At 35.1% G+C, this 551,094-nt stretch overlaps 3 protein-coding genes and 1 long non-coding RNA gene across 54 annotated transcripts; 2 read left to right on the top strand and 2 right to left on the bottom strand.

The window, feature by feature from the left end:
- Positions 1-81,131: 81,131 nt before the first annotated feature.
- Positions 81,132-90,444, bottom strand: Shark (SH2 ankyrin repeat kinase). The gene is made up of 7 exons (XM_073990551.1): positions 90,222-90,444; positions 89,655-90,142; positions 89,078-89,596; positions 87,844-88,544; positions 81,864-82,498; positions 81,632-81,803; positions 81,132-81,571 (listed from the first exon to the last, which is right to left on the bottom strand). Exons 1-7 carry the CDS (start codon positions 90,295-90,297, stop codon positions 81,247-81,249), a joined length of 2,916 nt encoding a protein of 971 aa, XP_073846652.1. The 5' UTR covers positions 90,298-90,444; the 3' UTR covers positions 81,132-81,246.
- Positions 90,445-145,929: 55,485 nt separating this feature from the next.
- Positions 145,930-373,095, bottom strand: shot (dystonin-like protein short stop). 50 transcript variants are annotated; one of them, XM_073957924.1, is made up of 34 exons: positions 372,548-373,095; positions 324,074-324,752; positions 245,925-245,986; positions 245,288-245,305; positions 244,700-244,762; positions 237,282-237,371; positions 237,034-237,204; positions 206,236-206,515; positions 204,883-206,165; positions 203,219-204,137; positions 202,088-202,718; positions 200,634-200,769; positions 198,971-199,054; positions 198,149-198,370; positions 178,955-179,085; positions 168,420-178,692; positions 166,388-166,534; positions 158,692-166,172; positions 157,888-158,113; positions 155,863-157,822; positions 155,615-155,789; positions 155,399-155,458; positions 154,741-154,785; positions 154,281-154,355; positions 153,971-154,145; positions 153,799-153,916; positions 153,162-153,391; positions 152,979-153,096; positions 150,133-150,311; positions 149,645-149,918; positions 149,398-149,581; positions 148,831-148,893; positions 148,380-148,496; positions 145,930-146,457 (listed from the first exon to the last, which is right to left on the bottom strand). In XM_073957924.1, exons 2-34 carry the CDS (start codon positions 324,165-324,167, stop codon positions 146,313-146,315), a joined length of 26,229 nt encoding a protein of 8,742 aa, XP_073814025.1. In that variant the 5' UTR covers positions 324,168-324,752; positions 372,548-373,095; the 3' UTR covers positions 145,930-146,312. The 50 variants fall into 50 exon arrangements, 45 of the variants coding, with proteins under 45 accessions (XP_073814025.1, XP_073814026.1, XP_073813996.1 ...); XM_073957925.1 differs by lacking the exon at positions 372,548-373,095 and adding an exon at positions 343,173-343,437; XM_073957895.1 differs by lacking the exons at positions 150,133-150,311; positions 324,074-324,752; positions 372,548-373,095 and adding exons at positions 151,076-151,245; positions 269,177-269,979; positions 283,180-283,782.
- LOC141387761 (uncharacterized) lies at positions 279,268-283,742 on the top strand. The gene is made up of 2 exons (XR_012408626.1): positions 279,268-280,429; positions 280,666-283,742. It is a non-coding gene; the product is annotated as an uncharacterized lncRNA (long non-coding RNA).
- Positions 373,096-479,232: 106,137 nt separating the features above from the next.
- On the top strand, positions 479,233-537,517 carry hbs (hibris). Of its 2 annotated transcripts, none has more exons than XM_073990369.1 (14): positions 479,233-480,490; positions 532,457-532,948; positions 533,154-533,327; positions 533,402-533,555; positions 533,621-533,757; positions 533,842-534,141; positions 534,319-534,609; positions 534,670-534,972; positions 535,040-535,321; positions 535,396-535,677; positions 535,810-536,397; positions 536,477-536,688; positions 536,836-537,222; positions 537,307-537,517. In XM_073990369.1, the coding sequence occupies exons 1-14, from the start codon at positions 480,436-480,438 to the stop codon at positions 537,313-537,315; spliced, it is 3,666 nt and encodes a 1,221-aa protein (XP_073846470.1). In that variant the 5' UTR covers positions 479,233-480,435; the 3' UTR covers positions 537,316-537,517. The 2 variants fall into 2 exon arrangements, with proteins under 2 accessions (XP_073846470.1, XP_073846471.1); XM_073990370.1 differs by having other exon boundaries at positions 479,637-480,490; positions 536,857-537,222.
- The last annotated feature ends 13,577 nt before the right edge of the window (positions 537,518-551,094 follow it).

The following is a 551,094-nucleotide window of genomic DNA, read 5'->3' as shown; positions in this document are numbered from 1 at the left end:
CTAGGGTTGGCCATTAGAAGCAAAGTCCTAAAAGTCCCCATCGATCCCATGTGTGCAAAACAAGTTATTCGGGGTCAAAGGTCATTTTTGGAGGCATTTTTCATTCTTTTTAATTTTTCTCAAAAACGGTAAGACTTAGCATAAGCCGGCTAAAGTAAAAGATGTAGATTCTATAATTGTCTACAAGAGTGGTCTTTATGATTCTTAAAAAAGACTTACCATTTTGGAGATATCGCGATCTAAAAGTCAAATAAAAAATTAGCCGCGTAAGTACATTGTGAGGCGAACCGGTTAAAGTAACGACACTATGTGTTAGACACTTCCGTAAGCTTTCAAACGACATCCACTTTGCAGTCATCGGTTCAGTAGATCCGGGTCTAACCCGGTTTTTAAATTTGGCTTTTCTGGTCGAATAACCGGCGAACCGGATCTGCAACCGTTGAAAATTTTACATTTCCGTAATCAGCGCAACAATCCCTACCTTCGGACAAAACTTGAAAAAAATCGGAGAGTTTTCGTTGGGGTCGTTCCCGTTGGGCTTTCGATTATACATGTGTGTTAAATGGGTTATTTTTGCATAAAATGACTCTAACATTGAACAACTCTACTAAACACGCTCCGATTATGTTGGAATTTTTTTAGAAGATAGCTATAATTTCGCTCTTCAAGAAAATATATATTTTTTGGGGGATAGACCCGATTACTTCGCTTATTTTAACCGGTTCGTCTGAATATGTGCATATTTCCCTTATAAGTGCATAAAAATTATGTGTTTTTTAGAACAGCTATATCTCAAGAATGGTTGCTTCTAGGAAAAAAATTATAAAGCTCAAACTTGTAGATAATTTTTCTGTCTACAATATTTACTTTAGTCACTTTTTGATTAGATCAACCGTTTTCAAAAAATAAATCCGAAAACCTAAAAACCCTTAAAATTTGACCTTTGACCCCGAATAATTTTTTTTTGCACACATGGGATCGATGGGGACTTTTAGGACATTGCTTCTAATGGCAAACCCTAGCTCTCCACCAAAATTCAGCTCTGTGGGATTTTTTGCTATTTCAATGTCTATTTTGACCGGACTATTATTCCATTGAAATATAAAAAAAGTTCACGCACAAATCGATTTTAAAAAAATTCAAGAATTATTTTTTGTTGCACGAATGAATAAATATAAGCCTATTAATAACTATAATAAAGTTTATTTCATTCAAATATATAAAAAGGTCATGCACAAACCACTTTGAAAAAATTTTAAATTTGTTGTTTTTGTTAAAAAATTATATCTTTAAATAAAAGCGTTTACGACATTTTAACGATTCTCAGAATTGAAGAAAATTAGTGAGAAATAAATGTTATGTCAGTTTAATTATCTCATGTGACTATAAAGTTTATTTTCAATTGTATATCTGATTACAGTGCCTTCAAAAAAATTTCCATAATTTTGATAAATTCAAATTTTAAAATCATTTTGTGCGTGAGGTTTTTTCACCGAATCACCTTAAATTATGATTTTATGTAATCTTATGGCAAAACTCATGACGCTATGATACAGGGATATGAGGTTGAAAAAAAGTCATAACCTTAACTCTCATCTCATTATGGGGAATATTTAGCGATTAATATGAACATCACCAAATGATTTCATCTCGTCGACGAAACCAAAAAGATAATTTTTTCATTTAAATTTTATAGACTACGATTAAGAAAAAAATTAATTTAAATCTATTGGTTGCGTAATTACGAGAAGGCAATACAATAATCCTTCGTTACTGGTGACTTTGAATGTCAAAGAAAGAAAATAATAGAGGCCGTACTACTTTGTTTTAAATTTATTGAAATTCCTATATAATAGAGTTGGGCAATCTAGTTCACTGAACGGTTCGATCTTTCTCGTTCCTTTTATCAAAAGGAACTAGTTCCTTAATATCGTTCCTTCGTTCCATATAGTTCCTTCGTTCGTTTGACATTTAACTCAAATGTTCTTTTTATTTAAATCGCTCCTTTGGATGAATCGTTCGTTCAAATATCATTTTGTGTAAAACTCCGCCGTTCTTTTAATGTTAAACAAATAAAAACACATTTTTATATTTTTTATTTTATAGAATTTATGCGCGCTTTATTAAAGACTAGTAACAAATATTTGTACATTTTTGTAATTGATAGAGAGAAGTTTTCACCTCATTATTAAAGGAATAATATTAATGATATGTTAGGCAATTTATGATCTGCTCCCAGCTCTTTAAGTTTTCTTACTCCTTTGCCATTTTACAATCTTTGCATTTTTTACGGGAACACACTTTATGTTGAAAATCTATTATATTTTCCTACACATGTCGTAGTTAAACGCAAAACCCTTCACATACGCACAAACACGCATCGTCAATAACAAACAAAATAGAAACAGAATAGAAAAGAAATTCATACGTTATATTCTATTTTGTTTATATTTGTTTGTTATTGACGATGCGTGTGTTTGTGTGTATGTGAAGCGTTGAACAAATAGAACGAGTTGAGCGAATAGAAGGAGATGGTCAAAAGGAACTATATAAACCAACGAGTCGGATATCGTTCCGATCGTTCCAGTCTCGGAATAGTTCCAATGAACTTCCGTTCCGGTACTACACAACTCTACTATATAAGGACTCTACTCGTTTCCTTTTTTAGCTATAAATCCCAATGAAAACTAACGCTTTAAATGATTTAAAAATTTCTAGTAATTCCTTTAAAGGAAAGGACCACTAAAAATCGATTTTTCTGGGACCAAAATTTGATTTTAAATACTGTTGCTAACATAGCCAGTCATCAGTGGTTGAACGATATGAAAATTATTTGACAGATTCAGATAGTTATTTCCACCGAAAACTTAAAGAAACTTAAATTTTCATGTTTATACAACAATTAATATTGTTAACCCATTACCACCCATTGTACTCGCTTGAGTACAGCAAAAAGGCAAAATTTAGGCACCCACAAATTTTATAGGAAAGAGAATTAGTTAAAGTAGCGTTTACTTGTGCATTCCAGGCACTGTATTTAACGGAGAAGTGAAGATAAAAGTAGACAAAAATGTACCGTTATTGTGCATGTTGTTTTGTTTTTGTAGCCCTTTGTCATTTTTGCAAATTTTCGTTAGATCAGTAACAATTTTGTTGCGCGGAGCAAAGACGCTTTTGATGAAACAAATGTTTTTATTATTTTTGTGAAGAGGAACGTTTGTTTGTTCTTTTACATAAAGTTACATTCATTTTTGTTTTTGTGGAAGAAAGTTATGTGAGTAGAAAAATCGCTGTACCCAACCGAGTACAATGGGCTGATATGTACAGTTAGTCAACTATATTATTGCAAACGATGAATTGTTAAACATTTTGATTTTTAATTAGAAATTACTACAAGAAATTCTTTCAATAATGTTTGGTTTTTTGTACATATCTGTTGATTTACCTGTTAATGACAACATCCAGCCAAAAAATGCAGACATCGGTCGTAAATTACAAAAACAACGGGCAAAAAGTATAGGTACCTGGTTTTTGTGGTGTCAACTAAATAATTGCAAACTGAATGAATGTGCAATAAAATCGTGGGATTTTCCCAGCGATTTTTTTCAATTAAGGATTTTTATGATTTTATGGTATGTGGACATTTAAACCCATAATTTTTGATCATAAATTAATTGTTCTGTGTGCAACATAGGCGGTATATTCAGAAAAAGTGAACGTCAGGTAAACGAATTTCGAAAAATATGCTACATTTGGTCTATTCCAATTATAATAATGGTAAATCGGCAAGAGAAATCGCTAAAATCACCTCTCATAAGCTGATAACTATATGCAACATTATATACCGCACCGTGAGAGAAGGCAGGTTCAAACTAAAGACGTCACATTGTAGGCCAAAAGTAGTAAATCCACGAATTGGCAGGAGACTGATTAAAGAAATTGACAAAAGACCTCAAAGCAGCACCAGATAATTGCTTTTTCTAGTCAAAACAGAATTCGGAGTAAGTGTTTCACATGGAAAAGTCAGAAAAGTGCTATATAATAACAAGCCTTCATCATGAGTGACTAGGTAAAAACTATTGCCCTCCCAGCACAACATATAGAAACTATTCAGACTTGTTACAGACAACTTTTCATGCCATCTTAAGTATTGGGATGACGTTATATTTTCTGATAAGACTAAAATTATGTTGTACTATCACGATGGGCCTCAAAAAGTACTGCGAAACCCCTTTATAGCCATGGAAACACAGAATTTAATACATACCGCAAAGTTCGGAAAACTGTCAATTATGGTATTGGGTTGTATACCAAGCAGTGACGTTGGTGACATCCAGATTTTGAAGGAAACAATGACAGAGTACGTTTATTTTCGTGTTTTAAAAATTATTTAACCAAAAACGTCAAGAAATTTGGACCTGTTGACCCTGAAAATGCAAAAAATTGCAATATGAATACTACCAAGACGACGACCCTTCCTCATAAATCGTATTTATGTAGGACTTGGTTGTTATACAACTGCACCAAAGTCATTGACACCCGAGTCCAAAGCCTAAATATTAACCCAACATCGACGATTCATGGGTACACCTAAAGAAAAAAGTCGGGAATAGGTCGCCCACTAACCTGGGGTACTAAATAAAATGCAATAAAGAAGAATGGCTAAAAAATACCATTGGAATATGACATTCCGTAACTTATTTATTAAATTCAGATACGTTTACAAGCTGTTTTTGATGCCAAATGTGGGCATAGGAAATATTAAAACCAACTTTTCGAAAAATACCGTGAAAAACTGAAAAGTTGTGAATTTTGCAATTCTTTAGTTGACAGTGCAAATAATGAGTTGTACTCATTTTTGTTAATTTTAAGAAAATGTTTAGTGAAATTTAGCTACTTTTTATTTTATTATATTAATAAACATGTGTAAGAATTGTATTGTTAACAAAAATATTAATAATGATATTTATGTATACCAATAAAATGATGTTCTTTTTAAAATTTTCTAATAATTTTGGTTTTGCAATAATTTAGTTGACTAACTGTATATTTTTTTAGAATATTCTTAAAATGGAAGTCTTTAGCGCTCTTGATTTTGTGGAAAATGATTCTCACAGTAATTTCGATATAGCGATTATTCCACCAAATCCGCACTATATTACAGATGAGGAGGTAATCCTGATGACATTCTTTATGATCGCTTGCCAAATAATGTACCAGGTGAAATGGAAGTGTTTTTCGAAAATGAAAGCGAGGATGATGTCCCACTTGTACAGTTGCGACAAAAAGGCATATCTCAAATCAACCAAAAACGTGGACAAAGAGACCTTGCGATATTCAAATGAATCAAACAAATTCTTTTTTAGAGAATGAAGTCAAGGTGACTGAAGAATTGGATGGAAAATCACCGGTGTCGGTTTTTGAAACTTTATTTGATGAAAAAGTTGTCAATTTAATCTTCGAGCATTTATGCTTTACAAGCTTATGAACACAAATTCTCTTTTAACGCAGAAGATTTGAAAATATTCGTTGGTATTTTGTTGTACAGTGGATATCGTTCTATGCCTAGAGAACATATGTATTGGCAGCTTTGCGAAGACACGCGGCCTTAGACGGGTAAGCGCTTAGGCCGTCATCAGACCATCTGCTTTTTCACATGTATGACATCAGCTGTTCTGTATATTAGTATACCTGAAGTGACGAAGTACATGTGAAAAAGCAGATGGTCTGATGGCCTCCTTACTTTAACAATAATATGTGACAGAGAAATGATGAATACATATGATCGTAAAGCAGGGTCGAGCTTCTTTGCTTAGACCGTATAGTGGGGGCGCCCACAGAGTTGTTTTTGCATTTGCTTCTCTCTCACGTACAGTGTAAATGAATGAAAACAAACAAAAACATAATGTGGTTGTTGCTTTTTTCACTCATACGTTCATACATGTCTTCGCTTTGGCTGTATTTCTGTGGTCGTCGCTGTCGTAAAGACACAGAAAAACAATGATGCAAATAAACACTTATTAAATCAGTGATGTCAACTCGAGACACTACAATCTCCCACGCTAATAAGTGACGTGGTCTTGGAATCTTGCTGGCATTCTTCTAGATCAGGTCGAACGTCTGATACTTGGCGTCTCTGGTGGTTGGTATCCGGATTCGGCTTAAGGTTCGGATTCGGGACGTACGCAAGGCTGTGAATAGGTTGGAGAATGATGTTGTGAATTGGTCGCGGCTTGAGGTTGTGTATGGGTGGTGATTTGAGGATGTGGCTCGGCGATATCTTGGCGGAGCGATTGATTCCAATGCATTATGATTTCTTCTATGATAGGTTTCTTTTGAGGTGAAACTTCTTTGCGAACAGTAGGTGAATCTTGATGGTAAACATTCGATTTATATATTTGATTTATGCGTCGCTTAACAACGTAGTTGTTGTTAAGTTTGATTTTATAATGGAGATTCCCGAGCTTTTTCAAAACGTTGCCAAATTTCCATGTGGGTATACCTTTATCGTACCAACGCACTTGAATTCTTTCCCCCACGCGAAGACTTCGAACTTTGTATTTCATCGTAGATTTTTCCAATTTAACAGGTCGAATTTTGTCAATTTTTATCCGTAAATCGCGGCCTAGATATGCTTTTGCGGGGCTTTGGCCATTTGATAGTGGTGTTGCTATCAACGATTTCTTGCACTTGTAATGATGCCTTTTAATTTTCCATCGCTTTAAGTTTCCTTTTTAATGTCTGAATATGTCTTTCTGCTAGGCCATTGCTAGCTGGGTGCCCTGGTGCTATAATTTTTTTAATAATGCCATTATTTTCACAGAAATGTTTAAATATGGTGCTTTGGAATATTGTCGATCAGACACTATAACTTGAGGAAGGCCGTGTGTTGCAAATATGCTTTGTAACAAATTTATTGTAATCTCTGAAGTTGGAGCTTGTTTACTTACTCTGATTTCAGGCCATTTGGACTTAGCGTCAACTAACACAAGGAAGTAGTGGTTTTGGAATGGCCCTGCGTAATCAATGTGCACTCTTTGAAAATGTTCGACTGGATCATCCCACTGGTGAATTTCTACCTTTGGAGGGCTCTTCCGTACCATTGCACAATTCAAACAAGACTTAGCTAAATTCTCAATATCCGAGTCAATCGGGTATGTGATGAAAACCGAATCGAGTCGATTTGCAGAATCGAAATGGTATATAATCGGAGTGCCGTTGATGATACATATAGTTTTGCTTCGCAAAAGCACCTTATTTTAATAATATTTTTAAATTCCATTAAAATATTCACCAAAATTAGAGATATACGATTTCGATTTATGGCAAAACGATTCGAATCGTTTTCCATCACATACCCGAATTTCTCTCCATAAACAATATTTCCTTACCAGCTGCTTCATTTTTACGACTCCAATATGTGTATGGTGCAACTTACGTTACGCATCCACTTGAATAAAACTCCATCTTGTATGGAATACTCAGGATCTGCAATTTTACCGCTTAATAAATCTTCTTTGAAATTTTTGAGATCGGAATCCGTTTCTGTTTCCATTGCTATCGATTTTGCTGTAATTGAAAATGAAGAAATTTCGTTTATAGTTTGATTTTGGATGTCTTTTGTTTCCCTATCAAGGAAATGTGAAAATTTTGAATTCGTTGTTAAAGAAGCTCTTGATAATCAATCTACATGTATTATTTGACCAGCTTTGCGATGCTCAATTTTGTAACTAAATCCTTGTAGGAACGATGCGTATCGTAGTAATCGTTGTGATGTCATTGCAGGTGTTTTAGCGTTTTGATGGAAAATCCTTGAGAGCGGGCGATTACCAGTCACAAGTGTAAATTCTCTACCATGCAAATACATAAAAAATTTATCAACTGCGAAAATTATTGCAAGAACCTCCCTATCTAGTTGGCTATAATTTTGTTCCGCTTTTGTTAAAGCCCTGGAAATAAACCCGATTGGTCTCTCAAAGTCGTCAATTAAATGAGAAAGTACGCCAGCAACACTCGAAGGACTTGCATCAAAAGTAAGAGTTAGCGATTTCTTGTTTCAATTTGTTAAATGCTTCTTCACATGGCTTTGACCATACAAACTTTTTTCCTTTCTCCAGTAAATTTCTCAGAGGATATGTCAGGCTTGCCATGTTGGGAATAAACCGTGAATAATATGTAACCATTCCTAAAAATCTCCTGACATCATCCACGTTAGCAGGACGTGACAATCGACATCGCTTCTGTTTTTGAAGGGCATTTAGCTATCGAATTGTGGCTTATCACATATCCTAAGTATTGGATATGTTCTTTGAAATACTCACATTTCTCCTTATTGACGTGTAAATGATATTTCTGCAACCGTTCTAAACATTCCAGAAGTCTTTGTTCACATACTGATTTGGTTTGGCCGTGCACAATGATGTCATCAAAATAAGATGTGGTCCCTTCTAGGCCTTGTAGGATTTGATCTATGATACGATTAAACTCGCTAGGAGCTGTCTTGATACCAAATGACAAACGGTTCATCCGGTACGTACCTCTGTGTGTAAAAATTGTTTGAATAATACTACTTTCTTTATCCACAGCTACGTGTAAATAGGCCTTATAGAGGTCCAGCTTACAAAAATATTTAGAATTCCTTAATGTGCTGAAAATTTCATCTATTCGCTTTATTGTATAATGGGCTGGCTCCAATTGCCATTCGAACATTGCCATTCGGCTTTGGAATATCAACGAGAGGTGATCCCCAATTGTTAGTGTTTACTTTCGAAATGATGCCTTCGTTTTCCAAGGAGTCCAATTCTCGTTATAATTTTTCACGCAATGCGAATGGTACTTGCTTTTCTTTAATGATTGCTGGTTTTACACTTTCCTGCAATTTCAATGAACATATTAAATTTGGGATGCACCCCACCTTTTGCTGAAAAACTTCCGAATATTTTTGTATTATATTTGATATTGAATTTGCACGTAAATTACTGACTCCATTTACCTTTAAACGATCCCGGTCCACTTCATTCAAATCAATTTTAAGATGTCTAATCCAGACACGTCCAAGTAACGCAGTGTGTTTTGCATCCACAACAAACATTTTTTCCTTTGATTGTCTTCCTAAATTCTCGATCGAATCGAATGTCGTAATTAGGCCCCTGTTTTTTTTTGTAATTTTGTTTTCAGCTTTAATTTGTCGAAATCAGTTTTTGGAATTAAGGTGTGACCAGCTCCTGAGTCTACTTCAAAAAAATCGATCGGTGATTATTCAGCCCACATCGCAAACACAACCCCTCAAGTCCTAACTGTCGATAATTTACTTTTGATGATGCATACCGATTACTTTTTTGATATCGATTGTTCAGTTGTTTTCGAGAGAATTGTTGTTTTATTTTATTTATCTCACTTATTGATGAGTTTTGTGTGATTTCTTTGTTATTTGTTTTCGCCGCTTCCAATGCCTTTGCCTTCTCAAAGATTTCCATAAAAGTTTCATTCAGGTTTTTGTAGCACTTTCTCGCGAATGGAATTATCCCGTAATCCTCGTATAAATTGAGCTCTACAAAATATGTATGTCAGACACTGATTTTTTACAAATACACAAAATCACAAATCGCTGCTCTCTTCTGCAACACAATCACAAAGTCAGCAATACTTTGTTCTTCATTTTGTATTTCGTTTAGAAATTTATGTTGTTCAACAAGTATATTCTTCTTAGGGCAGAAATAAGTCTGCAATTGTTGTAAAATTTCATCATAGGTTGGCTGGTTAACGGTTCTTGGTGCCACCAAATTTCTGAGTATCGTATAATTTGGAGCGCCCACATACTGCAGCAACAATTTTGCACACATCACCTTGTCTTTAAAAACACCTTCTAATTGCAAATAAATTTCCAACGGTTCCTTGTAAATCTCGAAAGATTCCGCTTCTGGATTAAAATGATCGAAATTGGACAATACATTTACGCTGGAAATATTCGGTTGATGTGTCTGTTGTTGTTGCAGAGCATTCGTCATTGTGCCGATTGCTTGCAATAATTTATCCACTTCTGACATTTTTTTTCGTATTTTTTTTTTTTTTTTTTTTTTGCAAGAGGCGTTTATTTAATTTGTTGGTACCGCTTTATTTATTTTTGTTGTTTGCAGTTTCTTTTAATCTGCTTTCATCCTTGTCGCCAATTTGTTGTATCTGGTAGCGAAATTAAAACACGCGTGTATTATAAAAGAGACTACATTTATTAAAATACAAATAAAGACAAAGATATGACAGAAACAATAATGTTGAACGTTAGACGGGTAAGCGCTTACTGTAAGAATAATATGTGACAGAGAAATGATGAATACCAGTGTGACCAGATTTAAAAAAGTGTTGCAGCTAAATCAGCATTAAAATAATGCTAAAATAAATATTAAAATGCCAAAAAATAATGCTAAATTTAAAATCGTTTTTTTTAATAAAATATCCCATCACCACAGTACAGAAGAGCTCTGTTCCAGAACTAAAAAGTTTTTACAATTTTTACCACTTTTACACATTTTGCGTTCCCGTACACAAAATTTATATGAAAATCGTTTACGACTTTTACAACTTTTACCACTTAATAAAGTACGGGAACAGGCCAAAGGTATTTAAGGTTGTTTTTTCCATTTGTAGTGCATTGAACTAATCATAAAGTATATATTCATGATAAAATTCTTAGTCGATCTATGCATGTCTGTCCGTCTGTGGTAATCACTCTAGCATCCACAAAAATTGAGATAGGGCACTGAAAAGATGCGTCTTTTGTTTGCAGTCGGGTCAAGTTCAAAGATGGACTAGATCGGTCCATGTTTTGATAAACGGTTACATTTTATTAGCTATGATTTGGTATTTAATTTTAATTTTAAAGTTCGCTGTAGTTAAATACTTCTCCATCGAAAATTGAGAACATAGGCTCAAGTTTTGCTGTAGCCCCCAATTTCAGGTAGTTTCAAATTTTTAGATGACTTAATTATTAAGTATTTAGGGTTCCCAGTGGTCAGAAAATTTTTCCACCTAAAGTAGTGCCATTGGTAACAAAAAGAAAAACTAATTATTCCATATCAGTTCTGAATATTTCGCGGTGGAGGGTATAACAAGTTCGACCCGAGCAAACTTAGCGTTTTTTACTTGTTTTATTTTATTTGCTTATTCACAATTTTATACCTTTAAATCAGAGCAAAGACGAAAAACTTCCATGTTTTGAGCTGTTCAAACAGCTGTTCTATTCAATTCAACCAGCATTTATCAGATTTTTTAAATGAAAAAGTACTAAAATATTTTAGATTTCGTGGATAGAATAATGCTTAATTTATAATGGAAAAATGCTAAATGCCAAATGGAAATTTTGCGGCTAAATACAAAAAATAATGCTAAATTTAGCTGCAAAAATGCTAAAATGGCCGCACTGATGAATACATATGATCGTAAAGACATAGAAAAACAATGTGCTGTTTTACATTTAAGCGACTTGTCTTACGATTTTTTGTCTCCTCTTTGTGGTGGTTATTCTTGTTAGGCAGAGTTGCAAAACATAGTAAGAGAAATTGAAACAAAATTTAGTTTTGCAATAAATTTTGTGCATAAAAAATCATTTAAAGCATAAAATGATTATTTGTTATAAGCATTTTAAAATTTGTATAACATATTTTTATAAAATACCTTCTTTTTACATTAAGTATTTTTAACAAAATGTACACTTGGTACCATGTTACAAAAAAATGCAACCCTGTGTGTGAAATTTACGAAGATGAGCAAAGAGGAGACAAAAAATCGTAAGACAAGTCGCTTAAATGTAAAACAGCACAATGATGCAAATAAACAATTATTAAATCAGTGATGTCAACTCGAGACACTACATATACGGTTTTTGACTTTTGCTCCACCGTTTGCAGCATATTCAGATTTTCTCTATGACTCAAAATCGCGCGAGCGATTTCTTATAAAATATACCGTTTTTGAATTTTGCTCTTTCGTTTGCTCTATTACTCATTGTTTTATTTATGACGTTGTAGAAGTATCGCAAGCACACAAGAAACCACAATAACTTTCAAATAAACAATTAACATCCAAAATGTTTCTACAAATGAGAACCAATAAGATCAACAATCAATCTATCCCCAGTGGTTTTAGACGAAACATATGCAGATGATAGGTTATCCGGAGATGCAAGCCAATCTAATCGTCAGAAAAATCATTTCTACGAAATATTTTTTAAAAATAAAATTGCAGGTTTGCAAAATTGTGCATGCTTGTAAACCTTGTTTCGAGGAAACTCAAGAAAAACATAACGATCACAGTACTGTAATGTTGGGTCCATTTTGTCCACAAATTGTTTGAAAACCCGTATACATTTAAATATGACTATTTTTTATTTATTACATACATATAGTGAGTGTCAAAAATATTCGGTTTTCGATTTCACCAATAATAACACCTCAGTATTTTAGAAGCCCATGTCCAATATCCAAAAACCCAAATACTTAAAAATATATTGGTCCTGTGGCAATTAAAAAAATGACTTTCAGAAGATAGAAAATATGAACTTACATTACAAAAAATCGTAAGGATAAAGCCTTTCATGGCCTTGTAACACATCAGAAGTCATTGATAAATACATGTCCCCTAGAAGCTCCTTTGTACTTTTTGTGTTGGAGTACACAGAAAGGCCGGAAACTTGGTGGTATACTGATTTTCCTGCTTAGGCATTCAAAACTAACTCCATTTCACCAAGTTTTTGATGTACATCAAGTTTTGAAGGTACACCAAGGCGAAACTTGAACTAGATTTTTGCTTCCGTAAATAAGCTGATGGTTTGTGATGTGTTACAAGGCCATGAAAGGCTTTATCCTTACGATTTTTTGTAATTGTTTACGCCGGATTTCCCCAACTGGCAACCCTATTTCTATTTTTCAGTATTCCGACATATTTCTATTCGGCATCCCTAACTGTACCTTGTATGCTCTCATTCTCTCTCTGAATTTCCTTAGTCCCGGGCCACACTAGAGTAATTTCATTGAAATTTTGACATGAAATTATGCGTCTATAGATCGAGTTCCATGGAAGAGTAAAATCATGAAATTGCTGTAGTGGGGAATTCAACCTAAGAACACATAATTTCATGAAATTTTTTAATGAAACTCACTCTAGTGTGGATCGGGACGTACTAAACATACATTGTAATATTCTTCATAATAAACACTTGTAAACTAAGCATCAACCAGTACTGTTGTCCTTGGTAAGAAGTCGTTCTGTTTCACTGAATTCAATAAAGAAGAACCATAATTGTTCTTACTCCAAAATTCTAAAACACTGCATTTTCTTTCCATTATTCCTTGGTGGATGAATATTGAGGAAAATATTTCCACTATTGAAATATTTTCGAGGCTCACATCAAGAAACCAATCGTCCTTCTTTTCTGTGAAAACACCCACAATTGGCGTTTTCAGTAATGTAAGTGCATATTTTCTATCTTCTGAAAGTCATTTAGGACTCAGTGACCAATTTCAAGAAAATTAAGGGCGGTTTAGCCGTAATTTTTCTGGAGATTCCTCTACCTTCCCTCCCATTTCTTGGTTTTGGCTGGCTTATGTGTTTTACGAAATCGATTATTTCTATATTTTCGTGACTTTTGCACATTATTTCAACTATATTCGACTAAATATTCAAAATAAGCAAAATTTCCTTTTATTTCTGCTGTTTTTATAATGAAATATGGCCAGTTTTCTCATTTCTGGGATAGCGTTTTTCCTTAGCGCTAAATTTTAATAACTTGCTATAAAATACAATATTATTGCACACAGGAACAAAGATTCTGTTCGTAATTATTAAAATGTATACTAATATTGCAGAAAAAGTTCAATAATGAATGACCTATTTTTGGCGAAATATTTAACAAAAGTTACAAAAACCGAATATTTTTGACGGATAGAAAACAGGGTTAACGACGTTTTCTTTGTTATTCTCCCTTATAGGGTTGCCATGGATCCATGTTACACACACTTTTAATTGCCACAGGACCAACATTGAAAAAACCGCGAAAGACGCCGAACAAAGAGGACGTGCAATTTTTTTTAGCGAAGAAAATTTAGAAAATAAAACTGAAATTAATTAAATCCATTTTTGCTCATTAATAACTTAGTGGTATACTATTAATCATGGGGCAAACCATGTGGCCGACGAAATAACCTTGGAAGATGGGTTTAAGTATCCCTTACCAAGAATTAAATATAAAAATATACCAACTATAGAAGTGAATATGTAGCGATTTTGCAGGGATTTTACAAAAATTAAATTATTCCGATAATGAAGATCGCCGATGAATTGCACGGAAAATATGATAACTTAGAAACTCATTTTGTAAATGAAAATAGTGTGCACAGACCGTGATACAATCAACCAACTTGTGGCCAATAGGGTTATGACTTTTTGAAATTTTTTCTCAAAAATGATTTCCTGTAGCAGGGATGTATGAACTTTTGCCTAATAATCACTACGCTATCGTTTATTTCATTGAAATATAAAAAAAGATCACGCACAAATCGATTATAAAAATATAATTTTTTGAAAAAATGTATGAAATGAAAAAAAAAAAATTTCAAAAATTATTTTTTGTTGCACGAATGAATATATTATATTTCATTCAAATATTGAAAAAGGTCATGCACAAACCACTTTGAAAAAATTTTAAATTTGTTGTTTTTTGTTAAAAAAATATATCTTAAAATAAAAGCGTTTACGACATTTTTACGATTCTCAGAATTGAAGAAAATTAGTGAGAAATAAATGTTATGTCAGGTTAATTATCTCATGTGACTCTAAAGTTTATTTTCAATTGTATATCTGATTACAGTGACTTCAAAAAATTTTCCATAATTTTGATAAATTCAAATTTTAAAATCATTTTGTGCGTGACGTTTTTTCACCGAATCACCTAATAATTATTATTTTATGTAATCTTATGGCCAAACTCATCACGCTATGATACAGGGATATGAGGTTGAAAAAAGTCATAACCCTAGTGGCCAATGATGACATTCGGAAAAAACATAGCATCTTTCTACCAGCTGAATTGTGTGAAGTCAAAGCCATAGTGCAAATTCCAGCCGATCCACAATTTTCTGAACAATACTTGTTCGAGAACCTGATCATTAAACACAAGCCTGAGTATGGACCTATGTATGATAACATCACAATAACCGAGGTAAAACGTTTTACCAGACCTGACTCCACTAGAGATGGTAAATGAATTGACTCCGACGCGGTTATGCTCTCCTTTGATAGTGACAAATTGCCTTCTCATATAAGCCTACATAAGGTTTTATTCCCCATAAAACCATTTATCGAGAGAATTCTGCAGTGCAAGAAATGCTGGAGATATGGACACTCCACCAAAGTATGCAGTCGTACCCATGAATTTTGTCCGCGCTGCGGGGCTGCGCATATTGGTGTCTGCTCATTGATACCCAAGTGTATCAATTGCGATGGTCGTCACGATGCCAGATCTAATGTGTGCGGAATACGGGTAGAACTTCGAAACAAAGCAAAAACAGAAGCATACCAAAAAACACCAAAATTGATAAACATAGAAGAAAATATTCTTCAAACTAATTCTACAAACGTATTTAATAGCTTTGTTCCTTTACTTTTTTAATGGTAAGGGTGGTAAAAGAGAAAAGTGTCAAAATTGCTCTCTCATGAACATTTTTACCAGAAAAGTAAAAAGAAACATAAAAAATCAATTTTCGACTTTTTCTTCTGTTTTTCGTCAAACAAAAGTCGAAAAATCAGTTCTGCCATTTTTTACCTGCAGAAATTTTGCTGGTAGCCTGTGGTAGAAGAGAAAGCCATTTTCGATCTCTCTCCACTCTCACTCTCTTAAAAATTGCTTCCAGTTTTGCCACTTTTCGGGGTTAAGGAACGCTTTGCAGGTTAAAAATGGTAAAAATTGTAACGTCAGGTAAGTAAAGGAACACAGCTAATATCACACAGGAGGACTTTCCTGAAATCGGCGCAAAGAGGCCAAAGTTGAAAACTAGACCTAAAGGTGGTACAAAACGTAAAATCATAAATTACGCAGATACTTTTACCGAGGAAACTCTTCACGCAAATGACATGAATACCTCAAATATGTCCACCGAGGGCACCCAGGAAACACCCCATTCAAAAACTTCTGAAGACATTTCGGCTAACACTGAAACTTCAGCAACACCAACCAAACTCAATAATTCCTTTGTCTGGTTCTTTGGAAAAGGCAGCCAGCATTGAATTCGACATAAATTCACTGTGCAACTCCACAGACATTGAGACCAACCAATCAAATGTTGAAGGAAATCAACTAAAACCCAATCAGTTAAAAAACAATTTTTCAAAAAATCAAAAAACCATTCTGTCATCCACATCCACCGATAGCAAAATCAACACACCCTGAAAACGCCAATTGTGGGTGTTCTCACTAGAAAGAAGGGCGGTTGGGTTTCTGCTGTAAGCCTCGAAAATATTTCAGTAATGGAAATATTTTCCTCAAGATTCATCCACCAAGGAATAATGAAATGGAAAAAAAGGAAAGAAAATGCAATGTGTATTAGAAGTTTGAAGTAGGAACAATAGTGGTTCTTTATTGAATTCGTTGAACAGGAACGACCGCTTACCAAGGACAACAGTATTGGTTGATGCTTAGATGACAAGTGATTTATTGAAAAGAAATTACAATGTAAGTTTAGCAAGAGCAAGAAAGAGCAAATGAGAGCATACAGGTATAATTCTGAGCAGAACTAGGGATGCCGAATGCGAATATTTCGGAACCAAGAAAAATATAAATAGGGTTGCCAATTGGGGAAATCCGGCGTAAACATCCCGGGCCCCTTGCAGTATCACTGCAATAAAACATGACTCGACTGCACCGTGTACTCTCTCATTGCGTAATATAAATGAAAACAAATTTAAAATAGAACAGTAAATTATGAAATGAATTAAAAGTTTGAACTTAAAACTAATGAAATTATAGTTAAAGTATACAGCTACGTTGTTTCCGTGGTGGGAGGACCCATTGCGGAGTAGATTAGCGGCTCTCGATCGGAATATTGAATGAATATCTGGAAAGGCAGTTTGTGCTTTGTAGGGAGGAAAATACAATAGTGCTTACAAATAATCGGATGAACAGAAGTGAATTTGAAACATGATCTTGAATTTGTACTTCGGAAAGAGTGCAACAGCATAGGAAATCCTCGTTGATGACTTGAATTTGTACTTTTTAAGCAGTACAACAATACGGAAAGTGCTTCTTTGAAATATAATGTCGAATTTGTACCACTGGATGAGTACAAAAGTATAGAAAATGGAAACTGGGAATATAATTTTGGAATTGTACTCCGGAAATAGTTCAAAAATATGGAAAATATCTTTTGGAATAATTGGATATAGTACACTAAAGAGGAAGAATGGAAATTGCATTCGGTTGGAATTAATGCATGGAAGAATTCGAAAGACTGTACATCAGTGTATGAAGAATTGCTATTATGGCTACGAATTTTGACCCAGTCTGGAGACAAATTATGTACTCGCCAAGCTGAGGGAAAAAAGAAACTTGTAAGTGTTTCGAATTTGATTACAGCTTTATCCGAATGTGTACTACAAAGTACATCACGCAGAATCTTACTTGTACTTGTGAATGGAATATCAGCTGGTTGAAGGAAAACTGGAATAGTACAGTACGGTTTACAAACGACAAATAATGTGCCGGTTTGTAAATGGAATTCATGAATTGCATCACCTGGGTGGTTGCTATAATGAATTATCTGGGATGGAGTATGATTTGAATGACGAAATATGGGTATATGAGTAACGAAGTTGCTTCGGATGTACTTCAATTTTGGAGGATGGTTTGGAAATGTTGAATTCCGCAATAGACTCAAATTTGGAGTCTGCTTGCCGAAAATAAAGAAATTCAACTTTGGAATCAGTTTGAATGTACTTGATGGAATATTCGCAATTGTGGCTACTCTCAGCAAGGAGTAATTTTTATTCGAATTGGAAGTTTGGATCCGAAATATCTCTTGTAGTCGAATAAATACTGAAATTAGGTTATCATCATCTGAATAGTGCAGAATATGAATATTATCTTTGAAATAGATAAGTATTGGAAAATATTTAGAATACATCTGGATTGGAATTTCATTGTTTGGATCAATGAATTGGAAAATGGATTTATTATACTCCATCATGCCAGACAAATTCATGTTCTGGAACGGAATAATGGATGCACGAAGAAGCCTCTCGGAAGTGGAGAACTTCTTTGGATTTGAATTAAGGAATACATGAACTTGATGAGTGACACGGGAAGGAAACTCATCCTGGGATGGAACAACGGATGCATAAGAGGACCTCTCGGAAATGGAGGGCCGCTCTGAATCGTAATCACGAAGTACAGGAACTGGATGAGTAACACCGTAAGGAAGGAAAATGGATGTGCAAGGAGACCTCTCGGAAGTGGAGGGTTCCTTTGGATTGGAATCAATGAATGCAGGAACTGGAAAAGGAACACTGCCAGGAAAACTATACAGGAACAAAAGATTGGATGTACAAGGAAACCTCTCGGAAGTGGAGGGTTCCTTGGGATTGGACCAAATAAGTGCAGGAACTGGAGAAGAAACAACGGAATGAACATCTTTCACCAAATCAGAGCCTAACAGAGCACATTCGGAATTTGGAATATATGTTTGAATGCCTCCACTTGAAGAAGTGGACTGTATTGGAGAATCAAAAATTTCAGTGGAGTCGACATTCAAAGCAGGATCGGAACTTGTGCTATGTAGCTGACTTGATGAATAGGTGTTACTAGAATCATCATGGAGCATGACATGATGTCGCTTTTGGCAATGGATACATTTACTCTTGGAAAGACAATTGCTCACACGATGCGTCTTGGAGAAACAGTTACAGCAAAGACCAATTTCTTTTATCTTTGCCGAACGTTGTCGTGGATCCAACGAAATAAATGTAGGACACTTTCGGATTGTGTGGGAAGCTGAGGAACATAGGCGACATTTCGGAATAGAACAGTTGCTTTGGATAGGAACCGAAATATCTCGAACCCTTAGGCTCGGAGATAAGCTTGGAGCCTGAAAATCGCCCATAACTGTATTCAATTTCGTCAAGCATGTGGAATAAATGGTTGACGCGTTTTGGAATTTCTGTTGAATTCTGTTCACCTTAAGGGAATTAGTATTTCTATGTTCTTCAACACATTCATCGAAAGCGGATTTTACTTCAGCCCATGTAGATTCAACCTCGCTTATGTGAATCTTAACCAGCTGAGCTGAAGTTAGTGGGATAATGCCACTAGTCACGCCAGAACAGAACTGTTCAAGACGACTGAGTGAACCTGCGAACGTATTAAATGCCATTTCGTGAATGTCAAGGAATCGATCACCAGAAGAAATAAACGTACCACGAACGCTTAGGATGGATTAGGAATAGGATTGAAAATACTGGAAATCGTATCGGAGGAAATATTTGAATTGGAAACTGAAACGGAAAATGAAATAGAAAATAGTAATTGCCTCCTCAGAAATCAGAAACTTTCCGTTTTAATTGGAGAAATAAGCACTTCGGAAACTCTGGGCAAATCTTTTCCCGTTAATTTTTCAGAAAATATTAAAAATTCCGGTATATGTCGGAAAATATTGAGGAATTGGCGACTTTAAAAGTATTTTCTGGAATAAAAATCGCCCTCTAGAGGTTTCGGAATACACTATAAGGCAGGATACGAGCAGGGAACCACAATTGTTGGATAAAGAATCCAGAAAGTATCGAAGAGCCAGGAGGAAATCGGTCAGTAATGGAACAATCGACTTTATACAGACCAGTTTCTTAATATAAGCAACCCCTTGCGGACGTTGGGCACACTATAAATTCGCAACAGGCCACAGAAATTGCAAAGACAAAAATTGCTTCGAAAAAAATGGAAATAATCACGAAAAATTTGAAAAAATGAAAGTGTTTCAGTTATTTCTGTATTTATATAACGCCCCCTAGCGGAATAATGGAACACTTGAGATCAGGAACAATAAGAATAAATGGAAATGTTAAAGACTGTTCGGATAGAATAACGAAAATCCCAAAAAGTTTGGAAAAATACTGACAAATCAAGGATTTTCGCTTATTTTAATTAATGTGCAGCGACACCTAGCGGCGGGATGCGACAATACTATTCGGAACAGCAAATCAAGTCGTCGATTATGAAGAATTCTCGAAAGAATTACCGAAATTCCCGAAAAAGTTGGAAAAAGTAATGAAAAATGTGTTCTTTGGAGAAATTAAGTTATGTGTGGAGCGCCACCTACCAGTGGAAATATGAACTAAATGTGATGGCGAGTGGTGAAACTTGATAATAACTCCAAAGAACTCGGAATAATTTCGAAAACCACGAAAAAAATTTAAAAAATAAGAAAAACAAGGATATTTTCATGTATCTTCGTATATAAACAGCACCCTCTAGCGGCAATATGGATAACTATATGTCGGCAAGAATGAGGTAGCTAAACACCTCACCTCTATATACACGATAATATATAAAAATATTATGTGTCACACACAAGTTGCAGACCGACCATATAAACGGGCTTGGTGTAGGGTGTACTGGGAACAGTTTTATCCCTGTTGGGTGAAACCAGGAATAGTTGGATAGATCACTGCTTGTTGACTGAGTGAACTTACTCAACAGTAACGAAGGAGAAAGAATAGAAGTAATGTGCGTGTGGGTGTTTATATGAAAAGCAGTGCTGCTGGTAAGGAGACTGCAATGCTGGTTGGGTCTCTAACAACAACAACTACTGTTGTAATGACTGACCGCTTGTTAAATAAACACACCAACAAACCAATAGAAATTGAATTGGAATGCCCTCGCGACAAAGTGGAAAGAAGAAATGTAATGCAGACAGCACACTGTCACGAGTCAAAAAAAACGAATTGAATATTTAATTTGTATTTGGATGCGAGGAAATATAAAAATGAAATGCAAGAAAATTATTATTTCAATGGGAAAAAATAATAATTTTCGAACCAATTAAAATGCACAAATTAATTGGGAATTGAATGGATAATTAAATATTGGAACTTAATTACACGAAACTGAATTCAATTATATGGAGAAAATTGGAAATAGAATTCGGAACACTGTGCGCGAAATAAAATTGAAAAATCAAATTACCGACGGCAAAACGCACTTGAACTTTGGACTTGAAAATCACTTCTTGTATGCACTATTGTTTCACTTTAGGGAATCGAATATACAAAGCACAAACTTACCTTTTTATCGAAGAAATGTAGAATGGAATGATGACGATAGAATGAAAAGATGAACTTGATGAAATCTCAGCAACAAAAACTCGCAATCCGGCTCGATTAGGACCAAAATGAAAACGCCAATTGTGGGTGTTCTCACTAGAAAGAAGGGCGGTTGGGTTTCTGCTGTAAGCCTCGAAAATATTTCAGTAATGGAAATATTTTCCTCAAGATTCATCCACCAAGGAATAATGAAATGGAAAAAAAGGAAAGAAAATGCAATGTGTATTAGAAGTTTGAAGTAGGAACAATAGTGGTTCTTTATTGAATTCGTTGAACAGGAACGACCGCTTACCAAGGACAACAGTATTGGTTGATGCTTAGATGACAAGTGATTTATTGAAAAGAAATTACAATGTAAGTTTAGCAAGAGCAAGAAAGAGCAAATGAGAGCATACAGGTATAATTCTGAGCAGAACTAGGGATGCCGAATGCGAATATTTCGGAACCAAGAAAAATATAAATAGGGTTGCCAATTGGGGAAATCCGGCGTAAACACACCCCTTCATCTTTTTGAATCGTTTCAAAAAGAAAATATGAATTCTCTTCATAATGAAGATACTACAAATTAACTTGAGAAGTATACGCAACAAAAAACCGCAATTGTCTCAATTCCTGAGAGATTCAGAAATAGACATTGCCAGCATATCGGAAACATACTTGGATAGCTTGGATGACTTTTATATACCTGGATATGACATTATAAGAAAAGATCGAATTACATATGGTGGCGGAGTTGCCATATTAATTAGAAATAAAATCAACTTCAACAGTTTTAATATTAATGTTTCGAATCAAAATATAGAAACAGTTGCTTGCAATGTAAACAGTGACGCTGGTCCAATTATCATAATTTTTACATACAGCCCACCGAATGTGGCATTTAGTAACACGGATCTTATGAGCATGACATCATGTATACCCCAAAATGCAAAAATTATATTATGCGGAGATTTCAATTGTCACCACCAGATTTGGGGTTGCAACAACACTGATCTTCGCGGACAAAACATGCTTCAGTTTATAGAGGATAAAGACCTTGTCCTCCTTAACGACGGTTCAAAAACTTATTTTGGTCAAAATACCCCTTCGACTTTGAATTTATCCATCTGCAATCCAGCAATTGCACTGATTACGACTTGGTACACTCTGAACGAGTGTTTCGGATTGGATCATTGCGCAATAATTATCGAGATCGACTTACACACAAATTGCCGTAAAATTGCCTACGGTGTGCCAAGAAATATAGCGCAAGATCGGATAAACAACAGCATAATTGATATAATGAACGACGAACAATATATAGACTGCCCGGAGAGCAACAAATTCGATAATCTTTCTCAAAAAAGTAAGTTCAAAACACCTGTAAGCTAGAAAATATATCCAGACAACAGTTGGTGGAATCTGAGATGTAAGCGAGTCAAAGCGGCCTTAATCAGAGCTCTTGCTCGCTATAAAAAAGTTCCAAACAGAGTAAACAACGAAAAGTTAAAAGCATGCCAAAAAGATTATTTTTATACACTCAGGGAAGAAAAGCGGAAAGGCTTGCAAAATATGTGTGAAGACATAAGTGCCGATATCACCCCAACACAACTTTGGAATACTGTGAAAAAATTCAGAGGAAGAGGCTCAAATAAACAAAAAACAATGCCAGAAGAATGCTTGGATAAATTTTATGATATATTATCCGGACCCATAGGACCTGTCAATGCTCCTTCTACAGTAGATAATTTTCCAAGAGACAACGATTTTACCATGGATGAATTAAATGCAGCTATAGATGCTTCCAATGACACAAGTTCGGGCCTTGACGGCATTCGTCACGGTCACATGAAAACATTCAACAACCATGTATGGCGTTCTCGAGACATCCCGAGCTCATGGATGGAGTACAAAATATGTCCAATACATAAAAAGGGTAAACCACCTGAAGACCCTTACTCATATAGATCCATTGCTATGATATCATGTTTGATAAAGATATTTGAAAGAATGATCTTTAGAAGAATTGACCATCAACTTGAATCGTCTGACTCTCTGAATAATGCGCAATATGGATTTCGAAAGAAAATATCTACACGAGACAATGTAACCTGCATATGGTCTGCAGCACACCTAGCCAAGAGAGAAGGCAAATTTCTAGTGGCAACATTTCTTGACATCAAAAGTGCTTTTGAAAACGTCAATATCGACATTCTAATCCAAAAATATAAACGCCTTGGTGTAAGTGAACATGTATGTTCAATAGGGTTATGACTTTTTTTCAACCTCATATCCCTGTATCATAGCGTGATGAGTTTTGCCATAAGATTACATAAAATCATAATTATAAGCAGACATCGGATTTTAGCATGTTTTTTATTTCTTATCCGATTGGACTCAAATTTTGGATATAGGCGTTTTGAGGGTCAATTTTTCGATATTTGGGGTCATATCAAAAATATGCAAAATATATGCAAAAAATATGCAAAATATTCAAAAAATATGCTAAATATGCAAGTGTTTTTTTTTTTTTTGACAAAAATCGTTAATTAAATTTGGAAAATCATCAAAAAAGCATTCTAAATTAAGTTTTTTGACGTTTAACATAGTTTTTTGCAGATTATTATGTTATTGAGACTCTCCAGATATTCCGCCACAGCAATAAATCTAGACTAACAAGACTTAAATCAGTTTTCACAAGGTAAGAACATGTCAAATAACCCAGCATTCCTATTACAACATAAGGTGTGTCTTTTTACTTACTAAATGTTTCTGAAACATTTTTTTCAGCAACTTTTCCTTTACACAACTGTCAAAATCTGCAACATTAGTAATAATTATTACTAATTATCACGTAAAAAGACACAGCTATAATTTGCTTCCTATACAAATGTAGATAGAAAAAAATTTCAAAAACTCAATCAGAAATGTCAAAATCAACGTGTCCAAATATGGTGATAGTTTCTAATCGGCCAAAATTGTCTAGCAGAAAAAAAAGAAACTAGAGTTAGTCATCGCTATTTTTGTTTAGATAAAAGCGCAATTTTTTTCTAGTTTTTGGAAAAAGAGTTCGTTTTTAGCGCAAAATGGGAAAAAGTACTAAAGTACCATTTACGATTCCAGGTTCTGGAATATAACTATAATTAGAAGTATACGTTTTGAATATCCACATATTAGATTTTAATATATTTTATAGTGTTTAGTCCTTCATTCAGTATATGCAGACCTTAATTGGCAATTTTTGTTCTTTATGGTCGAAAAGCTTCTTTGGAAAAATGCTCTAACTGCCGCTTTAATATTGATGACATGATTTTAGTTTAATGCACTAAAAATACATAATTTTATAATATCGATCTATATTGTACGCATACAACCGCTTAATGCAGAATTAGAAAATGTGCACTCCTCGGCGAAAAGTAATGCATTATTGTTATACCCATCCACGATGAATAAAAAGAAAAATGAAGAACGTCCAATGATTAGTGCCATGGTTTAATAATAAAGGTTAGCTAAAGCTTCCTCTCAATTTAATTTTTTTTCTTTCGACTGTTCCTAAAACGTCAAAACAATATACACAATCTTTGTATGTGTGTGTAATGTTTGAATAATATGCCAAAAATTTTAAAAACAATCACGTTCAATGATTTTCAAAATTGTTTTTAGAACATTTGTATGGAAGAAATCCTTTAGCTTATTATTGAAACAAACATTTTATCATATCCACAACTCGATTATGTGGAGAAACCTTGGCCCTTCATTCATTTTTCGCGTTTTTTATAAAATGCTCAAAATTGGTATTTTGTAAACAAACCCACTTGCTGCCTTTTTGTTTACTAATTTTGAAGTTTTATGAATTCAGGAAAAACAGGGGTTCTGTAGATTTTTTTCATTTAAATCTACCTCTTTACTTATACCATGATTAGTGCAAAATGACATCCCTTAGAAAAACCACATAATAGAGTGGTAGTGGTAAAATAAGTCAAAAACCTTGGAATTGTCTTTAAAATGGCAAAACCACTCACATATTTCTGCTAGAAAAGTATTTGGAATGCTAAAAAATATAGTTCATTCATTCCTGCTACAGGAAAACAGTTTTGATAACAAAGTCGAAAAGTCATAACCCTTTTGTATACACAATTGTTTAATTTATACCTGTCCGTGTACTCGATAATTTGTACTAATTATTACCAATGCTTCGAATTTTGACAGTTGTTTAGTGGAGAAGTTGGCAAAAAATTGTTTCAGCAACATTTAGTAAAAATTATCGAGTACAAGGACAAACCTTTCATGACACATTAAGTACAGTACACATTGTCAGTTTTGAATGACGATTTTTTGCAATTATCGATAACTGTCCAACCGTCCAGCAACCACAACATATTTTGTGGTTGCCTGATGACTGACAAAAATGAACGGCCACACTGGCAAGCAACCGATTATTTGAGCAAAACTGATCGTGTGTACCCCACTTTAGTCTTGTTGTATAGGATATGTCCCAATTTACATTAGGCGAGTTTACTTGCGGCAATTGTCAGTTTGATGTAGAGAGAGGTGAGGCATATGGTAACCCTTTGCCTCTCAGCCCACTCTCTCACCTACAAACTGACAATTGCCGCAAGTAAACTCGCCTAATGTAAATTGGGACTATAAATAAATATATTAAGAAAAATATTCGCGCAATATTGTCATTAAAGTTGCCAAATGCAATATACACCTAAAAGGCAAAGATTTTAATATCCCGTTTCCACGGTACGTCGTTCGTTCTCTATTCGTTGTTCGACCCATAGCACGATGGGGCCAATGACAGGTTTTCGAGGCAACAAATCACTGGGGCAAGCTAGATATTCCAAATTTTGTACAGATGTTTATAATGGGATTAGAAACTAATATGCCAGATTTGGTTCATATCGGTTCATATATACATATAGCTGCCGTATATATGTTCGCAAGATTTCAAGCAATTGATGGACCAAACACGCAAATTCTGCCCAATTTTTATGCGATTTGGAAAATAACACGGAATTAGGACTACAAATAAGTTTGCCAAGTTATATTGAAATCGGTCCAGATTTTGATATTGCTCTCATATATATTTTCGCCCGATTTTAGGTATTTGGTGCACCAATCCCGCTATGTACGTCCAATTTTGATGAAATTTGAAATGTGTGACGGATTTTGGTCTAGAAACATTTTTGGCAAATCATATTGAAATCGGTTCAGAATTGGATATAGATCCCATATATATGTTCGCCCGATTTCAGGAAAATGATTGACCAAGCATGCAAATTACAATAAAATTTGGAAAATGTTACGGAATTCGGACTACAAATAAGTTTGTCAAGTTATGTTGAAATCGGTTCAGATATAGAAATAGCTCCCCTATATACATATGTTCAAATTTCATGGTTTTGTCTGTGGTTTGTTATAAGTTAATAAAAAAGGTTATAAATTTAGTAAAAATCGGCTAAGTTTCCGCCACAAAAGCCAAAGTTTGCGATATATTATTATTATTATATACGTCTATTAAATTTTTCCGAAATCCAATTGGTAACATTAATGGGTTTCCGATTATTAGCCAACAAAAACATACAAATGTCCACATTTTTAAGTAATACGACATCTGAAATCAGATTTTTATGAAAAGGCGCAGATAGGCGCAGCTAATTTTTTCACAAAATGATAGTACACATTAATACCTTTCCATATATATAATATCCTAGATCTACCTAGATCTCAAAAGTTATACTCCAGAGAACACATGGATAACAAAGCAAAATACTCCAAAAAAGACATAACACCTTAACTCAAAAATACATTAACCACACATAACATTTTTATTATTTGTTAACACTATCTTATTTTACACACCCATTGAAGAGCTTTCCATGTTTAAAAAATATAAAAATGTTGAAATGTTCTTTTTGGCGCCTAAAATGCTTTCACTACTTATTTATAATATGTGTGTTCGTTTACTCAAAATTTGTACAAATTGTTACTGGATGCTGTTCGTTTACTCTACAGTACAATGCAAAAGACCTTAGCCGATTACAAGAAGTTGCTGAACTTGTACAAATTTGTACAAATTGTTGAGTAAACGAACACACCTAATGAATGTCGGAAAATGATGCATAAGAAAATATGTCACCATTGCCAGATCAGTATGTCGCTATGTGATGTTACCAGATTGATTTATTTTTTTATTTTTAGTGATTCAGAGTGTTGGCAATCGAAATCCGTTATTATTTTTTTCAAATTGTTCACTTCAAAAATTGACTTTTTGCCTCGAAAACCTGCTATTGGCCCCATCGTGCATAGCTACGAAAAAAATTACGTATTTCCCCACACAAAATTCTATGAACGAACGACGATTTTTCTACGTTGTTCGAGTAGAAATACTCTCTGAACGACGAATAAGTATGTCCCATCCCTAACAAATGAGAGAATTTATCGAAAAAATTAATTATGACTTGTCTAAATTCAAAATTGAAAAATTCGTTGAAAACACAAACATTTTTAGAAAAAAGGAATAAGATGAATGAAAATTAATGAACTAAATATTTTATATAGATGCAGAAAGAAGATGGTTGTGTTTCCTTCTTAATTCCACATACATTTTTTGCCCATTAGTTCAAAATCGCTTAAAAATCAGAAACAAAATGGAAACAAATAACTGAAAGTCTGTATACAAATTAATCTTTTTTAATTATATTTATTATATTTTATTAATTATTACAAGCTATTTACTTTTATTTAATTATCTTATATTTTCCACTATAACTAATATATTCTTTATTTGTTTTGTTTGTTGTTGTTGTTGATTCTGTTGCTGTCTATTTCCGTTGTTGCGGTAGGTAAGGGTTTATGTTTGTTTCTCGAGTTGCTCTGGCAGACTGCCTTGACTGACTGACTGAGTTTGTTTGCAAATTGCAAAGGCATTTGCTGCTGTTGTCGTGGCAGCAGTGTAATGTTACCTGTGCGAATGACACTGACTGTGGGAAAATGCTGCTCTTGCTTTTTCCCATTGTCATATTTTAATTCGGTAACTTACACAAACATTGTTTTGACACGTCTCTCTCTTTAATTTTGAAAATAAAAATATGTTGAAAATACAAAATTATTCAGAATTTATGAAAAAAATAAATGAAATGTGTATAGTTAAATATAGAAGATACATTTGAAGGAAAGTCTATTGCTTTTCCTATTCATTTAATGTATATTTTATGAGTTTTCGTTTCAAATTTTCGTGAAAACAAGGAAACAAAAATGAAGAAAATTTTGTTTATGTTTCTGTTAATTACGAATGGTGTCGTGGAAACGGGTTAATTGGTGTACGTCGTTCGACAGGCGAACAATGTAATTGAAACGCTCGTGTGAACATGACATAAGGAATATTAATTTACAAAACGATGAAATTCCACATCTGTCTCTAGGTTTGCTTGCATCCTGATGTAAACTTTAAAAAAGCCATATTTCTAGCACTACTTTCACAATCTGATTGGCTTTTTCTTTTTCCGGATTGTCGTGTAGAAAAAATCTCACTAGTTTTACACGTAGAGCACTTTCATTTAAGTGTTCGTTATTACTAATTACAATTTAAAAAAGTATTATTATATAACTTCCACGAGTGATTTAATCATATAAATCATCAGTGCAATCATGAATAAAAATTCCGTGCAGAATTTGTTTCCTTTCCCCAATTTCACAATTTTTTATTTCCGTATTTATGCTCAAAAAGGGAATATTTATGTCGATTCGACTAGAATACACCATAATGAAGCGAATCTAGTAGTTTTCAACTTTTAACAAATATTGATTTTAAAAGAAATTCACTTTTAAAAATTATTTTCCGTGTGGAAAATTCAGAGGGAAATATTCATGATGGCACCTTATATATTTGTTATATCCCTGCAAACCATTTCTATCGACTAAGAATAATACGCGATTTTCCTGGGCGTATAATTTTTCGCAGGCGATATCGCCTAAAAATCTTCTGCGTAACACCAACCTAAAGTAAGTGTTTATGGAATGCGAATCGCGGCCAAAATTCGCTGACGAATAATTTGGAAGATCTTAAGAAGAAGAAAATAAAAACAAAAAATTAAAGAAAATTTATTTTTCATTTTTCTTTGTTTTTTGTTTCTTTCTTTTTTTGTCTTTGATTTTTATAGTTATTGTTTTATTTTCTGATTTGTTATAATTTTTTATCATACCTTATGACATAGTGGTTTATACTGCTTCTCGGGCCTTTCTTAATTCCACTTGGCAAAACCCAGGCTTCTACTATGTTTGTCAATTCTCATAATATAATACGTGCCATTTATACCAAAGTTATGCAGAATGTGTATATGAGAATTATAAGCAACCAAATCAAAAATTTTAGTAACAATCGCGTGATCGGGGTTCGGAAGAATAATATATTATTCGCCTGCTCTAACAACAGCGGAACATAACACAATTTCGCGGAAAGATCGCCGAGAAGCATAACAGGTAATTTGTCGTAGCGATTGATTATAAACAATAATTTTTGAGAATCGTCTACGAATGGCAAATTACTCGCATGAGTGAATTTTATATAAAACTTCGCTAAAAGATCGCCGGAAAGAAGCGTTGAAGAAAAATCTGGTAGAAAAATCGTCCAACAATCTTCCAATGGTTTGCAGGGATATTTGGATACATACATTTTGACATTTCTGATTGAGTTTTTGAACAAATTTGTATTAGAAAGCAACTTATGTTGTAATAAGAAGGCTGGGTTATAGGAAATTTTCTAAGTCTTTTAGTCCAGATTTATTGCTGTGGCGGAATAATTATTAATAACATGATAATCTGCTAAGAAATCGACGTTTAACGGCAATAAACTTAATTTAGAACACTTTTTGATGACTTTCCAAATTTAATTTGATGATTTTTGTCAAAAAAATTATTTGCATTTTTTGCATATTTTGTGCATATGCAAATATGCAAAAAATAAAAAATATGAGCCTGTCATTGCATTCAGTTTTCTTCATAACGAATTTTGGTCCAATCAGAATTTTCGTATCTTTATTAATAAAAAATATGCAAATATGCAAAATCCGATGTCTAATTATAAGGTGATTCGGTGAAAAAACCTCACGCACAAAATGATTTTAAAATTTGAATTTATCAAAATTATGGAAAAATTTTTGAAGTCACTGTAATCAGATATACAATTGAAAATAAACTTTAGAGTCACATGAGATAATTAAACTGACATTTATTTCTCACTAATTTTCTTCAATTCTGAGAATCGTCAAAATGTCATAAACGCTTTTATTTAAAGATATATTTTTTTTAACAAAAAACAAAAAATTTAAAATTTTTTCAAAGTGGATTTTCAATATTGAATGAAATAAACATTATTATAGTTATTAATAGGCTTATATTTATTCATTCGTGCAACAAAAAATAATTTTTGAAAAAAAAAATTTTTTCATTTCATACATTATTTCAAAAAATTATATTTTTAAAATCGATTTGTGCGTGAACTTTTTTTATATTTCAATGGAATAAACGATAGCGTAGTGATTATTAGGCAAAAGTTCATTCATCCCTGCTACAGGAAATCATTTTTGAGAAAAAATGTCAAAAAGTCATAACCCTAATGTTCAATCGTACATAGCCTCTTTCAATTCAAAGAACTTGTCATCGATTCGGAAAACTACGTTACTCGAAGGTCCTTTACGGGTACACCTCAAGGCTCTGTCTTGAGCCCTTTGAGTTTCAACGTCTATATCAACGATATATTTAATGACTTGGATGTGGAAATTTTGGGATATGCAGATGACTTAGTCATATTTTGCGCAGATGCCGATTTAAATATAGCAAAACAAAAAATTCAAAATGCCCTAAACACCATTATTACTCGTTTGGTCGAAATACAATTGGAACTTTCCCCTCAGAAATCAAAAGTTATGATTTTCAAACCATCTTATTGTCGTCCAACCGGATCTGTACATCAAGGGCGAAAGTATAGAATTTGTAAACAATTTCAACTTTTTGGGTTTTATACTGGACTCTAAACTAAGTCTAGTGCCGCATCTGGACCACATTCATAAAACCACATTTCAATTATGAATATTATCCGGGCGTTATGTGGAGTTTCCTGGGGAGGCAACCCACAACAACTTATCCGGCTTTATATTGGCGTAGTTACCCCAAAATTGAATATATGGGTCATCTCCTGCTTGACTGTCCACTAAGTAAAATTCTTGGCAAACAACTATATTCATAACATCTTACCCGATTGCAGAAACCCAGCCAACAAAGGCCTATTCAATACCAGTTTCCTCTGAATGCTAACCTGCTAACTCCCAAAACGACATATTTAAACGTTTGCAAAAGCCAGTCATCGCCAGCCGACATCATCAACTTATACAACACAACGGTGGAAGCAGAATTCAGTGATTACATAAGAGTCTTCACCGATGGCTCAAAAACACATGACAAGACCTGCTGTGCTATATGGATGCCTTCTTTAGACATTGAAGCCTCCTTCTCACTTGATAACTCGTGTTCTATATACTCCGCTGAAGCACATGCCATTCATGAAGCTCTAATGCTGATAAGAACCTGTGAAACTGGAAAATACCTCATCATTACGGACAGCAAGTCAGTCCTTATGGCCATCAGTTCCCAAAACTGTAAAAACACCCATCACTCTATTTACAAAATAAAGAATGAGGTGTACGAAATGTCAAGGGAGGCCTTCTCCGTGCACTTTCTATGGGTGCCAAGCCATTGTGGCATTGATGGAAACGAGTACGTGGACTCTCTTGCCACCAATCACAGCCCTGATGATTCTTACCCAGAAATATGTCCATCGGACTTAAAACGGCAAGATAGATCCGCTGCCATTATATCATGGATGAAAAATGGAATAATAGTGTATTTGGAAGAAGATTTTACACATTTTCACCCAAGGTCAACTGCCATCCTTGGTTCCGGAACCTAAAATTACCCCGAAGTGTCATAACAAATACTACAAGACTACGATTCGGCATAATCAAATGAAATGCCACTTGCATAAAATTAATATAACCAGCACCGACAGATGTGATTGCGGTGAAGTTCAAACTGCAGACCACATCACCTTTCATTGTACAGACATACACAACAACACAAGGTTTTGCTTGCTGCAAAAACTGAGAACACTGAATATACACCAACCAACTATTGACTTAATACTAAAAAACAACAACATAAAGGCATAATAATACCCGTGAAAGTGGCAAGATAGACTTAGTGTCTCATGTCACTTTAAAATTCCACCCCACAAAAGGGTAGTATCTCAAAATTTCCTATTTTTCAGTAGAGGCAAAAAACTATATTAATGTTAAAGGTATATTATACAAAAAAACTTGCCATCGTAAAGATATCTTATCCACTACATTACAGCACTGGATTTCTTTTTATTTCGTTAAGTTTTTTGTTATATTTTTAACCATTTTTCGAGTTACTACCACTTTGTTGATAAAATTATTTGCGTTAGTAGAGATATCATTTCGACTTAAGCCCGTTTAACTGAAAAAATGGGCGGCGATTGATAACAAAAAGAGGGAATAATTCGAAATACTACTCTTTTGTTGAAAAAATGCCGATGTAAATACCTGAAACACGTAGGCGCAACTAGAAATACGTCTCTTTCGTTGATACACAGAAGTTACTCTGAAGACATGAAGAGTGACTTAATGGTATTTCTTGATGAAAGAGTAGATAAAACAGTGTTCGATTTTTACATAAGGTGGAGTTGATTATTGTGTATTGTTACGGAATTAGGTTTAACTAATCTCCGTAACAATTGGTGTCAGGAAGTGAGATTACGATCATCCTACAATGAAGTTCAAGGATCTACGAAAGGAAGATTTGAAGAAGGAGCTAAGTAAGTTGGAGTTGTGTTCTACTGGCAACAAGGCCGAACTACAAAAACGCTTGTTGGAAGAGTTCGAGCGCCGTGGAATGAACATCGACGAATATGAGTTTGATATTAGAGATGAAACTTCAGACGCGGTTCCGAGTTATACGGAGGTTGCAAAAGTTATTGCAGTAACGTTGGCGAAGGAATTTAGTAAGAGAATGGAAGAGGAATCTATTGCAATAAATGAAAGCTTCAAATGTCTGACGGAGGAATTCGACGAAAAATTGGAAGAATTAGAGGCAAAAATCAGCGAAAGACTCGATAATATTACGCAAGTTATTGGAAAGCGATTCGTGGTTATGGAAAACCATTTAAAGAAATTGGATAGGCAATTTCTGACCCACGACGAGAAGTTTGCGAATCTGGAAAAGAAAATGTCGGAACTGGAAATCAAAGGAGGTCAAGTGCGAGTTATTGATAACACTCTGGAAATCAAGCCTCCTGAATTCGACGGATCTACATCGTTTGATGTCTTCAAATTACAATTCGAGGTGGTGGCTTCGAGAAATTCGTGGAACGATAACGACAAGGCGGTACGACTACTTATGGCATTGAAGGGCGGTGCTGCTGACGTATTACAGAATATTCCCGCCGCTTCTAGAAACAACTATGGAGATATAATTGCTGCTCTCGAACTTAAGTACGGTGGCGGACATAAGCAAGAGACAATGGTGAAACCTCAGGCTTGCAATGTGCGGAGGCTGGAAGTTGAGGACAACAATCCTCAGGCCGTTGTCGAACTAATGAAAGATGCACTAATGCAGGTAATAGGTAAAGTGAAACGAAGGGCTGGCAAAACGAGAAGGACTTGCTACAACTGTCGGAAAGCTGGACACATTGCACGAGAATGCAGATTGCAACGACCAAGGACCAGATCCGCCTCACCGCCTTTGAAAAGCGAAGACCAACTTGTGGCTAAGAATCCGAAAAATGAGACATCAGGTGAATCAAAAAAGTGAATTCCGTCAATCACGAACCGCCGCTGGCAGATGATGAAAACGATGGTCCCACAATTTCTATAGCCATAGTCCAGCAGGAGAATCACAACTTAACGGCTAAAGGCTTCATCAATGGTGTTTTGCGTAACTTGACATTGGACACCGGTGCAGCAAAGTCCATTATTAGACCGGATTTGGTAAAAGGGAAGGTATTGCCGTTAAATGGAGTTAAATTGCGGACGGCCACAGGCGAGACTACAACGGTGCATGGAAAGTCCTACCAAAGACTGAGCATGGGTAGAAAATCTGTAAATTTCGATTTTATAGTGGCCGATATTATGGACGAAGTTATACTTGGTGTAGACTTCATGATTGCTTTCGATATAAACCTGGACATAAAGCACCGTGTGATGACTTGGTCCAATGTGGAAATACCGATTAATGTGGGCTACAAAGAGAAGAAAAGCATGTGTCGCCCTAGCGCAGAATCTGACGAAATCGCTGTAGATGTCCGTACGCTGAAGGTGGAAGCCGCCGAAAAATGGCCGGTACGAAAGCGGAAAAATCTCGCAACGAGGAGGAAAAAGCGAAGATGTACGTCGAGGAAACGTCCATCGAAAAGCGGCCGTACAACAAGGAAGGACAAGCCCGATGAAGACCAGGTGACACTTAAGAAGGTGACCACAAAGAAAGAAGGTATAACGTCAAGATTCCTGGAGAGAAAGCAACGTCGTCCAGAAGAGCAAACATCCAAAGCTGACGGCGTAGAGGGTACGTCTAAATTGGTTGCCACCACTACGGAATTGGTTGCCACCACTACGGATCGAGAACTGCGTCTAGTCAAGAGGAACAGGCTTAAGCGGGAGGCAGTGTTAACAATGCCCATACCACAGAGAGGGAACTGTGCCTATTCGGGACGAACAGGCTTAAGCGGGAGGCAATGTTACGAATGTAACTGATAGGTTTAAGTTAGTTTAGTTTAATTTCCGTTAATTTAAAAATTTGAATTATAACGTAAAGTTTGTATTACGCAGTTACTTTATTTAAGCAACAACAACTACCATGTAGAACTCTCTTCATCATTCTAGTCGTTAGTCCCAATTTACATTAGGCGAGTTTACTTGCGGCAATTGTCAGTTTGTAGGTGAGAGAGGGTGCTGAGAGGCAAAGGGTTACCATATGTCTCACCTCTCTCTCCTACAAAATGACAATTGCCGCAAGTAAACTCGCCCAATTGAATTGAGTTGAGTTGTGTTTTAAGCGTTGAACTGAACAGATCGGTTAAAGAAGTGCTGCGTGCTAACTAGAGACAAGCTGTGTGCTAGTAATTAAAGTCGGTTCCGAATAAGTGTAATAAAGTAAATAAAGCATTGTAGAAACGTAATCTAAAACGAACCCTGTTTTATTTGGTACAAATCGTATCGGGGAATAAAACAACGTCTACACGGAGATTAGTTAAACCTAATTCCGTAACAGTATTGTTTTTTGATGAAAAGTGAACATTTCAAAATTTTAAGTTGAACAGGTGCGATATGGAAACATATGTCAGAAGAAGAAGAAGGACCAACATTTTTTTAAGTATTTGGTTTTTTAGATATTGGACATGGGCTTCTAAAATACTGAGGTGTTATTATTGGCGAAATTGAAAACCGAATATTTTTGACACTCACTGTATATAATTCAACTTTTGCTCTGTTCCAGAACCTGCAAGAAGCTACTACTTTTTACTACGATAACATTTTTTCCTTTATGTTATCGAAAAAAATAGTAAAAATTAGTAGATTCTTGCAGTACTGGAACAGACCATTTATAATAAAACTTGAATTTTACTTATGAAGTGGGAAAATCATTAATTTCGGAAAACGGACATAAAGCCCAATGGGCCTTACGTCCGCTATGAGGGTGCTATGGGAGTCAGGGAGGACATAACGCCCAAAATTAATTTTGGGCGTTATGTCCTTTGGGCGTTGTCAGGTCGCCGTTTGGAAGTTATAAAATCTAATAAATAAAAACTAGCGCGGTATACTCGTTAAACCCCTAACTTAAATTATTCCGATTGAAAACCAATTTTTAAACTCGTAACAGCTATACCTAACTCTCAGCGCGACGTACAAAAATTATTCACCAACCACAACAACGCTCTCTGAGCGTCCGTATTACCCAAATACGTTGAGTCCAAAATCACATTTAAAACACATAATCCGCGACCGAAACTTACTTAAATGTTTTCATTCGTAAAACAAACAATTTTCCTTTGCAATGAATTGTATTTCATGTTTTGTTGGGCTTTTGTTATACCCTCCACCATAGGAGGGGTATATTAAGTTTGTCACTACGTTTGTAACTACTCGAAATAACCATTGTAGACCCCACAAAGTATATATATTCTTGATCAGCGTGCAAGTCTACATCGATATAGCCATGTCCGTCCGTCTGTCCGTCTGTGGAAATCACTCTAGCGTCCGAACGGATTGACGTAGGTTGATGAAATTTTGGGAAAATATGTTATATTTACGTAGGACTTTTGGTATTGAAAGCGGGCTATGTAGGTCCACGCTTTCGTATAGCCCCCATACAAAATGACGCGTGACGCGTCGTCGTTTTAAGGAATTTTTAAGATATTTGGCCCATTTTACCACCGAATTGGTTGTAATTTGGTACTTTGTGTCTTCAGAGGCCAACAAATAATCCTACCAAAGTTGGGTTATATAGGTCCACGTTTTGGTATAGCCCCCATATAAGGACCCATATAAAGTACGCGTCATTTTAATATATTTTGAATGTATTAGACCCATTTGACCACAGAATTGGTTGTAATTTGGTATTTTGTGTCTTTAGAGGCCAGAAAACATTCCTACCAAAGTTGGGTTATATAGGTTCACATTTTGGTATAGCCCCCACATAAGGCTCCTTATAAAGTACGCATCATTTTAATATATTTTGAATGTATTAGACCCATTTGACCAAAGAATCGGTTGTAACTTTGTATTTTGTGTTTCCAGAGGCTAAGAAACATTTCTACCATAAAATGTTTACATAGGTCCACGTGTTGATGTAGCCCCCATAATACAATATCTCCCGATTTTCGATATTTTGAAGGTTTTAGCCTCATTATCACACCGAGATGGCTGAAATTTGGTATTTAGTCTTCTTTAGGCGTATAAAACTTTCTCCCAGAAATTTGTAGGTGTAGGTCCAAGCCATCATATAGCCCCCATAGAACGGTACCTTCCGAATTTTGGTATTTTGAAGGTTGTGGCCACATTAATCCACCGAAATGGCTGAAATTTGTGGTGGAGGGTATAAAAAGTTCGGCCCGGCCGAACTTAACGCTTTTCTTACTTGTTTTTAAAATACAAAACACACACATACAAACAATAACGTTCTGTCAAAGTGAAATTTTTTCAATTTAAAAAAAGATAAATTTTTTGTTTTTTATTGTTTGTTTATTTTTCCAATATTTCGACTATTTTCGATAGTCATCATCAGGGAAATATATTGTTGTTTCTTATTTTATGATTCTAACACCTTCTTCCATCCTCTTCTGTTGACAAGAATTTTCCAACTGTCAACAGAAGAGGATGGAAGAAGGTGTTAGAATCATAAAATAAGAAACAACAATATATTTCCCTGATGATGACTATCGAAGATAGTCGAAATATTGGAAAAATAAACAAACAATAAAAAACAAAAAATTTATCTGTTTTTTATTTATGACCTCAAGCCAAACGAATAGAAGAAGAAGATACTGATCAAAGGTCAACAATATTATATGAAAATTTAAAAAAAGTATACGTTCGACGTATTTCGGTAGTTCTCATAGAATACATACATATGTATGTTCTACTTTTTCACCACACACGCCCTGGTTATCATGGTACAATAATACAGGTAGCATTATCATGCCAGCTGATGGTAACATAATGCATTGAATTTATGTCAAATTTTGACATCTTATGTTGCCAACAATTGCCGATGCGGCTACCTGTGTATTTGTACCATGCTGGTTATACGGACGTATATACAGTTATGTGAAAAATAATAAGGACAGTGACATCACTGTCTTTGGTGGCTCCTAATATGTGTAAATTGGAAGAAATGGCGATGGAAATTTCTTTTTGAAAATGTACATGTGTTACAATAAGAAATCCCGTTACGATTTGGATTTCTTTTTGTTTAGTTTTTATACAAAACAAACATTTTTCGTAAAATCCGCGATTTTTGCTGTGAAAAATAATAAGGACAGTTTTCGTTTTAGTGAAAATCAAATAATTTTATTTTTTTGTGATTACTTCATGTACCTAAGTAAAAGTTTAAAATGAATTAATTTCTATTCATTAAATGTGAAATCTGCCGATACTTGTTAAGTTTTTTTTTGCAAATATGGGTAAAAATATGCATTGTGATCACGCTACTCTTGAAATCATTAAATGTTCTCATATATAAGGAAATTCGTATAGAAAAACTACATAAAAGCTTGGAATTTTCAAAACAATGGTGGAGGATGAAGTTAAGTGGTCTCCGAGAATGAAACTCGTGGCAGAAAACCAAATATTACACCTGTAGTAATAAGACGTGTTATTCGATGAGTAAACAAGTAAAAAAGTATCTGTCGGCTTTGCCGACAGAGATATACCCTCAGCCAATGTGAATTGGAACTTTCATCTACGGACAGATCGGATGTATTTAGTATATTCTCCGAATTTTGTGGCACTTTTTGGACATTTGAACTTGCAGACAAAAATGTGGATTAGGATGGAGGAGGAGAAGCGAATGGATCGACAAAGTGCATTACGGAAGTGAATCTTATTTTGAGAGTCATATCTTTTCGATAGATATCGCGCCCACTAGTCATTTCAGTGGGTTATCGTATACCTGTTGGAGCAGTATGCCAGAAAGCACGGAAAACATAATATGGCTGTACATCATCGGTATAAATTTCCAAAGGATCTCCGAACAGACCCTAAACTACACTTGGACACAAATGTTGAACTTTTGTGGGGAGGTATCCTAAGGAGAGGACCGATATGGACCATTTTAGAAGTTAAACTAAGTTTGGACAAAATATGACGAAGGCCAAATTTTCGACCAAACCGGTCTATCAGTTCGAGAGTTATTGTGCTCTCCAACTATTACATATGGTGCCATAGGGGGTTTTTACAACTTTCGGGCTCTTTTCCCAAGAAGTATGGACTTGCCTCTGAAAAAACTTTTACCGTTGTAATTGAGACAGAAATTGCAAGTTGCTTCAACAGAAATAAAAGTTAGTCAAGAGCAGGTCAAAGTGAACTTATCCGAAATTTTGTGTGGGAGGTATCCGAAGGAATGGGCAGATATAGTCCATATTCAAACCTATATCTGGTAGATATATTAGGATGCGTAAAGTATGGACCAAATCGATCCGTCCTTTCAAAAGTTATCGTGCGCACAATTTTTCCAAACATTTTTGAACTTTTGTGGGGGAGGTATCTGAAGGAGTGAACCGATATGGCTTATCTTCGAACTTAAACTAAGTTTGAACAAAATATTATGAAGGCCAAATTTTGGATCGAATCGGCAGATCCGTTCGAGAGTTATCTTACGCTCCAACCACTACACACGGTGCCATAGGGGTTTTTGAACCTTTCAGGCTATTTTTTCAGGAAGTAGGGTCTTGCCCCTGATGAAAAATATATCGCCGTATGGGGGGCCGTGAATACAAGATGCTACAACAAAAATCAAAACGATTCGAGAGCAGGTCCTAAACTGAATTTTTCCGAAATTTTGTGTGGAAGGTACCCGAAAGCGTGGACCGATTGAGTCCATATTGGAACCTAATCTTAGTTTAGTAGAAATTTCACTATGTGGAAACTTTGGACCAAATTGGTTACTCCCTTCAAAAGTTATCGTGCGCACAAATTTTCCGAAGATTTTCGAACTTTTGTGGGGGAGGTACCGAAAGGAGTGGACCGATATAACCCATCTTCGAACTTAAACTAAGTTTGGACAAAATACAGTCGAAATCGCTTATAACGTCGTCGTTTATAACGTCATATCGCTTATAGCGACGAAATCCAAAAGTCCCGAATTTCTGCCCTTTATATTCCACACAAATAAATATCGCTTATAACGTCATCGTTTATAACGTCATATCGGTTGTAACGTCGGTTTTTTGTGAAATATTTGAATTTTGCTATCGGTTATAACGTCGAATCATACGAAGAAGGAAATTTTTTCTCAATATGTATATTTTTCAAACTCAAACAACAACAAAATACCAAACTTATGCACAACATGTTCGAAGATGACGGTCAATTAAGCTTGAATTTTTGCACCCAATGTTACATATGTTTTACAACCCGTGGACCAAGGTGGAATAAAATCATTAAAATCGCATTGCCGGATTGGCAAATATCCACTATCCTGGCAAAAATGGAAAAGTATCAAAGTACGAAATTAAATGTGTTGGATGGCGTGTTATTTTTAGACGAATCATGGAAAAATGTTACGTCTTCTGTTATTGGAAATTGTTTTCATCATGTGGTATTGTTAATGGTCCTTTGAACGATTCTGAAGACATTCGAATTTAGAAGATATTGATTAATTAGTTGCCATCGATGACAAAGTTTTCACATCTGCTAAAAATAATGACGACGACATAATGTTGCTAGTTTTAGTTGGAGGCAAGTCTGACGAAGAGATTTCGGAGATTTCAAAAGCCGTCAGTGTCAGAGGCATGTCTAGCTGTAGAAACCCTTCAAAGGTGTATTTAGTCAGAAGATGTTACAAACAAAAATGTATTTTGAAAACCCCTTTAAAATCTGAGTTAAATTTAAAACTTATATCGGAATTCAAAAGCACAAACTAAAATAACAGACTATTAGAAATAGAACCATATCCTATTTTAAGATGATACATCTGCTGAAGAATGAATTTAATATCGTTATTTCTTATTATTTTGTTTTTAGTCATTTATACTTAGGTATATAGAGAGAAAAAGTAAACAATTGAATTAATTTTATTTATTTACTTCATAAAACACAGTATTTATACCCAAAAGTCACTATACATAATATAACTTTACCTCGTTTATAACGACTATCGCTTATACTTACTTACTTACTTAGCTGGCCCATTACAGAACATTTGTTCTATAGGCCGAACTAAGAAGAGATCTCCATTCCTCTCTATTTGTTGCTTTGCTCTCTGGAATACCGCGCCTTTTCATCTCAACATCCACTTGTTTGCGCCATCTATTCCTTGGCCTGCCAATTCTGCGTGCACCGCCATGTGGCATGTATTCATACGCCTTTTTAGCGGGTTCATCATCGCTCATTCTTATGATATGGCCTAGCCAACGCAATCGCTGCATCTCGATACGTTTAACAATATTGATGTCGTTGTATAGCAGATACAGCTCGTGGTTCATGCGACGTCGATATTCACCGTCAACGCAGATTGGTCCGTAGATCTTTCGAAGAATTTTTCTCTCAAACACACCAAGCACTGCCATGTCTGCTTGCGCAAGTACCCAGGCTTCGGAGCCATACATCAGCACGGGTAGTATCAGTGTTTTGTAGAGCGTTATTTTTGTTTGACGAGATGTGGCTTTGTTTTTAAACTGCTTACTTAATCCAAAGTAGCATCTGTTGGCCAATACAATTCTTCTTTTTATTTCACAACTGATGTCGTTTGTTGTGTTGACGGAGGTGCCGAGGTAGACGAAGTCTTTTACTACCTCAATATTATAGGAACCAACTTCCACAGTCGGTCCGAGCTCAATGGACGCATTGCGCGTCGACACCATCAACTTGGTCTTCTCACCGTTTACCGCCAGACCCACTTTAGCAGATTCTCCTTCGACCTTTATAAAGGTATCAGTTACTTCTTTTACTGATCGACCCATGATGTCTATATCATCAGCATAAGCAAGTAACATGTGACTATTGGTGTAGATTGTGCCACTTCTTTTGACGTTTGCCTCTCGTATAACCTTTTCTAGCAGGATGTTGAAGAGGTCACACGAAAGGCTGTCTCCTTGTCTGAAACCTCTTTTGGTACCAAACTCTTCGGAGAGGTTCTTTCCTATTTTAACTGAGGACCTCGTGTCAGTTAAAGTCATTTTACAAAGCCGGATGAGCTTTGCGGGAATACCAAATTCAGACATGGCTTGGAATACCTTTGAGCGCAGCGGACTGTCGAAGGCTGCTTTATAATCGACAAAAAGGTGGTAGGTGTCGATCTGCATCTCTTGGGTCTTCTCCAGGATTTGCCGCAGGGTAAATATCTGGTCAATGGTGGACTTGCCAGGTCTAAAGCCGCATTGGTATGGTCCAATAATCTCGTTGACCATTGGCTTTAGTCGTTCGCACAATATCCCTGACACGATCTTGTAGGCAATAGGGAGTAGACTTATGCCCCTATAGTTAGAGCATACAGTCTTATCTCCCTTCTTGTGGACGGGGCACAGGATACTCAGGTTCCAATCGTCGGGTACTCGTTCTTCCTGCCAGATGGTGCTAACTAGCTGATGAATACACCTTATCAGCGTGTCGCCTCCGGTTTTGAACAGCTCGGCTGGTAAGCCATCGGCCCCTGCTGCCTTATTATTCTTCAGCCGATTTATTGCTGTCTTTACCTCATCTTGGCTGGGCAGTATACATTCAATACCATCTTCTGGGATTGGGACTGTGGTATCTTCGTCTTCTTCGCTGCTATTGGATACCAACAGATTTGAAAAATGTTCTTTCCATATCCTGAGTATACTATCTGTATCAGTTACCAAATTACCTTGCTGGTCTCTACAGGAGGATGTGTCTGTACCAAAGCCATCAGTTTGATGCTTGACTCTTTGGTAGAATTTTCGGACTTCATTCTGGCTCCTGTACATCTCGATTTTTTCACACTCCCGCTTTTCCATCTCTCTCTTTTTCCTGCGGAAAAGACGTTTCTCCTCTCTCCTTTTCTCCCTGTATCTCTCTCGTGCGCTACGCGTTGCTACGGATTGTAAAGTAGCCTTATATGCCGCATTTTTCTCTTCGGTGGCAGCACGACACTCCTCATCATACCATGGATTCCTTGGTGGAGGTCTCTGGTATCCAAGTATGGATTTTGCGGCTGTTTGCATGGAGTGGGCAATGCTTTGCCATTGCGCTGATATGTTATCGGGATGAGGAGGGCTTTGATTAAGCAATTGGGCTAGTTGAGTGGAATATGCTGTGGCTATCTGTTGTGATTGCAGCTTACCGATGTCTAACTTTCGTGTTGTGTCTGCTCGTACTTTGTTTGCTACGTTTAAGCGGGTGCGTACCTTTGCTGCAACAAGGTAGTGGTCCGAATCAATGTTTGCGCCTCGGAACGATCGTACATCCAACACGCTCGATGAATGTCTTCCATCTATCACAACATGATCAATTTGGTTTCTTGTTTTCTGATCTGGAGACAGCCAGGTGCCCTTATGAATATCGAGATGATTAAATCTGGTACTGCTAACTACCATGTTTTTTGCAGCTGCAAAGTCTATCAGTCTCATACCATTGTCAGATGTTTCACTGTGGAGACTGAATTTCCCGACTGTTGGGCCAAAGATATTCTCCTTTCCAATTTTGGCATTAAAATCGCCTAGAATGATTTTAATGTCATGGGCAGGGCAACGGTCATATGTTTCTTCTAAGCACTCGTAAAATATATCTTTGGTCTGTTCGTCCTTTTCTTCAGTGGGAGCATGAGCGCAAATAAAGCTGATGTTGAAGAATTTAGCTTTTATTCGAATTGCAGCAAGTCTTTCATTTACTGGAGTGAAGCTGAATACAAGATGTTTTAGTCTCCGACTAACTACGAATCCACAACCAAACTCATGCTTTACGTCATGGCAGCTATAATACAGTGCGTGACCTTTAGGTGTTGTTGTGACGCCTTTCCCAATCCATCGTATTTCCTGTATGGCAGTAATATCGGTCTTGTACTTTTCAAGTACGTCTGCCAATGCGAAGACTGCACCTTCTCTATAAAGAGTGCGAACATTCCAGGTGCAGATTCGCAGATCATGGTCCTTAAAACGTTTGCGGGGTTCGTCAACTTTAGAGGGGTTTGTTTTTCTTTTCTTTCGTTTTTTCATAGTAGGCTGTTTTTTCTAGGGGAGGGTTACTAACCCGACGCCCAAACCCAAGTTTTTAACGTTCTTATGGGTGAACGCGCGGCACATGTTAGCTCACTACCTTTAACGGGTGTTAAAGGCAGTTCCCCAGGTGACACCACGGGGAGGTCAGTGTCCACTTGGCCGGTCCCTTGACCGACGTTATAAGCGATTTCGACTGTATTGCGAAAGTCAATTTTCGACCAAATCGGTTTATCCGTTCGAGAGTTATCGTGCGCACCAGACGGACGGACATTGCTATATCGACTCCAAATTGTCTGAAACACATTTCGTCCAAACAAACTTGGGGTCTAAAACTATTATTTCTATGAGGCACATTTCGCCCGTATGAAAGTGTATATGGCGAATAACAAAATTCCTTTACAATTGCATTTGAAAAAAATTAAAATTTTTTTTTACGAGCACATCCACGATTTTGGTTCAGAGGTAAAGGAAAAATATCCGGTTTCAAATCTGCTCGCGTTCACGAAATTGGCCAATGCGCGCAAAAGTTATAGCGGTTTTTATTCTCATATAAAGAAAAAATATTTAAAAATATCTTTTTTGTTGTTATGAGAAAATGTATGCATAAATCGTTAACAGCAGTCCATATCTATTCGTAGATGTTTAAATAGTTATTAAATTTATTATTATTTTCGCGGAAAGTCAACAAATAATAAAAAAAATTTGAAGTAAATCCAATTTATCCTGTCCCAGAATCCGTACAAACCCTCAAAAAATAAATTAAAGAATATATGCGGAATCTAGACAATGCGTAGAAAAATATGATACCAAATTTATAGAGATTGGGTACGTAAATTGCATATTATAGCAACAACAAAAGAGAAAAACTTATTGTTGGAAAATATTGTTGCAAATATTTTTTTGGTTTGATTCTAAAAATTAGACAAAAATATTTGGGAGTTCTCCAACTATTTTGCTAAAATCCCATAGAATAATGAATGTATACAGTTAAAACTTCATCAAAACATATGGTTTACCATCGCGAGAGTTTAACTGATTACTGTGATAACTTATAAGGGTAGGAAATTAAGAGTAATATTGAAATTAAAATCATTCAATTAATATTATAATTAAAAAGCCTGTTATTCGCGAATTAGTTAAAGTCGGTTGATGCGCATCCGTTTCTGGATACAGCGAATCAATCTCTGTCTAAATTTATGCATATTTCGATGTTTCACTCAGGGGCCATTGTGTGCCACCAGTTGCATCATACACTGCAAAAAACCTTAAAGTTGGTAAAAGTCGCGCAATGTGCATACTATTTTGATGCGCATCCGGTTTCGTCAGCGCCTATCAAAAATACGTCCAAATATAGCAATTTTAATTAGATTCTTCAAGAACCGCGGATGTGCCTCCACATTCTATTTTTGGTGAAAAACCCATACTACACGCGAATCTCTGTAATTTATGACACGCGTTTTCGCAAATATTATAATCGCGTATAAAGGATTCCATTTACGTAAAAAAATTTCAAGAAAATCGCGGTTTAGTACGCGGATTTGTCGAAATAATTTTTTGATGCTTTTACTATTTTCAGGGTATCTATATCCGCGGTTTTAGTGGATGGATTCGATCGCGGAAGGTCTCATTAAATCCGTCGCGTAAAAAAACTAAATTCACGCGGGGTACAAAGGAAATTGAATGGCACTTGTAAATTTTAAACGCAAAAAATAGGTTTTTAAAAAAAATCACGCATCAAATATTGGCCTTTAGACTCCAATTACTAGGATGCTGTAAGGAGCACACTCATGAGATATGCATTAAACGACGTAGAATCACGAGTTTTATAATCCTAATGTGAGTTTTGAATATTATCTTGTTGCGCGTCCGAATTATTAAAACAATTCAAAAAACCCCGAAATTCCGGCTTCAAAATGTCAGCATCAATTTTAGGAGTATGCAGTGGATATATCGAAAAATGATACACTAGTATCATATTCCCCATGAAGTATTCTTTGAGTCTTTCTTTGGGCATATGTCTATAAAATGTAAGGTTAAGCCTAAAATCGAAAGGGAGCATAAAAAAACTTGTTGGCTTCAACCCATTTTTACCTATTTTTCTACATTGATGCCAACACAGCTTCCACGTAAATTAATTTTAATGGTCGACCTTATGGGATTCCACCTAAAACACTTAAGTTTAAAGAATGTATATCATACTATATAGAATATGTTAACATTTCGCGAATTCTGAAAGGGGGAAACTGGGATTCATCGATTGTAAAAAAATTTTGTTTTTCGCCATATACCCTCGTTAGCATAAATGCTGAGGGTATAAAAAGATCCTTTTACCACATCTTTACAAATTAAAAACGACTTAAATATTAATTTTGACACATCAACAATCCGAAAAACCCTCTTTGGTGACCACTTTAGACCTCACAATGTCTGGAAGGTATAATTTTAATACATTTTAATCGAAAAATAATACCCTACCCCACGTAGTGGTGTAGGGTATAAAAATATGCAACAAACAATAAAGATTGCTAGAAATCACATCGCTTGGACTAAGAAAAATGGCGTCAAATTCTTTGGTCTGATGAAACGAAAGTTACTTTATTTGTTCCGATAGAGGAGTTCATCATGGTAGAAGCCCTAAAAATCAATAATATAACCCAAAAATACTCCGAAGGCGGTAAAATATACAATGAATTGTTATAATTTAATTCATCTTTGGCCCGATGGCTTTGAATTAATGTTCGGTTGTTAAATAAAATAAAAAAAAATATGGCAGAGGTAAAATCATTGTGCGGGGCTCATTTTCTTACTAAGGCGTGGAGTCTCTACCGTATTCAAAGTTTTATAAAATACCAGATTACATTGAAATAATGAAAAAATATAATGACACCGTATGCTGAAGAGGGTATGCCTTTCAAACGAATCTTCCAGCCGGATAATGACCCAAAGGTAACGGCAACACGAAGAAAGGGGTTCCAGGGCAATTAAGTTAAGTTTTTAATATGGCCAGCACAATCCCTTGATTTGACTGATTGAAAATCGATTCGATTGAAAATTTGTAGAATGAAGTTAACAGATCGATCAGGGAAAGTGTCCATCAAACAACGACAGGTTTGGCAACTCTTACAAGTTGCGTGGGAAGCGATACCGGTACAGGAGTGCCAAAATTTGGTTGACTCAATGCCCAGGCGATGTGCTGCCGTTTTAGAAAACAAAGGATCGTCTACAAATTACTAATGAAACTGAAACGCATGATCTATTATAATTTAGTAAAAACCTGCATTAATTTCTTTCAAATTTGGTCCTAATTAAAATATAGAGTTGTATAGTTCATGAACGAACTAGTTCAATTGAACGATTCATTGAAAAGAGCATAGGAACTAGATCAGTCGATATAGTTCAATAGCTCACTGAGCGCAGACCGAAAGATCCACAAAGAACGATCAACGAACGAACGATTCACAATCTAGTTCAGCATGTCATTCATATATGAATAAAGTGACGCCGTTTTCTGTGCTAACTGATGCCTTCGTAATGTAATCTTCTTCTTTATTTGCAAATTCGGTATTCGAATATAAGCGACCATACAATTGTAGCATATTTCATTGCAATTACATAGATTACAAATGTGATATTTTTTTCATGACATTTATAAATTATTGATAATTCTTTCAAAACTGCTTCTATTTCTTGATATACTGAGAAGATTAGCCGTGTTGTTGATATTTGTCCAGTCTTCTATGTTTTTTATCCAAGTCATCTCTTTTCTGCCTCTGGTACGGCGTCCTTCAATGGTCATTTTAAGTATTGCCTGCAGGAGCTTATACTTTCCATGTCGCATGATGTGTCCTAAGTATGCCGTTTTTCGTTTTTTGATGACAGATACAAGTTCTCTCCGTTGGTTCATTTTTGTCAGTACTTCGAGATTTGTGACGTGTGCAGTCCAAGGTATTTTTAATACTCTTCGATAAATCCACATTTCGAAGGCTTCTAGTCTTTTTATGTCAGCAGCTTTAATGGTCCAGACTTCTGCAGCGTATAATAAGACTGACCATACATAACATTTAATAAATCGTACTTTTGTCTCAATGTTTATATCATGGTTGGTCAAAACTTTTTTATATTTGAAGAATGCATCTCTTGCCATTTCTATACGACATCTTATTTCCTTTGAGGGATCCCATTGGTCATTAATTAGAACCCCGAGGTATTTAAAACTTTGTACTCTTTCGACCTGTGCGTTGTTTATTTTTAACATTGTTTCATTGTGCGAATTTTTCTTACTAACAATCATCAGTTTTGTTTTGTGTGTGTTAATTTTAAGACCATAATGTAATATATAATGTAATGTAATGAGTTTTGGATCAATGTGAAGTGTCAACCCCCATTGTAATAAACAACCCCCATTGTAATAAACTACTCTAATGTTTATTTCTATTTGGTGTATGTTTGTGTGTTTTCGTCAAGCGAATGATAAGAGCTCGTGAACGATTCTGATCCGATTGATTGAACTGGATAGTGAACTATGAACTAGATTACTGACCTAGTTCAGTTAAAAGAGCTGAGCTATTGAACTAGATCTTTCAAATGAACTAGATTGTACAACTCTATTAAAATATGTCATGAAGTGTCCTTATTATTTTTCACACACCAATCTACACCAATTCGCATAAAATATAAAAGGCAAACAAAATGTGATTACAAACAATCAAAATGCTTTTATAAAACTTTTCTTAACATGTTTAGAAAACAATAAATTTTATAAACTATAGACATTTTATGGAGGACTATCGGAAGAGTGATGCGAAACACGAATAATACATTTGTTCACATAGCCAATCCTCTTCAAACGTCAACCTCACCCACTGTCCACTTGAGACTTGGTGTCCTCTGTTCACGCAAACGGTATAACCCTAACCCGATGCATGGAAGAAATACCTGCAACACTACCAACATATCTGTTAAAGCCAACTCAAAGTACTTGAGGAATAGGGTCTACAGATATCTGCGTTGTTATGGCGGACAATGCAGTAGGGATGGCAGCGGATGAGCCCATATAGGTCAACGGTGGCGCCCACAGGCTTCCAAGAAGTTTACGCTCGTGCTTAGACGATGTTGAGTGCCAGGCTCTCTAAGCTCTTCCTTGTGCTCACAAGCAAAGAAAAAATCATGACAAATGTCACCAAAAACATGAAAGAAATAACGAAAAGCAAATTTAATCTCCCAGGAGGTCACAGGCACATGCCAAATCCTCCCGCAACTTCGGCAAGCTCCACGTGTCTGGGAGGGAGCACTTCATGTTCAGACAGTAGCTCTGTTCCTTTACGTGCAAGAATCTTCAAGTTTTAACACTTTTTACTCGAAAAGCGTTCCTTTACTTCGGACACCATACCATTCATATAGGAGCAGTTTACAACTTCTACTACTTTTGCCGGTTTTACCATTTTTCAAAGTAAAGGAACAGACCATTTGTTTCAGAAACCTCTAGAGGCCCTACGCTCCTCAAGGAGTTAAACGGAAAAGAAGAAGAATAGACATTTTCACTTTTTTAATCAGTTTTCAACGTAATCTTGGTTAAGATTAAAGTGTCCTTATTATTTTTCACGCAACTGTAGGTATGGGCCTAAGAAAATGAAAGTTTCTATAATTTTATACCCAAGCTTGTTTTTGCCTAATAATTTAAAAATCATACATCATACATTTTCAAGCATTTTGAAGAGAGTGTGCTTGTTAGAATACAGAAGTAACAACACCACCCAATAACATTTGACTTTTACTCCATTCATCACGGTTTTTGAATTTAGTAAATTGTGTGTATACTATTTACTTAATTCAAAAACCGTACATTAATGTATGTATTTTGTATTGTAAATAATAATAATTAGGTGTAACTAATTTCGAAATTCCTTCTCCCACGTCGATTAGAATAGGGATAACGTCGGAATGGGGCTGTATATGTTTGTAACAGAGAAGTGCGCAAGTAGCTGATTTTGACACTCATAAGCCACATGCTAAAAAACAAGCGCATGTGCGGCTTGCTACTCTAAAAAATAAATGCAAGTGTTGATTGCCATTCTCAAAATATGTACGAGTGTGGCTAGCCACTCAAAAAATAAGTTATTTAAAAATGGATATTTTTTGACACTTGCGTATGCTTTGCCAAGTAGTTTTAAATACGCAATAACATTTTCTGTCTTACTTTCTTGCTCATTGCACATCAAGTATTGTTTTCAACCCTTGTAATTCAACCGATTGTCTCGTGCTCTCCGAGAGAGTGAGAGCTAAGATAATTTTCTAACACTGATTTTCAAACGTTAAAAGAACATGCAAAAGCACACATAACATTCCAAGCAAATAAAGAAAAGCATAAACGAAACAACAACAAATAAAATTACAATTTTTTGTTGTGTTGTGTGTGTGCGCTTCTACTTGATAAGCCAATTAGCAAACTATCTACGATTGCGAGTTTTGTATACAGTGCAAAATATGATGGACACTTGTTTTACTTATTACGCACAAGCAACGGTCTTGATGCGTCGTAAGTATTTTTTGTGGTGGTGGAAAAAATACCGAGTGCAAGAAAACACATGCGTTAAAAAAGCAAAAGGCCCAACAAACTTGTGCGTGCTCAATTGGTTTACGGGGGCAAGTAACTCATTGATGATCTCTGGTTTGTAAGTTAGTTTTTCCTGCTTAATCCGACGTCTATGGGTTGTAACCACTAATATACTTAGAGTTAGTTGAAGACATCAGCCCCCCTATTCAGTAACTTTTTAACAACTTTACTCATTGTTTATTTTACAACAATTTCATTTGTTTGTTTTATTGTTGTTACAAAAACAAAAGAAATTTAAACAATATCGATAGTTGTTAAAGTTTACAGAATAGACCGGGCGGCATTTCGACAGTTTTGAACATTTTTCCTCCGCGTTGCATTTATATTCGCGGATCGCACTGGAGCCGCATAGCTTACCACAGACCGACCTACCGAGTTATATGTTGTCAACAAGTTTTCTTTAACTCAACCTCAAGTCTTGCCGACTGGGACTCGTCGCATGCGCAGACTACGTAAACTAGAGTTATCGAGCGAACTGGTTCAACCACATTAAAAAAGAGCTTGTTCTGAGTGACACAGGAGTCAAAGTAACCCCGAAAATTACAGAGGTTCGTCAATCCACGGAATGATTCGTAAAGCCGTGATATTTTGAGGAATAAGTATTACTGGATTACTGTTTTTCGAAAAATGCCAGAAATAATTCTCCCAGCAAAAAGGTTGCCTCCAAAGAGGCAGTTAAATGATATGTACAAGTGATCTGGAAGTGCATCAAATTATGCATTTTCACTCATTTACTCATTTATGCATTTTAACTGACCCTCTGGCACTGCATTTTAACTGACCCTTTGGCATTGCATTTTAACTAACCCTTTGGGGTAGAATAAGAGGCAGTCCAAAGCACGTGTTTTGATACAGGCATTCTGCGGAAATTGTGCAAGCCATTACAAAATATGCCAGAACAAATAAAATGCATTATTTGTGTAAAACAAAAATATTAAGAACTTTATTACATTAACACAAATTATGAAAATCCTCCATTGAATTCAATCGCAAACATGCGTGTTTCATCCGCTCTCCATTTGTTCCAAGCTGAACTGTTTTTGCTTCATTTACTAAATGGGTTGTCTTCCCAGCACCAGTTAATATTTCGACATGTACTCCAACAGCACTCCATTCGGAAATTTTCTTCTCTTGAGTTACCGGAAAAATGTTCACAAATGAAATATTATTTAGTTTGTATTAACAAATGTTTGAAAATGTTAGCACGCTTATCTCTTATTGGAAAATGTCCCAGCAAAATTTGAAGGAAGGGGTTCTATGCGATGACGTGATTTCATGGCATAGTTTGCATCATTAGCATTTTAACCCATGCAAAGGAAGTCGTGAAAGATCCGATCTTTTCATCTGCATTTGAATCATTTGTACAGATCACTATACAAACAAACAAACAAGTCGATTTGTACATTCCTACAAGTAGCGACATCAAAACAAAAGAGTATACAGTGAGTGTCAAAAATATTCGGTTTTCAATTTCACCAATAATAACACCTCAGTATTTTACAACCCCATACCCAATATTCCAAAAACCAAATACTTAAAAAAATGTTGGTCCTGTGGCAATCAAAAAATGTATGTAACATGGATCCATGGCAACCCTATAAGCGAGAATAACAACGAAGAGGTTGTTAACCCTATTTTCTATGCGTCAAAAATATTCGGTTTTTGTAACTTTTGTTAAATATTTTGCCAAAAACCGGTCAATATCGAAATTTTGCTGCAATAGGTATGAGTATAAATTTCAATAATTGCGACAGAATCTTTGTTCCTGTGTGCAAAAATATTATATTTCATAGCAAATTATTAAAATTTAGGGCTAAGGAAAAATGCTATCCTAGAAAAGAGAAAACTGTTCATATTGTTACGAATGTAACTGATAGGTTTAAGTTAGTTTAGTTTAATTTCCGTTAATTTAAAAATTTGAATTGTAACGTAAAGTTTTTATTACGCAGTTACTTTATTTAAGCAACAACAACTACCATGTAGAACTCTCTTCATTATTCTAGATGTTACTTTACCTTTCATTAATGTGCTTTTAGTCATGTAATTATTGTTTAGTTTGTCACTTCTTTATTTCTTGCATCTGTTTGTTGTTGTAGTTACGCCATTACTGTGCTTGTCGTCCAATTGTATTCCCCCCATGTATGTATGTGAGTATGGTTGTTCGCTTTGTGCGAATGTGCGTCTGTGTGTTCGCTGCACAGATTCGAGGTGTTGCCATATGTGTTCTAGAGGACTCTAGAACAGGGAGACTTTGGGGTATAAATACAGGGGAACTGGCAATGACGAGTGAGTTGTGTTTTAAGCGTTGAACTGAACAGATCGGTAAAAGAGTAGCTGCGTGCTAACTAGAGACTTGCTGTGTGCTTAGTAGTTAAAGTCGGTTCTGAATAAGTGTAATAAAGTAAATAAAGCATTGTAGAAACGTAATCTAAAACGAACCCTGTTTTATTTGCTACAAATCGTATCGGGGAATAAAACAACGTCTACACGGACATTAGTTAAATCTAATTCCGTAACAATTGGTGTCAGCAGTGAGATTACGATCATCCTACAATGAAGTTTAAGGATCTACGAGTGGAAGACTTGAAGAAGGAGCTAAGTAAGTTGGAGTTGTGTTCTACTGGCAACAAGGCCGAACTACAAAAACGCTTGTTGGAAGAGTTCGAGCGCCGTGGAATGAACATCGATGAATATGAGTTCGACGGTAAGGAGGAAGTCGAGTTATCGGCAAAGGGCGAATCCAGCGTTGAGGAAGTTTCGTCGGTAGCTGCCAGGGGTGACGATTTGAAATCAATGCTGGCTATGATGATGCTGGAAATGAAATCTGACAACAGTAAGATGTGAGAAGAGATGTATAGAAAGAATGAAGAAACTTCCAGACTTGTGATGGAAATGAAAGCGGAAAATTGTAGAATGGTTGAAGAAAATTCCAGTAAAATGATGGAGAAATTAGATGCTAAAATGGAAGAAAATTCCAGAAAGAGTGAAGAATATTCCAGAAAATTGGAGGAAAGATTTGCCAAATTCGACGACAAATTAGAGGAAAAGTTAGAAGAGAACTCTAGAAAAATCACCGAAAACTTAATGACAGAGAATTCTAGGATGTTTGAAGAAAATTCACGAAACTTAAAAGAGGAGTTGGAAGAGAATTCTAGAAAAATTAACGAGAAACTCGAGAATATCACGATAGTGATTGAAAAGAGAGTAGAAAACGTGGAGGTACAAATGAAAGAGTTGGATAAAAAGATTTTGTCTGTTGACGAGAAATTTCTGGCTCAAGATGAGAAGATTCTTGGCATAGAAAAGAAAATGTCGGAACTGAAATTAAAGGCGGTCCAGTGAGAGCTATTCATAACACGATAAAAATTAAGCCTCCAGTGTTCGACGGCTCTACATCTTTAAATGTGTTCAAATTACAGTTCGAGACATTGGCTGCTAGAGATTCTTGGAACGACAACGACAAGGCGGTATCACTCCTTATGGCATTGAAGGGTGATGCTGCTGACGTATTACAGAGTATTCCCGCCGCTTCTAGGAACAACTATGGAGATATAATGGCTGCTCTTGAACGTAAGTACGGTAGTGAACACAAGCAAGAGATCTACCGAATGGAACTGAGGGGAAGAGTCCAGAAGCCAAATGAGACCTTACAAGACTTTGCGGCTGATATAGAGCGATTGGCGCAGTTGGCATATCCAGGAGAGACACATCCATTGGTGGACCGCATAAAGATTGAGACATTTGCAAGTGGTATTCGTGATCCGGAGATAAAATTTGCGACGTATGCGGCACCGATAGGAACATTTGCAGAAACCGTGTCATTTGCCCTGGCCCAAGAAACCGCGAGGATGCTGGTGAAACCTAAAGCTTACAACGTGAGGAGGCTGCAAGTTGAGGACAACAATTCCCAGACCGTTGTCGATCCGCTAAAGGATGCACTAATGCGTGTGAAACGAGGGGCTGGTAAAACGAGAAAGACTTGCTACAACTGTCGTAAAGCTGGACACATTGCACGAGAATGCATATTGCAACGACCAAGGCTCAGATCCACCTCACCGCCTTCAAAAAGCGACGACCAACCGGTGGCCAAGAATCTGGAAAGAGAGACATCAGGTGAATCGAATAAAATGAATTCCGTCAATCACGAGGCGCCGCTGGCAGAGGATGAAAACGATGGTCCCACAATTTCTATAGCCATAGTCCAGCAGGAGAATCGCAACCTAACGGTTAAAGGCTTCGTCAATGGTGTACTGCGTACCTTGACATTGGACACCGGTGCTACAAAGTCCATTATTAGACCGGATTTGGTAAAAGGGAAGGTATTGCCGTTAAATGGAGTCAAATTGCGGACGGCCACAGGCGAGACTACAACGGTGCATGGAAATGCCTACCAAAGGCTGAGCATGGGTAGAAAATCGGTAAATTTCGATTTTATAGTGGCCGATATTGTGGACGAAGTTATACTTGGTGTAGACTTCATGATTGCCTTCGATATCAACCTGGGCATAAAGCACCGTGTGATGACATGGTCCAATGTGGAAATACCGATAAGTGTGGGCTACAACGAGAAAAGCAAACATCGCCCAAAGGCAGAATCCGGCGAGATCGCTGTCGATGTCCGTACGCTGAAGGTGGAAGCCGCCGACAATTGGCCCGTAGGAAAGCGGAAGAATCCAGCAACGAGGACGAGAAAGCGAAGATGTACGTCGAGGAAAGGTCCATCGAAAAGCGGTCGTACAACAAGGAAGGACAAGTCCGATGACGACCAGGTGGCACTTAGGAGGGTGACCGAGAAAGAAGATATAACGTCACGATACCTGGAGAGAAAAGAGCGAAAGTCCAAAGCTAATGGCGTAGAGGGTACATCTAAATCAGTTGCTACCACTACGGAAAAAGAACTGTGTCTAGTCCAGAGGAACAGGCTTAACGGGAGGCAGTGTTACCAATGCCCATACCACCGAGAGGGAACTGTGCCTATTCGGGACGAACAGGCTTAAGCGGGAGGCAATGTTACGAATGTAACTGATAGGTTTAAGTTAGTTTAGTTTAATTTCCGTTAATTTAAAAATTTGAATTGTAACGTAAAGTTTTTATTACGCAGTTACTTTATTTAAGCAACAACAACTACCATGTAGAACTCTCTTCATTATTCTAGATGTTACTTTACCTTTCATTAATGTGCTTTTAGTCATGTAATTATTGTTTAGTTTGTCACTTCTTTATTTCTTGCATCTGTTTGTTGTTGTAGTTACGCCATTACTGTGCTTGTCGTCCAATTGTATTCCCCCCATGTATGTATGTGAGTATGGTTGTTCGCTTTGTGCGAATGTGCGTCTGTGTGTTCGCTGCACAGATTCGAGGTGTTGCCATATGTGTTCTAGAGGACTCTAGAACAGGGAGACTTTGGGGTATAAATACAGGGGAACTGGCAATGACGAGTGAGTTGTGTTTTAAGCGTTGAACTGAACAGATCGGTAAAAGAGTAGCTGCGTGCTAACTAGAGACTTGCTGTGTGCTTAGTAGTTAAAGTCGGTTCTGAATAAGTGTAATAAAGTAAATAAAGCATTGTAGAAACGTAATCTAAAACGAACCCTGTTTTATTTGGTACAAATCGTATCGGGGAATAAAACAGCGTCTACACGGACATTAGTTAAATGTAATTCCGTAACAATATTTCTTTATAAAAACGGCAGGAATAAAGGGAATTTTTGCTTATTTTTGAATATTTAGTCGAATATAGTTGATATAATGTGCAAAAGTCACGAAAATAGAGAAATAATCGATTTCTTGAAACGCATAAGCCAGCCAAACCAAGGACTGGGAGGGAAGGTAGAGTAATCTCTTGAAAAATTACGGCTAAACCGCCCTTAATTTTCTCGAAATTGGCCACCGAGTCCTAAATGACATTCAGAAGATAGAAAATATGCACTTACATTCCAAAAGAATCGAAAGGATAAAGCCTTTCATGGCCTTGTAACACATCACACAGCATCGGCTTATTTACATAAACAAAAATCTAGTTCAAATTTCGCCTTGATGTACCTTCAAAACTTGATGTACATCAGAAACTTAGTGAAATGTAGTTAGTTTTGAATGTCTAAGCAGGAAAATCAGTATACCACCTAGTTTCCGGCCTTTCAGTGTACTCCAACACAAAAAGTACGAAGGAGCTTCTAGGAGACATGTATTTATCAATGACTTATGATGTGTTACAAAGCCATGAAAGGCTTTATCCTTACGATTTTTTAAGAAAGTTATCTTCTGAAAGTCATTTAGGGCTCGGTGATCAATTTCAAGAAAATTAAGGGCGGTTTAGCCCTAATTTTTCAGGAGATTCCTCTACCTTCCCTCCCAGCCCTTGGTTTGGCTGGTTTATGTGTTTCACGAAATCGATTATTTCTACATTTTCGTTACTTTTGCACATTATTTCAAATATATTCGACTAAATATTCAAAAATAAGCAAAAATTTCCTTTGTTTCTGCCGTTTTTATAATGAAATATAAACTGTTTTCTCTTTTCTAGGATAGCGTTTTTCTTTAGCCCTAAATTTTAATATTTTTTTATTAAAATGTAATATTTTTGCACACAGGAACAAAGATTCTGTTCCCAATTATTGCAATTTGTACTAATATTGCAGAAAAAGTTCGATATTGACCGATTTTTTGCCAAAATATTTAACAAAATTTACAAAATCCGAATATTTTTGATGCATAGAAAACAGGGTTAACAACGTGTTTTTTGTTATAGGGTTGCCATGGATCCATGCTATATAAATTTTTTAATAGCCACAGGATCAACATTTTTTTAGGTATTTGGCTTCTTGGTTATTGGGTATGGACTTCTAAAATACTGAGGTGTTATTATTGGTAAAATAGAAAACCGAATATTTTTGACACTCAGGTCATGTTTTTATTAGTTGTGTCTTTTTACTTTTTCAGTAATAATTATTCAGTAACTTCTTTTCAGAGAGTAAGAGAGATTTTGCTCTTTGATACGAAAATAGAGAAAAAAGTAAAAAGACAGCATTTAGTAAACTTTAGCAAGATAGCAGTTGATAACCAAAACAAAAACATTGGCGCCAATGCATGAATGAAAAAATAACTCCATAGCAAAGAAAAAGTTCTTTAATTTTAAGCAAAATAAATAAAAAATAATGAATAAGTTAATAAAATAATCAATAAATAATCCTGAATCGTAATATTTATAGTATATTTCCACAAAAATAAGATTAACATTGAGCTGCTGACCATTAGCAGATGATTAAAAAACAGCTGATCGAACTTGCTAAGTCGATGGTCAGACTAGCAAGGTTTCTTGAAACCAATTTCGTTAAAATTTCTTTTCAAGTTTCGTTAGTGTCCACACACGTTAACGTGAAATTTAAGATTTTTTCCTGTCCTCTTTATTTTACCATTCGCGTTTGTTGTGTTTCTCATACCAATAAAAACAAAACAAACATAAATAAACTAAAAACAGCACAAAATAATTAACATTTATAATTAAATTAATATTAATACATAGTTAAATTTTCACTATTTCATTAATTTAATGTTTTTATTAAATATTTTAATGCTTGCTATGCTGTTAACTTTTGCTTTAGAAAATAAAAATGAAAGAAAATGGAAGAAAAAATCTTGCAACGAACAACAAGAAGAGGCAACACAACAAACACAGAAAACCATGTACATGGGTTTCACTACTTCATACCCCTCGCCTATAAACTTGACGTCGCCATGTTGAAATCGTGCTAGTCTGACCATCGACTAAATGTTGCTGGGAAAAATTCTTTCAGCAACTTTTAGCAATTTCTCAGCAAACAACTGTCAAAATTGTTCTCTCACTTCGCTCTCTTTTACTGAACTTTTGTGTAAAAAGACAGCATTTAGTAACATTTCGTAATAATTATTACAAATTATCACGTAAAAAGACACACCTATTATAGCCTTTTGCAGGGTTAACCATCTTTTTGAGGATTTATTTGAAATATAAGCAATGGAGTTGACATTTACCCCCTGTTTTTGTAAAAAATTTTTTGGTTCTCACACGAATTGTCAAATTTTGTAGATCGATTTACTCGCCTTAGGGCCAATGTGGAACGCTGATTTTTGAATGAAGAATTCTTTACTATATATAGAACGTGCCTACGAAGAATTAGGTCTGTATGTCATCTAGGGGCTGAGCTATGGATGCTCAAATTATTACGAATATAGACGAACGAACAAAAATTAGTTACAAAAACAGGGGGTTAAAACCCAGTGGGTTTGTTAAATCCGGTCATATATAAACGTACTCCGTGTGGAGTTATTTTTTTCCTTTTCTCTCCCATCGGACGCCTCCCCAGGTGGTGGATAGGGGAACGCTCATCAGATATGACGGGTACCGCAAAAATAAAATATGCGGGGCGAACCAAAAGAAAAAAGAAAAAAAGCAGCGTCTGATCAACAGTTGGCGGCGGCAAACAGCGTCTGAACTCCAGGAGGAGCGGCTGAATATGTAGAAGGAAAACTATAAACCCTCCAGATGGCAAGGGGAACCCGCTGAAGTACCTCTCTCCCTAAAAACTATACAATTATCAATTATGAATGATGAAATAAATACACGGCCCTTAGTCTCCGGCAACACAAGGGTGCTAAGAATCCCCGGAGGTAAAAAACAACATTTAAGAATTGCTACATGGAATGTAAGGAGTCTCTATGAAGCAGGAAAACTAGCCAACACTATTATGGAAATGAACAGATTAAACATCGATATACTCGGAATAAGTGAGACCTGGTGGCCACAAAGCGGCGAATTTAGCTCCCAAAACATGAAAATATACTTCTCTGGCAACTCCAGCGAAAATCACAGAAACGGTGTCGGGATTATAGTAAAAAGTAACATAGCGCAATGCGTAAAGGGTTCTATCTTCAAATCGGATCGGACTATGCTACTTAAAATTAAATGTAAACCAATTGACATGAACATAATCCAAGTATACGCACCTACTGCGGACAAAGGTAATCATGAAATTGAAGCTTTTTACGAGGAAATTGAAGACTTACTAAGAATGACAAAGAGGCACGAAATTACAATAATTCAAGGCGATTTTAACGCTAAATTAGGAGCAGAAAAGTGCCAAGGCGTAACAGGAAACTATGGCCTAGGCGAAAGAAATGACAGGGGTGATAGACTAATTCAGTTCTGTCAAGAACATAAAATGATGGTAACAAACACAATGTTCTGCCTTCCCCCAAGACGACTATACACATGGAAATCGCCACAGGATAGAAGGGACAATATTGTGAGAAACCAAATAGATTTTATATTAATTAATGCCAGATTCGGATCCTCGGTTAAGAAATGCTCAACATATCCAGGCGCTGATGTTCCTTCAGATCACAATCTTCTGATGATGCAGTTGCGCACAAAAATTGTTGCAAAAAGAAAAAAGAATATCCGTCGTAAACTCAATGTGGCAAAACTTGAAAATACCACCTTGAAAGCAAATCTTCGAGATAATATAAATCGAGAACTAAGAAATATAAATACTGAAAACATTGACGACTTGTGGAACGCACTAAGGACTACGCTCAAACCCCTAGCAGATAATACCCTCGGATACGGCAAAAAATCTACACAGAAGGAATGGATGACACAGGATATTCTCAACATGATGGAAGAGAGACGAAAACATAAAAACAAGAACTTTGAACTGTATTGGGAACTAAACAGGGAAATCCAAGTCGCTATACGCATGGCAAAAAACAATCATATAAATAAGCAATGTCAGGAGATTGAACGATTGAAAAGCCTTCACGACGACTTTAATCTCCATAAAAAGTTAAAAGAAATGGCTGGTGTATACCGCAAAACTCATTCAAAAGTACTATATAATGATAATAATGATCCTATGTTTGATACAGAAGAAAAGAAGACTATTTGGAGAGATTATATAAAACAAATTTTTACAGATGAAAATCGAACAACTGTTGAACAACGGACTCAACAATCTCTTACAGGAAATCCCATCAGTCGAAGAGAAGTTGAAACAGCAATAAATACTCTGAGAGATAGGAAAGCTTGTGGCCCTGACGAGATTCCCTCGGAAATCCTTAAATTAATAGATGACGAAAACATCGCACTTTTAACAAAATTATTTAACCATGTATATGATACAGGTCGATACCCACAAGACTGGTTAAAATCTACATTTATTACCATTCCGAAAAAATGCAACGCAAAATATTGTAACGAACACAGACTTATAAGTCTCATGAGCCACGCCCTAAAAATTTTTCTACGGATAATTCACTCCAGAATATACTCAAAGTGCGAAAAAGCCATGGGAACATCTCAGTTTGGATTTAAGGAAGGTATGGGAACCCGAGAAGCACTTTTTTCTATACAAACATTGGTCCAGAAATGTAAAAACGCACAAAAAGACGTATTTCTATGCTTCATAGATTACGAAAAAGCTTTTGATACAGTGTTACACGATAAGTTGATTGACATCCTCATCTCCATTGGCCTAGACCAGAAAGAAGTGCATTGTATCAAAAGTCTATATTGGCATCAAAGTGCACAAATAGAAGTGGACGGGGAAATGACAGATAGAATTGACATATCTAAGGGAGTGAGACAAGGGTGCATATTGTCACCTTTGCTATTCAATATCTACTCAGAAAAAATTTTTCATGAATCCATAAACAAAATCCCAATCGGCATTCATATAAACGGAACATTTCTGAACAACATAAGATATGCTGATGATACAACCTTACTGGCGCATAGTATATCTGGACTCCAGAACCTTGTGAATAAACTTGCAATACACAGCGAAAAATACGGTCTGAAAATTAACATCCGCAAAACCAAATTCATGGTTATAAGCAAGAAGAATGAACACAATAATACAACATTAAAAATTCACAATACCTATGTTGACAGAGTTAAAAGTTTCAAATACCTGGGAGTTACAATAACTGAACAGTGGCAGTCCTCGCAAGAAATAAGATGCAGAATTGAACAGGCCAGAGAAGCATTTTCAAAATATAAGAGAGTACTTACGAGTCATGACATTAATCTTGAAACAAAGATTCGTTTTATCAAAACATATGTCTGGTCAGTGTTATTATATGCAACGGAAGTATGGACAATTAAAAGTGCTGATATAAGAAGACTGGAAGCTTTTGAGATATGGATTTATAGGAGAGCACTCAAAATTCCCTGGACAGCCCATATGACAAATACCGATGTACTGAGAAGGATGCACTGCGAAAGAGAACTTATCTTAGTAATAAAAAGACGAAAGACTGCATACCTGGGGCATATAATGCGAAATCAAAAATATAAATTGCTACAAAATATAATCCACATAAAGATAGAAGGAAGACCTGTTAGAGGAAGAAAGGAGACAACATGGATGGATAATATTACAGAATGGACGGGCATCCGAGATACTACAACCCTATTATCAAAGGCTAGAGATAGAAATGCGTTTGCAGACATACTAAGCAATCTTTAAACAAATATTGTATATATACGTATTTATTAAAACAAATCTATTTATAATTGTATTGGTCGCTAACATTCGGAAAACGAATTGGCAAATAAAGAAGAAGATAAACGTACTATCACTGTACATTTCCAAAATTTTTGTTATAAAATTACAAATTAAATGTAGGTTCACGAACTAGAAATTCTTAAAGGAGTGCTGGTGGAGTCCATGTCGAAATCTGAACTGGTGATGAGAAGATAAGAGAAAAGCTTTTGTATGATGAAACAATTTTAGTGGCTGAGAGTGGACGAAGTAAACTACGTTGCGGTGCAGCGGCGGTGATTAAATTGAAATTTTCGGTGTAAACTTTATGCAGATAAATTAGATCTAGTTATTTCATGAATTAGTTTGAATCAAGGCAAATTTATAAAAGGTATATGCATGAATTACAACAACTAACAAATTTACAAAAACAACATTGTTGTTATTGAAAATTAATTGTCAAAGAAAATATTGAGTAATGGGGTCGTTCCAAAATTTTGTTCAGGAAAACATTAATACATTTTGAAACCCCTCTAAAATAGAACACATTTGAATCAAAATGTAAATATAACACATTCAGAACTCTCGTAGGTAATTTTTATTACACGTTTAGGATGAGAAGCAGTATTTTATGGTAAAAATTTCGAAGTTTCAAATTTCATGAGTACCCTATTACATTTTGAAATCTAAATTTACAAAAAAGTAAGAATGCAGCTGATTGTCACTTCTACCTTATTTAAATATGCCTTGGTTTGAATTAATAAAGAGTTTGGTTTGTCATGAAAATCATATTTCAATACAGAATTTTCGATTTTCTAAACAAGACATGAAAATGTCATGCCACATTGTTGGTGATAATAGGTGTGTTCGTTTATTCAATAATTTGTACAAATTTGTACAAGTCCAGTAACTTCTTGTAAACGACTAAGGTCTTTTGCATTGTACTGAAGAGTAAACGAACAGTATCCAGTAACAATTTGTACAAATTGTGAGTAAACGAACACACACAATGACATGTCAAAGCATTGGTCAAAATGACATGCCTACCCTGCGTTTACAAATGACAGGACAATTGACTTCATGTATTGATTGTCAAAATCCCAAAACTTGCCTGTGTGATGTAGGCGGCCAGACAACTGCAAAAACAGTTGTAAAATTATGGATTTTCATCGATTTCATTTTGTTTTCCGTTCACATATTTTGTTTTTGTTCATGTTCTTTTGTTTTCAACACATTTCAATTATTATCTCACACATTTTTACAAAAAATGTCAAACATTTGTTAACCAGGCTGTCTTTGAAAAAATGATGGACAGCTGGAGGACAGCCGACAAATGTATGTATGTGTTAGTAAATCAGAGTTGTATTTGAAGACAAACTGTCTGGTGTAAACGCCTAGTTAGGATCCGACAACGAATGTCATCTTAAGATCCGAAAATGTATGTCATCTTATGGTGGTTACGCTCATATAAAATTCATGAGTGAAAATGCTAAAAAGATGACATGCCAGATCACTTGCACCCATGATTCAATAGCATCCTTGGCATCGAACATTTTGCTGGGTTATAGAGTAACTTGTTCTTCTTCAGTATACCCCTCTGAGCAATGGCATGTCAAAAAGTTTTGCCATTTATTTGTTACTTCATGTTAAGGCCCCCACTCATTAGTCAGTCTGACTGCCAGCATTTATGGTAGTATGTGTAAATTTTTGAAATTTTGAGAATGTATGTGTGAGTTTTCTAAGGCCCCAGCAAACACAGAGTCGGACGTCCGACGCGTCTGCTCAAAGTCGGAAGTTTTTTCCGACGCGTCTGACCGACTTCGCTTCGAACTCTGTCCGACTAGTCTGACGAACTTTTTCCCGTCCTCTCTCCCCTCTCTGAAGGGAATTTTTCTATTTTCCCTTGTTCTGCTTTGGCAAAATTAAGTGCAAATAAGCAGAGAGAAAAGAATTGTACATGTTTCGTTCGCACATTGTAAATGTGTAATTGTTGATGTGCCGACGTTGATGGAGTACGAACGAAAAATTGAGTGCTCGGGTTTTAATTTCTGTATCGGAGAACAAATTTGGTTTATTTTTGTTATGCGTGTTGATGCATGATAGTGTTTAAATGTCCCAATAGAAAATCGAGTCTTCGATGACATTTTCGTAGACGATTCGTTAACGAATATTCCGAAATTGTCATGTACGACAACTTGCATGACCATGTCTTGCATTGTGTCTTGGCAACAAACCGAAAAATTCTCAAAAGTGTGCTTTGAAACAATTGTACACATATTTATCCAAATATAAAATTTTTGATTTGTAATAAATGAAAAATTATAATGTCATAAATTTCGGAAACCGCGTTGGTGATTGAACAATTTTATTTATACAAACTGCATTATGTAAAAAACGGTAAGCTAGAATAAATAGATTAAAATGCTTTAAAATTAATTGTAGTTATTCCTTGAATAGGTGCATGTATGTTGAAGTCATGGAGAACATTGAAAATTTCAGCGACTGTAAAATACGTCTGTGGTATAAGGTAAGATTATAGAAAATTAAGTGGATATTCACAACATTCATTTAAAATCGTTTCTTTTTGCAGAATCCAAAAATAAAGAGAGGTCAGGTGGGGTAAGACGGGTATGGCGTGGTAAAGCTGGAAGAAAATATTGGATTGCGGAACATACGGGAGCTAAGTTTTATTAATTAATAAACTAATTTATTTTGTAAAAATAATATATTTTATAACTAAATAAAAATTTGACACACGACAAAATAAACGGAAATGTCTTTAGTTGGGTCATCGATGACTAGTAGCAAGACAGGGTCGGTGAAGCAGTCGTCGACGAAATACGGGGATTTTAGTCATCTAGATCGTCGTCGACGACAACTTCGCTTACCCTGTCACCCAAGTTGTCGTGCATGAATACTGGGACACTTGTGTGAAAAAGTCGTCAACGATCCCAAAGGGCTGTCTGCAAAGAGTCCTCTTTATTTTTATGAAGTTAATGGAAGTAAAGATTTTCTTCGTCAAACTTCAACACTATTCCGTGGAAAGTCATATGTTTTATATATATTTGTATATGGCCAAAGTTTCTTAACACTTTTATGTGTATAAAAATTTTTTGCATGTGAAGACATGTATTTTTTCATATATTAATAACAATTGTTTTACATATTTCACAGATCGTGTTGACGAATTTGTTGTTCTCCACAGTTTGTTTTTCCACCAACTCGCGCATTGAACACAGCATAATATGATATTAAAACCTTTAATATGTTTATAGTAGATAAACTTTTATAGGATTTGGATATTTCATGAACTAATTGTGTATTTTCAACATCTTTTAATAATAAAAACAAAGTCTGGCCGAATGCTGGTAAATAAATCAGAAGTTCACACGATAGTTCATCTGACTTCGGACCAAATTCGGTCCGAAAGTCGGCAAACACTTTCGAATTTCATAAGATTTTACTTCCGAATTCGGACCGATATCTGTCCGAAAGTCGGTAAATAAATCAGAAATTTATACGATAGTTCATCAGAGTTCGGACTGAATTCGGTCCGAAAGTCGGCTAAAACATCCGATTTTCATCCGAATTTCGGTCAGAGAACACGTCAACCACACCATATGACTTTCGGTCAGAGTTCGGACCGAATTCGGATCCGAACTCGGACGTTTCATCCGAATTTCGGACCGAATTCTGTCCGAACTCTGATGTTTCTTCCGATTTTGGTTTGCTGGGGCCATGTTTATATTATAGTATGTGTAGTATGTGTAAATTTTTGAAATTTTGCGAATGTATGTGTGAGTTTTCTAAGGCCATGTTTATATTATAGCCTTTTGCAGGGTTAACCTTCTTTATGAGGATTTGTTTGACGTATATGTAATGAAATTGACATTTAAAACCCAGTGGGTTTGTAAAATCCGGTTATATATAAACGTACTATAAGACTGATGAAAATCAAAATAGTTTTGATTTCAAAATGAACCCCCATCAGTCTGGGTGAATTGTGTTTATTTTCAAATTGTCAATAAATAATTTTGAAAAACAGAAAATAATGTTGGTGTTAGAACACAAAAAACGTAGAATTCATTCATTTTTGGAGGAGAAACTTAAAATTTTTAGACTTGACTGATGGTTCGTGCTACACACTTGTCAGTCACACATACATAAAGGGTTCATCGGACTGACGGCACAGACTGATAAATAAGTGGGGGCCTTAAAGGTGGTGTTGTTATCGGTTTTATTTTATTTTGTTCTACCCATATATATATGTGGCATTTTTATCACCAATGATTGAATGTTGTTGTTGTTGATTGGTTTGGCTTGTAATAAAAACGGTGATATCATATTGTTTATAAGATAACTTTCATTAGTAATAACACAATATGTTTTATACAAGTATTTATGAACATAAATGCCCCCACTCATTTATCAGTCTGTGCCGTCAGTCCGATGAACCCTTTCTGTATGTGTGACTGACAAGTGTGTAGCACGAACCATCAGTCAAGTCTAAAAATCTTGAATTTCTCCTCCAAAAATGAATGAATTCTACGTTTTTTGTGTTCCAACACCAACATTAAGGCCCCCACTCATTTATCAGTCTGTGCCGTCAGTCCGATGAACCCTTTCTGTATGTGTGACTGACAAGTGTGTAGCACGAACCATCAGTCAAGTCTAAAAATCTTGAATTTCTCCTCCAAAAATGAATGAATTCTACGTTTTTTGTGTTCCAACACCAACATTATTTTCTGTTTTTCAAAATTATTTATTGACAATTTGAAAATAAACACAATTCACCCAGTCTGATGGGGGTTCACTTTGAAATCAAAACTATTTTGATTTTCATCAGTCTTGAAAAAGTCACACATACATTCTCAAAATTTCAAAAATTTACACATACTACCCAACATACCAAAAAAGCTTGAGAATTATATATATTATAATTAGCTTACCAACATAAGCCTTAAGCTTATAAAATACTTGAGAAATTTGTTGTTAAAAGCTTGTGTCATAATTGTAGAAAAATCGAAACGGAACCCTTGTTTATAAGCTTACCCTTGTAATTGTAGAACAAGCTTATGTAATTAATATTATCTTAAGCTTACCCTTGTAATAGTAAAACAAGCTTACATATATATTTTTTAATTTTTATTAAAATTTTATTTTTATTTATTTATTTTATAAATTCATATTTTGAGATTTAGTTATAAATTAACAAAATGTGTAGAGTATTTTATCATTGTTATTTTTTAATTTAAATTAAGTTGATTAGTGATTTAAGTTTTCACTCTATGGTATAATTAAAATAATTATATGTATTCACAGTTACGTTTTTTGGTTTTATAATTGTTTCCCATCTTTATACGATTTTCGCGAACCGTCTTGAATGAATGTGTCGTTGGAGTTGCGGCATCTATGAAAAGTAGAAATTTAGTGATAATTTTTTTAGTTAATTTTGTAAATTGAACTTACTTTATATAGCGTTTCTTGCACTCTGTGTGCACGGTTTCGATTCTCAGGTCGGGCAAAAACATCATACTTTCCTTCTTCTTCTTTATTTGCCTATTCGTCGTACGAATTTTGGCGATCAATACAATTACAATAAAAATTCGATTTTAAATAAAAATATTAGACAAATTCATAAATTTTTCACAATATCAGCAAATATGTCTCTATTTCTGGCAGCACTTAGTAGGTATCCAACATCTCGTAATCCAGTCCATTCTTGAATATTCGCAATCCAACATAATTCTTTTCGGCCTTTAGAATTTTTTCTTTCAATTTTTGATTTTAAGATATCTTGCAGTGTTTTGTATTTTGAATTTCTCATGATATGACCAAGGTAGGCTGTTTTTCGTCTCTTGATGTTTGTCATGATCTCTCTACTTCGATTAATTTTTCGCATCACTTCATTGTTTGTAACCAAGGCCGTCCATGGAATTTTTAAAATTCGGCGGTAGACCCACATTTCGAAGGATTCTAATTTTTTCACATCTACTGCTTTTATTGTCCACGTTTCCATAGCATATAATAATGTTGACCATATATGTATATGCTTTTACAAATCTACATTTCGTTTCCAGGTTAATATCATGACTGGTCAGGACTTTCTTGTATTTAAAAAATGTGTCTCGTGCAATTTCAATACGCCTTCTTATTTCTTTGGAGCAATCCCATTCGTCATTTATGTCTATTCCAAGATATTTAATGTTTTTCACTCTTATCATACTTTCCAACGGTGGCTAAATATCCCTCAGCGTAATGTGGACGACATTTCCGGATCAACCATGAACAACTTTTATACAACTGGTGTCGTAAAACACGCCGTTCGGAATCGGCGATAACAAGTATGTCATTAAGCCAATATGAAGCGGCATGCACTCATTAATATGAAAGAAATCTTCCGTGTCCCTTAGAAAATGGTGTTGCGAACATATGTATGAATGTCAAATATATAATTGTTCGTAGTTTCGTCACTTTCACTATCTTTGCATTCACTTCTAGTTTCTGCACAACCGCTACTTACATCACCAATCCTGAAAACTTCTTCAGATTCATATTTTTTATGATTTCAATGTCTCTGAACACTGTTTTATATTTTGTAGGCATCGGCAATTATATTTTAGCACAACACGGATTTAATTATTTAGTTCACACAACGCGGATAAACATTTAATTACATAAAAACTAAGAAATCGATGTAAAATACAAAAAAAATTTAAAAAAAACACTAATTTGTCAACAAAAGGCAGGCAGACTTTAGAAAAGTTTGTGCCAGTAATAGTTTTACAAGCATTGTTACAAATTGATTGTGAATTTTCTGTTTTTATAATATTATTCTCAAGTCCTATTACTTTTTATTTTTATTTGGTATGTTGGGTACCATAAATGCTGGCAGTCAGACTGACTACCCAGCAAACCAATCGTACCGACATCGTAACGAAATCGGAACAAAATTCGGACGATACGTCCGATATCTGATCCGAAATCGTAACGATATCTTAACGAAAGTTGTGTGAAGTGGTTGACATAATTTCGGAACCAAATATCGGAGCGACATCGGATCGATTTCGGTCCGATTTCGTAACGAAATCTGAAGAAAATCCTTTGGAAATTCGGAAAGGAAATTTCTTTCCGACATTTGTTCCGAAATCGGTACAAAATCTGAACTATTTCCGCTCCGAAAAATCGTTTAGAAATCGGAAAGAAATCTGAACGACGTTGCTTCCGAAATTGTTCAGACTTGTCGGACATCCGACATTTGGTTTGCTGGGTAATGAGTGGGGGCCTTTATATGGCAATGAAATTGACCCCAAACACACATTTTATGCCCTAATCAGCCTTTATGACAAAATATTCTATTGAAAATGTATCTATGAAAATAATGGTTTTAGAGCACCATATGTTAGGACAAAATTCAGTTCGGACAATATGGAGTCGATTTAGCCATGTCCATATGTTTGGCTGATGCACATCGGAACATTTCGAAATTATTTATCAAGTTTATTATGGATCATTTAAAATTTTTATCTTAAGTATAGTTTGAGGCTTTAGTAAAGTAAGTTGTCCATGTAGTCCTGAAAAAAATTATTTTTTCTTGGGGAACTCCACTGTGCCTAAGATAATGTAATCCCCCTACAATTTCGGGAATTAAGCGGCAACTTCATAAGCAAACACGTTGCATCCTGGCACAAATTCGGTCCGGACACAGCAATGATTTCAATTCCTATAGAGAATGTATTGTAGTGGTTACTTTAACAGGTTCCCTTCCCTTCCTGCCTTCAGAGCCATCTCGATACTTTGCATTTGTTCAATTGCCCATTTAACCAAACAATTCTGCGATTAAAACCAATTAAAGTTGCGTAGACGAAATCTGTTTCAGACAATTTGGAGTCCATTTAGCCCTGCCCGTCCGTCTGCCTGGCTGGAGCGCACGATAACTCCCGAATGGATTAACCGATTTGGTCCAAAACTTTGCTTTCGTAATATTTAGTCCAAACATAACATTTCTACGAGTAATAGATCCGGTTAGAATATCGGGAAAGTTCTCCCATAAGCAACTGGGAGGACATCCCCCTGTCTGATGATGAGATGGATACTACGGTCATCCCATCTCAGAAGGACAAGGAGATGTCCCCCTCGGTTGCTTCTGGGAGCACGAAACCGGATGGGAAGGGAGTAACTCCGTCAGGGGATGTTACGTCGGCCGATAGACCCACTCTTCCCAGGCAGGACGCCTTGGTGGATGAGGCTATGGATGAGGAGAATGGAAATTCTCTCACCTCCCCATCCATCAAGAGTAGTAAGGCCCGGGAAAGAAAAGATAAGCATGGCTACAAAAGAGCAGTTAATTACTGCTCTAGATTTGTAGACAAGTCTCCAGGTGAGGTCTCCACGGCGGAATTCCGGGAGATTAGGTTGAAGCTTCGCTTCTTGAGGCGTATTGAGAGGAAGTACCCTCATTTTGCGAAGCTTCCACTTCCAATCGACCGGATTCTGAGGCCGGATCCGGAGGTAGGCGCCAGCCCAACGACTGGCTTGACTTCCCCGGAACCAGCCACAGTACAAAAACCAGTAGTGCCGGCCTGTTCGGACCCTTTGCGGACCCCTAATGTGTCTGCGGTAGGGGAAGACACCCGGACCACACTGGCCCCACCGACACGGTCCTCGAAGTCGGAGCAGCGAATTGGGAATTCACGGGAGGAGTTGCCACATCAGCCTTCAGCTACTGTGACAACCCCGCCGGTGAATGCCACAAAAGCTGCTGGGGAAGACATAGGCGGGAAATGTTCCAAGGCCGCTGATTTGCGGAAGCCTGTTGAACAGGCATCTGCGGTATCAGCGACGAGAAACAAATCCAGCACCTCGGGGAACAACAAAATTGGCCCGAAAGGGAATATCGGCTCTGCTGGAGGTCGGACGATTGATGGGACTGACGGCCCTTCAACCTCAAAGCTGGCTAGCGGTCAGAAGACTACTTCTTCACTACCACCTGGTATGAAGAGAGTGAGGTCTTCTGAGGATCCGCATCCAGATGCTAAGAGGCTGGGTGGTCGCCAGTCCGACAATCGACCGGCATCGTATGCTAAAATGGCCGCCCGACAGACGGTTAAGGGAGCTCAGCCAGGGAGAGCCTGTAAAGGCAGCCCGGGCCAAAAACTTCCTAAACCTGCTGGAGAGAAGCCATATGAGCCACACAGGCCTGCAAGAATGACGGCCCCAGATGACCTTCTGGTGGCAATCATTGACAGAACTGACCCTGAAGGTAGGATCAGTGATGATCACTGGTTGCTGGTAGAAGGTCTTCTGAGGAATGTCATTACTTCCGATGATGTGGATGAGAGGAAGACCGGCTTCGGCAGGGCATCCGTATACAAGGGTGTCAAAGTTATCAACTGTAAGGATGAGGAATCGCGTGATTTCCTCACCCAAACAGTAAATAGCTCTGGCGCTCTGTGGGACGGCTGCAGGCTGGCTGCGATTCCCATCGCCGAGATCCCATCAAGGGTAGCGGCTACAACATGGGTGCCACCTCCTGCTTCGGATGTGGCACAGGTGTTGAAGCTGATCCGGAAGCAAAACAGGCCTATCCAGACTGATAGCTGGAAACTGGTGAGATCCTACCCAGAAGGCGAAGGCACGGTGATGAAGTTCACCATGGACAGTTCAAGTGCGGAGTTCATTAAGAATAGTAAGGGAGAGCTGGACTTCGGGTTGGGTTGGCTTCGGTTCCGCTTCTCGAAGCCTCAGTAAGGAGTTCGGGCAGCAGGGCCTTCGCGTGGTGCACATTAATCTGCATCACTGCAAGGCGGCGGCTGCAGAACTCCTTCTCTCCCTTACAAATTCGGTGATTGACATCGCTTTGGTCCAGGAACCCTATCTCTACAAAAATAGGGTTTCTGGACTAAACGATGGGCGGTACTCCCTGTTCTATTCGTCGAATGGGGAGAAGGTAAGATCTTGTATTATAGTGAAGAAATGTTTAAATCCTATTCATCTCTATAATTACAGTGATGGCGACATGCCTTGGTCTTGGTGCTAGCCTCGGTCTACATGCCGTACGAGGTACCTGACCCACCTAGTCGATTGGTGCGTAAGCTAGTGGACGAGATCTCGGGCCCTTGTAATCTCATAATGGGCTGCGATGCAAATGCCCATCACTTCCACTGGGGCAGCAGTGACACTAATACGAGAGGTGAGTCCATTTTCGATTTTATTTTAACTAATAATCTACGAGTGTGTAATAGGGGAAACACGGCCACCTTCCAGAATAGGGTAAGGGAGGAGGTAATAGACCTCACCCTTACAAATATGGAGGATACTTCCATAACGGACTGGAGAGTATCGGAGGAATGTTCCTTTTCGGACCATAGGACGATACACTTTCGAGTCCCGAGTGGAAGTAAACGGCAACAACCTCATAGGAATCCCAGGAGAACTAATTGGGAGAAATTTCAACTCCATGGCCTCTTCAAGACTGTGTGAAATATCTGAACCTCACACAGAGAGGGAAGTGGACAGACGGGTTGAGGATCTCACAAATGTCCTCAGGGATTGCTATGAAAAGACATGCCCATTAACTTACCCAGGTAGGAGAACACAGCCCGCTTGGTGGAACAAAGATCTAGCTAACCTTAGGAAGGTTAGCAGGAGAGCATACAACAAAGCGAACAGGACCAAACTTAGTACGGATTGGGATCTGTATAAGAACAGTTTCAATAAGTACAAAAGTGAGGTCAGGAAAGCTAAGAGACACTCCTGGATTAACTTTAGTGAATCGATAGAGGGAGTAAACGAGGCGGCAAGATTTCGTAAGGTAATCTCAAAGGACCCCAAACCTATTGGGAGCATCAAACGAAATGATGGCACGTGGACGAACTCTGCTCTAGAGACTCTTGATCTATTGGCAGAGACTCATTTCCCGGGATGCAAGGACGCTGTTTCGTATCCGAGCTCGGAAACGAACAGAACCTATACACCCGATGAGAGGTTCTTCGTCAATAGGTTGATAAGTGACTCAAGGATCTCTTGGGCGATCAGCACTTTTCAACCCTACAAATCTCCTGGACCAGATGGCGTCATTCCGGCGATGCTTCAGAACGCACCACCGGTATTGATCACCATACTGAAGGTTATTTTTAGGGCTTGCTTATTGCTGTCGCACGTACCGGCACTGTGGAAAGAGGTAACAGTGACTTATATCCCCAAGGCTGGGAAGCCAAGCCACGCGTTGCCGAAGGAATACAGACCGATAAGTCTTTCCTCCTTTCTATTAAAAACCTTAGAAAGGCTGCTCGACTTGGAGATCAGATCGTACATAAATTGTGACCTTATAAGCAGCTCCCAGCATGCTTATATGAAAGGGAAATCGACGGAAACAGCGCTACATGAGGTAGTGAGTTATATAGAGAAGAACATGGATAACTTGGATCACACATTGGCCGCTTTTCTAGACATAGAGGGAGCGTTCAATAATGTGAAGCTTGAATCCATTCATTCTTCTCTAGAGCTTCTGAGTGTCCCCTCTATCTTAATCAACTGGATTGACAGAATGCTGGAAAGCAGACTGATCAATTCCAGTATTGGAGAGAGTTCCGTAAGGAAGTCAGTCACTAGGGGCACCCCACAAGGTGGAGTCTTATCTCCATTGCTGTGGCTTCTAGTGGTGAATGGGATACTCAAGGAGTTTGATAGACTAGGGACTAAAGTTGTAGCATACGCTGACGACGTTGTCCTTCTAATCAGTGGAACTGATGCAGGGTGCGCTGGTTAAGCTCTCTCGCTGGGCTCACCACAATGGTCTTGGGGTGAACCCTGCGAAGACTGAGCTGGTACTATTCGCCAGAAAAAGAAATATTGCCGAATTTGTGCCGCCAACGCTGGATGGAGTGCGATTGGATCTCTCTACGGAGGCGAAATACCTGGGAGTGATCCTGGACCATCGGCTAAGATGGAATAGGAACACGGAGGAGCGCACCAAGAGGGGTTTAATCGCGCTTTATTCCTGCAAGAACTCCATAGGCAAGAGCTGGGGCCTCAGACCACATGTAATACATTGGCTGTATAGGACAGTGGTCAGTCCCATTCTGACCTATGGTTGTCTATGGTTGTCTCGTTTGGTGGCATGCCCTAGGCAATAATTCCAATCTGTCCAAACTAGCTACTGTGCAAAGAGCTGCGTCAGTACTCGTTACTGGAGCAGCAAGAAGCACCCCTCAGGCCGCATTGAATGCCATACTGAACGTCCAACCTTTGGACATACTTGTACAGTATCGAGCTTCACGATCTGCCTTGAGGCTTAAAGAGCTAAATCTGTGGCGTGGTTCACATCTTGGACATGCTAGTGTTCTACAGCGGACTTGTAGCCAGATTGGACTAAGAGCCAGGGGAGATGAGACTGACTACATCTCATCAAGCCTGGACTTTGACACAGCTGACGTACTAATCCCCGACAGGAGTGAGTGGACACGAGGCAGATCACTTCCCGACAGCCTGTCGATCTTCACCGATGGATCGAAGATGGAGGAAGGCACGGGATCTGGTGTGTTCTGTGAAGAATTAGACATCAGGAACTCATATAAGCTTAATGACAACTGTAGTGTTTTTCAGGCAGAAGTTTTTGCGGTTTTGAAAGCCTTAGAATAGTGGGAATGAAGGACCTTATAGATAAGGCAGTCACTGTTTACGTGGACAGTCAGGCTGCCCTAAAAGCGTTAGGGTCATACAGTATTAAATCCAGGATTGTTCAAAGATGCAGGGGCCTAATTACTTGATTCGATTCGATCGAGTATTTGCTCGTGAAAAAGATTTCGACACGATAAAAAAGCGGCATGACGAGATTCGATCGAAATCATTGATCGAATGTTTCGAGAGTAACCGGTAGTCGAACTATGAAAACCTATGTATACTATAGGGAATATTATGAAGGTAGATGTAAAAAAGGTGTTTTTTTGAAAGCAAGAACCAAAAAAACAAAATTATGAATGAAAAATGTAAATATTTGTGGAATTTTTTGAACAATACATTGAATAATAATTTCGGTATGAAGTTGTGCTAAGAAAATAAGAAAATTATTAATTCTTGCAAAATCTTTTTGACATTGTTGTAACGGATTGCTAATACATCTACCTTAATAATCCTCTCTCAAAATAAAAGAGAGAGAGTTTGGTGGGTGTTTTGCATTAGCCTCTCTGAGAGAATATTTCCTTTGGTAAACAACGGGGGATGAAATGTTTAAAATGTACTTCACTTATAAAATAAAGGCTATTAATATTAAATATTTTTTTCTATTTGCAGAAATGCTTATTTTTCAACTTATTTTTTAACGACTGCAAAACTAGTTTTTGTTTAATGATTGCTTGCATTTTGATTCTAAATTTATCACAATTTCTAAAAACGACTGCAAAGGACTTTTCCCAATTTCTCTTGTTATATTGTCTAAAAAATGCTGCCAATTATTTACTTACATCGTTTTTCTTCTATAAAAGGACAACAAACAACAATTTTTACATTTTAAACAAAAAGACAATAAGAAATCTTTCATTTTTTTTGTTTACGATAGGCAATTTGGCCTCGATAAATTACTCGCAAATTTATGCTCAATTACTCGATAATTTTACTCGATAACGAATGTTGTCATCCCAACTTTGAGTACTCAGGTCGAAACAACTCGATATCGAATCACATAATTAGGCCCCAGGTCTCTCTTAAAAACATGTAACATAGTTGTTAGGTTTTGTTGGGTTCCAGGGCATTGCAATGTTGAGGGAAACGAGATAGTTGATGAACTGGCTAGAAGAGGATCCCAATCCTCGGACCTCACGGTAGAGGATAGTGTCAAGCCACCTCTCTGCTTCTTCCTCGACAAACTCAGTAAGCTCTACGCAGAGGAAACCGTTAAAGTTTGGCAGGATGTGCCTGGTTGCGAGGTATCTAAGTCAATCTGGCCGGTTATCTCATGGCGTAGAACTTCGTCCCTCCTCTCGCTGTGCAAATCAGAAATCAGAACCGCTGTGGGGGTAATAACCGGTCACTGCGGAATAAGATCCATGACTTGCAAGTGGGATGGCAACAACATTGAGTACTGTAGGTTATGTGAGGATGAGGAGGAAACGGAGACAATCGAGCACCTTCTATGCAGATGTCCTAGACTGATGGTCAAAAGACATAGACTATTTGGTGAACATGTGATTGAATCTCTTTCCTACTTCGCCTCTATTGACCCCACAGTGTTGGTGGTTTACTGCAAGAGCCTTAAGATGCTCTGGGGCAGGCCAACACAGACCTAAAACCATTAGTAACTAAATCGTAGTTAGCTACTAAATCATCTTCCCTCTTTAAATAACCTGACTTCTCCAATACAGTCACTAATCATTCTAATTATTCTTACTCTTCTCTCTTGTCATACCAACTTCCGCTTCCCTTCCTGTCCAACCTTTCCAACCTAATCACTTTCCTCCCACACAGCACATCACACCAACAGACATATATCATCATCCACGGGCACACAGCACCACACAGCTCTATCCACAACAGGCACCTCATCACTTGTCCTCCACATCACCAATACCTTCACATACACTATCATCATCTAAATAGCCACATATCATCATCTACATATATATATAACATATCTCCTTGTCATCACCTGAATGCACAAATCACCATATAACCATCAGCTACACATCATCACCATCTAGAAGCACAGCACATCAACAGACTTATATCATCACCCACAGTCACACAGCACCACATAGCTCTATCCACAACAGGCACCACATCACTTGTCCTCCACACCACCTTTATCTTCACATCAGTTACATATCATCACCACCTACAACTCAACCAACATCAACACACACAGCCATATCCAGCATCTACAATCAAATAGCCCAAACCACACATCACACATCAATACAACATCTTCCACCTCTACAACATACATAATTTAATAGTTTTGGATGATCACAAAGGACCTCAAGGTCTCCGAGTGGAGTAGCTGTCAACATGGCAGCTGCGCATCCTGAACCTAACCTAACCTAGAATATCTATATATCGTCACCATAAATGCCCGAAGACGTAACCGACATGAAAATCGAAATTCGTTTTTTGACGTAATCTGATACATAAACCTAAAATACATGCTCTGGCAAAATTTCAAGCTTCTACGTTCAAAAACAACGATGCTATTCAATAAATGACATTTCTGAAAATGGGATAATATTGCAGATTTTGTTGTAATGGAGGATCTCAAAACTAAGAACTTCAGCGGTTTTGGTGTCACTACTAATTCCCCTTCGTATATGATCGATAATATCCCATATACTCGCCTTCATAAGATTAGTATTCCATAAAACAGTTTTTATTTTTATAACATTTTTTGCTTCTCCTGTAAAGTTTTGTTTTTGTGGGTTACGTCTTCGGGCATTTATGGTGACGATATGTATGTATATTAAAGTAGAAAAATGTTTGTATGCTTGTTTATTTGTTTGAAGTTTATGGACTCAAAAACCGCTGAACCAATCTTCCTGAAATTTTTTAAGGGTATATCACTACATGGCCTGAAAGTAACATAGGCTATAAAAAGTTTTGAAATTACGCCCTGTTCCGGAGATATACAAGGTGGCGCAAAAGTAATCTTCCGAAGTTTTTTGGCTGTAATTTAAAAAAAAATGAAAAACTTTGATTTTTCTTGTGGATTACTTTTATTTGGTCTTTTAATTTTTTTACATCAAGTCGAGAATATGATATCAGATAAATGGCCGCCGCCACAGTTTATTGTCATTTGAGCCCTTTTTATGGCATTTTCCATCACTTTGGCCAAAACTTCCGGCGATAGGTCCTCTTATTCTTGGCGGATATTGTCTTTAAGAGCTGAAAGAGTCTGAGGACTGTTGACATAAACCCGCGACTTCAAAAAGCCCCACAAAAAGAAGTCTGGAGCGCCTCATCACTCATGATTATTTTTGATGAAAAATCATCTTCCTCTTGGTGGTGATTAAGGATGGCTTGATCGTATGTAAGACGCGATTGGCGGTCAGCATCTAACAGCTGATGCACCGTCTGGACTTTGTACGGAAACATCTTCAAATCTTGTACCAAAATTCGCTGTAAAGACCGTCAACTGATACCCATTTGCGTGGCACGTCGTCTGGTCTATGTCGACGGCGCTTCCTTGACATCCTCGGCTACAGCAGCAATATTCTCTGCAGAACGGATACTCCGGGGTCTGCCATGCAGCATCTAGTGTTGTGCCAGTCTCTTCGAGGCGAGCAGCTAAACGTCTGCGACGAAATTCACGTTGTGCCAAAGTCACCGACCGATTATTGGTCAAATAAATACCCAGCAAAATTTGAAGGAATGAGTTCCATGCGATGACGTGATTTCATGGCATATTTTGCATTGGTTCAAAGCAAGTCGTGAAAGATCCGATCTTTTCATTAGCATTTAAACCCATGCAAAGGAAGTCGTGAAAGATCCGATCTTTTCATCAGCATTTTAATCATTTGTACAGATCACTAGAAACAAACAAGTCGATTTGTACATCCCTAAAGTAGCGACATCAAAACAAAAGAGAATACATTTCCAACATTTTTGTTACAAAATTACAAATTAAATGTAGGTTCACGAACTACATTTGACATGTCAAAGCATTGGTCAAAATGACATGCTTAGGATCCCACAACGAATGTCATCTTAAGATCCGAAAATGTTTGTCATCTTATGGTGGTCACGCTCATATAAAATTCATGAGTGAAAATGCTAAAAAGATGACATGCCAGATCACTTACACCCATGATTCAATAGCATCCTTGGCATCGAAGATTTTGCTGGGTATGTACAAGTGATTTGGATGTGCATCAAATTATGCATTTTCACTCATGATTTTTACAAGGGAGTGACTCCGGAAAGAGGCACTCCATTGTACCGCATTTTAACTGACCCTTTGGCATTGTATTTTAACTGAACCTTTGGCACTGCATTTTAACTGACCCTTTGGCATTGCATTTTAACTGAACCTTTGGGGTAGAATAGGAGGCAGTCCAGAGCACGTGTTTTGAATAACAAAATAAAATGCATTTATTATTTGTGTAAAACAAAAATATTAATAACTTTATTAAATTAACACAAATTATGAAAATTCTCTATTGAATTCAATCGCAAGCATGTGTGTTTTCTCCGCTCTTCATTTAATCCAAGCTTAAGTGCTTTTGCTTCATCTGCTAAATGGGTTTGATATTGTCTTCCCATCACCAGTTAAGATTTCGACATGTACTCCAACAGCACTCCATTCGGAAATTTTCTTCTCTTGAGTTACCGGAAAAATGTTCACAAATGAAATATTATTTAGTTTGTATTAACAAATGTTTGAAAATGTTAGCACGCTTATCTCTTATTGGAAAATGTATACCGCTGCCTGTAGAGATGTACAAACTGATTTATGTACAACTGCTAATAAAATGTAGTGAACGGAGTGCCTTTTTCACGACTCCGTTTGCACTGCATCCGGATGCTGTTAAATTGTGAGGAGTTGGAGTGCCTTTTTCACGACTCCGTTGAACTGCCTCCGGATGTTGATAAAATGTGACTAATGGATGCGATTCTTTGGATTGCATCCAAAAGCGGTTAAAATGCGAGGAATGGAGTGCCTTTTTCACGACTCCGTTTGAACTGCATAAAAACATGCCGTGAAAGAACTAGTCTACATTGCACTACTTCCAATTTATTTTGCTGGGACTCTTAATTTTCTATCCTTATAAGTTATCACAGTAAGCAAATAAGCTTTCACGATGGTAAACCATATTTATTGATGAAGTTTTAGCAGTACACATTAATTATTGTATGGGATTTTAGCGAAATAGTTGGAGAACTCCCAAATATGTTTTTCTAATTTTTCGAATCAAACCAAAAAATATATTTGCAACAATATTTTCCAACAATAAGTTTTTCTCTTTTGTTCTTGCTATAATATGCAATTTATGTACCCAATCTCTATAAATTTGGTTTTTCTTCAAATTTTTTGTATTATTTGTTGATTTTCCGCGAAAATAATAATAAATTTAATAACTATTTAAACATCTACGAATAGATATGGAATGCTGTTAACGATTTATGCATACATTTTCTCATAACAACAAATAAGATATTTTTTTTTTATATGAGAATAAAAACCGCTATAACTTTTGCGCGCATCGTCCAATTTTGTGAACGCGAACATATTTGAAACCAGAATTTTTTCTTAACCTCTATGCCAAAAATTGTAGATGTGCTCGCAAAAAAAATTTTTAATTTTTTTTTCAAATGGAATTGCAAAGGATTTTTGGTTTTCGCCATATCTATATCACATTTTGTAGCTAGAATTGTATGTAATGATACTATATTATTAGTAAATTTGAAAGAGCACAAAAACAACGCATTTTTATATTTGTTTAGCTAATATTTTATTTGACTTAGAACTAGAACAAACTTAATACATACATAAATACCAATGACACAGATTCCGATAACATGCTTCGATTAAATACATTGATATGTAATTAAAAATGGAATTGTTTTGTTTTTATTAATACTCTATTTTAAAATACCATACGTTTTCACAAAGAAGGAAAGCACACTGTTAAAAAATCCATGAATCGCGAGTAAAAATTATGCAGGCAATCATATATATATATATATATATATATATATATATATATATATATATATATATATATATATATATATATCAATGAAATATCGATTGCACTTGCTTAATAATCATAAAATATATGATAATAGTTTTATACCTCATGGTAAGAGGTTGGGAGTATTCTTCAACTGATATGATCAGTTTTAACTAATTCTAAAATATTTTGGTAGTCTGGGTCACGGGCAAAAAATTCAGTTAAATACCGGAATGTGGGACGATCTTTAGCTTTATAATTCCAGCAATTTAACATAATTTCATAGATGTGCGCCGGACATAGTGGTGGTTGAGGCAAACGCTGGCCACTTTCTATTAATTTAATTGCATCGACCCCACGTATATCACCGTAAGGAGGCTCGCCCAGAGAAAACATTTCCCATAGAGTAACACCAAATGACCAAACATCACTGGCATGAGAAAAAATGCCATTGTTAAAACTTTCAGGTGCGTACCTATTAAGAATGCATTCAAATTAAACATTAAAATATCTATAAAATATATGTCGAAATTACCATTTTATAGGCCATTTGCCACCTTGACTCGCTTGATAACAATCGGTGTCACTTCCCAATGCACGAGACAAACCAAAATCGCTTATCTTCGCCTGATTCTTTGATGCTAAAAGAATATTTCGTGCAGCCAAGTCACGATGAACGAAATGACGTTTCTCCAAATATTCCATACCTAATAAATCGAGTTGTAAAATGCTGTTCATTACATATAAACCAATATTTTCATACATACCACATGCTATTTGTGAAGCCCACACCTTTAGTTCGTAGTTTGGATTTATTTTCTCCCTGTGGTCCAATATAAAATGTAACATGGAACCCAATGGTACCAACTCCTGAACCATCATCAATGTAGTTCCCTTTGATATTCCGATTAGCTGTACAATGCAATGATGTTTAAGACGTATCATGACTGAAGCCTCACGCAAGAATTCTTGTTTATTTGTGCGACAGTGTTCGTCACGCAACGTTTTGATGGCCACCTCTCGCCGCCGAATTTCTGAACCAAATCGTTGAATCTGATATCCACGATAAACGGAACCAAATTCACCTTCTCCGATAATAGATTCAAGTATAAGACAATCAGATGGAATTAAATAGTTGACTTTAGAACTGGATCCTGGCGTTTCTAAAGAAGCTGTACTGGTTTGTCGATTTAGGTAGCGCATCATTTCGCTTTCATTGGATGTTGTGGATATTAAAGAATCTAACCGTTCCGGATTATGTGAAAACTCTCTAAGTTCTGCAGCAGATGTTTCGAGTTCATCTTTAGTCATGTAATTACCACCTTGAATGGTGTGTTCTGTAAATACTCGTATATCAACAGTTGGTATATAACCATTTGCATTTGGAATGACATTAGAGAGACTAAAAGAGAAAAAGAGTTGAGAATAAAAATTATTGCAAATACGACCTGCGACGGTATTCGTACAAAATAGGCAATCTGAAAGCCTTTTCGGTTATTGGTATATCGTCATCAGAAATGCCCGAAGACTTAACCCACATAAAAATCAAAATACGTTTTTTGATATAATCTGATATAAAAAGCTAAAAACATCGTTCTAGCAAAATTTCAAGCTTTTTTCGGGAAATGTGTTAACAGTGCATACCCAGCAAAATTTGACGGAATGGGTTCTTTGCGATGACGTGATTTCATGTCATCTTTTGCATTGGTTCAAAGGAAGTCGTGAAAGATCCGATCTTTTCATTAGGATTTGAACCAATGCAAAGGAAGTCGTGAAAGATCCGATCTTTTCATCAGCATTTGTACCCATTCCATCGCTCCAATAGAGATGATGTTTGTGTTTTTATTACACACCTGTTTATTTTCATTTTGGTATGTTCCAGTACTGCCAAAATATACTAATTTTTACTATTTTTTCCGATAACATAAAGGAAAAATTGTTATCGTAGTAAAAATAAGTAGATTCTTGCAGTTTCTGGAACAGACCAAAGTTGTTAGAACTGTCGTCGTGATGTTGTCTTACATTTCCTGCATATCAAACAACTAAAACTTCTAAACAATTGGTATTATATGAAGTCCCAACCATCGAGCTAAAAATAGAATCGGACTGCACACATTGCTATTTTAAAAGTTCCCTTGTCTGTTCTAAATCTGACATAGAATGAAATCAATCAAATCTCGCTTCTTGGAATTTGAAACGAAACGAAAAGGAACAAGAATCTGAAAATAAAGAAGAAACTACTTTTGGAAAGAAACAACTAAAAATAAATTAATTAAGCATAAATGGTATTTTCCATAAAAAGTCTCTCCTCCCCGTTCGTTACATTTTGTTCTTAGAGATCCCTAAAGCAAGCCGGGTTGTAGATCCCTACATATTTCCGTCACTAAACAAAAGAGTATAAATTACCAAAATGTTGTTATAAAATAACAAAATTATAAAATAAAAGTAATTTACGAAATAAAAATACTTAAAGGAGTGCATTTGGAGTCCATGTTGAAATCTGAGCTGGTGATGGGAAGATAATTGCAAAAACCTTTTGTAAAATGAAAGAATATCAGTTGCGGAGAACGGAGAAAGTAATCTTTTGCGTTGCAGCAGTGGTGATTACATTGCAATTTTGGATGTAAACTTTTGAAAAAATAAACTGATAAATTCATTGTAGTTATTTCATGAATTCGTTTGAATTAATAAAGAGTTTTGTTTTTCATGAAAATCATATTTCAATACAGCATTTCCATTTTCCAAACAAGACATGAAAATTTCATGCCAAGGGTTTGGTGAAAATGACATGCCAAAGCATTGGTTAAAATGACATGTCAAAGCATGGGTGAAAATGACGTGTCAAAGCATTGGTGAAAATGACATGCCAAAGCATTGGTGGAAATGACATGCCAAAGCATTGGTGGAAATGACATGTCAACGCATTGGTTAAAATGACATGCTTAGGATCCAGAAAAGAACGTCATCTTTTGGGGTCCACGCTCATATAAAATTCATCGATGAAGATGCTAAAAAGATGACATGCTAGATCACTTGCACCCATGATTGAATGTCATCTTTGGCATCGAACATTTTGCTGGGATATGTTGTTGTAATGACGGATCCCTAAACCACCCAGCAAAATTTGACGGAAGGGGTTCTTTGCGATGACGTGATTTCATGTCATCTTTTGCATTGGTTCAAAGGAAGTCGTGAAAAATCCGATCTTTTCATTAGGATTTGAACCAATGCAAAGGAAGTCGTGAAAGATCCGATCTTTTCATCAGCATTTGTACCCATTCCATCGATCCAATAGAGATGATGTTTGTGTTTTTATTTACACACCTGTTTATTTTCATTTTGGTATGTTCCAGTACAGCAAAAATCTACTAATTTTTACTATTTTTTGCGATAACATAAAGGAAAAATTGTTATCGTAGTAAAAATAAGTAGATTCTTGCAGTTTCTGGAACAGACCAAAGTTGTTAGAACTGTCGTCGTGATGTTGTCTTACATTTCCTGCATATCAAACAACTAAAACTTCTAAACAATTGGTATTATATGAAGTCCCAACCATCGAGCTAAAAATAGAATCGGACTGCACACATTGCTATTTTAAAAGTTCCCTTGTCTGTTCTAAATCTGACATAGAATGAAATCAATCAAATCTCGCTTCTTGGAATTTGAAAAAAAAGTCCGAAACGAAAAGGAACAAGAATCTGAAAATAAAGAAAAAACTACTTTTGGAAAGAAACAATTAAAAATAAATTAATTAAGCATAAATGGTATTTTTAATAAAAAGTCTCTCCTCCCCGTTCGTTACATTTTGTTCTTAGATATCCCTAAAGCAAGCCGGGTTGTAGATCCCTACATATTTCCGTCACTAAACAAAAGAGTATAAATTACCAAAATGTTGTTATAAAATAACAAAATTATAAAATAAAAGTAATTTACGAAATAAAAATACTTAAAGGAGTGCATTTGGAGTCCATGTTGAAATCTGAACTGGTGATGGGAATATAATTGAAAAAACCTTTTGTAAGATGAAAGAATATCAGTTGCGGAGAACGGAGGAAGTAATCTTTTGCGTTGCAGCGGTGGTGATTACATTGCAATTTTGGATGTAAACTTTTGAAAAACTAAACTGATAAATTAATTGTAGCTATTTCATGAATTCGATTGAATTAATAAAGAGTTTTGTTTTCCATGAAAACCATATTTCAATACAGCATTTCATTTTCCAAACAAGACATGAAAATTTCATGCCAAGGGGTTGGTGAAAATGACATGCCAAAGCATTGGTGAAAATGACATGTCAAATCATTGGTGGAAATGACATGCCAAAGCATTGGTGGAAATGACATGTCAACGCATTGGTTAAAATGACATGCTTAGGATCCAGAAAAGAACGTCATCTTTTGGGGTCCACGCTCATATAAAATTCATCGATGAAGATGCTAAAAAGATGACATGCTAGATCACTTGCACCCATGATTGAATGTCATCTTTGGCATCGAACATTTTGCTGGGCAAGCGTTTTCGCGGTTTTAGTTTCATTACTTACCCAGCAAAATGTTCGATGCCAAAGATGACATTCAATCATGGGTGCAAGTGATCTAGCATGTCATCTTTTTAGCATCTTCATCGATGAATTTTATATGAGCGTGGACCCCAAAAGATGACGTTCTTTTCTGGATCCTAAGCATGTCATTTTAACCAATGCGTTGACATGTCATTTCCACCAATGCTTTGGCATGTCATTTCCACCAATGATTTGACATGTCATTTTCACCAATGCTTTGACACGTCATTTTCACCCATGCTTTGACATGTCATTTTAACCAATGCTTTGGCATGTCATTTTCACCAAACCCTTGGCATGAAATTTTCATGTCTTGTTTGGAAAATGGAAATGCTGTATTGAAATATGGTTTTCATGAAAAACAAAACTCTTTATTAATTCAAACGAATTCATGAAATAACTACAATGAATTTATCAGTTTATTTTTTCAAAAGTTTATATCCAAAATTGCAATGTAATCACCACTGCTGCAACGCAAAAGATTACTTTCTCCGTTCTCCGCAACTGATATTCTTTCATTTTACAAAAGGTTTTTGCAATTATCTTCCCATCACCAGTTCAGATTTCAACATGGACTCCAAATGCACTCCTTTAAGTATTTTTATTTCGTAAATTACTTTTATTTTATAATTTTGTTATTTTATAACAACATTTTGGTAATTTATGGGCCGATTCCGTACAGCAAGGCGAGTCATGTCGCGTCGTCTATCGTCTCTGTGACAAAATTTAAAAAATGCACTACGTACAGCGATAGAAAATAATCGTCGATAACAAGTTATTTTTATTTTTTTTTTTTTATTCGTTAGTAAAAATGAACGACGACAGCTAATTTGTTGTCGCCGGAAAATGAACATTACGGCGACAAAATTTGACGTCGTCGTGCGACTTTTGCCATACGTAATGGAAAAATTGCAACTGGCAACGCGACACGACTCGCCTCGCTGTACGGAATCGGCCCATTATACTCTTTTGTTTAGTGACGGAAATATGTAGGGATCTACAACCCGGCTTGCTTTAGGGATCTCTAAGAACAAAATGTAACGAACGGGGAGGAGAGACTTTTTATGGAAAATACCATTTATGCTTAATTAATTTATTTTTAGTTGTTTCTTTCCAAAAGTAGTTTCTTCTTTATTTTCAGATTCTTGTTCCTTTTCGTTTCGTTTCAAATTCCAAGAAGCGAGATTTGATTGATTTCATTCTATGTCAGATTTAGAACAGACAAGGGAACTTTTAAAATAGCAATGTGTGCAGTCCGATTCTATTTTTAGCTCGATGGTTGGGACTTCATATAATACCAATTGTTTAGAAGTTTTAGTTGTTTGATATGCAGGAAATGTAAGACAACATCACGACGACAGTTCTAACAACTTTGGTCTGTTCCAGAAACTGCAAGAATCTACTTATTTTTACTACGATAACAATTTTTCCTTTATGTTATCGGAAAAAATAGTAAAAATTAGTAGATTTTTGCAGTACTGGAACATACCAAAATGAAAATAAACAGGTGTGTAATAAAAACACAAACATCATCTCTATTGGAGCGATGGAATGGGTACAAATGCTGATGAAAAGATCGGATCTTTCACGACTTCCTTTGCATTGGTTCAAATCCTAATGAAAAGATCGGATCTTTCACGACTTCCTTTGAACCAATGCAAAAGATGACATGAAATCACGTCATCGCAAAGAACCCATTCCGTCAAATTTTGCTGGGAAAAAGTGTTTTTTCTTTCTATTTTTCTTCTTTCAACTCCAGAATAGGGATCACCAGTCCGTTTTTTGTTTGTGGGAATTTAATGAAATTGAAACAACGTGGAATTGAAATTCGATTCGGATCCCATCACATCTAAAAACAATTCACTCGTTTTGGGAAAATCGTTTTCATTGCAAATCGATTCGAAATTCATCACATGCCTGTATAACACAAAGTTTTCCTTATTCACCATATTATGTCCTTAGAGTTTTTCAAAAAGCTCCCCACGGACGCCCTATTCCAATTATTCTTAAAGGGATCAAGATAAATAAATAAAATAATGAAGCTAAGAAGTAAGTTATGATTGAAGACAGATTCCATACCTTTGAAGAAACATTGATCTAAAGATGAAGCATGTACACAACCTTTACTAATAATAGTAGCTTAACGACATTGACTTGTTGGAAACAACAGTAGCTTATATAATTACCTCTCGTTAGAAATTTGCTGACTCCGTTCTCTTTCAATAACAACGTCACTTTTGGTAAAATACTCCACCTCTTCCTCTGTTTTAGTCTCGGGTTCAATTTTTGCAGTTGCAGATGCGCTATTAACTGCTGAATTATTTTTAGGGACATTATAGAATTCTTGCTGGCTGTTATTGTTGACCAAGTTAAGTTTAGTAAAATCCGTAGAAAATGATAGATTCTTCAATAATGTTTCCGCTTGTTTGAGTTCTTCTTCGTTACTGGGTACTTGTGGTTTGTCATCACATGATATTGATTTTTGTTTTAGTTTACTTCTACGTAAAGTGCTCATGCTTTCGAGAAAGCCCGTTTTTTTAGGACTCTTTAATTTTAATGTACTGAATACAGAGTCCTTCGGTTTTTTCTTCGTATTAGTGTGGTGATGATTTGTCGACATTGTCTGGCTATCTTTTGGCGGTAGTTGTATCGATGTGGGACTTTTAGTCGCCATCTGTTGTGGCGAACATTGTGGAACTTGTATGGAATCAGATGATTTTCTAGTAGTTCGTGGCATTGTTGAAAATAAGGGCAATGGAGGTTTAGGTTTTGGCAGAACAGGATATTTTAGGTTAATGGGCAATCCATCGGCAAAACGAGTAAAATGTTCCACTAAATGTTCGAGGGTCGGCAAGAATGGACCATCATCAATATACAAAAATTTTGACTGCATAAAGATTATAGAGAGCATTAAAAAAATTCGCACATGTACAATATGGCTAACTTCCGTATCGTCAGATGCTTTACAAATGACTGTAAATGTGTGAAGGTATTATGTTTCTTAACGCCGTAGTACTTAACTGCGAAGCTACGCGTTTCAAAACGTCAAAAATACGAATTTTTAACACAGGTAAAAAGCAAACTAGTATCATTTATATTTCTGATGCATTTAGTTGCATTTTCGAGGAACAAAGCATTAGTGTGCAAATGAAATATTCTGAAGAAGTTTAAACAACGCAAAGCAAATGACGATACGGAAGTTCGCCTATGTTTACACAATAAGAGTAGAAGCAAATAAACCAAAACAGGCTACTCCAATATGATTCTAAATAATGTTCATATATTTTTGTTTTGACGCATACAAACATCTTCTAAAATACCAGGAGTTTGTAATTCCAAATTGGTTTCTATTCGTCTTACAAAAACCTACCACTAGTATACTTAAAATCAAATTGCCCAAAGTCGTATTATAGTACTTACCGAATGCGAAATTATAAAATTTTTTACAACATCATCGTAAAGTAATGTTAACACATATCCAGAACCTGCAGTCTTCCTCTCCGAAAAACGCACTAGAAAGCAACCTGATGCATCAACTTTTTCAGTTGGATTTCCATTTTCGGTTGGTACACATTCCACAGGTCTCTTAAAACTAGCAGCAAAATTTCGCAAAACCTCCGTTGCTTCTTCTCGGGTCAATGTTCCGTGATACCATTGTGACTTAAACGTACTCGCAGGTTTCAATTTATACGTTTCCAGAAATTGCACAACATTTTCATGATTTGCTTCCTTAGCCAAATCTATTGGAAATTCACCCATTGAAGTGCGAGGCAAAAGTGGTACGTTAGAAGCTAACAATTCTTTCACAGCTTCCAAATTTCCATGTTTTGCTGCCTCGTGTAATGGTACGTATCCGTTCCTAATATTCCGCCCCTGAACATTGGCCTGGGCAGCGATTAAACGCTTAATAAAAGTACCAGGCTGGTGTCTGCAGGCGTACTATTGAAGATAAACACTTAGTATTGACAGAACATTTTTATTATATAGCTTTACTTACGTGAAGTGGCATATTATTATCCGAATCCATGCAATTTACATTCACTCCAGCGTTTAGCAAGAGATTGAGCATTGCTTCATCGCTGTGCAATGCAGCTAAATGCATAGCTGTTTGTCCATTTTGATTTTTTGCATCCACATTTCTGTAGCCACACTTCAGAAGTTCAGACACAACAATGTGATTGTTGTTCATTACAGCTCGGTGAAGCAAATTTGTATTTCCATGGCTTCGTGTCTCATTCGGAGGAGGATCTTTTCGAATGAACTTGTTCAGTTTTGTAACTAAACCATTAGCTGATTGTTGATAGTATTCTATTAACGTGTCTAGTCCGTGTAATATTTTTACTTTATCTTCAATCGAGAAAAATGCATCTTCTCCGTGACGTCTTATTTGATAATGACAAACCTCGCCCTGATGCAATAAGGTCAGAACAAAATCACCCGCAGCTGTATTACTTTCACGCACAAGGAACGTACCATCCTCCTCTCCTTAAAATAGGAATACATACAAAATTATTAATATTGTATAAAATGCTACAGGTGTAAATTAAATAGGATTCCAATTTACCATTTCTGCATATTTCTTCAGCAGATTCACGAGAGAGCCTTCCATGAAACCAGCACAAGTTTTCATCCCGGCTCATAATAGATTATTGTAGAGCGCAACACTTACTATTCTGAAAACTGGTATGCGTAACTTAGAGAAAAAACCAACATCAAATAAAACGAAAAATAACAAGGATCAATCAATAAGATACAAGATCAGTAGGGATAGCCAGGTAGTTTAAAAAGTCTAAAAATCGAACACGACTTTTGTATGTGAAAATAATCGAAAAAATTATCGACTGTCGATTATTCGTTCGACTGCATCCCTGTTGACAATACCCAGCAAAAAAGTTTGTCGATGGTCAGAGTAGCAAGATTAATGGTACAATTACTTAAGGGGAGTACACACTATCATTCAAAACTGACAGTCAACGTACTTTTAGGACAATTTTCGGGCAAATAACAACTTTTATTTAGCTAAAAACGTTTGAAATACAATATATACGGTGTTATTTAGAGATTACAAAAGAAATTTTTCAGTTAGGCTTTGATATTCACGAAATAGACCTCGATGACTTGTTTTGCTTGTCAATGTGTACTATACTTTAGGTAGATGCCTCAGCCCACCTGATCGAATCTAAAACGTCAAAAAACTAGGAATTCGCCATGAAAAATCAAAACAAAAACCATATGATTTGCAAAGACGTATAGCAATTAGAGTTGTGTCGTTCCGGAACGAACTAGTTCAAAGGAACTACTCCACAAAAGGAACGACCGGTCCTAGGTCCGACTATGCGGTTCAGCTAGTTCCTTTGATCCCTCGTTCGTTTTTCTCCCATTATTTTTGCTCTTCCCTTTCAGTTAGTCCCATCAGTTCATTTAACATCAGGTGTCTCTCCCTCCCTGTCTTCTATTAGTGAATAAGGCCTTGTACACACGCTGCGACTTTTGATGCATGCATCACCATTTTCGTACTTGTAGGGTTGCATTTTTTCGTAATATTGTAAGAAGTGTAATTTTTGTAACAAGCATGTACGACTTTACACACATGTTATGATTGTTGAATGCATGTTGGTATAAATTGTTAAACCAAAATTATTGAAACAGGTAAAAATATTTGTTAATATTTCTCGACAAATGCAAATAACAAAATTGTTGGAAAAAACATTGTTAGGTAAAAATGTATTTTCCAACATTCGGGTTATTCCATTCTACGAGAAAACTGCGACATTGAGCAACGAAAGGCGTCAATATTAAGCAATCGCTTCAAAAAATTAAATTCTTTTTTCTGCAATTCGCATTTTGATGTTTTAAAAACACATTTGGAACACAAGCAATTCAGTTTCAACTATGAAGGCAATAAAAAACTAACAACATAACATGGCAGAACTACCAGGTAGTGGTATCACACCAGTTGATCGAATATGAAAAGTCAAATCCCTTTATAAAAAATTAATTTTTGTTGTAATTTCTCCAACAACATAAAGGAAGTTTTGACATAACATATTCAAAATTTTACGATGCCACTACCTGGGTAATTGTGCCATGCAACATACTTATCAAATAAAGGAGTAAGTTGAGTCCATTTATTTTTATTACATTCTTTTAAATCCATGATGTACATTAAATAATTTTAACATTCTAAATGGTATTAATAAATTAAATGATTAGTCATGAAATTTTACATTTCATACATTTCGTACATTTTCATTCCCTCCATCACTAATATTTTTTGCAACACCGCTAAAAAAATGGTGATGCATGCATCAAAAGTCGCAGCGTGTGTACAAGGCCTAAGAAATCTCATAGTGTCATTTCGTTTTTCATTTCTTACTAAACTGATCTTTGCCGAATTAAAAAAAAGCAATTGAAATATTTGTAATTAGCAAAACGATTGTAAATTTGTTTCAAATATTTTTAATCTTCCATGAAGAAAGCCGAAAACAATTTATTTTTCTTTTGTTTTGATGAAGAAGAAGCACGAACGATATGAACTGAGTGAACGAGTATGAGTGTAGTTACACATATTAAGGTTGGTACTAAAAGGAACTATGGAACTAACTGAACGACCTAGTTCCTTTTGCGGAACGGAACGGAAAAGATCGAACCGCAAAAGGAACGAGATTGCCCAACTCTAATAGCAATAAAGACCCGAACAAATGCATTTTCCAAAAACATATGCTAATAGTTACACATTTTGGTTACAGATGGCTACACAACTCACTGGAATTGATAACAGCAATGCCAATCGTTTTTGATTCTTATTTCTCGCGGCAGGAAACATTAACGTCGTGTTTTGTGGCTGAAATTTATTTCTTCACTATTTCTTATTTTTTATTTAATAAAAAACAAAAGTCAACGCCGTAAAATTTGAGTTTTTATGTTTTTCTTGTCAATATTCCAATGAGTAACAGTTTTCGTTTAACAGAATGTTGCTATGATATCATAGCAACAGAGGTTAACTCCCTCTACAGTTAATTTTTCACAATTGACTTTTCCTATCTTATAATTGGTCTGTTCCTTTACTTTTGAAAGTGGTAAAACCGGGAAAAGTAGTAAAAGTTGTAAACTGCTCCCATATGAATTGTATGGTGTCTGAAGTAAAGGAACGCTTTTCGAGAAAAAAGTGGTAAAACTTGAAGATTCTTGCACGTAAAGGAACAGAGCTAATATTGACATCTTTGTGATTTGGTAAGTTAGAGATAGAATGTGTTCGCTTTATAGACAAACACATGTGATAAAAAGAGACAACAACAGACCATTTGGCGAAGATTTCGACATTTTACATTACAAAAAAAGTTGCTTTGTTGTAGCAATTCGCCTATGTTTCTACCTATGTAATTGTACCATGCATGGTACAATTACAAAGGTAGATGCCTCAGCCCAGCTGATCGAATCTAAAACGTCAAAAAACTAGGAATTCGCCATGAAAAATCAAAACAAAAAACCATGGTACAATAAGAAAGGTAGATGCATCGGCGAATTGCTACAACAAAGCAACGTTTTTGTAATGTAAACTGTCAAATTTTTCGCCAAATGGTCTCTTGTTGTCTCTTTTTATCGCTTGTGTTTGTCTATAAAGTGTAGACATGCTATCTCTTACTTACCGAATCATATGGTTTTTTTTTTTTTTTTTTTTTTTATTTTTATTATTGTCTTTTTAGGACGAAGGCCAATTATTTATGAAAGTTTATTAATTATGAATTAATCGAGCTAACATGGCCTAAGGAGTTTTGTATTGAAAAATGAATTCTAGCGTTATACCACAAACACACATTCAACCAATTACCCTACGGACCGTTTCGCTTGGTGGTTGCCAAAGGGGTATTTTGAATGTTAATTGATGGCTAGAAGACAAAGGCTGATTTTGATACCTTCTATTTATACAAACATTTTTACAAATGTGTAGATATGAAGTATTTTTCTTTATCAAGTCACCCTAGTGTCTTGTCTAGAAATCAATTTCTCAATACATACACACGTACAATCAAAGGGGTTTTCCTTTATGAATTGCAATGCCTACTTTTTCAGTAGTTATGATGATAGATTGGCTGTGGCCTAGAGCGCTAGGACCTCGACAACATTGTCTATTTGTTGGAGAGGACCCAGGTTCAAACCTCAGCCGGGGCAGCCGGGCTCTGCTGTGAATTTTTTTTTTTTTTTTTATTTTTATTATTGTCTTTTTAGGACGAAGGCCAATTATTTATGAAAGTTTATTAATTATGGTTTTTTGTTTTGATTTTTCATGGCGAATTCATAGTTTTTTGACGTTTTAGATTCGATCAGCTGGGCTGAGGCATCTACCTTTCTAATTGTACCATGCAAAAAACCATATAACATGGTACAAATACACAGGTAGCCGCATCGGCAATTGTTGGTAACATAAGGTGTCAAAATTTGACATCAATTCAAAGCAGTTGACACATTATGTTACCATCAGCTGGCTTGATAATGCTACCTGTATTATTGTACCATGCCATATAATTCGGTAAGTAAGAGATAGCATGTCTACACTTTGTAGACAAACAAAAGCGATAAAAAGAGAGAACAAGAGACCATTTGGCGAAAATTTAGACATTTTACATTACAAAAAAGGTTGCTTTGTTGTAGCAATTCGCCTAGGTTAGGTTATGCTTGGTTTACATTGGGCTTCGTTTCGTGATTTCGTAGGCGTTTCGTGATTTCGCGCGAAATCAAGCAAAATTTATCATGATTTCGCATACAAAAATGAAATCATCTCATTTCGTGATTTCAGCGAAATCAACATCGAAATCACAGTACACATGATATACAACCTTGCTTTTGCCTAAAAAAGTACCAAAAGTTGCAACACTTTTCACGTATGACAATAAACAAGGTAGATGTGCGAATTGCTGCAACAAAAAATGTTAGTATCAAAATTTGTAAACAATGTGAAAAAATATTAAATTACTTTGTTACAATGCTATTTTTCATTGTGTTCCCGTACATTTTTAATGGTAATTTTAGGAAATGGAGCGAATTGTCAAAAATTGCTTCCCCATACAAATTTCCTAAAAAGTACGGGAACGGAAAAATGACGGAAATTGCAAAAACTCCAGCAGAAATGTCAAAATCAGCGCATCAGTTATAATATTAGATACCAATGAACATATGAACATGCTTGCTGCTATTTTCTACTAGGCCAAAATTTTATGGCAGAAAACAGGAGTAGAGGATTTTATTCGGCGCTATTTTTGTTTAAAGAGAAGTGCAAGTCTTGCTAGATTTCGGTGTACGGGAACGCATTTTTAGCACTAAACGGGAAAACTACTGCAAGTACTAATATTTTGCAGGTTCTGGGCACAACATTTATCTATCAAAATTTATTATTATGATGTCTCAACGATAGAATCATTATTTATTTATTTTATTTTTTTTTTTGTTTGGTACTATACACAATTAATACGATATATTGATAATTTTACGATAATTTTCGAAATAAAGTTGTAAAGTTCTATATTGTCGTATATTTTTGATGTTTAATTCAATTTACAACAACTTGTGTTGAAAATTCATGTTCGATCAGCTGCGCATATGCATCAACCTTGATCATTGTGATATGTTTGAAATCAACAAAAAATAAGTGTAAACACCGGGGTGTATTACAGGATTTCGTGAAATCCAGTGGATTTTGGAGCGCAAGTGTAAACTTGGAATAGGTTAGGTTTAGGGATGTGGACCTTTCGGTCCATTGTGACGTAAAGGAATAATTGTTATCGAATCTAGATGTTATCGATTCGTTGTCGGTCTTCCCTCTAGAGCTGGCAAACCATCGATATTCCCAACATTAGATATTTTCGATATAATGTTTTAAAATATCGATTACTATCGATATAATCGTTAAGTTGTCATCGCCATTAATTTGGAGGTGAAAATGGCGGAAATGTCAATGATTTTCTTGAAATTATGCCAAAGTAGTTCACAGAAATGTAAAGGAGAATAAACAACTGTTTTTATTTTATAAAAAATGTAAAATACTACATTTTATTTTACCGAAAAATGTGTACGTGTGACTACGGACTTACTTTCTTACACACTCATAGCCGAAAAGCAGCAAAATTTCTATTTATTTCAATGGATTTCAGGTTAGGGGTTTTTATTCCGATAATATCGATAGGCAAAACTATCTATCGATATTGAATTTTTAAATAATAATCGATATTATCGATAGTGCCATCGATTTTTTGCCAGCTCTACTTCCCTCCCATCCATGCCGACTGTATTTTGGTCTATTCCAGGGGCTCAATTCTTGTTCTATGAAAATTTGAAATGAAAAGTTTTACAAAGGAAATAAATGTCAAATGAAACATTTTATAAGGTAAATATTTTTCATTTCAAATTTTCATAGAACGAGAATCCAGCCCCAGTACTGCAAGAATCTACTAATTTTTACTATTTTTTCCGATAACATAAAGGAAAAAATGTTATCGTAGTAAAAAATGGTAGCTTCTTGCAGGTTCTGGAACAGAGCATTTATGTCATGTTCACACGAGCGTTTCAATTACGTTGTTCGCCTGTCGAACGACGTACACGAATTAATCCGTTTCCACGACACCATTCGTAATTAACAGAAACATAAACAAAATTTCCTTCATTTTTGTTTCCATGTTTTCACGAAAATTTGAACTGAAAACACATAAAATATACATTAAAGCTTTGTTCCTTTACTTTTTTAAAGGTAAGAGTGGTAAAAGAGAAAAGTGTCAAAATTGCTCTCTCATGAACATTTTTACCAGAAAAGTAAAGGAACGGAAAAATGGTAGATCTGGCAGCAATGTCAAAAAGAAACATAAAAAATCAATTTTCGTCTTTTATTTCACAGTTTTTAATTTAGTTTTGCCAGCGTTCGACTTTTTCTTCTGTTTTTCGTCCATTTTCTTCTTCATTGTGAAATAATCGTCAAACAAAAGTCGAAAAATCAGTTCTGCCATTTTTTACCTGCAGAAATTTTGAAATTTTTTTGGTAGAAGAGAAAGCCATTTTCGCTCTCTCTCCCCTCTCACTCTCTTAAATATTGCTTCCAGTTTTGCCACTTTTCGGGGTTAAGGAACGCTTTGCAGGTTAAAAATGGCAACAAATGGTAAAAATGGTAACCTCAGGTAAGTAAAGGAACACAGCTTACCCTGCGTTTACAAATGACAGGACAGTTGAATTCAATTATTGATTGTCAAAAACCCAAAACATGCCTGTGTGACGTAGGCGTCCAGACAACTGCAAAAACAGTTGTAAAATTTTGAATGAAAATCGTCGATTCCTTTTCGTTTTCCTTTCACATATTTTGTTTTTGTACATATTCTTTTGTTTTCAGCACATTTGAATTATCATCTCACTTCTTTTTCACAAAAATGTAAAAAATTTGTTAACCCGACTGTCTTTGAAAAAATGATGGACAGCTGGGAGACAAACGACAAATATATGTATGTGTTAGTAAATCAGAGTTGTATTTGAAGACAAACTGTCTGGCGTAAACGCCTAGTTAAATGAATAGGAAAAACAATTGATTTTCCTTCAAATGTATCTTCTATATTTAACTACACACATTTCATTCATTTTTTTTCATAAATTCTGAATAATTTTGTATTTTCAATATATTTTTATGTTTCGATTTTCAAAATTAAAGTGGGAGAGACATGTCAAAACAATTTGTCTGTTCCAGAACTGCAAGAATCTACTAATTTTTACTATTTTTTCCGATAACATAAAAAAAGAAAAAATTTTATCGTAGTGAAAAATAGTAGCTGTAGGTAGGTTCTGGAACAGAGCAAATATTTGTGTATACAGACTTTCAGGTATTTGTTTCCTTTTTGTTTCTGATTTTTTACGCGATTTTTAACTAATGGACAAGAAATGTGTGTGGAATTAAGAAGGAAACACAACCATCTTCTTTCTGCATCTATATAAAATATTTAGTTCATTAATTTTCATTCATCTTTTTCCTTTTTTCTAAAAATGTTTGTGTTTTCAACGAATTTTTCAATTTTGAATTTAGACAAGTCATAATTAATTTTTTCGATAAATTCTCTCATTTGTTAGGGATGGGACATACTTATTCGTCGTTCAGAGAGTATTTCTAATCGAACAACGTAGAAAAATCGTCGTTCGTTCATAAAATTTTGTGTGGGGAAATAAGTAATTTATTCGTAGTTATGGATCGAACAACGAATAGAGAACGAACGACGTACCGTGGAAACGGGCTATTACGTCAGCCCAGAGCTGGCAAAAAATCGATGGCACTACCGATAAAATCGATGATTTTTTAAAAATTAAATTAATTAAAGTCCGTAGTTACACGTACACATTTTTCAGAAAAGTAAAATGCATTTTTTAATATTTTTATAAAATAAAAGCAATTGTTTATTCTCCTTTACTTTTTTGTGAACTACTTGTGCAAAATGTCAAGAAAAGCATTGATATTTCCGCCATTTTCATCTCCAAATTAATGGTGTTGACAACTTAACGGTAATATCGATAACAATCGATATTTTAAAATATTATATCGAAAATATCTAATGTTGGGAATATCGATGGTTTGCCAGCTCTACGTCAGCCCAAAAACATTCTAAATACCTACGCCTTCAATTTCGTAGAGTTTCTTTATGGTCTAAACGGAATAAGATGTAATCTTAAATTTTAAACATTGTACATATATTTAAAAACAAGTGAGCAAAGGCTATAGTCGGGACGGGGCCGACCATGTGATACCCTACACCACTACCCCTGTGCATAAGATTTTCGCTGGTAAACATTTCTTTTAGGGAATATACTCCGACTACATACCAACATAATCAGGCATGTCACAGAAACCAATTCCGATCGAAAGTGGAATTGATTCCGTATTTAGCTTCTTTCGGAATAAAACCACTTTTATTATATCCAGTGGAATGGTATTTTTTGGTAACATGACACTTTAAAACACTCCAAAAGCACTTAAAAATAATAAAAATACAATTTTTTAATTTTTGCCTTATTAGGTCTTATCTTAGGTCTAACAGCTCAACTCAAAAGAGAATTAATTAAATATCACTATAAATAATCTTCGCCTTAATAAGGCAAAAATAAAAAATAATTTCAGCATGAGCCAGGCTGCGATTCGAACCAATTACTAATGACGTAGGAATAAAACTTACCATAGTATGACGTAGGAATAAAACTTACCATAGTATTTGTCCCGTGTGGGGTTTGCTAGATCCTCCATCGGGACCCTCCCATTGGCGAATTGGGGAACGTTCATCATAAATTTCTATGGCGGACATCGGGGAAATAAAATACCCGGGTGTGACCAAAATCTAGCCTAAGGGTCGGCAGCTGGTCCCTTAGTACAAATGGCAGGCAGAGGCTGAGACAGCTGGAATGGCTGCATTTGAAATACAGAAGGCGCTGTGGAATCCACAACTACGGCTTCTGCACAGCGAAAAACTTACACAACAGCGACTGTATCCACATTGGGCGGCTGTAAACAGCGTCTGACCCGAATCGAGCGGCTGAACACAGAAGGAAAACTATAAACCCTTCAGAAGGCAACGGGAAACCACTGAAGTACTCTTCCTTGAAAATCATACATTATGAAGCCTACAATACATAACGCACGGCCCTCAGTCTCCGGCCAAACGAGGGTGCTAAGAATCCCCGGAGGTAAAACCAAACATAACCTAAAAATCGGAACATGGAATGTAAGGAGTCTTTTTGAAATCGGAAAGCTTAATAACACCATAAGTGAGATGAAAAGACTCAATATAGATATACTTGGAATAAGTGAAACATGGTGGGAAGACTGTGGAGATTTCAAGTCAGAAAATACTCATGTAGTATACCACTCAGGGAATAAAGATGGACATCACCGAAAAGGCGTTGCAGTTATTATGAAAGACGGTATAGCTGCATGTGTTGCTGGATATGTTCCGATGTCAGACAGAACTATGCTTGTTAAAATTGATGCTAGCCCACTTAATATAAATATTATACAAGTTTATGCCCCAACAAGTGATTCAAGTTCGGAGGAAATTGAGCAATTCTACCATGAACTAGAACAGCTCTTAAAAATGACAAAGCCGCACGAAATAACCATAATACAAGGTGATTTCAATGCAAAAGTCGGAAATGATGAAATACGTGGCATTACAGGAAGATATGGACTGGGAACAAGAAACGATAGAGGAGACAGACTAGTAGAATTCTGTCAAGAACATAAAATGACAGTCACAAATACCCTTTTTCATATACACCCAAGAAGGCTATACACTTGGAAATCTCCAAGAGACAATAAGGACAACATTATACGGAATCAAATCGACTATATAATAATAAACAGCCGATATTGTACAAGTGTAACAAAATGCACGACGTTCCCAGGAGCAGACGTTCCGTCTGACCACAACCTCTTGTTGGCCAATTTAGAAATTAAAATTTCTGCCGTCCGAATAACGAGAAAAAATCGAAGGCCAAAGATTAACGTAGATAAACTTAAAGACCCCTCAATAAAAAGAGACATAAAAGAGCGAGTAAATTCCACACTGGAGAACATCGACAGAGAAGACCTCGAAAATATTTGGAACAATATAAAACACAAAATTAACACAATTACAAAGAACAACTTAGGAAATCAAACCCAACAAAAACAAGAAGAATGGATTACTGACGAAATAAGAGAGCTTCGTCAAGAAAGAAGTAAATATCGAAACACCAACTTTGAAAGATACTGGGAAATTAACAAAGAAATTAGAAACGCTACCAGAACAGCAAAAAATGCAATGCTACAACAGAAGTGCCAAGAAATTTAAATGCTGCAAAACATACATGATGATTTTAACTTACACAAAAAGTTAAAAGAAGCTGCAGGAATATACAGGCATTCATCATCGGGAATATTATTAGACGAAAATAATATTGCCGCATTTGAAACATCAGAGAGAAAACGAATTTGGAAAGATTACGTCACTAGAATTTTTACAGATGACGAGAGGTCAACCTATGATTTTAATCAACCCGCCCTGACAGGAACACAAATAAACAAATGTGAAGTCGAATACGCAATTGCTTCTCTTAAGGACAGAAAAGCTGTTGGTCCTGATGAAATACCCTCCGAAATTCTTAAATTAATAGATGGAGAAAACGTTGATATATTAGTTACTCTTTTTAATTATATATATGACACCGGCCAATACCCACAAGACTGGCTAAAATCAATCTTCATAACCATCCCGAAGAAGAAAAATGCAAAGAAATGCGATGAATACAGACTTATAAGTATAATGAACCACGTCTTGAAAATTTTCCTAAGAATTATTCATAGAAGAATTTATGCAAAATGCGAACTCCATATGGGCCAGTCACAATTTGGTTTCAAAGAAGGAATGGGTACCAGAGAAGCTCTACTCAGCATACACTCGCTGATCCAAAACTGCCGTGATGTGCAAAAAGATGTTTTTATCTGTTTCATAGATTATGCTAAAGCTTTTGATACAGTCCAGCACCATAAACTTATTGATATACTTGTATCAATCGGTATAGATGGAAAAGAAATTCAATGTATAAAAAATTTGTATTGGAACCAGACTGCATGTATTGATGTTAACGGCGAACTCACCGACGAAATCAGCATATCGAAGGGCGTCAGACAGGGATGTATATTATCGCCACTTTTATTTAATATTTATTCCCAAAAAATATTTACAGAGGCCTTGCAAAATGAGAAAATGGGAATACGAACAAATGGGGTTCTAATAAATAACATACGATATGCAGACGACACGACAATCCTAGCAAGCGGTATAAATGGCCTACAAAAAGCATTAGACAAACTTACAACCGTAAGCGAACTATATGGGCTTAAAATTAACATCACAAAAACAAAATACATGATTATCAGCAGAAAGAACATCTATAATAACACATCGCTGACAATTCACAATACAGAAATTGAAAGAGTAACTACGTTCAAATATTTGGGGGTTTTGATAAATGACAAATGGGACGTATCACATGAAATTCGATGTCGAATAGAGATGGCCAGAGGAGCGTTTTATAAATACAATAAGCTACTAACAAGCCATGATATCGGAATTCAAACCAAAATCAGATTTGTGAAATGTTACGTATGGTCCATACTACTATATGCAGCAGAGACACGGACAATTAAAGCCAAAGATGAAAAAAAGATAGAGACATTTGAATTGTGGATATATAGAAGAATTTTAAGAATACCCTGGACCGCTCGAATAACGAACAATGAAGTCTTAAGAAGAATGAATGTGGATCGACTATTGATTAAAACAATAAAAAATCGAAAAATCTCTTATTTTGGACACATAATGAGAAATGACAAATACCAACTCATCCAAAAGATTCTTAAAGGGAAAATTGAAGGAAGGCCCAGCAGAGGAAGAAGAGAACTCTCTTGGTTAAAGAATATTCAAGACTGGACTGGCTACGACGATGAAAGGAACTTGTTCAGGGCGACCAAAAACAGAGAACTGCCGACTATATAAATAAAAAAAATTTAAATGTAAATTGAACTGTAATTCTTTTATTGTAAAACTATTTAATGTATGCTCGCTTATATCCGAACAACGGATGGGCAAATAAAAGAAGAAGAAGATAGTATTTGTGAACATTGAAAAATGGGATTACCAAGCAGGACTATAGGAAAAGTTTGTAGTTTCAATTAACTGGCATAATTTCGCATATGCATTTATCTAATGAAGTGCGATATATATACTAGTTACCAATCTTTGCCTTCGTCTGCCACAAAAACAACATCCTAATACGCCTGAAGATCGGCTTAACCACCCGTGAAACGTAGCGTAATGGTTGGATGTGTGGGACTTCGGTAGACTCCTAATTTTTCAATGTATCTCTTAGGTCCAACAGCTCAACTCGAAAGAAAATTAATTAAATATCACTATAAATGACCTTCGCCTTAATAAGGCAAAAATAAAAAATAATTTCAGCATGAGCCAGGCTGGGATTCGAACCTGGGTCGCCAACAACTGAGTGTCAAGGTTGCCGGCGTCTTAGCGTTCTGAGCCACCATCAACATGTCAAAACTTTAGTAGACAATAATTGATGATCAAAAAATCTTCTGATATAGAAGAGCAATTACAAATGACGTAGGAATAAAACTTACCATAGTATTTGTGAACTTTGAAAAATGGGATTAACAAGCAGGACTATAGGAAAACTTTGGATTTCAATTAACTGGCATAATTTCGCAAGCTTTGTCTTCGTCTGCCAAAAAACAACATCCTAATACGCGTGAAGATCGGCTTAACCACCCGTGAAACATAGCGTAATGGTTGGATGCGTGGGACTTCGGTAGACTCCTAATTTTTCAATGTAGGTCTAACAGCTCAACTTGAAAGAGAATTAATTAAATATTTTTTATTAACAAAATCACATTTAATTTCATATTTTTTATTGAAAAAATTCGCAAATTTCCATTATTTCTGAATCAACAAAACCAATTATTAACAAAGTGTTGCCACATAATTTTTTCGTTAAAATCACGTTTTTCTTCGAACAAAGATTTATCGTTTCTAAAAACTAAACAATCTGGCATTACGAATGATAACTTAAAGCAAACATAAAAAGAACAAAATAAGAACGAACTCAAACACTGTATTTTTCAATGTTATGTTGATTTTTTGCGCCTCAATTATAGTAAAAATTAACAACCTTTTTGCAAAAAAAAGCTTTCTTTAAACACAATTGGTCTGTTCCAAAACTGCAAGAATCTACTAATTTTTACAATATTTTCCGATAACATAAAGGGGAAATTGCTATCGTAGTAAAAAATAGTAGCTTCTCGCAGGTTTTGGAACAAAGCAAATATTTTCAGAATTCCCACTTCTACAGTGTTTTCTTTCTAATCATATGTTTTTGTTTCTTTTGTTTTCTCTAATGTTGCCATATTTATACTAAAAAATAAGATTTTCGGAATTCACCAAATCGATCGAAATATGGAGAAGCTAAAACAAAAACGATCGAAATAAAACTACGGAATTGAAACCATTCCGATCGGAATCTGTGACATGCCTGAATATGCCTCTTTCTCTCTGGGACCCCCATAAGCAACCAAATTTTCTTGACCAGCCGATCAAAATTGCGACCTGTAGCGTGATTGCAAAAAAATGGAAGAAGTGGATGTATTACCGACTATTGTGGTATCTCCCTTGTTTGACCATCTTCCCCAACCTACTTTACACCAATGTAAAGGTAATATTTTCTTCTTCCATTGACAGGCTTTGCCGTTGAAATACCCCTACTAGAAACCGATATATTCACAAAGAATAAAACCATTTCCGACCCTTAAATATTATCCGACTATCACCAAAATCAATCAAAATCCAACCTGTAGCGTGATTACAAAAAAAAATGAAAAAATTGGATATATTACTGACTTTTGCGATATCTCGGTTGTTGCCCACTTACGCCTACATACTTTGCATCAAAATAAAGGAGATCTTTTCTTCTTCCATTGGCGGGCTTTTCTTTTGGAATACTCTAACCAGAAGGGGAAATATTCGCATAAGAAAAAAAAAACGTTGACATTTCTCCACATAAGCTTTTTTCTTATTCCTGAATATTATCCGAGCATCAGCAAACATAATAGTGACGATCAAAATTGCGACCTATAGCGTGATTACAAAAAAGAAAAAAAAAAATCGGAAAATGGGATGCATTACAGACTATTGCGATATATTATCCGACCATCACCAAAATCAATAGGCTTCTTCCCGTCCGGGACCCTCATCAACACCCAACATTTGGTGACGATCCGATCAAAATAGCGACCTGTAGCGTGATTACAAGGTTTAGATGGACAGACGGACGGACGCACATAGCCAGATCGACTCAGCTCGTCGAGACATTCATTTTGGTATATATAATATGGGTCTACGACCATTATTTCGATGCGTTACAAACTTTTTGGCCAAAAATCATGGGTTTTGTAAGGGATTTTTGGCAGCCGTAACTACTCACAAACCCCCCTTTTTTACGAACGTTCCCACGCCTCACTTTCTCACCCAACCGAGCGAGGGGCGACCTCCCTTTTGCGTAGGGATCGCGTACACACCATGATCCGCATCTTGATGGGATATGAGAGGGAAATTGGAAACCAGCTACAGAATTTACTTCATCAGCTAGTTAGTTAGTTAATTACACTGTGCTACAGTGAAAATTTGCAGGGGTTCTGATGCATAAATTCGGTATTGTGGGAGTCCATGGAAGACGAAAATACCTTTGGTTTCTTTGGGTCACTTCGTTTTTTGATTTTATAACGGTAAATTTTAAACGGACATAACTTCTTTTTTCCACAATGGAAATTTACAGCTTATTTTTTATTTAAAAGGTGAAAATCATGGCTTTCAAAAAAGCCATAATTGGCACCTTGGTGCGTATGATTGTAGTTTGAATTTGTCTAGTTAACAATTACGCACAAGGTACCAATCTTTTATAAAGTGAAAACCAAAAAGTAAACACACTAAAGATGGCATAACTCACGCATTTTTGACGTAAATAATTACGCCGTTTGGTGTCTTCTACGCAGCCTAGAGCACGAGGAAAAGCATTTTCCTGTTTTTAATGCGTATTTGTCACACTTAAATCACTATAACTTAACCATTTGTTACCCGATTTTTAAAAATTATGGCTTGTTCGAAAGACATGATTCTCACCTTTTATATAAAATATAAGTTGAAAATCAAAGAAACCCCGTTTTTCACTACATTTTCCGTTATAAAATCAAAAAACGAAGTGACCCAAAGAAACCAAAGATATTTTCGTCTTCCATGGACTCCGACAATACCGAATTTATATATTTATATCTATTTTAAAAACTTACAAGTTCAAAAACACATTTCAAAAATCAGAATTTCAATTTTCGATTTAGAAGTATTTAATTTATTGGGGCATAGATGGAAAATTTTTTTGTCAGTTTGTTTCATGTGATTTACAATATTTCACATTTGTGTCATAAGTGCGGATATGGAACAAATCGACAATTTTTTTTTTAATCTCTATAACTTTTATAGTCCAATACATATTCTTCTACATTTTTGCAATTATGTTCTATACACTATTATTAATATTTCAAGTCAAAAATATAAATATTTGCTTTAGCCAGCTCTACACAGTTGTAACCCAAAACATTAAAATGCGATTATCTCAAAACAGGCAAATGGCGTATGGAACACTTAAGTATGACACCGACGATAAGCTAAGTCAAGGATTCTATTGTGACTATTCAGTATATCATTTATTTGATAAAGATTGAGGTCACAAATTCGATTAACAATTTCAAATGTATCTTGATTAACGTTCGCCTCGGATGTATGCGGAGTTAGAGCTTCGGAATCTGGTAATAAGAGCCACTTTACAGAGGGCATATTAAAATCACCCAGAACAAAAATTCTATCAGTTTCATTCATCTTTCCAACGATTGCACATATTGCTGATATATGCTTTTTATATATGTCAAGTTGTGAGGAGGGAGGAATATAAAAGCAAGTTATAAATAATCATAGCGATCATGAATACTCACGTAGGGAGCTTCTCACGAGTGAGTTGCAGCTCACTTCTCACGTCTCGACCTATCACAAATGACAAGGGAGGAGCGAAAAAACAAAGACGTATAGCAATAAAGACTCGAACAAATGCATTTTCCAAAAACATATGATAATAGTTCCACATTTTGGTTTCAGATGGCTACACAACTCACTGGAAATGATAACAGCAATGTCAATCGTTTTTGATTCCAATTTCTCGCGGCAGAAAACATGAACGTCGTGTTTTGTGGCTGAAATTTATTTCTTTTCTTTTTTTATTGTTCATTCAATGAAAAAATCAAAAGTGAATGCCGTCAAACTTGAGTTTTAATCTTTTTCTTGTCAATATTCCAATGAGTAACAGTTTTCGTTTAACAGAATGTTGCTATGATGTCGTAGCAACAGAGGTTAACCCCCTCTACAGTTAATTTTTCACAATTGACTTTTCCTATCTTATAATATTGACATCTTTGGAAAAAAGTGAAGAGGGGTTCACAAGTTTGAAAATTGAAAATAGTGCCGCATTTTGTGAACCCTTGAAAATATAATTTGCGTTGCCATATCGTTATTTTATTTACAAATAATTTTGCAATAACTAAATTCGTAATTTTTTTTATAAAACATTAATTTATTTTAAATTAAATTAATATTACTAAAACGAAAAATAATTTTTATCAACAATCCACTTTAAAAATACTTGGTAATTGATAAAAATATGAAATGTTTGATATGTGGCAACATCTGTAACAGCTGTTTTTGTTTTGTTTTGACAGATACATACATACATATGTATGTAAAAATTGTTTATTTACGCCCGAAGAATTTCTGCAATTTGCAAAAAAGTGAACAAAAACCGTTTAAAGGTCATTAAATGGCAAAAAGAAATGAAAATGTTTAATATTGCATTTTGAACGCTGAGGAATATAAAGAAAACCAAGCAAAATTTTGTGGAAGTCGTTCCATGCGATGCCAATATCTCACTGGATCTTTTGTATTAGTTGAAATTAAGTTGTGAAAGATCCCATTTTCAGCATTTGGAAGGAATTTCAAGAATTGTAAATAAATACAATACGTGAAACATCCGATCTCTTCTCCAGCAATAGGACCAATCATATGAATGCTAAGTACAATTCGTGAAATTCGGATCCTATTCAACATTTGAACCAATTTCATGGATTTTAAATACAATTTCTCAATTTTCAAGAAGGTTAACCCTGCAAAAGGCTATATAATATAAACATGCCCTTTTTTATGAATTTAATCCTTCCTATTGTGGCTTGTTCGTGGAATATGCCATGCCAAGGTGGTTGTTAAGATACCATTCCACTGGGTTATTGAAGATGCCATCCAAAATGATTTGGATCTTTTAGGGGTCACAGTCTTGTAAAAAGAATGGGCGAAGGTGGTAAAAAGGTGACATATAACTTGCATGCTTGAATAGAATCTTTGGCATCGAATATTTTGCTGGGAACCTTAGCGAAGTACCTACAAAAAAATTTTTAGAAAGGTGTTGCTCCTGATAGGATCCTCTTCCATTCCTGTTTTCATCATATGATTCTGAACCGCTTCCCATATCTGAAAAATTTTGGCCAACTTCAACTCCACCTCCAAATTACGCCAAACTCGATTGAGGTCTTCCTTGCTTCATTGATACACGGATAAACATGTATAGTTGCCAAAAGAATTTCTAATTGTTTTTTATTTGTTACCTTTAACGTAAAACACAAATAAATACAATTGATTATCATTGCAAAAGATTCGTTTCTTGTCGATTTTTTCTATAAAAAATGTCCATAGTTACATTTTTTTGTTCAACTCACCTTGATTTCTGTGGTGAGAGAAAATTGCCTCACATTCTCACTTTTTTGACATTTATGATAGCTACTTTTCTCACGAACGTGAGTTTTGTTCTCCCTTATGATGTTTATAATAAGGGAGGAGGCGAGAGTGAGAAAACTCACGGTGAGATGATGTTCATGATTGGGCTGAATTTAAACTTGCCTAATTCAACGGATATACTTAAAAATTCAATATCACAAATATTGTTTAATTCAATTAAATTAGTGGAATAAAAGGTGTCAACTGCAATAAGGACTCCACCACCTTTTTTAGCAGAACGATCTTTTCTGAATATTATATATTTCGGACATAAAACTTCTCTATCTAATACAGATTTCTTTAACCAAGACTCAGATAACACAATTACACTAAAATCAAAACTGAAGCCATCAGTAAATAAGCGAGTTAATTTTGTGTTTAACCCCCTTACATTCTGATAGCAAATAGAAAAAGAATTTTTTAATTTTTTGAAACTGTAGCTGTTCGCGGTGGCAAATGTGCTAGCATATGGTTTCTTTCCACAATGAAATTGTACAAAATGAATAGAAAATTTTAAATACTTGAAGGGCGTGGAATATTCTATTTGATTCTTTTTAATATCAATATTATCTCAAAAAGAAAAAACATTACGTAGTGGTTATGTTGCGTTATAATATTAATAATTATACAATTTATAAACGATACATATGTATATACGAAAAAAGTGTATGAATTATTACTTACAATCACAAATTTGTAGCTTCGCCGGCAAGCGCTTGTTGATCTTGCTGCAACATTAGGTTAGGTTAGGTTTGGGGATGTGTAGTCAATATATATTGACTACGCCACTCGGAGACCTTTCGGTCCATTGTGATCATCCATAAATCAGAAAGAAGAGGTTCAGAATTACCTGAAAAGATAGAAGAAGAGAAAATAGAGAAAGGTAAAGAAAAGAGGGTGGGGTTGGGATAGTAATAATGGATGGATTATTTAAGATGAAGATGTAATAAGGAAAAGAGGGTGGTTTATTTGGTGATGGTAGAAAACTGTCAGAGAAATAGTTACGCTTATGGGCCGCGCCGTCCCAGCCAATTAAAACTTTTGATGATGTTGTTTATGATTGTTGGTTCCATGTTTAAGTAGAAGGTTAAGCTTGTAGGAAAGCATACTCCTGCTAATCTATATCGCTTTCGAGTTAACATCGGGCAACGACATAAAATATGTTCAATAGTCTCCGTTTCCTCCTCATCTTCAGAGAGCCTGCGATAGTCCACGCCATCACCCTGCCATTTGCCGATAAAAGCTCGGATGTTGCAATGACCGGTAATGACTCCCGTCAATACCCTGATTTCTGCCTTGTTCAGATTTAAGAGTGAAGTTGTTCTGTTTGTTGATAGATTCGGCCAAATGGCCCTTGACACGTTGCACCTTGGTTCATTATGCCATAGTTCCTTGGCTCGTTCTTCAAAGAATGTCTCCGCTCTCCGAAAAAGGTGACATATGGGTGGCTTGATTGAATCAGTGATTGCTAGACTTGTTGATTGAGATCCATGTCTTGCCAGTTCATCTGCCTTCTCATTTCCCACAATGTCACAGTGTCCCGGTAACCAGCAGAGTCGGACAGCGTTTGTGAGGTTCGCCAAAGCAGTTCTACACTCAAGAACGGCCTCAGACTTGATATTGGAGGATTTGATGGCTTTAAGAGCCGGCTGACTATCAACGAAGATAGTCACCGGTTCAAAGATTTCTGCATCCAGACTTTTTATCAACTCTGCGGCAATTTTGATGGCGAAGATTTCTGCTTGGAAAACACTACAGTCGCTGTTCAACCTATATGAGTATTCGAAACAAAGCTTTTCGCAAAGACGCCAGCTCCGGTACCTTTTTCCATCTTGGAACCATCTGTGTAGAAAGCCAGACCGTCCAGAGGAGGGTTACTACGGATCCAGTCATCTATACTAGTGATAACGACCTCAAAATCTTCAAATCTTTGGATTGGTGATAAGTAGTCGCCGAATTTTCCCTGCAGATTTAAGCAATGATTTGGTCCTAGCTCCCAAAGAATGCATGCATGTCCATAGGTGCTGTCACGCCAACGATTCAATTCATGTAGTCTTAGGGCACCACGTTCTGCTTGACATTTGATGCCGAGTCTCATGAGAAAGAGGTTGCACATCGCATTTAGAGCTGCTTGTGGTGTACTTCTAAAAGCTCAAGTTATCAGGATCGAGGCTGCCCTTTGCATTTCGATTTATGTCGAAGCGCATGCCACCAGACAAGACATCCGTAGCATAAGATGGGTCTCACAACAGTATTATACAGCCAGTGTATAATAGCTGGATTTAATCCCCAGCTTTTCCCAATCGAATTCTTACATGAATAAAGTGCAATCATGCCTCTCTTCGTCCTTTCCTCGACGTTCCTTTTCCATCTCAATTGAGAATCCAGGATTGTACCTTGGTATTTGGCCTCAGGAGATAGATGTAATTGCACTCCATCCAATGTTGGTGGCACGAAGTCGCCGAGCTTACGCTTTCTGGTGAACAATACCAGTTCTGTTTTCGTTGGATTTACACCAAGGCCATTTGCGGTGGCTCAACGGGACAGCTTTGATAAGGCTCTTTGCATAAGCTCCGATATTGTGGACAGGAATTTGCCAGTTATGAGAATAACCACATCATCCGCGTATGCGACAACTTTGATGCCCCGATTGTCGAATTCCGCATAAATATTGTTTATCACAAGTAGCCACAGCAGCGGTGAGAGTACACCTCCCTGGGGGTTACCTCTAGTTACTGTCTTCCTTATTGTCAACTCCCCGATGCTGGAATTAATGATCCTGCTCTCCAGCATTCTATTTATCCAGCAGATCAGGGTTTCCGGGGTGTTGACCGCCCTAAGCAAGAGATGAATGTACTCAAGTTTTACGTTGTTAAAGGCTCCTTCTATATCCAGGAAAGCCGCCAAGATAAAGTTTGTATTCTCCATATTTCTCTCAATAAAACCCACGACCTCATGAAGAGCGGTTTCGACAGATTTACCTTTCATGTAAGCATGCTGCGACTTGCTCAGCGAGGCAGTGTCTGCAAAGCTCCTAATCTCCAGATCGATCAGTCGTTCGAGTGTCTTGAGGAGAAAGGAGGATAAGCTTATAGGTCTGTAGTCTTTCGGTGCAGATTGACTGGCTTTCCTCGCTTTGGGATGTAAGTTACCTTTACCTCCTTCCACAGATCTGGTACGCAGGAAAGAAACAAACAGGCCCTGAAGATATCCTCCAGAATTAGGTATATCTGCGGTGCGGCAAAATGAAGCATCGCAGGAATTATTCCATCTGGACCAGGTGACTTATAGGGTTTGAATGTACTTACTACCCACTTTATTTTGTTTCTGCTTAACACCTTATCGAGGAGGCTCTCGTCCACTGGCTCTTTGACTTGGAAGTTGTCACATTCAAAGTGAAGGTTCCTGGCGTCCTTGCAGTCAGGGAAATGGGTCTCAGCTAGAAGGTTTAGAGTCTCAAGACCTGAGTCTGTCCACGTGCCGGCCGGTTTTTTGATACTACCAATGGATTTGGGGTCCTTGGAGAGTATCTTGCGGAATCTGGCATCGTCGTTTACGCCTTCTACAGACTCACAGAAACAAACCCATGACTTCTTTTTGGCGCGCTTGATTTCACTCTTATATTTGTTGAAACTCGCTTTATACGATTCCCAGTCACTGTCAAGTATCGTCGCGTGCGCCCTGTTATACAGCTTTTTCCGCAGTTCGCCAAGATCCTTGTTCCACCACACCGGTTGGGATTTTTTCCCAGGATAAGTTAACGGACAGGCATCCTTATGGCAGCGAAGAAGGTTTTCTGTTAGGTTGGACACTTTGCTGTTAAGCTCAGCAACTGTTACTATCCTTCCGGTGAGTGTCAGTTGATGGTTCGTCAGATCAGTGAACCTGCCCCAGTCCGTCCTTCTCGGGTTCCTATAAGGATTTTGGCGGACTCCGTCGAAAGAGATTTCAAAGTATATCCTCATATGATCCGAAAAGGAGCATTTGTTGGATACCCTCCAGTTCTTGACGACAGAATCATCTAAATTTGACAGAGTTAGATCAATGACCTCCTCCCTGTCTCTAATTTTAAAGGTAGGGTCATTTCCTTTATTAAATATTCTTAGATTGTAAGATAATATAAAATTTAAAATTGACTGACCTATTGGGTTTGTATCATTACTGCCCCAGTGGAAATGGTGGGCGTTGGCGTCACATCCAAGGATTACGTTACAAACGCCCAGGTTCTCCTTTAGCAGCCTGTGTACCCCCTGATTTGGTGGATCAGGGTCCTCATATGGCATGTAGATTGAGGACAGGAGAGTGGCCTTCTCTCTACCATTAGTTAGAAAGATTAGATTAAGGTTCTTCCTACCTACCACACAGGTCCTCACCTTGACCCCCTCGGACGATGCGAAGACCTCGAAGTTGGCATTGTTCAGTCCAGAGACATTATTTTTGTATATATAAGGTTCCTGGACTAGAACAATGTCCACCTCTGAGTTCGTGAGGGACAGGAGTAGTTCGGCGGCAGCTGCTTTACAATGATGCAGATTAATCTGCAAAATGCGTAGCACCTGCCGCCTACCTACTCCTACTGATTTTCGCGAGGTGGACTCAGTCGGAACCGAACCCATCCTGAACCAAAATTCAGTTTTCCCTCACGAACCTTGAGGTATCCTCTCCTGAGGAGTCTACCGCCATCTTAACATCCATCCCTCCATTCTCCTTACAAGGGGTTAGACTTATGACAGTCCAGTCCTTAGTAAGAAGACCTGGGTTCTGGAGCTTCAGCATCCTCAGCAGAAGTTCCTTGTCCACGCTGGGAATACTTTCCTAGATGGAATCTCCGCTACAGACCATTAACGGTCTTCTTAAGGTACGCTCCTGTTGAGACATTTAATGACCTTAACTCCCTTCTGAAGGAGACACCGGCAAACTGACGGTCACCCTGGTCCCCTACTGATTTTCGCGAGGTGGACTCAGTCGGAACCGAACCCATCCTGAACCAAAATTCAGTTTTCCCTCACGAACCTTGAGGTACTCCTCTCCTGAGGAGTCTACCGCCATCTTAACATCCATCCCTCCATTCTCCTTACAAGGGGTTAGACTTATGACAGTCCAGTCCTTAGTAAGAAGACCTGGGTTCTGGAGCTCCAGCATCCTCAGCAGAAGTTCCTTGTCCACGCTGGGAATACCTTTCTAGATGGAATCTCCGCTACAGACCATTAACGGTCTTCTTAAGGTACGCTACTGTTGAGACATTTAATGACCTTAACTCCCTTCTGAAGCAAGGCACCGGCAAACTGACGGTCACCCTGGTCTACCTCTGTGGACACAATGGCTCTACGAAGACGAGTCTCGAAGAGCAACCAGTGACTTTCGTTGATTTTCCCGAAGGGATCAGCTCTGTCGATGATTGCAACTAGGAGCTCGTCATCGGTTGCCACTGTGGCCGTTTTGGCGTAGGGTTTCCTGCGTCCTTGATCACGGGCCTTGGTAGCAGCTTTTCCCGAGGAGGTGGACGCCTTCTCAGTACTGGTGCTACTTCCCTTGGCTTTGCGATCAAGACTCTACGAAGACGAGTCTCGAAGAGCAACCAGTGACTTTCGTTGATTTTCCCGAAGGGATCAGCTCTGTCGATGATTGCAACTAGGAGCTCGTCATCGGTTGCCACTGTGGCCGTTTTGGCGTTGGGTTTCCTGCGTCCTTGATCACGGGCCTTGGTAGCAGCTTTTCCCGAGGAGGTGGACGCCTTCTCAGTACTGGTGCTACTTCCCTTGGCTTTGCGATCAAGAACACCAGCATAGGAGTCCGCCGTGTTGACCGCATGGGAGATCATCGTCTTCTTTGGCGACGGCTGTGGGCCTTCTGAAGAGCGAACCCGCTTCCTCTTTAGATTCTCCATCAACATCCATTGACTCAGTGGCAATCTGCCTCCGAAGCTTAGTATCGGCTAGTGCCGATACAGGACCAGACTGGATGCGATTTGTCTGGGATTGCGAACCTAGGTCCAAAACCTCTTCGACCACATCACCGTCAGTGGACATGTCATCGTCAGACCTCCTTGTTGACTCAGCTGGGATCATCGTAATGTCCAGTTCGTCGTCAGTGAGGGTGAGATTATTTAGCATGTTCTCTGGTGGTATGATCGGAACAAGTCTCTCCAGTTGGTCAAGGAGTTCCCAACTCTGTTTCTCAAGACTGTCTCCAATCACTTTGAGGTTTCCGTGTAGGTCGTCCCCGCCCAAAACTCCGGTCCTGTCAGCCGTGGACTGATTTACACCAGTTTTGGCTAGAGCATTGTCCTTTGGAATATCCGGTTCGTCATCAATATTTTGGGTTGCATTTTCTGCACTTGTAGCAGTTACGGCTGTAGGTGCCAAGGCATCCACACCTAAAACAGCCGGATCACAATCGCTTGATCTCGACGGCACGTGGCTTGTGATCTCACCAACGCTTACCGCCGGTACTGGGTTATTAACTCCCTGCACCGTAACTTTACTCCTTTTTTGTCTTTTACCCATCTTAGTTGATTTATTTAAGGGAACTACCCCCATCCAATTTTGCAACATTAACAATCTTTCATAAAATATTATTCAGCCTTATTACGGTTGGCGTAGTCGCAAAATTGCAAGTTGACGTGTCGAAACGGCTGATTGGTATTATGAATATATTCGTCGTTAAAAGCTAAAATATCAAATTTTAAAGAATTCTTTTGGTAAAAAAATTAATAGAATTGTTAGTAGATCATGGTTAAACTTTTAATTCAGAAGAAACACCAACCCTACAGTTTTTACAATCAAAATAATTGTTTGGCGTAGACGTTTTTGTAGTCATTGGCGTAGTCGTTGGGTTATTTTATGGTATCATGAAAAATTTACTACAACGACAATTTTTTTCTCATACAAAATTAAAAAATATATTTTTTTTTAATTGTAAAATAATTCGTTCCAAATCATCTTTTGAACAAGAACTAAGAAATTTGCATTGTTTCAATCGTTATACGAGGACTGTAACATATTTTCAATAGGAAGTTTGTTAGGGTTCCACTGTAAACAATCAGAAACTAGGCATCATTGTTATTATGCATGCACACCGTTGATGTACACGCCTGCACGTGTCGTAACAATAGAGAATAACAAATCCAAATGAGAGCCATGCATGGTACAATTTGAAAGGTAGATGCCTCAGCCCAGCTGATCGAATCTAAAACGTCAAAAAACTATGAATTCGCCATGAAAAATCAAAACAAAAAACCATATGATTCGTAAGTAAGAGATAGCATGTCTACACTTTATAGACAAACACAAGCTATAAAAAGAGACAACAAGAGGCAATTTGGCGAAAATTTTGACAGTTTACATTACAAAAAAAGTTGCTTTGTTGTAGCAATTCGCCGATGCATCTACCTTTTTTTTTGTACCATGGAGTAATGTTTTTCAAAACGAACTGAAGCTAAAAACAGATACAACGTTTGATTAAAGTTTTGCGTTGGGCGTCGAGAAAAAAACAACAACAACAGGGCGACGACGATACCAAAGTCCAGCGTTTATCTGTTTGTCGGCATATATTTCAAATGAATTTGAATTTTCGGCATCATGCCCAACAGTGTAAAAACGGCCAAAACGACACAAAACTTTAATCAAACGTTGTATCTGTTTTCAGCTTGACAGTGTTGCAAAATTTTACTGATCGCTACCTATATCATGATTTCATCCCGGCGAAGGGAATTATCAATTGGCTTCTCAGTTTTTGAAGTGATGCCCTTTTAGCGAAAAACCGAACTCTTTAAGTGTCTAGTATTCTCATATGAATGAGAATCACACTTACTTTTCGGCTTTCCAAAGAAACACCAAAATCAAAATATTTTGCAACATGTCAGCACGTATCAACTAAGAATTCTTCGAATTCTGTGAGTTGAAAAGAACACCAACACAGTTGCCTGTGAGGTTGTTATTGGATTTTTTTTTTAACAAAGCTCCATTCGCCCGTGCCTCGGCTGTTTTTTGTTTGTTTTGTTTATTGTTGAAGATTCAATCTCATTTTCGATTGTTTGAGTGGAGTATTCCCCCATTGGCTCAACTTCATTTATTACTCTCTATTACAGAGAGTAATGTTTTTCAAAACGAACTTTTACTAAAACATAAGAGTACAACAACTGGCGACGAGAAATAAATTCTTTAATTTCAATTCATCTACGCAAAAATCAACTGCACATAAAATGTCAAGCGAGAACATTGTGAAATTACTAGCTGAACAGCAAGCGGCTATGAATCTTCAAACGCATTTACTGCAACAATTAACAAATCTACTTCAAGCACAGAGTACTGGAAACACTAAAGATGCTACGAGTCCCAACACTTCAAAAGCAGGATTAATGGAATCTCTTTCACATTCCATGACAGACTTCGTTTATGAACCGGAAAGCGGATTAATTTTTCAAGCGTGGTACAATCGCTACCATCTCTGGACGATCATGACAAAGTTGCGTTACTCTGGAGAAAGATGTCAAACAGTGTTCACGAAAGAAATGAGTCTCAAAGACACCATGGAGAAACTTAACAAACTATTTGGTAAGGTAGAAACTCAAGTGTCTCAACGCTACAAGTGTTTGCAAATGAAAAAAACTTGGCGGAGAAGACTATAAGGAATACACCGGTAGAGCTAACTTACAGTTCGAACTCTTCAAGCTAAATGAAATGCAAGAGGATCAATTCAAGTGTCTAATCTATGTCTTAGGTTTAAAATCAAGCAAAGACAACGACATTTGCTTACGTTTACTCAAATTGCTAGACGAAGCAAAGGACTCCATAACTCTGGACACTCTTGTAGATAAAACTCAACGACTCATGGATTTGAAAACAGACAATACATCGAGCTTCAATCGCAATCAATTTGCGCAGTCAAGAAATTCGCCAAGAACAACAACAAACATTCCCATAAAATTCCTAAAACGCCCTGCTGGTTATGCGGAGACATGCATTACTAAAAATACTGTCCATTTAAAAATCATAAATGTTCAAAGTGTCAGCAGACAGGTCACAAGGATAACTTTTGCAAAAGTGCAAAACGAGGCAAGTCCACTACAGACAAAACTGCAGTCAAGTCGGACAAAACAAAATACAACGCCAACGCTGTATTCTCTTCGAAGCAACTTCAATTTCAACAATTGCAAAAATGTACAACCGTGGAGATAAAAAAGAAACAAGTCAAATTATAAATCGACACAACATCTGATATTTCAATCATATCACGATCAACATGGGAATACATAGGTAAGCCACACGTACACAAAAGAAATTATACTGCAACAGACGTAAATTCCAACAGCATCAGCCTAATCGGAAAGTGTCAATGCAACATAACGGTATCAGACAAAACGCTAACTCTACAATGTTACGTCACGGAAATCGATAACTTAAACATAATGGGTATCGACTGGATACAAAGTTTTAACCTTTGGGACAAACCAATTTCAGCTTGGTGTCGCCAAATATCAAACGATGAATACATATCAAACCTGAGAAGCAAGTTCAAACCTGTTTTCGACAGCAGTCTTGGCCTTTGTACAAAAACCAAAGTGCATATTAAACTTCTTCCAGACGCAAAAGAAACATTCATTGCAAAACGCCCAGTACCATATGCCGTGAGAACAGAAATAGAAACAGAGCTAGATAGACTTGAAAAAGCAAATATCATCACACCAGTCAATTCTTCAAAATTTGCAGCGCCAATCGTCGTGAGTAGAAGAAACGGAAAAATTAGAATTTGTGCAGACTATTCCACGGGTCTCAACAATTCAATTGAACCAAATCAGTATCCTCTGCCCACTCCCGAAGAAATTCTCACAGATTGTCACGATTGTATGATATTTAGTCATTTGGATCTCTCTGACACATATCTTCCCAGCAAAACTTTGCATCCGCGGATGCAGTTAAATCACTAGAACAATTGCCGCTGGAGTACATATTTCCCTATGAATTCACCTATGAATTTTACAAGAGAGCGCGCAGCTAGGATGCGCTCCATTTTGCTTCCACGACACACAGCTAGGATGCACTCCATTTTCGATCCAAATCACAGCCTCTGATGTAGAGTTTTGGATTGAATTTAAATGCAGTCTAAAGTTGTTATAAAACGCAAGCCATTGTAAATATCCCAAAATAAATAAAATACATTGCTTATTCGTGTAAAACAAGAATATTATCTTTATTACATTAACACAAATTATAAAAACTCTCCATTAAATTTTATCGTAACTTAGTTTACTTCCTCTACTTTGCTTTTTATGACATCGAAATTGATATTGCTTCATCATCCAAATGGTTTTTCATTTTTCCTCCTACTTCAGTCCAGATTTCCAAAAAAACACTCCACTTCAAAAATAATTTGCGTCTCGTGAATTACAGCAATGTTCAGAACTTTAGTTTGCATTTCTTTATTTTTTATAAAACAAATTCTTAGAATTTTAACACTTTTTCTTGTGTTCAGAAAAAAAGACTGCGACTGTAGGAAAGTATGTCTACAATATGAGAAACATCCGAAAACCACTAGATGATCTCTTAAAAACAGATCAGAAATTCATTTGGACCAAAGAATATCAACAATCTCTCAACGAATTCAACTCATTACAATCCAGCATTGCAGCGGACGCATCATCACATGGCATCGGAGCGGTAATATACCATACTTACCCAGACAACAGTGTCAAAGCCATTCATCACGTCTCAAGATCACTTACTCCAACGGAGCGAAATTACAGTCAAATCGAAAAAGAAGGACTAGCACTAGTTTTCGCCGTACAACGTTTCCACAAAATGATTTTCGGAAGAAAATTCACCCTACATACCGACCATAAGCCATTGCTCACCATATTTGGTTCCAAAAAAGGTATTCCGGTCTACACCGCGAACAGGTTACAACGTTGGGCTCTCATCCTTCTCACTTACGATTTCGATATGTGTAAAGTATACCAATACAAAGGTTTTTGGAATGCAGATGTTACATCATAGCTTCAATCAACCTAGAAAACGACATAAGGTGTGTCATCACAGACGCCGTATCACCACTGCCAGTTAGCTTCAAAATGATACTGGATGCAACCAAAAAGGATTCAACCTTACATACAGTTTCAAACTACGTATACAACGGCTGGCCAAAAAACAAAAACAGCATAGATTCTTCAATTCTTCCATATTTCAACAGGCAAGATTCAATATCAATAACAGATGATTGTCTTATGTTCAATACGCTCATACTCTCTCCAGCGGAATCATTCCTAGGTCGAAAAATGAGAACAGTTTTCGATTTAATAACAAAGCCTCCACCAGCGAGCAGAGAGAGAAACATTCAAATGAAGAAACATTGCAACCGGAAACATGGTACAAAACAATGAAATTTCATCACAGGAGATCTTGTCTACGCTGAACACTTCAAAGGTAATAAAAGCTACTGGGTTCCAGGTGAAATTATCAACAAAGTGGGAAATGTTACCTACAACACTCTCATTCAAGTGGATAAGCGACAAATTCTCGTGAGAACTCACGCAGATCAACTCAGACCAAGAGAAACCGATCAAAATGCACCTGCAGAGCAAAATGATAATCTTCCTCTTCAAATCCTACTAGAAGACTTCAACATTAGTCCACCAACGGAAGAACATTTCACAACCCCACCATCATCACCGGATATGCACCAACAACGCATCACAGCACCCCCAAGAAGTCTCAAAAAGGGAGATGTTAGGGTTCCACTGTAAACAATCAGAAACTAGGCATCATTGTTATTATGCATGCACACATACATACACACACACTTGCAACCCTCATGCTATACTCTTTCTCACTCAGTCAGTATCTGTCAGTCATTCAGACAACACAGTCATTGTATTACACCACAAGTAGTAACACGCGCATCAACTATTGTAACGTATTTCGTTTCCAGAATTAAACAGAATAAATCTTGCTTAAGTTTGTTAATTTATCAGTAAGCCTTTTATTTATAACATAAAAGCACATCTAAATCTTTTACTCAAACATAAGAGTACAACAGTATATAATTTTTCATTACATCAAAAATGTAAACTACGACTACGACATTTGAACGCATACGACTACGGCAACTGTAATAACCCCCATTGTTTTTATATACAGTTTGACAAGTAATTGTTTTCAAACTGAGAAAACGAACACTTTTCATGCATTAATTACTAAAATATTACAAATCAAGGCATATTTATACAAGGTAGAAGTGACAATCAGCTGTATTCTTACTTTTTTTTTGTAAATTTACATAGTTTTCAAAATGTAATAGGGTCTACCATGGTACAATAATTCATAGGTAGGCCAGGTATGAGAATCGCCAAAAAAATACAACCCTGTCGCTATGGCTTAAAACGTCGAAATAGTTTTGATGAATGATAACGTATGATTATACAAAGAAGAAGAAGAACAAAATGTTGAAATGAAAACAAAACAGAGTTGAATTTTTTGATCAATAATAAATATCAACTCTGCATGTCAACACGGTTTTGACAGATTAAGCCATAACAAAAAAAAAATTGTAATCAGCTGTTAGCTGTGGCCTACCTAAGAATTATTGTACCATGGGGTCTACCCCATGAAATTTTAAACTTCGAAATTTGCTACCATAAAATTCTTCTTTTCACCGTAAACTTGTAATAACAGTTCTGTATTTATATTTTGATTCAAATTTGTTCTATTTTGGGAAATCCCCACTAAGAGGGTTACCATATGGACCAAGGGGGTATCAGATCATATTGCATGCAAACAATGTCCTATAGGTCTCAAGCCGAGAATATCTAAAAACTAAGACGTTTTATGAGTATTTTGGTTTACCAAGATGATATGACATCAATTACAATGAATATTACCTGTAGCAGAACTCGATCAGGAGGGTTGCCAGATCGACTAAAAATGTACCAGGTCTTAATAACAGTAAACTGGACATCCTAGGCCAACAATTAGATCTCAAAAGTGGTTTATTTAACTGAAATTTAATTTAGGGATAAGCATATTCACTAAAACAAACCAAAATATAACCAAGAAGTACAAAAATCGGTTAGAAATGAATATGGAAGATATTTCTAATTTATACTGAGCTTGCTATAGACATCAAATTTTATCTATTAACAGCCAGATTGAGAAATTCCCGTAAGTTTTTTGGCTTTAATGGTATACCATGGTAACACTGTAGCATTATTTCCCCGCCACTTAGAAATTTTTGTCACAGTATTACTTCACAGTACACGAAATGTCTCCAGTAGGTCATAGTAAGCATTTGCGAAAATTGTAGAAATCTGTACCCCACAAATTTCTAAGGAATATTAGTCTCCAAATGTGCTATTTTCGACTGCTTCATGAAATATTCTTATCTTTTAATAAATTTTGAGTTGAATCAACCACTTGTAGGCTGTGGTTGTGGGCCTAGTTGGTCCCTTTTACTGTTAATAAGGCCTGTAGTCGAATTCTGTAACTCATTTTTCGAGTTACCGAAAAATATCGGTAAAATTAAAATGCCTATAATTTCGGTAATTAACGAAATGTTTCGGTAAGTTAACAACCAAAATAAAGTTGTTGCTAAATTCTACCGATAACAACAGTGCTGTCAACTTTTATTGATACTTTTCATTCATAATTTTGCGTTTTAATGTTACCGATTTTTGTCGGTAACTCAAAAAATGAGTTACAGAATTCCACTACTGGTACTTTTTTAGTCGATCTGGCAACCCTCCTGATCGAGCTATTCTGTAGGCAATATTTATTGTAATTGATGGAAGTCCATCCTGGTGAACTAAAAATACTCATAAAATGTCTTAGTTTTCAGATATTCCCGGTTTGAGAGCTATAGGACATCGTTTACATGTAATACGATCTGGTACCCCTTGGTCCATAGGGTAACCCTCTTAGTGTGGACATTCCATGCCTAATATTATTGATACTTGTTAGCAACTAATCCTTGTTAAGAATAAAATTCATAAAATGTCATGATTTTTAAATATTTACTGAAAACATGGGGTATTTTGGAACCTCAATTACATTTTGAAAACATTTTCTTGGCACCTTGCATTACATGTTAATTATTCTTTTGGTTATTATTGTTGAACTAAGCGGGTTAATTTTTTATGTATCCATTCATTTTGGTCTTAAATAAGCCGACCAACTAATTTTTGCAAAAAACCCGACATTTTTATCACAACTATTTGTAATTTTTAGGTAATTAATGCATGAAAAGTGTTCGTTGTCTCTGTTTGAAAACAATTCCTTGTCAAACTGTAAATTGATAAAAAAAAACGTATCAGGATCTTCTTGTGGTGAGCTTCTGATTATTAAAATAGACTACGTATTCGAATTCTTGATAAATATTACAACTGGATTACTTACTGGCTTCATTTTAAAAATAATTCCTTTTGGATGTATTTTTTTCTGTTTTTGATAATTGTATCTTTGTTACGTGCCACCTACTGTGGCGCTATGGTGAGGTATCCGGCAAGCTCAGGGGGGCCATCTTCAGGGCGGTCCCAACCCAATCAACCATAGCCCTAGGGGACGAACAATTTTATTTTAAATTGAAACAGATAAACAACACAAAACGATCACTAACACTACGTACACCGAAACAAGGGAGATTGTTGTTTTCCCCCACACTTGCCCACCCAACCTTGACCCTTAGATCCTAAACCTTGAAATTTTATAAGGGCCCCAGTATCCACGAACATTCACCTCATGACAACATACCCACCGATTCCCTCTCTCACAAAATAACTAACACATTATTTTTGACATATGAAACATTTGAAATTCAACAAAGTTTTATTGACATTATAGACATAATCTTAACAATTAGACAAAAAAAAATTAATTGAAACATTAACCCCATGGTTGTACTCTATCCAGATGAGTCACTCACTCAGATCACCCTCTATTACAATGGGACAATGATGCCAAACCTGGCAAATATCAATAAAAAATTACCTGCCTAATAGAGCTCTTTTAGGTGGCCTAGGGACATAATAATTTGTCCACAAAATTTAGCTGAGAATCTCTACAATATCCTCAGTAATTCAGGGTAACCCTACACTCAATTATGTTAAAAAAAATGGAGTTAACGTCTCTCACAATGTTAACTTTAAATTTAACACTTAAGGACAACACGAAACAACACAACTTAATCTAATTTTATGAAATATTTAGGTTTTTTATGAATCTTCTGTTTTCATTCTTTTTCGTTACAGAAATTAATTTTTTTCGCTTTACGTCTTCATATTCTCCTTTTGGGCTTTTTTGTAATTAATTTTTTTAAGCTTTAAATTCTCATACTTTAAAAAAAAACTTGTGTTTTTCTTTCATTCCCAGTTTCAACGATAATTAATATATTTTTTATTTTCTCTTTCCAGGAGTTGTTCCGCAGGTGATTTTGTGGCGTTATTAAATAATATCTCGTACGTGATTTTACCTGGATGTTTTCAACAAGAATTTACCCTTGGATGTTTTTGGTGCTGCCCAGAGGATCCCCAGTGGAATGGTTAACGCTCGGATTAGCCAAACCCAAATCTTTACTACTTCTTTTCGGCCTTTTAAATAAAATGGTCTGACCTCTCCGCTTATATAGCCGGGGAGGCCAGTGAATATTATTTGTTGCTGCCTGGCGGTATTTTTGGTTGTTATCGCCAACAACATGCATTTAAATACAAAATTTAGTCCTTTAATAAAGAAAACCTCCCGAATCTTTTGTTTTATTTTAAATTTGAGACTACTTTAATTTATGACGCACTTGGTAGCTGTTAAGAGTTACCTCCTGAGGAACACCAGGTTAAAACAAGATCGCATTTTGCTTTTTGGGCCCTTTTATAACCTGGGACAGGCGCGAATTTTTTCCTCTTTTCCTCATTTTCTTAAATCTTCGACATTTGTCTTTTTTTTTTGATGATCAACCTAAGGAAACCTTTAAGCCCCCGCAGGGCTGTATTTTGTCATCAAGGTACATCTTTCATATCGTAACTACAGCAACCCTGACAGTGGCAGCACTTTTACATAGTGTTTTCCCCGGCTTAGAACATTTCCGGTTACATTTTTCTACAGCCGCTGGGACAGCAACTACATGCAAATAATTTGGACAATTAATTTCAAATTAATTGATTTTACCTCCACGCAACATCTTCTTAAAATGTTTGATTCTTGTATTCTTACAATAATTGAAATTTGCCTTTGAAATTCATTTAGGAATTTAAATTGGATGGACCGTTCGATTAATGCTTCTACAGATTAAATTTTCAAATTTTCAGGAAATCGGCACAGAAATAATAGGAGTGTTCGTTTACACAATAATTTGTACAAGTCTAGTAACTTCTTGCAACCGACTAAGCTCTTTTACATTGTACTGTAGAGTATACGAACAACATCCAGTAACAATTTGTACAAATTTTGAGTAAACGAACACATATAATATTTGACCACAATTTATGAAATTCGGCCTTATTCAAATTGAATGTTAATCGTAAAACAACAAGGATTTCAATAAAGGATATTTTTTTACCCATCCAAAATAGAAACAATGGCCGTGCAAAGGATTTATTGCTCAAATTAATATGTTTTTAAATTTCAAATATTTGCTTTAATTTTGTTCTGTTCAGTTTTAAAGTCTCAAATCGAATCCCCAATAAAAATTTTCTTTTCAAAACGAAAACTTTTACCGACAGAAGTCTTACAAAGCCTTCTCAATAAAAATATATTTACTATGAAACCCACCAGTATTTAAATATATTAAAGTATACGCCTGTCTTTAAAACCATGGTCACAATGTTATCGAACAGGACTTTTTTAAATCTTTTGCCAAGCATCTGACGATACGGAAGTCAGTATCACATGCTGTGTCGATTTGTAATCTGACTTGGAGTTTTTTCGAAGAGAGCGTTATATTTTGATTTGTCCGACTTGACTGCGGTTTTGTCTGTTGTGGACTTGCGCTTTTGCAAAAGATATCCCTGTGATCTGTCTGCCGACACTTTGTGTACTGCATGTCTCCCCATAACCAGCAGGGCGTTTTAGGAATTTTATGGGAATGCTTGTTGTTGTTCTTGGCGAATTTCGTGACTGCGATTGATGCTCGATCAATGTATTGTCTGTTTTCGAATCCACTAGTCGTTGAGTTTCATCTACAAAAGTGTCCAGAGTTATAGAATCATTTGCTTCGTCTAGCAATTTGAGTAAACGTAAGCGAATGTCGTTTTCTTTGCTGGATTTTAAACCTAAGACGTAGATTATACACTTGAATTGATCCACTTGCATTTGATTTAGCTTGAAGAGTTCGCACCTAGCAAAAATTCGGATCCAGTAGTCATTACGTAACCCATTACAAAGTAATGTAAACAAGCTTCTTTTCCCATTACAAGTAATCTGAAAAGTAATGGGATACTTCTTAAAAAAATTACAAGGCAAACCTACTTTTTGCTCCTCACTAAGTAATGAGGACGGTGGCACAGTGAGTGTGTGTCCGACTATAAATCCTAGGGTTGTGTGTTCAACGCTCACTGTCGGCACGCGAGTTTTTTTAACTAAAAAATAACTGTCAGAGATAGTTATCGATAACATACTAGTTATCATCATATGTTGTGTACAACTTGTAAGTGACAACTGTCATTAATAATAAACTCATATATTCTCACTCTCTATGTAACATTCAATAAGATCACGTGTTTCAATTTAACATTTGGCGACGAGCAAGGTTAAAGTTAACTGAGATTTGATAATTCACAGCCTTTTTGCAATAAAAAAGTACAATTATGTCAACAGAGGCTGCAACGAAAATTCAAGTGTCGGGATTTAACTTCGAACCATTTGATGCGAGAGTCACTACCTGCTCTGCGACAAATTGTCACCAAGTAATCCAGAGGACAACACGTATGAGGAGATAGTGAAATTGCTGAGTGAACATTTCAATCCGAAACCTAACGTCATTTTGGAAAATTACAGATTTAATTTATGTAGGCAGAAAGAGCACGAAACGTGTGCAGAATATTTGGTAACGCTGAGGAGGTTGGATACTAATTGTGATTTTGGGTCATACTTAAATACGGCCTTACGGAATCAGTTTGTATTTGGGTTGAGGAATTCAACTATACAGAGTCGTTTACTGGAGAAAGCCGACTTAACAATAGACTCGGCTATTAATATGGCAAATACCATGGTATAAGTAAAGAGGTAGATTTAAATGAAGAAAATCTATAGAACCCTTGTTTTTCTTGAATTCCTAAAACTTCAAAATAAAAGCAACAAGTGGGTTTGTTTACACTGCATTTTTGAGCATTTTATAAAAACCGCGAAAAATGAATGAAGAGTTAAGTTTTCTCCACATAATCGAGTTGTGAATATGATAAACTGATTGTTTCAATGTAAATCTCACCAATTTCTTCCATACAAATGGTCTAAAAACAATTTTAAAAATCATTGAATTCGATTGTTTTTAAAATTGTTTGGCATATTATTCAAACACCACACACACATACACAGTTTGTTTATATTGTTTTGAAGTTTTAGGCATACTCGAATGAAAAAATTTAAATTGACTTAAAGCTTTGGCTAACCTTTATTATTAAACCATGGCAAATACATGTGAAGCGGCAGCAAAGGGCGGCATGGAGTTACATCAAGGAACGAATAATATGGTGGTGGATTTGATTGGCGATCGGAAGAAAGTAAAGAAGCTGCAACAGCCTAAAGAAAATAAGAAATGTTTTAGATGTTCTAGCGGAAAACATTTGGCGAATCAATGCGTACATAGGGACACAATCTGTCATTTTTGCAAATTGAAAGGGCACATTCGGCGGGTATGTTTGAAGGCATCACGACATCTGAATCAAATAAGTGAAGACATCAGCGAGGACGAGCAAAACTTGGTGGAAGAGATAAATCAGATATACGAAGGTGACGTTAAGAACATTCAAAACGAACAGGTGGCCAAGAACCGTGCTAAAATCTCGCATCGATTCAAAATTAACAGTGCCACAATATGCTTTGAAATCGATACTGGTGCACCTGTATCAATAATAAATTTGGTGGATGCAAAGAAACATTTTGCGAAACAGAAAATTTATAAGAGTGACACGGTACTGTATAGTTATTGCCACACTCCTCTAGACTGCGTAGGTTACATAATCGTTACAATGGATGGTATTGACACGTATACTCCATTAAAATTGTATATTGTCAAATCTCAGAGGAACCCACTGCTGGGACGGGAATGGTTGAGGATGATTAAGCTTAATTGGACAGCTATATTGGAGGATAAATTGGGGAAAGGCGACACAATGGTTAATCGAATAAGTGCATCGAATGCTGATCAAGAAATTAAACATTTGATAAGTAAATACTCAAAGGTATTTTCTGCAACTATGGGTAAAATAACCGGTTATCAGGCAAGGTTGTCGATAATGGAAGGTGCTGTTCCAAAGTTTTTTAAAGCACGAAGGGTTCCATTTTCCCTGGTACAACCCGTAGAGGAGGAATTGGAAAAACAACTTCGACATAGATTGCTAGAACCAGTTAGTGCAAGTGATTGGGCTACGCCAATAGTAGTAGTGCCTAAAAAAGACAGGCAGGTAAGATTGTGCGGTGACTACAAAATAACAATAAATCCAGTGCTGAAAGTTGATGAGTACCCTCTCCCAACGGTGGATGAACTATTTAGTACGATGGCAGGGGGAGACAAATTTACGAAATTGGATCTATCGAAGGCCTACTTGCAGTTGGAAATTCATCCGCATGATCGTCATCTTTTAACTCTGAATACCCATAAAGGATTGTTTCAGCCGACGAGACTAATGTTTGGCATAGCTAGTGCCCCGGCTAAATGGCAACGATTTATGGAGCAGCTGCTGAGAGGCATTCCCGGTGTTGCCGTATTTTTAGATGACATTCGGATAACAGCTGAAAATGATTTGGAGCATATGAGGAGGGTTGAACAGGTACTACAACGACTAAACGAATGTAATATGCGAATTAATTTGAATAAATGTGAGTGGATGCAAAACAAAATTGAGTATTGCGGATACGAGGTTAGCAAAGGTGGCATAAGTAAAACTGCTGAAAAGATGGAAGCAATATCGAACATGAAGCGGCCGGTAAATAGGGACGAGGTAAAAGCGCTGGTGGGTCTAATCAATTATTATGGACGTTTTGTAGAAAATTTAAGTGCGATCCTGTACCCTATAAATAAATTGCTGCAACAAAAGGTGCCTTTTAGGTGGGATGATGACTGTGAAAAATCGTTTCGGAAAATTAAAAAAATAATGGGTTCAAATATAGTGCTGGCATTTTACGATCCCAAGTTGCCTCTGAAATTAGCGGTTGATGCAAGCCCATATGGTGTAGGGGCGGTGTTGAGCCATACTTATCCGGATGGATCGGAGAGACCAATACAATTTACGTCGCAAACCCTAACAAAGACTCAGCAGAAATACAGTCAGATAGATAAAGAGGCTTACGCCATAGTTTTTGGCATTAGAAAGTTCCATAAATATTTATACGGACGGAAATTTACGCTGGTAACGGATAATAAGCCTTTAGCCCAGATTTTCTCCCCAGATAAAGGACTACCAGTACTTACAGCCAGTAGAATGCAACATTACGCTTTATTCTTATCATCGTTCAATTACGTTATACAGGTCAAGAAATCTAAGGAAAATGCGAATGCAGCTGCATTGTCAAGATTGCCTCTGGAAGGTAAGAATTCGAATATTGAGGAAGTAGATGTAATAGAAATGGAATTGCTGCAAAATTTACCGGTGAGTTTGGATGAATTAAGGAAAGAAACGCAAAAGGACGAGGAGGTAAAAGTATTGTTGGAAGGTTTGAAGCATGGACGTGAGTGTGAACCGAGACACCGATTTAATTTACAACAAACTGAATTTGCACTACAACAGGGATGTTTAATGCGTGACATCAGAGTTTACATTCCACGCAAACTACGGCAGGTCTCCAGCTATGCTTATGTTGGGGCGTCAAATTTCATCACGCCTGGATTTAATAGTACCAAGAGGGGTGGAGGAGCCGGATCGTCCGGTACCGAAAAGACAGTTTTCAGAAGGGGAAAGGGTGATGGTGCGTGAATATTTGTCGGGTGAGAAATGGCGTTGTGGCAAAGTTATTCGAAAAGTGGGAGAGTTACACGACGATGTGGAACTGGAGGATAATCGTGTTTGGAGAAGACACATTGACCAAATGCGGTTGGTTGCGTCAACGCACGAGAATGAAAGCGCAGCTAAGGAGAGAGAATGTAGCGCTAGTTTGCCATCTTCATTTGAGCATAACATTGTAAGGAATCCTGATAGTGAATATCAACCTGTCTCTCCTGAGGATTTATCAGCATCAGCGGATCATGAAGAGGTCCAAGATACTACAAGTTTATTAACACCTGCTGCTACAGAACCACAACCACAACGGCGTTCATCTAGACAAATAAGGGCTCCGAATCGGTTAAATTTATAATGCATTTTATAAGTAAATATAATTCTCATTAATCATTAATAAATGAATTACTGTTAAGGAGGGAAGAAATGTCAGAGATAGTTATCGATAACATACTAGTTATCATCATATGTTAGGTTTGTCCTTGTACTTTCTCAGTAAATACTACTCAGTAACTTCTTTTTAGAGAGTAAAGCATTTTATACTCTTTCAAAGGAAAAAATTAAAAAAGTAAAAAGACAACATTCAGTAAATATTTTCAATTTGATTAATATTTCCGATTATGATATTTGAATATTTTAAAGTTTTGACAACTGCCTAAAGCTACAAAATGGTACTGAACAAAATTCCTTCAGTAAAAATTAAAAGTTCTCAGTAATAAAAATTTCAAAACAAGTTTCTCAATTCATTCTCTTTTACTGAACATTTGTGTAAAAAAACAACATTCAGTAACAATTTGTAATAACTATTACAAATTATCGAGTACGCAGACACACTTGTTGTGTACAACTTGTAAGTGACAACTGTCAATAATAAACTCATATATTCTCACTCTCTATGTAACATTCAATAAGATCACGTGTTTCAATTTAACAATAAAGCTGAAAACAGATACAACGTTTGATTAAAGTTTTGTGTCGTTTTGGCCGTTTTTACACTGTTGGGCATGATGCCGAAAAATTCAAATTCATTTGATATATATGCCGGCAAACAGATAAACGCTGGACTTTGGTATCGTCGTCGCCCTGTTGTTGTTGTTTTTTTCTCGACGCCCGACGCAAAACTTTAATCAAACGTTGTATCTGTTTCCAGCTTAAAGCGCTCGGCACATACGGTGCGTTGTGCGTCGCGCTACAACAACCACATGAAAAATGTGTAAGTGATGCCCATGGTTTAATAAGAAAGGTTAGCCAAAGCTTTATGTCAATTTAAATTTTTTCATTCGAGTATGCCTAAAACTTCAAAACAATATAAACAAACTGTGTATGTTTGTGTGGTGTTTGAATAATATGCCAAGCAATTTTAAAAACAATCGAACTCAATGATTTTTAAAATTGTTTTTAGACCATTTGTATGGAAGAAATTGGTGAGAGTTGCATGGAAACAATCAGTTTATCATATTCACAACTCGATTATGTAGAGAAACCTTAAATCTTCATTCATTTTTCGCGTTTTTTATAAAATACTCAAAAAATGCATTGTAAACAAACCCACTTGTTGCTTTTATTTTGAAGTTTTAGGAATTCAAGAAAAACTAGGGTTCTACAGATTTTTTTCATTTAAATCTACCTCTTTACTTATACCATGAGTGATGCCAAGTTTTTTGAAAAACAACAACATGGCTGGCGCATTAAAGTTAAACATAATTTAACTGTTTTGGGACAACGCATGTCCCAACGTGTCACTAAACGGACCGTATGTGCCGAGGGCTTAACAGTACTGCACATTTAAGTTTGTTACATACCGCCTAATGCGGCGCTATGGTGGGGTTCCAACTGCTCAGTCGGGGCATCACTTCCAGGGGGATTCATAACCCTGCCACCATCAGCCCTAGGGGTCGAACAATAATGAAAGAGGGACTCAACAAAAAAAAAAAAAAACAAACAAAACGACACAACACAACATACAACCATGATGAAGGAACTTGGTGTTATAGTTCCCCCACTTTGCCCACCCTGCCTTGACCCTTTCTTCCTGTCATAACAATAAAGCAAATTTTTAAAGGGCCCCAATTTCCACACACTCTTACCTCACATTAGCATCCTCCTATTTCCCTCTCTTACGGAAAAACACTTAGCAATTCATATTGAAAACAATCAAACATAAAAATTATTTATTCTCATAGTTAAGGTTCTTAATTCTAAACAAACAACAATCATGTCAAACACGGAATTCCTAACTGCCTTTCTCTTAGTGAGCCAATCACTCAGGCTACCACCATTTATCAACAGACTATTGCCAAATCTGGCCACTTTAATACACTCAACCCCTTCCTAAAAGAGCTCTCTTACGGAGGAATAGTGGACGTTACCATATGTCCACACAAGAAAACAAAAGCTCTGTTCCAGAACTAAAAAGTTTTTACAATTTTTACCACTTTTACACATTTTGCGTTCCCGTACACAAAATTTATATGAAAATCGTCAACGACTTTTACAACTTTTACGACTTTTACCACTTTATAAAGTACGGGAACAGGCCAAAAATAGTCCTATTGTATTTTTGGGGTAACCCTACACCCACGCACTGTTCCTGGCATTAGAAATTCTTACAAATATTCCTTAACTTAACACTTACAGTGAGTGTCGAAAATATTCGGTTTTTAATTTCACCAATAATAACACCTCAGTATTTTAGAAGCCCATGTCCGATATCCAAAAAACAAAATACTTAAAAAATGTTGGTCCTGTGGCAATTAAAAAGTGCATGTTACATGGATCCATGGCAACCCTATAAGCGAGAATAAGAAAGAAAACGTTGTTAACCCTGTTTTCTATGCGTCAAAAATATTCGGTTTTTGTAACTTTTGTTAAATATTTTGGCAAAAAACCGTTCATTATCGAACTTTTTCTGCAATATTAGTATACATTTTAATAATTAGGAACAGAATCTTTGTTCCTGTGTGCAAAAATATTATATTTTATAGCAAATTATTAAAATTTAGCGCTAAGGAAAAACGCTATCCTAGAAAAGGGAAAACTGGTCATATTTCATTATAAAAACAGCAGGAAAAATGGAAATTTTTGCTTATTTTTGAATATTTAGTCCAATATAGTTGAAATAGAGTGCAAAAGTCCCGAACATATAGAAATAATCGATTTCGTGAAACACATAAGCCAGCCAAAACCAAGGACTGGTAGGGGAGGTGCAGGAATCTCCTGAAAAATTACGGCTAAACCGCCCTCAATTTTCTTGAAATTGGTTACCAAGTCCTAAATGACTTTCAGAAGATAGAAAATATGCATTTACATTCCAAAAAAATCAGAAGGATAAAGCCTTTCATGGCCTTGTAACACATCATAAGTCATTGATAAATACATGTGTCCGGAGGCTCCTTTGTACTTTTTGTGTTGGAGTACACAGAAAGGCCGGAAACTTGGTGCTATACTGTTTTTCCTGATTAGGCATTCAAAACTAACTCCATTTCACCAAGTTTCTGATGAACATCAAGTTGTGAAGGTACATCAAGGCGAAACTTGAACTAGATTTTTGGTTACGTAAATAAGCCGATGGCTTGTAATGTGTTACAAGGCCATGAAGGGCTTTATCCTTACGATTTTTTCGGAATGTAAGTGCATATTTCCTATCTTCTGAAAGTCATTTAGGACTTGGTGACCAATTTCAAGAAAATTGAGGGCGGTTTAGCCGTAATTTTTCAGGAGATTTCTGCACCTCCCCTACCAGTCCTTGGTTTTGGCTGGCTTATGTGTTTCACGAAATCGATTATTTCTATATTTTCGGGACTTTTGCACACTATTTCAACTATATTGGACTAAATATTCAAAAATAAGCAAAATTTTCCATTTTTCCTGCTGTTTTTATAATGAAATATGACCAGTTTTCCCTTTTCTAGGATAGCGTTTTTCCTTAGCGCTAAATTTTAATAATTTGCTATAAAATATAATATTTTTGCACACAAGAACAAAGATTCTGTTCATAATTATTAAAATGTATACTAATATTGCAGAAAAAGTTCGATAATGACCTGTTTTTTGACAAAATATTAAACAAAAGTTACAAAAACCGAATATTTTTGACGCATAGAAAACAGGGTTAACAACGTTTTCTTTCTTATTCTCGATTATAGGGTTGCCATGGATCCATGTAACATGCACTTTTTAATTGCCACAGGACCAACATTTTTTTAAGCATTTTGATTTTTGGATATTGGACATGGGCTTCTAAAATACTGAGGTGTTTTTATTGGTGAAATTGAAAACCGAATATTTTTGACACTCACTGTATATTCTACAGAATTACTAAGGACGTTCACACTTAGATTATTATACCCTATACCACAATGTGGAAAAGGGTATAATAAGTTTGTTTTCCCAAAAATTCATGTAACGCCGCGAAATATTCGTCGTAGACCCCTCATGTGGTATACCAAACTTCATATCTCGACGAGATAAAGCGATTTAGCGATGTGTGTCCGTCCGTCCGTCTGTCCGTCCATTAAAAATTGTAATCAAGCTAGAGGCCGCAATTATGGACCGATTGTCACGAAATTTAGTATGGAGGTCGGGTTTGGACCAGAATAGAACTGATTAGTTTTTGGCGATGATCGTGAAATGTTAAAGGGATGAAATGGACCAAAAACAAAATTTTTGCTCGATTTTGTAGCCGCTCTGTAGGTCGCAATAATAGTCCGATCGGCGCGAAATTTTAAACGTAGTTTTGGTTTGAGATGAAGAAGTAGCGTGCAAGTCAACGGTATGATCGGATAATATTTAGCGGGTTAAATTGATCAAAACTTTTGTGTGAAAATTGGTAAAATTTCTAATGCACATCTTATAACTTTATCCCAAGAAGACGCGTTTAGTGGTATAGGGTATCACATGGTCGGCCCCGTCCGACTATAGTCTGTTCTTACTTGTTTTTATTTTGTTAGATTAGTTATATGGTTTTTATCTATAATTTTTTTTTCCTTTTTAGTTTTAACTTATGTCATCATTAATTAATAAATTTATTTCTTTTCTCTTTTGCAGTTTTAACACTCCTTCTGGTGCATAGGTTAATGGCAAAACATGAACACACTCGGGATGAATAAAATATCAAAATTTTACCTGGTTGCTGACATTTCACAAAACAAGATAATTTTTTTTTGGTTTTTAAACGTTACGGCATCTTACTCCGAGGACCTTCTCTCAAACAACAGGGATTTTCTCCACTAAATATCGACCACAGAAATATTAAGCCGTCTCATCAAAAATTCACCAGGCAAAGGCTGCCGTCAACAAAATTATGCGTTTTCTCTTCTCAATTAAGAAATATCGGATTTATATCAACATCAAGATTTTTGGCCAATTTGAAGTACATCAATAAAAATTCCTCAATAAACGGTGCTGACCTCCTCCAGGCATATACTTGGGTCAGAGTTCCTTTGTGTTTCTTTGCCGATAGAGTAGGCGAAATCTTTAATAAGACAAAAAAGTGACACATTCAATCATAAGCCATAAAATGGCAAAACATTTTTTTCTTGTCTTACATGTTTTGTTTTTCGCAACACAGCCAAATAAACTGGCATCACCAAAACACAAATAAATTTTGCCACTACTTTGGTATAACAATTAAACTGTTTACACTATTTCTTTATTCTTTTGGGGTCTTTTTTTATATTTATTCAGGATGTTTAAAAATGGTTCCTTGCCACAACCAAAAGACAAATAGGAGAAATATTTTCCCCGTTATGCCTTTTATACTGCCAAAACCAATGCTGATTTTCCAATTTTCGCGGATTCTTCGACATTTATCGATTTCATTTTAAACCAACCCACTGTCAACCTACAGACACCTATTGGCCCCCTCAGTGTTGTATTTACCTGCCTCCTGCTTTTAAACTGGCAACACTGTAACTTTATGTATGACTCGGCCACATTCTGTATCCGGTTCTCTCATTTTTTTATTCGCCGGCAGCAACGAACCACATCCATGGAAAAATGCTGCCGGTTTTTGTTAACTAATAAAAAGAAAATTAATTTTCGTGCCACACGCAACAAGTTCTTAAGCAACCCTCAAGCTGAAAACACATACAACGTTTGAGTAAAGTTTTGCATTGGGCGTTGACAAAAAAACAACAACAACAGGGCGACGCCGACACCAAAATCCGGCGTTGATGTGTTTGCCGGCATATATTTCAAATCATGGTTTAATAAGAAAGGTTAGCCAAAGCTTTATGTCAATTTAAATTTTTTCATTCGAGTATGCCTAAAACTTCAAAACAATATAAACGAACTGTGTATGTGTGTGTGGTGTTTGAATAATATGCCAAACAATTTTAAAAACAATCGAATTCAATGATTTTTAAATTTGTTTTTAGACCATTTGTATGGAAGAAATTGGTGAGATTTGCATTGAAACAATCAGTTTATCATATTCACAACTCGATTATGTGGATAAAACTTAACTCTTCATTCATTTTTCGCGTTTTTTATAAGATGCTCAAAAAATGCATTGTAAACAAACCCACTTGTTGCTTTTATTTTGAAATTTTAGGAATTCAAGAAAAACAAGGGTTCTATAGATTTTTTCATTTAAATCTACCTCTTTACTTATACCATGTTTCAAATGAATTTGAATTTTTCGGCATCATGCCCAACAGTGTAAACGTTGTATGTGTTTTCAGCTTTAATGTTCGTGTGCGTGGCATAGTATGTAGTGTCTCTGGCTAGAAATCGGAGGGTTCGTGTGTTCAACTCGCACAGCAACCGAAATAAAATAAAGTGCGTTTTCAGACGATGCGGTTTGACTGCTCAAAAACGCGTTGTTCGTTTTGGTTCTCATTCGCAAATTGTGCCAGTGTTGAAACAAAATGTGGAATTAATTGAACGAAAACGTACATAAGGACTTTTAAAATAAATTAGTTAATGAAATAAATTTTTGTAAAAATTTGTTCATGTACATGTTATGATTTTGTAAAATTTATTTATTTTTTATTTTATCGTGATTGAAATTATGTTAAATGTTTTGAAATAAAAAATGTATGAATTTTACGCCGGTAACGCAGGAATCTTCTTACCCTCAGGTGTTAACAATTATTACGGAATTCGTTATTAACACTTTTAACCCATTCGTTTTTCCTGATTTTGTGGAATTTACAAGAATTACTCTATTTTAAAATGTTAAAATACAATACACACATAAATATTTTTGGTACATTTATGTAAAACCGTACTTCTTTTTGTTCAAAAAGTACGCTTGTATAAAATGACTTCAAAAACGCAACACTAGATGTGGAAATTACAAATGAGAGTCAAAACGGAAACCACGTTTTTGAGCAGTCAAACCTTATCGTCTGAAAACGTTCAAAGTAAAATAAAAGTAAAGCATTTACCTAATTAACTGCGTGTTGCGTGTGCGTTCAAAAATACAAAAACAAAATACATGTATTTGTTTTTGTTTTCAATTTGAAATACATGTATTTTGTTTTTGTATTTTTGAACGCACACGCAACACGCAGTTAAATAGGTAAAGGCTTAAGAAGCATGGTAGAACAAATACAAGGTAAAGCATGATACAATTAGGAAGGTAGATGCATCGGCGAATTGCTACAACAAAGAAACTTTTTTTGTAATGTAAACTGTCAAAATTTTCGCCGAATGGTCTCTTGTTGTCTCTTTTTATCGCTTGTGTTTGTCTTTAAAGTGATGACATGCTATCTCTTACTTACCCAATCATATGGTTATTTGTTTTGATTTTTCATGGCGAATTCCTAGTTTTTTGACGTTTTAGATTCGATCAGCTGGGCTGATGCATCTACCTTCCTAATTGTGCCATGAGGTAAAGTTAGTCCCAATTTACATTAGGCGAGTTTACTTGCGGCAATTGTCAGTTTGTTGGTGAGAGAGGGTGCTGAGAGGCAAAGGGTTACCATATGCCTCACCTCTTTCTCCTACAAAATGACAATTGCCGCAAGTAAACTCGCCCAATGTAAATTGGGACTTAATACTACAACATGGCACAATTAACAGGTAGATGCATCAGCAAACAACTACAACAAAACCGAGTTCAGTACTGTGAAATGTCAAAAATGTTTTACAAAAATAAAGCGATTCACACATTTTTTTCAACAAAATTTTGTTAGGCAGTTATTAATAAACACATTATAACAAAAATCCGTCAAAAATTCACAGTTTTTCTTTTAAATTTTTGTTTTTAATTTTGTGTTTTCAATTACAACTTTTTTGACAGCTCACAGTACATCAGCTGGGCTGATGCGGGTACCTGTATGATTGTGCCATGTACTACAACAAATACAACTCGAACAACAACCACAAAGGAATTTGTTTTTGTTTGTAACGTTACTGCCAGTTGTATTTGTAAACAAAACAAGGAAATGTCTATAAATTATTGAAATTTAAAAAACTAATAATTTTTCACATTTGGTTGAATATTTTGGAAAACATGAATGAAAATTCGTTGTATTTTCAATTTCTATGGTTCCACATCATTCCACTAAATGCACAAATTCTCGCAGAAAGTAGAATTCTTGCAGAAAAGTTTGGGGTCGCTGGAAATTCATAGAAAAAGGAGAAGCTGTTTCAATGTTTTGTTTTAGAAATCAAAGAAGCACATGTTTATTAGGGCTTTATTTTTTTAAATTTTAACAAAATACCTCACATATTAACAAACGTTGTATCGCCTCTACAAGCGGTGATTTACTGCGCGGCTTATCGTTCAAACTTGGAGGAGGTTACATATCATTGATATGAAGAAGTCTTTCTGGGAAATGGTTTTTTCCGAATGATATATTTTTTTTCTCAAAAAATATATTTCCCTAATGTACATCGAAATAGAAATGAATGTATAAAATGTCATATGAAATTTGACACTAACACTACAACCCAGTTCAGTCAGCTGGGTATTGCTGCTACTTTTTCTTGTTCTACCATGAGTAAGAAGTGTAATGAAATTAAAAAAATCTCTACATCAACTGTTCTAAAAATAGAATTTTTTTTCAACTTACTTTTCAACTTCAGTAGGCCTATTCTGTAACTTTTTAACAATCGTCGGATTGACAACGTTGTCGACACTAAAAATTGTTTGCAGTAACGATTGTGCTATTCTGTAAAATTGTAGACAAATTGTCTATAAACTTTCAAAAGCTTTCAATTTTGAATGTTTTCATAAACAAAACATACACACAAACCAAAGGCAAATCCAATATTGAACATTTTTGTCGATTTTTTTAACAACTACTATTGTTGTGCTGTTTTCATAACGACATTTTTAACAAAAATTGTTAAATTTGTTTACAGAATACAAAAGTTGTTAAATTTGTTGTTAAAATGAGTTTCTCGAAAAAATAACAATATCGACTGTCGTTAAAAAGTTACAGAATAGGCCCACTGGTGGCCACAGAATAACTAGATATTCTAGTGGTCTTAAAATAACTACAAACTGAGTGCGACATGCCCTTGTAAAAATAATGGGGAAGAAAGGGGGTTTGCGAGTAGTTACGGCTGCCAAAAATCCCTTACAAAACCCATGATTTTGGGTAGGGATATGTAATGGAAAGCAATAATCGATTTTTCGACTTTTCGATTTTGGTCTAAAACTAAAAATGCGATTTTTCGATCTTGCGATTATTTCAGTTGTATTAAAACTCGACTTTCGACTTTTTCATAGCCGCAGAAAATCGATTATAATCGACTATTCGTCGATTTTCGAGTTTTCTTTTGAAACTGTAAAACCGCCACAAGTGTAAAACCGCCAAGTCCACAATCTATGTGCAAACTCGAAAATCGATCACAAGATAATCGATTATGCGATTTTCTCTCCAAACAAAAGTCGACTACGATTTTTAGATTTTTGACTTCAAAAAGTCGATTAATCGATTAACCGAAAGTCGACTTACCTATCCCTAATTTTGGGAGTACTTTTTTTGCTGGGCAGTATAAGTTGATGCTACCGGCGTATACCTTAAGGCCTGCGTACATAAGCTGCCTTGCCTGGTTGCCTTGCTTTTCTGCTTCATTTCTGACATAATAAAAATAAAAGAATAAAGAAGGCCGAGCAAATTTCGAACTGGGTTGCCCTTTTCTTTTTTATTCTTTTATCAGAAGCAAGCAAGGTAAGCAGGCGAGGCAGCTTATGTACGCAGGCCTTAATAGTCTTCTCTATCAAGTTTTTACATTTGCAAACACACTTGTAGCGTTAAGACACTTGTGTTTCTACCTTACCAAATAGTTTAAGTTTCTCTAGGGTGTCTTTGAGACCCATTTGGAAGGAACGTAGTTCCTGAACATTTCGGGAACACTGTTGGACATTTTTCTCCAGAGTAACACAACTTTCTCATGATCGTCCAGAGATTGCGCTTCTTTTTCGAATGTTGGTAGCGGTTGTTCCACGCTTGAAATTATTCCTCTTTCCGGTTCTTAAACTAAGTCTCTCATGGAATGTTTGTTTCCAGTTCTCTGTGCTTGAAGTATTTTTGTTAATTGTTCTAGAAATTGGGTTTGCTCCTCTGCAGGAAGTTTCAAAATGTTTTCGCTTGACGTATAGTCTGGCAATTTCGCATATTTCTTTCAGCCCTATTCTGAACATTCCCATGGGAACTGTTTCCCATGGGAGCGAAATTTCCCATTCCCACGTTTTCCATATTCTCAACGGCGTGGGAACATCAAATCATGGGAATTGAATTTTCGAAATTCGAAATTAGTTACACCAAATTATGATAGCATACTTTTAGGGGGCTGTAATTTTGTTTTGTAATACAAAATGCCTATTTGCATTGAATTCGCGGTTTTTGAATTAGATTAGCAAAAGCACAACTTACTTAATTCAACAACCGTGCATTGATTTATGGATTTTTTAAGTGAATGGAGTCAACGATGTGTGATGTTGTTCTAATAAGCACATTTTCTTCAGATTGTGCGAATTGGTGTAAGCATTTTTTAATTAGTAGGCAAACATAATTTTTCAGCCCCATTATGAACGGCATCTCACCGTGAGTTTTCTCTTTCTCGCCTCCTCCCCTATTATAAACATCATATCGCCGTGAGTGCTGTTATGTTCTCACTCTTCCCTTATTATAAACAACAAGAGGGTAAGCAAAACTCACGTTCGTGAAAAAATTAGCTATTACAAATGTAAAAAAGGTGAGAAAAAGAGGCAAATTTGTGCTGAAATTTCTCACTACCGAAATCAAAGTGAGTTGAACAAAAAAATTTAAGTGTGGTCATTTATTTTAAAAAATACGAATATTTTGTATCTGTAATGATAATTGTATTTTAGGTTGAAAGCAACAAAAAATAATTAGAAATTTTTTATGATTTGAGGTTATTGTTGACCTTTGGACGCTTTTTTCTTTGGTTTTAATTTTGGCTTGAGGTCAACTTAAGAATTAAAATTTTTTTGTTTTTATTCTTATAAAAAGAAAGAAATATCATTGTTATTATAAATTTCTACCATATTGTTTATAGTTGCATAAAACAAATGTTCTTGTTTTTGAAAGCCAATCCCTGAGGTTGACCATCAAAGATGGTTGAAATATTGGAAATGGAATAGATTCTACCTTATTGTGATAAGAGTTTCTTTATATTTTTAATCGCAATATGTTTTCGACAAAAACAAATATTAGGACATTTACCGCTAACATTTTTTCAGAGTTCTTTACGAATTCGGTCTGAATCTCTGAATTCTTTCAGAATTTGGTACAAAATTGGGTCTAACTTCAGTTCCAAGAATGGGATGTAACTATCCACTGAAGTTAAATGACTAGGTTTGGCATCGCACCTTTAAAAGACGAAGAGTGCTATGCATGGTGCTATCAACATTTGCCCTATAAGAATTTAGACGACTGCAATATCCCGAGTATAGTTGAGCAAAAACTACTCTGGTTTGTGGTGGACTTTATTCACACTATATTTGTTTACATTAGAAACTGCGACTATGTGAAAGCTATACAAACCTACTTGAAATGCTTGTTGAGCAAGGGGTTCTCTCCTGTATCGTTGGGCTTTCCTCTCTAGAAAGTGAAGATCATTCTTGATGGACCTAGTGTGTCGGGCCAACCTACTAGATGGTGATTGGGATGGCTCTCACGGTAACGCCCAAGCAAGTACTGTAACTAAAGCGTTCCCCGTTTTCAGGTATGGACAGATCAAAAAGGTGCATACTGTATAAAGCGGTTCACAAATATACAAGGACCCAATCTGGAGCAACCCATGTCTGCGATTGTTGTTCCTAGAGAGAGTAATGTACACGATTTGGAACTTTTGGGGTCGCAGTCTTGGAAAAAATGGGTGCTGGTGCTAAAAAGATGACATGTCCAATCACTTGCCCTCAAGCTTGAATAGAATCAAATATTTTGATGGAATATAAGTCCAGACCGTTGACCCTAAAAGATCCAAACCATTTTGAGATCTTAATCACGTCATCGTCGATAACCCAGTGGAATGGTATCTACACCAAGCAATTTCCTGGAATAGTATTTTAAGTACCGGTTGTTATATGCCATAAACAAATTTACAATTCTTGGAATTGGCTAAATGCTGAACCTCATTTGAACCAATCATTGATCTCCTGTGATGTCCTAACATCGCTGGTACAGCTTCCACTCCATTTCCTTGGTATTCCTCAGAACTTGCCATTTCTGTTATCACCCAAAATGCAACATTAAACATTTACTTATTGTAGCCATTTAATGACGTTTTTAAACGACATTTGTTCACTTTTTTACGATTTTCCAATAAATTTCACGAATTCTTCAGTGTAAATAAACAATTTTCACATATCTGTCAAAACAAAAGAACAGCTGTTACAGATGTTGCCATGTTGTTTCAATGTTGTATTTTCTTTTACCAATATTCATGTTCTTTTACAGTGGATTTTTAATAACCGACATTTTTCTTGCTAGAAATGTTTATTAATTTGAAAATTTATTTACTTTTTATGCAAAAAATAAGAATTTAATAATCCCAAAGTTATTTGTGCAAAAAATGACGGTATGGTAACACAAATTATTATTTCAAGGGTTCACAAGTCGCGCCATTATTTTCCATTTTCCGACTTGTCAACCCTTGTTCACTTTTTGTGCTCCTCCCTGCCCAATCGTAATAGCTCGAGCAGGTGAAAGTGAACTGCAACTCACTTGTGAGTAGCTCCCTACGTGAAGATTCATAATCGCTATGTTTATGTAAAAAGTAATAGGAACTTTTTAAGTTTGTAACGAATTTAAAAATTGTATGTTGATACCGAGTAATTTTAGTTAGGGGTTTAACGAGTATATAGCTAGTTTTACTTATTCCTAATGATCGCTAGAACTCGTATTTTGCATATTTTTAAAAAAATTCAAAAAGATAAGTTCGGATATTTTTCTCGATTATTACATATTTTTGCTTGTTATTACATATCGTCACCATAAATATCCGAAGACGTATCTCAAAAAAAAGTAATAATAATAAAATACGTTTGTGATTGAATCTAAAACTAAAACACATGCCCTTGCAAAATTTCAAGCTTCTACGTTCAAAAATAACGATCCTATTCAAGAAAAGGCATTTCGGAAAATGGAATAACATTGCAATAATTTGGCATATATGTATGTACGCCTGTGATCTTTGTCGTGTCGTTGAGGAGACTAACACGTTTTCAATAGAACGTTGGTCGTCTGATTTAAAAAACCCGAAAGTTATATTACGAAAATGAATAAAAGTTGTAAAGATTGTATATTATGGTTATTTTCCAATATATTTTAATAATTATTGCCAAAAATTCTTTTGAAATTGATTTGTTTTTACTTGTTGTTCTGCGTTAATAGAATCAACCATAACTCTTTTTCTCGTATTTCAATACATATGGTCTGTTCCAGAACTGCAAAAATCTACTAATTTTTACTACTTTTTTTGTTTTGTTCGATAACATAAAGGAAAATTTTTTATCGGTGTAAAACATGTTAGATTCTTGCAGGTTTTTGTATCATATAAGAATATGCAAAATCCGAAGTCTACTAATGACATATTTTACAGTACATTTTGTATGCTTTTATTAAGCAAACACATGGCGATTATAAATATTTGCAATAATTTTGTCGTGTAGATGTCTTAAAATATGAAATTTCATAAAAATATCAAATTTCTTGAATTTTTTTTTCAAACTCCCACACTGTTTGCTGGGGAGATTTTTCCCACAAAAAGACACAAAATTCTCCCACAATTCAAGATAGAGAATGTATACTTTTTTCCCATGGGAACAAATTCCCAATTCGAACTTCATTCAGAATGAGGGGAGATGGGAAATGGGAAAAAACTCCCACAAAATTTTGTTCAGAATACGAAAATGTGGGAATGGGAAAAAATTCCCAACTCCCATGCGTTCAGAATAGGGCTGTTTATTCTCGGTCCTCGTCGCCAGTTGTTGTACTATTACGTTTCGAGTAAAAGATTCAGTTGTGCTTTTATGTTCAAAATAAAAGACATAATTGATAAATTAACAAACTTAAGCAAGATTTATTGTTTAATTCTGGAAACTAAAATACGTTACAAAGTAAGACGACTGTGTTGTCTGGCCGAAAGAGACTGAGTGAGTGAGAGAGAGAGTATAACTGATGCACAGTTTCTGTTTGTTTACAGTAGAGCCAAACACACGACTCAATTCGAACTCATGATAATTCGATGAAAAAGGTCGGATATTTCACGACTTCGTGCAAAAGAACCAGTCAAATTATAATTGCCGCATTGATTTTGTGCATTTACAATGTGAATGCACGAATAAATTTGAATTAAGACAGTTAATGCAAATGCTGCCGTTTAATGGGAATGATTGGGTATATCCTCATTTCATAACGACGACGACTAATAGATAGAGTTGTGTCGTTCATGAACGAACCGGCTCAAAGGAACGATTCCGTGAAAAGAACGAACGGATCCGTATCCAGCACATTCGTTTATGTCGTTCATTTAGAACTCTGATGGCCAAGACATTGCTGCTTACAAAATTTGCAGCAGTTTTACACAAAAAATCTACTTACGCAAGCTGCGTTAGCGCAAGCATCACAAATTTGCACACACAAAACAATCAATGATTCAGTTAGCTCATATCGTTCATCTCGCTCTTTTAGCTTTTTTCGTTCATATTCAAAACCACCACCACGTTCAGAAAACCAACTCCAGTTTTATGCACACAAACAAACTCACACACGCTGCGTTAGCGCAAGCATCACAAATTATCACACACAACACAATCAATGGTTCAGATAGCTGATATCGTTCAGTAGATCATATGGTTCATCTCGTTATTTTAGCTTCTGTGGTTCTTTTTGCTTCTTTCGTTCATATTCAAAAAAACACCACCATTTTTTCCCACAACAAACTCGCACAAGCTGCGTTAACGCAAGCAGCACAAACTGACACACACAAAACAATCAATGTAAAGAAGAGGAACCATGAACGATTTTTAAAAGAAAATGATGGACTAAAATGTTTTGTCGAATGAAAAAGAGCCAACGAACGAAGTGAAGGACCCGGATCTTTTTGGTGAACGGAATGAAAAAGATCGATCCGCTCAATGAACGAGATTGCCCAAGACAGGGGTGCCAAGTTGGTGGTTTTACCGCTACTTGTGGTGATTTTTGACGTACAAAAACCACTGTTTAAGCAGGAATGTCAACTATTTTAAGGTAAAAATCGCTACAGACCTATGGTGCGTATGTGGCTGTAGCGATTTTTACCTCGGAACAGTTGGCATCCCTGGCCCAAGACTACTAATAGATGCCGTTGGATAAAAAGTTGAATAAAACTACATAAATATTGGTTATTATTTTTTATTTCAATTTTTTGTGATTTATAAAAAAATAAAAAATCAATTATTCATTTTTAATCGACAACATAATAATTTAGTATTAGTAATTTACAAATATTTTTTTAAATATATTATTACATAAAAAAAAAAACAAAAAAAGAAAATAAGTAGTTATTTCTTAAACAGTATTAATAATATTAAACTTACAATAATGACTTTTAGTATATTGTTTTTTTTTTTTTAATATTAATTTATGATAGTTATATTAATTAAATAAAATTAAATCGTATCTTAACGGAAATTTAAACAAAAAAAAAAAAAAAAAACATTATATATTCTATTCATACATATTTGGAGAGTTTTGTTTCTTTTTTTTTACAGACTCGTATCGGAAATCAAATCTGACAGGGTTCTATTTGAACTGGCGATTTCAAATATAACCTCATCAGATTACGCAGATTCGAGAATGTCTTTAATTCGATTATTATGTTTTTGTTTTGGTTTTTATGGTTTTCATTTCGACATTTTTTTTTTGACTTAAAGCACTTGGAGTGTTGATCTACAATAGTTTTTTTATGTACAAAAATAAGTTGTGGTTGTTTTGTTTGTTTTTTTTTTTTTTTTTCAAAAAGAAAATTAATACAAAATTAATGTAAATGGTAAATAGATTCAATTAAATACAAAACTTAGTAGTGATTTCATATTAAAAAGTAGAACAGAGTTTGTGTTTTTTAGTTAAAGTTAAATTAAATTTAATTTAGAGTAAATATATATGATTTGTTTAATATTTATAAGTATTTTTTGTATAAATAGTAAAAAGTAGCAATAGGATTTTGTAGTACAAATTATTGAGGTTTATGTCTTTTTATGTATTTGTGTCTATGTGTGTGTGTTGAGTGGTTGTATTTGTTTAATTTATATATGTCTAACTATTATCTAGTTATTTAGAATGTCTATTTAGAAACCATTAATGTTTACAAAAACATCTGGCGAAAATGGTTTCATCCTAGAAGTCACATATTAATTTCTGCATACATTTTATTTAATGTACAGCTCACGTTATTCTGTGGTGTATGTGTGTGTAACGTTGGATTTGGATTTATATATAAAAGAGTGTCAAGTGTGCTCAGTTAACTTATTTGTGTTACAGTTTGTTAGCCGAAATATTAAATTATTTTAGAAATTGTAGTTAGAAGTTGGGGGAGGGAAACATAGTTGAGTTGTTGTGTGTTTAGACATTAATATTTAGAGCCTAAACGGCTCCCGTTTTTCCACTGGCGTTGTTCCCCTTGAAGTTCTGCTACGCATTGTTGAGCTAAATGTAGGTTCTGCAGAACTCTTTCTTGGTGTTTGCATGCCCGAAGGAGTTGATGTGCCACTAACATTGCGCCTATAGATTGGTTTTTGAGTATTAAGAAATAAAGAAATATATTAGTATTTTAAATATTATAATTAAACATACAGAAAGACAAAACAAACATTTAAATGTAATCGAAAACATGCAGCGAACAATAAAAAGTATTTTAATAAATTTAAACAAAGGCTATATATAAAGAAAATAGCAAATAAATATTATATTATTCTTAGAAAAATACAATCGACTAGCAAATTAAAATTTCAAATAACATCAAGAAAGATTTTATTTGTTTTTGGATAACCTCGAAATTCTCAAACGTATATTATTTATTTCATAAAACTAGAATATTTATAGAATATCTGAATAATCAAGAAATAATTATGAACGTCATATTCTTCAACTTGGTATTACAGTCACAGTCAACTTGATATCAACATTTTTAATGTAATAGAGTGCAAAAAACTTTTGCAAACATTTTTTAAAGTCCGTAAGCAGACTGCAAAGTCCGTATTTGGATATTGTTTTTGCTCAGGCATCATTTGGATTTTAACTAGTTTAGGCCCTAACTACCTAAATTTGAGTGCAAAAATATAAGTTTGTTGATACGACAACAACTACTGAAAGTCAAGATATATTTAAACAAGGTAGATGCATAAATTGCAACAAGAAATAATTTGGAAAAACGTTAATGTTGTTATAGAATATAAAATGTCAAATGAAAATATTGAATAATAGGGTCGTTCTGAAAATGTTCTTATGAAAAACATAAACACATTTTGAAATCCCTCTAATATAGAACAGATTCGAATGCAAAGTATTTTATGGATGCAAAATTCGAATTTCTAAATTTCATTAGTATACCTTATTAAATTTTGTGAAATTAATTTACAAAAAATTTAAATGACTGTTTTTTGCTTCTATCTCCTTTAATATACCTTGCTAGAAGTGGTAAAATTTGTTTGGTGAATAAAAAATGTTGCAAATAGGTAAATAAATTATAGTAGTGCGATTCTGCAAATATTTGTTGGTATCACACAATTTTGAAATATAACTTTCAATAAATGTTAACAGCTCTATTCACATCGACAAGTCTGATCGACTAACTTATTTTGGTCGCCAACTTTCCCTTATTATCGTTAACTACCGAAGTAATAAGCAAATAAAAATTAGCCATTATCGATAGAGCTAAGCAAGAAACATAAATAAGTTATAGAGAAGGAGACAAGGAACAAATTCCTTCATTTCATTTGAAAAACTAAGATAATAATGCAATTATATATGTCACCATTCTTTAGTTTGCATTAAAAATTAAAAAAAGTGCTTCGGAGTGCAATCCCAATTTTATTCGTAATATATAAAAAAAAATATAAAAAATTTGGAAAAAATAAATGTTTGTAGATTCTGTTTTTTGGATATCAATTATTAATTTATATATAGGAAAACTGCCATGGACTTTATATTAAATCTTATGCTCTGTTCTAGAACTGCAAGAATCTACAAATGTTTACTATTTTTTGATATCATAAAGGTAGGTTATCGTATCGTAATAAAAAATTAGATTCTTGCAGGTTCTGGAACAGACATTTAGAAAGTTTTTTTTTTCGTAATACAAAAAGGACTTCGGCATATTGGCATTTCAATTAAATATAGTAAAATTTAAAATAGCAAGCATTATAAACATAACAAAACGATGACAAAACAGTCGTTAAAGAAGATAAGTATAGCAATAAGACAATGCAAAAAATGATGCACAAAACGAACAGAAAAAAATAAAATCTGTAATATTTACTTTTAAGTTTTAAAACGAAAAGTTACAACAATAATTTCGGCAAATATACATTTACATTTATGTATTTGCAAATAGAGCGTGAGCATATTTATAGGAAAGAGAGACTGTTGCTACAAAACAAAAATATACATATGGACTTTGTGGAAAGAGATATTGTTGGCTTTACCCCAAGCTAACATTAGGATTGAGACTGTTCACTGTTGAATTTGTGGGCGAACTGTTAGCACTTAACGATTTATCAAATGAATTTGATACTTTTACTGGTATTTTGGATGGACGATAGCTTTAGTTGTAGGGGGGAGATAAAGACAAATGTAAAGAAGAAAGATAAAACAAAAATACACAATAAATACTTTACTATGTTTGTGGAAATATCAAATAATCCTTATATGTACTTTAAGTAAGATGAGTATTAGTTTACATTAAAATAACAACTACAATATATAGTCTAAAATAGAAGATAAAGGGTAGAAGGTAGCCCTAGGCATATTTACTAACTTTGAGGCAATCTATTCTATTTTATATAAAATATAAGTTAATAATGATACGACACAAAATGATATATTTTTTTTAGTGTGAATGAATTGAATTGTGTATGATGGTTGTTGTTTGTTTACCTAGGTTTATAACCATAGCCTGTTAGTGCTGGTATGCTGGATGATCTACTCATGCCTCCGTTTCTTTGGTTTGGATTCGAAATTTGTATTTGGATTAATAGTTTGTTTTTGTTTTGTTTGAGGTTGATTGGTTGATTTATTTAGAGTTTCACATGATTTGTTTTAGTTGTTGTATGTGTTGGCAGTAAATTATGGTGTAGCAGGTGTAGTAGGTGGTGTTTTTTTTTTGGAGAAGGGTAGACAGGCAGGATAAATTGTAATTGATATTTGATGTTTCATGATGGTTTTGGTTTGTTAAGTTGGTTAAAATGTGTTATTGGTTTCGACACAGGGAATCATGCCAATAAATGATGATTTGGATACAATTTTAGTTCATCGAATTTGAAATAAAAACATAATAAATAAAAATCAATAAAATTGCAAAATTATGAGGAGGAGTTCTTAATATATTTAATAATATTTTATTAATATAATCATTGGAAAAGATCAAATGGCTTTATAGTGACACATAGTGTATCATTGAATATATTTTTGAATAAATTGAAGCATTTATGTTTTCTAACTTACCTAGTGGGTGCGGGACTGGCAGATCCGGAAGCGGTTTTCCGTGTTATTGTTGTTGTGCCATTTGTTCGAGATGTTGTAGTTGAGGTTACCGATAGCCTAGAGGGCCGTGGTGTAGTGCCTGTTCCTGACGCTGTGCTGGCTGCAGACTGTTTGCGTTGTGGAATGCGAGATGGAGTATGCTCATCTGTAAAAAGCACAACAATTATTAAATACGTATCTACAATTGTTTCCTAAATAATAAACATACCCGTGCTATCTAAGGAAAGCGTTGAGCCATGGCGCGATGGTGGCTTAGATCCTTGTCTACTCAAGGGCCGGGAATTTGGCTTAGAACCGGCACGTGAGCCACCGGGTGTTAGACCTGTACGTGTACTAGTGTAGGTTACCTTGCGTGGTGTATAACGGCCTGAGGCATTTCCATGGCTTCCCTCATTGTCACTCAAAGAGTCGGGCGTTGAGGCAGATAAAGATGAACGTGTTGGTTTAGTCATTGGTATGGAGCGAACAGAACGTTCACGTACCTGTGTAAATAAGAAAAGTTTTAACATTTGCCATAATGGTTAGATTGAAGAGGTCAATATTAGAAATGATTTTATGAATCTACTGTGGTTACACCCCAAGTATTTTATACTTCAGATTGTCTCTTCGCCATTTGGTTTATTTAACATCTCGCTAAATTATTGTTGGCTGGTTGGTTTGTTTCGTAGGCAGGAAAGGTATTTTGTAAAAACTTACCCAATGTGTTGTTGGATGACAATGCATTACATGTGGACTTAATGGTACTGAACGACTACTATTGCAACGTACAAATACGGTGCCACCGGCGCCCATATGTATTGGAAAGGCGCAAGGTACTTGCTCTTGTGCACGTATACGCTCAAATATTGGCATAAGTTCAGCCAAATGTTCATCAGCTGTTTGTAATAATTTCACAGAAAATATACATATTTGTTGTTTTATTTTTTGACTTTGTTCCGTTAGATTAATAGAAAGTACAAAATTGCTGTAATGATCATTTAAGAAAACAACTCCATAGTGGGGGCTAGGTATTTTTGAAAACTTTATATAACGGACACTATTGTTGTAGTCGCTTATATGCCTTTCCTGTGATAGGTGTGTTTTATATTGAAACTTAAGATATAAAACAAAAAGATTGAAATAATTCGTGATCTTTGAAAAAAAAAAATACATTGATCAGTGCATTATAAAAACATAGATTGCTTCACTGTGATAACCTTTTGCTAAAGCTTTTTATGATATAGCCGCTTTGAAAACATAACGTTTAATTAATTTTTTACAAAATGATAGAAGAAACATGCTGCCAGAATACAGGTATAAATAATAACAATATATTAAATTAGAAAAGATACACACAAATAATGCAATAACAGCCCTTTTTGTAATAATATTTGAGCTTTTGCTGCCGTTCGGGTGCCAGCTAGAGTGCTTGGTATACATATTCAACATTCTAACACTTACCTTACGCTACACACATAACGCATATGGGGAACAACACATGTATGTTACTAACGTATTCTAACCAAGGAAATGTTTGGGGTGATATCTTGGGGTGGTGTTAATAAAATGAGATTTTTTGTGTGTGTGTATTAGAGGTTTGTATGAATTTCAGTTTGCTTAGAATCAACGAATGAATTGTTCATTTTTGAAATCTATTTACCTTAATTATGGGACCTTGTGAACTCATGTAGGGTGGCGTGTTGCTGTTATTGTTACCATTTTGAGCAGCAACTGATGTTGCACGTTTAGGCGTAAATGTAGCCATGCTTTGCGAGACACCATCGGCCAATATAAATTGTTCGCGTAATTCAATATTAGTACGTCCTTTAGCTAAATTATCAATATTTGCATATTCAGTTTGATTTTCAATTTGTGTTTTTTGGCGAATGACCCCCATCATGTCACATAAAAGGGCATAACACAAAATAACAACAACAGCGATATTCAGTTTTGATTAGCATACATCATGGCATATTCAATTCAATATGCATAGAAAAGCATGTTTAGAGGCAATTGCATTTCGAAAATGAAATACATCAATAATAAATTGCACAATTCATATTGAAGTTGTAATAGAAATGTTGTGGATTGAAATTTCCGTGTATTGTTTAATTTCATATTTGCGATAGCAAAACAATTTGGGATTAGGGGAAAAAATAAACAAAGAAAAAAAAGAAGCCAAAAGAAAACAAATTATAAAAATTGTCATATAACATAATATCAATAAAAACAACTATAATATTATGTAAAGTAATTTCAAATAATGAAAATAAAGGGACTACAACAAATCATACTATGGCTGCATTAAGCGGAAGACATATATAATATAGAAGTATACTCTCTTTTATTGTACGAACTAAATATAAATCCTATCGAAGAATATGTTCGCTTCATTTTCCAAAAGAGCAAATACTTTCAGTAAGGAAAATTCTACATCGACACCGATACATAATGATTTAATTTGCTTAATATTAATAAACAGTTTTTATAATTAAAGTAAAACTCAATGCTAATCCAAATGTATACCAATCGATAAAAAAACATAAAACGAACATATTAATAGAGAGTGTACTTATATATTAAGTATGTGATTTCGAAAGCGGTGACAAAAATATTATTGTTATTATTTGGAGGAAAAAGAAACAAAAATATACAATCAAGATGCGGCGGCTATATTTATGCGTGTATGTGTGTGGTTGGTTATACATGAATATATGTATGTATGTATATGATATATAAAAGTATGCATATGTATGGGAAAATATGAAACATGCATTTCATTGGGTTAATAATGCTGATAACAACTACAATTGATGGAAAATATTTGTGTTATTGACAACAAAACGACGAACAAATAACGTTTTTTTTTCGAAAAATAAATGATCACGATTTTGATGCCAATAAAAACATGGATTGGAATATATCATATTTTGTTATTTATGGTGTAAATTAATGGAGACAAAACCTGCCCAGTTGTTTTTAAGTAGGCGTATGTTTGAAAATTATTCATTTTCATTTGTTTATTGACGGGTTTTTATGTTTAGTACTCAGTTTATATCCTTATAAGGACCAACAATATTTTAACTGTTTAATAGTTTTCAAAAATGTTTTGTTAAATGACCATTTCCGCATTTTATTTTAATAATTATATTAAAACATTAGACAAAATAAATGATGATGATAATAATAAAAATGAGTATGAGGTGGTGAATGGTGAAAAAGGGTGATATTAACTATAACAATGATTTTTATTTGTACTAATTGAACTAATTTCTCTTTGCTACCATTGCATCTTACAAGGACAAATTAGTTCAACAACAAAATCACAACAGAGACTTAATCACGTAGCTCAATTTTAAGAAAGAATGTTTGGTGATGACTTCTACAATGAAAATGTATGTAGATTAGATTGTTAAATGTATTTTTAATGCTTTATTGACTAGAACTTTTGAAAATGAAGCAATGTATTTTGAAAGTGGAACTTTGTTTTATGAATATGCATATCACCATTTGAAATGATTTAACAATATATACGTTTTTTCTAAAAATCACAAATAACTTACCGCGACAAGGATCGTTCTTTTGCAGGAATTCATCTAAGGCGACCCAGCCGCCACCGACACGTACCATAACGGTACTACGTAAGATACGAACCAAACGTAATTTTTGAGAATCTCCAAACTAAAAATTTACAAAACATATTCATTTATGAATTTTACTTTGCAAAGATACAAGAACAAACATACCCTGTATTTTCCTTCGCCGACTTGGAATACTCGGAATTTTTGGCGACATGTGCAAAGCATAACCAAACGCTTGACTTCATCGTGTATTTTGTCAGAATCAGTTTGTGGTTTGCGTTCTTGCCAGTCGGGACGTAAGGCAGCGATAAACTCTTGCCAATCAATCAAGCCCTCACCATTGCGATCAAACAAATCGGCAACAGCTCCCATTTCCATGCGTGATGTATCGAATTCTATATAAATAAAAACAAGAAGTAATTGTAGTTAGAAATTTAAAAAAAAAAAAAAAAATAAATAAATAAATAAATGTTTGATGAAATTTGATGACTATGTAAAGGCGATTCGAACTCAAATTCGTTAAAATTACAACCAATCTCCTGTTATGGCAGAACATTTTGGTTTGATTGAAAAAATAAATCAAATATTTAAATAAAAGAGAAGTTTGATAGTATTTCGGATGAACTTAATTTCAAATCGTCTTGTGAAACAGGTCATTATTTTTTAATAACAGTTTATAAAGTCACGCGAAATTGGAGTATGATACTTATAAATACACTTCTACTTGAAAGTTATCAACAAATACGATTTAATGCAATTATTTTTTTATTACACAAAAAGTAACAACTTTTGTCGAACTTACTGGTACTTAAAATGCCATCGATGAATTCGCCTCTAGGAACAAGGCCATTGTTGTCTTTGTCCATTTTGCGGAACAAGTCAGTCAAACGAGATTTTTTGTGATTCATGTGTTTCAAGAACTAAAAAGAGAAAATTAGTACTCAAACGTTTGCACTTTTTTAAATGCAACTTACTCTCTTTCTCCAGTCATCCCAACTGAAGTTACGAACACGTTCCAAGTCCTTCAAATACATTAAGTGGTCGTTCAGACGGCGTTGACGTTCCCACGACAGCATCCATACGTGACGCCATTTGTCCCATAATAATTTGGCTCGGGTAGAACGGAATTCAAGTTCAGGACCCACAGAACTAAAAATTAATTTGAAAAAATGGATATAAGTAAAATTCATAAAAAAACAATTTACAATTTGCAAAGCATAGCATTACAAGTCAATACAAACACTACAAGAGACTAGGATATTTGTTAGCAACATGCTTACTTACCTGGGTGAGAAGCGGGGGCCATAGTGAGGCAAGCGATCTCTATCAGGTGTATCACGACTTGGTGTCATGCGACTACTGTATGTTGTGAAACATAGCAGAGCAGTAGCCGAATGGTACGAACGAAAATGAATGCATACAGAAACAGTCAGACAAAATAAAAGCATACAAGGAACAAATAAAAGACAAAAAACGAAAGAAGCAAAATATAAGAAACAAACAAAAAGCAAAATTATGAGTAAAAATAAAACAAAAATCACAAAACAAATACAAAGTTCTTGCGAAAAAATCAAATTAAGTTGAGTATAGTAACGTCGTAGATTTACTAGAGCTAGCTAGGACAATAATGACTTGAAATTAAAAAAGTGTGAAAACGGGTTTCCTGTGGCTCGGCAATCTATTGTTTCACACGACGTTACTACCAAGACATGCAATCACTGAATAACAAATTTACATCACTTACCTTGATTTACGATTGTTGAGACCATGATCACGAGAACCTTTGAAGCTGTTAAATATAAAGAAGATATGTATATATTAGGAAATGGACATACATAATATAGAAATGGATGCAACATAACGAAGATAAAAAAGCAACAAATGAGTTATGCTAAAAAACGATGGAGGATTTGTTATGATTAAAGTGGACGTGGTAATTATTTTGTCGCAATAAATGGCGAGTTGATGTTTGTTATGTTTCCATAGGACTACCGGAAATGTAACTGCGTTAGACTATTTTATTACTTCTTTACACTCAATGTATTTTCTTAAACTTTAGTTATGTTAAAATCGTTTTGGGCACCAAAACACAAGATTTGAAATTTGTCAAACCATGTTTAATTAGTTTTCAATACTTTAATAATAGTGGGGTTTGTTATTTTTATTTAGTATGTAATACATTTTTATGTCGTTTAGCTAGGAAGAGATTTTGTTGGGGAATTGTTTTCTGTTCGCAATATGTTTCATGCTAAAAATGTTGTCAATGAATTAATGTATTAATGATAAGCAACATTTGTTGTAGGATTGATTGGACGATTAACATTTCTGATTGATTTAAGCAGTATGAGTGAGTTTTAATGTTCTAATTTGTTTTTATTTTTGTCTGAAATCATAGAACGAACCTTTGTCGTCTTAATGTACCATCAGGTGATTGTTCACGTATATCATGACTTGAGCCACGACTTTGAATTTGAAAATGTGATACATATTTGAGTTGTAGGGTAGGGAAACAAAAAATATAAAAAATAAAAGAGAAAATAAAATAAACAAAAAACAAAAAAGGCAAACAAAGGCATATTTTTGTATTCTTTACACAGGATTCTGCGTGTTCCACTTACACAGGGGTTTTGGCAGTTCTTGACATCTTACGAGCACCAGGTGGCAATTGCTTGGGTTTACAAGCACGATCAACTTCAGTTTGTCGTCTAGCAGTATTCTCCATAAATTCTTTGTGATCTTCAATTAATTTCTCTAATGGGGGTATTTCATCTGGCAGTGATTCACGTTCCAGGTCTACGATAAAAAGAAGGCAAATATTAATAAAACCCATGCATGCATAAATTTGGTTTACTGTGTGTCCACATACTTAGTAGGGTTGCTTCTAAACCACTTAACCAGGCAAGTAGTTCCTCAATGGTGTCATCCAAGTCTTTAAGTGATTGCAGATGTTGTTCGAGCTTAGCTTCCCGATTAATGGCCCATTGTTTAACTTCTTCCCAGCGTTCTTCAATAATACTTAACCAGTTCTTGATTATAGGAATGGCATCAGGATATGCCTTGCCAATAATATCCTCCGCAAATTCGAATGTCTCCACCTTCTGTTGTTCACGCACATGAAGATCCTTCATGAATTCAATGTGCACATCCATCATTTCTCGGGATATTTTTTCATCGTCAGGTGCATTCTTTGCATAGCGCAATTTGTGCTCGGCGTGATCTAACCAATCGAATAGGGCTTGAATGCTGCCATTCAATCTTTCAGCATCCTTTAATGCAACTTGCAAACGATCGCCTCGCTTAGCAGTAGCACTCTTGACTTCATCCCACACAGATTGTAATTCGTCCAATTGGCGGCCAACATCAGGATTATTACCAGAACGTTCGAGGTCGCGGCCGGTCTTAAGGACACCTTGCATTTGAGCAGAGCGTTTTTGCAAATCCTGTTCAATGTGCTTGTGATGTTCACACAATCCTTGAACTGTTTCGAGGTCTCCGTGAACAGGGCCATCTTCATTGAGACGTTGTTTGGCCTTCTTGAGCCATTCCAAAAGTTCACCCAAAGCATCGGAGAATTGACCTGACAATAGCAAGGCCTCTTCCAATTTACGCTGACGCTCAATGCTCTTCGAAAGGACACGTGTCCATTGGTCCTTCAGTTCGCATAACATTTTACCAAGAACAGCTTCGTCAGTTTTAGGGGCACGTTCCATTAGGTTCTTGCCATTACGCATTGTGGAATCGTAAAGAGATTGTTTGCCGGTCAATTGGCGATGAGTATCCTTCAGTCTGGCAATACATTTCTTGATCTTCTGAGGATCCTTGGAAGAAGTGGCTTCTTCAATTATTTGGTCTAGAACAGTTTCCGTTTCATGCAAGTATTGCATCATGTTGTTCCAGGCATCATTGAATTCACGAGCCTCTTTGTATCCATGGTCCAGAGCGCGGGTACGTTCAGCAGCTTTGCTAACAATGCGCTCCCAGCGGTGTTGCACCGATACCAAAAGATTTTTGATCAAGATCACATCTTGTTTCTGACTGAAGTATTTGAGATGAGTTCCTTTCTTGTCTAGCAACAGCATAGCTTCACGGTGTGTGCTAACATCCTTCTGTAGAACCTTATGTTCTTCCATTTGTGCTTGAATGGTTTCAAGTACTCTTGAAACTGGTTGGGCATTAGCCAATTGTTTTTCGGCTTGATTCAACCATTCTACAAAGGCTTGTAGAGTATCATGGAATTCGGTGGCTTCCTTCAGAGCAATTTCCAATTTGATCTTCTTATCAGAAGCCCTTGAGACTACAGCATCCCAACGTTGTTTCAGAGTGCGTAAAGTATGTTGCAAGTTGCTGGACGATACCTTCATTTGGTTTTGACGCTTAATGTATTCCTGACCTTGGGCTTGGATTGTTTCAACCTTTGGACGATTCTCTTCCAGTTCATTGTATACCTCCATGAAACGCTCTAATTGTTCAGTAGCTGTTTCTGGCAATCCACCTACTGGCTTACTAGCTCCAATAATAGCATCGACATCTCCCAACCAGCCAAGGATATCCTGTACTTCGGCAATGTAACCTTGAGCTTCGCGTAATGATTCTTCCAATTCGTGTTGTCTATCAGATGCCTTTTGCAGCAACATTTTCCATTCTTGGTTAAGTTTGCGCAATTTCTCCTGTGTTGTTGAAGCTTCCAAAGAACCTTTTTCGGATTCGATTAACTGACGGCCTGCATCGTTCAATGTATCCACTGAGTTTTGGTGTGCTTGAATATCATTGGCCAAAACCTTTAATTTGGCCAATTCAACTTCAAGCAATTGGGGATCACCGGGAATCTGTTGGAAAGAAAGAAGAGTTATTATTTGTCAACACTTATAGTCGCCTTATTTTAAACACTTACGGGTTTCAATTGATCTAATGTACCATCGGTCTTGCTTATCCATACCAAGAGTTCATTAAGTGCGTGTTGGAATTGACCCAAATGTAACAGAGCATGCTCCAGTTGCTTTTGACGCTCGACCATGCCGCGCAATAGAGCTTCCCATCGACGATTGACCACAGTTAATGGTTCACGAATAGACGCTGCTTGTTCAGGAGAAGTCCTTTCCGTTAATTCAACAGCTTGTCTGTAAATATTTTTAAGCAATTGTTAGCATAAACTTTGCAAAAAGAAAATCTAGGCAGAATTCAACAAAGACAAAGCAGAAAAAACATGCACTTCAGCAACAGCGAATATAACAAATGTAAACACTTTTTGCAAGAAATTTCTGAAAGCCTAGAAATGTCAAATTGTACTACAATTGGAGGTGAAACTGAAAAAATAAGCCACGTGTCCACACGGCCCGTCATTAGGACGGTTTGCTAATCACCATTAAATATTTTCATTACAAATTAGGATTTTTTTAAGTTATTTCAGATCGAATTTAAAATTCCAAAAATTCTAAAAATGCGCTATAATTAGCATTGCTGAAAATTGTGGCATATGGCTAAGGATACTAAGCGTTCTGAGCTTGCAAAAAAACGTGATCATGCATATAACATCAAACGGATAAAAACATCAACAAAATCCCATCAATATTAAACTTTTGTTTCTTGCCTTTCTAAACCTCTGCCAATTCAGAATTTTACCAAATGTCGAGAAACGAAGATAAATTTTTATTAATTAAAATTATTTCAAATATAATTCAACACAATACCAACTTACCTGTTTAATGCTTCTACTTCCACCATGTGGGGATCCACTTCATCCTTGAATGACTTGAGCTGTTCGATTTGTTTCTTCACGGCATCGATGTCTGAACCAACTGGCCCCAAATGGGCGAACTTGTCCTCAGCCTTTGTCAGGAATTTCAAGAGATTTTGTAATGTTTCATGGAATTCCATAGCCTTCTCCATGGCATCAATGAGATTCTCTTCGCGTTTGGCGTACAGAGCGGTAATATTATCCCATGCATTATCCAAATCTTCGATGTGCTTCTTAACTTCAGGTTTGTCTGGCTCACCGCAAAGGTTCATCAGATTGCTACCATGGCGTCTAACTTGTTCAACCTCGGGCTTCGTCTGGTCGATTTCGTGACGAATTTCTTGCAAAGCAACTTGTTGCTTTTGAATTTCTTGAGGTTGGGCAGCTGGAGGTTCTTGTGAGGACAATGTCTCTTCGAGATCTTTCAGTGTTTTCATAACACTTTGCAATTGATTCCAGAATGGTTCAGCGACATTGAGAATGTCATCAAGTGAGCTACCACGTTTCTTAGTTGCCTTTTGAACATCGTTCCAAAGGTTGTTAAGTTTTTCCAATTTGCTTTTGATATCCCGCACAGCAGGATCTGACTTATTGCCAGCCTTGGCTATGACGTCGCTGGCGGCGCGCTGTACAGCACTAAAGGCATCTGTACGTTTATCCAAATCATCCATGATGGCATCATTATCTTCGATTTGTTCGCGTATCTTTTGAGGCAGGGCCGACAATGGATCCAATTGGTTGACTTGATCTACAGTATTGGCCAAGGCACGCAACATGCCCTCTAGTTTATCAGAAAATTGGCTGGATTCTTGAAGAGCATTGTCAAGAGCTTGTTGGCGTTCTCTCAACTCCAAGCGCAAGGCAGCATAACGAGCATTATCCGAATCTAGGATTTCATTAATTCTTGCGCTATCATCATCAGCCACCAGGGCACCCAAAGCTTCACCGGTCTTGTTTAGTTTGTCCAGCAAGGGCTTGTGTTCGGCAATAGATTGCAAAAGCCGTTCATTCTTGTCCTGTTGTTGAGTAATCTGGTCGGGACGTAAGGCTGGCATGCTAAGTCTGCTAATTTGTTGTTCCATATCGTCCAACCAAGTGGTAAGGCCAGCATGGGAATCAGCAAAGTGTTCGGAAAGAGGCAATGCTTGTTCGAGAACGCCTAAACGTTCGCTGCACAGTTGTGCAACGGTATCAACAATTTCCTTAAGGTCGTCCAATTTTTCACGCAATGTGGCGGTGTTTTCGCTTTGAGGAGATTCACGTAAGACCTTCTTTGATGCGGCAGTAACATCACGCACACGACCCTTCTGACTGGAAATATCATCGTTAACTGAACGATGTTCCTGTAATTGGGCACGCACCAGTTTCGGCTCGATGGCTGGTGGATCGGCTTCACGCAAATTAGCATCCATATCGCGGAACCATTCGAGAAGTTCATCAATATCGTTGGTAACTTCCTTGGCACGTTGGTTACTCAAATGAAGACGCTCTGCCTTGCGTTGAATTTGCTCGACAATGGCATCGAATCGGCGATTATCACGGGTAACTATAGTTTCAATGGTGGAAGCACCTTCACCGGGGGACAGTTGACAAAGTTTGGGTCCCACCAAATTGACAGAATCAAGTGTTGGACGCATTTCCACCAGTTCAGCTTCTAGACGCAAGACATCCGATTGACGTGGTTCACTAGTGGCAAGGGCACTCTCTGCAACTTGCATCCATTCAATCAGTCGATTGTGGGCTTCGTGGAACTGTTTAACTAATGGAAGGGCATTTTGAGCACTCTTCAGCAGATCACCGCCGCGATTAGTCAATTCACCATAACGACGCTGCAATGAATCCAGCTTGTCCTTTAATTGAATGGCCTCATCGTTTGATATGTGTTTCATGAGTTCGGCACCAGAGTCAACGGTAGACTCTACATTGGGAGCGTGATTGGCAATGTTTTCGTTTAATTCCACCAAAACATCCATTTGTTCTAGCAATTTTTCAGCAAATACTGGTACTGAACGGAATCGTTTCAATTCGCTCTCCATGCGTTCCATCCATGCCACCAATTCTTGATAGGTGAGAACTAAATGTCTGAGGCCTTGGCGGGAGTCGGCCAATAAGGCACCAATATTGTCGCTAGCATCAACCAAACCGGTATAGCGGTCCGTAATGGTGCGTACCTTTTCGCCCAAATTGACGGCTTCCTCGTCGCTCACCAAATGCATCAACTGACCAGCTACATCTGCCAAATCCGAGAAATCCGGTTTCCTTCCCAAAATTTCATCATGCAAGCGACCATGTTCCCGAATTCGTTGTTGGATTTTCTCCTCATCGGTGGGAATGAGTTCCATACCCTTTACGGCCCGTTCTGTGTTATCCAGCCACAATTCCAATGGCGTAATCTTGTCGTGGAAGCGTTTTGCAACTTCCATAGCTTCTTCGAGATCTTTCTCACGTTGTTCAGCGCCGTCAGTCAAAGCATCGAAACGTTTCATGAGATCATGGAGTTGCTTCTCAATTGCATTCCTTTCGGAGGGTTCACAGTGATTGGCAACCTCTTTGCCCAGTGACGACAACGACGACATTGAATTTTGACGATCCAATAACATTCTCTTGAGGAATTTCTGTTCTTGCAATTGAGCCTTCACTACCTTATAGTCGGAGCTAGGCGCCTTTTGATTGGCAACCATTTCTTCCGTATCGGATAACCATTTGGAAAGGCCGGCTAACGCTTCTTGGAACTTTCCTGATTGCAAGAGGGCGACATCTAGGCGTCGGTCGCGTTCATTCATGCGTTCCTTGAGATCATTCCAACGATCATTCAACTTTTCAAGATCTTTTTCGATCTGAGTGGTGGAAACACCACTTGCTGCTGATCTGACCAAATCACGTCCTGCCATATTAACTTTCTCGATGTTTTGAGCCAAAGGTTCAATCTTATTCTCTCTGAAGTTACGGAAGTCTTCTTGTTGGCGTCGGATTTGTTCAAGTTCCGAGCCTACAGGTTTCATGCGACGGAATTCTTCACTGATATCTTGAATGTCATCCATAGTTTGTGTTTCCATGTCATAGAATTCTTGGAGTAAGCGTAGTGTTTCGTCCAATAGTTGGCTATGGTCGCGCACGCGGTTGTCCAGGCGGGCCAAAGTTTTGCGTAGAGTTGATATTTGTTCGCGGGTCTGGGCTGTATCTGGGGAGAATCCGGCATCAACTAATGCATCAGCAGCACGTTCGCCATCTTCGATGCGTTCGACAATGCGTTCAAGTTTCGTCTGCAGTTTGTAGGTATCATCAATTTGACCTTGAACTCGTTTAATTTCCCGTGCGGGTGGAGAAAGCTTCTCAACTTCGTTTTCAAGCTCGTTCAGATCAATGCCCAAGTTCTTAATTTGTTCGTTGAATTGAGAAACGGCTGTTGCTGCAGATTGCAATTCGCCCAAACGATCATCCAAACGGCTTTGCAATTCCCCAATGCGATCGGCAATACCATCAACGTCGTCGGTGAGGTGCTCAGCATCTCCACCAGCTGCACGCGCTTCAGCACAAATATCTTTAGCCATACCCTTAAGGGATTGCAAAGGTTTCTGCAAATTGGTTAATTCTTCGCGTATAGCTTTCACGCGATCCAACAGTTTTGGATCCTTGGCAGCTCCGCCCAATGCATCATGTGCGGCTAAACGATCTTCACATCTGCCCACAGCGTGGTCCAAATTGCGAAGTTCATCATTGAAATCGCCTAGGCGGCGGGAGCAATTCTCAATTTCCTGAGCCCTGGCAATCAATTCATTATTTAGACGTTCCCAACGCTCGCGGATGTCTTGAAGTTCGCTCTTAATTGGTTCCTTGTCAACGTCACAGTTGCTTAAGAATGTTTCACCTAGGCCTTTAGTGTTTTCGTATTCGCCTGAATGTTTCCATACTTCACTGCGGAATGTATGCAGATCATGCAAACGTGTATCCAACTTGGATTTTGAAAGAACACCTGGAGTCAAATCGACCAATTTATCTTCCGCAGTTCTAAGCCATGCCAAAAATACTTCTGATGTTGCGACATATTTCTTGCAGTGTTCCATGCAAGTTTGGAGGCGGGTGTGACGATCAACAGCTTCACGACGAAGTTTTTCCCATTGTTGTTGAATGCGTTCCAGATCGCGTTTTACACTACGATCTTGCTGGCGTTCGGTAAGATCCTTGCCCTTGTTGATGAGCATAATGACTTCATGTTCACGGGCCATCACCTCACGGTAGATAGGCTCATGTGTATCAATTTGATGTTGTAATGTAGGTTTATGAGCCGATACCAACAGTCTTTCGGCCAGATTGGAGAGCTCAGCTGATAGCCAACCCAATGTTTTCGAACAGTTCTCTGCAAAGTGACGTCCGTCTCTAAGTGTAGCTTCAGTTTCGGCTTTTTTCGTGTCAAGTTTCTTTTGTAGGGCCTGATATTGTTTTTCTAAAGCAGCAACACGAGAATTGACATCTGCACGAGACGCTGGATCACCAAGAATATTGCACAGAGCTGCAGCAGATTGTTCGGCATCAGCCAAAAGTGGTCGTTGTCCCTCCAGTTGACGTTCTAGGTTTTCAATCTTTCTTAAGTTTTCTTGATGATCTCCATCAGAAGGTAAACCGTCGAGGTTGTCGCTAATTTGCTGAAGCGCTTCACGAAGTCTATTTACTGCAGCGTCGAACTCTTTACTGCTGTCAGCTGCTCCGCCCAAACTGTTGGCACGTTCGTCAAGGCGACCAACTAAGTCTTCCCACTTGCTGTTGACATCTTGAAGTTTCTTATTGACTGCAGAGGCATCTGTGGAATCAGCTTCCAAATGATCTAGCACATCATGGCCAATTTCTTGGAAGTGCTTAAGTTGTGGCTGTTGTGTGCGAAACTCTTCTCGCAAAACCTGTACTTGCTGTACCTGGCTTTGGACCATACGAGGATCTGAGGAAATTGGACCCAACACCGTTAACATACGTTCTTTGCTGTCCAACCAATTCTTCAAGTTGTTATGTGTGTCCAGGAAATCGCGCAGTTTCTCAGAGAAGTTAATGCGGTTCTTGCAGATGTCGCTCAATTGCTTCCACTTTTCGACAATGTTATCGTTTTCTATGCGTAATTGATCGGCCCCGGGAACGTCAGACTTACGTCTCAATATATCCTTAATTTGGGTCTTTGTTGTATCCAAAAGACTTTGTTTCTCGTACATGTCTTCGAGTATTTTGCGTGCCTGTTTGATGCAACGATCGGCCTCGTCCTTATTAGACACCGACTCCTTTGGCAATTGTCGTTGGATGCGTTCCAAGAATGTAGCCAAATTCTTAAGGTTCTCGAATTGCTTACGAACCTCTTCGTTCATGTTATCAAGCTCGTTTTGGCGATCATTGATTCGCACACCAATCAGAGTATAGCGGTTGTTGATCTCGCTGAGTTGTTGCTGCACTGGAGATAATTCCGATAGTTGGAAACCATCTTGAGAGGATCTGCGGCTACCAAATCCACTGGAACCAGTCGATAGTGGCGACAGAATACCCCCCTTAGTGGGGCTTGGACTACGAGCATCTCCAGACATGCGGCGTAGAGGGCTGACACGTTTGATGGGACTAAATGTGGATCGTTTACGTCCAGGGCTTTCGGGGCGGATGAGAGCATCATACTGCGAACCAATGTCATTGATTTTATCAATGGTGGATGCATAATCCCTATAATCCTTGTATATGGGTTTAAGTTCATCATTTTGTTGGCGTATTTTCTCCAGATCAACGGCCACTGGTGCTAAACCGGAGATACGAGCTTCTGTGCTTGCCAACCAAGACAACACTTGGTCTTTAAGACTTTCATATGCAACTTGTTGTTCGGCCTTTTGTTTGGACAATTTGGTCTTTTCGTCCAGACTGACATTGATGTTACGCCACTGTGATTCGAGGGCCTTAATACGATCTCTCAAGGCACTGGTATCGGTAACGTCGCGAATACTGATGAGCTCCTTGCCATTACGAATGCAATCTTCATAGGCTGGTGCCAGAGATTCCTTACGATTTGAAAGTTCCTGCATACGACGAGCCAATTCTTCGGCTGACAAAAGACTTGTGTCACGGCTGTCGAGGGCTTCTTGTAGTATTACAATTTCTTGTTCCACGCTGCTGATATCATCCAAATACTTGCCCAAACGATTGTAAACATCGTCAAGGAATTCACCACGCTTAACGACCTTATCGTAAAGCTTATCAAATTTCGTTGTGACGTCATTAAGGTTTGTTTCGACCTTCTTGGCTATGCGGGCATTGGAGGCAGTGCTCATCAAATGCTTCGCGGATGATTCAACACTGTCAATACTGGCTTGATGCGATTGCATATCGGCCAACAAAGATTTGTGCTCTCTAATTTGCTCTTGCAAACGTTCTTTAATCAGGGAAGCTGGTCTCAATTGAAGCTTGTATTTATCTTCGGCCTGGTTGACCCAATTACCCAAATTGTCAAGAGCCTCTTGTACACCTTGAGACTGTACCAATGTCTTGTCCAGTGTTTTACAGTGTTCACCCAATGAATCAAGGAGTTTTTGATACTTATCCTTAAGATCGGCTATGGGTACCTCTAATTGATTGATTTCCAAAGGACTAAGTTGGCCACCAAGGGTGTAAAGCAAACTATCAAGAGCTTGTTGGGCATTGTCTACAAGACGGCCGTTAGACAGTAATTCATTGTGCAAAGCCTTGGCTTCATTCATTTGTTCTTGTACAGATTTTGGATCACCGGCAATGGGTTCCGCAATAATACGACCAACACGAGGTTGGGTGCTACGTAGCCATTCGTTGGCCTTATCCAAAGCATCTTGATATTCTCGTTGACGACCACCCAGTCCAGATATACGGTCCTGCAGAGCATTGACGCGATTCATAAGATCCTTGTATTGAGCCGAGACCAAAGAAACTTCCTGGCGTATGGGACTTTCCGAGCTTGCCAAAGGTTCAACGTGAGGCAAGCGTTCAGGCAAAGAGGTTCTAAAGTCATTGAGTATGGCCAGGAATTCTTTACCTTCGTCAACAAACTTCTGAGCTGCCATGGTGATGAAACGCAAATCGGCCTGATGGCCAATAACATCACTGACAAACTCCCTTACAGATTCAGCCTGAGAGGAGAGGCGCGTTAGATCAGATAACGCTCGCTCCTTGTCTTCCAAAGTGCGGCGTGCCGATTGCAACCATTCTGAGAAAACATCTAATTCGCTGCGTAATTTTGTTAGCTCGTCACGGCCAGCCTCTAGCCGTCGCAAAAGTCGAACTGTGCGATCGTTAACACGATCAACACGAGAACGCAATTCTCTGCCAGCATTTTCCAATGTTGTTACTTCCGGTGCAGATAAAACATCGCCACCAGTCAAAACAATTTGACGGATCTGCTCAAGACATGTTGCAACTGGTCGTTGTTGCGTTTCGATTTCATCCTTGATTTGCTGTTTAGCGAAGAGAAGAAAGAGTGTAACAATAGGAGATTAGAAATGGCCCAAAGAGAAACACGTTCGTTGTAATTTGTTATTGGTTGGATTTTAAAACAGATTTCTAGACTTCAGATTAAAAATTTTTTCTATTGATTCTGTCCTTTAAAATCTAACCAATAACAAAAAATAACTAGTAATAATGGTCCGTAATACAATGAATTTAAATCTACCTTCAGAGCGTTAATTTGATTGCGAAGTTCATCAATCTTCTCCCTTGGACCACCAACAGTGGCAATTTTGTGTTCAATGCTGTAGACCCATTTAAGCAATTCATTGACGTTCTCCTCGCACATATTGAACTTTTCAAATACGGCTTGCTGTATATAGGTGTAAAAACAAGAAGAAGCAATTTATAATATTTCAATATAAAAATTAGCATTCCCTAGGACGCAAAATAAATCAATAAAACTGTAATGTTTTTGTTCTTGGATATGCAAAAAAGTGGGTACTAATAAAATATACAGATAAATCCTTAATAAAAATAAATTTTTGCAAACTTTTGAACACAAAATATATATGTATGTATATTTATATAAAAAAGAAAAGCTTATTATGAAGCGTAATGTATGTATGTACAAAAGCATTTGCCTTCCTCCATGGAACAAAAGCAGACTTTCTAGCCAAAGTAAAATTTAAAGCATAAACATAAAACACATTAAATAAAGCACTGCGAAAATAATAATAAAATAGACATGTAGACTACTACAAATCTGTTAAATAAACTACAAAACTACTTCTACGTAATATTAGAAACTACTTTTATGCTACGAGGTTAAATCACCAAACTACCATATTTAATTATGTTTGTTTTGTGTTTTTTTTTCTTTCTACTGTTAAGTTAGAATAACTAGGTTAGCTCGGTTGGTTGTTAATAATAAGCACTTAAAATACGAAAAAAGAAGAACAACGAATATTTGAAACTGGAAAATAAAATCTGAAAAAGTAGAAAATCAATATGAATGAAAAAATAATAGAGATAGATATATAAATACGAGATATAAATGAATATACTTATGCTTTAGTTCGAGATACCTTTTACGTTCAATAGGATCGATCAGAGGAAGGAATATTGGGAAAATAAAAAAACACAAGGGTCTAAAGGGCATCCAAAAATAACCCAACTAATATAAAGTTCATATTCAAGAAGATTGAGAAATTTCGATAGAATAATAGCAAACGAATTCCATTTCACATGCATTAGGAGTGAGTAAATGGAGAGGTGAGTAGGAGAGCCTTCAAACCTTCTTTTTTTGAATAGGGGAGAAATTATCTTTACACAAATTGGAACTATAGGGCGGGGAGCTTTATTCGGAAAAAGAAATGTAAATGGGCAGGATATAATGCACAAATACCTGACAAGATCTAAACCTTGATATGTGTATAGTAATTTTTGTGTATGTAAGCAGTTTGCATATATGTATGTCTGTATGTAGAACCATTGTTTATTAAAATAAAAAAAAAAAAAAATACAAAAATCCCGAAAAATCTGTTTGGTATGGGTTCTTCTTCTTTCCTTGCCGACGACATTTATGTTGGAGAATGTATGATACGCACAGCATCCAAGGAGGCATATGAAAATGATGTGACCGAATTGTGTAAAGTATATAAGGTAGGTCTGATGCATGTGATTCTGATTGATATACGGACGTTGATGTAGTAGTGATTGTTTGTTTGTTTGATTCATTGATTTGTGTGATATTGGTTTCATCTTAATCGAAAAAAGAAATATAGAGAAACACATTTTAAGAACACCATGCTCTGATTTCATTTGAAAAGGTAGGAAAAGAAAGAAAAAAGGGAGTTGTAGAAGGAAACAATTTTCCAAAGAATATTTTGGGCCTAAATCATAGAGAATGGGTTCTTTTTTGTTTATGATTTTGTTTTTTGTTTTAAATGAGCCAATTTTCGGAAACTAACTGTAAACTTTTCATAAATAGGATATACAGGAGAAGAAACATCAAGAAAACAAAGTTATAACAATAAACATGCCAAAAAAATAAAACAAGCTGAATATAGAGAAAATTTCGACTTTTGTAGATTTATGAAGAAAATGAAAAAATAATAAAATATATATTTAGCATACATGTGAAAATAGCAAAAAAGACAGTAAGCATTTGTTTTTTGGGAGCATGGTGAACATTGCTTTGAGAGAGTGAGAGAGAGCAAGCGCGAGCTAACACACTCCACACTCTTATAACTTACCCTTTGTTCAGCTGCCAAAAGATAGCCTTTTTCGGATGCCTTCACCAAATCCATATTATTTTTACTATCAGCTGCATCACAAATTCGTCCGTCGTGGGCATCTATTAGGCCACTTTGTATGGCCGCCGTTAATGGTATAATTTCACCAGTTGAAGGATTTCTTACCACTGTCGACGAAGGATCAATGAGGCCAGCCGTTATGGCCTCAGCCAAAGTGAATTTTTTACGTTTTATTATATCCGGATTCATTTGGAATGGATCAACAAAACACCCATTTGTGGGATTGTAAAGATTAAATGCAATAGCTTCCATCAAGCCAAATGAACGTTTCGGTGTAACAATCAAACCACTTTCATAGGCTTCTTTCAGAGTGCATAGTTTTGATGTTTTTGTGTTCAAAACATTTGCCTTATTAGCATCCATAAGACCTTTTCGGAATGCTTCTGGTAATCGTACCAATTTCGATTTTACCAAATCTTTAACCAACGCCGAATCGGGATCAATAATACCCAAGGTGGTAGCATCTTTGAGGGTATATACCACAGGTTCGGTGGATTTTGGTCCTTCACTGTCTTCCTCATCGGCCACATAATTTTCCGGTGATTGTGGCTGTTTGGTGGCTGGATCTTGGTACGTTAACATACCGGTTTCTAAATCTAGACATTTAATTTCGGCAGCTTGTTCAAATGGTATAGGTTCTCTTGTATATATCACCAAAGTTGGATCAAATACAAAGTACAAAGCTTTAGGATCGACTACAGTACGCTTGTTCAAATCAACAATTCCCTTTTGTTGGGCAACTTCGAATGGTATGAATTTAAATGTATCAAAATCGCGTACCAAAGCCGTTTTTGGATCGATTATATTATATTTGATAGCCTCTTCTAATGACATTTCACGTGGCTTACTAACGACAACACTTACCGGTGTCTGACCCAAAAGATCTACACTGTCCTTTACTACCTCTGCCGTTCGTTCAGTCAAGGGTTTAGTTACTGTCACTAGAATTCCGCGAGCTAATGCTACATCATAGTTATAGGCCGATTTGGATTTTGGATCAAAGACACGACCCTTGGCCACATCAACATCGCCATTGACAATCGCCTCATTAAGGGGGGTTTCTTTTCCTGTCACGTGATTCTTGAACACTGTTGTGGCTGGATCTATGAAACCATTTTGTATGGCATCGGCTAAATCGTAATATTCACCCGTGGTGGGATCGCAGAATTTACCCGTTTCTGGTTTAAACAATTTCATGCGCATCACTAATTCTAAGCATAAAAGTCGACGATTTGAAACAATAAGTCCACGAGCGCGGGCCTCTTGTAAATCTATTTGCTCAGTTGGACTAAGATTGTAACGACCGTTCGTGTCGTCAATAACCTGTTCCTTGATGGCTTGCGCCAATCGAACATACTTTCCTGTTTTGATGTTCTTAATCAGACTCGAGGATAAACTAACTACATCTTCTACACAGGCTTCGTTCAAATTCAATTTGCGTCCTGTTACCGGATGAATAACCTTTCCTGTATTCTTATCGTAGAAACCCATTGCTAGAAGTTCGTACAAGCCAAAGCTGGCGCTTTCAATGTCAACAATGAGACCCAAGTTCAGAGCTTCGTTCAATGATACAAACGTGTTACTACCCGGTTCGCGGAAAACGCCTTCACGTCGATTAATGATACCCATGCGACATGTCTCCGTCAAGCTGTGCATTTGCTCTTGAATTTCATCGAAATAGCAGGGCAACTGTGGATTTATGACAAAGCTGCGTATGCTCTCGAGTAAAGTTATTTTGCGTCCAGTCTTGGGGTCGGTCAGCTTGCCGGTCTTTTCGTCGAAAAGTCCTTGATGTAGGGCTCGCTGTAAGCTGATGGGAGCCTGTGTATCCATTAGGATACCAACATCAAAAGCATGTTTAATGGTAATCTTTTGATTGTTGTAGACCAATTTGGCATTGTTGCCGTCAATAACACCGGTGTCGGCTGCGTGGGCCAGATTTAGTTGTTTGTATAGACCAGTATTGAAATCTCTTATTTGGACACTGTCCTCATCGAGAAGATTACTATCAACCGCTTGGGCAAATGACAGCTTTTGTCCCGTCTTGGGATCCATGAAACTGCCGTCAATTTCATCGTAGACGTTTTTGATGACCGCCTCGATAAGACGCAAAGGTTTCTTTGCTTCGAGCAGCACACCACGATCAAATGCTTCTTTGAAGTCGATTTGCTTGTCGTCATCATCTTTAACAGTGCCTCGGTGACTATCAACAATGCCAACCTGTGCAGCTTTCTCGAATGGAATGACTTCGCCAGCTACATTGACAATGGTCGAGTCCGGATCTAAAATGCCTCTGCGAATAGCACGTTCAGTTGAGAGTTTTTCACGAGTTATGGTGTTGCTGAATTCACCAGTCTTGGGGTCATACAGGCCGCGGTACACAGCATCGGGTAGACTGCGTTTACGTTTCGGTGGAATCAGTACTCGGTTTTCAAGTGCCTCATTCAGCGATAGTTTGGTGCCGGTGTATGGGTTTATGACATAGCCATTAACAGGATCAATATAACCCTTGGAAATGGCTTCTGTAAGTGAAATGATTGACTCTGTTTTGGGGTCAAGTAACACCAGTTCATCGGAATTGATTAATTTCAAGGCAATAGCTGTTTTCAGGTCGACTTTCTTATCGTCTATAGTAAATTTAGCTGTATCGGGGTCGTACAGACCTCTGAGCAGACAATCGACCAGGGATAATGGTTTCTTGGTGCTAATTAAATAGCCCTTGACAAATGCTTCGTCTAATTTGATATTGGGACTGCTCAGACAACCACGCACGGTGTCGAGTAGACCTTCCTTGGCAGCTTGTTTGCCGGGCACAATAACGTTTTTATCATCGTCTTTGACCAAACATGTATCCAACTCAACGAAGCCCAGCTCAATTGCCTGCTGTAAGAGAATTTCTTCGCCCGTAGAAGGATTCAAAATTTTACCCGTTTTTGGTGAGTAATATTCACGTTGTAGTACCTCAGGTAAACTCCATGTAACACTATCGGTTTTGACTAAATTTTTCTCCACACCAACATCGAATGGCACCAAGGTGTTGGTTTCGGTGTCTTTAATTTTGCCCGTTTCTGTTACAACCAACTCATCTTCAATGGCACAGTCCAACTTTATTGCCTTTTGGGACTTGGCATCAACTATTAGAGATATCTTTGGATCAACAAGACCAATTTCAATGGATTTCTGAACATCAACTTGATTATCGGACTCCGAGTCGTAGAGTTTTCCCGTATCGGGATCATAGAGACCCTTTCGCACAGCTGCCTCCAATGAAATGGGTTTGCGTGAACCGGGCACAAGAAAACCAAGTTTGAATGCATCTTCCATTGGAATTTCTTTCAATGTTTGTATATCAATTACCGTACCTGCCTGCATGTCTACAACTCCCAACTCAATTGCCATACGCAGCGGAATCACCTCGCCGCTAACGGGATCACGAACAGATATCGATTGGATATCAAGCAAACCATTGTTGATGGCGTCAACAATGGAACAAACTCGACCATCGCCCAATATAACCTTTCCGCTTTCGGGGTCAATGACATTTTCGATAGCTGCTGGTTTCTCTTTTTCAGGATTGGCACGAATAATCCAATTGCGGGAAACGCATTCGAAGAATGGAATCTTTTTGCCTGTCTTTGGATCGACCATATGACCAGTATGTCTGTCTAGTAGTGGTCGCTCCAAAGCATCTGTTAATGTTTCGTATTTGCCGGTACTGAAATTCTTTACCAATATTGTCTCCGGATTAAAGACGTTCATGTCAAAAACTAATGTTTGGAATGAAATCTTTAAACCGGTGGAGGGATCTATGAAATATTGATTTACAGGATCGTAGATATTCAATTCTCTTAGATGTTCAGGGGTTAAGTCGTCGTTTGCGTCAATAAGATAAGTCATGGGTTGTAAAACAACCAACTTGTCGTCTAATATCTGAACTTCGTCGAGAGGACTGAGCTGTTCGTCTTTCAAGAGTTCGGTTACACTCTGGTCTTGCTCTTCACCGTCGACAACGACCTTGCATTCATCAGGCGATATAAGTTTTTGAGAAATTGCGTCGCCTAATGCTAATGTCTTAGGTGGTGTTGCACCACGTTGTGTTTGATTAGCATTAGGTGTTTCTTCTGACACCGCTTCCACTGGTTTTGACGTGGTTATAGTAGTAGTTGAGTTTGTGTTTGTTGTTTCCGTGGGTTTTTCATTTTGTTTAAGGGCATCGACAATAGCTTTACCAGCTAAAACGGGAGCGCCAACAATAGCCAGTGCTCCAAGCTTGGCGGCATCTTTAACATTTTGTAAAATATTACTGCCCGCTTCATTTGGTTTTATATCGCCACCCTTTTCCGCTTGAATGAAATCGATCACATGTTGATATTTGTCAGGTTGGTCCACGACAGAGTTTTGTGGCTGAGTTAAATCCATTGTTGTCAATTTGTCTAATGTTTTTCTTTCGGCAGGTGTGGGTGCTGCAACTGTTTCTTCTTTGGGTGTGAGTTCTTCAGTTGGTTCAATAGAAGTTTCCTTAGTCAATGTGGGATCATCTGTGGATTTAGGAACACTGTTGATATCTTGCAAGATATCAGTTACTGGTTTGGTTTCTGATCCAACTGTGCTTGTTGTCGTTGTTTGGGTAACAATCTGCGTGGTTATAAGTGTAGACTTATCCAAATCTTCAGGACCTTTTTGTCCATTTTCATTATCAAGAAGTACTTGGCAAGAACTGATTTCTCCTATTGGTGACCCACCAACCACATTGGGTTTAGCACTTTCACCAATTTCTTGTTTCATGAAATCTGTAATAACGCCATATTTTTCAGGTTGTTTGTCTTCGGCAATAAGTTTGCTTTCGTGTAGATTCTGAGTAGCATTTGAAACTTGTTCTGTTGGCTTTTCTTCAGTCTTTTGGGGCTCTTCTGTTTCTTGAATATCACCCAATGTTGTATTTGTAAGAATAGTAGTAGAAGTAGTAGTGGTGACTGTGGTTGTAGAAATTGTGCTGGTGGTGGTGGTTACTTCATTATCTGAGTCCTCGAAACTTACTACATATTGAGGTTGCTCAACTACTTCTGTTACCTCAACTATTTCGTTTATAGGATCTGTAGTCTTTTTAGTTGTTTCTGTTGTAATAACAACCTGAGATGGAGGTTTATTGGTTTCATAGACTTTCTGGCAACTAACACCTGCTGCAGGTTCTTCAGATGGTTTTGTGTCTTTAGTAACGTTTGTTGGAGCAATAAGTTCATTTGTATTGATTTCGACATTAACGGTTTGTGACTGTGGTTGTTTTGTAGTATCCAACACAACCTCTGGAGTTTTTGAGACCAGTTCTTCAAAAGTCTTTTCTTGCTTTATAAAGTTAGCTGTTGTTGTGTTAATGAAATTCTCGGTATCCTTTACGAAATTATCGACAAAGTCAACACTTTGAGGTGTACCCATTTGAATAGCCTTATCTTCCGACAATGCTGCATTGTCTGTGGTTTCACTTGCTTCATGTAATTTATCCTCAGGTTTTGTCACAACCTTTTCGGTTTCAATTACCTTTTGTTGAGGTTCATCGGATTTAGTTACTATTGTTGTAGTTGTGGTGGTTGTTGTTGTTGTTTTAGATGTCGTAATATCAGGATATTTTTCAGCATTTGATACATCCAAAGGCGTCTGTGATTGCACTGCCGCTGGCAAAGTTTCAATTCTTTCGGTTGGGATTTGGTTAGTTGTGGTTGTTATTGTTTGTTTTGGTTCTTCAGTGGGCGTAGTTGCCGATTTTACCAATTGTTTGATTCCACTTACAACAGCACTACCCGCCAAAACTGGGGCTGCTACAATTCCAATTGCACCCATTTTTGCTGCTTCCTTTACGTTGTTTAGCGCCGATGATAGTTTGTTATCCTTTGTAGGGATTTGTTGATTGGCTGTTGAGTCGATTGTCTCCATTGGTGCTTGAACTTCTGTCTTTATAACTGAAGTTTGAATTATTTGTCGTTGGCTTCCATCGGTTATTGTTGTAATTTGTGGTTGTGCAGTGGGCTGCTGTTGCTGGACCATATCTTCTATTTGTTCCTTATTGCCTGTTACTGAACGAGTCTCTTTGGATGTTTCCTCTTCTCTTAAAATACCCATAGCCTTTGCCTCCTCAACACTACAAACTTCACCAGTTTGGACATTTTGTACTTCATTGTTTGAGATTAAAACATAACCCTGAATTAGCTCAATAGTCTTGGTAGTGACTGTATGAACAGCTGTAATTGTTTCCATGACTTCTGTTTTTGGCACGGGTTTTTGTGTGACAACAAAATCACTGATGGGTTTAACTACCAAACGACCGGTTTCTAAGGCTTGGCGAATAGGTATGGTTTGCCCAGCATCTTTGGGATGTTCAAACGTTTGATCCACCACATTGATGAGACCTTGTTGTACCGCATGATGGATATCTAATGCATCAGCTTGTGGTGGATAAGGTATGGACATTATAAATCCTTCTTCAACGGCTTTTTGTAAAGGTATTTCGTTTTTATTCTCTGGGTGCACAACAGAGACCTTTTCAGGTTTGAGTAGTCCCTTCTCAACAACAACGGGGAAGGTCATTCCCACAGGAGGTATTGTAATAACGTTACTTTCGGCGTCATAGCTCTTATCAAATATGTCAGCCGTTAGTGCTTGAGTCAATGTAAGGACCTTTCCATTGACATTGAATGTTGATTCATCGGGATCAACAATATGTTTTTCAATGGCTTCTTCCAGTGTACACTTGATGGGAAGCTTAAGTTTTGAATAAGGATCCAATACGTCACACACTATTGCCTCACGAATATTCAATCCGTAGCCACTTTCTGGATGGACAATAGTTTGACTTTGACCATCAATCAAACCTTGTTCCATTAGTTTGGGTATTGAGAGTGATTGGGCCAAGGGAATCAGAATGTGATTGGTTTGCTGGGGATCTAAAATGTGTTCCTTTACTGCTTCATTAATATTCAAATAACGATTGCGTTGAGGATCAGCAATTTTACCTTTGCTGCCGTCGATTAAACCACTCTCCAGGGCTTCCGTAATGTTTAGTACTTCATTGTTTTCACCTATGAAGTTTTGTTTATTCTCCAGTATATCACGTGCTTCCTCGTCAATGATACCCTTCTTGAGAGCATCGCCTGGTTTCAAAATGATTTTGCGCATTTTTTGCAACACCACTACCTTATCTTCACATGTGTCACTTTCAAACGATTTAGTTTTCTTTAGCTGATCTCTGGATACAATACCTCGCTCATAGGCCACTTCGACGGGAATTTGTTCACCTGTACGTGGATCAGTTACAAAACGTATTGTGCGCAGTGCCCCTTCGGCTGCTACTAGCGGAGCTCCTGATACAATTATCAGCCCCTTTTGGATGGCTGTTATAATATCCACGGTATAGCCTCCCTGCGTTACAATTGTAGCATTTTGTGGATCATAGATTTTGCGCGACAAAGCTTCGTTTATAGTAACAGTTTCGTTGGTCACTGGATCTACAATTCGAATGAGACCCTCATCTATTAGACCATGCCGGGCAGCATCGAAAATGTTCTCGGTCTGACCGTTATGAGTAAATATAACCAACGCTGTGGATGGATCATAAATTGCACCTGGTGCAATCTGCAAAGGTTCCGGTGAAGTTAATTCTCTTTGTACTGTGTGCACTTCTACGAATTTTGGTGAAGTATCAGATGAAAGCGGGGTAGATATCTCAACAATTTCAGCTAAATTATTCAACTTACTGATCCGTAGTATACACTGTTCTCTGGCTGAGCTTTTTGTTATGGGCACTGGCTCCAGTACTATTTTACCTTCATCAATTGCCGAACGCATATTTTCGACTTCGCCGTTTTTGTTAGTATAGCTGCCATAGGAGTCGATTATGTCTCTTTCAAAAGCGTTGCGAGTTGACAGCTTTTCACCTGTATTGGGGTCTATGACCGACACCGATAAACTATTGATGATGTATTTATTGATGCACTCTTCGAAGGTAACAACGCGTTCGGTTCCCTTAACTTGGAATACACCGCTGTCAGGGTTAAATATTTCTTGCTCAATGGCGTCCTTCAATGGCCAACCACCGGGTGGCAATTCAATAATTTGCCTTTCTCGAACGTTGTTTTCGATAAAAGTTGATTTCTCGGAACGAATGAAATCTGTATTGATTTTACCCGATTTTATAACTTCCTCCGCTATGGGAATTTCCACGGATTTCTCCACATAGTTTTGTGTATTCAGTTTTATGGGTTCCGATTCAGGAACTATCTGCTTCGTTACAATCGTTATGGTCGATTTGGTCTTTTTACGATTCGTAGGTTCAGGGACAGTGTCATTTGCATCCGGTTGCAAAAGGCCAAAGTTGAGCGCCTGTTGCACTGAATATATTTTACCTGTCTTGGGATCTTTAAACAATTGTCTTTCTTCGTCAATGAAACCTTGGCGCACGGCTTCGGTAAACGTTAGAACTACATGGTGCTCTTGGGGCTCCTGAGAGCCAGCACGTATTGTAACATAACGATTGATAGTTCTCGTTACCGTTTCCGTTGTCAGGGTTATATTCAGGAGACTGCTCAACAAGAGAGCACCCTCCGGTGTAATGAATTTTCGTTCGATAGCTAAGTCAAGGGGAACTGTCTCCTCAGTCTTGGGATCTAAGAGGTAACCTGTTTTGGGATCAATTAAATTATGATAGCACAAATCGAAGACACTCAATTCCTTGCCACTGGCATTGTGTACACCAATGCCCTTGTTAAACATTTCATATACTTCGGGACGGATAAGTCCCTCCTTCATGGCTACTTCTAAAGGCACATGGGTATCACGACTAGTTTCCAGGGCGAATCCAGTACTCTTTCTACGTAGAATGCCCCGGGATAAGGCCACATTGAAACTAACAAAGTCATTGCTGCGCATGTCTTTGAAACCGTCAATGTCAAAAATGGATTTCTGCGATACACTGCTGATTAAGCCGCGTTCCACAGCCTCGGGTATTGAGAGAATCTCACCAGTCATGAAATCCCTATATTTGGAATCGGCTGGCAAGACAATACCATCGGCTATGGCTTCCTGCAGTGTGACCAGTTCACCCTTACGTTTCGTTATACACTTCAAATTGTTACCGTCTAATACCCCCGATTCTATGGCCTGCATTATACTTAGTTTTTCACGACGCATGGGACTTGTGATCTTCGATTGTTTGTCTAACAGATTCAAGTCACAAATATCCTTAAGAGTGTATGGCTTAACAATGAGTTGTCGATTTTTGGCCTCGATAAATGTCAATTTCTCTTTGGTAACTTCGTTCCAATAACGACCGGTCTTCGGATTTAATATGCCCGATTTAAGAGCTTCGGTTAGTGTAATCTTTGTATCTTTTTTAGCATCTACAACTTCGCGTACGTTCGGATCAATTAGTTGATTTGCAATTGCCGAGTCAAGTCTAAATTTATCACCAGAGTTACGATCAGCAATCCAGCCAGCCGTATCTACCAAGCCATGGGCAATAGCATCAGTCAGACACAGGGCATTCGATTTGATGGTAACCGATTCATGTCGTATGAGGTAGCCGCGTTCATAGGCCTCAGCCAAGGTTATGGTCTTTCCCGATTTCACTCTGTATAGGCCAGTTTTGGTATCAACATTTCCAGCAGAAATGGCATCGGCAATATTTTTGGGATTTTCGGCATCAGGCGATTCGTCAACTGTTACCTTTATACGTTTCTCTGCCGTCTCATAACCCGATTCCGCCTCAATTATTTCACGTTGAATTACTTCCAGTAGAGATAGTTCACGACCATTGCTGTCACGAGCAGCTCCAGGCTGCAGCAGTTGATGTGCCAGTTTGGCATCGATTAGACCCTGTTTCACAGCCTCTTCCAGTGAAATGCGCTTATCGCCAATTAACATTTCGCCAGTGCGCACATCTAACAGACGCATTTGTATGGCATCCCCAATGGTTAGCACTCGACCCGTTCGGGGATCTCTGATACCGGTAATATCCAACAAATGTTTAATGTTTGTTTCGGCGCCGCTGCCAGTTCCAACATTTTCGTTTCTTGTCTGAACTCTCTTCAGACTGTGAATTTCGTTGAATTGTATTTGCGACTGTTTCGAGGTGCTGGGAACCGAAGTTCCATTTGTAGTAGTTGTCGTTGTGTGTACATAGTCGGTAGCGTCATAGACACTTTTTGTGGTTTTTGTTGTGCTAAATCTGTAACAAGTGTAATGAAAATAATTGAATTTTGTCTGTTTTCATTGCAATTCCTTTTAATGTTGGGCCCAGCAAAATAACACACTGAGATAGGTCATGAAGTAGTGCTTCAATTCAATTCTTGGAAAATACATTTTGACCAATTCCTTAACATTTTTGTCAGTTAATATGAACTCATTTCAAAGAATAAGTGAATGAACCATTTCTATTGAGCTTTGCTGGGCATAAATTTGTATGTATTTAAATGTGGAAGTTTACTTACTGTGTTGTGCTGTATGTTGTTGTAAAAAGATCTTCATCGCGTGCAACGTATCCTTCGCCAGTAGGTACGTTGTTGGTGCTGAAATCTACACGGAAGGTTTTAAGTGGTTTCTGCAAACTTTCAGCATATTGCTGTAAATGAAAGTGAAGAAACAAAAAGAAAAAAAGTCGAATTAGCAAATGCAAGCAAAACAGATTAAGTATAATTGGAATTCAAGTATTTTTTGCTTCGTGTAGGTGGTGGATGGTATGGGGAATGTTTGAATTATTTTTTGTTTTGTTTACCTGAAATTCAAACGCAAAATCATATTCACGTTCTTCTGCCATTTGATAAGCAGAGTTTAAGATACACCACTAAATGTTGGGGTTTCTTCCCGTTTTGTGTTTTTTCTTTAATTCTTCTTTTCTTGTTTCTTTCTTTATTGTGCTTTCCTAGGAACTTTTTTGCTCAGCTTAACTAATATTTGAGCGTTTGACATAATACGCTAATATTTCTTGTAAAAATCATATCAATTTTATGTTAACTACTGCCATTATTTCGTTGGTAACTAATTTTTCAAATCTATGTAGAAAAAATGTTTAGAATTATTATTTTTTGTGGGGAATGGTTTGTGGCTGTTAGGTAATTTTAAACTTCGTTGTGTGTGTTTATGTTGATTTGAATTCAATTCTTTATTTTTAACTGTAATAGTAGCACTCAGATATAGGATTCTTTAATTTTTCACGGTATTTCGATAAGAATTGTTCCCTGTTACAAATGAGACTGAAAGTCTATGACTAAAACATAATCAGTTATTAATAAATCTGCGTTTAGAAAAATATTAAAAGCGGAGTGAGGAATATAAAAAAAACCACATCACACAGAAATTGAAAAATGTTATTATATTACACATTCATCTTGATTTCGCATAGGGTATGGCAAATGTGAATGTTTGATTTGAAGTAATAGCAAAAACATTTGCAAACATTTTATGGCTATATCACACCATATGGTTTTTCACATGTATGTTGTCACTTTCGGTATACTAACATACAGACCAGCTGATGTCATACTTGTGAAAAAGCATATGGTGTGATATAGCCATTAATAAACATTTAAAAATTACATGTCTGTTCCAGAACCTGCAAGAGTCTACATGTATTTACTACGATAATAATTTTTCCTTTATGACATAAATATGTGCCTTATTTGTGAACCTCTCCTTTATTCGTTCAGGCGTTACATAAAAATCACTGGATCATATATCCTTTATATGAATATAAGAGCATGGAATAAATTGTATGACCTCGAAAGACCGTTAGCCTTAAAAGACCACAAATGAATCTAGTTATGGTAGTAAATTGCGAAAATATCATAATGATACAAACAAAATCTCCAGTATGTTCGGACAGATTATATATATATAATTGTTCCACAAACATCCCAGATGGGACAAGGGAGACTTCTCTCATATCAATGAGTGCACGCCGATTCATATTGGCTCAATGATATGGGACCTACTTTTTATTGCCGAGTCCGAACGGCGTGTCTTACGACACCACTTGTAGAGAAGTTTTTCATGTCTTAAATACTCAGGAAATGTCGCCGGCATTACTGAGGGGGAATTTTGACACCGTTGAAAATTTTGATGTTGCTTGGCCTGGGATTCGAACCGCAGACCTTCTGAGTGCAAGGCGGACGTGCTAACCATTGCACCACGGTGGCCCCCGACAGATTATGGAAACTAAAAACAATTATGCACGGGCACTAAAAGAAGGATTGAGAAAAACTTTTTGAACAATTTGCATAGCCGCAAGGTATATGTCGACAGTGTAGTGTATAAAATTATAATCGTTACGTTGGCTAGGTCATGTTGAGCACCAGTCAGATATTCAACTGAATTGGACTCTGCGTCTGTAACATAACATAACATTGTAGCGGTTTCAATCGGAAAGCATGGTGAGTTCATCTGCCACATAAAACAACAACATAAGTAAGTCGGAATCTTCGCCGATTAATATGCGATACATTACGAAATATCTCCAGGAAGTTAAAAAAACCTACACACATACATATGTATATACAATTTATGTGTGACTTAATTTATTTATGCATGCACACTCTTAAAAAAGTTTATCCACTCAAAATTTGATGGCAGTATCATTCGTTAGCTGGCGCCCCTCCATTTAGAATTTAGAAGTTGTGCCGGTATGCAGCTTTTTTTCTATTTCAAGCAGATTTAATGCAAAAAATCAATGGTGACGTGATACTATTTAAAGACGTATGAAAACAATTTTGAACTTGCACTTCAGTCAACTGTTGTTGTTGGCTGTGGTGCCTAACTTAATTTCAGAGAAGTGACTTCATTTATTGCTTTGGGCTCTATTTATAAAATAATGCTAAATAACGAAAAAAAAAAACAAACAGTCTTGATAAGACGCCAGTCCCAAGATCTAAGCAAATGCCAATAGTTAATGAGTGAACGAGGAGTAGAGGCAATACAAAATAGAAAACACTCAGCACAGAAAAAAACAGGCACTTTTTGTAAGAACAATGATGAATGTGTTTTGCTTTTTTCAATTACCAGCTTCAATTGTTCGTGCTTTTAAAAGTCGAGGCAAATGGTAATTTTGAAAGCAAACAACACACATCAGAAATCTGGCAAATTTTGTGTTCACGATAACTTGGAATTGAAATTGAGTCAGTAACCTTTTAAAGAAATAGTCAATATCTGAGGTATTTTAGAAAGACTAACCAATACCTAGCCTGGGTTAGTTCTTATTTAAGGCCAATCGTATTATTTTGTTCTTTTTTCACATTTCCATAAGAAAGAAAGCTCATTTGTAAAAAGTCATCTGTAATTCTACTTGTAATTATTACCACAAAGAATAAAAAAATGAAAATGTCTTTGTTGTAAAGAAAGAAGAAAGACAATGTAAGTGATGAAGAACACTTAAATGTCGAGTATCAGCAAAAGAAACAAACATTTACTCATTTACCAGACGTACATACGTACAGGTTTCGAATCTATGAGGTCATCAACAATGGTATCCATTGCAAAAATCATTGCATATTCCATTCATTTATTATTTCCCATGAAATTGTTATATACCTATACATATCTTTTCAATGGAAACCACAATAACAATAAAAACAACAATTAAAAAAAAATAAGATTAATGCGATTTATAAGATAAAGTTATAAACAACAAAATGGTAAAGTAGAGGAAAAGCGAAATACAAATAAAACATGTAGGGCGAAGTATTTCTTAAAAAACAGCAACAACAATCAAAAAAGTTAATTATAGTACTTAAAACTCCCAACAATTTAATATGGTATTTAATTATTAATTCGTCGGTTGGTAGGGGTGGGAGAGGAGTGGGTCACTCGAAGAAAATATATGATTCTTTATTCAACTTTGACTAGGGCCATTTTAACTTTGAGTAGTAAAGAGTTTTTGTTGGCAAAGTTCGATGAGACACAACAGGGAAACGGGACATCGATAAGCTACAGACAAAAGTGTGTTCAGCGGAAGCCTACTTAAGCCAATTACGTCATGTAAAGGCATACTTAGATTCCAAAAGCCAACACGTAATGCTAATGGGGAGAAATACTCTGCGTAAAGGGCAATGTAGCAGCCCGTATTACAAAAAGAAATTGTCGAATAAAAATAAGAGAGCAGCACAGTAAGGTCTCATGGTCTCATTGCATGTGTAATTCGAATCTCAAATGGAAAAATTTGAGTTAAAAATGAAATTATTATAGGACTGTTCCAGAACCTGCAAAAAGCTACTCTTTTTACTACAATAACATTTTTTCCTTTATGTTATCGGAAAAAATAGTAAAAATTAGTAGATTCTTGCAGTTCTGGAACAGACAATATATGCTCTGTTCCAGAACCTGCAAGAAGTTACTAATTTTTACTACGATTACATTTTTTCCTTTATGTTATCGGAAAAAATAGTAAAAATTAGTAGATTCTTGCAGTTCTGGAACAGACCAATAATTTCAAATGGATTGTAACAAATTATAAATGGAATTCTCGAATTACAAATAAAATTATTAAATAAAATGTCTCGAATTACATCTGAAAAAAGACCACTTCCACAAAGCTTGGCTATCTATACAGATGGGTTCAAAATGGAAGGAGCACTTTGGCCGAAATTTTTGTGAAGATCTGGATTGCAGATTATCATATAAGTGAAATCAGGTCTGTGCCGTCTTTCAAGCTTTAAACTAAATTGCATTCAACTGACGACTTCCTCAATGAGATCTGGATGTCAGTTTATCATATAAGTTAAATCAGGTCTGTACCGTCTTCCAAGCTTTAAACTAAATTGCAATCAATCTATCTATCTTTCCTAACTTCTAGCCATCTAACTTTGTTTTTATACTACTCCTTAAATTTTTCTCTTCCACTTACAGGGTGAAAACTATGGACAGTCGCATGTCCTTAAAGCTAAACCATTATTTTAAAATAATGCCCTTGTTAAAATAATGGGTTAGCAAGAGGTTTTTAATGAGTCATTTTGCTAGATGATATTCCAAACGGGACATGGTATTCTATATGGTGTGTTTGTGGTTTCATTTCTAAGTTCGACTTATTGGTAAAAATGTTCAGTTAGAAGCCACTTAGGAATCACTCAATAAAACGCCAACAAAAACACAGTCACACACTTCTTTAAGGCCTCGACACATAAGAAGCATGGCATTCTTGCTTAAGTCATATCTAGTAAATGACAAAAGACCAAGTTCGACCTAATTCAAATGTGATTCTGAAATCTTTTTATTAGGTCGAACTTGGTCTTTAGTCTTTTATCAGATATGACTTCAGCAAGAATGCCATGCTTCTTATGTGTCGAGGCCTTTAGGCACAAAATAGTTCGACTGCATTTTTATTAATTTTGAGATGTAGCATTGAGGGGTGTTTAATGTTCGTCACTGCCGACAATAGTATTTTTTTGGTAAAGGTAATATCTTTAGACAACAGAGAGATAATATCAATGATAAATTTCAGCAAAGACGTATCAACAACAAAATTCATTGTCAGAAAAGTAATAACAATAAGAAACAAAAAATATAACAGAGTAGAACTTTAAAGCACAACAAGCAAAACATTGAAATAAAATATTTAAATATTTTTATATATGTATGTTGGTGAATAGGTATGTTAAACCTTTTGTATAACAAATAATAATATACTATATAAACGAAAACAGGCAACAACAAGAAAAAACAAAAACAAAACAAGAACGAAAAAGCAAAACGTCGGCAACGTAACAAATATTAAAAATAAAAGCAAATGATGTCATCGCATATTAATGATGATGGTGGTGTTGATGATGATGATTTAGAGAATTCAACAACAACAAGAAATAAAATAGTAACAGCAACAGCTAAGAAATTAAAATGAAACAAGTTTTTTACCATAAAACTAAATTTCATGAAAACTCTGTCGGTATATGAGTAGGAAATAAAATTGTTTGTAATTGTTTTGAAGTTTTCGTGGCTTAATTCACTTAAAAGTAAAGTTATTGTTAAAATTAATGGGACTTGTCGGTATTGTAATAATATAGAAAACTGTAATGTTCCAATTAATATATTTTACAAATAATAGTTGTGTTCCAGAAACTGCAGGATAGTACCTACTATCTAGTACCATTTTTCCAATTTTTTACTAGAAGAACGTTCCCATGCTCCAAAAGCCAACAAAACTTCTTTTTAAACAAAAAAAGTAGCAGCACATTTGCTGACATCTTATTAGCTGATACGTTGGTTTTGACATTTCGGCTCGAGATTTTGCAATTTTTGCCACTTTTCCGTTTTCGTACTTTTTGAACAAATTTGCATGGGAAAACAATTTTTGACAGTTTGGCATTAAAAATAGGAGAACACAATGAAAGTCTATAGTTATAGTATCGAAGTCTGTCTAAAGAAGAGTAAGATATTTAGTTGTAGTCTAGTGTTTTTTTTAATTCATTGTGTGTGAAAAACTATTCAAAAGTTTGGCAACAATCATAAATATATTATTCACGCTATAATGTAAAGATGATAGAAACAAGAATGAAGCAAACTAGAGAAAAAGGAAAGGAAAAGTGAGTAATTGCCTTGAAACGTGGGTCTGCCTTGCCTACCAGCAAAACATGTGGCCATAATTGTAGTATGAAATGGAAAAAAATGTGTGGAGAACAATGTGGATGGATGATATAGCAAATATTTGTTGTCTTCTTCAAAATATCAATAAGAAATTGTTTTTTTTTTCATTAAAAAGTTCATTTTCACCATTATAATTCACTTGCTAAGACCAATCTTCAAATACATATGTATGTGCATGGATGGTTGCATAGTATGTATTTTCATATTGGTAATGTAGATCGCAATGCATACACCCTCCCCTTCCCTCTTCAGACATACAAGACTCTAACCACAACAACATAGTCTGCCCTACACTTTCCGCACAAATTTTTACATGTTCTGTTTTTTCTAATTTGTATTTTCAGCGTGTTTGAAATTTCAATAGAATCGCCTAACACAACATAAAAGAAACTATAGTTTGGCCGCATTTGGTGACAGTGACAGCAAAAAAGGCATAGAAAGAGTAAAAGTGTCATGAAAAATTTTAACTACAAACAAGAAAAAATTATGTTTGTTTTGGTAAATCGATAAAAAGAATCTAACGGCTGCACAGCGACTAACCAACCACTCTTTTTATTCATCTGTTGTAACAATGGAAATAAAGAGTATTTGGTGTCTCTTCCTTAGACGGATGTTGGGAAATGTGAGTATGAAAGATAATGCAACACAGATGTATGTTACATTACATTAATTAACAGAATGTAAAAAACATAAAAAAAACAATAAAAATGATGACTGTTAATTTTTGTCTCTGTATTTCCGTTTTTTGACCTTTAATCTCGTTGAAAATTTGTAACAAATTGTGACACGTAATTCATTTTTATTGTCCTCAATATATTTTTTTCTAATTTGGGGTAAAATTAAGATGTTCTGTCTTTGACAATTATCATTATGTTGTTATGTCAATATGACTTGTCACTTGGATGTTTGAATCTTCAGTTGAGAAAAACTGTTGCCTTATGTTAATTTTTTCTGTGAATAACAAACGTCTTCTTTTTCTGTCATAAAGCTTTAATTCTTTGTTTATGGGAATACATTAACTTAAGAAGCGGATGTTTTAATTTTCTTAAAGGTTATGCTTTTCTTGAGAACAATAAGAGTTGATAAATATAAACAACGAAATGGACCGGGAAATAAAAAACAAATATAAATGTTAAAATTATTCAAAAGTATAAACAATTTGTGGTAGAAACCACAATACACAATTCGATTGCATACAATTTTGCACTGTAGAAATCACAATCCAAAATTCGATTTCATACAATTTTGCTCTTTTCCTGAACCTGTAGAAATCCAATAAATTTTGCAAATTAAAAAAAATCCGCTATAAATTTGAAAAGTTTTACAATCATACAGTTTTATTTAAAACAAATTACAATCGTGTACCAATAACAAACAGTCCAAAATAACATACTTGGTTGCCAAAAAGGAGTATAGTACTATTATCAAACTATGCGACATACAGGATCACCCTACAATTCGTATTACAAAAAAATATTATCGATAAAAAAGAGATAAAGCAGAAAGCGAAACATAAAAATTATTGGATATAGTGCTAATTATTGGATGAATGCATACCGCCTAGACAGAATAAGTCCAGGATAGCAATAAGCAGAAATTGTTTGAAGAACGGAGATAACGTCCTGGCAAAATACATCCGTTGTTTAGACAATCCGGCTAGAGGATAACATATCCGCAGCTAAGCATTATATGTCTAGTGCCATTGCCATTATATGTCTAGTGCCTAGCAATGAAAATTCCAATTGTTGCAATTTAATTAGTCCAAAACAACACCATATAATACGAATTATTCCAGTTTGAATTCGAAACATTTCACTTGTAGTTTGGAAAATCCAATTGAATTTCGAATTAATTCATGGTAATTTCTGAATTCTAATTGAAAAAATTTGTTTAATTTATCATATGAAAATTTTGAGTGTTAGGGAGAAAGATCTTTTTTTTTCAAGGGAAAAGATCATTTTAATATTAATTTTAATTAACTTCTCGCTGGAGTTGAGCTGAATGATCGAGGATTGCAATGCAAATTATATTAGTTTGATTTTTGAATTTTTCCATTTGTAATTTGAGTCTTTCATTTGAAATTCGAATTATTGCATTTATAATTTGAATAGTTATGTTTTATATTCCAATTTATAATCGAATTTCTCAATTTATTCTTCAAAATGTTTTACTTTAATTTCAAATGGAATAATTTCAATTGGAAATGTAATAATTCGAATTACAAAGAAAAAGTTCGACTTTAAAACTAATTTTGTAATTTTTTGTTTGTTTCGAATTTCAATTGGATTCATTACAAATGGAATTTCAAACGAAAATTTTAAATTGAATGCAACGAAGGAATTCTCGAATTTCAATTGAAATGTTTCGAATTACAATTTAAATGTTTTGAACTACATCTGGAAAAAGGAGTAGTACAAAACTGAACCATAAACCTTTTTATCTCCAAGTAAAGGCATCACTTGCGAATATGAACTCTCAAATAAAAACCACCACTTTTCAACAGAACAACAAAATAGAGGAACAATACAACATTCTGGTATATGATTGAAAATCTGGAACTACCATCTACGGGTAATGCAGTTACCTCCTATGCCATCCCATGTTAAAGATTACAGTTAATAGCCTAAAGTGGGACTAGCTACCTGAGGGAGCGGTCCGGTATGGCACATATTCGAACATAAACTAAGTTTGAACAAAATATTACGAAGGCAAATTTTGGACATAATGAGTTCAATGGCTACCTTCGGAATTACATAAAACTTTTAAACGTGTGTTTTCTTGAAATGGCATTTTGAAGTCGGTGTGTAATTTAGCTCGAAAACGAATGAACCGATATTATATATTATATATAATTGTTATACAAACATTTCATAAGGGAATAGGGAGACTTCTCCCATATCAATGAGTGTACGCCGATTTATATTAGCTCAATGATATGGGACCTACTTTTTATAGCCGAGACCAAACGGCGTGTCTTAAGACACCACTTGTGGAGAAGTTTTACATGGCTAAGATACTCAGGAAATATAGCCAACATTACACTGTAGGGTATTTTCGACACCACTGAACATTGGTGTTGCTTAGTCTGGGAATCGAATCTGTACATTCATATATTTCTGTGGGCTTATAAAGTGCATCAAAGCCCAACCATTAAGCGAAGAAATTTTTAAAATTGTTGTGGACCGATTATGGCAAAAACGGACCATTTTTGGCAAAAATCGAAATTTTGACTGTCAAAGTCAAACCATTTTAATAGATATTTTTCAAAATCTCATTTCCTTAGCGTGCATTTGCCACAAAAGTATGCAATATTTTCCAATAAAAAATACCAAACCTAGTTCAAAATATGCTCCTTCGGATAGAAAAAAGATCTACTGAAAAATATTGGTAGTCTTCTTGGAAAAAATTAATGAAAAATGGGCTGGGCCTTAAATTCAATCGGCATGTCTCCACCCAATACTCAACCTAATTAGAATGAATCTAAATAAAATGTAGCTTAACTATAAGCATTTTCACCTTAATATTCTCTGTTAGTATATATTTTTGTGCTAATATGTATATCAGAAAATTGCTAGCAAAACGAAATTTTAGCTTGAATCCGGTAAGCATTAAACTAATAGACCACCGTCATTTATTTATATTAATGTAGCTCCCCTTCATAGTTCAAGGTTGAATTCTATAAAAAATACACTAATGACATGTCCAAGGGATTCTTGTGAAATAAGCGATTTGTTTTGTTTGGAAATGAACAAGCGAGTGAGTGCCTCATCAATTTTGCCCTTGTAGTGTTTGGTGCGTCGTTATTTTTTTTGTTGGTTCACAGAAATTATTCATTCATTTAAAGAAAACATATGGAAAGAAGGAAATTCTATTTTATTAAGAATATTTTAATGTGTATGTTTGTATATACAGAATTCTGCAAATTGTATTGGTTGCTAACTCACGTTATACAAGCAAAATAAAAAGAGTAAAATATTCTTGAAATAATTAAAGAAATGCGTTCAACAAAGCAAACAACAAAATTTTGTATTTTGTTAGTTTTTTTGGTTTTTTTTGGCGCTTAATTGGAAGCACTTCACGAATTTAAATGAAGTTAATTTGGTTTTGGAATACACTATGGAATTCTTTATTAATTTCAAATAGAAAAAGAAAACTGGTAAACAAACTTATTTGAATTGTCGTTTGTTTGTATTTATTAATGACATCATATTGCCAGTTATAGTATCACATGGTGGCGTATACGTAACAGAGGATGGTTGTCATAAAGGACACGAATAACACGCATACGCCTACATCAACATAAACACACACTTTAGGTTGGGCCACTTGGAATTTTTGTTATTTTGGTTTGTTGTTGTTATTGTTATTATTATTCCACATACACTTGTTTTTTATTGCTTAAAACTTTTTTAACACTTATTTTCTTGTATTGCTTAGCCCGTTTGTGAAAATGAAAAGTCTTGTAACTTTAACACTTTTCGTTTTCCATATGTTTTTCTGTTTGATTCATTTATTCTCTTCTTCTTCTCCTTTTTCTTTGATTTATATCAGCTACACAAATATTTCTTTTTTGCAATTTTATTAGTTAAGCCAATTTTTTCTCGATTAGATTCTTCTTTTTTGTGATTGTAATCATAATTTTTTATATTTCAATATCTCTCTCACACTACACGGGGGAGAGAGTAGACAAAATTGGAAAGCACACACAACAAAAGACGTTAGGCAGGCAAACGACAAATGTACACGTAGTGTGTGTGCACGGCAGCAGACAAGAATTAAATAAAAATAAACGTCGTTACACAACCACGTCGATATGTAGACTGACTAAAAATTGGCAATTTTGGGGTCTCTGTTAGTTTCCAAACAGCTTTGTCATGGGGATACGCTCGCACACAAACACACGGCCACATATCAGAGTTAACAGACCCCACCACAGTACAAGAGAATACAACAGCAAATAACATAACTAGAGATTTTTGTGTAGTGTTTGGGTGTTTTAAGAACCAAATACGAGTACACAAAGAGAACAATAACAGAGCATATGGAACTAAATAATAAAAATATTAACAGTTTTGTGTTAGGTTTACAGAGTATTTTTTCTCATTCATCTGTGTGTAAGATTGTGGGTCTGTAGCAGTGCTAATTGGGGGAAACAATACAATAAGCAAAGAAATAATAAAAGCAAATGCCGGTTGCTCTCTAAGTGTCTACTAGACATGTCATTGTCCTCCTCTTCTCATGCATTAGTTGGTTATTAGCCGTATTTTTTCTGACAATTTGGGTTTTTTTTTGAAAGATAACAACCAACAAAAATTAAGGAAGTTTATTTTGTTGTTGTTGTTTTGGTTGTTATGAGATACGTCATGCTTGCTGTTGTTGTTGTTGCTGTGTTTCAGAAATAAACAATTATAATTTCAAAAAAGCATACCATCATGTACTGGCATAGAACACCACCAAACAGGTTAGCTACTTTATCTTTAAAGCAAAAAAAAATAAAATAAAAAAAATTTCGTGTAGCAAATACCACACACACAAACAATAAAAAAAAAACAAACCTACAACCACAAGCCATGGTCATTTCTAAGCTTGGATTATATGCGATATCTTCATTAAAACGTTGTATTTTTAGGTTTTTTTTGTGAGAACTTGGGTATTTCAAATAATACGAAATGAAATGTAATGATGTCATTTCGTAGAAGTGAAATTAGTAACAACAAAAATATGACCTCTTACAAGCGGCTACCTTTAAAGCCTACAAGTTAAATTCTTTTAAATTTCTTACACACATGTTTTTGTCCACCATGTTCATATCGTACATAAATACTTGAGGCCGTCGCAGTTATTTACCATTTTCGTCAATTTAATGAAAATATTTTGGAATTTTATTTGGAAATGTAATAAATTGTGTCGAAATCGTTATGAAAGTAAAATTAACCATAAATGGTAGCCTGTTTTTTGGTTCTAATAAAAAGAGGTTTGTAAGGTTAAACGCCTATGTAATATTAATTGGGAAACGTGTTAAAAGGGAAGACTGTTATGGAATTATAGTAATATAAGCCGTGTTGTTCATACTGTCACCATTTTTGGTAATATGTCAAATGTTTCCATTAAAGTAGCCGAAACTATTATTGAAAGATGGTTATTTTCACTTGAGCTTGAATTTGTCAAAAGCTTTCAATGAACTAGTTCCCACGAACATCTCAGAAAATTACAATGGGAACATATACTAATTTTACCGAGAATGCAGTCCTATTTCAGTGATATGGGACTACATATATTTGTCGCATCAAAGATCCCCGAAGCGACAAGGGAGACTTCTCTCATATCAATGAGTGCACGCCGATACATATTAGCTCAATGATATGGGACTTACTTTTTATCGTCGAGTCCGAACGCGTGTCTTAGAGACAACTTGTAGAGAAGTTTACATGGCTGAAATACTTAGGAAATATAATCAACATTTATTCTTGCTGCCGTCTGAAACGTTGGTATACGCAGTAAAATATATGTTAGAAATATGCTTGGATCCAAACAAATTTATGTTCGGGTCCAAGCAAAAATATGTTTGCAACATTTTGTAAAATATCTCAATTTTATTTGTTTGTGTACCAACATATTTTTTATGTTTAAAGATATTTTTATGGGTGGAGAGAGGATTATTGTCAAAGAGAGTAACAACAGTGCTCTTGCTTATTTTATAATAAAGAGCTGTTTGTATGGTGTAATAGAAGACTCAGAAGCGAAGACGGGAGGATAAAAGTTTGTTTTTGCTTTGGTGGTGTGAATGCGGTATGCGTCCAAACGCGTGTGTTTCGTGATTTCTTGTTGTTGCTATTTTTCCACAAGCAGCAAGCGAAGAGGAAAGGAAAAAATAGTATGAATTATGTTTTTTTTTTGTCTTCAGTTTTCTAATGACAATAGCCTTGGTCTACAACTACAAAGGCTTGATATATTCGTCGATGACAGTCATATCTCCACTGTTCATAATCCCAAGATACTTGAGGGAGTGTTTGACCACCTTCTTCACTTTTCTTCATACGTACCTGAACGCGAAATACAGAAACTAAGTCCTAAAAGCAGTAGCTGGCAACTCTTGGGACAAAGAGTTCAATTATACTGCCCCTCTTGACTTGCTTCCTGAGCGACACACTGTGGAGAATCCTGCAAATGTCTAAAAATAATGTTCTTCTAATTACTATGGGCTGCGTTCAGATGACAAATGTGGATCATCTTCATGAGGAGACCTGGATGCTATCCCTCAGGCAACAGTTTCTGCGGGAATGCTATCAGACAAGTCACCCTAACCATTACGATCGTGAGGACATCCTACATGTCATTCCATCGAACATCAATCGACTGCCGAAAGCGAACTCTCTGAACACCGTGCGTCAAAACGCGGTCTCCAAAGCTATAAATGGCTAGAGAAGCAACAAAGTCCTAATGCGAAAAGTTGCAGCAATTTCGGATAGTGAGCGATTTCTTTTTCCAAGGCAAATACCTTCCATATTGGCGCAACTAAGGCTCGGATACAATAGCATTATCAACGGCCACAAAGAACACATTGTTTCCGCTACTCTTAACAAATTACTCCTACCATCATAGCCCTCACGATACCCAGCATCTATCAAACTGGCCGTCGGCACCTACGAATCAAAGTCCAATATCTTCCGCTGCCATCCTCCATTCCTATTCACAAACAAATTAGCACATTTTCTTTTCTTGTTTCTATTTTCTAAAGAACTCCCAGGAAATAGCTTCCAATTACAACCCAGCTGTTACAACAAAGACAAGAATTTCGTCTGAAGAGAAACGCTATACGATAAATAAAAGTTGTCCTCACTCGAATATGCTGACGATGTCGATACTATTCCTAAATGGAACCCCGTTTCATGATGTCGAAAAGAATCTGCCAAAGTTGGTCTGTCACTAAACGGCGAAATGGGTTTAAGTGAGAAATCGAGGCAATAGTTGGGATGTTGCTGAGGGACTGTATATGAAAGAAAATCGATGTTATATAAATTGCGTTGAATTTGTTTCTGTATTTTCAGGAAACGAGTAAAGTTCTTAAAAACATTATTAAGCTGACTAGGAAAAAAGTGTCCCAAGTTTGTTTCCCCATGTCAAGAGGCTCGTTTCGAAGGTTTTTTTGAAACGATATTATCCCATATTTTAAGTGACCTTTTCAAAACATTGACCTTAAACTCACAAATTCACTTTAAGTTTTAGCCCAAATATTCTCATTCACACCATTGTACTCGCATTAAAGCGGCAATTTCTTATGAAATAAATAATATAAATCATTTAAATAATATTGTTTATGATTATTAAATTAACCTTGAAAAAAATATATAACAATAACAAACAAATATGTAAATTAAAAAAACAAACTCTCCTTTTCAGATACGATTTTTTGTTTTTATTGTGTGTAAACAAAAAGGCATTTGTCAAACCAAACTATGAGAACAATTGTGAACGAGGAGAATGAATGAAGGGTGTGCGAGAGTATGTGTCATAAGGTCGGTCGCCCGCTATGTGTAGTAGGCAGATGCGTGAGTGATGATGATCCGTAGTTGGATGACATCACAATAAAATATCATTCAGAAATGATTGTACGTGCGAAAAAGCAATTCTGTCATCGAGAGATAAATAAAGAGCGAACAACGATTGATTAATTTAATGAAGACGGCCATTAAGATTAATCTATTTCTTTTAAGGTTTATAACATAAATGCGACTTGATTTGGGCCAAAAAATAAAACTGTTTTTTTCGACAACAAAAACAACACTTTGAGAATGAATATCATTATCGTTTTACGTTAAAGTTGTATTAATGAGATGCAAGATATATGGTGTTCGAATGGATCATTAAATCATCAGATTTTGAGTGAGTTGACAGTTATGTATTAGGGTGGCTAATGCCTTATTTATATTTATTACTTTTTTGTTTAATTTGTTATACCTTTTTCGGAAAATCCAAACAAACAACAATCTATATTTATTGGCAAAATAAATTAATAGCAAACATTGTTGCTCTATAGAATTTTTGGTATGTACTCTTATCCAAGTTATTTGTATTGAATAAAATGTAAACAGCACAGAAAAGTTTTATTAAAAATAACTTAATTAACATATCACATAAATAAACGATGCGCCCAAAATTTAATTAGAATTCTGACAAAGAGCACTTGGAATGAGACAAATTTTTAAAATTTTTGTTGACATGAAATCATAGCTATTTTTTTAATTTTCAATGTCAAATCAAACTGGGTTCAATCGCCATTAAAACAATAATTCAACAATTGAAAAATTGGTTTTACTTCAAAAGAGAACAAGTGATTTGCATGATGTTATACTTTATTTTTAAAACATTTATTTAATGCGTTAACGTTAACGCTAATGAAATCATTGTCAACTAGATTCTTGCTGAAGTTAAACAACATTCAAACATAAAACAATTAGTATTCTATAAAGTATCTGGCCAGACAGAATAATATGATACTGAAGTACGAGGCTTACTGCTGCGCTGCTGTTGTTGCATGTTGGATATTTATAACTCTGACATAAGGAGTAGAAAACAAAAAAGTGGGTGGCAAAGAATTAATACAAGTATGTTGTTGTTGCAATCTATTTCTAATAATGTATTTTACGGAGGTGACAAATTGAATGACTTGCATTGCAAAAGTATATAATTTGCTGAAATTACGTTTTGACCAGTCAGTGGCAAAAATGATAAACGATCTCAGCCTCAAACTTTAACTTGATGCAGTCATGGATTATTGTTTGTTTTTTTCGATTTCGCACAAATATCGCGTCATCATTTGAAAGGCAATTTGTTATGTTTTATTCATTGTTTTTTTTTCTTCTTTCGTTTGTTTAAACAAATTTATTTGAACATTTAAATTTATTGTGTGCAGTTAAATGCAGCTGTGTTTTGGCTGGTGGATATTCATTTTATTAGAACTGGTTTGAGACAAAAATCATGGATCACACTGATCGACTACATCAGGTGGTGATATTGTGTGTAAATTCTCCAATTTGCTTTTTAATAGATATACAGCAGAACTTCTCTATAATGCAGCTGCGAAGAATAACTACGTTATAGAGAAAATATGTTAAATGGACAATATTTTTGAATTAAATTTATTAATCGAGCTATATGACCTACGAAGTCCTACACATCAACCATCCTTAGCTGGATTAATTAAATTAATTACAAAATCTCGCAAATAATGACATTTGCTTTAAAAAGGTAAAAACTTAAAAGATAATATTTTTGTTTTATAAAAAGATTCATTATAAAGACGTTTTCGTTATAGAGACGTTCGTATTTGGAAAGTTGACCGAACTGCAAATAAAATTATCGTAAAGCAATAATTAGCATGCCCGCCTTGTACACAGATCGTCGTAGATTTAAATACTATCTTAAAAATCTTCCATATACCTTCTTATACCAAATATTAAAACGAATGGATGTCTGAGAAAGTTTAACAGATGTTTTTAGGTCAAAATTGCAAACGTCAATAAGTGTAATAACTTTTATTATTACTTATATTCAGAAACGAAAGAAAATTTATTCTTTTTTTTTTTTTGCCTTGGCAATATATGATATGCCAGGGTATTGGAACTTCTACAAAAAGTATTAACAATTAAAAAAAAGTTCAAATCAAGACGAAACAAAAATGATTAATAAATTAAAAATGCCAAAAATTGGGCGTAAACATCCAATATAAGAACTTTGGCCAATTAGAGATGTAAATGATGGGACCAAGTTTAGAATTAATTATTTTAAAACTTCCTACACAAAGAACAAAAATGTAAAGAAAATATCACTACATTGGCATAACTTAAAAAAAGATACATTTACTTCTTATTATAATTATGCAACTTTTTGGTGGGTTCGAAACCTGTTGAAGTGTGTACATTCCAATTTGTCTAGATATTTAAATGATTTAATTTTGTTTTTTTTTTTTGGTAAACAAAATCTCCAACTGTTCTGTTGTTTTTTTCTTAAACCAGTATGAAAATTGATATTCGGCATTAATTTGTTTCTTCAACACCAGAATTATTTTGAGATTGAATTCAACAATGTTAATTAAAATTCATAGCCATTTAGGAAACGATTCTAGAGAGTTTAATTAATTTTTCAAAAATAAATACAACTTTTTTAGACATATTAAAAGCAATTTAAATAACTGTCCATAATTGAATTTATATAGACACCAATTTATTTTAATACAGAAATGGAATTTAAAAAAAAAAATATAATAACTATCTTTTTCGTTGGTCAGAATAGAAGTTGATTAGAATAGAAGTCTTTGCCAATGCTAGCTACTACGCAATACTTTTCGTAGACAAATAAAGCTACCGTGTACAGTGGAGATAGGCAGACTGTAAAACTTAAATGAACACGGTAAGAGGATTTGTATCGAGATTCGTATTTTAAAGCAATGCACATTATCCAATTTTCCGAAAAAGCGAATTTTTTTTTTTTTATCAATTTACACTAAATAGGGTCAAATATTGTTTATAGAATCCCACTGCGTGTAGTTATGAAAAATATATAGGTTTCTTGTTAAATAAGTGGGTATAAAAGCAGGTCAAAGTGACCCTATTTGGATTTTTTAATATTTAAGTTGTTTATAAAACTATGATAATATCCAATATATTTATTTAAGTTGTTTATAAAACTATGATAATATCCAATATAAACAACGGGTTTTAATTTTTTTTGTAATTTTAATGAAAGGTATGTGAAACATATTTAAGATTAAGATGTTCAGTGTTGCACGAAGAGTGCGTTCTTAAATAATTGATGTCCGTACTTGTAGATTTTTTCAAGGTCAATTTTAACAATAAATGATGAAAATAGTTGTGAGTAAGATCGAGTTAGGCTTTGTACCTTATCATTTCATAAAAAAGGAAGTTATTTTACCAGTCTTCTTTGAAACATCCTGTACATATTTGCACTTTTCGTTTTTCTGTGACATTTTGTTTTGCAGATATATACATATTTTTAGGGTAACTTCCAGGCGTTTAGGTAAAATTTAGAGCTTTGATGTATTATAGGACCTATAGTAAATATTTATGGCGAACAAATTTCTAGAATATTTTGGTTTGATGCGATCACATTTTATAGGAGATTTTAACGATTTGTGGGAAAAGGGACCAAAAAGACCGCTTTTTTTAGAAGAATATTCCTCGCATAATTGTCAGTAAGGTTACCAAAGACACCATATACTTAAAGTGCAAGGATTTCAAGTAATCTTAACTCAAGTATTTCCAAAACTGTAGAAATGCTAGTAGCTTGCACCCCTATTTTAGTTTTTTTTTTTGGCAAAATTGATGTGCATGTTTCCTTGGTATGTAATGCAAATAGAGACTTAATTTCGTTGGTGACTTATATAATTTAGAGGAAAACATTTTTGTCTTTGACGCCATTCTTCTAAAATGATGTTTTGTATGACAATTTTGCCAAAACTCACATGAATTACGACCTTAACCCTAAAATTTGTTTTTTATTTTGCATATTTCTGGAGTTTAGGTAAGATATAGTGTTTTCGTGTATTCTAGAACCTGTAATAAAAATTGATGGCGAACAAATTTGTAGAATATTTTGATCTGATACGATCACATTTTATAGAAGGGCCAAAAAGACCCATTTAATGACCGTCTGCGGGTTAAAAAATATGAAAAATGAAACCAGCTATCCGAAAAACATAAGAACTCAAGGTTAGGTCAAAATCCATTCAGTTTTAGAGTTTTGGCCACGTTTTTCGTAAAATTGGGCTCTCTGTGTTCCTCTCTGCTGTAAAACAATCCTCAGGGACAACATCCTGAAAACGGAGGCATGACGATAATTTGCTATGCGATAATAGAAGATAAAATCTGATTCAAGTTCTCTCAAAAACTACTTTATATATAACAAAAATATTTCAAACATTCCTTTTTTCTTTGCAAGCAAAGCACACAAATTGCTCCATACACATAGGACAAATAAAATGATTATATAGTATGCTTGAAATAATATATATGAAATCATAAAAATAAAATAAAACTTACCAAACCATCGCTACCGTTAACTTCGATAGCCGTCTTCAGACGCTGTGATAATTGTTCCAATAATCGATCGTATTTCGTATTTAAAATATCCAAACGTTGGCTGTAATACTGTGTTGCTCCGGGATCACTATCCGCGGGACGTAGATCACGACGTGGTGGTGAAAATGAGGGACGTGCTTCCAATAACCAATCGATGAAGCGCAGACATTTACCATCGTAAATCTTAACATTTTAACGCCGAAGATTTGTTGTTTGGTAGTAGTTGTTTATTTGTTTTGTTTTTTAAATTTTTGGTTTAGGGGTTGAAGTGGGGTTAAGGTTAAAAGTTAAATTGATTGATTTAAGGTTAGTAATTGTTTGGTTGTATTTATAAGTTTGTCAAGTTAAATAAAAGGGAATTAGAAAAAGTTGGTTACGAAAAATTGAATAAATATTTAGTGCTTTTTTAATACAATTGTTTTTTTGTTGATTGTTGGTTTAAAAATTATTTTTGTTTATTGTAAAAGTTAATGACACACCACCAAAACAAAAAAATTAACCGTAATAATAATTTTGTCTTTTTTCATTTGAAAAAGCAATAAATATACCTTCTTTGTTTGGCTTTTTAGAATAATATTCACAAACTAGATTATTATTTAATTCTAAATATGGGAATTTTTCGAAATGTTCTTACCCCTAACATTTCGAAATCAACCAATATTTTCTTTACAAAATTAAAACGAAAATACAGACAGCCGCGACAAAGAGTATAGAATAAGAGATGTACAGAAGTAGAATAGGAAGGAAAAAAACGTACAGGGTTCAAGTGATTTCATCAATTACCTTAGCTTCTCTTATTAGTTTGCCTCCAGCCAAGTTGACATTTTCGATTTTAGGTTTTCGTTCGATAGCAGCTCCCAGCAATTTCTTTTTTTTCGGATTTTGTTGGTAAAGGACATATTTTTTAACAAATAAGTGTAAATATGTGGGTCCCGGTGGTCACATTCATTGTGTCGTAAGTATTGTTTGAACAACCAAACCACATTTTATGGTTGAAAAGTTACAATATTATGTGTGGTTGTGGCATTTTTAGTTTTGTTTTAAGTTGTGTTTTTGTTTGTTTGGTAAGAGAAAACATAATATTTATGTGTTTTTTTGTATTTTGGTTTTGTTTGTTCGTTTGTTTGGTTGTGGGTGGAAAATACAAAAAATTAGACAAAAATACAATTAGTTTAAAAAAAATTGTCTACAATGTATTTTTTGGGGTAATTTTAAGTTTTTGTTGACACAGTGCTTAGAATGTTTATTAAAATTTCCAAATACAGGGTCAAATATTAAATGAACTATTCAAAATAATTAAAAATATCTTTAGAAGATATCCTTATAATGTCAAGAATGCTATCGCGAGCAATGAGAGCGTGATAGCATATGAAACTACAATTTATTGAAATGTTTATATCATTGGAAAAAATTTTGTCAACATTTCTCTTAAATTTACCCCTTCAGTATTTAGTCCAAAAATATAAAAAAATAGTAAATATTATTCAGAAATACTAAATTTTCAAAACAACTACAAAACAATATATCTACGGCGTTAGAAAAAAAAAAACAACATTTGGATTATGAACTGTAAAATTGGAGGTGACGGTGTTGGTGTTGCTGTTGGTGACTTTTTTGTATTGGAATTTTTATAAATCGTTGTTGTTATGGGGAGCGGATGTGAGGGTGTGTGTTGGTTGTGTATGTTCTTGTACATGGCCAATTTCAATGTTTCATATAAATGTGTATATGTGTGGTTGTGTATAATGTTGTGGGTGTTTGATATTGACTTTCAAGTGTAGATCAATCACAATTTTATCAAATTCTATTCTAGATATGTAATAATTATAATAATTTAAACTGTCACCCTTAGCACTATAAAAAAACGTACAAGTACTACTTTGGCTCTTAATGTTGTTGGCAATAATTTTCAATTCTACAATCTAATGTTTGTATGTGCAACAAAATAAAGGACAAAAACACAATAATTATTTTAAGACACACTTATAACAACAACATTGAAATATGTACTACAAATTATAGACAAAAAATAATTCAATTTTACTGTAGGATAATATAACACATTACAATCCAAAAGGATGTATGGGGAACGGTTGGAAAGGACACAACATTTTATGATAACAAAGACAACATATTTGTTTTTAACCAACACCAATAATAACAATTCTCAAAAGAATGCAATTGCAAATAAAACTGTTTTGTTCAGTATTGAAAAAGGATTTTGAAGGATATATACTTTGTGTTTTCTTTCATTTTTTCTCAAAGATAAAGGATCTGGATTGTTGAGTGAAACTTAATAAATCTTTTATAAATGCTTTTGAAATAATAATAATATCCTACTCTAGAAGAAAATAAACGAAAAAATCGTCCTAACCTCAAACTAAATTTGAAAATATATAAAAAGAAGAAAACTCACTAAAAACTTATTTTCGTTTACTATACTCACATCCAATTCATAAGCTGAGGTAGCTGTAGGCATGGCTGACAATCTCTCTGTGGTGCCATCTACCCATGATTCTTCGACTTGTACGCTTGATTGGAGATTCTTCATAAGTCCAATGGCGTTTTCGCATGAACGCATTCTGTAAAAGGGAAGAAGATAATTAAAATGTCATATAAAATGTGTAAAAGAAGCGATCACAAATAACACATTTGTGGTAGCACACAAGGTAATCACCTAAAATGTGTTATAATTTGATTGGTGCTTAAGGTGTCAACTAATTTCATTCATTTGTTTTCTCGGTCACAGGTACATATGGAACTAATTGAAGTGTAACCAATTAAGAATGTGCATAATAGTGGGAAAAAGAAAGAAATAATAAATGGATCTTTTAACATGAGAATAGTTGACACATCTATAAATCAATCCCCGGTGATAGGGAGTGAAAATTTTTTCCTTATGAGGAAACATTTAATAACGGTATGAGGCTAAAAACCTTTCCGGTTGTAAAAATGTGCAGTCAGTCACACCACTAAAATGCATAGCATACGAATTTTGCGGAAGCGAATATTGATTCGGAATAAGTGCACACATTAAACTGGATAATCGTAAGTAATGTGAAAAGGAATGATGGATTTGTAAAGATCATGAAGGAGATCTGGTAAAATAAATAGACGTCGTGTTGAGAATATGTGTCCGTATCTGACGGTATGCGAACAAGGCCAAAAACTCCGATGTAACGACCAAGTTGAAGTTAAGAATAAAAGCCATTTAAATAAGTTGAGGATCTGTAAATATCATTTTACTAAGCTGTGTTATCAAATAGTGGCAGCGATAAAGAGCACGATATTGACGACGGAATTACATTATCAATGAATGGAACACAGAATATTGTCACGTTCCCAAAAAGGGATAATTTAAGTCCAGGCATTTCTAGTCATAATTATGCCAACGCGGTCAAATCCACAATAGACAATATTTTTATTCTGAAAGAAGAAAGCCTAATACCACCCATTTGTCGACAACATTATCAGGGCAATCATGAATAAAAAGTTTGTGCGAAATTTTTTCCGCAATTTCACAACTTTTTATTTCCATATTTAAGTCCAAAAAGGGAAGATTTTTGTCGATTCGGCGAGAATATTTTATATTTAAGTGACTGTAGTGGATATCAACGTTTTAAAATTATTTTCTAAGCGGAGAATTCCGAGGGAAATATTCATGATTGCCTATTCAGACTATTCAGGTAATATTTATATATATTACAAGATCTGCAGATAAACTGGAGACAGGTTCTTCTGCAGCCCTTGAGAGCTTTTTAATAAAAAAAGGTTCTAAACAATGTGACAATCTACCTTGTAATGATTCCGTATTACCCTCCCAACAAAATGCACCAAAAAACAAATGAATAAACTAAGACACACCCACAACATTATCTCCTTCTCGTATGTATACATTACCTCTCTGCCAATTGATTGCATATTGCACTCCAACGAGTATTCAAACGTTCAACGTTAGCATGTAAACGTTTCAAATCACCCAATACTTTAGTTGGTACTCCCATACGACCCAATTGATCAGCAGCATCGGTCATCTTGTCCATTTGTGGCTGCTGTTGTGTGATCAAGTCTTGCATGTGGGTCAATTGTTTAAAGACCATTTCTAGACGTTCTGGGGTGGAGGGAAGATCTTGATGTTTGGCAAGTTGATTTTCAATTTCCGATATGAAATGTTCATTATCCTCTAGACCAGCCAGAGAAGCTTCCAATAGTTTTAGGCGATCCTTGTGTAAATTGCTCAATGTATTCAATTCCTTCCACAAGACCATCAAATTATCCAAACTCTTTTTGAGTGCTGGTGTCTTCAATGCAATGGTGCGGAAAGTTTCTTGCAAATGTTGCAATTCTGGTTCTAGTAGCTGCAGGCGTCGTTCATAATCGTTATGGATTTCCAGAACATGTTCCAGTGAATCCAAATCACGTGGCAAGGGGGCACTTATGATTTGCTCCAATTCGCGGGCCATATCCTCCAATTTACCCTTGATGGCAATACATTCTTCGGTGAAGATGCGACTGGCTTGTTTACTTTCCTCTGCAAGAAAATTTCAAGAAAGGCATTAGAATTAGGACTTTTCAAAAAAGGAAGAGGAAATTAGATTCATGTTCCTGCTGTCTAGTACCCCTTGTTTTTCGACTTGCGAACAAATTCTTCATATTGTTGATCAACTTTTTACTTCCACTGCATTGGCAGAACTAATGACAAGAAGACAAGCTGGTGACAAATGCTCACAAAAAGAATTGTGCCCCAATGGCGGCATCCACATGTTTTGAAAGCATTTTGTTCTTCAATTAAACTTTAATTGAAACGTTATTCCAGACATAAAGCGCCTACGTATTTACCTTCATATCAATTAGATTTCAAGTGCGTGGCGAAAACTTTTATACAGGGGTATTTGAGGATAGAAAAAAAAACAACCCACATTTTGGAAAATTTAATAAATATTGTTTTGTTCATTTCAAAACAACGAGTTTAGCACTGAACATTCGCATCTCTTTCCACTTCTCTTTTTCCATTAAAACCATTGAACTTACCTTCCGCTCTAGCTCTCTTTTCGAATTCGTCAAATAGACGATTAACTTCATCCATTTCGCGTCTCAAACGCCTCAATTGTGGATCATTGGGATCACCTTCGCTAAGCAGTTTATCGGCATCGTCATTCAATGCTCTACGTATAGCAGTGCGTTGTTCTGGTCCCATAGCCAAGAACTGATCAAAGTCCCAATCCTTGACAACACGTATGGTGGCAAAGATCATGTTTTGACGTAGACGCAAATGTTTCTTTTGCCACAGACTAACGGAACGATCAAACAAACGCTTTAGACGTTCGGCGGCATCGATGGCTTCCTTGTCTGGTGGGGGCATAAGTAGACAAGCGCTTGGTACTAAACCTTCTTGGCCCTTTGATGTGCGAACACGCCATTTAACACGTCCCGAATTATCCATTAGTGTACAAGTTTCTCCCTTTTCAACGGGTATTTGACCCTGCTGATTGTAGGCACATATGGCCTGTACTGGGCTCTGTCGATTCACTGGTTGACGACGTTTATTCAAAGGTACAATAGTTTGGGCTCGGTGTTGAAGTTGGGCAACAGTTTCACCAAAAGCATTCAATTCTTCACGCAAATCTTGCATGCCGCGCAACAATGCTTCTCCCTGATCCAAACCAAATTCCGATTTGGAATATTCACTGTTTAGAATTTCATCGCGTTTGCTAAGCCATTGTTCGGCATCTTTAATTTCGGCAAAGAATTGATGATACTCGGTGGAATGTTTCAAATGTACTTCCAAGCATAAAGTCAATTGCAAAAGCCATGCCCATTGTTGTTGCAATGCTGTTAAATGGGCTTCAATGCACTTGGAGGCAGGATGCTGTTGTCTGAGTAGTGTTTCGCCGCGATCAAGTATGGTACCAAAGTGCAATTCACGTTTTTCCAATTCGGACATAAGATTCTGTGAATTAGGAAAAGGAAATTAATAATGATTCGCAAATAATCAAGTTTAGGTTAGATGTTATACAGCGCCAAAACAAAATAAACAAATGAAATGATATTTTTACAGTTACACAAAATCAATAATATCCAAAACTTGGTCTCTAGAGGAACATACATAGCAATAAGGCAGGCAGCAACATTTTAACGAAAAGGTAATATTGGAAGTACCACCAATGATGGTGATAACTGTTTTCCGAATGTAGTGCTCCTAAGATTGCACTTTATGGAATTATAAGCAAATATATAGTGAAACATTTGATATGCAATTTTGTGTTAGAACGGGTTTTCGAAAAGCCTGCATGTACCTCTCGATGACATTCATGATATTCATTTGATTTTATGTAAATTTAACAATATAAACAAAAACCACACGACAAAATTAATGCACTTGGTAAGAGATTAATCTTGAAAAAATAATAAAAATAATTTAATTAAACAAAAAACAGAAAATCCAATTGAAAATAATAAACTATTAGAAAATTGTTCGATAGTAAATCACATAATAATTTTCATAAATTCAATTTTTCTATCTCACCTCTTCTCCATTACCAAATGCACGCTTGTTAATTAATATAATATGAATAGAATAAAAGCAAAGATATTAGCAATATGTGGTAAAGACATTTACATTGGATCGATCAAGCGGTTATATTTACAATACAATAAATTCATTGGAAACTACATAACTATTATAGAAAACCTACCTCATAATATCTGTGCACAGAGGCCAAATCCAAATTCTTATCGGCCCAATCACGGGTTATTTCAATTTGTTCCTTTTCATTGAGCCACTGTAATTCCGCAGAGGCTTGAGCCAAGAAATTCTCTAGAGTATCCAAATCGGATAGGCGTTTTGTCGATGTACTCAACAGTTCGGCATATACTTTTTGCAATAGATTCAAGCGTTGTTGATACAGATTTAGTTCATCGCCCGTAAACCTGCTCTGTTGACGTTCGTCGTTGAGTACATTAGCATGGTATTGATCGATGACTTTGTGGGCATGTTGTTGGCGATCACGTTCCTCTTTCACTGAGGGCAAATCGGAGCCATAGTCGGCGGCAAGCATTTGTTTCAATTTGTTTTGGCACCATTCAATGTGTTCCTGCAGGTCTCTGAAGAGGGGATTTGTTTCGATTTGGCGTGATTCGACTACAGTGCGTTGTTGGCGTGTTGTAGTCTTCTCATGGACGGGATATTTTAGTCCGGTCAATTTCTGGACCAGGACTGTATGGAATGTAGTTCGTAGCTGAGCCCAACGTTGATGAAGTTTATTCACCTTTTTGTGTAGCTCAGCAGCATGGGGATAGCGTCCTTCGTTGAGGACATGACAATCCTGATTCATATCTTGTAGAGGTTCCTCTAGGAGGCGGATTTCTGTCTCCAACCCCTCTACAATGTTTTTGGCATTAACTGGATGCAGAGTTTCAATGTGTCTGGCCTCCTCGTTAATGCGTGTCTCCAAATCGGCAATTTTCATGTCAACGTGCTTTATTTCACGTTGTACCTTATCGGCAAGACGTTGCAAACGTTCCAAACGTTCGATTTCTTGTTGCAGAATCATGTCACGATCCTGCATGGCGGTTTGCATGCGATACCATGCCTTTTCAATGGCCTCGGGACGCAAATCGGCTTCTACATCAATCTCACCAATACTTTCAAAGTAACGTTCGAGCTCTTTGTAGATTTGTATCAGTTTCGATTTTTCACGTTTGCGTGCCGATACCTCTTCGTTGCGGAAGGTGTGCAGGTCATTTAACAAACGCTTCAACTCAATTAGAGATGGCGGGAAGGAGCGATCTTGCAGGTATGCGGTCTTTTCACGGCACCAGTAGATGAACTGTTGCGCCAGATCACGATATTCATGGACACGTCGTTGTGACTCCATGTCAAAGAGTGGATGTATGGCAGGTGGTTCAGGGAATACATCATACAATGATGATATATAGGTAATCAAAGATTTCTCATCGGGTTCGTTGGTGTCAACATCTAAACAATGATAGAAAAAACATGCGATTAAAAAAACCTCCATTTAAATGACAATAAATTGTGTACTTACCTTCGGGATCTAATAGACGTGTAACACCATATTCTTTTTCAACAATATGGAATGCATTCTCCAAACGTTCTCTTGGACGATCGTTTCTTGCCTTTCGCCAGTCAAGCAAGTCCGGTCGATTACGATGAACCAGGGCTGAGAATGCCAAACCATCGCGCCATGACGATGTAAAATCGTTGACACGAACTCCCGGATACCGAGCAGTAGAGCGACGGGCCCAACGCAAAAGTGCCTCACGTGCTGATACATTGTCTTCTTTGCCAACAACAATATCGGAGATCTGGCGGAAAGAGGAAAATCGATAAAAATATTACAAATAATTATTAAAATTATTAAAAAATATTTATTTGTCATCCCAAGGGCTCCGTGTTTTTACTGCTATAAAAGGTAAAATGAAGTAAACGGCTTATGTGGAATCTTCTGAATGTTACATTGAGATTTTTGAAGTGCAAAGAGGACTAACGGTTTGCCACAAATTGTATATATGGTTTCGATAAAACCTTGATTTATTTCAGTCCCAAACAGTGTAAATATGAGACTAATGAAAGGATTTTATCTTGCCCAATCTGTTGTTCTTCAATTGTAATCACTTTTAATTTAATTTGAAATACTTTTTTTAATTTTTTTAACAACATCGTCTGCCATTTTCGCAATGAAACTGCTTACATCACACATTCCTCTCTACCTAATTACCTTTGTGCGTCGTATGGTTGTGCTCGTTGATGATGCCGGCGGCTCTATTGCCTGCAGAGCAGTTGTTCTTGGTAATGTATGACGATATTCCAAGTCACTACTGCGCACCATTTTTGCTGGTGGTAACAAATCTTCTGGTGGTAATTGCTGCTCTTCCGCCCGACTCAATGTGGTGACCTTACGCACAATGTGCGTAGTTATGCGTCGGTGACCACTTGGCCCCCTTTGAGATGTCTTCGTACTCTCCACACTTGAACCTAATATTTCGGTAGAAATTCGCTTATTGCGTGTCACCTGTTGATATGATTCATGTAGTGCATGATGTTCGTTACCGGGGGTGGCAGTGGTGGTAACAGTTACGGCAGTTTGAGTTATTGGCAATGGATCACAATCACCACTGCCGTTACGAAAACTTTTACGCACAACCAATGAACGATCATAGGACATACGTTCGTGGGGTGTGGCTGTGGGCGGTGCAACACCGGGATAATCTGTGATTACAGCTTCAATGGTTTTTTCATGTTTGAACTGATGCTGATATTGGGCACTCCTTTCGTCAATATTGGTGGTAATGGCTGGGCCACGGGCACTGGGTACTAGAGCCGTTGTTGTATTTCCATAACCTGAGACACGCTTTTTCATCAACGATGAAGAAGCAGCGGAGGTGGTAGTCGAATGCATTGTCCCTGGAGTTGATGCAGTAGTAGTGGCTATAGTACCACCCTTGAGAGAAAAACGTTTGTTGTAGCCCGTTCCAAATTCCTTGTCTATTCTGTACATACAAAATTCAATACGCGCTTATTTGGATTGTTATGTTCGTTTTTTATGTGCTTGTTGCTTGTTCGTTGGTTTCCCTTTAAACCGTTTCGTTAATTTGAATTTGTTATTACATTCGTAGCATATTTCAGATTTGTTTCACCGGATCGGCTTTTAGTTAAATAATAAAAAACATCCGTCCATTCTGTAAAAAATGGAGTAAAACAAAGTTATTTTAGATGTGCTGGTTTTTTTGAACCAATTTTTGCTGTTGGCTGTGAGCTTGGTGCTTCGGATTTCCTCTTTGGCTTGGAGTGTTGTGTTGAAGTGTTGCTGCTGCTGTTCCCGCAACATTAACCGGATGTATTCACTAATCAAACCAAGGGGTTAACAACAATTCAATGAGCCAGCCCATTGTGATGGGGAGAGGGAGAGAGAAATGCTCTGAAAAAGTTGCCGTCAACGTCAGCGACGACGATTTAATGTTTAATAAATGAAGTCTGCGGTTCCGTTTAGTTTAAACCGTAAAATAGCATAGAAATGTTGATGTTTTTGGGAAGCAAACTAAAAGTGAGGTTCCCTTATGGGGTCTTGTGCCATCCGAGAATGGTGTGTTCCGTTGTTTTTCTTCTTTTGTGTGTTTTGCAAAGACGAACAACGAACATGACAACATTGAAGAAGAATATGAGGAAAAATAATTATGATTTTAATTCAAGGCAAAGGCATTTACACGCAAGTGCACACTCGCCGGCCCGGTAAGTTGTATAGCCGTCATATACACACAAAAGCAATAATATCATGTATCCAACAATATGTAATTCAGATGTACATACAAATGAGCAAAGCTGTATTTTTTATTATCATCATCATCAGCATCGCAAATAAGAAGAAACAATGACTTAATTTTGCCATTTCTGTTGTTTTTAGGTGAGGAAATTTCAAAGAAAATGTTGAAATGAATATCAAATAATTAAGATGTTTGAGGAGTGGTGGCAACAATTAACTACGTGTAAAATTTTAATTTTTACAATTTGTTTTATTTTAAGGAAATCATGGAGTCTTTTGGTCTATATTTGAAGAAACATTCTGAAGATAATGGAACTTCTAAATCTTTTCAGAGATTTCGTCATTTCTATAAAGGAGTTTGTCTTTTGTTGAGCTACTTGCAAAAGATAGCTTAAATAAAAGAGAGGTATTTATCCGGGGTGTAGGAAGTAGGAAGAATAAAACGATCATTGCTCTCATTTATACCGCGGGATTGTAATGAATACATCTTAACTGGCTTTGAATATGTTTTATTTTGCTTTAATTCCCACAGAAAAATAAACTTCAATTCTGTCTAATTAAATTTGTTGCCCAGCATGACACAATTTTGAGTGAAAAAAGTCATTAACAACCAGTCCAAGAATGAAGAAATAGTGTAAGTTCTTTTTTTTTGAGAAATGAAATACAGCAACAAATTTCAAAATTCTGAAGATAAAAAAACATGAAATTTTAAGCTGTTAAAGCCTCTGATTTGCTGTGTAAGACAGTGCCGCCGCCGGCTTGCCTACCTGCCTGTTTGTCCAAAAATAGTCAAACAATGTAGATACGATGGGAGTGCGTGTGTGTGCGCGCCAAAAACATTAGTCATTTGGAGCAACAAACGACAATACTCGCCAAAATGAAATAACAATAGAGAGCCAGCCGCACCGGACCGGGCAGAGGCTATATAAAAAATGGCCAGACCAATGAAGTTAGCTATATAAAACAACAACAACTATAACATACAAAAAGTCATTTATGCGTTCATCGACATTATTAAAGTTGTTGTACAAAAAAAGTTTACTCTTCTCCTCAATAGACCATGGAGAACTCTATTGTTATGAAGTGCATACCTGTTACGCTCCCGTTTATAATCAAATAGAATTCAGTTTTATTGTTGGAAAGTTTGTAGCATTTGTCAAGTACGAAAGAGGTACTTAATTTGTTTTGGTGGTAGTTGGGTGAGATGAGGTAGAGGGAGCTTTATTTTTTTCAATAACATGTTTTTTGTTTTGAAGAAGTCCGCAAGAATGTCTACAATTGGAATACGGGGGATTTAGTCATCAAAGGGAAAGTTTTTGTTAAGAAATATTAGAATTATTCAGAGGAAGAGGTTCCCTCTAGATATATGTATATAACAAATTTCGGTAAAATTAAAATTCTTATAATTTCGGTAATTAACGACATTTATCGGTAAGTTTGCGAACAAAACTAGCAGTCGTAAAGTTCTACCGATAGCAAAAGTGCTGTTAACTTTTATTTGAACTTTTCATTCATAATTTTCCGTTTTAATTTTACCGATTTTTGTCGGTAACTCAAAAATGTGTTAGAGAATCGCATTACGGATCGACTAGATTTTAATGTAATCCTTAGCCATAAAATTATTCGTTATAGTCTTGAGAACCTAGATAACTCTGCTTAACTTCTCTAAATACCAGGGTATTGAAAATGGCATTTGAAATTGGCGCTAAGAGGTCAAATCTTTGGAGAACTCGAAAAGTTATTTTCGAATAAAACCAAAAATTGATTTGATCTATGAAAATTGCAGATAGGGATAATAGATAATTGTCAGTTGCCTAGGATTCAAAGCATAAACTTAGATTTTTGGCAACTTTTATCCCCCATCCTTCGCTTGTACTTTCAGAATGAACACACTGCTCACGAGAGCATCAGATATGGCCCATCATAAACTGTGACGTATATGACATACATTTCTGACGTATAATACATACATATACAATGTCGTATACGTAGACAAATATTTGGATTCTTGACAATAGAAAGAGGTGATGATACCATAACTTCTTTTCATCTGCATCTCTGGTGACGGTGCGAAATAAAGTAACGGAAAATGAACTTTGACGGACAACTAGTGTAACATTTCACCCTCTCCTGGCATATTTCCGAGAAAGCGTGGGTCAGTGGGCATTAGAAGACGCGAGCCGCCGTCATTTGATTAGGTTTTTGATTTCCCTTACTTTTTGCTGTGGTGATGCTGCTCATCAGCAAAACATTTTAGTATATTTTCAGAAAATGTTAAAACTATGTGCAATGAAATACTCATAACTTCTTTAATAATGGTCCAAATAGAAAGGATGGAATTTTCGCGATTTAAAATTTAAAATCAATTTTCATCAATGATTTCTTCGATTTTCTTGATTTTTTTTGTATTAAACAACGATTAATTACAAACATTTTAAGACCTATTTGGTAGTGGGATTCGAATTACTACTATTTTTTCTTAATTTTTTTAAAATTTGTCAATACAATTTTTCTTTTAAAACCAAAAAGTGTGAAAAGGCACTGGGATCATATCAAAACGTTATAAATAACTCAAATGCCCAACATAGAATCTCCCAAATAAGAGGACTTTTACATGGAATAAACATTTTACATAAAGGTGTAAAAGGGAGCGTATAAGTATTGACATTAGTTATACGCAAGTTATACAACAAAAGAAAAATATTCATCAATATTTTTAGTAGGTCTTTTATCATCTGAAATGGCAAATCTTGAGCTAATTTCGGTGTTTTTTATATAAAAAATAGTGTAATGGATACACACAAAGAAGAAATATTGTCAGTGCATACATGTTTTGAGAGAAAAATAGGGTATTGTAAATATTTGAAAAACACATTTTGATGCCTGAAGCCATATTAAATTGTCATACACAAAATATATGGTTATTTTTAGTAGGTATTTTTTCGGTATTTTTTTAAGAAAATTGTGTGATGGTTACGCACAGAGAATGAATATTGTCAGAGCAAAAATGTTTTGAGAGAAAAATAGGGTATAGTAAATATTTGAAAAACACATATTGATGCCTGAAGCCATATTAAATTGTCATACACAATATATATGGTTACAGCAACAATATATATTTTACATACCTATTTTATTCTAAACAGTTTTTGCTCCTTCCTCCTCTACATATAGATAAGTTTTGATGTTTGTGTGCTAGCTAGCCCAATATAATAATTTTTCATTACTTTCATTAGAGATCGAATCATTCACAGTTTTTTTTTTGGAATATTCTGAAAATGTCTGATACTACAAATGACATAAAAATCAATATACATAAAATGTATTGGCCATAAATAGTCAAAACTTGTATTCAAATGAGAGATAAATATTGAAAGTTATAATTCTAACGAACGACGACCACAACAACAACAACGATTAATTTCCAATTGCAACACCTACTCTTACAAATGGCGAACAACAATAACAAAAATTATTAACTTGCTTCATAAAAACAAATCTAAGCCATAAAATTCAAATTCAATCTTTGGATTTATCATGAAACGTATCAACGAATTTTTACATTGGACATTATTAAAGTGTAATTGAATTTAATGACAGCAGATAGATCGAGATAGAATTTGTACACATTTTGTATTTATCACAAACAAAATGGCTGTGGGTTGCATCGTTAAACTATTCATTCATCTTCAATAGAATGTACTTTCATTTCACCTTTCCCCCCTTCTAAAAAAATATTCCTTTGGAATTTTAATTATTGTGTGCGGGCGGACATTACTCTTTCAATTCCATTCAATTCAGTTTTTTATTCAAGTGCATGTGCTATTTGCTATTGATAGACATTTTAATGGAGCAGTAAATCAGAATAGGCTAAACAAAAGGCAATGTCATTGCAAATTGCAAAATAATGTGTGGATAGAAAAATAGTGGACAACAATTGGAATGCCGCCATCCTCACTTGTTCATTATTGAAGTTGCTTGATAGCTAAAGAATTTTAATTGAATATAAAATTGAGATTTTGTGGCGATCTATAAAAATATTGTGGCTCGCCATATCAGGCTGGTAATTTAGTTTGTAATGAGTTTATTTTACTAGCTCGCTTCAATGTGTGATATATATTTTTTGAATCCAAAAGGCGTGAGAAGGCATCCTGGATCATATCAAAACGTTAAAATAACTCAAATGCAAACATGTTATCACTCAAATCATATGACTTTTACATAAAATTGTACAAGGGATCCTATAAGTGTTGACGTTAGTTATACGCACCAGTACAAAAACTATTCATAAATTTTTCCAAAGAAACTACCAATGTTTTTGTAGGTATATTATAATCTGATAATACACGTCCTGTGCTAATTTCTGTAACTTTTTTGTCATCAGTTTATTCGTTTTCGACTTCAAAAATGAAGATGGAGAACGTAATGCCTCTACCATGATTCCGTGAACTGCTTCAAAAAAAAAGTGGAATTTTGTACCTCTTCCTTCGGAACTGGTCCAAATTTATTTCTTTTAGAGAGTTTGCTGACAAAATCTCGTTTCAATTACGCTCCAAAAACATGGCAATGCTTCAATGCCTGGAATATTGTATTGACACAAATTGAATTCCCATAGCCAAGTTACTTCAAAGTCAAAACCTAGACTTGTTAGTCGTTAACGTAACTGGTATTGTTAGTCCCAATTTACATTAGGCGAGTTTACTTGCGGCAATTGTCAGTTTGATGGAGAGAGAGGTGAGGTATATGGTAACCCTTTGCCTCTCAACACCCTCTCTCACCCACAAACTGACAATTGCCGCAAGTAAACTCGCCTAATGTAAATTGGGACTAAGTTTTCAATGTAAGTCCATATTTACATTATGCAATTTTCCTTGCGGCAATTGTCAGTTTGTTGGTGAGAGAGGGTGTTGAGAGGCAAAGGGTTACCATATGCCTCACCCTTCTCTCCATCGAACTGACAATTGCCGCAAGGAAAATTGCCTAATGTAAATATGGACTAATTATAACTACGAAAAAATATTTTTTTTGTTTAAGAAAATGTTTACTTTCTATTCGAAGTTAAAGGCACAGACCAGTTTTTTGGGAAATAAAAATTAAAATTAAAAAATTTTCTGCAAGCAGATGCTGATTATATCCTCAGCCACTAGGTATATACACTTTGATAGACCAAAAATTTGCCTCATCGAAGTAACGGGTTTAGACCCCAAGTATGTTTGGAAGAAATTCGAAATTCAGACAATTTGGACTCGATTTAGCAATGTCCGTCCGTCCGTCTGTCTGGTGGGTACGATAACTCTCGAACGAATCAACCGATTCCATTTTTCGCTTTGTAATATTTTGCCCAAACTTAGTTTATGTTCGAAGATGGAGCATATCGGTCCACTTCTTCGAAGGAACAATCTATTTGGTCCAAACTTGGAATATCATATAATTCCTTCCAGATATAGATCGGGTTCGAATATGGACTATATCTGTCCACTCCTTCGGGTGCCTCTCACACTAAATTGGAGCCCCCTTTATAACGGTACAATTGTTTTCGGGCGCAAGTCCATACTTCCTGAAATAATGGCCTAAAAGCTCCAAGAAATCCGGACAGCACCAACTAATATGGAATATCCCCAAGATAGCTCTCTCAGGGAGCTTCTGATTGGTCCAATCATTGCACATCGTATTACTTTATCCATTCATGTATCAGGGGGCCTATTCTGTAACTTTTTGACAACTTTAATCATTATTTATTTTACAACAATTTCATTTGTTTGTTTTGTAGTTGTTACAATAACAAAATAAATTTTAACAACTTTCGAATCAATAAAAGTTACAGAATTCTTATACAGGTTGGAATATGAACTATATCGGTACCGTCCTTAGGAGGTACTCTCACAAAATTTGGGAAAATTGCAGTTTGAGAACTCGTCTCGGATATATTTGAAATTTTTGCAGTAGGTTGTTTGCATTATCCCTATTACAAGGTACAATAGGCCAAAAGCTCCAGGCTAGGCAAAATCACATTTTTAACTGTGACAACAAATACCTCTCAGCGTAATGTTGACCAGATCTGACAGGACTAGGTAATATCACATTTTTAACGGTCACAAAATATCAGCGTAATCTTGGCAACTTTTTCTGAGTATTTCATCCATGGTAGGTGCTAAGTCTCATAGCATTGAGCCATCAAAATATGAAAGACATCTCCCTTGTCCCCTAAGGGATGTTTGTGGGAACATATTGGTTGCCGTTATGTTTAAAATTTTCTGTCTTAGTTTTTGGGTTATTGTTCGCTGTCAGGTGTTTCTTAATTCCAAGTACAACTTTGGCTAATGCTACAGATATTCCAAAAATATGGAACTTGTGCATCATCGATGCATCAGCTGATTGAGAAAATATTATAAAAGTTAAGTATCTTTTATCATATTTTCTCAATCACAATGACTTTAATTTTAGCATCCCAGCAAAGAAAGTCATTACAAATTGACCTTCTAACTCATTATTGTAATACGGGCATGAAATAGAAGAAATAGTTATTTTTTGGCCACTTAAGTCGACAAACAGTATAGTTTATAGGACAACTACATATTCATTCAACGACCTACATATGTATGTACGAAAGTGCAAAGTACACAACAGGTCACCCGATTTGTTTTAATTGGTAATTTAATTTTTAAAAGGTTTAAGAGGCTGAATTTAAAATAAATATTTAAAAACACAAAGACCTTCATTTTATTCGTGTCATCTCATGGGCCCAAAATAAAGACGTGGGTCCGAAGCATTTTTTTAAATTTGCTTGAATTGGATACGCATCTTTTCTCATTTTTATCTTTTTTTTATTGACACTCTCATACAAAAATATTTAAGCGTGAGTTAGAATTCAATATTTTTTAGTAATAATTAGAGGAATGATTAATGAGATTTTTTTAAATAATAAAATCTATTAAAACCGGATTGAAAGAGTATGCGGGCTCGTGCAAAATCACATCATTTTCAAAAACGTTTGTTGATCACAACAAAAAGTATATACAAGAACTACGTAGGTGGTGTTTCGTCTCTAACAAGAAACTCATTTCAAAAGAAAGATAGCGTCCTGGTATAATTTTCTCAGGGTGTCGGAGTTTTACTAAGCAGTATAACCAATTATTTTGGGGACAATAGGAGCGTTTGATTAGGAACGGAATGTGATAACTAACAGATAAATAGAAGTAATACATTTTTGGACAACAACAACAACACTTCTCCGTAGTTTCCTTAAACTTCCTACATTCTTTATGTTTATGAAAAATTCATTAATTTCTTTCGCTATGCAGAGGGCACAAATAAATCCAAAGCGTCAGATTGGATCAAAGGAGCAATAAAAGTAAATTGAAACAAATTGAAATCATTTGAGGCTGTCTTCTACGAAAAACAATGAAGTAAATTGTTTTAAATATCGCAATCATGGAGAATAAAAGATAAGACTTGAGCAGAGTTGAATCAAAAAACGTAAAGAAGACAAAATAAAAAATGAGGCAACAAGTAAATTCCTTACAAAAAAGGGAAACGAATTACACAAGTGCTTGCTGCTGCTGATCGCAATTGGTAGATCCCGGAATGGTGATGATCACATTTGCAGTTGTGCAGTGCAATGCAAAGCAATCTTTTGTGTGTCTGGTAGCACACTTCAATTACAGCAGGCGACAACAACAAAACCGAACAACAAATGAAAATTGCGGCATTTGCCCATACAAAAGTATTTAACAGGGTGTGTGGGGGAAGTTCAGAGCTTGCAGACAATGGAGCCAGCAGCTGGAAGGCAGCAGCAATGTCGACTACAATAACAGACTTCACAGTGACAATGGAGCGTAGCAAAAAGCCAGGCACAAAAAAAAAAAAAAAACAGCGATGTTTATCTCACTGACATCACCAGCACTTTAATGACGTATTCCAGGCGGCAGACTGAATAGTGCTCCGCTTGCCTAAAGCCTTTCGGAAATGTTAACAAAAAACACTTCACTCTTCTTTACATCTTCAATTCAATTGCTAAAAGATGTCGCCGATTAACATTAAGATCAGCCATTGACGAACAGTACACATCAACACCAGACAGGAGGAAATCTATTCGTTTCCTTGATCCGGAAGCACTCAAATTCACACACACTAAGAATCTGTGTTCTTTCGTTTCAAATTAGCCATAATCCTGGTTGGCTTTAAAAACACTATTGCCATTTTTTGCACTAACATTATAATTTTTTTGTTTTCTTTTTGTTGTTGTTATTGTGTTTACAAAAGATATTGTTTAATTAGCAAAACAACAATGATAAACAAAACGCGCGCGACTTGAATTATTATTTCCACCAAAATAGACGGCTTCTCGACAACGACTAACAACGATCGCTTCCACTGGCAACGCTTAAACTCTGTTAGCCAACAGTTGAGCAAAGCAACAGTGTTAACGTTGTTGACGTTAACGCCATCGTTTGCTGTCAACGCCAAAGCCATATACTAGACCGCGAGTCTACTACTAGACCCGGGAGAAAGAGAGTTGTCGTTGACGTTGGCCATAACATGATTTACAAAGGCGGTGGTGGTACCAGAGAACAGCTGAACTACTACGTTACTGTTTACGAAAGACCGGCGTTGGCGGTAGTCTTTCTTTTTGGCATTTTTGGTTTGGAACAACATTCAATAACATGGCCAACAACATACGCCACCACCGAAATCAACAAATCAGAGTGGCAGCAACAATCCCCCTTCCCGCTACCCCTTGGAAAAACGAATAACAATTTGAAGTCTGGCATAAAACCCAACATTGCCGGTTATGGATTGTTGATTTTCAGCCACTGAGGCGGCCGACAAAAGAAAATTTATTCTTAAATACAACAAAAAACAACAAAGAGCGTTATCAACAACAACATCATCATCGTCATAATCAAACAAACAAAAAATACAAATGGCCACAGGTTGCAGTTACAACAAACACGAAATGGCTAATAAAATGAAACAAGTGCATAAAATGGCATAAAAACCACTCACGCTATTCACCAAAAAGGGACAGCGGCTGCAGCGGAAGCAGGGAAAGAAGAGCATTTTTGAAGATGAGTTGTCGTCGTCCACTTTTTCAAAAACCATAAACATTTTAATTAAGAATTCTTATGGCTCTAGTTTTTTTTTTATAGGGAAATGGCAACACTAGTTTCATTATTAACGCCAACACCTTTTTGCGGTAATACCACCCGCAGCAAGTAACATTTTGATGGATTGTTCTTGAAGCAGCATATGTTTGCAAGAAGCATGGCATAAATTCAGATTTCGAAATTCTGAAAATTGTTGTTTTGACATTGAATTTTGTAATGTTGGTCTAAATAAAATGACAATTTCGTGCAAACCACCAAAGTGAGTAGGAACAAAGAAAACAAAGAAGCAGCAGCGGCGGCAGAAGAAGAAGAATATGATATTGGTGTTAGCCATGACGTTGTAACTTTAAACGAAGAAGTTCGTCGCTTGATAAGTGGGTGAACAAAGAAATACAGAGTCATAAATCTTTCGAAAAACAGGGTCATCATAGTTTTCTTTCCCTTGCCCCATAATGTTATGAAGTTGTAAAGTCTGGCATATTATTATTTTGGTTTATTTCCGGTCATCTTAAAATTGTGTTTTTTGTGCTTTTAGCTATCAAATGTAAATATGTATGAATTATATGAAGATGTAAATTAATCTATTTCAATATTTCTCCCCAAAAGTGTTTGGACAGTTTATACGTGGGAAAATATTTTTCTGTAAGCTTTCGATTAGTAGTTTATAGGGCGTTATTACAAGTTATGTCATGTTCACACGAGAGTTTCAATTACGTTGTTTGCCTGTCGAACGACGTACACGAATTAACTCGTTACCACGACACCATTCGTAATTAACAGAAACTGAATAATTTTGTATTTTCAATACATTTTTATATGTTTCTAATTTCAAAATTAAAGAGAGAGACATGTCAAAACAATGTTTGTGTATACCGACTTTCAGTTGTTTGTTTCTGATTTTTTACGCGATTTTGAACTAATGGGCAAGAAATGTGTGTGGAATTAAGAAGGAAACATAACCTTCTTCCTTCTGCATCTATATACAATGTTTAGTTCATTAAATTTCATTAATCTTTTCCTTTTTTCTAACAATTTTTGTGTTTTGAACAAATTTTTCAATTTTGAATTTAGACATGTCATAATTTATTTTTTCGATAAATTCTCTCATTTGTTAGGGATAGGACATTTTTATTCGTAGCTCAGAGAGTATTTCTACTTGAACAACGTAGAAAAATCGCCGTTCGCTCATAGAATTTTTGTATAGCTTCAACGTCTAAAACAGAATATAAAATTGCTAAAAAAAAAATAAAATAATAAAATAAAAAATTTGTATAAATTGTTACAGAAAGTTGTCTGTTAACACACTTTGTTAACAGTTCTTCTCTGAAAACTTCCTTGCAGCAGAAATTTATTCTTGCAAGAACCAGGCACACATAATAGCTTCGTTCCAGTACTTTTTTAATGATAAAAGTGTCAAAAGAGCAAACTGTCGAAAATGAGTTCCACATACACATTTTTCCAAAATGTACGGGAACGGAAAAATGGCAGAAACGTCAAAAAAACTGGAACAAATGTCAAAGTCGGCGTGTCAGCCAATCGGAAGCCGGCAAACATGTTGCACATTTTTGCCCGCTCAAATTTGTCGTGTAAAAAGTTTCTAAAGAGAGAGCCATTCAGCGCCATTTTTGTTCAAAGAGAAGTGAACATTTTGCAACTTTTTTGGTGTACGGGAACGCATTTCGGGGAAAAATGTTCAAAATGTGTTAAATGTGTAAAAACTTTTTAGTTCTGGAACGAAGCTAATATCTTTTAATTATTGCCAGCTGTTGTAAATGGTCCTATCAATGCTAAAACTTGATTTCGTACATAATTTTAGATCCAATACAGTCTGTGTATCAGACCTTGTCTTTAAGGGGTTATAGCCACTTATTGAGCACAAAAACCCATTTTTCATGAATTTTTTACAATAAATCTACCAATTTTTTTCATATGAAAGGTCACACCTTGAGCAACTTCCGGAATTCTGTTAAAAAATATTGCATAGTCTTCTGGCTAACGCTCGCCTACGAAACACTGTTTTTACTAAAGCACTTTGCGGTGCCCACTGTAGCTAGAAAAGGAATATACCGATCAGCATATATTATTGTTGGATCAATAATCGTGTTCTTAAGCCGAGCGGGATTAAAAAAAATTGAATTTAAAAAAATACGAAAAAATGGACAGTTTTGTCATTATAAATCCATTAAAAGTTCTCTCGCTTAAGGACAAGCTTTTTATATGTAAAATAATCCCACAAAAACATAGGAAGATCGAATCATCCGTCTTCGAGCTACAGTGGGTACCGCATTCAAAAATGCCATTTCGAGAAAACCGCGTTTAAAACTTCGATGTTACATACAAGTCACAATGAAGTTATCTTCCTAACGCTCATATCTTACCCAACTTTTGTCCGATCTACTCAATTTTTAAAATAAGACAATAAAAAAATCAGACTTTTTAAATTTGGATGTGACCAAGACCAGGGACGTACACAGGATTTCATTTCGGAGAGGGCCCACCTTGACCAAAAATCATAAAATTAAATAATGTTGTATAGCGTTACATAAAGCTATTTTTAAGGGTTTTTAGTTGATTTTATATGAAATTTTGACACAAAGTATATAATTTCAATAGAGAGAGTTTACAATGTTATAGATATAAGTTTGAAATTTGGAACAGAGTAAAATGAAGCATATCATAATACGTTCAGTATAGTCCCCATACACAAATTTTGAAGCTTTTAACCAAATTCTCCAACAGAATTGACGCAATAACTAAAAAATCTTTCAAATGAATATTACACATTTAGGTTTACGTTTTGGTGTATCCCAGAATTTTTAACCACAGTAGCTTTAATTTGGCATTTTCGATTCTATTTCAAAGATTTATAGTATTTCGTATTCAGTACATATCCATATATCACACGAGGACTGATGCTGATAAGAAGATCTTTCTAAAAACCTATTACTGTTATTTGTATACCATTAGTTAATTGAAATAAATAACTCAAAAAAAAAAAAGAATAACTTGAATCCCCGAGTGCAGATTAGACTTGTACCGAACATTTCCAATCAAACATTGCCAGCTATTGTAAGAAAATAATATTATTTTATGTTATAAAAACACAAAAACTTTATTTTATTATTTTACCAGAAGTTATAGAGTCCATGCAAGCCAACTAAAAAATTCAGAAAATTACATTTATGATCTCTTCCAGTACTGCAAGAATTTTCAGATGTAAAAATGTGTAGATTCTTGCAGGTTCTGGAACAGGCGTTTAGAACAGAAAACATTGGTATGAGGAGTCGGGCGATACCAACTACGATTCATATACTCCGAATTCTACACGCAGTACTGTTCGAGATTGCGAAACCCACATTCGGGCTCGGCAAAATTTTAGCTTAGTCCTGACAAAACAGGTTAAGTCGAAAAACTCCATCTGATATCCCAATGGTTGTTCCACCTTATTTCTTTCTTAATTGTACGATTAGATGTTTATGAACTCGATGACATTTAAAACTTTCCAAGGACTATGACCAAAGATTATGCACTTCTGTCGGCACCAACTTATAAAAAAAGTAAAGTGTAAAAAGTATCAGTCGGGTTTGCCGACATAGATATACTACCCTCAGCCTGTTTGAGTTGAGACTTTTATCTATAGACAGATCGAATACGGGATTTATGACCAATATCTCTGTCCTAAAAATTGTGTAGTCAGGGAGATTCAGAATTTCGTGGTCTATTTATCACGTATACACTTTCCGACAAAAATATCGAAACATTTGGGTACAAAACTTCACGATTGTGAGTGTTGCGAATTAATGTTTATCTTGTGGTCATAAATTTGACTTCGATAAGAGCGCAAAAGTCCATTTTGGAAGTGGACCTAATTTTTGAAGTCATTCCTTTTGACAGTTATCGTGTCAATCCGTCATTTTAGTTGGTCATGGTAAGATTTGGAGCTATTGAACCGTTGTGTCAGAAAGCATCGACTTACCCACGAAAAATAGAATATCGCTGTAAACAAGACCGCAAGGAGTAGCATTGGTCAAAATGTGCAATGGAACAGCCCTTATAATGCACATATTTGAAAGTTTGTGAGGGAATTATCCGAAGATGTTGCCTGTCCAAGACGTTTAGGTATAATACGACAATAGGGCACTTTTTCCATCTCAACAAAAAATAAAAATTCAATAAATTTTTTGACATAATGGAGTATGTCATCATTTTGTTGACATACTGAATTAGAAGCTTCAAACGCATGAAAGCATTCTGAGGTTTATTAAAAAAATCGAGTCCAAAGTGGAAAAATTACATAAATAAACAATGAGCTTTAGGCTTTGAAAGACATATATTTTCCTTTGATCTTAAAAATCTACGAAATATTAAAAAAAAAAACTTAAATATTTGTTTGTCAAATAAATCGAAATAAATCTACTAATTAAAATGGAACGCATCCGTTTGTTAATTGATGTTGTTAGGAGAAGATCTGATGGGAAACGAAACAAAATTGAAACAAAAGTCGAAGCTGAAAGCTAAACGAGACAGCAAATCAATGTACAAGTTGACGACGGAACAACTGTGACCAGAATGGACAAGTAACAGACATCTTCGACAGGCGAAGAAGTAGGAAAAAAGACATCATGTACTAAATCGGACAACTTCGTACCCCATATAATGATGAGATTTTATTTAAGATTACATATAAGGTAATTCGATAAAAAACTTAACGCACAAAATAATTCCAAAGTGTTTTGTGGAAGCGTTTTCAATATTTAAATGAAATAAACATTATTTTAGTCACTGATAGGCCAAAGATAATTAACTTGTGCAACAAATACTAATGCGGTTCCATTTTGATTTGCGAATAGATTTTGAATATCGCCCTGAGAACTGAAACAGGGTGCCTCCTTATGACTCTACACCATTTTCACATGTCATTGAATAATTTTCATTGCATTTCGAAACTTTTAATTTGAGAATTATGAATCGAGTTATTTAATTTTTAATTTTAAAACTCTAATTAAAACTCAACTTTTCAATTATAATTTGATTTTTTCTATTTTGTAATTGGAATTGTCCATTTCAAAAAGAAATTCAATATTTTGATCAATACGTAAAAATTCAGAAAAAAAACTCGAAAAATTCAAATTACAAAATCATCACAAATATATACAACTTTAAAATTCTGAATTACGAGTGATAAAATTGGAATTTGTATTGAATATAATTCGATTTACAAATTAATAATTCGAGTTTTGCGTGGAGTGTGTATTTAAAATAATTAGAGTTGGACAATCCAGTTGCGGACGCTGATCGATCTTCTAGTTCCTTTTCCCAAACGGAACTAGTTCCTTCATTTAGATCCATAGCTGCAAATGGTTCCGAGACCAAATAGTTCAACGAACGTTTCTTTCATCGTTTTGGTGGATGAATTGGCAAATTGAAATAAAAATAAATAAGTTGCGGCTATGTTTAAAAAACTTATTTAAAATGTGGTACATCTGAACAAAGAAAACGAACGAGATGGGTTGAAGTGATTGTGAAAGAGCAAGAGCTGGATATAGTTAAATTAAATGTTTCGAATATCGAATGAAAAACTTAAATTACAAATGAAATTCTTAGAATTTCATCTGAATTGGTGTAGTGGAACATCTATATGAGGAGGATAAAGTCTTTTCAGTTATCCTTACGTTCATCAGCAGAATAATAGGTTTTTTTATTTATTTATTTCAAATATTTATTATAATAAAAAATTACAATAAAATTATATAAAAAATAGCACTAGCATCTAAGGCTATCGGCCAAAGAATAATAGGTATTTTTGGGTAATGCGTAGGGGTCATCGTAACCATTACAAAATAGAACAACAACATCAAACAGTAATTCTGGTGGAAATAATAGTATTCGAAGTACGGATGTAGTCGCTGATTCCGTATTTGTTCCTGCAGTGGACAGTTGAGGGATTCAGCTTGCAACCAGTAGATGTCGCCACATTCCTAGACCTGCAGACTAAACTAGCGGTTTGCCCGCAAATTTTATTCGAAATTAGAGTTGTAAATTCAAGTTCATTTGTAAGATCGCTAAAATTTGACTAGTTAAGCAATGTAGTTCATATTTCACTATTTAGTTCAATTGTTCGGATAAGAATCATTCATGAACTTTGAATCGTTCGCTTTCAATTTTAATCGCTTCAATAGTTCCTTCCTTGGTTATTCGGTCCCTCACTGATTTTAGTTCAGTGAACTAACAAACTGTAATGAACTTTATCGACTGACCTAGTTCATGCGCTCTTTTTAATGAATCGCTCAATTAAACTATTTCGTTCATGAACTGCACAATTCTATTCGACATAAGTAAAGAATTTGTGCCGAATTAGATTCAGAATTTCAGACGACATACTTAGGACAGAAATTCAAACGAAACTAAATATTATTTTATTTTCAGTCCAAATTCATGATCACCTTCGTAAGAAATCCTTTCGATTTCGGATTCCGAAACTGTAAGCAGTATTATAAATTTGGACCACTTTCGGATCGAAATCGAACACTTTTTTTTGGGAAGAGTCCATTGGGGGTAAGACGCAATGGGAAAAGTAATAGCTTACCGGGTTGACGTGTTCACATTGCTGCACCATAATCAACAAATATCAATACTTGTAGCGCCTTGAGATTGCTGAATCGTAGTTGCATTGAAGCGAGGATCCTTTCTAACCTTCCTTTCGTTGAAGTATTATTAGATTGAGCAGCCCAAATTGCTTATAATTGGTCTGTTCCTTTACTTTTAAAAATGTTAAAAGTGGCAAAAGTAATAAAAGTCGTGAACTGCTCTCAAATCAACCATATGCTTACATCAAGTAAAGGAACACTTTTCGGAATAGAGCTAATAAAATCATTTTGTAATACGCGCAAGTACATTTTATACCAGCGATATGCACAGTGTTGCCGAATTTGCTGATTTATCGTCATTTTGACGATTTTTTGGCCCTAAATTGAAAAATGACGATTTTTCACCTAAGCCAGAAAGGCATGAAATAAAAGACGATAACTACATTTTGACCAAAGTTTCACGAACGATTTTAAGGACAGCAGTGTTCCAAACTCGCTTTTTGTGCTTTTTAATGTTTTATAGCAATTTCCAGACGGATTGGCTATATTTAGGCACATATCTGGCATATCTAGGCACAGGTATTTCATAGTTTCTGCCCCACATTCAAATTACATGAGCTGAAAATTTTCGTTTAGTTTTGGTAATAGTTGAAAATCTTCCTTAAAAAGTTTTCGAGATAAAATATTACTTATATATATGAGTCCAGCTTTATTAACTTCCTACAAATGCCCTCTTTAAGCTGTCAGCCAGTTTTGCATGAAAATTTTTATCGATTTTCGACTGCCCAACAACCAAAATGTACGTGCACGGACAAATATGGACAGTCACACTGTCAAGCAAGCGATATTTGAGCTAAGCTAGCATTTAAAATGGCAATGTGTACCCAGCTTTACCATACTGCATTGCTTCAAAATCGATAACTATAGGAAAACTATATACACAATGTATTAAAATAAAGCATATCATTAGCCTTTTATGAAGATGTAACAATGCAGAATATGCATTCGACATTTCCAGAAATTGTTAGCACATTTCTAGGTCATCCTATGACTTCATTCCTTGTAAGGAAAAAGTACTAGTGTATTTAGACTGTAATGCGTAAAAATCGTTTGAATGAATCTTTCCTTTGCATAATGATGACTACATTACCGTAGTTGTTTTCAGCCATGTAAAGCTCTCTACTTGTGGTCTAGTTCTATATTTGATACATAGTTTGGAATTGCCTTAAAAGGATGTTACATATAATTGAGTTTGCAATTTGAATCGTCCTAGAAGATTTTTTTTGGTTTAATATGATATTCATTACGTACAATATCTCAAGTTGGATTTCTTCATTCCAGTTTTCATTTGATTGCCTTAAAGTAAATAATACCTACTTTCACGAAATAATTTTTAATTTTTTTAACTACATACATTTCATCAAGTTCAGTTTTCAATGAAAATCTAACTTTACTTCCAACGCACCCTTTTCTTTGTAGAGATAACAACAATAAAATATTGACTTGTCAATAAATAAAATGGTCATTAACGGACCACACGCTAGCTAGCTAAACATCCATTATCGTCATTGTAGAATGTCAATTGCAAAGTTAACTGAATTGAGTATAGATTGAAAAGAGGTTTCAAGTAAAACAACCAAATGGAATAGTTTTAATATTTGTATATTATCGTTCGTTGCTATACATATGTAGATCAAAGCAAACGCTTTTCTCTCTCTCCCATTCTCTTTATTCTATTCCATTCAAGTCCGATCAGATCAGATAGTATCTTTATTCTGTATTACCGGCAAATAATTAACATGTTGTTGTAACCGGTTGAAAGAGGGCGAGAAATCCAGATAAACTATAACAATTACAATTACAGATCACAAAGTAGTTGCAATTGGAATATGTGACACGGGTACCAACAACAAAGCCATTACTAATAGCACTTGAGTTTAGGATGTGAAGGGGGAAGAAGAATTGAAGTCGTGATCTATAGCAAAATTTCAAGTCCACAATGATGAATGCAAATTATGTGTTAAAAGTTGCAAAACTTATAGAAAAAAGGCAAGCAAATATGTAAACGTCAAAACACCAAAAGGCAAATACTCAATTGTCGTTGTTATTAAAAACAATTCAGGGGTTTCACTTATTTTCTGCTTCTTCGAATGAATGTGAGTAAACGTATTGTAAAATATTAGAGAATTAGTTATAAGTGGATTTTTACGAATATCCAAAAAGTATTTAATTAAAATAAAAATACATTTCATTTCTTCAGGGATAATGATGAGCAATAAAGACTGTGACACTTTCATTTGACGAAGATTTGGAAGAACGATTACGATGTTTAAAGATTTGACAAAATCAAGCGCTCTATTTAAGAGCAATCTTAGTCAGTATGGACTTATGCCCGATAAATAAAAACATCAAATAGATGCTAAACATGTTCCAAAACTGCAATTCTTAAAACAAATTTCAGGGGGAGGTGCCAGAACGAGTAGACCGATATAGTCCATATTCGAAAATGATTAATTTGTGAAAAAAATTGTACGATACGCAAAGGTTGGACCAATGTCAAATCACTCCTTTCAAAAGTTATCGTCCCCATCAGGTACTTTAGTTGGTCCTGAGGATTTTTCAGAGCTTTTGGACCACTGTGCCAGGAAGCATGGAGTAGCCCACAAAAAAGGACCGCTGTAAAAAGGACCACAAGATGTACGTTCCGTAAAAATTTGCAACCGATCTTCGAACAGTGCTAAAATATAGGACTTTTGTGAGTGAGGTACTCGAAGATGTTTTCCAATATAGAACTTCCAGGAACTTGATGTACGTTTGAAAAAATTTACGATGTGCAAAGTTTCGGCCAAACGACTGCTATTAAGAAAAATGTTGTGATCTCGCAAAGTGCATGCGGTTCCTCCAGGACCTATTCTTCCGACTCGTATAGATCATTCATTTAGGGACATCTCTCGTATCGGGTTTAACTATCTATCACAGTAGTCCTTGTTATCCCAATCACTACGATGTAACGTTTTCCTAAGGGTAGATCCATACGTCTCGAAATATGGACGTTGAATTTTCCAACAAATCTATAGAAAATATAAAGATAGATCCGCTCCGGGAACTAGATTGTCGAACTGTAATTATTACCCACATCGCGAGATGTAGGACTTTCCTCGGAAAACTACATATCGTAGCGATCAATAGTGCGACTCTCTAACTCATTTTTTGAGTTAACGACAAAAATCGGTAACTTTAAAATGCAAAATTAAGAATAAAAAGTTTAAATAAAAGTTTACAACACAGAACTTTACGACTCCTTTTTATTGGTCTCTAACTAACCGAATAATATCGTTAATTCCTGAAATGATAAGCATTTTAATTTTACCGATCTTTGTCGGTAACTCAGAAAATGAGTTAGAGAATCGCACTACAGGGCACCGATTCGAGTGGTATCCCTAAACAATGTAACGGTGATGAAGTAAAACAATTCCTAAAAAGCCGAGGTCCATATCTCCGTAAGTATAGACTTCTCCAAAGACTATCTGCGGTAAAAAGTTCAAACCCTAAACAACACTAGTACCACTATGAATAAATGGGATGAACAAAGTATATTGTCAAACTTCTCTGTAACAAAGCTGCTGGGGAGAAAAGAAATGGTATGTTATAGAGAAAATTCGTTAAAAAAAAACTATTTTGTGTTAAAATTATTATTTTTCTATAAATCGATTCGTTATTGAAAAGTTCGAATATACAGATGATGAAGTTCTCGATATGAGGGTCTGTAGAAGCCTCCTAAGTTAGTAAGTACAACTATTGATGAAGACTTTAAATATTGAAGAATATTTAAAATTTCCTAACTTGACATTTTTATCCATTGAATTTTATTGTCAACATTAGATGAAGAAAGATATAATAACATTGCATACTTTTAGGCGAACTCTTTCCTAACCATAATAATTTATAATTATTTTGTTCTTGATTATTAAATTCACTTGTTCGACGAACAATTTTGAAATTTAACAAATTAATTAATTCTCATTTCTTTATATAGCAATATTGATCACTTTTGTTTGTTAACAATATCAAATTTTAATATAAAAACAAAGATAAAAAGGTATTTGTGTGGGCTGTTAGATTTATCACATATCAACATGATAATCTTTACACATTTTATTTGATTTTGTAGAATGATGTTTTTTGTTTAAAACTTCCTAATTTGTGTTTATGGAATTTAATCAAAATATCTCATCTTTTTCTTTTTATTAATGACAGTTATTTAAATGATTTTTTTTAAAATTCATTCATGCCTTAAAATGCTTTACTGATTTGTTGTGTTCAGCAAACCTACGCAAACTTTGTTAATTCATAAAAAGCCAGTTAACAACAAATAACACAGCAGCGACAAAATAAGGCATCAGCTGCATTCAAATCACGTTGGGCGTTATTCTTAAAATAGTTTTACATAGCGATTTTTATATATATTTTTTTGAATTCATACACAAAATATTAACGGACACAAATGTATTCGAGTTGAAATCGAAATTGAAATGTTGTGTGTGTGTGGAAAAGAATACCACACCAATACATAATCTGTTAAAATTCAATATTTTGTAAACAAAAATTTGCATAGAACGAAATGGAAAATGAGAAGCGAGGTATGAAACCAGTAACGTAACATCATTATTTTATGAATTAACTTAAATTTCGAATTAAACACACCAAATTTGCAAGTAATAAATGCATTTATGGACAAATTTTAATAGTGGATATATTTGTTTAATTAAAAAAAACACACATTTTTAGTCTGCTATAATCTAAAAAACAAATTTTAATAGTAGTCAAAACAAATGATCAAGTTGAGAGATCGTAATTTATTGTGATTTGCCAATTTATTATTTTTGTTTTTGTTTAAGATTTGTTAAGCTGTTGTTTTTAGCCATGATGATGATATTGTAGATAATGTTGAGGATCGTCATCAGTCAGTATTGCAACCCACACACAATCAGCAGCTCTCAAAGCTGTGCATTTTAACACCTGACCTTAACATCTGAGCTTTTGGGTAGGCAAATCGCCATCAATGTCAACAAAAGTGATCGTTATTTTATTGTAAATATGCATAATTTATCAAAAACAACAATAACGACGACGACGACGTAATTTACAACTGTTTATTGCTGTTGTTGGTTTTGTTCATTTGACAAATAAGGAAACTACAACATTCCGCAAAAAATGCAGGAACGTGGGTGATTTTTATTCGAATATGAATAAAATTTTACTTTAACTGTTTTTGATATTTCCGGTAAAGGGCGTCATGGAATTGCTATTAAAAGTGGTGTTATTGAACCTACACAGAAATATTATTAAATTGTTTAAATGGAAACATATGGACATATTTACGCCTAAAAGTATGCAAAACAAAACAACATTTAATTTACAATGAGATACAATTTATTGAAATGAGCGTCTGATCTAGTTCAATTAAATGCGTTCTTTTAATTCATTAAAATAGATGCTGAAAAAAGATATAAGAGTTTTACTGAAATGACAAAGAAATGAACTAAATATCGGCCTGGACTTTATTGAGCACTTTTCTGGTCCACGGCTTTTGATACGGTGGATCATTCAATAGTAATCGATGATGATATAAATTCTATTCTCCCTTTCAACATAATAAGGTTACTAACTGATTAGATCAATGTTAGGCAGGCGTACTTAGAATTTAGAGGGAAGATATCGAAGTCACGTGAGATAAAATGGGCGTCTCACAAGTAGAGCTCTTTCCACAATATTTACCTGGCAACGTTTCCTGCGCCACCAGACGGAGTTAAACTGGTATTTTACGCAGGTGATTGCACGATTGTGCGAATATAAGTCCAACAGGGTACCTCCCCATGACTTCCGTGGACCATCTACATGAGGAGACAAAGATTATTCCAGTACAGCACATAATGGCATGCTCTCGTTGTTACCGTGAGAGCCATCCTAATCACCATATGATGGATAGGACCCGCACCCAGGCATGTCAGGATAAACCTTCATGATATAGAATGATAAGTTTAACGTTTCAAGAGAGAATTCCCCTAGATCAGCAGGTCTATCCAGCAGGTTTGATACAGTCACAGATGTCAAAAACAACTATCGTGTGAATGAATAATTTTTGTTTTCATTCTTATTGGGCGTTATTCTGAACGAAAATTCCCCTTGAGTTTTATCTCTCCGCCGTTTCAACTTAGGGGAGAAAGTAAAAAAATTCACGGGGAATTTTCGTTCAGAATAACCCCAATTTTAATTTTCCATATGACTGAATTAGAATTTGCCCATAAGTATGCAACACATTACCTCAAATTTCATTACAACAACTATATACATATCGGATTATTGTGGAAAACACGATTTTGTAGCTTTTTTCATGTTGCAAACAATTAAAACATATTAATTTACACAAATGGTATTTGAAAAAAGTCAAATGTGCTCCATTTGTAGATCTATTCCAGTGTACTTTTCTTTTGAGAGTTTTTGTTGTATTTTTTCGCCGGCTTAGAGAAAAAACGAAGTTTTAACGTCACTCGTAAATAAATGACAAAAAAGGGAATATAAAAATTAAACCGCCTGGTGTTTGAGAATTCATATTTCAGAAATTCATGCATTTATTTTTGCAATTTTACATTTATTTTAATAGCAAGCCGTCATTTTTTGTGAGGCCACCTAATGCAAATTGCTAACAACCTACAAAGCTAGTCAATTAGACGACAGAAAAAAATGTAGGTAGTTAGAGCTGCTAAAGTAAAATTAGTACATACAGTCAGTCGTATGAAGTTTCATCCCATATACAATATAATATATAATCACACATTCTTGTTTTTTAGTAGTCTGTTAATGTTTTTTTGCTTCTAATATTTCTGCTTTGTTTTCTTTAGTTAGTCAATGTTTTAGCGTTTTTTTTTTCTCTGTTTGGAGGTTTTTGTTTTGTTCTTGGCTTAAATAAAAACAGTCAAAATGACGATGATGTCATAACGACAACAGTGAGGTTTTGTTTCAAGTTTTCGTCATTTTATTGTGGAGATTTATTTTCTTGTTTCAAGATAAAATTCAGGCTACCACCAATATCTGCAAACAAGAACCTTGATTCAATTGAAGGTTTCAGAAGATATCACAGAACTTTTCCAAAATAAAAATCCCAAAAAATAATATTTATCTTGTTATTGTTGTTGTATCGAAAGAAGATAACAAAAACATAAAAACAGGAAAAAAACTAAAACAAAACTCTCAGATTCAGTAGCCGCCAAGCAGCAACACCTGAAGTTATCAATCAGAAGAATAATAATACTACTACTACCAACAATACTACAGATACCAACAACGTTTGGCACATGTAATTGGAGAAACAGACAGTCAGGCAGGGCCGAGCTACAGGTACTTGTCTTTTTTGTCTTCGTTGTTAAGGAATGTGAATCAGCTTCAGAATGCTGAACAAAACCCCACCAAAAATAACACTCTATGAAATCGAGAAGCCAAAAAATAATATGACAAAAAGATTACACAAAATTTTCAAAAACACACAAATGTCAATAACAATGACTTTTCATATCGCCATTCTTTACTTTGCTTTGGCTTGATATTAATTGCCAGTGGTAGTAGATAAACGTTTAACCATAAAACTTGTATAAATCAAGTCATGTTTTTGTTCTGTGTTCCGTTTGGTGACGCCGCCACCACACAAATACTTCAACATTTTGTTGAGAATAAATTGCTTACAATTAGAAAACAATAACATGCAATTATACATTTATTTTTATTTTGTAACGACGACCTTTGCGGAATGTTAATTCTCTCGGATCGTTTGTGTTCAGTCTACTCCACAGCATAACGTCATTATTAACTACATAACATACATACATTTGTATGTATGATGATATTTAAAAGGGGAACATAGTGGCAAATCTGATATTATATTATTCAAGGTTCTGCAAAAAGACCCTAAGGAAATTGAAGTTTTTAAAAAAATATTTCAAAATGAGATTTAATATCATGATGCTATCTCAGTTGGGTATAGAAACATGCTGTGTACATTTATATTCGCCCTGATTTTTGTTGTTGTTTATGTAAATCACTTTCGATCCTAATTGCATGGAAATATCAGAGGACAAGACAACAATTTAAGAGTCCCACCCGGAATCTCAATGGTAATGCTTAAGCAACGTGATGAACCCGGAGTCTAGTATTTAAGAAGTGTCCTCTATTCATCGTTAGCTACCCACATTGTACCAGAAGCCTGGAAAATTAACAAGGTGGTCCCGCTACTGAAGCCAGACAAGGATGCCACAAAGGTGAATCGTAAAGACCGATTTCGCTCTTGTCGCATGTAGCAAAGACTCTTGAGGCTTTACCCCAATCAATACACCTCTGACTGAAACATCTTTAAAAACCCCCTACTTTTTTAATGATCACTCTTTCTCTGAAATAATGTTTTCCTTTTACGTTCCAGTTATGTGAAGTCATCTGAAGTTACCAAAAATTACCCAACACACAAACTACTTAATTAAGAAATTTATTTTCTTTTAATTACTAAATTAGTCTTTGTTTACAGATGACAGTAAAAAAACAAAACAATTTCCAAATATTTTCACAACTATTGAATTTGGGTCAGTAAGTAAGACAGTCTGTGGTGGTGGCCTTACATTGTTGAACCATATTTGGGATTCTTCTCAAAATGAAATAAAAAAACAAAACAAAAGAAACGCAAACTTTCAAGACAATCACTGACTGGTGTCCTTTCTTCCAATGACTGGCAGTGTCATCATGTGCTGTTGTCAACAGCAATAACAGATGACACTTTTACAGTGATTTTAATGATGGCTCATTATTGTTGTAGTATTTGTTGTTATAATTTAAATTAAAGTGGAGATTGTACAAAACGTCGCAACACACCACAAAAATTAATTGAAGTCGAATAATCATAAATTTGCAGTTTATAAAAAAAAACAATGACATCATCCGTGTCGCACGTTTGCGGTGGTGGTGGCGGCGTTAAAATGTGATCGCTATCTTGTTGCCAACAACGTCATTGTCATCATTACCAGCCTGGCTGACATCAAAGATCAACCAATGAACACAAACAATTCACCCGCAAATTTATGCATTCATTCAATTGTTGTGCGACAGCTTGTTTGCAATTCCATCAGCAGCTAGCTCAGCTACCTCTCGATGTATAACATGGGGTTGAAGGAGAGACACATGGACTCATGAATTGATCACGGTTAACAATAACAACAACAATTATAGCCTTAATAATTGTAATAAATCCTTGAGACAAGCACATGCCGGACGGACGATTATTGTTTTGTTGTGTATTTTTACCGCTTTTATAATGAAATTCTTCAAATTGTTGTTGGTAAATATTTTTTGTTGTGGAATCCATCTTACTTAAACTCCAGTTCAATAAAGTTTCCATTTTTCATTGCAATACTCAAAAAAACAGTCAGTCAGCCAGCCATATGGCACGGTATCATGATGATGACTGACTTTATGGTTAATGCGATGGCGTTGTTGATGGTTTTTGTCCGTCCGTCCGCCTTCTCCATATCATTGCAAATCATTAAAACATTTTACGAATTGAAAAACAAACATAAAATATGTAAATTATCAAGAAATAAAAAAACGGCCACCAAAAACATTCAAGTATGATGCAATTCTTATGACTTCAATCGAGTGCGTTTCTCGAAATAATTGCCTGCTAACACACAACACAAGAAGTCTATATGTTGTCTGATCGACAATATTGTGTTGTGTAGGTGTATAGGTTGCGCAGGCGCATTTCTAAAGACGCCAACACTTAGAAAAAAAATATGTAAAACAATGTAGTGACTGACTGGCTATGAAAAAAAATTAAATCCTAATTAATCATACAAAACAGAAACCAACTGAATATACATATGGACGTCTAATATGCTATCAGGAAGCATCTGAAGCTTTGGTAATGTTCAAACAGTTGGATGAGCTGAGAGTTGAGTATCTCATCAATATTCTCAACCTGTTGTTTGCTACCCATATTGTGTCCGAAGTCTGGAAAATGCACAGGGTGGTCCTGCTACTGTAGCCAGGCAAGGATGCCAGCAAGGGTGACCCATATACATTATTTTAGCTTTTATTGTCCGTAGCAAAGGCTATTGAGTCGGCTTTACTCCTCCCCTGAAAAGTCAGAAATGGCTACAGCACTACACGCCATATCCACATATATTAGTCGAGAACTTAATCAGAAAAAAATCGTGCGAAAGGACACTGCTTGTGGCGATCGACTTATAAAAAGCCTCCAAGCTGTTGGAGGACATCGACCAGACTACCATCCGGCCATGTTTGAAACGTTGCATAATTACTTACATATCGTCACCTGAAATGCCCAAAGACGTAACCCTCAACGAAACTCTTTGAGGGTTTCGTTGAGGGTTACGTCTTTGGGCATTTCAGGTGACGATATATATGTGGACTGGACGCTGGTCGTATATGGAATTCAAGAACAAGAATCCAAGCCCCATAGAGTAAAACAGGGAATTCCTCAAGGAGGGACCGTTTAACCTCTACATTTCGTGCATTGACAATTTTGGCGTCAGGTACATTCCCTGATGACATTTGTGATAGGCTGAACTCGGATTTCATTATCTTAACAACGTTTTTCCAGCAAGAAATAAACACTCTCTTCACTACATGCACTGCGGAGATGAACAAAGAGCTGAATGTTTTGGTCGATGTTAACAGAATTCCGACCACTATCTATCCTAAGATTCTACATTCGATGGTATACTCACGTCGTCCGCGCCTACCACAGCTATCATTGACAAGCTGAGATGTAGGGAAAAGGTCCTCATGTCCCTAAGCGGTACCACTTGAGGTGCAAGTAAGTAAACCTTTTTGACTACTAAGCTATGCGGCGCCATTGTAGCCAGCACGAATATAAGTGCAACGCGTTGAAATAATATCAAATCTGTCAGAACGCCGCTCCTAAAATCGTAACACTGCCTCGTCATGTCATCAGTGAACCATCTGTATAAGGAGACAAATATTCTTCCAGTACAGCAACACGAAATTCTCTCGTTTCAGAACATGCTCGGGTGATACCGACAGAGCCAACCTAATCACAATATGTGGACAGGGCCTCCTCATTCAATCACGTTCGGAGGGATCTTCTTGATTTAGAAAGAGGGGTGCAACGTTTCAAGAGAGAATTCCTAGATCATCAAACCTATCAAGCAGATTTGAATAGAATTCAGATAGATGAATCGTTAGATGCCATAAGCAACTATCGTGTGAATGCGATTCTCGGAGTACATACTCCATCTATCGCAGCTGAAGAATGTAGCTGTCACGACAAACTAGAGTAGATGTTGCTTAACAACTTTCGGGACGGCGGTTGCCGTCTAAAATCCTATAGAACAAGGAGTGATGACACCTTGCAAAGCATCTGCCCAGCATATGGTATAAGCAAGCACGACTCCCTGCACATTTAATTACCTTGCCAAACCTACTCCACTAACACCCGTAGCTTTGTGGTTAAAACCATTGAAACAACCTGATTCCTAGTTCTGCAGATAGATTACTATACTGTGAAAAATGTCGGCTGTCTAGAAAGACCAAAACAGATTTAGCTCAACAACATTTAGGATGGGGCAACCATTTCAAGCCCTACTGTAATAATTGAAGATGGTGTGCAGAACAGCTGTTCAGCAGGTGCCTCGGTGAGTCCAAGACCCCTGGGCCTTGTACCATCAATAATATGTGAATATTTTTGTGTACAATTGCTCAAATCGTGGATTTGATATTAGAAATGCAAAAAGGGGAAGGTCCTACTGTAAGTCTGTATATCTTCACCAGATTAAATCTATTTTGAACTTATCACATCCAATCACATGTATGTTCAACGCAAATATCAAATAAAAAGGTTATTCTAATTTATCAACATAGAAAAAAACATAATTTTCCAGTGGGCGTTTATATAATTTACTTAGTGTGTATCTAACGCTCTTGGAAGTATCCGGTGGCTACTTCTTCCACCGCAGATTTATTTAATTCTCTCAGTGTATGCCACATACACTCCAGTCAATAATAGTTGCAATCCACGCAAATATGTATGTCAGCAGATCGTAGCGTTTAACTGTCGTCTTATTCTATTAACTTCTGTTGACTGTGGTGCTGCTATGAGAGTGTGTGGCTATTGCAGCCACCTACCTGCCATATTTGGCATTACTTGTATGACAACAATCGATACTCGACATAGCACTTTTTGCCATCTAGTGTTGTGCTGTTGTTGTTGTTGCTGATGACAGATCCACACAAGACTTGTGCGATGAATGGAACAAAATGGTAAGCTTCATCAAAGTTAGGCGTATATTTCAATTCGAGGCTGGCTTCAAGTATTGCTAAAGTGGTTGTTGGCTGACTGGATCAATGTTGGATGTTTTGGCGTCTGCGGCGGCATCATTCATACGGCACAAATGTGTGGGCAGCTGGCAAACAGCAACAGCAGCAAGTGGTATGGCGTGGTGTTGAAATGCTCCTACTCTCAATAACCGTTGCCATGGAACGAACAACACACGTCATCATCTACGACAACGATGAATTGTAATAAACACCACATGTTATGTATCAAACAATGCACAACAAACAATCTACCACCTATCTATCCAGCGATTGAATGCCAACTTGTTATCAATAAATTTAGAAATCGAAAGTATTGTAGGATGGATGTCGTCTGTGTGAAACTAGAATTTCCAAAATCGTAAGAAACAACTTCCACGCGGTTGTAGGAGTAGTAGCAAGCAGTAAAAACGACGGAGAGCTAACGGCTCAGGGACAACATTATTTCAAAATAAATCTACTCTTGATGAACTTACCTGGAAGTGTAAAATAATTGTCCAGATCAAACCGAGTGTCAATTTGGGATTACCATCGACAATATCCTCTGCTCTAATGTTAACCAATTTGATCTTTTTGTAACGTAGAAAATCTAATGCCATTTGAGCATTTTGCAGCATATGGAAACGCATTTTTCCCTTTTCCCTGGGCTATATGGCAAAGAAAGAAACAAATAAATGATTAATTATACAGATTTACAGATAAAAGCCACATTATCTTGACTTACCAAGTGTTCGCCAGAAAGCACTTCCAGGAGAGAGAGTAAATTGTGTCCATCGCGTAAATCTTCAAATAAATCCTCAACACGTCGATTGGCCTGATGTGTTTGTTGTCATTCCAAAATATAACAAATGTTGCAGATTTTGTTTAATGGATTTATGTTGAGGCAAAACAAAAGAAAGAAAAAAATAAAAATAAATAATGTGCAAATAGGGTGAATAAATTTAAACGATTTTTGAAACAATTTCATGCAAAATGAAAACAAATAAATACGAACGCCAGCATAAAAAAAACTTAACAAAACAACACAAAAATAAATATAAATGAAAACATTAAAATTTGTTAGGTTTTTTTGCATAGTTTTGGTATCATAATCATATAAGCGCACAGTGGGCTGAATGTGTAGCAATAAAATAAATTATTATGTTCGCTAACATAAAAGCTTAGTCATGTCAATTGGTGTTGCAATATCATTGGATATTAGGGTAACTTCAAGAGAAAATTGAATTCCATATATAAACGTTTGGGCTCTGCATATAGACAGTCCAATTTTAAACCTTTATAGGCTACCTTAATATTTTTTATTTGCAGAACCCAAGGACGACCACACGGATCATTGCTAAGAGAAATATATTTTAGAAAATACCTAACCAAATAATAATTTGAGCGGTAACTTATATGAAAGCTATTCTAAAAAGTGGATCCATTTTGTCAATATTTTAAAGCCACTAAACCGAGAAAATTAAACCAGATCTGTGGAAAGAGGTAAAAGTTACTTACATTTCCAAAGCGGGAAAACCTAGTTACTCTGCACCAAAGGACTATAGACCCATCAGTTTATCATCCTTTCTCATTAAGACTCTCGAAAGACTGATCGATCTGGAGATAAGGAGTCATGTAGACACCGCCTCTATATCAAAGGCAAATCTGTGGATTCTGCCTTGTATGAGGTGGTTGGCTTCATTGAGAGGAATATGGAAAACACAAACTTTACCTTGGCTGCCTTTCTAGACATAGAAGGAGCTTTTAACAACGTAGAACTTGAGTCCATAAAACCATTGATGCTCAAAATAAAAAAGAGAGTAAAGTAGTGAGAGAATCACAAGAAAGTTTGTATCAGCATTCAGTGGTTGCTAGACTTGTGACCAGTAAACATGTGGCGGGTGTGTGCGTTTGTTCACTAAAATTATGCGTATATCCATGCACATGTTTACTTGTCGGCTGCTCAGCGACGACTGATTGTTATTCCCACATACGTTAACGTATATGGATGATCTTGGCTGATAAAACTCTCACTTAAGAAAGTTAACACACCTGAACCTCTAACTTGTTGGCTAAATAATATGCTAGAAAGCAGAATTATAAACTCCAGCATTGGGGAGACAAAAATTTGGAAAACAGTACCTAGAGGCACCCCCCAATGAGGGGTGCTCTCACCGTTACTGTGGCTACTTGTTATAAACAATATTTTGATTGATCTGGACAATCAAGGTATAAAAGTTGTTGCCTATGCGGACGACGTAGTACTACTGATTTCCGGTAAGTTTCCGTCAACCATTTCGGAGCTTATGCAGGGAGCATTATCGACGATGTCGCGCTGGGCTAAGACCAATGGCCTTGGAGTAAACCCAACTAAGACAGAACTGGTAATGTTCACGAGAAAGCGTAAGCTCGGCGTATTTGTACCACCAACACTGGATGGAGTGCAGCTTCAGCTCTCGCTCATTAAAATCTTAACACTTTCCGACAAAAAAATAGCATTTCCAATGAAAAGGGAAGAGGCTACATGCAAAAATGCCATACCTCTTATGCGTCTCTGCCTTTAGGGCGATCTTCTTAAACAATCGTTAATCTCATTAGAGCCACGCTGTGGGACTTAGTCATTTAAATGGGAACTTGTAGTTGTTGCAGCAGCGGCTACATCTTGTTTGTTTGCTTCTCAATCGAGTTGTGTTTAAAGTTATGGAAAGATACAATTTCAACTGGGTGCGGCCATATATACCTGGCGGTCAGATGAGTTGGCATTGCTGGCCACTTGAAGAGCTGTGACGTATCGTGTGGCCCGTTCTTCCTCAGATTCAATTACGAATGGTCTACCAGTACATGTTTCACATTTGAAAAGGTGCAGTGCGTTGTGCGAGCCTTTGCTGCATGCTGCGCAGTTGTTTTGCACAGTATCATCAATCATTCTGACAAGTTTGAATTTATTCATCGCGTTGCTCTTCTATTCGCGGACCTCACTGAAGCCGCATAATTTACCATAGACCTACCTATCGCGTTATATGTGGTCAACCAGGTTTCTGTGTCTGCATCTCAAGTTCTACCAGTTCTACCGGGACATGAGAACCTTGACATCAGAGAAGGTACCTGACGCCAAGATCGTACCATCATCCGCATACGTTACGATATCAATACAGTTTGGAGAGGTTGGAATACAGGAGAGGTAGAGGTTAAATGTTCCAGAAGACGGGGAACTCCCTGTTTCACTCTATGGGTCTTGGACTTCTTGTTCCTGCATTGCACATGCAACAGGGGTCCGTACATATAATTGCTTATCCAACAGTTCAAACTTAGTCGAAGGGAAGTCTTCTCAATGTTCTCAAACAGCTTAGAGTGCTTGACAGTATCAAAGGCTATTCAAAAGTCGAGTTCCGCCAACACTTTTCTATCGCACGGCTTGTTCTTGTTGGGTCTTCGACTAATATGTGCGTAGATGGCGTGCAGAGCTGTTGTCGTGCTGTGCTGCTTACGGTCATCAGATCGGCAATTGAATAGCTATTTCTGACGTTGGGTAAATACTCAAGAATCTTTGTTACAGGTGACGAAAGGAAAATCTGTCTGCAGGATTTGCGGGACCACCCTTCCATTTCCTAGACACGGGCACGATGTGGTTGAGAACTTTGCCATCAGGCCCAGTGCTTTGGATGATTAATTTAATTAACTAATGACATTCGCAAAATCATCCATTGTAAATTGTGGTTCCTCGTCGGTAGAAAGACACCTAATGCTATTTTCTTCGTCCTGTCACCTTCAAGATGCTCTATTTTTTCTTCCTACGGTTCGAGAGTGGCATAACTTTTGCCCACAATTCAATTGCTCCAATGTTGCAACTCTTCCGATGATTTAGCCACTTGTTCCGCTCATCCTCACCGACTTTGAGGTCACAGGGTTTGGCTCACGAAACTCATAATGCTCATTTGCTAATCCTGCAGTCTTTGCTGTGAAATTTGGTCTCACTTCGGGTAATCTAGCAGAAAGCATATAGCGAGCGGCTGTAACAGTGATGATATCTCGGAGCATTCTTTCTGCTTTCCGAAAATTAGAATGGGTGGGAAGATTTCAGAAAGGGTGATTAAGGATCTCTCTGAAGCTAGGCCAATTACATTTCCCATGATTAATGAAAGTGCGGGGTTTATATATGTGTGAAAGACATTCAATCCTGCCGCATAAGCTTCTTTTCTTGTATCTCTGAATCTCTTTCCCTAGGTAATAAAGATCTCGCGTACTTGCATGGGGCCTTCATACATACAGTTGTGTTCAAAATAATAGGAGTGCCCATACACAAAAGGGAATGGTCCAAAAAAACATGGTTAAACTTCTCCATTTTGGCTAATTTTGTATTTGGTTAACGTTGTTGACATTCCAACTGTTATTTCATTAACAGAAATGTGGCAATTTGTATTAAATTATTTACTGTTTACACCAACATTATAAATCATCTTAAAATTTTTTGTTCAAAAAAATAGGAGTGTGGATAAAAAAGGACAATAAAAATATTTTTTGTTGAATTTAAGACCAAAACTGTAAATATTTTAGTTGATAGTACTAAATACAATATATTTGATTTTTTTTTTTTTTTGAAAACAAAAGTCCTTTGGTAATATCCAAAGACAGGCTATTGTCCTTGTGGCGACTTTTCCAATAAATTAAGCTCTTATTGGGGAATTCAGTAGATTTTATAAACAAAAACTTTATTGATTAGAGTTGTTTAACACTCTAACTGTTACCTCAAACAAAACATAATGATTGGTATCCCATAAATTGGTGTATTTTGAACCATGAACCAAAGTTCAGCCATTAATTCTTCCTTAATCCTTTGTGAAAGGATGGGCCAAAACAGCGCATTTATAAGTCGTTATTCCTCGAAGAAATGAAATTATGAGGTCTTCAGGATGTTAGCTTTATGTACACAATCAATTTCACTTCTATTCCAAAAATATTTTAAAGCGTGAACGGTTGAAATTAGTTTTACATCATTTTGTGATAATCCTGCCTTGACTACTCTATGGTTGGTATACACCGTACTATATTTTTCTACATAAATTCACATTTTTCGTTCAAAAGTACTTAATTTAGATTTGTTCTAATAGAAAATTGTGTTTTATACGATGCAAAACCTAATAAACATATTCGGAGGGAAACTTCAGAAGTATTTCCTTAAAATTAGCCTTTTAAGAAAGCGTGTGGAAAAATTGCTCATATCTGCCAATCATCCAATTTTTCAAATATAAAGAAAATAATAATAATAATAATTGTTCTGCGTATAGTTAAGATGCTAAGGGCCTTAAAACATTATTTGGTCGAGGAATTAATGCCTTATAGATACGCTTTTTTGGTCAATCCTTACATAAAAGTCTAATGGAAACTGGCTAAAGCATGGCTCAAGGATCAAAATACACAAATTTATGGGGAACCAATCATTATGTATTATTCGAGGTAACAGCTTGAGTGTTAAACAACTCTAATCAACAAAGGTTTTGTTCATAACATCCATCGATCTCCCAATAAATGTTCAAATTATAGGAAACTAGCTGCAAGGACAATATCCTGATTGTGGCCACATCCAAAAGCCTTTTTTGTTTTCAAACAGCCTTCAAATCTATTAAATTCACTACTAACAACTAAAATATTGTCAATTCTGCTCCTAAACTGAAATAAAAATATTTTTATTCTCCTTTTTCTTCCACACTCCTATACACACTCCTCCTATATATAGTAAATAATTTAAAACATATTACCACATTTCTGTTAATGAATTAACAGTTCGGATGTCAACAATGTTAAACAAATGCAGAATTGGCGAAAATGGAGAAGTTTAAACATGTTTTTTTTGACCATTCCATTTTGTGTATGGACACTCCTATTATTTTGAACACAGCTGTAAGTTGGAAATGATCTTCGTCGCTTCATGTAGATGACCAATTGGCTTTTATGGTCTTCTACCAACCTATTGCTAAGGACATGGTTGAAGCAGATGACAATGACCAAAATTTAATTGGAAAGCCCATCAAGTGAAGAAGAGCGCCACAAAGCTTAACATCAGCTGGATTGGTGCTAAAACATTAAGAGACTTTTGAGTCTATTCAGATCTCGACTCCAACAACAGACGTTCTAACCTAAGTTACATCGTAAGTAAAAAGAAGGTTTGTGTACTGTGTACCAAGCCGTTAAAATATAAAAGGTTTAAATATATTTTAGGTTTTTCGACATTTACGAACATAATTCCAATCTAAGCTTATTTATCCCAGAGTCACATAAACCTAATGTGCATAGTTTAGATGCACGGCTATAATATATAATTGTTCCACAACATCCCATAGGGACAAGGGAGACTTCTCTCATATCAATGAGTGCACCCCGATTCATATTAGCTCAATGATATGGGACCTACAGTTTATCGCCGAATCCGAACGGCGTGTCTAAGACACCACTTTTGTAGAGAAGTTTTACATGGCTGAAATACTCAGGAAATGTCGCCAACATTACTGAGGGGCAGCGTGACCGCTGGAAATTTTGAAAAAGTATCACAAAAAGTATCATTTGTGGAAAAAAGTGGCACAAGTTCTTTGAAAAAGTAGCACAAAAAGTGGCACAGTTTTTTTACTATTGTTAAGGGGTTATAGACACTTATTAAGCACCAAAAATTCATTATTAATGATTTTTTATAAAAGAAATCTAAATATTGCATATTTTTCTGACAAATGCCCGCCTACGAAACATTGTTTTTACTAAAGCTGTTTCCGATTCCCGCCGTAGTTCGAAAACAAATAAACGGATAATATTATATATTATGGGATCAATTTCTTGTCCTTAAGCGAAACGGAAACTGTCGATTTCGTCATAAATTCGTCAAAAAATTGATAAAAGTCCCTCGCTCGATTTTTATGTTAATAATAATCCCACATCGATCGGACCATCTGTTTTCAAGCTACAGTGGGCACCGCTTTCTAAATATAATTTCTATGCTACGTACAAAACACTGTAAATTTGTCCCTTCCAAGACTCATATCTTACCCATATATAATTTTGTAATTTTAATTACTTATTTGTAACTTCTTTTCTATATATTTGACTTCCTTTCTGATAATTTCGATTAAATTAATTCTTGATAAAATTTGATCACATTAATGTTGGTAATAGTACATTAAGACTATGATGGATTTAACAAATCCAAACGATTTAAATGGTTGTTTTCATACAATATATGTCAAAAAAATCGGCATAATGGATAATGTATCGTCGTATAAGTGTATAGTCTAAAAGGCGTTTAATGTAAAAATTCCAGTAGCCGAACGCACATACATACAACAACACACAATTAGAGACGACCTACGACTCATTGTTACTTAACTAAGAACCCGTCAAGCATCAATGAATGCGGATGTTGCAATCTTATCCAAAATGATCAAGCCCACTCTGCCAGTCATATGATTGTGGCACAATTCTTCCCATGGACTTGATCATTTAGGATAAGATTTCGACAATCGTATTCATCGACTGTTGCCGGGAAGTTAACATTACAATGTTTGTAGTTTAAAAAAGGTGGCACAAGGTATGAAAAAGTGGCACATTTGGTATCAATATAAAAAAGTGGCACAGAAGTATCAATGCCGAAAAAAAGTATCAAAATTGATACTTTAGTGGCACAACGGTCACGCTGCTGAGGGGTATTTTGCCACCGTTGAAAAGTGTTTTGATGTTGCCTGGCCGGGGAATCGAACCCTCTACCTTATGTGTGCAAGGCGGGTGTGCATACCATTACACCACGGATGCACGGCTAGCTATAATATAATAACAGAAAATTGAGTTTTAAATGACTTTTATGATTAATGGTAGGAAAAAAACGATTGCTTGGTCAAATCAGGTCAAGGTTATTTGAACAAAAGCGTGTTTACAATGTATTTAGCTAACTCAAGGTACTTCAAGATTTCCCTCCATTTTAAATGCATATTAACAAAAGAAGTAAAGGAGGAGCTTTCAAAATTTATCGCTTGCAGTGCAAAATATTAATTTTTTTAGAACAAACTACTCAAACAAATAGAAAATTAGTTTTAACAAAAAAGAAAAAAAAAACAAAAATAATAATTTAATAAAAAAATATGCCGCCAATAAAGACTAGCCTGAGTAGGGGAAAAACAAACTTACGGCAGACAGTGGACAACAGGGTATCCCATTTGTGTACACACAAACATGTAACATTGTGTATGTCTGGAATGTTAAGGGTGAATTTTATGTTTTATATTTAAAATTTCGTTAAGAGTTTGTCAAAAAAGGAAGATTATAAAAAAACGAAATCGAATGAGCAAATTTAAAAAGAAAATACAAAATAATATCCAACATAAAAAAACGTAAAACGCTGCTTTAAAGTGCGAATGTGACAAGTCCATTTTTAATACATATTCAGGAGGTCGATATACTTCGTTTTATGGAATATTCCTTAAATGAACTTTGTTGCAGAAATTCTGTGTTTTAGTTCATTTTAAATCCAATATTTTTACATCAACATCAAAATATTCGTTCTTCAATTAAACTATAGATGTTATCAATTATTTTATATAGTACTCATAGGATGAATATCCGTTCCCTTTAAGATTGTTTTTTTAGTTATTCACTTTAATTTGTTTTAAATCCAACGTTTTTATAAAAAGTGGATGTATCACATTTTTTTACTTTAAAGCAGCAATATATTGACAATCATAAATATATAGTGTGTAATTAAGACAATAACAATACCTTTGCATATTTCCAATGCTGCATGAAAAATAAATGTTAGTAATGAGAAAGAGAGATGAAGAAAATATGAGATTGGAAATAAAATAAATATGACTTTCTTTTTATCAGGTGTTGGAGACGACGACAAGGCAAACAAAGTGCGATTTTTATAGTAAAAGTTGGCGTTGTTTGTTTGTCACTGTTTATTTATTATTTGTATTTCTTTTAAAGGAAACAAAATGTCCAATGACATGAACAACCAACCCAACATAGATAGAGACACATTGGTTGGTGGTAATAGTGAAAGTCTAACAATTCACAAAGTAAAGCCCTAACAATCTTTGCAATAATTTCTTTCTTTCTCACTACTCTCAGCGCGAACAAGAAGAAAATTTGCAATTGTTTGCCTTTCTTTCTTGCTTTGTAGCTGGCATTTCTAAAAAGGCTGGTGGTGGTGATATTCGTACAAAGTATATTTTCAATTAAGATGGTAACCACAATTGTGATGATAATGATGGTAAAGGAAGATGAAATGAGTTGGAAGTAGGTGCTACAACCACCCAATAATGATTATTACCGGTCTTCCTTTGCTCCTCAAAGATTACCTTGCTGCTGTAGCAAAAGAAATTTGATTTTAAAAATATGTTTTTTACATTACCTTTTTGAGATGTTTATTGACCCATTTTGTGAATGTTTTCTTTTGTATAGCATCGCGTTCATCTAGACATGGAAGGAAAGAAAGAAAAGAGAAAAAATAAAGATTTAATTAAATCATTTCATGATCAAACTATGTTGATTAAGTAACAAATAAAACAAAAAATCATTGCAAAATTAATTGAACAAAAAACAATAACATGCAATGTCTAGAACTAGAACTATGGTAGTATGTCATGTGTGTGACCCCAAATATCCCCTACATCCCGCCCTCATTTCGATTATAAAGTTTCATCACAAAATACACGAAACATAAATCTTCATATCCAATTTGTTTTATTAAACAAAACCCCCCAAAAATTTGGAACATAAATTAATCAATTTTGTTTAAAGAGGAGAAGACACACATCAGGGTTCACTTATTTTTCTTCACGTTTTAATAGAGCATTTCTTTATTGAAATAAACGAATTTTGTAGTTATTTTTATTAACTACATGAAATCATTTTTATGATTTTTTCTTTGTTGAAGAAAAAATATTGAAATGACATTTCAATGAACTTCAACCAAATTTTGTTTAAATTGCAAAGGCATGATTTCTCCTTCTCTTGAATCGTTTCAAGCCAATGAGGTAATACCACGATGCTGATGATGCATCACCGCAACAAGTGAAGGTCATCAATTTTAAGCAGTTATAACCGAGTCAGACCTGTGTTTCGGCGAAAAGACATTGAAAGACATCAATTTTTTAATTAAAAGAAAAATAGAACAATTAATTTCTTAATTTTGTGGAATTGTCCGGAGAAGATTTTTGTGTGATGAAATATCCATTTTTCTAACCCAAATAGGAGAGAAAAATGTGATTGAAGTTTGTAATTATATTTTTCTACTTTCGAATGATTTGTTTTACTACACCATTTTCACATGTAATTCGAAGAATTTCAGTTGTAATTTGATTATTTCATTTGAAATTCGAAACATTTTACTTGTAATTTGAGAATTCCAATTGAATTTCGAATTATTTCATTTGTAATTTGAGAATTCCATTTGATATTCGAATTATTTCATTTGTAATTTGAATTTGTTCATTTGTAATTCGAATTATTTCATTTGTAATTCGAATTTTTCCATTTTTAATTTGAATTTTTCTATTTGTAAATCGAATTTTTTCATTTGGAATTTCAAATGAAGAAAATTCAAATTACAAATGGAACAATTCGAATTACAAATGAAATAATTCAAATTACAAATGAAAAAATTCAAATTACAAATGAAATAATTCGAATATCAAATGGAATTTTCAAATTATAAATGAAATAATTCGAATTCCAAATGAAATTTTCAAATTACCAATGAAATAATTCGAAATTCAATTGGAATTCTCAAATTACAAGTGAAATGTTTCGAATTACAACTGAAATTATTCGAATTACATGTGAAAATGGTGTAGTTTTAAATTAATATCATTATTTATAATAATAATCATTTTCTATTGTCTTTAAGCGATACAGTTTTGTTTAATTTGTTTGCCCGATTTGTTGACAATAAACGATAAATTTTTTCGTTAAAATCGAAATTTTAACTTTGACAGTTCACAATTTTTTTGAAATAGATTTTTTAAACTCTGCTTCGCACTGCAAAACGCATTTACAAAAAAGGGTTTCGTAGGGTTTACAAAAAAGGGGGTTTCGCCATTTTCCACAAGACTATGCAATATTTTTCAACAACAAAAATTCCAAAAATAGTATAAAATGTGCTCTTTCAGATGAAATAAAGAACTACTTAACAATATTGGTAGTTTCTTAAAAAAAATCATGAAAAATGCTTTTTTGGGTCTGCACATCTAGGGATAACCCCTTAATTCAGCTATCTATCATAACCTAAGGAGTTTGTATTAAAATAATGATATCTAGTGAAGTCCACACACATCCAATCAATATGCTACGATCGCTTCCCTGGTGGTTATTCAGATCATCAAGCATATCAGACGTGGTGCTAGACAAAGTTCGAGTTTGGTAACTTCTATTTATACGAAACTTATTGCAAAATTGCAGTTGTGAAGGCTTTTTCTATCAAGTGAACCTAGTGTCTCTGGACTTCCAAGAATCATTCTTCAATACATACACATAATTTTCAACTTAAATTTTTTGCAATGTAATTGTACACAAAAACACTTGCGAACTATGGGGAACTATTTCAGTCATGTAAAAGCAATTTGAAAAAAAAAAACAACAACACATTCTTAATGAATTGAGCATCATTACAGTTCAAATGTCACATACGTCATCGACTCGTAATGTTATGTATGCATGTCAAAAAAACTTAAAAAAAAAACAATTTGACTGAATTCCAGCTGAGAGAAAAGAATGTGGTGCCAAAAATCATTTGACTTCCCACTCTTCCCATTTACTTCTCATGCTGCTTCGGGACATTATAGCTAAGTTTGAATTGAAGTCATTGGGTTTATTGGTAAATAAATAAATTTCAAAAAATAATGAGTAATGTACATATATTTGTAAATTTATGTGTCATCATTTTTTCTTACCAATGTAATTTCAAAAACCACATTTCTTTGTTTATTTTTATTTGTTAAAATGGAATTTTTGTTGGTTTTTATAGCATTGTAACCATATTAAAACAGATTGTCCTAATTCGATAAGCATGGTGTGAATAATATTCTGAACAAGGAATATTATTTCTTGCAATAAAACAGTTAAAAAAATTAATAATTTTTAAAAACGAAATTAATTCTTTTCTTTTATTCTTCATTGAAAGATATTTTTAAAATGTCCAGTAATAACAGAAATTCCATGGCTTTTGTACACTTTATATTATATTACAACACAGCAAAAAACTCATTACAAACAGACCTACTAACCCATTATTTTCAGTAACTTTTTAACAACTTCACTCATTGTTTATTTTACAACAATTTTATTTGTTTGTTTTGTAGTTGCTACAAAAACAAAAGGAATTTTAACAACTTTTCAATCGACAAAAGTTACAGAATAGGCCTACTGTAGGCCAACTTTACTCATTGTTTATTTTACAACAATTTCATTTGTTTGTTTTGTTTTTGTTACAATACCAAAATAAATTTAAACAATATCGATAGTTGTTAAAAGTTACAGAATAGGCCCACAGAAATAATTAGTTTTTTGTCACTTCTTCGTTATAGCATATTCGATATTCGAATGATATTCGATGATATTACATACCATGTATAATTTTTTTTATATATTATTAACAAAATAAGAAAATAATTCTTTATTTCTAGCGACACTTTTTAAATTGCTTGCATTACTGAATTCTGTCCATTATAGAATATGTTAAAGTCAGGACATCTCTTGTCTTCCTGCTATTATATTGGCTTGTAGAATTGATTGTAGAATTCGGTATATTGGATTTCGCATTATATCGCTCATTTACTCAAAGAGTGACACATTTCAAAAAATACAGTTTCGAGAAAAACGCGTTTTAAGTTGGCGATTAAATTTTGACTTCCCAACTTTAAAATATTATTACCCAAAAAATGGAATAACCACTTGGACCATATTTTGCAAGATCAAGCATGATTTGAAGTATTTTACTGCTTCATAAACTCAAAAATCTGTTTTGTTAAATTATGCCAAACTTGTAGTAAATGAGCTGATGAGTTTTAGAGATATCAGCATGGAAATTTGACACAAGATAAAGAAGAAATCGTGGGAAAAATAGAAATTGCTAACTCAGAAAACGCGTTGTTTGAGTTATGCCACTCTTTGAGTAAATGAGCGATATGTCCACAATATGCATTAGGGATACGTAAAACCGATTTCGGTTAATCGATTAATCGGTTATTAGCCGTAAAATCTCTAATAATCGTAGTCGACTATTGACTGTGCGAAAACCGTATAACCGATTATTCTTAATCGACTTTCGAAAGTCGGAGTCAACTATTATTCGTAGTCGACCATTAGTCGTAGTCTATTATTATTCGTAGTCGACTATTAATCGTGGACGACTATTAGTCGTAGTTGACAATTGGGTGTGCTAAAACCGCGTAATGTACGGTACGTTTTTGTACATATCGACACCTCCAAATAATAGTATGCTAAGTCTAAAAAGTGAGTTTTGCAGGAGAAGCTCTCAAAGTTTGGAAATTTTTTTGAACTTCAGTACTATGCTAAGTCAATATTTGTTTATAACTTCTGTTCGGATTGACCGATCATTACCAAAATTAGACAGAATTTAAGTTAAAGGACGTTAAATATAAAAATGTAAAGAACTTGAAAACATGCTAAGTCGACTTAGCATACTATTGTTTGGAGGCGTCGATATGTACATCACAGATTGCATCAACGAAAATGGTCGATTATATTCGATAATGATCGGTTTCGAATAATCGAAACTTTTAGTACACTCTCAAATAATCGACTAACCAAAAATCGAGTTTTAAGTTTTTCACGAAAGCCGTATATTCGAAAAACCGATTATTGCATTTCACTGCGTATCCCTAATATGCATTTGTTTTCTCCTTTTATGTGACTGGATAGTTCTATTATTCTGGTCAATCTGGGTAGAACTTCGTCATTTGACACGTGAGCTATCCATGGGATTTTTAGAATTATTCAATATATCCACATTTCAAATGCTTCTTTCTAATCGCTTGATATCTACTGTTTTCAGAGTCTATACATCCACTGAATATAACAGTACTGGCCATATGTGGGATTTTATGAACCTTGTCTTTGTTGTGATGTTAATATACTCGTCAAAGGTTTTTTGACCAATAAAAGTCAACCTTTAGTGGCCAAAAAATAACTTCTTTGTTAAAATAATGTGTTAGTAGGACAATTTGTAACGACTTTTCTACTGAGCGATTTTAATACACATTTTTATTAACTCCATAATTTATGCATTTATTTTAAAACTCCCATAGAACGTGATGATTAATATTATGTGTGATTTATCAAAATTAGAACATTTTTGCGGTTAAAAGTCACTTCGTCATAATGTGATTTAAACACTTTGTGGTGAATGTTTACAAATACACAACATGTTTTCAATACACATATTAAGAAACAAGAATTTTATCATATTAGCCGGCCGGCGACCGGTCAGCCATCACTGATTGTGTCATTGCGAAAAAATAAATGTGCAACAAAATGCAAAAAAAAAAAAAAAAAACAATTACACATTGTATGATAAAATTATACGAGTAAACAGAAAGATGATAAGAAATTTCATTGAACAAAATATTTTTTTTTTTTTTGAATGTGAAATGTGCAAATGAAAAATTCAAAACATTGTTTGGATTACGCAGATTTACTCAAAATAGAGATAAAATTCTAAAAAGATATTTTATAATTGCTAAAGACTTTCATGTTTTCGATAAGGGTTACTTTTTAACCATAAATGTAATACTGCGACACATTGACATACTTTAAAGGGGGGTGTATGCTTGCTTCCTTTCTTCGTTGGAACAAAAACTGAAGCTATTTGATAATAAAGAACAATTAGGCCCATTATTATAACTATTCGGTAGTTGAAATTTGGTCGACATCGGACAGATAAGCCGTTTTTTACTCTTACAAGTTTGCTTTAAAAAATTCAGATAAATTAAAAGGAACTTTGCCTTTTTTTTAATTTATAGTGCTCACTTTCAAATCAACCAATCAGATTTGAGTAAACTTGAAGAATACACATTTTTTTGCTTGATTATCCATATTTTTACAAAATATATCATTTACTATAAATGGAAGATGTAATAACAGATCCCTGGTAATGCGAACTTTATTCCTCACTTTTCTTAAAGTAAGGGATAACAAAAATGGTCTTTAAAGGTAACATATATGAACGGTCCTTAATATATTATACTTGAATCTGTCAACTTTGTAGCTTTTCTTTGTTTATTCAATTTCTTTGAGTTATTCAATTAGTAAATGACATAATGTTAATGGATGGGTGACACGATCTTCAGGGGTTAGCTCCACTTGCATATATGTATCAACAAATAGAAAAAGTTACTACACCATTTTTACATGTAATTTGAATAATTTCAGTTGTAATTCGAAACATTTCACTTGTAATTTGAGAATTCCAATTGACTTTCGAATTATTTCATTTTGTAACAATATTTTTTCATTTGTAATTCAAATTATTTCATTTGTAATTCGAATTTTTCCATTTGTAATTTTTTTATTTGAAATTCGAAGTGAAAAACTTCGATTTACAAATAGAAAAATTCAAATTACAAATGAAACAATTCTAATTACAAATGAAAAAAATCAAAATACAAATCAAAAAATTCGAATTTCAAATGGAATTCTCAAATAACAAATGAAATAATTCGAAATTCAATTGGAATTCCCAAATTACATGTGAAAAGTTTCGAATTTCAAATGAAATAATCAAATTACAATTGAAATTCTTTGAATTACACGTGAAAATGGTGTAATTGGCACGAAAGTCTTCGCCCAAGGAATGATTCCTAAAATTAGATCTAGTTCCCAAATGAGCGTTGTCAATGCATCTACTTTTATCTAGTTTAAGGCCACTAACTCGGATCGTGTTGACATTTTAATAACGGGTTGTCGCACAGAAGTACAAGAAAGGCTTTCCTATGTCAACATTATTCAGAATGGAAATTTGGTAATTTTTTCCAAGAATAAAGTGAACTAAAATATTTGAAATACCTATTTCCTTTTGGAAAGACTTGAGGAACATACATATGTAAATGTGGATCACACGATTCTCTCTCCAATTTGCTGATATGTGAATAATATTTACTTTTAAAATGATGATAAATGATAAAAACAATGAAAACAAAAACAATAAATATTTACCAAGCAATATGTTATGAACAATTTACGATATGTTTTATAAGTGCAATAACTACTATACACTTGGACCTCGATAATCGATTGTCTAGTTGAAAAAAGCACAATGTCAAACAACGAGTGTAAGAGAATAGAAAAACCAATAATAACATATTATAAAAATAACCAGCTATAAATTAGGTGTGAACAGAAAATCCAACAATGAATTTGTTAAAAATATAATTTCGAATAATTTCTCAAAGAATAGAAAGGGAAAAATATCGCAGATTATTCAATAAATTGAGTACAAATAATGCTGTGGTTTTAACTAAAACCGCTAAATTATTCCTCTTTTAATATTTGACTTAAGTGATTTATTGTAGAAACCACTGAAAGTATTTTAGAATTAATATATTTAGCTAACTTTTCCACATAAAAACACATATCAGTAACTCAATCTTATTAAATGTTCAAGAACGAATTTATCAAACTATTATTATGTTAAATTACCTCAAACTTGTTGGAAAATTATACCTAATTTACAAAGTTTTGCATTCCAGTATGTAAGGAAAAATTTTGTTGTTTCCGATTGTGTCGAAACAAATTAGCAAGTTTGTTAGTAAAAAAGTTTTACTTGGCGGAAAATCCAACAGCAACAACTTCAATTTATCAGTTAACAAAAATCTTTCAGTCAAACTGAACTATTACTACGGTAACTTAAATTGTAGTTGTTAGTACCTCCCACGTCTTCATGGTAATGGTTGTGGAAGGCCTGAGGTAGTCAAGATTTGTTTGAAGGAGAAAATGGCTCAAGGTTGTGTAAACATAAATATGTACGTATAGGTGTTGGCTGTATTGTTTGTTTTATTATTTATACAATTGGAGTGGTATAAGGTTTTATTTATTATTTATTTACAAATATTTATTATAATTATAAATTATAATAAAGAAAAATTATAAAAGCACTAGCACGAGTAAATTTTGAACGGGGTTGCCCTTTTCTTTTTTATCCTTTTATCAGAAGTAAGCAAGGTAAACAGGCGAGGCAGCTTATGTACCCAGGCCTTTAGGCCCATTATTATAAATATTCGTAAATTAAAATTTGGTAGACATTGGACAGATAACCCGTTTTTTATTCTTACAAGTTTGCTTTAAAATGGTATAAGGAATAAGTTGACTGACCACATAAAAGGGAAAGTCCGTGGAAAGAAACCTTCTAACTATTATACTTAATATGGATAAAATAAAGAAAAAAAAAAAAACAATTATCATATCGTCGGTGTCATGCTTAAGTGTTCTGTACGTCATTTGCCCGTTTTGAGATAATCGCATTTTAATGTTTTCCGTCACAACTGCGTGAAGCGGACTAAAGAAAATATTTGTATTTTTGACTTGAAATATTAAAAATAATATATAGAACATATTTGCATAAATACAGAGGAATGAATATGTATTTGAATATAAAAGTTATAGAGATTTTTTTTAAAAAAAGAATTTTTGTCGATTTGTTCCATATCCGCATTTAAGACACAAATGTGAAATATTGTAAATCACAAAGTGAACAAAGTGACAAAAAATTTTCTAAATCGAAAATTAAACTTCTGATTTTTGAAATGTGTTTTTAAACTTGTAACACGGTGCGTCTTAACTAATTTTAAATAGAAGGTGCTTACACCTGGGAAGTTTTTGTAAACTCTGAAACTACAATGCTCATAGATGAGAAATATCAATAAACAAAAAAAAAAAAAAAAAAAAATCACCGGAGCGATTTTCAAATAAATCGCGATTTAAGTTCACATTTTTAGGGGTTCTTTAGGTTTTCACGATTTTGATTGGAAACCGCGAGTCCTATGTAAATGGGCCTAAAGAAAATGTTGTAGCTGTGTAAATTCTCTACAAGATTTACCTTTATGATAATTTCGTAGGTTTTACCGATTTTGAGATATAGAAGTTCAAATTGAGACAATGCACTGACTGTATCGCCTCCTTATAAAACAATGTCATTACTGCAATTTCCCAAATTAAACTTATATATCTTGAAAATGGTACAACCTAGGAAAAACTAAATCATCCAGTTTTGTAGAGAATTTTCACAGCTTCAACATTTTCTTTAGACCCATTTCGATATGACTTGCGGTTTCCAAGCAAAATCTTGAAGACTTAAGTAAAAAACCTAAAAAATTGAACTGAACCTCTATATCTCAAAAATAGTAAAACCTACGAAAAAAAACCTTAAGGTCAGTCTTGTAGAAAATTTTCACAGCTACAACATTTTCTTTAGACCCATTTCGAAGCAAAATCATGAAAACCTAAAAAACCCTAAAATTGTGAATTTTGATCGCGATTTATTTAAAAATCCCTCCGGCGATTTTTTCTGTTTATTTCAGAATCTGCGAAATCTTCCCATGTGTAAGCGGTTTTCATCAAAAGTTAGTTAAGGCGCACTGAGCATGATATTGTTTTATAAGGAGCCGATACAGTCAGTGCATTGTCTCAATTTGAAATTCTATATCTCAAAAACGGTAAAACCTACGAAAATACCATGAAGGTCACTCTTATGGAGAAATTTCGCAGCTACAACATTTTCTTTAGGCCCATTTACATAGGACTCGCGGTTTCCCAGCAAAATCGTGAAAACCTAAAGAACCACTAAAAATGTGAACTTAAATTGCGATTTATTTGAACAATGTAGTTTCAGAATCTGCAAAAACTTCCCAGGTGTAGGCAACTTTCATTTAAATTTGGTTAAGGCACACCGTGGTAAGTTTTTAAAATATTAATTTCATAACTGCAAAAAGTTTAAGCTTTCGTGTCAGTGCGTGGATATCTCGGAAACTAGATCAGATAGGAGAAAGCCGACTAGAAATTCAGAAAGAGCATACCGGAAAACCCTAGAAACCACCTGTATCTCAAAAAGTAAAAAAATTGCGTATGCAACACTTAAGCATGACACCGACGATATGTCTCATGATGTGATATTTATGACAAAGTTCTATATTTATAAAACTGATTTCAGAACAAAAAGAAAACATGGATACCACAAACTGCATAATTAATTAAATAATTATAACACACTATATCAAAAAATAACCAAAACTAAAAAAAGGTCAGCTGACATTTATACCACCGCCGTGCACAAGGTCGTTCATGCATTCATTCACATCACTAACTTAGAATAGAACATCATCTAATTAATAATAACAATAAAACACTTTTAAAACATTTATGATGCGAGACGGAAAAACAACAAACAATTCTCCTTTAAAAACAACAACAAATGCTAAATAATTCATTTTAGCCATCTACTAAGCGGAACGCTCTTCTCTAACAACCACTGCTAATCACTTCATTTTTAAAGAGTTCTCCGTGTTCTACAACAGCATTTCAAGAGGAAGAAATTAATTGCACACAATGAAGGTGATAACAACGTGCTATTTGTTGTTGTTCTTACTATGACATAACAAGACCCATTGCAAAACGTTGTTAAGTAAAAAAAATAAATAAATATGTAACAAAAAATTCATTATGAAAATTTGTTGTTGGATAAATAGAAACAAAAAATGGAGCTAAACAAATTTATTCTACCATTAAAAGTTGACTTTAGTTCTATTCGTTCAATTAGCGGGGAGTAAACAAATTATGGAAGAATTGTTGTTGCTAATGCAAAAAAAAAAAAAAAACAAAAACAGACGAACAAACGAATCAACGAAAACCATTTGCAGTTTCATTTCAAGTCCAATCAGGGTATGGTGGGAAACGATCAATCAATAAACCTCCCCCCGTCCCCTCTGTTTAAACTTTCCATTGATATTAGTTCAGATCAATCACCTGTTGAACAATGTGTTTTATTGTTGTTTTTCAACTATTTTTATTTCACTATTATTATATCTCTCTTTTTCTCCTAAAATGTTTTATTTTCATAACGTTCAATGGATTTTTACTCTCACAATTTTCTCCCATATTTAATATCTATTGTTATTTGTACTACACATTTCCTCCCGATAAATTGAAAACATTGCGTGAACTTGGACTTTAAAACCACGACTTTTTTACAATTATATGTATATTACAAATTTTTAGCAACAAGGACAAAATCGAAACATTGATTGACTCCAGACCTGGGAAGGAAAAGTAGGAAAAAAACTACTGAAAGTTCCAACTCCGATTGTAATAGTTTGCAGTTAGTTATATTCTTTGGAAATATTTTGAGGCATTTGAAGTGTTGTACAAATAAAGACAATCACAATTACATTAAAGAGCTAAATTACTCAGCTATATATGAAGGACTTATCTGTCAGATAAAAAATAAATAAACATGCATTACTGAAGTTGGAACTATAATTTTTTTCTGTTCTTAGGTCAGTTAAAGTTTTGACGGACAAATTCAAATTATCTGTAAATTACTATACAAAGATTTTATTCCGAATTCAGGCGAATTATCCAAAAAAATATATAAGAAAGCTACATAGTGGGACTAAACCGACAACGTTATCCCGTTCATCTCTCCTAAGTATGGGCCTGTTATGTACATAAAACGTGCATCTATTTCAATATTTTTGATCAGGAAGTTTTTATACCCATAGAAAAAGTTAAATACTAAATTCCTGCAATTTTTAATAGATAATGGGTCTGTTCCTTCACTTTTTAATGTGGTAAATGTTGTGAACATTCCACATATCAATCGTATGCTTTTTTTAAGTAAGGAAAGTTTTTCGAGTAACTAGTGATAACACTTGCACGAACAGAGCTATTGTCTTTACACAGCAAAAGTAATGACCAAGTACCAAGTAATGACTTTATTCAATAAATTTTGGCAGTAGTAACTACTTACATATTGACCGTAAAAGTTATTATTTTTACATGGGGATGTCATAGGAAGGAAGTACTACCTTAAATAGGGTTTTGAGTACATTTTTAACCACATACCGACAGTCAAAAAAAAAAAACCTAAAAAGCATACGTTCTATTTTTAGAACAATTGAGGTGAATTTATGTTCAAATTCAACAATCCAGATTTTTCTTTTTTTAATTTTGCTCGGTCACACAAGCTCTGTAGTCGGACACACAAGCTCTGTGCCACCGTACTTATTACTTGGTAACTACTTAGTAATGATTAAAGTAAGTAGTTATGTGTAAGACATTATATGTATATGTACTGACTGATAATGCGGAGAGTAATGATCTCTCATTACTCGGTAATGCATGAAGTAATGACATGTACCTACCAAATTTTTGCTGGGTAAACCCTTAGAAAAACCATATAATGTGGACACGTATTGCATATTGAAAGTTCTGTATCATAAAAAAATATTGTATAACCTTCTTCTAACACTCACTGTTGTCAGTTAGAAATACTGCATCAAATGCCAATACACATAGTCTTTCTTTTTCGAAATTTTTCATGAAAAATTTCCCTAAAATTGTTGTTGATTCGTCGAAATCTATATGGCATTTCTGGAATTGTGCTTCTAAAAACTCTGTTTAGGGTAATCTGAAATTAAGGTAATTCCTCCAATAATATTATTTGCCGGCTCTGAAGCTGGTGTCATTATTGTAAGTACTTTTAGTTTCTTGGAAGAATATGAAACCACCACTAAGTGTGTTATGTGAACAAATTTTGTTTTCCAGCCACTCGTCGAAATGGGTTTTAACACCTCGGAATGTCTTTGTTGTTTTAAATTCAATTGTTCTATGACAGATATATAATAACGCAAAAATTATATATGATTTTTGTAAGTTACACTACACTGATATAAGCTATCAGGGTAAAGGCTAGATGTTCTTCTCTCTCTCCCAATTATAGGGTAAATTTGATGGTTATTATAAAAAAAAGTATGCCTCAACTACACGAAGAGCTATTAAAAATGAGCACATTGAAAGTCAATACTGTCATTATCCCACTATAAGATTAGCATATAAACAAAATCCAATTCTATTTCTAGTAAATTTTAAATTTATAAATGACACCTAAAATACATTTTCATCCACATACATATAACACCTATTTTTGTATGTAATTAACTTTGCATGATGTCACTACAAATGGTTTTGCTACTATTTATAGTGTTTTCTTTCATTTCGTTTTGAGGGAGCAATTAAAGATAATTGTATGCTACTGATAACGGATATTGTGTTTACCTATGTATGTATATGTATAAAAATATGTATGTATATAGGCATACAAGCACTATATGCGTTTTTATATACATATGTTTTGGTTGGTAGCTGCTCTTGGTTTCATTTCAATTGCAGTTTTCCAAACATTTTTACAACAAATAAAAACGCAGAGAATATTTCTAATTTTTCTTTAATTTTTTAATTACTAAAAATTTCTGAATATTCCAAAATGTTCTATTTGAAATACGAATTATTCCATTTGTAACATAAAACATTTCATCAAAAATATTTTTTTGTTTCAAAATAATAATTCTATTTTCAATTTGAAAAAAAAAATAATTTGTCCATATTTATATTAAGCAATTTTCCTTGCGGCAGTTTGATGGAGAGAGAGAGGTGAGGCATATGGTAACCCTTTGCCTCTCAACACCTACAAGTTGACAATTGCCGCAAGGAAAATTGCCTAATGTAAATATGGACTTATAGACGAAAAATTTCAAATAACAAATTAAATAATTCGAATTTCAGATGGAATATAATTCTTGAATTAAAAATAAAATGCCTAAAATTACAACTAAAATCAATCAAATGATATCTGAAAAAAGGCATAACTAAATTTTTTTCATACTCATAATTGATTTCAAATCAGTCTTGATTAATTCAAGAAATATTGATCTAATATATCAATAAATCAAGCTTTATTTATGAATGAGTAACAATGAAAGTTTTCCGCAAAAATACAGTTTCAGTAAAGGATATTCTGATATGATGTTTTATAGGGAAACAAAATCAAAATTTAAAATCTCCTATTTATTTTTGCCATAAATAAAATAGAAATACTTTACGGTGAAAGTTGTTTTGGGTACTTTTATTTGGTGTTCATTGCGGTCATAGATTGAATATAGACTCTTTATAGACAAATATGGTAGCAATTTTAAAGTGTGACAAAGAATTCACCCGCAAACTGGTTTTTGAAAATGCTAAGAGGCAATCACAAATCACTGAATGTGAAAGTAAAATGATAATAATACAAACAAAATTTAATTCAATTTAATTCCAATAAAATTCAATGAATAATACAAAAATTCAAAGAAATCGCTTTATAAATTAAATTGAATTATTACTGCTTGCAGGGTGGTGGAAGTCTTACGAAATAATCTTGTTTTTCGATTTATTTTCAAAAGTCTGGATTTGAGTTTTTTGCTAAAAGGCCCAGAGCCGATAACTTTTTCGCAAAGTAAATGTAGTTGGGCTGAAAAGAATGGCCATATGAGTCGAATAATGGAAACAAATTTCTTTAAAACAACAATGGGTTATTTGTTTTAAATTTTACAGGGCAAAACTACTTACTTTGATACAAATAATTGGTTGATTTGTAAGTAGTTATGGCTCCCTAAAATAATATTTAAACCCGTTTTTTGGTAATGGGCGTTTTTCCTGGAAGGAGTGCAAAGATGACTGCTTGTTGTTGTTGATTAATCGAAACCTAGAGTGTATTTCGGGAATTGTGCTCATAGAAACTCTGTTTCGGGTAATATGAAATTCATATAATTCCTCGAATAATTATACGAGGGTTTGGAAGCAAGTATCATTGTTGTAATAAATATTTCATTATTTCATTAATTAAATTTTCAATAAGTCTTTATTCAAGTTTAATTTAAATTGGATATTGTATATTTTAAATAATCCTGCACTACAATTATAAACATTAATTTCTTGTTGTGTAGGTATTCAATAAATAAATAAATAAATAAATAAATAAAGTGTAAAGCGAATATAATATGTAAAGTCATTATTTGGTAATGGGTAATTGGTTTAAGACGTGAATATTAGGGTACTGCGCTTAATATCTAATAATCTAATTTCTTGAACAATTTATATTAGTCATATTTTTTAAATATTACTCAAAATGGTGTCCAGGAGTATTTCTGCTGATTAATAGTGACCCAACATATTGTTTTAAAGAATTGTCTTAAATCTTTAAAAATTTCAAAACTTCATTTCCAAACGGGGATTATTTTGTTTTGCAAAGAATTATCCTCTATTTTGAAATTATCTGATGCCAAACACAAAAGTTGCAAATGCAAGTCATTAAATTAGCAATAAAATAAAATCAATAGGTTAGTTGTCTCATTAAATTTATTTCGTGTTGCTTTCTAATAAAGATTTCTTACCACAACTGCCGCCGTACTGCTGAGGTATTGCATTAGAATTCCATGTATAGATTACCTATATTCCTATTTTTATATTGTGGCATCATTTGTAACTTCCGCCAATTGGTTTGCTATCATAAAATAGACAAATTTGCATTTATAATTCTTAGTTTTTTTGCAGGCGATAGAGGCCCCTTCTCTTTCTTTCGCACAAAAGGGATTTAAGTGCTCATGTAAACGTTAATCTAGCGGAAGTATTACGACACAGTGACTGATAGGTGGGTTTTTACAAAAAAAAAAAAAAAAAAAAAAAACAGCATTGGTTGTTGTTTTTGCAATAGTTGCTGGCTGATATTATCAAAATCTTTTTTCTTTAACAATAGAAAATTTAGAATTCTTTTTCGTATTTATTCGTGATGTACTAACAAACAAGCAGCTTTCCAAAGAACTGTCAATAGATATTTTAATTGTAATTCTTTTGAAAAGCTTATGAATCATTTATATGTAAATTATTTATTGTTTGTCATCATCACATCAACAAAAACAAAACAGTTAATCATATTTTTGCTTAGTTATTCTAAAGGGATTTGAAATTGGTAGGCAACAAATGGGCATGCGCAGCTGTTTTTTGTTTGGTGATTATGGAAATTTGATTAGAAGGGCCTTGTAATTCAACAAATATTTTTTTTTTCGTTTTTTTCCTACTGACTAATTAATTGTCCAAGAATGTGATTTTTATTGTTTTATTTACAAATTAGTAAAAAAAATTGAATAAAAAATCGAATCAAAACTAGTTACCAACTCACGTAGTGTTTGCGGCATTTTTTATTTAATGGCCCTCCCTGCCTGCTTTACCAACCTCCTCTTGCAAATCGTAATTCATAAAGTTTATCGTATTGTTTTTGTTTTATTGTTAACAAATTATTTATGACTTATTCACCGATATTTTTAACAAAAAAAAAAAAAAAACAACAACAACAAATATTTACGTATCAATCGATTATAACGCCATTTAATTAATGCAAAACCCCACCTCCTGTAATATTAAAATACATATCGTCAACTTTTCTCATAACTTAGTGACAAACAACACAGTGACTTGGAATACAAAAAAAATTTGAAATTTACATCCACAGAGAAAAAAATTGCCACAAGGTAAAAGTTTGTAGATATTCTCTATAAATAACCGCTATTAAAATTTCAACATCTTCCGAGAAGTGACTTTAAACTACAAAATTGGTGAAGTTCTGCGGAGAAGATAAGTGAAAGAATGAATCGACATAGTCCATATTAGAACTGGGTCTATAGTTATCGTGCCAACAAGCCATTTTAGATGGCCATAGCATTTTTAGAGACATTCAAAACGATTCGAATCATCTGCCCTTAAATTGCACTTTTGTGAACATTTTTTAAATTTTGCGTAGAAGGTACCCAAAGGAGTGGACCAAAAAGATCCATCTTCGAACTTTATCTAAAATAAATATAATATCAAGCCGTTACAAAATATTGGATCGCCTTTTTTTATATTCTTTACTTCCAGTTGAGTACAGTAAAAAAAAAATTGACTGACAACCCCAAAAATCTTAAGCTCAAGAAACCCAAATAACCTGTTTGTTTTTGTTGTTACTTATGGACGAGGCCACTGTGGCTAATACCAATTGAATTGGGAGGTAATTGTTAATAAAGTTTTGTTTTTATATCTCCAAACTTGTTTTTGTAGTTTTTTTTTAATTTTTTATAAACAAAAAAGTCGAAAAAAATGAATAATTAACAAAGACATTGGCGTGTTTATTGAACTTTGTGACTTTGTCATGTCCGTCCGCCCGCTAGTAGTTATGATGTATGAAAAATATGGATAACGATAACGATTGATTCCATATTGGTATATAAGGTAGTAGGTATTACTGTAAACCATTTTCATATTGTCATGCAAATTTTTTGTTGAATTTTTTATTTAATAATTATTTATTATTCATATTTAAATTATGGGTGATGGCTAATTTTGGCCCGCCATTCATGTTCAGGGTCAATGTTAATAACGGTTTTAAGTGGCCATGTATTAGCCACCTTTCAACTGTGTGTAGGGGGTGCTTGATTGCTTAGCTTAGTTGTTTGTTGGGATAGCTGAATGACTGAATAAGGAAATGCCAAAATATATTTGAACATACATATTTAACAATGCATAAAATATGACTTAATTGTGTGACAGATTTTTTGAATATTATTTAAATGAATTGAATTACTAATTCTCAGCGTTTAATATTAAGTCATAACTAAGCGATAATCTATTATGATTAATGTCATGGATCAAAATATTGATTCGCCTCTTTTTTGAATTGATGATGCCTGTCTAAAGGTAATTCGATCAAATGTAATTAATATGCAACATCTGATAAAGGAATACAAAAGTATTAAAACGGCTTTTGTGTTTTTTTTTTCACTATCTAAAACGCCAGCTTTGAATTGTATTTGATATTATGCGTTTGTGAAAAAAATTAAAATGCATAAAATGTGACAATAAAAAAACAATTTCTCTATTCCTCATCCATTACAAAACGAACAGCTGTGAAGTTTTAATTCATCAGATATTATGTGAACAAAACTTTAGAAACCATGTCTGAATAATTAACAGGCATTTAAACAAGAAAAAATATATGAGTCAGCTTTGTCGACAGAGATATACCCTTAGGCACACGATCTAAGAAGTGGCTTTAAACTGGCCTTAAATAGCGGATGAGCTCATAGATAGGTCAACGTGGCGACCAAAGGTTTTCCAAGAGGTTTACGTTCGTGTTTAGTCGTTTTCTGAATGTGAGGCTCTCTCTCTAAGCTCTTGCCAAAATGTAGGGAGAATTGGGTCACATAAGAGCACGTGCATCTTCCTTGACCAGACCCGTGCATAATTTCTTTACTATCGGAACATAATCGCGACATGATTACGGAAATACTACCAACAACCATAAAATTTGCGTTCTTGTGGACATTTTGCGATCCACACATTTGGCATCAATGTGAAGATCATATTTCATAACCAGTATACTTAATACTTGAGAAATGAGCTGTAAATTTTGCTTAGAAAAGAAAAATTCCAATATTTTAACTCCATAGGGTCCGCCAAATATGATACGATTACCATCTAAAGGGCTGTGGCGAGAGCTTTTCTCTTTCTCTCGATAAACATCGTATACGTTAAAGCATTAATATAATTGAAAATCACAAAAACAAGCGGGATCACCACCACCTTCTTCATTGAAAACGAACAAGCCGTGATATAGTTCCTATCAAGCATAAAATTCTTTTCTCTCTGGCTAAACATCGTGAACGTTTTTCACATTGAAAGCTAGGTAGCCACTGTTTGTAGAGTTGTTAAGATCTGGAATGAACTATATCAAGCTCTTGCGTTTATATAGTTCCTTTTGTTCATATATTTCCTGTCGTGCATATTTCTTCTTTCATTTTTAATGTTACGAGTGTAACTAATAGATTTAAGTAAATTTAAATGAATTTCTGCTAATGTAAGAATTTGAATTGTAGCGAAAATTTTTATTAAGCATCTAGTTTATTTGTATGAGTTTTGCAACAACAACTACTGTATGGAGTTTACTGCAATCATGAAATTATCGCCTAGTCTTAATTTACACTAGCTAATTATTATTGTACTCTCTCTCTCTCTCTATCATTTATTTTGACTATTCAGTAATGCTTCTACATTGTGACGTCATTCATTGTAACCCCTCTTACTCTCTCGTATTTATTACCTCTGTCCCATTAGTTGTTTACATACATTCGTCGATTTTATACGAGTATGTGTGTATGTGCATCTGGATCTCGTTTGAACATTGAAGAACATCCCACTTGAAGGGTGCTAGAACATTCTATGCATACGCAAGCGAGTATAAATACGGGTGTAACGATTGAGTAGTAACTCAAATCGGGACTTAAAACCGTCAGTGTAATCTAAAGAGTAAAGAAGTAACCTCAATAGAGTAAAGCTTTCTGCTTACTAGAGTTGAGCTGTGTGCTTCGTAACTTGTGTGAATAACTGAAGTGAATAACGTCAATAAAGCATTGCAGAATCGTAAACTATTTGGTACAAATCGTATCGGGGAATAAAACAAAGGGATTAAGATAAACCCTAATTCCGCAACAGTATAGTTTATTTTCTTCCCTTAATTCCACACTTATTATGATCTTTCTCGTTCGGTTTGGTTCATTTTGCAGACACTGTCACATTTTTAAATAAACGCAATTCACATGCATTTTGGTCTTGGAGCTATTTGGAAGGAAGGAAACAGAAAGATCAACAAAAGTGAAAGATTTAACTATGAAGGAGCTCCTTCACCTCCGATCTCTCACAAAGGCTGAGAGAGTTTGGTATGAAAGTTTCAACGTGTGGCTTCAGAGTAAGGTCACAAGTGTCCCTTATATATACATTTTATTAGCCCTAGTATTCTTTCATTTAATTCTCATTTTTTATGGACGTAGGACATTTTCGTACTGAAATTGGATTTTATTTTTTCTGACAACAGTAAAACGATAGCAAAAGGTGGTATAATATCAATTTTTTGTCTCAGTTCAGTTGTACTATCATTCTGTAACAAAATATTAGTTTTTATAAAAATGACTTAGAATCAATCTTTGATTGTGAAGCAAAATTAGATTTACGACATTTTCTAATATGTCTTATATGAGTTCGTTCTTTATCAAAATCGTTCTTAAAAAATCTCTGTTTTCACAAAAAGTGGACCTACGACCTTTTATTGCGAGGCAGAAAATATAATGGCTGTAACTTAATTCAGATAATGTAGCATATCGTGACTGCCTAAGGTGTCTACTCTTAGTTCTATATTTGAAATATGTAATTTACATACATATTATTGAAAATCTAGTTGTTCGAGAGTAGTTTAGCTGGACAATAAAAAACATATTAACACATATTATAACAATATTTAACAAAATTTCTCATCAAACCGGAAATTTATCTTCTTCCTCTCGATTTTTTAATCTTCTAACTAAGATTTTTTTTTTCAAAATTAAAACACTGGTTTTTGAATAATATTCAACATATTCGCTGACAACTAATATCCGCCTTCCTAATTGGCCGACCCCAAACGTTCTACTAATAAAACCTAACATTAAAACATTAAAAAAATCAACCAGAAATCCAGATATTGCCAAGAAATTTGATATAATTAATTAACATAATGGTGATATTATTCTATGGTTTTATTTATTTATGCAAATCTATGATTAGGGGGAACATGGATGGCGCTTTGGAGCAATCGATACTTTTGAAAACAAATAATAATTTTATGGAATGGATTCGGCGGAGGCCTGAGCTATGAAATTCACATTTAAGCTATTAAGTTTTCGACCCCTCCTTTCATGTGATGTCTATTCTCTGCTAAAGCGCAAAACTAGTTATTTAGCATAGATTTGTGATAAAAAAGCAAATTAGTTAATTTGTTGCTGTTATTGTTGGTGTACAGTAAAAATAAAAAGTAAATATTATTTTTAATCGTGGAGCTTCGTCTGTGTGAGGGAGCAAGGTCGTTTCAAAAAATGTGACTACAATGAATGTGGTAACTTCCCCTTCCACTTCTACAATTTTTACAAATTCTTTCTCTTCCTCTTTATTTAAAATTCAATACAATCAATTTGATAAAAGTTGACTTTCGTTACTATTCATATTGATAAGCGTTAACGTAAGGAGTAGTATTGTATTTTTTATAGAGATTTTTTGTGGTACGTTTGTTATCAAATTTTGTATTAGTGCAAATAAATTAAAACGTGCAGAAAAAAGAAAGAAACAAAAATAGTAAAACAAATAGACAACAGTAAAAGCAAAATGGCAATAACAATTAAATGGATTGAACGGTGTTAAATAATTTCATTTGAACCAGAAAAATACGAAAGGAAACAAAATTGAGTCAAGAGGCGACGGCACGTACGTCATCGTCATCAAGCATACGTACGATGTGGGAATTAGTTGAGCGATATCGAAAACATTACAACTGGAGCACAGCACAGCACAGTGGAAATTTCATCGTTGTTGATATATAAAATAATCAAAAAAGAAAAAAATAAAAAACAAGCGGCCCAAAAATCGTGAGAAATTTTTAAATAATTTGTTTGTTTTATTTTGGCAAACAAAGTCTCAGACCTGACTAGTAAAGTAATTTCAGGCATAGGTTATGGTTTTTGAATTTATCAATTGTATATGCAGGTTGGTAATACACAGGGAAATGGAGACTTAAGGATTCAGGATATTTCATTTTCCAAAAAAATATGAAGATTTCTGAGGAAAAGGTAAAATAAATTCCATACTACTTTATATAATAGTAGGTTTATATCGTACTGGATGTAGTGAATCCATTGAATTTAAATTATCAATTAATTTTTCATAAAGTAGTTTAAACCGAAAATATTAAATATTTGAATTTTATTTTCAACTTGCATTAGAGTCCTAATTGGGATGATAACTTTTGTACCACTTCTTTCCCTGTATATTTTGATGAGTTTTTATTTAAGATTAGAAAAAATCTACATATAAGATGATTGGCAAAAACATCACACACAAAATTATTTAAAAACACAATTTAGAAGTGGTTTGTGCAGAAGTTTTTTATCGAATCACCTTATATGTATGATTTTATCTAATCTTATATCCAGTAAATTGTCTATACCATTAAATATGCCACAAATAACTCCTCATAATGATGTTTAAACCGGAACTTATTTTCATTTTTATTAAATATTCGGATTTTATTTTCAACTTTCATTCGAGTATAAATTAGGATTATAACTTTTATACAACCTCGTTCCCCTGTATTATATTTTGGTGAGTTTTCATTTAGGTTTAGATAAAATCTTACATATAAGATGATTAGATAAAACCCCAAAGCAAAAAAATACTTAAAAAAATAATTTCCTCACAAAGGTTTTTTATCGAATCCACTTATATGTAAAATTTTATCTAAACTTATATCAAGTGGATTAAAATATGCTTCAAATAAATCCTCATACAATAGTTTAAATGTAACTTTTATACAACCTCATTTTCTGTATCATATTTTGATGATTTGATTTTGATTATTTAAGATTAGTTAAAAGCTTGCATATAAGTTCATTGGATAAGAAACGCCCAAAATGATTTAAAAAAAAATTAAAGGTGGTTTGTGTGGAAGGTTTGTTATCGAATAACCTTATATGTACGATTTTATCTAATCTTAAATCCAGTGGGTTAAACCAGAACTTTTTTTTATTTTACAAAATAATCGAAACATTGGAATTTTATTTTCAACTTGCATTCGAGTCTGAATTAGGAAATTACAACTTCGTTACATATAAGGTGATACGATAAAAAACCTTTCCCACAAACAACAAAATTATGTATGTTTTATTTTTATTTATATTGTTTTTATTTTATTTTTCTTCTGCGGAAAGTTTTTTTTATTGAATCACCTTATATGTAATATTTTTTCTAATCTTAAATAAAAACTCATCAAAATATGATACTGGGATGCGAGGTTGTATAAAAGTACCACCCTAATGTTCATATATGTACATGTATAATATCTAACAAAACCTGAACTGATTTTCCCCAATTTCCATAGAGATTGTTCATGGACAGAAACGGTGGATGGGCAAGAATCCCCTCATGGACCCATACCAATTCATTAACTGATCGCCCTAAAATTGTTTTTATGGCGGGAAAACATTTATTTCATAAAATGTTTGCCTTTTTGTGGACACCCTAATATTTATATATACTTATATGGTTATATCCTGGACTTACAAATGATCGAGGATTTAAAAAGTCAATGCTAACTGATTTAAACCACTGTGCTGTAGTTGTAAATTAATTCAAGCTATTGAAAACATTGAACATTTTTGCGAAAGCGTTTTTCACCATCCCGTTCCTTTTCTCTCCCTTGCTTTTGTGGGTTTTTCCAAAGAAGAGTGGTGAGAACGAAGACAGTGGTGGTGAGTTGCGAGCGAGCATTTTTCATGCAAATGCAACAACTCAACAAAAACAATTGAAAAAGGAAAGGCCGACATTAATCCCCCGTAACATTTTGTTTGGGTGGGGGTGTCAAGGCCCGGCCCCTCATTTTTTTCGGGGCTCTAAACGACTTACGTATAATATCCCAATTTTCTATAAAATATTCCCATATAGACATGGTACCTTTGAATTGTGTCAACGCATCTTCATAGCCACCCTGGGGTTGCTGCAGCGCCGTTGCTGTATGTTTGGGCTTCTTGGCCGGACTAATGTCAGCATAGTGGTCAAGTGAAGCACCACCTGGTGATATCGAGATTCGGGCTGGTGAAGCCGATGTTTGATGCACCGTCGTCGATGAGCTGCTGCCAGCACCAGCAGCATGATGATGATGATGGTGGCTGCTACGTTGTTGAGTATGATGATGCTGCGAATGATGATGGTGACTGCTGCTATTCTGATGATGATGATTACTGCTGCGACTGCCACTGCGACGCGTAGTTGTTGAAGATTCATATTGTACATCGTTGGGGTCAAACCCCAAACGATCCTTATAATAGGAGTGCGATGTCATGGTGACTGCGGGTGTCGCCAACTAAATCGCAATCCGCAAATGATGTTGATGATTACGTTTAAACAATTTGAAGATTTTTGATTTTGATATTTTTGATTTGAGGAAAAGTTTTTTTGGTTACACCAACATAAGAACAGTTTTATTTTGGAATGTTTTTGGCAAAATGTATTTTGTTGTAAGAACACTTTTTGTATAAAAAATTTAACATAAAGCGGTTTAATTTTTAACAAAATTATTTTTTTCTCTTCTCTTTCTTCTTCTTCTTCTTCTTCTTCTGTGGAATGGCACTTGTTTTCTTTGTTGCAGATTCGTTGTATGTAGATTTAATTGTTTATTTAGTTGTTGTTGTAATTTTTAAGGTGTTTACTTTGGAAGGATTACTTTTTGTCAATAATCACTTTTCAAAATTCCAAATCTGTAAAAATGCATTTTTGTCGTTTAAATAATTATTTTTTTATTTTTATTTTATAGTCAAATTTCGTTAAAAGCAAAATGCCGCAGCATAAAACACAACTGTTACTCTCGACTGGGTGCACCGGCTACAAAATACCGGGCTATGTGCTAGTGCCCCAATTTCAGTTGCATTTTAGGAATTCGTTTCATTCAGCATGTCATAGCTGTGGGAATAGAAATAGAAATGACTGCGTGTGTGTGGTGGCCGCCGCTGCTGCATTCACGACATATGAGTTTCAATTTCGATTTTTATTTCACTGCACTTCATTTCACTTTATTGCAAAACCGTATGAGAGTTCACTAATTCGTCATAGATATTTAATTGTTGTCTTTGTCAAGAGGTTTAATAATGATGAGGTGGCTGAGTGGAGGAGAAACACTTAAAAAGCATGTGGCTATGACCAGCCAAGTAAACCGAAGCCAACAAACTGAAAACTATTGTTTTTTTTTTCGATAAATAGTTCGCCAGAGAGTCATTGGTCTCAAAAAAAAAAAAAAAAAAAAAACAATACAACAAACGACAAATGTTTTCCCTTATATATTTGTGTTTATTTTTATTTTCATTTCTCTGCATCTACATCCGATTATTGGTGTGTTTGCTTGTCTCACTATCCCGCATAATCATTGAGTGTTTTATGCCGGCTGAAAAAGCCTCCATCCACACCCCACAAGTGGGAATATATTTGTATAGTTGGCCCACACACAACAACCAAGTACCGGTAGAAACATAACACAATTTTTTTGAACCATTTGGCCAAATGCCAAATTATTTTGACCAAGAGCAAGGAAACACCACAGCAGCGTTATACGCACACCAATCATATAAATCACATGCGAAGAGTTGTTGTTTGTGCAACCCGTGCTAATCAGCAGCAAAGTTTTGAACTACAAACTACTTGCATGGGAAAGTTGGTTGTTTAATGAAGGCAAAAATGTACATTGCCACAGATTCACTTGTTTGTTGTTATTGTTTATTCGTTGCGATTGCAAAAGAATTTTGTATAAAATACAACAACAACACAAATATCTATTGTGTTTTCCCTTGATTCTGCTCCAATTGCAGTTTGGCGGAATCAAGTGAGTTTTGTTTATGGGATTTTGGGGCTTCGTAGCTTCGTCTATGAAAATTGAACATTTTTCTGGGTTGTTATTTTCATTATTTAGATATGAAAATATTCAAATAAGTACATAAATATATATATGTTTTTTTTTTTCAATGAATAAATATCTGGATTGCAATCTTTAGATTGCCTACGAACTCCGCACCTGGAATCTCCCTTTTACTGGCCACAATTAAGAACAGGGTGGAGCAAAACAATAACAACATGTTGTTGGGTGGAGCAAAACAATAACAACATTAACAAATCTACAACTTTTTCAGATGTTATTCGAAATATTTTAATTGTAATTTGTAACATTTTAGTTGTAATTCGGGAATTACATTTGTAATACGAAATATTTCAATAGTAATTCGAGAATTCCACTCAAATTTTTCCGTTTGAAATTCAAATTATTACATTTGTAATAAATAATTGGTGGCAAAAATACCCCTCAGCGTATTGTTAGCGACATTTCCGGATAACTTCAGCTATGTAAAAAACTTTTCCGCAAGACATGCCGTTTCATCTCTGCGATAAAAAGTAGGTATCATCTTTGAGCTAATATGAATCGGGGTGTACTCATTGATAGCAAAAAAGTCTCCACCTTCCCTTCTGGGATTGTTGTGGTGTTATATAAATTGGTAATCCGCAATAATTTCGGAGCCGCATACTTAACCCTTCGTTGGACACCAATATTGTTTGTCACATTCGTAACACATGAGTCTGGCCAGACCCATGTAATAAATATAAATTTGTTAGTAAACTTAATTAATATTTTCGTATAAAAAGTTGTAGAATATGTTTTAAGGATCCCAATCTTACATATATAATCGTTATTTGTCAAAAAAACATACCTAAAAACACTAAATTTAATTAATTTTATCTTTACAGCTTATTGCAGTGCAATAACGATAATATCAATAGGTAAATGAGGGCATATGTCCTTAGGACTTTCTTCTAATTCATATGGAGAATCCTATATTTGAACCATTCCACTCCACAAAAAGAGCATAAAGGCTTTGTAATGGGTTTTATTTGTCCAGTTATGTGTAAAATTGTCTAAAATAAATGTGTAACTCTATTTCCAAGGAATTTTTTTTAGGTTGTGGTACGTACACTGATTTCAAACCCATCTCCTACTTTGCGACCTTTTACGTGCAATTTTGAAGACAAGGTAGGGTGAAATGCGACAAATTTCATAAAATGGTATTCATTCTGTCAAATAATGTAGAAAAAACCCAATTTTAGGAAAAATATTGGAAATTTTTCAATAAAAAAAAGGTGGGGTCTGGCCAGACTCATGTGTTACGAATGTGATATGTATGTCAAAAAATCCTTGTAGCTCCTTTTCTGGTGATACTTTTGATTTCGTGTTTCTTTCGTTGGAAAGGTAACAAAATTTCATGAAGCTACCTGAAATCTCAGGTCCATAGCTTTATTTTAACCCAGTTTAAAATGCAAAATAAAATGAAAAAGGCCTGGCTAGACTCAGGTGTCCAACGGAGGGTTAATACCAGCAGCGGAGCAGTGGTGTGTTTTGAAAATGTACATAAGTCAGTAATCAAAGGGTATAGTTTGGACTATTCGACACCCTACCCCAAGACCGTGCCACAGAACAGTGATGTTGGTAACATTAGGCCTGACTAATGCTCTTGATACCGTCAGGCATGATAAATTGTTCGAGGATACTTCCCTACGGCCTAGTTCGATACGTTAGGATACCAACTATATATGTGGTCGCCAGTCTTACATGGAATTCAGAAACAAAGAGTCCAAACCCCGTAGAATGAACCAGGGGTTCCCCACTTTCTTGCAATTCCACGCCCTCCCGAAGGCATTGATATAATTACATACGTGGATGATTGTACGCCCACGACGTTAGGCCCACCGTTGATGACATTTGTGTCAGTCGAAACCCAAACCTTATTGATCTTTGATTGTACGCTCATGGCGCCAGGTTCCTCCGTTGAAGAATATGAAAAATAATCCGCTACTAGGTTAGGTTAGGTTAGGTTGATAAGAGGGGTGATACTAGATCACCACATGCCCATGTGGACATACACTTAAGCCATAAGTAGGCCTGTTGTGCGCTCTAATTTTGGGTTATGGAAGGATTATCCTTTTTTTTTGACTTAGTCTAGGATCTCTGTCCTATTTACATAGTCTCTGATCTTTTTGAACTCGATTGTCCTAATTTGGTCGAGTCCTGGTATAATGTCATTCCCTAGTAACTGGGTTCTCAGATTTGTGAAGGCTTGACAATGGCAGAGGTAATGTTCCAACGTTTCGTCGTCCTCTCCGCATGCTCTGCATTCACTGTTTTCTGCACAACCTATTTTGTGCAGGTGCGCTTTTAGACCTAGGTGACCTGTAAGGATTCCTGTCAGTCTACTAATATCTTTTTTACTTAGTAAAAGTAATTCTTTTGTTTTGTCCTCGTCTGGGTTTCCCCATAGGATTTTTGTGTTTTTTCCCTTCTCTCCACTACTCCAGAGGGATACATGTGCATTTTTTGCCCATGTCTTTAGTTCTAGTCGCGTAGCTTTAAACGGCTTAGCGTTTTCTAGACTTACCGTTGATTGCTCCTTGGCTTGTCTTGCCAAGGAGTTTGCTATTTCATTACCCCTAATCCCGGTATGCCCTGGTACCCATATAATGTTTACCTTACCGTGTTGGGAGTAATTATTTATAGATTTAATACATTCCAAGACAGTTCTAGATTTCACTGTCTTGGTTGATATAGCTCTAATGGCTGCTTTGCTATCCGTAAGGATATTTACAGTGGTAGGCCTTGTGTGTGTATCAAACCAAAGCAGACACTCTGTTATCGCCCGGAGTTCCGCCTGCAGGATCGTGTTATGATCCGGCAGACGGAGGGAGATTTCCGTTTCCGGTTCCATTATATAAAGACCCAGTCCGGTTCTCCCCCCTAGCACAGCCCCATCCGTAAACCCACAGCTTCCAGCGGGAATCTGTGCTAGAGCTCCCTCGATCCACATGTCTCTGTCAGGTATTGACACTTCACACAAGGCTACTTCACTAGTTTCAGGTATACGGTCCGATACTACCTGATTTATAGATTCACCCGTTGTGACCTTTAATATGTTTTGGTGGTATGTTTGGTGGCTCTTTTCGATCCACTCGCTCATCGACTTTAGCCTTACAGCTGCGATGGCTGCCTCATACCTTACCTGAATCTCTATTGGGTGTACAAACAAAATTGTTTCTAGAGCCCTAGTCGGTGTGGTCCTCATTGCTCCGCTAATGCTTAGGCAGCATGTTCTTTGGACCTTTTGCAATATTTCCACATTGCATTTTTTGTCCATGGCTGTCCACCATACCACAGACGCGTAGGTTAGAATTGGTCTAATTACGCTTCTGTATAGCCAGTGTATCATCCTAGGATTGAACCCCCATTTTGAGCCTATCGCCCTTCTGCAGGTTGACCAACATATTTGGGCCCTGTTGGCCCTTTCTTGTATATGGTCTTTCCATTTAAGTTTCCTATCCAGAATTACTCCTAGATATTTAACTGTACAAGAGATATTTATTGTCTTATCTAGAAAAACTGGTTCCTCGTAGTGCCCCATTTTCGTTTTCCTAGTGAATAGACATAATTTTGTTTTTTCTGGGTTGACGTTCAGACCTCTCGGCCTGGCCCAGTTAAAAGCAATTTTTAGAGCCGTTTCTGCTCTACGACAGAGTTGATTCGGATTCTTTCCCCTCAGAAGTATTATAACGTCATCTGCGTAGCAGACTGGGTCAAATCCTTCTTCGGTTAGGGTCCTCAAGAGACTGTTTATGGTGGTAACCCACAACAGAGGTGAAAGTATCCCTCCCTGTGGCGTTCCTTGTCCAACTTTGTCTCTTATTTTCACGTCGTATAGCCCGCAGCTTATCCATCTATTCCTTAGCATGTGGTTTATCCAGTTCCTTAAGGCCCTGTCTACCTGAAACTCGTCTAAGGAGTGGATAAGTGTCTCGGTGCTTACGTTATTGAAAGCGCCTTCGATGTCGATGCATACAGCAAGTGTGTACATTTTCATTTCGAAGGTTCTTTCTATGTGGTGTACTACCTCATGCAATGCGGTTTCCACTGATCTGCCTTTAACGTATGCATGTTGTTTGAATTTAAGCATATCGTTACTAAGTCAAAAGCCACACTGTTCACCACATGGACTGCGAAAATGAAGCTCCCACTGAATGTGCAGTTTGATGGGTCAATAATTCCGATCACATTTGACCGCTTATACAAGTCGTGAGCGCATGCCCCAGCTATCTGGGATAAGATGAGAAGTAGGAACACGGTCCTGGAGTACCTAGCCTGCAGCACATGGGGAGCAGATAACGAAACCGTGCTAATCACATATAACGCGATAGGTCGATATGAAAATATCCGCCACTAAGTAAACAGCCAGACTGTTCACCACAAGGACTGCGGAATATGCAGGTCGATGATTCAATTATTCCGACCAGAAACAACCTTAAAGTACTGGGGTTCACATTCGACAGCTTATAAAAGTCAATCGCGCATGCGCCAGCTATCTGCGATAAGATGAGAAGTAGGAACACGTTCCTCAAGTACCAAGCCTGCAGCACTTGTGGAGTAAAGATTTCTTTACTGTGGAAAGCTATGTGGCGCCAGTGTAGTTCGCCAACGTAAGTGAAACGCAGTGGGAAAACTTGCAAAATTGCCAGAATCCAGACCTGAGAATGGAAGCAGGTTATCTCCTCATGTCTTCAGTGGGCCCTTTACGTGAGGAGAATAAGATCTTGCCGGTGCGCCGGCACAACAGGATGTTGTCGATACAATATATGCTTGGAATATCTAATGGATAGGTACCTCCCGCCCAGGCATGTCACAAAAGATCTCATGATCTAGATAGGGAGGACCAAGGATACAAAAGAGGACCCCTAGATCAACATGCTTATCAAGCAGATTTGAGTGGTATTCATATTGATGTAGTCGCCGAGGCTATAAGAGCCTATTATGTGAATCCCGTTCTCGGAGATCACCCAGTATCCATGGTAGTGGAAGAACTACAGCTGCCCAGACAAGTGAGAGTTGTTTAGGCTGAACCTATATCCGTTTGGTGTAGCAGTCTCAATTCATACAGGGCCAACAACACGGTTAAACCTTCCTTTTATGGAGATACTAACATTTTCGCCACGCTAACTGTTAACGCCTGTAGAATTGATTAGCGACTGTTGAAATATCCCCGTCTCCTACTTTGGTCCTAATTTAATTACTTATTTGGTCGGAAATGCCCTTGTTGAATTAATGGGTTTGTAGTGTGATTGGTAAGTAATTATGTCCACCAGGAAGTACTGTATAAACCCATTATTTGGTAATATCAGTCTATCTGTCGGGCAATCTGGCTGCACTGTGAATATGGGTCTCGTCGTTACATCGAGAATATAATGGCGAAACCCAAAAATCGCAGTTTTCTTAAGCTGTCTTCATAAACGCTACACTGCGCAATATTTTACAATGTCGTTTGTTTATAGGAAATGTGAGGAAAGTTCATAAATATATATTTTAATTTTAAAAATATTTGTATTATTTTTCTAATGCAATAGTGAGGGTCCATTAGGCAGTAAAGTGACTTGTCACTTTTCTTCAAATCAGTGTGCCCATATATGTTTTTCTTTGCCTTGATACTACTTTGTCGTGCATAATTGCAACACAGTGTTGCATTTATGAAGTCAGTCTGTATTTCTTTGTCACTAAGGTGTCAATGATGATGATGATGATAATATATCGTGTCGCTGAGGTCATTGAATTTCATCACCATTAATCGCTTACTATTTATTTCCATTTCAATATATCCTCAACATTCCTCAGCATTTCACACCCCACCAACCACTATTTTACAACAACATTGCATTGTACCACCCCACCTTCATTTGTTTATTTCAATGAATTATGACAGAATTATATTAACAATTGCAGTGCACCCATATATTCAAATAAATTTACATACACATGTATGTATGTAAATACGTACTTCATTTGATTGTACTTTGTGACCAGCAGCTGAGCAAGATCACATGTTGCAATAGCATCAGCAACAGTCTGCTGCACACGCGCTTATACCGCTCTATGCTGTTGATGTTGTTGTTTGTGGTGATATGGCGAGTGGCAAGTTTGTTGGAAATTTAATTTAAAGCAATTGTCAATTCAAGTCAATTTACACAATACACAACCATTGTTGTTGTTGCTATTTGGTCCCCTGGCACCCCGTAAATGGGGACAAAGACTACTATCCAACAACAATGGACGACGAATTGCATGGATGACGCCCATTTTAAAGATAAATGTTAAATTATGTCAACCATCAGTCACTGAGATTTGTGCCCTCCCTGTCTCGAATAAAGAACAATATTTTGTGATTGGAGCCAGCTAAGTAAGATTGATGATGATCTAAGACATTATGGAGAAAAATAAAATCAACTCTTGAAATAAGGGTGTCGTCATTGTTGTTGACTTTTTGCAGGTGCTCAGCAGCCCAAGATTCTGATTGGAAGATGATGATGGTGGCCGAATTTGTGATCTTTCTTTCCATTTATGGTTATTTGTTTAATTGAAAGAAGCAGCATTTTGGCGAAATTGGTTTTCATTGAAATTGTTGTTTACCACAGCGTATTGGAATCTTGTATTTCCATAAAGAACACCAATTGCTATGCCGCCTACATTTCAACACACAACCCACATTAGAATGAATTTATAAGTCATTCTTGAATAACCACAACAACAACTACAACATCATCAAGACTGACAGAGCATCAAACAAAATTGAGAATGATGACAAAATTTTCATCACCTTCTACCATCGTCATTCTTTGATTAGGTGCAACAAAACTTTTACCATGAATGGTGTGGTTGGATGGAGGAGGCCTCTTCGTTTGGCCTTGTTGAGTGAGGAATTTATTAATACTTTATGGACAAACTTTTTGAGTTTCCACATATCCATATGTGGCCAGCTGCACAAACAGTGACATTATGGCTTGGGGTTATTTTGATATTTGATGTCACCACCATCATCAATAATCAAAAACAACAACAACTACAAACTTCAAGGAATTTTTGGGGGAATAAATTGTTTTACTTCTTCAAGGTTTTTTTCCAGAGGCAAAATTATTTCTTAAGATTGAAAAATATTAAAAATTTTACAATAATAAAGAACAATCTCCCCCCTCCTCCTTTAACCTGTTTCCCAACAAAGAATTTTATTACACTCGTAAGAATTAAGAAGTAAAAATAAAAAAAAACCAAACACCTGAAGAATATTGTTAATTATTAAAATGCGATTTGATAACATCATCGCCACCACCTGGTCAGAGAGAATTCAAACAGGTTTGATTTGACTGAAATTAACATATTTTCAGTTGGAAATACGCATTACGTCGTTTTCAGAATTTTTGTTTTGTATGGAGCGACGACGAGTAATCGTTTAGATCATTTTCAAGTTAACAAAATATTGAAATCTGTCTATCGATCATAATCTTTGTTGTATTTCTTTATCTCTCTCTTTCTTTTGGGGTCTCTTCTGGAAGTTTATTTTAAGGCCATTATCAACAATATTGGCAAAGAACTACGTCATCGTAGCAATTATTATCACTTTGTTTTTTATGATCATCGTTCATTGAATCATATGGTAACAAAAGAAACCCTGACTGAGCCAAGCAAGCAATGAATCGGAATACGATCGCCGCAAAACAAATTAAAACGATGCAAAAACGAAAAAAACATCGTAACCACGATTAGATATGATAAATTGTATATTTATTAACAGATATGCGTGAGCGGGAAAAAACAGTCAGCAATCACCGATAAAAGAAGCAATCCTCACTCTCTTGACGTTAAAAACAGAGCAAGGGAGTAGCCCAATGATTTCACGGCCAGCAGTTCAGTGAGTATCAATAAAAGTGAATGTTGGTTTTGACTCCATTTTTATGATGCAAAAAAACTTTTTAATATTTTTCAAAACTATTTTATTTGGGAGTATTCACATTATCACCAATAACAAATGGTGAAATCACACTCCCTCCCTTCCCAAACCAAGGGGGGGAATTTCTTCTTTGAATGAAAAATGTTGAATGAAACCTAAAGCAAAGTCAAGAAAATGTTACAACCTATTCACGTTAAATGTTTTTTTTTTTTTTTTTTTGAATAAAGCGAAAGACGATTAAGCGAAAGGCCAACCAAACAAAAATGTCGAAAACAATACCAAGTTTATTACATGCAACAGTGTTGCATGTTGCCACTTTGTTTTTATTGTGTTTTGTTTTGAGGTCTCTGGGTTTGCGGCAAAAGGCTGAAATTGTCTTGGTTGTTGTTGAGACAGATCACATTCCACTTTCTATATCAACGAGTCAGACAATGAGGGAGAATTTTAGTATTTTAAAGCCCATCAAAACCTTGCATTACCAAATAATGGGTTTAAATAGTATTTTTTGGTAGCCATAACTACTTACAAGCCAACCTACTACGCATTATTTAGACAAGGGCATATATCAACCGTCAACTAATGGAAATAAGTAAAGGAAAAGGTATTTGTTCTACTTTAGAATCTGTAGGTGAATTAAGGCACAATTAGAAATTCCATTGGAGAAAAGCGGACGGATCGCACCAAAGAAAGTGGTCGATTATATTCGATTATAAGTGATTTTCGGTTGCTAATGAAAAATCGAAAGTCGACTTTTAGAACACTCTTAAAAAATCGATTAACCGAAAACCGTGTTTTAAATTTTAGATGAAAACTGAATTAGAACAAGAAGTCCAAGCCCCGTAGAGTGAAACCGAGAGCTCGCCAAGGTGGGGTGATATCTCCTGAATTTTTAATATTTACATTTCCTGTGATCCACCTCTCCGGACGGCGTCAGCTGCCACGACAAATCAAAATAGTTTCGGCTCACTTACGCTCAGGATGGCGTAGCCGTCTGAATTCCTACAGAACAAGGATTAATGATACCGTGCATAACATCTGCCCAGCATGTGGCACAGACCCGCACGACACACTTCACCTCTTCAACTCCCCTGCCAAACCTACTCAACTAACTCCTGTAGCTTTGTGGTTACAACCCATCGAATCAGTCACATTTCTAGAACTGGAGATAGACCAAAACCAAGATTATGTCGGAATAATTAACTTACAATCATACCATATGCAGTTACACCAACTGACATATCCATAAGGGGCTAGACGAAAATATTTGTAGAATAATTATTGTGTAATTTAGGGGCTTATATGTCAGGAAGTATCCATGAAGTGGTTTAATGGTAAATATGTTGACCTTTTGGCTGTAAAGGTAGCCGAATGATGTCAGGTACCGTTCTACGGTCGCTACGTGGGCCTGTACCGAACATGCTCTGCGGGAATGTTTAATAGTAGGATTATGGTATAGTTACGGGGCTTATATCTCAAGAAGTATCCATGAAGTGGTTTAATGGTAAATATGTTAACCTTCGCCTGTAAAGACACCGATACTGAGAGGTACCGCTATATCAAAAATAATGGCCGCTATATCAAAACGTGGCTGTAAAGATAGCCGAATTATTGTACCGATACTGTCAGGTACCGTTCTACGGTCGCTACGTGGGCCTGTACCGAACATGCTCTGCGGGAATGTTTAATAGTAGGATTATGGTATAGTTACGGGGCTTATATCTCAAGAAGTATCCATGAAGTGGTTTAATGGTAAATATGTTAACCTTCGCCTGTAAAGACACCGATACTGAGAGGTACCGCTATATCAAAAATAATGGCCGCTATATCAAAACGTGGGCCTGTACCGAACATGCTCTGCGGGAATATAAAGACTATATACCGAATTTTAGCCTCTTCGGTGTAAGAAAAAGCGGATAAAACCTTCGGAAAATTGACCGTTACCGTTGTAAAGGAGTTATATGAAAATGTAGACCTGCACATGAAAATGTAGACCTGGGGAAAAGTTTTGTAACCCCAATGAAGAATAAATATAAAATGCTTGCTATGTCGGTTGGATAATGTGGCTTAACCCTTCAAAATTCCACATATTAACTACATCGGTTGGATAATGTGGATAATGGGGGACTATATCATAAAATTGTCCTGTACCGACCACTGTCTTCGGAAATATGTTTATAACTCCAACGAAGACTAAATGACAGATTTCAAAAATGAGGTTAAAACCTTCAAAATACCGAAAATTGCAAGGTACTGTTCTATGGGCGTGGGGCGATATAACCGATAAAACAATACCAACTTTTCTAGGCCTAACAGAAACTTCTGTACCAAATTATATGGATCAATCTTAAATATTGCGAGATTTAGGGTCTCCGATAAATATTTCTGATTAGCTGCTTAACCACCACAAAAATGGCCGTAGCGTTTTTCCTGGCCTCCTTAGTACAGAAATTCCCAATTCTAAAAAAACCAAAAATTACCAAAGTTTTTCTGATCACTTCGAGGCGATTTCAATTCTCTCGGCCTGTGTCGCTAATATCTGCGAGATAGACAGACAGGCTTAAAAATTGAAAAATTGACTGTCGCAAAAACAGAAAATGATTCCCAGGAAAGGAATGACTAGAGTTTGCAATTCATGGAAGCGATTTAGAAAAAAAGGGTTGGGCGGCCTGAAACACAACCGAATGAATATCTGGACAGCCAACTGGTTGGATTTTTTTTCTGTCGCAATTCGTTATTCTTTGCTTTGGTCAAAAAATACAAATTAGAAAGAACAACCAAAAAAAGGTGGGACAGGTAGAACGAAAAGGGAAAACAAAAAAGTGGCAAAACACAAATCGTTCGTTATATAGGAAAGGGACAATACATTCAAAGAAGAAATATTTGGAATTTAATGTCTTTCAATGTTGACGACAAACACACACTCTGACACACACATTACACAACAGGAAAGTATAAACATACTTGTTTTGTGTTCTTTTTTGAAAGATTTTTTCGTTATTCTGTAGATAACTTTGAGAGCGCCACTGCCAAAAAAAAGAGTTAAAAATGGTTGCGTGAATGCGTGTGCGCTGTGTTCCTACCATCAACTTTAAAGCTCAAAGATCATCACAGACGTATAAACTTGGCCCATACATTTGTTAGGCTTTCACAGAGTTCAACTGTGTGGTTTTGTGGGACCGATTCTGACCGATTATCCGTTTGTTGGCAGTTATTTTTTTGCATTGAAACAACATAAAACACAAATCTATGTTGGAGATTGGAGTATAGGACAGCCATTAGGTGGTAGGTAGGTGGTTAGTTGGGGGGTGGTGTAACTCTGCTGCGTTCCATGGTGATGATGATGATGTTTTTGTATGGTTTGCCTTGTTGTTATTCGACCCAGTCTCAAGAGTCTCCAAAGTTGTGTTGTATGGAAACGTCAACAAAAACAACAACGAAACTCAAATAAACAAAACTGGTTGTTAACTCAATGAATTGAAATTAAGCCACACAAAAAGGCAAATCGACCGTCAGTCCGACAGTCAGCCCAGTCATCGTCACTAAGCTAAACATAGACGACCGATTCATACTCGCCGTTGTAGTCATCGTCGTCGTCGTTGTTGGATTCAATGATCGTTTGGGCCAGTGGCTCAGTGTCTGACAAAGTTATAGCCATACAACTACACAAACAGCCAGCCAACTAGCAAGACAACAGCTATGACGACGACCAAGATCTAAACTTGGCTCAAACCAATATATTTTTTGTATTGGCCAAAGCCATTGTTGTTGTTGCTTTAGTAGATTTTGTATCTTTCTTTCTTTTCACATGATTTTGTCGCTGTTTGTTGTTACTGGATTCAGCAGCAGCAATGGCCAAAGGTATTCCAACAATTCCGAACGAATGAAACTGAAAACTTGCCATGTATGCCAGAGTAAACAGCCTTCTCAAATATTTCTTTCAACTTGGGTTTAATTTGTTGTTATTTCAGTGCTTATTATCTTATCCTTTTACGTGTTTTGGGTTTTTCTTTCTCAATTTTTATAAAATTTTGCTTTTAACGAAATTTTTTGCTTTTGTTCTTTTTATTTGGAAAAATTATAGTTTTCGTATTCATTACACCACGCACTCACACACACAACTGCGTAAACACTACACATAGATACACCAACACTTGAAGGGACACAACAACATCAATCAATTTATAAACAAAAAAAAAAAAAAAAAAACACAAAAAACACGACGCTGTCGTAACGTAACAATTTAACAATTCGTGTTGTGTTGTATCTCCCGACAACCACTACTCCAGGTGCATAACAACAACAAAAATAGTAATAATAACAACAGCAAACACTGATTTGTTTTTATTTTCCAATAGTTTACAGATTCACTCTTCGTTTTGTCGTTTCAAACCAAACCAAAAAAACATACAAATTTTCTCAAAATCACACAACTGCTAAATTTTGTTCTTTCTTTTTTGTGTCGTTTTGCTCTGTGTTTTATTTTTTGTTTTGCTCGTTTTATCGTTTTCTGTAGCTTCAGTTTTCAATTTCAGAAGAAGAGACTACCGCTCGGTACCGTAGTTCAAATTGGACTAAACTCAAAATCGATACGAAATTGCCACAAAAGTACTCATAACTTAATAATAAACACAACGAAATAAACCCACAACTAACAACAAACACACCAAACGACAGCGACGCCAAGCCAATGACGACGACATTGCCCCAACCAATGTGGAGTGTGGTGTTAAATGTGCATTGCCATCACATTACGACGACGTATCGTATCCACCGCACACACACAGAATGGGGAAGAATGTGTAGGCAGGCAGAGAGGTTAAGCAATAGAAGTAGTTCGTTTGGGAGACGATTAAGTCGCCCCCAGTCCAAAGAGAATCACTCAATTCTCTCACTCGTCCACCAACTTATTTTCTCAAACCCCCATCGACGACCCACATACAACAACCACAATTCTCACACAATAATGTTGACATAATACGGTGACCGCATCTCATTGGAGTTGTTTGAGTACTGAGTGAAAGAGTAACGATCGTATATTTTGGGGGTGGAGATGGTGGAGATGTTGGTCGAGAACAACCACAAGTCATCAATGAATGAGTCAAGAAGATCAGTTATTTATTTTCAGAAAGTGAAGGAGCTGATATTTAAGCCAAGTTATTCTGCTACGTTTCAAACAAAAGTCAAAGTTAATTTTTATTTGAGAGAAACAGCAATTTTAATTGAATATCCAAAAAGTCACTCATTTCCATGTTTCTCACATAATTCATTGTTTTTCACTCACTTTGTTGGGAGAACAACCATTAGGGTTGTCATTACCGTGATTTCCTCATTTTGGATTACTGTGATTTCATGGAAAAATATGCTAATAAAGCCGTATACCCTCAACCATAAGATGGAGGATCGAAATTGTCGTCAGATATCCTATAAAGTATATTTATTCTATGTTCTATAACGATGACCGTCTGTCCGTCATTCCACCTGTTGAAATTAATTATATATTTCATAATTTGGTACAAAAGCATGTTTGGGGCTATAACGATCCACGTTTTGATAAAGTATTTTCGGTATTTCCAGATTTTTATCACATTATCCTACGCATGTACACATGTTGTTTGTATTTCGTCTAATTTTCATTCTAAAATACTTTTCAACTCTAAAAAGTCATAAATGAATAGCTTTACACATGTTCATTTTACTTGACTTACTTGTACTGCTATTATTTTGCACACGAAAAAAACCTCCCTGCGCAGAAAGCTTTAATGGTGTTTCTTAATAGTTGTATATGCAGTGACTGTCACTGAAAATTATGCAAGCTGAAATAAAAATGTAAACGTTGAAAACTTGGAAACGAGTTGAGCTTTTTAACAATTCAAAAAACAATTTTGTAGACTGAAAAGTTGTATTTAAGATGGCGTACAAAAATATTCCATTTATAGTACCGTTATACTAAAATTTTGCCTGAAAATACAAAATCGGCATTTTTGAAGTGAGCATTTAAAATTATGCACCACAATAAACGATCAATAATTTCCAAATTTTTCGCTTTTTCTGCCATTTTAGTAATCAGAATAGTAGAATAATTGGTCCCCTATCGTTTTCAGTAGTTTTGTCATTGATTCCGATAGAAAAAATGATGTTCCTGACGTAATTTTGGCATGATTGTAATTAATGTCCCTTTGTAGGTAATTTGGCTAGAAATGTTAAGTTTTTGAAGCTATTTTCCAAAAACCTACTATGAAAAATCATTAAGGGTTATGTCTAGAGTTCGTACAAACAATTTAGAGATATATGGAAAGTCCTGTATCAGCCAGGGTTACCCTATATTAGACTAGTCTTTAACGGCATTGCCCTGCTGAAGAAAAAAATCAGGACATAGAACAAAGGTTTTTGCTCTTTTCTTTGAAAATAGTTTTTAGAAACATTGTTAATTTCCACACCCATTGTTGATATTCAAGCCCAAACAATCGACGATATTCATAGAAGCACTCCAATTATTTTTTGGTGCGGGTTTTTTTTCAGGTCAATGTCGTATTTTTGGGAACATTGTGTGGAGCAAAATTCTTAATTCGGATGAAAATCAGTATATCTGGCGTAAAATCGAAATTTTACTTGTGAAAGAAGCCAGCACACACCTGCGTTTAAATGATTAAACTGTCGCTATCAAAACGCTTCGTAAGAAGTATTATTGTTTGGGCTTGAATGGCAACAAAACTTGTTGAAATTTTTATTTTTATAAAAGCAAACATGGTCGAAACATTGTTAACAATATTTCTCAAAACTAATTTCAAAGAAAAGTGCGAAAATATTTGTTCTATGCCCTGATTCTTACCTCTATCAGGACAACGCCGTTAAAGTCTGGCTAATACAGGACTTTCCATATGTCTTTAAATTGTTGGTACGTACTCTGAACATAACCCTTTATAGAAATTTCTAGCCAAATCGCCCACAAAGGGGCATTAATTACATTCATGTCAGAATTACGTCAGCACATCATTTTTCTATCGTAACAATGACAAAACTACTGAAAACAATAGGGAACAGGAACAAATTACTCCACCATTCTGATTACTAAAATGGCAGAATAAGCGAACAATTTGGAAATTATTGATCGATTATTGTGGTGCATCATTTTTAATGCTCACTTCAAAAATACCCATTTTATGTTTTCCGGCAAAATTTTAGTATAACGGTGCTGTGAATGGAATATTTTTGTAAGCCATCTTAAAGACAACTTTTCAGCATAACAATTTGTTTTTTTTTGAATTGTTAAAAAATCTCAACTCGTTTCCAACTTATCAACGTATACATTTTTTATTTCAGGTTGCATCATTTTCAGTGACAGTCACTGTATAATATATAATTTTTCCGCAAACATCCCACATGGGACAAGGGAGACAGTCACTGTATACGTATGTAAAATATTTTAGCCCGTGAGGTCTGGCACGTTATAAGCATTCGCCTTATACAGATAATGAAATTGCTTTAAGGATTTATTATTGTATTATTGCAATTTTCGTAAATAGCAGTCCCGCACTGCTATTATTTTGCACGGTACTGTATTTTGGATTTCCACTGTATCCCCACCCAATGCATGTATCTACAAAGTAAATTGATATAGAGATCACTTTTTTAAAGTGGGTATAAACAATTAGAAATCGTATTTCTCGCATAATGCAACAGCAGATTTATGATTTTTCACATCTATTGAGTGCATTTAATTGAATTCATTAAAATGCCCTTGATATTCACGTGGTTTTGCCCAGACAAAGTATTAACATCCCTGTACTGCCTCAACACAGATCTGCTTGTTGGCTCCCTTTCCCCAAAATCCATTCATTCGTTCGTTAGTACATTCATTCAGTGATAGCAGAGCGATGAGATGAGTTGTCTCGCATCTTAAACGAGAGAACCGCTCGAGTTCCGATGATTCCATGAGCAACAAGCATCGTCGTTATTTACAACTCAAACCCTTTTGTGTAAACAATGGCACATCTCCCTCCCCACACATTCCACATTGAGTTGCAAATGCTGAGATTTTGTTGTGTCTTCTTTCATTTCAACTTTCCAAGAGAAGAAGACTACAAAGTGTCTTCAACAACAAAGTTTGGTCATGTAAACAAACCATACACTAATAACAACAATAGCATTTGTTGTTGTTGCTACTTCTTCTGCTGCTGCTTCGCGATGTCTTGGATAAATTCGTTGCAAACTGATGGTGGGCAAAACACCCAGCAGCAAATGAATTTTGAAGAAGATACAAGAAGAAGAGGGAAGCTAAAATCCGGTAGGTAAGTGAAATGGAAAAGAAGTCGAAGCAACCAACGTAGCACCATCAGCAGCGGCAGAGTATTAAGGCGATTAAGTTATTAAAGTGGCGCAAGCAATACCCGCAGATTCAGTCAGATTCTTTAATGGACTACTACTTTCGCACACTGACTGTGTGTTGTTGGTCGTTCTCTTTTCTTTTCGAATGAAGATGGAAATTTCCATACAAAACAACCTCCATCCATCCACATGCCGCTCTTTTGATATGCAAACAAAAAATACTGTGGATGGCAATAACCTGTGGATTGTTTTTTCGAAGACATTCCGCAATAAGAAGGAATGACACATACCATCATCATGTGAGGAAGAGGTGAGGCTTCATTCCGACACTACGTTTTCTTAAGACTACAACAACGACAACAAAAATAATTAAGGCCTCTTTACTTGGAAGTTGGATGAAGACCATCAAATGTGCTTTGTAAGACACTTTCCATCATCATCGATTGCTTGTTGTATGCCTCGCAAGTGGGTTCGTCACGCTAATTGACTAGTAAAAGGGTGCGGGTGACACAATGAGTTTGTAAGCAATATCATCTATCGACCAGTAACCGGTAGCAAGAATCCATTCAACAACATTGCTGCAACCAACACACATACATATGTATATAGGTATATACCCCATTTTACTAGACCAAACCAGACCAGCAATTGCAAATTTCCTGTATCAGGTGTGTGTGCTTGCGACTTGATGTTTATTTTTACGACCATAATTTGTGGAACAAAGTAAATTAGGTGCTAAGGTGTTAAAATTACTGAGTGGAATGTGAGGAAATGATGATTGAGGTAGGTGGTGTACATGTGACCCATATTGGATAGGTCTCATTCTCATCAACATTTAGCTTGAGAATAAAATGACTAGTGGAATGAATGATAAGAGAAATGCACGTATTGATTTTACTTCAGTAATAAAAAACATTAAGGTAGGTCATGACAACCACCAAATGGTACATATTTCGGAACACCGCACAGTAATATACATACATATGTACATATGTGGTGTTGATAGTACTAAATAAATGGCATTAATCGCAATTTTCCTTGCCAATGCCCAGCATGTTCGACGCCTGAGCTAAACGCTACAAGAACCCATAACAACACCCGTTTAAAACATGGAACAAACTAGATTTGTGAGTTTTGAGATAGAACGAGGGGATGGCCCGCCGAAGTGTTAATTTTTACTTTTTTGTACATTTTTCTCGCAAAAGTTAAAATGTTGTCCATTAAGCCCTCCCCGACAACGCTGGAACGGATGGATTTGACCCAAAATGTTGGTCTTCGACATATTTCTCCCAGACATAGATCAGGCTCTAATATGGTCTACCTCAATCCACTTCTATGCCAACAGTAAAATTTTTTCGGGGGCAATCCCATATTTCTTAAAAACCCCTGTCAGCACCAACAAAAATTACTGATTAGCACACACTATATCTTAAAAAAATAAAATTAATTATACGATTTGGCACGAACTTTGCACATAGTAATATTTCTCACAAACGTACCCGATAGAGACTTTCTTGGAACTTGAGGTACATTTGAGAAATATTACTATGTGCAAAGTTCGTGCCAAATCCCTCACCAAAGTTTAATATTTGAAAGTAGTCCTTATAAGAAACTCGCAACATGCCAATGTCAAAGCGAAACCAACAGAAACGATGTTACACGAGGTTGTGGGTTATATAGAAAAATATATGGATGATAAGAATGACACCTAGGTCGCCTTTCTAGACATAGAAGGAACGTTCAATAATGTGAAGATCGATTTTGTCCATTTTGGTTTGGAGCTACGGAGTGTCCCCTCCATGCTAACCAATTGGATAAACTCAAACTTCGAGGAGAGATTCCGTAAGGAAGTCAGTCACTAGATTTACCCCATAGGGAGGAGTCTTATCTCATACGCTGTGGATTCTGGTGGTGAGCGGGACACTCAAGGAATTCGATAGACTAGGAACTAGGGTACACTAGTAAAACTCTGTCGCCTGGCTCAATGGCCTTGATGTGAGTAGGTTCACCAGGAATATAAATATTGCTGACTTTGTGCCGCCAGTATTGGATGGTGTGCAATTAAACAAGACAATTGATAAACTGCCAAGACGAGGCATCCACGTCTCTGACCTTCGGGTGGATGACTCGGTAAAATCTACCAACCAATTTGGCAAGATGTACCTGGTTTTAAGATATCGAAGTCAATCTGGTCGGCAATATCAGCTTTACGCAGAGAAACCCATAAAGAGTAAGGTATCGAAGGCAATTTGGCCTGCAATAACAGGGCGTAGATTATCGCTGAAGGGACCATCACTGGTCATTGCACCATTAACAACAACTCTCTTTCCCATACAAAAACCCAAAACAGCATTCTCTTCTTGTGCGCCATTGCATTAGATCAAGGCTGAGCAAAATCGAGAGAGATGCAAATTTAAGGGAGAATTAATATTTAATTTTTCTTGATGTTTCATTACTTATTTCAACATTTGTTAAACATTAATGTTGTCTGAAATCGTCCACAATGCAAATTATTAAAAATATAAATAATAATAAATGGTTCACAAAAAACTAAGAGTACGTTTTCACAATTTACCTGTGTGCTAGCACACAGGCGTGCTCACCCCTGCATTAGATCTATGAAAAGCAAGTGGGAGGACAACAACATTGAGAACTACAGGCTATGTGAAGATGTGAAAGAGACTGAAACAATCGAAATTGTATCTCCCTCTTTCTTCTCCTCCAAAGATCCCGTTTACTTGTTAATTTATTGCAGGAGCCTTAAATGGCTATGCAACGGGTCATCCTAGACATAAGAGTTCAATTAAACGCCTTTCTCATCCTTACCTCTCTGTTCTATCCACTCTCCTCCTACCTCTTTCCAGTCCTCCCCTTCATTCACCATTTCTAACCTTTTTATCTCTTTTCTCGATGAACACAATGGAGCGCTGGTCTCCGAGTAAAGTTGCAGCCAACAAGCAACGACAGCTGCGCATCCTATCTATAATCAAAGATAGAGTTTTCGTGACGTAATGACTTAAAGAAATCTACGGTGACCATCTAAACTGGCTAGGGCATACAAGAGCTATTGAAAGGAATGACACCCAAAATTAGAAAAATCAAAAAACAAAAAAATTGCTGGAGGGATAAACAGCGATTTTTTTAAATCCCTCCAGCTATTTCTTCTGGCGTTTGGATTTTTCTTATCTGTGAACATTGCTGCTTCAGAATCCGCAAAAACTTACTATGTGTAAGCGGTTTTCATTTAAAGTTAGTTAAGGCGCACGGTGCACGACATTGTGTTATAAGGAGGCTATACAACTCAATTCATTGTCTCACTTTGAACTTCTATATCTCAAAAATGGTAAAACCTAGGAAGAAGTCATAAACGTCAATCTTGTAAAGAAGTTTCACTGCAACATCATTTTAGTCCCATTACGATAGGACTTGCGGTTTCCAAGTTTCCAATCGTGAAAACCTAGAAAAAAAAACTAAAAATGTGAACTTTAACCGCAATTTATTTGAAAATCCCTCCGGCAATTTTTTTTTAGTTTTCTCATCTATGAACATTGCTGTTTCAGAATCCGCAAAAACTTCCCAGGTGTAAACACCTTCCATTTAAAGTGAGTTAAGGCGCACCGTGCATTCCTTCAGGTACCTTCTACGTAAAAGTTCAAAACTTTTCCTGTGCCAACACTCGGATCGTGCAATTTTAATAGTGGGTAGTCGCTGTGATCAGAACTTCAACATTGGGTTTATTCTGAATGAAAACTCCCCGGAAGTTTTTTCTTTATTCCTTAAGGGAGAAAGTAAGAAAAGTCGCGGGGATTTCACGTTCAGAATAACTTAAATTATATTTTTTGCTAGGTGAAGTCAATACATCCTGATATATGGGCCTAAAAATGTCTCAATATTTGGGACCATTGCATCAAACATTTCTAGCTCTATTCATTGGTCTTCCTATATTTCGCATGGCTAAATTGATATTGAAAGATCATCTTTATCACATTACACCATTGCCCCTAGAGTAATCCAAGTCAAAAGAGAATCAATTAACATATGGACACACTTCAATCACTTGCGACTAATCTGATCAGAGTGAAAACTAGATACTTCACAAGAGGAAGTTGTTTACGATTTGGCCCCAATTTGAAAGTGGCCATTACCATAGTTATCATTCTAATCCTATGTTTTCGGTTGTTTCTTTAACCCGAAAACTTAACAACTGCAACGAATTAAAAGTCTGTCCAATTTAATGTTCTTAACAACAGAACAATGACATTCGGTAGCTTGGTTTGTGAGCAGCAGCAGCAAACAAGGTTAGCAAAATTAAATGTTTCCATGCTAAACATGGCTTAGACAAATGATTCATTCGAAATAGTCGAAATTATCAGCGTACTTTGAGTCCAATTAAATGGCAAATGACTGACAAACAAAAAAACGTTCCAAGTGAAGTTTAAATTTGCCAAAAAAAAACTTGACAGCAACAATAACAACATTAAATTATCGTACAGAGAATTAAATGCAGCAACAGAATGATCAAAAACGCGACACCAGTTCCACCAGACAATGACTCAGAGAGGAGTAATGCTGCTGCTGCTATTTGTTGCAGATGTGAATTGAAATTGTTGTTTGAATGTATCCAATTGTTGGCGTTGCTTAAAATTAACGCATACACACACCAAGATTAGGTGTTGTTGTTGCTTTTCAAATTGGCAATCAAACGCAGAAAAAAACGGCTAAAGAAAATATCCGCTTAACACACACATGCATAGAGCGAAGTAGGTTTCTATTTCTACAATGTGGGATATTTTTGGTTATCTACACTTGTTTGATTTTAATTTTATTCAAATTTACCTTGTAAAACACCAACGCAACGATTTGCATATGAGACGGCTGGCTAGCTGGCCAACCAACGATATACAGTGCATTTGGTAAGGGGGCGTATGAGCGCGAGCGGTCAACAGCCACAAAATGTAAGGTAAGCGATCTGACTGAGAGTGAATGTCCAAGATTGATTAAATTCAAGTAACGCTTCAACGAAGCTGCTGCCTTACAGGGACGCGGTAGGCAACTAACTTACGCAGTTCTATTACAACATGCTGATATCACACACGCTGAGACGTTTTCGCTCATACGCAAATTATGTACATACTTTTATAAAGTTAGGCATGTGTCGTCGTCATGAATAAATCTTGTGAACAACAATTTCCACAACCATTTATGTTGACCAACTGTATATTTGTATTTCTTCTTTTTCCTCTTCTTCTTCTACCTTTGGTTTCCTTAATTCATTCATGGATAGCTTAATTATAACAGCGAAAACAACAGCAACAAAAATTACAAGCCGTTATGCCCATACCTTTTTTGATTTACATTGATATAGGCTGCTAGACAAACTATTAGCCTAATGCAACCAACCTCCAGATATCGACCCACATGTTACCAATACACACACTGCATGAAATTCCAAAGTGGGATTTCAATTCTATTTTTTATAGTGATTTTGCAATAGTCGCATAGTCGAGGGCAACATCATGAGTTGTGGGGTAATGAATGCTATACATAGATTAGGTGCAGTGCCATGTTCCTTATGAAAAGGAAGCCTGGTGAAGGCCAAATTATGGAAACAATTGCTCTGTTTCAGAACCTAGTATTTTTTAATATAGGTTAAAGGACCAACAGAACTGCTTACTTCCTTCGTCCTCTCAAATTTTTAAAACCAACCTTCGTTTTTTTCGATTTGCATAAAAATCGAAACAAAAATAATTGCCGTATCTGCAGCAACTACAGATTGTACATTCCTCCTCAAATGTTGTTTGACATAATCTGTTAGCGCAGGAAAAAGCTGCAACAAACTTTAAAAATAACCAGTCAGTCAACAAACCACGCAACAGCAAATTAAACTTCCATGAAAATGACAAGCGAAACAATCAACGATAATTTATTTAATAAAATCTCAAGAAGAAAAAAAAAACAATTCTAAAATGTTGTTGGTGGTGCCTTGGTGTTGTTATTGCATAAAAACGTAACGCCAACAACAGTCCGATTGCTTGGTTGCTCGATTGATCATTAACAGTTGACACAAATTTTCCGGTAATAAAGAGGTGCCACTACCGTTCAAGTTCTCTCACCTACCATTAAGCATGAATAATAGAAGTTATTAACGAATTTTGTAAATTTATTTGCTTAATAGACGGTTTGGGTGGAAATTGTTGTCATAAACTGCTGTTATTTTTTCTAACAGAAAATTAGGACAATTTGATTATGGAAACTATTAAAACGAAAGACTTATTAAGAAATAACTTGGGCGTAGCATATCCGCAAACAAAACCTAGGGACCTGCTGATGAGAACCTGTGGCGAGGTTCGAAACTATAGTCTTCCATGCCTTACACCTTGGCGAACAATGATAAATTTTCTCAACTAATAAATTAGTCTTTTTTATAATATATTCAAACACCACACCAAAATGGGATTAAGCTACTATTAAAAAAATAATGAAATTTGCTAGTGATGCTTACCCTCTAATCTTTATCTCCTCTAAATATATGATTAAGCAGTTCTCTTCTTCTCTTATTTATTTTTTTTATCCTTAATTATTCCGCGAAATCTTGCATACGGTAAGAAAAGCCCATATAACCTAACCTAATTTTGTTATGTCTTTATTATCTTCTCCAATACAAAAAATATATATTAAGATAGATCTCATTAATGATAATCTTCATTCATTCATACAGGCGTCTTCACTTCTACTTTAAGAGCATTATAATGAACAAATGTGACATGTTAATGAGAATCATAAATTTATACATTTACTTTCTAGAGCGTGAGATAGATACAAGTAAGTCAGCCGTATACAAACATTTACATTTACAGTTGAATATTTGCAAATCATATTTATTCAATTGGCATATCGTGTAAAGATGCTATAAACCGATTGAGTTTCCATACATATGATTGTGTAAAATATACAAACAATTACAAAATACTCTAAGAGAGAAGTAATAAAAAAATACAATGAACAAATATTTTTATAAAACACAGCCTTCAAAGAATGCCGGTTGAAGAATAATAGGACAACAAAGACAAATAGACTTGTAGCTGATTTGTGATTTATTATACCCTGGATTATTGAATATGTACGGATGGATAGGTTGGTCCATTAAAAAAAATAGTGGTCGGAATTACAACTCAACTCGCCCACCTGCTATTCTCCCGTCCCAGCAAAATTTGACGGAATGGGTTCTTTGCGATGACGTGATTTCATGTCATCTTTTGCATTGGTTCAAAGGAAGTCGTGAAAGATCCGATCTTTTCATTAGGATTTGAACCAATGCAAAGGAAGTCGTGAAAGATCCGATCTTTTCATCAGCATTTTTACCCATTCCATCGCTCCAATAGAGATGATGTTTGTGTTTTTATTTACACACCTGTTTATTTTGATTTTGGTATGTTCCAGTACTGCAAAAATCTACTAATTTTTACTATTTTTTCCGATAACATAAAGGAAAAATTGTTATCGTAGTAAAAATAAGTAGATTCTTGCAGTTTCTGGAACAGACCAATGTTGTTAGAACTGTCGTCGTGATGTTGTCTTACATTTCCTGCATATCAAACAACTAAAACTTCTAAACAATTGGTATTATATGAAGTCCCAACCATTGAGCTAAAAATAGAATCGGACTGCACACATTGCTATTTTAAAAGTTCCCTTGTCTGTTCTAAATCTGACATAGAATGAAATCAATCAAATCTCGCTTCTTGGAATTTGAAAAAAAGTCCGAAACGAAAAGGAACAAGAATCTGAAAATAAAGAAGAAACTACTTTTGGAAAGAAACAATTAAAAATAAATTAATTAAGCATAAATGGTATTTTCCATAAAAAGTCTCTCCTCCCCGTTCGTTACATTTTGTTCTTAGAGATCCCTAAAGCAAGCCGGGTTGTAGATCCCTACATATTTCCGTGACTAAACAAAAGAGTATAAATTACCAAAATGTTGTTATAAAATAACAAAATTATAAAATAAAAGTAATTTACGAAATAAAAATACTTAAATGAGTGCATTTGGAGTCCATGTTGAAATCTGAACTGGTGATGGGAAGATAATTGAAAAAACCTTTTGTAAGATGAAAGAATATCAGTTGCGGAGAACGGAGGAAGTAATCTTTTGCGTTGCAGCGGTGGTGATTACATTGCAATTTTGGATGTAAACTTTTGAAAAACTAAACTGATAAATTAATTGTAGTTATTTCATGAATTCGTTTGAATTAATAAAGAGTTTTGTTTTTCATGAAAACCATATTTCAATACAGCATTTCCATTTTCCAAACAAGACATGAAAATTTCATGCCAAGGGGTTGGTGAAAATGACATGCCAAAGCATTGGTTAAAATGACATGTCAAAGCATGGGTGAAAATGACGTGTCAAAGCATTGGTGAAAATGACATGTCAAATCATTGGTGGAAATGACATGCCAAAGCATTGGTGGAAATGACATGCTTAGGATCCAGAAAAGAACGTCATCTTTTGGGGTCCACGCTCATATAAAATTCATCGATGAAGATGCTAAAAAGATGACATGCTAGATAACTTGCACCCATGATTGAATGTCATCTTTGGCATCGAACATTTTGCTGGGGTATTTATACTCGCTGATGCATAGGCTGTTCTAGCATCCTTTATCTGGGATGTTCTCCATTGTTCAAGCGAAATGCAAACCTATTCACAATATATTAATAAATTACTCCCAATATAGATTGATTTTATAGAGACAATATTCCGTTGATCCAGCCCATATTTGGAACGCTCGCTAGTAAATAGTCTCCATAAATGCTTAAATACATGTGACCGCATATATGCCCGGGCCCAGATATAGATCCGTTGACATTTCTTAAATTTGTAATATATAAAACGAAACATTTAAAACAATTTAATTTTGTCTACAATAACAAAACAAATCACTTAGCCAGACATATTGTTTTGCATGTATTTTTATCGCACAATTTCTTTGTCCTAATTATTGGATGATGGATTGGATGTGGTTGAATTTGTTGAATGTGGGTTAGACAACTTTTTCAGTAACCCTGGATATCTGTGTAAATTTCAAATAATCCTGGCCCTAATAAGGGATATAAAAGATTAAAATTCGATGACTGTTTACTATCAATCTAAAATGTCCATCAATGTAAAGTCATGGAAACCCCTTTGCGTTTTAAATGAATACAATTACCTTTTTTAGAATTATTTCAAAATTTTCATCAAAACTTACCTAAAAAGAAAGAGAAAAAATTACTTTATTATTTAATTAAAAAAACAAAATAATTATATAAAATAAGAAAAATCGAAATTCGTGTTTTGATAGGATCTGATATATAAAGTTAAAATACATGCTCTGTAAGCTTCTACGTTCAAAAACAACGATCCTATTAAAGAAATGGCATTTCGGAAAATGGGATAATGTTGCAGATTTTGTTGCAATGACGGATCCCAAAACCAAGCGTTTCCGCTGTTTTGGTTTTATTTATTACTCCCATTCGTATAGTATTGATAATATCCCGAATACTCGCCCTCATAAGAATTATATTCCATAAAACAGTTTTTCATTTTATAATGTTTTTTGCTTCTCCTGTAAAGTTTTGATTTTGTGGGTTACGTCTTCGGGCATTTATGGTGACGAAATGCTTAATATTGTGTGGAATGGAATAGATGGATTACGCATTGCTACAATTTTGATGAATTATCAGGAATATCACAAACATTGCTAGAACAAAAATAAAATAGAAAAATATTTTAAACACGACTGGAATTCGAATTTACCCATTGACAACCGAACAATAAATTGTCGTTATCGTAACGTTGCAAGCTAACGTGTCTGCTTAGTGTAATCTAATACAAATTGTTTATGTGTTTTAACCATGTTCAGATTAGTCTGTCCGAATTCCGCAGGAAATCTGATCAATATTTCTTAGAGTTAATATTGTTCTCTAAGCTCTTTGAATGAGATAGAATCTTAGCATTTACAAATCAATACCATCTTATGTGCGAAAACAAATACGTCTCACGTCGCCATGTATTTGTACGATGCTTAGAATATTATATAAATTTGATTTGATAATAGACTGAAAGCTCATGGCGCTATGTGGAGGCTTAATATCACAATTTCCATTGCGCAATATTCTGGAAGTGTTGAGTGGGGGAGGTTGTGACTGACCAAAGGTTATCCATGTAGCGATCCCCTACAGACTTAGTTATCAAGTCCTTGCCATGATACTGGAGGTCAAATATAGAACATACGAGGGCTTCGCGATAACTTTCTTTGGCGAGGTCATTTTTCCACTCCGATTGAGACACATCTGAAACGTGGCTTTTAAACGCATCTGGCGACGAAAATTATTTACCACGCCCTTTTTTCTTGATATGTGGGAATCAAACGAAGTCATTGGATGGGAATCAAAGTCATTGATGGGTCAGCGGCCCAACAGCCCTGACTTTGCACCCAATGACTTCGCCAGATGTTGAAGCGTCAAAAAGCGCGGGTTTTAATCAATGTGTGAGAGCTTGCATTGTCATGATGCACAATGATTCGACTTGTTCGTTTTTCGAATTTCTCAAGAGACTTCAGGCAAAGAAATTGTAGTGTACAACTTAGAATTAAACGTCCTACGTTGCTCAAGCCGTACAATCGCCACATGGTCAGTTTTGCCGAAGAAACAGGCGACCATTTGCTTCGACGTGCTTCTTCCATGAACAACTTTCGTTGGATTTGGCTCGCCTTCGAAGACCCACACGGCCGATAGCTGTTTTGTTTCGGGCTCATATGTTCACAAATACATTCCATTTTTTGCAAAGTGATTTTTTCAAGTCACTGTAAACAACACAACATATGATCGTATGTCAAACTGTCATGAGTACGTTTATGCTAAAAAATGTCAAAATTTCCTATGGAAATGTCAAATGGCGCCTGGCAACACGCAGTCAATGGCAGGTAAAATATACAAAAATGTCACAAAATTACGATGGTTCCCTGCCTACGTCGCACAGTGTTGCCGCTTCCATACAAATGTGGACAAAAATAGAAGGCGTTGACCTAAGTTGATGAATTTTTGCACAAGTACTTATGAGGGCACAGGAATGAAAAATATCAACTTTGGTCCATATCGGTTCAGATTTGGATATAGCCCCCATATATATCATTCCCCGATTTTGCTATAACTCAGTCAATTTTAATCGAATAGCCTTAAAATTTAATATATGATATTTTCTTAGGCTCCTGAGTAGTTTCACCGATTTTCATAAAAATCGGTTTAGGTTTGGATATAGCTCCTATATATCTTTCCCCCATTTTGCTATAAATCGGTCAATTGTTGATGAATAGTCTTCAAATTTAACATGGGACGTTTCTCCAGGCCCATGTTCAGTTTTACCGATTTTAATTTGATTTCGCAAAAATCGGTACAGATTTGGATATAGCCTCCATATATATCTTTCAACGATTTTGCTATAAATCGGTCAATTTTTAAAAAATAATCTTCAAATTTAACATGGTATGTTTTCTTAGGCCTGTGCCCTCATAAGTACTTGTGCAAACATTCATCAACCCAGGTCAACGGTAAAACTGAACAGGGGCCTGCGGAATCATATGTTAAATTTGAAGTTAAATTTGAAGGATATTCATCAAAAATTGAGCGAATTATAGCAAATTCGGGAAAAGATATATATAGGGGCTATATCTAAATCTGAACCGATTGTTGTAAAAATAGGTGTAGCTACTCAGGGGCCTAAGAACATAACACATACTAAATTTGAAGGCTATTCGATAAAAATTGAACGAGTTGTAGCAAAATCGGGAAAAGATTTATATGGGGTCTATATAAAATCTGATCCGATATATGTATCTCAGAAGGTTGCAGGGATGGGCAGAATGTTTTTACACATTTTGATTTGGAAGAGATGTCCAATTAACGGAAAACAGGAGCCAAGGTGGCAATCAAAAGATCTGCTCTACTAAATATTAAGAATTTTGAATTTGTTTATCAAATTTAAATTTTGATTTCTTGATAACGGTACATTGCCCACGTTCAGTTAATGTCAACTTTTTGTACTAAAACGTTATATTTATAGCCCACTCATCAAATCCCCATCCAAAACTTTTAGTATTATCAACAAATTTTTCAGAAAATGTTATTTTAAATGTCGTCTAATTTACATATGATTATCGCCTTAGATTACCTGGGAAATTTTTTTCATATTTAAAGAGCTATAACTTCATTATGGATGTACATATCGACAAAATTCTTTCAGATTTCTTGTATCGCATGTGTTTACTGTAAGAAAAAGTAAAAGTTAACATCACATTTTTTGATTTTTGATTTGCCACCGTCGAAAGATGTGATGTACTTGTTAGAGATTAAACCAAAGACCTTCTGTGTGCTAGGAGCGCATACATAATATATAAACATCCCAGAAGGGACAATAGAGACTTCTCTCATATCAGTGAGTGCACGTGTGTGTACCCATATTCAGTTTTCAATTTTTATGAGAAATACGAGAAGTACTGATATATTACATTTTCGAAATAGTTGTTAGGCTAAAAGTAATATTATGGTACCCAAATTGTGGTGCTCACAAGCCACTTTAATCGGTATCCGTTAGCAACAACATAGCCAGAAATGGCAATTTAGTACATGTTTTGTATATTTTATTCATAAAAATTCAAATTTTGTCCATTGGACCCCCTGAAGTTCTGTCGAGGTGCATCTGGCCACGTCCCTGATCGTTAGATTGTTTTAAAGCTTTCAGACTATTATATCAGACAAATATTGTATATCGTTGGGATCAACCTGTGGTACGCATTTCGAGACGACCCTCGAACAGCCCTCAAACAGGAAATTGGCGAATAACTTTAAACTTTTGTTATCGGAGGTGGACCCATATAGTCATAGCTAAATCGACTCCATATTCAGGATAGTCCATAATTCCATAAATAATGGCGCGAAAGTTTTGGAATATATTAAAAATTAATAATTTCATTCTTGAAAACGTTGTTGGATTTGTCAGCGGAATAATTGGATCAAGAAAATTAAAGTCACAAAAATTCACGAGTTTCTGTATCGGTAATTTTTAAGTTATGCAAAGTTAAATCGATTTTAACCAATGCATGCAGTATGAGTGCATTTCGTGTGCTAGGGCAAGAGATAACTCCCCGACATATTACACATATCAATCAATGTAGGTTAATAATCTCTAATAAATAAACGAAGGATGACATAGCTGATGATCTCGAAAATATACACGTACCAACAACACATAACATATATTTGGTATTTAGTGTCAAGTACATGGACATAAACATTGGACAAGCCATCATTTAACTAAACATACCTACAGATGGACAGACAAACATTTACAGGGACAGACCCACAGGCATGGATGATGTGATCGAGTAAACTCCACTCCAGTTAACAAATTACAGTCTGAGAAATGTATAATAAAATGTAAACAATGGACATAGACAAGTAAACAACAACTTCAATAAAACAAAAAAAGAAACCAACAACAATAAAGCAAAAGAACCTTGCAAACGCAATGGATATTTGATGTTTTGTTTTAAGTTGTTGTTTGTTGGCGCTTATTTCACGAAAAAATTGTTGAACAAATGTTTATTTTTTTGTATGTGGATAGAGTTCATGTATCTGTCTGTGTGTTTGCAACGACGATTATTTGTTGTTTCGTGGGAGTATGACTTATTATACCCTCCACCATAGGATGGGGGTATATTAAGTTTGTCACTACGTTTGTAACTACTCGAAATAATCATTGTAGACCCCACAAAGTATATATATTCTTGATCAGCGTGCAATTCTACATCGATATAGCCATGTCCGTCCGTCTGTCCGTCTGTCCGTCTGTGGAAATCACTCTAGCGTCCGAACGGATTGACGTAGGTTGATGAAATTTTGGGAAAATATGTTATATTTACGTAGGACTTTTGGTATTGAAAGCGGGCTATATAGGTCCACGCTTTCGTATAGCCCCCATACAAAATGACGCGTGACGCGTCGTCGTTTTAAGGAATTTTTAAGACATTTGGCCCATTTTACCATCGAATTGGTTGAAATTTGGTACTTTGTGTCTCCAGAGGCCAAAAAATATTCCTACCAAAGTTGGGTTATATAGGTCCACGTTTTGGTATAGCCCCCATATAAGGCCCCATATAAAGTACGCGTCATTTTAATATATTTTTAATGTATTAGACCCATTTGACCACAGAATTGGTTGTAATTTGGTATTTTGTGTCTTGAAAGGCCAGAAAACATTCCTACCAATGTTGGGTTATATAGGTCCACGTTTTGGTATAGCCCCCATATAAGGCCCCATATAAAGTACGCGTCATTTTAATATATTTTGAATGTATTAGACCCATTTGACCAAAGAATCGGTTGTAACTTTGTATTTTGTGTTTCCAGAGGCTAAGAAACATTTCTACCATAAAATGTTTATATAGGTCCACGTGTTGATATAGCCCCCATAATACAATATCTCCCGATTTTCGATATTTTGAACGTTTTAGCCTCATTATCACACCGAGATGGCTGAAATTTGGTATTTAATCTTCTTTAGGTGTATACAACTTTCCACCAGAAATTTTTAGGTATAGGTCCACGCCATCATATAGCCCCCATAGAACGGTACCTTGCGAATTTCGGTATTTTGAAGGTTGTGGCCACATTAATCCACCGAAATGGCTGAAATTTGTGGTGGAGGGTATAAAAAGTTCGGCCCGACCGAACTTAACGCTTTTCTTACTTGTTTTTTAGTTAACATCATCACTGGAACACTGATCCGAATACAAGGCACTTTCGTGTCTTAAGTCTTTTGCCAAAACGGCGTCAGCAACAAGTGACGTCATCCTGGTTTTGTACTCAAAAATTTTAACTCAATGTCGTGTTTTTCTTTTTTGTGTTTCAAGATCGCATTCAATATTTTATTTGTTTTTGTTTTATTTTTAGCTTAAGATGAATATTTTGTGGTGTATTTATGACTCCCTCATCAAAACAAGGCAAATGATCCATAATGCTCACAGCCACAACCACAAACACTCTCATTGTCTCCTTTGTTGTCTGTTTCGATGACAGTCAGTGTGGTGAGTATAGCAATGATATCATGCATTTCCGAGAAAGTAAAAGCGCCACATAACATTCCTAATAAATGATTAACCATTTGGAGACAAATTCAGCAAACTGGAATAAATGTGATTTTATTTACTCTAAATGGCCGTAATCATCGGACACACAAATTATAACAACGAAATAAAAGAAGTAGGAGATACATTTGTTTGTGGAACTTGTGGGAATATGTAGTTTGCAAAGCAATGCTAGATTGGCAGGAAGCACCATTTAACTCTAAGATAATATTACCCAGAGAGTGTGACCAAAAGACTGCAGCAGAATAGTTTGTCCTTGATCCTACAACATTAAAATGTACTTTTTGCGTCCATATTAAATCGTGCAGAGATATTATTCTCGTTCCCTAATATTTCCAATACTTATTTTCATCAACGACCAGATAATGTCCAAAACATGTTTTCAACTTTAAGACGGAGTAATTTGCACAATATATTACCCCACTTAAAAACAATCTCCCTCACTGAGTAATAATGTTCCTTATCGATTGAAGTAGATAATCAATTTTGATTTTGGATTTCTTATCTTTTTGGCCAGAATAAATGAAAGTGAATATCAACGGGAAGAATTGGAAACAAATAAAACTTAGAAGTTTATTGCAAAAATCCACTCAAAGAAATAAACAAACAACGCCAAGTGGAACACCACCAAATTCAGTTCGATTTCGGATAAAACGGAAGATAAACACCTCCACCAACAACGCGGCAGCATTTGTATTGTATTGCCACACAAGAAAAAAATGTTTAAGCTGCGAATAAATTCAAAAAAGAACGATTGCCTTTGAGCTGAAGCCGAACCGTTTTGTTTCCATTTTGAGTTTCTCTTCGAACATTATTTCAAATGATTTGATTGTAGGTGTCTCGACGTTGTCACAAACAAGGCAACATCTGTTACTAAACATGTTTTATTGGCAGCCGACCGAGTAATAGTGAAGTCACATTTTGGATGACGGACGTGAGGAGGGCAGGCAGGCGCAACTTTAGCCTGCTAACAATTGTCTTTGAGTGCGATTAATTTCAATAAATAACATTTTTAATTAATAGTTAACAAAATGAAAACACACGACAGACATATTAAATGTTACAACAAAACGCTCGTTTAATGTCTCAATATTGCTTCAGTTTGCTCCAATTCTATTACAAAGGAAATTGAATGCATTTATTCTGGAGGCGTTGACATGGATCATTCGCCATAGCTGTTGGTGGGTCGTTGTTTTATACAGTCAATAAATATTCGAACAAACTTGAATACATTTGTACATACATACGTACGTAAGAAATTCAAAAAGGAGGATAAAAAAATACAATTTTCAATTTTGCCGGAAAACACTAACCTTTTGCTCTGACAAGGATACTATGCCGAGATTGAGTTTCCAGGATGCCACTTCGCATTAAGGGGTTACCTTTACTTATCACTGTTGTAGTAATGCTGATAAATTTTTACCAACTCTGTCCAATCTTATACAAGGTGCTCTGGTACAACTGATAAGCAGGCCCCATTGTCATGGGTCAACCAGGAGAAGACAAAACTCGTACTATTCACCAGAAAACGGAAAATTTCTAACTTCCAGCCACCAGTTTTGGACTGAGTTGCATTCGAATGAAATATCAATATTTATTTCTGCAAGAACTCTATTGAGAAAAGTTGGACACTTAGACCACAAGTCATACACTAGCTGTATGTATCGTTGATCTTGTCTAGTGGCAAACAGCTGGAAATAAGGAAATACTGTCCATACTATTAAGTGTGCAAAGGGCTGGGCTAATTTTGATTACCTGAGCAATCAAAACACCACTCAGACAGCTTTAAACGTAATGTTAGATCTCCATTCTCTGGATATCCTGGTCCAGTTTCAGGCAGCGAGCACTTTTAAGGCTTCGAGTGTCAAGATCGTGGCCGATTTTACTTTTCAGACATGCGAAGGTCTTAAACTTAAGTGATAGTCAGTTTGAATCAGACGACAGGAATCGCATATTGACACCTCCTTCAGGTTTCACTCACTCTCTGGACACATTTGGACTGAAGGTAACTCTTCGGCGTTTACATCGAGAACCCATTTATCAATGAATGTCAATGAATGAGAGCTGCAGCGTCTTTCAGGCAGAGATCCTTGCTATCAGGAAAGCAGCAGAACAAGTACTTAGGCCTTGCTTTCATCTATGGACAGATCGAATACCGGCTATATAACCAAAATCTTTTTCTAAAATATTATGTATTCAGATTTTGTTAGAATTTTTTGGCTCTTTTTGAACGTATAAACATGCAAAACGCAAAGTGTTTCTGAGGTGGTACCTGAAGGAATGGACCTCATTGTATTTATTATAAGTGGGTATTATTTTGGGAGTCTTCCTTTCAAAAGATAGCCCGCCCACCATTCATTACAGTTGGTCACCGCATAGTTTAGAGCTTTTGGAACATTATATCAGGAAACACGGACTTGCTCACGAAAAGAATCATCGAACAAATCTTAAACTGCACTTAAACAACAATTTTGAATTTTTGTGAGGGAGGTACCCTTAGGAGTGGACCGATATTCGCCAGTTTCGAAGTTTGGGCAAAATACACCTTGATCCAAATTGGTTGCTCCATTCAAGAGATATAGCGCGTTTGTTTGGACCACTACATGTGTAGCCGTAGGGGTTTTTACAGCTTTCGCGGAATTCCTCAGGAAGTATGCCCCTCAAAAGCTTGCACTATCGTAATTGTGGGCTCGAGTACAAACTGTTGTAACAAATAAAAAAGTATCAGTCGGCTTGGCCGACAGAGAAATACCCTCAGCCTCAGACCTAAAGAAAATAAGTAACACACAATACTTCTGACGTCTATATAATACGATATACAATGTTTGGACCAAATCGGTTTCTCCCTTCGAGGGTTATCTTACGTACTACCCAATTCAGTTGGTGCCGCCAGGCTTTTTGGAGCGTTTGGACCATTACCTCAAGAAGTAAGGAATTGCACCCGAAAAAACATGTACCGTCGTAATGGGGAAAGCGAATACAAGTTGTTACAAACAAATCGAAGGGATTTGAAGCCCAAAATGCGCTTCAACGGCTTCACATGACGCCATAGGGTTTTTTTACAGCTTTCGGATCATTTTTTCAGAAAGAATGAACTTGCCCCTGAAAAAATGTGTACAGTCGTAATGGGTGCAGCGAATACAAATTATTACAAAAAGAAGCAAAACGATTCGAGGGGAGACCTCAAACTGCACTTTTCCCAAATTTTGTGTGGGATAAAACCTGATAAAACTTGTTATGTCGTAATGGGGGCAGCGAATACAAGTTGGTACAACAAAAATCAAAACCATCCGAGAGCAGGTCCTAAACTGAACGTCTCCGGAATTTTGTGTGGTAGGTACTCGATGGAGTGGATCGTTAGAGTCCATATTGGAACCTCATCTATATCTCGAGACGAGGTCTTAAACTGCAGTTTTTCGAAACTTTGTTTGGAGTGGGCCTATATAGTCCGTATTCGAATCTAATCCATGTCAGGTAGAAATTTTACGATGTGCAAAGTATGGACATGCTTGAACTTGACCTAAGTTTGGACAAAATATTACGTCTGTCAAGTTACGCACAAGCCACCTTAAACTGATATTTTTATTTGTATAAAAGTTATCATCCTAATTAAGACTCTAATGCAGGTTGGAAAAAAATTCGAATATTATTATCCCCTACACCACACTGTGGTAAGGGGTATTATGTGTTAGTGCATTTGTATGTAACATGCATAAGGAAAAGAGATAGACCCATAGTTCCTTCTAGGAATATGTATAGAATCGCTTTCTGAGTCGATTTATGCATGTCCGTCTGTCCGTTCGTCCGTTCGCAACGTACAGGTCGCATTTATTGTCCGATTTGGCTGAAAATTGGGGAAGATAATTTTTTTAGCCGTCGGAATAACGCTATTGCTTTTGGTGAAAATCGGTTCAGATCTGGATATAGTTCCCATATATATTCCCAACCGATTTCGCGTATTTGCTGCACCAAACACGCTATATACATCCGATTTCGATGAAAATTTAAATGGGGGACTAAATTCAGCCTAAAAATAGATGTGTCAATTTTGGTGCAAATCGGTTTAGATTTGGATATGGCTCCCATATATATTTTCGCCGATTTAATGTATACGCTGCACCAAATGTCCGATATCGATGAAAATTGGAATGAGTGACTGAATTCGGCATAGAAATAGATGTGCCAAATTTGATGGAAATCGGTTCAGATTTGATATAGCTCCCATATATTCAATTTCAATTTGATTTCAATTTCAATTTATTTCCATTTTATAATGCCCAGTCTTTCAACCTTAGGGCTGTATACTATATTTGAATTTAAAATAACAAAGTTCGGTTTAGACATAAGTGTGCCATTTTATATCGAAATCGGCTCAGATTTAGATATAGCTCCCATATATATTTTACATATAGTTGGCCCCGCCCGACTTTAATCCTTTTCTTACTGTTTTTTTATGAAGATAAGCGCATCTGTACTACGATGATGACTTCTATGCAACCTTGTTTCCCTTTGATGAGTTTTTATTTAAGATTAGATAAAATCATACATAACCCACAGACCGAGGAGCCTGTTAATCCGTCCTGATAGATCTGATATTCTTCTGAGGAAATCCTCCCGAAACTATAGCATTATTCAGATATTGACACTTTCACACGCTCCGAAGATATAATTCTTCATAAAAGTTTGAGAGAATCCCAGAAACATTCGTGCTCATATTCTTCAGTATAATATGTTAGTGAGCTTAGTAATAAATATAAATAAATCAATCTGAAAAAATTCTCTGGCATTTTTTATAAAAATACTTATCGTATTTGATGTTCAATTTCAAATAAATACATGACCAATTTAATGATTCTTTAAATATAGTCTCCAATTTTGTTTAATAATTCATACTGAGATAATCAACTATCGAAGAGAATACATTAAGAATAAGAAGCTTAGCTATTTTGATAGATCTCTTTTCTATCTATCTTTTCTTTTCTATCTTTTCTGTCAATGAAGTGTCTATCAGTGCAAGACTAATGAATTGTTTATACTCGTAATTAAAGTCTCACATTACACTGTTGTTTATCAAAAAGACAAGTCATCCATCCCCCATCCATATTTCGTGGATGTTGGAGTCAACACTTTCAAATTAATTATCCAAAATTAAATTTTGCCAGTAGCAATAGGTAAAACAAATAAAATTATATTGATTTTTGTTTCCTTTTTTATTAGATCCAAACCCCTATATATGAAATTTGATGGCGATCGGTTAACGTTAACCAGTGCCATTCTACCGATCTTTGTTTTCATAGTAATTTGTAAAGGCCGCAATTATGGTCTAATCGATGAAAAAAGTTTATCAGTTGATTGCTGTTTCAATAAAACGAATTCTAGTCCCCATTTACATTGGGTGAGTTTTCTTGTGTCTCTCCAACAAACAGAGACTTGCCGCAGGTAAACTTGCCTAACGTGGATTGGGGCCTACAGAAATTTGAGAATATCGGATCGGATTTTGATATAGCCGATTTTGGGTATATTGGCCCTATATAGTTATATCAATATCTAATCCGATTTTCACGTTAACCGATAGCTATAAAATTGCATATATAAGGTTATGGATCAAATGGAAAAATTGAGGGGTAGGAGTTCCAAAGAAAAAATTGTTTTTTGGTCAACATAAATGCCCGAAAACGTATCTCCAAAAATTGACGGATCACAAAACCAAGCGTTTCCATGGTTTAGGTTTCATTACTGACTCCCATTCGTATATGATTGATAATATCCCAAATACTCGCCCTCATAAGACTAATATTCCATAAAACAGTTTTTCATTTTAAAACGTTTTTGGCATCTCCTGTAAAATTATTATGTTGTTAGTTACGTCTTTGGACATTTGTGGTGACGACATACTTAGTTTTCTATAGAACTACAATGACCAGTAATAACTTAAAAAGTATTCCAAACGGCGTCGGATGAAATAAGCGGTAAAAGGGGTAGTATTCGATAATCACTAAAGCCTGTGACGGTGCATATGTAAAATTTAAATATCGTGTAAACAAACCCTTAGCCAACAAATGTAATATTTTATTCTACATTATGACTGTAATAGCTTAAAAGTACTTTCATAAAAACAACAACACAACTTTCCGCGAAAACATTTCATTCACCTCTCAACTTTTTGAACAAAAACCAAATATTCCAACATATCGATCATCAATAATCATGAAATGTAAAACATCATGTTGATTTCGCTAATAGCTACAGCTACAACAATTCTTAGCCGGCTCTTAAATGATGGAGTTACACAAGAATGTTGTTCACGCCCTCAGCTAACACACACACACAACAGAAATTACAATTCTTTCTATTTTTCTATACAGATTTATAAAAAAACATTAATCGACCACAACTGATGTGAAATGCTCGTTTCGGAAACCTTGTCTAGCATAAAGTACCAAAGCGCTAACAAACAACAACAGCAACAACAACAAATCCAAAAGCCAATTAATTTCACATTTACGTAAATATTTACAGCAAAATGTACAACAGACGCACATCATAAAAAATTAAGAACTAACGATCGACACGCTGCTCGGTTTCGCATTCGAATCGCTTACAAGCGTATTGAGGTCTGATTGTTTGGTACTTTTCTGGGTGCGAGTGTGTGTGGCAACAGGTTACCCCTACCCAACCTGTCTGGCAGAAACATTTGATTGCGTTTCCGGTTAATTTGCTTGGAAACTTAATTGCAAAATTATCACAATGAATTTCTTATAACAAATTGAAATCGAGGTGATACTCCCAAAGAGGGCGAAAACTACTTGATAAAGAGGGGGGAAGATATAATGTGAGCGGAAGAAAAGCATCAATTGAACGTTCTTTAATTTTTCTTTTTACGTTCAATCATTTTAGAGATAGGAAAAAGTGGCAAAGGTGTTTGAAGATCAAGGAAAACTATCAAGGCGAATTTAACAAGGCGAATTTAACAAGGCGAATTCAGGCCGTAGTCTTCAACTTCTGTCAAAAATGTTTGCGCAAAATATCCACAAAAGTTAGAAGAATGCGGTAAAATATTTTTTGCGAAGTATAAATAAAGATTTTGTAGACATATATTCCTTGTAGAAGTGAAATATTTGTTATTTATTTTTGATTAAAAATATGTTTTGACAGCAAATGAAGACATCAGTAGGCATTATTGTATCATCTTCTTTCTTGCACCATGGAAACTATTGATTCAAAAGAACGGCAAATTAAAAAAGAATCAAATTGAAAAAATTTTGAACAAGAGTCACAATCTTCATTATGACCGTGGAGACTGTGATCGATGAAATATTGGACCATATCAATGATGTTTTTGTGTAGGTCCATCATTTTTCATATCACCACGTAGTAGATATGGTGAAAACCTACCATATATGTTCTACCATACCATATATGACTCTAGAGTCTAGACGATGGCAAGATTGGCTTATAGAGATTTTATTTTTTATGTATGAAATATTTATTTATTTTCACAAACGTTCAGTTAGATCACTTGTCTTTTTCGTAATGTCACTTTTTAATTTTCTATGTAAAATAAAATGGTGGGTAAATATATTTTTTGGCTATACAAATTTCAACATAATTTGAGAAGAGGCTTTACCGCCTGTTTTTGTAAAAATATGTATTCTTCTCACACGAATTGTCAAATTTTGTAGATCGATTTACTGGCCTGATGGAACGCGTCTACGAAAAATTAGGTCTGTATGTCATCGGATGGCAGTCATTCCTTTCGATAATTTTCGTGACAAGTAGCCAGTTTCTTTGGTCACCGTAGAGTTTGAGTTATTATGCCAAGAAGCATGGACTTCCCCAAGAAAAAGAAATTATGTATATCTTTCTAATCAGAATTGGCAGGGACTACCTTCGATGAAAATGTCAAGAAATCATCGAACATCCCCTAAAATGCACTTAGCTAGCATTTTGAACTTTTGTGTGGTACCTCCCTTAGGAGGAGCTGTCCAATATAGTTCATATTCGAATTAGATATAAGTTTGAGAGAAATATTACGATATGCAAATGTTGGACCAATGTCGGTGATCCCTCCTATCGAGTCATCGTAGGTACTTTTTTGAACTTAGAAACCTAGGAAAAACATTATATCGCTGTAAACAGGACAACCAATAATTAGAGCTGGCAAAAAATTGATGACACTATCGATAATATCGATTATTTTTTAAAAATTCAATATCGACAGATAGTTTTGTCTACATTTCCGCCATTTTCATTTTTTAATTAATGTTGATGACAAATAAACGGTAATATCGATAATACATTAAATATCGAAAATATCTAATGTTGGGAATATCGATAGCTTGCCAGCTCTACCAAGAATACCTTCGGTAAAAATTTCAAAACGATCCTCGAATATTCCTTAAACTGCACTTAAACGAAATTTGTCCAATATAGACCTTCCTGGAGCTTTATCATACAGACGGAGGGATATCCAACCAATTACCGATCATCAGCATGATTTCTGTAAGCAGCATAGCATGACAACAGCGCTGCACGCCATATCTACACATATTAGTCGAGGACTCAACCAGAACAAGCCGTGCGAAAGGACAGTGCCAAAGCCAAAAGCATTTGATACTGTCAAGCACTCCACGCTGTTTGAAGACATTGAACAGACTACCTTTAGGCCAAGCTTGAAACGTTGGATAACCAATTATATGTGTGGACGCCGATCGTGATTGGATAACAGGAACAAAAAGTCCAAGGCCCGTAGAATGAAACAGGGAGGTCCCCTTAAGATGAGGTCGCTGGATCTTTTTAAGTTAGGTTGGGGTACCTTCCCTGATGTGATTTGTGAAAGGTTGAACTCCTATTTGACTGACTTTATCACCATTAATATCCGGCACTAAATCTACGGCCACTATGTTCTCCATATGGACTGCAGAGTGAGCACTGAGCTGAATGTCTTGGTCGATGGTAGCAGTATTCCGCCCAGTAACTACCCCAAGATTTTAGGAGTCACAATCGACCGCATGCTCACGTCCGTGCATGCCACAGCTATCTGCGACAGTCTGAGATGCAGGTCCTCAAGTTCCTAGCTGGCAGCATTTGAGGTTCAGATATAGAAACCTTGGTGACCACATATAACGCGATATGTCGGTCTTTGGTCGGCTATGCGGAGCCATTGTGGTCCGCAAATATGAATGCAACGCGATGGAAAATATTCAAACCTTCAGAATACCAAACTAAGAACTGCAACAAGGTGCCTCCTAATGTGTTCAGTGAACCATCTTTACGATGGGACAAAGATTCTTCCGGTATAGCAATTGCAGTAATTGCCGTGAGAGCTATTCTAATCGACATTTTATGGATAGGACCCCCACCCAAACATGTCTGGATGGATTTTAATGATCTAGAAAGAAAGGTCCAACCTCTCAATAGCATTCACACATATACAGTCGACGATAAAATAAACAACTATCGTGTGATTGTGGTCCTCGGAGAACATTCCCCATTTATCGCAGCTGAGGAACGTAAGCTGCCACGACAAACAAGAATAGTTTGGCTCAACTACGCTCGGGATGATTGATTACACTGTGCAAAACATTAGCCCAGCGTGCGACACAGGCCCGCACGACACATTTCACCTTTTCAAAAGCCCCGCCAAACCTAGTCAACTAAATCCAGTAGCTTTGTGGTTACAACCCATGGAAACAGCGCCATTCCTAGAAAGTAAATGTAGAGATAAACTGGATTTCTTAGATTTTCAACTTTATACGAGCAAAGCATCTTTTCTTCACCACGGATTTCTATCACTTATTTAGAAACGGGGAATATTAATCTTCAAATAATCCATATATTTTTCAATAGGTTTAGTAAGCCCAAACTCCAAAAATATTTATAATGAATTCGAATCTTGTGAACTTGTGATCATTTTCGTCCTATAATTTTTCACAACTTTCGATGTGGCTAATCACGCAAGAGTGCATGGATAAAATTAAATTTTTGTATGTCGATAAAGAACCATTCTATAGCACTATGAAAAACTGGTTTAATGAATTCAATCGTGGCCGCCACTCGCTAAAAAAGGAAGGTTGTGAGGGTCGTCAAAAACGGGCGTAGTGCCAGAAAAAAATTAAACCGTGCGTGAACGCATCCTTGGACATTTCTTCCACCAACTAACATTTGATATTGCATGAACACCTGACCGCAAAAATGGGGGTTTCTCGTTAGATCCAGCACAATTTGACAATCGCTCAAGAAAGGCTATTGTCGATTGGGGCGAACCAAATCCAACGGATTAGTCGGCTGTTTCTTCGGCAAAACTGACCATATGACTACTATACGGCTTGAGGAACGTAGGGCGGTTAATTCTGAGTGGTACACTATAATTTGTTTGCCTAAAGTCTTCTGAGAAATTCGAAAAACATACAAGAGAAGACGAATCATTGTGCACCATGACAATGTTAGCTCTCACACATCGATTAAAGCGAGCGGCTTTTTGACTGGACAAAACATGGAATTGAGGGGTAATCCACCGTACAGCCCTGACTTGGAACCCAGTGACTTCATTTCAAGAAAAAAGTCGCGGTCAACAATTTTCGTCGCCAGAAAATGCTGTTGAAACCTTCAAAAACCATGTTTTAGAGGTCTCCCAATCGGAGTGGAAAAAGTGCTTCGGCAATTGGTTTGAGCGCATGTAAAAGTGTATAAATCTATATTTGATGGTACATATTCGCGTTTTCATAGTTAGGCCACTTCCCCTCGTAATGTCGATCATGACCAATTAGAACCAATAATCAAGAGAAGGAGGTTAAACTGGCAAAAAGTTAAATGTCATAACTTTGTGAAAACGTAATAAATACTCAACTGTTTTAGAATATTTTTATGAATGTTGGTTTTTATACTGTAAAATATAAAATTCATTCATATTCTCCGATCAGTCAGCCAAACAATCGGACAAAATTATTATTGTTTGATGCCGTGCATGATTAATAAGTTTGTCGCCCATTGACGTTTGTTCGTCATACAAATCTTACCTAGTGTCGCCGTCTCAATGAATTTGATTAATAAATTTTTCCTAGCATTGTGCATTTAAAATATCCTCACGACACGCTGCTTGTCGGTTGGTTGTACGTACTTACGCAGAGCAATTGTTAAATGTTAAATTTGTTTTCGATTTCATTGTTGTTGTTTTTTATTATAATTATTTTATCCGCTTTTAGGCCAAATGTGGGCGGCAGTTTCATACTACACACAGAAGCACGATGTGATTGATTCAAAAAGTAACAAAGCATTCAATACATGTTAAGGCATTTAATATGAAATATGTAAATGTTGCGATATTTCATTGAAAATGAAACTTGATTTGCAAAAAAAAACAAATAATTGCTACTGATCCAATTATAGAACATTTAATCATATTAAACCTTGTTGCAAAAATGTGAGATTGAAACTACAGCGTTTATATGAAAACAGTAACAATTGATATCGTCTGTATTTTATATAAAAAGTGGTAACAATCACATATCGTCAATTCCAGAACCTGCAGAAATTTACTTTTTTCGTTTATAAATTTTATATTTATTTTTTTATTTTATATTTTTTCGTTTATAAATTTTAAATTCATTTGATTAAAATGAGGAGTAAATTTTTAGCAATGTTCTTTTTTTATTTTCCAAAGAATGCTTTAATTAATAATAAAAAAGCCAATATTAAAAACTTTTGGCCATGACTGCAATGAAAATATTATTGCGCTGCTTTGTGTGGGGATGCCACAAATGATGATGTCTTGCTGCAGTTAATAGTTATGACTTTCTTATAAAAAGAAAAAAAGCAACAAGAACAACTAACTCTTATACAATGCAAATTTCTTCAACGGGCGTGCCATAAATTAAAACCGTAACAACCATATACGGGTATATGGCAACAATGACGACGACTACCCAGTTATTTGTTCGTATTCTCCCTACTCATTTAGCTGATAAAAAACTCTCAACAAATCAATGAAATAGACCGTAGGAATGAATGACCAACTGATGTAGGAATGTCATACATAGAATTTTTCGAATTGTTGTTGAATTTGAATTTATGCTCAAAATATCACGCCCATCAGCCATTTTAATTCATCACGGCAAGATTTAGAGCTTTTGGACCATTATGTCAGGCAATAACCGTCAGCTGCTAGAGAATTGAAGTCATCATGAGTTTTGGGATTCCGTCCTAGGCAACGATCAGAGGGGTCCAGCGCTGGCCGAGCAGATTGATAGCTCCACATTTTGCACCGTAAACGAAGCCGCTCCCCCGAGAATAAGATTGCCACAGCTCGCCAGACGTCACCATTGTGGCACCTGGTCTGATAAATCTTTCAATCCGTTGGTTCAGACAATCTTCCGATCATCGTCTCTGTTAACAGACCACCCAACTTCGTAAACTCCTGACATCCGTACTTTTCTCAGACATGGAAAAGCAGATTGGCACGGGTTCAGATAATTCACCGCTTCAGAGAGCTGCCCATTTCCTCAGATCCTCGGGAAGTTGAGAGAATTTTCCGGGACGTCATTACAGCTGAAGCCGCTCGCTACTTACCAGCTGGTCGAATACCCGAAATTAGACAAAATTTCCCAGCAGAGGCGATGGGACTAGCCAAAAGTTATGGAACTTACTCTTGAAGTTAACAGACTTGCAGACCAACATAAGTGAAATTAGTGGCTAGAACACCTGAAGCAATACAACATTGGTACAGGATTAAGAAAATTGTGGACAATGGTTAGTTAAATCACTCTCGAAAGCGGGAAAAACGGAGTGACAGTGACAGATTCGAAAAATTGAGCGTGTTATTTTAGCCTGCAGTTTATAGAGCACGCCGAGAGTGATAGAGCAAAGAGGAGTGTGTTACGCTATATAAGAGCCCTCTCGAAAAGAAAAAAAACAAAATCAATCAATTTATGAATAGTGTTCAAAAATTGTTTCCAATGTTCAGATTTTTAAATTGTATGAACCTAAAAAAGGAATAAATACTGGTTTCTTTTTTGAATGAAACACAAACATGGGATATATGTATGTCTATTCTCTTTTGCAAAATATGAACCAATTCATTCATTTCAAAATAATCTTCTTTAAAGCAAGAAAAAGTTACTTATATTCAAAACTCTGCTTATATTTGTTGCAAATTTATTTATTCTATAAAAATTTTGTTTTTTTATTTTTATTTTGAAATTAGTTTTTTATTTTATTTTGAAATTAGTTTTTTTTTAATTTTGTAATTATTGTTCTTTAAACGTTTCTTCTAATTGATTTTTCCTAATGAATTATATATCTTGTAAAGCAGAAAAATGTATACAATACGTACATACATATAGAGACCATCAGCACTGGCTTGAGTTGTTAGATGTTGCATTTATATTAAAGAAATTCAAAAATTGTATATCCGAAATAATGCTATTGATATAGTGAGTGTTTTCCGACAACAAACGAAATCTATACGTGTTTGGTTTGTTAGTGTGGTAGTGGTGGTTGTTTAGGCTGTTGTCCTTTGTTGACTAGAGTTGTACAATCTAGTTCATTTGAATGATTTAGGTACGGTCACCGACTGATTATAGTTCAGTGAACTATTGAACTATAATGAACTATATCGACTGATCTAGTTCATACGCTCTATTCAATAGTTCGTTCATGAACTATACAACTCTATTGTTGACATGGACAAAAAGATTATGAACGGAATTAGTAAAAAATTCATACTTTTGTTTTTTCTGTGTACCGTCAAACATCCCATAAAGAAGACTTCCCTCTAGATATCTCAAGAACTGTCTAAACTTTACTTTTTTGAAATTCCACACACTCCAGACGGCATAGAGATCGTAACGTATGCGGATGATTGGCGTCGGGTCCTATCGTCGACGACATACATATGTGATAGGTTAAATTTCTACATGGCTGACTTAGTGCAGTTCTTCTACTTGAGGAATTCACTGCCACTGTTCACCACCTGGATGGCTGAAATGAGACTTATCCAGAGCATAGTGGTCGATAATGTCCTGATTTCGACCACTAACTGAGCAAGATATTGTGTGTACCTTTCGACAGCATGTTTAAGTCGTCCGTGCAAGAAGACAAGATCAGAAGTAGGAACAATGTTTTCAATTCGCTGACCTTGGTGTGCTGACAAAGAAACATTGTTGACCTCTTACACTAGCTGTAGGTCGATCTGTGGTAATCTATGAGGCGCCAGAGTGTTATGCAAATATCATTGTATTTGTTTATCGTCATAAAAAAAATGCATTCAAAAATTTTAGAAAAATCCCCAAAAAACTCATATGGACAAATCTTCAACACTAAGACTTGTCTTTAAAAGGTGTTTAATTCAGAAATTCATTCATGAAAAAAGCTAGCGTATAAAACATTCATATTTCTGTTCCGAATAAATAACAGGAAGAAAACAAAACCAGCGTCCACCACAACATAAAAAACGAAAAAAACCAAAGTAATTTCAGCCCACATCCATTTGAAATTGTTATACCTCGTTTTTTTGCGCTAACCCCTTTGTTTTGGTAATGAGAAAACTACATTTTTTCTTGCTACTAATTTAAGACACGTTATGAATGTTTAACGAATAATTTTTTGTTGTTTTTGGTAACAACATTGGAAACCTACATGAAATCTGACAGCACTTTGAAATGTGTGATAACAAAAACAAAAGTGTGTAGAACTGGAGGGCGGGGGACAAAATTATGCTCAAATTCAAAGCAAATTGTTCGAAGTGACCAAGAGATCGGTGCTCGCAACATTGATATTTTTGATATGATGACTGTTATTAAATGTCAAAATTTGTTCGTCACCAAGTATGGGGGTCGTCGATAGGTGTCACAACAAATAAGGGTGGGCGTCAAAAAAGTGTGAATGAAGACAGCTTTAAAACCGTAGCTATCAGTAGTGTCAACGGCGGCATCTTCTTAATTCATAGATCATTATCAGCATATCACCTGTGATCGTTGAATTGATTGTTATGTAGATGGTACGGTGCTAGGTTGTTTGGATGTTTTTTTTTTTAATTATAAAGAAGAACACATTTTGATAGTCAAGTTCAAGTATTTCCCAAGTAGCTATAATATTGGAAAATAATCGGCAAGCTCCATTAAATGGCAAAACCCCGTGTAACCTTCTTGTCGTTAGTTGTCATCAGTATTACACTGACATTATTTATATGATTTATGTGAACGACTTTGTAATATTCAAATATGAATTTAAGTAAAATACAGGTAAAATTTACCAAATTACCAGTGAACCCTCCCACAATCCCAATGTAAACAAATTTCTAACAACCTATCCATATTGTGATCACTGTATTCATATCAAGCGAAATGCATAATATAGATTTTCAATGCGGGTGGTCACAATGGGTTTTATTGCACAACAAGATCCCATATTACGAATAGCTTTCATTGAAATAGCTGGCTGACCCCGTCCGTCGTTGCTGCTGCTTTCAGCAACATTGTTCGTGGCAGGCGTTGAAATCATTTTTGTTACAAACATTTCAAAATTCAAATATCTTCATTTGAGCGTTGGTGGAGAGCAGAAATAAAATATGCATTTTTTTGTCAGCAGCTACTTATGATAGTCGTGTGCTCGGTAGGTAAATCATTGAAAACTAGCGCAATTGATTCTGTCGTTTGACGTTTCTTGTCAATTAAATCAATGTAGAATTGATACAAAGTTTGCAATGTTTTTTTCTTACAATTGTCTTAATTTGCAAAACATGTCACAAGCGCCAAGGTTCAATTAACAGGTTTGTTTATATGTATGTAATATTTATATCATGAGAAATTCAAAATACAAAACACTGCAAGATATCTTAAAATCAAAAATAGAAGGAAAAAATCCTAAAGGTCGAAAAGAATTATGTTGGATTGCGAATATTCAAGAATGGAGATGTTGGATACCTACTAAGTGCTGCCAGAAGTAGAGACATATTTGCCGATATTGTGAAAAATTTATGAATTTATCTAATATTTTTATTTAAAATCGAATTTTTATTGTAATTGATCGCCAAAATTCGTATGACGAATAGGCAAATAAAGAAGAAGAAGAATATTTACGAGTATGTAGATTAAGTTGGACATAAACTCAAATATTGGTACTGTAGTGAAATCAAGAATGAAATCATCTCCAAGGAAGAAATTGTATAAAATCTATTCAATTTAACGGTGGCAGTGTGTTGTTGGCGAAATTTCTTGAGTATTCAGTCACGCCCTTCGGACTCGGCGATACAAAGTATGTTTCATATTATTGAGCTAGTTTTAATCTACCTTGTCCCTTCTGGCATTTTTGTGGAAACAATTACATATAAAATGAAAGAGAAACAATTAGAATATACAAGAAGGACACATGTCGAAGAGTGCTGCGCGAAAATATACTTAGCACTTCTTATTCTTATCACCGAGTTGGGGCCTGAGAACTTCGTAAATATCCAACTGTGACGTGACAGTGAATAGACTCTAAACGCTTATCTTCTTTGTATTCTTCTTCTGTACACATAATAAATATTTTTTCGAGGGTATATGCATTTTGAATACGATCAAATATGTACATAATCAAAATAATGATTTAGACCCCAATTATGTTTGGACGAAAACCATTTCAAACAATTCGCAGTCGATTTATCCGTCGGTCTTTCTGGCTGGCTGGAGCGATAACATATCAACCGGTTTCGTCAAAAATTTAGTCCTCATAATATTTTCTGCAAACTTCGATCAAGTTCGAAGATGGCCGTCTTTCCGGAACCTCCTCCACAAAACGTCAAACTGTTCACTAAAGTGGTACGAGCGGATCAACCGATTTGGTCTAATATGTATTTGTTTCTCGTAATATTTCATCCAGGCAATGGTTCCGTTTGAATATAGACTATCTATATCGGTCGACTGCTTCGTGTACCTTCCACACAAAATTTTACAAAAGTGCAGTTTAAAACCGGCTCTCGGATAATTTTAAAATGTTTGCAGAAGGTTGCCCTCGCGGCTCCTATTACAATGTTATATTTTTCCTAAGATAATGGCACAAAAGCTAGATAAAATCCTGCCGAAGTTTCATACATCGTCTTGGGGGACTTTGATGTTCATCATGAAATTTAGCATACGGCCCTTGACAATGACCAGAGGCGTATAGTGCTGGCTGAGCAGATCGATAGGACACCTTTACCAGAATTAGCGGAGAGTACCTCAGATCGCCAGATAAAACCACCGTGTCACCTGGTCTGACAAAGAGTACTACGTCGCATTAGAACTCTTTCCACCGAGGAGCAACCACCACCATTTACAATAGATGATGTTGCGAATGTCATCAGGAAAACTAAATCATCCAAAGCGTTGTGTTCTGACGGAATCTCCATGGTAATGCCGAAACAGCTGATTTAGCCAAGGGATGGGTTGCGAATGTCATCAGGAACCCTAAATCACCCAAAACGTTGGGCCCTGATAAAATCTCCATGGTAATGCTGAATCAGCATGATGAGTATCTCACAAAACTTCTCAACATGTCCCTAGCCATCCACATCGTGCCCGAGGTCTGGAAACTGGGCAAGGTGGTCCCGCTACTTAAACCAGCAAAGGTGAATCGTACAGACTAATTTCGCCTTTGACACCACAGCAAAAACTCTGGTAGCCCAGCGTCAGATATAGTTATCCAGTTGCCGATCATCAGCATTAGTTAGAGTTCCTCCTCGGTATTTGTCCTAGCGACGTATCACCCTGGCATAGGAAAACCAACTAACAAATTTCTTCCCTAAATCCCTGCTGTATCTGCTCCTCCACTACTAATTTCCTGTCTTCCTCCCTTCCTCTCCCCCTCCAACCCTTTTCAGGATGAGCACAATGGACCACTGGTCTCCGAGCGAAGTGGCTGTAAACAATCAACAGCAGTTTCGTATCCTACAACCTAACCTAACGCCAGTAGCTTTGTGGTTGCATTCCCATATGCAGAAAAATATATGTTAGAAATATGTTTGGATCCAAACAAACCAGTCCCTAGGTTGCAAACAAATATATCTTTGGATCCAAACATATTATGTTTGGGAATGTTTGCATAAAAATATATGTTTGCAACATTTTGTAACATATCTGAATTTTATTTGTTTGGGGACCAACATATTTTTTATGTTAGAACAAATTTTTTTATTGGTGGAGAGAGGATTTTTGTCAAAGAGCGTAACAACAGGGTCCTCGCTTATTTCATAACAAGGAGATGCGTGTATAGTACGGGTTATTCATCCAAAAGCAGTCATTTCTGTAACAGTTAACCAACCTAGCAAGCGAAGAGAAAGAAAAATGGTATGAATAATTTTTTTTATTTTTGAGAGAAATACAGAGAGCATTTTTTCTTCAGTTTCCCCAAGGCAATTGTTGAGTAAAGACGTTAGAGTGAGTAAATAAATCAGTGTTTTGTGTTTTCTTAAACAAAGGGTGCAAGAAGGTGAATGGAAATATTTTATTGGACAAGGAAGAAAATATTAGTAATAACATTAATACATTTTTCATATACATATATATGAAATATGGATGCACCTATTTATAACATTATAAAATAATTTGATTCCAGATGTCGATTTCCCGTTGATAATTTCAAAATTGAGGAGAATGTGTTTTATTTCACAAATGCGATACTATTTCTTGTATTTGGAATTTTGTATGTTTCCACGCGCCTGTTGCTGCTTTTGTGTTTGGTATTTCTATGCATTATAAATGTTTGTTTACGTTTTTGTGGATTTTGGGTTTGTATTTATATTTCATCTAAACAAATATTTGTTTGCCCTCAAACATATACTGGTTTACACCCAAACAAATACTGGTTTACACCCAAACATAATTTTTTTGGAGGACCCAAACATATGTTTTGTTTGGGACTGTTGCAAACACATATGTATACTCGTATGTTAGCTGCAAAATATGTTTGGGACATATGTTAGAGAGGCCTTTTTTCCTTCGTGCAGAGCCAGTTTGAGGAACGTTTTGAAATTTTCCTGAAATACTGGTTCAACGGCTTTTAATAATCCTGACCAACAAAAATTGCTGGTGGGCCCTATAAGAAGCACATCGAAATATTTTTTTCAAACTTAAATCAAGTTCAAAGATCGACTATATCGGTCGACACCCTCAAAAAAGTTTAAAATTTTCGCATGAGTGTACTTTAAGGACTATTTGAGGATTATTTTAAAATTGTCATCCATTCTGTTATTCTTTTCGCGACAAGTCCATGAATCGTAGCGTATACGTCAAATAAAATCCACTGGATTTATAACGAGGGTTTGTGACGTATTTCACATTTGAAATGCCGTGTTTTTCGTAACTACCGGCTACTGTCCATAGATGAAAGTCTCAATTCACACAGACTGATCATTGATACTTTTTTAGAAACCGGATACAATTCCCGTCTATATTATTTTCAATGGTGGTGCCCACCCGCCTTGCACGCTGAAGGTCGTGGGTTCGGCCAGACAACATCAAACATTTTTCAATGGTGGTAAAATACCGCTCAGTAATATTGGCGACATTTCCTGAGTATTTCAGCCATGTAAAAGTTCTCTACAAGTGGTGTCTTAGACACGCCGTTCAGACTCGGCGATAAACAGTAGGTCCCATATTATTGAGCTAATATGAATCGGGGTGCACTCAATCATATGAGAGAAGTCTCCCTTGTCCCTTCTGGGATGTTTGTGAAACAATTATTATATTATTTTATTTTCAATTCAAAAATGACAGGTAGTTCTGAAGTGATCCCTCCTCAAACTGATGGCACATTTGTCATTCCTGTTTTTTCAAGTAGTTTTGTTAGCATCGTCTAGGACTAAAAACTTGAAACTTTGAATTTTCTGTCGGAAACGAGTGTGTTGAAACCACCTTATTTTTCAAGATGTTATCGATTTACTTTTTATCACTTTGATAATGCAATGGTGCTAACGATGCAATATCTATTTAAATTGATTAATTGTTAAGAACTGTAGGTCAGTTGTGACATACAACTTTGGCTTTGTACTTTTTCGTTTTTCAAAAATGATTTATTAAGCAGTTATGTCATCGACAAATCCTACCATTAAACTTCAATTGAAAATATATACATACATACATATGTATTACAAGCAGAAGCGTTGTACATATTTGTAATTTGAGATAAATCACAATACATATTTAAATGAAAAATTACAATAAACACCTTATATGTAACACTTACAGACATGATAAAATATTCAAATCGTCCAATTATTAGTTAATACCATAAAATGAGAAAGAATTTCAACGAGAATATTTTTTATTCCAATTATGGAATTTAAAATCCATCCAAAGCTCTATGGAGCTTAAAATGCGTCATGTCACGATACAATAATAGTTATTCTAAATTGAATATTATAGATATTATGCATGCAAACATTATTTCAAAATTCTACACTTAAGATGTTATCGCAAACATCCAACACAGACAGCCAGACAGACGTGTTTACGGACGGACAGATTAGCTGACAACTGCGTCTAAGCAAGCCAATGTGCCAACTAGAAACACCCAACTCTTTGCCTGCCTGTTTTATTATTGCATCTCATTATAAAAATATTGATATTTCAATTCATTTCAATTAACTGATATTAATTGCAAGCTTCATTTTGATTTCAATCTTAATATGAAATAATAAATGAGAATGCACATTCAAGAGCTTTTTAAGCAAACAAAAGAAGTGATTTATTTTAAAAAAGACGGAGATGGAGAACAATAATAAGACATAAAACATGCAAAGGTTATTATTTGAAGATTTGTGCATATCTCTGATATACGTCTTGGTAATTTCTCCTTCCTAAACTTTTGATGTATAACGTTTGCCTTTGTGAACCAAGCCGTAGATTATTTTAATCCCAACGTAAACTCTCAATTTAGACATTCTTTGAATGATATCCACCAACAAAGTAGTGGGAACAGATGAAACTCTTAACATTTGCTTTCAAGGCTTGCTCACTTAATAAGAATCTTTAGTACTATTTTACAATCTCAAACATATGGTTTCCAGAGCGTAATTGTTTCGACGCCATAAATCATATATTAAAACAATTGCATTCCATTTACACTTAAATAAATAAATTTACAATAAAAATCTTGACAACAAAACACTCATGCTGTTCATGTAGTAATGAAGAGTAGTGGTGGGTGGGTGGTAATGAGTCTCGCACAACAGAATCATGTGCATGGACGGAAATGCCAACAAACAAGAGATCAGACGGAGGAATTAAACTGTTTTAGACTTATTGTCAGATAGCTATTCAGATGGTTGTAGATAATTACAATTAATAATAACTTCAAGTACCCATGAAGCTGTCAGGTCATATTCGACCACTCATTCTGCAGGGATACTTGAAAATGGCATAAACTAAAAAAGAGTTTTATAAGAAAAATTACGTCAATGAGCAAATATTTCTTTGTTTACTGTTTGCATTACTTCCCGTATTGTAATACGATTTAAAATGTATTGAGAAAAAACTTACCTGCAATACGCAGAACAGCACGATCAGCTGGGTCTAATTGCAGAATGCTCAACGGCTTATCCTTCGCCCATTCGCTGAGGCTCTCCCGGTCCATGGTAATGTTGGCAGCGCTACCTGTCGAGGCATATATGCGTCTCCGTTTGCTCAGCTGTTGGGCACTACCGCCATAGGATCCCGACGCTGCCAGCGAGTAATTTATTTCTCGGTCCGCCAGTTTGAATAAATATTTGTACAAGTGATTTTAAATAACGATGATGATTGCACACACAGCTGCTCGCAACTCGAGCAAAAACGTTTAGGACGAAGAGAGGTAGGTAGTAAGATAGGTGGATAGGTAGAGATTTAAACAACAAGTACACCACCACACTTGCTGTGGTGATACTTGTGTTTGGAGTTCCCTATTGACTAATAAGGCGTATTTAGGAAAAACACATTTTTGCAGTTACCAATGACTCCGACGAACATCATCTGAATGTTCAATGTTCACAGATTGATTGTAGCAATTTTTTAGCACTTAAGTGATTTAAAGGGAATGGGGGTGTGACACAACTTTGCAGCCGTTTTCTTTTGATCTCCCAAAAATGTTATTGTTGTTTTTCTTGTTATCGTTACGGCTGAGATATTTCCTCATAAACAGATTTTTTGCTCATTTGCTTGGTTGTTGCTGTATTGTCATCAACTGAAATGGAAAAATAAGAAGAAAAAGAAACAAACATTAGTTAATTAAATGTCATTCAGAGTTAGAAGAGATCACTCGCTAAACGATACTTATTATTAAAAATATTTGGTTTATTTACTTGTTTATATTTGCACACATTTTAAATATTTGCCTAACTTTAAAAAATCTTTTATTCTTTGGTGGCTCGCTGGTGTCGGCGATCTTTTTTCTTTCTTTTAAGTTGTACCGAAAACAAGTTGAGCAAAAGAAAAAATATAAATAATTAAAAAAAACATTGTTGAAAAGGGGAAACAAAAAAGTCCACATTGATTTTGTATCTAATGAAGAAGGGATCGCAATCGTAAATCGAGATATCGTCACCATAAATGCCCGAAGACGTAACCCACAAAATCAAAACTTTACAGGAGAAGCAAAAAACGTTATAAAATGAAAAACTGTTGTATGGAATATAATTCTAATGAGGGCGAGTAATCGGGATATTATCAATACTATACGAATGGGAGTAATAAATGAAACCAAAACAGCGGGAACGCTTGGTTTTGGGATCCGTCATTACAACAAAATCTGCAATATTATCCCATTTTCCAAAATGCCATTTCTTGAATAGGATCGTTGTTTTTGAACGTAGAAGCTTAAAATTTTGCCAGAGCATGTATTTTAACTTTATGTATCAATCGAATTTCCATTTGATCCAAAACCCTTATATATGAAATTTGATGGTGATCAAATAACGTTAACCCGTACCAACCTAGTGATCTTTGTTTCCATAGTATGGGGCCAAAGATGCATTTTAACGAAAATTCTCTAAAGGCCGCTATTATGGCCTAATCGATGGAAAAACTTTACCAGGTCCTTGTTGTGGCTAAAAAAACAATCGTACAACAATTTATGAAAATCTAATAAAAATTTCATATACATATATAATGTGTTTGGATCATATGAAAAAAAGACATTTTGGGGGTAGGAATTCCAAAAAAATGGGTCGTCCTAATATACATAGTGGACACTATCATAATTAGAAGACAGGTGATTGAGTTTAGCTGGACAGATACACAAAAGCAGCGTATCGCGCCGTCCCAATCCACATGCAGTGCATATTTTTGGTATACATAGTCATAGAGAGAATCGCACTTCAGGTACTACATATTTGTTTTTGTGTTCGGCACAATGAATTTCTGTGCACGTTTGTATTTCAGATTTGTGGCAAAAATCGCTCGTATTGGTTTAGCTTCTTTTCTGATAGATACTTTTCTACATTTTAGGTGTGCGCTAAACTCATTTAAATGTATAGATTTGATCCGAATTCACCAAGCGTGCTATACAACTCGAAAATTAGCGTCATTATAGAAAGGTAGAAAGGGTACATATATACACTTTGATACGACCAAAAATGTGCCTCATCGAAATAACGGGTTTATACCCCAAGTATGTTTGGACGAAATTCGTTGCAGACAATATGGAGTCGATTTAGCCATGTCCGTCAATCTGTCTGGCTGGTGCGCACGATAACTCTCGAATGGATCAACCGATTCGAACCAAATTTTGGGTTTAAGTTCGAAGATGGGCCATATCTCTCCACTCCTTCGAGTACCTCCCCCACAAAAGTTCAAAATTTTTCTGTAAAATAGTGTAAACGATAACTCTTGAAGGGAGCGATTAATTTGGTCCAAACTTTGCACGTCGTATTATTCCTTCCAGATATATATCGGACTCGAATATGTACCACATCGGTCCACTCCTTCGGGTACCCCACACAAAATTCGGATAAAATGAATTTCAAGAGCAACTCTCGGACCGTGTTGAATTTTTTTCAGTAGGTTGTCCTTGTCCCTTTACGATGGTGCAATTTTTTTCTTGCGCGAGTCCATACAATGAAACCCTGACGGCACCAATAAAAATTGCAAATCCGCAAGATAAACCTCGCGGGGAGTTTCTGATCGGTACAGACTTTGCACATCGTTTTATTTCAAGTTTAAGAACTCCTCTCGTATCGTTTTGATTCTTTTTAGCAGGTCTTATTTACAATGGTACAATTTTTACCGGAGTAAGTCAATACTTTCTGAGATAATGGCCCAACAGCTCCAAAATCCTGCCTGCGCATACTAAAATGCCTATTGTGCAAGAAAGCTCTAAAAATTTTTCAAAAATATCTTCTAAACTTAGTTGAGCGTAATTTAATATTTCGAGTCCTTTATGAAGAAGTTTGGTTACCAAAAATGTTTAGTATATGCCAATGATTTTTTTGTCAGTGGCTGAGGGTATATCTCCGTCAGCACAGCCAACTGATACTTTCTTAATTGCTTTTTTATCGTTTACTTCATCCATAATTGAAATAAAACATCAATATTCCATAGGCAATTTAAGGCAGTGGATTTTGTCATTATCCTTTTAATTCCAAAAAAATATACATTTAAAAAATCTTCAGTTTTCTAAAAAGATCGGGCTTTACGTGAGTTAATCTTTCTAAGCAAAACTTCTTTAATTTTGTCTTTTTTTCTGCACATTTTACAATTGTGCATATAAATCTTCATTCCAATTTCGAAATAATGACTCATTTTTCTGAAAAATTAAGTGTGTTTTGTGAAAACAGATTTATTGATTTCATTTATTTTAATTGACTCCATAGCCTTGGGCTGTATAAGATTTTATTGATTTTATTTGTTGTCGCTTTGATTTCAAATGTCTAGGATCTGAATAAACATTTGTGGAGTCTGTTTTTTAAACAATTCTGGAAAAGTAGCAACAAAACAAATTAATCAAATACCAGTGTCACCAAAGTCACTTGGGTGATGACGAAGACTGATTTTGAAATGAAAACAAACATAAAACTGAATTGCAAAATAGAAAGGGAAATTATATAGGAGGATACGTATGCATGCGTGTACTGTTATTTCAAAATGATGTCATTCATGTCAATGTCAAAGTTCAGGTTACATACAGAAATATATAATACGCATTGTCTTATTGTAAATAATATTACAATCAAGGCACATTTATATAAGGTAGATGCATGAATTACAATATCTAACAAATTTACAAAAACAACATTGTTGTTATTGAAAATTAATGGTCTGTTCCAGAACTGCAAGAAACTACTAATTTTCACTATTTTTTCCGAAAACATAAAGGAAAAATGTTATCGTAGTAAAAAATAGTAGCTTCTTGCAGGTTCTGGAGCAGATCATACATGTCAAAGAAAATATTGAATAATAAAGTGTTCTAAAAATTTTCTCAGGAAAAACAAACACATTTTGAAAATCCTCGAAAAAAGAACAAATTTGAATCAAAATGTAAATATAAAGTAAATATGGTAGCAAATTTCATGAGTAGATCTTACTACATTTTGAAAACCAACTTTACAAAAAAAGTAAAACATACAGCTGATTGTCACTTTTATGTTTGGTTTACACTCGGCGTCGTTTCGTGATTTCGTAGGCGTTTCTTGATTTCGCGCGGAATCAAGAAAAATTTATCATGTTTTTGCATACAAAAATGAAATCATCTCATTTCGTGATTTCAGCGAAATCAACATCGAAATCACTATACACATGATATACAACCCTGTTTTTGCCTAAAAAAGTACCAAAAGCTGCAACACTTTTCACGTATCAGAATAAACAAGGTAGATGGTCAATTGCTGCAACAAAAAATTTTAGTATCAACATTTGTAAACAATGTGAAAAAAATATTAAATTTGTTGCAATGCTATTTTTCATTGTGTTGCCGTACTTTTTTACAGAGTTCGAAAATAAACAGTACACTAACATAGTGTACCGCTCCGAGAACAGTATCACTAAAATATTTTTAGCGTTAGTGTTCCGGAACACAAACACTAAAAAATATTTTAGTGATATTGTTCCGGAGCACAACGAAAAACGTAGTGTACCACATTTTGGTACACTAAAAACGTTGGGTACCGCAGTCGGAACACTAAAAATCGTAGTGCTCCGCAGTCGGAACACTAAAAATCGTAGTGCTCCGCAGTCGGAGCACTAAAAATCGTAGTGCTCCGCAGTCGGAACACTAAAAATCGTAGTGTTCCGCAGTCGGAGCACTAAAAAATCGTAGTGTACCACATGTCGGAACACTAAAAAATAACGTAATGATAATGTACCACACACGAGTTTATTATGATTTGGGAGGAAAATTAAATATTTATAATTTTTGAATTAAGTACAAATTAAGACATAAAAACACAGATACACCTGTTATATCCATGTATGTATACATATTAATTAATAACGTTGGGAACTTAAGTAGAAAATATGACAAACTTTAATTCGGTTCTTGTACAATGGCGCACTAAAAATTGTAGTGTTCTGACTGTGGATACATAGAAAATACCACAAAGGAGTTTATTATGATTGGTGAGGAAAATTAAATATTTTATAATTTTTTTTAATAAATACAAATTAAGAAATAAACTATAATAGAACACGTGAAAAACGTCTGATTTGATTTTTGGAGAATGGATCAATAAAAATCGTAGTGTTCGGCTGCGGAGCATTAAAAATCGTAGTGTTCCGACTGCCAGATCACTAAAAATTTTAGTGTTCCGACTGCCGGATCTCTAAAAATCGAAACAAAGGATCAATAAAAATCGTAGTGTTCGGCTGCGGAGCACTAAAAATTGTAGTGTTCCGACTGCCGGATCACTAAAAATGTTAGTGTTCCGACTGCCAGATCTCTAAAAATGGAAACAAAGGATCAATAAAAATCGTAGTGTTCGGCTGCGGAGCACTAAAAACCGTAGTGTTCCGACTGCCAGATCACTAAAAATTTTAGTGTTCCGACTGCCGGATCACTAAAAATTTTAGTGTTCCGACTGCCGGATCTCTAAAAATCGAAACAAAGGATCAATAAAAATCGTAGTGTTCGGCTGCGGAGCACTAAAAATCGTAGTGTTCCGACTGCCAGATCACTAAAAATTTTAGTGTTCCGACTGCCGGATCACTAAAAATTTTAGTGTTCCGACTGCCGGATCTCTAAAAATCGAAACAAAGGATCACTAAAAATCGTAGTGTTCCGACTGCCAGATCACTAACAATTTTAGTGTTCCGACTGCCGGATCTCTAAAAATCGAAACAAAGGATCAATAAAAATCGTAGTGTTCGGCTGCGGAGCACTAAAAATTGTAGTGTTCCGACCGTCGGAACACTACGATTTTTAGTGCTCCATTGTCCAAAATTCAAATCAGATATTTTACACATTTACTTCTAATTTTTATTTATTAATATGTATTTATTTATCCTAAAAACATAAAATATTTAATTGCCTCATAAATTATAATAAACATACGATTACCTTAACGTTATTATTAGCGTTTTGGCTCGTGGTACGCTGCGATTTTTAGTGTTCCGACAGTCGGAACACTACGATTTTTAGTTCTCCGGCAGTCGGACAAACTATGATTTTTACTTATCCGGCAGTCGGAACGCTACGATTTTTAGTGATCCGGCAGTAGGAACACTACGATTTTTAGTTATCCGACAGTCGGAACACTACGATTTTTAGTGCTCCATTGTCCAAAAACCAAATCAGATGTTTTTCACATTTTCTTTTAATTTTTATTTATTAAAAATATGTATATATATATAATATTTAATTTCCTCAGAAATCATAATAAATTAATGTATGGTTCATTACCTTATAGTTTCAAAACGTGGTACAAAACGATTTTTAGTGCTCCGGCACAACGATCTTTCTGCTTCATTCCACAAAAACTAAATATTGTTTTTTATAATTTTGACCATATTTCGCAATGTGTTTAACTAATTTAAACATACATGGATGTAACAGTTTATCTTAATTTTTATTTGATCAAATTTAACCAAATATTTAATTTTCCTAAGAAAACATTATTTTTTTTAGTGTTCCAACACGTGGTGCACTATGATTTTTAGTGATCCGGCAGTCGGAACACTAAAATTTTTAGTCCTCCGCAGTCGGAGCACTAAAATTTTTAGTGCTCCGCAGTCGGAGCACTACGATTTTTAGTGCTCCGGCAGTCGGAACACTAAAATTTTTAGTGCTCCGCAGTCGGAACACTACGATTTTAAGTGCTCCGCAGTCGGAGCACTACGATTTTTAGTGCTCCGGCATGCGGTACACTACGATTATCGTTGTGTTCCGGTACAGTATCACTAAAATATTTTTTAGTGTTTGTGCTCCGGAGCGGTACACTATCGTAGTGTACCTATCCACCTTGGTACGGTACAGAACGGTACGGTACGATATTATAGTGTTTATTTTCGAACACTGCTTTTTTAATGGTAATGTTAGAAAAAAGAGGGAATTGTCAAAAATTGCTTCCCCATACAAATTTCCTAAAAAATACGGGAACGGAAAAATTACGGAAATTGCAAAAACTCCAGCAAAAATGTCAATGAACATGCTGCTTGGTTTGCTAGGCCAAAATTGTATGGAAGAAAGCAGGAGAAGAGGGTGATATTCGGCTCTATCATTGTTTAACGAGAAGTGCAAGTCTTGCTAGATTTCGAAGTACGGGAACGCATTTTTAGCAATAAACGGGGGGGAAACTGCTGCAAGTAGTAATATTTTGCAAGTTCTGAACACAACTTTTATCTATCAAAATTTATTATTGTGATGTCTCTACGATAAAATCAGTTTTTATTTTTTTATTTGTTAGTACTATACACAATTAATACGATATATAGATAATTTTACAATAATTTTCGAAATAAAGTTGTAAAGTTCTATATTGTCGTATATTTTTGATGCCCAATTCAATTTACAACAACTTGTTTTGAAAATTCATGTTCGATCAGCTGCGCATATGCATCTACCTTGATTATTGTGATATGTTTGAAATCAACAAAAAAATAAGTGCAAACACCGGGATGTATTTCAGGATTTCGTGAAATCCAGTGGATTTTAGAGCGCAAGTGTAAACTTGGCATTACCTTCTATAAATGTGCATTGATTACAGCTTCGTTCCAGTACTTTTTTAATGGTAAAATGTTCAAAAGAGAAAACTGTCAAAAATGAGTCCAACACACACATTTTTTCAAAATGTACGGGAACGGAAAAATGGCAGAAACGTCAAAAAATCTGGAACAAATGTCAAAGTCGGCATGTCAGCCAATCGGAAGGCGGCAAACATGTTGCACATTTTTGCTCGCTCAAATTTGTCGTGTAAAAAGTTTCTAAAGAGAAAGCTATTCAGCGCCATTTTTGTTCAAAGAGAAGTGAACATTTTGCATCTTTTTTGGTGTACGGGAACGCATTTCGAGTAAAAATGTGCAAAATGTGTTAAATGTGTAAAAACTTTTTAGTTCTGGAACGAAGCTTACAATTCAATGCATAACAGCAAAATCTAACTTGAAAGTAAATTCTTAAAAAAAAACTACGAAATTAAAGTAAAACTTTATTCGCATCAAATTAGTTTTTTTTTTTAATAAATCCATCATTTTTATTCTCAATACATAAAAATAACAGTGTCACAAGAAAATACCACTAAAATTGCCCTAGGGAAATAAATAAGTGGCACTAATCAATACAACGTAAAATGTGGGAAATAATTAAAAAATTATTCAGATCATTTGGGAGAAAATCATAAGAGCATACTATGTTTCATCCGAGAGAAAGCCAATGAGAATGACATGACAATATTACAGATAAGTGGTTAAAAATGAGACTCTATTGCCTTTAGTTGTTATACAAATTTTTATAATATTTTAGATCAAGAAAATTTAAGAAGAAATAAAAATAGTTCGACTGTAGTGGCAAAATTTCACCTATTTCTCATGATTTTATCCAATGATGTGTGGATATTTCCAAAATTATTCTTCGTCTAGCAACTAAAAACAAATAAATATGCCAGCATATTGGTTGGGTGCGTGAGTCTCGTGAGAAAACAAATTGTTCAATGTACACTGTGCGCCTTAATCAACTTTAAATGAAAGTAGCTTATACCTGGGAAGTTTTTGCGGATTCTGAAACTACAATGATCATAGATGAGAAAAATAAAAGTTCACATTTTTGGGTTTTTTAGGTTTTTACAATTTTGCTTGTAAACCGCAAGTCCTTTGTAATTGGAACTAAAGAAAATGTTGCAGCAGTGAAAAATCTCTACAAGATTGACCTTTACGATATTTTAGGTCACAATAGTTAAACTCGAAAGAGAAACAGAAGACAGATTCATTTTATACAGCTGGATTGTTTTTTTTAATATTCCGATAGAATAATTGATGTCCTGTACATACATATTTCCATGAAGGTCATGGAATATTGTAAAGCTAAAAGTGCCATATCCGATAATGACACCAATATCTTTATACCTCCGAATAATTTTTTACTACAAATAATTGAATAAAATATTTTTTTTATTTTATTTACATCGATTATTTCCACTTTATTTTTTTAAAAATTCCTCTTTAGTAAATGTATTTCACACTGCTTTTACGGTATGAATGACGTAAAGTAATGCTTGTTTGGGTGGTGTTTCATCAAACGCACTGTATCAGAGAGAGAGAGAGAGAGAGGGAGAAGCATGATTGAAAAATGACATTCCTCTCTAGCTGTCGCTCTCGTTCTCAAACAAAAAAAAAAAAAGACTTGCCACATGGGATGAAGTATTTTACCCAAAAGGAAAGTAAAAATACCCACAATCAGTCAGCGATTGTTGTTTTTTGTTTAAAGAAATTGTTTTTAAAATTACATTTCTTTGTTAAAAATATGTATATGCGGCAAACAGCGGATTTGACAAATGATAGTAAAAAAATTGATATTTCGAATGGTAATAATTTTCGTGTTCATATTGCAGAGTTGGAAAGCATAATTTAATAATTTTTTAAATGCTTTTTCTTCTAAAGTCAATAAATTTTGAAAATCTCTCGTTTTTATAAGTGGGTGGTATTTAGGTAATTTGTAACATTTTGTGTACAGGAGACAAAATGGCTCTGTTCCAGAACGTTCACGAATCTATTATTTTTGAATTTCTGTTTAAATTTCGAAGAGCAAATAACTACATGTGGAAGTGGAGTTCTTTTTAAATCAATATTTTTCCTTTCTATGATCAAAGACACAAAACGCTCTAAAATAGGAACACAGGGTTCTAATTTATTGATTTTTAGTGTGAACCATGTTCAAAAGTCCTCATTATTCTTTTCATTTTGAACAATTCAGTCGTTCTAAAATAAGTTGTTTTTATCTAAGCTTCTCTTGGAGAACAAGGCAATATCACATTTTCGCAAAAATGGAAGTTTCGTAAAAATTCTAATAAACGTTAAATATATTTTAAAAAGTAAGAAAGTGCTGTAGTCGTGTGAAGCCGACCATTTAATAGACTGCGCCAATATGATTTTAAAAGTGAGTGGACAAATCGTTGATTTTAAATCGCAAATAACCATAAGTTGTCAAAAAAATTTTTTTGGAAATCTTTGTCTCAGTTCAAAATATGACAACATAATTTCAACCATCACCGTATAGCAGAGTTGGAAATTTTCCACCGAAATCACTATAAAAATAAGAGTCACTAAAAGAAAAAAATTCACTATAAACTAACGCGGTTGTTGATCATATTACCTCAAAAGTTATGATCTCTGGAAATAATTTACCCGAAAGAGGTTATATATATCTCGACTTTGGATATACATTAAAATGACTTACATTGTTGTTACCATGATACGTTGTTCTTGCAAAATATTATAAATTCAAAGACAATAACACAAATAAAAAATATGTAGGCACATTGAAAAATAAAGATATTAAAAGATAACTAATTTCAGTTTAGCAGCTGAATTTATCCGACCACTAGTCTTAAAGCAGAAGATATCCTCTTTCAAACGCTTCATTATAAATTTTGATGAGTTCCACCATAACCGAACGAACCATCACCGATATTATTCAAATTTTTGAGGGAATTTTCCATGAAATTGAGGAATATTGCACATCAATCTTAAGATTATAATCCGCTCGATCAAAATCAAAGCGTTACAATAAAATATGTATGCCTGCTACTTCAGACTTCATGAATATTTCAATCCGACTCAATCATCTAACAATTATACAAAAAACTGACATGAAAAAGCCGCCGAAAAATATATAACGTTTGATTGTTGAACTTCAACCTCTTTCTCCATCGGTCGCTAATTGGATGTTTGCATTCTTCGTTTCGATTTGCACATCTATAGTCAACAATAAGTTAAAATTTCGGGAAATAGTAATCTGATGAATCAGGATATTATAAAACTAAACTCAAAGACAGCGGTTATGACTCATTATACCTTTCTAACATGCCAGTCTAAACTCTAAGAATATGGTACAACCCTTTTTGTATTCTATAGAATATTCGATATGGAGGGTAACTCGATATATTTGATGAATGTTTGAGATGTTTTAATAAAAGCCAAACAGATTGATGGTCAGGGTTAGTTTCCTACAATTTAACCGATTGAAATAATATATATTTGTCTATTATCTTATTTTTAGTGCCCAATTTATTAGATTTTTAATCTCATCGATTAATATTGTATAATATTTTAAAGTAATAACTCTTGCGATATATTTCTTACACTCTTTTACATTAACCCCTATTTTCACTAAGACGATTCAATACCAAATTCGTTCGCATCACTACCAAATTTCTTGACAAATATTTGATTCAATTTTGTTTTCAATCAAAGAAAGAACTCCACAATAACAGGAGTTTGGTAGTAATTTGAACGAACTACGTTTCGAACCGTCTCAGATAAACAGACAATCTATGTTATATATTAAGTTTTTGAGAAAACGTTAGATACTACAGTGTACAATGTTATGTAAAAATTGGAATAATGCAAATTTGTTATCGATACATTATGTTATAATTTATCTAAACCCCTTGGGATAGTTTTTCCATATACTTTGGTAGGATATCACATAGATAAACAAAAAATCCCGACTATATTCCCCTTTCCCCCTTTCTATTTAATTCAACTTGACCAGTTTTAAGTGACATTAGACGCTTTTCCCATATATTCTTATTAAAAATCCCCTAATTTTCCCTATCTTATAATTTAACAATCTGGTAATTCTAAAAGAGCACACTCATGGTAACCGAATTATTTACATTGCGTACGAAATGAGAGAGAAACAGTGTGGATAATCCATTCAAACATATGGCTAGACAATGAACTAAGCAGGCCAGCAGAATAAACACTCATAACATTGTTCTGCCGGCTAACACCGGCTGACGCAAACAGAATTGTTTACTTTTTTCCTCATAAGAGAGCACGAAAAATGCCGGGTGGTTGTTGGGGTGGTGATTGGAACTAAACTACCCTTATGTACATTAACAGTGGGGCCCACGCATGTTCCATAGATATGAGCAACCATAAAACAATATGCACACAGGTTAACATTTATTCGACTGAATAAAACTGTTTTCTACAGCGACGCCTTGGCATCTCGTCATCGGCAAACACCTTGTATTTACATATGTATGTATGTAGTATGTATATGCCTTTCCATAAGGACTTGGCCAATATTCTTTTAAAAGTAAAAAGCAATCGATTTATAAATGTAGGACTATGTGTTACCGGTGGTTTGCTTTGCATGCCGACAATGGCAATCGTGTTGTCCATGGACGAAACGGGACGGACGGGTTAATTACAAAAACATCTGAGACAAAGATGGCTCAGTGGTGGCAGACAAAGATGACACCGGAAGCATACATAGCTGCTGGCTGGCTTGACAGCCGACAAGAAACAAAGAAATTGATTGTCCATTATTGGAGTGGTGTTTAAGAAGCTAAGCGGCTGGTGGTTTAAGGCTTGAGACTTCTTGGAGTTCTTTGTTGTAGCGGTATCTGGCGTAATACAGAAAGTTGAAAAAAAATGTGCGAAAATGTGCAAAACAAAAATTGAAAAAAAAAAACACTACATTATTGGCACAATGGAAGCCGGTTAAATATGTGTCGTCGTCCGCTAACATCGATGACAGACAGGTAATGTTCGTTCGATTCTTGGCTAGAATGTTTTAGGATAGGCATGTAATGTGATTATATTTTTTTGCAGCTGTTGTTGGTTATTTTATCATCGATGGCCTAATGAAGAACGTTTGTGTGTGCAGCCTAATTTGGCAGAAACGTGTTTGCCGGCTTTTTGTGCGAACCCTAACGTCTATCATTTAACCATTATTGTTAGATAATATGTTGTAGTTGTGTGGGTACTATATACCTCTGTTATGTGTGCGTTAGAGGGATATTTTTAGCATTATTGTGACAACTGCCGTTAATTTGTTAATGAACCTGGCCAAAATGGTAGCAAACTAAAGAAATGGCCCACTACACTTACGCATTAACATTTGTGCGTTGTGCTCGGAATGCATAATTAGTGATCGCTGATCGCACTACAGGTAGTTAGGTATGTATTTTCTAAGCTGATAGAGAGAGTAGACGAGCTGGGTCTAAATCAAGTGTCTTATAGCTAACATTAATCTGAAGCCAAATAGCAAACTAAGAATAAAAATTATTGTGTATTTATGTATTCATTTTAGACAGAAAGTGGGTAATTACACCTAGACCCGTTTATGCGCGAAAAATTATATTAACCCTACAGAAAAAATGATTTTGACAATGAAAAATTATTACCCTCTACATACAAGTATAACTTAGAACCCTTTAGTAGTATTCTGTAATTATTTTTCGTTACCGACAAAAATCGCTAATAATTGAATCGAAAAATTATGCATTAAAACTTTAAAATATTAATTAGCAGAACTGTTTGGTCGCTAACTTACCGTAATCAAGCGAAATAACAGTCATTACTAACTGAGGTTATAATGGATCTACATACATACCTGTCTTAGTAGGTATATTGTAGAACAAATTTACGGCCTTAAATAAGCCATTAAAAAGTTGAATTAAGCAAGGCATTATAATACTACATGTCTATGCATAAATGAGACTATTTTGAAATATTGTGTGTGTTCCCGAAAAAACATTGAGATTTTAGCTGTCTCTTTCTCTCTCAATCGCGAATTGAATAATTTCCGATTTTTTAAATTTCAATTGAAATTTGTATTATTTCATTTATAATATAATTTTATTTATTTTGGAAATTTTGCCTATTAGGACGAAGATCATTTTTAATATTAATTTTAATTAATTTCTCGTTACAGTCGAGCTTACTAACCAATGATTTTTGCAAGTGGAAAAGGAAAGCCGAAGATTCGAACCCACGCAACCACCACTGTGTGACATGTTTCGCCTTTCGTAGAGGCTCATCAGACATGTCGGCTGTGGAGTGGCTTCGCTATCATCTAACGTTTCCTCTTTCAAATGCAATTTTTTTTCAATGCTGAATATTTGTTCATTCATTGTATAATTTTATATTTGTTATTAGAATCCAACTCAATTTTTCGAATTATACTAAATTTAAAATTTAACTGGTTATTTGTAACTTATTTGTTATTCAAAACTTCCTATTTGCAGTTCCAATTAAATTATTTCTAGTGATACCCTCAGCCTATGGGTATACCAAAACGGGGCTATTTCCGAGCCGCGCCGAACTTTTCACCCTTAACTATGAAATCTTCTGAGCTATCCAATAATCAGTTTCTTTTCCTGTCCACAATTTTAGGTGGAGGCCCCAATTTACAGGAAATATAGGACGAAAATATTGATAAAAACTTCAAAGTACATGAAATCGGGCAGTACATTTATATGGGGGCTGCACTATAGGTAATTTGGAAAGGTTCTTCAGCAAAAATTCGATTCTTGCACTTTTAATTGCGCGAGTTTTATAATTTGATTTTAAGAAAGTACATGCCAAATTATAGGGATATGCAATTTGTTTTCAAAAATGTTCAAAATTCGCAGTATAATTCCAAGTCCATGTCAAAATTTCGATGGCAAAATAAAACATATTAATAAAGATTAAAACTTAGGAAAGAAATTAAACCCAATTTATTAGAGTTTGGTAATGATCAAATACATAGATATGATATTCAGTGGAATGGTAGCGGTGTGTATTTTATATTTTAAGTTATATTTTTCTTCAAAATGTTTGTTACAGCGGAAAAATCATAGTCATATAGGAAGGACACAAACTAAGATTTTTTTACAAAATTATAGTTTTGTATTATAGACTTTTACAAAATTGTCCAACTTTGTCTGAAATTCTGACTTCGGGAATATCTTCAGAAAAGGGGTCTGAATCAACTACATAATATACCTAGGTGCGATTTTTTGTGTTTTTTGAGTTATATGTATATAACTTTTTTGAAGGTGCCCTCCTTGCAGAAAAAATATTTTTTTTTTAGTTTTTGATTTGGTGAAAAAAATATGAAAAAAAGCATCCGATTAGAACTAAACATACATTAATTCTCTTTAAAGAAATATTCACCATGTGTTTTAAAAATTTACAGAAGTGTTGTGGTCAACATTTTTGCTAATTATATCTGTAATACGTTCTAACTAGGGATCATGATTGGGCGGTTAATTTTGTTCTTTTAAAAAATAATATTTATAAAGATCTCTTCGCGAATTAATATTTTAAACATATCAATGTTTATAAAATTTTGGCGGATCGATATTTTAGTTCATTATAACATTTTTTGGTTTTAACCGCGTTCATTGGGTTGGAATGAATAAAATAGGTAGGGGTTAGGAACAACAAAATTTGTTCGTTAAATCCGCCGTTCTACTCGCGGAGTGACAATTTTTGTTCGTTATAATCGTCGTCATTTTAAGAAGTTGAATGTGTGTACAAATATTAAGTAAAATTCTTTGGGAACACAAAACTTTGTTCGTTATAAATGTAGTTTCTTATAACCGATTTTCGCTATATCCCAACTGTACTGTGTAATTTTTTTGTCTTAGCTAACTATACCATATAAAGCATTAAAAATGTATTAAAAGCCCATAAGTCCACCGCCTCAAAAACAGGACAAATTACCTATAGTGGGCAGTGCCAAAACTTGGGCCTAGGTTCTCGGTTTTAGTTGGAGAAGTTTTCTGACCACTGCGAACCCTAAATGGCATATTAGGCCAAAATCTTAGATAAAAAACTAAAAAATATCTATTCCAAAACTTAGACCTACATATGTTAACAATGTTTGGCAGAGAAATGTCTTCACCACTGGAAACCTTAAGTGTAAATTAACTGTTAATTTCGTCCGAAATTTTTGATGGGTTGTACCAAATCGATGGCCCATATATCCAATCTTTGAAGACCTGTTTATGAAAAAGAGTCACTCAGATGCAAAAATACAGCGTTCGAGCTTAATTATTGTGCAAACTTGAATGATCGACTCGGATTTTATCAGAACTTCATCCATTATGGGATAACAGATGATTATTTCGATTATCTTAATCTATGAACAGATCTCCAATTTCGGGACAATATCTGGGAAAAATGGAGAATAAATTTATAGGATTGTAACAAAGACCACAAAGACTCCAAATACTTAATAGCGAGAGGTGTTGAAAGGAGTGTCCATAAATAATGGATCATTACGGGGCCCATATCTCAGAAATATTGGCTTCTTCTCTATTTAAATTTCAACACGATCGGAAAAGGTCTCTGAAACTGGACTACAGCCCAAAATTGTTGAATTTTTGCGTAGGAGATACCTGAAAGAATGAGCCGGCATAGGATAGTCCATCTTGGAACTGGATCTCATTTAAGGAGACATTCCATTCGATAGTTATCGTGATAATCAGCTCTTTTTGTTTGTCACCGTAGAGCTTTTGCGTCATTATGTCAGGAAGCATATACTTGTCCACGAAAAACCTTATAATATAATATATAATTGTTCCACAAACATCCCAGGCGGGACAGGGGAGGCTTCTCTCATATCAATGAGTGCACCCCGATTCATATTAGCTCAATGATATGGGACCTACTGTTTATCGCCGAGTCCGAACGGCGTAAGACACCACTTGTAGAGAAGTTGTACAAGGCTGAAATACTAAGAAAATGTCGCCAACATTACTGAGGGGTATTTTGCCACCGTTGAAAACGTGTTTGATGTTGACTGGCCGGGGAATCGAACCCACGATCTTCAGCGTGCAAGGTCATACCATAGCACCACGGTGGCGGCACTCATTAACGAAAACCATTATATCACAGTAAACAGAACCACAAGGAGTACCTTCAGTAAAAATTTCAAAACTATTTTAGACATTTCAAACAGGCCTTAAACTGCACAAAAGTGGAAATTTTTGAACTTTTGTTAGAGAGGTACTGGAAGGAATTTTCCCCGATAGTGTTCATTTGCAAATTTGCGAGAATTGTTACGATGTGCAAAGGTTGGACTCCTTTCGAAACGTATTGTCCCCATTTTAGTTGGTCACCGTAGGAATTTTGGAGTTATCGCGCCATTATGTCATATGGCTGTAAAGAGGACCACAAGGAGTGTCTTCAGTCAAAATGTCAGAACGATTCTCGAACAGGACTTAAACTAACATTTTGAAATTTTGTGATGAAGGTTTTGTTCGATACAGACTTTCTTATAACTTTATGTCCCTCGTAATAGAGGCCTCAAGGACACTGTACTGGAAAACAAAAATTAAAACGACCCGAGACAAATCCTTGTACTGTACTTTTACAAAAATGTTTTGAAAATTTGTGTGTGAGATACCGGAAGGAGTGGATGGATATAGTCCATATTCAAACATGTTCTATGTCTACGATGTGTATGTGCAAAGTTTGAACCATTTGAACCAAATCGGTTACTCCATTTGACAGTTATCGTATGCACCAGTCAAGCTAAAAATTTTGAATTTTTGGTGAACGATGTCCCGGCAAGATTTCCGATATCGACATTTTTGGAACTTGATGTACATTTGGAAGAAATTTTACGATGTGCAAAGTTTCGGACATGCTTATCAGCCGGCAAGGTTTTTAGGGCTTTTAGGACATTACATAAAGAGGCAAGGTCTTGCTCCGAAAAAAATGGTTACCCTTGTAATAGAGGCGAAAAAATTCAAAACGATCCGAAAAATGTTTTGCGAAACTTTTTTTGAAAATTTCTGTGTTTGGTATCCGAAGGATTGGACCGATATGTGACAACTTTGAACATGAACTAAGTTTGGAGAAAATATTACGAGGGCAAAGCGGTTAATCTGTTTGAAAGTAATCTTGCGCACTAGTCAGTCAGACAGACAGAAGGACGGATAGGGCTAAATCGATTTCAAATTGTCTGAAACGGATTTCGTCCAAAGTTTGGTCGTAGCCAGGGGGAAGTCCGGGGTAGTTACTCTTTCCATACTAAAAGCCGTAACGATTTATTTAAAGGCCTCGACACATAAGAAGCATGGCATTCTTGCTGAAGTCATATCTGATAAAAGACTAAAGACCAAGTTCGACCTAATAAAAATACATATTTCTGAATCACATTTGAATTAGGTCGAACTTGGTCTTTAGTCACTTACCAGATATGACTTAAGCAAGAATGCTTCTTATGTGTCGACGCCTTGACTTCTTATCCATCGAATTTTAGAACAACAAATTTTTATTTATTTACAATTATATCTATAATAAATTATAAATATAATAATTTGGATAAGCTCTGGCTACTGAGGCCTTAATCTAAGGACAAAAAATAAATACTTATTTCTAGTGACATGCTTTTGTTAAAATAATGGGTTAATAGTCGATTTGTAATGATTTTTTTGCTGGAAATTCGTAGCACAGGTTTAATGGGGAAATAACACCGGATTTCACCGAATGGATTTATTGTCTGGAGAGATACTCGAATTTTATGAAAAGAAGTATGGTCCTTCCACGACAAACCAGTGTCGCCACGGATTTATGCTTTGTCTTGATAATATAATATGACTATGAGGGTATTTATAAAATCAGCCTATATTTCCTACTGCAGTATGCTCGTAAAATTCTCTCAAGCTGATGTTTACTCAAGTAAAATTCCACCTTAACCTGAATATTAATTTATTTAAATTTTAGCTCTGAATAGTAGGTTATTCAGTACTTCACATCAAATATTGCAGTGTTAAATATCGCAAGTTACACAAAATATATTTTGTTCTATTACTTTATTGATCCACTGTATTTAAATATCTCAAAGCCTATGAGAAAATATACACACTTATGCGTTTTCATTTGAACATGTTGCCACATTATATTATTTTTCGGTGCATATTTTTCCGAAGAACCTCGATTAGTAAATATCGATTATTCGTCATAAGCAGCAGCACATTTTATTATCAAATAATATTTCACTGATCCAGCACACAATATTTTCCGCAATTTTATACCACACATCTTTCATCACATTAATTTGAATTTTATGGCATTGTTAAGTAAGTTGATAAAACATTAAACAATTCTATTCTAATGTGCCATGTGATGGTAGGTATTCACACACATTATTTTTCATTTCTTTTTCTTTGTTTTTTTTTGTTCTTTATTTTCTTTTATTGGAGTAGTAGGGGAGGGAGAATGTTTTTATCACCTGCAATAGCACTGAGGACGGACAAGGTGTTATCTAAATTGGTCAAATAACAACTGAAATATCTTCCGAACCGCACGTTCAACGTTCAACCCGGTTTAACGTAAATACGATCTTAATTGTCACCAAAAAACAACGACACAAAAAATTCTATCGTTGAAGCAAACAAAATATCGAACAAGACTCGATCACATTCTTTGGTAGACGAAATACAAAAGAAGAAATTCCAAGGGCTGGTTCCTCTATCGACGAACGCGTAACTCGTACTGATAACTCAGATAAGAGAAGCAAGCAAACGGCAATTGTTACAGTCAACAGACAAACAACGATATGCCGCTTCTATACTCCTGCTTTTTAGCTAATAACCAGACAGTTAGTAAGTCATTGGCTTTTCGAGAATCGGGAAAAAACAAAACATGAAAACGAAAAAAAAATAAAAAAAATATAGCAAAGTATGAATGAATGAATGAATAGACGACAATGTCACACTAAATACTCAAGAATGTCCGGCAGTAAAATGACAAACGAAAAGTACATAATTTCATTATTTTTATCTATGACTTCAGCTGAACATTAAGAATCAATCTCATAGTTTAGTTACTAGTTGAAATGTCTCCAGTTACCACAGCAAGCAAACCATGTAGCCACGCCAGCCCAACGACCAGCTTCATCCACCCGACAATAGCTCGCGTTCATTAAACTATCGGTTAAATTTGCCGATCAAGCTATGAATGATCTAATTTTTTGAGCGTTAACTGAGGTTTTTCTAGTTATTACTTCATGCCGACACAGCATCTACTGGTAAGGTTCTAAAAGGTTTTGTCATTCTCTATTTTGTTTACCTTGGAATTCCGGACATTTTGGTTCGATTCTGTTTTGTTTCTCACAAACAGTGACGACGACATTTAGTATTGCTTACTTGCGATCCATTAATTTAAATTGTTAATGATCAGTTGGCAAATTATCATAGAAAAACCGGCTTAGGGTAATAGTTTACGACAATGGCACAATGGGTTGAAGTTGAACAAAATAATGTTAAGTAAGAATGTGGATATAAAAATGAGCGGAGTAAGATAAGAATATTGGCGAAATAGGAGTATATGAGGAGAAGCAAATAACATTCAGGGAACAAAGTGTACGTACTTATGTACATCAAATAACGCCGAGTGTTCCTAAAGCTAGATTGTCAAATTTAGCGATAAAATAGTCAATAAATAGTCAATCACTTCGCAGTTTTGCGGTGATGTGTTACTTATTATTTGTTATAAAATTGGGAAAGTGCTTTATGTTTTCATACAAAAAACTATAGTCTCTTCTGTTTTTGCCGAAAGCAAATCAATTGTAACGATATTCGACTTAAAAAAAAAATCTGAAATACCGCGGGTTTACATTACACTGTGCAAAATTTTCGGGTCATAGAGTCATTGGTACAAAAATTGGGTCATGTCGGTCCACTTTTTGGTATAGCTCCCATAGAAGGGTATAACCCGTGTAACCCGTACCCATATTTTCCAACTAATATCGCCAAATTTTGGTATGTCGAGTTCTTTATAAAGGTCCGAGTTTTGGTATAGCCCTCATATATAGTCACACCCTAAATTTAGGGTTTTGGGCACATTTTCAAATTGATTAGGCTCTAATTCAGCATCTTCGTTACTGAGGGGGGTTGAACACCTTTTCCCAGAAATTTTTCAATGTAGGTTCATTTTTCGGAGTAGCGCCTACAAAAAGGGTCTGAGCCACATTTCCCAAACGATTTGGTTTAAAATTTGTATTTTGGTTTCTTTGAGAGTAAAAAACCTTACTGTAGAAGATTTTCAACATAGGTATATATTTTGGTATAGTCTCCATATAACGGTAACTCCCATGTCCTTGTTCCGAAGTTGATGTATTAGGTCAGAAGAGCAAAATCCCAAAAGGTCTTTGAATTCTATGGCCAATTTTATTTTATGGTAAAGTTCTCATATCACGGTTCCACCGAAGTCCACATTCCGAACCAAATTGGTATGGGTTATGGCATATTCTTAATGGAATTGATGATAATATGCCAGAAGAGCAAAATCCCAAAAATGTTTTGAATTTCCAGGCCAATTTGTTATTTTATTATAAAGTCCCCATGTAAAGGTACCTCCCAAGTCCACGTTTCCAATCGATATTGCCTGGGTGGCGTAAAATTAAAAATCATGCTGATCAGAAGAACAAACCCCTCAAAAGAGCTTTCTTTGGATTTATGACAATTTTTTTATTTTATGACAAAGTCCCCATATAAAGCTACCGTCCCAACAGATTTCGTAAGGGGGTTACAAAATCCTAGTGGAGGTTATGGTAGAGCAAACCCCAAATGGGTTCTGGTTTCGCAGAACTTTCAGTGGGAATGATAGCCAGGATACTCTAAAAGCACTAGGGTCCTTCGCCATAAATTCTTAAACTGTCCAAATTTATAGATCTGCCTTAAAAATCTTGTAGCAAATTTGTTATTTTTTTCTGGGCTCACTGCAGGGGGCACTGCAATATTATAGGGAAACGGAATCCTTGATGGGGAATACAAAGCGGGGTTTTCATCCTTCGAATTTACTGAAGGAAGGTTGTGCCAAGCCAGCGGTCTGCTTCTTCTGTGAGACAGCCGTAACGTTCTGACATGACGAACCTTCTTTCGGGTCCTGTTACGAAGGCGCATTATTTTTTAAGGGGCAAGTCCATACTTCTTGAGATAATGGCCCAACGGCTCCAAAAAGCAAGCCGCCAAGAACTATTCTGGGTAGTGTCTAAGAAACCCCTCGAAGGTAGAATCCGATTTGGTCCAAACGTTGTACAATGTATTATTTCTTACAGACTCGGATTATGTCCGAAATTTCACTACATCGAACCATTCTTACGGGTACCTCCCACACAAAGTTTGGAAAGAGTACAATTTAAGGACTCGTCTGGAATCGTTTGAAGTTTTTGGCAACATGTTGTGTATGCGGCCCTATTTACCACGATCCATACTCAAAAATTCCCATAGACGTTAGAAGTATTGCGTTTACTTCTTTTCTTTAGGCCCGAAGCATAGCTGACTGATACATTCATACTTGTTTATATTTCTTCGTTCGATAAATGTCTTCTCCATTCTTACCCGTCCGTTGAATCCAACCTCTCATCCCCTCCCCTCCGCCTTTCTCTTTCTACCATTCCCGTTTCACTTTCTTCTTATCACTTTTTAGTTACATATCCTACGAGAACCTAACATACATAAACATTATCCATTACCCATATTGGCCTTCTGTGTATGGGTTTTACAAGGCTCCACTGTGCATTGCTATAATTTAAATTTGTTTTATTGTAACCATTGATTATAAATTCAAAGAAATTGAAACGGTTGAAAGTTCAATGCCGCCAGTCCGATTGGAACGGAAAACGAAACAAGGCGACGGACGACAGCTGTAGTTTGGTTAGGCAGGCAGACAGAGACTCAACACAGATTCAATTTGAATAATTACTTAAATTCTTAATTGTGTTCGATAAAAATTTGTCAATGTTGTTTTTTATTCTATCTTTGTGCCTGTTGTTCTATTAGAAATTTTAGTATGAAATCATTGCATTAATTGAGCTTTAGTTTCGTAAACGAAAAAAACTTTAATAAAAATAAATTATCAAAGTTAATTTTGCAGCCATCATCATTAATGGCGGTTTTCATTTCATGTTTCAAATTGCAACTGGCTTCAGGAATTCTTAAGTTAGAATGTCAATTATCAAAAGATGTTAAAATTTAAAACAACTATTAATCTAGAAGAGAATTGGGAAATAAATTCTTGAACTAATCAAAAGTGACTGTTGAAGGAAATCAGATTTGATTAAAATTTTCGGTATATTATAAGTGAATTTAACAAATGTTTATACAAATAGTTTTGTAAACATTTTGCCCCGCAAGTGTTTTGTTCTATTTTAGTATTTAACGTTACTTTCGGGAAACATGTGTTTGTATAATTATCTAAAAAATTAACAATAACGCAAACATACATAGATATTTTGCAACCACCCAAATATTTTGTGAATAGACAACAGGCCGATTTGATTTTTTTCAACTGAATCGTAGTCTATGAATATAGAAGAAATCGCATTTATTATAAACATCTTCAGGTAATTTTAAAAGGAGTTCTTTAATCATATCCCAACTACCTACATGTTTTCAATACCGTCCAACCCAGAAAAGGCTTTAAGAATCAAACAAATTAATTTGTAAAATTTTTATTTTCATTCTGCCGGAAACAGTCACACAAATATTATCAAACACTTCATAATTTACAAAAGCTATTAAAAAACGGCAATGTATGGACCACCCCACAATGTAGGAGCATCCCTAAGTATTAAAGTACTTCCGTAAATCCACTTAACACTAAGATATTGAATTTGTACCTATTTCCTTTTCTAAAAAATATTTCAGATACCTATTTGGTGTTTCACAAATGCAAGTGTTGCGATTAAGCATGAATGTTTCTTATTCAAAGAAGTTATTCCGATTTGACCTTGAACCAATTATTTCATTGTTCTCGATAAACTGAAACCAAGTATGATTCACTTACACAATTCAAATTTAAACAATGATTTGAAGGAAACACTTAAAATAATTTATAAACAAACGAATTATGTTTATTTTTACACAAGTTATTTTCGAGATTTAGTAATTGGCGATAACCCAACTTGTGTTCAATGAACTTCTATTACTGAACTTAGTACCAAAGAAAAAAAGAAAGCATGTCAATATTGAAAAATGCTTAAACATAAACACGGCGAACAAATAAAATGTGCGTTGACACAACTGTCAAATTGTGATTTGCTAAAGAAAGGAGAGAATAATAAATTCACCAATATGCATTTCATCTTTAGGGGAAAAATGTCATCCCCAACTGACACACATTTTTATTGTTTTATTTATTGTTTGTACAACAACAAAAAGAGCAATAAAAACAAAACAAAAAACTAAATAAAATAAAATGAAAAAGAGAGACAAGAGAATTTTCCATTGATGACGTGAGAGAATGACGATGGACAAAGAGAAATAGCAAGATTATGAATCACATGTAACAGGGAACAACGTATAAATGTGATAAGAATTTCGTGTCAAATACCAAAAAAAAAATACAACAACCCTCATATTACACGTCATGTGTCTGCTGTGTGTAGGGAAGTCCCAGAAGGAAAGAGTACAACAATTCATTTCGCAGTAATGCCCACAATTTACACTATACCACAAAAGTCTACGTCATTTATTAAAATGTATCTAATACAGTATCATTGGTGTATTCGAAGGATGACATGAATCATTTTGTCTTACGAGGACTGAGTGACAATGGGCAGGATGTGATTGTGATCAAAAAAGTGTATATGCGAAATTCTTTACCGAAGTTTTTGAATTCTTAAAGGTATACTCGTAGGTATATGGGGAAAACGACGCTTACATTTTTGTCAAACATGGCTAGCCCCTAGGTCTTCCCTTAATTACGTCGGTGGGTCAGACAACAATGCCTGCGTCACGCGTAGAGGAAATGCCTTCAAGAAGATTTTTTGTTAGGTTTTGTCAGGTTTTAACTATGTTTGCGGAAACAATGGCAAATTCGTTCTGTTCTGTATTTCTTATTAGGTTTACTTTCTATATATGTATTTAATACCGCTTTATTTTTATAACATCAACCATACGATTTAGCCACGGCCAACGTTTTGATAAGGTCCCATAGAACGGTACCTCCCAAGTTTCGAAGTTTTTAAGTTTTTAGTCTCATTATCCCAGAAGTGGTTGGTATTTGGTCTTCGCTGGGGTGCAAAACATTCCCGCAGCCAATGGTCGTTGCAGGACCACGTTTTCTTATATTCCACGTATAACGGTACATCCCGATTTTCCGTAATTTGAAGATTTCAGCATATAGACCCGGTTGTAATCACGTGATCGTGCGCAATAATTGAACTAGAACGCTATATTTTTGCACACTAGTGTATTTTTTCCATAGACAAGTCAAGTTCGAATATATAACGCCCCATACGCCCGGTACCTCAGGTTAGGTATTTTGAGGATATTAGCTGCACCTTTCGTCCGAACTAGCTGTAATTTGACATTTGAGGTTTCCGGTGGTCACAAAACTCCTCCACCAACATAGGTGTATCTCTTAGTAAAACCCTATATAACTGAACTGACATTTGACATTTGAAATTCACAGGCGTCACAAAATATATTCAAATTGTCTACATATCGTCGGTGTCATGCTTAAGTGTTCCATACGCCATTTGCCTGATTCGAGAAAAACTCAAGTTAATGTTTAAGGCTATACGGGATAAAAATGGTGCAATAATCCAATACTTTAAGAGCTCAGTTCTACTTAACTAAACTCATAGAATATACCAGTAGTTTATTTTAGTCAGATATCTGTGATAGTCTAGAAGTTATTGCCAATTTTTATAATTGCAAAAAGTTGCTGAATTGTTCCATGGAATCTTTTTTTCATGTTTTTGGCAGTTTGTGTCACATGGAACACATTTTGTCACATTTCAACCAAAACACTTTTTATCAATCGTGTTCCACCTCCCTTATATGAAGTGGTACTGTTGAGTTTAAAAATCAGGACTTTAAGTGAAACATTTATTTTTCTCATATAAATACAATAAGGAGCATAATTTAAGGTTTTCTTAAGACTTATTTAAGGGATTGCCTCCACTTATCACTACTTTTTTGTGGTAAAAATTTCGATCGGACAAAACGGATTGATATTTTGCATTTCTAAGGTAACATAAAACATTTAAACGCGATTTTCTTATAATACCATTTTTGTAGTCGGTTAGCTTCAAGTCGAATGAACGTTTTTGCGTATATTTTTGTGGACTTACATCAAAATTGTGTCTTTTAACTAGGGATTTTTTGTTTAAACAATTGATAAATTTTCGTTTTCATATAACAATACAATATTCAAAAATATTTGGATTTAGAAACTATTATTCTTCAGTTTTTAAGCCAAGTCCTTTAAAACAATTTGTTCCATACGCCACACTTTTCCGTTACTTGGGCAAAATGGGCAATTTTTTGTTCCAAACGCCATCATTTTTGGTGCGGAACAATTCGTTTTTGTCTCTTTTTGTTCCATACGCCAAACGACATGGATATGGAACTAAAATGTTCAAAGTTGTTTTGTTCCATACGCCAGGCTTTACGGATATGGAACAAAACGACAAGATTTATTTGGTCACAAAGCGGATATGGAACATACTGGCATCTGAATATCTCAGAAACTATAAGAGATAGAGAAAAACCGACCAAAAAATCGGAAAGGTCATGGTTCAAAACTTTGTAAGGTACCTTTATCTCAAAAAGTCAAAAATGGCGTATGGAACACTTAAGCATGACACCGACGATATGTTGGTCCATGCTTTGGTATAGCCCCCATATAACGGTACCCCCAGATTTTGTCAACATAAATTTGCTACCAGCACAGCACTGAAATCACTAAAAATATGCTATGCTATGCTGTTTTCAAAAACAAAATCGTCCTTCGTCTGCCACAACAACAACATCCTAATACACCTGAAGATCGGCTTTACCACCCGGGAAACGTAATGTAATGGTTGGATGCGTGGGACTTCGGTAGACTCCTAATTTTTCAATGTATCTCTAAAGGCCTTACAGCTCAACTCGAAAGAGAATTAATTAAATATCACTATAAATGGCCTTCGCCTTAATAAGGCAAAAATAAAAAAATAATTTCAGCATGAGCCAGGCTGGGATTCGAACCTGGGTCTCCGACAACTGAGTGTCAAGGTTGCCGGCGTCTTAGCGTTCTAAGCCACCATCAACTTGTCAAAACTTTAGTAGACAATAATTGATGATCAAAAAATAAAATCTTCTGATATAGAAGAGCAATTACTAATGATGTAGGAATAAAACTTACCGTAGTATTTGTGAACATTGAAAAATGGGATTACCAAGCAGGACTATAGGAAAAGTTTGGAGTTTCAATTAACTGACATAATTTCGCATATACATTTATCTAATGAAGTGCGATATATATACTAGTTTCCAAGCTTTGCATTCGTCTGCCACAACAACAACATCCTAATACACCTGAAGATCGGCTTTACCACCCGTGAAACGTAGTGTAATGGTTGGATGCGTGGGACTTCGGTAGACTCCTAATTTTTCAATGTATCTCTAAAGGCCTTACAGCTCAACTCGAAAGAGAATTAATTAAAAATCGAAAACTGTTGCTGTGCTATGCTGCGAACATAAAAGTAGCGCAGCACACGGTCTATGCTGTGCTTCTGAAATCTTCACCGCACATAGCATAGTCATCCAAAATAAAAACGAAAACTGTTGCTGTGCTATGCTATGCTGCGAACATAAAAGTAGCATAGCACATGGTCTATGCTGTGCTTCTGAAATCTGCGAAGCACATAGCATAGTCATCAAAATCAAAAACGAATGCTATTTCTATGCTGTGCTGCAGACATTTTAACAGCATAGTAAACAGCCGCAGTCAAGAAAATAAAAACGAAAACTATTGCTGTACTGTACTATGAACAAAATCAACAGCATAGCATCAAACATAACCCAGAAAAATGTTTGATGGCAAAGAAGTATGTATTTGAAATATAACAGAATTTGCTATTGAGCTGTGAAACCATGACTAATTGCACATTTCGATATTTTTAACACACTACTATTATTTTGACCGCAACTATTGCTCTGTTCCAGAACCTGCAACAGTCTACTATTTTTGAAATGTTGACACTTTTCCTTTATAAAGCGAATTTCGAGTTTCTAAATGCATGTTAATGCCACTTGTACCTTTTTATACCCTACACCACCATGTGGTATTATGTCTTTGTGCATTAGTTTATAACATGCAAAAGGAAACGAGATAGACCCATAGTTCCTTTTAGGGATATACATAGAATCACTTTCTGAGTCGATTTACGCATGTCCGTCTGTCCGTCTGTCCATGTATTTTTGTAAACAAAGTACAGGTCGAATTTATTGTCCGATTCGCATGAAAATTGGGGAAGATAGTTTTTTTTTTTTGGCCAAAGGACGAACGCTATTTATTTTGGTTAAAATCGGTTCAGATTTGGATATAGCCCCCGTATATATATCTTCGACCGATTTAAGGCATTTGGTGCACGAAACACGCTATATATGTCCAATTTCAATTAAATTTGGAATGTGCGACGGTGTTTAGTCTAGAAAAAAAGTGTGCCAAATTATATAGAAATCGGTTCAAATTTGGCTATAGCTCCTATATATATTCTCGGCCGATTTTAGGTATTTGATGCACGAAACGCGCTATATATGTCCGTTTTCAATGAAATTTGAAATGTGCGACGGAATTTAGTCTAGAAATAAGTGTGCCAAATTATATAGAAATCGGTTCAGATTTGGATATAGCCCATATATATATTTTCGCCCGATTTAAGGAATTTGGTGCACGAAACACGCTATATAAGTCCGATTTCAATTAAATTTGGAATGTGCGACGGCATTTAGTCTAGAAATAACTGTGGCGAATCATATCGAAATCGGTTCAGATTTGGATATAGCTCCCATATATATCTTCGACCGATATAGGTATTTGATGCACGAAACACGCTATATATGTCCAATTTTGATGAAATTGGACTATGTGACGGAATTTGGTCTACAAATAAATGTGAAACATTATATCAAAATCTGTTCTGATTTGGAGTTAGCTCCCATATATATTTTACGTATTCACAGTGGTATAGGGTATTATATAGTCGGCCCCGCCCGACTTTGATCCTTTCCTTACTGGTTTAATATATGTACTAGAGTGGTTTAAAAATTCAAGTCGAATTTTTATGTGACACCCTCCTAAAACTTCTAGTTTTGTTAAAAATTAAGATTGTCAGAGTTTGAGCTCAATCGGAGTATGTTAACACGTGCCACTGGGGCCTCAAAGTTTCTATGGGCCCTTTATATAGCCAAAATTAAAATCTGACCCGATTTTCAAAAATGTTTATGGGATAACTTGTTTAGCAACTTGTAAACTGTTTTCATCGATTGGACAATAAATGTGATCTGTAAAGTGATTTTGTGAAAATTCGCCAATACAAATTAAAATTAAAATTGGTCTCCATTTTATAGGGCCAAAGGCGAATTTTCACAAAATCACTTTATAGACTACATTTATTATCCAATCGATGAAAAAAGTACCATGTATGTACCTTGTAAGCAATGAACAACACTGAACCACTCATAGGGCCATTATTATAAGTTCTCTTTTACTATTGGATGTATCTGAAAACGCAAAATAAATGAATTTGAAGACATTAAAAATATAATTTTCTCATTATAAGGTAATGCCAAGAAAGTTCTCCTTGAAATTGAATGATCCCTTTTAATATTATTATAACCGGAACGCTAAAAAATCTGATCGAAAAATCCAAACTATAACCAAAGAAGGCTTATTATAAATGGGGGTTAGTGAGTTTGCTGGGTTAACATTAAGCTATGCTATGTAGAAATGTTAACAGCATAGCAGAGCACAGCAATCGTTTTTCGATTTCATGACTATGCTATGTGCTATGCTACTTTTATGTTCGTAGCATAGCACAGCAACAGTTTTCGTTTTTGAAAACAGCACAGCATAGCAATAGCATTCGTTTTTGATTTTGATGACTATGCTATGCTATGTGCTGTGAAGATTTCAGAAGCACAGCATAGACCTTGTGCTATGCTACGTTTATGTTCGCAGCATAGCACAGCAACAGTTTTCGATTTTGTTTTTGAAAACAGCATAGCAATAGCACTCGTTTTTATTTTTGATAATGTGGCTATGTGCTATGCTGCGTCACTTTCACAGCACCAGCATAGACCTTATGCTGTGCTGTGACAAAGTAGTAGCAAATTCAAACACTGGTCAACATAGGTCTACGTTTTGTTATGGGCCAATAAAAAGGTACCACAAATTTCTGTGTTTTTTTTTTTTAGTTTTTATCTACATTTTCAGGAAAGATTGGATTTTTTTGGCATTTATGGTTCCCAGTGGTTAAAAACTTCTCTATTAAAAAATGTGGACATAGGCCTCCGTTTTGGTGTAGCCCCCATTTTACGATACCACCCGATTTCAGGTATTTTCATGTTGTTAGCTGACCGAGTTAGTCAACATTAGGTATTGGAGTTCTCAGTGGCCAACAAACTTCTCCACCTAAAATTGTGGGCATTGATACTTTCGTAACAGAAAGAAAAAAATATTCCATATAAGTTATGATTATTTCAAAAAAGCACGGCCAAACTTAACGCAAAACAAGTGAAAAGTTTTTAATAGCTTCGTTCCTTTACTTTTTTAATGGTAAAAGTGGCAAAAAGAAAACTGTCAAAATAGCTCTCCCATGACCAGTTTTACCAGAAAATTAAACGCACGGAAAAATGGTAGATCTGGTAACAATGTCAAAAAGAAACAAAAAATTTATTGTTTTATTTCACTGTTTTTAATTTTGTTTTGCAGTGTTCCCTTTTTTCTATTGTTTTTTGTTAATTTTTTCACCATTGCCAAATAATTGTCAAACAAATGTTGAAAAGTCTGTTCTACCATTTTTTACCCGAAGAAATTTGTCTGATAGCCTGTGGTAGAAGAGAATTCCATTTTTGTTCTCTCTCTCTCTTAAAAATTGCTTCCAGTTATACCAGTTTTTGGGGAAATTTGTCTGATAGCCTGTGGTAGAAGAGAATTCCATTTTTGTTCTCTCTCTCTCTCTCTTAAAAATTGCTTCCAGTTATACCAGTTTTTGGGGTTAAGGAACGCTTTATAGTTTAAAAATGGTAAGAAATGGTAAAAATGGTTACCTCAGGCAATTAAAGGAACACAACTAATGTATCCAAGTTAAAAAATAGAACATGCCAGTGAACTGTTTGAATCGTAGTCCTAATAAATATGTTTTCTGAATTGTTTTTTAGGTACACTATTCGTTCGGCTTATGAGATTTTTAACGTTTTTATAATATTTTCAGACGAAAATAGTGTTGTAGAATAACAACATTTTTCTGCTCTAAAATGAAAAATAAATGTGTTGATTACAATTCTTTAGGTATTCAAAATTTGTGTTTCTAACTCAAAATAACCCATTTGGCACACCCTGTATTTTCACAAAATCCAAAAGTGCATGTGTTGAAATTTGTTGCTGTGCTGTACTCTCATGACACACAGGTAACAATAATAAGTTAGCGTTAGACATGAAATCATGAGAACATGCAATGTATGCAACTAGCCAACACCACGTTAAGAACACCGGCGAGCGGTCGGTCTTGACGATTAAACGATGATGGTGGTTGTTGTGACGACTTTCGGTCATTGTCAGGGTGAACATAAAACCAACAGTTCCACGAAATGAAATGCAAGCAAATTGCAATTAGGGGAGGAAAAAATAAATAGGCACTTTATTGTACTGCACCTAAGTTTTTATGTCCGTAGGTATATTTACTGTGTTTTATTATTATTTTCTTTTTAAAAGGTGCAAGTAGTATTTGTTAAGGATATCTACCTAAAACTATGTATGTATGTATGTAAAGTGTGTCCACCCTAATTTTTCCATTTTATAATATAAGGACCGCTGGGACCTCTGTGCGGATAGTTTCAATTTACTTGTGTATGTACATATGTTTATATGTGTTCTTTGGAAAATCATCACACAACATTCCCGATGAGTAATCGCAACCACGTCTGTGTTTCATCATGGCAAAAATATCGATTTTGCCCCGCACATAAACTAGAGCATTGCTCCCCAAAATTCAAATCATCCATCTACAACAGCCTTTTTGCCATTCTCAGAAAACTTATTTGGCAAATTTATTTTACTGCTGTATTTATCATCGAATACTTATTCTGTGTTAAAAATAGTTTACTTTATCTATGGGAATGTTGTTAGTTCTCTCCGCCAACAGAGACGACGCCGCATTTCCAACATTTGATTAGATCTACGTCACCCAGTCAAACTTAGTCAGTATTCATTATTCCCCCAATCCTATGGAGGAAGATTTTATTCACTGGCTTCTTTCATTATTTGCACAACTTGATGTTGAAGACGTTGTATTCATCGTCGTTTTTGTTCCCATTTTTTTCTTTTTCCTCTCTCTCTCTCTCCCCTCTGTTGTCTAATTTTCTGGTGATAACATTTTCCTGCCTGTTTGACGCCTGCCTGACTCAGTGGCAGGCTATGATGATGGCACAACGTTAATGAAAATAAAAACTATTTGTATAATGGAACTAAAAACAAAACAATAAACAGAGCAAAGGCAAAGAACAGAAGAAGAAGAAGAAGAAGAAGCGAAATGAATATGCACAACAGCATCCATCCTAACACATACCGACCGATTTGTGGACACACACACATCGTCATCCTCATCTTTGTTATCTCGGACAGCACCACCTTAAAAAACAATAACAACCATGTGACTGACAGAAAAGTGGCTCTTATTAGAGCACATCCAAGAGTTTGTTCTCTGGGATTGGCGAAACAAGTGCATGTCTGATGCTTATATCCCAATGGTAGTAGTATATGGGTCTTTCAACGCATACAAAAGTATATTAAAAAACAATAAATAATTCATATGTCACAGGTAGTTCGTTGCCTTGAAATTGATAAGAATTCAGTGTGTTGTTCATCTCCAAGAACACATACGGGGTGGTAATGAAGGAAAGATTGCCCAAATCTAAAGCAAACTGAAGTTTTTTTTTTCATTTCTCATATTGTTGATTTTTTAATTTTTACAGCACCCCAAAGTTATCTCGTTGTTTAATTTTGTTGAGACATTATTTCTTATCATTTTTGTATGGATGTTTTTGTGTGTTTTATTCGGTAGATGATGATGTTCACGTCTCTGGGTTTTCAAGACTACATCTAATCTTTGTCATATATAGCGACATTTAATGAGAAGAAGCTGTTGCAATAATTGTTACCCAAAATTAATTATTATTTACATTCTCTACTATGTATCTCCTTTCTCATGTATTGCAAAATAGAACATTTGTGACGGAAACTTTTCGTAACATTTAATTTCCGAGTACTTAATGATTCGTTTCGATGCTGCTCATATGACACACAAAAATATTCTGGTTTATATATTTTGATGTACAATCTATTCCGATTAAAAAAATAGTACCATTATTCACATTGCGATATTTTTCATTTAAGCTGTTACAGTTAATAATAGTATAGTATAGAACAATAGTTTAGGTTTTGGGAAAGAAAAGGAGAGTAAAGCAGTAAGGAAAGGATTAAAGTTGGGCGGGGTCGCTTATATGATATCCTACACCACTACGAGTTCAATATAATTTGGCGAAATTGTTTGCAGACCAAATTGCGTCACATTTTCCACAATTCATCAAAATTGGACAGAACTTCATGTTTGGTACACAAAATACCTCAAATCGGGCGAACAAATATATGGACGCTACAAATATCCAAATGTTAACATAATTTGGCAAACTTTTTTCTAGTGCAAATTCCAACACATTTCTAATTTTAATTAAAATTAGACACTACACTGCTTTTAACTCAAAGGGAAAATCGATCGATTGCATAGCTATAACATTTTCTTTAGTCCCATTTCAGTAGGACTTGCGGTTTCGAAGCAAAATCCTGAAAACCTAAAAAAACCCTTAAAAATGTCAACTTGAATTGCGCTTTATTTAAAAAGCGCTCCGGCGATTTTTTAGTTTTCAGATTTTTTCATCTATGAACATTGTAGTTTCAGAATCCGCAAAAACTTCCTAGGTGTAAGCACCTTAAATTTAAATTTGATTCAAGAGCACCGTGGTTTAGCTTTGTTAGATTTTAAGATTGCCGAAGTTTGAGCACAATTGGAATATGTTCTCTAGTTATCTATCAATTCCCAATTATAATCTGGTTAGAAATGATCGTCCTTCTCGTAGAGGTGGCGGTGTCTGTTTATACATTGCAAAGCATTTAAAGTATAAGGTGGTTTTCAGGGGAACTCAGTATGGTACTTGCGAGTCGTTATTTATTGAGATATTTGGAAATAATGCTTCGTTCATTGTAGGTGTTGTGTATCTACCAACTGGTTCAATTGATGTTTTCGAAGATCTACATATGGACATATTTGATCGTTACTCTAATATTGTTGTCATGGGTGACTTTAATTACAACCTATTTGAACTGGCCAAGTCATTTAATTTTCGTGCTGTTACTGATAGGTGTGGTCTTCACTGTTTGCATAATTCTCTCCCAACTCATTTATGCCTTCGTACGGGAAACAGCTCATTACTGGATTATTTTTAATCTCTGAACCGTCTTTTAGTGCTCACCATTGTCAATTGCAATATCCGTTCTTTTCCTCTTATAACAGCTTCATATTCTTGTCTGTTGAATTTTCATACCAGTCGAGACAAAATTGGATTGAGTTTAAAGACTACAATAGATTTAGAATTAAAAACTTTATACATCTCATTGAAGATACTGAGTTGCTTTCTATATTTGATACCAACGATGTTGATCACCAGTTATCTATAGTAAATCACGTCATTAACTTACTCCACACACAAGTTCCTTTAATTAGATGTAATCGAGTTTCTAATGATCATGCTTGGATTAACTCTCCGGAAATAATTCAAGCCAGGAGGCTAAGAGATAGAAGTTACAGTACTTATCTCCCAAAAACTTTTATAAATTCGTAAACTCTAAAAGAAAAGTACGTGAATTTCCTAGTAGCATGAGACTTGGTTGTAGAGAATCATGTGACCCTAACGACATTGCGAATATGTTTGCTGACTTTTTTCAAAGTACCTACTCCAAATTTTCAACTAACTCCCTTAATTACCCTTATACTATTCATAAACTTAACCAGTTTCCTCGCATTATTCTCACTGAGGATGAAGTATTAAATGGTTTATTGTCATTGAAATATTCAAACTCACCAGGTCCAGATGGTGTACCGACTTCTATTTTAAAATCATGTGCATATGAACTTTATCGTCCCCTAACAAATATTTTCAACGACTCGTTGACATTGGGATATTTCCCCCTTGTCTGGAGATCTAGCTTTATTATTCCTTTGCATAAATCTGATAGTAGATGTGTGATTGAAAACTATAGAGGTATTGCAAAACTAAGTGCAATTCCTAAACTTTTTGAGCTTCTGGTTTCACGCCGAATAACTCATTTCGCTAGATCTATAATATCACCTTATCAACATGGTTTCGTTAAGGGTAGGTCTACCTTGACAAATTTATTGGAACTTACATGTCACGTTCACAGTGGATTCGTAAATAAATGTCAAACTGACGTTATATACACAGATTTCAGTAAGGCCTTTGACACCGTTGTACACGAATTGTTAATATATAAGCTTGATTCTATGGGTTTCCCATCAATACTCTTGTCATGGATACGTTCTTATTTACAGGACCGTACCCAAAGGGTTTCTTTTAATGATATTTTATCAAAAAATATAACTGTGCATTCTGGTGTTCCTCAAGGTAGCCATTTAGGTCCATTACTTTTTGTACTTTACTTAAATGACCTTCCATCTGTTATTCGTTGCTCTAAAGTATTAATGTTTGCTGATGATGTTAAACTGTTTAGCAATCATGATTCTTATAATCAATCAATTAATCTGCAACAAGACTTATATTCTCTTTCCAATTGGTGTAGTGTCAACGGTATGTCATTAAACTTAAAAAAATGTAAAAAATTATCATTTTATAGATCTCGTCCTGATTCTTGCGATTACTTCATAGGTTCGCACAAATTGGATAATGTAGATTCGTTTGTAGATCTTGGAGTTATTTTAGACAGTAAATTGCGTTTCAACTTACATATAGAGTCTTGTGTTAATAAAGCCAAGTCATTACTGGGCTTTATAAAACGCTGGTCTAAGGAATTTGACGATCCATACGTGACCAAACGCTTGTTCATTAGCCTTGTTCGACCAACATTAGAATACGGTTGTGTAGTTTGGAGTCCTTTTTACAAATGTGATTCTGATAAGATAGAATCAGTACAGGTTCAATTTCTTTTGTTTGCTCTTAGAGGTTTAGGGTGGAGCTCAACTGAATCTCTTCCACCATACGAAAACCGTCTAAAGTTAATTGACCTTCCAACATTGGAGAAAAGACGTTTAATGCTCAGATCTGTATTCATTATTAAACTCTTGCGTGGACAAATTGAATCACAGTTTTTAATTGGCGAAATAAATTTTAATGTACCTTTACGTAGTACTCGAAACTACATACCACTAAAATTAACGTTAGCGAAATCTAATTATGAAATATGTAAGTAATCCACTCCGATCTTTATGTGATGAATATAACAAGTTATATAATAGGATTTCTTTATCCGAACCTCTGCATGTCATAAAAAACTTTATCTTACGTTCTTAGTATTGTTGTAACAGTTGCCAGACAATATGTTAGATTAGACCTGTTTATTTTTTGATGTGTTTGTCTTTAAAATGTAATTTTATAACCGGCTGTTGTTTTGCTGTAGCTGGTTTTCCCTAGTCTACTAACCCCCCATATTCCGGAATATGAGGTGTACGCGCTCCCTACGTTAAGGGGAGGTGGCCCTCTCGGTCGGCAGGGGCGGGAAAGTGTGGCGTTGGGAACGATCGATAAAAAAAAAAAAAAAAAAAAAAAAAGACAAAGTCAAGAATAAGAAAAGCCAGGTTTAAATACGGAAGTGGACTTTTCTCCAATGTGAGTGGTTCCCAGATGTGGTCTAAATTGCGGCAGTTGGGCTGTACCAGCAAAGAAAATTCCGCTTGTGAAGAAACTGATGTTGAAAATATTGCAATATTCTGTTTTGCTACATTTGATCAACACGATTCTTACTACTTCTAAATTTCCTTCTGCTTGGAAGATGGCTCGGGTGGTACCAATCCCTAAGGATGATCGTGATTCTGCTAATACATTTAGACCAATTTCGGTACTACCGTCCATGTCCAAGATTGTAGAGAAAATTATGAAAGACCAAATACTAGAGCATTACCAACGCCACTCATTTTTCAGTCCGTTTCAGTTTGCTTTTCGCAAACATCATAAAACTACCTCGGCTGTACTTGCTATTACAGATTCTGTCAGGCAGCAGTTAGATGTGCATCATAGCTGTACGCTGGTTTCTCTAGATCTTACAAAGGCATTCGATCGCATTAGCCATGTTATTTTGTTAAAAAAAATTCGTGATCATTTCAACTTTTCAAAAACTGCATGTAAATTGATTTATTCCTACCTCTTAGATAGAAGACAATATGTCTCAATAAAAGGTGTAAACTCGAGTGTGGGTTTTGTGACTTCCGGTGTTCCGCATGGATCTATTTTGGGACCTATTCTGTTTCTTTCCTACATAAATGATGTTGTTTCTGCTATGAATAGCCCCGTTTGTCAGCCCTACGTTTTTGCGGATGATATATATTTATTATTCAAATCATATTCTTCTGTGGAGTCTATAAATACCCACCTCCTATTCGTCTCTGACCTATTCTCAATAAGCAAGTTAGAAATAAATCCGGTAAAAACTAAAGCAATGTATTTTCATCCTCGAAATAATACCTCATACCCTAACATAATGGTCTGTGGACAGTCTATTGAGTTTGTTGATTCTCTAAAATGTCTCGGTATATTGGTTGATGTTAATCTAAATTTCAATGACCACATAAATGGAATTTCGAAAAAGATTTGTCTTATTTTGAGAAGACTTTACAATTTAAAAGCTTATACCCCAAGGAACATAAGAAGACATCTAGCTTTTTCTTTATTGATGCCCTTAATCAATTACGGTCTTGAAATTTATTCTGGGACTTGGTCCTATAACATAGACTTAGTTGAGAAAATTGTGCGTAAGATTGTCCGGTATGTTTTTCAACTGAGAGTACATGACCATGTTCGAGTAATTGAGCTAACTTCTGATTTACTTGGATTAAGTTGTCGTGATTACATAGATCTACGTACAGTCTTACATTTCTATAAAATTATGAAATCACAACAACCTGAAATTTTAGTGAGTGAGTTCGCTTTTATAAATTCTACTCGTAATGTGCAAATTGACGTTCCCATATCTCGTACTTCTGTCCTTGATCATTCATTTCTAGTGCGTGTTTATCGAGTCTGGAATTATCTACCTAACTCGCTTAAAATGTTTTGCTACACTGACCATACTTTTAAAAGGAAATTAAAAGCGTTCTTAAATGGTGTTTCTATTTAATTTGAATTTCTTGCTTCCAATTCAATTATTACATATTGCCGCTGCAGGACTCTTTATTACTTTTTTCTTATTTTTTCCAATATTCATTTGGCCGGTGGGCCGTATGTCAACATTATTGAATTAATTTTTTTAAATGGCCTTCTGCCATGGAATCTAAATTTTAATTGTAATCTCACAATACATGTATAATTGGCCTTGTAGGTTTTTTTAGCTATAAATAAATGATAGCGAATAAATAAATATGTTAAACGTGCCACTGCTGGGGCCTCTAAGTTTCCATACTAATTTGTATAGGACCAAAGGTGAATTTTCACGAAAATTCTCTAAAGGCAGCATTTATGGTCCATGATGAAAAAACTTTACCAGTTCATTATTGTGGCTAAATATCGATTTCTACATTCGACATCAATTTTTTAAAACCGCCCTATTGGACACACATTGCGCGGTTGGTGTACCAAATACCTCAAATCGGGTCAAAATATGTATGGGAGCTACATATATCCAAGCCTGAATCGATTTTCACCAAAAGCAATAGCGTTCTTACTATGGCTGAAAAAATGACCTTCTCCAATTTTCAGCTGACTCGGATAATAATTGCGACCTTTACGTTGCGAGTATCAGTCGGCTTTGCCGGCAGAGATTTACCCTCAACCTGTGCCACTTTCACCTATGGACAGATCGAATACCGGCTACACAGGTTTCTTTACACCACACAGAGGCCACACGTTCTTTACTGTGACTGCGGAATATGGAACCGAAGAAAACTCAACCCAAAGTACAGCTCTGCCTTACAGTCCTTAATGTAGTTTGCACTCTCTCTGCTCACTATGAACACTTCTCACGGTTCCACCAAAATTCTTGAAGAATGATAAATTCCCAACTATCGGCCTAGAGACAACATCCGTGTCAGGAACTAGCACTGATGTTTTAGCTGCATCTTTGCAGTTGAGATCGCGGCTAACTTGCACCGTCCGAGCCATTAACTGTCTGGATGGGGAAATATTTCGATTCCTTATCCTCACAATGACCTTCACGCCTTTGTAAATCTCCAACCTGCAACAGCCGATCTTCCTGTCGTCCACCTAGTCAGAAGTTCTGAACTTCCTCAAACAACTGATAACCAATGATCCTCACTGACCCTGCCCTCAAGATCATACTTATCAATGATGACTTGGAGCGATCATCCTAGCAGGTTACAACCCTGCCATAGCCTGTCTTCCTGTCGTCCAAATCGTCTGATGTTATGACCTTTCTCAGACAACATTTCCGCCTTCGATTCCTTATCCTTACACTTAATGAGCTTAAAGTCTTTGTCAATCTCCACCTTGCCTAAGCCGGGCTTCCTGTCGTCCAACTAGTCAGAAATTATAAACATAAAACAACTTTATACTGTCAGCCAATGATCCTTACTGATCCTGCCTTCAGGAGAAGATTTATCAATAATTGTTACCAGAAGGTCCTCTGCGGGCGATCATCCAAGCAGGATTGAAGGGATCACTTGTTTTTTCAACAAAAGGTTTTGCATGTCATCCCAGGATTGGCGCCTTCTACTGTCAGGCGAGCCTATGAAGGCGAGTGATCTTATCCTGACAATTATTAACCTTGACGCCGGCCAATGCCGGTCTTCGTGCCGTCCAATTCATCAGAAATTATGACCAACCAATGGTCGTCACTGATCCTGCCTTTGATTCCTTACCTGTCAATTAATGCCCTTGACGGATTTGTAAATCGCCACCCTGCCAAAGCCGGCGTTCTTTTATCGTCCACATCGTCACATAATTTTCGACTAGCAACCAATGATCCTCACTGATCCAGCCTTCTGTATCAGACTTATAAATTATTGCTACCACAAGGTCATCTGCAGCGATCATCCTAGCAGGTTGGTTGGCTCACATGTTCTCCCACCAGACGGTTGTGAGAGCTTTTGCCCCTGGTTACCTTTGCATGCCATCCTAGGTTTGGCTCATTCTACTGTCAGTCGAGCGGTCAATTTCGAGTATGAGGCCGAGTGATTGCCTTACTGATGTCCAACCATCCACTTACTGTGGATCCTCAAAAGACGGCAGTCCCTTCACATACGCTTGTAAGGTGATTGCCTTCTTACCTTTGGCTTGCTTATAGGTTTATGATCCGTAAGTCAATCATGTGCAATTTTCATGAATTTATTCATCTGAATGAGCACATCTTAATCTAGTGTTTTTTTTTTTTTTAATGCTATGTGGTTTCGTGTAGAGAATGACGTTTTACGGTGCCAACTCTAGCTCGAAAACTAATTAACAGATCGTCATATATTTTTTCGGGCTTATTAAGAATGTAAAGATCTAGTCCTTCATCGATCGATTTAAAAAAATGTATTATATACGATTTTACTGAAATTGTAGACCAAAAAATCAAAAATTCAATTTTTAGCTTAAAAAACTGATGTTTTCTGGTCATTAAACAGACAAAGAAAATTTTAAAAATAAAATTTGGTCGATGAAGGACTCGATTTTGATGTCCTTGACAAGCCCACAAAATTGTATGACAATCGGTTCATTAGTTTTCAAACTAGAGTTGGCACCGATTTCAAAATGTCATTTCGAGGAAAACATACAATACACAATAATAATTTTTTCACTTCTAAAGCTCATATCTCAGGCAATATTGTTCCGATCGACTTAAAAACTTTATCACATATTCTATGCTACTTTTACTTTAAAATAAAGCAATAAAATTTGATCGATTTCCTGAAATTTACAAGTGGGGGTCACCCCTTAATAGGCTCTAAGTGCGATATTCGTGAAATTTTTAAGGGAGCAATAGTCGTGGTTTCTAAAAGCTTGTGAAAAAAATGGAGGACAATAACCGTGGATAATAAATTCTTTTGGGAGTTAATTAACGCCTTGTACACTGAAGGCAATGAGATTGATACGTCGACAAATCATCATAATATTTTCATAGTCTACAATATACACAGCAAATTTCTTAGGCTATTTTAACTATATTCTTACCATATTTGAATGTAATACGAGTATTGTCCCTACAACTATAGTTTTTGTCAATGTGGACAAATCGACAATTTGAAGCTTTGTACCATGTCTTTTGTTTCTTTAAGAATATGTATGATCATTTAGACAATACAAAGAGTTATGTCAATCATGTCATTGGTCTCTTTAACAATATGTATGATCACATCAACAATATATATTTGGGTGATCATTCTTTTTTCTATGTTAGCGAGTCTTGTTTTTATGATTTATCTTTTCACTCATATAATTGTACAGGTTGTGAGTATCACCGCCTCACCTGGCAAGTACAAGTTTTAAAGTTTGGTGGACAAAGGTAAAGACCTGGGGGCCTATTCAGTAACTTTTTAAAAACTTTACTCATTGTTTATTTTACAACAATTTCATTTGTTTGTTTTGTAGTTGTTGCAAAAACAAAATAAGTTTTAACAAATTTTCAGTCGATAAAAGTTACTGAATTCCTACACTGGTTTTAAAAGTAAAGAAAAGATTGCCAAATCTATCTCCAAATAATTATTATTTTAATTTTTTAAGTGCTAATTCAATCGAGTTTCTTTTCGAAATCGTAAGTCTCCACACAAAATTCTCCAATTATTCCCACATTTTATTATGTGAATGTAAGTATACATATTTCATAGATAATCTCTTATCAGTAACTAGGCTCATCGTATATAAAAAATTCTGTAATTCCCAAACAACAAATTTTAATAAGATCTACAGTACAGTATGTAATGTCATAAGATATGTATATGTGTATGTATAATATATTTATTATCTTATCATAGGTTACATACTTTTATATTCTGATGTTATTTTATAAAAATTTGGAGATACAAGCTGTCCGTTGAAGTAAAAGAAAATGCAGTATAGGTAGTTTGTTGTGACCCCATACTTTTAATAAAATGGTATATTTAAAACCTCAAATTAGGTACATAATGCGGGTTTCGTTTAATGGAGTGACCCATAAGGATGAAGATGCCCATATGGTTGCTGGGCCGCATAAAAATTATAAAAATGAGGAATTTTAGAACAATGGGTACAAAGACATTTTTATACAAACATTGTACAGGGATGGACACATTATACACAATAAATTTTTTCCAAGGGATAGACGGATGGTGGATGCCAATGTTAAAAACTACAAAATATCGACAGCTGTCGTTGGATCATAAAAAAATAAACAAAATAGAGAAATAAAACAAAGAAAGTATACTAAACGAAAGAAAGTAAAAAAAAAACATTTGATGTTGAAGAATTTTAAATTACAAAAATAACCCCTTAAATTGATCTTAATTAAGCCAACGTGGAATGAATGAATGACTTCGATGATCACCGACAACAACGATTTCCATAACACATACTAACTAAAAAACACGCGACATTACAATACAAAACCCAAGAGCGACACCAACCATGGATCTTGCAACCAAATGTGTCATGACAACTTCTATTTATAATGGCCAGAATTAGTCAAAGCGATTTATTTTAAGAATTGCGTAAAAAACAGGAAAATAGACAAAAAAAAAAATGAGGGAAAAAAGAAATGCATTTTTTGTTGGGTGGATGAAGTTTTGACTTTTATAGAAGTTGAAATGGAAAGGAAAAGAAACTGCATACACATGGCATTTTGCTTGGGTGACAACATATCGCTCTGCAATAAATCCCCAAAAGGGTGGAAATTAAAAATTGTTTTCAGGATTATGTTATATAAAAATAGGGTTTGGCTTATTTGCGTAATGTATGAAAAATATATGTATGTATTTTGTTCTTTTGGATGTGTGCTGTGTGGTGCGGTTGCCTGGAAATATGATGGACAAGAATAAAGGAGCGACAAAATATCGCATCATCAAATCATTCATATGGATATGTATGAATGTGGAAAATAGCAAGAAAAGCATGCGACATCATAACATGAATTATGCTGGCATCTAAATACTACAAACAACATACATACATGTGTACATATGCATGTACTTAGTTTCGAAGTTGTTTGTTTTAATGTTTTTCTTTTTTGTACAAAGTGACTGTTATGAGAGTGTGTGGCATGTGTGGCGTTGCACTTAGTTTTCGGTTTCATGTTTAGAATGTATTCATTACGGTGGAATGAGTGACACAAACAGTAATAACAAAAAGTTTTCACAAGTTATAAACAACCCCGACAACCCCGAATACCGTAAAATGATTTTTAAAGTTCCCTCTTTTGATTCTCACATTACAACATCTTCCATAACACCAACTTTTCTTTTATATTTTAGTATTAAATTCGTGCAGTTCTAAAACTACACAAAATAACGAATCATAACAACTTAAATTCAATTTGATTGGACATTTAGACTCGGAATGACATATGGCTAAAGATACGAGAATCCTTAAAGTGCCAACTACTGGTGCACTTACCCTACAAAGTAAAAAGGTAATACGTTCGTTACATTTTACTCGTTTACAAAAGAAACAAACTCTATTGTATTTTAATTATTTCTCGATTTGAGCTATTAAGACCTAAACGCCTCGGCACATATGCGGTTGGCATTCTCCCTTAAGTTATTTATTGTAAAAGGCAATGGGCAATTGTGTTCGAATTCTTTATTATTTATTTCTTTATTATGTACCTTTAGAAATACATTAAAAACTTGGAGTCTACTTATGTCCCGAACATCAACCATCCCATCAGACATATAAGATTTCATTTTCATTTTAATGTTCATACAAATCTATGGTAAGTTTAATTTCAATATCATTTGTTTTTGTCTTCTATATCAGAAGATTCGTCAATTGCATTTTGTCTACTTCAATATTACTATTTGGTTGTTGAAGACTGGGCTCATGCGTCATTTGTAGTGCTATTTTATACCCTCCACAATAGTATGAAGGGTATATTAATTTTGTTTTTCCGTTAGTAACAAGTTTCAAGAAAAACTCACTAAACTAAAAACGATTATTACACAAAAACTAAAATAAATACTTGGACCACATTATGTAAGCAACTAGGCAGATATAACTGCTAAATTTCTGTGAAAGATCAAACATGATTGTTGTGATTGATATTTAGGACAACTTATTTACCAAAAATTGTGGACATAGGTCCATGTGGTGTTCGCTTACTACTATTAATCCTCGAAATATTTTGAGCAACAGGGTTTTATGCATATAAAATGTCTTAGAGTTGGAGTTGTCAGTATACGTATTCTAATTTCTGCAAAAAATGTATCGGTTTTCATGTATTGTTAAATTTGTTAATGTAACATCTCCATAATACTCCAGTATATGTGGAATGTTTTTTTGGAGTTCTAATAACTGTTTACTTGTATATTTCATAGGAAAACTTATATCGTTACAGAATATAACCTTCTGTATTTTTTTTTTCATACAAACTTAATTTCTTCTCGTCAGTAAATAATTGTACTATTGGTATATTACCGATGATAATTTATTTCGTAGCATCGAACTGTCATCTATCATCTGATATGTGGTATTGTAATGAATTTATGTCACTTTCATTAAAACCTTTTGTATTGAAGCCCAAAATGTAACATTCATAGCAATAACCTGCTGATAACTAACCCATGCTTTTAACTGATTTTGAATTCTACATGTCGTTTTACAAAGGTCTTTATGTCGAGGAACAGCTACAATAAACATACTTTGAATAAACTTCCCTATTTTTTACAAACTAACATGTTTAAAATCTGAATATCATGCGTATAATACCACTTCCTTGGACCGGTACAAATCTCGGGTAGGGGAAAGATATTTTTAATTGTAATTATACCCTCCACCATAATATGAGGATATAATTAAATTTCCCATTCCGTTTGTAACACATCGAAATATTCATCGGAGACCCTATAAAGTACGTACATATGTTCTTGATCAGGGTAAAATTTGTCGGTATATGTCCACGCCTTCATATTGCCCTTATAGAACGGAATATCCCGATTTTCGGTATTTTGAAGCTCTGTGGCCACAATAATCCACTGAAATGGGTGTAAAACATTCCATATGAAATTTGCGGTATATGTCCACGTCTTCATATAGCCCCCATTGAATGGTACATCCGGATTTCCGGTATTTTGAAGTTTGTGGCATCAATATTCCACCGAAATTGTTGAAATTTGGTATTTAGTCTACATTTGGGGTATAAAAATTTCCATAAAAAAGTTCCCCATAGAACAATACCTCCCGATTTTTGTTTTTTTTTTTTTTTTTTTTTGAAGGTTTTGGTCTCAATTTTCCTCCGAATGAAATTTAGTCTTCGTTGGGGGTATAAAACATTCACCCAAAATTTTGTCGGTATAGGTCCACGCCTTCATATAGCCCCCATAGAACGGTACCTCCGGATTTCCGGTATTTTGAAGGTTGTGACCACAATAATTCATCGAAATGGCTGAAATTTGGTATTTAGTCTTCGTTGGGGTATTCAACTTTCCCCTTTAATTTGGTAGGTATAGGTCCGCGCCTTCATATAGCCCCATAGAACGGTACATCCCAATTTTCGATATTTTTGAAGGTTGTGGCCTTAATATTCCACCGAAATGGCAGAAATTTGGTATTTAGTCTTCGTTGGGGGTATTCAACTTTCCCCTCTAAATTGGTAGGTATAGGTCCGCGCCTTTGTATAGCCCCATAGAACGGTACATCCCAATTTTCGATATTTTGAAGGTTGTGGCCTTAATATTCCACGGAAATGGCAGAAATTTGGTATTTAGTCTTAGGGGTACAAAACTTTCCATATGAAATTTTTAGGTATAGGTCCACGCCTTCATATTGCCCTTATGGAACGGTACATCCCGTTTTTGTTATTTTGAATATCTGTGGCCACAACCTTCAAAATACCGAAAATCAGCCACCGAAATGGCTGCAATTTGGTATTTAGTCTAGGTTGGAGGTAAAAACCTTTCCGAAATTCGTCGGTATCAATCCACGTTTCGATATAGCCCCTATAGAACGGTACCTTCCGATTTTCGTAATTCTGAGAGTTGTGACATCAATATGCCACCGAAATGACTGAAATTATTATCTTACCGAAATATCGGAAGTTTGATAGTTAGTCTTCTTTGAGTCTAAAAACGTTCCGCCAGAAATTAGTCGATATAGATCGAAGTTTTAATATAGCCCCTATAGAACGGTACCTACCAAATAACAGTATTTTGAAATCGCTGAAATTTGGTATTTAGTCTTCTTCAGAAACGAAACGGAACCAATTGTTCCATTTTACTTCAATTCAACTCGTGGTTTTTTAATACAGACGACCTTTGGCCGGGAATTTAAGACTATCTACTATGAATATGTGCAAATCTCGGTACAAAAACAAAATATCTCTTAAATTTAATGTTTTTCTCCAAGTAGCCGGTATTTAACAAAGGGAATTTAAGGACTTCAGGTGGTCACATTACGAGGAGTATACGTTTTCCAGAAGAAAATAATATGACTTTGGAATCAGTACAAAAAACACTACCTGTGGAAAATTTTTCAAATTTTTCCGAGAGCGGTAGCTGCTAAAGGAACGGCCTCTATATTCCCTGTTGTAACTTGTATTGGACCATTTTGACCCAAAACTCGGGAAGAAATGACATCCCCTGGAAAAACTATATACGGTGTGACAAGGGTCCCAATGACTTTCTATGGTAAACATTTTAGTCTCATCTGAGAGGTGCCCCTAAACGAGACTTCTTCCTTCAATTTCGAGCCACTAACAAAGGACGAGGATTTAAGAATCCTTGGCAAGTAATCTGCTTTATACTCATTCGGCCAGCCTTTCACACATTCACGTCAATTGTTACATGTTGTTTTAAAATTTCACACCTTAAATGAAACCTTGACTTGACAAAATAACATTTTTAACATCAATAAAGGCAATTAGTGACCACGTGTTCATACTTTTTGACAACAGTGTAATGTAAAGTTAGAATGCATGTATGGAAGTATAGATGAAGTTTCGAGGAATGTAAACGGTGTATGTGAAATGAAATTATTTTTTTCTATCTTTCATTTGTGAACTTGGTTGTGAACTCGATTTATATTACAATGCACTTTTTCTCCTCCTATCTGGCTGGTTGGTTGGCAGTAGTTTGGTTTTCGCGTTTGCTGTTGTTTTGTTTCTTTGCATGCATGTAATCTTTTTGTTGTTGTTATTATTAGTGTAGTAGTGATAATGATTGCAATTGCAGTTTCTGTTGTTGGGGTTTCCACAATTTCACAGTTAATTTTCACAACAACATCATAGTTTTTGCAACCGCATCATAATCAGCAATGAATCTTTGAATCAACCATCAACAACAACGTACCAGTCGATGGTTGCAACAACGATGTCAGTCACACTACACCGTTGTCACGTTGTCAGTCAGTCTGACTGACAGACAGACATTCTAGCCAATCAGTCAGTCAGTGGGAAAATTGTACAACAAATTCCCATATTGTTTTTGCAACCCATATTTCCGCCCTACTACTCTTTTGAAAAGTATGTTTTTCATCTGTTCCTTCACCTCGTGTGCCCCCTTTATGCATCCATCCATTCACATCATGCAAAAAGATACTCGGCCACTACTCTTGGGCACAATTACTCACTTCTAATATTAAGCGCATACACTACTCACTACATTCTCTCGCTCTTTCTCTATTTCGCCAAAAGAAATGAATTTGCTTGCTTGTTATTGTTGTTTGCTTTTTCATTGTTTGCACTTTGAAGCATTGCATTGCATTTCTGCATTTCTGTCGGTGTACTTGCTGTTGTTGTTCTTCTTCTTGGTTTTCTTCAGGTTTAAGAAAAAGATGTTCATTTTTGGTTTCTTGGATTTCTCCTTACATCTTGCTTTTTTTCTTTCTTTCATTTTGCATAAGTTTGCAATTTTGTTGTATGAGTTTCAAATTCTCCTCCTCTTTTGTGTGAAAATATAATAAATAAATTAAATTTGATCATTATCACAATCAATCAACAACAACTAAAGCGTTTGTTAGTGTTATTGCACTTTTGTCGTCGTCGTTTTTTTTCTGTCACAACCCCTTTTATCTTCACCCCACTCTCCCCTAACAACGAAAAAACACCGTTTAAATAAGCCAAATCAGACATTTTTAATAATTGGCTGTATTTTTTATGCATTTTAAATTAAAAACTAAACAATTTTATTTTAGCGCAATTTAAAACGAAAAAAATTTTCTATTTTAACACTAAAACACGATTTATTACCATTTTTCCTTGCCTTCCTTAGAGATGATGACCAAATATTTCTGTATTCCTTTTTGTTGTATGTCGTCTCAGTAGGAAAGTACAACAACAACAGTAGCAGCAGGAAATATTAAAAACACCATAGGAAATACTAAAATACCACTTAAAATTTATTTTTTTAAATTTAAGTATTGCACACTTAAACACACATACTCTAAGATAATTTTGAAAAAGGAAACATCACTTTTATCTTAAATTATATTTATTTGATGTGATGATTGCTTTTCTTTTCTTTCACTATCCGCGTTGTAAAGGCGTTTTGTTCTTTGTTATTTTCCTTATTTATTCTGTTATTACAACACTTCACCTTATTTAGTTTGTATTGTTTGATTTTTATTTGTAATTTTTTTCTTCTCAAACTAACTAAATTTATTTTTATTTCGCGTATTTTTCAATTTTTGTTTTTGCGCTATCTCGACTCAACTTCTCCGACTGACTTCGTTATTAAAATTAAATTTTAAATTCCTTGCTTGTTTTCTTTTCCATCTGTTTACTCTCACTCTCCCAGTTGTACTCTCTTCATTCTCACTCTTCCTTTTTTATTTTTTACTCTCCGAAAGTACGCAACTGTGCAACTGCGTTAAAAAACTGTCTCGCTGAACATTTATTCCACTACCCAATGAAACAACTCTGAACGCAGCAATAAACAAGAAGAGAGAGATAACAGAGAAAAGGGATAATACGAAGTAAACAATAAAAGGAATAGGAATAATGTTATGTTCCTTCATTTCCCCTATCCAATCGTTTTTTCAGTGTTGCCACTATTCGTGAAACAAAATATACAAAGGAAATTTTAACAACAATTTTAACATTTAAAAAATGTCCCAATTTACATTAGGCGAGTTTACTTGCGGCAATTGTCAGTTTGTAGGTGAGAGAGGGTGCTGAGAGGCAAAGGGTTACCATATGCCTCACCTCTCTCTCCTACAAAATGACAATTGTCGCAAGTAAACTCGCCCAATGTAAATTGGGACAATGCATTTTAAGAAATATATACTATACAAACACAATGTAAATGATTTAAAATTTAATCCATATAACCTGGAACCGGTATTTACCCCCAATTTTAAAAGATTTTATTTGACTAACAAAAACTACAAAACAAGAACATTTCACTAGCTCTTTTTGCTACATCATTCTGTGTTTTACCTTTTGAACGGCGGCTCTTAGTGTGAATAAAAAACACTTGGTGGCGCCATAATCGATTCAGGTGAAATAGTGCCGAGTTTTGCCAACAGAGTTCTTTCGGTCGTTAAATGTTTCAAATGCTAAAGTCGTGTTTACATCGAACGGGATTTAATAAAAACGCGTTATTAAAGTTAATTTATTTTTATTATTTATATTTGGTATTTATTGAAACGCATGGTAATAAATACCAAATATAAATTATATCAAATATATATGTTTTATCTAAATACGTTATAACAGCACAGTTGTGGCCAATACATATGCAGCCATGGTATAAGAAACAAGGTAGATTTAAATGAAATAAATTCTGGGTTTTCCTGTATTCTTAAAACTTCAAAATTACTAAACACCATGGTATAAGTAAAGAGGTAGATTTAAATGAAAAAATCTATAGAACCCTTGTTTTTCTTGAATTCCTAAAACTTCAAAATAAAAGCAACAAGTGGGTTTGTTTACAATGCATTTTTTGAGCATTTTATAAAAAACGCGAAGAATGAATGAAGAGTTAAGCTTTCTCCACATAATCGAGTTGTGAATATGATAAAATGATTGTTTCAATGCAAATCTCACCAATTTCTTCCATACAAATGGTCTAAAAACAATTTTAAAAATCATTGAATTCGATTGTTTTTAAAAATTTTTGGCATTTTATTCAAACACCACACACATATACACAGTTTGTTTATATTGTTTTGAAGTTTTAGGCATACTCGAATGAAAAAATTTAAATTGACATAAAGCTTTAGCTAACCTTTCTTAGGGGTAGTTTACACTATATGTAAATGTCATATGACATGAACTTTTCCATCGTTATATATTCGCTAATATGTGCAATATTGGAGATTTTCCTTACGCAATTTACTCTGTGCGTCCATACCAGCAATAATCTAATAAAACTACGTCTTCACATTGCCTCCCTGGGTAGATATGGAATGATTTTATTTTGTGTCATATGACATTTACATATAGTGTAAACTACCCCTTATTAAACCATGCTAAACACAAAATCAAGAAGTGAGTTTGTTTATGTTTTTGAGCATTTTATAAAAAAACGCGAAAAATTAATGAAATGTGAAGGTTTATCCACATAAGTCCCGGTCCACACTAGAGAAGTTTCATTGAGAAACATTCATGAAATTATGCGTTTCTAGATCGAGTTCCATAGTAAAGTCATAAAATTGGTGTAGTGCCGAATTCGATCTGAGAACGTCTAAAGGTATACACACAATCAGCTCTTTGCTTGCTTTCCAAATGTCAAAATTATTGCTTTACTACGCCGCTTTTTTTTGGTAAGTCCCTGTCCACACTAGAGTGATTTCAATGAAAACATTTCATGAAATTATGCGTCTCTAGATCGACTTCCATAGTAGAGTAAAATCATAAAATTGCTGTAGTGGGGAATTCGAGTTAAGAACGCCTAATTTCATGAAATTTTTTAATGAAATTCACGCTAGTGTGGACCGGGACTATCACACATCGAATATGTTTTGGGTAAACAAATGGTCTGTTCCTTTACTTTTGAAAGTGGTAAAACCGGCAAAAGTAGCAAAAGTTGTAATCTGCTTCTATATGAATTGTATGGTGTCTGAAGTAAAGGAACACTTTTCGAGTAAAAAGTTGTAAAACTTGAAGATTCTTGCACGTAAAGGAACAGAGCTAAAAATGTATTTTGCAATTTATTAATTTTTGTTCAAACATCGTTATTGTTTATCGGAAAAATGTAATTTAAAATGAAAATAAGCAAGTCACCCCAATTGTTGTTGTTAAAATTGATTGTGTTGTGTCAAATGAACTGTCAAAATTAAATGTCAAATACCAAGCCGAATCCGAATTCCAAACTTTAACCTTTAACTTTGGAGGTGAAAATGTAGGACGTACTTTTTGACGTGGTGGTAAATTTTACCCCTATACATATTCTTAAATATTTCTTTATATATTTTCTATTTTTTATAATATTTTGCATTTTTTGCATGATATTGTGTCAGCAAATAATAAAATAATATCAAATCAAACCACAATCTTTGTTTATATAGAAAATTAGGCTCTATATTTCACAGGCCTTTTTTTAATCCAACAAAAAAGACATATTTTATTTTTAGAAGAAATAATTAATATAACAATACTTAAAAACGTGAAATTGCATTTTTGACAGTCTTGCCTACATATTTAATAAAAATACAGAGATCATTCAAAAACACACGTTTGTTTAAAATCTGCAGGGTACCAAATAGTTGATTTATCATACATAGTGATCGTAAACTGTACACATACATATGGGTATGTTTCAACCCATTTATATTTCTTTATTGGATTGGAAACAGGTATGTGTAGTTTTTTATGCCTACTAAGCACAGTTTATACAGTTGGCCATTCAGAGTTCTGTTAACAACATTTGACAACAAACATAATAGATTGTTCATTATTGTGATTTGATTTCCTTTGTATTTTATGTATTTGACAGCAAACTAAATAGTCAGGGCTAACTAGTTTGGGCTGAATGGCCAACTGTATAAACTGTGCTACTAAGCATATATAACATATTTTCGAGTCTCTGGGATATATTTTGGATGGGGCTATTGAGTCCTTGTCCAAGATCCTAGTAATAATTTAACGTAAGTAGCCTTTGGTTATGTTGAATTCGGGATCGACCATCACCGTCAACGTTGCTGAACTTATCGTCCTCTTTTAGCAATTGCCTTATTATAGGAACACTGATTTGCTGTGAAAATGGATTAATTGAAAATGCAGAATATATAATTCATATGCCGAGTTTGACGTGTGGTCAAAACTTTTCCATGAAATTCATATGTCGTATTGGACGTGGGGTCATTTTTTTACATAGGATACTTACGTTAATTTGGAGGTGGTGGTAAAATATTTTCTATGCCACAGTGACAAAAACTAGGACGTGGGGTAATTTTTACACCATCGTAAGCATATCTCCTCACTTGCTAGTCATATGACAACCAAAACATTACTGCCTACGTACGTTAAGGAAATATGAAGATACAGAGAAAATTAGACCGATCGCTCAAATCATTTGAAAGTAATTAACAAAATATGACCGAAGGGGTAAAATTTACCCCCACCTCCACAGTTAAAGGTTAACCATTTTTAACTTCGGCGCCTGAAATATTGCTTCGTTGTGGGCTGTTCTACTACCGGGACTAATCAAGTTGTGGATATTGCCAAGTTTACACTTGCGCTCCAAAATCACGAAATCCTGAAATACACCCCGGTGTTTACACTTATTTTTTGTTGATTTCAAACATATCACACAGATCAAGGTAGATGCATATGATCAGCTGATCAAACATGAATTTTCAAAACAAGTTATTGTAAATTGAATTAATCATCAAAAATATACGACAATATAGAACTTTACAACTTTATTTCGAACATTATCGTAAAATTATCTATATATCGTATTAATTATGTATAGTACTAACAAATGAAAAAATAAAAAATTATTTTATCGTTGAGACATCGTAATAATAAATTTTGATAGATAAAAGTTGTGCTCAGAACCTGCAAAATATTAGTACTTGCAGTAGTTTTCCCGTTTAGTGCTAAAAATGCGTTCCAGTACTCCGAAATTTAGCAAGACTTGTACTTCTCTTAAACAAAAATAGCGCCGAATAACACCCTCTTCTCCTGTTTTCTGCCATACAATTCCTAGTAGAAACTAGCAGCAAGCATGTTCATATGTTCTTTGGTATCTAATATTATAGCTGATACGTTGATTTTGACATTTCTGCTGGAGTTTTTGCAATTTCCGTCATTGTTTTTAAAGAAATTTGAATGGAGAAGCAATTTTTGTCAACTTGCTCTATTTTATAACATTACCATTAAAAAAATTCGGAACACAATGAAAAAAAGCATTGTAACAAAGTAATTTAATATTTTTTCACTTTGTTTACAAATTTTGATACTAACATTTTTTGTTGCAGCAATTCGCACATATACCTTGTTTATTGTGATACGTGAAAAGTGTTGCAACTTTTGGTACTTTTCTAGGCAAAAGCAAGGTTGTATATCATGTGTACTAGAGTTGTACAATCTAGTTAATTTGAAAGATCTAGTTCAATAGTGCAGCTCTTTTAAATGAACTAGTTCGTTCAGTAATCTAGTTCATGGTTCAATATCCATTTCAATCATTCGGATCATAATCGTTCAATCAAACGCATACATACACCAAATAGAAACAAACAATAGAATAATAAATACTTTTATTTTATTTACGTGTTTTATTCCAATTATAAAGAAAGATTAAGTTGGTATTAATTTAAGATAATCTTATGTTGTGTGTGTAGAAACTGTCAATGCGAAAAAGCTTTGTGCGTGTGTGTTTCTTTATATTTATTTTCTATAAAGAAAAAAAGCAAGGGAATATGTGGAATTTGTTGTGTTTTTGAAGAAATCCACTTTCGAACAGCTATTCATTATACCTTGATCCAAAACGTAAACAAACTCATCACATTACGAAGGCATCACTTAACACAGACGACGGCGTAACTTTATGCATATGTGAACGACATGTTGAACTAGATTGTGAATCGTTCGTTCGTTGATCGTACGGTCGCCGACTGATTATAGTTCAGTGAACTATAAGCGTTGTTCCTTTACTTTTTTAATGGTAAGGGTGGTAAAAGAGAAAAGAGTCAAAATTGCTCAAAAATTTAACAGAATAGTAAAGGAACGGAAAAATGGTAGATGTAGCAGCAATGTCAAAAAGAAGCATAAAAATCAATTTTCGTCTTTTATTTCACAGTTTTTAATTTAGTTTTGTAAGCGTTCGACTTTTTCTTCTGTTTTTCGTACATTTTCTTTTCATTGTGAAATAATCGTCAAACAAAAGTCGAAAAATCAGTTCTGCCATATTTTACCTGCAGAAATTTTGCTGGTAACATTTTCGCTCTCTCTCCACTCTCACTCTCTTAAAAGTTGCTTCCAGTTTTGCCACTTTTCGGGGTTAAGGAACGCTTTGCAGGTTAAAAATGGTAACAAATGGTTAAAATGGTAACATCAGGTAAGTAAAGGAACACAGCTATAATGAACTATATCGACTGTTCTAGTTCATACGCTCTATACAATGAATCGTTCAATTAAACTAGCTCGTTCATGAACTATACAACTCTAATGTGTACTGTAGAGTTGTACAATCTAGTTCATTTGAAAGATCTAGTTCAATAGCTCAGTTCTTTAAACCGAACTAGGTCAGTAATCTAGTTCATAGTTCACTGTCCAGTTCAATCATTCGGATAAAAATCGTTCACCGGCTCTTAATCGGTCGTTTGATGAAAACGCATACATACACCAAATACAAACAAACAAAAGACTAATATAATTTAACTACTCCATAACAAAAATATTACATTTACATAGTTTCATTGCATTCTTAAAGAAAGATTAATTCATTTTAGAAAAAAAACATCCTTCATTTACAGTGAGTGTCAAAAATATTCGGTTTTCAATTTCACTAATAATTACACCTCAGTATTTTAGAAGCCCACGCCCAATATCCAAAAAACCAAATACCTAAAAAATGTTGGTCCTGTGGCAATTAAAAAGTGTATGTAACATGGATACATGGCAACCCTATAATCGAGAATAACAAAGAAAACGTTGTTAACCCTGTTTTCTATGCGTCAAAAATATTCGGTTTTTGTAACTTTTGTTAAATATTTTGCCAAAAACAGGTCATTATCGAACTTTTTCTGCAATATTGGTATACTTTTTAATAACTGCGAACAGAATCTTTGTTTCTGTGAGCAAAAATATTATATTTTATAGCAAATTATTAGAATGTAGCGCTAAGGAAAAACGCTATACCAGAAAAGGGAAAACTGGTCATATTTCATTATAAAAACAGCAGAAATAAAAGGAAATTTTGCTTATTTTTGAAGGCTTTATACTTACGATTTTTTTGGAATGTAAGTGCATATTTTCTATCTCCTGTAAGTCATTTAGGATTCAGTGACCAGTTTCAAGAAAATAAAGGACGGCTTTGCCGTAATTTTTCAGGAGATTCCTCTACCTTCTCTCCCAGATCTTGGTTTTGGCTAGATTATGTGTTTCACGAAATGGATTATTTCTATATTTTCGTTACTTTTGCACATGATATCAACTATATTCGACTAAATATTCAATTATTATTATTATAGTTCAGTGAACTATTGAACTATAATGAACTATATCGACTGATCTAGTTCATACGCTCTTTTCAATGAATCGTTCAATTGAACTAGTTCTTTCATGAACTATACAATGCTAAGTTTACATTTACGAAATCCACTCGATTTCATCTGTCAATTCCATAGCTCAAACGTCAAATGAAATCTCATCTGAAATCCATTGGATTTCATTTGACGTTTAACCTATGGATTTGACAGATGAAATCGAGTGGATTTCGTAAATGTAAACATAGCACAACTCTAGTGTACTGTGATTTCGATGTTGACTTCGCTGAAATCACGAAATGAGATGATTTCATTTTTGTATGCGAAATCATGATAAATTTTGCTTGATTCCGCGCGAAATCACGAAACGACGCCGAATGTAAACCAGGCATATGTTCAAATGTTTATTCTAATAGCTGTAGTGGAATTCTGTTAAGCTGAAAGCAGATACAACGTTTGATTAAAGTTTTGCGTTGGGCGTCGAGAAAAAACAACAACAACAACAGGGCGACGACGACACCAAAGTCCAGCGTTTATCTGTTCGTCGGCATATATGGTAACATGGGGCGCCTTCGCCACGTTTTTGTTCAAAACGTTGTCATATTGACACCGTTAAAGTTTTTTCAAATATTATTTTTGGTAAAAATATAAGCATATGTTGACTATAAGTTTTGATATATAAATGGTTGTAATTTTGATTTTAAAATATTATTTTTGAGAATTTACAAAATGTCAAAAATGTGGCGAAGCCTCCCCACCCATGGGGCAGCTTCGCCATAGATACGGAACATTATCCAACAGACTCTAAAACTGCAATTTACCAACTTCTTCCCTAAATATGAACATTATGTGAAAAAGGAACATGTTTTCTATTGAATAATCAAACATGATTCTAAAATTCACAAAAGAACTAGATTCAAGTACTTAACTGAACTAGGTACCTTGAATTTAGGTACAAAAATCATAATATTGCTAAAACAAGATACGTTTAGGATAATATTTGATTTTAACTTCACATTATAGTGTGGTATATCTATGGTATAAAGAATTTAAGTCAAACATGACATATTTCTAACATTAACCCACCACGCCCCTATCATGGCGTAGGCGCCCCACCCCTTACATATTTCATAATGTTAATATATTGACATTTGTAATTGCTTTTTTCATGCGAATTATTGGGATTTATATTCTTCACTAGTTGTCTTCTAACGGTATAATATATGTTTTTGATATCACAAAAGGTAAAGAAGATATAGCAAAATATACGTACCAAAATTATTTTTCCCAATACCCTGAAAATATAAAACCGCGTGCGTCCGCTATCATACCTATGACGCAACTACCAACATTTGGGAGATAATAGGTCTTCATTAAACTCACAATTTAGCCTTTAACGGATTTTTTCTAGCACTTCTAGTTTGCGAGAAAATCTGCGCTGGCGTAGCCGCCCCAGTGGCGAAGGCGCCCCATGTTACCATATTTCAAATGAACTTGAATTTTTCGGCATCATGCCCAACAGTGTAAAAACGGCCAAAACGACACAAAACTTTACCCAAACGTTGTATGTGTTTTCAGCTTTACTCATTTTTCGAGTTATCGACAAAAATCGGTAACAGTAAAACGCTTACAATTTCGGTAATTACAGGGATTTTTCGGTAATTTGACAACCAAAATAAAGCAGTCGCTACCGATAGCAGCAGGATTTTCAACTTTTATTATTACTTTTTATTCATAATTTTGCGTTTTAATTTTACCGATTTTTGTCGGTAACTCAAACAATGAATTACAGAATTCCACTACTTCTTTATACTTGTGCCCTGAAATCCACTTATGCTCCAAACTCGACCTGAAATACAACAATTTTTTGTTGATTTCAAACATAGCCAATAATCAAGGTAGATGCATATGTGAAGCTGATGGAACATTAATTTGCAAAACAAGTTTTTTCCAATTTAATTTGTCGTTAAAAATGTACGACAATATAGAAATTTACTGCTTTATTTCGAAAATCATCGTAAAATTGTGTATTTTATGTAATTTTATGCAACCCCTATTTTTGGTCCGATTCAATTTTTTGTCTTCTGATTAAATTGCAATCGAAACATATCACATATGCAAAATTATGCAACAAATATTTAAATTTGGTTTTCATAGCGGTTGACGTTTGTATTCTTGTGACAAACAAATGAAGGCTTTTTATTTTCGTAATTTTTTTGGTTTTCGTAACAAAATAAGACGAACGAATACGTCAAAAATAAACGAATGGAAAAGACAGACAGAAAATTAAATAATTTGAGTAATTAATGGCACAAAACACACGAAAACTGGAAGGGAATGCAATTTTATTTATTTCCATAGAAGCACACGCGTTTATTTACATCCGTTTCTTCATATTATCACAATTATTTTTGGACAAATTTGATTAAATTTTTTCTTTTTTTTTTGACATCTGTGTATCGGGATTGCCATCAAGTAACACAGTTTACGTGCAGATGCCTATGCAAAATGCACAAAATAAGTATCATGGAAACCCTGAAATATAAAAGCTTTTATAAAATAGACGAAAGCTTTCAGATAAAAACGAATGGTTCGTAAAATTTTACAAGAACCAAATTTTAAACGTATACGTTTTAGTACGAACGGTTCGTGTGACAGGCAAGTATTTTTACAAAAACACGCTGTAAGACGTGGTCCCATGCGGACAAATTTCAGGTGTAAAGTTTCATACCCCTAACGAAGACTTACAGCTTGTTTTTGTAAAATGTTTTTGCCCATTCGTTCGTCGATTTCATGAACAAAGACACAATTTGGTTTTCATAGCGGTTGACGTTTGCATTCGTGTGACAAACAAAAGAAAGCTTTTTATTTTCGTATTTTTTTGGTTTTCGTAACAAAATCAGACGAACGAATACGTCAAAAATAAACGAATGGAAAAGACCCATCGTTTTGAATGAAAATTAAATAATTTGAGTAATAAATGGCACAAAATACACGCAAAATGGAAGGGAATTCAATTTTATTTATTTTCATAAAAGCACACGCGTATATGTACATCCGTTTCTTCATATTATCACAATTATTTTTGGACAAATTTGACTACATTTTTTTCTTATTTTTTGTTGGTCATCTGTTTATCGGGGTTGCCATCAAGTAGCAAATTTTACGTGCAGATGCCTCTGCAAAATTCACAAAATAAGTATCATGGAAACCCTGAAATATAAAAGCTTTTATGAAATAGACGAAAGCTTTTAGATAAAAACGAATGGTTCGTAAAATTTTACAAGAACCAAATTTTGAACGTATACGTTTTAGTACGAATGGTTCGTGTGACAGGCAACCATTTTTACAAAAACACCCTGTTAATACCACAGTTAAGCCTTTTCGGTGAGATTTTTAGACCACAAATTCTTGTATATATTTTTGCAAATGATTGTGCATATGCTCATTTTATGCAAATATATACAAATATGTCAAAATATGCACGATATGCAAAATATGCAAAAATTTCTGGGCCTAATTCGTTTTATTTTGTAATAAAACGAGATTCTGTCTAATCAGAATATATTATCGTTGAAGCATCATACTTATAAATTTTGATTGATAAAGTTGTGTTCCAGATCTTGCAAAATAGTACTACTTGCACTATTTTTCCCGTTTTGTGATAGTAATGCGTTCCCGTACTAAACTCGCACTTCTCTTTAAACAAAGATGGAGCGGAATAACATTAGGTCTGTTCGTTTACTCAATAATTTGTACAAGTCCAGTAACTTCTTGAAAACGACTAAAGGCCTGACAATCTGCTGTATTCTTACTTTTTTTGTAAATTTAGTTGTTTTTGTAAATTTACGTTGTTGTAATTCATGCATATACCTTATATAAATTTGCCTTGATCAGAAGCATGCAAGGCAAGCAGGCAAGGCAGCTAGGCCTTAAGGTCTGACATAATAAAAATAAAAGAATAAAGAAGGCCGAGCAAATTTCGAACTGGGTTGCCCTTTTCTTTTTTATTCTTTTATCAGAAGCAACCAAGGTAAGAAGGCGAGGCAGCTTTTGTACCCAGGCCTTTAAGGCCTGCGTACATAAGCTGCTTTGCCTGATTGCCTTGCTTACCTGCTTCATTTCTGACGTAATAAAAATAATAGAATAAAGACGAAATTTCGAACTGGGTTGCCATCAGTTGGAAATTGGGTCGGCCTTCTTTGTTCTTTTATTTTTTATTGAAGCAGCAAAGCAAGGCAATCAGGCAAAGCAGCTTATGTACGCAGGCCTTTAAAGCCTAAAACAATTCACTTGCTATTTCCACAGTATTGCAATTTGCACAAACATAAAATCTAATGACACAAAACGTTACTCAAACGTCCCAAAAAAATGTTTGTAGCCAAATAAGTAGGTGAATCATCAGTGCAAGTGATTTCGGACCACATCTTTTTATGTGAAAGAAGTCATGATTTCTACAAGGGCATGGTGCAGCGAGGATACAGTATTTGCTTCCACAGCAAACGTCTATGAGGCACTCCATATTCTATCCACGGCACGTCCTTTGATTGAGAGCTTTTGATTGAATTTAGACAAATTCTTAGGAAAGTGTTTTTAATCAGTTTAAGCATGCAATAAAATTCTTCTTCTTCTTTATTGCATATTCGATATTCGAATGTTAGCGACCATATTACATTTCATGTATAATATTTTATATATCATTGACAAAATAAGAAAATAATTCTCTATTTCTTGCGACACTTATTAAATTTTCTGCATTTCGGAATTCTGTCCATTGTTGAATATTTTGGAGCCAGGACATCTCTTGTCTTCCTCTGCTACGCTTTCCTTCTATACTGGCTTGTAGAATTGATTGTAGAATGTGGTATTTTGAGTTTCGCATTATATGCCCAAGATATGCAATATTTCTCCTTTTTATATGATTGAAGAGTTCTCTTGTTCTGTTTAATCTGCGTAGAACCTCGTCATTTGGCACGTGAGCTATCCATGGGATTTTAAGAATTCTCCGATATATCCACATTTCGAATGCTTCTAATCGCTTGACGTCTACTGCTTTTATAGTCCATACTTCCGTTGCGTATAACAGTACTGGCCATATGTAGGCTTTTATGAACCTTGTCTTTGTTGTGATGTTAATATCATGACTTGTCAAAACTTTTCTATATTTGTGAAAGGCGTCTCTTGCCATTTCTATCCGGCATTTAATTTCTTTGGAGTTATCCCACTGATCATTTATTGAGAACCCGAAATATTTGAAGCTCGATACTCTCTCGAGTGGAATGTTGTGAATTATTATATTCATGTTTTCGTAATTGTTTTTTCTGCTTATTATCATATATTTAGTTTTCTTGATGTTTAATTTTAATCCATATCTTTCACTACACGCAGTTAGTCTGGTGACAAGATTTTGTAAACCTGATAGGCTGTCTGCTATTAGTGTAGTATCGTCAGCGTATCTGATATTGTTTATATAAGCATTATTTATGAGGATTCCTTCTTTAGTGTTATTTATTGCTTCTTTGAATATTTTTTCCGAGTATATATTAAACAGTAGTGGGGACAGAGTACAACCCTGTCTTACTCCTTTGGATATAGATATTTTTTCCGTCATTTCTCCGTTGATATTAACATGTGCGGTTTGGTGCCAATACAGACTTTTAATGCATCTAATTTCTTTTCCCCCTATTCCAATTGACGCCAAAATATCAATGAGCTTGTCATGTTGTACGGTGTCAAATGCCTTCTCGTAGTCGATGAAGCACATAAAAACGTCTTTATGGACACTTCTACATTTTTGGACCAACACTTGTACGCAGAATAGTGCTTCTCTGGTTCCTTTTGCTTCTTTAAAACCAAATTGTGTTTCGCCCATTTCTTGTTCGCATTTTTCGTATATCCGTCTATGTATAATTTTCAGAAAAATTTTTAAGGCGTGACTCATCAAGCTAATAAGTCGGTAGTCGTTGCATCTTTTGGGGTGAGATTTCTTTGGAATGGTTATAAATGTGGACTTCAGCCAATCCTCTGGGTATTTTCCGGTGTCATAAATATAGTTAAATAGTTTCGTTAACAGATCAATATTGTTATCATTTATCATTTTTAGTATCTCGGCAGGTATTTCATCAGGACCCGTGGCTTTTCTCGGAGGGATTTTATTGCATCTTCAACTTCGTTGTTTGTTATTGCCTCGCCTGTCATTTGCTGTGATATCCGGTAGTCATAATCAGATCTAGTAGGATTATTGAATAAGTTTTGAATATATTCTTTCCAGATGTTTTTCTTCTCGGCGGTTTCAAAAACGGGTTCATTATTGTTATTGTAAAGGACTGATGAATTATTATTTCTGTATATGCCGGCTGCTTCTTTCATTTTCTTGTGTAACTGAAAGTCGTCGTGCAGTGTCATCAGTCGTTCAATTTCTTGGCATTGACTGTTAAGATGGTTGTTTTTGGCTATACGCACTTCCCTTTGAATTTCCCTGTTGATTTCCCAATACATCTCGTAGTTACTATTTTTGTATTTTCTACGCTCATCCATCAGTTGAAGTATCTCTTCAGTCATCCAGCTTTTACTTTTTGGTTTTGTGAAGTTTCCAAGCGTGTTACGTGCAATTGAATTCCTGTTGATATTGATTAACTCTGTGTTGACTTGAGAAGAAACGCCAGACCTTATTGTAGGATTTCCGAGTTTTCCGATGCCAATTTTTCGATTTCGTGTTTTCTTTGATTGACGTGCTAGTTTTATGTGGATTTTTGCCATCAGAAGATTGTGATCAGATGGTACATCTGCGCTAGGGTATGTTGTGACCTTTCTTACAGATGAGCAATGTCGCCTGTTTATAAGTATGAAATCTATTTGATTTCTTATTACATTGCCGACTCTATCTTGGGGGGATTTCCAAGTATATAACCTTCATGGCGGTAGGGTGAACAGGGTATTGGTAATTTTCATTTTAAATTCCTGACAAAATTCGATGAGTCTGTCACCTCTTTCATTTCTGTCTCCTAGACCATATCTTCCTTTTACTCCTGCAACTATATCGCTTCCTACCTTTGCATTGAAATCGCCTTGGATTATGGTTATTTCATGCGGTTTTGTTATTTTAATTAGTTCTTCGACTTCAGTGTAGAAGGTTTCAATCTCGTCATTACTTTTGTCTGCTGTAGGTGCATAGACTTGAATTATATTAACGTTGACTGGATTTGCTGATATTGCAAATTGCAAGCCATTAATAATATCCCAGAATAAATAAAATGCATTAAATATTTGTGTAAAAAAATTATTAAGAACTTTATTATTTTAACACAAATTATAAAAAGTATCAATTAACTTCGGCTATGCTTTGCCTAGTTGTTTCATTCACCACCAAAACAAAAAGAATTTTTGGCAAACGTTTACCGTGAGTTATGGTCAATGACACACTCACACATGTGACTGCCTAACAAACCTATAAACTAACAACATACCACAGTGAATACTTTATCAACCACCAACGTTTTTGATTTATTCTCATGTGTTTAGTACTATTTAGTTTTCTATCTGCTCTTGTGGAGTTGAGTACTTTTCGTTTTGTTCGCACTCACGAATGTAAACAGCGAGCTCGGCCAACGTGGGTTAGGTTTCGTTTTGTATTGTTCTTATGGAAAATACGAAACAAAACCATTGGAAATGTTATTTAAAGTATTTTTACGTACTCTGGAAACAACATTATTATGGCCCATTATTACATCCTTTCTGTTTTGGCCGGTATCGGACAGATAACACGTTTTTGTTCTTAAATGTTTCCTTTAATAATAAGTGTCAGATAAATTTAAAGGAACTTTGTGTTCCTTTTAAAATTTAAACTGCGCCCGAGAGTATGTCCCGGTCCACACTAGCGTGAATTTCATGAAAAAATTTCATGAAATTAGGCGTTCTTAAATCGAATTCCCCACTACAGCAATTTTATGATTTTACTCTACTATGGAAGTCGATCTAGAGACGCATAATTTCATGCAATTTTTTCAATGAAATCACTCTAGTGTGGACCGGGACTATGCTGCACCTAAATCAAGAAAAAATTGTCAGCAAATTCAAATCAACCAATCAGATTTGAGTAAATTTTATGTATACAGACTTTTTTGCTTGATATTGCCATATTTTTACAAAATTTAACATTTATATCAAATGGAAGATGTAATAACAAATCCCTGGTAAGGCGAACTTTATTCTTTAATTTTCTTAAAGTAAGGTATAATAAAAATGGACTTTAATGACAAGATGTAAGAAAGGGCCTATGAAGTCAGAATTGTTTTGAAAAATCATAAAGAATTTAAAATTAAAAAAGTTGAGTGAAAAACTCACAGTTTATATGTTTGTTGTTGGGGGCTACCGTGGTGCAAAGCTTAGCACGCCCGTCTTGCACTCAGAAGGTCTGCGGTTCGAATTCCAGGCCAAGCAACATCAAATTTACAACGGTGGCAAAATTCCCCCTCAGTAATGCTGGCGACATTTCCTGAGTATTTCAGCCATGAAAAACTTCTCTACAAGTGGTGTCGTAAGACACGCCGTTCGGACTCGGCGATAAACTGTAGGTCCCATATCATTGAGCCAATATGAATCTGCGTGCACCCATTGATATGAGAGAAGTCTCCCTTGTCCCTTTGGGGATGTTGTGGGAACATATGTTATGTCATGTCTAAAACATTATTGTGATTTAAAATACAAAGAAACTCAAATCACAATAATTAATATCTATTATGTTTGTTGTCAAAAGTTGTTAAAAGAACTCTGAATGGCCGACCTTCTATAGGCCTTTGAAAAACTGTTTAATTTTTAGTTCGAACAGTTCCCTTCAACACTTCTGAACGGACGATAGTTAGCGGTAAGCATTACACCTGATAAATTATCCGCAGATCACCAAAAATGTAGTTTTTCAGATAATTCTATAAAAGCCGAAACAAAATAACCGCGGTATCTTAAGGATCAATAGGCTATATAAACGGAAGCAAATAGTATTTGCCAAATAAAACTGCAATTAGGGTTCAATAATCGCAAATTTTCACAAAAACAACGTCTGCAAGGAAACAACTGAATCTATAATTACATATTTAACTTTATACCATTATTGCGTGTCAAAGTGAGCAATTATTAGCATCTCCCCGGATTCAATGTCCCGATCTCGAATGCCCGCCGAGACAGACTCACGTTCGAAGTGTATTGTAGCCTTGCAAAACGCATTTACAAGTGATGTCCCATATATTCGACACATTGTGGGTTCACGGGATTGAAAAGGATATTCCATATAATTTGCCATCCATTGTCCAGAAGAGACAATATTTTATTGATTGTAGCGAATGCAATTTTTATAAATAAATAAAGAAGTTAAGAATTTTGTATACTAATGATCAATTAAAAATAAATTAAGAACGCCTAAGAAGAATATCGAGATAATTCGGATTGCGGGGCTAGTAACCAACTCAAATGTTGGCTCCCAATTCTCCTAACAACGCTTAAACATTTTCTATGTATTTGGATGAAAATCTATGCAGAAGAAGGATCGATTTACCAAAGATTAAATTTTGGTTTGCGTTCAGTAAAAAGGTGTTCCGAAAAGGTTAAGAAACTTGGATTTAAGATAAATTTTTATAAAATATAATATATATGATTAACAACTTTTATAGATGAATAATAACACGGCTACATAAAATGTCCTTTGTCAACATCAAATAAGTTGGTGTGGTTACGCGTTTCAAAAAACCAATAGCCACATGACGAGAGTGAACACTATGCCAAATTTATCGAAAGCAACGACCAAGGGATAATTTCTATTCAGCCCTTGATTCTGTTGCATTACTGGAAAGTATAGCTTTGTGTAATTTCAGTGATATTCTTTGTACGTCTGTAGTGCGATTCTCTAACTCATTTTTTGAGTTAACGACAAATGTCGGTAAAATTAAAACGCAAAATTATGAATGAAAAGTTTAAACAAAAGTTGACAACACTCTTGCTATCGTTAGAACTTTACGACTGCTTTTTATTCGTCGCTAACTTACCGAAAAACATCGGTAACTACCGAAATTATAAGCATTTTTATTTTACCGACAATTGTCGGTAACTCAAAAAATGAGTTATAGAATCGCATTACTGATGTCAATTAACGACTAAGGATTTTGAATAATAATGTTAACAATATACATTCAACCTTTCCAGTGAATAAAAAACCAACTAATATAAAGAATGATGACTGGTATAAGTCTCGAGAAATATGATATAGTTTATCTCTTAGAGATCTTGCATTTAAATTGGATAGGAGTGATTTGAACTGGAAAATTTTTTGTAAATTGCGTAATAAAGCTAAGAATGTTGTGAGAAGGATTAAGAGAATAGCTCATAAGAGCCTTTTTTGTGTTGATTCGCCTAAGCAAATCTGGTCTGTATTGAGAAAGAATGGAGTATTGAATGAGGCTGCTGATATTGTTCATAGTGATAATGTTGAGCGACTTAATTTTGAATTTGTTAGTAATCAGTCTCGTAGTGTTCGTGTATCCTGTGTACCTGATGGTATTTGTGAAGGCTTCCGCTTTGGTCTGTCAGTCGCGATGAAGTTGCAGATGCTTTCGGAAGTATTAAATCAAATGCGATTGGATGTGATGGGTTCAAATTAAAATTGTTAAGACTTCTGTTTCCTTATATTTGTGTCTATTTAGTGCATATCGTTAATACTATTGTCACTACGTCTGTGTTCCCTGCGGGTTGGAAAGTAGCCAAAATCGTCCCGATACCTAAAAATAATGATTCTGGCGACCTAAGACCCATATCAATCATGCCAACTTTGTCCAAGATGGTGGAATATGTTATGAAGAAACAGATGGTAGCATATATGGACGAATCTTCACTATTACACGATAGCCAGCATGGTTTTCGTTGTAATCGTAGCATAGGTCTGACTAATAATGTGAGGAAACAGATCAGCAATGGTGGCTGTTCTGTTGTCCCTCGATCTTGAGAAAGCCAGTGATAGGATTAATCGCGCCATTTTGATTAAGAAGCTATATCACAATTTTAAGTTCTCTTCTTCTGCCTGTAGACTTATGCATTCGTACTTGTGTACTTTCGTACTTTCGACATAGTGAAACAGGCCCTTAACCTTATATTTTTTAATGATAAATATGTTATTTATTTGATTCATCTGTTCTGTCCTAAAGGACGAAAAGCACATTGAAGGAAGCGAGTTAAAAGGTCGAAATGCTCTACGAAAATAATTCCATTTGACTGAAGACATGTCATCTCATAAATAAGCTAAAATAACAGTTAACAAAGATATAATGCTAATTTCAGATGCCTTACAGGGTGTTCAGGATTCTTAATGTCCTTCGAGATTCTTAATATACTCACCACGGGCTTTCATCCCCAAAAGGAATTATCTCTGCCCCAGATTTCCAACAAGAACCCCTAGTTTCATGCACGTCCCAATTTACATTAGGCGAGTTTACTTGCGGCATGTCTCAGTTTGTAGGAGAAACACGTAAGGTGTATGGAAGTGGAAAAAAACTGCTCGTACCGGCAATTTTCAGGCAATTCCTTTTATATTTTTCGTTTTTTACATTATTTCCAATATTTTGAAAACAAAACTTGCCGAAACAGAATTGTTTGTATAAACCATGGCACAATTACCCAGGTAGTGGCATCGTAAAATTTTGAATATGTTATATCAAAACTTTCTTTATGTTGTTGGGGAAATTACAACAAAAATAATTTTTGTATAAAGGGATTTGACATTTCATATTCAATCAGCTGGTGTGATACCACTACCTGGTAGTTCTGCCATTGTTTAAACGCAAGAGGCAAGTTTAAAAGATAACGAGAAAACTTGCCGCAAGTAAACTCGCCTAATGTAAATCAGGACTTACATTAGGCGAGTTTACTTGATCAATTTTTCTCGTTCCCTTTTAAACTTGACCCTTTCGTTTATACAAGGCAATTCGATTTCAAAAATTTTCGTTAATTATTATTACTTTTTGTGACATTTTGTTCTTAATTGTTTTATTTTGTATAGAGAACTTTATAAGGAATATATATTCAATTCAATATTTCAATAAACTTCGGTGTTCTTTTTTTGGGAATAATTAAAATCTTGATATGGACGCGGAAGACAAAAATGTCTTAATAAAAAACCTTTTAGATTGCATTGGAGAAGCCATTAGTATAGAATCGGATGACAGTGATAAAGAAGACGTACTCATTGGTTTGTACCACACAATCGTGTATATTTTCGATTCAAAATACATTTTCGTAATCTATTTAGGATTAACGAGTTTATGCAAGAAAGCAACATTTCTACCCATTAGAAGAGAAAGAAGACTGTGGGTTAAGCAATGAAGGAAGAATAGAGCGGAATGCGGGTCTTTCAAGTTTCTGACTAAGGAACTACTGTTAAACGATGAAGTTTCCTATAAAAACTATTTAAGAGTCACAAAACAACAGTTTCAATATTTGTTAAATTTGGTACAACAGGACATCTCGCGTTCCAACACAAAAATGAGGGATGCAATTCCAGCATCAGAAAAATTAGCATTGACTTAACGGTTCTCGCCAGTGGTGAGTTATCAGATACATCATATACAGATTGTGGTATTAAAAGATCATTTTTGTGCAGCAGACACTTTTCAAAGTCTTGACTATCAGACACGTTTGTCCAGGTCGTCAATTAGTCAGATAATACCGGAAGTATGTGATGCGCTGTTGAAGCACTTGAGAGATACATATTTGAAGGTATTCATCTTGTTATAATTCTTTTAAAAACCTGTAATTCCAGTATTATATTCAACCCAGTTTCCTAGCAGCTATTTGGAATGGGAGGCAATTGCAAAGGAATTTGCGCTAAAATGGCAATTCCCAAATTGCTTGGGTGCTTTAGACGGAAAGCACATTACATTTCGGGCATTACGCGAAGATGGTGCATTCTACCATAACTACAAAGGGACAAATAGCATTATTTTAATGGCCCCTGTTGATGCAAACTGCAAATTTGTTTTCGTAGATATTGGTTGTAATGGTCGATGTAATGATGCAGGAGTGTTTCTTCAAAGCAAACTGCGAAGAGTGCTGCAAGAAGAAAAGGAAATTCCGATCAAATCTGTGGTGGGGAAAGACCGATGTCTTCCATATGTGGTAGTAGAAGATGATGCATTTCCGATGCAGACTCATTTGCTGAAACCGTATCCGTATCACACTAACTGCAAGGATAAACAAATATTCAACGCAAGGCTATCTCGTGCAAGACACGTTGTGGAGCATGCTTTCGGAATTCTTGCGAATAGATTCCCAGCTTTTTTATCACCAATGAGTGTAAGAGTAGAAACTGTGCAAATAATTACATTTGTTTGTTGTGCCTTGCACAACTTTTCGTTGCAGCATGACGAAACTTACATCAACACCTACAGTACTTTACCCCAGTTGAAACAGGGGGTGGGGTGGATTGCACATATAATCCCCGAAAGGGTAATGCAGAAGTTATTCGGCAAGCGTTTACGGCACATTTTATGAATGAAGGGAAATTTATATTCAAAACCAAGCACCCAAGGAGTCATAGAAGCTTCTGTACAAAATTATTAGCTTTACCTTAGATATTGCGACTTATGTCCAATTTACATTAGCAATTTTTTTCGTCATTTGGAGCTGTTTCGTCATTTATTTGCTAAAACAGGCAACATTTTGCGTCATTTACCATACAAAAATAAATGACGATAGCTGCGTCATTTATTCTAAACAACGCACGAAAACACCATACTATGTATTATAAGCAGCCCAGTTTTTTTGTCATAAACTACCAAAAAATGCAACTGTTTTATGATGTCTTTGTTTGTTTGTGTGTGTTGTAGAAAAACAAAAATACTCAAACGATGACAAAAGTGAAAATAAATGTTTTAAAAACTTGCAAAAAATATGTTTTTTTGTTTTTAGAATTAATTTAAGTTATTTGATACACATTTGTGTTGTGAAATTCCTATTTCTCTGAATAAATGTATTGTGTGAGTGTGTTTGTGTTATTGTATAAGTGTGTATGTGCGATTGTGTGCGTAAGCAAATGACGCAACAAACAGATGTAAATACACTTCATTTGATTCTAGGATTTCGTAAAACGAAATCATTTAATGTGCATATGTAAATTAAGCTGAGTACACATTGCCAGTTTTGAATGACAGCTTTGTTGGTGCTTGCTAGTGTGGCCGTTCATTTTTGTCATTCATCATGCAACCACAAAATGTTTTATGGTTGCTGGACCGTTGGACAGTTATCGATAACTGCGAAATATCGACATTCAAAACTGACAATGTGTACTGCTCTTTAGACTTTAGAATTGTATGCCGATCAAGAATATATACATACATACTTTTCATAGGACCCGGACCAAAATTGTCTGAGAGCGAATGACAAATGTTATCCATGATATTAAACTCATTAAAGCCATCATTGTTACCTGAAGAAATTGAACGATATAGTCCATGTTCGAACTTGATTCAGGTGTTAGAGAAACATTACGATGTACTAAAGGTTGGACCAATGTTATTTCAGCTATTTCAGTTTCTTAACCTGGGATTCATTCACCTGTTGTACCATTTTGTCAGGAAGCTGGACTTGCACACCAAAACATATAGCTGTAAACAAGCCCACAATGAGTACCGCGGGAAAAATGTTCAAAACTACCACTAAACAGCCCTTAAATAGAGACATATTTCAAACGTGAGCTATGTTTGAAAGAAATATGGACCAACCATTAAATCCCCAGCAAAATTTGAAGGAAGGGGTTCCATGCGATGACGTGATTTCATGGCATCTTTTGTATTGGTTCAAACGAAGTTGTGAAAGATCCGATCTTTTCATTAGCATTTGAACCAATGCAAAGGAAGTCCTGAAAGATCGGATCTTTTCATCAGCATTTGAACCTATGAAAAGGAAGTCGTGAAAGATTCGATCTTTTCATCGGCATTTGAACCCATTCCATCGATCCAATAGAGATGAATTTTGTGTTTTTATTTATACACATTTTTCTAAATATATAAGATTAATTATTTACAATTCGTAGACTCGAAATTAAAACCAACGTTGTTATAACTCTCGTCGTAATGATAATGTCATTGCGAAGGGTTGGTGAAAATGACACGCCAAAGCATTGGCGGAAATGACATGCCAAAGCATTGGTGAAAATGACATGTCAAAGCATTGGTGTAAATGACATGCTTTGGATCCAAAAATGAATAGCATCTTTTGGGGTCCACGCTCATATAAAATTCATCGATGAAGATGCTAAAAAGATGACATGCCAGACCACTTGCACCCATGATTGAATGGCATCTTTGGCATCGAACATTTTGCTGGGTCGGGTTTCATCCAAACATAGTTGAGATTTAAAATCCGTTGTTTTAATGAGACCGATTCTACCTTATCAAATGCATATATCCTCCAACACCAACAGATACGGTCGCCCGTTATATGTATAAATGTTTGAATTGAAAATTGCTGTAATATCAGATTATATTAATAGTGGTTTATTTGTGGAAAAATCATTACTGACCACGATACAATCGAAATTGATATGAACCTTCGAACGTTGCCGAATAATACGCTAATAATATTGAAGTGGTATAATGCATATGAAATTGGTATAAAATTTAAATATAACATCTTATAATTATTCGAGAAAATCATCATTGTTAAATACTCCATTCATTGACATCTCCACGATGTCCGTGCCAGAGAATGAGGAGTTTGTTGCTAACTGTCTCCTTCTAGCAGCCTCACTTGTAAGCTCCCGCATAAGACATTGTACCCTCTATTAGAGTTCCAAAGAACGATTTCGTGAAAAGAACGAACGGATCCGTATCTACCACATTCGTTTATGTCGTTCATTTAGATCCCTGATGGCCAAGACATTACTGCTTACAAAATTAGCAGCAGAACCACCACAATTAGTTTTACACACAAAATCTACTTACACAAGCTGCGTTAGCGCAAGCATAACAAATTTGCACACACAACACAATCAATGGTTCAGTTAGCTGATATCGTTCAATAGGTCATATCGTTCAGTAGCTCATATCGTTCAGTAAATCATATCGTTCTTTTAGCTTCTTTCGTTCATATTCAAAAGCACCACCACGTTCAGAAAACCAACTCCATTTATATGCACACAAACAAACTCACACACTCTGTGTTAACGCAAGCATCACAAACTGACACATACAAAACAATCAATGTAGAAAAGAGGAACCATGAACGACTTTTAAAAGAAAACGAACGCCAACGAACGATGAGAAAGACCCGGATCTTTTTGGTGAACGGAATGAAAAAGATCGATCCGCTCAATGAACGAGATTGCCCGACTAGTATCGTGTGCAAGATATTATTGCCATCTATTGGAAATTAAGTATCTTTACAAAGATATACAATATTACAAGATGGGACATTTCCATTGTTACTATACATCGGCAGATGGCGCTGGTGGTTTAACATAATGTGATGCTACAATATTGTGACATGAATTATGTTATATTTAACATAGTTCACATTGGTGTACGCGTTTGTTTCTGTTAATTGTCTGTTATACATAAACGCCCTCTATGCTTGAATGTGAAAATTTAAAAAAAATTGCATGATGTCCAATCTTTACCATTGTATGTCTTTGATCTTTATATTTTTTCGACTACTGGAAATATAACAGTTTTATGTTTCAGTCAACTTCCCAACCAATAAATTCTGATTTGGTTGGCAACGTTAGCCATAATTACTGCAGTTGCCGTTAGATGTCACACGTGCACACATCAGGAAATGAGGCTATTCACAATAACAAAAAATCACAGGAAATGACAACGAATTTACGGCTTAGCAATGATACAAACCTTTAAATATAAAGCAAATACATATAACATTATAAGAGGAGACATTTACATTGCTACTATACATCGGCAGATGGCGCTGGTGGTCTAACATAATGTGATATTACAATATTAGCTGTGTTCCAGAACTAAAAAGTTTACGACTTTTACACATTTTACTCGAAAAAGCGTTCCCGTACACAAAAAAGTTGTAAAATTTTCACTTCTCTTTAAACAAAAATGGCGCTGAATGACGCTCTCTTTAAAACTTTTTACACGACAAATTTGGGCGAGTAAAAAAATAGTAACATGGCTGCCGGCGTCTGATTGGCTGATACGCCGACTTTGACATTTGTTCCAGTCTTTTTGACGCATTTTCCATTTTTCCGTTCCCGAACTATTTCAAAAAACTTTTGTGTGAGAACAAATTTTTTGCAGTTCTCTCTTTTACGAGTTTTACCATTAAAAAGTACGGGAACGAAGCTATTGTGACATGGAATTATGTTATATTTAACATAGTTCACATTGGTGTTATGTTATATTTAACATAGTTCACATTGGTGTTTCTGATGTATTCTGTTAATTGTCTGTTATACATAAACGCCTTCTATGCTTGAATATTCAAATTTAACTCTATTGTGCATGATGTCCAATCTTTACCATTGTACGTCTTTGTATAAAGTTGTACAGAACATCTAATTGCCAAAGACGTACAATGGTAAAGATTGGACATCATGCACAATTGAGTTAAATTTGAATATTCAAGCATAGAAGGCGTTTATGTATAACAGACAATTAACAGAATACAACAGAAACACCAATGTGAACTATGTTAAATATAACATAACACCAATGTGAACTATGTTAAATATAACATAATTCCATGTGACAACATTGGAACAAAGACATACAATGGTAAAGATTGGACATCATGCAAATTTTTTTAAATTTTCACATTCAAGCATAGAGGGCGTTTATGTATAACAGACAATTAACAGAAACAAACGCGTACACCAATGTGAACTATGTTAAATATAACAGAATTCATGTAACAACATCGTAACTTCACATTATGTTAGACCACTAGCACCATCTGCCGATGTATAGTAGCAATGGAAATGTCCCATCTTGTAATATTGTATATCTTTGTAATTGCTGTTTTGTTTCAGTAGAGGGCGCTGAAGGCGTTGTAATTATTTTGTAGCAAATTTAGTTACTAAATTTTAGTACATTATAGCTAAATTTTAGTTCTTCACTTTAAAGTTTCTTAAAGTTTTACCACTTTTACCATTTTTAACTCAGAAAGCGTTCCTTAACCCCAAAAAATAGTAAAACTTGAAGCAAAATTTAAGAGAGAGCATGCCAAAATGGCTTTCTCTTTTACTACTTTCTGCTCGACAAATTTCGTGGTGTAAAAACTGCTGATTTGACATTTATTTGACAATTAATGCAAAAGAAAAAAGAAAACAGTGAGCATTGTCAAAGCAAAATAAATAAAATAAGTATGAATAATACAAAATGTAAACCAATGAAATAAAAAACTGTGACATTGGTTTTGTTTATTGTTATTTTTTAAGCAGCCATGATTGTTTCAAAGGGGTGACGTAGGGGATTGAAGATACCAAGGAACGGTCCTGACCGGTTTTAACATGCCAAAGCCCAGGATTTATCTTGGTCCCTCTTTCATCTTAAGTGGACACTGACCTCCCCGTGGTGTCACCTGGGGAACTGCCTTTAACACCCGTTATTGGTAGTGGCGTCTCAACAACACCTAAAGGTGACGCACTGTATTATAGCTGCCATGACGTAAAGCATGTGTTTGGTTGCGGATTCGTAGTTAGTCGGAGACTAAAACACCTGGTCTCCAGCTTCACCCCGGTGAATGAAAGACTTGCTGCAATTCGAATAAAACCTAAATTCTTCAACATCAGCTTTATTTGCGCTCATGGTCCCACTGAAGAAAAGGACGAACAGACCAAAATATATTTTACGAGCGCTTAGAAGAAACATATGACCGTTGCCCTGCCCATGACATTAAAATCATTCTAGGCGATTTTAATGCCAAAATTTGGAAAGGAGAATATCTTTGGCCCAACAGTCGGGAAATTCAGTCTCCACAGGGAAACATCTGACAATGGTATGAGGCTGATAGACATGGTAGTTAGCAGTATCAGATTTAACCATCTCGATATTCATAAGGGCATCACGATCGTTCCGAGGCGCAAACATTGATTCGGACCGCTACCTTGTTGCAGCAAAGAAACGTACCCGTCTAAACGTTGCAAATAAAGCTCGAACAGACACAACGCGGAAGTTGGACATCGATAGGCTGCAAACACAACAGATAGCCACAGCATATTCCACTCAACTAGCCTAATTGCTTAATGACAAAATATTGCCCAATCCATGCAAACAGCCGCAAAATCCATACTTGGATTCCAGAGATCTCCACAAAGGAATTCATGGTATGACCAGGAGTGTCATGCTGCTACCGAAGAGAAAAATGCGGCATATAGAGCTACTTTACAATCAGTAGCTACGCGTTGCTTTAACACTAGGTCATCAGTTAAAATAGGAAAGAACCTCTCCGAAGAGTTCAGTACCAAAAGAGGTTTCAGACAAGGAGACAGCCTTTCGTGTGACCTATTCAAAATTTTGCTGGAAAAGGTAATTCGAGATGCAAATGTCAAAAGAAATGGCACGATCTAAACCAATAGTTACACGTTACTTCTTTATGCTGATGACATAGACATCATAGGACGATCAGTAAAGGAAGTAACTGATACCTTAAGGAAGGTCGAAGGAGAATTTGCGAAAGTGGGTCTGGCGGTAAACGGCGAAAAGACCAAATTGATGGTGTCGACGCGCAAAGCGTCTATAGAGCTCGGACCAACTGTGGAAGTTGATACCTACAATTTTGAGGTAGTTAAAGACTTCGTCTACCTCGGCACTGCCATAAACACAACAAACAACATCAGTTGTGAAATAAGAAGAAGAATTGTATTGGCCAACAGATGCTACTATGGTTTAAGTAAGCAATTGAAAAACAAAGCCACATCTCAAACAAAACAAAAATAACACTATACAAAACGCTGATACTGCCCGTGCTAATGTATGGCTCCGAAGCATGGGTACTTGCGCAATCAGATAAGGCAGTGTTTGGTGTGTTTGAGAGGAAAATTCTTCGAAAGATCTACGGGCCGATTTGCGTTGACGGTGAATATCGACGTCGTATGAACCACGAGCTATATCAGCTATACAAAGACATGAATACAGTTAAACGTATCGAGATGCAACGATTGCGTTGGCTAGGCCATATCATAAGAATGAGTGATGATGAACCCGCTAAAAAGGCCACATGGCGGTGCACGCAGAATCGGAGGCGTAAGCTTCGATGGAGCATACAAGTGGATGAAGAAATGAAAAGGCGCGGTATTCCAAAACGCGAAGCGAAAACAGAGAGGATTGGAGATCTTTTCTTAGTTCGGTGTATGGAACAAATGTTCTGTAATGGGCCAGCTAAGTAAGTAAGTGATGCCCGTAATTTCTACGCGTAGTTATCTATGAGTTCATATATATCCCCCGTGTAAATAAAAATAATCATAATTTCAATCCATGGGTAACGTTACCGGGTCTAAAACGGCCGTGTTACTTACACCAAGGATTTTGCCTGGTTGATCGTTGTCAATGTGTTAAAAATTGTAATTGCGGCAATGTTTTTAAGAAATAATGAATGAAAATCACCAATGTTACCACATGTTTTCAAAATTTACACGCCTCGGTAAATGACACGTAGAAATTACCAAACGCGTAGTTAAAGATAACTAATAGGTAGCTACCTACCCGGTTACCTAGGGCTAGAAATTACGGGCATAAGTAAGTTTGTTTCAAAGACATAGAAAAAATAAGACTAGACAAAATGCTTGCAACAAAAAATGTTTATAAAACAATGTATAGAAACATTACCCTTAAGAGAAACAATGCAGGTTGCAGGGAATTTAAAATCGCAATCTAGAAGGAACATCTCATGTTAAAGATGTTATAGTATCAAAAACGAAATTTATGAATTAAAGGATCTATTCCAGAAGAAGTCTATGTCAATTTGATCGTTAAATTCGGTTAAATACGTACAAAACGTATAAAAGAAAAAATGTTGTTTTACCATATCGTAAAATTACATTATGTTAAATTCAAAAGCCATTCACTGAAGAATGATAGCAAAAACGTCTTATCTTGTGTCTAAAACTACTAAACCGATTTTCCTGAACATTTCAGAGAATATACAGGGAGGTCCCGTGGTGGAAAAAGGCTATAAATTTTGATGAATTTCTGAGGGGGCGGGGAACCTCCCCTAGGCCCAATTTTTTAAAAACGATATTTTAGCAAATCTGACTAAAGTGTCAGTGAGAAAATTAATTTGAATCTCCGACCATAGTACTTACTTGGGCCTAAAGACTCGACCACGCGAGAAAATAGGTTATGTATTTGGTTGAATTTTGGAGTGGCCGAGGTACTCCACTAGTCCCTACTTTTGTAAATCTTGCGAACGTATCAGTTTGAAAACGAATTTGCAATGGTGGTTGTGTCTCCCACCCTAGGCACTTATTTGTGGTGGAAATAGGCTACATATTTTGTTGAATTTCGGAGGAGCAGGTTATTTCCTTTTCCCTATTTTTTAAAAAATGCCCTATACTCTAATACCTCGATTTGCGTTGCCTCGATTTTCGTTAAGCGAAAAATAATAAATTTTTTCGATTTGCTCTACTGAATCGATTTGCGTTATTAAAAACTAATATTTGTGGCTTTGAATTTTGTGAAGAGATTATTTCGATTTGCGTCGGAACCAATCATCAACGCAAATCGAGGTAGTAGTGTATATATAAAACTTACGAACGTGTTCGTTTCCCCGACTCTGGGTACATATTTTAACCATATGTCCCGACCACTTTCTTATATATGTTACAAATCAATGGAAATACAAGATTTTATGCATAACGAAGCTTTGATCTTATTGAAAGCAAGTGTTTAGATTAGAGGGCAACATATCGATAACTACAGCTTTAAAATTGCATATCAACCAGGGTTTCGTAGTCGAGCCAGTTTTAGTTCGACTCCGACTCTGGAGTCGGCTTCTTTCACGACTCCAGACTCGGGAGTCAACTCCTAGGGTAATTTTCAATACCACTTGAAATGGATAAATTATGTACAAGTTTTCAAATTTTTCCTATATGTTGCCTTGCATATAATTCCTGAACTTATCCTATTGAAATGATAACTAAGAAAAACTGAAGTTAAGTTCTACTGGCACCTTTTTAACGTGTTAAAATCTTTAAGCTTCGAATATTGCCAGCTTGAAAGGGCTATAAAAATATTGACCTATATAAGAAACAGTATGTAAAACTAAAACAATTAGGTTGGATAAGAATTCTGTACCGAATTTTAAAGATATTCCGTAAAACTCTGTATTCATTTCAACAGACATACTGAAATGGCCAAATCGCCATAGAAATTAATTATGGTGAAGGTCAAATGGTAGCAAATATCCTCTGTCTCATCCTCTAACTGTTTGCTTATAATACACGGTGCGCCCTAAATAAATTTAAATGAAAGGTGCTTACACCTGGGAAGTTTTTGCGGTTTCTGAAACTACAATGTTCATAGATGAGAAAAATCAAAAAAAAAAAAAAAAATCGACGGAGGGATTTTCAAATAAATGGCGGCTTTTTTAGCTTTTCACGATTTTGCTTGGAAACCGCAAGCCCTATCGAAATGGGATTAAAGAAAGTGTTGTAGCAGTGAAAATTCTATGAACATTGTAGTTTCAGAAACCGCAAAAACTTCCCAGGTGTATGCACCTTTCATTTAAATTTAGTTAAAGCGCACCGTGAATATAAATAAACGGGCCAACAAAATTTTTTCCTCATATATTTATCATATAAGAATGAAATAAATAAATATAGGAAAAAATTTGCCCGTAGTCGGAGTCGAGTTAGCGTTTTCGACTCAGACTCCGACTTCGACTCCAGCAAAATTGATCGACTCCGACTCGTAGACTCCGACTCCGGCTCCGACTCCGAAACCCTGATATCAACACCAACATTTTTGAAGATTTTTTATGTATAGTCACGTGCAGATCCCGAATCGCTAATTAGATGTAAGAAAAATATAATTGATGACATAAGAAAAGGTAACATAAAGCTGTTTCAAGGGCCAGCAACGCGGACCGGGCGGGATAGTAAATATATATGTATAAAAACATACAGTGGCGAGGAAAAATGAGTACATGTTCACTAATTTAACGTATTTTGTTAATGTTTACACTGTGTAATATGAACAAATTAACAATATGATCACACTGCAGCGTGATAGAAGACCAAAAAGGAGAAGATACGTGTCTCGGCGTTTTTCGGGCCAAAACGATTAGTCTGGCTCATATCTTCCCAATCGTTAAGAATTTTGATTTACTCTCAAAGGTAAACATATAGCTCTATCCATAAAGAACATAAATTGTAGACAAATAATACCCCTCAAATGCCATATTAAAGGTTAAAATCGCCAAGGTCCGTTTTAAATATTTTTCTCGCGTTTTGGTTAAACGGAACGGAATTTAAGTTAAATTAGTGAATATGTATTAATTTTTGCTCTCCACTGTAGTCCACGTTTTGATGTAGTCGTCATATAACGGTACCGCCCATTTTAAGGTCATGTTTTAATTTTACATTTTGGGATCATAGTGAACTTTATCTAATAGGGGTAAACTCTATTAGAATAAATGTTTTGAATGTCTGCAGAGAATTTGTAATCTGTTATTGAATTGGTTGTGCGAGTTACTTTTTATGGTCTTATTATACCCTTCACCACTATGTGGGGAGGGTATTATAAGTTGGTTTGTGCCAAAAAGTTTGAAATGATGGTTGCAGACCTAATATCTCCGCTACTAATAGGGGTATTTCAAAAGCAACGCAAATCAATGGAAGAAGAAAAGATTTACAATGAAGCACAATTATCAAGGTAGTGGTTTCACACCAGCTGTTCGAATATGAAAAGTCACATCCCTTTATAAAAAATTATTTTTCTTGTAATTTTCTCAACAACATAAAGAACATTTTGACATAACATATTCAAAATTTTACGATACCACTACCTGGGCAATTGTGCCATGTCCACAGCATTTATGCTAACATGGGTATATGGTAATATTCAAAGAAGTTTTACAATCGTTGAAGTTGAGGTTTACCATTTAATTAATCGCGAACAGTAAATATATTTTATACAATATGAATATATTACTGTTGATTCAAGCGTTTTAGCCACGATCTTAAAATATGGACCATAAAAAATAATTTACATGGAAGTTGTGTTGGTGGTAACACAAAATATGCGTAAAAATGTGTTGAAGTAAACAAGTTTTTTTTTGTTTAAAGAGTACCCCTTGGGCAACATGGTTCTAATGTATGATTTTTCGAAATATACACTGCATCCCCCTAAACCCGATGCTGACATTTTGAAGTTTTGATTTCGGAGTTTTTTTTTTAAGTTTTGATTTTGGAGTTTTTTTCTTGAATTTTTCTTATAATTAGAGGGCGCACCCAAACTATATGTAGGATTGTAGAACTCGTGACTCCACGTCGTTTGTACAGCCTCCTAGTAATAGAAGTCCAAAGTCGAAAATTTGGTGCGTAAAGTCTCTTAAAAAACTATTTTTTGGCTCTAAAAATTGCAACTGTAACACAGGTACCTTTGAACTCCGCGTGATTTTATTTTTTTTCACGTCGGATCTAATGAGTACTTTCGCGATCGAATCCCTCCAATAAAACGGCGGATATAGATACCTTGAATATAGGAAAATCTGCAAAAATATATTTTGACAATTCCGCGCATTGAATCCCGATTTTCTTTGAAAAATTATACATAAATGGAATCCTTATTTCTTTATTATAATAGTTGCAAAAAGGTCATAAATCATAGAGATTCGGGATTAATATTCGCATACAACCCAAAATAAAATATGGTGGCGCATCCGCGATTCTTGACGAATCTGTTTAAAATTTTTTATATTGACGTATTTTTAAAAGTCGGTCACTGAAATCGGATGCGGTTTACAAGCATATGCACATCGCGAAATTTTAAACCATTTAAAGGTTTTTTGAATGGTAAGATGCAACTGACGGCACACTTTGGCCGCTGATTGATACATGGATACATTTATACAAATTTATAAAGATGCGCTCGCTGTATCCGAAAAGCGCATGCGTCTCAGGTGATTTTAAACAATTCGCGAATGACACGCTTTTTAACTTTTGTGTTTTTTCTTTGGTTGTAATTTCAATATAAATCTCTACTTCTTTATTCTATTGATTTTCACAGAAACAAATATACTTTCATGATGACAAACAATTTTCCTTGCAGAAATTTTAGCAAATTACTTTAGGTTTTGTATGGAAATTTACCGAAATAGTAGTATAACTCCCAAAAATGTTTCCCCAATTTTTCGTATTAAACCAAAAAAATGTTTTTGAAAAAATATTCCAACAATAAGTTTTCGTCTTTTGTTGTTGTTGTAATATGCAAGTTATAAACCCAATCTTTATAATCTCATATTTTTCTACGCGTTGCCTAGATTCTGTACGTATTTTTAATTTATTTTTTAAAGATTTGTATGTACCCTGAGCTAAAATAAATAAAATTTATTCCAAGATTTCTCATTATTTTTTTGATTTTCCGCGAAAATAAAAATAAATTTAAGCATCTGCACATAGATATCAAGTACTCTTATCGATATATACATATATGTAGATCCACTTTGGCAGTTTTGTTGAGATGTGTGTTTTACTTACTATTTGTATGTAAGTAAGTCGAGCTTAATTTGTTGTTTTCAAATTTAAAAACAACAAGTTTAAAAATTGATTACTTTTGGGGATGGCAGAGAAGACTAGTTTTGTCCAACGCCACTTGGACTCATCAGTTCTCTTTTGTATTGAAACAAAGAACCCTTCCCCAATTTTATGACGACTCGAGCTCAAGAATAAGTGTGACTGATGAATTCGTTTAAATGCGAATTCAACCGAAACACCTAAAAACTCTCGTAGCCGCATATGTAAACCACTGGCATGTGTCTCCACATTGCAGAGAATGCACATAACTATTTTGATAGTTGCGGAAAAATAACAACAACCAATCGTCCACGGTGCTCTGTGTCTATTTATACCCTACACCACTTTGTGGTAAGGGGTATTATGTCTTTGTGCATTAGTTTGTAACATGCAAAAGGAAACGAGATAGACCCATAGTTCCTTTTAGGGATATACATAGAATCACTTTCCGAGTCGATTTACGCATGTCCATCTGTCTGTCCGTCTGTCCATGTATTTTTGTGAACAAAGTACAGGTCGCATTTATTGTCCGATTCGCATGAAAATTGGGGAAGATAGTTTTTTTTGGCCAAAGGACAAACGCTAATTATTTTGGTAAAAATCGGTTCAGATTTGGATATAGCCCACATATATATTTTCGCCCGATTTAAGGCATTTGGTGCACGGAACATGCTATATATATGTCCGATTTCAATGAAATTTGGAATGTGCGACGGAATTTAGTCTAGAAATAACTGTGCCAAGTTATATAGAAATCGGTTCAGATTTGGATATAGCCCACATATATATTTTCGCCCGATTTAAGGAATTTGGTGCACGAAACACGCTATATATGTCCGATTTCAATTAAATTTGGAATGTGCGACGGTATTTAGTCTAGAAATAAGTGTGCCAAATTATATAGAAATCGGTTCAAATTTGGCTATAGCTCCTATATATATTCTCGGCCAATTTTAGGTATTTGATGCACGAAACGCACTATATAAGTACGATTTCAATAAATTTGGAATGCTTGCCGGGATTTGGCCTAGAAATAAGTGTGCCAAATTATATCGAAATCGGTTCAGATTTGGATATAGCTCTCATATATATTTTAGTCAGGTTTGAGGTATTTGATGCACGAAACTCGCTATATATGTCCGGTTTCAATGAAATTTGGAATGTGTGACGGTGGTTAGTCTAGAAATAACTGTGGCAAATCATATCGAAATCGGTTCAGATTTGGATATAGCTCCCATATATATTTTCGACCGATTTGAGGTATTTGATGCACGAAACAAGCTATATATGTATGTCCAATTTTGATGAAATTTGGACTAGGAGACGGAATTTGGTCTACAAATAAATGTGAAAAATTATATCAAAATCTGTTCTTATTTGGATTTAGCTCCCATATATATTTTACATATTCACAGTGGTGTGGGGTATTATATAGTCGGCCCCGTCCGACTTTAATCCTTTCCTTACTGCTTTTAGATTCACTTTGGCAGTTTTGTTGAGATGTGTGTTTTACTTACTATTTGTATGTAAGTCGAGCTTAATCTCATATTTGTTGTTTTCAAATTTAAAAACAACATGTTTAAAAAGGGATGTAGTTAATCATTGCGATATACGGTGTTGTAATTGAGAAGTGGTGGGGAAAGGTGCCGCAAAGAACACAAATTGATAATATTTTATTTTTAACAACTGTTTCCATGGAATCATTCAATGTTGCTAGGGATTGTCCGTTCACCAATTACTGTGTTAGAAAAATACAATAAAGGAGAAATATCCCAAATAGGTCCTCCCCTTGAAATGCTAATATCGAATGTCTTTTTGATTCATTGTAAGCTCGAGAGTCTTTAAACTATTTAGAGGAAATGCAAAAATCAAACTTATGTGTCACGAGAAGGAAAGGAGGGTAGACAAAGGAAGGGAAGTAACCGCAACAGAATCCAACTACAAAATGTAATATGTCTAATTTATTATTGGTTTGGAAATTGTTAGAAAAAATTTAGTATTCCCAATATGAAGCCAATATCAAATAATGCATTTCTGAATAATTGTAGGAAAACGAGGTTAGTAGAAGCCATCATTATTAACCGAGGCTACGCATATCTATATATACATATATGTATGTATATGATGACTGAGTGAGTGAGTGACATGTATATCATCGCCCAGGCGAAACCGCTGAAGCTAGAAAGTTGAAATTTTGGCTGTGGGTTGCTGTTGGTATGTAGGGCTGGGATAAGGCTAGGTTTTTGGAAGTAGAAGGGTACGAATAGTACTAAAAGGTACCAAATATGGTACCCTTTGTATTAGGCAAACAGGAAGAGCTAGAATTCTGAAATTTGGAATGAGGGTCACTGATGGAGAGTTAGAAAGGAGTTAGGTAAACGGATAAAGCTGCAAACCTGAAATGTGGAATTGGGATTACTGGTTAAGTGTAGGATTGAGATATGGAGACAGCTTTGGAAATATGTACCTATGTGTTCGAAAACTATTTAAAGGTACTAAATTTGGTGCAATTTGGATTTGGGTGAACGAACAGAGCTGGAAACCTAGAATTTGTAATAATGATTACTGTTGGAGTATAGATTGAAGTAGTTTTGGAAATTCGTACTTATGTATAGGAAAAGTGCTAAACGGTACTGAATTTGGTACTATTTGGTACTATTTGATTGAACGGATAGTGATGGAATTCTTAAATTAGGAAATGAGATTACTGTTGGAGTATAGGATTGAGGTAGTTTTGCAAATTCGTACTTATTGTGTACGAAAATTACTAAATGGTACTAATTTGGGTTTGGGTTAACGGATAGAGCTGGGATTCTGAAATTTAGAATTACGATTACTGATGGAGTGTAGGATTGAGATAGTTTTCTGAACTTCGTACTTATGTGTACTAAATGGTACTAAATTTGGTACAATTTGGTTTTGGGTGAAGGGATAGAGCTGAAAATTTGGAATTAGGATTACTGTTGGAGTGTAGGATTATGATATGGTATGTTTGGAAATTCGTACTTAAAAGGCACTTAATAAGGTACTATTTGGATTTGATTGAACGGATAGAGATTGAATTCTGAAATTTGGAAATATTTGTTTATTTATTATTGTATTAACTTGTAGTAAATACAATGTTAATAAGACATAGCATTGGCTACAATGGCCATCAGCTGTTGAAGTATAGGATTGAGGTAGTTTTGGAAATTCCTACTTTTTGCATACGAAAAGTACTAAATGGTACTAAATTTGGTACAATTTGGTTTTGGATGAACTGATAGAGGTGGGATCCAGTTATTTATAATTAATATTACTGTTACAGCCTGTTTACGTATGTCGATAAGAAAATGAATACGTAAGAAACACTACCAAACTCAAGTTTTTTTTTTCAAGTTTGTTTTTTGTTTTGAAGCAAAAGAAATAATATTTCCAAAACTAAAGTAATGCGCACACATTTTCGTTTCAAAATACATAAACAGGCTGTTAAAGTTTGCGATTGAGCGATCGAGACAGCTTTGGAAAAATCGGACTTATGTGTATGGAAAGTACTAAATAGTTCTAAATTGGGTACAATTTGGATTTGAGTGAATAGAAAGAGCTGGAAACCAGAAATTTGGAATTCAGATTACTGTTGAAGTGTAGGATTGAGATATGGAGGTGGTTTGGGAAATTCGAATTCTATAATTTGGTACTATAGTCGCTGTTGGTGTGTGGGGTTGAGTTATGGATGTGTTTGGAGATATACGTACCATAAGTGAACGAAAATTACTGAAAGCCACAATATTTGGTTTAAATTGTTCAGATAAAGCTGTAAATGAGTATTGCGGTTGGAATATAGTTTTGGATATAGCGATGTAATTTTTGACTATTATAAGTACTAAATTTGGTACCGTTTTGATGTTGCATAAATGGATACTGCTGGAATTCCGAATTTTTTATTGGGGTATATGTTGATGTTGATATAAGGAGTTTTTTAAATGCATACAATATCTGAAAGGTCGCTAAGGACTGAATTATTGAGTTGGTATTGGAAAAAGGTGGTAGGTGTCGATCTGAATCTCTTGGGTCTTCGCCAGGATTTGACGCAGGGCAAATATCTGTTCAATGGTGGATTTGTTAGGTCCAAAAGTCGCATTGGTATGGCCAAATTATTTCGTTGGCCATAGCCTTTAGTCGTTCGCATAATATCACTGACATAATCTTAGAAACAAAAGCGAACAGTCGTATGCCCCTATGGTTAGAGCCAACAGTTTTATATCCTTTCTTGTGGACGGGACACGGAATGCTCAGGTTCCAATCATCGGGTATACGTTCTTCCTACCAGATGGTCCTAACTAGATGATACATACACCTTATCAGCGTATCGCCTCCGGTTTTGAACAGCTTGGTTGGTAGCCGATGTCTCTGCTGTCTTATTATTCTTCAGCCGGTTCCGTATCTGTATTAGTTACCAAATTACCTAGCTGGTCTCTACAGGAGGATGTGCCTGTACCAAAGCTATCAGTTTGATGTTTCAGTCATTGGTAGAATTTTCGGAATTCATTCTGGCTACTGTACATCTCGACTTTTTCACACTCCCGCTTTTCCATTTCTCTTTTTTTTCCTACGGACAAGACGTGTCTCCTCTCTACTTTTCTTCCGATACCTCTCTCCGCCGCTACGCGTCGTGGAGTAGCCCTATATGCCGAATGTTTCTCCTCTGTAGCAGCTCGACACTCCTGGTCATACCATGGGATCCTTGGTGGATGCCTCTGGTATCAAAGTATTGTTTCTGCAACTGTTTACAAGGAGTGACAATACTTTGCCAGTGTGCTGATATCTTATTGGGCCGAGGATCGTTTTGATTAGTCAGTTGTGTCAGTTGATTGGAATATGGTACGGATATCTGTTTTGATTGCAGCTTACCGATGTCCATTTTCTGTGTTGTGTCTGTTCGTACTTTACTTGCTACGTTTAATCAGGAACGCACCTTCACTGCTCCTAGTCACTACCTATAGTTGATGTTGACTCCTTGGAACGATCGTGCGTCGAACACGCTCGATACATTTTTTCCATTTATCACAACGTGATCAATTCGATTTCTTGTTTTTGGTTTGGAGACAGCCAGTGACGTTATGAATGTCGCTGCAAAGTCTATTAGCCCTATTCCATTGTCAGATGTGGAGACTGAATTTCCCGACTGTTGGGCCAAAAATAATTTCCTTTTCAATATTGGCATTAATCATTTTATTATTTTTTTTCTTTTTCTTTGCTTTTCCATAGTATGTTGCTTTTTGCAGGTATGGGTTATCAGACTAACGCCAAACCGAAGTTTTTAACGTTCTTATGGATGAACGCGTGGTACATGTTAGCTCACTACCTTCAACGGATGTTAAAGGCAGCTCCCCAGGTAACACCACGGGGAGGTCAGTGTCCACTTAAGATGAAAGGGGGACCGAGATAATTCCTGTGCTTTGTCAAATTAACGCCAGTCAGGGCCTTTCCCGCCGGATCAAAATTTTAAAAGTTCATGTTAGCGAAAAATGTTTTATTAACAACTTGTTTTAGGCTTGTATTACTACTAATCAAGTTATTTTATTACCATTTTTCATTTGAATGGCGTAAGACTTCTTGACCAATTTCCCCCTGCTTTTAATGCACGTTGCGAAATAAATAGTAGTTACTATATGGTCAATGCAATGCGTCTATTAAAAATCGCAAATATATTGGGGTGTCAATAATCAAATTGGATACCCTAATCACAATACTTCAAAAGCAGGCTATAACTAACAACTAGAGTATATATAAGTATCATTCAATTCAGGGATATAACTTGGTAAGACCACTGTAGTTTAAGGATCAAAAGAAAGAGTATACAATCGGAAAACCTTCGAAATATCTTAAAAATTTTAAAATAATGTTTTTTGTTTACAAATATTTATTTCAGCACAGAGAACATAGCCAAAGCAGTTGTAGCGCTTTGACAAAATCTTAGAAAATGTACCCTTCCCGAAATAATGTCCTAAAACCCCTCGAAATTTTCAACTCTAATTTTAGTGAATAGTTTATGGAATGAAGATAGGATTAGTTGGGAATTGATTTTCCATACCCTAAAAAATTACACACATTATTATTATTCCCACACGAGATCCTGTTAATATAAAAATGCTAACGCCAGGACGTGGATTTGTTAGTAGACCAATTTTGAAGACCAATCGTGGATAATTGGGAACTTCTGACTCCCTATAATGGTTTATATTAATAATCTGACTTCCAAACTGTGTCTTTTAAATAGATATATTCTTTTAAATAGATATAGACCAAACGTGAATCTGTTAATAGAATTGTGGCATTCAATTATGTATGTTTCTTTTACCAAACTCTGGCGCCCAAACGGTTTATTTTCGTAGTGAAAAATCATGGATATTTTCAATGACAAATGTTGGCGCCCAAATGTTGGAATTTTCATATATATGTAAATCCGTTGTTATTTTCATAAAGAAACCAATTGTAGTTATTTCCGTAAAGACATTTTGGTGCCCAATAGTGGTTTTTTTGATAGATAATTACCCTGTAGGAAGCATGGGGACATGTGTCGACATGTCAACACTTTGTCTACTATTATGGTGACAAAGTCAACACTTTGTCAACATGTTGTCAACTATTGATACTTTTATCTTAATAAGAAGAAGCATTGATTATTTTAACAGCTGAAAGCCCAACGATTGTTTGGTGTAAAATAATTTTGGCGCTTCGTGAAAAAAGTGTTTTTGTGAAAAATCAATAAAATTTCGTGAATTTAACGTGTGATTCAGCTTTTAATAACAAGTATGACCAAAATAAATTATAAAAGACAAGTAAAAAATGGACAATTATGAAAATACAAATTCTGAGGCGGCTGACAACATGTGTGGTGAAACTTCGACAATTAGACATTTTGTGGAATCTTTAGAGAAGATTGTGGAGCCTGGCGAATATAATGTCCGGTCTTGCTGGAAATGCTGAACCCAATATACATATTTGAACACGACATAATAATGAGTTATAATGTCCACTGTTTATACAGCTGTAATAGGTAAGTAAATTTAAGGACATTTTGTTTTTTTTTATACATGTTTATTCTTTTCAATTCCTAGATGTTATATCAACATTCAGCGAATCCCATGATAAAAGGTTAAGTGCAGCAGAAGAAGAAATATTTTGAGCAGACAAGTCGCACCAAGTCTTATGGCCAAGAAAATAAAAGGCGATGGTATCTCTGACAATGAAGACGACTTTGTTATTATTTAAATATTCAAATGTTTAGCCAGCCTCGAAAACATTGGCTTTATTTTGAACTTATGTGGAATCTTGGACTTAGCACTTATTTAAAACCCGTTATATGCAATTTTTACTTTTTTAGCATTTTCAATAATATGTAATTTTCTTTAATAAAATATACTATTTAAACAAAAGTGTAAGATCATCGTCTTATTAAACGTACCATATAGCTTTATAATCTATAAAAAGTTCATATAAGCCAAAAAACTTAGCAAGGAAAGTCTGGTACCAAAGTCTCCATATGACCCTTTATGAACTATTGACTCACTACCTCCAATGTCTCTACTGACTCACTACCTCCAATGTCTATACTGACTCACTACCTCCAATGTCAACACATGGTTCCACAGGAACTACTGACTTACTACTGACATACTAGTTCCAATGTCAGTACTGACTTTCGAATGACACGTTCATACTAAATGTCTATAGGAAAGTACATTAGTTGTCAACAGTTTGTCAGTAGTACTGTTGACAATGTTAGTAGTAAGTCAGTATAGATTCACTATTGACATTTCCTACAGGGTAATGATGAGTCTATCCATCATGAAATTCTGACGCCCAATCATGGTTAATGACAAAATCTGTCGCCTAATCGTACATCTGTTAATAAACTAATTTTGGCGTCCAGTCGTGGCGTCCAGTCGTCTCTTAGAAAAATTCAGATTTCCTATCGTGGATCTTGTCATAAATTGTTCAGGAACAAGCAAAATTCTGACAACCAGTCTTGAATTCTTTTAAAATGAAACTCTGGCACCAATCTATGGTCCGTGTAAAAAGTATTTCTTTTATCTATGATACTTATAGTTCAAGCTCTACATATCGTAACATTTCTGCAAATCTTAGATAAAGTTCGAATTAAATACCTTCCGGTACCTCCCACACAGAAGTTCAAAAGCTGTCTCTTAAATGGTTCGCAACCGTTTCTTCAACGGAGCAACCGATTTGGCTCAAACTTTGGATTTATTAATATTTTGTCCAAACTTAGTTTAAGGTCTAAAATGGACCATATCGCTCCGCTCCTTAGAATACCGACCTAACAAAAGCTCAACATTTTTGTTTAAGTCCAGTTTAAGGTCTGTTCGAGGATCATTTGGAAATTGTATTATGTTTTTCGTGGGCACGTCCATATTTCCTGACAATATGCTGCAAAAGCTCTAAATTATACGGCGACCTACTGAAATGACTAGCGGGCGAAATATCTATTGGAAGGAGCGACTCCCAAAATAAGATCCACTTCTAAATGAACTAAATGGACCGGACCGTCTATTCCTTCAGGTAACTCCTCCCCAACAATTTTGAGCATTATTCCAAATCCACATTTTGTGGGTTCATACGTCCAAAAAGGGCAACAACGTTCTGAAAGCCCCCTAAATATACAATTTTTGGAAAAATAGATTTTGGCTATGTAGCCGGTATCCGATCTGTGGGTTCCTATGCTAGATGCAGTCGTTTTAACTCGTCTCTACTAGATGTTGTTCATAAGCCAAGATATTGGACATTATATGCCACAAACGTTAAGTAAATACTAATAAACGTATTGTTATGAAGTCAGAAACACTACGTTCAGCCTAAAACAACTTAAAACGTGACATCAGTTATACAGAAAATTACTCAAAAAGCCTAAATTGTTCATTATACATTTTCAAGTAATTTGGGAAACGAGTATGAGTATGTAGTCCTCTGTAGTACTTACTCTAATAACACTGTACATCACTGAACTTCTAGTGGGCATTTTCTGAAAGTACATACATATTGAGAATACAAAACTCCTAGTTGGGTTCTGTGTTTTTAGATCGGGTATGGATTTTATGGCCTCATCTATACCGGACTAAAACGACCCTTTTTTCCATTGATCCGGGCTTTATCTCAGAAACTAATAAGAATTTTGCTTTGTCTTCAGCAATATTGTAGACCTAAAGTAGTAGAACTTAAGTGTCAAGTAGACGAACTAGGATAAAACGCACCTAGTGCATCAAAATTAAAAAAATATAGGATAGTTTACATAATTTCTGGAATTATGGTCAGTAACAGCCAAAAAATTGCCAAATAATAGGCTCAGCAATTCTTCAGAATATTCTGAAACTGTAAAACACTTATTTCATGTTGTTTAGTACGTATTTCGTATCATACTTTCTACAAAACATATTTAAAACAACGTTCACACAGCTGTTTATTCTTATATTTGAAATTTCAATGCATTGTCGATATATTTATCAAATTGTCGTTGGAAAATATTCTAGAAACAACGCGATAGAGGCATTTTACAACAATGATATGTTCTAAAGAGTTGTTATTACATTCCCGAATATTTTTCCCAAAGATAATATTAAGAAAAATTTAACCGTTTTGGAGATACCCTGCGAAATATATACAAATTACGGTATTTTTAGATATATGTATTATTCGTGTTCATTATTTATATTACATCTATACATATTCCAAATAATGTATAGATGTAATAATTATAATACATAGCGTAGCGGGCATGCATACGTGATTTTAATTTCCATAGGATCTTAGCTTATGCTACACATTTTTTTCACATTTTAAACTGTTTTAAATTTGTCAAGTAGTATGTAAATTACACTGTGCATCATTTTCAAGGTAATTTTGTGCAAACAACTTCTAATGTGGTTTTTATGGAAGTACAGACCCAATAGACAAAAACCATACTTGGGTTTTGTTTTGTTAGATCGGGTTCCGATTTTATGGCTCTATCTAAACATGGTTAAATATCGAGTTTTTAAAGCAAATCGGGGCTATATCTTTGAAACCAATACGAATCTTTCTATGACATCCGCACAAAACTTGTAGATAAGAACAAGAAGAAATATTTGGAAAAATAATGAACACGAATAATATATCTAAAAATACCGTAATTTGTATATATTTCGCAGGGTATCTCCAAAACGGTTAAATTTTTCTTAATAATCTTTGGGAAAAATATTCGGGAATGTAATAACAACTCTTTAGAACATATCATTGTTGTAAAATACCTCTATCGCGTTGTTTCTAGAATATTTTCCAACGACAATTTGATAAATATATCGACAATGCATTGAAATTTCAAATATAAGAATAAACAGCCTGTGTGAACGTTGTTTCAAATATGTTTTGTAGAAAGTATGATACGAAATACGTACTAAACAACATGAAATAAGTGTTTTACAGTTTCAGAATATTCTGAAGAATTGCTGAGCCTATTATTTGGCAATTTTTTGGCTGTTACTGACCATAATTCCAGAAATTATGTAAACTATCCTATATTTTTTTAATTTTGATGCACTAGGTGCGTTTTATCCTAGTTCGTCTACTTGACACTTAAGTTCTACTACTTTAGGTCTACAATATTGCTGAAGACAAAGCAAAATTCTTATTAGTTTCTGAGATAAAGCCCGGATCAATGGAAAAAAGGGTCGTTTTAGTCCGGTATAGATGAGGCCATAAAATCCATACCCGATCTAAAAACACAGAACCCAACTAGGAGTTTTGTATTCTCAATATGTACTTTCAGAAAATGTCCACTAGAAGTTGTTTGCATTTTCAGTGATGTACAGTGTTATTAGAGTAAGTACTACAGAGGACTACATACTCATACTCGTTTCCCAAATTACTTGAAAATGTATAATGAACAATTTAGGCTTTTTGAGTAATTTTCTGTATAACTGTTGTCACGTTTTAAGTTGTTTTAGGCTGAACGTAGTGTTTCTGACTTCATAAAAATACGTTTATTAGTATTTACTTAACGTTTGTGGCATATAATGTCCAATACCTTGGCTTATGAACAACATCTAGTAGAGACGAGTTAAAACGACTGCATCTAGCATAGGAACCCACACATCGGATACCGGCTACATAGCCAAAATCTATTTTCCCAAAAATTGTATATTTAGGGGGCTTTCAGAACGTTGTTGCCCTTTTTGGACGTATGAACCCACAAAATGTGGATTTGGAATAATGCTCAAAAGTGTTGGGGAGGAGTTACTTGAAGGAATAGACGGTCCGGTCCATTTAGTTCATTTAGAAGTGGATCTTATTTTGGGAGTCGCTCTTTCCAATAGATATTTCGCCCGCTAGTCATTTCAGTAGGTCGCCGTATAATTTAGAGCTTTTGCAGCATATTGTCAGGAAATATGGACGTGCCCACGAAAAACATAATACAATTTCCAAATGATCCTCGAACAGACCTTAAACTGGACTTAAACAAAAATGTTGAGCTTTTGTTAGGGCGGTATTCTAAGGAGCGGAGCGATATGGTCCATTTTAGACCTTAAACTAAGTTTGGACAAAATATTAATAAATCCAAAGTTTGAGCCAAATCGGTTGCTCCGTTGAAGAAACGGTTGCGAACCATTTAAGAGACAGCTTTTGAACTTCTGTGTGGGAGGTACCGGAAGGTATTTAATTCGAACTTTATCTAAGATTTGCAGAAATGTTACGATATGTAGAGCTTGAACTATAAGTATCATAGATAAAAGAAATATTTTTTACACGGACCATAGATTGGTGCCAGAGTTTCATTTTAAAAGAATTCAAGACTGGTTGTCAGAATTTTGCTTGTTCCTGAACAATTTATGACAAGATCCACGATAGGAAATCTGAATTTTTCTAAGAGACGACTGGACGCCACGACTGGACGCCAAAATTAGTTTATTAACAGATGTACGATTAGGCGACAGATTTTGTCATTAACCATGATTGGGCGTCAGAATTTCATGATGGATAGACTCATCATTACCCTGTAGGAAATGTCAATAGTGAATCTATACTGACTTACTACTAACATTGTCAACAGTACTACTGGCAAACTGTAGACAACTAATGTACTTTCCTATAGACATTTAGTATGAACGTGTCATTCGAAAGTCAGTACTGACATTGGAGCTAGTATGTCAGTAGTTCCTGTGGAACCATGTGTTGACATTGGAGGTAGTGAGTCAGTATAGACATTGGAGGTAGTGAGTCAGTAGAGACATTGGAGGTAGTGAGTCAATAGTTCATAAAGTTCATAGATTATAAAGCTATATGGTACGTTTAATAAGACGATGATCTTACACTTTTGTTTAAATAGTATATTTTATTAAAGAAAATTACATATTATTGAAAATGCTAAAAAAGTAAAAATTGCATATAACGGGTTTTAAATAAGTGCTAAGTCCAAGATTCCACATAAGTTCAAAATAAAGCCAATGTTTTCGAGGCTGGCTAAACATTTGAATATTTAAATAATAACAAAGTCGTCTTCATTGTCAGAAATACCATCGCCTTTTATTTTCTTGGCCATAAGACTTGGTGCGACTTGTCTGCTCAAAATATTTCTTTTGCTGCACTTAACCTTTTATCATGCGATTCGCTGAATGTTGATATAATTAATACATTGAAAACATATTTTATTACAAAAAAGCAAAAACAATCCGCATAGGGCCGAGGGAACTCAACTTTTCACACAATCCTCACAAAACAAAGAATAACCACGAAGCTAACATACAAATACATACAGTTAGTCAACTATATTATTGCAAACGATGAATTTTTGAAAATTTAGAAGTTTAATTAGGAATTACTACAACAAATTCTTTCAATAATGTTGGGCTTTTTGTAAATATCTGTTGATTTACCTGTTAATGACAGCATCAAGCCAATAAATCCAGAAATCGGTTGGAAATAACAAAAACAACGGGCAAAAAGGATAGGTACCTGGTTTTTGTGGTGTCAACTAAATAATTGCATAATGATTTAATGTGCAATAAAACCGTGGGGTTTTCCCTCGATTTTTTGTTTTTAAGGATTTTTAAGACTTTTATGGTATGTGGACATGTAGATCAATAATTTTTGATCATAAATTAATTTTTGTGTGTGTAACATAGACGGTATATTCAGAAAAAGAGGAAATCAGGTAAACGGTTTCGGAAAATGTGCTACATTTGGTCTATTCCAATTATAATAACGGTAAATCCGTAAGAGAAATCCCTAAAATCACCTCTCGTAAGCTGAGAAGTGTATGCAACATCATATACCGCACTGAGAAAGAAGCCATGCTCAAACTGAGGGCGTTACATGGCAGGTCCAGAATAGTAACCACACGAATTGACTGTAGAATGATTAAAGAAATTAACGAAATAGCCCAAAGCAGCACCAGAAAATAGCTTTTTCTAATTAAAAATGATTTTGGAGTAAGTGTGTCACATGGAGAAGTCAGAAAAGTGCTACATAATAACCAACACTCATCACGAGTGACTAGGTAAAAACCATTGCCCTCCCAGTACAATATATAGAAACTATTCAGACTTGTTACAGACAACTTTTCACGCGATCTTTAGTATCGGCATTTCGTTATATTTTCTGATGAGACTAAAATTATGCTGTACTATCACGAAGGGTTTCCGGGCCACGGAATTTTATGGGTGTTACGTGGAAGCCGAGCTGAAGGCTACCGGACGGGTCACAGGTTGCGGATAGTGAAAAAACCTTCAGATATGAAGGTTAGCTGCGAATAAGTGAAACACAAATAAGCAGTCCCGGACAATCAGCGGGTGGTAACACTGACAAGACGAGTAGATGCCGTCTTACATTAGCATCTCCAATAACCCACGTGACGTCTGTTCTCCATCTTAGGAGCGGTTACGAGCGAACGTCGGTCTTGAAGCAAGCGGTCCGCTATATAAATGTGAATGATAAGGTGAGACTGGATGCCTGAAGATTACGAAATCACCAGTACGTATCCCACTGACGTAAATGGGGTTGCTCAGGGTTGGTAGCCCGGTCGTAAAACCAACTTACCCAAGAAACGGAATTCCGCCCTATGTTCCGTGTAGGAACGGCATATTTTTAACAAAAAAATTATACATGCAATGTTCAAATGTACATATGAATGTGTTTTATAATTGTTAAATAAATGTTGCCAAGGAAATAAAAAAAAAAAAAAATCACGAAGGGTTTAAAAAAGTATTGCGAAAACCCCTTTACAGCCATGGAAAACAGAAATTTAATACATACCGTAAAGTTCTGAAAACTGTTATTTATGGTATGGGGTTGTATACCAAGCAGTGACGTTGGTAACATCCAGATTTTGGAGGAAACAATGACAGAGGAAGTTTATTTAGATGTTTCGAAACATGATTTAACCAAAAGCGTCAAGAAATTTAGGCCTTTTGGCCCTGAAAATTCAAACAACTTGCAATATAAGTACTACCAAGACAACGCCCCTAAGCATAAATATAATTTATGTAGGGCTTGGTTGTTATACAACTGTACCAAAGTCATTTACACCCCGTTCCAATGTCTAGATATTAGCCCCATCGACAATTCATGGGTACACCTCAAGGAATAAGTCGGGAATAGGCCGTCCACTAACCTGGGGGACTAAATAAAATGCAATAAAGAAGAATGGCAAAAAAATACCATTGGAATATGACATTACGAAACTTATTTATTAAATTCAGATACGTTTACAAGCTGTTTTTGATGCCAAAGGTGGGTATACAAAATATTAGAACCAACTTTTCGAAAAATACTGAAAAGTTATGAATTTTGCAATTCTTTAGTTGACAGTGCAAATAATGAGTTGTTTTCATTTTTGTTAATTTTAAGAAAATGTTTAGTGAAATTTAGCTGTTTTTTATTTTATTATATTAATAAACATCTGTAAGCAATATACTGTTAACAAAAATATCAAAAATTATATTTATTTATATCAATAAAATGATGTTTTATTTCAAATTTTGTAATAATTTTGGTTTTGCAATAATTAAGTTGACTAACTGTATATGTACATACATATATCCAAAGGACATCAACTAGCTTCTCTCTAAAATGAATAAACATTGACAAAGACTAGGCGGGCGAACTGGCAATTTTTGAAAAAGTCACACTGTCATGAACAACTACTTGAACAAATTGGGAAATCTACCATTTGCAGTTGTATTTGTTACCACTTTCTGATCGCTTTCAGACCAATTACGTTAATTACAAAAATACACAGTTCATAATTGAGTTTGTTTTTTCAAAATGATTCAACAGTTTCCACAAACCCGACAGTCGACAGTTTAGTACGGCTGCAATACAAATGCCAAAAGACGAGAAAAAACAACTTTGGATAAAAAACCACATGCAAAGATATGTGTGTATGGGTGTTCACACATTGCATTGGATACAATCATTTGTACAATCAATGTACGAGATATTCGGCGGGAAAATTTAAAATAGTATATAACAAGAAAAACTACCGAAGAAGAGGAAGAAGACGATGAAGAAGAGAAGTCATTGAAGAACACCATCAAATTGCCTGCAGTCAGTCGTTCGCAATTTGATGAATGCAAACAAGAAACGGAAAAAAGTCTAATTGTGAAAATAAGATTTGCTATAATTTCATTGTGTTTTACGAGGCGAGTATCTGCCACTCTCGGGTCGATGGATATAACATGATAGAGGCGCAACTATACATTCTCATTCACAGGAATACACGACGCACACAGACAGACATCAATACATTTGTTGTGGAGACATTGCCATATTAGTGAAAACAAAAATAATCACATGTATGAACGACATACAGGATAGAGATTGGGATGAAAACTATGTAGATATATACATACGTTCTCTTCGAAATCCTGTGTTAAACATAGGAAATGTAGATTTAGTTAATAAATTAGTTTGTTTAGAGATATTCTCATAAACAAAAAGTATTTCTATTTTGTTTTTCAAAATAGTCATGCTTAATCCCATAGTTGTTGTTTTAATATTTTATTAAAACAACTTTCATTTATTAGTGGGAAAAAATTGGCGATGTTTACCAAGGGGTAAGGCAGGGAAGACTATAGTTTCAGATCTCGCCACAGATCTTCATCAGTTCCCTTGTTTTTTGTTTTTCGACAAGAAACTTTTTATACCCAAGTGTCAATTGCCCGCTCAAATAGATACGTGTGCAAAGAAACACTCTGATCGAAGAAGAAGTACTTCAAAACTGAGTCTTATGTACTTTTTTCCGATTATGGTGGGATTGAGCGTTATGGAGGGCAGCGGTGGAGCCAGTACCATGAAGTTCAGAAGATTTGCTACGAGGGAAACTAAAAACGTTTCTGGCCTAGGCAACACACAGTGTTCCCAGACGTCATTTGATTTTTTTTTGGAGAGTTTGACAGTTTTTAGGCTAGACGTTCTCAGGACAGTTTTTACATACGAAACAGTGCTAAGAACGGTTATGCTAAAAATGTCAAACTTTTCAATGGAAATGCCGTCCGAAACTCGGCGTATTCCTTAGCATCCCTCTTACTACGAAAAGCTTACCTAGGAGGTAGCTGGAAACCCAGCATTTCGTGTCGATCCGATGACCTAAACGGACGCTCGCCTTTATTTATAGACACATCAACTAACAACACAAACGGCTTTAGCATCGCAAAGCCCATGACTTATCTTGGTCTCTCTTTGGTGGTGTCAATTGTGGAGCTGCCATTAACACTTCTTAAATTTAAGTGACCCACCTATATAACAAAAGCATCCTATTATGAAACAAGCCGACCGGGCCGAACTTTTTATACCTTCCACCTAAAGATTTCTGAAATAAAAATTCATATAAGGTGGTACCGTCATATATGGGCTGTATCCAAACGTGAAGTTATATAAATAGTACGCTTAGCAGAAAATTAAAATTTTTCTAGCCGATTTTAATACTTAAATTTGGCCCAAAGGTCGGGAAATTCAGTCTCCACAGAGAAACATCTGACAATGGAATAATGCTGATAGACTTCGCAGCTGCCAAACCTGATCGCACGAGAGAGATATCGAAAGAAAAGGAGAGAGGAGAAACGTCTTTTTCGCAGGAAAAATACAGGATTATAAAAGTGGAAGTGTGAAAAAATCGAGATGTACATGAGCCAGAATAAAGTCCGAAAATTGAAACATCAAACTGGTAGCTTTGGTACAAGCACATCCTCCTGTAGAGATCAGCAAAGAAATTTATAACTGACACAGATAGTGTGTTCAGGTTATGGAGAGAGCATTTTTCCAAACAGTTAGTATCCAATTCTAGCGAAGATGACGAAGATACCACAGATCCAATATCTGATGGTTATGTATTGCATGTATACTGCCCTGCCAAGATAAGCTAAAGACAGCAATTAACCGGCTGAAAAATAACAAAGCAGCAGGAGCCAAGTTGTTCAAAAATTAAGGCGATACGGTGATAAGGTTTATGCATCAGCTACTTAGCACCATCTGGCAGGAATAACGCGTAGTCGACAATTGTAACCATACCATCCTGTGTCCCGTCCACAAGAAAGGAGATAAGACTGAATGCTCTAACTATAGGGACATAACGCTATTGTTTACAAGATAGTGTCAGGGATATAATGAGTACAACTAAAGCCTATGGTCAACGTAATAATTGGATACCAATGCGGGTTTGGACCTGGCAAATCCACCATTGACCAGATATTTACTCTGCGGCAAACCCTGGACAAGACCCAACAGATGCAGATTGACACATACCATCTTTTTGTCGATTATAAAGCAGCCTTGACAGCCCCCTACGTTCAAATGTATTCCAAGCCATGTCAGAATTTGGTATTCCCGAAAAACTCATTCGGCTTGTAAGATGACTCTATCCGGTCCTCAGTTAAAATAGGAAAGAACCTCTCCGAACAGTTAAGTACCAAAAGAGGTTCCACACAAGGAGACAGCATTTTGCGTGTATTTGATAATCTGCTGGAAAAGGTTATACGAGAAGCAAACATTAAAAAATGGCACAATTTACACCAATAGCTTCATGTGACATGTTAATTACTTACGCTGACGATATTGACATCATGGGTCTATCCGTAAAGGAAGTAGCTGATACCTTTAAGAAGGTCGAAGGAGAATCTGCTAAAGTGGGTATGGCAGTACACGGCGAAAAGACAAAGCTGATGGTATTGACGCGCAATGCGCGTCAGATAAGGCGGTAAGAGAAAAATTCTTCGAAAGAACTATGACCCAATCCGCGTTGATGGTGAATATCGACGTCGTATGAACCACTAGCGGTAACGGCAATACAACGACATCAGTATAAACGTATCGAGATGAAACGATTACGTTGGCTTGACCATGTCATAAGAATCAGCGATATTGAACCAGCTAAAAAGGCATATAAATACTGACGGCATGACGGAGCACGCAGAACTGAAAGAGCAAGGCTTCGATGGAGTAAGCAAGTGGAAGGCGATATCGAAAAGCACGAAATTCCAAATATATAGAGAGGAATGGAAATATTTTCTAAGTTCGGCTCATAGGACAAATGTCCTGTAGAAGGCCAAAAATAAAATATCATCCTGAATCAGCTTATATCCGAAATTGCTTAGTTGCTGTTTGCAAAAATCTGGCAACATTTCCCCTCTAGCTTGAAACTACATCTTTTTATTATTTTTAGTCCATAGACTCCACAAAACACTGACCTATGTATCGTCGTTATCTAAGTGTGTTAGTGTTTGGGAATCACATGGATTGCATGAGAGCAGCAACCCTTCGTTTTGGTAGTCATTTAAAATGGCAAAAGAAGCTCCCTTCGCCGCAACACCAAAAAATAACAGCAGCACACCATTCAAATGTACACTCATAACAACAACAAGAAGAACAGCTACGGCATCAGCGACCGACCCATCAACGATAACAATTTATAGAAATTTACGAAATTTTATGTTGAACAATGACGGTCTCAAGTCGGAAAATTCCCACTATTGTTTGACGCGTGGGAATGATTAAATATTCCATTCCACCTGCTCCGCAATATTCACAGAATCATCATTGTCGTCTTGTCTTTGTCGGCGATGTAAGTGTTGTTGTCTTTGGTGTCTTCGTTCGTTTTCTTAAAGTTAGTTGGTGCGTTTTTTATGCTTTTGACTTTTATTTTTGTTTTTCTATGGAGTTTCTGTTTTAATAGTCCCTTCGTGCTAAAAACTCCGTCTAAAACAACAAACTACGTACACAGTCACACACAAACACTCACATTCACATACCCATTTGGCCATTCTACTTAACTGCCGTTCATATAAATTTAAATTCAGCGATAAACCAAATGAAAAACAAAGTGAAAAACTGAGCCAAAATGAAAACTATAGGAAAAGACACAAAGAACACCCAGATACTCATCCAATCCAAATTGAGATTTGTTGTTGATGTCGTTTGGCCGTCGTCTTTTCCGTTCTGTGCAGCACAAACAAGTTTTGCTTGCTTGATTTGGTGGTTTCTTTCTTTTGTTGTTACCATTGCACGGTTCAGTGGCAGTCACTCGATGTTCGTGGTACTCCACAATCACCAACACTTTTCATGCCTCATCTCATTACAATGGTTATTTTGGATGACTACGACGACGATCAGAGCGGAAGTGTCGTCAGGGAAGATGGCGACGATGACTAACTCGAACTTCCAGTACCTGTGGGAAGAGGGGCAAAAGCTTCCCAACATAAATTAACTTATTAAAAGTCTAATTGATAAACTTGTACCTAATAAGGCATAAAATCTCTGTCAATTATCCGGCAACAGCCGAAAAAAAATGAACCAAAGACAACAGAAGTTGTAAATGAAAGTTACTGAAATTTTACACAATTTTAATTTTTTACATCCACTTAATAACTTTAATTGTAAAAAACAAAGTTTGAATTTGTGGAATATGAGGTTTAATTGTGTTCAGTTAATTTGAAAGGGACAAAGGAGGGATAAAGATTAAAATGGCGTCCATAAAGTCTACATGAAAGTTATGGCGGCTAGTTTCGTATATATAAATAGTGTCTTATACATACAAATAATGGCAAGATAAGGTAATTGGACAATAGTATTACTTATGTATATCTCTTATATCATATGCGATAAGATATATCACCATTCAAATTTGTTTTTAAGCCTGTTAGAGGACCTATTTTAAACAAGTGATCAAAGGCTATAGTCGGGACGTGGCCGACTATGTGATACCCAACACCACTACCCCTTTGCATAGGCTTTTCATTGTAAAACATTTCTATTAGGGAAATACTAAAGTTAAGGCTAACTTAACCAAAATAATTAACAATTAATTTTATATTTGACTCCAGTCGACAATCTACTTGGCTTTAAAGCTTTGTTGGTCTTCTTATTGAGCAGTGTGTATGTTTCGAATACACCAAATGGAAGCAGAGGTATTTGTCATTAAAATAAAAACTTCAAAATATTAAAATTGGGATAGCTTAACGCATTTTTTAATAACTCTGATATTTTACCATAAAACATTCTGTATTAATTTAAAGCTCAGGCGGTCTACTTTCATTATCAGCCTATCCATTTTAAATATGCCAAACAAAAGCAGAGATACCCGACATGGAAATAAAATTCCATAAATTGAAAATTGGAATATCTGGGCGTCTTATTCTATATCTGTAGTACTTGACCACTCCGACCCCTGAATATTATCCGACCATCTCCAAAATTAAATTCCCCTCCAGGAATACGAATACGAATACAAAAAAATAAAAAAAATCGGACGTATTAGCGATGACTGCGTTATCTCCGTTGTTTGACTACCTACGCCAACCTACATTGCATCATTGTAAAGGTGAGATGTTCTACTTTCTTGTCAGACATTGTTTTTGAAGACTCCCAACCAGAGATGTGATATTCGTAATTACAACTCAAATCCAAAAACTGAAAAATTGGGTTGGATTGGCGACTATTGCGAAATTTGCGTTGTTTTATCACCTACGCCAACCTTTATTGCAGGGACGAGCTTCTTTGCTTAGATCGTATAGTGAGGGCGCCCACTGAGTTGTTTTTGCATTTGCTTCTCTCTCTCACGTACAGTGTAATTGAATGAAAACAAACAAAAACATAATGTTTTTGTTGCTTTTTTCACTCATACGTTCATACATGACTTCGCTTTGATTGTATTTCTGTGGTCGTCGCTGCTTTATTGCATCATTGCAAAGGTGATATTTTCTTTGTCCATTAGTACGTTTTGCTTTTGGAATATTCCTTACAGAAACGGAGATATTCGATATGGAATACAAAATTATGTTTTCTCCAAATAAGTTTATTGCCAATTCCGACCTACATAAGATTACATAAGATTACATAAAATCTTAATTATAAAGTGATTCGATAAAAAAGCTTCCGCAAAAAAAGCTTTTAAATTTTTTATTTTTCAGAACTTTTGACCATTTTTTGAAGACACTAAGCAGATATTTAACTGAAAATAAGGTATAAGGGCACACGACATAACCGAAATGACATAACCATTGGTTTCTCACTATTTTATCGTCGTATTATTACATATATATCCATATATATTATATATAACATTATTTCATATATCATAGAAATTAAATGTGGTTTGTGCGGGATCTTTTTCAATATTTATGTAAAATAAAAATTATTTAATTTAATTAATTCTCTTTCGAGTTAAGCTTATTAGACCTATTATATAAATTGAACCGAAGTCCCACGCATTCAACCATTACGCTACGTTTCACGGGTGGTTATGCCGATCTTCAGGCGTATTAGGATGTTGTTATTGTGGCAGACGAAGGCAAAGCTTGGTAAATAGTATATATATCGCACATCATTAGATAAATGCATATGCGAAATTATGTCAGTTAATTGAAACTCCAAACTTTTCCTATAGTCCTGCTTGGTAATCCCATCCTATAGTCCTGCTTGGTAATCCCACTATAGGAAAAGTTTGGAGTTTCAATTAACTGACATAACTTCGCATATCTAATGATGTGCGATATATGTATATACTAGTTCCCAAGCTTTGCCTTCGTCTGCCACAAAAACAACATTCAATACGCCTGAAGATCGGCTTAACCACCCGTGAAACGTAGCGTAATGGTTGAATGCGTGGGACTTCGGTAGACTCCTAATTTTTCAATGTATATAATAGGTCTAATAAGCTCAACACGAAAGAGAATTAATTAAATATCACTATAAATGACATTCGCCTTAATAAGGCAAAAATAAAAAAAATTATTTTAATCATTAATAGGCAAAAGACCATTCGTGGAACAGGAAATAATTTTTTGAGACAAAAATGTTCATTAATTTAATTAATCGAGCTATATGACCTAGGGAGATTACATTGAAAAATTTATATCTAGCGAAGTCCTACACACACATCAACCGCTATGCGACGATCGTTTCGTTAACTGGTTAGGTTATCATCCTCAGACATATTAGATGTTGTTGTTGCTAGACAATTTTCGCCATTTGGAGCTCCTATTTATACATCCAAGATTGCAAATTTGCATTTGTGAATTTCAAATTGAAGCTTTTTATTTCCAAAGTTTATCTTAGAAATCAATTTTTCAATATTACATCATATTACAGTTGATAGCTTTTTTCCATCATACTGTAGTATGTCTTTCACATCGAAAGATTTAAATGGATTGCGGTTCAGAACGCTAAGACGTCAGCAACATTGTCTGTTAGTTGGCGACCCAGGTTCGAATCGCAGCCGGGCTCAGCTGAATTTATATTTTTAAGTTTTGCTTTTTTAGGGCGAAGGCCATTATTTGTGAGGTTTTTAGTTAATTTAATTAATCGATCTATATGACCTAGGGAGATTACATTGAAAATTTGAAATCTAGCGAAGACCTAAAAAAACTTTTTTCATTTCATAGTATTTCTTAAAAATTTTTGTTTTCAAAGTGGTTTGTGCGGAACCTTTTTTTATAATAAATGGAATTAATGTTATTTTAGGCATTAGTAGGCCAAAGTTCATTCATTCCCACTACAGGAAATCATTTTTGAAAAAAAAATGTCAAAAAGTCATAACCCTAATATGCATATTGGAGGTGTATAAAAAACTGATCAGATTTTCAAATTTTTGTAGAAATAGTTTTTAGCCACAACAATGGACTTGTAAATTTTATTCATCGATCGAACCACAATTGAGGCATTTGGAGAATTTTGGTGAAAATGCACCCATACAAATTACTATGGAAACAAAGATTGCTAGGTTGGCACAGGTTAACCTTAACCGATCGCCATAAAATTTCATGTATAAGGTTTTTGGATCAAATGGAAAAAAATAGTGTTTTTTTGGTCAACCTAATGTACACGCATCGTCGAAATGGAATGACTGTAACATGGTATTTCCAATTCTGAATGGGAAGAAAACATCGATGTCTCATTGGTACGAGTACCTTGTTTAAAAGAAAGCGATATTCTTTAGTTAGCGTGGCGGAAGAGGACTTGCGGTGGGGGTACAGCATGAAAACATTCGATTTCTCTAATAACTAAGTTGAAGTTGAAGTTTATTGAGACTTGTATAACAATTAAAGAATTCGAAACGTTACAATGAAGAACTTAAAACTATTTCGTGTTATTTTAATAACAATAAATTGTTGTCAACTCGCGTTTTTCACATAAAATGTATACGAACGTATGTATGTGTTAGGTTGAAGAAGACACGCTTGCTCCCGGCGTTAACATATCATGGAGAGTTATTCTCCAAAAAAAATGTATCTTAAAACTAAAACTTACAAACTAAAACTTATATCTAAATTTAATAAAAAATAAAATAAAAAAAATTTGCCCCTGGTGTGCCCGCCAGAGTCTTAGTGTAAAAATATGGAATAAATGAAAGGGAATTTGCATCTAATTCATTTTCATTAAAACCGAGTGGTGAGATATAGTACGTGTTTGACCAATTAAAGGAGGATTGACTTAACAGAGCCTCTAATAACTAAATAAAACAAATTTATATAAATGTGTGCTTCAATTAAAGTTAAGGTTAATTTCACTATTATGCCAAGTTTACACTAGCGCTACAAAATCCACTGGATTTCACGAAATCCTGAAATACACCCCGGTGTTTACACTTATTTTTTGTTGATTTCAAAGATATCACAATGATCAAGGTAGATGCATATGCGCAGCTGATCGAACATGACTTTTTGAAGTTGTTGTAAATTGAATTAATCATCAAAAATATAAAAATATAGAACTTTACAACTTTATTTGGAAAATGATCGTAAAATTATCCATATATTGTATTAATTGTGTACAGTACTAACAAATGAAAAAATAAAAAAAAAATGATTTTATCGTTGAGACATCATAATAATAAATTTTGATAGATAAAAGTTGTGCTCAGAACCTGCATAATATTAGTACTTGCAGTAGTTTTCCTTTATAGTGCTAAAAATGCGTTTCCGTACTCCGAAATCTAGCAAGATTTGCACTTCTCTTTAAACAAAAATAGCGCTGAATAATAAACACCCTCTTCTTCTGTTTTCTGCTATACAATTTTGGCCTAGTAGAAACTAGCAGCAAGTATTTTCATTGGCATCTTATACGATAGCTGATACGTTGATTTTGACATTTATGCAATTTCCGTCATTTTTCCGTTCCCGTATTTTTTAAGAAATTTGTATGGGGAAGAAATTTTTGACAATTTGCTCTTTTTTTCTAACATTACCATTAAAAAAGTACGGGAACACAATGAAAAATAGCATTGTAACAAAGTAATTTAATATTTTTTTCACATTGTTTACAAATGTTGATACTAAATTTTTTTGTTGCAGCAATTGACCATCTACCTTGTTTATTGTAATACGTGAAAAGTGTTGCAACTTTTGGTACTTTTTTAGGCAAAAACGGGGTTGTATATCATGTGTACTGTGATTTCGATGTTGATTTCGCTGAAATCATGAAATGAGATGATTTCATTTTTGTATGCGAAATCATGATAAATTTAGCTTGATTCCGCGCGAAATCATGAAACGCCTTCGAAATCACGAAACGACGACGAATGTAAACTAAGCATTAGTGTCTCTTATTATTTGGTTTGTCCTTCCCCATATAAGGAGAGACTCCGCCTTTAGACTAAAGAGGGTATAAAGATTTTGATACGACCAAAAATGTGCCTCACCGAAATAATGGTTTTAGACCCCAAGTATATTTGAACGAAATCTGTTTCAGACAATTTGGAGTCGATTTAGCCATGTCCGTCCGTCTGTCTGTGTGGCTGGTGCGCACGATAACTCTCGAATGGATCAACCGATTCGTTCCAAAACTAAGGGACAAGCCGATTTGGTCCATACTTTGCACTTCGTAATATTTTCTACCAGACATACGTATATCAATTTTAAATTTTGACTATATCGGTCCACTATTTCCGGTATCTACCACACAAATTTTCGCAAAAGCGCAGTTTGAAACCTGATCGGTTTTTTTGCAGCGTCTTGTGTTTGCTGCCCCAATTTTGCAGCGTCTTGTATTCGCTGTCTCCTTTACGACGGTACAAGTTTTTTGAGGGGCAAGTCAATACTTCCTGAGAAAATAGCCTGAAAGCTTTAAATACCCATATGGTATCGTCGTGACTGCAACGCACGATAACTCTCGAACTTATATACCGATTCGATTCCAAACTTAGTTTAAGTTCAAAGTCGGTCCACCACTTTGGGTACCTCCCCCACAAAAGTTAAACATTTTCACCAATTTGGTACGCGCTATATACCTTGAACGGACCTACCGATTTGGTCCAAGTTTTGGATCTCCTAATATTTTGTTCAAATGTTGTTTAACTACGAAAATGGTCAATATCGGTCTTCTTCTTAGGGCATCTCCCCACAAAAGTTAAACATTTTTGTTTAAGTGCAGTTAGGATCTGTTCGAAGTTCCTTTGGAAAATTATTCCGATCCTACTCCTTGAGGTCATGTTTACAGTGACATTATGTTTTTCCTGGGCAAGTCCATGTTTCCTGGCATAGTAGTCCAAAAGCTCTAAGTTATACGGTGACCAATAGAAACTACTGGAAAGCGCGCTACATATCGAAAGGAAATGACCCCCAAAATAAAACCCACTTCCAAAGTGGACTATGTCGGTCCATACCTTCATGTATCTCATCCGCAACAAATTTGAGCATCAATCCATATATTTTTTGTCGGCAAGTTCATACGTCCAAAAAGGGCACAAAATCTGAAAATCTCCTAAACACATAATTATTGGGGAAAAGGATTTTGGTTGCGTAGCCGGTATTCGATTCTATATTGTACATAGATGAAAATATCAATTCAAACAGGCTGAGGGTATATCAGTGTCGGCAAAGCCTACTGATACTTTTCTACTTGTTTTTGACATCATTCGATAGTACTAATATCAAAACCTTATATAACATTTATTTCATAAAAGTTTCCAAACATTATTCACCTCTAATAATATTGAATAAAATATTAAGACTATGTTAGAATCCCTAATTAGTTGGGCGCCACTCTATACTTTGTAGGTTATTAAACGATCAAAAAGGGAATGACAAACTTAATATATAAATTTAATCAATTATATATTTCATTTTATATATAGTATGTTTTCAGAGGATACAGAAGCTAGAATAGGATTGTTGCCTATAAGAAACGTTTTAAAAAATTGCCGTAGCGTTTTCAGCTATTGAGTTTTTTATTTTTCTTAAGATATTACATTTTAATGAAATATCAACTTTAGTGGAGTAAAACTTTTAGGGAACAACATGGAACAATGTTTGGTATTCGCAGAAAGGTGCCCGAAAGTGTCCTCTTTCAGTCTATATACTTTTGTACTCGGCAAGTTTTCTTCCGTTTATTTTTTTTTTTTAAATTTATTGAAATTACATACATAGATAAAAATGTGTGTTTTTATACCCTCTGCACTTATGCTAACGAGGGTATGTATATACACTTTCAAACGGGCAAAATGTGTCTCATGGAAATAATGGTTTTGGCCCCAAGTATGTTTGGACGAAATCCGTTTCTGACAATTTGGAGTCGATTTAGCAATATCATCCGTACTCTCGAACGGATGAACCGATTTGGTCTAAAATTTGGCCTTCGTAATATTTTGTCAAAACTTAGTTTAAGTTCGAATATCGGTCACTCCTTTAGGTACCTAACCCACAAAAGTTCGAAAATGTTCGGAAAAATTGTGCGAACGATAACTTTTAATGGTAGTAACCGATTTGGTTCATACTTGGACATCGTGAAATATCTACCAGATATAGATGAGGTTCCAATATGGACTCTATCGTTCCACTCCTTCGGGTACCTCCCACATAAAATTTCAGTTTAGGACATGCTCTCGAATCGATTAGATTTTTATTGTAACAATTTGTATTTGCTGCTCCCATTACGGCAGTACAAGTTTTTTCAGGGACAAGTCCATATTATAGCCCGAAAGCTGTAACACCGCTCGACATTATGTTTTTTGTGGGCAAGTCCATCCTTTCAGACCAAATGAAATGACTGGTAGGCATAATATCTATCAAAAGGAATGACTCCCAAAATAAGATCCACTTCCAAAATGGAGTATGTAGGTCCATTGCTTCAAGTACATACCAGGGCTTTGGAGTCGGAGTCTGGAGTCGGAGTCTAGCAAATTTTGTTGGAGTCGGAGTCGTGAAAAAAAGATCGACTCCGACTCCGGGCAACAATCTGTTCTACATTTATCAAAATTTGTCAAATCAATTTAATTATTTAAATCATCATAATTTAAAAAAAAAAAACTCTTTATCTCTATTTTGACTACAAAATACAAATCGGAAACATTTTTGGGTCAATTGATTGGAATAATGTTTGCATGTTCCAAATATACTTAGGGAAGATATTTTAGAAGATTTACAAGCCATTTTATAGAAGACTCACTGGTCTTGTTGTTTTTTATAAGAAGACATTTATGTCAAAGAACCTGTTGGACTTATTGTCTTTGAAGATGAAGTGTTATGTAGGCAAAGGCCTACAAGTGTAAATCAAAATTCTTAACGGTTTGAAGAAAATGATCCCTTTTGACACAAAGGTTTCAAGTATTCAAGTAACCTTAACCACGAAAGTGTATGTTAAGGGGCAATACGTTATTTTGGTCTTCTATCACGTTGCGGTGTTAAAACATCGTTAATTTTCCATAACTCACAAAACAACAAAGAGTGTTACCGGTCAGTAATTATGGTAATTTGGTATTTCGAGTCTCATTGGGTACATAAGTCAAATTCGGAAAATTGTAAATATACTCGTATGTCGGTGTTTAAGTAGAGAAACCTTGTAACGATACCGTCCGATTGCAGTTGCTTTGAAGGGTTTTGCTACATGTTCTGAAGTGTGAAGTATGCTGAAGTGTTACTTGTATTCCGTATTGTCAACGAGAAAAAACGAACAATATAGGTCTATGTTTTGGTATCCTCCCAATGTAATGTATCTTGAAAGTTCAAACTGAGATGACTGTAATTTAAGTTGTGAATTTTATTTTATTTATTTTCTGAGTCGACTCCGGAGTTGGAGTCGGAGTCGACAAAAAAATTGGACTAGAGTCGGAGTCTGACCAAAAATGGCTCGACTCCGAAGCCCTGGTACATACTCCGCAACACTTTTGAATTGAAATCAAATATATTTTTTGTCACAAAATCCGTAATCCGTAGATTCGATATTGTCAATAGATGGACGTTTCAATTCACAGAGACTGAGGGTATATCTCTGTCGGCAAATCCGACTGATACTTTTTTACTTGTTTAGTTTAGTTTTGTTATTGGATTTTAATGGAATTGGATTTTTATTGGAATTTGACCATAAAACACAAAAACACTCACATTTTAATGAAAGATATTAAAAAAAACTCAAAAGGTTAATTTTGACCTTGAATTTTACCATTTTTTATTCACCGGAAAGCTGATTGTGTTATCTATCGAAGAAAAAATTATGAAAATATCTCTATTCGTTCAAAAGTTACAGAGTTTTCACAAGGAAAAACGGTTTTGAACCACTGTCCGCCGAAAATTTTGATGTTCCGGTCTGGGATTGAACTGCAGACCTTTTGAGTGCAAGGCGGACGTACTTTCCACTGCACCACGGTGGCGACAACCTCATTTTGTTAATATCGATTTTACGACTATCGCTTATAGCGCCCGTATTCCGTCAGTCCATGACCATCGTTATAAACGATTTCGACTGCTTATGTATGCAGACTCCGACACGCGAATAATTTCTCGGCTATCTCTACATTTTCACATTTTAGCTACAAAAATACATAATTAATTATTTTATTATAAGTACTAACGCAGTAATTAAGAGGAAGAGCCTACATAGTTTTATTGACGTTGTTCATTTTTGTGTTTTTTACGTTCGCCGATCTATCAGACAAGTAGACATGGTAATCACCTAATTTGTCTGCGGCGATTATACTAACATATTAAAAACTGATTAGTTAGTTACCAGCATCACGCCTACCTGATGCACACTGCATTTCACAAAATCCGCAAAGTCGTTTATTTATTTACCTGTTTTAAATAATGTTTTATGATTACAACATATACTTTAGTCGAAAATGTCCAATAAAAAAATATCCTGTAGGTAATGACTTTTGACCATAAAATTAATGAAAGTTTACATTTTAAGAAACCCTATTGGCTTCGTAATTCATTCATTCGTAGAAGAAATCCTCTATAAGTCCAACCAGGCAAATGAATTTTTTACTTTCTCCGTGTAGGTCCAATATTGATTGCCTGTGCTAACTTTGAACAAAGAAGTAAATGGCTTTGCACAAAAAACTTTAGCATTCACGTAAATATGCATGAACATATTGAATATAGAGAATATAAAAATGCATGCAAATGTATGCATACCGACCGACCGACTCACACACGAACAGACAGACATTCACTGTATTAATATGGAACACCAAAGGAAAACAAAGATCCTCTTTTGAACTGACTCCATGGATGTATTTTTATTTTCACAGCATTTTTTATGATTCGTTTTATTTTTTGGGAAAAATCAACACAACCCCGAAAGAAAAACAAACAATTATACAGACATGAAAAAGTGAAAAAGAACTAAACTTCAATTTGAAGAAATAATTTAATACTAAGGTGGGCCAGAATAAAGTTATACACAGAACATGGTTAAATTTTTTGATTGGATATTTTTATGAATGAAAGTTTAAACGCCGCAATAGGAAACGACCGCACCCCATATACAGTTAGACAACAAATGTATTGCAAAGACCAACGTTGTAAAAATGTCATATTAATTGTTCGTTTATGGCAACAAATTATGCAATAACTATACGGTTTTTTGTGCAAATCGCTTGCTATTGGTCCCCAAAACAATATTCCTTCAAAATATGCAAAATTTATTCGCGATTTATAAAAATACTGTCAAAAATAAGAATTAACTACAAGTTACGGTTTTTTTTTTTTGAGAATTACCAAAGTTGTGTTCCTTAATGAGTTGTCTATCCACTTTGGACATTCATTGGAGCAGAATGAGCTTAGTTAAACGAAAATTTAAGGCAAGGCATGTTACAATCTAAGTGTACTGGTTCCTAAGTGTACTGGTTCCGTTTTTTCTTGTTATACCCTCCACCATAGTATGGAGGGTATATTAAGTTTGTTTTTCCGTTTGTAACGCATTGAAATACTCATTTGCGACCCTATAAAGTATATATATTCTTGATCAGGGTAAAATTCTAAGTCGATCTGAGCACGTCCGTCCGTCCGTCCGTCCGTCTGTGGTAATCACTGTAGCATCCACAAAAATAGAGATAGGGCGCTGAAATTTTGGGAAAATGCGTCTTTTGTTTGCAGGCAGGTCAAGTTCGATGATGGGGTATATCGGTCCACGTTTTGGTATAGCCCCCATATAACGGTACCCCCCGATTTGCGGTATTTTGACGTTTTTAGCTACATTTTTAGACCGATTTAGCTATAATTTGAAATTTAGGGTTCTTAAGTATCAATAAACTTATATAACAAAAGTTGTGGACATAGGTCCACGTTTTGGTATAGCCCCCATATAACGGTACCCCCCGATATACGGTATTTTGACGTTTTTAGCTGCATTATCAGACCGATGTAGCTATAATTTGACATTTAGGGTTCTTAAGTGTTAATAAACTTATAAATTAGAAGTTGTGGACATAGGTCCACGTTTTGGTATAGCCTCCATATAACGGTACCCCCCGATTTGCGGTATTTTGACGTTTTAGCTACATTTTCAGACGGGTGTAGCTATAATTTGACATTTGGGGTTCTTAAAAGTCAATAAACTTATATAACAAAAGTTGTGGACATAGGTCCCCGTATTGGTATAGCCCCCATATAACCCCCCCATTTACGGTATTTTGACGGGTTTAGCTACATTTTCAGACCGATAGAGCTATAATTTGACATTTGAAGTTCTTAAATGTCAATAAACTTATGTGACAAAACTTGTGGACATAGGTCCACGTTTTGGTATAGCCCCCATATAACGGTACCCCCGATTTACGCTATTTTGACGTTTTTAGCTACATTTTCAGACCGATATAGCTATAATTTGACATTTAGGGTTCTTAAGTGTAACTAAACTTATGTAACAAAAGTTGTGGACCTAGGTCCAAGTTTCGGTATAGCCCCCATATAACGGTACCCCCGATTTACGGCATTTTGACGTTTTTATCTACATTTTCAGACCGATTTAGCTATCAATTGACATTTAGGGTTCTTAAATGTCAATAAACTTATATAACTAGTGGACATACGTCCATGTTTTGGAATAGCCCCATATAACGTTACCGCCCGATTTCAGGTATTTTGAGAATTTTACCAACAAGTTTTAACCGAATTATCTGTAATTTGAACATTTGACATTTGAAATTCTTAGTGGTCACCACACCTCTCTACCAAAAATTGACAAGAAAGCCCCCATATAACGGTACCTCCCGATTTTCAGTAATTTGATGATTTTAGCTACAATATTAAACCGAACAAGCAGTAATTTGACATTTGAAGTTCTTAGTGGTCACAACACCTCTCCATCAAAAATTGTCAACATAGGTTCGGATATAGCTCCCATGTAACGGTACCTCCCAATTTTCAGTAATTTGGCAATTTTAGCTACAATTTTTAACAGAACTAACTGTAATTTGACATTTGAAGGTTGTAGTGGTCACCACACATCTGCATCAACAATTTTCAACATAGCCCCAATATAACGATACTTCCCTATTTTCGGTACTTTGAGGATTTTACTTAAAATGTTTAACCGAACGTAGGTCCATGTTTTTGTATAGCCCCAAAACAAACCTCCCGATTTTCCGTACCTTAGCTTTATTTTTTGGACGAACTGTAATTTGAAATTTAAAAGTCAACAAAAATTCTGCAACAAAAATTGTTCATTTAAGTTCATATTTTCGTATAGCCCAGATACCTCCGAACTAGCTGTTAATGACATTTGAAGTTCCCATGTTATGTACCGATTTTCGATATTTTGAGGATTCTAGCTAAATTTTTTAACCGCATTAGGAGTTATTTGACATTAAAGGCTCCCATCAAAAACTGTCAACATAGGCTCATGTTTTATTATAACCCCTATATAACAGTACCTCCCAATTTCTAGCCCACCAAAAATTGTCAACAGTTAGATATAGGCACCATAAAAAAGGGCCTCAAGAATGAAGCATTTTATGTACATTATCTGACATTTTAACGTACTCACTTAAAGTTGGGGACAGGAATGAATATTCTATGGTGGAGGGTATGAAAAGTTCGGCCCGGCCGAACTTAATGCTTTTTTACTTGTTTTTTCTTAAACTGGACCAAAATAATTTATAAGGGTTGATATCATGAGTTTGGCCCGAGGTATTTATCAGTTTAGTTTTGTTATATTACATCAACACTTATACTAATAAGATTAATATGTCATGATCTGGCCTTTGGAATGGTGGTATTTGAACGTGTTTGAGCTTTTTGGGCCCGTTTTACCTACATTCAGAATAATGAATATTAAATATTTCCTGATGATGTCAGTGGGAATGTTTTCCCAATCATTATTCTGTCCCTGAACCCGATTTTACATACTTTTTTGCTTGGTAGAAAATATAGTACCCAAAAATGTGGAATTCCAGCTTTTCTAGAAGGTGTATAATTTCTATATTAGATTAGGCTAACTTTTTGGGATTTATTGTAATAGCAGAGTGTAATATCTATCCTCTTAGTAAAAATGACGGGATTCCAGTAATATTGAGACAGGAAATAGAGCACTGTTGTAGGTCTTTCAAAATAATACACTGAGGGTCTATACATAAACACGTGGGTCTATACTGACAAATTTATGGGGAAAAGTTTTGTAGTTCCAAAGAATACCAAATACACAATTTAAGCCATTTTCGTAATATAATGTGCCTGAAACCTTCAAAATACCGAAAATCGGGAGGTACCGTTTTATGGGACCTATATCAAAACGTGGACTAAGGTTCCAATAGTTGGGCATACATTCCTCCAGCCAAATTTTGTTACTCAACTCATGAATATTTCTTTATCAGTATGTCGCCGCCTGTCTTGAACAGTTCGGCAGTTTCTGTTGCCTTATTGTTCTATCATGTTCGATATCAAAAACTTGATAAAATGCTTCTTGCAGATCCTCAGATCCAGTCTTTCTGTTACCTGATTTCCTTAATTATCTTGGCAACAGAATGTGGCTCCACCGCACAGTGGTGCCGCTCCCTTGTAAACGTGGACAAAAATAGAAGGAGTTGACCTAGGTCAATGAATTTTTGTACAAGTACTTATGAGCGCATAGGAATGAAAAATTCAAACTTTGGTCCAAATCGGTTCAGATTTGGATATAGCCCCCATATATATCTTTCCCCGATTTTGCTATATCTCAGCCAATTTTGATCGAATAGCCTTCAAACTAAACATGTGATATTTTCATAAGCCCATAATTAGTTCTACCGATTTTGAGAAAAATCGGTTCAGATTTGGATATAGCCCCCATATATATCTTTCCCCGATTTTGCTACATCTCAGCCATTTAGCCTTAAAACTAAATATGTGATATTTTTGTTTTTGACAACGCAAAAATACATTAACAAATATAAAACAAATTAGTCAAATAAAGTGAATTGGTAAAGTGAGGCAAAATAAGAAACCATGGATTTTTCGTTAAAACTGTCTATGTTATCTGGTTGTGTCTCAAAGAATCGGATTTTGTCGGATGTAATTTTTGCATAATTTTATTCGAAAGGGATGTCTGTTTCATTTACCAAATGGCCGAAGCTGCAATTTGCTGCAATTTTTAGATACGCTCCATGAAAGAAACGAAATGCATTAGTTTTGTATAAAATGTTATTGCTTCAATAAACATAACGGTACTTTATATATAAACATTTTATGTAAATATTTTTTTCACAAAGAGGAAGTCCATTGACCATTCTTTAATTCCCATTTCAAAAGATGTAATCATTGCATTAACTTCTTTAAATACAGTTCCTTGAACATGTGGTCCGTTTTTGTATAAATTCCAATACAAATTACCAACGAAAAATGTTCTATATTTGAGTGGCTATAACTTTATAGTTACACCACATATCGACAAAATTCTTTCAGAATTGTCCTATTTAAAGTGTTCTCTATAAAATGAAATCATAAAAGTTTAAAAAAGTCAACAACAATTTTTCGATTTTTGTCCACTGGGGCACCATTGTGCATCGTACCCTCCCGCCTTGTGTTTATATTCTGGTAAAATTTCGGACTTCGAGTTTCTCAGGTTCACGTTTTTCTTGCTCTTTATATGTTCTTCTGAAAATACGCTTCTCCTATCTCCTCTTTTCTTGATATTTTTCCTTAGCTCTTCGTGTTTTTACGGACTGCAGGGTGGCCCTGCATGCAGCGTTTTTCCCTTGAATAGCTTTACGACATTCCCGACCGTACCATGGATTTTTAGGTGGTGGCTTTTGGTACCCACGTATAGATTTTGGGGTAGTTTGAAGAGAGTGGGCTATTTTTTAGCGAGTGCGAACCTCGTTCGTTCTCTTAATCGATTGGACCTCTTACACACTGGAAGACACTCTATCTATCACAACATTTTCCATTTGGTTTCGGGTTTTCCCATCTGGAGACATCCACTTGGACCTGCTGGTGCTGGTCACTATCATGTTTTTGCCGTTGCAAAATGAAGGTTGAACTTGACGACCGTGGCACCAACTATATTTGTATCCCAATTTTAGCATAAATATCTCCTAGAACAATCTTAATGGCATGGTAAGTGCAGAGGTTATATATAACTTCAATGAGTGTTACGAGATAAAAAGGAAACCAAGGCTTTGTCATGTTAAAGCCGGAGAGGACAGAATCGAAATAAAATGGGCGTCATTCCAGATATCTGGAATCAAAAAATATTAATTCTAGAATTCTTATTAGGTATCCAATCCTGTTGCACCATGCTTCCTTAATGCGAGCATTCATATGCAATCTGAAAGAATTCAGAGATAACTTTCTCAATTCCACTGGATGTGAAGGGGAAGGATTGCAGGTCTTTGCTTGAGATTTTTTTATCATGGCATATTAGCATACTTTGTTCTGGTCTTTAATGATGAAAGGCAGGTCTATGTAGCACACGTTTTCAATGCAGGCTATTATAGAAAGCGATAAAAGGAGGTAAGTGTTATTACAATGGTAAAGGTGTTTCATTCATTTGGAGCGCCAGTACTCAAGAACAAGAGCGTTTATTTCGTCACTCTTATCTCATAATTCTCAATTTTGCCAAGTTATATATATGTATATTTTTAGCTATCTCCATAATAGCTTCATCAATAATCCCTATTGTATATTTGGTTAAATCTCAATAGCAACATTTTAGAATTGTGGTAGTCGAGATTTATGTGTATTTGCGTGTTTACCCACCACCTTTTGTTATAGAAACCGAAATCCAAGGTTTAGATATTGATTACTCTCTAAGCTTTAAATCGTATTTTTCGCCAATAACAACAATACCATCTTAATATATCTTCCATCCATTTGGCGGCAAGGTATGCCTGCATGATAAACCCGAAAGAGTTCGACCCGCCCGATTTTAATTCATTGCCAGTGATGTGACTACGTGCTCTTTCATCCAGAAACCGTTTTTAATTGCGCCTACTGAACCAACACAACCAATGAATGCATGCAACAGATACACATATGTACATCCGCATACGTACACACAAACACACCTACGTACACGGCGACAACAAGTGTACGGGCGGACATGCACAATGAATGCCCACATGTGGGCACTTGTAGGACATATAGCCGGAGACGGCGGCAGCCACGGCCTGAGAGCTAACTAAAGCAAATGAAATGCATGAAGAGTAAGGCCAAATAGCTACGAATCATTGAAGGGACGGACGTACGAACGGGCAGGAGCATAACCAGCGCCTCGTAATGCTGGTGAATATACTAAATACTCTTGCACATCAACGAACTGGAATCCAACAGAGACATTCACACTCACAATGGAAGAATGCAACGAGTTGTGACATCAGCAGCAGCACCATTCGTAAATACTAGATAGAACTGCAAGGGTTCATCGTGTGTCAAGTTCACCAGCAGCAGCAACAACAACAACCACAGCAACAAAAAACTTCCCAAAAATACCCAAAGAGCTGAAAGAAATATTAAATAAAAACAAACCATAAAACAAAAGACGAATTATACCAATTGACTGCTGGTACCCACCCTGCAACGATGGCAATGACGATGTATGACCTGTCTGTATGTCTATATTCCCTTGTACACATTCACACTTGCAATCTTCTTACTTAGATCCTGTAGCAGCTATGCATAGCAGCAGCCATACACATAAATAAATATCTGTTTTATGGATGTGCGAAGTAGTAATGGAGGGAGGCCAGAGGGGAATTTGTTGCACCATCACCCACGAATGGTTGTTGAACAAAACCGAATGGCCTCCTCGATAAGGGTTGCAAGAATAAAGAATTGTTTATATTTTCAACTTTTTCTTTTTGTTGTTTGCTGATGCTACTGCTGCTGATGGCAGAGGTTAGGGCAAATGTCAAACTGTTCTTATTCGAATCAAAGGATAACAAGAAATTTTCTCTTTATGAACACACACACATTCTTGAATATGCATACGAACATACATACACACATTTCGAGTTCACACTTGAAATTTTGTCACTACATGTGTGGGGTTGTTTGTAGGGCTGTGTGTGTGGTTAGTTTATGACTACAAACAAGTCCAATCAAAATGCCAAATATAAAACTCATAGACATGGACCTGGCAATCATTTATGCTAGAACAATTGAGTTATTTTTAGCCGGTCAATGGCGACAATAATGTATTCTAAAATTCGAGATTGTTTCAATGACCCAAACAGTTCGTGTCTGTTGGCTGGGACATGGATGAAATGCCATAATATACGGTTCAAATTTCAGTTATTAACACAGTTAATCTAAACAACAACGACATCAAGTAACATCAATATGTGAACAGAAAATTCGGTTGCATGGAGTGAAGATGTTGCATAGGTTATGGTCTGTTCATAAGGAGTGAGCGCTTTGTGTTTTAGCAGTTGATAATTCCGTTACCTCATGAAAAAATAATTTTCGACTCCATAAAGCAAATATTCTTGATCAGCGTGAAAAGTCTAGGATCCAAACAAATTCAATCAATTTCACAGGTTACTGAAGTTTTGTATATCCCATATACGGTTCGAATTTATATACATATTTCTTTATTTAGTGTTTTTAATATTAATGTTCCGTAGATTTTAGTACAGACCTATGTGTGTATCTTTTGATATAAGTCAATATAACTGTTTGCGTAGCAATATGAAAAGAAAATTAGAGAAAAATAAAACACGATGTGAAAGTATTTTTTCTAATCGCAGTGGACTGTATTTTTATTGATTTAACGTTCGTGGAACAGTATTACCTTTGTACAAAGGGTTTGACGAGTAGGACGTGATCCTATCGTTGGTGTTAGTTTTAGTAACTCTAGCGTATATACCGAGAGGCGGACTTTTCTGAGACGTCACTCATTAGATTCTGTCATTACCTTTGATATTATGTACGAAGTACATAGTCGTATTTTAAGGTAGTAGACATACTCTAATGAGGAGAAAAAGCATCCTTGGAACAAATTTAAGAATTAAAATGGGTTTAATAAAGCCTCATAGCAAATTGTTCAATAACTGTACCAACTGGTTTGACTAATTTGGTACCGTTTAATTAGGAGGTATAAAAAAAAGTTGTTCGATATTGCCTCTATTTAATCGTTTTGTGCATTTTGAAGGATAAAGACGTTTTGGGGTTTTTGTTCGGCCGAATACATCTTACTATTTTCTTCTTGTATTTCAATGATATTCAATGAAATTCGAGGACAATTTTCGATGTTGGTTTTTTAGGTTTGTAGTGGTCTCAAATATACCCTCAGGCTCGGACCTATAGAAAACCAGTAAGGAAAAGATCAAAGTCGGGCGGTGCCGATTTTATGATACCCTACACCACAGTGAATATGAAGACAACATGGAATAATTACATAGTTTCTCTTCAGTAATGAAAGAATTTAGCTCCACTTTTACGTCATGGCAAGAAAAACAATCGATTTATTGGACGCCTTTCATGTTTCCGTTACATATAACGGCTTATGAGCTAGCTAAATGTGAAAGAAGATGCACATACACATGAAATCGGACCGATTTATTTCCTAATACTTTATTTATATCTTAATATATATCTTAAAAATTTTAATAGGTCAGCATTGCTATAGACCTCTCGCTATCTGTCCGAATTTCCTAATAAAATATATATTGCAGCTATATTTAACTCCCAACCGATTTAAATTAAATTTTGTTACCTTATCTTTTAGTCACAATTCTGTCATACATTCCAGTTTTAATCAAAATTGGAGATGCCTATGTACATTGCCTGATCGGTGCATCAGACATATTAAATCGGGAGAAAATATATGGGAGCTATATCCAAACTAGTATCGATTTCAATATAACTTATTGAAGACCAAATTCCGTTACCATTTTCAAATTTCATTCAAATCGGAGTTTGGTGCACCTATATCCAAATCTGAACCGATTTCAATATAATTGGGCAAACTTTTTTCTAGACTGAATTTCAAATTTCATCAAAATCGGACATACGTAGCGTGATTGGTGCACCAAATACCTAAAATCGGGCGAAAATATATATGGGAGCTATATCCAAATCTGAACCGATTTCAATATGATTTGAAAAATTTATTTCTAGACCAAATTTGGAAACACGTTTCAAATTTCATCGAAATCGGACAGAATTTGCATGTTTGGTGCACCAAATACCTAAAATCGGGCGAAAATATATATGGGAGCTATATCCAAATCTAAATCGATTTTTTCCAAAATAAAGAGCGTTCATTCTTTGGCCAAAAATATGATCTTCCCCAATTTTTATTTGAATCGACAATAAATGCGACCTGTATTTTGATTAAAAAAATACATGGACAGAAGGACGGACATGCATAAATCGACTCAGAAATTGATCCTATATATGCGCCTAAAAGGAACTATGCGAGATAGACCCATAGTTCCTTTTACATGTTACATAAAATTGCACAAACACATGATACCACTTACCACAGTGTGGTGTAGGGTATAAAAAGCAAACACAATACTTCTGACGTCTATAGGGGTTTTTGAGTTTTGTGCCAATTTCGCAAGAAGTATAGATTTGCCCCTTTATATTTGGAGCTTTGGGAATATTATCTCAGGAAGTATGGACATGCCCCCGAATAAAATCGTGCGTTGCGTAGCAGGTCCCGCAAGAAGAACTTGTTGCAAACATTTCAAAACAGTCCGAGACGAGCTGTTAGACTGTCCTTATTCCAAATATTGTGTAGGAGGTACAACATATTCAAACATGATCTATGCATGGAAGTAATATTAGCATGCAAAGTTATGACCAAATCGGTTACTCCCTTCGAGAGTTGTTGTTCGCACCATTTTAGTGAACATTTTTGAACTTTTGTGGGGGAGGTACCGGAACGGGTGGACCGATATGGCCTATCTTCGAACTTAAACTATGTTTGGGAAAAATATTACGATACCCAAAATAGGAACAGAATCGTTCGAGAGTTATAGTGGGCAACAGCCTGCCAGACTGACAGACAGAGGGACGGACATGGCTAAATTAACTCCAAATTGTCTCAAACGGATTTCATCCAAACATTTATTTCGATGAGGCACAAGTTTGGTCGTATCAAAGGCTGGGAGTATAATTACAAGAACTTTTGTATGCTAAAATGTCAATTTTAAATTGTTATTAAAAGTAAGTTAAGGGTTGAACTTCTCGTGGACCTACGTTAAAATTTTTTGCACAAATATTTGGTACTCACTTATGACTCCAAATATGAAATCTAAATCTAAAGGGATCCAAATTGCAGTAAAATCGAATAAGAAATTACTTCAGTTCATGAGGACTATACCTTAAAGCCTTGATATATTTTCATTTTCATAAATTATTTTAGCTCACTACGACCCTCTGCCATGTACATATATGTATGTACTTATATGTGTATGTACCCATATATTTTTTGTGGCATCTTCCTGTGCAACGGCACCTCCCGATATCATGTATAAAGTACATCTATTACTGATTAGCATAAAATTCTAAGGCATCGTCTGTCTATACGCACGTGCGTCTGTTGAAATTAAAATATAGCTCGCAATATTTAGATAGAGCTTTACAATTTGGTACCGAAGTTTCTATTACTCCATGGATGTATGGTACTGAAAATGGTCCACGATTTGGTATAGCCCCCATAGATCTGTACCTCTCAGATTGTTCCGCAGATCTTTTTTTACTTCTTAAGCCTACAGATAACAAAATCCTTACAGATTAAATTAAATACTAAATATCTATATACATAATTTATTAACGAGAATTTTAACAATATAGGTACATATGTAGGAGTAATATTATTTTATTTTTGATCGAATTGACTTTAAGACAGATTAATGAGATGATGAATCGTTTTAATTTCGACAAAGATACGTCGCAAAGGATCTTTATTGCGATTAATTTATCTATCATACGCACCAAACTCAGCCTTATCTGCTTGCGCAAGTAGGGCCAGGCTTCAGAAACATACATTAGCATCAGTATATTTATTGTAAAGTGTTACTTGTGTTTGACGATATGTTTCTTTGTATTTAAACCTCTTCCTTAGATCAAAGTTGGATCTGTAGGCTATTGTTTATGACGCAGGCGAAGTACACGAAGTCTTTAACTACCTCAAAATTGTGGGTACATTATGATAAAATAAAAATTATTTTTTATCATTAAGTCAATCGTGGTCGTTGTGTAATAATACTTTTTTATTTGTAATTGCTAAAACCGAATCTGTGCCATTAATTTGATCTCAGGTAACTATTTGGTTAATTAGTTTCAGATTTTTGGCCAGTAGAAAAACTGAAGGGGGTATTTATTAGTTCGTAACGTCACACAATAAAACAATTAGCATTGATTATGAGTCGGCTTTGCCGACAGAGATATACCCTCAGCCTGTGTATATTGAAAAAATTTTTTTCCCAAAAAACGTATGTATTTAGGGGTTTTTAAAAATTTTGGGCGTTTGAACCGACAAAAATGTTGATTAGGATTAAAAATCAAAAGTTTTGCGGAGGAGATACTAAAAGTAATGGATCTCCAGCCACTACATTTGGTGCCATAGGGGGTTTTTACACCCTTCGGGCTGTTTGCTCCAGAAGTATGGACTTGCCCCTGAAGAAACTTCTACCATCGTAATTGAGGCAGCGAATGCAAATTACTTCAACAAAAATCAAAGTGATTCCATTACAGGTCTTAAAGTAAACTTATGCTAAATTTTGTGTGGGAGGTACCGGATGGAGTAGACAAATATAGTCCATATTTGAACCTGATCTATATCTGGTATGTACATTAAGATGTGTAAAGTATGGACCAATTCGGCCACTCCCTTCAAGAGTTACCGTACGAACAATTTTTCCGAACATTTTTGAACTTTTGTGGGTGAGGTACCTGAAGGAGTGGTCCGATATGGCTTATCTTCGAACTTAAACTATGTTTGGACAAAATATTACTAAGGCCAAATTTTGGATCGAATCGGCAAATCCGTTCGAGACTTGTCTGGAGCTCCAACCACCTCACACGGTGTCATGGGGGTTTTTTGCAACCTTCAGGCTATTTTCTCAGGAAGTATGGTCTTGCCCCTGATGAAATTTAAACCGTCGTATGGGGAGCAGTGAATACAAGATTTCAAAACAAAAATCAAAGCGATTCGAGAGATGGCCCTAAACTGAACTTTTCCGAAATTTTGTGTGGGAGGTACCCGAAGGAGTGGACGAATTGATTCCATATTGAAACCTTATCTAAGTCTGGTACACATTTCACGATGGGCAAAGTATGGACCATATCGGTTACTCCCTTCAAGAGTTATCGTGCGCACAAATTTTCCAAACATTTTCGAACTTTTGTGGGGGAGGTACCGGAAGGAGTGGACCGAGCTGGCCCATCTTCGAACTTAAACTTTATTTAAGTTTGGACAAAATATTACGAAAGCTAAAATTTGGATCGAATCGGTTTATCCGTTCGAGAGTACGGATGATATTGCTCAATCGACTCCAAATTGTCTGAAACACATTTCGTCCAAACATACTTGGGGTCTAAAACCATTATTTCGATGAGGCACATTTTGCCCGTATGAAAGTGTATATACCCTCGTTAGCATAAATGCTGAGGATATAAAAACAATTCTCAGAGAAATAAAATTCAATGAATCATTCGCATAATATGACGATAATTTAGGAAAAAATAATTTTATAGGAATGCATTTGTAATATTTTTAGTTGGGTTTTTCGTGAATGAACTGATTTTTATGTTTTTTATGCTAAACCATAAACCATATAGCTAAAACCATATTCACTTGAATTTTTAGTGAAACAAATTTAGAAAAAAATCCAAAAACAAATTTTTGGAACCAATTAATAAATTCTTCACACAAATATGTGGAAGCATGTGGTTCGATTTGCGTTGCTTCGCATTGCGTTGAAGTTCGCCGGAACCAACCATTAACGCAAATCGAGGTATTAGTGTAATTTTGTCCCGACTTCAACATTCCCAAGAATCTTCAGATACCATGTAAAGCGCGCCTTAGCATTTGTAATAGCATTCTTGTTATTAGCAAACTTAAAATCACATTCGCTGTTCATTAATTTTTTCAACCGTATTAAAGTTTGCTGACGATGTAAGAAGAACTGCATCCCATACATAATAATAATTATGTTTAGCATTATTTGTTATAATTACTGAAGGAGCCACTTTTCGTCAAATTTCCCTATGACGCATGAATTACCCAACAACTTGAAACTCTCTATATGTTACCCAAAAGAGTATTTTAATTTTATGGTAATTCAAATGCATTCTAAGGTTACGATGTTCCCACAAAATAGTGTGATAATGTCATGCTAATTTTCACTTTCATCTGAGATGACCTCTGTATGCCAACAGCGATTGTGAATCGAAGTTTGCACTTTTCGTTGGTGAGTTTCTGTGGACATTGCAATACATCTTGCCGTAGGGTGTTAACTCGACACACAGACTGTATGTAGACCACGCAAATGCCGAACGAACACACAGCTATGACGATGACGGTGATGAGTTGCCATAGCTATCACTCGTAGTACTTGCTACTGGTAGTTGGTACTCCTGTTTGGGTTCTAATGGTGTTTTCCTTGTTTTTGTTGTGGATAGATCATCCCCCCTACCATAACATTTTCACTCCATATCATGGTCCGAATATGCCTATGGGTAGTTTTGTGTGCTTGTGATTCGAGGCTATAAAAAATTACAATTGAATGTTGTTAGCGCGCGTGTTGACATCATGTGCTGTTGTTGTTGCTGCTGTTGCTGTGTTGGGTTCGATTGTATGTTTCTTCGCTGGCGGAATGTGTGTCTCTGTGTACATAGTTTGGCCCTTCTACAGTACCGGGACGCGTCCAGAATGTCATGTTAAAGTGCGGTGCGGGTGGTTAATTTAGATTTAGAGCCCGAGGAAGAACAAGCAACCAATGGACAAAATGAAACCAAAAACAAAAAGAGTTGACATGAACTTCTATTGTTGTTCGTCATCACCACGTACACTTTTAGACACCAACATAAACCCACACGCACAAACATCTCACACATCCTCACTTTATGTACGAGACACACAGCCTCAGCCTGTTTGCCCTCAAATGGGTATTGTGGAGAAAAGTTGAAATCCCTTCAAGTGTTTAAATAAAAATGATTTACGCTGCGGGAGTTGGACTTTCGAAAATAAAAATTGCATTGATGGTTGTCTTGGTTGGTGTGTTTTGAGGTTGCCGGCAATGAAATCTCGAATTTGTTTTGATATTAAATTAGTATAAAAATATTCTCCTTCCCCTCCCTCCGTCGTACAGCGACCCCATAACGTCGACGAGTTGAAACCCCCATTTGTACTCATTATTTTTGAGGAAATTAAAAAAAGATATCGCTCTCATATCAGATTTACCAAAACAACTTTTAGTAGTAGGTAGGGATGGGGATGGATGTAAGGGATATGTCATTCTGTTTGTTGTTTTTGTTGCTTTGTATCTTAATGAGGAACAGCAGCAACAGCAGGCGGCCTCAAGGATGACAAACTAAAAATTTCTTTATGAATTATTACTCCTCACAGATTTGTTCTGAAATATTCGCTGTCGGATGGAAATAGGCACACATTACTTAGATTAATATCTAAAAATTAGACTAATGTTGGGTGTTTATTTAATTTTAGAAAATAGTTTGTGCTACCATTTCCGAGCTGCGTAGCAGCTATGTATGTGTGTTGCTTGCTGCTGCATATTTATGGAACTTATTATCATTTATTTAATTATTGTATCTGACATTTAAGCGTCCCTTAAAAAAAACTATTAAAAAATATGAGAATTATGTTAAAGTAAAAAATTGAGGATAAATAATTTCATAATTCCGACTTTTCCTAAAAATAGAAGATAATAATAATAATAATAATAATAATAATAATAATAATAATAATAATAATAATAATAATAATAATAATAATAATAATAATAATAATAATAATAATAATAATAATAATAATAATAATAATAATAATAATAATAATAATAATAATAATAATAATAATAATAATAATAATAATAATAATAATAATAATAATAATAATAATAATAATAATAATAATAATAATAATAATAATAATAATAATAATAATAATAATAATAATAATAATAATAATAATAATAATAATAATAATAATAATAATAATAATAATAATAATAATAATAATAATAATAATAATAATAATAATAATAATAATAATAATAATAATAATAATAATAATAATAATAATAATAATAATAATAATAATAATAATAATAATAATAATAATAATAATAATAATAATAATAATAATAATAATAATAATAATAATAATAATAATAATAATAATAATAATAATAATAATAATAATAATAATAATAATAATAATAATAATAATAATAATAATAATAATAATAATAATAATAATAATAATAATAATAATAATAATAATAATAATAATAATAATAATAATAATAATAATAATAATAATAATAATAATAATAATAATAATAATAATAATAATAATAATAATAATAATAATAATAATAATAATAATAATAATAATAATAATAATAATAATAATAATAATAATAATAATAATAATAATAATAATAATAATAATAATAATAATAATAATAATAATAATAATAATAATAATAATAATAATAATAATAATAATAATAATAATAATAATAATAATAATAATAATAATAATAATAATAATAATAATAATAATAATAATAATAATAATAATAATAATAATAATAATAATAATAATAATAATAATAATAATAATAATAATAATAATAATAATAATAATAATAATAATAATAATAATAATAATAATAATAATAATAATAATAATAATAATAATAATAATAATAATAATAATAATAATAATAATAATAATAATAATAATAATAATAATAATAATAATAATAATAATAATAATAATAATAATAATAATAATAATAATAATAATAATAATAATAATAATAATAATAATAATAATAATAATAATAATAATAATAATAATAATAATAATAATAATAATAATAATAATAATAATAATAATAATAATAATAATAATAATAATAATAATAATAATAATTGTTCCACAAACATCCCATAAGGGACAAGGGAGACTTCTCTCATATCAATGAGTGCACCCCGATTCATATTAGCTCAATGATATGGGACCTACAGTTTATCGCCGAGTCCGAACGGCGTGTCTAAGACACCACTTTTGTAGAGAAGTTTTACATGGCTGATATACTCAGGAAATGTCGCCAACATTACTGAGGGGTATTTTGCCACCGTTGAAAAGTGTTTTGATGTCGCTTGGCCGGGGAATCGAACCCACGACCTTATGCGTGCAAGGCGGGTGTGCATACCATTGCACCACGGTGGTGCAATAAAAACTTGATTTAACAGCAGTGGTTACAATTTTATACAACAATAAAAATCCACACGTGAAATGTAGTAGTGAACCGATACATTTTAGATGCTGCGTTTAAGCTAAATTTTTTTGGTGACCACTGGAAACCTCAAGTGTCAAATTACAGTAATTTCTGCCAACAAATATAGCTAAACTCCTCAAAACATCTAAAATTGGGTGGTACCTGTATATGGGGGCTATACCAAAACATGAACCTATATTGACAATTTTTAATGAATGTTTTATGATCACAGGGAACATCAAATTACAGAAAGTTCAGTCAATAAATGTAGCTACACTCTTGAAATCGGGAGGTACCGTTATACGGGGGCTATACCAAAAAATGGAAAGAGTCACTAAAAAGTTACGCATTGTTGAGAAAAGATAAAACTTACTTCAAAATGCAAAGGAAAGGGTGTTCAAACGGTATGAAAAATTGTAAAGATGGGATAAAAAAAGTCGGGATTGGATATCTATTGCTAGTTGGGCGTTTGGTACATTTTTTTTTTGCTATAAAAACAAATGTTGTTAACGTGTTTAAGAGATTCACTTATAGCAAATATGTATGGAATGTAATGTTGTGCATAGCCATAACGTTTTCAGAACTAGGCTTAAGTAAAACGGATAATCAGCAATAGAGATAGCCATGTCTACGGTTTTTCTGAGCCCAATGTTCATAGAATGATTGGATGAAATTAAAGAAATTGTTGTTGTATGCTTTGAATTCGTGAAATTCAGTGTTAAAGGAGGACATGGGAATACTCTTGCTTCTTTGTGTATGTACAGTTAGACAACAAATGTATTGCAAAAGCCAAATTTGTAAAAAAAAATCATATTAATTTTTCGTTTATGGCAACAAATTATATAATAAAAAATAATTTAAAAAATTTAAGTTACAGTGTTTTATAATTTTTCAGATGGAATCTTTCAAATAGAACGCTTGCCGTTTAATATTGTAACCATTTTTAATTTAAATTTAAGCGTTTTATTTGTGAGATTCCACCAGAAAAAATATTTTCTAGTTTTAAGTGCATTTATAAATAAAACACTGTGACTTAAATTTTTTTTTAAATTATTACACCTTCAGCCTTTAGGCTGTAATGTGCCTCATCGAAATAACGGATTTAGACCCCAAGAATGTTTGGGAGAAATTCGTTTCAGACAATTTGGAGTCCATGTCCGTCCGTCTGTCTGGCTGGTGCGCACCAACCCAAATTTTGGGTATCGTAATATTTCGCTAAACTTAGTTTAAGTTCGAAGATGGGCAATATCGGTCCACTCCTTCGGGTACCTCCCCCACAAAAGCTCAAAATTTGTCTGTAAAATTGTGTGAACGATAACTCTCGAACGGAACAATCGATTTAGTCCAAAGTTTGCACATCGTATTATTCTATCCAGATATAGATTCGGTTCGAATATGGACTATATCGGTCCACTCCTTCTGGTACCTCCCATACCTCGGATCGTTTTGAATTTTTTTCAGTAAGTTGTACTTGCGGCTCCCTTTATGATGGTATAATTTTTTTCTTGCGCATGTCCATACTTCCTGAGATATTGGCCTAAAAGCTCCAAAAAACCCAGACGGCACCAACCAAAATGGCAAATCCGCAAAATAATTCTCCCAGGGAGTTTCTGATTGGTGGAGACTTTGCACATCGTATTATTTCATCCAGTCATGTATCAGATTGGAATATGCACTATATCGGCCCACACCTTCGGGTAACTCCCACAGAAAATTCGGATAAAATGAAGTTTAAGAGCTCCTATCGAATCGTTTTGACCCTTTTTTTAGTAGGTTATTCTAGCGGCTTTATTTACAACGGTACATTTTTTCCGCAGTAAGTCAATACTTCCTGAGATAATGGTCCAAAAGCTCCAAAACCCTGCAGGCGCATACTAAAATGGCTTTTGTGCAAGATTACTCTACAACTTTTCAAAAATTAATAAAGATTTTAAAGCAAACTCGTGATACAAAATCAATATATTTTATATAAGGCATAATTTTTGTGTTTGGTTTTGTTGTTTTTTTGTCAGTGGCTGAGGGTAATTTTCCGTCAGCATAGCTGGCTGATATTTTCTTACTTGTTTTTTATTTTTAACTTTTTAGTAATTAAATTTTTTTGGCTTTGAAACCATCAAAATACCTCTGGAAAGTATAGGAAAAAATACCCTAAGTGCAGTATTTTGAAACGACCTACAACAGAGCTCTATTTCCTCTCTCAATAGTATTGGAATGGCTTCTAAATGGACAGATATTACCCTCTACTATCATAATAAATCCCAAAAATTCCGCCAAATCTAATAAAACGCATTAAATATAGAAATTATACACCTTCTAGAAAAACTGAAATACCGAATTTTTGGATGCTCGGGGTCACGAGCGTAATAATGATTGGGAAGACATCCCCACTGTAATCATTAGGAAATATTTAATAGTCATTATTCTGAAAGTCAGTAAAAGGGATCCAAAAAGCTCAAACATGTTAAACTACCACCATTCAAATTTGCTGACGTAATATAACAACACTAAACTGATAAATACCTCGGGACAAAATCCTGATATCAAACCTTATAAATTTTGTGGGTCCTGTTTAAAAAAAATCGAGAAAGGTCCTCCAACGAAAGATCAAGATTTTATAAAAATTGGGGAACCAGTACCCTTAGAGTGCAACATGCCGAACCTTAACTTTTGGTTTAAGTAAGCTCAATTAATCTCCAATGAATCTTCAAAATGGACAGACAACTCATTAAGGAACACTCCTTTGGCAATTCTCCAAGAAACCATCGATTTGGTAATTTTCCTAGTTAGTTCTTATTGATTGTTTTTAAGTCTGGAGTATTACCCCAATGGCTTTAACTTCATCATTGCTTTCTGTTACAGAGAGTAATGTTTTTTTAAAACGATTTTACTGATCGCTACCAATATTATGGTTTCATCCCGGTGAAGGGAATTATCAATTGGTTTTTCAGCTTTTTGAAATGATGCCTTTTTTAGCGAAAACCCGAACTCTTTAAATGTCTAGTCTTCTCAAATAAATGAGAATCACACTCACTTTTCGGCTTTTCCAAAAAAACATCAGAGCAAAAAATACCTATCAGCACGTATGAACTAAGAACTCATCGAGTTCTGTAAGTTGAAAAGAATATCACCACAGTTGCCTGTGCGTGATTGTTGTTGGAATTTATTTCAAATTCCCCTGCGCATGCCATCCGCTGTTTTTTGTTTGTTTGGTTTTGATTGAAGTTTCAATCTCATTTGATTGTTTTTAAGTCTGGAGTATTACCCCAATAGCTTAAACTTCATCATTACTTTCTGTTACAGAAGTTTAAGCCATTGGGGTAATACTCCAGACTTAGTTATTATTTTTGACCGTACTTTTATAAATCGCAAATAAACATTGCAGAGATTTGCACAAAAAATCGTATAGTTTTCACATAATTTGTTGCCATAAACGAAGAATTAATATAAGTTTTTTTACAAAGTGGGTCTTTGCAATACATTTGTTGTCTAACTGTATACTCTTTTAGCATAAACTTTTTATAAATTGTACACTGTATAGCCATGAACTTTGAACACCGATATTCTTAAAACAGTATTATTACACTATTTGTATAAAAAGGACAATTTTGAATTTTGTTTCTCTTATTTTCTCGTGTTCTTTTTATGGAAACAAGAAAAATAATAACAATTATTTGTTTAAATATTTATAAGATTTATTTACACAAGCTTAGTAACACCAAAATATCTCTTTGTAACATACCCTAAGTGGTTACCAAGGATATCATCTACCTGGAAGTGAAATTGATTGTAAAGTAGTTACGGTCTAGACACGTTTTGAAGAATACATGGCTTATGGTTGAAACATAGCAAACAAAAGCCCTCAATTTGTGGTACAAACAAATCTCAAAATCTGCGAGTATTTTCATTTAAAAGACTAAATTGTATTTGTTTTGTCAAGCCCAACAGTACACCCAACTTATGTTGAAATAAGAGAAACACACACTTTCGGTTTGTTTTGCTCTTCAAATTTGATTAACAATTAAATAAATTTGAATATAATTTTTACAAATATTAATAGTTATATGCTATATGTATGTATGTTGGCTGTAAATTACTATCGGATACAACGCATTATTAAATGTATAAAAAATTATTTTATTTTAGCATCCAGTGAAGTGATAGACTCGGACTTTGAACGAATATTCTTAGGTGTATACAAATAAACTGTGCCAAATAATTGGGGCGTATTACCTCTAACGATAGTAAGATATGTAAGATATGTACGGTGGCTTGTAGTATCGAAATACGTTAAATCAGATGGTGTCGATAACAACAGCGGAATTTGCATGGTGCATCGCGATATTGTGCGGGAATGTCGGTGCTGTTTAGCGCTGTCCAAATAACATCCCTGTTGATAGTGTCGAATTCTCTCCCAAAATAAATAAAGAGTAGGAAAAGGGGAAAGTTAAACTTGGAAAACTTTTTTTCTTTAGGTGTTAAATGGTCTTACGGATTCGTCGGAAGAGATGACTCGATAGTTTTTTATCTAAAGTGGACACTGACCTTCCCGTGGTATCACTTGGGGAAGTGAGCTAACATGTGCCTCGCGTTAATATGTGGGTGTCATGAAAGCCAAAGAAAAGGAAAAACAAACCCCTCTATACTTGAGGACCCTGCAAATTTTTTATGGACCGTGATCTGGGATCTAAGAAGAAATCAGAAAACAGAAGAAGAAATCAGGCTCGTTCGTCTAGAGGTTCTTGTTTATACCTTTGGACCTATCTCTAGATCATGAAGGTTTCTCCTTTCGTGCCTGGGTGAGGGAAGCCTGTCCATTAAATCGTGACAGGGATGTTCACGGTATTAACACCCAAGCAGGTACTGCATCATAACATCCTGTTGTGCTGATACACAGGTAATACCTTCGTCTCCTCATAAATATGGTCCATTGGCGTAGCGCTACTTTATTTACATACTACACTGGTGCCGCATAGCTTACCACTGGCCGGCCTATTGTTTTTAAAGCGATAAACAAGGTTTCTTTGTCAGCCTAGTGCTGCCGGCCAGAGACTTCTAATCTTATTGCAAATAGCTGTGGATTGCGCGGAATTCATGTTGATGTTCGGCAACTGGAAAACTGCTTCTCATCATGGGAAGGAGTAATGCCTCTAGAATCTTTGCTACTGGTGACAGGAGAGAAATCGGCCTGTACGATTCACCTATGCTGGCATCCTTGGCAGGCTTCAGTAGCGAAGCCACCCGGACAACATTCCTGGACACCAGCTAAATACTCAACTCCGCGTTCATTCAGTTGGTTAAGCATTACCGTTAATATTCCGTGTGGGCCCAAGGCTTTGGATGATTTCACGTTTCAGATGACTTCTGCAACATCGTCCATCGTAAATTGTGGCGGCTGGGAGAGCTCTTCTAATACGGCGTAGCACACTCGTCTTTGTCCTATCGCTCTCGGGGTAATCTATTAACTGCCGGTTAAAATAACACGCGCACCTGTTTGGGTCAGTTACTGTCAAGCCGTTGAAAGTAACAGCCGTTCTATTATCCTTCTTTCCCGGATTCGAGAGTGATTTGACCGTTACAAACAATTTACTTAATCCTGTGCCAATGTTGCAATACTTCAGTTGGTCTAGACGCTACTAGCCTTGACTTCAAGGAAACTTGGTCTGATTTCGGATATTCGACCAGCAGGTATGTAGCGAGCGGCTGCTGCAGTGATGATGTCCGGAAAGTTCTCTAGGCTACCCGAGAATCTGAGTGAAGCGGTGATTGGTGAATTCTTTGAACCCTTGCCAATCAGCTTTCCCATGGTTCAAAAAAGTACGGCGTGTGTTGTAGTTGGTCGTTGTGGCCAGTTTCATCTTGGTGTGGTGGATGAAAAACATGCAACTATTCGGATAAATGTTAAATTTTTCAGCATTAGTCTTATTTGTGAGTGCCACCGTGGTGCAATGGTATGCACACCCGCCTTGCACACATAAGCTCGTGGGTTCGATTCCCCGGTCAGGCAACATCAAAACACTTTTCAACGGTGGCAAAATACTCCTCAGTAATGTTGGCGACATTTCCTGACTATTTCAGCCATGTAAAACTTCTCTACAAAAGTGGTATCTTAGACACGCCGTTCGGACTCGGCGATAAACTGTAGGTCCCATATCATTGAGCTAATATGAATCGGGGTGCACTAATTGATATGAGAGAAGTCCCTTGTCCCTTATGTGATGTTTTTGGAACAATTATATTACAGTCTTATTTGGGGTCATGCTCTAACTGAATACAAGGACGTGGTAGTTAGCATCCCCAGAATTTACGAATCTCAGCATTAACAAAGGGCACCTGGATGTTACCAGATCAAAAAACAAGAAACCAAAGTGATCACGTTGGGACTGATGGAAGACATGAATCGGGCGCGTTGGATGTACGATCGTTCCGAGAAGTCAACATCGAATATGCAACGTAGTGTACGAGAGTGGTATCGGGAGAATAGGAGTGAGAAGAAACGTCTTTTCTAAAGAGAGAAATGGAAAAGTTGGAGTGTAAAAAATCGAGATGTACAGAAGCCAGAATGAAGTATACGAAAGAGAGAAACATCGTGGTAGTTAGCATCCCCAGAATTTACGAATCTCAGCATTAACAAAGGGCACCTTGATGTTACCAGATCAAAAAACAAGAAACCAAAGTGATCACGTTGGGACTGATGGATGACATGAATCGGGCGCGTTGGATGTACGATCGTTCCGAGAAGTCAACATCGAATATGCAACGTAGTGTACGAGAGTGGTATCGGGAGAATAGGAGTGAGAAGAAACGTCTTTTCTAAAGAGAGAAATGGAAAAGAATGAAGTATACGAAAGAGAGAAACATCAAATTGATGGCTTTGGTACTAGTACATCCTTATGTGGAGACAAGTGAGACAATCTGGAAAGGGCTTTTTTCCAAACTGTTGTTATCCAAAACCAGGGACGACTACGAAGATACCACAGATCTAATCCCAGAAGACGGCATTGAGTGTTTACCGCCCGGCCAAGATGAAATGAAGACAGCAATAAACCGGCTGAAGAATATTAAGGCAGTATAACCCGCAGAGACGCTGATAAAGTATACACATAAGCTAGTTAGCACCATCTGGCGTGAGCATCCTATGCCCCGTCCACGTGGACGACTTATACCTATGGTCAGTGAAAGAATTAGGCCAAACCAATGCGGCTTTAGACATGAAAAATCCACCATAGACCAGATATTTACCTAGCGGCAAATCCTGGAAAAGACCCAATAGATGCAGATCGACACTTACCATATTTTTGTCAATTATAAAGCAGCCTTCGACAGTCCTATACGTTCAAAGTTATTCCAAGACATGGTGAAATTGGCATTCCCGCAAAACTCATTCGGTTTTGCAAGATTTCATTAATTGATGCACGGTTCTAAAGACCGCACTGCGTTCATAGAATTCGAACAAACTGTGGAAGTTGGTACCTACGATTCTGAGGTAGTTAAAGACTTCGTCTTCTTCGACGCCATCATAAACAGAACAAACAACATCAGTTATGAAAGAAGACGAAGAATAGTATTGGACAACAGTAGCATCTTTGGTCTAATGGCTATAGCACACCATATGCTTTTTCACATGTATGATATCAGCTGGTCTGTATTTTAGTATACCCAAAGTGACAACATACGTGCGAAAAAGCATATGGTGTGATATAGCCATAAGCAATCAGTATAAAAACAAATTCACATCTCGTCAAACAAAAATAACGCTTTACAAAACGCTGATACTACCAGTATTAATGTATGGTTCTGAAACCTGGGTATTTACGCAAACAGATAAGGCAGAGCTTGGTTGTTTTAAAAAGACAAATATCGACGGAGAATACCACCTTGGTGTAGTGGTAAGCACGTCCGCCTTGCACTCAGAGGATCTACGGTTCAATCCCTGACCAGTAGTGGAATTCTGTAACGCATTTTTCGAGTTAGCGACAAAAATCGGTAAAATGAAAATGCTTATTATTTCCGTAGTTAACGAATTTTTTCGGTAAGTTAACAACCAAAATAAAGTTGTCTGTAAGTTCTATCGATATGTATAGTGTTGTCAACTTGTATTGATACTTTTCATTAATTATTCTGCGTTGTGATTTTACCGATTTTTTGTTGATAACTCAAAAACGAGTTACAGAATTCCACTACAGAACATACAAATTTTCGTCGGCGACAAATCCCCCCAGTATAATCCTAGCTTACATTTCCTGAGTATTTCAGCCATCTCTCTACCCGGCGATAAAAAGTAGGTTCCATATCAGAATTTTTGGCCGTATGAACTTGCCGACAAAACAGATGGATTTGAATTAAGGGCCTGTTTATGTATGCCGATAAGAAAATTAATGCGTAAGAAAAACTACCAAATTTGAGTGTGTTTTTCAAATTTGTTTTTTGAAGCAAAAGCAAATGATAGATATGATAGATATGGCGCCCACCAATCATTACAGATTTCGCCGTATAATTTAGAGCTTTTGGACATTATATCAGGAAACATGGACTTGCCCACGAAAAACATATCATCGCTGTGAACAGGGACACTAGAAGTACCTTCGGTAACCACACTTTAACAAAAACAGGCACACCAGGTACAAGTTTGGACCAAATCGGTTGCTCCGTTTATGAGAAATTGCGCGTACAATTTTTAGGACCACCTTCGAATTTTATATAATATTCGAAGAAATATTACGATATGCAAAGTGTGGACCAACGCAGTATTCGATTCGGGAGTTGTCGTGCGCACCAGCCACTAAAATTGCTGATTTTTAGGGTTATTTACATCTTTTGCGTCTTTTTCTCAAGAGGTATGGATTTGCCAATAAAAAACTTGTACCACCGTAATACGGACCTTGAGTGCAACTTGTTGCAAAAAAAAAAATTAAAACGATTTCGAGAGGAGGTCCAAAACTGCACATAATTTTGTGTGGGAGGTATCCGAAGAAGTTGACATGTGGTAAAAACCAAAAATGTTTTACAATCGATGAATCCGAGTTTCACCCTTTACAAATTAGCGAACTGTTACATATTCAATATATAGTATGACTGGAATTCTTTAAAATGAAGTGCTTTAGGAGGGATCCCATAATGTCGATCATTCAAATTAATTTTCGTGGAAGCTGTGTTGGAATCAATGTAGGAAAATGGGTTGAAGCCAACAGCAGTTGCCAACAAGTGCCCAAAGAAAGAATCACAGAAAACTCAATGGGCAACATGATATTAGTGTCAAAGATGTAAATATACTAAGATGGGAAAAGTCAATTGTTAACATTTCTCAATAGATGGAGTTAAGCTCTGTTGTTGCGATATCATAACAACATACTGTTAAGTAGTTAACAATTTCAGGCGTTTTTAACCGCTTAGTCCATATTCAATGAACTGGAAACTGCTATGGAATACAATCCTGAGTCCAACTTTTTGCTTTCCTACAATTCGTATAACATACCCCCTTTGTTGATAAAATGTTTATATACTTTGTTTAATAAACATATTTGCATTATGCACCTTTTCCAGTCTTTACAATTCTATGTCTTTGCTAGATTAAGAAAAAAATCGTCATTCCAAATCTGTTTTCGTTACCAACATTGATCGTTGCGCGCAAAAGATATGACCGTTTTAATTATGCTAATTAGAAAAAATTCTAAAATAAATCGCGGTTTAATATAGTCAGCTGTTATATCCTATTATCGTTCTTCTTCGAAAAGTTTCAATGGATTCGCGAAAAATTGTAATTTGTAATTATATTTACAAACATATTTTTGAAACAATGGCGCTTATACTTACAAAAAAATATATAAAAAAATTAAAGCAGCATCCAGACATTGTGAGGAATAAAATGAAACCTAAGTCGTGAAGTTTGGAGCTATAGTATTCGTGTTATTTGCAAAAATACAAAGAAAATATGACGAAAAAAAAAATAAAAATCATGTTATTCTAATTTTATTTTTATTATGGTTTTATAGGAAAGGTTGAAGAAAAAAATTTTTGAGTTCTTCGTCATTTTCCTCCAAATTTCACTCAATAATGAAGATATTTCGTTGCAACAAATTTTTCGCTTATAATTTTCCTATGTTCCTATTTTTAGAACATTATATTAAATCACAAGGAATTCCAATTGTGGCATAACATTAAAATAATGTTATATTGAATATTACAACATTTGAAACGGATATAAACCGCGTAATAGTGAAAATGACATGATGCGCATCCGATTTTCTAACACAGCGAATCAATCCCTTTTATTTCGTGTACAGTTTGTGAAAATCTATTTGGCGGCCACGATGTAGCATCTGTTGCATATTAGGGCACAAAATACAGTTAAATAAATTTTGAAATATATGTTTTCGCACATTTTAAACAGGCATATAGCTCTATTTATTTCAGTAAAAATTACACTTCCAAAATGTGTTTTCAAAAACATTTTTTTGCAGATTTTCGAAATTTGAGGGGTATCATATCCGCCGATCTAGTGGACGGATTTGGACGCGTCATGGCTTATTAGATTCAGAACGTAAAAAACTAAGTTCACGCGGGTTTCACCGACATTTTAATGACAGTTGCAAATTTTGAATAAAAAAACAGGTTTTTTTTATAAAAATTTACAAAATTTCGATTTTAAGCTGAGTTTGTTGTGAACCTTTGAAGGCTACACGCCCGAGTTATACATCAAAAAATGCGTAATCGCGAATACTACAATCACATAATCAGTTTTTAAACGAGTACAGTTGCGCGTCTCGATTAGAGCAAAAATTCAAAAAAAAACCAAATTTTTCAGTCTTCAAAATATCAGCATCCGTTTGAGATTGATGCAGTGGTTATATTAAAAAATCATACATTAGAAACTTCATCTCTGAAGTGTATTCTTTAACTTGTATTGTATTGTAAAGCCACTAATTGAAAATTGACTTAAAAAACTCGTTTCCTTCAAAGATTTTTTTCCTATTTTATTACATTAATATGACCACAGCTTCCGGTCAAATTATAATTTTAAGAAATCCATCGGTGAATCGTGCTATACCAGTTTATTTTACCTAAATGCGTTCAAAAGTTATGGTATATTACAACAATTCGCGAGTTACAATACCCCATACCTCAGTTTCAACATAAGTAAATTTTCTACAAAAAGGCCGATATACCCTCGTTAGCATAAATGCTGAGGGTATAAAAATAGCAAAGTTAGAAAGGTTTTGTCGCTTTTCCTTTTTTTGCACGAGTATATTCTGGACGGAATTGCCGTTTGTAACGCATTGAAATAATCATTTGTAACAATGTCAGTATGTCCGTCTGTTGTAATCACTCTAGCGCCACAATAATCGAGCCAGAAGGCTATATTTTTGTACCCGAGTGTCTTTTTTCATAAACAGGTCAAGTTCGAAGATATATATTGGCCCACTCGATTTTCGGTATGAAAAGGATTTTAAATAATTTTTTGACCGAACTACCTGTAATTTGACATTTGAGATTCCCAATGGTCACAAAACATATCCGCCAAAAAATTATTAACATAGGCCCATGGTTTGGTATATCTCTCATATAACGGTACCTCCTGATTTTCGGTATTTTGAGGGTTTTAGCTACAATTTTTAACCGAACTTGCTGTAATTTGACATTTGAGGCTCTCTGTGTCCACGAAACTTCTTCACTTAAAATCGTCAGCATATGTTCTTGTTTTGGTATAGTTCCCATATAACGGTACCTCCGATTTTCGATATTTTGAGGATTTTAGCTACAATTTTTTACCGGACTAGCTGTAATTTGACATTTAGGGTTCTCACCAAAATTTGTTAACATAGATCCATGTTTTGTTATAGCCCCCACATAAAGGTGCTGCCCGACTGAATACATTTTTAGATACATTTTCTGACCTAATTTAAGCATGGGGTTTATAAAACTAATTATTCCTTTTTAGTTCACAAATATTTTATGTTGGAGGGTATAGAAATTTCGGTCCAACCAAACTTAACAATTTTTTAGTTGTTGACTGTGCAGTGGCATGTTTTATTTTAGGTAGTATGGGTGTTAATGTTCTAATATCCCGTCTGGGGTTTCTTCTGGTTGGAGCAGCGAACGGGGTAAAGTCTTACCCAAGTGTGTAAGAATCCTCGAAGAACTCTTTACATATTTCTGATTTAATGTTAGGCCTAATAGAAAGCTTTGTACGGTTCAATTAATGATCGCTACTTGCCGTTTGTCAAAAGCTGTCGCGCAATATCTTGTAAGTGTGCCCGATAGCAGAGCGAACATTATTTCATCTGCGTTTCGATTTTGTTGTAGTTATTAGCATAAAAACTTAATGTACATAGATACATACACACGGTGCTCTTGAAACAATTTTAAATGGAAGGTGCTTACACCTCTGAAATTTTTGCGGATTCTGAAACTACAGTGTTTATAGATGAGAACAATCAAAAAACAAAAAAAATCGCCGGAGCGCTTTCTTAATAAATCGCGATTTAAGTTGACATTTTTAGGGGTTGTTTAGGTTTTCGTGATTTTGCTTAGAAACCACATTTCCTATCAAAATGGGACTAAAACAAATGCTGTAGCTATGAAAATTCTCTATAAGATTGATCTTTATGGTATTCTCGTCGGTTTTACCATTTTTGAGATATAGAAGTTCAAATTGGGACAATTCAAACTCAATTCAAATCTGTATCGCCCCCTTATAAAACAATGTCATGACTGCAAATTCCCAACTTAAACTTATATATCTAAAAAAATGTTACAACTAAGGATAAGTAACTTAAGCCAGTCTTGTAGAGAATTTTCACAGCTTTAAGATTTTCTCAGGTCACATGTCGATACGACTTACCGTATTCAAGCAAATTCGCGAAACCCTAACAAAAAAAAAAACTAAAAATGTAAACTGAGCTTCCTTATCTCAAAAATGGTACAAGCTGGGAACAAATGATAAAGTCAATCCTCTAGAGAATTTTGACAGCTACAACATTTTCTTTAGCTCCATTTCGATTGGACTTGCGGTTTTCAAGCAAAATCGTAAAAACCTAAAAAACACCTAAAAATGTGAATTTTGACCGTGATTTATTTAAAAATCCCTACAGCGATTTTTTCTTGTTTTTGGATTTTTCTCATCTATGAACACTGCTGATTCAGAATTCACAAAAACTTTCCCTGTGTAAGCGGTTTTCATCAAAAGTTAGTTAAGGCGCACCCTACATGACATTGTTTTATAAGGGGGCGATACAGTCAGTGCATTGTCCCAAGTTGAACTTCTATATCTCAAAAATGGTAAAAACTACGAAAACACCATAAAGGTCGATCTTGTAGAGAATTTTCATAGCTACAATATTTGATTTAGTCCCATTTTGATAGGAAATGCGGTTTCTAAGCAAAATCGCGAAAACATAAACAACCCCTAAAAATGTCAACTTAAATCGCGATTTATTTAAAAAGCGCTCCGGCGATTTTTTTGTTTTTTGATTGTTCTCATCTATGAACATTGTAGTTTCAGAATCCGCAAAAACTTCCGAGGTGTAAGCACCTTCCATTTAAAATTGTTTCAAGAGCACCGTGTACATGCATATATTGTAGAGAAATATTTTTGTCGCACCTTTCCCTACAAGCCAAACTAAAGTCCACCGAACCGATTTTGATTGAATTTTTATTAAAATTTGGAGTAATTAAGTAATTATGGTACGATGTGTTATCTATATATAAAAGAGTTGAGTGACGACTGAGAGATCTACACCGCCCAGACGAAACGGCTGAAGGTAGAATCCTGAAATTTTGGGTGGTGGTTAGTCTTGGGGCGGAGGTGCTCGATAAGGCTGGGTTTTTGGAAATTCGTCCTAGAAGGGTGCGAAAAGTACTAAAATATACTAAAAATGGTGTAATTTGTGTGGCTGGCCGACTAATAATCAACGCCCAGACGAAATGGATTAAGCTAGAATCTTGAAATTTTGGGTGGGAGTTAGTCTTGGGCGAAGGTGGTCGATAAGGCCGAGTTTTTGGAAATTCATCCTAGAAGGGTGCGAAAAGTACTAAATATGATAACACTTGTATTTGGCGAACCAGTAGAACTAGAATTCTCAAAATTGGAATGAGCGTCATTGATGGAATATAGGATATACGTACCGAACGGTTTTTAAAAACTCGAACTATAAGTGTACCAAAAGTATGTGAACGGATAGAGCTAAATTTGGAATGAAAATCAAAGTTGAGTAATAGGGAGGGGGTGGTTTTGTAAATGTGTACTCATGTATAAGAAAAGTACTAAATGGAAGTTCGTATTTATGGGTACAGAAAGTAATATATGGTACTAAATTTAGTACAATTTTGATTTGGGTGACCGGATAGAGCTGGAAATTTGTAATTAATATTACTGTTGGAGTGTAGGACTGAGGTAAAAGGTATTGTGTAAAAGGGTTAGCATGAATTTTTGAAATTCTAGGAGGAGGTTTCGGAATTTCATTCTTATGTATTTATATGTTAATTACTATTATTGGGCTTGGAAGAACTGATGGAGCTGAAAATGAGATTCGAAGTTGGAATAAATGGTTCATATAAGAAGGTAATTTTTTAGTACGAAAAGTACTAAATTTGGTACAATTTTGTTATTGCATGTACGATAATATAAGTTTTTTTTGAGATAAATTCTGAAATTTGGTATGGAAATATCTACTATAAGGCTACAAAAAGTACTTAATGGTACTAACGTTGGTCTTGGGTTTCTTTGTTTACAATAATGTTTTACCTTCTTTCCGCATACAAAGAAGCGGATACTTTGCTAGTATCAAATAAAGGCGTCGCCGTGATTATCCACGTCGAAAGTTGTGAAAAATGATCAAACTCCAGGCCGCAATTATGGGCCGATCGTCACGAAATTTTGCATGGAGGTCGAGTTCAGACCAGAATAGACACCTATTGTTATTGGTGATGATCGTGAAATATTTAGCGGGTGAAATAGACGAAAAACAAAATTTTTAACCGATTTTGTACCTGCTCTGGTCCAAAACTTTTGTGTGAAAATTGTGAAAATTTTGTATATGCACTTTATATCTTAAATCCTGGAAGACACATTGCGGGCAAGTAAGCTATGTTGGGAAAAGGAACTCTTGACTTTTCTATTGATGTCAATTGTGTTGGTGTACAGGATTAGATAACAGAGTTAAAGCATAATATATCCAATTAGTTGTTTGTTGTATAATCATAAATACACTAGAGGTCGCAATTATAGTTTAATAGTCACGAAATTTTGCACGAGATAAGAGTTTAGGTCGAAGAAGATGCCTGCTATTTTAGATAATGATCTGATATTATTTAGCGGGTGAAATGGAGCACATTACTTTGGTATGAAAAATATGAAATATTTTTTGTTTGGTCCATATTTTAACTCCTGGAGGGCATATAACGCCCAAGGTAGCCTACACTACTGACCTTTCCCCTGATGCAAATTGCAAATAATGTGTCTGCTACATAACGGGCCTACTGCCTATTATATAATAGGTTTTGTGTAGAGAACCATATTTTCCTCCGATGCAACAAATTTGAAATAATAGTCTGATCGGCCCGAAATTTTAAGTAAGGTTTGGTTTTGCGACGGATATGAAACTTGCAATTTAACATGAAGATCAGATAGTATTTAGCGGGTTAAATGGGCCAAAACTTTTGTGTAAATTATATATTTGGAAGACGACCTTTTAACCTTTCCATTGATGTCAATTATATTGATGTACGTGGTCAGATAACAGAGTTATTATATACAAGGATCCCACAGTTTTAATTGTGTGCAGTGTAATTACATTCACACGAAAGCTCGCAGTTATTGTTCAATACTGACAAATTTGGCTGACTTCCGAAACGTCAGTTGCTTTGTATTCGTGCATGAAACTAGGGGTTCTTAGATCGAGTTCCCCACTACTACAATTTCATAAAATTACTCTAGTATGGAACTCGATCTAAGAACCCCGAGTTTCATGCACGAATACAAAGCAACTGACGTTTCGAAAGGTAGCCTTTATGCACGAGGTAAGAGTTTTGCTCAAGGAAGATGCCAATAATTTTGGATAATGATCGGATAATATTTAGCGGGTAAAATTAACCAAAACTTTTGTGGGAAAGATATAAAAATTTAATTTTGGCTCTACATTTTAATTTCTTGGGGACATTTTCAGACAAATTACGAAAACGAAACTAGAAAACCAACTCGTGACCTCTCTCTTGATGCAAACTTTATCAATGTAGCGGTTAGATAACGGAAGCACTGTCTAACATATAAATGGATTTCTTTATTGTTCTGGTTTGCTTGTAACGAAGTATATTTAGTTGATATGCTACGAAATGTCGAGCGAAATTCCCACAATTTAAATTGATGCAAATTTCAACGATATACTAGTCTTGAAATTGGTGTGCTACCTTTGGCCAAAAGTAAAGTTTTTTCATTGGATGATTGGGTTAAAATCAGCGAACTAAATACTTCTAAATGTCTTTTGATACTTCTTCCTTATACAAATGTTAATTTTTGAAAAAAAAAAACATGTATGTATGTATATATAGCCAAAACGGCGTATATGTCCATTATAAAATAAAGAAAATAACACCTAACGTTTCCAGTAATGACAGTATATGTATGTACTATATCTCTGGTATGTTATCGTGTATGTCACATAAGTTGATATAAACGATGTATGACCGGACGGCAACAATATGTCGCAATGACATAAAATTAATTCAGTGGAAAACTAGTGCCCAGGTGAAGTGGTGTAGGGTATCAGATGGTCGGCCCCGTCCAGCTATAGCCCTCTCTTACTTGTTTTTTGCAAAACAATTTTTTCAAGTCACTGTAAGCAACCCAACACATGGTCGTATGTCAAACTGTCCTGAGTACGCTTAGGCTAAAAACTTTCGAACTTTCCAAAAAAAAGTCAAATGACGCCTGGCGACCTGCGTGTTGCCTAGACCAGATAGTTTTCTAGTGACCCTCGTACTAATAAAACAGTGTTTCATTTAAAGGGCTATAATATTTAAACATTTACTTGGCAAACTTTAAAACATATCTAGTTTTCTGTGAATACCATAGATATGTATGTATATTAATTTGTCTACATTTGATATATTAGTAGAACATGAGCCGTTTCCTTCATTCAGATTCCTTTTAGAATAATTTAATATTTATTCTCTTTTTATACAAATAATCGGACGTATGGACATTTCAATATCATTCAGATAAATGTATTGGCCTATAATTTTATTACAAACCTAAATGGCTTCTGTGCGTGCACTAGCTTCTTCCACATATCCACCAGTAGCTTATCACCAACAATAGTTCTAGGCCATTATCTCCAAGTCATTTTTCTACTATAGCAACCTGTGATTATTTGTGCGTGATCTCTGGCTGGAAAAGCGAAATTTCCCACAAATTTGTCATTTGTCATTATTAGCATTTCCCCGTAGTAGAAGTCAACAAGCTAATGTCATCGCACACATTCGTCCTGATGTAAAGACATGCGAATCCATTGTAAGGTTATTGCTTTCCTCATTCGTACGTGATCAATAATGCAATTCTTATACTTTTAACAAGAAACAAACTTCCATTTGCCAGCCTACTACACACCTCACTCACCTAAGGAAACGGATATGTACGCGATTAATGACGATGACGACACGTCCACATCCAACCACACACAACAGCCCAACAGACACACACACAGTTGAATACGAATTTCCGTTGATCCAACTTTGATCTGCCTGATGCTGTTTTGTCGGAACTATTTGATGTTGACAAATCCACTTGTGCCGATTCATACTTGGTTGGTCGTCTTTGTCTATGATTTTGAAAATTTCTTCAAACGAATAAATGTTTCTGCTTTATTGGTATCCTATTATCCTCTGGTTATTAGCTGTAATTTTTATGGAGAACGTGTTAACTTAAATAGAGAAATATGAAGGATTTACTTTGTGTTGGTTGGTGTTTTTTTTGGTTTGAACCTTGGTTTTATGGTTTGATGTTTGAGTTCCAAACATGCTAATTGAAAATTTGACTTTGTGGTTATGAGCTTCTTGTTGGGGCTGTATCTCGTTGCCTGTTTTTGTTATTAATCTCTTTATTTCTGCGTTTGTTTAAATTCGAATAAAAGTCTCTCTTGTTTCTTTGGCTGAATATGTTTCGAACTTAGATTTTTTGAGTAATTATTATTTACGCTCTTATGTTGCTCTTAAAAAGTTTTCGAGTTTTACAACCGTAGTTGTATCAAACAAGCAACGACTATCAATTTAAAATTTATCATAAAATGTATGAAGCGAGTAACGTTAAAAATTATATTGTAAATCGTAAAGGGTTTTTAATACCCAGAAACATTTATTATCTCTTGGTGATTTAAATATACATACGTAGGAGCGCACAGTGCAGTGAGATCCCAAAATACGGAGATTAATTAAGGGAAGCATTTAGAATGTTTACGCCTCAATCAATACAACGGAACACAGTTTTAGTGCATATTAGGTGATTGGAGAGGTATTTTTGAAAATGGGTACCATAAAAATATGAAGTGTTTTACGGTTTTGTCTACATTTCTTATTCGATTAGGCTAAAATCTTCTTATATTTTCAATTATTGCTAATATTTGGCAATGAATTATAAAGTTAGATCAATTTTGTAATGTAGCTGCTATATAAGGGTATTTCGAGATTTTATGTATTTCGAGGGTCTTGACCACATTTTTTCGTATGTATTTCTGCAAATGGCACTATGCGCCCACGACTTGGCGTAAAAGCAATAAATAATAATAATAATAATAATAATAATAATAATAATAATAATAATAATAATAATAATAATAATAATAATAATAATAATAATAATAATAATAATAATAATAATAATAATAATAATAATAATAATAATAATAATAATAATAATTTCTGCAAATTAGGATTTATAATTCTAAGTGCCTAAGAATTCATCGTGGGAAAATTTTTCAATATACGTTAATGTTTTCGTATAGCTCCCATGTAAAGGTACAGTAAAATGTTGGTTTTTTGAACATTTTAGCTATATATTGAAACTAATGTTGCTTAAATTGTAAATCGTGCATTTTGAAGGCATTCAAAATTTTGCACTCAAGATGTAGGTGGTCTTCCGGCGTTTTGGAGTGACAACCCGTTACTAGTCTGAGGGCTGTGTTTTGGACAATTAGGAGGTTCCTCCTATTCCACTAAGTGTAGGTGTCCAGACTGCGACAGCATAGTCCTATGGCTTTTGTAAGTTGTCACAATTGTTTCTTTTTCTTTCCCCATGTGCTCCCTGTTAGGGCTTTTAGTATTTTATTCCTACCACCTGCTTCTTCACGAAACATCGTCTCCATATATTCTCGCTTTGGAATAACCTCCACACAGGAGCAGTCAAATTTGACATATTTTGAAGATCTTACCCATTCCCTTTAGGAGAACTTTTACAAATGTTGGATAGATATTTAAAAAATTATGGTTAAACAGTTTATTATAGTGGCACCCTAATAAGTATATAGCAAAACAAACAGCAAATACAATATAAAAATACCAATCATAGCTCCAATAACGAGTACAAAATATATTGTGTTCAAAATTCCCAGATTTTTAATGAATGGCTTTTTTAACCATTTCTTCAATAAAAAAAATAACGGCAAAAAACGGCACTAGTTTGTGTTGATTTCGAAAGACAATACTTAGGACTAAAATACAAAATTATCATTATCGCGCTACCTCGCGCTACTTTCTTTAATACTCTATATACTGTTCCAAAAAAGGGAAAATATGGATACATTTTAAATTAATTTTGAATATGTTTCTATACTACTTTTGCTTTAATTATATTTTTCTAAAATTCTGATAACTACTTGAAGTTGACGATTCCATTCTAAAATAGCCGCTTTTGATGCACAGATAAAAGATATTACACCTTAAACACAAGAAAATTTAATTTTTTTATGTTATTTTTGAAATTGTTAAAAATTCTCCAATTTTAACAACGTGTAACTGTAAAAGTAAACAACATATCGCTCATTTGCTCAAAGAGTGACACATCTCAAAAAATCTTGTTTCGAGAAAAGTGCGTTTTAAGTTGGCGATTGAAATTTGACCTTCCAACTTACAAAGATTATTACACAAAAATATAATAACTACTTGGACCATATTTTGCAAACAGCTAGCCAGATATCAGTGCTAAATTTCAGTGCAAGATCAAGCATGATTTGAAGTGTTTTAGTGCTTCATAAACTCAAAAAACTTTTTTGTTAAATTATTCCAAACCCGTAGTAAAGAGCTGTAACTCGATGAGATATCAGCATAAAAATTTCACACAAGATAAAGTAAAAGTCTTAGAAAAAATAGAAATTGCTACCTCAGAAAACGCATTTTTTGAGTTATGCCACTCTTTAAGTAAATGAGCGATATGAACTTGACATTTCGGAGCGGTGGGATTTTGCAGCTAGCTAACGACAGAATTGGCGACAATAGTCAGCAATTGTTGTTCGGTAATTAACAAAGTTGTTTGGCTAAAATAAAGTTATCAATAGGACTTACAGATATCAATGATGTTATATTATAGGTGTGTTCAGCTTTTCTTTCAACTTTTGTCGTTAAGTTCAGAAATATTATAGAACCCCACTACAGGTGGCTAAAACGATTTTTATGAGAAAATCGTTTAGTGTAAATTTTATGGAATATTTAGTCTATCTATACTATAACTACTCTTATTAATGCCATATAATAACTACGTGTTGTAATTTTTTTCTACGTACAGTGTTGCACATCTTAGCAAATTTTATTTAAAATATTTGTTTGAATGTACAATTCATTGCTTTAAAATACGAATATAAAGATTTGACAAAATATACAGAAACATTATGAAAAAATCTGAAAACACATAACACACTTTAAAATTAAATAGTCAAAACATCCAATCCAATGTAAAAATTGTCAATATTTTGTAAAATATAATTTTTTTATGATCCAAATTATGTATTTGTTTTGAGTTTGGGAAGTTTAAAGAAATTGAGTAAAATTTTAAAACTGATATTAGTCATACCTACTTACGGCGCACAGTGGTTCATCGTTCATTTATTTCCTGGTCAAAGCTCTGTAACTTTTGAGCGGATAGAGATATTACCATAATTTTTTTGTTAGACAGATAACATATTCAGCTTTCCCGTAAATAAGAAATGAATAAATTATAAAAATACAAAATATTAAAATTTAAAAAAACGTAAATTTTTTTCCAAAAAATTTCAATTTGTTGACATTAAAAAAACAAGTGAGCAAAGGCTATAGTCGGGACGTGGTCGACTATGTGATACCCTACACCACTACCCCTGTGCATAAGCTTTTCACTCGTAATGCAATAACTCTGATATTTTACCATAAATGCAACATTTTGTATTAATTTAAAGCTCAGATGGTTCATTTTCATTATCAAGCTCTCTGCTTGGAATATGTCCAACAGAAGCAGAAATATCTGACGTGGAAATAAAATTCCAGAAATTGGAAATTGGGATATCCCTGCTTTTTTCAACATCACAAGTATTTCACCAATTTTGGTAACATAATTGGGAACATTTTAAAGCTCAAAATGTCTTCATTGTTGAAACGCATCCAACCAAAGCTGAGATACTCGTAAGTACAATTCAAATAAAAAATGAGAAAGTGGGATGTTCGCTAACCTATTTTGCATGATATGTGATATTTTTCTCATCCATTGACAGGCTTTCATTTTGGAATACGACTACTAAAAGCAGTGGTATTCGCATAAGAACAAAACTTTAAATTTTTGTCCACATAAGTTTTTTGCCCATTCCTACTATTATCCGACCATCACCACACTAAATATGCTTCTTCCTCTATGGGACCCCCATTAACCTTAAAATTTCGAGACGAACCAATCAAAATGAAAGAAGAAGTACGTAAAGGAGGCTGCGTATTCAAGTTCCTTCAACAGAAATCAAAGTGAGCCGAGAGCAGGCTTTAAAGTGAATGTATCCGAAATTTTGTGTAGGAGGTACCCGAAGGAGTGGAGAAATATAGTTCATATTTAAGCCTGATCTATATCAAGTAGACATATTAGGATGTGTAAAGTATGGACAAAATCGGTCACTCCACTCAAGAGTTATCGTGCGCACAATTTTCCGAACATTTTTGAACTTTGACAAAAAGTTACGAAGGCCAAATTTTGGATCGTATAGGCAGATCTGTTCGAGAGTTATCTTCCGCTCCAACCACTACACACGGTGTCATGGTTTTTTTTGCACCTTTCAGGCTATTTTCTCAGGAAGTATGGACTTGCCCCTGATGAAACTTGTACCGTCGTATGGGGGCAGTGAATACAAGTTACTAAAGCAAAAATCAAAGCGATTCGAGAGCAGGTCCTAAACTGCACTTTTCCGAAATTTTGTGTGGGCGGTACCCGAAGGAGTGGACTGGTAGAAATTTCACGATGTGCAAAGTATGGACTAAATCGGTTACTCCCTTCAAGAGTTATCGTGCGCACAATTTTTCCGAACATTTTCGAAATTTTGTGGGGGAGGTACGGGAAGGACTGGACTGATATAACCCATCTTTGAACTTAAACTAAGTTTGGACAAAATATTACGAAAGCCAAATTTTGGACATTATTGGTTGATCCGTTCGAGAGTAATCGTGCGCTGCAGCCAGCCTAACAGACAGACAGACGGACGGACATTGCTAAATCGACTCCAAAGTATCTGAAACGGATTTCGTCCAAACATACTTGGGGTCTAAAAACATTATTTCGATGAGGCACAATTTTCCCGTATGTATATACCCTCGTTAGCATAAATGCTGAGGGTATAAGAACTCAGAAGTCGAAGAAATTTATGAAAATGTCTTTAACCGTTCAAAAGTTACAGAATTTTGACCAGAAAAGTGATTCTGAACGACTGTGCGTCGGAAGAAATTATAGAAAATTAATGTCAGCTCTATTGGAGGTATTAACTAACCCCACTTGCAAAACACGGAAAAACGTTTTATTAGCTTATTTTGAAGTATAAGTAGCATATAATATGTTGTAAAAATTTCATCAGACAAAAATGACTGAGATATGAGCTTTGAAGGAGAGTAAACCGATCTTCGTACATTTTTGTGGACTTATTAAGTACATAACAAGTGATCAAAGGCTATAGTCGGGAATGGGCCGACAATGTGGCACTGCCCCTGTGTATAAGCTTTTCACTGGTAAACATTTCTTTTAGGGAATATTATCCGACTACCACCAAACTCAATATGCTATTCCTCTCGGGGGCCCCCATTAACAACCAAAATTTTGTGGGGGTCCGATCAAAATTGCGAACTGTAGCTTAGTTATAAAGTTTAGATGGATAGACGGACGGAGGGACGGGCACACATTGCCACATCAACTCAGCTTGTCGAGACATTCATTTTGATATATATAAGTATACCCAGCAAAATAAATTAGAAGTAGTGCAATGTAGACTACTTCTTTCACGGCATGCTTTGATGCAGTTCAAACGGAGTCGTTGAACAGGCACTTCATTCCTTACATGAATGACAATCCAATGAATGGCATCATTTCCTCACAATTTAACAGCATCTGGAAGCAGGTTAATCGGAGTCGTGAAAAGGCACTCCAATTCCTTACATTGGAACAGCATTTGGATGCAACCCAACGATTGACATCCATTTCTCACGTTTAAATTGCATCCGGATGCAGTTCAAGGGAGTCGTGAAAAAGGCACTCCGTTCGATACATTTTACAAGCAGTTGCTTAGTGATCCCTAGCAAGCAAGCCAATTTGTAGATACCTACAACTACAGAGTTTTTTCAAAGATAGAAAAAGTGTGCATCAATTTCTAAAATTTTTTTATAAAATACTAATAAACTTGTTGTTTTAAATATTAAAACAACAAAAGGGATTAAGCCAGACTATTTTGAAAAATCAAAATTGTAACAGCTATCCCAATTAAATAAACGCCACCAATGTTCTATTTGAGAAACACTGGCACGGTTTTGTATGTTGTTGGTATATAAGCTACCAAACAGCATTTGGGTATGTGCATTTGTTGAAAAATCAACGACACATACGAGTGGAAGAAGGTTTGCTTTGTTTCGTAAACACTTTCGTCGGAGTTCTGTTAGGTTACCAAAGAAAAACTTCTCATTGAATGTTTTTCTTTGTTTACGTTTATACTTCGAGCTGACGATTGATGTTTGGGTATAAAAAGTTTCTTGTTGAAGAAGTTATTGAAAAATAACTTCGGTGGAGAATATCCACAAACAAGAAACAAAGGGAACTGATGAGATCCAGTGGCGTGGATCGAAACTAGTCTTCCTTGCCTTACCCCTTGGCGAACAATGCCAAACCTTCTCCACTAATAAACTTGTTGTTTTAAATATTAAAACAACAAAAGGGATTAAGCCAGACTATTTTGAAAAATCAAAATTGTAACAGCTATCCCAATTAAATAAACGCCACCAATGTTCTATTAAAATAAAAAATGCAACCAAAAGTTGGGAACATTTTTACGGCAACTCACGACAAGAAAATTTCCTAATGAAGTGCTGTAGGAGTACTTGTCGAAATCTCAACTGGTGATGGGAAGACAATATAAGAACTCCTTTAGCAGATGAAGCAAAAACATTTCAGCTTGGATTAAATGGAGAGCGGACGAAACAAACTCAGTTGCGATTGAATTTAATGAAGAAATTTCATAATCTGTGTTAATGTAATAAAGTTCTTATTATTTTTGTTTTACACAAACAATAAATTCTTTTTATTTATTTTGGGATAGTTTGCAATGGCTTGCATTTTATTGCATCTTTTAACTGCATAAAACACATTCTGAAGAGTGCCTTTAAATTCAATCAAAAGCACTGTATCAAAACACGTGATTTGGATGCAAATTGGACTGCATCCTATTCTACCCTAAAGGGTTAGTTAAAATGCGATTCCAAAGGGATAGTTAAAATGCAGTGCCGAAGGGTTAGTTAAAATGCAGTGCATCTTTCAGTAGTCACGCTCTTGTAAAAATTATGAGTGAAAATGCATAATTTGATGCACTTCCAGATCACTTTTACATATGATTCAACTGCATCTTTGGAGGCAAACATTTTGCTGGGTAGGTCTAGGACCATTATTTCGAAGTGTTACAAACTTTAGGGCCAAAAAATCTTTTGACCGATTTATGGTGAAAACAACGATAATTCTTTTCCAGAAAATCGAAACGTTAAACTTTACAGTCTGCCGGTTATTTTTTAAATATATATTTTTAAAATTCTCTCACTTGAAGCACACAAATATATGTGTACATATGTATGTTGACCGGTACATTCTTGTTCAAGCTAGAAACACCTATAATAAAAATAAAGTTGGTAGATTCTTCAAAAAAAAAAATAATAATAATAATAATAATAATAATAATAATAATAAAATAAATAAATCAAATAAATAATAATAAAATAAAAAATAATTAAAAAAATTAAGTTACAGTTATATTTTTCTTCATGATGGAATCTCTCAAATAAAACACTTGCCGTTTAATTTTGTCACCATTTTTAATTTATTTATTTATTTATATAATTTATCTTATATAAATATAAGATAAATTTGGAGAATAGCATTAGCAGCTTAGGCCATCAGCTATTTTTTTTTTTTTTTTTTTTTATTTTAAATGTAAGCATTTTATTTGAGAGATTCCATCATAAAGAAGAAAATACTTATTGAGGCTAGTCTTTGTCGCATTTATGTATAAATAAAGCGCTGTAGCTTTATTTTTTTAAATTATTTTTTATTTTTTAGTGAATAATTTTTTTGATCATTGAGAACCCCATAACCAAATTACAGCCAATGTAGGCCGAAAATTTAGATTTAGATTTTAGGGAGGTACCGTTATAGGGCGTATACTAAAACTTGGACTTATGTCCACAATTTTTGTTGTGAAAGTTTCTGTACTATTGTGAACTCCAAATGGCAAGTTACAGCCAATTCGAGCTAAAAATGAAGATAAAATCCTCAAAATACATGAAATCGGGTGGTACCGCTATATGGGGGCTATAAGAAAAATTGGCCCATATTGGTTTTGGTTTCATATTCATGTATTGTAATCCAAATCTGAAAAGTGTGCAAAGTTTTAGTTCGGTTGGTGAACTGCAACTGTGTTAAAAATGAGTTACTCGATTTGTACTGAACTGACAGACAACAAATCAAGTTAAATAAACAACTGTATAAATGGAAGTAGTTTAAGGTGTAACTACACTAACAAATTTGGTAGTTTTTGTGAAAAAACTGGGGGTAACCCTAGGGTTAAAAAATAATCTCGCAATGGCTTTTGTAGTCTGTATAGGAGTTTCGATACTTAGAATATCTAATTGTTTCTCGAGCTGACTCAATTCTGTAGTAAGGCTTTTCTAAAATTTGTCTTATAAAATTAATGCTGCCAAATTTTATTTTTAATTTATCTGGGGTTAGGGGTTTTTACTACTCCGACGTTTTCCTTAAAACAATAGCGTAATAACGGTCTATTTTAGTATAAAACACCTTTTTATTAAAATTAAAATAAAAACCGCAAACCTCATTGTAGCGTCACACACCATACAAAATTTACTCCGTTCAACAGTTTCTTAATTAAAAAATAAAAAAAAAAACAACCAACAGAAACTGTTGTTTAACTATGGTTTGATGTTGCAGTTCTTCTTGAACCTTCAAGCCTCGAACATTCAACTAACATGTTGCTTATGACCGCTGGCGGCGTGAAACCCAAAGCCCAACCTAAGGCAATAAATAAATGCTGTTGAATGAATGAATGCATGAATGCAACATAAACACAACATGTAACAAATAAACATTACTACCCGCAGATGTCCACCACTCAAGAGGTTCGTTGTGCTGGGTTCTTTCTTGTATCCATCCACAAGCATCAAACGTTAAATACATCTCGAACGTTTAACACACATTCAACGGATTGTTGGCGTTCTTCGTTCTTTACAAACAACAAGAATCATTGCTGCTTTGTGTGGTGGTGCGGAGGAAGAACAAAACAAAAACTCTGAACCATAAGAGGGTAACATAAGTTGCGTTTGTGTTCGTAGTGTGTGTGTTAACAAACTCCGGCTGCGGCTCTGTGTCGTCATAAACTTCAACTCCCATCAGTTGAGTTTTAACTTCGAACTGGCTATGTTGGCCTTTGACAAAGAAGCGCAAAGTTAAGATAGATTTTTTACTTTTTTGATTTTTCCAAAAGAGTGGGTTTTGTGAAAACACCTAAACAATTTCGTTCGAGTGACTGTTACAACGACCGGTTTGTGTTGTAGTCTTTTTTATGTGATTTGGTAACAAGTGCTAAACACTAAAACATTTTGATTTAATATTGAATGGCCGGAATTATTAATGGCTTGGCTTGACTTCGTTCGTATTCATGCGTATTTACGTGGGTCGAAATAAAGCCCGCTCGTGTGTGTTTATGCTTTGATTTAAAAGCTTGTGAGGAAGAAGAATAAAACATAATAATTGGTGTGATGATATGTTAATGCCAACGAAAGCCAAAAACAAAACAAAGCAACGACAAAATCAAATCAATGAATCGATGAATGAATTTTTGAGTGAATGAATGAACAAAATCATAGTGAAGCGATCTATTCAAAACTCGAATAATTAAGTAAATGTTGAAATAAACGTTGGCGTTACTACTCCCTGGCTTCTAATTTTAATTTTATGGAGCCATTGAATTAACAAAACAAAGAAAAAAAGAAAAGACGAAAAATAAAATATTTCTTGAAGACAAATGAAAGTGATCTAAGTTTTCGTACGGTTTCCAAAAAAATGGAACCGCTCTATTAAACCCATTACAAATGAAAGTGAAGTGCAACAACACAGTATGGTGGTTCTGACCATTTAAGGAATAAACTCGTTTTTCATCATCATCATTGTTGTCATCATCATCGGCAATCCTTTGCAGAGTATAAATATAAACAAAGCATAAAAAACTAAATTGAATCCAAATATCCACAAAAAATACCAAAAATAAAAAAACTTGATCTCCTTCAGTTGCTGTCGTCGTCTAGTGGTTAAACTAAGAAAGACATTCAGTTTGCAACAGCAGCTTGCAACATTTAATGCCACAAGATGCATCTGCCGTTAACACATTTTCGGATAACTTTGACATTTACGTTGCTAGCGGGTAAGTCATAACATAACTTGTATAACTCCACATGCAGACGAAACGAACAGATGGATGGACAGACAGAAAGACGGACGGACGTTTGTACTAACAGATGAAATTCAAGTCAACGGAGTATTGCCAAAGCTCAAATTGCCAGTATGTTCTCTTGGCTCTCCTCCTGCTTAACCCGTTCCTCATTGTTGCATTGTGTTGATATTTTGAGCAGACAGGCCAGACAAATGACACCTTCCTTCCTTCGCTTGTTACTCCCTTTGGCTCTAAGGTTGGTTGTTGGTTGGTTGGTTAGTCGTTTGTCTGCATTGCATATGCGGCATTTGTTTCCTTCTCCTGTCGCTGGTATTGTTGTTGTCGTTTTGCTACTGCTTCTTTAAGCCATTATATTGTCATTATTCTTTGTTGCCAACGTTCAGCAGGCGGCAGAAGAAGCTTTATTCCTACTTTTTCCTCGCTTCTTGTCCAACGACGTTATTGTGGTTAACACAGCGCAACGTCTTTTGCAAGAAGGGGGTACTTCTTCTGTCTAAGTAACAAAAACGCATTAATTTGTATAAAATTATGACCTTTTACGTATTTCCAAAACAAAACCATCTTAGTTGATGTTGGCCATCAAGTAGTCATGAGGGTCGAAACAAGCAGCACCATCGCCTCGCCACCACCATCATTGTCATCTTCATCATCACCATTACAATTTGTATGGGCGGTTAATGGATGTATTGAAGGAAGTTTTGGCACGTTCGAGTGTATGTAGGTTGAAAGAAGAAGAAGAAGAAGAAGAACTTTGCATTTGTCTTTATAACAAAGTAATTGTTTTTTTCTTCTGCGTCTTCTTTCGCTAAATGTATCTTTAAAAGTGTTTTTTAATTGAACTTTATGAAAATAGAGTACAAAGAACAGTGAGGGTGGAAAATGCAACCTGTTACTTTTTCATGGGTGTGGGTGGGGTGAAAGTTGATGATGTTCATACAATAGGTATTAGTTTTTGTTTTTAATAAAAAGTAAAGTTTGTAAATAATTTAGTGGCAGAATTCTGCATAAAAAATGTTTACGTTAGAAATTATAATATAATTGTTCCACAAACATCCCATAAGGGACAAGGGAGACTTCTCTCATTCAATGAGTGCACCCCGATTCATATTAGCTCAATGATATGACGTTAGAAATTAAAATACAAAATTATGGTATAAAAGTAAAAAAATTAAGAAGACTTCCTATTGCTTGGACTACTATCAAGGTTATATAGTTTTGATTATTTACACAACATCGCATTCTCAGTCGCTTTATGCAAGCCCGCCCGCCGGTCCATGTATTTTTGAAATCACCGTACAGGTCCCATTTGTTGTTATATGCGATTTAAAATTGCACTAAAAGAAAATTACGTTTTATCAAAGAAATTTGTCATTGATTTTGAACCAACGTAAGACTTCATTGTATTAATGAAGAAGTTTCATAAAAAAAACTTTATTATTTCATAGTATTATGAAAGTTTCATAGCAATAATATAATTGTAACTTCTTTATTAATTCAATAAAGTAGTTGAATTAATAAAGAAGTATCATTGCGTAATTGAAGAAATTTCATTGGAATAATGAAAAAACTCATTATTTTTATTTAATGAAACTTTTCATTTATTCAATGAAACTCTACGTTGGTTCTTGGTTCAAAATCAACGAAACATTTTTCTTTCTGTGTGAGGATGTTTTTTGTCCAAAGGACGCTATTACTTTTGTTGAGAATCGGTTCAGAGTGATTTCATCTATCTGATGCACTAAACACCCCATCTTTCTTCAATTTGGATAAAATCAAAAAAAAAAAAAAAAAATGTGACGGAATTACATCTAGAAATAAAATTTCCAAATTATATTGAAATCGATTCAGATTTGGCTATAGCTCCCTTATACATTCGCTTGAATAACCTGTCATTTATACACAGACAACTTTGGGCAGACAATTGCATAATTACCAAGCCTTTTCACCAATACATTTATACTTGTCTCAATACATATTTAAACATGTATAAATGTATTGGTGAAAATGGTTTGTATTTTTGCTATTGTCTGCCCAAAACTTTAGTTTGTAAACGCCAGGTAGGGAAAGGATCAAATCCAGGCGGCCCGTCCATATGATACCCTAGGGTATAGGGCATCATATAGTCGTCGGCACCGTACTCCTGGCATTGATCCTTTCCTTACTGATTTTATATGTTGAAATGGTTATTCGGATATGCACTAGTTTTTGGGTGTCCTTTTAATGTCCCTTGCGAATCATATTTTGTTTAAAGAAATACGTTACGATTTGGCATATGGTGGAAAAGAAATCTCACACCTTTGCAGTGAAGAAGAATCTCTTACCTATACACTTCTGTAGACATTATTGATATAACTCACAAAATACGACAGATGTGGCTTGAAGGAATCGTTTGTTGATTCATTCACAATATAACACCTACAACGACTAGCCACTACGGACTAGCCACTAAGTGACTTTGTCCCTTTATCCTATTTTATGGCTGGTGTATAACTTATGTTGATGATCTCCGGCCCACAATGGTTCAGAAATTGATTTTCCTCGACCAAACCCCAATTTCTTTTCGTTACCAATTTTTAATTTCTGTGCGACATTCGATAGTAAACATATTGAAAGTAAGGACATCAAAAAATTAGTTCAAAATATTGGAAGTTGTGGTTTGTGGCGTATGCCTAAAGACGCCAGTTTGGAAAATGCGTAATTTTAAAAAAGGTTCTTGGGAAAGAAATGGCTTTTTCTCGGGAACTGTAACAGATATTCAGTTCACTTTTTTATTGTTTGGTAGGTAGAACTGCTGACTTTATTAAACCTTTTAATAAATTGTCGTAGCGTTTACAGAAAATTATCTATTTTTTATTTTTCCTCTGGTACTCAATTTTAATGATCTTCCGTCTTTATTGGGCTAGAACTTTTAACGGCCACTAAGGTACACTGTTTTTGTATTCACAGAAAGATGCCTGAGAATGTCCTCTTTCTGTCTGTATACACTTTTGTACAACTCCCGTTCAGCCCATTTAACACTTTTTTAAGATTACTGAAATAACACGTTTAAAGATGTGTATTTTTTTCTATCTATAATTTCCATTTTAATTATTGTTCTTTTACACAAACGAACATTTTTTAATGATCTTATTTACTTGTATAGAAAAATTTATATAAAAAATGTTTCTATACAAGTAAATAAATATTTTTTTTTAATTATAAGTTAAAAAATCAATATTTCTGATTTTTTTTAATTTAATTTTTTTTTAATATTTTTATTGTTTTAGTTCATTTTTTGGAGTTTGGTATTTTCTATAAATAGGAAGATATAAAAATACAAACTCATATTTTGATGCAAAATAACTTAAAAGCTTAACTTTGTCTTTGATTTCCTCTGCAACTACTGACCGATCATTTGAGCTAATTGTGTTACCTATCAAACAAAAGAAATATGAAAAATTGTTTTTGTGTTTAAAAGTTATAGAATTTTGACCAGGAAACATGGGTCTGAATCACTGTGCGAGATAACCGGAGGCTTCCCGAAGATTTATTTTTAAAGCTTTATGGTATACTGCGCCCTAAAAACGTTAAAATTTTGTGCATGGCGTTGAGATTTATTCCAGACTACATATATCGACCCTTGTTAAACAATCCCACATTATTGACCATATAAAAAAAGTGTTAAATTGCTGGCAATTGCCTAGCAAATGCAATATGCACATATGTATGTACATTGTTCATACATACATACTACATGTTTGTTAAGGCCCTATGACCATCGGCATTTCGCATTGTAAACTTTTGTGGCTTTTATTATTACTATTTTATTCATTGAATAATCAGTATTTGTTGTTGTATTCCCCAAAATATTTTACAACATCAAAAATTCAGATGCAGTAGTTTTCCTTTAATTTTAATATCACAAATTGTTTTAAGGGCATTTTTTCTGCTTTGTATCCCGTTGCTATTGTTTTTGCTGGTCCCTGAAATAATTCCAAAAAAGGAGGAATTATTTCAATTATTAATTTTTAACAATAATGCCATATTTCTGTTTTTTCCTTCAAATAATTGTTTTTGTAGGGATTTTTGGCCTGGTCTAGCATACGTGAACAATTTAATTTTATTAAAATTAACAAATTTTCTGATAGGTAAGCTTTGTGGTGCGGTAAGCGTTTTGCTGTTGTTGTTGGGAAATCATAAAAATATAAATGTTGTTTGTTTTTTCACAGTTTTCTGCTACATTTGTATGCGAAACAAAACATATGAGATTGTTGGCGAAAACCTATTGACAAAAAGCGATAGAAAAATATGCAAAACTCTAACTAACCAGGGTTCATGACATTATTATCAGCTTTTGGGGTGCTTTGGATGGCTGTTGCCACACACAATTGCCATGGTGGTGCTGCTGCTGCTCCTCGTCTTTGCTAGGTAGGATGGATGGTTGGATGGCTGGTTGGCTGCCGCTGCTGCCACCGCATTTCGCATTTGGATGCACACAAAAATATTTTTGCACTTTGTCTGCCAGCTATTGATGTTGTTTTTCGCCACACAATATTTACTTTTTTCCTTCTGTTTGCCGTTTTGTGCATTTAATAATTCAGTTGTTTTTGTTGCTGGAATTTGTTGTTATTATTTTTGTTGCTATAGTTGTTTTTACCAACGCGTTTAAATGTTGGCATTTCAAAAAAAAAGTTTGCACCCTGGGCTATGTGAATAACATAAATACAAAAATATCGTATAGGTAGTTGTTATAATTAAGGGGATATTGCTCGAGTTAGTATTTAAACGGCTTAAATTGTTGTTGGAATTCAAAAAACGTTACAACAAAGTTACAATAATTTTAACAATATACCTACATATACTACATTATTTTGGAAAGGAAACGCCTTTGAATAGAGAATTGTTAGTTTTGTTAAAATAAATAAAAATTCTCGCATAAGACACAGTTATACTCTTTCATTTTAAAATTTTAATTTATAATTTTATAATTTTAATTTTGCAACATTGATTTTTCTACCCCCCCCCCCCCCCCCCCTTTTTTAAATTAGAAATTTGTAATTTGGATTGTTCAATTATTTTATTTCTTTTGCATCTACAACCACTGTAACAAAATTTGCGATTAGTTGTTTATTCCAAATTAAAATGAAAATAAGATATTTAAATCTTCTTTACAAAAGAAATGTCTTTATTTTCAAATGTTATCTTTTACAGCTTAAATGTTTACGAACTTACTTATTTGAGGCTTAGCCATACCCCGCCCAAACCTTTGAAGATTCGGTCTACCTATCTTACAAATTTATTTCAAACTTCTTGGCAAAGTTTTAATCTGGTTTGGTTGGTAATTGTTAATTTGATTTGTTTTTTTTACACAATTTTAATTTTCTTTTTGACAGACAGCCGACTGCTTCTGTTTGGAGGAAGTATAGGAATTTTTGTGAAATCAGAAAATTGTTTTTCTAAATACTTGATGTGTTTGGTGTTTATTTATAAGATTTTGGTTTATTTTTACAATGTCAACACTTTGCCAGGACATTTTCGTTTCGTTTTTACAAACATTTCTCCAATATGCAAGGCCATGCATTTAAGTGTGTGCGTCTGTGTGCCAGCGTGTTTGTAAATCCTTGAAGGGTGTTATAATTCAGTGAATGTCACACATGTTGTTCATATGACACATTCATTCATATTGGGATTTGGTTTGATGTTTTTTTGTTTTTGGTGTTGTATTTTGTATAAAGAAAGGATATGAAATGTCCTTGAGTGATGAAAGAACTACAGATATTTATTTATGTCAAATGCAAGCCACCGAATGTTTTCAATTTTGTGTTTTTTGGGTAAGTTCTTAACTGAAAATAGTACATAGTTTGAGAAATAATTGAATAGTTTTAAAGGATAAAGTAAATATTGAGTTTAAATTGCTTTTCATGGGAAATTGTTTGATTTTTTGGATTCGATGTAATTCTTTGTTAATATGTCTCCTAATTTGTAAAGGTTAGGTTGAAATGCTTTGCTTTGAATACAGCTTACAGCTTTTTGGGGAATTCCAGTGAAATCCTATTAAGGATAAGATCGCTACACAAGATATTTGTTATTTTAGAATTAACTAAAGGAATGATATTAAAAAAAATAAATAAATAAAATAACGGAATGTTTTTATAGCACGATTTTCTATACTTTGACATCTGTCATTTTTAATATAAGTGGGAGATAGAGCTAAACCTAAGTAAAACTAATGAACTGTTAACGGTTCCGTTCTTTCATTTCACGGAATAGTTCCTTTGATCTAGTTCGTTCACGAATAACTATTTTAAGTTCTAAAGTTTAAGGCTTTGTAAATTTGTGTTTTTTTGTCTGAATTTTTGTTTTAAAAGCTGTTAAATTTATTTCTTTGCTTTAAAATAAAAAACCTTTACAATTTTGGTGGTACATACAGTGCTGCTCAAAACATTTGCAACTGGAATGACTTCTTCACTTTTTGTATAGTTCTGAGGTAATTTATGGATTTGAGATGCAAATATTTTTGTAGATTGATTGTTTATTGACCGCTTTTAAAAGATTTAAACAATAATTGACCATAATTGTACTTATTTTACAAAAATATACAAAACAAAGCTAGGACTCACATTTGGTCCTGCTCAAAACATTTGCAACTGAGAAAATTTGATTCAAAATCTGAAGATATTATTTTTGTATGGTAATAAATTGTGAGTTAAAGCTTTTACTTATTATCTGGACACATCATAAAGGTATCCAGTTTGCTAAATAAATTAATATATCCTTTGGAATCCTGTCGCTAAGGATAATTGTGAAATACCGAGGTTTTATTCGATTTTCAACAGTCTAGAGTCCAATTTAAGGCCCCGGAACTTTCTGTATGATTTTAGATTACTTAATCTGAACGTATGCGATAAGAACACATAAATTATTTGCAAGAATTACAAGTTTTACGTGGTTATATGTACGTTTAGTGGAGGTATTATGGCAAAACACCCTCTTATATGACATCTGTGGTATGTACATGGTGCGATTTCGACATATTATAAGTCCGATTAGTTTTTAAATCCAATAAATTACTCGACCTTATGCCTCCAGTGTCATATCTGTAAACAAAAATACCTCTAGGTCAATATAAAACACCATATTCGTTTTTTGTCAACTTTTTGGTATAAGGGGACAAATTCGATTATAATTCGTCCTGGTGATCAAGTACAGTTTTTCAATTCATATAACTCAAATATTGATTAAAGTCGACAAAAATTACTCGATTTTACAACTTCAAAACCCATTCCAAACATTTTTTGCAAAATTTATATGAAAAATTTAAATTTTCCTGGAAATTACTGTTTTCCGAAAATGTGTATATATTGGTACACCGGTATCTATGGCATGTATCGGAGAGTTTTATATATATTTATCAACGTAAAACCTTTATTTAACATCTGTTGATGGACTCTGAGAATTCCGCTTAATATTCCGCATCATTATTTCACTATCCCCTGCAGTAGATATAGTTGTACATTCACCTCCTTCCCATTTTATGGCGATTTTAGTATTTTTACGCGGTATACAGCTCAATTTTAAATATTGTACTGTCCTTATGTTTATTTTTGGACTGCGTTGGATCCACAATTTTGAGAAGTAAACATTTTTGGCATATCTTTGATACAAATATTGGACCATAACTTTTGTTTTTCTTAAAAAATAGAAATGTCTTGTTTGCGGCATACTTGTCTGTCAAAATTAAACATAGGCGGTATAAAATGTATTCCTCATGAAAGATTTTGGTCCCCTTTTTCTGACTAAAAACCATCTTATACCAATCAATGCAAAAAACTCATCAAAAATTAGGTAATAGATATCGAACCACGGAGTTGCATATGTTTTGAGCAGGCCAAAACACGTGATTCTCCGATATTTAACACATTTCTTTAAAGTAAGTGTTAAAAACTGAATAATCATTTTTAAATCTTGAAAGTAGGCTCAACAAAGAATCAAACTGCAAAAATAAATATATTTCAAAACACAAAATGTCCCCAAAAATAGGTTAAATGTGATATAGGCATCTGAGTTGCATATGTTTTGAGCAGCACTGTATATGGTTCCGTTCGTTCATTTCACAGAATCGTTCCTTTTGAACTAGATCGTTCATGAACGACCCAATTCTCCAATTCTATACATAACTATTCTAGACTATAAAGTTTAAGGCCTTGTAAATTTGGGAATTTTTGGCTGTGTTAAATATTATTTCTTTGTTTTGAAATTATAAAAAAAAACCTTTACAATTTTGGTGGTCCCTTTCGAGGTGGATGAATGGAATCTACATTATATGGATGGATTTTACGATATCATTTTCATAGCTGTTCTAATTAAATAACACTCTGGGAGAACTTCGTTCGGTCACTGTTGTTGGTTTTCTCTTTCTTTGCTCATTAATTTTGTTGTTAAAAATTTCTATTTTTGTTAATTCAAGAAGCTATCTCGGTGTTTTCTGTACAGAACAAAAAATCATTTCACAAACGAACGCACTTATATGGATGCAGAGGTGTTGGAGGGGGATGGATGGGGTTAAAATATCCAATGCTGGCCAAGCAAATAAAGATGTTAGGATGTGGTTGATGACAGCACAAGTTGTTGTTGTTGTGGTGTTTCTTGTTGTTGCTGATGATTTTCAAACGGAATCTCCCACAGTGCATAATTATGGTCTATCAAATCGATGTTGTTGTTATTTGTAGCTGCTGCTGTGTTTTGTATTGAGTGCTAGCTTGGTATACAATTTTAAGTTTTTTTCTTCTTTCGACAGCAATGAGAAACAGTCAGAAGTCAGCAGCAGCCAATATCCCATCCAGCAACTATAACAGCATTTATCGAGTTCAGTTTTATGCTTTCATCTCGTCGTAGTTTTGAAGTTGCTGCTTTTGTTGTTGTTGTTGCTGCTGCTGCTGTCGTTTGTCTATACATTATTATTGGCAATAAAATGCAATTGGCAAAGTTATGTCATGCGATGCTGTTTTTCTTTTTTTATTTTTGTAGTTTTCTAGGTTAGGCGAGGAGAGAAGGGGTATCAAGTTTCGGGGTTTTTTGAATGGTGCCAAGCTGCGGCAAGACGAAATCATCGGAAAACCCAACAACCAACTCCAATGAATGTTCAAAAACACAAACTTCGTATAAAACATTGCGGGGGGATGGATGCTGTTTTCAACATTTTGGTGCAGTTGATTGGTGTGTGGTGGTCTGGTGACTAGTTTTTTTGGCTGCTGGTGTTGTTGTTGGTAGCATCATAATCTATTGGCGCACTCACTATGGCTGGCTGCTACTGCTAGATAGACTCAAGCGACTGGTACTTTTGCTAGTGCTAAAATCAAACACCTCGTGTGGAAAATATGTAATAGCTTGTTTTAAAGTTTTTGCATCTTCCAATCCGGGCATGGGCGGTGGAACGAAAGAGGCGCACAAAACAAACCTTTTTGTTAGGGTTTAAAGGGGGAATCTGTGTGTGTGTTTAAAAATAGTTTTCTGAAAATGTCATTGGCTTTGATTTATCTAATAAAATAAATAAGTACAAATAAATGTCTATATGTACATATATACAATATGTGTTATGTCTGTGAGTGGCAAGTATGTTTGGTATGTTTGTTATGATGGTATTCACCTAATTTAATGGCATACATAAATATTCTGGGCTTTAGATGGTAATGTGTTGCTGTTTGGTTTGGTTTTTGTCACTGCAGCTGGGCTGGCTGCTGTTACAATTGTTTGTATTGTATTGACAATTGCTGCAAAACATTAGGCGTGTTTTTATTTGACAGTTTAACATTTTCCAATAGCGAGAGAAAATGCTAGGCGATTTCTTTTGGTAGTTTTTACAAAGTTTTATGGCAATGCAATAAATGTTGTTGTTGCTATTTTTGAAATTGACATCAACACGAAATAATCGCTGGAAAATAATACCATTTGTGGTGTACTTTTTTTTAAACAGGAGGTTAAATTATAAAAAACCAACAACCATTTTTAGTGTGACAGAAATCGGAAACAGTCCTCTTTTCAGTCGTGATGCTTTACGAAATTTTCTTATCAAATACCAAGAGCTGCTCCAATATATGATTCCGCATCTTATCGGATGTCTGTTTCTATACAAATATTTTCATTAGCATCACTCCATCCATAGCATTATGACGACTATTGTCTTCCTTAAAAGCCAATGCACAATGCAATCAAGTTGAGGGTGAAAATAAGAGATTACCTGCTCTTATCAAAGTCACAGTTGTCTGTCAAAATCTTAATGTTATTGTGAAATGTGTTAAATTTTGTGGCATTTTTCATTAGAAAATTAGATTAAATAAGATTTCAAAATTGTGTGTTTAGACTAAAGTCCCTACAAATTATGAATAGTTTACCACAAATAGAAATAACTTCTTTGTTTCCTACACCAATTTAAATAAGATCCAAGCATATTTACCAATCTACCTGCCCTGCCGATGACAAATATAACCTGGAATGTTGTAAATATATAGTTTAAAGTTTGTTTATTTACCATTGTTGTTGTTGTTGTTTTTAAAATAAACTGCTACATTATGTTGTGTGTCAACCTGTGTGATGATAAGCCATGTCTTTACATTTAAATACCATCAAAAAGCAACAATTGTCTGTCTGTCTGTTTGGCCCATCAAAAGTCATAAACTTTCCAGAATATGTGGAACTTGAATGCGGTGCTAAGCATGATTATGGTTTCGTAGAAATATTAAGAGAGGGAGACAAAATGCAAAACAAAGAATCCCAAGTCCTTGATATTTGTCAGTGGTGTTTTTTATTTTCATTAGTTTTCTTGTGCGGTTTTGGTTGGGGCGTCTCTGACTGTTTTTTTAATGTGCTGAAACGTAATTTTATGCTTATTATTTATGAATATGAAATACGATTTTAAGCATAAATTATAAATGCGAGCACACTAATTAAATAATTTATAACACTTTTTATGGTCGGTTGTTATATACATACATACACACGCGTTTTTTATTTTACTTTTATTTGGGAGGTTAGTCATTAGCCGCTTGATCATAGAGTCTTCTTTCTCTTTACACTTCATTCTCTCCTCAGGCTTCATTCGCACTAGAAGTAAGAACAAAAAACACGTGTAACACCATTTGATGCTGAAAGACTTTGTCACAATTTGCCGCCCAAACAACTCATTCTTCAGAGCAACTGGGTGTTGTTTGGCCATTAGCATACATACATACACAGTTTTATGACGACTTGGTTTTTCTAGATCACGTTTGAACGTTGGCGTAGATAATAATCTCCCATATAAATAAATGTATTTCTATTATCGCCAAACTATTTTGATCGACTTGGCTACTTGGCATTCGACAAAACCCTTTCCCCTTTGCCGCCCGCCCAGCACATAAATTGTTCTCAATAATATTGTTGTGACTAGTCGTTAACTGTCAGACTTGCTGGCACTAATGAAAATTTACCTAGTTCTATGAGTGTGGCTGGTTTGCTAGTCTTAATAGTTGCATTTTTTTCTATTTTGTGAATATTAAATTCAACCAGCATCATTGAAAAACAACACTCGAAAAGGAATCAAAAAAAACAACAACAACTATGGTCATATTTAAATTACAAAATAACAAAAACCTGTTAACCTTTATCGGGTGTTTATCATGCTGAGAACTTTATAACTTTACTGAAGTTGTAGAGTTTTTGGTTTTTCTTACTTTTTTTTCGTGGAGGTTTTCACAACTTACAATGGTGCCATAAAGTCAAACTTCAAGACAGTTATGTTTTGTGCAGTTTTTTGTTTGTTTGATTTTCAAACTTTTGTATACGTATCATTTGTTAATTAATGATTTATCGACTTCAATGTTAATTGAACTGAAAATTCGCAAACAAAAAGTAAAACAAAAAACTACAATTTGAAAAGAATTGAATAGCAATGACCGTTACAAAAGGTGTTTCAAATTCAATGACCCATTAAATGTGTCACACTGGATGGAGAAAGAAAAAATCGAACTGATACAATAGTTGTAATTTATATTCATGTGTAGGCAACAACAACAATAGTACAAGTTTATTTTGTTAAAAACAAACACTCTTCATTAGCTTTAGTCCTAAACCATCACTGGCTTAGTTGTTACAGGTGAATGATTGCAAGTACTTTTTTTAACAAATTGCCTTAATACAGAGGACTTTAATTTGGTGTAGAAAACATATTAGCAACAGTTAGGAGATTATCCTACTTCAAAGGCTAACATACAACAACGTAAAAATTAAAATTAGGTTGTGGATATTTCTTTACAAGAGCGAACATAGAAAATTTAGTTAAAGAGAAACGGTATTCATCATACCAATGAACTCTTCTCTTTCCGAAAAGTGTTCTCGAAGTCGTTACATTGAAACCGAGACAGTGACAAATGAATTTCGCAAATGAACAAATTTTTGAACTAAAATATCAACTAGAAGTAAAAGTCAGTTGGCGCTTGATTAAAATATCGAATAAGGACCGAACAATGGAGCTACGAACAAGCTTGACAGGTGCACTGTGAACTAAAATAGCTACCGTATGAACTACGAAGTAAGTAACAATAGAACTCTAAGAACGAATGATCTTCTGGTCCATTCTCAAACGGCAAACGATTTTTACGAACTAGTTCAATAAGCTCAAAAAGGCCCATTTTAAATGACCTAATTTCATCAAGACTGTAAATGCAAGGCTAATTATCATAAAACAGACTGAAAGGCGTCTAAATTAATAAAGCAAAGGAATGGCCGAGTGAACTACGAACTAAATAGGCAAATGAACTATAAACTCCAAGAACGAATGACATTATAAACATTCTTAAACGATTAAAACGAATACATTACCTAGTCTCTCCATTTATCTTTATGTTCTGCATTGCAATTAAGCATAACATTCAACCCAAACACATTAACGAAACGAATGAACTACAAACTAAATTGTCGGATGAATAGCGACGATAAGAATTATGAACAATATTGACAGATGAACTAAGAACACAAGGAACGAACAACTGATCCAGTCTGGAATAACGAACGGTCGTATCAAAAAATCCAACTGGTTCCCTTCCCTTTTGTCAATGAACTATTTTATAATGAGCAATCCATCTCAAAGATGACATTTCAATTTGTCATTTCGGAAATGCATTCTTTAGAATATTTTTATTATCGTTATTTCTTTTTTTTTTAATTCAAATGAATAAATAAAACGAACTAACTATTAACAAAAATGAAGAGTAGTGTCGTTAATGAAAGAACTAGTTCAAAGGAACGATTCCGTTGAAAGAATCATATTTAGTTAATAAGTTGTAGTTAATTATGTTGAACGAATGAATATAGTTCATTCTGGACATTTAGTTTTTGTTTTCCCATCATTATTCTGTTGGTGACTTCAAATATTAGTGTTGGAGTGTCTTTAATTTTTTATTAATTAAAAGAATAAAAAATAATATAGTTTTGTCGTTAATGAATGAACTTGTTCATTCATTTTTATCGTTCATTTAACTTGTCTCGTTCATATAGCATTAGGTTAAAGGGGTGAACATAGTTCATTCAGATCATTTTACTTTATTCTATTCGTGAATTAAAAAAGTATCCTATAGCTTATGTGTCGATCGGAGTTTTTTTAAACATATATTATTTTTAAAAATATATTATTTCCAATTAAAACATTTTTTTTACGATATTCACAAGAAAATGTAGACTGAAAGCTAACGAACGGAAAATACGACCTGGTTTCCTTTGGTAAACAGAATGAAAAAGATCGATCAGCTCAATGAACGAGATTGGCGAAAGAATATTGCCCAACACTACAAAATTGATGTATGAACTAAAAACTGAAAGAACGGCTAAACGATATAAGAACTAAATTCAATGAATTAATAAACTAGTCATCCATTCCGGAACGATGAACGGTTGAACTAAAAAACGAACTAGTTCATTCAAGGTAAAGATAGATTGCCCAAATCTATAATATTGACGTATGAACTACAAACTAACAAAACAACTGAACGAAATACGATCTACATTCAAAGAATGAATGAACAACTAATTCAGTCTGAAATGATGAACTGTGGATCTAAAGATCGAATTGCCCAACACTACAACATTGACGTATGAACTATAGACTAAAAGAACGACCAAATGAAATAGGAATTAAATTCAATGAATAAATTAACTACTAATATATTCTAAAACGATGAACAGTTGAACTAAGAAGAATGAATTAGTTCATTCACAACAGCTAAAGTAAAATGAATGCTCACCAAGGTTACTTATTGCCGTAAAGGAATTTTATGGCGATATAAATTTTAATTTAAGTATAACCTAACCCTTTTATCCTGTAGCAAAAATATTTCTTTATTATTATTTCCTATTCTCTCTAGTCTCTCCTTCTCCCTTTATGTCATTGCTTTGAATCTAATATCTTAGCCGCAATTAAGCACAACATTCACTTGTTCTATTTTTCATTGTCGTCGTCTTAGATGTGGTTACATTTTTGCGAAAATTACCGGCAAGACTAGAGTTAATTATTGGATTAGCATTTAAGCGTTTTTATAACCAATAGAAGGGGGAACGAACACACTAGCCCCTCCAAACCTCTTGTGCTTTCCTGTCAATAATCTTAAAAGCTAGAAAAAATACCATGACTTGTGGTTAGAAGCCGTCTTCGTCTTTGTTTGTCGTGGTACGCATACTACAACGCCGCCGCTGACTGTTGCGACACTATTTGTTTGGTTAAGTAGTAATTAAGTTGCATGTCAGTCACTCACTCACTTGCTTGCCTCCTCATGTGGCAAGTGGCTAGAGTAGAAGAAATAAAATGCCATATACATACATGTATGTATATAAAAATGCAAGCAATAAACCACAAAGTATGTAGTATGTATGCTGTATGTTTATCCGTCTGTCTCCAATACATTTGCCATTTGTCCGCCTTTGCGTAAGCACCACCACCATTCTCTGGTCAGCAACACCATGGTGTTGCTATTTTTATACGCAAAACACACCTCGAAGATAAAAATTCTTTAATTAATGTCGATTTTCTTGCCTTTTTTCTTGATGTCAATTTTTGTGTGTTTTTGTTGCTATTTTTTCTGTTATCACATCAGCATTTATTTATTCAAGTCATTTTCCTTATTCTCTGATGGATATAAGGCTAGCTAGAAGCAGCCCTTGCCTGCCTTCCTTGCCAATATATTAAAACTCCTCTTTAGTATGAAAAAAAAACCTCATTCCAGATTGAGATTCATTAATGTTGGTCAGCCAGGCAAGGCAGGCTCTCTTATAACACATGTTGTTGGACAGACATGAGAAATAATGTTGATTTTTTCCTCTGTGTCCATGCCATTACCACTACTATCTATAGACACATATGTTACATGTGTAGCCCTAACCATGTACATATGTAATCTGACCTTAGCAATACATGTGTGTTGTTTATCTTCACTCTCATCCTCTTGAGAAACATAATTAGCAACGACTATATTTACAGGATATTAAATGACCCCTTTTTTCTCCTCCTTAATCCTGAATACGGGCAAAGCATCATGAAATGGAGATTTATTTCTTTCCGACACTGTTTGTCATAACAACACTATCGCCATGAATGCGATTTACCAATATCGTCATCATCGATGTCAGGATACTGATATTGTTTTGGTTATCATGAAGGTGTGGAGGAATGAATGTATCGAAAGCTTATTTGGGATAACATAAATTATTCAAAATTAATTGTTTCTCTTTACGTTTTGTTTAATTAAACAATTAGCCAGCTAATAAAGAAATTAAATGTGAAGTCCATCTATCTTAATTATGTTTTGGTTTTTTTCTATCGCTCTCTCTCTCTCGCCCATCTTCGCCTGTCAATACTTATTTTATCAGATTCCAATCTGTAAAGGTGCGGAAAGGTCAGCATACATCCTTTTGGCTGTAATTAAGTTAATATTTTATTTATTGGTGGGGAGGTTTGTTGATGTTGTTGTTGTTCCCTTCGTTTTTTTGTTGGTGTGCCGTTAAAAGGATGTGTTTACATCAATATAATGTGTAAAGGAAAATATGCAATATCCTTTACATAATGGCAATATTGAAATATGATCTGTCAACAAACATAAGTAGAATGGAATGGAAAATCTGAAAAAATAATGATGTTATTTTTTGCTATGTTGTTACATTTTGTAATGACGGTGAGGGGCGGACGGGGATGAGAAGCGTAGGAAAGCAAATAGTTTAAAAATTCTTAAATTTTATGGAATTATTTAAAGAGTTATAGGAAATTTCTCTGGGCATCCTTCTGAAGATACTATAGTAAGGTTATGTAGGAAAGAATAATAAGTTATAGAGAAACTTCGTTATAAAGAGAAAATTTTGAAACTGCAAAATTCATATTTTTGGAGCATAATAAAATCCGTTATTGTTATAGGAAAGTTCGTTTTTAGACTATAACTATATTATTAGGGGTGTCTTTTTACTTACTAAATGTTGCTGAAACATATTTTTCAGCAACTTTTCCTTTATACAACTGTCAAAATCTGCAACATTAGTAACAATTATTACTAATTATCACGTAAAAAGACACAGCTATTATCAGTAGATAGATAGGACGATTCTGTATCTTCTTTACACAAATTGGTACAAATTTAATCTGCTAATTAACCCACTTAGCGCCTAGAATTTGTTTTTGAAAACTAAAATTTTTTTTTAAATAAGAAATAACCTGTAATCGTGCCTTCTTTTAAAAATTCTGAAAACTTGGAAGGGTAATATCGTTGTATTCTTACATGACAATCCCTTTGTTTTTGATGAAGAAAATGCTGTTACTATATTCCTAACAAATCTCTGAATTTATTTGAATGTAACATTTATTTATGGAATATTTAAATGTTTTATTAAAAATCGAAAATTACAAAAAAGTCGATTTTTTTTCAAATGCCTGCGTTTTAGGCAAAATGCCTGGAAATGCATAGGGCACATAAAACTTTACAAGCATGGAATGATAGATAACAGACAATACTATAACAAAATGCAAAAAAAAAAAAAAACAAACACACACACAAACAAAATATGCGAAAATGCCTAAGTTTTCGTCAATTTTTGCAACCATTTGTTGTGGCGTTAAACGAACGTTAGCATCATTGTCTCTGGAGGTGAGACTTGTGGTTTCTAAGAAGATTCGAAATTAAAATCGAATTAGTTATTGTTTTGTTATTGCGAAAATTTTTGTTTAATTTTATTAAAAAAATATTTTTCGAAAAACAAAATTTTGTTAGGAATTCGAACGATTTTGGTTTCGAATCGTCTCATTGAAACTAGCCATTAGTCGGACTTCTCTATAACGTAGCATTTGGGGACCGACTTATTACTACGTTATAGATAAAACACGTTATAGAGCGATTATTTTGAGTGAAATTTCCACTTGTGCTTTAAAAACAACTTTGCATAATACCTTAAAGAAAAATATTTACTTTTCCATTGTGCTACAGAAATAGTATAAGAAAATCTGGCATTGAAGTGAGCAAAAATTTAAACATTTTTTCCAAAATACATTTTGTATGTGTCTTAATTCGTTATTAAGTTCATTTTGTCATGGGATTGAGGGAGGAAATTTCAATATTGACGAAATGTCATGGTTTTCTCACCATAGAAATGGATATAAGATTAACGACAGAAGTTTCACTTTTCTTATGGCCCTACTTTTGCAAACTTAATACACCACACTAAGAATTAACACACAAAAAAAGACATAAAACCGTTCACAAATAGAATTCTACTGACCTGAAGTTACAACAATGTTGTTGACACATTACCCACCTTTATTTATACTGTTTGTTGTACATGGTTACAAATATATTGTACCTGGGGCATCTAGAATAATTCTAACTATTTAGTGGCTGGTTGGTTCGTTGGTTGGCTACAAATACACACAAATACATATATATGTGTACATATTAATAGGGGCGTATGTGTGTTTCTGGTGGCATAAAGGAATTTAGATCTAGAATTTGCAAGTTTTTTTCTGGTTACACTGCTACTTGTGTCAACCAAGTCGTTAAGTTTCATAAAATCCAACGTAAATAAGTACGCCTCAAGCCAACATACTCATGCATAATTTGGGGGCACTTACACACACATACATATGTATATTTATGCATGTATTTCAAAAGGTTTGTGTAAATGATTGTACTTATATCCGGTGTAGATGTTGTTGGTTAACATTAAAGCCAACTGCGAAACTAAACTAATGTAAAACAACTTTGCTTTGCTGCCACAACTAAATAATGTTGTTAGTTGTTGAAAGTCTTTTGTTGTGTTAACGGCTAATAAAACATAAAAATCTCACAAAGTCACCAAGTAAGTGTGTGTGCGAGCATTCATTGTGTAAAAGAAGTAAAGCAAAAAAAAGAAGGAACACTGCAAAACCAGAATTTTTGCAAATTCACTTCCGTTGAAGATGTAACTAAAGAGTGAATGAATGAAAAAGAAACAGCTACAACAACTACAAAAAAGCAAAAAAAAACTTTACATTTTATTATTTACAGAATCACTGCGGTTGGAGTCTTTTGGTTTGATATTTCATTTTGAGGTTATTTTATGAGAGAATGTGGTATAGGAAGACCATACCAAGCCAATGGCAAACAAAAATCTAATAAGAAAAAACTTCTAGGAAATGCACACACACAAGTGAACAGTTACATAAATGTATACATATGTATGTAGCTGAAAACATTACTTTATGGTCCTTTAATTTGAATTCATTTGAAGTTTATAAATCTTGTATTGTTGCTCCATTACACCCCAATATACCACCTATATAATACGATTTATAAAAGTATATATTTTTATGCATTGTTACTGTTTTGCCATATATTTTTGTGAAAATTTGCCAAATAACTGACTTTTCCTGTTTGCTGTTGTGCTGTGCTGCATAACTATTAAAGAAGAAAACGAACAAATAAAGCAGGAAAAAGAAGAAGAAAAAACAAGTCAGCACAGTGGGCGATTTTTTTGCGTTTATGCAACACAAGAAACCATGTGTCAAAAATATGCAGGAGTATTTAGTAACACATGTTGGTCTCATATGAGACTAAAACGCAGGCGCCACCGATGGCTTGGCCACTTTACTCAATGATTTATTGCTTTATGGTCACAGGCCATTGCATGCAATATTTTTTACAGTTCACGCCTGAAATCTGTGGCAATTCATTAGCTGAAGACTGTCATTTCTTAAAATTATCTTTGAATCAGGAAATGTTACCAACAAATTTTAGGAACCAGAAAAGGTAATAAAATTGTTTGAACGGAATTTAATTTTGTCGTTGTTTAGTATCAATAGAAACTGACATCGTCAATCATCTTGATCAGATTTAATTTTGAATATTTATCAGCCGCATGTCGTTATTGATGTTGAGATCTTGTCAAGCCATAACAAATTAGTTTTCGTTTTAAACTTTTTTATTGTTCTATAAAAATATTTATTGTATCGATAAAATTAAATTAATCGGTTTAATAAAAAAAATATTTTTTTACAAAGTATGTATAAGTATTTGAGCCGAATTCTATATCTGAGCCAATTTATTTTGCCATAGGAATTTTATATTTGAGTATATTTTATTTGATTTTATATATTTTTTATTTGAATTTGTAACACCTAGAAATAAAGAGTGTCGATCTAAGTTTTATGATACTGATCGAATACCAGATCAAATATGAACTATAAAAATTTTTATTTCGACGTAAATACGTGCCTGCTGAAGAATTTGTTATGTATTTATATTAGTGTTGGGTAATCTAGTTCATTTAGCGGGTTTATCATTTTCATTTCGTTCACCAAATGGAACCAGGTCGTTAATTTTCGTTCAATACTACATTTCGTTTTATCACTTCCTTTTGAATATGGCTCATGCTTCCTATTCTCATTTTTTATAGTCAATAGCGGTTTAATCAGTCTTAAAAATAAGAAAATAAATGTTAAGTACATCAACTTTGGAATCACTATAAAAAATATTTTATTTAAAAAATAATTTATGCATAATTTTTTATTAATATAAATAAATAATTCTCCAATTGACACAAAAAATGTGTCCTAATTTTGAATTCACCAACGGAAGGATGATAATAAGAATAACGAAATGAATGAAATATTTTCATCTTTCATTTTCTACACTCTGACAACTCTCATTTTTTAATAAAAAAAGCGAAAACCACAGTAAAATGACCTGAAGGAACTGTATCCATTCGTCCAACCTAATAAACTAGAAGTGCTTTATAAACGAGAGAAGCTGAATGAACTAAATAATCTAATTGAACGATATAAAAGATATATGGTTGGTTCATTTCCCGGAATCTTGAACTAGTTCGTTTGTGAACTTTAATATGTATTTTAAAAGAAAAACTTAATCATATATTTCAAACAAATTTATGAAAATATAATAGGATTCCAAGCCAAATTCACAAGCCATCTGGTTGAATATGAAAAGTCTAAACAGTTATTTAAATATGAATTTGAACATAAAGAAAATATTTGAAATTATAAATTCAAATTCGCCGATAACACTTCCTTATTAATTTGCTTTGTAGTTTGTCTGTGATTTAAATTTTTATTTTTTATTTTATAACCTATTTATAGAAACCCAACGGGTTTCAAATGTCCACACCATTGCGTATACGCCAAATAAATCCTAATAGAGAATGTAAATATTTTTCCGGAAATGTATCTTGCTTTTGAAAGCTTTTTAAGAATTTCCATTTATTTTACACCACTGTGAAATGTATAAGTATGATACATATTTCTGTGTGTTTGTATGTGTCTCACGGACAAGTATTTTTACCCTATTTTTTAAATTTCTTGCTAGGAAAACAAGAGAAATTTTATTTATTTATTTTAATTTGTGTATAAGAAAATTACAAACAGTAATAGTAAAAAAACACTGTAAAAAATACTTTGGCAAAAAATGTTATTGCCAAAAAATGAAATGCTGTTTAGTTTTTAAGGTGTTGACATTTCAAATATTCACATAAACATATACTAAACTCACACGAGTATAATAACAAAAGCAAAAAAATACTTGGAAACATTTAAAATTATATTTTAACATACTTACTCGTACATACATTTGCACTTATTCAAACGGACCCTTTAAACAAAACACCGCCCTTGTGGAAAGTTTGCTGCTGAATAAAAAACAGGAAAGGCAATATTTGATTTACATTTGGCAAATGAAGCTTAAACGTTGTAACATTTTCAATTCCGACAAGTTATTATGCATGTGCGAAGCGAATGTATGGCAAGAGTTTCGATTTCAACGTCATCATCTTCTTCTTCAACGTTTTTGTGCAATTGCCAAAAGTGTGAACTTGTAAATGTGCCTGCACCTAACCTGCCAGCAACAACATCAGGTTTCAAAAGTTTACAATTTGATTGCGTAGTGCTTCATGTGAAAAAAACGAGGGAAATAAAAGAAAAACATCATTTTTTCTGCCTGCTTGATTTATTTACATCTTAAAAGGAAAAGTTTAACATGTTCCTTGTATTTATTTTCTTTGAAGAAATTTCTCTCGGTAGGTATTTTTATTTTAGGCAAAAGTTTTCGTTGCTGCAACCTCCATTATCAGCAACATTGATGTTGTTTTTCTTTTGTAACCATCAAAAGTTATGGCAAATTTTTTGCATTACCGCCATAAACACATTATGTTCACCTTTAAGAAATCAAACATATTTCAGCTATTGCGGTTGCCAAAGTAATTGCTTTGGAAGAAAGGCAAGGTGATGTGGAAACAAAATATGCCGCAGTATTAAACATCATTAACATCATTGCCAAGGTAACTTGCTGGGCTAAAAAAATAGAAATGAAAACATCATACGCACCAACCCAGCAAACCAATCGTACCGACATCGTAACGAAATCGGAAAAAAATTCGGACGATACGTCCGATATCTGATCCGAAATCGTAACGATATCTTAACGAAAGTTGTATGAAGTGGTTGACATAATTTCGGAACGAAATGTCGGAGCGACATCGGATCGATTTCGGTCCGATTTCGTAACGAAATCTGAAGAAAATCCTTGGGAAGTTCGGAAAGGAAATTTCTTTCCGACATTCGTTCCGAAATCGGAACGAAATCTGTACAAAATCTGAACTATTTCCTGTCCGAAAAATCGTTTAGAAATCGTAACGAAATCTGAACGACTTTGCTTCCGAAATTGTTCAGACTTGTCGGACATCAGACATTTGGTTTGCTGGGAATACACTCATGCACACACACAGCCAAACTCACAAAGCCCATCATTTACACAATATGTAATCATGAATGTCCAAAATAAATACCTGTAAATACGCAACAAATTCGGGCACATTTATGGCCAAAGGCAAGCTGACAGAAAAAACATCATTTCAAAATATGTTGTTGTTATTGTTGGTATTTTTATAACAAGATGTACAAGGGCTTTAAGGAGAAAATCCCCCCATTTACGATGGGGAGGTATGTATGTACGGATGTATGAGGTGTGTTACGTTTAATGAAAAATATCTTAATTCTGGGAAATTATTGTAAATGTCAAACATATTGGGTGTATGTATGTGTAATAATATTTCATATTTGCACCAAATAAATATAAAAAAGTTTCTGTTTTTTTTTTATAAAAAGGAACCCAGTGTATTAAGAATACCAAGAATTTTTATATGGCTATTTGCTTATAGAACAAACTCTAAAAAATTAAATATTTAAGCTCCACAAAATATTTTAATCCTTTGTTTTTACGGCTGGGAAGTAAATAAAGGAAGGTAATTTTGAAAATCTATGTTTTATGGGAAAAACTTTTCCATAAGTGGTGTTTTATGACACGCCGTTCGGACTCGACGATAAACAGTAGGTCCTATGTCATTGAGCTAAAATATGAATCGGGGTGCACTCATTGATATGAGAGAAGTCTCCCTTGTCCCGTATGGGATGTTGTGGAACAATGTTTTATGTTTTATGGGTTAGAGTAGAGATGGGCGCGTACCTAAAAAATTAAAATTGTTATGCATTTTCACGCATTAACATGGCGATTTAAAACCCAGTAAGGAAAGGTTCAAAGTCGGGCGGGGCCGATTATATGATACCCTACACCACCACGATTTCAATATAATTTTGCGAAATTGCGTCACATTTTCCAAATTTCATTAAAAATGGACGGAATTTGCGTGTTTGATGTTGAGGTACACCGGGCGAACATATGCATATAAGGAAGCTATATCCAAATCTGAACCGATTTCAATATAATTTGGCGAACGTATGTATATTTCTAGTCCGAATTTTGAAAACTTTTTTCTAGGCCAAATTCCGTCAAAAATTTCATCAAATTTTATCAAAATTTCACCAAAATTTGAGTGTTTTGTGCACCAAATACCTGTGGGAGCTATATGTAAGTCTGAGCCGATTTCAATATAATTTGGCAAACTTATTTCTAGTCCGAATTCGGTGATTTTTTCCAAATAGCATTAAAATTGGACAGAATTTGAGTGTTTGGTGTACCAAATACCTCAAATCGGGCGAAAATATGTACATATGTACCGATTTCAATATACTTTGGTAGACTTTTTTCTATACCAAATTCTGTCACACATTAAAAATTAGACATACATAGCGTGATTGGTGCACCATATACCTCAAATCGGGCGAAAATAAATATGGGAGCTATATCTAAATCTGAACCGATTTTCACAAATACACAAAGAAATAATACCCCTTTTCACAGTGTGGTGTAGGCTATAAAAAGCACTAGCCACTATCTTGCTCGTGTCGTGCGTGATTCTATTTTACAAAAAGGCACGGTCACGGACGGCCGAAAATTTTTCGACAACACACTACCCAAGACAAGGCACGCGCTCATCTCTAAGTGGAACTAGGGATACGTAATCAAAGTCAAAAATAGAATTTTTGATTTTTCGACTATGATCAAAATGTGCTAAAATCGATATTTGATCGATTTTAGAGGTAACTACATATGTTGGTTGTCATCGTAGGGCAATGGAAGTCTAGCCTGGGTTCTGGTACCAAGCAAGACAACACCACATTTTTCACTGACAGTGAAACTTAGACTACATTTCCAAAGTATTTCGTCATGTAAAACTTCATTAAATGTGGTGTAGTAAATACGAAACGGCGTTCAGACTTGACAAAAATACAGATACCATATCAATGAGCTAAGGTAGTATGAAAAATATTTTTTAACAAAGATTACTAAAATATTAAAAGACCAACACATCGGTTAAATAGGGCAGTTTTGAAATGGCGGTTAATATCAAAATCACCAAGACTTTCCGAAGTTACTCCCATTACTGTGATAATAAATTTTACATTACAACCCAAATATTGGCAACCCGCATACATATGTATGTTCATATGTGATACCTGCTTGTTCCTTGACATTGATTGTCAATAAGATATTGGGACCATCTCTTGATTAGCAATTCCATTCCAATGCTATTAATGGTATTTAGAGTCCAGCATAAGCGACGCCTCAACCACAATGCAACAAACATCATCAATATGTGGCATAAATGTTACAAAGAGCGGTGTTGGTAGTATTACTGGCTTAATGTTTGGGTCGTCGAATGGTGCTGGTGCTGTTGCATTCAATGCGTGCATAAATATACCCAACTTAATGAGCAAAAACATAAAGAAACAACAAAGAACAAAAAAATCACATTGTGCTACATCAGCCAGCCAGACAATCGCTCTTACCGATCATCATCCATGGGCTATGTTATTATTGACCATCATTTAACGGTAAATTTTTTCTTTAATAAATACTTAAATAATGCCATGCACGCGCAAAATGCTCCATTAAGCAATTGTTGGTCGGTCATTTAGTCGCTCATACATAGACATCATGCAAATGATAGTGGCCGAGTAATCAACTCCTGCTGTTGTTATTTCTACAGTCTCCAGCTTGTAATCTTGTTGGTCATTGATTGTTTTGTTTTCACCATCATTTAATTGGCCATATTTACTTTAATTATTTTAATGGACCCAATAAACTATGGCCTTTTACTGGTAACAATTTAATAAACATTTTGGCAAGACATGATAAAAAATCAATTTTTGTCAAAAAAGAAAAAAATATCTTGCAGCTTTCAAAAATTCTTCGCAGCAACAAAACTCACAAGCACATTTACCATAAGGCTTCTTGACATTGTTATTTACACAACACGAAAAAAACTTTTTGTTTTTTAAACAAATTGCAAACTATTAAATTTTGTTCACACTTCACAGGTATTAAAGTAGTATCTCAGTGTATGTGAGTGTGTGTGTTAAAGAGGATATTTTACATGTGAAGTGTAATTTGCCCTGAAAAGATGTAAAAAATTACTTGAAAAACTTTCCCAAAACGCACAGATTCTCATTCATCAACATACATAGTGACTACGTTCACAATCACATCAACACGAAGTTATGTACATACATACCTTCATACATATGTATGTCCTTATGTTGCGTTATATGAGATGAAATGTAAGAGTATCGCAACGGATCACATCACAAGGGCATAGCAGCAGTACATTGCATCGCATCATATCACATCGTCACTTAAGGGTTTTATATATTTAATTTAATTTTTTGTTTACTTTTACTGGTGTTGTTGTTATTGCTGGCAAAGAACAAACATCTAAATATATGAGACGGTTGTTGTTTTTTATATGTATATCATATTCGTTTGGTTAAGGTCATATTGTCAAGGATATTTTAAGTGTTGCATGTGAAATTTATCACATCATCCGATTATCGACCAGTAAACGTTTAACCTTTACGACCAAAATATGGCTTTATTAACTTGGTAGTTTTTGGCAAAATGCGAGGTGATTAATCCTAACAAATAGTAGCCGAAACATTTCTTATAGAACAGGGCACTGCACAATAAACAGTTACTTTTGTCCTGTTTCACTAAGACGATTCGATTACAAATTCGTTCGAATGACTACCAAACTTCCGGTTTTTTTGAAAAATATTTGAATTGTTTTTATTTTCAATTAGCAAGCATTTCCTGCAAACATCATGAGTTTGGTAGTAATTCGAATGAATTTGAATTCGTCAATATACTAGTGTTGGCTAATTTCGTTCATTGAGCGTGTTTATCTTTTCCATTCCGTTTATCAAAAGGAACCAGGTCGTTCATTTGGTTCGTTGGCTCATTTTCGTTCAATATTACATTTCAGTATATAATTGTCTTGTGAATATCGTTCATGCTTACTCCTCTCATATCTAATTTGTTTAATATAAGAAAGAAATAAATTAAACCTAATAAATGATCGAGTAGAGCTAAATGAACGAAATAATCTCTATTAACGATATAAATGAATGGCTTGGATATGGTTCCGTTTGTTCATTTAACAGAATCGTTCATTTAAACTAGTTCGTTCACAAAACGACACAACTTTGTTGATACCGGGCTACCACTAAAGTTGCAGTTTCTAGTCCGCTGGAGAGATCGCTCACTATATTTCACGACTTTTGACTGAAGTACTTCAGTAATCTAGTTCATAGTTCACTATCTAGTTCGAATATTGAGATGCATCGGCGAATTGCTACAACAAAGCAACTTTTTTTGTAATGTAAAATGTCAAAATTTGTAAACAAGGCGAAAAACAAAATAAATCGCCTTGGCACTGTGTTTTAGTTGTCTCTTTTTATCGGTTGTGTTTGTCTATAAAGTGAACACATGCTATCTCTTACTTACCGAATCATATGGTTTTTGTTTTGACTTTTCATATCGAATCGAAAAAACTCTAGATACCACAAACCTTCCATCCATCGTTGATCGTTGGCTCTGAATTCAATTCAGCGAATTATATCGAATCGTTCAATTGAACTAGTTCGTGCGTAAACAAAATAACTCTATTTATCACAAACATTCCATCCTTTTCCAAGGTGAAATTTTTGACAAAATCTCAATTTGTTTTAATGAAGCAAATTCGATTTCGGAGAGAGCGAGCATACTGGTCGGAATGCATATTAATGACGAAAAGTCGGGAATAAATATACATAAATACCTGTCTATTATCATTTCTACATTCTTTTTGTATATCTATCAAATCTCATTGAGAGTATAGCACTCTTATTATAAACAAAGTGAGCAAATAGCAAACTTATAAAACTTTCCTAACCCCGCCCCAGCACCAAACTCATCCTCATGTAAATTTCTAACCAGTTCTTCCCCATGAAAAATTCTTATATTAATTTCTTAATTGAAATTTTATTATCGTTTTTGAATATACTCTTAAAGTAATTAATGTACCTCAGTATGGACTTTTATTTTCCCACATTATATTCCAACCCTAATCCTAATAATTGTCGAGTAAGGCGTGCGTCTAACTGGCCCAGCAACATTAATGCCATTTATTTCCAGGCTTTTTGGAAAACAAAAATCTTATATTTGGTAATTAGCACCTTGTTGTGAATTATGAGAAATGAATGTCCTAAACTAATTTTAACACCACTTATTCTTACTCTTCTAAGAACGTTGTTTGGCTCGGTTTTGGACGTATTTCTTGTTTACTGGCAAGGCCGGTTGGCAAAGCAGAGCAAATGATTTTTGCAAATGAACCAAACCACAAAACAAAGTTATTAGCCTTTTCTCATCATTTGTCAAAAATATAAATTTTGATGGAATATCATAAAACGTGTTACAAAAATAAACCACAACAACAAGTAAAACAGCAAAACCAAAAATATAAAATCATTAACAATTCCAGCAAGAAACCGTTAAAATTGCAGGTGTTGGTTGAGAAGGAGGGCGGTGATGAACTGTTAAAGCGGGGAAATTGGAGTAACCCCTAAAAACATTAACAATGTATATTGTCTAACAAAATATTATGTTTCATTTATCAATGACTGGTGGGCAGGCATCATGGCCAAAACAAATAACAACCATGCCAAGCCAACAATGAAAACGGAACTTGGGGTATATTTAAGTATCATTATGACTGTTTGGTGCCTTAATGGTGGTATTTATTGACGCAGAGGAACTGCACCTTGCTAGCTTCCTTTAAGACATAAAAACAACGCAACTCAACTGAGATATCAGCTAACCCTTATAAATGTGTGTGTGTGTGTGTGCTGCGGAACATCTTGGCCATTATGGAAACAAATACCATACCATTCATTAAGTCAGCTAGTCAGTCAATGATAGCGCTACTATATCAACCCCATTTTATGACCTTTTTCCTTATTCGTCTTGCTGTATTTTGGTTCTCCTCGTTCATCAGAATTATTGAATAATGTTATGCATGTCTGCTCTCCGACATTTCCCATCCATTTACTTTGCATATGAGCTCACTTCACACACACACATGCTCACATAACAGTTTGTCAGCTTGCAAAGGGATGCATGACTCTTCTTCTGACAATGACTTGTTTTGGTGGCAGTGGTGCTGGTGTTGGGTGCTATGAAAAAAAAACTTTTAATTGAAGAAAACGCACTGAAAATTTACTGAGAACTGGGCGAATATTGTATGTAGAAGAATAAGAAAAACAAGTCAAGACGCCAGCGAATATATAATTCATCGTCTTTGCTGCTGCATGTTGTAAAAAACCGGCATGAATTTAGGTGGTGGGGTGGGGTAGTTGCACACACACATACGCACATTCATACATAATTGCACAGAAATACGAGTTCAACACTTGTCTGTTAATGTTTTCACTGTACATGACTTGGCGATATTACGGGAATTTTAGTTACACTATGTGTCCAAGGAATTGAGATGAGATGGTAAGGCATATTTGAAAATATATGTGTGTGTGGGGAATAGGAACTACAGTCTGTAAGTATCTGCTGTTTAAAAAGGACTCAAATAGATCTACTCGAAGCAAATTCAAAGTTTTGTATCTCATCTACACAAAGATTTAATATTCCTATATTTACTTTCAACTGAAAAATTGACTTTTCGTTCTTCCGATTTTTACCCTTAATGAAAAAGTCGACTTTCCGATTTTTCGATTGTGATCAAAGTCGTCTTAAATCGATCGTAGATTTTTAAAAAATGTTTTTCACAAATCGTAGATTTTTAAGGATTTTTAATAAATTATTTTATTTACAAATCGTGGATTTCCAAAAAAATTACCAATCGTAAAATTTTAAAAAAAGTTTTTTTTTACAAATCGTCGATTTTTAACAAATATGTTTTCACAAATCGTGGATTTTAAAGAATTTTTTCTTTCCACAATTTGTGGGTTAAAAAAAATATTTTTTCACAAATCGTGGACTTACAAAAAAAAAATTTACAAATCGTGGATTTTTTAAAAAAATATATTTTCGCAAATCGTGGATTTAAAAAAATATTATTTTTCAAATCGTGGATTTTCAAAAAAAAAGAAATATTTTTTCACAAATCGTAGATTTTTAAAAAAATATTTTTTCGCAAATCGTGGATTTTTAAAAATATTTTTTCACAAATCGTGGATGTAAAAAAATATTTTTTCACAAATCGTGGATGTAAAAAAATATTGTTTTTTTTTAACACCCGGCTTATTTATTACGAAAGATGCTCTCACTATCCTTTTCTGGGATTATCGTTTTCTTTTTACGATTGCTTAAGTCTGGAGTATTTCCACTTTAGCTTAACTCTAACTATCTATTATAAGAGTAATGTTTTTTTTTTTACTTCATTTGAAGGGTATGTCAACTTCGAAGCTAACAAAATTTTACACCAGTGTTTTTTTCATGTTTTTTTTCAAAATGTGGAGTACTCAAAAACATCGTACATGTCCACTACTGTTTAAATTAAAGCTGCTCTTTCTGTTGTTGCCTTTTGTTGTCTGTCTTTGTTGTGTGCAAGTGATGTACATATGTTTGTTGTTGACCGGGAGATTATTCACTATAGGTAACCCGTTGGCTATCTGTTCAAACTATATTCCTTGTGCAGTTGTCGTTGTCGTTGTTGCTGCTGCTGCAATGTTATGGAAACTTTTGAGATGTGCACCTGCTCAAGTTTAGTGGCCATTGGTAAACATGTTGGTCAGGTCGATCGGTCTGTCTGCCAATCGGTCGCTTGGTCGTTTGGATGGTTTGCTTTTTTACTTGGTTAGCTTTGAATCTGGTGAATCTGGTTTAGACGTTCATTGATGCTTTCAGTTTTTTCTGTTGCTTTGCTTTTTTCTGGGCCATCGAATATTTTTCTCCAGATTTTTGTTTTTTTTTTTCTTCTCTGTCTTTGGGTTTCTTTTTGCCAGCAGTTTATATTGATGGGAGTCAGATTTTTTGTTCATGCTGATCATCTGTGTGTGTTTTAACTTTCCTGACTGTTCCTGTTATAGTCGAACGATATTTCATATACCAAGGAGAAAAAAATCAGAGGAAGACAGCAGCAGCTCCACCAAAGTCCCAAGAAGTTAACACATGCTTCATTCAGTTCAGCGTATAAAGTTACTTTGAAACAGAGTAACTTTTTTCTGTCTCTCTTTTTTTACTTGAGAACGAATGGCAAGGATGGAGACGATGAATACGACGCTGATGCTGATAATGATGATGGTGTCGGTGGTGATGGTAGTAGTGTTGATGATGATATAAGGAGTTGCAGTGATTTTGTGATATGTACGTACGTACGTTTCTGCAAAACATGTCTGTCTGTTTGTGTGCTCGTTTTTTTTTTCAATTTCCTTTAATTTCCTTTTTGCCCGTCTGCATCTGCTGCTGCTGTTGTTGTTCAGATTGAACCAGCTTTTTGCTTGGTATGGTTTAGGTTTACAACTTTGCTTTTCTGCTTCGTCGGTTCGCTGGTTGTTTGGTTGGTTGGTTTACTGGCTAAGTTAATATGAAGATGATAAAAATAATAATAATAATGACGTCGACATTGATTGCTTCCTGTGCTGCTAACGACTTGCACTGGAGCTGGTAACTTCTTGCTCATGTGTTGTGTAAGCTGGCTGTTTTTTTGGCTGCTTCTTGCGTATCAGCTCCATGTATCATTAGCGCTTTTAAAGCTTACAAGGGCCTACCAATGGTTATTTAGTTTTTGTTTTATTGATGGCCATGCTGTTGGGTTGCCATTTGTGCTGATGCATTTTCGTCCAGCACCATTCATTGAACGATTAAGCGCGTCTGGTTTTCATTATTCCCAGTTGTTGTTGTTGATAGTTGTTGCAACAGGGCCCTCCTTGGCCCACTGGTGTTCGTATTCGTGTATAGATTAATTCTGGTTCCTGTACAATTTGTTGGTTTTATCCATGATGCAAGTGCGTAATATGGACAGGATTTTATGAATGAACTGTTGGGGGCTTATATCACACGCACGAATATCCTCATCAATGACAAAAACTATGCTTTATTGTGGCAAACAAACAAAAAGAACAGCCAACAAAACAACATTATTTCAAGTTGATATTAATGTTGTTGCACTGATAGCAAACCACATTAAGTTTTGTTGTTGCTGCTTGTTTTTATTGGTTGCAACAGCACTCGGATGCAGAGGAAGTAATAAATTAATGGCGATAACTTTGGCTATAAATGCAAAAAATCAAAAAAGAAAAAAAAAACGACAACTTAATATACCTGAATGTTGAGTTTTGCGTTCTCACATACAGACACACACACCTGCAGCAATGTAAGTTAATACTCAATGAAATGAACCATCATCCATCCACCTGATCATTCATTGATTACTTTCCCATGCATGGTGGTGGCATATAAGGCCTATGGTGTTAATTAAAATGAATTTTATTAAATTCAATATTTTTCCGGCTGCATAAATATGATTTTATACTGTTGCGTGTTCATCACATAGCGACAGTCATTGGGTATTTTTAAGGAAGGAGTTACAAATTGGGATTGTATCTAGGTAGATATTATAGTTTTAATGTGGTATAGGGTAATAGGGGATTTTAAGTTATAAAAGTTGAGAGTGTTTGGGAATTTTTTAAATAGCTCCATCTAGACCCAAGTTGAACATAGCCTTAATACAGTAAAGGCCTTTTGGGAGGTGATTTGACCTATCCTTGGGGTTAGAGCTTCATTTTATTTTTTCACAATAAATTTCCAAATATTTTGACCTAATCTGCCAAAAACTACGTTCAATGTCCATAATTGAATTTCACGGACCTTTGATTTTAAATAAATTTCAATCGTTTGGGATCTGCCATGCCCATAATTCCTCTTTTCATTGGCTTTGTTTTAAATTCGACTCATATTATTTCGTTAATTTGCATTGTATTATATTACCACAACAATAACAACAACTTCAAGAACTACTTCAATCATATTATGTAGAACATTGCAATCAGACAACAACACAATGTTTATGTTTCCCATATTAATGACAACAATCCTGATGATGATAATGATAATGACGGCTGAACAACAATTAGCATCAATCACAGAAATTGTTTGAATTCGATTTTGTATCGTTTGGTTTCGTTTTTCTTAATTGATTAATAAAAAATAAATATTAAAAAAATTAAAAACCGGATGACATTACTATTCGGCTTGATTGAGATCACGGTGTTTGATTATCTACCGGTTACAACGACAGCGTAGTAATTAAATATTCAAAATATTATGAGCGGTAAAATGATGGGAATTCTTTTTTGAAATTCTTCTCAGCTATTATTATTCGGTATACCCCAAATACCTTTGATTTAAGGTCAATACAAGGGTTTGATTTAATCAGAGTTTATGGCCATACAGATATTTTGGTTTTGGAATGTCAGTTATCTTAATTAATTAAAATATTTGTCTTAGAGATATTATCTGTGGAAATAGAAATTGAAAGTTCGTGTCTTAAATTATGTGGAAGATGTGCTATAATTTCCAAAGGTACCACCTTAATGTATTTCGTAGTTTTTTTTTGCACACCAAAATTTGACTGGTATTTACAAGTTTTCTCATCCGCCTTAACCTTTCAACAAATAATAATAACAACAACAACAAAATCATCCAAGTTTGTGCCAAACATGAACTCTCCTTTCTTTCATCTTCATCAATTTATTATGATTTGTGTATTTTATGATTTTTAATAGTTTTTCAAACGGAAGCAACCGGTGAGAATTCCATAAATATGTTTGATGGGTGTGCCGGAGTGTGTGTGTGAGGGGTATAAGCGTATAGTATATGTTATCTCATTATTTGAGCATCCGGTGATTGCCCAACGCTCAGTACTACTTCTTGATATTCGACAACTTATGCTAGTCATTCTGTCAAAAATTTGGCTAAAACAAACAAAACGGTTAGACAGAGTGACTGACTGGCTGACTTGGCAGGTAATAACGGCAATGCACGTGTCTAAAGACGAATATCAACGATTTTAATTTATTCATAAGAATTGGCAGTAGGTAAATGAAGAAAATTTTGTTGAAAAGAAAACCTAAAGTTGGTAGTTGTTGCTGCTGTTGTTGTTGTTGATTGGCAAGTTTTGTTTGGACAGAGTTTTATGTTTTTACTTCCGGAAGTTTATAAAGTGAAAATTTTGGAAACAAAATAGGGAAATAATTTAATAGAAATGTATGTGCGTTTATTTGTTGTAAACATTTTTCTTAATAACTTCTTCGGATGTTTAAACATTTTCAAGAAGTGTTATAGCTTGAAGGTGTGTTCTTGTAAAGTGGAATGGTTCTAAGCAAAACTAGTTACAAAAGTAGACAATTTCTAAAGCTTTTCAGGCCAAATTATTGAGTGTTCAAAAAAATGAGCTAAGACGAAATAAAAGAAAATGGTACGGTAATCTAAGTCTCTTATTGAAATTATTGGTGCTTAAGAAGTAGCACTGAATTAGACGCTGAATCATATTTTTTTATCGTCACCGATTTGTAATTTCTACACGGGTTTCAATAGTAAGCATATTGAAACTAAGACAAAAGTCCATTTATACGTTTGTACTCATCCAGTGGAATCCGCTTAACCCTTCTTTAAAATTTATTGAAATTATACTATTTTTTCGACACAAATTAAAATGTTATAAATTTTGTTTTTTTTTTTTTTTGTATACAAAAATGGTCTGTCTATGCCAAAAAAAAGGAGTATGTTTAAAAAGAAAATCTAAAAATCGTAAATTAAAAAACAATGATTAATTAAAAAAAAAAACAAAATTAAAAAAAATTAAAATTTAAAAAAAGTTAAAATTTTTTCATTATTTTAATTTAAAAAAAAATATTTTTTTCCCAAATTTGTAAAATTGTTTCTCTGCAACTACTGAATCAAATTTGATCTTTTTGATTCACCGGAGTGAAAGATGGTTGTATTATATGCCGAAACAAATTTTACCAGGTGTATTACAAAACAATACCGCTCTTTGTCAATTAATGCAGATCAAAAGTTGCAATGAGATATATTACATTATCCCACATTAAATATATAATAATAATACAACAATAACATTTAGCCCTTTGCGAATGGCAATGCCTTGTTCTTTCGTTTTTTTTTTTTGATATTATTGAACATTCTGAATTATTCCTTTTTTGCACTAAAATCCAATTGTTTTATTTTTCTATTTGCATTTTTTATTGTCCTTTTAATTTGCCTAATAATAACCAAAGCCGTTAGAATGAATGTTGTTTTATTTATTTTTGGTTTTTTGTTGGCCATAAACTGGAAATATTAAATTTTTATTACATACCTCACTTAACATACAGCGTTTGGCATTTTTGGCACAAAAGTTATGATATCATACTCTTGTTGTTGAACACAATTATGGTCATGGCAAATGCTAAATGTTCTTCAAGACTTTTATGGTCATTTCAAGACAACGACTACGACGACTATGATGATAATTTTCATTTGGCATAAACAAATTATTTCATAAATTTTAAGGCTCAACACACAAATTTGGCATGGGAAAGATTTATAAAGTCATAGTTTTTGCCATTAAAATGAAACAGTAACAACAACAGCAAAATAATTAATACCAACGCATCATTCATCCATTCTTCCAGAGAGGAGACAAAGACACAATAAAATGAATAGATATATTTCTTTTAATGTAATATTCATCATTAATGGCTATCATTTACTTACAGTTAAATGATCTGTTAAAAACTTAATCAGAGACCGACCAAGCAACCACGACCACCACCATATCTTTCGTTTACCTATAAAAGAAATAGCAGAAGACTCAATAACAACAGCTAAGACATAACAAAAGACCCAAACCAAAGAACTAATTAACATTTCCACACGGCCAAACTATTAATCAGTTAGTTGTGTGACCATCATTAGGCTACCACCCCTTATCCCCCCTTAATTTGTAAGATATTCTTCAGCATAAAGATGCTGTGGCCATGTGTGTTAGTTATCTTCTTCGAACCCGCACCTTAACCCATAATCAAAGAGACGCAGAGACACAAATTAAGAATTATCTTAACATTTGCAGACGCAATATGTACGTTGAGAGGAGACAATTATTAGATGAATGAGTGGAGCAGAGTTGGCTATTGTTTGGTAGGATTTAAGTGGATTTTACATCATTATGTAGTGACCACACATATACAGAGCGAAAACACTCATACATAGAGTAATATAATACTAAGTATTAAGAAAACACAAACACTTCCATCTAAAAAAAGAGCTTTACAAGAAAATACAAAAAAAAAAAAAAACAAACGAAAAAATCTAATCAACAACACACCATGAAACCAGTCCAACAACAACCCACGGTGTTTTTGTATTTCAAAAAAAAACCTGGCTCTGAGCTGTGAGTAGAGTCAGGTTTGTGTGTATCTTTTACTACCAAACGACGGCATCAAGCCGTTTGTTTCTAGCCTTTATGAATGAACAAATGAATGAAACTCGCTCGCATGGCAAGAGGGGGTATTATTGTTGCCTTAAATATCGGTTACAAAAAACAAATGTTGATGATGACTGTGGTACTGAGAAGATACCGATTACAGATGCGAATATCATTAAAAACACAGTGATTTGTAATGAGTAATCACAGATATGGTAGATATGCAGGTACATACATACAAACATAGATTTTAAGTATATGTATGTATTCCGGAAGTTAAATTTAATTTAAATTTAAAATAAGTAAAAATGACATTAGTGATGAATGGCCTGAATTGGTAATATTAGAAACTTGAAAAGAAGATACGGGACAGTGTAATCAAAAGTACAATCAAAGATTGTGACCGATGAGTGCCTTCCAGCAATAATAAAAGTTTTAATAACAAAATCCTGACATTGGGCCATACATTTGCATATCTAGTTTTCCAAAGAATGTCTTGAGCCGCAAATCTACAAAACATCAATGTGCATCATACTTGATTTCAATAGTCTTACCAGATATTTGTATACCGTCCACAATAGTAACTCTTCGAAATAATAATTTACGGTACTCATATATACAGGGTAAAATCCTTAGTCGATCTTGCCATGTTCGTCTGTTGTAATCACCTTAGCGTCAGCAATAATTTAGCTAGAACGCTATATTTTTGTTTTACATAGTCAGGTCAAGTTCGAAGATGGGCTATATCAGCCCATATGGTATGGCTTCCATATAGCCGTACCTCCCGATTTTAGGTATTTTAAACATATTAGCTACATTTCTTGTCAGAACTAATTTCACATTTGGTCAAAAAACTTCACCAAAACTTTTCAAAATAGGTCCATGTTTAAGTATATCCCCTATATAAGGGTACCTCCTGGTTTTACTTATTTGGAGGATTTTAGCTACATTTGTTGACCGAACAAGCTATAATTTGACATTTGAGGTTCCCAGTGACCACACAACTTCTCGACCAAAAATTATCAACATAGGTCCATGTTTTGGTATAGCCTCCGTATAACGCTACCTCCCGATTTTAGGTATATTGAGGATTTCAGCTACATTTTTTGAGTGTGACTTTTAAATTTGGGGTTACCTGTGGCCACGATAACGGTATAGCCCCCGATAACGGTACTTCCCGATTTTAGTTATTTGAACGATTTTTGCTACATCTTTTAACCGAACTAGCTGCAATTTTACATTTGAAGTTTCCAGTGGTCAGAAAACTTCCCCACAAAAAATTTTAACATAGGTCCATGCTTTGGTATAGTCCCCATATAACGAAACCTCCAGATTTTAGGTATTTTCAGGATTTTAGCTACATATTATGACCGGAAGTTTTACATTTGAATCTGCCTGAGGTCGGAGAACTTCTCCCTTTATAAATTGTCAACGTAGGTCCATGTTTTGGTTTAGCTTCCATATAACGGTACCTTCCGATTTTAGATAGTTTGAGGATTTTATCTACATTTTGTTAACGGAACTGGCTGTAATTTTACATTTGTGGTTCGCCTTGGTCACAAAACATCTCCACCAAAAGCTGACAACATAGGTCCATGTTTTGGCATAGCTCCCATATAACCGCACGTTCCGATTTTAGGTTTATTGAGGATTTTAGTTAAATTTTTTGACCGAACTAGCAATCGTTTTACAAAACTTCTCCACCAAAACATTGTCAACATAAGTCCATGTTTTGGTATAGCCCCCGTATAACGATACCTCCCGATTTTAGGTTTATTAAGGATTTTAGTCACATTTTTTGACCGAACTAGGTTTAATTCGACATTTGAGGTTGCCAGTAGTCACAAAACTTCACCACCAAAAATTGTTTTATATAGCCCCCATATAAAGGTACCTTCGGATATTAGGTATTTTAAGGATTTTAGCTAAATTTTCTGGCCGAACTAGCTGTAATTTTACATTTGAGGATCCCAGTGGTCGCAAAACACCTCTACCAAAAATTTTGAACATAAGTTCAGGTTTATGTTTAGCTCCCATATAACGGTACCTTTGGATTTTAGGTAGTTTAAGAATTTTTTGGCCGAACTAGCTGTAATTTGGCAGATAAGGTTCTAAAACTTCTCCACCAAAAATTATCAACAGAGGTCCATGTTTTGGCCTTGCCCCCATGCAGCGGAACCTCCCGATTTTATGTATTTTGAGGATTTTAGCTACATTTATTGACCGAAAAAGTTACGATTTTACATTTGAAACTTATCTAACAAAAATTGTCAACATAGGTCCTTGTTTTGGCATATTCCCCATATAACGGTACCTCCCATTTTTATGTATTTTGAGGATTTCAGCTACATTTTGTGAACAAACTACCGGTAATTTTACATTTGAAGTGCTTTACATTTCGTGTTATTTTTGATACACAATTCGACTTCGCCAATGCTAAACACGCCCTATTATCAGGTGCCTAATGATATCATAATTTGCTAAATACAAAAAATTTGGTATCAATGACTATTGTTTGCTTTCCATCACTGTATCCATAATCTTTGATACAGGTTCTCATTGAATTCAGTTTTGAATTTATAACCAAAGAATATATGACTGAACTAATGTATGGATTATAGTTTAATTTTTTTGCTACCTTTGCTGCCCCTAAAGTGTACAAACATGTCTTTTATTCTTGTTGTTTTTTTTTTTTATATCTTAGCCATGTCCAATACGCACCTGGCTATAAACGTATAATGATGCTTTAAGCCATTGCTTGGGCTTTACCGGCTGAAATGTGGCTGGTTGGTTGGTTGGTCTAATGGCTTATTGCTTAGTGTGGATGGATGACTGGATGAATGTATGGGTTAGCTGAGCTTCTTGCTTTTCAATTCAGCTGTGCTCTGTTGCTGTTGTTGGCTTTTGGTGGCTTTGCGCAACAACTAGTAAAACATGTTGTAGTTTACAAATGCGAAATGTTTATATCTTTTGATTGTGATGTTATTGTTGTTGTAGCTTGTAATTGTTTTTTTTTTTCTGTTATTTCTTTTTTTGTTTCGTTAAGAAGTGGTCTTAAATTGTAGCGAAATTTGTTAAAAGATGAAAAGCCAGGTCAACATCTAAGAAACGTATTTTCCTAGATTTTTATTATAGTTCTCAGTTTTGTTCTGTTGTTGTTCTGTTTTCTTATTCTAGTCCGCTACAAATAATTTATTTAAATTGTATGTTTATGTTTACATATGTCCAGATTTATAGCTGGAAGCTGTTGACTAAATACGGGTTTTTTGCTTACTTCACATATGTGGTCAATGAAATAGCAGATTTTAACATTTTATTGCTATGGAAATTAAAAAAAATAAATTTTTACGATTTCAAATTTTCTTTGGAATATTATGGTTTGGTTTCTTTGAATCATATTGGTGATTTAAATAACTTTAACTTTTCCGATATATCACTATTCTTTTAATGTCTGCCCCATTTTCTTCATTTACATATGTATGTATGTACGTTAGTATTTTTTTGTATAACAAGTGTAATTGATTTGTACATCAGTTTGACCATACCCATGAGAATTGATATGATCCGTTTTGGTCTATTGTCTGTCAATTCTTTCGTTCGTCGTCGTCATCGACGTCATCCCCGGTTGATTGCTTAAAGCTTGCCTCGGTTTATTTACTGTAGAGTTTTACAACTCTTAGAATACCATTGCCATATTTACACAAAACGTTCGATGATTGCTTGCTTGCATGCATGCAGGCTGTCCAGCCACATTTGAAAAGTTAATCGCATAGAATTTATTTAACTATTTCAACAACATTCAAATCACCTATTGGCTCCAGCACTCACACACACACGTACAAACTATGTAATGTTCTGCAGATTGTTAGAGATGGGGAATAGAACAGAAAAGAGGAAAACACGACCAACACTTGTTGTGTATTTAGGAAATGTAATGATTTTTAAATGCCACTATTGGCATTTAAATGCTGCTCCAGTCCGACTAGCTAGCTATGGCTGCTGGATGTCAATTGCCATTCAGCCAAACAACCAGTAAACAATGGAGAAAAAGGCCAAGTAAAGCAAAATAAAAGAAGAAACAATACCAATAAGTAACAAATAAACGACAAGCAAAAACAAAAACAATTGAAATATATATTATGGTAAAAGACCAAATGTTCAAAACAGTGGGCCCAATTTAATTCTTCTAAACCAATAATGAAACAAGCCTTTTCCAGCATAGCTAAATTTTAATATTTTATTTGTTTGCCTTGCGATTTGTCTGTGATATTTTCATGGAATTATCAAATTTCATGCTGCTTCATTATTAAAAGTGTCTATTGCTGCTGGTCTGTCTAAACGTGGCAACAACTGTGTCGATGGTGTTCTTTCGGTACATGGTGTTTGTGGTATTGCTATCGATGGCATGGTCACACAAATCGTCATAAGAGAAACTTCAATTAAAAGGTCAACAGTTTTTTCCGTTTCACGACATGAGTTGATGTTGGAAACGTTTTGAAAACCCTCTTAGCGACCAAACAAAAATGTGAAGCATAAATTTTAGAGTTCTTAATAACAGCAGCGGAACAGTCATCAACGATTTCCACAACAACCTTGGACTAAGCGTTGCATGCTGCATTTTTGTTGTTTTTTAAATGCATTTAAGTTGCAAGCAAGTGTTTGGCTTTAAAATACCGCGTGTGTGGTTACCACAACAGCGATGATGATGATGTTGATCACTTTAATGATGATGGTGTTGGTTGAAATATTCTAAATTATTTTTATGGGTTCACATGAAAAGGTCATTTTTTTAATTTGTTAAAGTCTTTCATATTCCATCAAAGTGGTTGTTGTTGCCGTTGTCGCAGTTGAAAATAACGTCTTTTAGGTTCACTGCTTTTCAAAGCATTAATTATCTTTTATAAAGTTCAACTGTGTGGTGTTTTTTTATTTTTATTTTTTGGTATTCAGTTTTATTTCATTTAAGTTTCTTTCCCTTAATGTTTTGTTTCTCTGCGTCCACCTCTCTGTAATTAGTTCCAAATCCACCAGCAACAATGAAGGGGAAATGGGCTTTTCATATTTCCATTTCAAATAAAAAAGACAGAGAATTATACAAAATAAAATTTCCCAAAAGGTACAACAAAACAAACAATATTCGAAATGAAGGAAAGAACAAGAACCTGCCACCACTCACCCCTGCTCAACAAGTGGCTATTATCAAGCGAAGAATGCCACCACTTGTATCAGCCACCAACCAACTACCAGCTGGCCAGGAAGATATGGCCGGCCTAAAATGCTTCTGTTGAGGGTTTGTTGTTTATAGAGCGACCGTTAAGGGAAATTCTGTTGAACTTCTGATGTGATGGATTGTTTTTATTGTTGCATTGTATTCGATTATTACGCTGTTTGCTTCTGTCTCCAATAACGATGATGATGATGACGACAATGATGAGGTTTTAATAGAATTTTAAAATTTTGGAATTTCACTTTGTTGTCTCGAGGGGAGATTTTTCTTTTCAATAGGAAAATTGATTTATCAAAAAAATGTCATAAGCAGAAAAAAAAATGACGAAATGAAGTTATGCAGTAGACGTTGTCGTTGTATTGTTTTGTTGGAACTGATGGATTGATATGCCATGACCAAAAAAGGGCTACCAATTGTTATTTCGTCTATACTAGAGAATAGGACCAATAGACCATTCAAAGAAGCCCTCAATGAAGGCTGGCGGCTGGTGTTTTTCATAAACAAAAGTCAATCATGAAACAATTGAAAAACATACATTAAGAAGTTTAAAAAGGCTTAATGTACATATATGACATATAGACTTGAACATGTGTGAATACAGATTTCTCTATTTGTCTACATACATACATATGTATGCAACATAATTAAGATAATAATAATATTATCTCAAACTTTTATGCACGTAACGACACCGTTTGAATTTTATTTTTAAGTTCCTTCAGAAGTGATGACTTCCTTTCAGGATGTCCATATGAAATTTATTGAGCATTTCATCCCCTTTAATATTTTTCAATATAGCTCCCTTTCAATTCCCGCCCCAAAATAAAACTACTTAATTAATTCAATTAGAAAACTATGCAGCTTCTGCCCTTTAACTAATTTCAAACGAAAAACAAAGATTTAAAATTTTCTTCTTCATCTTCTTCTTAATGTCTGCTTCAATTTGTTTTCAAGGCACCAAAACCCCGAGTGACTGTCAATCATTGAAATTAGCATTAAAATATGTATTTTGTAAATTCATTTCAATAAAACCCGTCAGTCGACCCCATTAAATGAAAGTGAAAATAAAATTTCGTAGAATTAATAACAGAAGGAAGATAAACAGAATTTGCTGTAGGGAAACAGAAAATCATGTGGTTGCTCTGTGCATACTTTAGCTTATTAATAATAAATAAAAACTAATTTAAAGATCAAAGTTGAATGGAGTGCAAACGACGAAGAAGAAGAACAAGACGAAAAAGCGGTGTGTCAGTGGCCACAATAATTGATTCATGACTGACACTCGGGCTGACACCATACTAAAAACCAACGGCAGCAAAGTTTCACGCACGCAATCTTTCAAACTGCCACAAAACCCACATAACGCTACATATTCCTTCACTTCACGATGAAGCATCATCTGCAGCAGCATCATATTATTGCCGTAACGTCTTGCATTCAGACAGCCAGCCAGCATTTCAAAACGAAAGCTAGGGAAATTTAGGCTGATGAATACAATGTTGTTTGTATGTCGGTTTCACAGCAGCAGCAACAGCCCAAACTCCCAGACTCAGTGACTTGATTTTGAATGATGTGGCGAGGCGTATTGATGCTGTAGTTGATGTTGTTGTTGTTGACTTGGCTTATACAGTTATTAATGTGTTGTTGTAATTTTGAAATGAGTACAAGTTAATGTAGACTTACGCACGCACCCACACGAACATATGTACATATATCATACATATCGATACTAATTGAAGGTCTAATGAGTGAATGAATAATGTAATGTGGAGGTTGGAGCCTATCACTTATTACTACATGGCGGGTTTTGGTGTAAAATGTGTAAAAAATTCGACGGTTTAGCCAACAATTTCAGTTCCTTAGCTATGAAAATATCCATCACAAATTCAGTATTCAATCTTAAAGAAAACAAGAAAAAAGCGTTAAGTTCGGCGGGTCGAACTTTTTGTTCTGTCCACCATGAAATATTCTGAACTTATGTTCTGAACTTCGCCCGGGCCGATCAGTGGTACCGTTTGTTCTTTTCACCATGAAATATTCTGAATTACGACCGGGCCGAATACTGGTACCGTTTAGGGGGATATACCAAAGTATGCACCTATGTTGACAATTTTTGGTGGAAAAGTTATGTGACCACTGGGAACCTCAAATGTCAAAATTATAGGTAGTTCGGTTGAAAAAATTGCAAAAATCGTCAAAAAACGTTAAATCTGGAGGTACCGTTATATAGGGCCATCCCAAAAAGTGGACAAAGGTTGACAATTTTTGACACCTTTGAACGCCAAGTATTAAATTAAATGTAGTTCGAATAACAAATGTAGCTAGTATGTATCTGCAAAATACTTAAAATCGGAAGGTACCGTTATATGGGTGCTATACCAAAACATGGACCAATGTTGACAATTTTTTGGACAAGTTTTGTGACCACTAGGAACCTCAAATGTTAAATTACGGCTGAATCAAAAAGTAGACTTGTATTGACAATTTCTGGTGGAGAAATATTGTGACCTCAAATTACAACTAGTTCGGACAAAAATTCAGCTAAAATCTTCAGAATACCTAAAGTCCGGAGGTACCGTTATATGGAGGCCATACCAAAAAATGGACTTATGTTTTCAAAACTTTTGACAATTTTTGATGTCCCTGTAAGAAGATATTTCACTGAAAACAATGTATGGGGGCACACGACATAACCGTTTGTTTCACACTAATTTTGTCATCGTTTTATAACATATATATTATTTAATATTATATATAACTTTATGTATTTCATATATCATAAAAATTAAAAGAGATTTGTGCGGGACCTTTTTTAAAATTCAAATGGGATAAAAGTTATTTTAGTCATTAATAGGCAAAAGGCCATTCATTCGTGCAATAGGAAATAATTTTTTGAGAAAAAAATTTTCATATCATAGAATTTTTTTAACAAAAAAAATTTCAAATTGATTTGTGAGAAGCCCTTTTTTATAATAAAATAGAATGAATGTTATTTTAGGCATTAATAGGACAAAATTCATTCATTCTCACTACAGGAAATCATTTTTGGGAAGAAATGTCAAAAAGTCATAACCCTAGTGGATCTATGTTGACAATTTTTGGTGTAGAAATTTTGTGAACCTCACATGTCCAATTACAGGTAGTTCGGTCCAAATATGCAGCTAAAATCCTCAAATGACCTAAAATCCGAAGCTACTGTTATATGGGGGCTATACCCTAACATGGACCACATAGTCCATATTCGAACTTGATCTGTCCATAATACAATATACACTCGGGTGTAAAAATATTTGAATGCTATATTTTTCAATTAACAACATACGGACAGGGCTAGATCGACTCAGAATTTTACCCTGATCAAGAATATACATACTTAATGGGGTCGCAAATGATTATTTCGATGACTTACAAACAGAAAAAACAAACCTACATACTATGGTAACTTTTGGCCCACCCTGTATACTATAATAAAATTTAAGTTTTGCATGACCAACAAAATCCTCCGTTCGAATCGAACCTAATTGAATTGATTATTTAAATTAGGCAAGTGTACTATTCAAATTTATATTTTCATCTCCCCACCGATTAGTTGGAATATTTGCGTACATAAGAATTTTTTATTTGTTTACGTGGCAGGAAGTGATGAGAAGAGCGGGAAGGGGGTGTGATACAAATGCCTTCTTAAAGTCAGCAAGTTAAAATAATTATTTCAATTTGTTAAACAACAACTACGACAAGAACATCATTAATATTCCTCCCCCAAATACTCACGCATAAAATAATCGGGGGAAAAGCCTGTAAGGATTATTTATCTGTGTGTGGAGAGGAAGAGAATGACAATATTTGCTATAACAGCTCAATGGATAAATAAATTAACATACTACTCATACATTGTTGTGGTGAGTTATGGCAGGGGGGTTGAACTCCAAGAATTTTTTGTAGGCAAAGGATGCTGACCCAGTTTTCTCTAATTGCCAATATTATTATTAGGCATTATTATTATTTAGGCAAGCAATAAAAATTCTGGCCCTTGACTTCTTTCTTCTCTCCTTCTCACAATTATGACAAAGCAGCCTCATTAGCCATATTAATTTTATTTCACATACATACATATGTTAATGTGGATAATTTTCTTGGTAAAAGTTATTTTCAAGGCTTAAATGGGATTAATTTGTTCTTATTGTAAGAAGTAGAAATTCTGCTTAGCAGCGTGAAAGGCGTATAGAAAAATACATGTGCCTGTATATCAGCAATGATAAGCTATTTTTCTGATTAGATGTTTGTTGAAATTCCTGAAATATTCCAATCTAACGAGTTACTACCCAATGCCTGTTTAATTACCTCCAAAACACCCAAACATATCGAAAGATTTATGCAACTTTTCAAAGTTATATAAGTATAAGCCCATTCCTTTCTATGGTACAGCATTTACCACTCTCTCCATTTAAAAATAAACCTTTTATCTAGCATTTTTTTATTAACTTGTTATATGTAAATGTTTGACATAAACTATAATTCTGCTACTGCTAAATTCCTGTTGCGATAGGAAGCAAGAAATAAAAAAAAAAAAACAAAAAACGACAAAAATCAATGCATCAAGCTAACCAGTTCCTGTAGGACATATACACTACTTACCACAATACGCAACATTAAAAGGAAGCTCATACAGATAACATGCAAAAATCCCAACTACTTGTTTGGCTGATCAGCAGCAGCCAACCATCACCACCACCACCACCTTTCAGCATTGGCCGAATCTACTCATCTTACTGAGAAGAGAAGCTGCTGAACAGGTTTCTTGATTGCAAGTGAAATTAAACGGATTTCCGGTGATATAAGTATGGTCAGTGTTGTATATTGAAGAGCAAGAGTTAATAACACTCATGAAGTTTGCTGCTTGCCGGTCACAAATCATGAAGATTTAGGTGTGCACTTCATTGAAGAGAGTCAGCATACTATAAAAGATTTTCATTAAAATGAAAAGTTTTCAAACTGATTTTCAATGCAAACACTAAACTCGGTTGACAGGGGTGGTGCAGGGGGACTTTAGAACTTGCCAACACTGCAAAGGAAATACAATCAAGCCTGTAATTTCAGTTGCAATGGACAAGTTTTTCTACCTTTGTTGGGATAGAATCCATTGCTAAATAGTCACAGACACACACACACGCACTTCTCGGGTGCTACCTGCTTAGGTACAATCTTTGCCAAAGCTTTTTTCATGACTGAGTGTTTTTCTTGTCAGTGTAATAGACACGACGGAATTGCTTACTTTCCTGGCTTGCAATAATAGTCTATGCTTTTAAGAGATCTGTGTATGTGTTGGTGTGTGTGTTTGGCTTGAATACATGTAACTACTTTAATAACCATTATGTCCTGGTCCAAAGACCACAACCATGCTTTGTGGATATGAACGCACACTCTAGCCGCAATGAAAAGAAAATCCAAACGAAAAAAGAAAGAAACACTAAAAAGACTATGAAGATGAACAACAACATAAGAACAAAGGCAAAAAACTAGAATCTTCCAAACCATTAATGAACCCTAAAAGCAAAATAATGCAAACGAATGGAAAAACCACTACTGACTTGGCTAGCACCGATACTCTCCGTTTGCCTTGTGACTTACCGAAAACTTATATTGCTCTAGAAGGGCTAAAAAGTAAGCATGTGTGTACGTGTCCAAGTCATTAACTCATTTCATAGTTACTCGCACCCAAAAGAGTCCATTGTTGGTCTCTTAAAAAGTGTTGTTGCAAAAAAGCTACATTTCTTTGAACATTTTCTGCTACGTCTTCTTTTTGTGGACGGAGGGTTGGTTGGTCGGCCGGCCGATATTGGGACAGGTTAAGTGATCGCCTTGCTTGTGTTGGTATCAGTTTCTGTTCCTTTCTTTTTTGGTCACTTGAAGTAGTTTATGAATGAATTGGCTATAACCATATAGTTTAAAGGAGTAATGCTATCAGAGTTGTTTTTGCTGTTGCCAGTTGTTTTTATATCCATTGACATTTTGTTGTTATTGTGGTATACATTTTTTTAATGTGTGTGTGAGTTGCTTATCATAAAAACAAATTGCAAAGAAGCAAAAATGAAACAAAACAAAAAACGCCTTGACTGAAGCTCAAAGAGCAATGCAACAAACAACAAAACTCTCACATAAACTCAAACTAAAAGTGACCATTAGTGTGACATCCGGTCTGTTATTACCATGCCACTGTTGTTGTGTGCAACTTTAGATACATTTGTCCATTTTTCTTGTAGTTGTTGCTAATATGCTACTATGGTTTGCATAGTAAGTTGCTTATGTGGTTTGTTACAAAAAGAAAAAAAAACCGTATAGGTTTCATTGAAAAAGGGGGTGGAAAGTGGAAATCTGGATATGAGCTACAGGACGAAATAAAATAGGCTGGCAAAAATTTACAAAGAGCCTAAAAATAATGTTTAATGTTTTTCCTCAGGGTCGCTTTGGCATCACAACCCAGCTAAAACCCATTAGAAATCTGCTTACTTACTCATTATTTTAACTAGGACATGTCGCCTGAAATAAGTAATTATTTTTTTTTTTACCACTAAAAGTCGACTAATAAGTAGTTAAATAAGTAGCTAAGACCTTTACTAGCCAAATATTAACTACATCATTTGTCGACTTTTAGTGGCCAAAAAATAACTACTTATTTCTGGGGACATTTCCTCATTAATATAATGGTTAGTAAGGAGATTTGTAATTAGTTTAGCTCTAGGCTGTGATGCGATAAGACCCTATAATGAATGCAGCGGGAGGGGGAACATTAAATTTTAACAAGTGTTAAATAATGGTTTAGTAAGGAGATTTGTAATGAGTTTTTTTGCTTGGAAGTGTGAGGAATTTTAACTAAGATTACCAGGCACATTTAAGATTAGAGCACATTTCATTCTACCAAAACTAAAAAAGTCCTTCTAATCTATGTGGTTTGTTCGTCAGTTATAAGACTAGGATATCTTGTTTTCTTTTCTTTTTTGTTCTTGTCGATTTCGTCATCTTCCTTCGACTTGGTAGACTTTGTCATTTGGGTTTTGGTTTTAATGGTAATTGCTGATGTCGTTTTTTTGTTGCTGTTACTGTTGTTTATGGCTTATATACGAAATTGTTTAGAATCTGTTTGAGTTTATATTGGGATATGTGTTTTTGTCTTTGGTTAGTTTTAAAGGACCATACGTACGTGCACACTCACTCAGAAGCTGACTGGCTGGCTGAGTGAGTGACTGACTGACTGGTGACTTGAAGTAGTCATATGCAGATTTGTATGAAAGTTTCTATGGCTCTCCCCCCATAAAGGTTGCAGAAATATATGTTCAGGGTGAGTATGTGTGCGAGATGTGATGTGTGAGCATTTGTTGCAAATCGCCTGTCTTCTGTCCCAGGTTTTTATGTCATTAAATATAGTATGTGTTAGGTATGTTGTCATTGTCACTTTTTTGGGCGGTTATTCTGGAATAGTAGCAGTCTTTAAACTCTCCGTTGCAATCGGGCGTTGTAGTGTTAAGCAAATAAATGCAAAGCTTGGGTTTCAGGCTTAGGGCGTTCTACAAGTTTTCTTCAAGAGTTGGAAAATAATCAACATAATTAGACAAGTTTACTTTGTAAAATTCTTGTTGCCGTAGGATGCTTGCTGCTTGCTCCCTCATGGATTAGGGTGAGCATTAAAAGTATTTTAAATATCAACAGGATGTTGAACTGTCAGCTTTCGTTATAACACTAATGACAATGAATTTTCATTAAATTCTACAATTTATCTCCATGATAGCCACAAAAGTGGAACATTTGTATTGCACCCTGTACAATATAGTTGTATGTATATGTATAAACACTGCTGTGTGACGTGTCCCTAACTAGAGTCCATCAATAGCAGAAGTTCTAGTGTCGTTTGTGGTTAAGGATCAACAACAAACAATTTTCAGTAATTTTTCGTTTTAATTCTGTTGCTGTAGCTGTTGTGGTCGCTTGGGCCATAAGGGCAAATGATATTTTGAAAATACTACAGCTGTGGATATTAACAATTGAAAGAAAGTCTTCTTCCTCTTCTTCACACACAAGCATATTCTATTTACCTCAACTATAACAAGTGACCATAAAACCTTCTTGTGACACTTCCCCCTATGTTAACTCACTTGTTGTTATTGTTTTTCCTTCTTCTTTTTATGAATGAAGTGAATAAAAGGAAGCCGCTTAAGTGCTATACTACTACGGTTATATTACAAGAAAAAAGAAGAAAAGAAAACTCAAAACTAAGGCAGAATTGAGAAAGAACTACACGAAAACATGTCACATTTAACATTTCTGCCTTAACTTGTCACAGTTGAAGGAGTTTTTATTGCAACAAGACCCTCTCACGTATCCATCGACAGGGTCCCTTGTAACGAACGCTTGACCATAACTTCTATGCTTTCATTTCATTCTCCTTTTCCGTTCACAACATTGGCATTAATTGTTTTATGAAAACTTAGACCACAAAACACAGATGACAAACTGTCCATCTTGTGGTCTTAACCACTAAAACGTAAACAACTCAAAATTCGAGTAGGGATTTGGAAGATACTTTAATTCAATTGACAGGAATGGCCAATACAGACACACACGTACGTACGTTACGATGTGTATGGATGGAGTCACTCCCCTTTGTATGACAAGGGAAATATATATCAAAAAAGTTGAAAAACAACAACAGTAGATATGGCCAAAACAGTAACTAACTGCCAGAATGAAATGAAAAACAAGGCAACACCAAAAACAAAACAAAAAACTCACACGTTTTACACGTTCGTCCAACATTTGGCAATGTATATTTAACAACTCTTTGCGTTCTCATTGCCGTCCGTTAGTCCGTTCGTCTTTGCCCTCTCTGAACCCATTGAAAGATGACATTTCCATTACAATTACCATAAATTATAATAAATGTTTGTCTCAACGGAAATGAATCGTGCTGACCAAATTGGAGTTGGTTTGGTCATTATATTGAGGCTAAAAATCAATTAATCCAGTGATCAATGTTATTGTTGCTTTTGTTGTTGTTGTTCTCGTTAAACGTGATTTCTCTTAACTACATGAAAACGCACATAGAGGTGGAATCTACATGCGTTTACACTGAGAGGAAATCGTTTTCATCAAATGGAATTTGGTCAGGACTCACCACTAAAGGACGAACCTGTAATCTGTAACCATTGTAGCCACAATGGGTCTCACGACATAATCTCAAATTTAAAGCAATTTTTAAGAAATTGAAGTAAATATTTATGTGATTTTCATAAAAAACAGCTTAAGTCGATTTGATGTTTTTTTTTGTTATTTTGCCACTATGAGTCGAAGCACCTAATCTGATGTTTAAGGAAATCTTTCCGCAAAAGAAACGGATATTAAAGCGATCTTCACAGAAAACATCATAAGTCGAAGTAGACAAACATTGTTATTATAGTTTGTCGAATTTCGCTTGTTTGTTTTTTTTACATACAAATAGCGGACAACCGAAAAATTTAGATCACAAAAAAGAAATGCAATTTTTCTGAGTTAGGAAACGAATATTTATGTGGTTTTCACAAAAAACAGCATAAGTCGATGGGACGATGTTTAAACACAAATAGAGAAATTAGAGAAACCGGATAATTATTATTTAATTAATATTTTTTTAATGTTATCTTCGCATGTGTGATTCAGCATATCTCAACATCTGATCTAAAAGTTATCTCAGGGATGGTTCACTTTTTCTAAAATCGATTTTTGCCAAATGAAGCTCCCAAAAAAATACACTTAACAGTAACTCAAAATTGCCATAATTTGACTTATGCTGTTTTCTGTAAAAAAATCGATCTCAGCTCAAATTGTGTTATCTTAGGGATGGTTCACTATTTCAAAACCCGATTTTTCCAAATATAGCTCTCAAAAAATACATTTACCAATAACTCAAAATTGACATAAGTGGACTTATGCTGTTTTCTATAGAAAAAGCTTATATACATTCAATTTTGAAGAACATCTGCGATTCTGTAAGCTCAAATCTGGCGAAGAAGTTGTCAACGTTTAAAAAATTCAATTAACAAAGCCGAGTAAATTGGGCAATGTAAAACCAAATTTCTCCGAGTGTATACCTCCAATGATATTAGGTGTGGTATGCGGTATTTGTTGCAGCTAATAAAGCCATGGGAATAGATTTGTTTGTTATCAATGAATACGATTTGCTTGTTTGTCTAATGTTGGTCACTATAATGTTCTTATTGTTGTTGTTACATTTGTTATGGGACCATACATTAGGAAAATGATTAGTGAGGCTTTTGTACCTTAATATCAATTTAAACCCTCCTGCCCTCATAACCATCATTCGACAAAACGCCTTCATCATACACATTGTGTGACTCAAAATATGGGTGAAATTATGTGGAAGTTTGACCACCGACCAGGCCAGCCGCCTAACCAACCACCCAATGTTGTTGATTGCTTTAGTGGGCTTTTGGACCAATGATTTCTTCGTTTATTATGCTAATCAGCTAGCCTGTTGCCTTACTCTTTGACCGTCATCGTCTTTGTTGTTGTTGTTAATGTTTCAGATAACATTGGTGGATGAATACGTAAGTCAATGAATCAAATCCAAGAATATGTAGGTTGGGAACGACAAACAGACTGGTTGGCTAGATGGCTGGCTGGCTCAGAATACAAACATCGTTTGTCATTGATGCAGGTTTGAAATGCAATGCATGGCTTATTGTTGTTGTTGTTGTAGTTGTCTGGTGTTAAACGCTAGAAAATTAGTTCACAAAACTTATCTGTAGAAAGAGGGACAAAACGACCCGGACTTTAGCCAGCTTTACTCATGTGGGTGTTTTACGTGGTCTGTTTTAGTTTTGTTGAAGGGTGAAGAAATCAACGTGGGTTGTCTTATGGGGAAACTGGTGACACACATGACAATTTCACAAAGAAACAAAAAAAGAAAATCTTTTAAATATTATCATCCGTTTTAATAACTAAATTAAATACTAATTTCTGTTTATATTTTCTACTCATTTCAGTCATTACAACAACCGCAGCACAGTCTACAACGCCCGTACAAAAGTTTCGAGTTACCCCCCACGATTTACAGATTTTAGAGGGCACCGACACACTCCTTCGCTGTGAGGTGGCCAATCGTGCCGGCCAAGTTCAATGGACAAAAGATGGATTTGCCTTGGGTTTCTCGGCAGTGATTCATGGCTTTCCCCGTTATTCGGTTCTGGTGGATGCTGCAAATGGCATTTATAATTTACAAATTAAAAATGCCTCGCTGGAAGATGATGCCGAGTATCAGTGTCAGGTTGGTCCAGCTGCTGGCAATCCAGCCATTAGGGCCAATGCAAAATTGAGCATTGTGGCCGCACCCAGTTCGATTGCCATTGATGGCTATGCTCCCAATACCAAAGTGGAGGTAATTGAAAAGCAGAATCTGACCTTGAAATGCATTGCCGAGAATGCCAATCCAGCAGCAACATTGGTGTGGAACAGTAATCATGTACCAATAAGTGGTGGTAAGTGGAGTAGATTATTTTTAATTAAACATAAATTAGGACACAAATCTTCAAATATTAAATAATATAAACATATTTTCACTCTAAACATATAATTTAAATTAAAAATTTCTTATACAAATATATAAATATCTTCACCTTAAATATGTATATAAATTTGATTTAACCCCATACTGATTAATACCAAAAAATAAAACTTTCTTAGTTAAACCCCATGTTGAAATCACTGAAACTGCCCCGAAACGTTTTACCACGGTATCCATCATCACCATACAACCCAAAGCCGATGATGATTATAAAGATTTTTCATGTGAGGCCAAACACAAGGCCCTGCCTCCCGATGTACACATGCGTTCTGGTGTACAACTTTCCGTTTTATGTAAGTTATTGAAAATGGTTTCGAGATTGAGTGGGGTCCCAGGTAATTTGTCATTTTACTATTTTCCTACACAGATCCTCCTGGTCCACCATTCTTTGAGGGTTATAGTCAAGGTGAAACATTACGTAGAGGACAAAATGTTAAAATAGCTTGTCGTAGTCGTGGCGGTAATCCCCCTGCCCAATTGGTGTGGTATAAAAATGGCCAACTTATCAATTCACCACAAAGGTAATGATTGGCATCTCTCCTAATCACCTACATTTCTCTCTAAAATAATTGTTATTTTTATATAGAACCTCAGGACGTCTATCGGAAAATGTTTACAGTTTTGTTGCTGAAGCCGCTGATAATGGAGCCAATTTGGTGTGTGAAGCCAAGAATATTTTGTCCAACACCGCCTTTAAGGCTGAACTGAATCTCACTGTTTTGTGTAAGCATTTGTACAAAGAGCGGTATGCTCTCCTGTGAAGTCTTTATTAATTTTAATTATCTCCTCTCATTGTTCATCATAAAGTTGCACCCAAAGAAGTTACAATTTCCGGCGCCACAGAGGCCAAAGTGGGAGACGTTGTCCAGTTGACTTGCATCACAGCGCCCTCCAATCCACCGGCCCGCATTAGTTGGTCGCTTAATGGACACCCGCTGAGCAACTCCACATACAAGACGCAGAAAAGCATCGAAGGTGGTTGGTTTTCCACTTCCAATGTCTCCATAACCATTGACTCCAATTCACGTACATTTGTGGCTGTTTGTCATGCTCTAAATGTGGAACTGACACAAAATGTGGTGGGTTCCCACAGTGTCAATGTCTTGTGTAAGTTGTTTGTTTTTAATGTCTTATCCTTCCCCTTCTTCTTCGTCTTTGTCTTCATCTTCGTTTGCTGTTTTATGACAAAGATAATTGAAATGTGAATCGAAAAGAAAATTTATGTGAATTTCTCCCCTTTTTGATTTCTTTTGCGTTGCGTTTTCAACAAATAAAAAAATACAGATCCACCCTCGCCACCCTTGTTGACGGGTTACAATGACGGTGATGTCATCACTTCGGGCTCAGTCAAAAAATTGCAATGTTCATCTTCTGGTGGCAATCCTCCACCAGCCCTTACTTGGTATAAAAATGATAAGAAACTCAATACCCAAGCGAAGGTTGTTGATACTAAAATCATGTCGGAATTGACCATATTGGTAAATGCCTCGGACAACAATGCCATCTATAAATGTGAAATACAAAGTCCAGCAATTGAAATTCCTCTGTTTGCAACAAAAACACTAAATGTCCACTGTAAGTATATCACAAGCTATTCTTTATAAAATAATATTAAAAAAAATTAAACATTTTTAGTTCCACCTGAAACAATTAAAATATCTGTTGAGCCCAAGAATCTGGTGCCTGGCATTAGGGCAAAACTTATATGTGATTCAAGTTCAAGTAATCCCCCCGCCAAGGTGTCTTGGTGGAAAGATGGTATACCTGTAGAAGGTGTAAATTTGTCCACGAAACCAGGTCTATGGGGAGGTTCGGTTTCTACCTTGGAGGTTTATGTTAACATTACACAGGATTTGGATGGAATTGTCTACACCTGTCAGTCCATTAATGAGGTTTTGCAAAGAAGTGTTCACGAAACAGTTAGCTTAGATATTTTGTGTAAGTATTTAGAACACGAATGCTGCCTATGGCGAATTATTTGTAACCAAATATTCTACTTTAATAGATCCTCCTAAATTCGATAATCCTCAAATGACAACTTATTTGGGTGTCGAGGGTGAACCATTGCGCATTGAATTACATGCCAGCGGCAACCCTATGTCTATGACCTATTCCTGGACCAAGGATGGTCTGCCGATTATGAGCAATGTACCAGGACAACGCATAATATCTGATGGCGCCACCTTAAATATCAGCAAGCTTTCGCGAAATGATGCTGGTAGCTATATTTGTGAAGCAATGAATTCTCAGGGTACAGCCATTATGGAAATACAAGTGCTTGTAGAATGTAAGTAAAGGAAGAGCAAACAAAAGAGGAAAAAGCAACAGGACAAAAGTCATTACATTTTTTTTTACTCTTAGATCCTCCATCCATTGAATCGGTTACAGATGGTTCTAGCTTTGCCGAAGGTGATGATGCTGTATTGGCTTGCTCCATTTCAGCTCGTCCTTTGGCCGCCGAACATGTTACTTGGATTAGAGCTGGTTATGACATGTCAGCCCGTACGACAATAACCTATGATAATGGAACATCGTACTTGCACATTAGCCAAGTACAACGTTCGGATATTGGCAATTTCACCTGTGTTGTTGACAATCAAAGAGGACCACCTGCCCAAAGGGATGTTTTGCTTGTTGTACAATGTAAGTATTTTTATTGTCATTTTTATGGTGCACACACACACTCGCTAGCATGCACAGCATACATCGTGTGTTCAAGTTAATTGAAATTGCTAAACATAAATACATCAACATCAATTATCTTGTGGTTTTCAGCTGCTCCCGAATTGGACCATTCACCTGCCCTGATGCGGTTTGCCGCCCGTATGGGTGAACGTGGTCGTTTGGTGTGCAAAGCGATGGCAGCGCCACAGCCAAGCTTTGTGTGGCGTCGCAATGGCAAAGACTTGAAAATGCGTCGCAGCAAATTCAAGGCATTGGAACGTAAACTGGATGCCCTGACTCATGAGTCAACATTAGTCATAGAGAACACCTCGGCTGATGACTATGGACAATACGAATGTGTGGCTCGCAATACCCATGGCCAAGCCACTACAACTGTGGAATTTTCCAAGCCCACACGACCGGATACACCGCTGGAATTGTTGGTCAACAATGTCACTGACAACGGTGTGGATTTGGCTTGGATTCCCGGCTTCGATGGTGGTTTACCGGTCTACTATCGCCTGCGTTTCAAAATCCACAACGAGGATAAATACAAATATGTAGATGCCAAACCAGGAAGTTTCAACATAAGCATTGATGGTTTAAAAGCGGGTAGTACATATTTGTTCTCGGTAATGGCAGCTAACGAAGCGGGTGGCAGTAAATTCTTGCCGGATATTAAATTGACTTTAACCAAAGGTGAGTAGAAAGAGTAAAAGAGGGAGAAAGAAAGATTTTGATTGAGTGTCGGTCTTTTTTGTTTTTCTTCATACTTTAGGCTCCCAACCGTACTCGGCTGAATTAAATGAAAAAGATGAAATGCCTAATATGATGATTATTGGTATAACCTCTGCCGCCATGGTGTTGCTAGTGTTGAATGCTGCATTGGTTGCCTGGTTTGTGATAAGACGCCAAAACAAGAGCTCAACTGAAGCGGAAGCACCTAATGATGATGCCTACTCCAAGGAGGATAATCAGTCAGTCTATAAGGTAAGAAGTGAATGAAAATTTTGCTTTTTTTAATTTCTCATGCTAACATTTAACCGTCAACACGTCCTCACTTACAATCATCATAAATGTAACTTTCATATGCTTGAGCGCTAACCATAACACTCTCATTAAATTAATTTTACACAGTTGCCAATTTCTGCTCTGCAGGCTGATGTCCAGAAGCAGGCCACCTCAACCTATTTGGTGGAGAACGTCGACATCATACAGTCCACAGCCTATCCACCCAAATACCAGGAGAGTTCCATGTGTACACCACCGTACATGTGCAATCCCGACTTTACACGTACCCTACCCAATCCCAAGAGGCACAGTAACCGTTCCGGTATGCCAGAGCAGATGAATCGTTCCAAAGATGATCACATGCTGATGTCAAACGGCATGTATATACCCTCGCCCTCACCTGCCTCATCGCTTGTCATTAAGGGCAGCTACATATCATCGCCCTCGCCAGCTCCACCACCGGATGGTTCATACTTCAATATGAGCGACAAATATATCTCGTATCCACCTGTGGTGAGTATACGCGTTTGAAACCAAACGTGCATTCCTTTTTACCAAAACAAAAAAGTTCCTTGTACTAAAGCGTGGCTAATTTAGGCCTACTGAAGCATTGCGGCTGTAGCTGTAGCAGTAGTGTCAACGCAAATGGCCCGCAACACCCCCTCATACCAATGGTGGAAACTCATAGAGCTTCTAATACAGAATAAGTAGACTGACGCAACCAACACAAATTCACACAAGAAAAAATATAACAACAAATTTTCAAAAAAGACGAAGCAAATAGCAAATCAAAAAACAAAGAACAAAATTGAACAGAAAATCGAATCAATTACAAAATGTACAAACCTTACGAATTAAACGAAATGCTGCTGGTGGACAACAAACTTGTTCGTTCCATCAACAACCTCAGATGACTACAAACAAGCACTTCTCTTTACGAATCGTCATCGAATTTCAAATCGAAGAGAGAAATGTGAAATGAACATAATTCCAAGTTTGTGCTTTAAGGCTGTGATATTGAAAATACCTGCTCGAGTGTTTAGCAGCAGCGGCGGTGGCCACAACTGAAGAATGAACATAGACACCTAAAGGGAGCCATACCACACTACATAGCTGTTGGCACGCAAACCATAAAAGGCGTTATCAGCAGCACTTTTAAACACTCTCTCACACACACATACAACAAATCCGCACAGTGTTTAAGGCTCATCAATCATAGCAGGCGTTCCCGCAATGGTGGTTACCCGTACAACATTCTGATATTGCTGCAAGACATGATAGCAGGTTTATTTTCACCCTGTAGTTTTATACTTACTTTTACATACATTATCAAATACTTACACACACACTTTAATAGAAATACATACATACATACTTACTTACTTACGTTAAAAATACGAAATCCAAGCGGTCCCACTATCCACAGAATATCTACAAAACTTTCCAGCAAAAATGTTTTAGATGAAATTCTATGGCCAACGGCCGTTTTGGACAACGATGATGCTGCAGATGGATGATTACATTTTTAGTGAAACGAATAGTTAGTTATAGGTCATAAATCATTTCTTCTTATATAGAGTATTTAACTTTTTAGCATTTTATTAACATATAACAACAACAATTATATATAAAATGAAAAAAAAAAAAACGACAAACTTGCTATAAGTTTTCTTTCTCTTATCTTAACCAAACAAAAATATATATAAATAAATAAAAAAGTAAAATATCCTATATCTTCCTTAAACCCCTTTCCAAAAAAAAACATACCGAAAACCAAAACTCTTCCTGTTGCAAAAACATTTTATCTCTATTTACAAATACAACTCTACAAAATTAGCATTTAAGATATGAAGCAAAAATGCTGTCGCAGAAGGCTGACTTGAAAACTTGAGGTCATCTGTTCGATGGCCAAAGTTGTTGAAGTAGTAAAAATCTGAAGGAAATTTCAGTGATAATGACAGGCAGCGAACAAATTTAAATGAAAATGTTTAGCATAATTATATTTACACCGAAACATACAAATGAGATATAACTGCCAAACTTTTTACTCCCTCTCCCCACACCTCTTTCCTAAAACCCTTCTTATTCCATTTTTACACTATACGAAAAGAGTGAAAACTGTTAAAATTTGTTCAAATTTCATTGCAAGTCATGCGAATTCATTACTTCATTATTTTGAGATTACGCAGTGTTTTTGGGCATAATTACTGCAGCTGGTAATTTGGTAGCTTGGGCGGCGTAGAACGACGCTTGGTGGGAAGAAGAATAGATAAGCCAAATGTGATAAAGAAAATCTTAGTTCAATTTTATTGTTAAAGAAATTCATTGTTTCACTTTGCCCCGGATCGCATACGGCAGTTTGTGTTGCTCGAATGGCAATTGCAATTGTAATGGGAACTTTATATGACTTTGCATCACGACAATGTATCATATACTAGGTAAGAAACACAAAATGTTTTGTGTAATCCAGGGCATATCATAAAAATGTTGATGATCAAAATCCCACATTAGAATGAAACTGCCAATTTTCCCACAAGCTAAACAATCGTAAGCATGTCCAAAAAATGTCAACATAAGTTTTAACAAGATTTCACAATGTCATTTAGTTTAAGTTAATAGCATACATCTTTTTTATTTTTATGATTTATTTTTATTTTTATGAAGATTAAAACGACTCATTAATGGACCCATCCATACCCTCATAACAAAACCACACCCTGTTTATTTGGTAAACATGTAAAAATGTAATAATTACAAATACTCCCTCCTCCCTAACCTCTTGTTTATTGAAAAGACAATAAATTAATTGGAAATAAAGATAAATCCCCCACTAAGAAAAACTAAGAGAAAAATTAAAGTTAAAATCAACAACAAACAATTAAATGCATGAATGAATTCAAGTGTTTCATTACTTAAGGCCGTCATTGTAAATCAATTAAAATACAAATGTAAATATGTTTTTTTTATAAGTATATTTATATTTATATATAAAAATAGTATATATGTACCTATTATATGTATATGTATATCTTAAAATAACAATAACAGCATACAGATTACTTCATTTCATTTTATAAAAAAAAAACACAAAACGAAACAATTATAAATTCAATTTTAAATACTTAAGAAGAAAATACAAACAACAAAGAGAAATTTGAAAATCAAGTTAAACATTTGTGTTTCATTATTAACTATAGTGGCTGCAACACTGGTAAGTATCATTAAGATGCGTTATGTTCTATGTGGGGGAAAGAGATCATTAATTTTCCGAGTACTAACCAGGTTTCCTGTTGCACCTGTCTTCTTGTGTATTTCCTAGAGGCAGCAAGCACATCATTATTTAATAATTACCAATGTATGTATGTAAGTACGCAGTGATGTGTCAGACTTATGAGGTGATTGCATTTGTGTGAATCTCACTCGAGGCCATTTCCAAATTTTAAAGCGGTAAATTTCTCTCTGTGTTCATAAAGTTGTGCCACTTTGGCGGCTTTCTTTTAACAAAATGGATTATGTATTATTCTGATAATAATTATACAATCATTAGTAGCATTTAATAATGTTCGATGTTAATGAAATGAAAGCATCGGGGATGTGATTTGTTTAAATAGTTGAACATCATTCACAGAAAATTGCTTACAACCACTTGTTAATTACATAATGCAATTATGGAAATTCTTTCCAGATCGGCTAGCAATTTCAAATACCTAAATTTGAGAGAGAATATACCAACATCAAGAATAGTATTGACCAACAGATGCTACTTTGGACAAGGTAAGCAGTTTAAAAACAAAGCTACAACGCGCAAGCAGATAATTTATGTGCTTGAGAAAAAAATCTTCGAAAGATCTACGGGCCTATATGCATTGACAGCGCATATCGACGTCGCACAGTGGTTTATAAGTCGATTTTCCCCATTTTTTTGTCGTCACCTATTGTTAATTATTGAAACTATTGAAACTAAGGAGACCAAAAATTAGGTCAAAATATTGGAAGGAGGTGGGCGTGGCGTGCTACTAAATACGACCATTTTCCCACATTTCGGAAAATATGTAATTTCTGGAGAAAGAAATACCTAAAACAGTATGAAACAACGTTTCTTTGCCGCAGAATGTTACCTGAGAGTGTCCTCATCTACTTTCGTACACGACAACAAGTTGTTTTTGTACTTTGTAGTTGGATGGGACAACAACAATATTGACAGATCCTTGAGAATGGGGGAGTGCAAAAGAAAAGCAACAACGGAATATCATTAAAAATTGTAGTGTCATTGGTTTTCATTTTCTGTACTTTTGACTTAGATTTGTTTTTTGGGGCATGTTATTTTGCGAAGAATTTGCATTTGTTATAATAATATATTATAATATACTAGCTGAACCCGATGCGCTTCGCTACCCCTTTAAATTTTACGGATTTTTTGAAATCAGAAAGAAATCAAATTCAAAAATTTAAAGTAAAGTATTTATTGTAATGCTTTAGGATATACAATGTATTTTGTTTTTCCTTCAGGAGCGTAAACAAACAAATCGGCCGGTCTACCAATACGTGAACATGCATCGTAGAGCTGACCATGAGAAAAGCAAGAACATGCTAAATTTAGGCCACATACACGAAGAGTCTGTCCTTGGGATTTATTTATAGTCATTGCAAATGCCAAACGTACAGGAAACTGGAATCTTTTAAAATTGAAGGGCGTTTCTGTTGCTATTAGAGGGATTCGAGGTAGAAGTACATCTGAACCTATATACTTCCCAGTAATAGTCGTTGCCTCAATTAAATAGTTATGTAGTTTGTTTACTGTTAACCTTGTACCATTGCAAAGGCAAGGTGGGTCTATGTTTCTTAATAAAATAATAGGAACACCGACTTTTAGCACTAAATTGTGTGGTGGAAAGCCTGAAGATCCAACGAACTTAGGAATTCAACTGGATAGTTAATCGCGTCGTCTTCAGTTGCCACAGTATCAATGGATTTGTACGTTCGTGCATTTCTTGAAATTCTATTGACTGAAATTCTTTCAATATAATTTACCAATTTGTTTTGTAGACTGATTCCCGCCACATATTCCGTCACACATTCCAAATTTCATTGGAATTGGGCATACAAAACGTGTTTTATGCATCAAATGCATTAAATCGGCCGAAAATATATATCCAAATCTGAGCCGATTTCAAATTACTTTGGCAAATTTATTTTTAGACCAAATTCCGTCACACTTACCAAATTTGAAGACTGTATCGATAATCGTTCGTTAGATATCAGCATACAAAGTCTACAGTTTTTGGAGGTACTTCCGATCCTGAGGCTATATCTCCAGATCGGGGCGGAATTTTTAAGATTTATATAGCCTGTGACACTTTCAGGCCATGTGGTAATATACTCTGAAAGTTTCAGGAAGATCGGTTTAGCGGTTTTTGAGTCCATAAAATTCAAACAAATAAACGTACAAACATTTTCCTCCGTTATAGATATACTCGTAGATACCGCACAAATTTCATTGAAATAAATATGGGAGCTATAGCCACATTCCAAATTTCATTGAAATTGGACATACATAGTGGGTTGGTTGGGTGCATTAAATACATGAAATCGGCCGAAAATATATATAGGAGCTATATCCAAATCTGAACCGATTTTAATACTCAATTCTGCAACAAATTTAGTCACACATTCCAAATTTCATTGAAATTGGACATACATAGTGGGTTGGGTGCATCAAATACATGAAATCGGCCGAAAACATATATAGGAGCTATATTCAAATCTGAACCGATTTCAACATAATTTGGCATGCTCATTTCTGCAAAAAATTTAGTCACACATTCCAAATTTCATTGAAATTGGACATACATAGTGGGTTGGGTGCATCAAATACATGAAATCGGCCGAAAATATATATAGGAGCTATATCCAAATCTGAACCGATTTCAATATAATTCGGCATACTCATTTCTACAACAAATTTAGTCACACATTCCTAATTTCATTGAAATTGGACATATATAGTGGGTTAGGTGCATCAAATACATGAAATCGGCCGAAAATATATATAGGAGCTATATCCAAATCTGAACCGATTTCGATATATTTTGGCACATTTATTTTTAGGCTAAAATCCATCACACGTTTTAAATTTCTGTATCTGTAACCGTTCTATAGATATTTGCATACAAAGTTTAAATTTTTTGGAGGTACCTCCGAGTCTGATGCTATATCTCCGGATCAGAGCGGAATTTCGAAACTTTTTATAGCCTATGTTACTTTCAGGCGATGTAGTAATATACCCTGAAAATTTCAGCAAGATCGGTTCAGCGGTTTTTGAGTCTATAAATTTCAAACAAACAAACATAAAACATGTTTCTATTTTATATATAGATATTATTGGTGCAACAATATATTTTGTCTGATTATGGTGCCTGAAACAAAATATATGGTTCAACAACAATATATATTTTCAGATTTTTAAAATACACTATTTTGTTCTTAGAATATGATTGCCCCTACAATATCTCTTCTCTGCGTGTTAGTATCAACCGTTCTTATGTGTGCCGTATAATAAAAACGTTAAACAACCTAATGTTGGCCCTAGAGGCCAAGGTTGGGAAATTTTTAAAAATAATGCGAATAGGAACTTCCAAGAATTAGTTGGGGCTCTTATTTCCGATATAAGCCCTAGATTAGTTCGCAGAAAAAGTTTTAAAAACAATTTGAAAAGTTATACACTGGACAAGAAACCATTCTCAGAGGACAAAGAAGACAATTTATGAACCACTGGTAGAATATTCAATATTTTTTACGGTTAAAACGACCCAATATGATTTTTAATAAATTATCTTTATATATAAAACTCAATTGTCGTTTGTTGGTAATTGCATCAGTTGAAAACGGCTAGAGCGATTTGGATAATTTTTTGTGGAAATGTTAGTCATAGTCCAGTTTAGGTTTTTATGCAAAGAAAAATTGGCCACGCCCACTTTTATAAATATGTTATATCTACGGAACTACTCAATAGATTTTCCTGAAATTTGCAGGGAACGTAGAGTGATGGCCCCCGGTTGAAATAGGCTACATATTTGGTTGAATTTCGGATCGGGCGGGGTACCTCCCCTATGACCTATTTTTGTAAAAATGCAATATTTGCAACAAATACGAATGTATCGGTTTGGGAATTTATTTGCGAGTCAATGGCGATTGTGTTTCCAACCTTACGTACTTATTTTGTGACTTATGATCCGACCACGCCCACTTTCTAATTAGGTTATATCTACAGGGGATTTTCAAAAAAATCGCGATTTGTCTAAACTTTTAAATCTTTATAAATAAAAATCAAATATCGTTCGTTGGTAATGGTAAATGGTGAAAACGGCTGGAACGATTTGGATAATTTTTTGTGGAAATGTAAGTCATAGTCCTGTTTAGGTTTTTATGCAAAGAAAAATTGGCCACGCCCACTTTTCCGCCCACTTTTATAAATATGTTATATCTACGAAACTACTCAACAGATTTTCCTGACATTTTCAGGGAACGTAGAGTGATGGCCCCCTGTTGAAATAGGCTACACATTTGATTGAATTTCCGATCGGGCGGGGTACTTCCCCTATACCCTACTTTTTTAAAAATGTTATATTTACAATAATTACGAATGTATCTATTTTGAGGTTAATTTGCAAGACAATTGTGGTTGTGTCTCCGACCTTACCCACTTTTTTAGGATTCAAAGTCTCGACCACACCCACTTTTGAAAATATGTTACATCTACAAAACTACTGAACCGATTTTCCTGAAAATGTCAGGGAATATACTGGCATATTTTCTTGAATTTTGAAGGGGACATATTTAAAAAAAGCCTTACCTTTATGAATAAAAATCAAATGCCGTCATAACCCAACTTAGGTTTTTTGGAAAGAAAAGTTTACCACGCCCCCGAAAACAGATTATATATTTTATTGAATTCCAGAGGGGCGGAGTACCTCCCCTATACGATATTTTTAAAAAACGTTATATTTGCAAAAATTATGCATGTATCGGATTAAAAATTTACGGATTAATCTACAATCTAGGTAATTCTTTAGGGCCTATAGGCCCGACCACGCCTGTTTTTATTTTAATATGTCATAACTACAATACTACTAAAGGGATTTCCATAAAATTTGCAGCAAAAGCTCAATGTTTGCCGTTGTTATTTTATGAATTTCGGAAGAGGTGGGTTACCTTTCCCATGCCTTTCTGTTAAACGCTATATGTATAAGCCAAACTTATGATTATATCGGTTTCAGCATACATTTTGTTAGGCAACGAAGTTGTGTGCACCCTAGGTATATATTTGGAGCCAAAATACCGAACCAGGCCTACTTTTTTAATATGTTATATCTTGAAAACTGCTAACCACGCCCGCTCTTTCCAAAACATTATTTTTCCAAAACTACTGAACCTAATTTTCAGAAAATGTTTAGGAATGTCCCGTTTTCCAAAATGCTATATATTTGTAGACGAATTTCGGGGCCTATTATTTTATAATCGCTATATTTGCTAAACTTATGAGTGCATCAGGTTGCAAATAAGTTTTCGAGACAACGGTGGTTGCGCCCCCGATCAAGAAAAACTATATATTTACAAATGTGCTTTAATGGTGAGGTTCAACGGTCCATCAGCCATGAGAAGCTAAAACATATATGTCTTAATAAGCGGGAGAACTCGATTTAACCATTTTTTTAACTTTTACGATAATAAATCCTAAAATTCACAAATTGGCGAAAAAATCCGCCAAAGTCCGCAAGAGAAAAGAAAGTTTAGAGACAAAATCTGTTGATAAATTTAAAATCCTTCTCGGTTTTACAATGGACCGAAGAAGTGAGGTAGAAAATACCTATTTTTGAATTGCCAAGCATAAAGTCGATTAAAAGCTGTCAGTAAAACTCATTACGACGGGCCAGCAACGCGGACCGGGGTCTGCTAGTATTAATAATAAGATTTAATAACAACAAATATAAAAAAACTGAATTATTTATCCAAATGACTTTATTTTACCCACTGTTGGTTGAAACAATGGGCTCTTGACCGGCGTGTTGTTTGTGTTGGGAGCTGTATAACTTTTCAAATTGTTTTCAAAACTTCTTCGGCAAACTAATCTAGGGCGTATACAGCAAATAAGAGCCCCAACTAATTAATGGAAGTTCTTTTTTGAATAATTTAATGTTTCCCCAACGTTTTTAGTCACAATGTGCCGATGGCCTCAAGGTGTAAACACCAGGATGTATTGTGTTTACCAATGTTCGATTGTTTGTAACGCATCCAAAAATTGTATTCATACGTAATCCTGGGGCCTAATGACGTGATTCGATTCGATCGAGAATTTGCTCGTGAATAAGTTTTCGACACGATAAAAAACGTCATGACAAGTCTCGATCGAAAACGATCAACCAATGTTATCGATAGTTCGATTACCGGTTACTACCGAAAAACCGGTAATCGAACTATGGAAACCGCTGTGTCCTTTAAGCAACATTATGTATTTATTTTAAAACAAAAAGTAAAAAAACAAAATCGTGAACTAGAAATTGTAAATATTTGTGGAATTTGTTGAACATTACATTGAATAATTAAGAAAATAAGAAAATTATTATAAAGGACTTTTCACATTTTTTCTTGTTATTTTGTGTAAAAAAATTCTGAGATTTTTTTACTAATTTTATTTTTCTTTTATAAACCGACAACAAACAACAATTTTTGCATTTTAATCAAAGAGACAATAAGAAATCTTTCATTTTTTAGTTTACGATAGGCCATTTAGCTACGAGTAATTTCTCGCAAATTTATGCTCAATAACTTGATAAGTTTACTCGATATCGAATGTACTCGTTTCGAAACAACTCGATATCGAATCACATAATTATGCCCCTGGATTTGTTGCTTTTGATATGCGCAACACTGTATTAAAATTTAGTTGTAATGTAAGTTGATATTGCAACATTTATTAAAAATGAAATGCATCAGCTTTGTGATCAAACGGACTTCTGAACATCTATAGAAGCTGACTCTGTTAAGAAAACTTGGCCTGCCATTCATTTTTCGCGTTTAAGTTAATGATCCAAAAATCAAACAAACAGTGCAACCTGTTGAATATCCATTTACATTAATTCTGATAGTATAAGCACATACACCCAGGCCTTGATCTTCGAAATTTGTTTGCCGTTTCCCATATTAATTAACTTTTTTACATTTTTGGATGAATATGAATAATATTGGCTAATGTTTTGGTATATCCCACTTATAGCGGTACCTTCTGATTTTCGGTATTTTGATGATTTAAGCCACATTTTCATACTAAATTAGCTGAAATTAGGTACTTAGGGTTCCTAGTGGTCACAAAACTTTTCCACCAAAGATTGTGCATCCGGGTCCACGTTTGGGTATAGACGGTACCTCCCGATTTTCAATATTTTGAGGATTTAAGCTAAATTTTCCGAAAATTAATTATTTCACCTGAAATAATAGTAGAATAAAGGATACACAACAAAATATTGATTTCAATAGTTGTTGTTGTACCTCGAATTAGGGGGTGCTTTAGTTTTGTCGGCTTATATTTGCGACCTAGAATGTTTTTTTGAACATTAAGTTTTGTTTATTAAATTCTAAATTCCTTACGTTTGGGTTTTCCAATAATAAGGATGGCTTCGATGAAATAGACAAGTGAAAGAGGGAGTCAAAAAAACGCGACATTCTAAATTGGGAAATAAAAACAACAAATAGGGAGGAGTGTAATTCTATTTTTAGTTCGGCTTATGGGACAAATGTTCTGTAGAGGACCATCTAAGTTAAGTTACACAAAAAGATTGGCTTATTACTGGTACTTGCGGCTAAATCAAAATGCATTAAATTTTGGCATTTAACCTAACTTATCTACAACTTAATAACGGGATATATTTGTATACTAAATTATTGTAGATTGTTGGCTTAATAGCCCTTCAAGTTTAGAATGTATGAAGAGTGTCCAAATTAAAAGTAATACCGTATAGACTATACAGGCCCCTTAACCCTTAATTATGAGAAGAAGCACGCAGAGAAAAAATATGATTCATGCCACCATATTTTGAAAGGAAAATATATATTATAGATATATGGTAACCTCTATCATATTCTAATAATACAATTTTTGAAATATTTTAAAATGTCGTGGTAGCAGTACAAACATGTTGTGGTTGTCTGTAATAAGTAGTATCAAAAGATTTTTCAATGTATTTTAAATAAAAGTTTTATTTATTTAAGAACAATTTGGATTTGATAGAATAAATAAGTATAATATTGAATACACTTATACTTTATAACATTAACAACAGTTCTCTCTGTTGTCTCTCCGTTTGTTTCATACTTATACCGAACACAACAACAACAGATGTTTATGTTACACATACATTCTTTTTCTTGTTATTTCGATCACTTGCATACGATTTCTATTAATTATTAATAGACAAAATTAAATAATGCACAAAATTTGCACGAAACATTTGGAGATTCTTTTATTTAAGAAGTGAAAGAAAATGAAACACAACTCAGGCACTAATATCTTTTTGTCACTTTTTGATTTTTCTTTCTACACATTTTTATATCTTCATTCACAAATAAATTGTAGTCATTAATACCGACAGCAAATACTCGAACTATTTCATTCCTTGTTTGGAATGATGTTTTTACTAATTTTATACCATTAATTTAAAAAAAAGAAACAAAATTTACAACCTTCTTACTCAGCGACAACACAACTAATGAGATAACATTTGCTTTTGGCAGTGAACAGCTGTTGTTTTTGACACTTCATATGTAAAACTGAGAAAGTTAAGCAGATTGTGGTTGGATTGAATATCAGATAATTATGAAAATATTACCATATATCGAGATTTTGTGAATTGTTGTTGTTTTATATGGTGAACAGAATCAAAATTGGCAATATACATTATCGTCTGTAAAATAATATGTGCGCCACAAAAATTATTTGGTGCCAGACAAAATAAAATGTTGCCCACCACCAGTTAAAAAAATATTTTTTCTCTGCGTGAGTATAAGCGAATCTATGCCATTGTGAGGTTATGTTACAATTTAGATGTATATTTTGAGAGCTTTCTATAGCAGAATCAGTTTTTGCAATCGGACTATTACACAATACTAAAAGTAAAATAACTACTCAAAGAGCTATCCAGATATTAGTATTACATTTCTGATTTAAATGATTTAAAGTGTTTTAAAGCTTCATAAACACAAAAAAACGTTGTTGTTGATTTATGCTAAACTTCAAGTAAATTAGCTGTAGCTCGTTGAGTTTTAAAAATATCAACATGAAATTTTGAAACAAGATAAAGTAGAAGCCGTAGAAAAAAAAAGAAATTTCTAACTAAGAAACCCCCCTGTTTGAGTTACTGAGCGATATGTTGACGTATGTAGTTGATAACAAAGTAAAAAGAAACATTCTGAAGTAAAATATAATAAGTGCGTTATTTTTCTGTTGCGAGTGGGGAAGTTTTTTTTTTTTTTTTTTTTTTTTTTATCGAACGTTCCCACGCCTCACTTTCCCACCCCTGCCGACGGAGGGGGCGTCCTCCCCTTTCGTGGGGATCGCGTACACACCATGATCCGCATCATGGTGGCGTATACGAAGGAAATTCGAAAACCAGCTACAGAATCTACTTCATCAGCCAGTTATATATTAAACCATACAAACTACTAGTTATTTAAAGATAAAATTATATTAGATTTTATGACTTCGAAACTCATGCAAAAGTCCACATTATAGTACATGGAATTAAAATCAGTACACATTTTGCTAAGTGGTTCACCCATCGAATAATTGGTTCGGCGAAAATCTATATATAAGAATTGATAATATCTACTAGGTCTAAAATGAACATTTATTCTAATAGACGATATTAAGAAATCAGACGGCACACTACCATTCAATACTTTTAAAACAAACATAGTATTCAACATAATACGTCTACTTTTTAATGTAGGCAATCGAATTAACTTTAGCCTGCTAGAGTATGAAGGCAATTCAAAATTACTATTCCAATGTAAACCTCTCAATGCAAAAAGTAAAAATTGCTTTTGCACTGATTCGATTTTATCGGAATAGATTCCATATAGCGGATCTAACCACTTGGAATCCTAAATGCCAATTTTCAGCCAATTGAGAAAGAAAGTATAGATAAACACTTTAAAATACCTGAAATCGGCACATACTTTTAAATGGTGGCCATATCAAACGTGGACATACAGTCTGTCGCAAAAGTTAGTATACACCGTTGAAACCAAAATGTATTAGGGATAAAAATCACAATAACTTATTGAAAACAAGAAACAATTAGTTTTGTTTGATAGACAAGAAGGTTGTCTTCCGTAATAACAATTAAAAGTGCCCAATATTTGCATACAATAGCAAATGTACGGTTCGAATCCCAAAAAGACCAAAAATTATGTCGCAAAAGTTAGTATACAAAGGAGAATCCCCGTGCAACTGTTTAAACAATTCTTGATATTTTTGAACAAAATGAAACTAAATCTGTACTTAAGATCATAAAGAGTATATTGATTGGTTTTAATGATAGTTATAGTACTTATAGTGATAAGTCCAACGTACACTGTATCGTAAAATCCACAAAAATTGGTCATCTACAAATACAACAACTGTAGCGACAAAATTCCGAGTGTTATGTCCTGTTTATGAATTTTAAAGCTCGAGTTTCGACTCGTCCTTTTTGAAAAAAACGGGAATTTCTTGATGGAAACCCATATTTTTGAGGCCGTTGTCCTTTTGAATCATGTAATAATCCTTAATCCTTACACATAAGGACTTTCCTTTTCAGTTAATTTTCTCACAAATTATGACCCTTTTCGCATTCCCACCAAAAATAAATAGTAGGAGAACCTCAAGTTCTGTTGTAAGCCCTACAGTGATACTCCACCACCACAGGAGGATATAATAGCTAATTTAAAATTTTAATACAGAGCTTTCTCTGCTGTTATAACGCATGGATTGTGCAAAAACGTTCTGAAAAGCTGTGTTCGCTTCACTTAGGACCAAAATACAAATAAATGGATCAGTTAGAAGTAGTTCATTAGACATTAGTAGTACATTAGACACTAGGGACACGAGAAGAATGTCCGATACTGCTAAAAGGCCGGTAGGACAGTATAACTGTAGGGCTTACAACGGATCTTGAGGTTCTCCTACTATTTACTTTTGGTGGGAATATGAAAAGGGGCAACATTTGTGAGAAAATTAACTCAAAAGGAAAGTCCTTTTGTATAAGGATTAAGGATTATTACATGTTTCAAAAGGACAATGGCCTCAATAGCATTGGTTTCCTTCAAGAAATTCCCGTTTTTTCAAACAGA

Source organism: Musca autumnalis, unplaced genomic scaffold, assembly GCF_047663935.1.
Source record: "Musca autumnalis isolate F117 unplaced genomic scaffold, ASM4766393v1 scaffold_5, whole genome shotgun sequence".
NCBI lineage: Eukaryota > Metazoa > Arthropoda > Insecta > Diptera > Muscidae > Musca > Musca autumnalis.
The sequence above is the reverse complement of the archived record's forward strand: the minus strand, read 5'-3'. Positions and strand labels throughout refer to the sequence as shown.

Coding starts and splice junctions, on each gene's coding strand:
- Shark (XM_073990551.1), bottom strand. CDS start 90,297: ATGAGCCGGGATGAAAACTTGTGCTGGTTTCATGGAAGGCTCTCTCGT. Junction 88,545..89,077: donor ATTTTATAATTTCGCATTCG/GTAAGTACTATA, acceptor ATCTTTATGCAG/TCAAAATTTTTGTATATTGA. Junction 82,499..87,843: donor CAGCAAATTTCTAACGAGAG/GTAATTATATAA, acceptor TTTCTCTTTTAG/TCTCTCTAATGTCATTCCAA.
- shot (XM_073957892.1), bottom strand. CDS start 269,564: ATGACATCGCACTCCTATTATAAGGATCGTTTGGGGTTTGACCCCAAC. Junction 166,535..168,419: donor TTTTGGCAGCTGAACAAAGG/GTAAGTTATAAG, acceptor ACCTATATACAG/CAAGCCGTATTTGAAAAGTT. Junction 153,917..153,970: donor GGGATGACTGGAGAAAGAGA/GTAAGTTGCATT, acceptor TTCTCTTTTTAG/TTCTTGAAACACATGAATCA.
- hbs (XM_073990369.1), top strand. CDS start 480,436: ATGCATCTGCCGTTAACACATTTTCGGATAACTTTGACATTTACGTTG. Junction 532,949..533,153: donor TCATGTACCAATAAGTGGTG/GTAAGTGGAGTA, acceptor AAACTTTCTTAG/TTAAACCCCATGTTGAAATC. Junction 535,678..535,809: donor TGTTTTGCTTGTTGTACAAT/GTAAGTATTTTT, acceptor TGTGGTTTTCAG/CTGCTCCCGAATTGGACCAT.